Below are 506,037 nucleotides of genomic sequence, written 5' to 3'. Positions count from 1 at the left end.
TTCTAAACAACTCACAATATACAAACTCCTAAGAAATGAAGGCAATAGAGAATTTTCAGAACGGTGAAATTGTTATTTCATGGATGTTTACAATTAAATTGGGCTCATTTTCTATATCAATGTTCACTAAAACTCAATTTTACCTTTTTTCCTTTTTTTTTTTTTCCTTCTTTTTCAAGGGATATCCTTCATTTCTGAGCAGTAGGCTGAAGCAGTAGGCATTTTATCTCCCAGAGATCTTATGGACCATTTCTTAGGCAATGTGATATGAAAGATGTTAACATTTTAACCAAATGGGTTTCTATTCTTTGCCATTTCATTGTGAGTCTTTCCTGAGAAGCAACACAGACTTTAATGCACCCCTCCCAGAGATTCAGATACAAGTGTTACTGAACCCTGCTGATTCATACAGTGATTTTGTTTAATGCACATAGTAGTTGCATAAATATATATATAAATATATTTTTTTTTATAGCTAACACAAGGCGGGCTCTTGTGACTGTTAAGACTGCATTTTTGTCATCCAGACAAAGGAAATGGATTGCATTACTGCATATTTCCACTGAGTTGTAAAATAATCCTTAATACTAGAATATTTTTATGTTGTGTGGGGAAGGTGGTTCATGTAGTTGCAGTGCCATAACCTTTCTGCCTATTGGAACCATTCTTTCTGTAATATTGACACTTTCCCTCCCTGTATAGGGAAAGAAAATGCTATAAATTCACAGCATCAAAAACAGTTACTCCTTTCATAGAAGGGGTTAATATACACTGAGACCCAGATCTTCCATGCAGAGTGGAAACCTAAATACTTCGATGTTCTGGGCCTGAGCTATTAAAATATTAAATTCAGGTATTGTACGTACATTTCATTTTAGTCATTGACTATCAAGCTTTTACATACTGTACAAACAGAGGCACTTGATTAATTTTAAACTGAGGTAGACAATATTAGCAGTTTCAGATCTCAAGCAGTTAAAAAAAAGTTGTAGACACCACCTTAACAGTACAATTATTTACACTTCTTTTTGATGCTTGTTTGGTCTAAATTTGATTACTTAATGGTGTTTAAAGAAAAAAAAAAAAAAAAAAAAAAAAAAAAGCATCATTTTTACTTTTTATTTTGTCAGTAAATAATACAACACTGTATTTTCTGTATCCTTATATTTTGCATTACACACTTGTTTTCATCTGTTTTAAGTCATTTAGGGTGAGATTTAAACTGTTCAAACCTAACTGGTATTAATCTGAAAGTACTAACAAACACATTGTCTTGAAGCCTAGTGAAAAGCCTGCCACAAGAATTCTTTTCAATTTGTGTAGATCTACTGAATCCTATTTCTGGTAGGGTGGGATTAAATTGAAGGCTGTTAATTCTGATAGCAATAACAAAACGTATGCACATATATATAAACGGTGACACTCCTTTTTATTATATAAAATTATATCACTGCACATCATTTAGACACTTACTTGATGTGCAATGCTCATCATTAGTTTTTGTAGGGATCTTGGAAGTCAGATAGTGTTGGCTAGGGTTGATTGGCCAAAAACAGCAATTGTAGAGCTTCCATTTGAAGCATGCTGGCATCATGTTTGAAATCATTGTTATTTCAGAGAATATCTTGACAAATTATACTTTAAAAATTACAAAAATCTATACAGTAGTGCAATAAATTCAAGGGATATTTCATACACACAAAGAATGTTTATATTATTATGAGCACAGGTATGCATTTTGGCCAATTCACCCATGTATGTAATTCATATAATGCAATGTAGCTTACAGAATAATTGTAACATTGTTTGACAAATGCAACAACAATTTTCCAACCCAGTATTTTGACTACTTTTGTTCTAAGGCACTGTCGCACAGGTGAAGGATGTTTATTAGTATTTGCAAACTAACTAAAATTTCATGGTCATTATTAATATAAGAGCAATTATATTTTCACTCTTTGTTCACCTACAATAATTTGGTGGCAGATTTCATTGATCTATGGGGAGATATAGTGTACTTCTTTTGATTTTTGCCACGATGATATATTCTATGGTTTATAACATGATGAGTTCCTGGGCTTATTTAATAAGATTGATAGTCATATGCTTATATCTGATAAGAACTAATATCTGAAGAGGAAAACTCCTGCATACTAATGGAATGTATAGTGTCTCATTGGTGTCTGCTTTGATATATTCTGTGGTATGTTCTATTTATCCCAGTAGGCAAAAGTTAATTAAGTAATCGGTTGCTGTTTTGTAATTCCATCTGGTTTTCTAATTTTTTAATAATTAAAACTGCCACATTAAAAATGATACAAATATAAATCTTTAGAAGGTGTGGTAAAATATTGATATTAAATGCAATTTTTATTCTTTTCACTTTATAAAGCACCTGCTTAATTGATCCAAACTGAAAAAGTATAATATAACCCCCACTGTGGTGAAGTGGGGGTTATGAAACTGTGGCTTCACTAGCATTTCCACTGGTCTTTAATTTGAAAGTACTTCAGAATATTTCATTTGTTTAAATGTTTCTTTACAAAGTCATTTATTCTAACAGTTATTTTAACTCAAACTTTGTCTCTAATTTTATGTATCTGTTATATATGAGTCATGATGACATTATCACAAGATCTCCAAAAATTATCACTTATTTTCCATTTTCATGTTAAATGTTCCATAGTACCTAACATGTTCAGTGTTATGCTTCTCATCCTGTTTCACACAAAAAGGAAAATTTGAACTACAAGGATTCAAAGCACATTAAGATGAATCAATAAATTAGATATATGTATCACACACAGAGATTGTTGAAAAATACCTTTACATTTGCAGAACTGTATTCAGACATTAAGAATACCGGAACTGTGCAAGAGTTGGAATTGTAATCTTATTCTCACATGCATACATTTAATAATGAGATCTTATTTAATTGCCCGCTATGTTTTTTAGTACACCCTATAATACACTGAACATAGAGAATATGGTAAGATAAACAGCTATTCCATTTATCTTTTCCCAAATTTTGTTGCATTCTTTGTTATATACTGTCCAAGCTCTGCTCTAAAGACAAACTTTTTTTTTTTTATATTTTTCCTTACCCATTATGGTTACTAGATTACACATACCTTAATAACTATGGTTACTTGGTATATGTATACCTTAATTAATATGTGTTCTGAGATTTCCATTAAGGAAGATAATTTTCTAGAGAATCCAGTGTGAAATTACTCGTTCTCATTTTCAACATTTTCTGCAGAAAATGACATAGGCACCTTGTCAGTAATGACCACCTTCATTGTACCATTATAATTTAGTTCATTTTCAACAAACAATGTGTATGATGGTGTTCTGGGGAAAAACGTAAGACATCATTGTATTTTGAAAAAATGTCGGAGGCAAATTTAATTTGCAAACTTTACTTTGATCAACAGAGTTGAAGTCATAAAACTCACTGCACAATCAAATAGCTGATATTTAGTTTGCCATCAAAATGTGGACAGCAATGGAAAAGAAGGTGACAAGCCAGTTTGCCAATGAGCAGGGGAAAGATTTTCTTCACAGCAGATTAATGTGGTTTCCAAAGAAGACATGAGAATATTTCTATACTCTATTAAAGCAATTCTTGGATAAGCAAAAGAAACCGTCAATGACAACATCCATCTTTTTTACTTGCAGAGAATCTCTGCACAAGTCGTTGTCATGAGCTGGCAGTATTTCATGGAGTAGGTACGTTACTAGAGCATGCAGGGTACCTTATGGTGGTTCATGTTCCAGCTCGAAGACTCTCCGTGAAAATTTTGCTTTGAGCCCGTACATTGGCTGAAGTACTGGCTATATTGTTTTCCAACACCAGGAATAAAGCTTTGTATAAAGACAAGGTTTGATACATCCCAGCTGTGTAAAGACATAGTGCTTAAAACCATAGTATTAGTCATTAGGAGAAGAACTGGAATGGGGCACAAATTTGGTTCCGAGCAGTAATTTTGTTCTCAGAGAACAAATTGCTTCCAGTGAGAAGAAGAGAAGCATGCACTGTTGTCCAGGGTAAGATCATTGTTATTCTTATATATGCTTGCCTTCTTGCAGAGATCTGAACTAAACCTGAGGCCTAAAAAATTCCAAACTGAAAGGCTATTGAGCAGTAATGTACCATTCACTCTAATTCTCATTTTTTGGACAGACACTTCAGGAATTATTAATTGCCATTACTTTTCTTTCTATATTCAATGGTAAATTGGTTTGGGGTGGATTTGGGAGGATGTTTTGGGTTATTTTGAAGAATGAAGAGAAAGGGAAAATGCAGAAGGAGAGGGAGAGTTCTCAATATTCAGAGATATTGTAGAGGCAAAGCAAGAATCCTTATGTACAGTTTTGAGATCATCAGTACAGTGTGCCAATGGCACTGAGTGAAAACAGAAGGTTTTCCAGCTCTACCATTTAAAAGTCAGAAACATCATCAGAGCTACTGTTTAGCTTCTGTCTAAACCTACAGGGGTCCACATTTCACCTGATGAAATGCATACAAAATGCAGCTTACGTGAAAGAGAAAGGGACAAATGAGATAAATTTTATCCACAATAGCTAATGGCTATTATGGCTAGAACATCGATAAAATATTCAAGTCTATGTTCAGATTTATTTTAACAGTGATTTACACAGTATCAGGATCCCTGAGCTGGCCTTTAACTAACAGCTTGTTGTCAAATCTTAGGAGGTTTTCTTGACTTTTTAATTTTTTATGATTTTTTTTTTTTACTTTTTTTTTTTTTTATGAATTAAAAGGATGCAAGGTAAATTTCTGATAATTCTGGAATAGAATCTCATCCCCTGACACAGTTCTCACCTGACTAGAGAAGGGGCTGCCCTGTGCACAGTTGGTTTCTGCAGGCCCTATGCTAACTGCAGGGTCTCTCTCAGGAAGCGTTTCTCACTTTCTATGTCTGTTACAAAACCTTTTGGCACTTATCATCTTGTCCTTTATTCTCATCTTTTCTTCTTTCTTCATCTCTTCTTTCTCATTCTTTTGCTTTCTACATTCCTCTAAGCCCTGAACTACATGCTGAAATGGCCCTTTTTAGTGGTACTCAATATCATAGAATCATAGAATCATAGAATATCCTAAGTTGGAAGGGACCCTTAAGGATCATCAAGTCCAACTCTTGACACCGCACAGGTCTACCCAAAAGTTCAGACCATGTGACTAAGTGCACAGCCCAATCTCCTTTTAAATTCAGACAGGGTTCGTGCAGTGACCACTTCCCTGGGGAGCCTGTTCCAGTGTGCAACCACCCTCTCTGTGAAGAACCCCCTCCTGATGTCAAGCCTAAATTTCCCCTGCCTCAGCTTAACCCCGTTCCCGCGGGTTCTGTCACTAGTGTTAATGGAGAAAAGGTCTCCTGCCTCTCGACACCCCCTTACGAGGAAGTTGTAGACTGTGATGAGGTCTCCCCTCAGCCTCCTCTTCTCCAGGCTGAACAGGCCCAGTGACCTCAGCCGTTCTTCGTACGTCTTCCCCTCCAGGCCTTTCACCATCTTCGTAGCCCTCCTCTCCAACAGTTTCATGTCCTTTTTATACTGTGGTGCCCAGAACTGCACACAGTACTCGAGGTGAGGCCACACCAGCACAGAGTAGAGCGGGACAATCACCTCCCTTGACCTACTAGCGATGCCATGCTTGATGCACCCCAGGACATGGTTGGCCCTCCTGGCTGCCAGGGCACACTGCTGGCTCATATTCAATTTGCTGTCTACCACGACCCCCAGATCCCTCTCTTCTAGGCTGCTCTCCAGCGTCTCATCGCCCAGTCTGTACGTGCAGCCAGGGTTTCCCCGTCCCAGGTGCAGGACCCGGCACTTGCTCTTATTGAACTTCATGCGGTTGGTGATCGCCCAGCTCTCCAACCTATCCAGATCCCTCTGCAAGGCCTTTACACCCTCATTCGAGTCCACAGCTCCTCCAAGTTTGGTGTCATCAGCAAACTTGCTCAAAATAGCTTCTATTCCTACATCCAGATCGTTTATAAAAATATTGAAAAGTACCGGCCCTAAAATGGAGCCTTGAGGGACCCCACTGGTGACCGCCCGCCAGCCTGACGCAGCCCCATTTACCATAACCCTTTGGGCCCTGCCCGTTAGCCAATTGCTCACCCATCGTATGATGTTTTTATTTAGCTGTATGGTGGACATTTTGTCCAGTAGGATCCTATGGGAAACCGTGTCAAAAGCCTTGCTTAAGTCCAAAAAGATCACATCAGCTGGTTTCCCTTGGTCCACCATACGGGTGATCTTATCATAAAAGGAAATCAGGTTAGTTAGTGTCGTGGTTTAACCCGGCTGGCAGCTAAACACCACGCAGCCGTTCGCTCACCCTCCCCCCTCCCTCTCTGGGACGGGGGAGAGAAATGGAAAGTGAAGCTCGTGAGTTGAGATGAAGACAGTTTAATAAGACAGGAAAATAATAATAATAATAATAATAATAATAATAATAATAATAATAATAATACAATGATGATAATAGTACTACTACTAATAATATGTACAAACAAGTGATGCACAATGCAATTGCTCACCACCCGCTGACCGATGCCCAGCTTAACCCCGAGCAGTCCGGCCCCCTCCCCCCGGCTAGCCACCCCTATATATTGTTTAGCATGACGTCAGATGGTATGGAATACCCCTTTGGCTAGTTTGGGTCACCTGTCCTGGGTCTGTCCCCTCCCAGCTCTTACTGCACCCCCCCAGCCTGCCCGTTGGCAGGACAGAGCAAAGGCTGAGATGTCCTTGGCTTAGTATAAGCACTGCTCTGCAACAATTAAAGCATCGGGGTGTTATCAGCACTCTTCTCATTCTAAGCCAAAACACAGCATTCCACCAGCTACTAGGAAGAAAATTAATTCTGTGCTAACTGAAACCAGGACATCTATCCACCCCTTATTCCATACCATTTATGTCATGCTCAGGTTACACTCTTTTCCATACATTCTAATTAGTCACCTATAGTAATCATGGTAGTGATAACATACAGTATAATATACTATTTAACATGGTGCAATTCAGTTCATGGGCTATTCTCACCCAGTATTAAATCTCCTTGAGGTACACACCGGACCTCTCCGTTCTTTTGCATCACCCACCAAGTATATCCAGGTCCCTGAGCGAAAACAATTCCACGAATAGGTTTGCCTTTTCCTGAGGCAGGAGTAGCCCAGACTGTTTTACCCAGCATATTTTTTACATGCACTACAGGAACTTTATCCCCATCTACAGTACGTAACAGGTTTGATTGGGCAGGTCCAGCTCGGTTGGTAGATCCCCTAGTATTGACTAACCAGGTGGCCTTTGCCAAATGCGTATCCCAGTTTTTGAACGTCCCAGCGCCCATTGCTTTCAAGGTAGTCTTTAACAGGCCATTGCATCGTTCAACTTTCCCGGAGGCTGGTGCATGATAGGGGATGTGATACACCCATTCAATACCATGTTCTTTGGCCCAAGTGTCTATAAGGTTGTTTCGGAAGTGAGTCCCATTGTCTGATTCTATTCTTTCTGGGGTGCCATGTCGCCATAGGACTTGCTTTTCAAGGCCCAGGATGGTGTTCCGGGCGGTAGCATGAGGCACAGGATATGTTTCCAGCCATCCGGTGGTTGCTTCCACCATTGTAAGTACGTGGCGCTTGCCATTGCGAGTTTGAGGGAGTGTGATGTAATCAATCTGCCAGGCCTCTCCATATTTATATTTCAGCCATCGTCCTCCATACCAAAGAGGCTTTGACCGTTTGGCTTGCTTGATTGCAGCACATGTTTCACAGTCATGAATAACCTGTGCTATAGCGTCCATGGTCAAGTCCACCCCTCGATCACGAGCCCATCTGTATGTTGCATCTCTACCTTGATGGCCTGAGGTGTCATGGGCCCATCGGGCTATAAATAATTCACCTTTATGCTGCCAATCCAGGTCCACCTGAGCTACTTCAATCTTAGCAGCCTGATCCACCTGCTGGTTGTTTTGATGTTCTTCAGTAGCCCGATTCTTGGGCACATGAGCATCTACGTGGCGTACTTTCACAGCCAGGTTCTCTACCCGAGCAGCAATATCTTGCCACAATGCAGCAGCCCAGATAGGTTTGCCCCTACGCTGCCAGTTGTTTTGCTTCCATTGCTGTAACCATCCCCACAGGGCATTTGCTACCATCCATGAATCGGTGTAGAGATAGAGAACTGGCCATTTTTCTCGTTCAGCAATGTCTAAAGCCAGCTGAATGGCTTTCACTTCTGCAAACTGACTCGATTCACCTTCTCCCTCAGCAGCTTCTGCAACTCGTCGCGTAGGACTCCATACAGCAGCTTTCCATCTCCGATGCTTCCCCACAATACGACAGGACCCATCAGTGAACAGGGCATATTTCTTTTCATTCTCTGGCAACTGGTTGTACAGTGGGGCTTCTTCAGCACGACCCACCTCCTCCTCTGATGATATCCCAAAGTATTTGCCTTCTGGCCAGTCCATGATCACTTCCAATATTCCTGGGCGACTGGGGTTTCCTATTCGAGCCCGCTGAGTAATCAGTGCAACCCACTTGCTCCATGTAGCATCAGTTGCATGATGCGTAGAGGGGACCCTTCCCTTGAACATCCAGCCTAGTACCGGTAATCGGGGTGCTAGGAGGAGCTGCGCTTCAGTACCGACCACCTCCGAAGCAGATCGAACTCCTTCATATGCTGCCAATATCTCCTTTTCAGTTGGAGTATAGCGGGCCTCAGATCCTCTGTATCCCCGACTCCAAAACCCCAGAGGCCGACCTCGAGTTTCCCCAGGTTCTTTCTGCCAGAGGCTCCAGGTGGGGCCGTTCTCCCCGGCTGCAGTGTAGAGCACATTCTTTACATCTGGTCCTGTTCGAACTGGCCCAAGGGCTACTGCATGGACTATTTCCTGCTTGATTTGTTCAAAGGCTTGTCGTTGTTCAGGGCCCCATTCAAACTCATTCTTCTTACGAGTTACTTGGTAGAGTGGGTTTACAATCAGACTGTAATTTGGGATGTGCATTCTCCAAAACCCCACAACACCTAGGAAAGTCTGTGTTTCTTTTTTGTTAGTTGGTGGAGACATAGCTGTTATTTTGTTGATCACATCCATTGGGATTTGACGACGTCCATCTTGCCATTTTATTCCTAAAAACTGGATCTCCCGTGCAGGTCCTTTGACTTTATTTTGTTTTATGGCAAAACCGGCTTTCAGAAGGATTTGGACTATTTTCTTCCCTTTCTCGAAAACTTCCTCTGCTGTGTCACCCCACACAATAATGTCATCGATGTACTGCAGGTGTTCAGGAGCTTCCCCCTGCTCTAGTGCAGACTGGATCAGCCCATGGCAAATGGTAGGGCTGTGTTTCCAGCCCTGGGGCAGCCTATTCCAAGTATATTGGACTCCCCTCCAAGTGAAGGCAAATTGTGGCCTGCACTCTGCTGCTAGAGGGATGGAGAAAAATGCATTAGCGATATCAATTGTGGCGTACCACTTGGCTGCCTTCGATTCAAGTTCATACTGAAGTTCCAGCATGTCCGGCACTGCAGCACTCAGTGGTGGCGTGACTTCGTTCAGGCCGCGATAGTCCACTGTTAGTCTCCACTCGCCATTAGACTTTCGCACTGGCCATATGGGACTATTGAAAGGTGAATGAGTCTTGCTGATCACTCCTTGGCTCTCCAATTGACGAATTAGCTTATGGATGGGAATCAGGGAGTCTCGGTTGGTGCGATATTGCCGCCGGTGCACAGTTGTGGTAGCAATTGGCACTTGCTGTTCTTCGACCCTCAGCAACCCCACAACAGAGGGGTCCTCTGAGAGACCAGGCAAGGTAGATAATTGTTTAATGCCCTCTGTCTCTAAGGCAGCAATACCAAAAGCCCACCGGAACCCTTTTGGGTCCTTGCAGTATCCTCTTCTAAGATAGTCTATGCCAAGGATACATGGAGCATCCGGACCAGTCACAATGCGGTGCTTTTCCCACTCATTCCCAGTCAGACTCACTTCAGCCTCCAATACAGTCAACTGCTGAGATCCCCCTGTCACTCCACAAATATAGATGGGCTCTGGTCCTTTATAGCTCGATGGCATTATAGTACATTGTGCACCGGTGTCTACTAAAGCCTTATACTTCTGTGCGCGTGATGTGCCAGGCCATCGAATCCACACAGTCCAATAAACTCGATTGTCCCTTTCCTCCCCCTGGCTGGAGGCAGGGCCCCCCTAATCCTGGTCAGAATCTTCCTCGTTTCTGTGTTTGAAGGACTGTCTGCTGGAAGTTGGAGCAGCAAACTTTTCGGAGAATCCCTTTTTCCTGATTGTTTTCTTTTGCAACTCACGTACCCGTGCCTCTAGGGTCGCGGTAGATTTTCCATCCCACTTTCTCATGTCCTCTCCATGGTCTCGTAAGTAAAACCACAGGGTGGAACGGGGTGAGTACCCACCATATCGTCTTCCTTGTGTGGGTGAACGCCTACCCCTGACAGCTGAGACACTGCTTTGTACAGGTGCGAAGGAGAATAATCTCTCTTCAAGTTGGTGAACCTTTTCAGAAAGTTTCTCCCAAGTGTTCTCCTTTGGTCGGTGGGCACTGGTTGGTTCAGGTGGGGAGGACAATAGATTCTCTTCAAGTTGGTGAACCTTTTCAGAAAGTTTCTCCACAGCTGAGACGCAGGCCTGTAAGGAAGAGGAGAGACTTTCTTCGTACTGCCGGAGTTGTTTAGCCGCTTCACCCACTGTGGGTTCCTCATCCTCTTTCCAGGCCATTATTGCCAATGAGCTGGCATATGATGATGGTGCACTCCGTACAAACTTCCGCCACATGGGTCGTGTACACTTGACTTCATCTGGATCTGTGGATGTTTGTTTGAGGTCTGGATCCTCATAAATCACTTCCCGTACGGCTAATTCCCTCAGGTACTGGATTCCCTTCTCCATAGTGGTCCACTTGCCTGGTAGACATAAAATATCTTCCTTGAAGGGATACCTTTCCCTCACAGCTGAGAGGAGACGCCTCCAGAGGCTGGTGGGTCGTGCTCCATCTGCAATTGCTTTGTCAATGCCGGCGTCTCGAGCAAGGGATCCCAGCCGCTTGGCTTCCCTGCCGTCTAATTCCACACAATTGGCTCCAGAGTCCCAGCACCGGAGCAGCCAGGTGACAAGCTGCTCACCTATACAGCGACCAAAATCTTTTCGCACATCTCGTAGCTCGCGCTCGTTTAGGCTTCGGGTAGTTACTGTTGCTCTTTCGGCATCCTCATCTTCCTCCTCCTGAATCCTTGACGGCCCAGCGTCGTCATCATCTTCGTCATCTCTATACTTAGTTTTGGCAGAAGCCTTACCTGGATTGGCAGAAGACTCTCTGCGTTCTAAACGACTTGAATTTCTATACCATATTTTCACCTTCTCTACAGGGGCAGCTTGCACTGCTACTGCTCGTTTCTCTGACTTTGTTACAGGGTCTGCCACAGGGGTTGGAATGCCCTCTGCAGGGTCAACTTGCACTGCTACGGCTCGTTTCTCTGACACGGCCACAGGAGCTGGAGCGGCTACAGGAGCTGGAGTTGGAGCTGGAGCAGTTGCAGGAGCTGGGACTGGAGCAGCAGTAGGAGCTGGAGCTGGAGCGGCTGCAGGAGCTGGAGCTGGAGCGGCTTCAGGAGCTGGGACTGGAGCAGTTGCAGGAACTGGGACTGGAGTAGCGGCCGGAGCTGGAACTGGAGCGACTGCAGGAACTGGGACTGGAGCAGCTGCAGGAGCTGGAGCTGGAGCAGCTTCAGGAGCTGGGACTGGAGCAGTTGCAGGAGCTGGAGCTGGAGCGGCTGCAGGAGCTGGAGCTGGAGCGGCTGCAGGAGCTGGAGCTGGAGCGGCTGCAGGAGCTGGGACTGGAGCGGCTGCAGGAGCTGGGACTGGAGCGGCTGCAGGAGCTGGGACTGGAGCGGCTGCAGGAGCTGGGACTGGAGCGGCTGCAGGAGCTGGGACTGGAGCGGCTGCAGGAGCTGGGACTGGAGCGGCTGCAGGAGCTGGGACTGGAGCGGCTGCAGGAGCTGGGACTGGAGCGGCTGCAGGAGCTGGGACTGGAGCGGCTGCAGGAGCTGGGACTGGAGCGGCTGCAGGAGCTGGGACTGGAGCGGCTGCAGGAGCTGGAGCTGGAGCAGCTTCAGGAGCTGGGACTGGAGCGGCTGCAGGAGCTGGGACTGGAGCGGCTGCAGGAGCTGGGACTGGAGCGGCTGCAGAATCCACCGTAGGGGTCACAGTGGCCGTTGGATCTGTCACAGGGTTTGGAGTGGCCGCAGGGTCTGTCACTAAGTTGACAGCAGTATCAATGGCAGCTCGATAGGCATGAGCCAGGCCCCAGCACGTTACAATGATTTGTGTTACTTTGGAACTGCCAGAATCATTACACCTTTTTTTCAAGCATTCTGCCAGTTTTTGAGGATTTTGCCATTGTTCAGGGGTGAATTTCCAACACACTGGGGGTGCCAACTGCTCTAGATGCCTGCCCATATCCACCCATACTCCCTGCCACCCACAACTATACTGCCTCCGGGCAGATCTCCGGATGAGCTTCATAAGTAGTTGTTTAACTTTAAGCAGAACCTGAAGTGCATTCAGGAGGCAGAACAACAGGACTATGCTGGTCTGAGTATCCCAAGGATATTCAATATCTTGGAGAGCTATTGTAATAAACTCGGAGGATAAGAGGGTGGTGAAGGAGGAAGGGAGAGTGATCAAGGAGGGTACAGGGGTGGTGAAGGAGAAAGGGAGAGTGATCAAGTAAGAAAAATTATCTTCCCCTTTCCCCTCCACAGATTGACTCCCTAATGAAAAAAGGCAACAGATACAATTGCTAATAGTTTCCAAAATACAGTTTCCAAAGTATAGAATCGAAGATGTTACTGAGTACAAATACCAGGTTAGAGTCATGGCCAGATATTTCATCATCTCATAAGCCACTGATACAACACACAGTACCATAATGGTCTGAAACCAGGGCCCGGAGAGGATAAACAACATGACAGAGAGCACATACGGAAAATAACGTGCTATAATACTCAATTTGGAAAACAGGCGCAGCACAGTTGAGATTAAAGTAATCAGCATTATGACAAGTGACTATTAAGCAGGTCTAATACTTATACCAATTTTAGTTTAACACACTCTGGTCAGATCTGCCGTTATCTCAACCTTTCGAGCCCCACGTTGGGCGCCAAAAAGACTGTCGTGGTTTAACCCGGCTGGCAGCTAAACACCACGCAGCCGTTCGCTCACCCTCCCCCCTCCCTCTCTGGGACGGGGGAGAGAAATGGAAAGTGAAGCTCGTGAGTTGAGATGAAGACAGTTTAATAAGACAGGAAAATAATAATAATAATAATAATAATAATAATAATAATAATAATAATACAATGATGATAATAGTACTACTACTAATAATATGTACAAACAAGTGATGCACAATGCAATTGCTCACCACCCGCTGACCGATGCCCAGCTTAACCCCGAGCAGTCCGGCCCCCTCCCCCCGGCTAGCCACCCCTATATATTGTTTAGCATGACGTCAGATGGTATGGAATACCCCTTTGGCTAGTTTGGGTCACCTGTCCTGGGTCTGTCCCCTCCCAGCTCTTACTGCACCCCCCCAGCCTGCCCGTTGGCAGGACAGAGCAAAGGCTGAGATGTCCTTGGCTTAGTATAAGCACTGCTCTGCAACAATTAAAGCATCGGGGTGTTATCAGCACTCTTCTCATTCTAAGCCAAAACACAGCATTCCACCAGCTACTAGGAAGAAAATTAATTCTGTGCTAACTGAAACCAGGACAGTTAGGCAGGACCTACCCTTCACAAACCCATGCTGGCTGGGACCAATGACTGCTTTGTCCCCCAGGTGCACCTCAATAAGTTCGAGAACCATCTTCTCCATGATTTTACCAGGCACTGACGTGAGACTGACAGGCCTGTAATTGCTAGGGTCTTCTTTCTGACCCTTCTTGAAAATCGGCACAACATTTGCCAGCTTCCAGTCTACTGGGACCTCTCCAAATTCCCAGGATCATTGAAAAATAATTAAGAGAGGTTCCGCGATGACATCCGCCAGCTCTTTCAGCACCCAGGGGTGAATCCCATCCGGACCCATGGACTTGTAGGGATCCAGGTGGAGTAGCAAATCCCGCACACGTTCAGGGTCGGTTGGGAGTTTGTCATCCCCACCATCCCGGTCCTCCAGCTCAGGGCACCCTGGGTCCCGAAGCCCATCATTGGCATTGAAGACAGAGGCAAAGAAGGCGTTAAGCGTCTCTGCTTTGCCTATGTCATTGTCTGTGAGGAGACCTTCCCTATCAAGGAGCGGCCCTATGTATTCTTTAGTTCTCCTTTTTCCATTCACATATCTAAAAAAACCCTTTTTATTTTCTCTCACAGACACAGCCAGCTTCAACTCTAGGTGTGCTTTGGCCACACGAACTTTCTCCCTACAAACACAAACAGCATCCCTGTATTCTTTCCATGACACCTGGCCCTCCTTCCAGTAGCGAAACACTCTCTGTTTCCGCCTAATCTCCATTAGAATGTTCCTGGTCAGCCACGCCGGCCTCCTGCCCCGCCTGCCTGACTTGCGATATTTAGGAATTGCCTGATCTTGTGCTTCTAGGAGGCATCGCTTAAAGAATGACCAGCACTGGTGGACATCGAGGCCTTCAAGAGCAGTTTCCCAGGGGACCTTGCTGACTAGTTCCCTGAGCAGCCTGAAGTCCGCTTTCCCCATATCTAGGGATGAGGTTTTGGTGGCACTTTTCCTTCTGTCACCGTAAATTTTGAACTCAACCACTTCATGGTCGCTATGACCAAGGCGGCCACCAATCACCACATCTCCCACCAGACCCTCTCTGTTTTCTAGCAACAGGTCTAGGAGGACACCTTTCCTAGTTGGCTCCGTTATATAAGCCTCAATTTCTGAAATAAGCACCACCTGATTTTATTTCTGCCTGTTGATTCTGGTTAATGCAATTGTCTGAATGCAGATTTTTCTGTTGTTGGCTGAATTCCATCCATGGGAGTTAGCAAGATAAGTTCTGAATCTTTAGGGAACTTTTGTCCAGACATTTTGATCAAAAAAACTGCTGCTCTATTCAGTGGGAAACTTGTCCCAGATGTTTTTTTTAAAGCAGCAAAAGGACTTTAAGAGTAGTTCTCATTATATTATTCTTAATTACACTCATTTAAGTAAGCAGATATTTTTGCCAAATTAATTAGTATACATGTAGACTCCTGCTTTTTTTTTTTTTTTTTCCTCTGGGAAGATAGTGTATAGGGATATTAATTAAGCTCTTGCCAGGAAGTTTACATTATTTTCTTTGGAGCATAACTTTCTTATTTGAAGGACAAACAGGCTGGTTTTTTACTTGCTAATGTTACTGCAGAATATGTTTGGTTTATTAACTGCTTGGATGGCACAATGTTTCCTCAGGCACCTGGAAGCTGTTTGCAATAAATACCACTTGAGTCTATTGGACTTTATCTGAACTGCTGTTTTTAACATTGGATCATTTTCTGAAGTTTTAATAAGCATCAACATACTTTACTTTGGGAGGTAGCCACTGATACTGTAATCTGATTGTCATGTTTGACTGCACATCAACTATGGTGTTCCTTTACTTAAGCTTTTCTGCTTAAAGCTTTTCAGCCTGCCTTGCCTGTAAGGATATTAGAATCACACTCCCACCCTCTTTTTAGTGACAAAAGGAAGAAAATGGTGTGCCTTTTGTAGATATATGGGTATTTTCACAGTATCCTATTTTCAGAAGAAATCCCATTCCTAGAGAAATGATTCTGGCAATCTTGACTCCAAACTAAGTGTGACTGGAAACAACTCCATATAACATAAACCATGCACAGCTGTGGTGTCACCAGTATCTGGCACATAGGGTGCAATGACTTCCAGTACTCACCTGCCCCTTGTGCAAACAGGCCATGAGTCAAGGAGAAGACAGAATAGGAGACACCTGGAGAGCTACAGGTGTTGACCCTTCCCTGAGAGAAAAGAGGTGGATGGTTCCCAAATTAGACTTCTTCACTGCAGAAACAAGGGAGACCTCCTGCCATCCCCTGCCTTGTCAGCACTAAGGATGAACAAAAGGTCACAGTCTCCTAAGGAGCTGGTAAGACAGGAGATGGGAAGCGTGAGCATGGTCATATATCTGTGACCAATGGTGCTCTGTAGTCATGCATCCCTTCAGACTCACCCACTTCCACCTGCTGCCAATGGTGCATTTGGGGTTTCAAGTGTTTGGCCTACAAATAGTGTATGGCCTACAACAGCAAACAATACAAGGCAAAAACAAGAAAACTCTGCTACCATGAAGATGATACAATAAAGTCATCTCACACTATTTCACTCTGGCTCTCCAGCAATGCCAAAGTGCATCCTGTTGTGAAGAACTGACAGATCACCCATTCTCTTCTCACCTGAGATAAGTGTAAGCACATCAGTGGAAGATGGCAAGTGCTCAGGGCCTGATTTGGCCTGCAAGCTGCTGCCCTGAGGGAACCAGGCAAGACAGAGTCTGGTGGGAGCTGACAGGGACCATGCTGAGGAGGGAAAAAATAGTTTTCCTTAAGGAAAAGTTGAAGTCTTAGATACTTACATTTAAGCAAATTCCAAACTGTGAAATTCTACCCCATCTGCTGTAGGATTTCTTACCCTGCTCTCCCATCCCCCCTACATACACACAAACACACACTCCCTCACTCCCCCCCTCCTAGTTGTCCTTCTTACCCAACTGCAATCTGCTGGTCAGCGAGCTAGGGTTTGGTACATGGCATTCTTGGCCACCCAGCTCTGCCGTACTGCAGTGACTGGCTCAGGGCCCTGGGTTCCACATCTCTGACTAGGTGTGAATCATTTTAAAAAATGCCTAACATCTAAGATTTTAGCTAAGGATGTAAGTTTCCCTTACTGAAGTGACTTTGATATCTAAAGTTGCTTAACATATATTTATGGGTTATCCTACACAGCTGAGACCTTGAAAGCCAGAACAAGGAAGAGCATCCAGTTTATATTTTACACTTGCCAAAGGCAGTGGTCGCAGCAGAGAGCTCAGCAGCCACTTCCACCTCCACTCCACTAACAGTGGTGTCTGACCCCTCTTAGAGACTAAACCTAGCAATTAGATCATTTGACTATGAGGTGATAGATGCAGCTCTCAGCCTGGGATATATGAGAAGCCTCATTTCCTCAGAGGGCACCCTGACAAATGGCATACACATTAATCTTCCCCACTCCCTTCCTAGAGAAGCTGCCCCTCTGCCCTGGCACAGCACAGATGCAAGATGTTTTGGCCCAAAAAATGCAAGTGTGGGAGTAGATTAGTGAATGCCCAACTGTTAAAGGTGTGTGCCGAGGGACAAAAGGTTTGTACTGAGTCCTGGATGTTGCTGTACGTTTCATCTGAAGAAGCAGGAAGCAATTTCAAGTTGTTGCTCTTCAATTAGGGATAATGGATTCACAAAATATGCAAGATACAGATTTCCATACACACGCTGCTATTTTACTAGCAACACCTTAGGCTTAAATCACCCTTGCCTTGGATGTCATTTTTCCTCAGCCCCTTCCTCAGGAATCTAGTCCTCTGATATATAGATTTGCATGGGAATTTCATTCCTGGAGCTGAAGTAAAAATGTTCTGTATTTTTGTAAGTTATTCCCTGACTAGCTAGTGCCTTAGGAGTGAGGACATATAAACATTACTGCAAGATGCTAAGATATTAATGAGCATCAGTAAGAATATGAAGAGCACACACACACAAAGCAAAACCAAACTCTACTTCCTGCTGGACAACAGCAAAACCTGGACAAGGCACTAATGAAACTGGAGGATCCCTTCATTGCAGAAGCTATGAAGTGTTGTGTAGGCTAGTCTAGCCACTGTCTATTCTAACGGTTTAGCACAGCCACCTTGTTTGTGCTTTGGGAACTAAATGATATAAGGAGCTTGTAATTTTTTATTCTGTATCTTTCCTCCAGCCACTTCCTGTTGAAATTAGAAAAGTGTCAGTTTTTCTACTTTTAGGATAGTGTATACACAAAACTGAGGTTTGTAGACATGCTTGTTTTAATTAAAATTGTCAGCTGTTCCTATACTGAAGTACTAACAATACTTTGGCATTAAAAGAGGCTCAGCCCTGTGAGTTTTTCCTACTTTTTTCTGCAATGACTATTAATAGTTGTACGTTATATAGAAAGCTCAACCAAAATACTACAAGTGAATGTCAATTGCTACTTGCAGTAATGGAAAAAGAACAAGCAAAATCACACTCAAACAATACTCCACTCCACATCTACTGACATTCAAATATTTTCATGCAAATTGCTGTAGAATTATGCTGTGTTAAATAGGTAGCAATATATTTGGTCTAAATAAAGAAGATGTCTTTCATTTTCCATGAAGTTACAATCATAATCAGCAACCTTAAATAAGGCAAACCTTTTTCATTTAATTTAATAACAAGAATGCCTGACCTGATTGATAGCAGTAGTTTCTTTCTTTGCTGATTACATGTGCAATACATGTGCAATGCCAGCCTGTCGTGTTTTGTATTATCATAATAATATGAATATATTATTTATATATATTTATTGATATATCATTATATCAATAATATATATGATATAATATATATAATTTATATAATGCATATAATATATATTGATATATATTGATATATGAATAATATAATCATAATAATAATTTCAAGTGTTTTAAAATTAATCTTCAATATTTAAATAATTTAATCTTATATTTAACATCAGCACTAAAAGCGTTGTAAATATTTCTACTTTGAAAAGGACAAAAGCATGTATTTAGCAGTTGCATGTAAATATTGAGAAAAAAAAAAAAAAAAAAAAGGTAAAGATTCAAAATATGGATGTCCTTTGACATAGTAACTAAAAAAAAAAAATAAGGGAGGGATGTTTAAGTACACAGAAGCATGTTTCTTGTTGAACCATGCCATTGATCTCAGTGTCTAAATGAAGAGCCTCTTGGATAACTAGCCCCAAAAGTGGTTATGTCTATGACAATGTTTAGTTCCCTCATACTGATATTCGGTTAGAATATTGGGTATCCATTAAGAATTATCTGTTATTGAACATAAAAATAGGGTGCTTCAGCTGGCTGACACCTCCAAGGGAGACATATGACTTATGGACATATGGCTTACACTCAAGAGAGAAAGAGAATGGTATGTTGTGCCACCATATTGAAATTAGTGAATTACTCAAATCAGCTTGGACATTGCCTTCTTCCTTTAGATTAGACATCACCTGTTGGAGCAAGGGTAGCCTCCCCTCTGCAACCAGAACTGTTGCACCACTCCCCCCTAAATAAAAATAAAACCCAAAATTCAGCTAATTCATTACAACATTTGAAAGGAAAGATTTATGAAAAAATGTAGCTGAAAACCTGGGGGATGGTGTGCTGGTACATTAGAAATGAGAATTATGGGGCAACATTAGCATGGCATTCTTGAAAATAAAAGATAGATTAAACATCTGTGTCAGAGAGGCATTACAGTCTAAATGGAACTAATGCGATGAAATACTGCTCATAAACATAAGTGCTGCTTTAGCTATTGCTGTTTTTTTTTTTTTTTTTTTTTTTTTCTTTTTAAGGGGTTATGTAATGCAATACTCAGCTTTACTCAGGATGATAATTTGTGTCATGCTTATATACACGACTTTGGTAGAGACAAACACAACCAATTCCTGGCAACCAATGCAAATCCCTGCATTGAAACACATGTGATTGCATTAAAAGGAAAAAGAAATCCAACTCACACAGGGAATTTTCTGATTTGATGCCTGCCCGCACAGACATCAAAAGAGGGAGCAGGTTGCTGTGGAAATAAACACAACCTCACAACGACAGCCAGTTGGAGAAATGTTCTCTAGTAGACCAGCTCAGAAAGCAGCTGACAGCTGGTTATCTGTGTGTGCAAAAGCAACAGGGTGGAATTCAGGAGAAGGGGACATGTACCACCAACTCATTCAGCTCAAGCATACACACACACCCCTGAGGCCATCAACCACCTCTGGTCTTGCCACAACAGAGTCAGAAACCCTGAAGAAATAAAATGTATTCTTCCCACAGACCATCATTTCTGTTGGTGGTTGTAGTGGGTTTACTTGGCAAGGGTTTGGTAGCAGGGGGCCGTAGGGGTGGCTTCTCTGAGAAGAATCTAGAAGCTGCCCCATGTTAGATAACCCTGCTGCTGGCCAGAGCCAAGCCAATAAGCGATGTTTGCTCCTTTGTGAGAGCATATTTAAGAAATGGGGGGAAAAAATGCTGCCACACAGCAGCTGGGAGAGAGAGAGGAGTGAGAAACAGCCTTGCAGGCACCAAGGTCAGTGAAGAAAGAGAGGGAGAGGTGCTCCAGGCACCAGAGCAGAAGTCCCCTAAGGCCTGTAATGAGGACCATGGTGAAGCAGGCCTGCAGCCCATGGAGTACCACAGTGGAGTAGGGTTCCACACTGCAGCCCATGGAGGAGACCATGGTGGAGCAGGTGGACCTGCACTGATAGAGGTTGCGGCCTGTGGAGGACCCTTGCCAGCGCTGGAAACTAAATGCTATAGATTGACCACAGTCCCCACTCCCTCTTTCCCTGCAACATTTGGGGGGAGGAGGTGGAAGAGGATGGACGGGGGAAGGTGTTTTTGGTTCCTTTCTGCTTCTCTAGCTTGTTAGTAATAGGCAATAAATCTTACTATCACAGTGGTGGTGGTGGTGGTTTTGCTGGTGGAAATGAAGCACTTCCCACTTCATCATCGGTCTCAAAAACCCAATGATAACTGGCTATGCAAACTTCAGCTCCTGTTGCTAATAGTCATAACTGACCTTGGCAAGACTTGGATCACTGAAGCATGTTTCCAGCATCGTTATTGGCAGAGCAGTGGAAAAATAGAACAGTGGGAAGCAGAGCAGCTGAGCATAAAGAAAACATTTTTTTTTTTTTCCCTATAGAAAGAAGTGGAGGTCAACTTACTGCCTACTTACAATTTCTTTCTTCTGCCTGCTTCTTCAGTGCTAACTAGCACAGAAAATTTCAGTTGTTTGACAAAAATTCCCCAAGTGAAAACACAATTACCCTTACTCTTCTCCTTAGGGTTCAGTGGATGAACAATACAAGTGAAGACAAAGTTACTATTTCTGTACAAGTACTTCAAAAGCTCCAAAACCAATTTAAAATGCATATATAAAAATGCCAAATCATTTTTTTTTAAATAGTAATGGGAACCCCACAACTCTTCCTAAGGAGAGGTCAATCTTTGTTTGATAAATCCACGTATTACACAAATGATCCACTAGAAAGTATATCAAGTCTACAAAGCTTCAGTCTATTACTATGACAGATGACTTTCCTCAGGTACCCAGATAGCTCATGTCTATCTATCTGAATTGAAACATGGGCAAAGGAAGCTCCTATCTGCTTATTTATTACCATGGACCAACTGTGACAAAGTTGTTTATAGGTATACGTTTTCTACAACAAAGCCTAGCTTTGCAGTTCTCAAGTTCATCTTCTCTTGTCCACTTTTATATGTACAACACTACTAAAAGCAAAGTACAACCCAATTTCTGCAGTGTTAACAAGAGCTCACAGTCTTAAGGAGCATTTTCTTTCTTGCAGGAGGTGAAATCAGAGTGGGAGTATAGGCAAGTAAAAGCACACAAGGCAAATGTGAGTAGAAATACCAGGAGAAAACAGTGTCTGATTCAATATCACACTCAAAAATCCAAGTGTTAGGTAATTTGAACAGCAACAAGAAATCTGAACTTTCTGCATCGCCATTCTTGCAGACATGCCAGAAGGTAATGAGATTGTTGTACAGGACAACAACCCAGGGAGGAATCCTGAAGTACTGGCTACAAGTAGAGCCAGACTCTCAAGACTCATTGGCAAAGCATTTTATTCTTAATAACTCAAGAAACCTGCTTCCAGACTTCAAAATCCAAGGTTTAGTTTCTTATCTTGATAGGAAGAAAAAGAAAAAAAAAAAAAAAAAAAAGAGCTAGTCTTTCAACATTTTCCTGGTACTAATCATTTATTGACCAGCAAAAGCCCCTGTCCTCAAATGAAATTCAGAATTCAATGTTGCCAGTTTAATCTTGTCCCAAATGCTGATTGGGTCCAAGGTAGACTAATTAATACTTGAATGAGGATCAATCTTGCAGCCCTGGGTATTGCAGAAGCTGTTTCCAAACAGTGGTAAAAAATCAGACAACAAAAGCTAAATGGAAGGATATACTTCTAGTTCTCCAGGACTGCTGCACTGATGAGAAATGAGGATTAAAAAAAGCAATCCTCTTTCTCATTACAATGGACCTGAAAGTGAGATAATGTAACTAGCACATGTATTAATAAGAAATAGGGCAAAGGGAATGCAGGATCCATTTATGGACTTACAGATAGCTAAAGAAATTGATAAATTAGTTAGTTTACAATAAAATTGAATCTCTAGCTTTAGTTAAATGTAACACAGGGGAAGAAATTTATCTGGGAGGAATTCAGTGGAAGCTCTTGAACACAGTAAAATGAACATCTATGTCTACTAATTTAAAGTACATTAATAAAAATGTAAAAATCATGCCTATTTTGTTAAATATTTTAACCAAATCCATTCACCTTTTGACAGCCAACTCACTGGATTATTTTTTTCTCTGTATACAAATGAAGCAGTGTTGTATTCTTTTGTGCATATAATTTCATTCATTCTTTTTCCCTTTCTATACTTAGGCTGCCAAAAGTGTTATGAGTCAGTCTCTTTAAAGACAAATAAATAAACCATCTGTATGAAACAAATACAAAGTATATAGAAAAATATTTCTTTGTCTTTACTAGTGCTGGCTAATTGTGGAAAGCACCTTCAAATAAGACTTTTGCCAAGACTGGTATTATTTGGCATTCTGATGGAAACCTTGGAAGTATGTCTTAAACTAGTTCCCAAAAAAAGTGCAGCAGCATACCAGGCAAAATTCATATTCATAATAGGCTCACACCATGGATGAATATGTCCATTGGTTATGTTGCCAACTTCAAATGAGATGTGCTGATTCACACAGCTGAGGCTCTGAATGAGTAACTCGACAAGAAAAAAAATCAATAAAATTCTCTTTAGAAATTATCATCCTGAACTAATGTGAGTCATAACATAAAGTGCCTGGTAAAAGTGTCACTGTGAGTATCCATATCTTTTGTCCCTGGTAATTCTGGACTTTTTTTTTTTTTTTTAATTGGAAATGAATCTAATTGTATCTTTTATTGGTCTAGAAAAATCATTGCTGGTCTTTGAAGGTCAATATGACTGTTTTCTTCCCTACACACCAGCTCCAGTAATGCAGGTCATGTAAGGCTAAACGGTGATGTCAGTGGTCTGGGCAGGCTGATTGTTTTCTGCCTTGAGTAATACCTGTGCATTTTGATTTCCCTCAGTGGATTTGCTCACATTTAACACTCGTCCAGGATCTGGACTGCAGGAAACAATCTGCTGATGAGGTGTGAGCAGGGGTACAATCCAGCTCCCTCAATTTTACTGCCTTGGCAAATTGCGCTGCCTGGAGAAAATGGATTATTACAAAACCATCCTACTTAACTACATATATTAGTACATAGATGAGCTAAACAGGGAAACAAATCTATTGAGTAAAAAGGGGTCATCTTTACACAAGACCTTACCATGACCCAGCCTTACTTAAAACAATAAAAGTGATAGATAATGTATTATATTAATAAGATTTTCAGACAACTAGAAATAACTGGAATGTCCTGATGATCTGATTTATAAAATTCACCATCTATAAAGTCCAATAAATGTGTGGACCTATAACTTGTACTTTTTTATCTATTCACTTTTACTATAAGCAGATATTTCAGGCTGAGCATTTCATGATGATTATATATTGCAATTCTCAGGTGGCTGAAGTAGTGGAGCCTTTAGTGTCATGTCATTTAAAACTGCCAGATTTGCCCTAATGAGCTTCTAAAAAAAGATAAAAAGATAAAAAGTCTATTCCTTAGTTGAATGATACAAGGCCCAGAAGATATGAGTTCAGTACCCTAGGTTCCCACACATACCACCTGATAAGCTTTTTGCAGCTTTGGGTAGCACTGGTAGGTAACAAAATATATGTGTACAAATAAAAAATAAAATAAAATAATTTAAAAAAAAATCTCATCTATTCCTCTTCTTCTGATACTAAGGAGCAATTGAACAAATTGAACGTAAATGTACTGTAGATTTGTTCTTATACACACCTTACAGCTCTACTGCCATGCATTTTTCTAGCTGCAGACATTAATGGACACAAACACTTTCAGTCATTTTTGTTGCCAGTAGCTGTGATTAAACTGGGGATGTAGCAAGCCTTTTTGTGATTGCTATAGATTGTTCATTACAGGAAATTTGGCTTTTCTCTCAAGGATATTTCATGATTGCTGTGACTGAGCACAGGCTATTGCCGACATTGATGATTTTTAGTTATTCTTCCTACCACAGACCTTCATTTATTCCAGCTTCCCCATTCAAAATCAAAATGTTATCTGATACAGAAAAGATAACACTCGTAATTTTCCTAATAGAAATGCACCTTCCTCTTTTTGTTTAATGGAACAATTTTCAAAATCTTCGGAGTGAAAATAAAAACAAATTCAGGGCTTATGTTTTTAACCCAGGTGCACATCCAGTGAAAGCAACAGATAAGTATGCAAATATTATGTCAGTATCTTCAAATCATCTCATCAAGTCAAACCACAGGAGACCACTAAACTGTCTGGCATGCCTCCTGTATCTCTGAGGCCAATGTCCAACAAGCTCTAACTCTTCAAGTGAGCCTAACCGCATGGCCCATCCAAAAGCTATAATGCTTACCACTGAACCATATTTTATTTTAAGTACCCCAAGTTAACATGAAATGTTCCTCTTGATAAGAGGAGCATACAGTGCACTTTGAAAGCAGGTTACACCTCAGGAGGGTAGTGATTGAGACTACCAAGGCAACTCCCTCTGAAAAGGTATGTCCCTCACATGAGGAATATTGTCATTTAGAGAAACTCCTGGCTTCCCCACAATGGAGAAATTGTGCCTCAGTACTCCCATGTATATCATAAATATACAGGTTTCCAACCATAGCTGGAAAGAAGAACTCTTGTGTAAGGATCTTCAGACAATACTGTAGTCTATACTGAATGTCAGAGAGGCTGCAACATCAGAAACATCCACCTATGTTTCACCTCATGTTACATTCAGACATGAGGGCAGATCAGACTCAGGGCCAGATCACCACAGCACTCCTCATCCCAGGCATGTGGAAGTTCTGTGCTTCACCTGCAAAAAGCCTAGCACACAGCACCTTGCTCAGGGAAGCAGTGGGAAGCAGTATGGAAAAACTTTATTATTTTACTAATGATATATAATTAACTACCAAATGTATAGTTATTCAGAATTATACATTCACAATAAAGTCAATATCAAATGTCAAGAATGTCAAATATTGTTTGCCATTATTGTTTGAATGCCAATATTGTCAAATATTGACATTTGATGTTGACATTCATAATGTCAACAATATTAGACCCATACAAAATGTTAATGGTCATCAAATTTGTAACACATTTTTATAGCTAATGCCCAAAGTGTGGGTCCCTTCCTGGTTTTGCTTTGCTTGCACATGCAGTCTGGTTTACCTAGAAAACAAGGCTTTATCTCAACCCGTGAGTTCTCGCACATTTACCTTTCTGATTCTTTTCCCCATCCCACCTGAGGAGAGTGGGTGCGTGGCTATGTGATGTTGAGCTGCCTGCTGGGTTTAAACCACAACAGGTAGCCCTAAGCAAAGTTTTTCATTGTTACTTTCCTGTTATTGTTAACAGTTTGGGGGTAAATATCCTCTTAGAGGAAAGAGTTCATGATATTCTATTCACATGTAAGGTCTAATAAAATGTATTATCTATTAATAACAAGCTAGAGAAGTGAGAAACTAAAACCAAACTAAAAACACCTTCACCCCATCCACTCTCTTCTACCTCCACCCCCTGAGAGGTACAGGGGAACGGGGAATAGGGGCTGTGGTCAGTCCCTGACGCTTTGCTTCTACTTCTCCTTCACGGTCCCTCTCTGCCCCTGCTCCACATGGGGTCCCTCCCACGGGATGTCATCCTTCCCAAACTGAGCCTGCGGGGGCTACCCATAGGCAGCAGCTCTTCAATAACTGCTCTCACATGGCTCTGTACCACAAGGTCCATCCCCCAGGAGCAAATTGCTCCTGCATGGGTCCCCCACGGGTGGCAGCTCTTCCCAGACCTCCTGCTCCTGCGTGAGCTCCTCTCCATGGGCTGCAGCTCCGGCCCAGGGCCTGCTCCTGCAGGGGCTCTCCATGGGCTGCAGCCGCCTCCAGGCCACATCCACCTGCTCCACGTGGGGCTCCTCCACAGTCTGCATAGTGGAGATCTGCTCCATGTGGGACCCATGGGCTGCAGGGGGACAGCCTGCTCCACCAGCGGCCTCTCCAGAGGCTGCAAGGAAACTTCTGCTCCAGCTCCTGGAGCACCTCCTGCCCTCCTTCTGCACTGACCTTGGCATTTGCAGGGCTGGTTCTCACTCTTTACTCTCCTAGCTGCTGTTGTGCAGCAGGTTTATTTTTCCTTTCCTTCATTTTGCTTTCCCAGAGGCCCAACCAACGCTGTTCACTGGCTCGGCTCTGGCTAGCGGTGCGTCTCTTTTGGAGTCATCTGGAGCTGGCTCTGATGTGACATGGGGCAGCTGCTGGGCTCTGCTCACAGAGGTCACCCCTGCAGCCCCCCACTACCAATACCTTGCCTCATAAACCCCATATAAAGTGTTAGAACAGAGCCCCTGAAAATATAAGCCAAGTTAGCTTGATGCCAAGCTTCTCTGGGGGACAAGAAAGGATGCTAAACACAGGGGTCACCAGTAGTTGTTCCAAGTAACATCAGAAGTCAGTGTTAAAGACTAAGAGAACAGTGATGCAATAGTCCTTTCTTCTTTAATTCTCCTATACAATTTATGCAGTTGAGTACCAAGTGAAGATTTCATTTTATTCCAGTTAATTATGTGTGTATAAAAGAACAATGGTTGCTTTGTTATCTTGCATAGTTTTTAGTATGACTTCTTTATTTTTTCTGCTTATCTTTATGCTGTTTTCAGAATTCTAAATAAACATCAGGACAATGTAAAATAGTGTATGACTCCTAACCTTCACTTTCAGAAGATGATGGAGATTTCATGTCATGGCTGCTATAAAATGATGATTCATTGAAATTCAATCATATGTATGTTGTAACACTGATTTTTTTATAGCTTCCTGCAGGCCTCTGCCAGAAGATTTATAGCGTGTGCTATATTATTGTCCAGTCCTTCAATGTTTTAATGTTGAAAAGTTTCTGACCTTTAAAGAGCCAAATTTGAGGGGTTTATTAACACTCTGTCATTCTAGCTCATCATTGTTCCCATACTCATCACTCTTCCCCATCTGCAAGTACCTGAATGAGTGTGAAAATGGTAACCAAGTTCATTTTATTTCCAAATGTCCTTCACATACATATTTAAAACTCTTTCAGAATGTTGGGGGATTTTCTCTGCACTATGGTGTTCCATTCTTCTCCCTTGTATGCTCCACTCACTCATAGATCCTGAGGTATATTAGGTTTCCAGAGAAGTTCAGTAAATGCAGTCACTCATTTCTTGTACAGAAAGCAAAACCAGAGTGTGTGAGTAATGATCTGAAATGTGTACACACATGGCATGGAGCCTTGTTTATAGCGTCTCCAGATTATGCACTATTTTTACATTCCAATTTCAATGTGATTTGCCAATAAGGCAGGTATAACTTTGTATAAAAGTCTGTTACAGCTTAATGCTTGATGATTTAGGATGAAATTAAGAACAGTGTACAACTCAGAAAAAAAAAAAAAAAAAAAAAAAAAAAAAAGGCAGAATATAAATCAGTATAACTTTCAAGCTAACAGTCCCTCACCCCTTTAGTAACTTTCAAGCTAACAGTCCCTCACCTTTGGTACCCCTGGGCAACAATACTGAGTAACAGATATAGACAACAACATATCATGTTCTCTCTGTCAAAAAGGTCTGTAATAAGGGCAACTTCCTATGGCTGAGTCATGGTGGTGAACCTCATTGAGCAATACGTTACATATTACCCATGAGTCACTGATTAAGGCCACTGCTATAGACACAAATTAAATCTTTCCAATTTTAATCACACTTGTGGCAAATTAAAAACTTCTATTGGATGAACTCTTTTTTTGTACTCTCTTACAAACCAGGAAGAACTTGAGTGCAGCTTGAAGGAAATTATTGCAAGAAATAGTAAAACCTCAACTGGTTCCTATTAGTTTGTGTATCAGTGAACTAAGTTGTACCAAGTACTCAGTTTTAATACAGTTTGTAGCAACAAACTTTGTTTTAAAAAGCAATGGAAACCTTTCCATGGCGGTTTATCACCTACAGCCACTCAGAGCTCACATTTTCTAAAGAACCATTTATATAAAGAACTTCAAGCCTGTATTAAAAAAGTAAGGTGAATCTTATTCAAAACCAAAGATTTTGCATATAATTAAGGGAAGTTCTCCCCTAGAAGCCTGAATACAAATTCTGAGTGTAGTCTTACTAAGAAGGTCCTGTTTCTTCAGTACTGGTGTTGATGTGTCAGGTTCTGGATTTTGATGATGACAGGTCCAGGCCTTCTGGGTCCGAGTCTTAATTAAGGGTATACTTGCTCTGGACATTTACTTATAAAACACAAAACTGTGGGGCCATTCTCCTTCCATGTGGAGGAAGTGCATGTAAAGATTTTTCTTTTTATTTTTTCCTGGTGACATTTTAGTTCCTAAGCAGAGAGTTCATATTTGTCAAACACTAATATTTACTACTTGAATCAGAGGTATATCTAACCGCAAGCATACTACAAAAATGAGATGCTGTCTATGGAGTTTAAAGATCACCAAAAAATTTTTGCTTGAAGTGAAAAACCTTAATTCTGTCATGCTAATTAAAGTCTAGACTAAGCAATTAGACATAGCCTATACATTCTTCAACTTCATTTTTTTATTCTTAACTTATGTTGTTTTGAAAACTGTATGAGTTGTGAGGGAGTTTATAACCTTTCATAGATTCATAGTATTAAGACCAAGAAGCTGTGTTAATAACCTAGTCTGATCTGTTGACCAGCAAGTGAGAAAGTAGCTTACCAAGGGATTATCGTATCTCAAAATTTCAGGATGAGTTAGACCTTACCTTTCAGAAGAACACTGATACTGATCTGAAGACCTCAGATAACAGCAAAATTATGAAATTGTTTAGTAAATGTCTTCAAATATTAATAAACCTAAGTACTGTGTGTTGGCAGTTTTTTGTTGTTGTTTTGTTGTGGTTATTTTTCTGGTTTTTGTTTGTTTGGTAGGTTGGTTGGTTTGTTTGGTTTGGGGCTTTTAGTTTTTGTTTTGTTTTGTTTTGTTTTGCATCTGTTCATGTTTAAATAGCAAGAGAATGATTCCTGCACATCTTGCATGCTAAGTAAAAAACATTTTTGTACTGCACACATACTACTTGTCAAGAAAAAAAAATAAAAATAAAAAAGTGGAAAACAAAAAGATTCTGAAAATATTAATATAATAAAATAAAAATAAATATAAAAATAAGATATAAATAAAGTAAAAATAATAAAAAAAAATATTAACAAAAGAGAAAAAAGAAAAAGAAAAAAAAAAAAAAAAAAAAAAACAGAGAAATTTCTCATCAAATTTTTGGCAAATGACTACCAAGAAATCAAACCCTTCCTCCCTCACCCACCCCCTTTCCCACCCTAAAAAAAAGCATAGACTTAGGAGACAGAGTAGACAATAGTGATGGGCATTATTACCCTAAACTAAGCCAAATATACCAGACAGAACAGCAGTTTAATGCCCAGTAAAGTCTCACTTACTGTAGATATCTGTTCCATCACTGGAAAATCATTAATTAGTGCAGGAAGAAAAATATAATTTTTGATTAACAGAAAGCCATGTGTAGCTTTGAAATGACAATCTTGATATTGCTGCATATGTAACAGAGAAACATCCCTCTTTATTATTAGAAAGATCAGATGGTAGCTGACTGTTTCTCTTGTTGCTCATGTCTGGCAATTTTTTTAAAGTATGCAATACTGTTAGAACTTAAACCAGCTTTTATCATTACAAATTGTCAATGCCTTGCTTTGTGTACTCTTTACAGCTGCTTTCCTCAGGCTGTTTCACTTGATAAATAGACCCATCAAAATCAAACATACACGCATGAAAACACATATTACTCTGCAAGTTTCACTATTATTTGCAGCCTTTGCACAAGAGAAGGGCAATCTTTGGCCACTTCATTTTTGGTTTTGTATTTTTTTAATTTTTCCATTTCTTTTATTAGTTAAGTATATGATACAAGTACCGTTTTCTAATTAAACTTCTCTGGTCTGTCTGATGATATTTGTTTTAGTTAATCTGTATTCGGATTGCTTTAGAACTGCTATGCTATAACACCACTCATGCTAACTTACACTTGACTGTTTTCAAAAAGAATTGATTATTTGCACACTGAGATGTAATAAAGATTGAATGCTGTGTAAGCAGCTATACTGCAGTCAGTTATAAATTGGTAAGCACGTGGATTTATATATATATATATATATATATATATATAAATATTCAACAGGTTCCCTTTGCCCCAAAAACCTCTAAAGGTTTTATGTAGTTCTGAATGTGTGCAGTGGGGATGAAGGGAAAGCTCCCATACTTCCTGCCAGGGCAGAGCTCCCCATCTCCAAGCACTGCTGTGTGAGTGGTTTTGCAGCAGCCTTGTGGGTACCTTATTGTGGCAGTAATTTTTTTTGGTTTGGTCCACCTTCTGGAAGCACTAACTACAATATCCTGACAGAACTGGTCTCAGGTAGCTTAAGGTCACTAAGTCATTCAACAGCAATAAAATTCATGTGCTACGGAGCCACTCTTGTTGACACTCTGTGAGAAAACAAAGCTAAAGTTAGGAAAATGCCTCCACTTTTGTCCACTTGTCCATAGCATCTCACACGGCCAGAAGGGCAATGCGGGAGGGTAGTGGGCCACATGAGATGGAGAGAGCCCAGCACTATACTACCACTAAAAAACTCTCTGTCAAAAAGTCACCCTTGGTTCACAGGGCCCTACATGATGCATTGCCCAAGTGATTCCTTTTCAAACACTTGTGGCAAAAAAAAAAAAAAAAAAAAAAAAAAAAAAAGGTGACTTGCTAGAAGTATAGAAGTACAGCCTTTTCTTTTCCTTCTTATTCATTATCATTTCACATCACCTCACTGCATTAATTCTCAACAGCTTCTCTTCTTTATGTTATAAAAACTTGTAAGGCAAAGTCTCAGATCATAAGTCATCTGTGTTGAATTGTTTCTGTCATCCATTAGCCTTTAAATAATTCATGCCTTTCTGTATTTAGCTAAATCCTTTCTCTATCACATACAGCATTGCTTTTGTCTGTTTTGTCTGACTTGGAGTAATATAATGCAGAACATTTAAAATAATTTATATTGATTTTTTTCTTATGCAATATATTCTTTTTTGCTTCAACAGGCAGCAGCAGTTTTCCTTTTCCTATTAAAGCAGAACTTGCCATTGGCACTGTTATGAGAGACTGAGGAAAATGTTTTTTTGTTCTTGTTCTTTTTTAATTCTTGCTCTCAACAGTTATATTAAAACTCAGCAGATAGATGTCAGTTCAATGCCTACATGTTTCCAAATAAGTAGAGTAAAAGAGGAGAAAAAACATATTTATCAGCTTCTTTTGCACAAGGCAAAGAGGGAGTTGCCTTTTTTTAGAAAAGAGAACAGAGTTGTCTGGAAGGTTGCCCTTTACTTATGTCAGATATGATAACATGATTAATATGGTGTTTTCCACCCTAAAGAGTCATGCATAGCTGATTAATATAGTCAGATGACAAGAAGACATATTTTTAGTGGCCAGCACAGATCCAGGAGATTTCCATGTAACTACTTGATTTCTTACCTGCTTCCTCCTCTGTGATCCTGTGCAAATCACGACACCACTCATTCTTAAGGGGAGGGTTTAGGACAAATGTCCTTGCCAGGCTGTGACAACAGCAGCCCCTAGGCTTGCCTTTAGGAATGGGCATTCACCAATGCCTGTGAAGTGTCCTAACTCGCCCACAGTACCTTACCTGCCTGTACACCGGGGCCCAACAACTTGAGCCAGGCAGAGTGGGAGCAGGGCTTAAACTTCCCATTCGGGAAGTAGAGGAGAGGAGCATGTCTGAAACACTGCATTTTGGCAGTGTTCCCAGTGCAGCCCTGGGGCAGACACCTAATGGTAAAACGAAAGAGATATAAATGCTGTCTTCTACCGTTGGGTATTTAAACTACCCTTTGAGTATTTTTTCTTCAGCACATAATTTTGCTAAATATTCTTTCTGCCTGTTCTCTTTATCTAGTAAAAACTTTGTCAATGCATTCCAATTGATATCTAAATAAAAAATAAAAAATAAAAAATCTTCTTCTGCCTGAAAATGAGCCATTAAAAGGCAGTAAATTTGTGATATCTTTAGGCAAAATTCTCTTTGAGAGCTGGAATTTTTAAAGATGGCCTAAAAAGCAGAGAGATCTGTTTTGTATTCTTTGATGCTTATTCATCATGTATAAAGGGTCTCCAATATATTTTTTTTCAAAGTAATTTTATGCATTGTCTCTTTTCAAATTAGAAATACTAGGTCCTCACTTTGTTCTCTAGGCTGCAGGAAACCTTGGCATCTTTGGAGAAAATCTGAACAGAAGTTTTGGTTCTACTGTTTGCTGCCTAACTGGCTCACGCCAGGGTACACTGATGCATTAGCACTCCTTCATTATTTAGTGGTATCAATTATGATTCCTTTCAGACAGAATTTGGATAAGGTCCTAGGCCTGCTACATGGTCAAAAGACATTCTTTTTCTTTTTAAAAGATATAGAGGGAATACTGGACTCCCAGTTAAGCCTTGCTGGCTGCATGAAGCTTGGAGTTGAGCTAAGAAGCTGCATGTAAAAGTCACTGTTGTCAACTTCACCAAAATATTGAAATGTTCAGAAAAGGGGTTATTTTTGTTTTGTGTCCTGTGTACTGTAATCAAGCCTAACTAATGATTAACCACTGTTTTCTTGTGGTTAGTGGAAGTCTCTCTCTCCCCTGCTGATTTCATAACATGTGCCCCTAGGTGAAAATCACCATGCTGGCAAAAATGCTCATGCAATTTTCTCTTCAAAATATATTTCACAGACTGGACCTGTTATATGATCCCAGTGTGTTCTTAGTAAATAAGAATATTCAAATACACAATTTAGCATGAAATAGATCTAGACGCCTTGGCAGGCACTGCCATTTTCTTACCATTATAATATCTTCTATTGGCAACATAGGAGTTTCAACTTTATAAACAGTGTGTAGCTTAGGAAGACAAGTATCTCTACACCAGCACTTCTTAACAGCACTGAACATCACTAAAATTGTCGGCTACCTGTTTTCTCCAGCACATTTGAATTTCCTCTGCTCACAATGAATTTGAAGCGGATGAATAGGTAAGTTAACTGTTTGACAGTGAGGGAGAGGAAATGATCCTCCCCCCAGTTTCTATAGAAAATCTAGCACAGCTCTCAGCAGTAAGCTCACTAAGTGTAAGCTGTCCTGGAGGTCATCTGCTTCAGATAGATAAGGCATTATTCCTTCCAGTGCAATAGATGTAATTATATAAAAGGTCTTACTACAAATTTAATACTTTTGTTTGCTTTTTCAAACTATTAAAAATTGAAATTGAGTTGTTTACAGTATTGCAAAAACATGAAGGTTTCTTAAATAAATTTTCCTTGCCTGTAAGCGAAAAGTTAGGGCATGTGCCCACTAAGTTACCTCTTCAGCTGACCATGCATAAAAAAAGATAATTTGTGAGTGGATGACCAGATGCATGCCTAAAAGGAAAAGCTAGATTCAAAGGGAAGGCTTTACCTCACATAACTTCTTCCTGTCTGAAAGTGCAGGAGCACCTCTTTCTACTAGCTATCTAGGGCCACAAAATGACAAGGGAAGATAAACTGGCAATTCCAGGGAAAAGTTTCCTTATCTATCTTAGAATAAGCTGAAACAAACTCTGTAGGCAGCTCTCTCTCACCACTGACTCCAGAGGGGCCTGCAATTAGGTTCCTACCCATCTTTTCCCAGTGGCATGAATCGTACCCAGCTTATCCAGATAATATTACTGTCCTTAGGACATTCAGTTTTGAGGGAAAAAATATTAAATATAAATATATAATTAAAATATTTGTTAAATGTGTATCAACACTTTCTGTGGGTTGTAACTTCAATACGTACTTCATTTGAAAGAATCAGTAAACTGGGGAGACAGATTTTTCATGAGCAACATCTAAGAATGCAATAATTTGCGAGGGTAAAATATTTCTTGAGATAATCTTTTGCTCCCAAGTTACCCCTTTGGGATGGGGAGGAGGATATAGAAGGGACAAAGCACAGAAGTAAGCAGAAAAGGGATGTCTGAAAGTGCCAGTCCCTGAAAGGTCTCAGAAGCAACCCTTTGTGCTGGGAGGCTGGACTTTTAGTCCAGGGCATGCATGAGAGGTGCAATAGAGGGCCAAAATACTTCCAGATAGATTTGATTATTTCATTGTCTAGCATATTTGGTCCTTGTGGCAGTATTGTGATCTGAATCTCCAGGAGTTTTCTAAGGTAGCTGCCTCCACAGAGCAGGTTGGCAGATCACACCGCTCTTCCTCTTTACAGTAGTAGGCTGCTCCATGTACACAGCTGCCTAAATGTGCCACTTAAAACAGAATACGCAAAGACAATCCTATTCCAAGAAGAGCAGACCCAAAACAATGAAGAGTTTAGAAGACTCAGGATTGGATGTATCCTGAAGTATCCCAATAGATTCATCATAAATGAAAAACTAAAAAAAAAAAAAAAAAAATATTCAAACAACCCACCCACTGGTTTTTATTGTTGTTTGTTGTTTTTGTTGTTGTTGTTTTATGATGAGCAAGAGAAGCAATGTACAATTGTTCCTAACACATCTTCATGATGATTCTTCATGGTGAGATGCAAATTTCTGGGTTTGTTATGAGGTTTCATGACTGTGAGGGGTACATGCTATGCATGATATTGTGAATCACAGGTTTCTGCTCAAGCACTGCAGATTACAGAGACTGCAGCACATTTATCCTATCAAGTTTTATGTGATTTGAATTGCTTCAGTTTTACTATTGAAATATTATAACATGTAATGGTCAAGATAATTCCATGCTCAGGTCTCAGACTTTGAAGTCCTCAGCAGCAGCAAGGATGCAACTATCAACAACCATTTTTCAGTTGTGGCTGAAAGATTCCTCCTTGCACAAAACAGAGCTAAAGCATCTAGATATAGACTATGGAGTTTATCTTAAAAAGAAGTTACATGCATACTTATGTAAATCAGGTCGTAAGTAGCCTGTAGGTGCATACATTAAAGTGGAAATTCCTACTTTTCCAGCCATAAAAACATCCAATGACCCTAAGCTAACATTTAATGCTGGAGCTGTTGAAAATTCATTTAGTGTTTCTTTGTGATCCCAAGGGGGCTCACAGCACTTTGAAGTCAGATTCAGTGACCGCACCAACATAAGCATGCTACCTATGAACTCCTGCACCCTCTTTGGACATAGAAATCCAGAGAAGTACATAAGTTACTTGAGAGACAGGAGAAAACACCCACTGGAGAGAACACCCACTTCTTCATGGTAAGGGTGATGGAGTGCTGGAACAGGCTGCCCTGGGAGGTTGTGGAGTCTCCTTCTCTGTAGGTATTCAAGGCCCCTCTGGATTCCTACCTGGGCAACCTGTTGTAGGGAACCTGCTTTGGCAGGGGGGGTTGGACCCGATGATCTCTGGAGGTCCCTTGAATCCCTACAATTCTGTGATTATGTGAGAAGCTCTAACTCTAATCCAAATCCTCACTCAGAGTGCAGTGGTTTTGCACCCTTAAGTATAAAACCTTAAGTTACACAATCCTTGTACCTAGGATGCTATTCCAAGGCCCAGGAGCCAAAAAGATATGGCTTTCGCCACATCATGTATAGACAATGAAGTTTTTCATTATTTCTAGAACTATTTCCTGTAATAAAAATGGGTGCAGTTCATAGGGAAAGATAACTGACAACATTGCCAGCAATATATATTTTGGTGGATCTCTTCTAGGAACACATACTCTTAAACTAATGCAGTATTAAGAAACTATGCAACATAGAATACAAAAACACATCTGTACCATTGGATAGCAATTACCTTTATGCTGCCTTAACTATGGGTACCATTACAGTTATGGTAATTAACTGTAAAACCTCTGCCTAACTTCATATATATTTTCCTAATAATTTAGGAATTATTTCTGTAGATTTTCAAAAGTGTTCAAATGAAATGAACCCTCGAACTGTTCATTTGGAATTAAAACATATATTTTCCTTCCCTTCATTCAGCATTTATAACTAGGATTTTATTATCTTAAAATGTATTTTCTCTTGTTGTTTTTTGTTTGTTTGTTTTTTGAGATTAAAACATCCATTTAGAACTGAATGTAGTATGCAGCAAAATGGTTTTGACAGGGCAACACAAACATTGAATTGTTTTCTTGGAATAAAGTTCTTCAGAATTTTAGCTCCCTCAAGGTCTTTTACTGTAAGGATGCGTACACATTGGATAATTTTGATACTTTCAAGCAAAAACAAACATAGCTAGAAGTGCAATAGCTGCAGTTTCCTAAAAGGAAACCTTACAATTTCCTTTATTTGACATTACATTAAATCATTGAATCTGAAAATCTACTAAACCAGTATCAATCCAACCAGTATAATTCCAAGCAGCTTTTAAACCATTGTACTTTTAAAAACAAACTCCAGGAGATAACAACTGCATAAAACTACACTGCCCATAACTGCTCATTTCATTATCTATAAATTTTTGTCCTGAAATATTTGCAAATAGTGTGGAGTTTAAAAATATTTGAGGCAGTTCAGCAAACAGATTGAATACATCAAAAGTGTAGGTTTGGTTATCCATCATTACCATCATTATCCATCATTTCCAAATACAAGGAAAATAAAGTAAAATAAAATAAAGTAAAATTAAATTAAATTAAATTAAATTGAATTAAAAAAGTAAAATAGTAGCTAGCAAACTCAAGCTATAACTAAGCCATAAGAAAAGACTGTCACTGAGTTCGAAAGCAATTATAGCTCCCTGGATGGTGGTGAAAGGCATGAGGGCTACAAACCAAGCAGCTTCAACCACCTGTGAAATGCAGTAATCTCTCCGGAAGCTCAGTCTTGAATTCCTTATTACTACACTAGAAATTTGTTTCCTCTGTTTCTCTCTGCTGAGGTACAACAGAATCAGTCCAGAAACCAAGGGTGGAGGGGGTAGACGTCACCCTGCCTCTGCCTCTCCCCCTCAGTACACTTACCTATCATTTCCCACCCTCTCTCAGCATTTATCATTACTGTGGTTTGGTTTTCAGTTTGGCTCTTAATTGAAGGAGATAAAACTATTTACAAGGCACTTTAGCTGCTGTCAGTTAGTGTATCTACTTTGCCTTCAAGATGGTGAATTGATTCTTCTCTGTTTCATTTGCTCCACGTGTACTTCTTATCCTTCTGCTGTCCCTAAGCATTCCAGAAACCCATGGTATGCAAACTTCCTACATCCTGACAGGGCTCATAGGCTGCCCAAGAAAGTCACTAGGATGCAAGAAAGTATCAGCACAACAAGTAAATTGTGGTTTTATCGTCTTCTGCATAGGCTATGTTTTAGCACATAGCCAAAAAAACACACTGCAGGAGTGATAAGAAGAGAGTGTACAAAAAATGGTAGCAGCAGCTATTTTTATTGTAGAAAACTGTAAATAAAGGAAACCTTAGACTGACTTACCAAAACTTCTGTAAATTCAGTATTTACCAATCATGATACTATTAAAATCATCTAAACCATCAGTTCATTTGAAAGAGTTGTTTATAGACAACAACATTTATCATTGCTACACTCCATTTCTCAAATAATATTATTAATACCTGCTACAAAAGCCTATTTTCCCATAACTGCCTGTGGGAAGATGTGTTAGTTTATCATTGATATGTTCTGCTTTAAAGAGTAGGTGCTTGGGGGATTGTAATTGAGGATGAGAACAATTGATGGTCACTGGCTTCTTTCTATGTACAGGTGTCACCAGGCAAAAATGTCACAACTGGCATTAGCTGTTGACTAGTTGACAAAGTTGGCAGGGACTGTAACCTTTATTCTCAGGCTTTTGCTGATAGAGCACAGCAGCATTGCTCATCACTTCTGATGTGCTATCAGGGTGCACCTGAAACAGACCTGTTGCTCTGTTCAGCAACTAAATTGCCCAGACACTGCTGGAGAGCAGTAGATTACCTTTCCAGGAACTAGGAAGTGCATCTCTATATCAGCAGAGGATACCCCCCCACCCCCCTAGGTAAACACCATCCTGCTGTTTTCCATCAACAAAAGAGAACTCTCTCCAAGAGAAAAAGGCTACTCAGAAAGAAGGCAATCAAGGCTGAATAAACAATGTTTTTACCATATCCACCATCTTAGATGCACTTTTGACTACAATCATTTATTTAATCTCATTGCTGAATTAAAGCAGAAGCACATTTGGCATGTTTTTTCACTTGTACTTATTTTATTTCCTGATCCAGTGTTAGAGTTCGTTATATTTAAGGAAAAGCTAGCCTGAAACTAACTCTGGACGAAAGTGAAAAAGTCATTCATAAACACATCAAACATTCAAAATTATGACTGATATGAACTACTGTCATTAATCAAAAGGTATTTATATAAAATGTGTTACAAATCTAAATGGGGTATAATGAAGCTCATAAGACTCTGTAAAAGGTCTTAATAAAAAATAACAATAAATTAAATTTAAAAAAAATCAACACATTATTTTGCAAAAATAACATTTATAGTAATAAAGAGAAAGACAGAAGGTAGCTTCTAGGAAACAAAACAAAAAAAAAAAAAAAAAAAAAAAAAAAAGAAAAGCTTCTTTTTCATCAGTATGCTGTCCTGGGTCAGTAAGAGAGCAAAAGATTCCTCTCTGAGCTGTGCTAATTCACTGCAAATAGAAGTTTAGCCTCAGCTAATATGTGCACACTTCAAACAGATAGGTCAGAAGCAAGGCCAGATACACCAGATGGTTTTGGAGAGGAATTGTCCAAAGCTGTAGAACAAACTCCCAGCAGGATACTTCTGAGACCACAACATCATGAAGAAAACTCCTAGGTTTGTTCTGTTAAATTAAACAGGAAGGGGAAGAAGTTTTCTAGTGCCTTTTTCTCTAGTTCTGCTCTAAGTGAACTTATTCAGTAACTTTTGGAGGGAAGAGATAGGAAATAAATCACAGATTAGATCTTCAACTTGAGAAATCAAAATCTTTTTTTTTTTTTTTTTTTCTTTACCTAGGCTATTCTGCTGTTTCTCCCCAGGATCTCATCCTCTGAGTTTGAGCAAAGCTGATGAAAACCCTTGAGTCTTTCGACATTAGACTGACATGTCTGTCATACCCTTTCCTCACCACCCTTTCCTTTCTGCTTTTCCTTATTTCTCTGAACAACCGAATTTCAGATCTGAGGTCCTAATTACGGCTTAAAACCAGATTCTGAAGCACTGCTCTGCCCTCAGCTTGCAGGCTTGAGCTCTGAGGATTGCACACAGCTGATGGAGGAAAAAGACCTGCTGATCTGCTGGCCTTCAGATGCCACTGCAGTCTGTAGATGTCTCTCACCTCTAACTCATGATCCTGGGATGACAAGTTTAGGAAGAAAGAAAAAAGATGTATAGAGGAAAGAACGTATACAAAGTGTAAACTACTCTTGTTTCTTGTTCTTGACCTTCAGCAGGTTCTGCTGTTTAAAACCAATTGCTAAAGATCACTGGGGCAGCTGTAATAATTTGTGATAACTAGCTTTTTGGTTTATACAGACAGTTAAGCTGAGGGTACCAATATATCTGGGTCCTAAGCATCGACAGATCCCACTGAGAGGCTGTGGGAGAGAGAGCTTTATTGCTTCCAAAATGTCACATTCAGAAAAAGTAACCAATAAAATATACACAAGCCAAGAGGAAAGGCTTTTCCAAACTTCATCACTTCTGTTTACTAAGGAGAGGTGCGACATGTTCTTCAACTAAGGCAGTAGAGGATATTACCAGGAATGAAGCTCTGGCTCTAAGACAGCCTGCAGTCCTGCTGGGACAATTGTATGTCCTGAGTTAACTGTGCAAACAGATACATGCCCACATTGAAGACTACTCCTATCAACACAGACAAGTGTATAATTCTATCATATAGCACATTATTGTTAGAGAAGATGACATGTTGTCGACGGAAGGAAGACACAGACGCTCAATATGAGTGAACAATGAACTTCAACTTTAATGGATAGCTCAGTCGCCTTTTATCTAGTTCGAACATAATCAACTCATACATATTGCAAAAACTAAGCTCAGCATTGGCTAACATTTCCCGCTCTTTTCAGTTTGTTCCTCCTTCTTTTAGCCACCGTCCCGCCTTAGGGACTTTCCCAATCGCTCAAGGGCATCGTGTCCTTGATCCTGATTGGCTCTCAGCCAGCTGCGTACGTGCCAGACTCATGTGAGTTGAGTACGGTACTTTACTAGCCCATTGCCTCCTAACTGCCCAACATCAACATGTCCTATTTCACTTAACCATTCCTCCACAATTCCCCCGTTTTTATTTTGCGCTACAAATACCTTCTCTGTGAGTTGCTCTAGTTTCTTAGTTAGGCAGTTAAGGATTATACGTGCAGCAACTATAATCGATATAATTATAAGTAGAAAGCGAAGTCCCTCTTTAACTAAGAAAACCCATCCACCCATGTTCCCAAAAACAGATTTAAGCCAACCTTCAAACCAACTATCTTGTACTACAATTTCTTGTGTATGATCCCTTTCAACTGGTCGTGAATTGACTAACCATGGTCAGAAAGATAAAAGCAGCACATTCCTTCTACATCTTCACACCTATGTCCCTGAGCCAGCAATAAGAAATCAATAGCGGCCCTATTTTGCAATACAGTATGTCTTAGACTCTCCATATCTTGTGACATTTCAGAAAGAACTTGTGTTGTTACATTTGATTGTTTAACAGCCCAACAAGCAAGCTTATTAGTCAAAGCGTGTGCAGTTCCCACACCAGGCACCAAAGAAGCAAAGAATCTTTCTGCTGGACCCCACAATTCTACATCATCATTACAGTCAGAACCCAAAGTTTTTAGTTCTCGTTTAATTCTTCTGCTCCTTGTCGAGTTCTGCCATGAGTGTAAATCTGGAGCGAAAAGTGTGAGTCGCCCTAGGTAACACGGTCCTCCAAAAGCATTGGCTGGTACTCCTTGCCATGCACGGTCTCCACAGATCAAAACCATGCCAGAGAGAAGCAGCACAGCCGCCGCTGCTTCCATGGTTACGTCAGACAGGCTGCAGGGTCCTGATGTCCGTCCCTCTGCTCTGTGCCGACTCGCCACACGGTGAACTCCAAGCGCAGCGCTGCTCGTGGCGGTGACTGAGGGGGGGGAGGCTCCCACTGCCCCGTAGCCCCAAGGCAGCGTTATCATTCTCTCTGAAGGCGGCAGTGGGCAATGCCCAGCTCCAGCACTTCCCGGCAATCCCAGTCGCTCTGTAGCGGCAGCAGCGACTCTCTGCTCAGCCTGATGCGTAGCTAAAGCGCTAGCGACTGTTCTCCAAGGCTTCAATAAATTTTTTAGCAGACTTAATATCATTAATAACATCATCAAACAATTTATCTCCAAATTTACGCCACTCTGTTTGTTCAAAAAACTATCAGGATTTGTAAAACAACCCTGCGCTACTGCATATGCTAATAACCCTGGCAAATCTTTTTCTACAATCTATATCTAAAATACTCCGCTTTTCTAAAAAGCATCTGAGCAAATTATACGCCGCTTGTCTTTCATACCTTTATATATACAGTTGCAGCCTTTCCAAAGACCGCGGTGGCGCTTTTCCGGCGGGACCCTTTATAGGCTCATCCCGGGTGCGGGGACTCCCTCCCACCTTCCGAGCTGTGGGTGCGGGGACTCCTGTCCCTTTCACCTTTCAGACCTCAGCGACGCGTGACCGGCGGGATCCTCTCCCGGGTGCGGGGACTCCACGTCCCTTTCACCTTCCCGACGCGTGTGCGGGGATTCTTGTCCCTTCCACCTCCTGGGCTGCGTTGCAGGACCGGATCCTCCCTTATTCCGTCGAACACGTGGCCCAGGATCACTGCCAGCAGTGTCCAAATCCCGTTCAGACCGGTCCCTGTTCGGGCGCCAATTTGTTGTCGACGGAAGGAAGACACAGACGCTCAATATGAGTGAACAATGAACTTCAACTTTAATGGATAGCTCAGTCGCCTTTTATCTAGTTCGAACATAATCAACTCATACATATTGCAAAAACTAAGCTCAGCATTGGCTAACATTTCCCGCTCTTTTCAGTTTGTTCCTCCTTCTTTTAGCCACCGTCCCGCCTTAGGGACTTTCCCAATCGCTCAAGGGCATCGTGTCCTTGATCCTGATTGGCTCTCAGCCAGCTGCGTACGTGCCAGACTCATGTGAGTTGAGTACGGTACTTTACTAGCCCATTGCCTCCTAACTGCCCAACATCAACATGTCCTATTTCACTTAACCATTCCTCCACAATGACACAAACATGATGTTGGAGATTTCATTTAGACACACATGCTCCTGTATAAATTACTTGAAACTTATCAATTGTAAAGAAAAATTGCGTATTTAAACTCTAATATGCTGTATTATTTCATTTGTATTGTTCTGTTTTGTGTCATGTAATAAAGATAAAACACGTTATTCTAAGTTAAATCATATTTCAGATTTTCATTTTTTTATTCATGTTCAGCTTGGTATTTATGGTTTCATTTTCACAAAAAGGAAATGCAATTTATTAAAAAGAAACCTAACAGAAAAGCTCTCCCATTTCCCTTTGGCAATACATGATAGTCACTGTTTAAATATTATAGTAACTTCTGATTCCAATTTTCTGCTTGTAATGAACACCTAGTTTCAGACTTCTGCTTTTTGAAACTTGCATATCTGTTTCAGTTCAGACATCACCTTTATCAGAATGTGGGTGAATACTGTAGTAAGAAATAGGATCAAGTAAATCTGGTCTCTCCATCACATCAGAGTCCATCATGCTTATGGTGAAAAAGTAATCTAGTCTTCCTAAAGGAGCTGAATAGAATTGAATAGATGAGACAAGGAGGGGAGGGGACGGCAGGGCAGGGCACAGCAGGGCAGAAAAGATTTGGAAGGTACCTTCAAAGATCATTTAGCCCAGCTTCCTGGCCTCTTCAGGGCTAACCATAAGTTAAAGCATATTATTGAGAGCATTGTCTAAAGAACTCTTGAACATTGACAGTCATGGGGCATCAATTAAATGTCTAGCAAGCCTGCTGCAGTGTTTGACCACTCTCACAATGAAAATTATTTTTTCCTTATATGTAGTCTGAACCTACTCTGTTGCTGCTCTGTGGCATTCAAACACATCCTGCCATTTGTCACCAGGTAACAGACACTAGCACCTCCCTCTGCACTTCTCCTCAGGCTGCAGAGAGCAATAAGGCCACCTCTCACCCTCCTCTTCTCCAAATGGGACAAGCCAGGTATAGAATCATAGAAAAATTAAGGTTGGAAAAGACCTTCAAGATCATCTGGTCCAACCATCACCCTACTACCAATGTCACCCACCAAATCATGTCCCTACACACCAGGTCCAACACCTGACCACTCCTTCTGAGAAGAAAAGTCTCCAAATTTCCAACCTAAAGCCCCTGGTGCAACTTGAGGCTTTCATCCTTCAAGTGGGTGATCTTATCGTAGAAGGAGATCAAATTGATAAAGCAGAATTTTTCCTCCATTAACCCATGTTGACAATGTCTGATAATAGCTTTATTCTTTAAATGCTTTTAAATATCCCCTAGGGCAATCTTCTCAATAACTTTTTCCAGGGACTGAGGTTAGACTAATACGTCTAAAAGGTTGTGGTTCTAAAGATGGATTACAATTTTCTCTAGAAAAGAAGGATATTTGCAAAAGGTTTGCACTCTTATGAAAAATTTATTAATTTGGGGATACTGTAAATTTAAATGACTACAATATACATATAGATTCCTTCAGTCTGCATACTGTTTTATTAGTGGTATAATGCTGCATTTGGATATGAATATTTAGCACCTACTGAACGGTAGATAGGAACTAACAATCTTCTTTATATATGCAGTGCACTGGGAAATTTAATCAGGAAGAGAGTAGATGTTTTTACCATCTTCAACATGACTTTTTAAATAGTTAATTTTAAATAGTTAATTTAATCCACGTTACATGCTAGTTATTATGGTTGTCATATTTCTGTTGGCATAAAAGACACAGATGGCTATTTTACACAAAGGTTAGATGCAATTCCTTCTGTTAAAATGATTGTTAATGTTGCAAATGATGACTCAGAAACCAACAGTTGTTTGAAAGTATGCTAAGGATGCATTCGTGGTTTAGTACTGGATGTGACAATGTACAGGGTTTACATGGCAAGGTTTTGTCAGCAGGGGGCTGCAGGGGTGGTCTCTGTGAGCCAGCAGCTGCCTCATGCCAGAAAAAGGCCGGTTTCAGCCAGCTCCAAAGGCACCTGCCAATGGCCAGGGCCAAGCCAATAAGCTTTGTTGTTTGCACCTTTGTCAGAGTAGATTTAAGAAAGAGAGGGAAAAAAAATGGTGCGCAACAGCAGGTGGGAGACTGAGGAGTGAGAGCCAGCCCTGCAGACACCAAGGTCAGTGAATGAGGGCAGAAGGTGCTCCGGACACCGGAGCAATGAGTTGTTTGGTTTTGTTGAAGTCAACAGCTGAAATGTCAGAAACAAAAGAATATAGAAAATACTAGAAAAGTAAAATACAGACACATGCACTGACAATCTTTAGTTTCTATCATCCCTCTACCTATCCCATAATTAATGTTTCACAGGTCTTCTTACACTGAAACAGCCTGAAGAAGCAACATACACTTCAACAAAGGCTTGTTCTTCACTGAAAGAAAGAACTGGGCAATGGTTACAGAAAGTGACTTAGTAGATTAATATATATATTTGTATATATTATAAATTAAACATGCTTAAACTGAACAGAATACCTTTCCAATCTACAATCCACTTAGTCATATTTGCAAGCACTTTCATAAGCCTTAATATTCAGTTCACTGATTTTGTGCATTTTGAACTATTCTTTTTTTAACCATGGGTCCTTAGAGCTTATGAAGTGATTCAGTATGTGTAATCTACCTAGAGTCTATGAAATAATTGTCTTGGATGTTTTTTTATGTAAGTTTTTGTTTGGACACACAATCTTGAATCTGATGGCAGACATGCCTACACTCACTTTTTTCTGTATCTTAGTTCCATTTCTCTTTCTGTATCTTAGTTCCATTTCTCTGAGGATGTTAACCATGCTTCTTTAATGGAAACTGTCTCAGTCATCTTCATTTTTAGGTATAGACTTCATAAGAACTGCACACTCATTTTCTGAAATATTTCTACAATGACAGCAACTGACATATTGTTTATACTACCTGCTCATTAAAATGTATAAGGACACACAAGCCTTATAAAGTTATTAGCTTATCTAGAGAGTTCAAATAAACATCTAAAAATATGGAGGGTTTTCTGAGCTGCCAGTTTCTTGCATCTAGAGGTAATAAATCCCAGACAACTGACCTTTCCCATCAGGCCTCTCCCATTTGCATTGGCTGCAGTGAACAAGAGAGAAAGTATCTTAATATTTGCTCATTTCTAAGTGTTATATAAAATAATGCAGTTGAAAAACATTTTGAATCACAATATTGAATGAAATCAGTATAAGCCTACAATTAATCAGTGACAACATATTTGTATAAGAGGCAGTTCAAGTGTTGCACAGAATGCTTGTACCTGATCCCAAATTTTACTGATAGATAATCACAGATCACTGTGAAAATTATTTTCTCCCCATAATAGATACTTCAAGCCCTTATTCAAACAGTCACATAGGTCATGTCTTTCATACACTGCTTTGAAACATGAAAAAATGAATAATTCTACCATGCAGTGTTTGCTCCATTTCATTACTTTCCAAGTTCTCTGATAGCTCAGAAAAGTAAGCTATTATTTGGATGATTTGTAGTCATTGCAGTGAAATGTTTTAAATGTAAGAGATTAAAAACTTTTTATAGTTACGTTTTAAAATGGTAAGAAATGGTAACGGCTTTATTAAAATAGTGATTTTTTTTATGGCCAGTGTTTATGTATCATTTCCCTCCAAACAGTGAAATCCTTGTTCATTAGCCAATTTTTGAAGTAAATTTAAGTCTGTTTTATTTGCAGTTACAGACTGTCCAGAGAAGGTGAGATTCATTCAATTTAATTTTAGACATCTCAAAACTCAGCACCTAATTTCAGTTAAATCCACTCTAACTAGTTCCAAAAGAAAGACACTTCCAAAGGGTGATTCATAGTATTCCAAAATAACCAGCTTCTTATTTTTGTATTTTTTTCCATTTTGTTCAAAAACAACATATGTTGTGTTACTTATTGACATGACAAAGAATTTTTTTAATTGGGATTCATGCCAATCTGTATTCTGGTGAAAAAAATGTATGTTAAAAATGTAGAAAATCAACCTTTTTTATTGATTAAATGAAGCCTTTCAGATACAGAATACATAAGAAAAAAGGGCGTATTAAAATATCTTATTAAATAGAGATAGCATTATCAATACTGAACAAAAGGACAAACTGCTTCTGGTTATTATGACGTTATTCAGAAATATATCAGTGCTGAATATGTGTTTACCTGTCTTTTCAAAACAAACTAGATGCTCACCGTATACTGAAACTTCTAGGTATCTCGTACTCAGACTGTTGTAGTGGTTTTGCTCAGCTGGGCAGCTAAGCTCCACCACAATGGCACTCTCACTCCCCCTCCTCAGAAGGAAACGGGGAGAAAATATGATGGAAGGGGCTCAAGGGTTGAGAAAAAGACAAGGAGATCACTCACCTCTTATAATCATGGGCAAAACAGACTTAGCATAGGGAGATTAATAAAATTTATTATCTATTACTAACAAGCTAGAGCAGTGAGAAATAACAAAACAAAACAAAAACAAATAAACAAACAAACAAACACCTTCTCCCCATTCCCCTTCTTGTCTACTTCCTCCCCCCAGAAGTAAAGTGGAATAGGGAATAGGGGCTGCAGTCAGCTGCAGGGGGACAACCTGCTCCACCAGGAGCCTCTCCACAGACCTCTGGGGAACTTCTGCTCTGTGCCTGGAGCACCTCCTGCCCTCCTGCTGCACTGACCTTGGGGACTGCAGGGATGGCTCTCACTCCTCACTCTCCCAGCTGCTGTTGCAAAGCAGTTTTTTTCCCTTCTTAAATCTGCTCTCACAGAGGCACAAGCAATATCACTTATTGGCTTGGCTCTGGCCAGCGGCAGGTCCCTTTGGAGTAGTCTGGAGCTGACCCTTACCTAACATGAGGCAGTTTCTGGATTCATCTCATAGAGGCCACACTTTCAGCTCCCTAATACCAAAACCTTGCCACGTAAACCCAATACACCTGTTCAATGCACTGAAAAAAAATCACAGCTTCCACTGCACTCTGGTCTGTGAAGTCTCCTGTGTCCATTAAATTCATACCATTAGTCCCCGTCTTGCTGGTCTCAGTTGTGACAGCCACACTGTGTGTAGGTGCAGCAGTACAGCAACCTTTCATCTGCTTTGGGAAGCAGATAGGATGTGGGTGGTTGACGCAGCTACTAATTTACAGACCAGTCTTAACAGAGTTGTATTTGGAAAAGTTCAGGTTCATTCTGCAGATTCAATTTGCATGATAACTTTTAGTCACTGAACCATCTCCAAGTAATATTATTGGCATTTCAACCACCAGTTTGCATGTGGTGACATAAAAACAAAAGACTGGAGACTTGAGATCAGAGACTGGATGCCCACAGGAGGAAAAGGTGGGACAGATGTCTTGAATTTTTTTTAATCATCATAGCATTTTAACTCATTTTTATAAACACTGATGCACATCTTTGAGCTTAAATCTCTAAAATCAAATTTTATGTTTTCAAATTTCACAGCTGGTCTTCCTAAGTCCAATCATGCTGCAAAACATTAAAGGGAAATGTTTTTTCTAACTCATGCTATTAATGATAGCAACTAAAATGCAGTGCTCTTTTAAGATTCCAGATACATTGTCTGAATTCTATCTGAGAAATACTGTTCTTTGAAACCCAATATAAACAGAACTCTGATATACAAATTACAGTATAGCTATTTGGCTTCTCCTTCTTTTCTCTTCATAGGCTTCCTGATGTTGGTTACATCTCACAGGTTACAGTAATCCATTGATTGTGAGTGTTAAAGATATTAACAGATAAATATGAATGACATTTTGCAATGCCAATAACCAGTAAAATTTCACTCAAATGTCCTACATTGCAAATTTAATTCCAAATTTCTCAACAAGATAATGAAAATGGAAAACAAATATGGTTTAATAATACTGAAATGTCTTCAGGATAGTTACAAATATTCTTGTTTATAACTGATAGAGGATTTAGGTAAGTGTCCAAATTGCAATACAAAGATCTTGCAGCAGCTTGACTGCACTGTGTTTTTTTTTTTTTATTTATTTTTGAAGTGTCTATACTGATTACCCTTTACTGCAGAAAATTGGAAATGGGTGGTGGCACCATTCTCCTCCTGTAAATATATAAAAAAAAAAAAAAAAGAAAAAAAAAAAAAAAAAGAAAATGAACACTACACAGTTCTTGGGAATAACCATTTTTCAGGGCTCTTACCAGAAGGATAACTGAGTCTGTGTTTGTAAGTCCTTATCCAAAGCAACAGCCCTGAAAATACCCAGGGACAAAATAAATTAATAAATAAATAAATAAAAATAAAATAAAATAAAATATCATCATCCTCAGCATTTCTCGTTAATTTTAACTAGATTGATTGGTCATTTAACTAGATTGCATTGGTCATTTTCAGTCCCATCCTGTTATCCCCAATTTTTCTACTAAACTAGAGGAGGCTGGGGCCGACCTAATCCACAGTTCTGGATTCATCCATGGGAGCTGAGTTAAAGAAACACTGTCTGATGTGGCACAAAGTAGAAGATTTAAGATAAAAGATTGGAAAGAGACATGGGTAGAAGCATAATTTTTTGTTTGCTTCTGTCTCTCACTATTTCAAATTTAGTATAAATATGAACAACAAGGAAAAAAAGGATAGATTAGCATACATATTTTAGAGGGTGTTAAAATGGCAAGTAATGGCAAATAGGTGTTAAAGTGGCAAGTAACCAAACTGAAGAGAGAGATTATGACAAGGACCTGTTGCCAAATAAAAAAAAAAATTGCTAGGTTCCACATGTTCCCATGTTCCACCTGAAAGCATCAAGATTTTAAATCATCTGGAGAGGCTGAGGGGGGGATATAAAGCAGCAGAGAAGTGCTTGTTAAACGTCTAAGCTACTTACAGGAGGTTTTGATCCTCTGCCGTTTGTGGTTCCAGAGTGAAAGTTTGTTTGGCCTACATCCTTCTCTAGAACTGGTCAAATTCCTAAGAAAAGAGTATATAAACTCTTAAAGGGGAAATGGCAACATTGCCAGAGAGAGAGACAGCAAATGAATTTGTTTTACCAATCTGATAGACGTAAAATGTGTAAGACATAACAAGTAAGGCTATTACAGTGCTTTTTGCTCACTTTTATGGGCACCTTCCTGGGAGTTTAGGGGTAGAAAACCGACATTTCTATATTATGCTGGAAAAGATAAAAAGATTTTAAGTACTTCATTTTCCTTTGGCTTAAGTAGTTGATATGATGATATTACAGAAAGAATAAAGATAAGCTTTTCTTACAGAGAAATGAGTTTCTTGATTGTTCTGGAAGGATGGTACTGTTAAAATATGACATAAGCCTATGCTCAAACAACATTTGAGGAATAGAATTCTGTTCAAACTAGTCATGGATCTCATTTGACAAGTTTTTAAGGCAGCAGTGGATCAGGGCATTGCTGACTGAGGAATAATCCTGCTCTGTTTTTATAAATCTCACAAACATTAGCATTTACGAAGTGTGACAGATATGTATTCAGAAAGTGAACCTTTGCTGTGGCTTCACATCCAACTGTAGCTCATTTTATAAAACTGGCTTTTTTTTTTTTTTCTTTAATTGACAAAACTAAGTGTATGTTTCAAAAAGGAAAGCCCTTGAAAAAGAAAGCTTACATATAACTGTCACCGGTAAAAAAAATAGGTCAGAAAATAGTATATAGTCTCTGTTTCCCAAATTCCTCTGGAAAATTATAGAGACACCTTGTGTACAAAACATTCTTTTTCATTATTCACATCTGAACTTAAAGACTATTACCTCACACTGCTTGTCAAAGGAGTTAATGTTTTGTATTTTTCCCTTCCTCTGTATGTTACTTGCACTAATGCTAACGAAGAAGCTATATTTTTTTCAAGAGTTTAAGAGAATTTATAATCAAAGCATCCTTCTATTCAAGCTCCTTTTTAGCAAATTCCAGTGTGAACTGTATTTAAAACCTAACAGCGAACTTGTTTATGGAAGAAGTACCAGGAGGGAGAGGTTTTGGCACTGAGTTTCAGGGTTCTTGGTACATGGAAGATTGGCTAAAGTCATGGAAAAGTAAAGGCAGTACAAAGACATTCCTGGACCTCTTTCAAAAGAGTTGCTATTAGTCATCTGGTACTAGCAGTTGAGGAGACATAGGATACATTTTTGTTCAGACAAATTGGAATTGCTCAATAATTAACAATCAGTCAGCAAATTCTAAGCCAGTTATTATGTTACTTACATTAAGAGGTTTTGTTTTGAATTATGCACTCCTCATCACATCCTAAGGTGCCAAGCATGATGTGTTCCTATGTAGTCACCAAAGTCCCACTTCCTTTCCTTGTTGTCAGTGGCCTCATTTTGTGACACAGACGTGCAAAATCATTGTGGCCACGTTCAACTCTGAGACTTGGCTGTAGAGGGCAGGAGCCTTGGTGAGAAAATGCAAAGGCCCAGACAGATGGTAACTTTATCTAAGGCTTCTTGCCAGACTACTTTCTTTGGTACACAAAGGCAGTCAAGCATGCCAGCAGGTCATTCAGCCTTTTTGTGTACTTAATACAGTAGTATGGTAACCTGGCTATACTTTGGCAGTCGCAAAGCTGGCAGAAAAGCAAGTCTTCCTAATGCTCAGAGACTGAAAGGTTCTCATAAACCTTTACTTATGTTAAAAATAAAAAATACACTTGAATTTTGTGTGTCTTCTTTTAAATAACAACGATAAAAAAGATGACCTTTGATGCATTTACTCAATTCATTAGCAATGACAGAAGGCTATAAACCTGACTTTATTATTTGGTTAATAATTGAGGGGGGATATCATTGTTAATTAAAAATTGACATATGGTTTTCTTACCACAGAGCTTTCATCTCAAAATCAAATTTAAATAATATAAGTCATCTGAATAAGGTTACACTTAATGTCGGTAATATTATATTTTTAGCAGTTTACATATGGAACAACCTTCCAGATTGCTACTAACATTGTTTATAATTATGATGATACCAGCAAATAGATATCTGTAAATGAAGAGAAAAATAAGCAAGTGATTGATACAGAGAGATTAGAAGAATTCTGTGATTAATGAGCAAAAGATATGCTCAATTTCTTGAAAGAATGAAGGGAAACAAGGACTTTGAGAATAGACAGAAAAAAAAAAAAGTATGAATTGCATGATGTGGTTAATCAAAATGAACTACAGCTCACAGATGAGGATGCTCAAGGACTGAGAGAACTACATAACTGAGAAAGAAGGGACTCTGGAATCATCAGTTTTGCAAACATAAATCTTCACCTGAAAAAATAATAGGATCATAAAATTGTTTGGGTTGAAAGAGATCTTAGAGATCATCCAATTCCACCCCCTTGCCATGGGCAGAGACACCTTCCACTAGACCAGATTGCTCAAAGTCCCATCCAGCCAGAGCTTGAACACTTCCAAGGATCCACAGCTTCTCTGGGCAGCCTATTAGTGCTTCACCACCTTCTGAATAAATAATTTCTTTCTAATATCTAAGTTAAATCACCCCTCTTTTAGTCTAAACCCATTAGTCCTTATCCTATCTCTCCACTCCCTGACAAAGAATTCCTCTCCTGCTTTCCTCTAGGCCCCCTTTGGGTACTGGTAGGCCACTATAAGTTCTCCCTAGAGCACTCCATTCTCCAGGCTGAACAGCCCCAACTCCCTCATCTTGTATTCATAGGAGAGGTGTTCCAGCCCCTTGATCATCTTTGTGGCCCTCCTCATGGACTCATTCTAATAGGTCCATGTCCATCTTGTGCTTGGGGCCCCAGAGCTGAACACAGCACTCCAGATGGGGTCTCACAAGAGCAAAGCAGAGGAGGAGAATCCCCTCCCTTACCCTGCTGGCCACACTGCTTTTGATGCACCCCAGGATACAGTTAGCTTTCTGGGCTGCAAGTGTGTGTTGCTGGCTCACATTGAGCTTCTCATCAAGCAACACCCCCAGGTCCTTCTCCTCAGGGCTGCTCTCAATCCTTTTGCTGCCCAGCCTGTATTCATATATATAGAATATATCGTATATAGTATATATTGTATAAACGTATATGTGTTTTCAAATGTATGGAAACAATTGGGAAAAGGTGCATTTAACTGAATGGCATCAAGAAAGTTTTTGTTATTAAAAAAAAAATAAAAATATTTGTTATTAAAATAGTACTATAAATGAAAATATTTCAGCGAAATATTAAAGTCTCTATATTTTTTCCCAATATTTGGCATAAGAGAATAGCATTCATTGTATTAATAGCAAGACATATCAAGCATGTTGAAAGCAGTGACAGGATACATCAAAAAGAAGAAGGAAGACAAAGTTTATGGGTTTAAAGAGCCATTTAATAGCAGACAAAGATGGTATGGAAAGGAAAGCTTTTCCAGGCAAATGAGGAAAAGCCTGCAATTAAATTGGGTAAATTATGCAGCAATGTACAACAGTATCATGCTGACAGGAATTTGCCACAGTGGGTTTGGATCTTTCAAGAGCATCTGCTTATTAGAATTTATAATAAGTTGTATGGAGAAAATAAATTATTGATACAACAAGAAAAAAGAAAAAAGGTAGTTTAGGAAAAGCCTAGCTTGCACTTCCTCATTTCCCTTTTTTTTTTTTTTAAGTACACGATAATTTAAATGTACAGGAAATGCTACAGTAATATATATATATAAATGATTTCCATATAATTTACAGAGATTGAAATTATGCCATCAGATTTCCCTTGGTATTAATTCCACAGTGAAAACTTTCTGAGATATAAGAACTGGTATTTAGGTTTAACAGTGCTTTGTGATACTAAACGGAACTGCGCAAATGTCAAAGGAAAGCGGCATGGGCAGTCTGACAATGCAGATGTAGGTGGCTTTAGACAGCTCAAGAGAAGAGAATTCTGATAAGGAAACAAAGAATATAAGGATTATAATAGAAAACTGAGTAAAGCTCCTGCTAACTTAAGGAGCTACTACAGGCCACTCAATTATATCATACGCCTGAAATTAATGACTTGATGAAAGCGTAAAGAGAATCTGAGAGGAGAAGCACGAAGAACTTCGCACTATATGAACCCTGACCTGAAGTGACTTTATGTTGGTGTGAAGTATACAGAAGAAAAGAAGACATCAGTGAAGGATGTCAGGAAATACAGTGAATAATGACAAGAAACTGTGAGAGATGGACTTACTGGATCAAAAACAAAACTGTGTGAGGAATATACTCCTTCTGACAAAAAAAACATTAAACAGGAAGAGATACCCAGGCAGAAAAGATGGGGGAAAAAAAAAAAAAAAAAACCATGAATTATCTTTAAAAAAAAAAAACTCATTGAATAAAATGGACAATTACAAGTGACCTGACAAAGGAGGGAGGACAGAAGAACCTGAAATTTTAACAATGATTGCATAAAACAGGTAATTTGTGCAAGATATGTTAAAGCACAGACAGATGATAGGAAAAGTATAAATCCAGAGAATAATATATGTGACCTGGCCTCATTAAGTGCATTAACTTTTCAGTTGATGCATCTGTCTGGAGATTAGTATAAATTACTACATTAGAAACTTGGCAGTAATAGTCTATCCATATAAGACACAAAGGTGTAGGAAATAAGAGATAATAAAGCATACAAAATTTTGCAAACATTGCCATTAATGGAATATATGTGAGGAGACAGATGTGGCAATAGCAAATAAAGGCAGAAACCTTTATCACATTGAAAGTACACAAAATATTAAACAGCTACAATTAGAAACAATAAGTGGAGAAAATAAGAGGGACGGAAAGCAAAAATCTAACAGTCATTTCTAGTATACTGAGATCTTATCATAAGGATGATACATCAGTAATGTGTAAATTCATAGTAAACTCAACTGTCTTTTCGAAATTGAGATTGAGCTCTGCAATAAAGTGCAAGATTTGTCCTCCACTCATAGTGTGTGTTAAACACAACGAACTAGCAAATGATATTTTAGTAGTAAAGGTACAATCCATCTTCTGTCTGCAATAAAGTACAAAATGTGTCCTCAACTCATAATGTCTGGTAAGCACACCCAACTAGTAAATGATATCTTAGTAGTAAGGGTACAATCCGTCTTCTGTCTGCCCAGTAAATGGCCACATTTACTAAAACATAGGTTTTTGCTGTTGAGTAGAAGAGAGCACTGGCACCTGCATGCACACACATGCATATATAATACATGTATTTCATTTTTAATAGGAGAAACAAAGTTTGTGTGTTTGTTGTTTTATAAAAGAAACTTTTAAAATTTAAAACATTTGGCAACTTTGATAGAAATTATATGAAATAGTTCAATGTTGCAAGCATTAACTCTAACTGCATGTGACATTCCTTTCCTCAAGGGGTAGGGAAATGAATGATGTAAACAAGCACTTAAATCTCTGCCTGTGATTTTGTGGAAAAAAAAAAAAAAAAAAAAAAAAAAAAAGGTAGGAGATGCTTCTGACAGAAAATGGGCTACTATTTAAAGCATGTGATGCTGTATGAATAAGGAATTATGACTGCATACAGGTCCTGTTTTCCAGCGGAAAAGGGACTCGAACGTTGGCTCAGGTTTGAAGAGTGCTAGAAACAGTTATTTGAGGAGACATGAGCTGCAGACTTTTCAAGGAATTTGGGAGTAGACTAATCAGGAGTCCTCCAGAATGCAACCCTGAAGAGCCCTTGTTCTTATATAAGGATGCTGGTAAACTTTTAAACACATTGATCTGAGGGATACTCACATTAACAGTTTTATTCACCCAAAGGTCCCAAATCCTTAGCCTTTCTGTAGTCACATACTTTGGGGATCTGGGTCTATGTTTCATCTTTTAGGATGGGGACTATTCTAGCTGCATAGGTCAGAATAAAGCCCACTTGATGAACTCAATGTGAGAAGTCCTTGGATGTGACAGATTAAAGTGTGAGATGCTGACAAAATCTACAGAAAGTGCTCCAGGAAAGGTTTGAATTTAAATACTGTTACTTGGGTGTGACTAAGGGGAAGTTATCTGAGAAACATCCAAACTTCACAGAAAACCAGAGGGGAGCGTTGGGGACCTGCAGGTTAACCAAGGCTTGCAAGGCCAACAGTGCCTGGTAACCATATCAATAACACTACATAAAGCCAAGATTACCTAGTTAATGGTAGTAGAAATACTAATTTGAGGCTTAAAAGTCTCAATACTGGGACATATGGGAGAAAAAGTAGTTAGGGAATGGCTGGTATGTAAGAAAAGATCAGGACAGAAAAATGGAGGTACAAGAACAGGTAAAGTGAGGGACAAGAAAGGGATAAAAAGGTGTGGACGTCATGCAGCCAGGGATGTCCAGGGATACCAGTCAGGCAACCCTGTGTTTGATCACCACAGCCAAAGCAGGAAAATAAACCCACCCTTTTGACCATCCAACATGAGTCTAATGTGTCTGTGCAGTTAGGAGGTCAGGCTAAGCATAGAATCATAGAATGGCTTGGATTGAAAAGGAACCTTAAGGATCATCTAGTTCTAACCCCCCTGCCATGGGCAGGGATGCCACCCACTATATAAGGTTGCTCAAAGCCCCATCCAGCCTTGAACACTTCCAGGGTTGGGACACCTGCAAGCGTCTCTGGGCAGCCTGTTCCAGTGCCTCACCACTTTCTGAGTGAAGAAATTCTACCTAACCTTTAAGCTAAATCTCTCTTCTTTTAGTTTAAAGTCATTTCCCCTTGTCCTATCATTATCTGACCTAGCAAAATGTTGCTCTTTCACTCTTTTTGGTAAGCCACCTTTAAGGATTGAAAAGCTGCAATGAAGTCTCCCCAGAGACTTCTCCAGGTTGAATATCCCCATCTGTCAGCCTTTCTTCATAGGACCAGTGCTCCAGCCCTCTGATCAACTTCATGGTCCTCCTTGGGATCCACTCTAACAGCTCCACATACTTCTTGTGCTGGAAGCCCCATACCTGGACACGGCACTCCAAGCAGGGCCTCAAAAGGGCAGAGTAGAGGGGGGACAATCACCACCATCAACCAACTGGCCACTCCTCTGTTGATGCAACCCAGGATGTAGTTGGCCTTCTGGACTGCAAGCACACACTGCTGGCTCATGTTGAGCTTTCCATCCACCAGAACCCCTAAGTCCTTCTCTGCAGAGTTGCTCTCAATGCATTCTGCTCCGTCTGTGCTCATGGCTGGGATTGTCTTAACTCAGGTTCAACACCTCATACTTAGACTTGTTGAACCTCATTAGGTTTACATGGTCCCACTTTTCTAGCTTGTCGAGGTCCCTTTGGATGGCAGCCCTTCCTCCTGTTGTATCAACTGCACCATTCAGCTTGGTGTCATCTGCCAACTTGCTGAGGATGCACTCAATCCTACTGTCTATGTCATTGATAGAGATATTATACAGTACCAGTCCCAAGACATACCCCTGAGGGACACCACTCATCACCAGCCTCCACTTGGACATAGAGCTGTTGACCACCATTCTCTGGGTACAACCTTCAAGCTAATTCCTTATCCACTGAATTTCCCACCCTCCAAATCCCTCCAGTTTGGAGAGGGTCATGCCATGGGGACTGTGTCAAGGTCCTTACAGAAGTTCAGGTAGATGACATCGATTGGTCTTCCCTTGTCAAGCAGACTTGTTTTGTTTTGTTTTGTTTTGTTTTTTCCCTGGGCAAACAGGTGGATACCACTATAAATGGCCCAAGGGCCCTGGCATCACCCTGTGGGTTCTCATCCCAGGCCTGTCAGCGTCAGCAACTTCCCCACACTTCCTAGAAATAAGCTTTCAGACTGCTGGATAATATGTCTCACTGGTACCAGTCCTGCTGCAAGTGAATGGATAATAAATACTGCTGGTTTGTCATCCTATGCTGGAAAAGTAAGGCAAGCACATGCCAGTCCTGGTGAAGATGCTTATATTCTGCAATGATATTCACATCATTGCTTCCTCTGGGGCAGAGTTGTCAGAGAAAGAAGAAAAAGAACAGGTGCCTCAACACAGTAGGACCTTTTGCGTATTTCTTTTGCTTATTTTTTCTAGTGTCTTCTGAATTAAAGATTCACCAGTAAAAGAGAAATGTGTTTTTAAATAAATTTCAATTCTTTTACTATCAATGACATTAAAAATGGATAAACTTCAGCATTCTTATATCTTCCCCATTCTCCAGTTAAGATCCCAAGAGACAAGACTTTATTGCCTTTTGGAAAGTTCTAGAGCTCATCAATTTCAGCAGTCAGAAAATTCTTGTCTCCAAATGGAGTTTATCTTTTCTTGTAACTTTCAGTGTATTTGTCCTTCTTGATATTCAACCACATATCTACTAGTCATGCAAAACTATAAACCAAAACTAAGATCACGATATACTAACTGCAGTTATTTCAACAGAGCTAATAGAGAATCTCCTATACAAGTCTCCTATCTAAAAAAGAAAAAAAAAAAAAAAAGAAAGAAAAAAAAATGAAAAAAATTACACTTTTCTTCATTCCCATTATCCTAAATAGTTCTGTCACTTCTCTGCATTCATATCCATCCGTTATTGGCAGACCACTGTCATAGATCTAGTGGCCATTAATCACTTGGCCAAACTACCATATATACATGTGGCTCCTCACCTTCTCTAGGAAGTCAGTCTCTATGGCTCTCATCATTATCATTTCTTTTCTCAGATCTCCCACCAAAAGTTTTCATAGAAACAAGGTGCTCAGAAGTAATTGCAGTGTTGCAGTAGAGCTCTTTTAAATGGAGTGTTACCATTCCATTCTTTCATACAGTGCCTTTTCTTATCATAAATGGATCCTCAGAACCCATTATTTGTCTATTTCAGGAAGCAGTGAATAACCTTAAACAAACAAACTTATGCAGTGAATATACATGTACTTCAGTGCATGAGGGTGGAACATATTTGTCGATTTCATAGCAAAGAATTTAGAATATGTAGGAGTGAGCTGAGTAACTTTCTCTATACATTCAGTTTTAAGTGGGGGAAAATAAAAATAAAAATCGTTATTTAAATTGTTAAATAGTGCCACAACTGTAGACACAAGTTGGTATCATATAAATTTATCATATATTCTTTTTCTTTCTCATTACCTACTGTCCATTATTCAGATTTCCAAGCACATGTAAAGACTGTGTTGAGCACATATGCAATATCTTGAAAAAGGTAAAGCTCCGTTTTTGCACAACCTGGTCAAAATATGCCCCTAGCTTAAGATCTCTTAACTCTCAGACTGACACGTAAATAAGCAAAAATTTGAAGCTTGCTGAGTAATATTATGGAGCTGTTCTAATCTTGGTGGAAGATGGGTGTCTACATGTCACATTTGTTTTGTGAAATTTTAACCCTGCTTTTCCTGAATAAACATGTGCTTAAAGATTTAGGAGGTACTCAGATGTGGAGTCATCTGCATCTGATCAGAATTGATCAGACTCAATTCTATGGGAAAAAAAAAAAATATATATATATATATATATATATATATATCCTTTAAATATATATATATATAATATATATATATATATATAATATATATATATATTAATATATATATATTTTATATATATATATTTAAAGGATTATATTAAAATATATATATATATTTTATATATATATATTTAAAGGATATATATATATATATATATATATATATATACATATATTATATTTACATCCAGAATAGACATTTCCATTTAGAATATGTACCTCAACCAAACATAGCCTCTAAAAGTACTGTAGTTTAAGCTGGTCACTTCTGACATCCCTGTAGAGATATATGCACCTTCAGGGCAATGATTCATTTGATTCATTCCATCTACTGACAGGTGTCCGAGGCAGGCAAGACTACAGCTTTCACCCTCATAATTACTGGGAGATCCTAGGTGCCTAAATTTTCAGGAAGCTATCACTGAGCAAGATGAATTGCCCTTTTATTTATAGGTGTCAAGTATTTAAGAGCTTTGCTAGTCTCTTCACAACAACAAGGACACTGATGAGCATGGCCACGTGTGTATACATATGCATACATATATGCATCAGGAAGCACTAGAAATCCCATTTTACACTGAAAGGATTGAGCCAAAGAGAGTTTACAGTATTTTTTTTTAAAGACATTTAGGAAATGACTGCACAGCCAAGACTAGTTCTTAGCTCTTTTCAAGTACCTTGCCCACTGAACTATTCAGCTATCATCTGCCTCCAATGGATGACTACTATTCAACTTGATGTGCTGAATTTTTAGATGTAGAAATATTCATACCATGCCTTTGAAAACAGTGGGTATATCCAGGGACTATAAAACATTTAGCTCATTCTGTGACTTTGTCTACCCAGAAACCAGTGGTATGGTGGTTAAAAACACTGAGAACTCGTTAAGGGGACTGACAATGGTGCTGCCAAAGTTTTGCTTCATCTCTAGCATCCACATTAAAGCTAGTCTAGATATCACTAACCAAGCTGTCTTTATGCAGTGAAGATACCTAGTCTAAGAGAAAGGTTGTTTAGAGAGCACACAAGAAAAAGGATTTGGCACTACTGAATTGAAACAGACATGAATTCATAGGATAGTCTTGTGCTGACCCTAGCAAGATCAAAGAATTACTGTGATGTGGATGTGCTGTTTTCTTATGCAGCACTTCTTAGGCTACATAAAGTAGCAGTTTTTAAACACAGTAATTGTCACAACTTTCATATACCTCTGCAGACAGAGTTAATGCAGAGAGAAAGGAAGCTACACAGAAGGGGGGAAAGTAAGAGTGTGTTAGCAGGGTTCTCCTGAAAAAAAAAAAAATGTAGAAATGTATCTATTGGATTATATGTTTCATAATAGGTGGTTGCAAAAGAGCTGACAAAGGTGGCATAACCTTTGCTACCCTTAGAAAGAAGAATGAATGTAAAACAAATGGTAAGCAACAAATTGAATACTAAAGTTGGAATAAAATGTTCCTGATCGAGTCACTTCCAATATTCAAAAGTTTAGACAGAAATTATGAGGATAAATGCAAGGATACCAACAACACTTAAAATAATGGCTGATGTAATTTGAGTTACAGTATATTTGCTCTTTATCTGCAAAAGAACAGATGCTCTGACTAGTTCCAAATTATGAAATTGTGTTTCAAAAAACATTCTTCTCTCCAGTAAGCAGATTTAAAATTTAAATTAGTCTCTTCATGTTGTATTTAAGTCAGCTACTTTTTTCTTGACATCTACAGAGTTTGCAGGAAGAACAGACTCCCGTGTTTTCTATTAAGGCACAAGTCTCAGAAAATAATTTTATTCACAATGAGTTGCAAGTGACTATTTAAAATAAAATAGACCCTTTACCATCAAGCAGATAGGTGTGATATTTATCATAAAGCATAAAAACTGACAAAATATTAAAAGAAAACATGCACAGGTGTCTCTCTGACTGATTTACCATAAATTAATACACTTAGTATAACAGCTTCCCTGCAGGTGACACTGTGACTCACTATAAAAATGCTCTTTTTTTTTTTTTTTTGCCTATTTCAGAAACAAAGCACAACAAAAATACTGATTATTCCAAAGAAAATCTTCCCATGTCCAGAAGAAGGGAAAACTAACATCTTTCATTAAATTCCTTATTCTTCAAATTCTAAAACATTTCTTCAGGCAGGATGATAATGTCATTCTGAGAAACCTAAACGTCCAGACACATGTTATGAATTGAAAGCCACAAGAACTCAGCCACTTCTTTTCTAGTTGCATCCACTAGGACAGCATGATTGAAAGAGAGAGGAAGAGAATGAGAAACAGTACTGTAGAATTTTGTGTTTTAATTGTTCATTTTGGTGTGAAACTCAACATTATGTACACATTTATGTAATATGCATTTCACTTAGAGGGTTGGGAGAGGGAAGGGGCATGAAAATTCCTGAAGGAATCAGTGAAGAATAAAATATTCCTACAGTACAGTGTTACTTTACAAGACATAGCCATTGTAATAAGCAGATCTAAATAGGTGCAATGCTGCACAGATTATATTTTTAAACATCTTCCTTGCATAAAGTACACCAATTTAGATCTGGATTCCTACTTTTGATTTATAGATCAGTGACTCCATTTCACACCCACCTTTCACTTGTTCTGCTGTGTCTACATGAACAGAGCAATGACAGCAGCTTTACTTGGGGTTGCATGAATAAAGGGAAAATGAAAAGTAGATCAATACTAATGCAATCACGGGAAAAAAAATCTCATATCATACTATTGCAGAAGTTGAAGTGGAGTTGAAGGAGAGCAGACAACAGAACTTGAGGAATACAACACAAACAATGTCATTACCAGTGAAATTAAGATGACCAGAGGAAATGTCTCAAACTGTCAGCCAGAAAGATGAGGAGAATACAGTGACAAATGAACTAGGCATAAATGATTTCTAGAAAGAACAATGGGAATGGAAGACATCAGATAACCCTTTGGCAAAGTAGATTGAAAGAGAATAAATAAATAAATAAATAAAAGTGTGAATGGAGTAGTGATTAATCAAAAGTGAAGTGCAGATCATAGAACAGGAAGTTCAAAGAAGATTGAGAAAATTAATTAATCGGAAAGCACCAGGAAAAGGGCAGAATCCCCAGTCATTAGCTAAAGAGGTTTACAAAGTAAGATCCCCAGTTCAGAATACATATACTAAAAGCTGGGAAAGCATGCATTTAACTAGATAATATCACATGGATTAAAATAATTGGAAGGATGCAAGATGCACTACACGAGAACTAGCTAAGGTGGTTTGGTGTTCCTAGTGAATGTATATGACACACAGATGTCAAAATATTGCCTGTACTTTTGGACTGCATGGAGCAAAAAGGCTTTCTTGGCAGCTCAGGCTATGCTACCTGTTACATATTTCTGGTAAATGAGTTCTTGTATCAGACAAAAAGAGCCTGAGGAAAGAAGGCAGACCTGACAACATTGCAGAACAGTCCTTTCCAGGAAAAGGGAAATACAAATTTCAAGACCTCACCAGGGAGGATTCCTCCAAATGTTTTGAAGCACTCTAGAGGAAATTTGTCTGAGACCAGAAACATAGGAATAGCAGAACAGGAGAAAGCTGGAGGAAAGGACATTTTTTGTACCTTATGACACCAGTCAAAGCTGAGCTCATAATTCTTCTGTGTTACAGTCACCCATTATTGTTCTATTACTTCATTCCTCTATCCCTCCTTCTGCCTCAGCTTTCTCTTTTTCTGTGTATTCCAGCTCTTTCCCTTTCTGCTGTAAATAACCATGTGGTTCAGTAAGAATGTCTCCCTGATACGGGTTTAATTAACACCTATAAATTCAGATATTTGGGTCAAATATTTTTCTGATATGATAATACCTTTTTTTATGAAGCTCTGAGAGTACTGCCAACAGAATGCAAATTCCCTAGGATCAAAAGCTTTTGCTCAAAAGTAGATATCAAATACAAGTTTTCTAAATCTCATGTACTCTTTTAGCTTCATAATGTCGTTCAGTATTTCTCTTGCATGTGCCTGTCTACTTTGCTCCCCACACACGATCAAAAAATATCTGGGATGTTCCTCTTATTTACGGCCAGGATACACAATGTAGATATGTCTGAAAGTTTGTGGCTTTTGCTTTGAACTTGAAAATTTTTGCCAAGCATTACTTCGAATTGCTATGCTAGAATGAAATTGAATAGAATTGTGGTATCATCTTTAAAAGGCAACATGTCAGAAGATTAATTGTAATGCTGAAAATACAAGAAAAAAAAAACTACGCAATTATTCATGTTGTCCTGAAGAAATCATTAATCTTTCATTTGCAGCCAAGCAAACTGGAGATGATGGGTGGGCTCTGTGTAGGACAAGCGTTATGAGGATGTAAGTGTTACACATTTTTTTTATTACTGCTACCAATTCACACAAGGAATTTGGCAACAAGTGATAGGCTACGTTGATGCTCAATTCCAATATAAAAAGTTCTGGCTCACTGACTATCTGAGAAATTGTTCTTTTTCATATAATCTAGTGGCAGAAGAGGAAACAAACAGATGTAACTGTTCAACCAACTCTAGTTACTAGGAATTCACTCAGGCAATCAAGTGGTCTTCAATTAGATGAATGTACACAGCACCTGAACTGATAATATTCTAAGCATGTGCTCCCTTCTGAATCTGCAAAACAGATGCAAATAAATTCAGGTCTTCAAAATATAGCTGCTATTTTTCTGAGTAGCAAAGGATTAGCAAAATGCAAGGAAAGGATCATGGAAAAAGCGTGATGTGCTTCATTGTTAATACTGGTTAGCAGTAGGTATAACTCAAATATCTCTCCATATCTCTTTTGCTCCAGAGTAGAGTATCCCTGAAGTACAGCTGCTTTCCTGCTTTTGCCTGGATTCTGAAAACTTCATCCCTACCTGTTGGACATAGCAATGGAGTCACTGCCTCCCATAGATGTTCACACACCAGAGGAAGTTTGTGCATGAGCTTAAAAAATATATTAAATTAGAAGAGCCCCAAGTCTCCTCTGCTCAAAATTGCTCAGTATTAGAGAATGTTTTTTAGACCTCTCAGCAAACAGCTTCTTCTAGGCACCTATAGCTTTCTTCTACAGGTCCCCATGAATTAGACAACAAGGACATTAATTTATATTTGAAGGAGTTAGACATCTACCTTCTGCATTTTTCCCAAAAATGCTACAAACTCTTCATACATATCTCAGCAAAGACTTGTTTTATGTGAAGGTAGCATCTGATACGGTTAGCTTCCAAATGCCAGCTGTGCTTGTGGTGCATACAAAAGAGAAGACACTCCAGATCATTCCTCTAAGCACATGGATTTCCATGCACAAAGTCCTCCAAGGCCCATGTGTACAAGTTCACACAAGGAAGCCTCTGTCAATGAAGGTTTAGCCTAAGACATAATTCCCAAGACTCCAGAGCCTGTCAGTTTAGACCTTTGCCTGGGGAACAACCAGGCAGAGCTCTGGCCCTACTGCCATGCTTTCAGGGAGCAATGGAATAAACTGGGGCAATTAGGGCACTTCAAGACCAAGGGATAACAGAAGTCTCTGCCTTGTTTTCTTTTCTGTTTTTGTAGAATGATACCACCTTCTTCTTCACCTCCTTTTAGCTATCCTTACACTCCCTATCATCTGCAACTGCCAAATAGCAGCATAATAAGCAAGTCTCCGTTAAATAAAGAGCAACAACCAGACCCATTATAGCAGGAAAGCAAGGAGAAATGCTTACCCAGGACTAGGTCTTCAGAGACTGAAGCATCAGCTACAGCATCTTCCCAAATTGAGGCTTTTCCCCTGTTAACAGGATGCTCCTGGGCTAGAATATGAACCAAAACTTCCCAAAACTGACTGGTCTGCAAAAAGAGGAACAAAGAGTTATCAGTGCAACCATACAAGCGGATCTCACTATGTCCAAAACAGGGTAATTCTTATGATGCTTTAGTTTATTGTCCTCTGTGGCCTCTTCAGATTTAAGATTTGCTAATGGGAACATTTGTCATTTTTAAGATAAGGATGACAACGCTTATGAAAATATGCAAAATTAGCAAGTGGATTCCATAAACTTTTATCTTAAAAGATATGCTGCTCTTTATGCTCTGAAGGCATCCATCTGATTTTCAAGACTTTTGGGAGTATTGAAGACAAAGACTTTCATCCAAACCTGAATGTACTGTATATTTCAAAACCTCTACAGATTTATACCAGCACAATTGAAAGCCAAATTTCACTTTCCATTTGTTACTACTTATTGAGTTTATAGATGGCCTGGCTAATGTGATATATGTTTTAAGACCCAAAATATTGCTGTACATTTCTGAATACTCAGAATGTTTTGCAGTTAGTTCTGTGCTGCACAAATTGCAAGAATATTCACCCACACCACAAAAGTGGGTCTGAATTCTCTGCCAAAGGAAAGAAAATAAATATATTATTTTTCACTTCTTTCTGATATTGTACTTTTCCTCTCTCACCAGTATTCCAAGCCTGAAAGATAGCTGAAGCTATGTGATTGAGTTCCCCCATGAAATACCTTTTTGTATGATTTAGCTCAAATATAAATAAATAAATATCTATTAAAACAGCAGAGTTCATGGATCAGAGAAAATTATCTAATCAAAATTCTTTCTCACATTGTTTTATTCAGGCTTATCCCTACAAGGCTGGTGTAACTCCATGGCAGTCTTCTGCTTGCTGTGGATGTTCTGTCAATTTATTGCACTGATAAGCCAGAGAACAAAACACAGAGGTCTCCAGCAACTTCCAGATGTGATACATACATTACCTTTAAACAGACTCCATCAGCTGCCTGGCAGCATTTTTATGAAATGCTCCTCTAAGAGATGTTTGAAAGAGCATCTCTGATCTTGCATTCTCTGGTATCTCTTTTAGGGCTACTCAGATAACTGGAGCATTCTTCATATGAGGACAGGCTGAGAGAAATGGGCCTGTTTAGCCTGGAAAAGAGAAGACTGAGGGGAGACCTCATTAATATGTATAAATATCTGAGGGAAGGGTGTCAAGAGGATGGAGTCTTTTCAGTTGTGCCCAGCAATATGACAAGAGGAAATGGACACAAACTGAAGCACAGGAAGTTCTATCTGAATATGAGAGGGCACTTCTTTACTGTGAGGGTGACAGAGCACTGGAACAGGTTGCCCAGAGAGGTTCTGATACTTTTATGAGTAGCAGTGAAGAAAAATATATTTTTATTAAGATTCTCTGGTAGTGATTTGATGCTTTCATTCTGCTGAGGGCTCACCTAGATGTGTCCACTAGAACATCTTTAAGAAGAATGTATTACAAAACAGGGCAGTCATAATGACTGATTTGGTCTGGGCGCTCTTTAATGTTGCATCTCTATTTTAAAAAGCAAGAACATGTAAATACAAGTCTTTACAATATTGATTTCATTCTGCTTGGCCAATTTGTGCTTTCAGATGTCGATAAAATGCGATTGGTACAGACCAATACAGATGTTTTAGCAGACACATGAAAATCCCTGTATTCCCATCATATTGGGTCTTTCTCTGCTATTTTATGTTAGTGGCTATTCCTGCTTGACTGATAATTTGCTACACAGAGAAGGGACATCTGCAGATTTTGCTTCAAAGGCACAGTACTGGGCAGCTAGAAACTATCAGGGTCTCTTAAGCTTCTGATGGCTTATTAGTTTTTGCTAAAGGCTTTGCAAGATCCTTGCTAGATCCTTGCTAGCAAGTATTAGGTAAAAGAAATCTTGTTTGGTGGATGAAGTCACTGCTGTTCTTTTTGTTCTTACAAAGCAGTAAACAAGCAGAACAACACTCTATAAATAATACCATTTAAAAATTCTGGCAGTTTTTCAAATTTCAAAAAAACAATATTTCTTCTGAATGCTATAAAGGAGAATAAATTGAATTTTCGTTCTGCTGAGTAGTATATGTTACTTGTAAACGTTGTAAGTCTATTTATCAAGCAGGGCAAAACACAACTAGTAATAAACTGAGAGGCTAGATTCTTATTATAACAGTCTAATAAAAAGAATTCTCCCTTACCTTGTTTTATGTTGTCTTCCATGAAACAGAAAGAAAATACATTTTCATATGCTTATATTCACCACCCTCTCTCATAGTCACACCTTTGAAAAACCCATCCGTATTTCAGAAAAGTTATTGAAAAAATGAGTGCTTGGAAATAGGAAAAATAATAAGATATTTATGTTAACGAGCAATAAATTGCATCCAGGTCTGTGCACCTCATTTATGCAATTCTTCAGGAGGAAGTCCACAGGTAGACTAACCATATCATTAAAATGTCACAACACTTAGACAGTAGCTTCCTGGGTGGCGGGAGGGGGAGGAGGAAGGGGGAGGGGGGAGAATGGGAGCATGCTATGTTGCTAACTTATCAAAAGGCTTATGGTGGTTTTATATCACCTTCTATTTTCCTGTCCTACAAACAGTTTCAAGAGTGATCCCTGATGTGAAGCTGAGGGACTACAGGTGAGCTGGATAGTTTTTGCATACAACAGCTGAAAGTTCACCCCAGATTGCTTTCTTTTGCAAGGAAGAGAGACTTTTGTACGAAAGTTGATCAACCCAAAATGTCAGCCTTCAGAAGGAGGTGAAGGTTCTGGTTGATTATATATTTTATACTATATCTGCTATGGGTTCTTTCTTGGCACATTTCTGTTAAAGAAAATTTCACTGGAATTTTACTGTACCTAGAAGAATTCACCTAGGCTTAGAAGTACAGCAAATTGCTGCAGGGGTATACTTTAAAGATATTAGTTTTCTCTGTACAAGAAGATTATTTTCCTCTTTTATTAATTAATGTAACATTATGTCCTTTACCAAAGTGATTTTTCCATATACTGTCTTTCTTTTAAACCAATTTCATTACCTCATGTGATAGCAGCCAATGTGTCTTGTAGTAAACGTTAAATTGTTATGCCAGGAGGCATAACAAATATGACACAATGAGTACTTGGTACTGGACAACTAAATTGTTTTATTTAAAATATAATTTTACAGTGTAATACATCTTCTTTGCAAAATGACAGTTTTTCATTAAGTTTGCCAATATTCTCAACCACAAGGTCCTTACCAGTTCTGTATTCAAAAGAAACAGGAATAATCATAGGAGCTAAAACCACAGCTAAACCCTTCCTCCTCTTTGTGGATTGTACATACCAGCAGAGTAGCACAAGGCTCCCTTCATCTTGTCCTAGCCCTTCCTTTCTGCACCTCTTTTGTGTACTTCTACTTCTTCCGTGACCTGGACCTAAAAGGAGTGACAAGGGACCACAGGTCCAGGTCTAAACAGTGGGACTTTGCCTCTGGGTGCTAGTTATTAGATTATTTTTGCTATAAAGGGAGACTGAAGCCTCTGTCACTCTTCTGAGAGAGCAGACAGATTGGATTTGAAACATAAAAGGAGACTGAATGTTCCCTGGGTGAATATGTTAACCACAAGCCTGTTATTCAAGACACGGGTGGAGGTATGAGTATAATCACAATTGCATAAAAGAGAGAACAGCTCAGGAGGCCAGGACTCATACTGAAGACTCAGGTATCTGTGGACTTCAGAGGATAGCTTGGCAGGTCTCTTCCCAGGACAGCAAAGGACACGTATCTAACCTGGAGCTTCCTATCATGTCTATAGATGCAGATCTCTGGTGAACAATTAGGCTTTATGGGGCATCACTCGATGACCTGCAGCAAAGTCCCTACTGGTGCAAGCACTTAGTAAATAACAACATAATTATTTTGTAATCACTAACAAGAAGAAGTGAGATAAACCTGGAGTGTGAAAGATTATTTAGATATTAGAGATGCCAAAGTCAGCAGGGCTTGACAACATGCCCCCAAGAGTATATACAGCAGTAGCCAGAGCAGTATCAAACCTATCAGCACTTATTTCTGAGAATGCTTCGATGACATTGAGATCCTAAAGGACTGGAAAAGGGCAAAGAAAAAATCATTCCAAAAGAGGAAAAGATGTAGCTAATGAATTAGAGACTATTCAACCTAACTTTAGTACCCCAAGGATCTGTGGAATAAATTATCAAATAATCTATCAGTTCATCAGCACCAAGAAGGTAATAAGTACCATTTAACATGTATTTGTCAAAAACAAATTGTACTCATGAAATATAATTTCCTTCTTTGACAAAATAATTGGCTAAGTAGATGTGTGGGGAGCACAAATGTGACATATCTTGTCTTTGGTATGGCTTTTGAGAGAGACCAATATTATGTCCTCATAATCAAGCTAGAGAAATATATTCTACATAAAACTGCTGTGCAGAAGGCTGAAAAAAAGAATAGTTCAAAGCCTGTTTTCTACTAGAAAAAGAGACTGAATGGTTTCTTACAAAGATATGTGCTAAGCTTTAAATTCTTCAATATTTTCATGAAGGTGACAAATGATACAGAGAATATATTGTCAAAATTAACAGATGACATCAAATAGAAAACTCTCTGAATAAAAGATTTAAAATTCAAAATGATCTTAACAACTCTGAGAAATGGCCTAAAAGAAAAAGTTTGATAGATGATGTGTTACTTATGAGGTACATCACATGAGAAGGGAAAAGACTGAATGCATAAAAGCAAAATATGTAGTTAAAAGTTAACAACTACTTTAGGAAAATATCAGAAGTATATGGCAAATCACAATGCTTCTTCATAAAAGGGAAAACTTTTTCTAACACATAGAATCATAGAATAACCCGAGTTGGAAGGGACACATAAGGATCATCAGGTCCAAATTCTGGCACCACACAGGTCTGCCCAAAAGTTTAGACCATGTGACTAAGTGCACAGTCCAATCTCCTTTTAAATTCAGACAAGGTTCATGCAGTGACTACATCCCTGGGAAGCCTGTTCCAGTGTGCAACCACCCTCTCGGTGAAGAACCTCTTCCTGATGTCAAGCCTAAACTTCCCCTGCCTCAGCTTAACACCATTCCCACAGGTCCTATCACCGGTGTTTACAGAGTTTACAGGTCACCCGCATCTCCACTCCCCCCATGCGAGGAAGTTGTAGACTGTGATGAGGTCCCCCCTCAGCCTCCTCTTCTCCAGGCTGAACAGGCCCAGTGCCCTCAGCCGCTCCTCATACGTCTTCCCCTCTAGGCCCTTCACCATCTTCATTGTCCTCCTCTGGAGGCTCTCCAACAGTGTAATGTCTTTCTTGTGCTGTGGTGCCCAGAACTGCACACAGTACTCAAGGTGAGGCCGCATCAGTGCAGAGTAGAGCGGGACAATCACCACCCTCAACTGACTAGTGATGCCGTGCTTGATGCACCCCAGGATACGGTTGGCCTTCCTGGCTGCCAGGGCACACTGCTGGCTCATATTCAGCATGCTGTCAACCACAACCCCCAGATCCCTCTCTGTGGGGCTGCTCTCTAGCATCTCATTGCCCAGTCTGTATATATAGCCAGGGTTGCCCTGTCCCAGGTGCAGGAGCATGCACTTGCCTTTGTTAAACTTCATGTGGTTGGTGATTGCCCAGATCTCCAATCTGTCCAGATCTCTCTGCGAGGCCTTTCCACCCTCATCAGAGTCCATAATTCCTCCAAGTTTGGTGTCATCAGCAAATTTGCTCAAAACACCTTCTAGTCCTACATCCAAATAATTTATAAAGACATTGAAGAGGACTGGCCCTAAAATGGAGCTTTGAGGGACCCCACTAGTGACCATCCACCAGCCAGATGTGGCCTCATTAAACACAACCCTTTGAGCCCTGCCAATCAGCCAATTGCTCACCCATTGTATGATGTTTTTGTTAAGTTGTATGCTTAACTTATGTTTTGTCCAGTAGGATCCTATGGGAAACCATGTCAAAAGCCTTGCTGAAGTCCAAAAAGATCACATCAGCTGGTTTCCCTTGGTCAATTAGATGGGTGATCTTATCATAAAAGGAAATCAAATTTGTTAGGCAGTACCTACCCCTCATGAATCCATGTTGGCTGGGACCAATGACTGTATTGTCCCCCAGATGCACCTCAATAACTTCAAGAATCATCTTCTCCATAATTTTACCAGGCACTGACGTGAGACTAACAGGCCTGTAATTCCTAGAGTCTTCTTGAAAATTGGGACAACATTTGCCAGCTTCCAGTCTACTGGGACCTCTCCAGATTCCCAAGATTGTTGAAAAATAATTGAGAGAGGTCCCGCGATGACATCAGTCAGCTCTTTCAGCACCCTGGGATGGATCCCATCTGGACCCATGGACTTGTATGGATCCAGGTGGAGCAGCAAATCCCGCACACGTTCAGAGTTGGTTGGGAGTTTGTCATTCCCACCATCATGGTCCTCCCGCTCACAGCACCCAGGGTCCTGAAGCCCATCATCAGCATTAAAGACAGAGGTGAAGAAGGCATTAAATGTCTCTGCTTTGCCTATGTCATTGTCAGTGAGGAGACCTTCCCCATCAAGTAGTGGACCTATGTTTTCTTTGGTTCTCCTTTTTCTGTTAACATATCTAAAAAATCCTTTTTTATTGTCTCTCACAGACATGGCCAGCTTCAACTCTAGTTGGGCTTTGGCCCCATGAATTTTTTCCCTACAAACACGAACAGCATCCCTGTATTCCTTCCTCATCACCTGACCCTCCTTCCAGCAGCTGTACACTTTCTTTTTCCATCTAAGCTCCAGTAGAAGATCCCTGGTCAGCCAGGCTGTCCTTCTGCCCCGCCTGCCTGCCTTCTGATATTTTGGAATTGCCTGATCTTGTGCTTTTAGGAGGCAGTGCTTAAAGACTGACCAGAACTGATGGACACCAATGCCTTCAAAAGCAGCTTCCCAGGGGACCTTGCTGACTAGTTCCATGAGCAACCAGAAGTCTGCTTTCCCCGTATCCAGGGCTGAAGTTTTGTTGGCAGTTTTCCTTCTGTCACCATAAATTCTAAACTCAAACACTTCATGGTCACTGTCACCAAGACGGCCACCAATTGCCACGTCTCGCAAAAGACCCTCTCTGTTTTCCAGCAACAGATCAAGGGGGACACCTTCCCTTAGCACCTGCACCAAGAAGTTATCATCTAGGTGCTTTATGAACCTCCTGGACTTGCTCGTGTCAGCCACGTGGTGATCCCAGTTGATGTCTGGCAAGTTGAAATCTCTCATAAGGACAAGGGGTTTTGATCTTGAAGCATCTCTTCGTTCTGCAAAGAATAATTCATTGGCGTTGTCACCCCGGTTGGGTGGTCTGTAATAGATTCCCACAATGACATCCCCTTTATTTGTTTGTCCCTTAATCCTTACCCAGAGACTCTCAACTTTGCTATCCCCAACTTGAAGTTCCACACAGTCCAGCCTATGCTTCACATACATCGCCACCCCACCACCTCGCCTACCCTGCCTGTCCCCCCACATACCAAAAGTACTTTTATAACAATCATTCTACTATATCTTGGAGTTTAAGTCTAATATGAACAAGGTCTCTTTTTGAACTCTACACATGAACAAAAACCTAGGCAACATAGAAAACTCATAGGAAAGTAAAAACACTGTAAAATATTGCAGGCAAATCAGAAAAAAAAAATAAAAAAAAATAATGCAGGTGGTTCATCAATGAACAAGAAAAGAGGTAGGCTGTGGTTTCCATTTTCACACAGATAAAAGGTTAATAAGAAACTGACAGTGATAAATTATTTCTTAACAAATTGAAAAGGAAAAAAAAAAATACTATAGTTTGGAAAACATTGATGTTTGAGAAGACTTGGCATTAAAATTGAACAAAAAAGTACTATGTACTAGTACTACTTACTACTTTGTAGAATCATAGAAATGTTCTTGACCAAAGATTTCAGAGCAAGAAGTTTACCTTGTCTCAGGGACTTGACTTACTGCTCTGTAACCAAGCTTCATTACAAAAATCCATGTAAGGTAAATCAGAAAGGAGATATTGGCTGTCCCCTAAAGTATCTGTAGATCACACCACCATTAAACATCCAAAGAGCAGATTCCCAGCCTTCCTTTGTACAGTTTTCTACAGATTCTGCTTTTTGGTCCTCCCATCCATCCCTATCTCTCTGCCCTGCTGGGAGCAAGAGTTGGTCTCTAAGATTTTTACCCCTACTTTGCCATACTTCAGCACATAGAAAACCTAGTGCCTTCCCTGCTTCTTTTCCCATTTCACACTTTTCTAATACCTATTCCTACCTTCTCAAGCTCCCACTAGTTCCAGCTCCAGCGCAAACAGTAAGGGGGAATAAGAACAAAAAGAAGGAAAGGGGGACCAAAAAAAAAAAAAAAAAGTTTTCTAGTAAGAAAAGAAAGAAAGGAGAATAAACACCAAAATCATGCTGACAAAAAAGCACAATGCAAAAAAGGTAATGAGATCGTTTGGATTATGGGAGAGAATAAGAAATAAAACTTTCCTGCTTCTCTAAATGCCAAGGTCTCTATATTTTTTTCTTCTGCTGTAATATCAGACACTGTCTTGTCTAAATGGCAAAGAAGAAAGTTGCAAAAACCTTTGGAACCAAAACCCTTCCTCAGCTGACTTGCTGAATGCATTAGATGTTCTTCTGAATTGGAGCCTCTGGATGTCTCTGCAGTCCTCTATAACTTAAAAGGTTACACGAAATATACATACCAAAACCCCGAAACAGATGGAATATTCCAATACATTATAAGAAAAAGATGTCCAGAAGAGATTAAATTTCTAGCACTTTAGCATTAGCACAGTCAACACAGAATTAAAATAAAACAGTTCAGCTTTGTATCTTTCTGTCAGAAATATTGGCTAGAAATATATATGTATATATATAATGCTCTATCCCATAAAGGTATATTCTCTATACAAACTATGTGACAGACAAGTACAAGGACATTCACAGCTTGCTCTCTGTCCGCTCAGAAGCAACAGATCGTGTCTGGTCTAGATAAAGGCAAATCTTTGGGGCATTTCTGTACATATGGAGACTGCTGTCCTGGTCTTTACAGACCAGCAAGAAGATCCCCTTGGTGGTAAGATACATTTACTGGATAAATAAAATTTCACATAAAGTTTCTATGAAAATAGTATTTGACAGAAGTGTTGCTGTAATGCTTTCCATGCAGCTTCTGATACTAAACAAAAGCCTCAAGATGTGTATCTACACATTTTAAACTACAAGGCAATACAATTGTTATCAAGGACAAGCCTTGTCTACATTAGTAAAGGAAAGCTACTGGTAATATGCTGTGTTACATCACAGTGTCTCTCTTATACCAGGCCACCTCCTGCCAAGTGGCAATTGATTAACTTCTCAGGGAGGAAGGAGGGTATTAAAGACAGTGAAATTTTAAATAATTTATCAGGATGTTATCAGGATTATATACACACATGAACTCTGAAATCAGACAATCCTTGAACATGCAGCTTGTTTTTGCTCTCAGGAAGCATAGCTCAGGACCAGCTTCCAGTTTGCAGATGCTGGTGCTTCCTTATAACAGAATCAAGACTTTGCAAACAGCATAAAATTTGTCAGTATGCTAAAATAAATAAATAAGTAGATAGATAAAAACAGAACACAGAAAACTTCACCTATAACCATGCTAACTGGTGATGCTTGACAAAGAGATATATAAAAACGAAGGCATTTCCCAAAGCTTTATCAAACACTATATTGTATTACTGAAGCAAAGCCCTTTTCCATTTATGAAACAGACCTTTAGGAAAAAAAAAAAAAAAATGTATTGGCTGTAGTGCACTTCTACAAATAAGACTGCCCAGTTCCCTCTTTATAGATTTAACTCCTGCTTCTCTCCAACTCTTGGGTAAGGATGTTTGCATTTATTTAAAGGATCTTCACTAGCCTTCTTTTCAAAATACTCATTTCTGGTATCTTTTTTTTTTTCTTTTTTTTTTTTTTTTCAGGAAATTAAAAGAAAGTATTCAAAGATCCCTTCATTTATCATTAGATTTTTTCGTCTTTATCTTCTACAGTAAAGATCTGAGTAAGCAATGAAATAAATCTGACATAAGTTTCCTGTGCTGAAAGCTTGTGGAACAAGTATGAAATCAAACGATTAGCACCATCTCATTAGTTCCTTGTCTTGCATAACAATTGCAGCTGACAGCTTTGGCTGGTGAATTTAAAAGTGTGACCTTGGGAAAAGAAACAACCATCTCAGACTTTCAGTTGTTTGTTATGAAAGGCTGCAAAAGTTATTTAGTGGAAAATGACTTAGCAGCAATTTGTAAATACACCTTAGCTACAGGTAAGCATACATCTGCCAAGCAAAATATCTAACACAGAAAAGAGAAAGAAGCAGGCCCAAGGAAAAAAACAAAGCCCAATACAAACTTCATGATGCAAAAAATATATTGAGTCATGAGTGGCAGAACAGATTTAAATATGCTTGTTTGTCTTTTTCCATTTCCTGAAATCTTCTGCTTTGAATTTGTAGTTGTGAGACATTGAGAGCTGCAGGAGTACATTTATAGAGACAAGATCTGAGGAGCAACCCAACTCCATATATTTTGCTGATATCCTGTAATTTCACTAATACTTAAAACAGAAATTTGGTCCCTTAAAAGGAAAAAAAAAAAAAAAAAAAGTGGCTACAGAAACTCACCATCAAAATGTTGTCTGTAGTATTCAAGTTGTCATAGCAGTCAAGCTGCCTGTTACTAAACCAAAGTTCACAGAATGAAACGTAAAAGATAGAGGATTCTGGGTAAATTCTGAATGTTTTCTTTGAAAATAGAGAAGTCCCTCATTTCTTTCTGCTAAGAATCCAAAAACTGCATCTGTGCATTGGAATTACTAAAGAAAACTTTGCAGAGTCAGAAAGCAGAAACATTCAGATAAATTTTATTCAGCATCTGTAATGATGGAGATTCATCCCATTTGTAACATACTGTGATCTCAGCGACCTCATGCCAATGTTTAGAGCAATGCTGTGTCTGTAAAGTGATAAAACACCCTTTAGAAACAGCTTTTCAAGTGTGGCCTAATACAACAGAGTCAAGCATGATGCATCTTATCTATTATATTACAAGAATATAATATGATATCATAACATCAGAAGGTGACACCTCCAACCTCTAAGTTCCATGTGATATAAGAAATTCAAATTGTCTGTTCAAGCTTTGTTTGTTTTTGTGTGTGTGTTGTGGTGCTTTGTTTTTTATTTATTCTTTTATTTTGTTTGGTTGGCTGATTTTTTTTCCTAAATAGACAGCAGATGATAACTTTAACTTGTTTTTTTTTTTTCAAAATCTTGATTTGCATAGCTGATTTACAGTGCTAGGTAGATTTTAGGCCCTTTTTAAGATCTGATACTTTGTCATGTACTCTTTGTAAGTAAAAAAAAAAAAAAATGTTTGTGTTTGCTATGGTTTGGGTAGAACAGAGTTAAATTTCTTTGTAGAGGCTCACACAATGCTGTGTGTTGGATTTTTGATGAAAATAGCACTGATAATACACCAATGTTTTAGTTGTTGCAAAGCAGTGCTCACCCAGAGCTAAGGACTTTTCTGCTTCTCATGTTGCCCTGGCAGTGATGGGGCTGGGGGTGCTCAAGGACATAAGAAGGACAGCTGACTGAGATTAGTCAGGCATATTCCATACCATATGTCATAATGTTCAAAAATAAAAGCTGAGGTAGAGGAGTAAAGGGGAGATGCTTGGAGTGATGGTGTTTGTTTTCCCAATAAACCTTTACATGTGATAGGCCCTGCTTTCCTGGGAATGGCTTACACCTGCCTGCTGATGGGAAGCAGCAAATTCCTTGTTTTGCTCTGCTTACACATATAGCTTTTGCTTTACCTAGTAAACTGTCTTTATCTCAACCCATGAGCTCTTGCACTTTTGCCTTTTTGACTCCATCCTTCATCCCACCTGGGGGGAAGGGTGATCAAGTGGCTGTATGGTGCTGAGCTGCCTGCTAGTTTTAAACCACAACAGTGTTTAGTTAAATACTATTTCTATTACTGCAAGACCCAAGACACTGCATTTTTCCAGAAACTTGCTGGGTAAATTTTGCATCTGAAACATTATCTGTGGCTTTGATACAGCAATATTTCTCTGCTTCATTTGAGCATGTTATGCTCAGTTCAGCTTGAAGATTTAATGCATCATCCTCTGGTGTCTGTATGCAAATACAGACTAGAAACACTTTCAGAAACATTCAAATGAAAAGGTAAAATAATATTATGCAGATGGTTTAAGAAAGAAGCGTACACATAGCTCCTGAACCTACCGCCTTAAGATATGATTCTGTGATTTCTTCCTCCCTGCTACCACCAAGGCTCATATGCATCCTGGAAATATGCAAACCCAGCCAACTACCTCTGCCCTCCCTTTTCGTCAAAGTTTTGAGATTTCCCTGACAGTACATTGTTTTACACAAGATGTTATTGACTTCTGTGAAGGAACAAGTGGTTTTTAACATTTGGCTGTGAAAACAAAACAAACCAAAAAAAATCTAGTCATGTCTCTTCAGTTGTGAACATGATCAGATTAATTTGTATTACAGTCTTACTCTTTTAAGCTTCATCCTTTCTCATACCTTACTGCTGTCATCTTAATCTCTGCTTGCACTGCGTACAAAATTAGGGAAAGGCGTGGGCTTTTTTAATTATTATTATTGTAACATTTTATTCTAATACTTGATTTATAGTATTTACAGGATTTCTTGACTAGCTGTAAGGAACAACTTCAATATATGTGGGTGACAGGTATGCATGTACTTACCTGTGACTTACCTCACTTTGAGCTTCGTAATCAGACACAACATAAGACAAAATAGACAATAAAATAACATTATTCAGAAATGTTCTCTGTTGGCATCACCGCGATCTCCTTGTTCCTAGTTTACCAGAATTCTGAGAACAGTAGCAATGTTTTGTTACTGTTGTAATTAGAAGGGAACAAAGCATAGGTTTTTGCTAGCTCAGTCACTCACATGAACACAAGCATGTAGCATTCCTGCTGCCACTGGAGATGGGGAGACTGGGGCAGGGGATAGCTAAAGCTAATGTTGTATACTGTGGATACTGATTATTTGGGAAGAGGTCTCAAGTCCCTTAACCTCTAGAGCCTCTGAGCAACCCCAAGTTCAGATGAAAGAAAGCTGCAGATGGGCTCTAGCAGAGAGTGTAGTGATGCAACAAGGAATAATGGCTTTGAACAAATGGAGGGGAGATTTAAATTAGATATGATGTGAAGAAGAAATTCTTCACTCAGAGCACAAAGCACACATGGGAATTAGGGCTGAAGATGCACCTTGCTTCTGTATTTTTCCGTAAAGAATAGAATGAAATTACCTAAAAAAAAAAAAAAACAGTGTTAAAAATAAACCCAGAGTACAGGATGGGAGGTAGAGGGCAGGCCTTGTGGCTGAGGGGCAGCCTTTCTCTCTGGCAAGCCAAATGGCCCGGGGGAGCCAGCCTCAGAAAAGGGGCCCTCAGCCCCTTCTACCCTCCTCCTTATTCCACATGAGGGCATTTTCCAGGCTGCTCCCAATACAGCCACCTTTGGGCACGCATGGGCCACTCTATCACAGAAGCTTGCTGAGGTCACAGTGGCCACCACTGCCCCACCTTTGCTTCAGGCCCTTTAAAACCAGCCCCACCACTTGCTGAGCTTCTAGGCCCTCTGACAGCCAACTTGTGTGGCAGAAAGAAGAGCAGAAGCAGGAAGGCGAGTGGCAGCCCTCCTCAGCATGAGAGGACAGTGATGCAGTCCAAGGAAGCACCAAGAAGGAATGCACCTAACGAGAAGAAGTGTCATGGGTAGAGGGATAGGACCTGTGGCACAACTGACACCAGTGCTCAGGGGGCCTCTGGTGCCCAGCCCACAGACACTTACAGGCGGTACCACTGGCACTGCAAGGATGCAGGAAACAGGCCACCCCCTCAGCCATATAGCCACAGGGGGCCTGGGCCTTCCCATTGGCACAATGGTAGCATGGGGTGAAGGCAGAAGCTAAACAAACTAAGGACCTTTTTCTTCTGGATTTTTATCCCTCAAAAAAAGCATACAATTTGCCTTTAGTTGATGTTTTGTACTTGGCATCTGTTTCCCTTCCAGAGCACAGCTGTGACTATAGAGCTACATATTGCCAAAATGCAGGAAAACCAGTGAGCTTCACTGCACTTCACTTCATCAAGGGTAAGTCTATGCAGCATTACATTGTGTCAGTTAGAGATACCAAAGAAAACTTGTAATAGATTAGGAAGAGTATTAGAAAAAACAACATTTTCTGTATATTACCTGCTGTATTATTTATAGCTGACACTGTCATACTGCTTTCAGGACTCAAGCCAGCAAGCATCTCAGAGCTACTATCTGTACATGCAACTGTGCTGAATTAAAATGTCCAGCTCAGCTGCATCAATGGAGTCTAAAACTAATCCCATAGAGATCGTGACTTGAATGCCAGCCAATAAAATGCAAAAATAAAGTTTTGACACAGCCCCTTTTTTCCTACTGATTAATACTCCAGTCATGGAGCCCTTGGCACTCTCTACTCTCTGTACTTCCCCAGTAGTTGTAGAATAGGTGGGCTGTCCAGCATACTGATTACTAGCTCATCAGATCTCTGCTAACAGTTCCCAGGTCACTGCAGTGGCAGTTTTGAAGAACGGCAGTATTCCAAGTTTCATCAGCAAAGGTATATCCTTCTCTATCATCTTATCCCAACACTTGGGCTATCTCATCCTTTGAGAAAGTGCTGTCCAAACTGCTCATTTTGGTTTCCAGTCTGGAGTACTGGATTGCAGGTTTTTTGTTTGTTTGCTTGCTTGTTTTTTTTTTTTTTTTTTGAGGTAATCTGTATGAATATCAAGGGCTTTCTACATCAAGACATTCTGAATTTCCAACATACACACAGAGGCAGTTCTCCCTTGTAGCATTTACAACTTCCTACCATTTGAGACAGGAAAAGACACTGTGTTTAACAGTGACAGAATGCTTTGTTTGCATAAAAACTCTACAGAATTAATTCTGTAGGTTTGCTGAAAAGGCAGTGTCAGTGACCTCAAAATTAGATCACCATTAACCAACTCATATGAGAATTGCCCATGAACCATAGAAAATCTACTCACTCCCTGGTGTGTAAGAAACATCCCAACATCCTGGGATTGTTGTAGTTTGATGTTATGTGTATACTATGTAGATAAATATTGTAGTCCTCATTTTGCTCAGCCAGAAAACATTACTCACCCTTTGCCTTCCTGGTTCATGGCATATCATAAACACAAATGTGCTCATCAGTTTTCTCTGGTATCTTGTTGATGAACTCATACATAGCTGTGGTCAGAACATGCTGTGAATACCCAGTAGATCTAGGTGACAAGCCACAAGGGTATCTAGGACAGCCAGACATTTTATATTTTTGAGTCTCCTTGTTCACATTCTGACTTCAGCCTCATCTATCTAACAAGAATTTTATTTTTCTTGTGAGATAAAACTTTTCCTGTTATCTTGAAAATGAAAAATTTGTTTCTGTAAATACACAAATGTATTTTAGGATGACAAAGAACTACTCCATCTTTCTAGGATAAGCAGGTGCAAGACCAGGTATTAATTTAGTCAGAATTCCAGCCCACTTTTTAATCTTTTTTTTTAATCTAGACCATCTTTTTAATTTCACATGTTAAGATTGAATTGTTTGATTCTTTCTGATTATTCCCCCAACCCAGGACCTGCCTCTCACTTCCACACCACCAGGGCGCATCCAAAGGAGAGGTCCTATTACCTTTCCAGCCCTATTTCTAGATCATCTAGCATGCCTTGGGGCTCTCTCAAAAAGGTGACAAATGCTATAAACCAGGAGTGATCAAATCCAATCCTCTCTTCATTTATTTTTCTTCTTCTGGACAGAGATTCTCACTGTCGTGTATCTATATCTATTTTGAACATTATATTTCAATTCTATGCAGTCACACATCTTATGCATTTTGTGTGTATCTACATATTGGTACAGTTATCTATTTATGTTGGGGGAAAAAAAAAAAAATCAGACTGTGAGTGTCTCAGAGAAATAAAATGCAGTCCCAGCAAAACATCAATCTTAAAATCAGCCATAGCCTTACCAGGACAGTGTTAAGCAGAGTTTGTGACAATCCTGGGATTATTTCCTTAGCTCATACATTTATTTTGATTAGTAAGTTTTCATTGTCCTTGTGGAATTCTCTTTCTGGAAAAGGTAGAGCAAGAAATGATTGTGGCTTATTTCAAATACATTTGCTAATGCTCACAATAAGCTATTGAAGAGAAACAAAAACAGAAAAAGGAAGCAGAATTTACATTATAGCAACATCAGCTACAGCAGTACACTTCTTGCTGTATCAGCATTTTCACTATAAATGGCTGTTAAGGGTTTATAACTCAGATGTCACAGTTCTTTCTGCACTGAAACACCATCCGAGGAGGATGGTTTTTTGATTTATATGAATATTTAAATGAAAACACGCATTTCATATGATCTTGTCAGTCAGCTCACTGTGAAAGCCATTGTAATAACTATAATATTAAATATGGTTGTGCTCAAAACCTACTGAACAGTTTGATGGTACATGTTTTAGTTATTTATGCAGTTTAGTTATTTATTTAGTTATTTAGTTATTTAGTTATTTATAACTCCATTATTTATGTCACTTTGAAGAGTAAGTTTCCCTAAATAAAGGCTTGAAGAAATTTAGATTTTTTTATTATTATTATTATTATTATTATTTTGAGATTTCAGTCCAGCATTATTCAGAACCATTTTAGTGTGACTGGGGAAAATACCACAGACTGGAAAAGTTAACAGCAATGCCAACCACTGTGGGTTCGCTGTTGCAGCTAGTACAGCAGGTGTTTTACCTGAGCTCTGCATCACTCCCGAGAGGCTGTACCAACAGTGTCTACGTTACAGCCCATTCGCAGCATGACTAGAGAGGAGTTTTCAAAACAATAGCTAGCAACTTGTTTATAAGTTAATGTAATATTTCAGGCCCACTGCCCTCCTCCTGAGGCAACTGTACATTTTCTGGACTGTGGTTTTCTGAAATTCCTCTTTTATTCCATGACAGTTGCACTAGCTTCCAAAAAATAAATAGATAAAATAAAAACAACAAGGACAAGTCTAATTGCAAAATTACATTTGTGCTCATTATCCTTTGCTGTTTCAGTAAGGCAATAATCTTGAATGTAATTAAGATTTGTACACTGATTTAGAGAATAGCTATTTTTTTTCATTATTAGAAGTCATTCATTTCCAGACCTGTTGTTTAAAGAAGCATATCCACCTCATGTTAGACTCTATTCTCAGGCTGTCTTTCTAGGGTTGTTTTGAACTTTGTAATATTGTCATAATTTATTAAATGAATAAAGAAATATGATACTTTAAAAGTATTACACTTTATAGGGGGAATAAAGTTAAGAGGACCTAGAGTGTATATGGATTTGTATATTTTGAATTTTCCATTTATTGTCACTACGTAAAACCTCCTTCCTTATTCATAGGCTTTGTTTGGATGGCTACAATTAAATCTTAAAAAAATAATAATAATAATGTGGGACATACACTATAGACAAGTGCTTCTCTGATCACACACAGCTGAACTCAGAACTTCTCTGGTCAAGAAACTGAATAAACCATTACCGCAGCAGCACTCCCCAGCTGAGCAGCCAAACCTCAGCCCCAGAAGTGCCCTTAGCTCATGGTCTTACAAACATGGCTACATGTGGACACCACACAGCCACATCTTTCACACAGTAACAGTCACTCCACTCCTAGTCCAGAGTATGTAAGGACATACCACATATACAGCACCAATACCACAGTAAATCCAGGATGGCACACAGGAATATATCTGTTAATGTTATTTTTGCCATACTTTATGTTATTGCTCATGGGCTCCTGCTTGAATCTGGCTGACTTCTCACAGGAGCTCTCAAGGGGAATTTGAGCAGCTCATTTTGCCTGCCCTGCTGCAGGGACAACAGCCTCCAGGCTGAACCTTTCAAAATAACACAGCAATTTCTGCTTTGGACATCTGTCCATGGAATCCGATTAAAGTGCTTTTAGAGAAAATAATTCTTTGCATTATTTTTATTATTCATTCCATATTCCCTCTCCTGAGCCAGAGACAACACAATCAGCCAGATTTCTAATACAACTCCTATGGTTTCAAAACCAAAACCCCCTCTCTCCAAGCTATCAAAAAAAGCTTTAATCCTTAAACTAACAGCATAATTATAAATCCATAACCTACAGAAATGTTCCCTACTGGCTACCACTGTCAATAGTAAATAATTCACATGGAGAGGCTCTAATGGCAAACACTCCACTTAAAAGCTCTTCACAGCAGACAGCAGGATAACAGTGTAATTCAAGTCCAGAATTGAGGCATGTCTAACTCACGTGATTTCCCCACTGACAAAGTGCAAACAAAATTCTATGGGTCTTCCTGTTAGAGGAAATGTGCTCAGTGGAATAGAGCTGTAAGGGTGAGGGCAAGATGTTTAAGTGCAAATGTATTACAGGCTGTTAAACCAAGCACTGTCTAGCACTGCACTATATGATGCTTCCTGTAACAATGCAGGGGAAAGTTTTGTGAATGAGAATACCCCTTCCCATGCAGACTACATAATGCGCATAAGACTCTTGCATGGCCTTGCTGGGGAGAAGTACTACAGGGAACTTATCCCCATTTCTCCACCCTCTCCACCCTCCCATCGAGCAAGACATGAGCCCTGTGTTGAGATGGCTGACAAAGACATGACAGGCACCAGCCCTGCATAACCTTGCTCCATTCTGTGGGGACAGTATTACAAGGCCAGGAGAAGGACTGACAAGCAGAGGAAATGAGGTGGGAAGACCTGTCTTTAAGAAGTAACAGGAAAAAATAAATACATTCAAAAGTAAATTTAAAAGTAAAGTTGCTTACAAACATCTTTTGTTTAGTATTGGCCAGTTGTCTAATCCTAGTGTAGTGACAGCACCCTCCAGGTACATTGATTGTTCCACGTACAATGCTCATGGTCCAGATTGTCCTTGTATACCAGGGTTGGTACAAAGAGTCAAGGAAGGTACAGCACAAATTATAACTATCCCATGGCAGAGGAACAAGAGTAACAGGCAGGAACTATTTGGTATTCAGTGCTGGAAAAAGCCAGGACTCTAATCTGTCTGATACAGGTAAAAACTTCATTTCTAAGCCCTCCTTTATTAGAAGTTTTGACATCTTCTCTATTTTCTGTTTGAAAGTACCCATATCAAATAAAGCATATCTGAGAATAAAGTCAAATGCAGATTGTGTACATTGAACAAGCTTAAGGCAATAAAAAAAATAAATAAATAAGACAATGCAATACCTACAAAGTCTCTTATTACATTGCTTTAGTCCACCAGACATATTTCACACTGCAATTTCATTAATGTTCTCCAGATGAAGTTGTGCAATCAGCAGAAAACCATTAAAGAGACAAAGTATTGCTATGCTAAATAGCTTACTTGCTCTTCCTGCTTATATCCAAGCTATAGCTTTTTATCTTTCTCTTTTCCATTCCCAAAAACCGACCCAACATGATCAAATTTCACGTCAGTAAAATATATTAAAATGAGAGGAGAGGAAATTTTTAGTTTTCTAATCTGTTATTCCTAAAAAAATATATTTATATATAAGTCATACCGGCAATAGGAAAATTGAGAAGTATATATTATTAGCTTGACACTTGAAGCAATAAAATATAGATTATTTCCTGTTACTTAGTCCTTCTTGCCAGAACCTAATGTTATTAAATTCACTCCTATGCTGGGATATTTTTAAGGAACAAAAACAAACAAACAAACAAACAAAAAACTTAAATGCTTTAGTGTGTCTTAAATATAATACATCTAAATTGACAGGTACAGTATTTAAAATTACAGTGATTTCAATAAGAAAAGAATAGAAATAAGAATGGAGTAGAGTCATCTGTTTATACACTATTAATTGAAAACTGTATTTAAAATGAACAAGGAAAAGCCACTGAATTACTAAACCCTATATTTTCTAGAAGTATGTAACACACTCCAGAAATGTATACAGAATAAAATGGACAGTATTTATAGGATAATTGTTTTTATTACCTCCTCAAAATTGCTTATAATGAAGAAACAAAGAAATCAAGAATTGAAATATCTGGCTTGCCACAGAGTACTTGTGTTTATGTACTGTGATTCACTCCTCAGATCCAATGCAAGCCTCCACAAACACTCTTCTTCCACAGCATATCTTTTTTTATTTTGTGCACAGGAGGAGAAAATTCCTGTGAATACATGCAGTGAATATGACTGTTGTCCACAGCAGTATTTTCCAAGTTTTATTTTCTTTTGCTTTTGTCTTTTTATTATTATTATTATTAAAAATAAATAATAAATAAAAAAGAACTCCACAACCATTCTGAAATAAAACCGCGTTTGACCCACTGCTTCCAGAAAAAAAAAAAAAAAAAGAAAAAAAAAAGTAAAGGGAAAAAGGGAAATTAACATTGGACATCATTACCAAATTGTTGATTTTCTTCCTTCTGTGTGTGGATGCATACGTATCGTATATAAGAGATGTAGTCATTTAATGACTAGCTTTCTGATGCAGACCATAAGTTGAGAAATATTGGTATTTTTTCTCACTTGTTGTGAATGTTTCTATTGGAGATTTTAAATTTAAATGCTTAGATTTTGGCATATTTAATTAGTTTCTCCTGGCAATAGAGAAACAATCATGAACCACTCTTCCATCTCCTACCTCGAAGGACAGAGATAATAAATGCTTCTCATTTAAACAGTATTTTCCATCTATCTTTTTTTTTTTTTTTTTTTTCTCTTAAGTGGCTAGATTGGTTTTGATTAATCTTTCAGGCTATAATGAAAACCTGACTACATGATATATCCCTGTGAGTAGATTTACAGAAGCATAACTGAAACTGAAAAAAAAAATCTTATGGCAAGTGACATTGTGAATCCTAACTAAAGGCAGGACTCTCTACAGTGTTACACAATTTGTAGAAGGCACAGTAGCTAAATAGGCACAATAGGACTAAACAAGAAGAAGAAATAATTGCCTTTTAAGGCTATGGAAGGATGCGGCACTTTATAAACAACACAAAGGCCATTTTTCTTGTCCCATAAGCTTAAGCCTTATTTTCATGTCTGGTTTAAATTACTAATCAAATTGTTCTACCAGCCCATTACACATAATAAAACCAGTCTTGTTATTTGATTAAGGAACATGGCTGGAAGTTACAGCCATCTGGTTTTCTGCGTGTGAGAGTAGCAGTCTTTACTTTGTCAGTCCACTGGCTTAGGCTCTTTCATTTGTGTGTGTTGATTTCCCTATCAGTCTCAGTTCTGTGGGAAGGCATCCAAATCCTAAACATGAGTTTTTAAATGTGTAACTGCCCTGCATCAGGCTGCATCTCTGTCTCCTCTGTACCAGGAAAAAATGCCTTCTTTAGGAGAATAAAACCACTTTAGTATCACAAGAACAACCCATCTCTGATTTGTAACTACTGAGATGTTTAAGTCATACTGCTAAAGCTCCTAATGGACAGAAGGCAAAGAACTATGGCAGCTGAATACAATAACCACTGGAAACACATTCAAATGCTTTGAGATGAACTTCACTTACTGCTTTTATTTACCTTTTACTAATGAATATTTTCTGACCGAGAGGACTTCCACACAGATTTCATCAGCTTTGAAGTAAGTGCAGGGGGATATTCCTGTTTGGGTAGAACCACAGGTGACACTGAAGCTCTGTATTCATTGCTTTCAAGCCTGTGGGTACTTTTCTCAGTATCATTCTCTTCCATGACAGCCTTCAGCTCTAGTTCTTGCAGAGCAGTTTTGAAGAACTCATATAATATTAATAATCACACCATTAGGGAAACACCACACTCAGGCAGAGACAGTTAGTGATGCTGTGGTGGAAGTAGCATTCTGTGCATTGGGGTATTGACCTTGGCTGTGTTTTTTTCCCACCTGTTTTCATGGAATGAATAAATGAATATTACAGTCAGATTACACTGAGATTCTAGGTAAGGGCTAGGGGAGGAGTGGGAAGGGAATGTCAGTGGAGTGCTCCTAGCACATATTTTCATGCCTTTTCTGGAAGTGGACCTGCAGTTTTATATTCAGTCCTGATTATTTTGAATAGTGAAGAAAAAATATTTTCTTAAAATGCAAAATGCACATTCACAGGGAAAAAAAATAAGATAATGTTTAGAAAAAACATATTGTTGGCAGAACAGCTGTTTTGCAGTGAATAAAAAAAAAAAAAAAAAAAAAAAAAAAAAAAAAAAAAGGCCAACCCAAACACCTTTCATCTATCTGTAGTCAGTACATGAATGCAATAAGCACTTTGAACAAAGGTTAAGTGCTCTGAGGTGGAAAGGAATTGCTGGCTTGTTCTTTTTTGTAGGCTGAAAGGCACTGCACCTGGAAACACAACAACGTGTAGATGAGAACTTTTTCGAACTTTTTCTGCTTGACAAAGAACTTAATCAAGAAGACTTGTGATTTGTAGATGAAATAAAAAGATGTCACCCAATTTACCAAGTTAAAATGAGATGGGGAATGGATTGCCTATCTCACAGTTCACACCACACAAACAGAGTTCGACATTTAACATCATATCTGGTAAATAGCACTGGAAATATAACAAAGAAAATATAAAAATCTAACATTCGTTCAGCTCTCATTTGTTATGTCTTTTTCTATACCTGAAATCTCCACAATTTGAAGAGATTTAAGTTTTCCAGACTTTCCACAGCCCAAACATCTCCATTGTTCATGTACAGGCTTGAAGCCAACTTGAACTTCATCAGTCTTTGGGTTCAGTGAGGAAAATGGTGATTTACCACCCTAGGGGTTCATATTTCTGTCTCAGATTTCTGAGACTGAAATATCTGTGCAAGAACCGTACAGTGCCTAGACAGTGAGTTCATCATTCTGTGATGTCTCAGACTTGCCATGCACGTGCTAAAACAAAGGTCATCTTCACACTGGTCATCCATGCAATGCATGTGGAACAGGGCTGATAAGAGTCAGGCACATACACCCACTGCAGTCCACACCCCTGCCTTGTCTGTGGATGAACAGTGGGTTTATTTCATTCCTTGCCATGTTAATCCCTGTTGCAGGTGGGCTCGAGTTCAGCATCTGACTTAAATTACCTGGCTTATTCTCACAGATGTGTTTTGAAAAGGGTAATTGTCTGCATATGTAGTGTCAGCTCTTTTTCTTGCTCTGTCACAGTTGTTGCCCTTTCAAAATTAAGCCTGGATATATTTTCCCTTTTGAAAATATCTTTGTTACTCTTTCAACCTCAGGCAGGCAATTAGCAGGATTAGCTCTTTCCTAAACCAAGTGAAAAGCATGTTGACTGAGTTTGGATGCTCCAACCCCCTACCCTTCATCACCCAATTTAAACTAGAACAGATCCCTTTTGCAGCTACAGTAGTGGTCTCTCAGCCCCTTAAAACTATGATAATGATGATGTACATCTCCGTGTATAATAAGCTTTCATTACCAGTACTTGACTCATTTTAAAAGGATGCCATATTATGGAATTATCATTGATAGAACAAAAATAAATTCAGATTATCAATCAGGCCAGTTTATAAATGTAAAATATATATTGTCAAAACTCTTAGAAAAATTTACAGTAGTTCAAGATTTATTTCACAATGTACTGACCTGGTGGCAAATCTGTTTTAAGAAGGTCTTGGATTTCCCACTTCTCTAATTTATTTTTGCTCTTCTGTTGAAATTTATCCCATCCTCACAGACAGATAGCAGTTTGTGGAGGACACGCAGTAGAGAATCTTGCTAAATGCCTGTTGACATGACAGGCGTTACCTTCCCATAATTTACCATTTCTCTAATTTACATCATTTTCTTGTCTGCACCAAACTCAACCCATAATCTCACAACATTAGTGAGAATAGTAGTCTCCTGCTCTCATAGTGGATGGCACTATGAGAAAGAAGAAGACAGAAGACAAAACAGAACTCTTTATGAAAAGAGAAAGGTGAAAAGATGTACATGATAGCCTTTCTTAGCAGGTCTAGCATGTACTGCAAGACTGCTGTCATAATACATACAAGCCGGTCATTCTTAGAGGATTTAAAATAAGGTGATCTTCTATATGACCACAATTTAAAATAAATAAATAAATCACTTTAGAACACAGTCTACAGGCTTTTCTGGCAGAACCAAACTCAGTGAAGATATCCCTTTCTTGCACTGAAGACCCATGACTAACCCTGATGTGAAATACATGATTATTGTAGTCATGCTTTCTACACTTTCATTTCTAAATCTACCATTGGTAAATGCAGCATTTTGATACATGACAGGGAAGATTACTGAATAGACTTTCAACCTTAAAGATTAATTGTTCATTTTTTCCTACAGATGAAGCAGGATCTTTTGTGAACATGTAGATTTGATGATACCATCAGTCATATGAGCTGTAGGAGACAATCTGGCACTACTGAAGTATCATCAGGTTATTGCTGGTCTTAATTATAGACTACAGAAAGTTTAGACCTGATTTGGATCTCAAGACTAATATTCACAGACTGATATGAGCTATCAATAATTTTTTTTTTCCCCCCAAAGGAATTTTGTGTTGAGGTTTATTGTAAGTTCCCACAAAAGCTTTTTGAATTCCATATGAGTGGACTTGTCAGAAATCATCAGGCTTATTTATTTCTTTCTGTGAAAAAAGGTTTAGCACAGAAAATAAATGCTTGATATCAGAGGGACACTGAGATGAAAAACATCTGAGATCAGATACCAAATTTTCAAAAATACAGCTTTTTTAAAAAATACTTGAAAAGGGGGGCTGACTTTGAGTTGTTCCTTATCAAGGTGGTCATATGTTGTTTGTGTGAGGTAGAGTATCAATGCAGAATACAAATGCAGTAAGCTTATTTTAAACAAAGTGACGATTACTTTTTTGCACCACTGATAGATGGGATTTCTTGCAACTATCTTTTCAAAAAATGTAAGAAATAAATAAGAAAGAAAAAAAAAATAAAAAAGATAATTGTTTTCATATCAGATTTACATACTTACATTACCTATAAGTATTGTAACTAAATGGCATCAAACAATGTGAATCGTGGACAAGAAAACTCTCCTAAGGTCTGAGAAGTGATGACCACTTTTCCAAGTAGATCAGTTGGAATCAATTTACTTGTTAATTGTTTTTCTTTTCTCTCCCAAATCCTCAGACTGATTATTCTATTCCAAAAAATGGAAGTTGGCACAAGTCTGCTTGTAGTAAATGTTGTTAGTCTCTGTTTCCTTGTTAATCTCAGTTCATGAGTCTGAGAGAAATAACATGGTACCTAATGAAGGGCTCTCTGTACAAGAGTTTTCTCCAAATGTGTTTCAAGAATGCATTTTTACGGAAAAGTTTAGTACCTAAAGTTCTCTTTGTTATTAGCATAATCACGGTTGCCATTTCAGGACTACATATTCAAAAGGAAAATTCCTGTTTGAAGATAACTGCAACTTATTGGACAGAAAACTGTCAGTTGAAGCAACCAGGTACAACTGTTTTGGTTTCTGCCTGCTTTCACATGCCAGATAGCACCTGTTTGAATAAGTTAACAAACCAAGAGGTTATATTTTTAACATACAGAGCTCATAACTTATGGTCTTATAATCAGTAGTCTAGTAGAGAGGGAAATATGTACAAATGTGCAGATTTCTATCCCATTAAATCAGAAGTAAATATTCTATCAAATGAATTATTTCTTGGTCCAGTTTCAAATTAAATTGAATGGAATCTGGGCAATACATTTAAAAAAATAATAATGTATTAAACATTATTTTGTTTTCTACTGTGAATTTAATGCATTATAAGTCTTTCTTTTAACAGACTTCACGCTTTCATTTGAACATTAACATCCAACGTTTCATTTCTAAGCTGCATTAAACAGGCTTGAAAACTAATAGAATTAATTAAAAGTTTTGGGTTTTTTTTTGTTGTTTTTTTTTTTTTTTTTTTAAATACTAAGATCTCTGCTTATACTTGAGGAAGAAACTCAGATAAGTAGTAGCACTGGGAGAAAAAGGCTGTATCTGTGGAGTCATTATCTAAGTACTACCATCTTCTCTACCATGTGTAAGAAAGTGTTTATTTAAATCCTTTTTAAAAGTTTTTGTAGTCATATAGTCTTTTCCCATTATTTCTATTTCTCCCGTTAATGAACCATGTATCTTCATTTCTCCATATCTTCATTTCAATACTCCAGGCGATTTTTTTTTTTTTTTTTTTTATCATTTCTATTTATATATGCAGACTAATTCAAAGTTTCCTGTAGAAGACAGCTTAGACAGTTTATAGTTGTTTCCAGAATATTGAGTCATATATATATATATATATATATATACACACATAAGCACACATACTTGCACTTGGCCTTGAACTCCATGAGGTTCACACAGGCCCACCTTTCAAGCCTGTCCAGGTCCCTCTGAAAGGCATCCCTTCCCTCCAGCATGTCAACCACATCACACAGCTTGGTATCATTGATAAAGTTGCTGGGGTTCACATCATTCTACCCATATCAGCTCATAACTTATCAGATTTAAGATGTGTATATATATATATATATATATATATACACACACACACAAACACAGTAATATATATTATCATATATTAGTATAATTATATATTGATATAATATATTATACTATTATGTATCATGTAATTAAGTATTAATATATCATATATAATTATATATTATATTTATATTAATATATATCATATATAGTATTTATATTATACATGTATATGTCTGATATATAATTTTATAAACTATATCTTATAATAATACATATTAATATATTATATTTAATATATAATATTTGTGTATAATTTATATACATATTAAATTATGGAGACCAGAAAATATCTGTAAATGATATTTTTCCACCATTTTTATAATAAGCATACATTAAGCAATTCTGGTTAATTTTAAGACTCTACATTGTGCTAAAATTGTTGTTAATTTGAAAATTATTCCCAAGCTGAGCAGCTGTGCATGAAGGTTGGTTTTGAGAGCACTAAGAAAATTACTTTTCCCATCTGCAGCTCTTTAAGAAGTCAAGTGAATTCTAAAATGTGTTTCTGATATAATAGCCATATAAATGTCAAAAGAGAGTTTAGTACAGTCACTTCCAGACAGGCAGGATAGGTCGGTAACACACAAGAATGTTGATATTGATTCAATTTCTGCTGCATTGTTATGCCTAGAGACAAAAAGTCCTTTCCTTCCACTAAAGTAAGACATCTATCGTTGTACTAAGAATGAACTAGCAAAGTTCCCAGAAAGGAGTTTGGAGGAAAAAAAAAAAAAAAAGACACTGAAGTTTTCTGCATCAGTAATCACAGTGTAATGGCCTTTAAGAAGTCTGTATTTCAGCCCCTGTTAATAAAAATTATTTGTTCATATGAACATTCCTTCATCATTAGAAAGAAATGATCTTTATGCGGAAGAAAAAACAAATGGACCGTGGACCCTGGAAGAAAAAACAAATTACATTCTTGAGAAGTAGCCCCAGGAAAGATTGTATAACTATTGTATGCATTAAGAAAAAGTCCGTGAAATAAAGTAGGCACTCAGACTCATTACTTATTACAACCTAAAACATACCACTAAATTTCTTAAAAAGGTAATGATAAGATAAAAGTGCATGCTTCATCTTATAATCACTCACTAGTTAGTATATGTATCTTGAAGTGATGTTCTTTGATGTTTTCAGAATTGAAATTTCCAGAAATAGTGCACCTTTAATGCCACCAAGGGGAATACTAAAAGTGGTATCATTTGTTGCCAAAGGCTTCTGGACAGAGAGAGCTAGATCTCCAGGGCTTCCAGTGTTAAGATATTCCAATGTTCCAATTGGAATATCTTAACATATTGATGTTCCAGTTAAGATATTTCCCCTTTTCATTCCTCACATGCCAGGTGGCAAAATAGGGCAAACTAGGATTGGTTTAAAATACCTCTATATCTATATATAGATATCTAGCACAGATATCTGGAAGCCCATTAGGAGAGTCATGTTACAGTCTGCTCTCAGCACACTGCATTGCCACAGATCAGCATCCCAGGGTCTCCAGCATGGCACAGGCAGATTGGCTGAATTGCATTACCAGAAACTGTTTTAGTATCAGATAAGAGAACTTTAAGTATTTTATTAGACAGCCCTACCACAGTGTGACTGCCTGGATTTGCATATCTTAATGCCTGTCTGCTTTTAACCACACTGGCTTTTTTGGTCACTCCAAGGAAGATGATCTCAAATTATCATATTACTCAGGCTGCATGTCACAACATCACTACTTCATTTCTTTAATAATTTCATTTAAACCGGTTAAAAGTTACTCCTTGAAAAGCATTTTCAGGTGCTTTATATTTGTTTCCATTCTTACATGCTATAATTACAGAACAACACAACGTGGATAATTATCTGAATGGCTAAATCCTTTCAGCAGAGAAGGAAAAAGAATAATTTATAACTAAAAATTAATGCAGCACTTTTAAGAAATATTAAGCCATTTGCAGCTAGCCACCCATAGATATGCCAGGCACAAAAATTATTGTTTGAACAAGTCTAAAATTTCAATGGAAATGAATTTTTGTTCACTTTTTACCTTCCTTGTCAGCACAATTTAACAACACCTCGCACTTCTTCTTTGAAAAGCAGCCTCCTTAAATCAAATAAAAGTCTCATTAAATTTTCCATATCCTCCTTTAGAGAAATGCAGAGTGATATGGCATTTCCCATTGTCTGTGTTTAGTGCTGTTTAGCAGGGCTATTGAAATGATGCTAAGACAGCAGTACAGGTGGATGTAGAATGTATTAATAACAAAATAATTGGAATGTCAAAGCTCATGAATTAGCGCTTTTCAAATTCAACTCCAATCAGCAGATTATGGTTTTTGTGCCTCATGCAAACTATAAACACTGCAATTCATTACATACACATCCTTTTTTTTTTTTTTTTTTTTTTTTCTCCTTGCAGGCATCTTTGCCAGTGAGTGGTAAATTAAGAAATTAATCCTTCAGAGGTCAATGAAAAAGGCCTTATTGGTGTTCACAAAATCAAATACTCGGAACAACAAACAGTCTGGGCAGCTCCCCCAGCCCAGTATATCACTTCTCCATCAGTGCTTAGCATTTCTTTCCTAGACACTTAGAGGGAATTTTTCAGGCCGAGCTGAAAATTCAGACAGTTCTCTGCTATTGCTCCTTTGTCCTGAAAAGTCAAACTTCATTACTTTCACAAACAATGTTAGTTTTTTAGGGGAAAGCATGGGAGCAAGAAGCTTGTATCCTTTCTCCCTGATCTAGTCCCTCAAGTCTATCCTTTCATCCTTTAAACACACAGCTTTCTGCTGAACCATGTTCCTCTCATACAAGAAATAACATCTTCCTTTTCTTGCATGGTGCAGAGATATGAAACCTCTCTGTGATATAATGGAAAATGACATGCACCTATGAGGTAGTATTTGTTTAAATTGTAGAAAAAAATAAGGCTGGGGGGAGAGGGGAGAGGGCAGTAAAAAAAACTTTTGTTGGTCTACACCACCATAAACACACAACCAAATAATAAATCACATATAGTCACTTTATCAGTTTGACATAGCATTCTGAGCCATTGGTTTCGTTATCTGGTATCACAAAAGAGAGTTCAAAAATTCAGGTAACAATTCCTGTGGGTGAAAACAGGTTTTATTATTTACAGGATGTTTTTTCCCCACATCCTGATGGAATGTGTCACTGATGAGTTACCCAGAAGAAAAAAGAAAAAAAAAAAAAAAAAAAGGCCTTCAAAGAGCTCAAACATGCTCTTTGAGACGGTATTGCATGGCAAAAGACTCTTCAGTAACTCTAGGGAAAGATGCACTTTATCTGGCATGCATCCAGTGCACAGCTCTTTAATAAAACTAATGGACAGTTATTTTCTTAACCCTGTGATCCTCTGTACCATTGATTCTTCTAGTCTGTAGAAATGCCTATGTCAAAGGGTAGAGCCTCTGAGCGTACCTAATGTGACATGTGATTAGCTTGTTTTCCTAAGTGTATCAAAGATGACAGCCCTTTCTATTTAAAAATACTTCTTTATCTATATACAAACACTATATATACTGTTACACAGGAAAATACAAATTTGAGTTTCTGTGCAGTACAATACAAGTTACCTTTTTTGTAACTGCCTTGGACATTAAATATCAAAGACCCAAACAAGATTCTGCTTTTGTGGCTGGCTGTGATTTTCTTTTACCCCTTTCAACTTGTAACTACTCATTAAGTGTCCATCAGAAAATAATTCCCTTTCCCCCCCCAATATCAGCACCACCTGGGCTCTTCCCCTGCTATGGGAATGTCCCTTGGAACATCTTGCTCTACTGATGCTAACCAACTTTTTTCTCAGTCTTTAATAAGCAAGCTAAATTCTGAGCAATTACATGTATTCTCCAATAGTACTTGGCTTTGAAGTTTGATGTCTTGTATTTTAAACCTGTAGAAAGGTTTTCATGCTTTTAAATTCATCTGTTTTTCTAATTATATCAGCCGGTCTAGTAAAAGGTTTTACATGTCCCCACAAACCTGACTTAACCTGGATTGCAAAGTATCGCATTCGTTTTTTCATGTTTATAATGGATATTCTACTAAGACCTTTATGTTTGCAAATATCAAAGACTTTGCCGAATGTTATAAAGCTGATCTCTTACAGCTGCCAGTTAATTTATTTAAATACCAAATATAATGCATTTTATATTAAGCAACTAGTGAGGGAACAAAAGAAAAAGCACTCTGTCTTTATTTCCCTAGCAGCATTCTAGCCCTGCCTGCAGTCCATTCAATTTAGGGAATATATAATCTTTCTGTAAATTTCATAAGTGAGTGCTGCCCGGTTATTATCACTGCAGAATGTCCAGCAAGAGCAAGGAAATCTTGCAGAGGGATGACACAGTATTCGTGCAGTTTTGCATAAACATTGGGTAATGGCTCCCCTCTGAGAGATTTGCAATACTCTGATATCAAAAGACTTATGCATTAAAAATAACAAGAATGCATATCAGATTAGCCTTTTCACACTTTAGAATTATGTAGCTTTGAAGAGCACAAACTTAGTAACCATGTAACTCCCATTTGATTCTTTATGGACCTTATGTGAAATGAAATTTCCCAAAATAAAACATATCCAAAATTATTTATTGAAAAATGAAATTATTAATCTAATTATGAACATATCAATATATTATTACAAATTAAAAACATTCAAATAAGTGGTCTAGTCTTTGTAAGAAATTTATGGATCTCTGGAGTTTTCAGTCAATAGACATGAGCTCATACTACTCTGGGACTCTCCTATACACAAACAGCAAGATCAGGCCAAGTAACTTTGCCAAGAATCATTTCTGTACTTGCCCCTTAATACAGATCTCACATGCAAATGTCAGGGACATGTCACATACCCAACAGACAGTATTGCATTCTAGGAGGGAGGAAAAAGCTAAGAAACTTTTTTTCATTTCCTTCCACTGAAAGATTCTTGCACTCAGGAAGGTCTTACCCAGCCTTGTGTAAAATGGCTCGGCAGTAGGACTGACTTCATTCCTCTAGAAAAACACACTTCTCAACCTAGAAGTGCTTAATGTTGCTGAAATTCTCCTGACAAAGAGGATACACTTTTCTTGGCTCACTGTTTATCCCATTTGTGGGTATTAAACTACTGATCCTGCAATACATTGAGTGCCTCCAATTCCCACTGAAATATAATATAATCTGTAATACATCTTAAAGTTATTTGTCTCCTTTCACCTTAGGAGTAAACTTCCTGATAAATAAAAGCATGTTAAGCCATCATTAAGTTTTAAACGGCAATACTCTGTAAGAGTGCTCTTAGCAGAGTTTTAAAAGGAGCAGCAGGCAACAGAGGACTTCTGAGTGACAAAACTCACCTGTTAAAATGCATTAGGAAGAAACCCAGACAACTTCATAAGGGGTGGAGTCCATGAACTGGAAGGGAAAATGTCCCCATGTTCATTTTCCCAATCAACCGGTAGTTTGAGCATGACCAAGTGATCCCAATTCACTGCCCAGTTGACCAGACAACATTCACTACCCATTACCTCAGTTTGGTGACCTCTGCAGAAAACTATAATAAGCCAGTACTTCAGATGTTTTTTCTCTGAATCCCAACTCTCTTGTCAGCTGTAAGGTTGGTCTTAATCATTTCAAAAGCATCATTATCTAAAGCTAAACAAAAGACATGATTTGTTCAAACATTGTGTTATGTGGAAACTACCAATCCCATAAGTACAATGAGATCTTAAGGTTCTGGTAGCAGCAGTCCTTTTCTCAATTTCATCAGATTTGAAGAACATAGGAATTAAGTCCTACAATTCCTCTCTTCCAAAAACAGTTTCTGTCCTTATACCTTATACCCATCTATCCTGACTGAGCATCTCAGAGTCTTCCTACATTAAACAAGCGCTAAAGAACAGATCAGTAAGCCAAGTCCTAGTTAGTCTTCCCCACACCCTAAAATCAAGCCAGCTCTAAGCTTAAGCATCACTGTGGTCCATGTCTAATTTAATATACTACTTTCACCTCTGGCAGAACAAGCTTCTTCAGCCTGGATAGAAATCTCCCTATATTACTTCAGACAGCGTGGTCCACAGGGCTTCATAATGGGCTGTTAGGTAGGCTCATTAACTGATTTGGTCTGGGAAATTTAACATGGTTGTGCAAATACTAATCAGGAAAAAATATGTCTAGGGTTAAGGTAATGCTATGGACTAAAGGGGCTGTGGAATTCAGTTTATTGCTAATTTCTGAAAAATATGGTGAGTTAATAGGATGGAGTGTTTGCAGCGGTAAATGTCTCATATTTATTGGAGGGTAAGACTGGAAATGGTCAAGGGTAGTTTTGGGGTTTGTGCTTGTGTGAGGGTGAGAGTTCAGAGCTCCAGGCATTAAAGAACTGGTATTTCAGGATACACTCTGAGTGCCAATTTATTTGTCTCTGTTGTAGACTGTCCTGGCTGAGGGCAGAGGCATTTGGAAATTTTAATGCTATATTTAGACACACTAAGCTTTGTCCCTCTCTTGATTTAATCTCTAATTCCTGCAAGCACTATCATAAACCAATAAATCTGAAAAGAAATGATAAATCATTTAATCCAGCTGATATGAGTTAGTAACTATGCCAAAGATCATCCTGAAATTTAGAGGAAGTTTAGCTCTTCGCTCTTCTTTTATCCTATTCTAAATCAATCCCAAACATGATCTTGGACCTTAACTGGATTTCAGCAACTTTCACCCAGTTTCACACTAAATATTGACAATTCCCTGAAAGAAAATTATATTTTTTACTGCTTTCTATAAACCCACACATCTGAGAAGGAAGCTGGTATGAGGGAGTCTCTGTCTTCAAGTCCATTCCTGAAGGTAAACAAGATGGTATGGTGGATGCTGGAGTGAAAAGGTTTGGTTGAGGTCTTGGGGTCTGAGCTGTTGTGTTATTGGTCAAGGCTACATCACACACAGTGAGGGCAGAAGGGAAGCTTGCAGATTGCAGAAGTGAATGCTGTCCATTCAGGTTAGGCTGCAGTTTTCTAACTACAGGTGGGTCTAGAGCTGGAATTAGGTTATGGGACAACACTGACCAAGTTTTATTCCTGCAGAGAGGAAGACTCTCACAGGAAGACTCTGAGTCACACCATGGTGTTCACGGAAACAAACTGTCATTTCATTCCAAAGTGGTAGGGTCACTGACCTACCACTGATTTTAGGACAGAAATAAAAACAAAGTATTAAGACAGAATTAAAAATAATAATAATAACAAATAAATATTATAGGCAAAAATATTATTACGGTCTGCTTCTTTGTGTTCTTTATCAGTCCCACTACAGTCCTGTGAGACACAGGGGTCTTGTACCCTTGGAGTTCATTTTATTTTGCCAATAAGAACTCCATACCTTAAAAGTCAGCCTAATTTTTAATATATAAAACAAATTTTATTCATATACATCTAATGAATGTGCATTTTCCATTTACTCCAGAGGGGCCATTTCTTCTTGGATTTCTTATGAGTCATATAAGCATAAAATCAATTGGCCCTGTAAATCAGCATGAAATAATCTGCCTTCAAGAAAACTAGCTGGAAGTATTTATGCATTAAGGACACTGTCCTCCAAACCATAAAACATCAGTCAAGCCCCCTTGCACAGGATCTGCTGAAATACAAGAGAATTCACTGCACAACTTGTAGAGAAACCTTCTTGCTTAGCAGACAAGGAGTGCTTAGTGATGCTATAAATCAACCTGACCTACACTATCCATCTACCTGCTGTTCTGTTACATACCATAGATGAGGCTAGAACAGGGATGATAGAGGAAACTTGCCTGTGGGGTACTGTTCAACCGAGGCTATGAATTTCTCTTCAAAACCTTTTGTGCACTATAGGAAACAAAACAGTGTCAAAGCAAACCTGAAGTCACTATCCTATCATTACCCTCATTGTTTAATTTTAGCATATTCCCTGATAACTTTTAGTTCCTATCAATTATCACTCTCAAAAAACTCAGACACAAACTCCCAGTTAATAAAAAAAATAAAATAAAATAGATGACTTAAGGGTAAAAGAATTTAGCTCTCTATATGTAGGTTTTGCCATGTAAGTTAGCTTTTGGGATGAAATAGTCCCTGTCATTTGGATGCTTGTCTAATTTTTATTTGTTTCAAAAAAAAAAAAACCACTATTGAAATTTCCCTAGCTTTTATAAGCAACTTACAGCTCAGCTCACAAAATAGCATGGATACAAGAAGACTTGGAAGCCCATGTATCACCTCTCTACCAGACACGAAGTTGAAGACACTCGAGATTCTTCCTGTCTCCTGCCACCTTTGAGAAAGTTTTTCTAATCTCTTGCAAGAGGTAGGACTGTTTCTTTTCTCTCCATTTGTAAACTGGTACAGCTGAGGTTTTTGCCAATGGGCATTACAAGTCTTAAACAGCCACTTAAACTGAACAGTTAACTTTGGTTGGAATTGTAGTTTAACCCGTCAGGCAACTAAGCACTACATAGCCATTCACTCACCCTCCCCACACCATACAGCGGGATGGGGTAGAGAATTGGAGAAAAAAGGGTTGAGAAAGTCAGTTCAATAGAACATAAAAGGAAGAATAATTATCATTAATAAACAACAACAATAATAATAAAGTGATACACAAAGCAAGTGACGCACAATGCAGTTTCTGACCACCCGCTGACAAATGCCCAGCCAGACCCTGAACGGCATCCTTCTCTTCCTACCTCCCCTCACCCCACTCCCCAGACAACTTCTCCCATATTTATTGTTCAGCATGACACTATATGGTATGGAACATCCCTTTGGTCAGTTTGGGTCAGCTGTCCTGGTTCTGTCCCCTCCCAGCTTCTGCTGCCTCTCCAGCCTCCACACTGTCAGGCAGAGCAAGAAGCTGAAAAGTCCCTGACTTTTTCAGTAAGTATTGTTCTGCAACAACTAAAACATCAGTGTGTTATCAGCATTATCTTCATCCTAAATCCAAAACACAGCACCATACCATCCTGAACAGTATCTCTGAGATTAGTGTGATAAACACAGGTCTATAGTTATTTTCTCCTCTCTTTCCCTCTAATGCATCCTGAATTGTCCTCACCCACCAAAAATGCCTAGGAGTTTGAATCTTCATAGTCTGACATTTCCAGAGTGACTTCTCTTACTAAAAGGCTAGGCTAGAAAAAAATACAGCATTGCTGAAACAACTAACTTTTCTTCCTGCAGAAAGAAAGTACTTCTTTTGGAAAAGAAAGAAAGAAAAAGAAAAAAAAAAAAAAAAAAAAAAGATTATATATACACCTATGTTCAAGTGGAGGTCTGTGTTTTGGATTCAAAGGCAACAAATGCATCCACATCACTGAAGGGCATTGCAGAAACAGGCCTGTAATCAGTGCTTCCCAGCCAAACAAGGTGATGGGTTCGTATCTGACTCTATGTTCATATAAGTGTTCTGAAAGGGAGCTTGGGCAAGAAAAGTCACTTTCAAAGCTGTTGCCTTAAAGGCACATTAAGCAGTCCCAGCCTTTTCGTATCCCAGTTTCTATAGATCTTGATCAAGTTATTTATCAGATCTGGCCCCTATTTCCTTCAGAAAATCAGCAATATCCTCTCATACATAAATATCCCTTTTCCTTAAGGAGAAATAGGCAGACTGCCATGTGCTTGATAAAGCTTGTTAATTTCTACAATTAATAATAATAATAATAAACTGATGTAAGATTTATTTACTGTTCATTTTCATACTGAAAATAACCATCACTGCCTTTACATGAAAAGAGAAGGGCTCTGTTTTTTTAATATCAGACTCCAAATACATAAAAATCACTTTCATACTGAGTTTTCATCTTTGCTTCATGGCAAATTAAAAATGCATTCTATTTAGATCTTTCATGGTGGCAGATTTATGCAGTAGAATCACTGAGGCAATAGATTCAGATTTTCCCCCTTCTTGTATGCAGAATCTTTCATATGAATGTAACTAGAACAGAATGCAAAATCTATGAAATTCACTAAAATATATATGAAACTAGGTAGAGATCAATGTTTGCATTTCAGTAAGGTTGGTTGCTACGGTGTAACAAAACATCACTGTTTCATAAAATGGAAGGAAGTAGTCTTGTAATACAAATGAAAAGAAGAAGTGTCATGTGGCTTATTCTATTAAAATAGGACATCATTTTATTTACAGCATCAAAATTAAATTAAACTGGCTATTTTTTGCTGTTATTCATTTGCATTTCAATTTTTCAAAGCCTTCACTTTTTCAGTTTCAGCATTGCTACTGAAGAAGACTAACGTGGCTGCTTATTTCAGCCTTTCTTTAATTTTCTGCTGATAGATTTTCAATGGAGCTCCATTTTTTTTTGCAAGTGAAAGTAAATTACCCCATACTTTCCTCATCCTTTCTTTGCGCTACAGCATCGATCATACTGAAGGCAACACCTTTTCTTAGTATTATTTTTGTAATGCCCATTGAGCAACAACACCAATTCGTTCATGTTTGTGGACCTAAAGAAGATGAATAAGTAGTTAACTTTCTGGGCAATGCTAACTAGGCTCTGTATATGAGCACCAACAATAACTTACATAATTTTCAATATTTAAGGTTTAATTCCTGTCCCTAGACTATAAATATGAATACTCCACTATTGAATCATCTTGAATCTGACTTTCACAATGTAAATTCTAGAAGTGGTTTGGGGAAAAAAAGAAAAAAAAGTTTGTTCTTTTGCTGAAAACGGAACACTTTATGGGGGAAAAATAAAAATCAGTTTGGACAGATTTTTGATAAGGCTGTTTGAAACTTATATAGCTTCCTACTAGCCCACCAGCTTAGCTCCTTGACAGCCTACTGAGTCAAAGCCCTTCAACTGTGGAAATGATGGTCGTGACATCCTGCCCGTTCTTTATGTTGTCAGCCATGTAGATGAAACCTCCCACCACAGGCAGTCTCACCAAGCTAACTTGGTGACAACTTTCACTGCTTTCAGTCTTTGAAAGAAAAAAGTAAAATCACTGAGGTTTCACCAGGGCTTCCACAAAGCAACTAAGAGGCAAGCTGGAGAATCTCAGAGCATGTTTCAGAAATGACATACACATACAGAATTAAATGAGTGCTAAAAATCCCTTGTAAATGATTAACGTCAGAAAGGGACTACAAAAGATTTTGAAAACAAGGGACACCTGCAAACTAAGAATTGGTAAATCCTGACAACTCTGGTAAGTTCTCTCATATCAGTGGATTTTCTTGAAATCAAAATAATTTTGGCATCTACAAAAATCAGTACTTATGTGCATCTTTTCAACTTTCCCATTCCAAATAGGTCTCTGAAAGATTAACTGTTTCTTTAACTTCCTTTTGTATCAAGAAAGAAAAAAAAAATGAAGATGACAGGAATGTATATATTTAAGTATTCCTCAACACAAAAAGGTCCTCTTCCTGCAGCGTTGACCAAAGACAATCACATCCTAGAGTTCTCCAGTCTCCACCTTTCAGTTGCAGGGTCCCTTCATCCTGCATGGATGGTTCATCTTGTATTTTCTTGGAGGGTGAGGTTATTGCAGTAATTTTTACAGGGACAATGTAGCTTTTCACTGGTGTGCTTTTATTTTCATCTCTTTACTTTTAAGAAGTGACAAATCAAGGATCAGGAAAACCTACACTGCATTAAGTCAGGGAAAATATAAGAGTATTGATTTTCATTGGACGAGCCACAACAGGGGCTATTCTCTTACTTCCCATATAAGGATATGGAGGTAATGACAAAAAAAAAAAAAAAAATCACACTCCAGTATCAGGTATGGATCTAGAGGACTTCAAAGACAACATGGCAAAACAGTGAACTTAGTCCTGCTACCTTATACACAGGTGTCCTAGCTTAGGCAGACAGCTAACATGGAATATCAGATATTTCCATGTCACAGACATAGCAACATGGAAAACTCAACCGAGTGAGTAACATTTTTGCAAAATTTCTAAGTATTTGTTAACAGTCTCATAGAATGGAATGGCAACAAGGTCAATTAAAAGCAGTACTTCATCCTTTGCCATGAACACAGCAGAACACAAAGAAACATGTTTTACCATGTTGAAACCCGAGGAAGAAACCTGGAAGAAAGTTTTATTAATCAGTAAAGTTTTGTTTCTTACCCCCATTTCTACTTTGACAATTCATTTACTTTTTCTTCTTTCAAAAAATAAATCTGAGCAATTTCATGAGTTCAATCTCATTGGCATCAATGTGCTGGTGTGTATGACTATCCTTTCCTATTCAGACCAACAAGTCAAAGAACTCGTGTTCAGAAAAAGACTTCTGGATCCTACTCAATTAAATAATTGAACACATTCTAACTGTAGAGTCCCTGTGGGGTTGAGGAGTGGGGGATAGGGAGGAATTGTGTTAAGAATTGACAATATTTTTGATGACAGTGCAATAATGTAATTTCCTTTATATCATTTTAGGAATTTTAGTAATTTGCTACAGACATGTCAAAATAGTTATTCTTTCAAAGTATAAGCATTCAAGCTGTAACATTCAAAACACATGGTAGAGAGAACGGGAAATGTTACTGAAGAAAGATGTTTGTGTGGATATTTGAACAATAAATGTCCTTTTTTTTTGTTTGAAATTCAAGCAAGCTTGAAAGTTAGAAATATACATACCATTTGTATGAAAGATATATTAATTGCTTGTATGGAATTCCATTAATCAATGCATATTATCAGTGTTAATAGAGCCAGAAAAAATATGGAATCTTGAAAAGTTATATTGTTATGGTGTCAGATGCAGTGATCATTGGAAAAGCATTTACAGCATTAAAAAATAACATTGCTGGAATGGCAATGTTGCCAATGGGTCTAAAGAAAGTGAATTATTAGGGTAACTTTTTTTTTCCTCCCCTTTGCAGATAATCTGGGCAAGAAAATTTTATTCAAAAAGTTCACCCAGAAGACCTTAATGGTGTCATGGTTTTGACTGGGATAGGGTTATTTTCTTCCTAGTAGCTGATGTGGTGCTGTGTTTTGGATTTTTGATGAAAATATTGGTGATAACACACTGAAGTCTTACTTGTCGCTGAGCAATGTTTACTGAAAAAGTCAGGAACTTTTCAGCTTCTCACACTGCCCTGCCAGAGAGGAAGCTGGGGATGTACCAGGAGCTGGGAGGTAACACATCCAGGACAGCTGACCCCGTCTGACCAAAAGGATGTCCCACATCATATGGCATTATGCTTGGGAATAAAAACTGGGGAAAAGGAGGAGGAGGGGAAATAGAGTGATGATGTTTGTCTTCCCAAGAAACCATTATACATGATGGGCCCTGCTTTCCTGGAAGTGCCTGGACAGCTGATGGGAAGCAGTGAATTAATTCCTTGTTTTGTTTTGTTTGTGTGTACAGCTTTTGCGTTACCTAGTAAATTCTCTTTTTCTCAACCGTTAAGTTCTCACACTTTTACCTTCCTGATTCTCTCCCCAATCCCATTGTGAGAGGAGTGCGTGAGTTTCTGTGTGGTGCTGAGCTGCCTTCTGGGATTAAAGCACAACAAATGGATAAGGGAAAAAATAAATAAATAACATCAACCACCTGTGAACATGCTGAACCTAAGGACTCCTCTAAAGTATTAACCTTAAAGGTAGAGTGTAGTTTCTGTAAATCCACCAGATATACTATATTTCTACTCTCCTGTAAAAGCCCTGTATGCTTCTGAACTGAGAGTTCAACACAATTACTGATCAAGTATTTCAGTTATGCAGAGAAAAGCAGGAAGGGTTTTTTTTTACTGGAGTAGAGATCCAAAAAATTGTATATTCAGTTTAAACCAAAGATTCCTGAAACATGCATTTTTTCTCTTGTTCCACTACTTTATCAGATTTTTGTTGACACAGATTAAACAATCGTCATAACCTTCAGACACTGCAATCTCAAATGAAAGAAACCTCTCTTTCTCCAAGCACTGGTTAACCAAGCAAAGCCCGCATTCTCCTTCTGTGCCTTAACCCTCTGTGTATTACTCCCAGAAGCTGTTGTATATGAGCCATTTAGACTGGTATCCATTTGTCAGAACCATCTTCTTAATGGTTTAGGCCTTTGCCTAAATAGATAGCTCTTACTGATAAATGATAACATTATGTTATATACACTTAACAGAACCAGTGAGATATAACTGAGCCCATCATGAAAGTGCTAAGCAGTGATAAAAGTTTTTTGAAGCTGATTTGCAAGGAAAAGAGATTGTGCATAGCCGGTCTCAGAAAATACACAAGTCTTCATAAAACATTCAGGAAATTTTAATGGAGACATATCAGAAAGGTGAGCCCATAAAGGTACTCATTGTCTATTCTCAGATGACATAATAGAATCATAGAATGTCTTGAAAGGGAACTTAAAGATCATTTAGTTCCTGGGCAGAAATACCATCCACTACATCTGGTGGTAATACTCTCTGGATGTTATTGATAATTAAGCTTTTTTTCAGCCAATACTCTTCCTTTAAGAGTATATCTCTTTGTGATATATTTCCACAAACAAAGACAGAAATGTCAGATAATTTTTTAAATATAAAACAGAAAACTGAGGAAATCAGTTCATGTGAATACAACTAAACAAACATACACACACGTATGCATATACAAAGCTGAGAAAGATACCTTTATAACAAATGCATAATTCATCCCCTGTCAGGTAATAGATAGCAAAAAGTTGGTTCCTGACACTTACTTTAACAATCTCATGGTAATTTTTTAACTCACAAAATATTTAAAAAAAAAAAAAAAGTTCATAATTCAGGATAAGGTGATACTTCCATGTGTTTTGGGTTTCTTACATTTTAAAAACTTGGAGTAAATCAGTTTGTCCTTCTCTTTGTCTTACCAATTTACAGAAGGCTGTTTTATGCATCATATCTCTTTTGAAATCTCCAATCTCTTTTTTTTTCCTTCCCTCTAAATTCATTAGTTTTATAGTAAGAAAGGTATATGAGGACATCTGAAAATTCCAGAAGAATCTTTTGTTCCCCCAAAAAAAAATTCCTAAAGACACCAAAACATTTCATTTGAATTACTGCTGACCTTAGTGACATCTACATAAAACAAACATTTTCCAACTACAAAATTTGCAATTTCCCCGAAGAAACCTGTTTATTTTTCCTTCCCTATATTTCTCAAGGCTCTAAAAACTGTTTTAAGGTGTGTCCACAACTGGTATATAATAATAATATAGAAGTAAATTTAATTCACAGAATATACTCCATAGGAAAATCTGTATTTACTTACATCCTTTTCCTTACAAAAATAGGATCTGAATTGTTTTGTTTTTATGATATTTTTATTTAAAAATCAACATAACATTTAAGTCACCAGCTACTGGGGAATTCTAAGCAAAGGAAAAACACATGAGGACTGCATTATTTTCTTTTACCCAGAATCTACTTCTGTTTTCTTTTACATTGGGCACTCAACAGATTAGAAAACACCATCAGTGTTATCTAGAATCTCAAAGCTGTATCATTGGACCTGCGTCTTTATTAAAGTATATTTAGGTGAGTTTCCTACTGTGACAACTTTCTTCTTTTGCCAGTATTAAAATAATCAAATGAAAACAAAGCTGGCACCAGCCAATTTAGGAAATTCCTAAATTCCTTTCACGTCCTTTGCATCAGCTTCCACCTGTCACAGAAAATAACCTTATCAAAGAGAGACAGGAAAGAAAACTGAATTTTGCTCAGTAATATGGTACAGATAACAGCAAATAACATGGGGGTGGGAGGGAAATTATGAGGTCAGACCAGATTGCTTAGCTCTTCCCTCTACAAATTGACTCTTCTTCATGCATTTCCCTCCAGCAGGTCAGAGAAGAGGTAAGGGTAAGATCATTTATGGTATTTTCCTTTTGGGCAAAAGCATAAGAAATTTCTGTAATAGCTCTGCCTTGCCATCACATGATGCAGGGTGGGGGACCCAGATATCTGCATCACAGCCGTCAATGGCACAAAAAATTCTCAGGTAATATCCTGAAAACAGATCACTGTACGTCTCACTTTGATGTGATACCTGTTCTTCAGGGAGAAGGACTGGAAGCCGGTTTCCAAACTGCAAGCAGTAGAACTGAGAACAAACTGAGGGCAAACAGAACCAAAGGCAAATCACTGGATTTTGGACATCATTTCTGTTTATAACTTCTCAGAACATATAGCCCTCTGTCCCTAGTGAATTGGGAATCCAATGTAGAAACAAGAGGTTGTGGATTAGGGAAGAGTTCACAGCTCATTAAGGTCATCTTCCTTCATCTACCAGGCAACAGTGCACTTTGAACAGAGAAATCATTTCTTTAAAACTTTCTCATTCTTGTCTGTCCTCATGTGTGCAGGTCCTTCCCTGGCACTTTAACTTAGACATACAGTGACAGAGACAGTACTCCTCTTCTATTTATGTTCCCTAAAGATAACTTTTCTGAGTTTCTTAGGTCTTCCTCTCTTGTGTAACAAATCCTTGTCTCATAGTAGGATCATATTACAGGGACAGCACATTTAAATATTATATCATTAAGACTACAGAGAGATCTGTAATGTTATATTTGAGTGGCTATGACTCTTGAAACTGGTAACCCTTCAGAATGCTTTAAACCAAGAGATGGTAGTTTAAATGTAAAATAGCTAATTCAGGCAACAAAGTAAGATCTTATGGTCTGTATTTCTACTGGAAAAAGCCATGGATTCCAAACATAAGCAAGATAACAGGTCAAGAGATCAAAAAAAAAAGTAAAAGAAAATTTAAAAACATGACTTCAAATTGAATACTGGAAGATAAGCAGCCTCAACATTGTTTCCAAGAGAGCAAGGGAAAGAGAAAATGCAATGAGATGTGCTGACTTCAGGCAATAGCATTCATTAATAACATTCATTTTAGTTTGCAAAAGCTATAGTATTATACGTACAGGTAAGCATCAAATGTAAAAATAAAAAAGTTTTGCAAAGAGGCAGATGTAAAATACAGTATAGCAAAACTAAAAGTAACAGGAAATAACATTCAAAGTATAGCAAATTTTAAATCAATGATTGGAAGAGAAAGATTTCCACGGAAGTATAGGAGCACTACATTATACACTACATTATAGCTGTATTTTGTAATACTAAAAGAAGGCCTGTATCAGACAGAAAATATGTTATAGCAAGGAATATGTTTGCAAGTAACTGTCAGCTTTCACATTCTAGGTAAGTTCCTAGGCACTGCCTAAGACATTGCCACGTTTTGCTGTACAGAATTAATCTCTATTGTTGCAAGAGTCCAGATACTGTAGCTCTGGTAGAATCTAAAAAAAAAAGCTGTAAAACTTTATAAAATCTCATTTATTTTAGAAAGTTTGAAACTATTCCCAAGGCAGTCATACTCCCAAAGTGAAACATTATCAATTTCTGGCCTAGACAGAGAACAGCCCTCGTTGCAGGGATGTTCTTTCCTCTGCCATAATTCATAAGCCCTGAAAAAGACACTGCACTAGATCACAGGTTTGCTATGAAACCGTAAGGAGGAAGATAGCTGATTTTAGAACAGTTAATATTTATAGTAAACACAAAATATTTCATGAATCGTCTTCATAAAAATGCTATGCCTGTACCACTTTTGTCAAAAGGGGCTTTGCTCTGTAGCAGTCTCTGTGAGTACAGTGACCCCACAATCACACAAGCATCAATATAGAACAAAAGGCAGAACCTTAAGCACTGCCCACCCAAAAACATACTTAAACAGACTGAAACATTCAGCTTTCAGGGTCCCACTTCAGTGTCCATCATGGTAATAACAAGACTGACACAAGCCTCAAGCCTCTTAGAGTTTTGCAGTAGGAATGGCAAGTTAGGATTCCAAGCCTGAGAAAATATTTTCTGCCTCTGGCATATCCATGAAAAGTACCTTATCATCATTTGGCCCATTGAATCGGTTTATTATTTTACAGAAACCATTTATTCCTAATAGTAATACCTCATCATTGATATTGTTATCTGCTTCAGGAGCACAGTATGGGTTGTTTTTAGACCTGATTGCTCAATGTGGCTTGAAGGAAAATCTCTCCATGTTTTTAATTTGATTGAACTGTTCTTTATCTTTGAGAAGACAGCTGAAAATGAGATATGCTATGTCTCCCAGAAACTGCTTGTGCTATTATCTTGTACTTATATTACCTACTTGTTTTGTTTTTTTTTTTCAGATTGAAGTGTTAATTTTTATAGACTGTGATCTGAGCATTAGTACCTTAATAAATCAACAAGAAAGCAAGCCATGAAAAAAAGACAAAGGGCTCCTCAGAAAATGGAAAGAAACAAGAACAGCTCTCCTTACAGATGGCCTTTAAAGCGAATGAGCAGTTGAGACTGTCCCTGCTCAGAGGTGCCATAGCATAAAAATATATTGAGTGAAAACAAGCAAGAAGGGTCATACTGTGCCCTCAGATGCACTCACAGGACTCCCATTGACTTCAATCAGAGTCATATGCCAAAATCTTATGGCAGAATTTAACCCTAAGCAACCTTTTAAGCAGCAGACCAAACTGTGGTTTCAGATACACATACGCAGTTCCCAGAAGAACAAGAGGTTGGAAGCATTTTGTGTTTCTCACTTGCTTTCCAGCCCTGCTTTTCTTCACCAGGGTCCTCTTGTTGGCTTAGGTCAGAAGTTTGTACACAGACTGCATTTTCAGACTGTTTGCTACAGCTAAGACCTGTATCACTTGCCCCACAAAATAATCAGCAGTACACAAAAATGCTTTCAATTATATGAAAAAACACAACCACACTTCTGACAGATCTGTCACGCTTTTCATAGCTATGTCAAAAACAAGCAAATCTATGGTAAAAGAAAAAATACCCCAGGTACCACATAGCAGGTGAATGTGATTGAGGAGTCTGAAATTAGCATAAACAAAGTTTATTCTTTAAAAACATGTTTTTCTTGTAATTCAGTATGACTTGTTTGAACAAGGAGATTTCAATTTTTAAATAGAACATCCTAGAAATTTAATTCCACTCATCCGTTTTTAGTATGCAAGCCTAAAATATTCACTCTACTTATGTTTTTATATATATTTATAGACATTTATATATATATATGTAATTTATATATACTATATAAGAATATGTATATACATTATTCAAAAAGTTTGAACATGCTACCTGCAATTTTTCAGATGACTAAACATGACAGTCTGTCCTGTGCCAAAATAAACAAACAAAACCAGAAAAAAAAAAAATACATACAGAGTGCTAAGCAAATAAAAGTATTGGCTATGCAGCATCTACCCAGTTTCATACTTGTATATTGAATATACTTGTATATTGAAGATAAATTTCTAAAACCAAATGTGAATAGTTAACAGCATTCCTCAGAAGCTTTTACTATCACAGCAATATCTGTGCAGAACCTTTTGAGCACAGGTCACGTATGTTTGTAATAAATGCCAGGTTATAACAAGATTACAGACATACCATGAAAGGTGCTGGGAAAGTCAACCTCTGGTCTCACCAGGCACATGCCTTGAATAGTCTCCATGGCTGTGGGAAAGTCAACCTCTGGTCTCACCAGGTGCATGCCTTGAATAGTCTCCATGGCTGTGGGACAGTAGAGAAAGATTTGTGGAGCTGTAAGAGTCAGCTCAGACCTGTGATGGGAAAAGTTTTAATAGGTTAAGGATTCCTGTAAACACAATCATTTCAGACAGACAGCAGAAGGAGCAGGTGCTAGCCGATTACTTCTTTCCAGGTGCATTGACCAGTTTATTGATGATCTTCTCAAAAGAGCTAATAGATTTATTTGTTTTCCAAAATGTAACACACACACCAACTTATGCATGCATTTTACACCATTTGATCTGCAGCTTTTCCATCTGTCTGAGTTGTGCACTGACAGCGCACATGTGTTTATTTGTTCCTCAACTCATAATGAAACTATATTTAGGAGCTGGAAATCACTAAGCGTGCAGGTGGCATGCAATCCATGGAACCAGTGAACAGATGTGGGAGTTAAGTACTCAGGATCATGTCATGATTCATTATTTGAAGATAAACTGATATTGCACAGCTTTATGAATATGGCCACATATAAAACATTTAGCTTCAAAATAACTATATTTTCTTTATTTATCTCCAAGCAAAATTAATTGTTCTACTGTAAAACATTTTTATGCCTATAACAGAAATTATCCACTTCAAAACATTATGAATTATTTTATTTCCAATTTCCCTATTTGTCCATAGACATAAATTCAGATGAGTCCTGTAATCTTATAAGTTTAGCTTAGTATTTTTTTCATTTTTCTTTAATAATAGTAATAGTAATAATAATAAAAGCACAGATATGGATGCCAAGAAATTCAGTGAGAAGGTACTGTCCTTTGAAAGTATGAAAAAATATATGCTATGTTTTCTCTATTTTTTGCCATTTAATATGTTTTTTTCTAAGCAGGAAGTAATGAGTCAAAAATAATAATTTATTATAGTCACTGAAGATACATTTAATCAAACAAGGTAATTTATCAGTAAGCCTTGCTGAATTACATACAGACATATAATGTTTGAGATGTTGTATGCAGTTTACGAAATGTTAGTTTTCAGAAATCTAATACTGACCTACTTGGAATTCTTTCTTGGATAGAATTTTCAAGCAGAAACAAATACCATATCATTCTAGTCTTCTAGATAGCATTCTATAAAACCTCAGATTTATAAAAAAAATCATCTTATCATCACTTAGATATTCAGATAATACTTTTATATTAATCAAACAGTCAGTAACAGCTTTTGTAAAACTAATACAGTAGTGAAAAACCCAGCAAGGAAAATGTTCACAAAAAAAAAAAAAAAAAAAAAAAAATCAGAAACTTGTAAAGTTTTCATTTACCCCTTTCATCATTTTTTTATACAAATTGTTTCTGTCATTGTGATTTATACCTATATTAGCTCACAGTAAAATTATATCTGCTGTGTAGCCATCTAACATCTTAGCTACTATGCCACGTCAACAGCCTGGGCAGGTTGAGCACAGAATCAAGGCACCATAATTCAAAGCCGAGGAGTACAATGAGCTCTCTCTGACCTTAGATGCATATTCCCTTTTTTGACACCTGAGTCTGAGGTTTAGAAGCCTAAGCCCCAAGCTCTGGTCTGAGGCTTTCTAAAGATGCCCAGAGAAATGTGGGCACCACGTAAAGGCTATCCAAAACCCAATGCACTAGTCAGGAGGATGTGTATGAGTTTTTCCATGTCTTGGGAACCCAGCTCAGGGCTTACTCTGGAGACTGCATTGCTTCTATGGGAAACGTGACTTTTACATTTCACTTCACCTAAGCACTGGGGCTAGACAGTCTGCAGCAAGCAAACAATAATGCCCATAAAATGTTTCAATACAAAGACCACAGGTCAGGTACAAAGACCACAGGTCAGCAAGTTGGACTTGCCTCCTGGCTACCTGGTGTTTGCTATACGATGACAGACTCAAATAGTGATAGGCAAAGTAACAAAGTAACTTCCTCTCTTTTTTCTCCTCCACTACAGCTCATGCCCAGACATCTACACTGCCTCCATGGAGGCCTACTTGAGACTATTTAAATAATAAAATTCAGGAACTCGAGGCTATTTAAATAATAAAATTCAGGAACTGATGTTGACAGCTGTAATTTTTAATGGAGTGGTCAGAGCTGTATACTTTGCAGTGACTAGTGGATTAGTGACTAGTGGATGTTAGGTAATCCAAGGATTACCTAACAGATGGAGACAATTTTTCAGTCACTCCAATAGGCTGAGCCAAGCACTGTTCTCAGAATATACTTTACCCTACCACGGCATTGGGCAAACAGACAGGAAGTAAAAAAGGCACATCCAAGATTACCAGCCATAGCCCCTTACATAAATACCAGCCTCCTGATCTTTATCAATCTCACCTTGTTTGCCTGTGTGCATGCAGTTGAAAATGCAGTACAAGAAAAATTAAAATTTAATACCCACACTTGCTGAGGTCAGCCTTAGAGCAGTTTGCATGCCACAGACTGGGACTTGCCTGCACCAGCAAGACCTGCCCATCCTCCTTGCCCCAGGTACTCTGCATCTTGCACTCCAGTGTTTTCAGTGGTGACTGTGGTACACAAATTTCAAAAACCTACTGACAAAAAGTTAGCTTTCCAGATTGTAAGAACCTTTGAAAAAAAGGTTATCTGGGGAGAAAATAAGTTGATAAACAAGCTAGGCATTTTTTAAAACTGAAAGAGATTTTTTTATTTTTATTTTTTAATTCTATGTCATCTCTTCCTCGTGTGGTATGCTTTTTGGTTTCATACTGAGCGACAGAGCTTTGCTTATTCTACACATTTTTACTCTCCTGTAACTTTGAACTCAGCATAACTATTTCAATTTAAATCATAGACTTTAAATTTCATTACATAAAGCATGTGCAGATTTTTAATTCCTACAGCTTTTAACCAGATATAATTCAAAGTAGTGCTAGATGCACTTTCAAATTTAGTATTAAAAATAATAACAAAATGAAGTGCTTTATCTTTTTGGATGCTTCTGGCCAAATACATTTAAACAAATCAATATCCACAAGGGGAAGCACAATTTTAAGGTAATTTACAACACACGTAGACAAGAATAGCTCAATAGATCTGGAATACAAAGTACATTAGTTATAATTGACCAACTGGCAAGAAGTCAAGAGTCACTTGCTTCACTTTATTTTTATGGATAATGACAAAAAGAGTCCATGTATGTTTAAGAATGTTGTTTAAATGAAATGTAATTTACAACACTGGAATATACTAACCATAGAAATATTGAATATTCATGCTACTTCAGAGATCTGAAAACAGACATATAATTTTGTTAAACAAACACCTCATAAATCTTTCAAACAGTGGTGAAAATTTGAAAACAACCCAATTTGAAAATATTCTGAAAAGCCACAGCTCAAAAAAAAAAAAAAAAAAAAAGTTATAAAAATAATTTCTAAAGTTTCAAATATAGTAAATACATTTGTTATTATAATGATTTTTTTTTTGTTTTTTACCTGATGACAAGAAGGTAAATTGCTAGGTCCTCTCTTCATTGAAAAACTCAGTCTGCCAATCAGTTCCAAGAATGACTTTGCCTCAGTCACTACCACCCGCCTACTTCTCCTTAGTAGACTTTTCAATCCACATCTGAGCTCATATCAACACAGTTTAACCTTCAACTGCATCTCAAAGAAGAGACAGCTGAAACAGAAAGAAGGGTGAATTTAGCCTATCTGCATCTGGTCATTTGGAAAGAATTTTTTTTTCAGTGTTCAGTGACTACTAAAATAGTTCTAAAGTTGTTGTGTAAGTATATATATTCAAAAGCAGCATGCAAAATGGCAAGTTTCTACACAGGAATTATCACCAAAGGGTTTTGGTCCCAATAAACTATTATATCATTGAAAAAAAAAAAGTTGAAATTTTTGTGGTGTGTTCTCAAATAACTTCCCTTTTTTTTTTCATTAGTAAGAAATGAGAGAGACAGATTTCAGATCATTCCCCATTTTTATTTTCAATATTCTGAATATTTTAGAGATATAAAAATGCATGTACTTTTTTTTTAATTAAACAGAAGTCATTATTGAAAGGTATATTTTTAAGAAATAAAAGCTATTTTATATTTTCCTCTCTTTTTTCTCAACAGATGAGTGGATAGTGTTATCCCACTCTCAAGGCAAACATTTCCGTAAATACTAGAATGTATCAGATTTTTTTGTGAATTCACTCAGTTGCTAAGAATTTAGATGGAAGTGGTAATTATAAATAAATAAATAAATAAATAAATAAATAAAAATAAAAAATGAACTGAAACGTTTTATTTTCCCCATGAGAAAACTTTATTCATAGGGGGGAAAAAAGCTCTCATCAGGACAGAGGTTTCTAGTATGCTAAAGGACTATTACCCAGTTTTTATTTGCAGAATGGAGTCTTAAGGGGACAATATTATTCCATTTGACACCATATATTCTGTCATTCAGATCTATATTACAGATGTATTTTTAGGCTCTGGAGTAACACGGGCATTATGAGTAACTCATATCTATTGAAAGGTCAGGGAGAACAGACCTTAAATTAAAAAAACAGAAATCTCTAATCAGACCTTACACATGTACACAGCTTGTTCTAAAATCAGGCCCTTATTAAAGAGGATATACACCAAAAATAAAATGTAATGCCTAGTCATTATTTTAATAGTTGGTATACAGAGAATTTCTTACAAATAATTCTGTGCAAAACAATTTTAATAACTGTGCAAGTTGAAGTCACCTCAATCATTTAGAATCTGGGTAGCCTGAACAGTTTTCAACCCCAATATTTTGCAAGTGTGAAGGGATAATGAATTCACAAAGAGGGTGAACACCAGAAAAACAAGAATTCCCTAGCAATCTAGAATAAAAGATGCTGATTACTTTGTAGATGCAAATTCTAATGCATAGATAGCTGATTACATACAAGTAACCTCAACTCAACTTTTAAGAAATATTTCTGAAACAGAAGACAGCAAATCAACAAACAAACAAATGCAATGGGAAAGGAAAGGGAAAAAGGGAAAGAGGAAAGGGGAAAGGAAGTTTTCAGTGAGAGATGAACAAAATACTCTCAGTGGTCCATTGACCAGTGTGATGATAATTTATGGATTTGGCTGATTAACTGTACTGTGGGGTTAGAATTTAAATTAAATTCAGTTAAATTCATGTCTACATATTGCACAACTGAGTTTTCTGGCATTAGCTGGACATAGAAGCAAAATTACTGGAATACAGGAAATTAGCTGGAAAAAAAATAATAAAAAAAAAAAACACTGCTGACCTCAGGCTCTGTCTAAGAAGTTAAAATCTTAGAAACATATGGAAAGAAATGTTTGGAAAGAAATGTTTTGAAATATGGAAAAAAAAAGAATCTTAAGGTTGTTTTTTTTCTCCTCCTGCAGAATCCTTGACACTCTGAAGAAGTTGAGTAAGGCAGCGTTTCAGCCTAAAGACTTTTCTGTTGTGTCAATCCTTACTGTCTTGGTAAACATCAGAAGTATTGGTGGGCAGAGAAAAGGAATTAAAAAATAAATAAAAATAGGTATTGTTCAGATACAGTTCCAAGAGAAATCAAAATACCAGACTTGCATGTTGGAGATTTTTGCTTGAATTAGCTATAGTGTTTTAATCTGTACTGAGTAGTTAATTATGACAAAGAATAAACCAAGTTTTTTGCCCTGTGGCATGAGAGACTGAAGTCAACCCAGCCTTAAAAGGTAGGATTCAATTTTCTCAGTTTATGTTTCTCCACCTGGTAAATTGGCTGGTTTGCTCCAGACATTAAAGGAAGTATAAAATCAATAAGCAGGCAGTATATACAATCAGACATGTGGATGTAAGTGCAAGCTGGAACCTTAATTTAACATGACAGTGCAGACTGAAATGAAGTCTGATCTGGAGTGGAGTGTCTTAACACCCAGGTTACTCCTATGATTAACTATGCAAATTCCTAAGATGAATCTGTCCATAAACTGGCACTATGAATTGGTTTATCAGAGAATCATTAAGCCTACTACCACAACTAGAAATTCTTTAAGTTTTCTGTTTGAGTTACAAATAAAGCATTACCTTTTGCTCTTACCTACCTACATAAATAATCAGAGGAAATTTAAACAATGTTCTATTTCAGTTTCTTACATTGGCTTGAACTCCCAACTGTAAGAAATGAAACGTGAATAGCATAACAGAAAAAAAAAAATATGTCAGTGAAGGGAGTCTGAGTGAAGAATTATTTTTATTGTCAAAGCAGGGCTTGGGTTAACTTTTATAAAGCCATAAGAGACAGAAATATACAGAAATTTTGGAGTTTCTTTTGCTTCTCAGCTGAAGCAACATCTGGTGTTGACAGTAAATTATCATCACCAGGAGTGCAGTGGGTCACTGCTGTGGGGCCATGTGAGGAAGGCATGAGATGAGGCTTAGAGTAGATGGTGCACAGAGTCAGGACAGTAGAGATCTTCACTTTTCCACTCTAAATTGAGGCCTTCAGGCTACTGTCAGCATCAGATTTTCACAGCAGATTTTTAAACTGACTAATTTACACATAGTTCTAATGAGTACTTTGAAGGGAAACCTCAGGTCCAAGACTTCCGGTGTAAACATTACTTCTCAGTCTACCTTCCCGCTCAAGAATTTTTTCCCTAACTCAACATAATTTTAAAATATTTCATTTTCAGTGCTAGTGATCACCATTTGAGGAATTCATACATTGGTGTAGTACACAGATACACTAAAATGGAAACATTTATAATGCTTGCTAATACCAAAAAATATGCCCAAATATAGCAAAAATCTGTTTGCCTGCTTGCTTACCTGCTTGTCTTATCACAATCATGTCAGGCAACTATAAAGAGATCTCCTTTCTTGTGCATCACATGTAAAAGGCCAAAAGGGAGATTCAGGACATGAAAATTTTGGTAAAATATACTCTTGCCTTTCAAGATGCACTGTTTTTTACACTAGCAGCTGGAGAAATGCCGTCTCTGAGAATAACAGATCTGGGATCTGTCACAGAAAGGATTATTTGCAGGCTGGACTCCTGTTCCACACCAGTGATTTCTACAATGCTACAAAGCCAAAAATCCTCTCAGGCAGTAGTTACCCTTGTTAAGAATAAACTGTTTATGGAAATAATAATTCTTTATCTATGATTTACTTTCTGATACATTTTTGATAGTATCATATAAGAGAGAAAGCATGTCTTTCAACTACCTAACCCCCTCTTTGGTTGGTCTGTGACTTTTCTCTGCTTCCTTCTGTTCTTGTGCCAAGGAAGAACTGTCCTGTCCAGACAATTGTGCTCACAACAGGCAAGCAGATACAAACCAAAATGATGTCAACATCCAAAACTTACATCAATAACGTAGCTAGTAATGATTTCTTTCATCACAAGGCTATTTTGTATTTTAAAGTATCTTCTAATTATTCATATTTACTTTTCCAGACTTTAATTTGATCACACTGCTCATTTCCTTCAAATGGGTACATCAAATTATTTGGTGTTCATGTCTCTCTGTTATGAAGGAGTTTATACACAATGTTGTGCATGTGCAAAAATGTATAAAAATAACACTGCACTTCTTGAACTCTTGAACTTATATATGAAACTTTTATATATGAAATTTCATATTCTTACTATTCTCATTAAAGAGAAATACTTTCATACCTTTATGTGGCTTTTCCTTTATTGTTATTTTTAGTTTTTTTGTGTTTGTTTGTTTTTGTTTTTTTTTTTAAGAATAAATAGTCTCCATTACACCTTCACTTTCCTGAGCTATCTGTTTTTGAATATCCTTGTCACTAATGTTCTAATTCTTTTTAGCAGACAAAAAACAGGCTCACATTTTTTCAAGTTATACTGAGTTACACTTGCTCAAAAAAAGAAAAAAAATCTTTTTGGGCCTAGCTACTCACAGATTTTGTTATAAGAAGAAAGCAGAAAGGGCAGCACAAGATTATAGTACACAGAATTACCCTTTTACTTCAACAGTTCCCTCCATCTCATAGTTTGTCTGGAAAAACAGCTGTCCCCTCCTGCTCTGCCAGAGTAGCCAAAGGTTTAGAGGTTCAGACCTTGATCCAGGAACTAGCGTTCCTTCCAGTGGTGAGAAATGGTCCTCCCAGAAGGTTAGTGGAGATGGACTGTCCAGTATTTTAGTTTTCAGCTAGTGTGAATCACCTGGAATTTATGTCTTCTAGAGGTGTTTGTAGGGGTTTACTCACACCAGGCACAGCATAAACGCAGTGACTTACACTTCTTCAACAATGAAACAGGATTCCTCATGTCAGATAGAGAACTTCTTCCAGTAAATAAACTGGATAGGCAAATAAATCCAGACCATGTGGCATTGCGTTCTTGTGTATGCACTGCCTAACGCACTTTGGGAGGCCTGGAGTCTACCTGTTTCAGTGGGATGTCTTAAATGTCTTCAATGTCTTAAAACGACATTGTTTTTCCCCAGATCTGACACTTCTCTAGATTATTTCTTCACTCCATGGAAAACTATTTCCACCCACATCATACAGTCTTCTCCAAAACTGGTCAAATCATGCCTACTGCATTTCTGTTGTCTTGCGCTGGCCAGTAATGCAGCAGGAGGAAAGAAGGAGAACAGAACAAAATCAAACACTGTAGTCTGGGTAGCTGGCCCGGCCTGGCATATTTGTGTGTATAGATAGTCAAAGCTCTGTGCTGAGATGAGGCAGTGCCTCCATTCATAATGAAAATGAGAATTAGAGCCATAATTCTGTTAATGTTTATTCTAAATAAAGGAATGAAAGAAGGCACTGAATGAAATAAATATGAGCTTGGCTTAAAAACATATGTGATTTTTATTGCCTTTGTCATTGGGCTCATCCATTTTATTTTGCTGAAAAATATGTGTTCTGAAGCTAGATATGAAGTGTAGTGTAAAGAGAGATGAAGATGGTTTGATATGATTTATATTATATATATTTATATTATATATATTTATATTATATATATTTATATTATATATATTTGATTATATGATTTGGTTTATTTTCCCATCCTTTTCATAGGAAGAGTAGAAAGAATATTGTACAAGCATCATGCTGTACATGATGTACTTCTGTCTTTTGCTGGGAAACCCACAGGCCTTATAACTGGTCTGTTTGTACCTAGTAGGTAGGCCAACACCTTTTTTCCCTAGTTATAGAAATTTACATTCAAGCTCCCTCCTGATTGTTTGAACTTTTTTATAAAAATCGGAAACAGTGTTCCACTGAAGACTGAATCTTTAAAGAAAACTGTTCTTCATACCTGCAGTTTGATTAGAGGAAATAAAGCTGAGAGGAATACTGACAGCAATGTACAGACATGCTCAGTTGAGCATAGCTGCCTAATGAAGGTCATATCACCAGGTATGTCACTCCAAAGAGACAATGAGGCAAGTGAACACATATATTTTGCAGCATGCACAGTGCTAAATATACAACTGTTACTGAGATTTGGTAACTAAGAAGGGCAATCATGCATATCACACACATCTCAATACCTGTTACTGCCAAACAAAAGTTTTCTTTCACTCCCTATAGACTCAGGGTAAAGCAATGTGTAGTATCACTACAAGCTCAGGTTGTACTACAGTACTATTATGGGTTAGTAATAAAGTACATTTATAGTCTGCCCTCTATTTATACATTTCCCACTACTTAGCATTCAGAAGATTGAATGTTGCCCAATGAAATTACAAGTTCTATCTGTCTAAGGTCTAAACACAGAAACAGAGCACAGTTTTATGTATGTCACAGCCATGATATCAAAGTATTTTCTTTAGTAATACAACCATCATTTTTTGACCCTACAAGGCTTCCCTCTAGACTTTACAGAAACTTACACCTTTCCTGCTCCTTCACACAAGGTTTTTCATTTTACAATACACAGTAAACCATTGTTTTTGTCACTTCTCAGAGCTGGATTCAAACACGTGCCAGAATTATCCCTGATTTTTTCTCACTGATCTGAGCATATTGTAGGCAAACCCAGTGATATTCTGATGTACCAGCAGGTGCTCAACCAAATGAGGGTCAAGGAAAATGGCTACCAATTTCATTTTGTTTCCTTTATAAAATCCTGGGCAGAATTCTGCCAGTCTGGGAAATTTAATACATGTCAAGATCACAGCATATCCTTCAGCATTTGTTTAACAAGAAACCAGCACTAAATACGTCTAGGAATTTCTGGTTGAAAAAAAAAAAAAAAAAAGTTTAAATAGTTACCTACAACTTGAAAATAATAATAATAATAAAATAAATAAATGAGAGCTAGGAAATAAGTTGTTATTTATTAGCTATACAAAGGCATCATAAAAACATAGTTAAGCTTCTGTCAGCACTTTCACTACAAAGGCTGTTTTTCTTGAAATCTTAATTTTGCTAAAAGCTGGGAAAGTCTCTTGCCTGACAGTAAATGAATTACCAATTTTTGTAGAAGAAGACATATGACTGTGTTGAAGTAAGACCACACAAAGGGATTTTTTTGGTTTTGTTTGCCTACATGTTCATTTGCACTTTTTTTTTTAAGCTTTCCCCTCTGAAAAGGTATGTTGAAGATTTTCAATCAATGCTTGCTTTCTTTGAGACTACTAAATTGCTTAAGCTGAAGGTGTCAAATACCCACTTGTCTAAGCTCAGCAAAGATGTACATACAGAGATACCAACCACAATCCTGGTCATCTTTACTTAAAGTGAAGGTCACAAAGTAGCTCTACGAACTCCAGCAGTAAAGGTAATAACCCACTGGAAACGCATGGTATTGTAACATTTTACCTTGGCTGGAGCTAGGCAACTTCTTGTTTTCGTTTGTTTCCTATAAACCCAGTAAAACTGGTCACGCTATTTTTTTCCCTTTCTGATTTCAAAACTTAAAGGTTTTAGGCTATTCAAATGACTAAGCTTTGGTTGAAGCAACTATCCCCAAATTGTAACAACAGACTTACTCAAGCTAAACTTAAAGCTTGAATTACTAATGAAATTCAAAGATTTTGTGCAATGGAAATGCAATATTGTCCCTAGAAAATATATGTTGTATAAATAACCAGGTAATGACTATTTATATATTAATAATTATACTAATAATTATACTACTGATCTCAAAGGAGAGAGCTGTTGCATTCATGTAAAGATTTAATTTTTCTGTGTTTTTTTTTTTTTTTTTTCTGAAACTAGTACAGGAAGGATGTGGTTTTAGAATGTCTAATGAACTATAAGATGATAATGAATAGATGGAAACATAATTTAGCATTGATATGAACAGTGTCTCTTTTTTAATAAAGTAAGTTTTCAGGTTGATGTGATGCATCAAATTGGTAAGCTCAGAATGTCTTTTTACTAACTAGAAAGAAAAATAATTTTGATAGTTATAAATGATATTTCATAAGAAAATTTTAACTAAAAAAAAAAAATAATAAAAATGTGTGTATACAAGGTTAAGTAAAACTGGTAAGTAAAGATGAGTAAAAACTCTTAGGCTATGTAAACTAGAGATAATTTTTCTCTTGCACCAAGGCCAGCCAAAACAGAATGGCAGAAACAGTTCAAGTCTCCATCCTACAACAGACTGTCCTCATCCAAACTGCCCTTGGGAATTAGCACAACCATACACGAGACTATGTTAACCCCTTACCAGTATAAACCATGGATGCACAACATCAACTTACCCTGCTACTCTTTCATGTATCAATACATAAGTAGCACTATATCCTGGAACCTACAAATCTGTGAAGTTCCTTATCATACATGTACCTTTTGTTCTGTGAATCATTCCCTGTTTCTTGTAATATGAATAGAGACAGACTATCACAGTTGTTGAGGTACATCTTCTTAAACAATAGAGAACATTAAAAAGCAAAATGTTGATGCAAGAGTTTAAATAAGCAATTGACGCTCTTTACCCTAATGCCGTTAATTCTATTTCTAGCCTTCTCCTGTTCTAAGACTGAGAATCTGAGAAGAGAAGGTGGCTAGAATTGACTGATTATTCCTTTATTTTTATTATTATATCATAATATAAAAATATTATAATATTATATTATAGTATTATATTATTATTTATTATATATATTTATTTTATTATTATTACTGTGATTATATAAGGTTAGATTCCTCAGGCAGTTCCACTGAGACTTGTACATGCTGTTTTGAGAAGACTCTGTTAGTGTCACTAGACCAGGCAGTTTAGCAGGAGTCACCCTGATCTCAGTCCTGTGGCCCAAATATAGGCACTGAAGTCATCCAAAGGTGCAGTACCTCCTCATCACAAATAGAGACTTCAGATCCCTAGGGCATTTCAAGGCCACGCCAGAGACACTTGTGTTTCGACAACTGAATTGAGACCTCTAGTTTTCAATGCAATGATAAAGTATTCAGGGTTTGAATGCAAGCATATAAGTTAAAACATGCTACACAACAATTTCAAATAGGTTACTTAATATATCTAAGTAAGTGTCGTTTTCAGAGAGCAGACAGGGCGGATAAGAGTTGGATGTCCTGAGTCCTTACTAGTCCTGACTCACTAATCTGTTTAACCACAATGTGACATTGGTGCAAAATGCACCAGTTCTGGGAATGTAACGTGAGGAAACAGGTGCCTCTTCTCCAGCATCATGTCACAGTCTTGGCCTCAAATTACATCTAAATTAAAAAAAAAAAAAAAAAAAAAAAAAAATGGGGACAAAGAATTCATTATTCTATTATACAGTTAACTCAGGAAATACAGTTAGGATAGATCCTGTTAAAATTGTATGTCCTGCACAGTGCCAAGCTGTCATTGCGTTATGCTGCAGCAAATTCAACAAAAGGTCTATTACTATCAATCTGCAATTACTATAAAATGACTAATTAAATTCACATTTCAAATTGTCTGTGGAATGAGAATCCAAAACCTTTAAGTAAAGAATCTAAAAATGGAATAGGAAAGCTATAGTAACATTATACGTCTGTTATTTTTCCTTTTTCAAATGTTTAATTCATATTTCATAGGCTAATATTGTAGCAGATATGACTACTTACTTCTCAATAATTTAAGAATTCTGATTAGCTATTACTTAGTGTGCATTGTTTCCTAATATACCTTACTGTTGTTTGTTTCAGTGGCATCTGTAGAATGAACTAAAAATAAGGTAATCCAATACTTCATCAGATATAAAAAATCAGGATCAAACCAAGATTGATGCTCTTGCCTACGAGCATCCTGTCCCTTTCCTAATTTCTAATGTCAAGCCTACCAAAAAAAAAGAGAGAGAAGGAGAGAGCACATTAAAGTACTCAAAAATTGCTCAGAAAAATGATTGTAGAATAAAAAAGGTCAGGGACTGACAAGAGTAAAGAACAGTCAGAATCTGAACAGAAAAAAAAAAAAAGAGAGAGAGACTTGGAAGGAGGCAGAAATCATACAGATAGATCAATGATTTATGGTGTGATTTCTCAGTCACTTTTTGGTTATAAATAAAAAATGTTTTGCTTTAGAAAAACTGTGTGTCACTGGCAATACCTGAAGTGCAACAGCAGAAAGAACATTACTTTGTTTTTTCTCTTTTGTTAGCCTGTTTGCTCACTTGTTTGCTCTAAGTCACATATCAGATTTCTGGTGATAAAGACTTCATTAGAAATTCTTGCTGGAATCCAGTCTAAGTTTTTCTGAAGAAGGAGTGCCCAGAAAATGTGACTTATGGGAAGTCTGGGGCTCAAATGGAAGGCAAATTGGTATACAGAGCAGGGTCTCACCATAGGTAAGCAGGGTGAGAAAAGCCAACCCAGTGTGCATGATCAGCATTCACTAGGCATACCTCCAGTACTGAGGGAGTCCAAGGTCAAGCTGGGAAGTCACTTGGACACTCAGGGTCTGGAAACAGATCAGCAAAGTGCCTGGGCACAGACAGTCATGGCTGCAACACAGCTGCTGCAGAGCTCAAGCTGGGGCCATACACAAGGTTACCCAGAAAGAAACAAAAGCCGCAATGCTTGAGAACAGAACAACTAGCATTATTTCAAATGTAATTATATCAGAACTGTCCCACATTGTTGCACGTCTCTTTTTCTCACACACATGAGAAACAAGCTAAGAAAATTCACCTTGGGTATTTTACCTAGTGAAAAAAAATTAGAAATCAAAATAGAACATTTGCAGTTTTGACAAAAGTTTGTTTCTCTGAAAACCTCTTTTGCCAAAAAACTTTCCCTATGCTCTTTCAATAAACAAGAAACACAAAAAGAAAGTAGGAAATAAAATGTAGAGTGACAGCAATTAATCTTTAAAGATCAGAAGAGCCACTTGTCACTAAACAGGATTGTAGCGGTCCAGAGAATATTCAAAATATTTTAAAAGATGTTTAAAGTACAGTAATGTGCCTATTTTGAAGGATTTTAATGTAGTCACCAAAACAATTAGGAATATTGACTGATTCAAGTTACTGAAAATTAGATAAATAGCTTCAAGCCCTTAGGTAATTATTTAAATTTAATTCTGTATCGGTAATGATTATCTGTTGTACTTGGCAGCTTGTTTGAAATTATCAGGGTCAGCTTTGAACACCAAGGGGTGGCATTCGTCTGCTTAAAGTAGACATCCATAAGCTAATCACCAAGGATTTGTCTACAATTAATGGAAATCTATCTAGTCAGCATAGTGGAGACAGGCTTCATCATAGCCTAACTAAATACATAGAATGAGAAAGAAGAATTGCACCCAAAAGTGCCTATTTCAGTTATAAATAGATGAGGGTAGCTCACATACACTGCTGACCTCTGAGCTCAAAAGAAATTACAACTCTACATGCTCACATTACAAAAATGACTTATTAGAATAGGATTACCCAGCCAAAGACATAGCACCTAATCCAAAACTTATTCAAAACACTGAGAAAGCATACTTTGAAGTGAGCAGAATCCAGATCAGATGTGGTATACATATAAAATCTGAAAATATCTTTCAGACCACTAGTCAGGCATGTTTGCTTTTGAAGTTTCATTTTTAGTATTCAAGTGGGGAAAAAAAAATAGTCTCTCCCCAGATAAATAGCTGTATTTACTTACTTTATATTTCTAAAGTACTTAAATATGGAAACAGGACAGTGGTAAGCAGTACTGCTGATACCAATGCAGATGGCTTGCCCACTGCTTGTTCACTCTACTGCTGCTCAAAGTGTCAACACACAGCAAATAATAATTCATGCCACAAACATTATAATTTCTGTTGGACATTGTGTTGTTTGTATTTCGTATTCATAAAGTGAAGACATGGTTTATTTTTAACAGGTTTTCTTTCGGTGCTTGCCATTTAGTTTGATGTTGTTGTAGTACTTTTCTTAGTGATAGTAATTGTATTTGTATATAAACAAAAATATAATACTGTATGGGTATCTACACATTCTTATCACACTGAAGTCTTAAAGTTTGGGGAAAAAATATGAACTGAATTAAACAGGGTAAAAACTAGCCTTAGAGAAGATTTGTGCTGATTGAGTATAAATTTATAGACATAGTTTGACAAGACCATCTGCACTATCACAAAGACACAAATCCTTTGTGAACGTTAGCTTTGAAAACCTCCTACCAGAGACCACAAAAAATATTTTTCTTTGGCCCCAGTTCTGCTGTATGTCCCAGAGTAAAGGAGATTACAAGTATTTCTCAGTACCTTCTAAAGAAGAGCTATCATGGATATAAAGAAGCAACACAAGTCACTTTTTCCTCTTATCCATTCAAACTGGCTTAATTCAGAGCCAAGGAAGTTCTACTTACCTATGGAGCCTATGATATGCTCTTCACTTCCTATCAGATTCCCGAACAAGTCCTCTTCCCATCATCAAAGTTCACTTTGTACAAATTTATATTATCCCATCCCTGTCTACTTCCTGTTTTTCTCTGCTGATCTTTCGTAAAGATTTTCCTTCCTGAGGACTTTCAGCAAACAGATTCTTTGCATTAGATGTTCCCTGTTTCCCAGATACCTATTGGCTTTACCCTTAAAACATTCTATATATTTTATATATATTTACTTAGCTATTCCTCGAAAGGCCGACTTTCAAGTCATTTAGACATGTCTACACTAATTATATTTCCAACTTTTGTATCCATGTGTTGGAGCGGAAATAGTACCTAGATTCAAGATTTGCAGTCATTCAGTCTTAGGGTTGTGTATTTGTCTATGAACATGTCTCATTGAAATCAATAGATACACTCGTGCCTTACCAGCTTGTGGTTGTACTAGCTGATGAATTAGCTAATACTATTGTCAGAGCATGGGAACAGACTCATTCTTTGCAGGCCTTTTCCTTCTAACAGAATGCTTGGGCTGAGTGTTTCTGAGACAAACCTGAAAAAAAAAAAAAAATGAAAATTTTAGATGGCAGTGTAAATTGATTGAAGTGCATGATGAGAATTTCAAGTTCTCTAAGTGCCCACAAGTACAGGAAATATTTTTTATTTAGTTTATGGAGACATCTGTCTCTGGGCTACTAACCTTAAGACCAAAATTGTAATGGAAAGTGCTGATATGTTATTTGCAGCTCATGGAAGAGCCATTAAGGGCTGAGTTCTGAGTTACACTAGGCAATCTTTCTTTTAAGAGTAATACTTTCCAGCTCCAGTTCTTCTATAATCAATTTAGGGAAAATACTGGAGCTTTATACACCATCAGATTGATTTTCCACAAAAAAATATTGCTGGAAACTACTTACAGTCAGTGTAGTTATGGTGCTCCATACCACACTATATTTTCTAGTATTTTCTGATTTTGTATGGTATTTTGTAAAACAAACTATAACATGTTCTGATGAAAATTTACTTCATCCTTTCACTCTGTTTGTCTTTAGACAAGAACAGATATCCTCACTGGTTCTATTACTACACAATAAAATAAAAATGTTACCAAAGCACCTATATTGAGGCCAATAGTGCACGTGCATTTTCTTAAAAGTTTGCAGGAGAGACATAAAAAGACATGCCATTTCAGGAGAAGAATTTTAATGGGGAAAGCATTTCATTTTGGAAAAATATGCTTTGTGTAATTTGTGTAGTAATGTAAATTTGATAATTTCTGTAAAATTTCCATACACACACCCCCCAACAGCACTATTTTGTGTTCTTTGTGTAATTCAGACTCCCAAACTTGAGGCTTCAAGGCTGCAGTGCAGGTGCAAGAAGGGGGCAAAATTATTCTAATGCTGAAATTTACTTTTTATTTTCTAGGAGAAGATAAATATAAGGAGTCAATAATTCTTCCAGTATGCTGATATGTCACAGGACACCCTAATCCAAAATAAAGCCTTCTTTGCTAAGCAGTAAAATGAGGCTGTGAGTGTGCAAATGAAACGGGACAATAAAATCTCTGTGGTGAGCTGAACCCCAGCTTTGGGCCCTACGAAAACAGTTATTGGCAGAGATACTGGCAGAGATATACAATATTGGGTTCCAGCTGTTATATGAAACCTAATTTGGAGTAACCTAGTAACAATATCCTCAGCATACATCTCAGAAAACAAAATAAAGATCCTTCCCTACTCTCACCAGAAGGATTTTCACTCTCAGCTCTAACATCAGCTGCAGGCACTGAGAAGCCAGTCTAATACTTCCTAGCAACCTTTAAAGCAAAAATAAACATATCAGTTACAGTTTTCTTGATGCACAAAAATGAACCAAAAAGGGTAAGAATAATTACTCAAAAGATGTTCCTCTGACATATATTGTCCTTTTGTCTCCCACTGCAGGAAAATATTTCTCCAGTATCCTCCATTTCTTCCCTTTCAGAAAGTTTTGTACGACTTTACAGCTATGTACTACAACTTTACAGCTATTTATATAATATAAATATAATATTTAAATTTATTTTATATATATGTATATATAAAATTTAAAAGCTTGCAAATGTTACTGTTGTGCTAAAAATAGCTGACCATCACATGAAGTTTCTTTTGGACAACTGCTTTTGTTGGAAAGCCGGGAGACATGCAAGACAGAAACCATCTCCCTTGGGATTCAGTTGCATACTTAAAACCCCAACTGTTCAGACAAATTCATAACTTCAGAAGTACACAAAAAAAAAAAAAAAAAAAAAAAAAAAAAAAAAAAAGACCTTTGTTCTGGGCAAACTAATCAGAAACAGAAATAATTATATAAATTGATCAGTATTTGTGTGGCAATTTTGCTTGACATGACATTCAGAAGAATAATCACAGTTAAGGAATCTTGCTAAATGTTTATGCAAAATTCTGCAAAATCAATTTATTCCAGATTTCCATAGAAATCACAGCAACTTACAAGTCTAAATTTGACTCCCAGTGAATCATTCACTATTCACGTGCCAACAAAAACTCCAGAGTATGAGAGGCTGACATTTCTGGCCTACCAGCAAGAGGACTGTCTCTAAAGTTACCTTCCCACACAAAGCTTGCATAAGTCTAAGTGACTGATATGGTCCCTTAAATTAATCTTCATAAAAGATTTTTTTTTTTTTTTTAATTCGGGGGGGGGGGGGGAGGAAGGAACATAAATACATAAATGTTTAGTTTTTAAATAAAAAGTGAAATGTTGAATTAATTTCTTGCTGAGAATCTCCTTGAGTGGTGCCTTTGGAAAAAGCCATTGCTCTTCTCCTCCAAGATGCACCCACTCTTTCTGTTCAATTATCTGTTTCATTATGTTCTGTAAAATGGTACCCTTAATCTTTTCGTAAAGTCTGCCTGGCTGTGTTCAGGTTTGCCAAATCTGAGGACAATGAGATTGAATTTCTGTCACTGAATCTGGAATGTGTATGGCTTCGGTGATTTTTGTTATTACTCAAACTTCATAGAGATTGTCTATATGTGAGCTTGCTTCACTGGTTTCCGAGAGCTTTAATTTTAGTAGTTCAAATTGCCTTTGGTTCTGTTGGTATTTGACTGACATAGCAAATACACGCTTACTTGACTGGCCCTTTTTCTCCCTTGATACTTCCAAATTCTTTGTTCTTCTGCTTTCAGAACTGTCTCTCTAACCTGCCCTTCATATCTGCAATGTGACCAGAACAGTCCCTATTAAGTGGGCGTGGAGCACACACATCTGTTTATGGTTTAGTGAAGGATGATGGTAGTTCAGGATGTGATGTGGCCACTAATCAAGTCATGAGTAATATACCTTGGAGAACATAAAACAAGTTTGAACTATTGAAGCAGCAAAGATGTTTGCAGATGAGACTCTCAGGGTGTTAGCTCAAGTAGTGCAGCTTATTTCAAAATTATATAGACATTTATGGCTTTATGTCTGGGAAAAAAAAAATAATAATAATAATAATAACATTTCTTCATAATATTTGACCTCTGGGCAAGGGCATTTGCTTAACTTAAGCAGGAATCACAAGTGTTTGGTTAGTGGGACTTGGTGGAGATTTTTTATCTGGGTACCATTTAATAACTTTAAGCCTTGTTAATCATGTATCAAATACCACCTCAGTGATTTAGCTCTGGTATAACCACAGTGAACAAGACAGATACTTTGCTCTGCACCTTTACTTTCAGTTATTATTTGGACTGGTGGAGGTTCAACCTCTGTGATTTATGCATGAAATTGTTTAGTAGAGCCTAAGCAAAATAATGAACAAGAATTCCCACTCCCCAAATATACTGCATTCTTGGGGGCATTTTGCAAGATGTACAAACCTTCGACCTCTGAGGAGGATCAGAAATTATTTATTTTAACAGAGAGTGGTCTCAGAGGGCAAATTGTAAACTGTGAAGATTAACAAGGAGTCTCTCAAAGGTATAAAGGGAAGCTGGATGCCAAACCCACATTAAAAGTCAATAGGAGTTGAGTACTTAATCTCATTAGTGTCTTGGAAAAGTTCCTTCTGAAAAGAAACTTTGATGGTCTAATTAAATTTAGAAAGAACGTTCTGAAAATTCCTGAGTGGACCTGAATTTCAGGTTCCCTGTATAACTGAATGACAGTCAAAGAATTTTTTTCAAGCTACACAACAGTTGGGATAAAAAAGCCAAATATATATGAGGTGTCTTCCTTCACCAGCTGTCCTCCCCTCACTTACTAAACACCAATCTATGCAATGGCTGACCTCTCTTCTGTCAAGACAATTGACCACCAGTGATACTGCTCTCCCTTCCTCTTACCAGCTGTTTTTGTTCCTTAACCGCTGCCTTTTTATGAAAAAAAAAAAAAAAAAAAAAAAAAAACTTTTCCTTTTTTTTTTTTCTTTCAGCTCTCTGGTCATCTTTTGCTAGTCGTTCCCTTCAGCATTATGCTTGCAAACCATGTTTCCCTGTCATTTAGGTTTACACTTATTTTCTTTACCTGTGTTCACCACACACACACTTTGTTCTGTAACAAAGGTATCATATGCTCTCTAAAAAGCTGCTCTTCATTCTATAGAGTGCGCTAGGCAAACTCTCCCCATTATTCCCAAAGCTTCCCAAGCAGTTGCTCTGTATTTACTCTCTACAGTTTACTCCACACTAGCTCACATACCCATCACTATAACACTGTAATTGTAGAGCTCTGAATATGGAAGACATTTCTTTATGTAGTTGCTGACTCATGTCACTTAGCATAACGGATACATGTACCAGTTTCTCCAACATTCTCCGTTTGAGAGCCTAAACTGGAAATAGCATGGAGATTAACCACCTAAATTTGTCATACCAAGTCCAGGGCATACATTAATGACTTACATTTTTATGCTGTAACAATCAAATTTTCTCTAGTGTAATAAAAATCTGAGGGATGCTGAGACATAGACCTTGGCTGAATCCTGCACTTTGGCAGATCCAAGTTTGGTACTCAGTTGTGGAGCACCAGAGGAAGAAGTGTGCTGCAGGTGCTGCAAAACAGTCTCCAAGCAGCAAAACATTCCCATTAAGGCCAGTCAGTCTACCAGGTTTTACTCACCTGCCAGCAGATAAGTTTGTTAGCTGAACAGCAGCAGGAAGAAAATGTACATCTGGAAGCTTATGTACATCCCCATAGGCTTATAAACTGAACAATTCAAAAGTAAGGTGTGTGGTTGCAAAAGCAATGTGTCAGAACCTATCAGCATATTCTCCATTCTACTTACTCTCCACCATGTATTTAATTGATAATATGTTCATAACTGTTGCTCCACTTGCAGCCTGATAAATTGCATTTGACTAGCCCTCACTGTACACGGTGCAAGCAGGTACAGCTCTTTTCCATTTGTTTGGAATGATGTCGGTGAAGGATTACAGGCACCAACAGTCACACCAAAATTTTAGGAAAAGTGGGGTGAGGGGAATGGAAAAGACCCTGAGAAACAGACACCTCTGCTATGCAGACACAGTTTACATAATTGCTCCCAGATCTTAAGTAGCATTTGCCATATGGCTTCAGAAGGACTTACTGAAAATTCATTTCTGTTTTTCACACTATCCCCAAAATATAAACAGTATGAATAAATTCCACTTTAAAATTCTCCTATTTTAATATGAAAACTTGGAAGCACATTTAAATATTAAAAAGAAAGATGGAAAGTGGAAGAAAAGGAGGAAAAGAGGGAGGGGAGGTAGGAAGAGAAAGAAAAAAAGAAAAAGAAAAAAGAGAGAATGAAAGGGAAAGGGAAAGGGAAAGGGAAAGGGAAAGGGAAAGGGAAAGGGAAAGGGAAAGGGAAAGGGAAAGGGAAAGGGAAAGGGAAAGGGAAAGGGAAAGGGAAAGGGAGAAAGAGAGAAAGAGAAGACTGTTCTAATTTTCTCCCCATTACTCCCTTCATTTCTTAGAAAGGAAAAATAAGAAAGAGAAGAGATATATGTTTTCCACATGTTCTTCCTTTTTTCTATTTTCCTAATTTTTCCATGTAAGAAAATATATCTCTTCCTTTCTTTCAGTGTGAAAAAAAAAAAAAAAACATGAGTCTAAATTCAGAGCTTGGGAATTTTCATATCACTTTATAAAAATTCTTGTTTAAAACTTGCTTAAGAAAAATGTTATATGTGAATTACATTTTAAAATTTGTATTCTGTATTTTTGCAAATACTGTCTCATTGAGGCTCATCTGGATGAAAACCAGCAAAGAGGCTTGAATAAAAACACAACTGTAAGATAAAAATTTAGAAAAAAAAAAAAATTAAAATTAAGTATGTAAACAACTGTTCCTTGTCAGGTGAAGGTACCATTTTGATAAAATTCTGCATATATACATGCTTTTATTTCTTATAAATTATCTACAAAAGGAAGTAAATGTAAGTTAAGGAAATTTAAAGGTTTATACATAATATTATATATAAATGTAAAGTATAAATGTGATATATATTTAATATATGTTATACAATATAGAATTGTGTGGCACAAAATTTCCATACAGTAGCTTGGAAAGTGCAGCAAAGACTGGCTACAAAAAAAAAAAAAAAAATGCAGAACAGATAGGGAAAACATAGAAATATGTTAGGAAAATCCTATAAGTAGATACATTAAACATATGCTTTTATATGGCTGTTGAAAGGATATTAATCTTATATGTGAAGTTTTCAGTACAAGAGGAAGTGTCAATGTTGGAACAGAAGCTTGAGAGCTAGAACATTCCATACAAGACATACCTGTGAAGAGACATGACTACAGAAAATACCTGTGAAGTTCTAGAGCACCAGGGTGAAGGAGGCATATTGCAATACTATAGCAGGGATCCAAGCCTGGAAGTACAGAGCAAAAACACAGGAAAGTCCAGGGCATCTTGGGACAATTAAAAGAGCTGAATACATGTAGCTTGGTAAAATGTGCTATTAAAGGACAGGAGTACAGGGGAACTTGCTGAAAATTGAGAGGAATCCTTTAGGAAGTGTATTAAGGAGGAATCGAAGATATAGCTAATAGTAATTACATGAATTTTAGAAGTGTAAATTCAGACTGAATGTCAGACAAATATCCTTCCTGACAGAAGGCTCTACAAGACTAAAATAGCTTCCAAAGAAAACCAGAGAAACTTGGAGACTTTTCAAATTAGGCTGGATAAAATGCTTAGAAAATGTAGTGACAGTAGATGCTTGAGCAGGAACATAGACTGTTGTTTTTTTTTTTAAAGTCTTTTATCACTTTTCAGTAAGACTTCTTAATGGAAGTAAAACTTTAGTATTGAGAAGTTCAGAATAATACATATTAGTCTAAAATATTAAACAGTTAAAAATACTTACTAGTGAACTAGAATAATCTAAAAATTGTGAAAGAATTTTAAAAGAAGTGAATGTGAAAGTATATGTAGAATTTAAGCCACAAGAGAAAAAGTCATGTGAGTGGAAAAAGTGCAGCCTGACTGTTCTCAAATCCTAATGCAATCATTCATTCTGGCCAGTACAACTTCAGGGCCTGCCTAACATTCCTAATGTTTGTAAAGTTCAGAAGAAGGGCAGTACTATTGATCCAAGGACAAAAAATGTATGAGAAGAGACCATAAAATCTGAATTTATAGACTATAAAAAGCAGTCTGAGGAGATTTAATTTTGGTATATAAAATCTTAAAGGCTAGTTAATGCCAAATGCACTTACTATTTTTTTATATGGGGGAAGCATTGGGGAGACAGATATGAGGACAAGGGGCATAATTGCAAAGTAAAGAAAAATTTGAAACATCTGTCATGTGTCCCATTTTTCTTTTCACAGAGCCACAAGTGTATGCAGAATAGCTTATGAGTCAGAGGCTGAAGCTTAAACACTGGAGGATCATTCAAGAAACAATTACAGCAAATGGCATCCTGAGGGGATTAGAGTATTAAAAGAAAATGAACCTTAATAGGCTGAATAGACTCCACTTAGTCCCTGAAATTTATTATGTTCATAAACCCCAAAACAAATACACTAGCAGAAAGACAAAAGCTGAAGGTAACTCACAATAATATTTTATTCTTTCTCTGTATTTGAGTATAATTCTGGTCTTCACTTTTGTTGTTGAATGGCAACACAAATATTAAATGCATATAAATACATTAGAGACATTTCAAGCCATTCAGAATTTGCTTCAGGCAAAATTAGCAAAAGCATTGCCTCTGAAATTTGGTGCAGCTGTTACTAATAAAAGAGCTAGTACTGTAGGCTGAAACAGCTGGGGATGATGAGTGAAAACAAAATTAAGGCTCAGTAATGCAGGTTTGCACTCTGGAGAGGATTCTGGACAAAACCTGTGTGTGGCCTCCAGTCTGCTGGGCTTGTTCTGTACAGGACCCTAGTGACTTGGCATGCAGCACCTGTCTGTGAGGTGGCCACACAAGCTCTGGTAGATTGGAGGTTCACGTATTTGTCTGGAAAACCATCCACCCATTCAGATGTGTGAAGAACCTGCAAGTCTAACTTCACATAAAAGCACAGTCCCTTCCTCCCCATCTGGAAGTCCACTGTGCCTTTCCTCTTACTGTTAAAACAGCTGTGTGTTGCTGTCATTCGTCATCCCTATCCCTCCAGTCTCCTATACTCAACAGCTATCAGCTGTGTGGCCTCTCTTCCCTGAATGTTGCAATGCACAGGTGTTGGGAGGGGTAATGTTACACAGCCTTAAAGTCTCTGTGTTTAAGGTGCCATCTTGTACTACACAATCTTAAAGCATTTTTGCTAAAGGAAGTCAAGATGGATATGCAACAGAAATAACAAATCCCTACTAGAGTGAAAAGCAGTATTTGGCATGCTACAGACCTGTCTTGGACTCCAGGAGAGAATGGGAAACACCTACTGCACCTCCAGCTGCCTCAAAGGCAGAAAGAAGGGGAACAAAGAAGCACACATTGCCCTGGGGCTATCAAACCTAATATCCTGCTCTATCCATGGTAGCACCACCTGTGTCAGAAGAAAACACAAGACAAACATATAATGACATACTCTTGAGAGGAAGTTTCTTTCTGACCCCAGGCTAGCAGTGTTTGCCTGTTCCTTGCTATTCTCAGAGAATTTCATAACATTCTGCTGTGCAACTGTAAAAAGCTCATGAATAATGGGATGGGTATGCCTTGCCACTGAGCTCCACTTACAGCTTTACTATTATTCCTTAGGAGAATCCATATAATGTAGCTTGGCAGAGAGATCTCCAAACCTGCATTTAATAAGACTTTTACAAGTGTGTATAACAGATCACCAGGCCACATAAATGTATCAGCCTGGATCCGAATACAATATAAATGTGCTCTCCAGACCCTATTAGGCCTTGGACATCACAGACTCAGTCAGACTGTAAGCCGAACTGGCTGAGACAATACCAAGGATTGGAGACCTAAATAAAACCTAAATGTAAATACTGTCCTATTGCATTTATATCTCTAGCCATAGGCTGACTTAAAGCCTACTAGGATGAGCTGGTCTGCTATCTACTTTGGGCAGCTGTTCCCAACTAGTCTCTTTCCCATGGACACCTGAGGAACAACTTGGATGGATTGTGTCATGCAATAGGTTGACTGCATTTTATATGGTCCATGGGCTTGGCCCTGTGATAGAGAAGGAGAAAAGGCAAAAGGGCACTTAAATGAAATTTGTAAGACTGCATCAGGAAAGCAAACATGGTGTTATGGTGTTCTTTTGGGGAAGTGCTGGCCTTCAAAGGGTTTTTAAGATTTCTCTTTCCTGGCAAATGCAATTAAAAATTAGCAGACCAAATATGTTAGCAGTTTTGCACTCTAACTATTTGATAATAGGACTGTGACTCACTCTAGCAAGCCTAGCTCTTAACAGGGAGAGGTGGTCTCACATCAGTTACCTTCCTGCTCTCCCCCTTCTCTCTCCAACAGATGTTTGGCTCTGGGGCTTTAATATGCTTTGCCAAGTTCTGCAGACTTCACAGCTGAATCTAGGACTACATACACGTATGTCTACTCTTCCCTAGATAAATTGTCAAGATCTCATCTGCATATTTTTCTTTATTTATATATATTTTTATGTATATATAGTTGGCTGCATCTATATTGGAGGGATAGGATGAGTTCAAGAACTTACTTCCTTTTCCCCCCCGCCCAAAAAAAAAAAAAAAAAGGAGGTGCCAGCCACCAAAAGAGATACAGTGTCATGGCAGTTAACAAAAACAGCAATGATGGAATGTCCAGTGGGAAAAGGCTGCAACTAGGAACTGAAGAAAATGGAGAACAGGCCTTTAGGAGGAAGAGGTGTGGGGAGAATGAAGGAACCATGGAAAGGAACCATGGAGAACTGGGAAAGATCAGGAGGAGCCAAGGTGCTCTAAAATAGGTTAATGAGAAAAGAGTATAGTTCAGGGTTGAGAAGAGTCATGAAAGAGTTTGAGAGGAGCTTGCGTAAGAGCTGATGGGGTGATACTGCAACGGATAATAGATATGATCTTTGAGACAACAAGTATGACAACCAGGGGCTCTGTTTGGGTTAAGAAGTGCTGAAGGTTTTATAATCAGAGTGAGAAATTAAATAGAGCAACTTCCTCCTTAGGCACTTCACAGGAATCTGATTTGTGATAAGGAAATGCACTTACAACAGGCCCTTTGGTTATACACAGGACTTGCCTTCCCCTGGACACAGGTTTTGATCCCCATCTCAATCTCTTCCTGCTTTTACTATTTAAAATATAATGCTATTCACAGCAAGTTCTGGTGTTAATAATATAGTTAAACACATTATTATCTTCACTTTGTGACATAAGCATTATCTCTCTACACAAGGCATGGCCGTTGTTAGACAAGGGTTGAATATTTATAGGGAGTGGGACATTTGTTGGCAATAGATTCATAAAGAAGTAGATTGGAAAGAGATATTTGAGCCAACAAAAGCAAACCTTTCTTCTGTAGCAATCATGGGGAGTAGCAAGAGTGAAGCAATGAATTAAATTATTCAGTGCAGTGCCAGATTCACACTTGAATAGCACCTGGCCCTCTGTAGTCTGTAGAAACATCAAGCCACAGCTTTGCAGACAGATCACTTCCTAAGGCTGTGACCATCACGTACACATGGGAAAGGTATAGAAGGAATTTCATCATGTTAACACTGCCTTTGTTCAGTTTTTTTCTCTTCTTTCCATCCCCAGACCCATACCATTGGCATTCCACAATACCAAACGTATGCTGCAGTAACAGGCATCAGGCACCTTCTTCCCTAAATCTGTTTCTTGTAGTACTTATTTGTTGATTCACATAGGGCTGTGCACTCTTACACCTTTAAGGCTCTGTTTTCTACTTCTTTGTCACACCCCAGTTCATTTCCTCCTTGTATCTCCTATAGCAGAGTCCCCCTGATACTTTTAGATTTTATATTTAGTTGTCATTTTTCTTGGGACACCCCTTCTAAACCTTCTCTACGTCAGGATAAAGGTCCTGAGGGAAAGTCAACCCCTTCCCTGCCTTTTGTAACCCTTTTCTTTGTTCTCAGCCATGCTCTCAGTTTCCAGTGCCCTACTCCCAAGTTTGACAAAAGCATCTCTCTTTAAGTCTGCATTTATGTGTTACAGCTTCACTTCAAAATGACTGAATGGAGCCTAAGAATTAGTGATAGCTGAAACACAGCAATACCACATTTCCAGGCTGACAGCATTGTTTTCTGCTTAGAGGAAAGCATTTGTCAACACTTTGTTTTATAACCACACGCACAGGTCATATAGCTTATAATAAACTAAAAATATTACATAGCTTTTCTACATGCAACAGAATTCTGTTGAGAATTGAGATGTCAGGAATAATTTGTACTCTTCTCTTTCTGTAATCCTGAGTGGACATAAATAAATATCAGACATCCTGCACAGCCTTCTTCCTATTAAACTGTTTATTAACATCTGCTAAAATGAATATTCTTTATATCCTCACACCATTAATCATTTTTAAATGTGCTACATTTATTGTTAGTGCAGTATGACAGGCCGTAGAGACCCTTCCCCTTTTGTTTTAATCTCTAGCAAATTACATTGCAGTGGCATCCTATGGGACTGCAGAGTTTTGGATACATCAGCATTTCCTTTTAACAGACCCTAAAATTATACGCTGCAGTGGCTTGACACTCTATGCATGACATCTTAGGTCATGCATTTGATTCTCAAATATTTTGTGTCTGTTCCTAATGTATAAAGCAGAACAAAAACAAAACAAAGTGGCCTATTGCAGTATGAAACTGCAGAACTAATGTTTCCAATAACATCACTAAAATTAACACAACAGACTAATACTAATAGAAATGTCAATCAACAGGAATTACAGGAACAGTCAAACTTAATTTAAAATTTGCATTTTTGCATCATAAACACACAACAAAGCATATGTTCATCACAATTAGAAAATGTATTCATATTCACTGCTGCTCCCCAGACCCTTTCTCATATAAAACCTGCTGCAGCTTTTAATACCTCAGTGAGGCTCAATCCTGCAGGACTGGCCTACTATACCTACTACAACTGTGGGCAGAAAAATATACTCCAAAGAGCAGCCTTTCAACAGTGAGCCTTTTTATCTGAAAATTAACATGGTCTACAAACAGCATTCAAACATGTGCAAATATTTTATCACAAATTACTGTGTAATTCTATGTACTGGTCTCACAAGGGACTCTAGGCCCATGTTTGCTTGGCATGTGCAAAGAAGCAAACAGTGACCTGGGGTTGCAGAGCAATATGGATACAATTCCATGTTACTTGAAGAATAGTTTATGACTGAGTAATTAAAGGCCATATTGCTGTGCATATGCTCCCCTGAGTGAAGCAAGCACTGTTGACAGTGTTCCTGTCTCCAAACAGAAGGAAATTGAGGAGATGCAGAAGTGTTTGTTTTTTTCATCTTGGAACATGCCCAAAAGCTATAGTGTTTACTCTTGTGCTTTTGGAAGCTTCTAGAGACATTGTGCTGCCTGCAACGCAAAACCTGTAGCCAGTGCAGATGGTTTTTCAGTGCTCTTGGGTTTGCCATTCACACAGGAGAGAAAAAAAAATGAAATACAGGGTATAAACTAATAGTATAGTCCCCAGCCCGAACCGTTCTTTTGTTCCCATCAGACTCTATGGAAACCAAGGATGGTCTATACATAAGACTGAATTCTCTAGTCATAAGACTGTATTCTGTATTCTCTTTATAATCCCAAAGAGATCTTTTCTGAAAACTACCAAACTACCAGCAGCTAGAGGATCGCAGCCACTGATAGAGATGCTGATAGTACTTAATGTCTTCTTTGCCTGTCTTTAGCAGCAAGACCAGTAGATAGGGACCAGGGGCAGAATGAATCCATTATAATTCACAAGGAAAAGGTTATTAACCTGCTAAACCACTTAGACATACACGAGTCTATGGGGCCAGAGGGGATCCACCTGAGGGTATTGAGGGAATTGGCAGAAGTGCTCATCAAGCCGCTTTCCATCATTTATCATCAGTCCTGGCTATCAGGGGAGGTCCCAGTTGACTGGCAGATAGTAAATGTGACACTTGACTACAAGAGGACCAGAAGGAAGATCCGGGAAACTACAGGGCCTGTCAGTCTGACCTCAGTACTAGGGAAGCTCAGGGAGCAGATTATCTTGAGAGCCATCATGCAGCACCTACAGGTCAACCAGGTGATCAGGCCCAGGCAGCACAGATTTATCAAAGGCAGGTCCTGCTTGATGAACCTGATCTCCTTCTACAAGAAGGTGACACACTTAGTGGACAAATGAAAGGCTATGGTTGTGATCTACCTAGGCTTCAGTAAGGCTTTTGACACCATTTCTCACAGCATTCTAAGAAGCTGGCTGCTCATGGTTTGAACTGGTGTACGCTTTCTTGTGTTAAAAGCTGGCTGGGGTGTCCGGGCCCAAAGAGTTGTGATGAATGGAATTAAATCCAGTTGGAGGCCCGTCACTAGTGGTTTCCCCCAGAGCTCAGTACTGGGGCCACTTCTCTCCAATATCTTTAAAAATGATCTGAACAAGCGGATTGAGTGCACCCTCAGTAAGTTTGCAGATGACACCAAGTTGGGCTCAAGAGTTGATCTGCTTGAGGGTAGGAGGGCCCTGCAGAGGGATCTGGGTACACCAGACTGATGGGCTAAGGCCAATTGTATGAGGTTCAGCAAGTCTGAGTACCAGGTCCTGCACTTGAGGCACAACAACACTATGCAATGCTACAGGATGGGGGCAGAGTGGCTGGAAAGCTGCTCACTGGAAAGGGACCTGCGGGTATTGGTCAGTAACCAGATGAATATGAGCCATCGTAGTGCTCAAGTGGCCAAGAAGGCCAACAGCACCACAGCTTGTATCAGAAATAGTGTGGCCAGTAGGACTAGGGAAGTGATTGTCCCTCTGTACTCAGCTCTGGTGAGGCTTCACCTCAAGTACTGTGTTCAGTTTTGGGCCCCTCACTACAAGAAGGACAGCAAGGTGCTGTTGTGTGTCCAAAGAAGGGCAAAAAAGCTGGTGAAGAATCTGGAGAACAAGTCTTATGAGGATTGACTGAGGGAAGTAGGGTTGTTTAGCCTAGAGGAAAAGGAGGCTCAGAGGAGACCTTAACATGCTGTACAATTACCTTAAAGGAGGCTCTAGCAAGGTAGCGATCAGTCTCTTCTCCCAAGCACCACGTGGTAAGAGAAAGGGAAATGACCTCAAGTTGCACCAGGGGAGATTTATGTTGGATATTAGTAGAAATTTATTAACTGAAAGGGTTGTGAAGTATTGAAAAAGGCTGCCCAGGGGAATGGTTTAGTCACCATCAGGTTTCCAAGAAACTTGTAGATCCGAAACAGTAACATGGTTTAGTGGTGGACTAGGTTAAAGGTTGGACTTAGATGATCTTTGAGGTCTTTTCCAACCTGAATGATTATATTCAAGCTTTGACAAATGCCATAACAAACAAAGCTTCTGCTAGTGACTCCAACACCATTTAGTGTGTTTATTTATTTATTTATTTATTTGGGGGGTGGGGGGCTGTGGCTTTTTTCACTTCCTTCCCTCCAAGCCTCCTAGAGTTCAGGAAGTATTTGGACAACAGTCTCAGGCATATGGTATAATTTTTATGTAGTTGTGTGTGGAGCCAGGAATTGGACTTGATGATCCTTGTGGGTATATGCAATATTCTTTGATTTTATTATTCTTTTGTTTAATTCACTCTGTTTGAATTTTTTTTTAAGGAAAGCCACCTAACACAAGCAAGACCAGAGACAGATTGAATGTGTTCTGTCTGGATCAATGACTAAGATCCAAGATCTTTTCCCCCAACACATAGAAAGTGAAACCCGGGGAACAAAGGTTCATGCATTTTCTGCACCAGTGTATAATTCTGTAGTAGACCAATTACTAGAATTATTTTTTTCATAGAGGCTGAATAGATACACTGGAGACAAGAAACAGTGTGAAAATCCAGCTTAGATAGAAAAGGGAAGAGAAAAAAAAAAAAAAAAAAAAAAAACAACTTTTCCCAGAAGCCAGCAGTCTATTAGCCAAGATACAGAGAGAGAGGGAGGATATGCACATGAATAAGAGGTACATTCACAGTGCCAGTAATTGAAACTTTATGGATAAAAAAAACAAATTGTGTCAGAATTTATTAGATGCCCCCATAAAGTTTTACATTAATACCTGCCTTCTCTCAGGTGGGAGTGGAGGGCAGAAGAATCATAGACCTGAGACAGAGCTGCAGCTCAGTAAGATCCAGACAGCAAAGACAAAAGCATTATTCATCCTGAAGCATCTCTTTTAAATGTTACATATTGTTGCTCTGCTTTCCTTCATGACTAGTGCCTCCTCATGGTCCCCACTCAGTGTCAGATCACACTCATTTACCTGCTGTCAGGCAAGGAGGAAGCACAGAGGCTGTGTGTGGGCACCTGTCATTCACTCTACCAATCCGTCAGACCTCATCATCATCATTGTTACCCTCATCCTCATCTTCCTTCTCCTGCTACGTTAGGAATAGTGGGCACTTTCAGCTGCATCTGACAGAAGATTGATTATTTCCAACCATCGGCCTTGTAATGCGTGACTGTGTGGAGGAAGATTCCCTTCATGCACCTACTTCGGGAAGCACACACTGCTTAAAAGGCTCAGGAAAGACATTAAGCTTTCTGTGCCTTAGTTTGCTGCTCTGTAACAGGTCTTTAAGACCTATTATTGCCCTCAGATAAGGGGATTAAATCTCCCAAGTAACTTGACATAGCTTTCTGATGGAAAACAAGGATGGCTTGAAATGCCAGTGTCTCTGAATATCTCTGATCCCCTCCAGCTGATCCAAGCGTTAAAAATGGGGAACTATCAGGTCCAATTAACATGGTCCAATGGGACACTATCAGGTCCTGAGGAAATGGCACTACCTTCCCAGCAACTTTTCCCCTGGACTTTTGGTTGATTAGGAGGTGAGGTAGATGAGGTAGATGCTGCTTCTCCTTCTTAAAGGGAACAAAAAAAAAAAAAAAAAAAAAAAAAAAAAAAAGCAATAATCAGAACAGAAGAACAGAGAGACAGGAAAATTAAAATATTTCATGCCTTTCTGAAGAAATCCATAATTCACTGCCACAACACGTGTCACCAAAGTTCTTTTTAATTTGAGACTGTGGTGTCATTTGTATTTGACTTGCTTCTGAAAGCTGAATACAAAAATTAGAGGTACAGGCACAGAACATTACTGTCCATGCCCAGAAATGTCTATCATCTGGCAGGCAATGCAGTAAATAATTAGAAAAACAATTAATAATAATGACAAGCCACACGAACTCCTGCAAATAAGATTTGCAGGATATATTTCCAGTCTCATAAAATCAGGCCATTAGATAATTACCACTTAGGGAAAAATGATTGGCAAAAAGACTGTGTAATTTAATAGAATAATGTATTCTCCTTACTACCCTTAACTATCCCAGTTTACCTACACCATGTGGTCCAGATTAAACTGATTCTGTCAAACAATAGCTTTATTAAAAATATTGGTATTAAACTATCAGCCAGTTTCCTCAAGTGGAAAAGTTTTCAAGATCCTGTATGAGATCACTGGCTTATAGAAAATGAAAGAAATGACTTCCTCAGCAGTAAGCATGGATTTTTTTGTTCCACATAAAGCCACATTTCTGATCACTGGGTATGCAAGCAGCTGAGACAGGCAGAGCTGGGCTTTGAGTTCCATAACACATAAGGTTATCCCACTGAGGACACTGCAAATGTATAAAGCTTAGGTTTCCTTTTAATGAAAGTCAATTTGTAAAAATTGTCCTTTTGTAGAAATACTTTAAAATCTAACACAAAGGAAAGAATCACTTGGGATAAAAGGAACAGGTAGCTAGTATCAGTGATAGTAGCAAGATGAGTGTAATAGAAGGCTTTTGCTTACTCTAAGGGGACCCTGCGTCATTTGCCTCCTGTTTCAAATGTTTCTATCACATCTCTGCCTTTTTAAAATCCAGTAGTGTGGCCCACGATAAGCAGGAATTGGTTAAGGAGGAATGGTAACGAAAAATGTTACAGAAATGCTAGCGATAGACCTTACTGCAAAGAGGGACTGGATGTATCCCACCTTGTTTTAGGTATTTACCTTTAGTGCCTGTTAGACAGTCTGGATATCATTGGAACTCAGGGAATGACTCAGCTCATCTAAGAGCTTTACCCTTAAAAAGTAAAGTAAAGCAGTTCAACTTTCTGAGGATGTCTGCATCCATCCATTCAGTGAAAGTAAGTCCTTGTGTCTAGACTAAAACCATGTTCTCCTTTATCTATACCACCATAATTATATCAGCAACCCCACCACCTCCCACACAGAAATGCAGCTCAGATGAACATGTTTACACTGATACCCTAAGGAAAGTGTTTCCCTGGAATATTTCACCTGTTTAATGATCAAAAATCCTACACCTCTGAATGTACCTCATATTTCTTTGGTATAAATGACACCCAAGTCACTTCTGGAAATGCGTCACAGAGTCCCATCTCATTCCATGCATTAAAAAATGTTTGTGCTTTGACTTTAAAAGAATTTCTCCAAAGTCACTTTTACAGAACATTGTTTTAGCATTGCTCTCTACAGCATTCTGACAAATGAAGGCTGGCTGCTGCACTATTGCCTTTTACTCTCCCAAGTGCAGCAGTTCCCTGCCATGTATTTTTCCTTTCCAATCCTGATCATTAAACTGGACAGGAGTTTAATAATAGCTAATTGCTCACATTGTGCTTAGCATTTCCGTACAGCAACCTTGTATGCTGTACATCACTGATTTGTTTTGTGGCTTTCTGAAGCCCACTACAATGGAAAATTTGGGACAGCTATTCCTTTACAGAGGCATTCTATAAAACTTGGGGGGCAAGGATTACCTCTATGCATCTGTACATGGTATGATTATACATGGATGTTTCTCTGTACTTCACACATTTCTATTCAATTGTCTATATTTATATATTCATAATCAATTAATTGTTGGAGTAAAATGCTCAGAAGGTCTCGCCAAGAAGCTGGGGCACAGGTCTAATTACTGCACTGAACATCCACTGAATGCTGCCTCCAAGCAAACCTTGTGTTGGCAAAAATGGCCAGACAAGATGTTATACTCTTCCTTTACATGGTTCTGAAATAACTATATCTTAACTTGATAGATCTTGATTTGATGTTGCTGCTGAGGAATCTTGTGAAAGGCTTGAAAGGCTGTAGAAGAGAAATCATTCAGTAAAATATTTTGTGTGATTCTTTAAGATGTCTGCTAGGCTTCTGGAAAATCTTGGCTCATTCATCTTCACTACTATACAAATTCACCATAGGGCATGTGTGCAGAGAATTATTTTCTTCTCCTTTATTACACACATAAACCTAGCCTTTCTGAGTTTCCCTCATTCCCTCAAGTCCATTCCTTCAATCTACTGCCCTTAGAAATCTGCCACACTACATCTTTTGCTTTTGTGCAAGACATGCATGAATCAAATCTAGGATGGGGAATGTGGCATTTGGTACCAGTCATAAACCCTTCCCTCTGTTTTCCTGTCACCTTTATCATCAGTCACAGGATCTAAAATTAACTCCACTGGAGAAACCAACAGATACATGCATAAAGTAATCAGATTTGGTAATATAAACATAAACAGTATTCTTGTTTGCTTATCTATATTTTATAGGGGTCAACCTCCAAATTTATAGAATCTCCCAATTATGTGTCTGTTCATGGCAGGAACAGGGAATTCAGCAGTATTATCCTTCATTCCAGTCTGTGCCCCTGCTTAATAGGCCTCTACTCTTTTTTAGTACTTTTTCAGCCATCAAAGGATCTGAAGCTGTTAGCAATGTAGACAGCATAACATTTTTCTGCAGAGGATATCCTGGCTGCCCATTAACTCTATGGCAGTGACCTAACAAATTGTTCCACCAGTTTCCACTGCAGCGAGTCTAAGTATACCTTATTACGCAGCCTTGAGGTTTGTATCAAAAGCAAAGGGCTTACTCTTAGTAAGTTATACATTCACTTCCCAGCCCAAGCGACATATTGGTATCGGTTTCTGTTTGTTTGTAAAGAAATACTGTGTTAGCTGCCAAGATACGAAAATGTTACAAGCCTCAATCATAATTTTTTAAGAGCTTTTCTTTGCTTCCATTTTGCTGTCCCAAAAGTGATTAGCTCTTTTGCTAGAAAGCTATTTTGTTATTGTGCTGCAAGTTTCTGGAATGAACTTCAGATGGGATTAGAAATTCCTCTGTAGCCAACTTGCAAGCATTGCTTTTATGCAAACATATGACAGCATTCAAGCTTTGGCACTTGTACTAGTAGTCCCTCTGCACTCTCCTGTCATGTACTCCTACTTGCAAAGTTTCATCAGACTTCATTCACTGACCATAAAAAATAAAATGCCGAGCCATTTACTGCCACCTTGACTCTATAATTGAAGATTTCAGGGGAGTCCAAAAACTCTGCAGCTTTGCATAACGGTTTTAATCCACCATTTACCTTAAAGAATATGATGTGGTAACATGAAGAAAATTGAAATTGTTTATATAATTGTTTCTATGTGTTTCATTTTGAAATCAGAGCTGAGAGATTAAAAAGCTAGTCTAAGTCCACCAACATGCCTAGAAACACTGATTCCCAAGTCTTTCGTACAATCACCACTTTGTGTTCTGTCCATACTCTGTAGGAATAAAGGTATTTAGAGCCCTAAACTAAGCTGAAATTCAATTTTTATATGCACGCAAAAATATGTTTGCTCATCTAAAATATTATTCATCTTAACAATCTCCTGTTTTACTCTGAAGTGAGTAAATTTGGGCTAGAAATCTCAGGAGAGAACGTATTCTTGTATTTTATGCTTCCAGTTGTCTGAAAATAACCCAAGAGCAGATGTATAGAAAGGCAAATATAATAAGGAGAAGAGTCAGCCAAGCTCTCTCAAAGGCAAAAAAAAAAAAAAAAAAAAAAAAAAAGTGTTTTTTGTTTTGTTTTGTTTTTATTTCACGTTCAGGATATTTTGGGATATTTTTTCCACTCAAACTGAGTTTTCATAGCTGTTTTGACACACACTTAAAACACTATCACAGGGGTTTATTTGTGATCTTCTGAACTAATACTTTTGTGTTGTTTTATGTCTTGAAAACTGTATAGAGACAATCAAAACTGAATGTATTTCAGATGCCATATTTGACACTGAAGTGTGTATGAACCTTGTACTGGAAGTTACCTCTTTAATAATATGCGAATTAGAAATTGAGCAAGTACAGGTCAAAATTTGTTTTTGAACTATGACATTCTAACTAACTTTGGGCATCCTTTCTTCCCATCATAGATAAATATGTGCTTAATAGAAAAATGCCTATAGCTCCTCCTATATGTGCACCCTGCAGATTCCTAGTCTGGACCATGTTTGCAAATCCAGAGCATTTTTATAGCCCAGTTTCTGAAAAAACAGTTGATTCTACACAAAATGTAGTATAAATAGAAACAAACCAATAATGACAATATTTATTTGAGATACAATTTTGTGATTAATACTGCTCCAAAGCGTATTACATTATTGTAAAAAAAATCAGGAAACCTTATATTTTCAAATTTAACAAGACTGCGTAGGAGCTGGAGTTCTCAACAGAAGCTGGATTCCGTTATTCTGAAGCAGAACTTTTCACTTAAAATGCTTCTCTGTACTTTTCACTTCCTTCATAACTCATGAAATTTCAGGTTTGGAAGATTTCCTGTAATGCTTATTCCCTTAGCTCCTGACTGAACTTGGTTAAACTAAGGAGGATGTCTTCTAAAGGCATTGACAATGTATTTACGTGGAACCTTTGAGGCAGAAAAATGTCATGCCTTACAAAGAGGCTCAATTATTATTACACTTTAGCCATATCAATACAAAGTAATCTTTTCATCTTTTCCTTGGAGAAGTGTTTTATTCTGAAGGGGATAAATAAAATGTTTACTCTGAAAGAAATACATCCAATATTTTAGATTGAGCCACTTAATTAAATTATATTGAAGAGCAGAATGGAACCATATCTTGGAGTGATTTCATCTAAAAAGATGTATATTAAATTTAAAAAAGCCCAGAACTTGAGGTCCTTCCTTAGTTTTCACTCAAACAAATTTTTGAAATTGCAATGGAAATTAGTCTATTAAACACAGGTAAACAAAATTATGATCTGAATGGTTCGAGCCAAAGATGAAATAAAACAGAGAGGATCCTCAGCTGTTGGATAACTCCATTGCCTTCAGCTAATGTTTTTGATTTATACCAGCAAGGCTCCCACTCGGGATGTATCAAGCAATCTCCTCTGTTTTGTTTGCCCTCTTTCTACTGATCCCCTGCAGATCCAGAAAAAAACATGAAATGCATTCTAGTCCATGTGAGTTTTGCTCAAAGAAAGTTAGGAAGTATTTCAACATCCACTCCATGGATAGTTACAGATAGTTACATAGTTACAGATTTGAAATGGAGTCAAGGACTGCTATGATCACCAGCGTATTGCTTAATATTAATTTCACAATATAAATCACAGTCCCATAAACAATTGATAAATATAGAGATAAAAGCACCTTAGAATTAAATTCTGGGGAAAAAAAATATATGTGAAGTAATCAAAGTTAGCTAACAGCAAAACACTGAACTAAGGAATAGACCCTCAATCCCAACTATCTCTGAGGCATCATTTCCATAGAATGAGTTTAAGTGAGGCAGTTGAACCAATTCTAGATTTAATTGCCTGCTACCATGAATGATGGCCCTGCCCTTCCTCCCCTACCTCTTCTCCTCTCCCCTTTTCCAGTTTTGACAATTACATGGTCCCCCGGTGATCAGCTGAATTCAGGAAACTACTCATTTCATTGCTGGGTTAGTTTTCTGCCAGATTCAGAGGAACAAGTCAATTCTCTGACAAACTCCAGACATATGACAAGGCACAGTCTGGGAGAATGCACTAGAGCAGAAGTTAGGAGAAAAAACAGGATAACCCCTTTAGACAGCAAGCACCAAATATTAAACCAACACTGCTTGGCTCATCTTTTTCTGAATATCTGGAGGAAATTTTCCTTAGCTCAAGGTTCAAAGCCCTGAACATTCAGGTCCATGGACTGGGAGGGAGTGGATGTTTGACTAGTTCTGTTTACACATTTTGACCAATGACTTTCACAGTGCATTTTATTCAGACCCTGTTCTTAGAGATACAGAGTACTTTCGTCCCAGTTCTGGGAGACTTGGGTGGCTCAGACAACACATTAGTAAAGATCATTTCATGTAACTCACTCAAGGGTGATAATAGAGACAATACAAATGTAATGAGCAAGATCCAAATATCTAAAAAGAAAATTACCCTTTCAAATACATTTCTAAAAAGGAAAGAGACAACTACAGAAAAGACTGGATTCAACTTAGGGTGCTGACACATGAAGCATCAGTACTATGGTCTCCTAACAGCCAAGATTTATATTGAGTAATTTACTGGCATAGAACAGAATGGAGCTGTCAACAGAGGAAGGACAAGACCCTCTATAATCATGTATTTCTGAATGCATATTTGATTTAGGCTGTACCTCTGCAAAAGCCCAGAGGCATCACAAATAGCCTTGGGGTAGAGGCACAGCATTTACAACATCTCTGAATAATTCCATCCAATTCAAAGAACTCCCACCGGCCACCTGCCCTGTTGAGAGTCCTTCATCACTAATACCTTTTGTTCTAGGGGAATATATCTGTCAATGCTCCTTGCACGTGTATTCTCACACACTTTGCGGTGGTGAGCCAGTACAGGACCTTAGTACCATAGTACTGACCTTAGTACAGGATGGGTAAGTATGCAAACATGTAAGGGTCTGAAAAGCATGCTGAAATATCCTTTAAGAAAAATGTCCCAAGGGTCCAAATTTCAATCAAAGGCCTGACACCTGGTAATAATGCAAGTTAGCCCACATAAGGACACTGTCTATTGCCCAGCATTCTTTACCTGAGATATTTTTATTTCTGCATCCTCATAAACTTTCTCATTAAAAATTGGAACATAATATTGAAATAAAATATGATAAAACTGCAGTGAAAAACCCATCTGGATTCTAGGCATGAGCAGCTGCGTGAGCCATCTGTATATACCATATGTTTAGTGCTTGATTTAGGGTGCTGCAGGTACACAGGGGCAGCAGGCAAAATGAATATCTGCAGTGCAGTTAAGAAACTATGCTTTCCTTCACACTTTCTTGCATTTAAGTCTCTCTTATTTTCCTGTGACATAATCTTTTTTTCCCTTGTCTGTTGGTAACAATTAGTGTGCATGAATAAAAACATTATCCAGTCCCAGCCTGGTGTAGATCAAACACTGATTATTTGACTTCTGTTTCAGAGGATTAATAAATTAGTTTATTTTGAGGCACCATATTTAATCTAATGTTTTAGTCCTCTCCCACCGCAAAACAAAAAAGTTCTAAAAAGAATGTCGAATTCATTAATGACATCAAGTGCAGCATATTTTGGCTTCAAGCTATCCTTAACTTTACTTGCCGTGAATAGTCCAAATCCAGTTTTCATAGGGCTGCAGCTCTGCTATCAGGTTCCAGAATGTAAGCTCTGGTTTACCCAAGAGTTTGCAAACCACATGTCAAAGTTGGCTCAAATTTCACATGAATGCAGATCAAAAGCTTCAAGGAGCTGCAATCACATTTTAAAAAACAACTCTATGGATCCAACTGAATTTTAGTTTGCAAGTGAAGAACTGTTTAAATCCCAAGCGCATTCAGAAATGCAGGAGTATGAACTTATGTGAACAGAAGCCAATAAATTTCCTGTTAGCTTTGGATTCTTTCTCTCGCACCAAATATGAAACATTCTTCTTTTTTTTCTTTCTTTTTTTTTTTCTTCCAACAGTCAGGATTGTAACTGGTTAGCAACATCATGAACCCAAGAGATTTTGAAGCAGTCTAGCTGAAACTGCTGCTTTTCTTATTCTGCTTGCACACTAACACCATATTTTGAAGTCCTCCAGAAATGAAGCAGTAATAATTATCACACTGATACTGGTAATTTGGGTACAAAAAAAAAAAAAAAAAAAAAAAAAAAAAAAAAAAAAAAAAAAGTAAAACCCAGTGTGTACATAACCTGAAGTATTTTCAACAAAATATAGTACATCCATCAAATGCATGAAATTTTGCTTCAGTTTAATACTTCCTTAGTTGCCTAGCATAAACTCAAAGCAGTTAAATTTAATACAATGAGAATAGACTAGACAGAGTAAATAGTGTTTACTAACCATGTCTTTTCAAGATGCTGTTAACAAGCTACAGCTGTGGCTTTTGGAGGAGAAATGACTTGAAGATTTGAAAAAGAAATCTATTTGGTAAAAATAAAGAGACTAAAAGAATGTGTATATATGTGTCTAGAGATACAATATTTAGAAACATTTTAGATAATGTCAGAAATATATTTTACCAGAAGTTGTATCAGAATTAGGTATCAGATGGATGGGTGTGTTCAGGGATAAGTCAGAGTTGGTTCTAACGGCTCAGGTTGCAAGGGACCATAAAGATCACCTAGTTCCAATCCCCCTGCCATGAGCACCTCCCACTAGAACAGGTTGTCCAAGACCTCAGCCAACCTCGTCTTGAACACCTCCAGAGATGGGGCATCCACAGCTTCTCTGGGCAGCCTGTTCCAGTGCATCACCAACTGCTGAGTGAAGAATTTCTTCCTAATATCTAATCTCCTCTTTTAGTTTAAAACCATTCCTTCTTGTTCTGTCACTATCTGAATGAGCAAAAAGTCACTCTCTTTTTTTTATCTTTTTTATAAGCCCCCTTAAACTTGTGATGAGGTCACCCCCAAGCTTTCTCTTCTTTAGGATGAACAGCCCCAGCTCTCTCAACCTTTCTTCATAGGAGAAGTGCTCCAGCCCTCTGATCATCATGGTAACCCTCCTCAGGACCTGTTCTAACAGATCCACATGTCTTTTGTGCTGGGGGCCCCAGACCTGGATACAGGACTCCAAGTGGGGCCTTACAACAGCAGAGTAGAGGGGAACAATCACCTCTCTCGACCTGCCAATGCAGTCCACAAGATCTGTTCTTGAAATTTCTTTGTAATTCTTACAAGATTTCTTCCTCTTTCAGATGTATCCTTGCAAATCTCATAGTACTAATTTTCTATGATTTTCACCATCCTGAGAGAAGAAAAAGTGCAGTACCAGCTCATTTTGCTTGGCTGCAATAGCATTAAAAATGAGACTTGGCTAAGAATAATATTTTCCAGAACCTATTGAGCTAAATTCAGAATCGTTAATAGGTGAGTTTAGATCTAGAGTTTTGATGTTACATATTAATCACTCTCTAACAAACCAGAATTTTCTGACCAAAAGTATAATTTTCCTTCATTTTTATTGTGATCCAAAGAAAATTTAACTACACAGTGGTATGACTTCAAGAAATGCAAAATTCAGAAAAAGATGTGTTGCTGAGGGAAAGTAATAATAATAATATTTTGATACCTTGTGTCCCCTTGGTTCTATCATTTCAACTTAGTTGATCAGATAGAGGTTGAATTAAATAATAATAATAATAATAACAACAACAACAGGTTCTCTCATGTTTCACATTTTTCTAAGGATAACATGTTGGACCTGGACTATAAAAAACGCAGTCTCAGCAGGACAGTTCAATCTGCATGCCAAAGACTGATACTTTTCAATGCTCTTTTGAAGCCACTTCCCTCTCTCAAAAGAAAATTTTAACTTTTTGAGCCTGAGCAGCTCAGTGATACAGAATAGACTCACGGTCATTTGTTACCCAATCATTCTTACAAGCCCCTTGTCAGTTCCTTGTGCTTTATTGCCATTTACCATGAGAACAACAACACAGACTTCCATCTTTTGTCTCCATTTTCTGATCCCAAAACATTCTAAACATTCTCTTTCTGGATGTCTGCACAAGTATTTAATGTCAAGACCAATGCATTTCTCATTATCACATTAGAATCAACCAGTTGACAAGCAGCTGCAGGTGATGACTGCTACTGAGCCAAACTGTTTCACAGCTCAGCTCTTGGCACTGCTTTTGCTGCATGGGCTTTCAGCAACTGGTAATGGCTGAGTGCCATGTGTAGAAGGCTCAGTTTGTTCTTTCGCATGTATCTGGACTTCAGCCAAGATTTTGAAAGGTAAAATCCTAAAAAGAATTAGTCAACTATTTCCATATGTGAGGGCCTAAGCAAATGCTTTAAAAACAAACTGATTCTGTTCATTACTAATTTGTGGATACAGCCACCTTACTTTTAAAATCCTAATTATTCAAATCCTGGGCATCTCCCTGGCTTACAGCATTACTATGCAGTCTTCCAGCCATAGCTTTAGACACTGCACATTGTGTGATGTGCAAGACCATGCAGTTGAAGACACAAGAAGGTATATGTGTGGGCTATTGTTTTTTCTTTGCTAGGAGTGGGTTGAGGGAAGTACTTAATAAATGAGAGCCAGAGACATGAATGACATGAGAGTCTGTGCCCAAACTGTTATCCTAAAAAACACATTCAGCTGGCAAAATAGTCCCTAGTCATCCCCACGGAGCTGTAACTTTATGCAGATCAACAACCCTCTACAGCTCAGCAACTAACTTAATTGTCTAAACCTTACTTGATTCAGACAACAGTCATGTCCTTATTTAAGTCCTATAATGCTAGATGACAAATCATCTAGCAGACATTTTCAGAGCTCATCTCCTGCGCCCAGGAAGAAATCAACTTCACAATATCATAATAACGTATTCAATTTTCTTTTAAAGTACCACAGAGAAGGATATGGTACTTGTCATTTTAATGAAAGCTCTTACTTGCTCCTGTGCTCATCTTGGCAATAGGAAACACGAGTGGAATAAGCTTCTCTGCCTACAGAGATAAGAGTGTAAATTTCATACTGTCCAGGCAATTACCACTTCCCAGGAGATCACCCAAACTGCCAGTTCTAAACATTTATGAATGGGAATGTGGATCCTATTGGATATATGCACTGTGCTGAAAACAAAAATTTATGGGATCAGAGAAAGAAGCAATGGCAAATAGGAGTTTGACTTTGCAGCTTGGTGTTTGTGTCATTTAGTCAGGACTGGCATATCTGTATTTGGGGTCACAGCCTCTACTGCTGTATTTTAAGGAGGTTGGACCTAGATGATATTTAAAGTCACTTCCAACCTGAGACATTCTATGATTCTATGATTTCAGAAACTGTTTATTGTAAAATGCAGAAACCATTCAGAGGAGAGAGACAAGAGCCCAGGATGATCTCAACAGGGAGCCCCAGGATTGAATCATGCATCTTCTCATGAACACCATCTTTCTATAACCCAGTAGCAATCTCTCTGTAGTAAGCTAGATGTGTTCATGACCATCATCTGGCACTGGGGTCAGGTGGCATCAAGCAGCCTACATCCTTACCTCCAAAATTTCCGAATTTCATAACAAGGTGGCCACATGCAAACTTCCAGCTAGGAGAGATTTCTGGCCTGCAGTAGCACCCAAACCAGATGAGAGAACTGTTTGGGAAAACAGGAAGTCAAAGCCACACAGCTACCCATTCAGAGAATTTAAGAGTAAATGCCTGGAAGCATCCCCCAGAGCTGCTTAAGTTACTCAGACCAAAATTGCAGCTTAATTCCTTGTTAGCGGTTCCCGTTTCAAAACAAAGATTCATTAGTGACAGAAAATATCAAAAAAGGTTTGGTTTAAGAAAAACAAATACAATCTCATTATTCATCTCATCTCAAGCTATCATGTAATAATTTTTCTGTTTTCCTCCACAATTTAATAAATTAAATTACTATGTCTGGGAAATCTGTATATTAAACTTAAAATTATAATGGTATGAGTATTATCAGAGCCACACCTCGACTAATTAAACAATAACATAGCATTAAATTGGACTTTAATTTTGTGCTCAAGAATATGAACAAGAAATGTGTAGAATGTTTAATGTTGTAAACCTGTGTCTCAGCCATTTATGAATTTATTTCTCATGTCAGCTCAGCCTTCTTCAGGTTTGTCAATACATTTTTATGTCATAAAATTTTTCTCTTAATGTTTTTTTCCCCAGTGTGCTCACATTTGTTACTCGTTCTCACATATTTCCTGAAATATTTATTTTGTACCTTTGTTTTCTAGGCAGATTATTTAACATTTTGAATTATTTCTACCTTTCTGCTTTTTATCCCACATGCATTTCATTTGTCTTATTTATCCACCACATCCCTCTGTATTCTGCTGAGGAAGCACTTTTGTGCAAGTAGGAGAGTATATAAAAGTAAACAACCCTTCTAATTAGCTGGACTGAACTGTCATTTTCTTCAGAAAGGAAAACTTTAAGGATAAATATTGCCAGAATATATGTCACTCCTTGACAAAGAACAGCTTAGTGCGTTTCCATACTAGACATATTACAACAATGTAAAGGGATTCAGTGTTCTCAGAAGTGGAGGATGATAGTGGTATATCTAAGTAACATTTTTTAAACATTCCATTGTTACATGTGGCAGAGGAATTAAAAAAGAAAGTGTTGTTTAGGGAGGATTGAGCAGGGGGATGGAAAGGTGAGGTGAAATTTATGTGCAACTTGTTTTCACAGTTAGATACTCTACAAAGCAGAACACCGCCAAACACATAAGTAATTTCACATTCAGATCCATTTGAAATGAAGTCAGGTTTTGCCCTATTTGCCCTTACCAAAGCTTTGACATTTATCTTTAAAATTCTGCTTATCACAGCTATTCCTACCACACTGATTCTGGGATTTTATATTGCTATTAATTTGTGTGGACTTCATCATACATGCTTTGACAGTAAACCACAATTAAATGCTCATTGGATCATTAAACGATCTCAGCCAACATTGTCTGCTGGGCTTAATGAAGCTAACGTGAACATCTTGAGCAATGTCAGAGTAAAGGAAATATTCTACATAAAAGTTTCCATATTAGATCACCACTCCTTGTAAGTTAGTTATTGTGTTGCAGCCTATCAGCCTTTTTTTTTTTTTTTTAAATGCACACTCCCTTGAAAACTGTTACCATGCCCTAATTTTGCATACCCTATAATAAACCAGTATTATTGATTTTAATGTTGATAGACTGCATGTATAAACAATTATAGCCTCTCATTTTGTTTCTGAAATGTTTGAATACCAATTTTGTACATATATTATCCTGTTTCTGAAAAAAATCCCTTTAAGGAAATATATATTCCATACCAATGTTTTGAAAAAGGCTGTACACCACTCTGGATGATCAACCCTGGTACTTTAGCTTCACGTTTGGCCTTATCTAAAACATGAAAAATACTTCCATTGCCTAACTAGATGAAAGATAAAAGTCATAGTTCCTCCAACATAACACTGAAGTGTGCAAGCAGATGCAAATTCAGAATGGATGTGAAATGTGTGAGGCACAGAGTAGGAACCATGTTCCTAAATGTAAATGTGTTCAATGCAAATGCCTCACATTCACTTTTAAACCTGCAGAGCAGACTACCTTTAATGTCAATGTGGAATGAAATTCACACTGAAGTTCATCACACTCTAAGACCTAAGACCCTAAAAAATCTCAAACAGATCAGATGAATTGTACTCCATAAATTTTCATTATTCTCCATTCACCACAAACACAAATATCTCTAATATAAATGTTTAAATTTAGGACTAAACTCTGAACATTCAAACACATTGCAATTTAATAGCAACATTAAGTTTGACACTTAAGTTTCCCCCATGTTGTTTTAAAGTAACCTCACATCCCCACTTACCTTTTTACCAGCAAAATTCTGGCAGAGAGAAAGTGACTAAATCAGTAAGTAATAGCAACAATTCTAATATCTTGTGTCCATAGAGAACTTTATAGCTTTAGAAGCAGAAAACAAACCAAGAGAAAGGATTCAGTATCTCAGCAAGGGAAGATGAACTAAAAATTAAAAATTGCACAAGGGGCACAAGAAGTATAAGTAGCTCCATTTACAAATTTACTTCAAGCAGCAGGGAAATGAAGCTTGCTGGTAATATATAGCTACGTCTTCTCAATCTGCAGTCTGACAGATTATTATTATTATTATTATTATTTTACAAGGTAAGGAAAATGCTTGCTGCATTTTTACTTTTTTGTGTTACAATTACTACAGCTACTCTAATCAGCCAAGAGGTCGTATCATATAATAAAAAACTACACATGGTAGAGATGCATTAGTCAAAATAATGTTGCACAGATACATCACTTCAGGAGGGACTAGGGCTGTTTGTATGAAATGTTACTTCTGCCTACGTTTGTAAATATATTTACCATAATTTCAAAATAGGTACTTAGCTGTCTGAATAACAAGTGTTTTATGACCTTAGAGGTACCCTATGCAGATATGAACAAAGAAGCATGTCCAAAACCCACAGAAGTTGATACAAATCATTCCAGTGTCCACTCTAGTACACCCACCAAGTGACACTTGTAAAGTGCATTGTGTCTCCAGTACACCTTGGCCCTTAGGAATGATATGAGCAAAATTCATGAATACTTTAAAATGAAATACAGGAACACAAATTTGAGAGTATTATTATTTAATGGATTAAGAGACATAAGCTAAATTAATTGCACAAATTGTATGCATTCCCTGTAAACTCTCTTGAGAGTTCAAAGTAAGTATCAAAATAATTGTAGCTTTCTGGAGGGTGTGGGGGGCGGGGGTCTGGCTGACTATAAAAGAAAAAAATTAAGAACAGAGAAAGATAATTTTTTTTCCTGAGAAAGGACAAATCACAAATCTTTGCAAAACAAAGCAAAACAAATAAACACCAATGTGAAAAATTGTTCTTTTGTGGTTTTGATAATAAATCTGGGAAACGTATCCTAGAAAATTTGTACTCCACAGCAGAACTTTTGTTCCAAAGTTCCTGCTTTGTAACAAAATATGAATTTCAGATGAAGGATGTTGTCTTCTTAGGGTTCCTTGTATATCTCACCAACATGTGAATTATACATGCCTTATATAACTCACCAATGGCACTACATTCTTATATTTTAGGTAGGTGGAAACTGACACTTCAGCTTTTTTGTATTTAGAGCCAGGGTTGCCTGCACAAATTTCCTGGAATAGAGATGGCAGCAGGAAGAAGCAGAAGACCAGAATCGCAGATACAGAGCTTGGTGTTTTATGATGGTATCACATCTGGATCACACTGTTGGAAATTACTATCATATATTACTATCATGTTGGACATTTCCACCATAAAACTCATGAACCTTTTAGTTCATGGGTGTGAAAGCCTGTTACCACAATGAGTCAATGGTCCCTGCTCAGAGACATCCTTTTGACTACCAAATGTCCATCCTCCTACCCTCCACTGCCTCTAGTCATTAAAATAAATGAAATTCCCCAGATGTGCAAAGATGATGTCAAGAAAGCACAGAGTCAAGAACCAGTCAGGTCATTCATTCTTGGGTAAGGCTAGAAGTGAACATTGCCCTACATATTTTAATATATATGAGGTAATTACATCCCCACAGGAAAAGCCAAGACAGAGAAGGAACTTTTTTACTTTAGCCATCCTTGGTGCATAAGTAGGATACAGAGAGCTGCTCACTCTCATTGCAGACTCTCAGGATTAGTGGTCTCTAGGGTAAACCTCAATACACAGCCTCCTGTGCAACACTACTGGACAAGGAAAACAAATGCAGTCATTTTCTTTAGGAAGAATTTTTGAAGAATGAGACTGGGGCCAGCTCTATTTAGTTAGAACTATTCACCTTAAGTATTCATCTTTGTGCTGAGATTTTCAGAAGAAAAAAAAAAAAATATATATATATATATATATAGTAAGCCAACTCATCTGCATTCTAACATTCTTCAAAAACACTGCATGCAGAAGACAAAGCTTTCTGAAATGCCAATAGCCCAATCCAGATTTCCAAGACAAAAGCGTATTCCAAAATCTGATATAATTAACCAAAAGGATCAAGAAGGCAACAGTGTTAGGCAACAATGCAATCCCATCCTCATGATCTGCCTTGCCCTGCCCCTCTGTGCTGGGATGGCAGGAGGAAGCTTTCCTTACGGATACAATGTGCACTTACCGACTCACAAGGGAAAGCATGTGTGGCTTAGAGCAGTTTTGTGCTCCTGTGATCCCAGGCCATCTGTGTACCAGCTGTCTTCTGGCATAAACTGGAGCATACCAAATGTTTGCTGCAGGGCTTTTCACACATTTCCTTGCCTTGTCAGCAAACTTGTTTTAACATGAGTGGTTTGTCCTCCACCTTACTGTTTCTCTCTCTTATACATGTTGTATATATCCACACAAACATTGTAGTTATCGCACAGAAGAGAGCATTACAGGACAACAACAACAGACATGAGCATTAACCTCTTGTGTTACATAGCTGCCCAGCACCACTGTGTCCAGTAATCTCACACGCTGTATCTAAGTCTTGGTATGCAAATGGCTTTGTGCAGTGTTCAACACTGCTTCTGTTTCCATTGTCAAAATGCTGTTAAGAGTATTCTTGTATATTTTTTTTTCTTGCCATATTTCCTTTCCTCTCTTGTTTGGGTGCATTTGGGGGAAAAAGAAGAAAAAAAAAAAAAAAAAAAAAAAGGGTGCCAATTCTGTGAGCATCACTCTCCCTATGTTGGAAAGAGGAACATGATGCAACCACCTCTGCAGAACAGTAGGATACTCGATTCATCTATTCTGCTCTAAAATAGTTTTCATAGCTAATTCTGTTTCTACAGTGAAAACTGATTTAGGCTTTTAGAAACTTTATCTTTACTTCTTGGTCCATTATGACAGTTCAAAACAAGCTGGAAAAGACTCTTTAAAATAACTGAGGCTTGCTGCACCAATAGCTCTGAAGATTGAACCAAGACACTAAACAGTCACCAGGAGTCCAGCAGTCACTATGGGGACTGAAGCATGTGGCAGCCTGAGCCATATTGTGTACCAGCAGGAAGAGCATTACACAGTAATCCCAATTGAAGCTGACAAATGGCTCACTGTGACAAATGTGCTTGTTCAGGATTCGCTGTAGATAGCTCTTTTCTCTAAAAGAAGGGCTACGTTTCTGGAGAAGCTAGAAGTGAGAAAAGGCAATTTTAAACACTGGCATTTCCCATCTTAGCCAGGAGTCCAGCAAGACACGGTGCATCTTGATAGATGGTCACTTTAGAGGGAGAGAAACAAGGTCCCAGGTAGTATTCCAGTGCTTCCTCACCCTGTTTTAGTTAGCTTAGTTGAAGCAGCCACTGCTCAGCCAAAAGATGATTTCTTAGAGCCAAAGTGAATTTTTAGCTGCCTCATTAGTGAACATACAAATAGCTGTCTGTTGACAGCATCTGGAGACATCATCCAATCTCTAAACAAACCAATACACATTCTGGGATAACACAGATTCCTGCAGAGATTTTCAAAGGAGGTGTTATCAGCCTCCAACCTGGCACACAGTCTCCAATCATCAGCCTCCTCTACCTGGGGGAAGCCTATTAAAGCCACTGTATAACAATGTTTTCTTGGCTCACAAAGCAGCTATTTAACAAAGACATGAAAGCATCATGAATTTAAAGGCCTTGCCTACCCCTACCTGCAAGGATGACATATTCACTGCACAAGAACTTGCAAACAGAGACCACATAGTATTGTAGTAGGAAGCAAAGATTCCCAGAAAAAGATCCCCAGAGAAGGCATAAGCCTGAAAGTGACCTGTATGTACATAAAGTGGAACTGCAGGTTTGTCCCCAAGTCATACACAGCTTCAGTGTGCCCGTGATTTCAAGCCATGTAAGTGCCATGGAAGAAAAAAAGAGCACTTTGGTAAGAGTTGATGCACAAAGGGTTGATGCACACAGTGATGCTGTGTTAGCCACTTCTGGCTTGAGAAGCAGTCATTAAAAGAAAGTGGAGGCACTAGATGAATTTGTTTTAAAATGCTCTAAGTTAAGAGAAACTTGGTCCAAAGGGATTCTTAGCAAAATGAGTTTTGGAAGATCCCTGTGAAACAGAGGAATGCTGAACTGGACATAAGAAACATGAGCAGAAAATGTGATCTTAAGGTTTCCCTGATCTCTTGCCATATATATATATATATATATATATATATAAAATAAAAATAAATAAATAAATAAATAAATCCTTTTGATACCTTCCTTTGCTTCAAAGGGAAACAAATGAGAAACAGCCATTCAGAAAGGGCTTTTAGCCATGCATGCTGAAGAGAATAAAATCTAGTAACTTCCCCTTGTGAGCAGTCCAGCCCTAATGTTCCTGAACATCACTCGTGCAGTTCACAGTGGGGTCATTCACAACTGTCTTGCTGCTACCAGTACCATCAGCAGACTGCTCAACACATAGGTCCAGGCTCACCAGTGGATGCTGGCTGCTTTGTAGCACTCCAGTGATGTGAAGCAGCTGTAAGCCAGGTTTAACAGTCCTGCTAAACCAGCTTTATTATTGCTTTGTGTTGCTGACACAGTGCAAATCTGTCAGAGCAGCCCAAGAAATTTGATGCCATACATTCTTTTTGCAACAAAGTGGAAGTGTTAATCCTGACTTTTAATTCTATCAAAATATTTAATAAAGTCCACAGGGAGGATCTTACACACTGACTGCTTTAAACTAAGTTCACTATCTCTTTTCTGTGTACCCCAGTTCTGTCAGTTTCCCTCAAAACAATGAATATGACCACTGCATGAGTGGCCATTACACATATATCAACAGCTTCAAAATTAAAATCTGCCCTCCTTGACAAACATAATTTTAAATTTTATGATTACACAGTAAACACAAAACTTCCCAGGCCTTCTCCATCATAACAGACAGTCTATTCAAGCAAGACTCTGGTCAATAGACTTAGGTCTTATATACATACACACATTTACACACTGACCCCAGAGCAAGAAGATATTGTGACAACACAGTTTAATTGTTTTTATTACAGACCAAGAGGCAAAAGTGCAGACCTTCTTTCACACCTGTGATGAAGCAAACTCCTGCTCTACGAAGCTATAAATAATACAAAGCTAATAGACCTGAGGCATCAAAGGCAGCTGGGTGCAGTGATAACCATACTGTTTTCTCTGTGCTGTCAGCTACAGAAAAGTGGCTTTTCTGTAGCTCAGCAGGATACTTTGACTCAATCAGATGTTCAACTTTCTGAACTCTAAACAAAGGTTTGAAAAGAGTCTTCTGTCCAAAGAATCTTGTTAAAAAGTATGAGCTGCATACTGACGTACGGAGAATATTATAATTTGTCTACACTACCTTCCAAACATTTGCTACATAAAGTCTTGCCAGACTTCACCAGAGAGTAAAAACTCCTCCTGTCATTGCAAAGATATATTTGCATAATTATGATCACTCTCCTTTACCCCTTTCAAGTTTTACCCATTCATTTTCAGCTTGACATAAAAACTACTAGATAAAGCTACTAGGCAATTTTTGTGAAAGAAATAATACTCTACAGTACATCTGTTAAATATGCTATAATCAAAGAAAAGAAGACTTTGTCCTTCTGAATTCAAAATTATATAATTATGCGATGTCACTCTGAACAGTAAGGGCAAAACTGTTCTATAAAGCCCCAGTCAGGCAATCCATTTGAAACATATCTCTTTATAAATTAGCTATAACATCTACATTCAGAACATTAGAACTTCCCATCTCGAGATTAAGTCCAGCCACTCACAAATCCCTAGAAACCTGATTTTAAGATTTAAATAATGACAGGCATAGTTTTTTTGTATACTGCCTTTCCAATCCTTGACTAGAATAATACAGAATCACAGAATCACAGAATTTCCTAGGTTGGAAGAGACCTCAAGGTCATCGAGTCCAACCTCCAACCTAACGCTAACAGCCCTCCACTAAACCATATCCCTAAGCTCTACATCTAAACGTCTTTTGAAGACTTCCAGGGATGGTGACTCCATCCCTGGGCAGCCTGTTCCAGTGCCTCACAACCCTTTCAGTGAAGAAGTTCTTCCTACAATTCATACTAGCTACTAAAAATTAAATTTTCTGTATGCAAAGACTGAAATGCCTCAAAAAAATTCAAAATAATTAGGACAACAGCTAGGGAAATAAGTTAATAATAATAATAATAATAATTTGTTCTCTATACTCCTTTTTCTTTCTCCTGAACCTGATTTTGCAAGAATAGGAAGAGCAACAGTCATAAAGGTATGACATAATCTAATTTCTGTCTGGGTGTCTACTTTGTACAAGCTAATTGGGAATCAATGGGAATTACGTATGTAGCCTCATTTCTGGATGATGTGGACTAACATTTGAAAAAGAACAGAGAGCTCATATCCTGTGCAAGTTCACTGGGAAGACATAAAACAAGGTTTTCTTATGCCTGGTGGCAGAAGAGCTACTCTGGCAGATTTTGCTGGCTCTGATACATGTGTGTAATTAGTGGCCACAATAAATTTAGGGAAGGAATACCCTTGATCAATGCGTCCTCGTGGGGTGGAAGGTGCAACATGGCCTGAGTGTAGCATGGCCCTGGGCTAGGAGGTTGTATAGGGGAAAAGGAGGATTGTGCTCAGCAAGATGCTCATCCCACCACTGCAGGCAGCCTGTGGGGCTGGCCAGATGCAGTGCTCCACACCCTGATAACAGCCAACAGAGGCAACAGGAGCTGGTGAGGAACAACATCTGGTGGAACAATTAACAATGAACCTATTAGCACCAAGTATATCAAAGAGCACAGCTGTCCAGCACAGTGAGGGAAAATGTCAAGGACTCTAGTAATATTATCTGTAATGAGCCACTCATATTCCCATAATTATATTTGATTTCATTTTCCTTCTCTCCCTTCTCCAATAATGTTCTGTCTGTCAGAGACAGTTAATATTTTGCTTATTTCACTTCAAGAAGATTCTGGATAGGACTTGAGTTAGTGTTTTAAAAGTTTTACCTAACTCTGTTTTGCCTTTGCAGCTGCCAAGAAGAGGGCTGTACTGTGGCATGGGATGTGGAGGAGATGCTCAGCCCAGGCATTCTGGGTAGCACCCAGAAGCACATGAAGAAAATCAGCTATTCAGGGGAAGTATTTTGTGCTCAGTCGTAGTATTCCAGCTGGGAAATTGGTATAAGTGCGTATATTGGAATATACGCAGTCCCAGGAAACATTAACTGAGTTTAGGACTGGTAAGGCTTGACTTGGATGTGAAAGCAGAGGTATTTAGTACCATATAATGTGCCCTATCAGATATCCCTGACAGGTATGACAATGCTTGTAACATGCCTGTGTCCTTTCAGTTCAACTGCTGGAGACAGCAGCTTCCCGCAATCTATTGGTGATACCCTTACTAAAATCACTCATCTTATCCTAAAATAGTGATTAAGAAAAGACAGAATTTGCATACTTTTCTGCACTGATTGTAAAGGTACTCCAGGATGAAGAGCTCAGGCATAGCTGTCCACACTGTATAAGTTTAATGTTAGCTTGTAAGGATTTCAACTCTGGCATCTAATTAAGTGGAACCCACAAATTATGTGTTGTTTTTTGTGTGGTTTTCATTTGTTTGTTTAAAAACAAAACAAACAAACAAAACAAAACAAAAAAGAAAAAAAAAAAAAAAACAGGATAGCAGCTACTTGTTATTGCATGTGGATTGCCTGGTGTCTGAATTATCTCCACAGTCTTTCTCTCAATAAGGATATAGCAGGACCTTTCTCTTTATCATGGCCATGTACCTTCTCACGCCACACACAAAATTATGATTCTTCAGTGCACTTCACATTGTTACTGTGATTGATATTAGTCAACTTGGTTACCCCAAAGAGGATTTGGAAAGGCAAGCAAATGAAGGCATGCTGCATGTTACTGCAACCTTTCTTCCCCTAGGAAGCCACACTAAGGATATTTTAATTAAGTCTGAAAAAATAACAAATCCGTTAGTAAAACAGTAAAATAACAGTCATCATTCTATGACAGCCTCTGAACAACACCTCCTCTTTAATAAGCTGTCCTGTGTTTCGTTCATTTTTGAAGGAAATCAAGAATTGAGCTGGGAACTGAAGCAAAGCATTCTTCTCTGCACTCCAGCAGAAGAGTCAACAACACCCATTATTCATGTAAAATGCACCACACAACACTGACATCTGCAAGGAGCTCATCATTCTTTGATGTTGTCTTTTACAAAGCTTCTCTTTCTCTTAGTCTACCCCTCCTCTCACCCCCACCATATCAAATGAAAATTTGACAGCACAGAGTACCCTAAAAGGTGTTTGCCTGAAACTGAAGACAAGCTGGAAGATTCAAAGACTGGAGAACTTTAATTTTTTTCTCCTCAGTTGGCAGCTGCTCTTTATAACTTTACGCCCATCTTTGTGAAACATTAAAAAAGACAAAAGCATTAATGGCAATCTTTCCCTGGTTGGTACATGAATATAATTCTTCTCAGTAACTCTGAGGTAATACCTAGTTCCCATGCAGCAGACCCAGAGGAAATTTTTGCCAGGCAGAAGCTTAATTATCAAGCAGGATATTAAAATTCTGATAGCAACACTGTCAACATTTTGATAACAAGCATGGTTCTGAAAATCATTGCTTCTTGGAATATATCTTTAATCACTTCTAATGTAATAACATCTCTTCAGCAAGGCCTGTTAATATTGGTTGTCACCAGCCACATTAATCAGCTGCACAGATGAATAAATTCTGAAAGAAAACAACAGCTGAATTGAATACAAGTGCTCACCAACTTTGTGTGGAACTACCTAAATTCTGATGTCTATGCTTAAAAAGTCTTCTGGTTCTACAGTGGCCAAGATAAGAATCAAAATTTCATGAAGAAGCACTGAATTTACTGTACCTGGAGAATTTGTGTCCCCTCCTCATGCACTGGCTTGGGCACAGAAGGGATTCTGCAGTTTGATTCAGACATAATGCAAAGTGGGTGTCCCAAGAAACCAATAGCAAAGTGATAGATCAGCTGCCCTGCACTGCTCCAGGCTGCTCTGTGCTCAGTCATAGTCAGTGGGATTCAAATGATTACCAATGCTTGTCTCCAATGTGAACACATTTGAGCTAGCCATCCTAGCCTCCTTCAGAGTCAATACTTAATAGACTCCAGGGTGCAATTCTTCTCACCCTCAAGTAGACAACATGAATAGGTCAGATGAATCTCACCCTGCAACTCTGCTTCTTGCATTGGCTGTGAAGAAAACCTTATGGTGATCAGCTCAGCTGAAGCTAATATCTGCAAGGGTGACTCCTAGAGCAGAGTTCATTTGATTAGAGCTTGGAGATAAAACTGGATCTGACTCATGCTCTGCTGCACTGGCAGCTGGAGGCCAGGTGGGAAACCCTAGGGCATATGAGCAATGTGTAAACACCCTAATCAAGCCCCAGACTGAAGTAAGATAAATCTCATTTCCTTCTATGAAGGAGATCAGAGCTCCATGTACAATTTACCTGAGTTGATATTAGAGTCAGTTTTACAGTAATTCATGGACTAATAACAATATTTCTTCCCTAAATCACAGGGAATGTCACATATAAATTTTGCGTGTGGGGCCTAGATATTTAATTCCCCATTTCCAGCCCTCATGAGAATATAGGGGAACACAGTGCAAGCTAACCGGACTGCTGCTTCCAATGGTTTTATTGTTGTTGCTGTTTGTCATTTTTGTAATGTACAGGTGCCATGGAATGTGTATGTATTCTCTCTGCAGAAGACCATTTTAAATGACATTTTCAAAATTATTTGACTCAAGTATTTTGAGAAAGGAAAAAGAAGGGTATGTTTAACAGTGTAAAGGAAGAGTAAGCAAGCCAACACACACACACCAAAAATAAATAAATAAATAAATAAATAAATAAATAAAACTAAGAGAGGCATTTATGTGTCAGGTTCTATTTTCTGGCCATCAAAGTGATTTGAATTCAACAGATGCTCAGAGCCACTGCCTGGGACACAGACAACGATTCCCATCAGGAGTCCCTTTGAAAAAAAAGTACCTCCCTCTTTCAGCTGCCATACTTAAATTTTAATTTAATTTGGACTCCTGTCCAAAGGAGATTCCTCAATTAGCTGTATATTATTTAATTCTATAGTGTCTATTAGACACTATAAGCACTTTAGACACCTGGTTGCAAGCCCAGTTCTGCAACTCTTTCATTGTACAGTCTTGGTAAGTCATTTGCCTTTTTAAATCATTTTACCCATTGGAAAAAAAGTAGTACTACAGTCCACCTACCTATCTCATAAGGACATTGTGTTGATTAATTGATAGACACAAAGCAGTAAGAACATATTCAAATGCTAAGTGTTACTATTAGGGTAACGAGTTCTACATAATGGAGCAAGGGTCCACTGTATATGTTGAAAAGATTTGTTACTTGAATGTAATTAACATTAACATCAAATTTTGTTAATGTTGAAATCAGAGTTGAACTTGATTTTCCCTAGCCTAGTAATTATGGCACCTTCCTCACAGTATTTCCAGTAGCATTCTAACAATAAAATGTCAGCCTACTGTGACCATACACTAAACCTAATTGCAAAAAAATGAGAAAGAGAATTGTGATAGTACTATTGATAATGCAGTTTATAATGTACACTCAGCTATTTCCACTGTATTTCAGTCCTGTGAGAAAAGAAACCTTTACTTCTCTGCTACCTGATAGATCAAAATGACAGCATGAAACAGACCTTTGCTTATTAGTACAGGCTGATCAAGCAGAGCATCAGAGTCAGGGAGCTGTAGCACTGAGGTGACATCTTAACAGTGATTTTACCTGGTACAGTAATTTTGTCTGTTTTCATTATAATGTTGTTGGTTCTTTCGTATTTTATAGCATGATGTGAAAGCTGACACCTTCCTGACCACCATACGGTACTGCTTAAATTATCCTATTGCCTGAAAATAAATTTATGATTATTACTTTATCACATTTAAGCTAGTGTGGTAATTAGCACACTCTCAAAAGCCATCTCCATTTATTATCACAATAGGATGCAATGAGGCAGAAGCTGTGGAAACAGCCACCCAGAAAAGGCCTCCTCTTCTCTTCCTGGAATATTAATATTATAGCCAAAGGTCAAAAATTCTGGCTAGGAGAAAAAAAGAAAACAGTAATAGAATTTGGAGATTATTCTTTTTTATGCTCTCTATATTGGATTGTACCCAGTTCTGACACTCTTGGAATTTAACCAAATTTTGTTTCTCTGAAATGAACACAAACTCCAATCTCAGATTGTTATGGTATTTTCTGTCACTAATTATTTACCCTATAGACTCCAGTACCTATGACTGTCTCTAAAAATGCATTGTTATTTTAATAGTCACAATACTTTAGTAAACCATGCTGGCCTTCTAGAGCTATTGGAATTGATTTTGGCTCCACAAAACTTAAATTCAGGCCAGTATTTTCTCCCTGATGCCTAAAACATCTCTTGAAAGCTGCATTCTGCTGCAAAAGGGTTTAGCAGTTTTTGTGATTCATATTCTATACCTCATGACAGCTTTCCAAACCTCCCAGGACCCATGGCAGTGCTTTTATAGTGGTCTGAAAACTTCACGTTGGCCATAATAGCTGTCAGGGCACTGAGCTGCTGCCTGAGCTCCATGGCCAGCAAAGAATTATGTCAAAAGACCCTCATCCAGTGCAACACAAAATGCTGCTACTGATGGTGAGACAAGGGAGGCTAACTCTGACCAGACTCCCCTTCTATATATTAGGTGAATATCAGAGTGATGAATTGGAGGAATTACAATGACAGGTTTTGAGTTTACAGAGGCATAGGATGCTCTTTCTTCACCCATTTGAAAAAGCCTGGCTGATAGAATGAAAGCTTTGAAGCTCATTCAGTCCTTTTTTCTGCCTGCTTCTCACCAAACCTTTAAAAGAAAAGAATGACTGAGTAGCATGCATCCAATTAAGTCATGTTTACAAATAATTTCTCACTATCAGCTCAGTTTTAATGATGATATATGATTGTTCTGGGGATGCACAGTAAGTTTGATACTTTACATTTCGGACATAAAAGCTATTATGGAGTTCTGGTGTTTTTATTAAACTGCAGTCTCTCTCAGAGAGAGAAACTCACTCAGCCCCTCTCAAGGGACCTTGTATATATTATGTTAATTTTAAATTTCTTTAAATATATTCAAATGTATGCACTTTGCTGGCTCTTGTGGATATAGCTTAATGGGAAAAAAAAAAGTCCTTCATAAATGATTCATGAGTACATGGCACTTGCTTGCTGGCATGCTGTAGGGGAGGGGAAAGGAAGAAGAACCCAGTGCTCTCTAAAAGGAAGCATCTTGCCCTCCCATGACTCAAAGTACAATATTTATTTGTTCTTGGACATGGGATGTCTGATACACAAAGGCTAACAACGACTGGGGAATTACATCACTACACTGATTATGGTAGGTTTAAAATTAAGACAGGGAGCCTTCATCAGCACCAAAGACATTTTAGGTATGAACCCATTCACTGAGCAGAAGGGGGAGGGGAGCACATGGGTGCTGGGATGGGAAAGTTGGGACTTCTCCCACACCAAGTGCCTGAGCATGTACAGAAACTGAATGAGTGAGGAGTTCTTACAGCTAATTCACCAGCCAAACGACAGCTCAATGGGTTGCTCCGATATATCAAGATGGTATGAAATTAGGAAATGTTGGTACTTCCTGCAGACCTGAATAGAAAGAAGCTTCCTGACACAGAAAGACAGAAGCAAATGTTGTAACAGGGCTAATAGTGGCTTTACAGGAGTGAAAAGACCTATTGAATATACACACACAAAAGCATAATTTAATGTGTAAAGTGTCTGTCTCTTGATGAATAGGTTAGGAACTCAATACCAAAAAAAAAAAAAAATGCAAATGGCCATAAGATTTTTAAAGGGATAGAGGGATAAAGACTGAAAATAGCCTGTCTTTTTTCATTCTAATAGAGTTACCGTCATAGTTTTCCCATAAAGTCAAAGCTCTTTTATTGCTAATTGGGCTTGCTTGCAAAAAGCTTAGGCATTCAAACATGGTTTCATTTCCTTCCATAATCTCTCATTTTATAAAGCCATTGCACTCATTCATGAGCTCTTCTTTGATGAAGAGAATGTATTTAGATTCCAGTGGAAAAAATAAATACTGAAGGTAATGACTCTATTATTGCTAACAAGTTTATGCCAACAGGTAAAGAACCCGGAAGGGAAAGAACTGTCATCAGAGAGAGGGAACTACCTACCTGTTTGTCAACAGCTATAAACACAGCTGGCTCTATAATTTGTATTATTTCAGATCTGCACAGGAAATCAGGACATGTGCAAGCCAACATTTATATATTTTTTGTGTTCACATCTCTGCTGGCCCAAGCAAAAGAGGTTTACGTGCTTATTTCTAAATATAGATCTTGAAAACAATGAGCACTAACATGAAATGATACATTAATTACTTTTGAAGCTATCTCTAATGCTTTTGCATTAACAGATAGGGGTTATATAAAACAAGATGCAGCTATTGTTAATATGGAACGTTTTTGTCCTGCAAGGCCATACATATAGAATAGATAAATACGTAATGACAGATCTTAATAAAACACATCCATTTCCTGTAACAGCCTGATAAGTTTGTTCAAGATAAAGCTGAAGTGAAAGGGCACCTTCAAGGTAGCCCAGGAAGTTTCTCTCTTTTAAGAAAACAAAGAAAAGTGGAGGTGTTTTTCACAAAAGGTTCAGTCTTCTCCTAAACATGCAGGATATTTTTGTCCAGCAAATCAATGGCTAAAAAATTAATGTTCCTTAACATGAGCTCTAGAGAGTTTAAATTTCACTCTCAAGAGTTTGGCATGGGTATAGCTCAAGTAAAATCAAGCCCTGAACTATCTTGTTTCTTGAGCCTCTCAAATCTTTGTTTCTACTTTCCCTCTTGGACATAATAAAGGAAACAGCCAAGCACAACCTCCCACCCACAACCTTCATTTTGGCAAGTACAGTCATCTCAGAATGCAATGCTTTCCCTAATGCCCGTGAATCCCATTAAGTTTTGCTGATGCCAGAAATTGAATTATTGTTTATCTTTAAATGAGTACTTTACTTTATAATTTCTCTCATGTGTGCTAGAAGTACACAAAAGGAATGTCTGCTGGAGTCCCTGTGGTTAGGTAAACATACCCAAGTTAACCTTGACGTAGCTAAATCAGTATTGACAACCATGGTAGCAGAGAGCTCAGCACAGCAAAACATGAGCTCTTACCTGACTCCTTAAGCAGGTTTTATTTAGCACCCTATGGCTTTGCCATTGCCAGGATCCAGGCTACTTATAAGATATCCCAAATACACAAGCTGCACAGCAAAATATCCTGTATTTAGCTTAAGAATCCTAACAAACTTCCTTCAAACAACATGCTTTATAGAGTAAGAACAAGCCAAAATCTTGTCAGATGAAATTGAATTCTAATGGTTATGTTGCTACTTCAACACAAAATTTAAAATTTTTACTAAAAACTGGATATCCAAATCAGCAGCCATGGTGTGTCTCAAGTCTTATCTACATGAAACACATGTACTGTGTTAGTGACATAACAATTTCCAGTGAACCACCACACTACTAAACAACTTCCTATATGACTAAATTTGATGAAATGAAACTGGTGTTAGCCAGATAGAAAGATTGGTTTTAACTACTCCTATTTCTATTGCATGTATGTGTGCGGTTCTTAACCAAGGCTGAAACTTTATTGCTCTTTATTGTAAATACCTGAAGTAATAGGAGAAAGAAAAAGGAAAGGAAAGGAAAGGAAAGGAAAGGAAAGGAAAGGAAAGGAAAGGAAAGGAAAGGAAAGGAAAGGAAAGGAAAGGAAAGGAAAGGAAAGGAAAGGAAAGGAAAGGAAAGGAAAGGAAAGGAAAGGAAAGGAAAGGAAAGGAAAGGAAAGGAAAGGAAAGGAAAGGAAAGGAAAGGAAAGGAAAGGAAAGGAAAGGAAAGGAAAGGAAAGGAAAGGAAAGGAAAGGAAAGGAAAGGAAAGGAAAAAGGAAAGGAAAGGGGTCCTAAAAAAGAAATAGAAAAGTGAAAATGCTACAATGTCATTGGAGAATGATTTTCTACCCAGACATTTTTCTCCTACTTATAAGCTCTGATGTGTTTTTTGCTCTTTTCTGTCTGACTTCTAGTACTACCTAGTGGCTTGCATTCATCACCCATGCCAGGACATGGAATGGGGAATTGTTCAAGGTCAAGACTAACTTCCTTTGCTTGTGGGCAAATTTTAGTTTTGCTCAGTTGCTGGAACTGGTTCACTGTATGACAGTACAGATACTTCTACTGGCATCACAGTAAGGACATGGGGGTGGGAATGAATGACTAGATGGGCAGGGCCAGTTCCATTTCTTGTTGGCAGCAGTATATCATGTCAGAACCCACAGAACTGCAGTTTCAGAATTAAATTCTAAACAGCATACATGTATACACAAATACCTGAATACACTTTCAAAAAGCTGAAGCAACAACATCTAAACAACAATTAAGGCAGCATTTTTTCTACAGAACATGTTTAAAAGCGGTGATATTGACAGCCATCATCCCATAAAAGCAAGCAAAAGGGTCAAACTTCCTTCCATAATATTCTTTCTGTAGTTGATCATGTTATAACCACTTGGTAATTTCAAATGAAACCTAAAAGGCATAGTCATGGAGGAATCTGTTTTGCTTCCATGACATATACTACAAAAAAAAAAAAAAAAGTGACTCAGTTACCAATAAGCTATGAATAAATTGTGATTCTTCTCCAAATTCCCTGTATTTCTTCCAAGGGAGGGTTGACATAAGATACTCCTGATCTTAGGTATCCAAATATACTTTGGCATTGCCTTTTACTTTTTAGTGGTTTTAGTATAATTTTTTTACTTTGTAAGTGAACAGCATAGATCACATATCTTGCTATATTCAGGACAGAAATAGGGATTCATGAACCCTGATATATATAAAATGGATTCTCTTTATATGCCATTATAGACATTGTGTTTAAAATCTGATGCATAGTGCTGCTAGTAAAATCTCAGCCAAAATGTAAACGTATGATTCATTTCAAAACAAATTCTCTCTATGAATACAATGAAGCATTGAATACTTGGAATCAAGAAATAGAAGAGTTTTCTATGGGCCAAAAAATTCCTTTAAATTCTGGGCCTGAAAATTCATTACCATCTCCGATAGCCATTCAGTGGTTACAATGTTTTCAGCCGGGGAAGCAAGAGGTGAAGCGTGAGCTTTGCAGTGCAACTTCAAAACACTTGTCACATCCTCATTGAATTCTGCTACATGGAGCCAACAAGGGTTACTGCATGAATTCCACTAAATTGTTTGACAGGTGATGTTTGAAGGTCTTGGGGGAAATAAATAAATAAATAAATAAATAAATAAATGACTGACAGGAAAGAAAGAAAAAAAAAGAAAAAAAAAAAAAAACCAAAAAACAGGGAAAACCATCACAAGCACATTTCAACAAGACACATACATGTTCTATTGTTCCATTTTCTCTCCTTTCTTCCACCTGTCACTTCTCAAAGAGCTGAAAGCTGGGGTTGACTGAGCAAATCACTTGTCTGCTTGCTCAGGAAGAGCTTTTCAAACACATACAAAAACAGGAGAAATAGTCACTAAAATCTCCAACAAACATATCCAAGTTTTCACTGCTAAAATCAGTATTGTTTCATTCAGATTTATTTATATAATCAATGCAACATGGCCAGCAGGGTGAGGGAGGGGATTCTCCCCCTCTGCTCCACTCTCATAAGACACCACCTGGAGTGCTGTGTTGAGCTCTGGGGCCCCCCAGCACAAGAAGGTCATCGACTATTAGTCTAGAGGAATGAGTCTAGAGGAGGGCCAAGAGGATGATCAAGGGGCTGGAGCACCTCTCTTGTGAAGGCAGGCTGAGGGAGTTGGGATAGTTCAGCCTGGGGAAGAGAAGCGTCTGGGGGGACCTTACAGCGGAGACCTTACATTGGCCTGCCTACAGGAAAGCTGGGGAGGGACTCTGTCAGGGAGTTTGGTGATAGGACAAGGAGCAATGGTTTTAAACTGAAAAAAAAATAGATTTAGATTAGATATTAGGAAGAAATTATTTTTTATGTGGGTGCTGAAACTCTGGAGCAGGTTGCCCAGAGAAGCTGTGGATGCTCCATCCCTGGAGGTGTTCAAGGACAGGCTGGATGGGGCTTTGAGCAACCTGGTCTGGTGGGAGGTGTCCCTGCCATTGCAGGGGAGTTGGAACTGGATGATCTTTAAGGTCCCTTTCAACCCAAAACATCTGTGATTCTGTGATTGTATGATTTCTAAGTACACCACTATTGAAACAAAATTCATAAAAAGATCTCTGTGGATTACTTGTTTCTTAGAAAATGCACCAGACAGACATCTTGGGACCCAGCAGCAATTCTGACATAATACGGCACTGAGCAGCCCAAAGTTATACCTGGACTCTATGTAGCATACCAGAATTATATGCCATCAGAACCAGTGTCCACTCCAATGAAACCAAGAGATTACTATAAAAATAAAAATAAATAATAATAATTTAATTAAAAAAAAAAAAAAAAAAGAATTATGAAAATAGGAAGTAATGCAAACACAGACTGGGGTAGGATATGAGGAATGGTGCTCCTCCTGTTCCAAAATGTGCCGTCAAAGCATGTGTACAGTTTTAATGACTTGATTTCATGCATGGCAGAACATTACTCTTCAGCACTGTGTGTCAAGACCTTTGAATAAGCCAGCAACAGAAGATGATCCTTTACTTAGTCACCATTCATTGCTCCTACAGCATGGACAGACGGTGGAGAAATATTCTTCATTTGAGCAATGACAGAATGTCTGTAAAACTGTCTGGTTTAAAAGCTTTCTGGGACAAAACTTGTTTTTCCTTGAGAGGATAAACAGCTGCTACATTTAAACCAGCTTGTGTTCATTAGCTAATGTCCAGCTGTGAGATGTGCTGAACTTCAGCACTAAGCAGTCATTAGTTGAACATAATTTACAAACACTCAGTAAATACAGCAATTTTTATCATAAATCTTCCACTGAAGCTCCGTGTCTCCTGTGTTTTCAGAGGCATGAGGTCAGAAACAACTTGTACAATATGTCATGACAAAGATGATCCACATACAAGAATGGATTGGATCTAGCAGTACCAGCAGTCCCGTCAAACATAGGTTAATAAACACTAACAACTAAAACTTGAGAAAGAAAACAAACTACCGTTGAAAGATGAAACAGACGAATTGTTTCAATGACAGACATTTCCTCATAGATCATGAATTAAGTCATCATCAAAGTAGTTGGAAAGGGTCCTGATCATATTGTGTAAATAATTTACAAAGTTTAAAAATGACTTCTGTAATGTTAGCACATTTCCTGTGGGACTGGATCACATTGCAAAGGAAGCATATTTAACCCTGGGTTACCCAGCAGGTAACTGGAATTTAAAGTATTATGACATGCAAAATAATTTTATTTTAGTATCCAGCCCTCCTATTTCCAGTAATGTTATTTTATTATTATTTATTTTAATGCAAGTGTCTCTATAGCATCTTGGTAATGACCTAGCTATAAACAAAATAAAAAATCTGGGATTAAACTCAAGCTCTCATATCTTTTTCTCTGTTCTTTATTACATTCACAAAACACAGTGAAGGAATCCAGCAATTCTACAGTCAGAATTAATTAGGTAAATTGTTGCCTGCAGAGAAAAAAAAAAATGCAAGCTGAAAGCAGTTTTTGAATTCTTACTAGGAAGATTATGTAGAAATAGATAGTTGTTATGACTGAAAAAGAGAATACTTAGAAAATTTTCAAAAATGCATCCCAGTGGTATTTAGACTAAAGAGATAAGGGTACAATTAAGGAATTTAATGAACCACAAGCAATTTATTTCAAAAATTCAAAGCAGTGGAGATTCCATTAAAGGAACTATACCATCTACACACAAGGCTTGGAAAGGGGCAATCATTGCAACTAGCCACTTAGCAGCCACTTTATTACACTCCCAAATAAAGGAGAGGAATCTGCATGGGGCTATGCAGAAAGTTGGGAGAAGGGGAATTTCAATGCAGAGGCCCATTCCCTTGAGGCTAGAGCCAGTCTTCAATTCTGCTTGGAGAGCTGAAGCCACACAGCCATATCTAGACTTCCACATTAGCCTGAGTTTGAATTCACTGTAATCCCAAATGCTCTGATTATCAGTGTTATTTTTCCATGGCAATGTTCTCCAGCCTTAGTCTGGAGCACATCAACTGGTTCTTCAAGGCCAGGAAACACAGGTGTAGGGTAGAGCCACAGAGGTACATGCACGTAAGGCAGAACTGGCACAAGCAGGATGTGGTGTCCCTGATGAAGGTGAAAGAAAGCAGTAAAGGAAATTAAATTTTGTAGAAGAATATAGAATAAACAAGTGGAGCTATAAGAGCAGCAGATTTCCTAAAAAGGCCCAAGGGGAGCAGCAGCAAAGCCTTAGCAGGGCCTGATGATGCTGACGATGTTCTTCTCTCCTTTGCAGTCATGGAGCTCAGAAATGTAGTTCTCCTTCATCCTGGGCTTCTGCTGAAGCTGCCTTTTAATCATCACATTCATTTTAGGCAATGAGAGAAACAAAGAGAAAAGGAGGAAATTCAGGGAACTGAAATGATTTGCAACCAGCATACAAATGCATTTTTAAGGAAATAATAAATTTGGCAACTGCAGAAGAGAGATTAAAGTTATATTCATGTAGAAAGCACCTACATAAAGACAAGGCAAAGGAACTGCTATATCATGTCAGCAATATAGTTCAGTAGGTAATATGAAGAAATCAAATATTTAAGGAACATCAGTCAGGGATGACTCTGATGGTTAGATCCTAGCAGGTTGGAAAAAAATATCCTCATATCTGACCTGGAACATTCCAAGCTAGGCTCAGAAATGGATTTAGAAACATGGAAGGCAGCAGGGCAGCATCCTCTACTCACCTCTGCGTTGTCTTCAGCTGAGCAGAGCCCCCACTGCTTCATGGCAAGTATCTATCATCTGCTGGCACAATTGTGTTATAAAAACAAAATAGCAAGATTTTAAACAGTCTTGAGTAAACTACCTTGCACAGAAAAATAAGGTCTCCTAATTAAACACTGATTTGCAAATTCACCTGTATATGTGTGTTTGTAAGTAAATGTATATACCCACACACACATGCAGAGAAATAGTTTGCATTTACCTATTGACAACTGAACCCCTCTGGAGGCATAATGCATAAGCTTATTCTCATGTTAATTCCATTAATTTCAATCCAATTACAATGAAGCAGCAACAAAGTTTTCATTAAATACCATGTCCATGCAAAGCTTAAGCTCTTATCTTGCATATTTTAAAATTTTGGATTAATCTAAATAGGATGATTTTGAAGCTGGTATTGCCTGAGCAAAAAAGTACTATGTTAAGTCCAAGTCCAGACAGCAATAAAAATTCTTTTTTAATTGAATTATTTGAAATTAAATTACTGTTTTTATTTCTAGCACTTGTGTTTTGTCTTTAAATTAAAAAAAAAAATGTATCAAATATACTAATTTATTTTGAATTAAATTTGGAGTAGATTAGGTAATGAAGATGCAGCATGTGTCATAGCAAGGAGAGGTTTGGGGATGAAAATCCTGTCTTTATACTGATAATTGTCTCCACAGCAGATTAATTTGTCTTAATAGCATAATGAAACTTCTGCTGCTGTAGCATTTCTTACTGCAGCTTCTTGATCATGCCTCTGGCACTGGCTCTCTTCTTGCAGTTGTATACAGTATTTTGTACACGTTTAACTCATCAAATTTCTAAGACATTACCATAGTCACCACCAAAAATTTCTAAGTCATTATCACTGTTCAGTGAGAATGCAGGCATTTTTAACTACTACCTTTAAGCACTACAATAATATCTGGTGCCAACTTGCTTAAGTGTTGAATTGTTAAAGCTGAATGGCTCATCTCATCAGATCCAGTAAAAAAAAAAAAAAATAAAATAATAAGTAAATAAAAGAATAAAATATGAAAACACATTTTTATTCCCTAGTTATTCATGCACAATACAGAGCAGATTTTGCAATCAATTTGTATTGCCAAAGCCTTTTGATTTTATGTAGAACTGTGAGTTTTCTTTCTAATTAAGTATACAGTACAATTTAATTTAAAACACAATTAACATACCCATTTATGCATATAACAAGATAGTTACTGGACTATGTCCTGCTGCTAATTCTTATCATTCATAAAGATAATTTCTATCTTAAATTATGCAGACTTTCTAATGGTGCACATCTGCCCCCTTGTGTCAGTTTTGCATGAATGTCTTTTTTATTGCTATGGGAACTACTCAAGTTATGGTTTCCCCGGTCCTTCAAGGCTGTTTTTAAAGCTCACATGCAAGTATTTTGCCACTCAATTTCCCATTCAGCCTACAAGAGAAAAGAGGAAAGGAGATATGTCTTGATTTCAGCTCCTGGGCATTCTCTTCTAAAACTGTGGAGAGAAGTAGAAAAATGCAAACTGCTTACATAGCTACCAGTGGTGGGTATATCGGGAGGATTACAGCAAACAACCATGGGCAGTGGCACTTGCTGTTCATCTTTGGCACCAATTGCTGTAGCTGCACAAAGTGAGGAGACCTTTGCTCCCATCACAGCAGGAAGCTGCCCAAATAAAAGAAGAGATGGACAAACTTGCTTGGCAGTTCAACAGAGAGAAAATAAAATCAATGAAGGCTGGTTTTCAGGGAAATCCTAATATGCATGGCAAACTGTAGGTCAAGGGACGCATTGAGTGCTTTCAAGGGTAATTTCATTTGAAGTAAAAATTAATAAATTTTACTCCAAAAAAAATGCTCCTTCTGTTCCTCTGGTGTTTTTTTCTCAGTTGTAAGCCATGGTCTGGAGATGGTAATATAATAATAATGATAATGAGTGCTCATATATCCACTTAGTACAAATGGTCCTTGAGCAGCCACCACTCTTCTGTGTCCTCTGCAAGTGGGAGCAAGTGCTGGAGCTTGTTTGAGAGCAACTTAGACCAATGCAGCTCACAGGGGACATCCTGCTCTGTGACTCCCCCATAGCTGTGCTCCCAGCTCCAGACAACACATCCTAGCACCCGTCCTGCCACAACTACTGGAAGACAGAAGCATCTGGACAGGCTGTGGCTGAAAGCACAACATGGACACAACCTTGCACATCACCAGTGCTCCTTCAGGAGATCAGTAATGTGCTGCCTGAGATAAAAAATACACAGTGATTTATAAATAGCAACTTGCAGAAATATATATATATATACATGTATATATTTACATATACATATATATTTACATATGCATATATATATATACACATATATATTTACATATACATATATATATGTATGTATATAGAAAAGATAAGGTGGGCTCAGATTCGTTGCTGTGTGCTTTACACTCACCTGGCTGAAGACTTGCAGTTTCTGAGAAAAGTGCGCATGAGGCCACTTACTCTTGGTGACTCACTTTTTCCAGGGGGACCATTCCTGCTTGAGGATTTCCTGTCTGTTGAAGGCCAATGGGAGTATCCTACTGCCTATTCCACAGAACAGGATTTAATAATGAATGATGATATGTGTCCGGCCACACAGGACATACTTAGCCAGAGTTATGTGCTATATACTGTCCCTGTGCCCTTGAAACAACAGAGTGACACCGTAGTAAGACAAATTGTACATATTATTTAAACTTGTTTGTTTTCTGAAATACTACCTGATTAAATAAATAAAATAAATAAATAAATAAATAAATAGGGGGGGAGAGAGAGAGAGAGATGACTTTCATGCCTTTAAGGGAAAATTTCAAGCAAACAGCTTTCCTTTAGATCATACCTGGCCATTTCATTTAATTTCATAAGCCTGACAGGTATATTACCAATATTTTTGTCATCTGAAACCTAAAAAGCCAATGAAAAAGGTAAGGAAGGAAAGGAGGAGGAAAGAGGAGCAATTTCTACAGAGAGAAATTTTGAAAGTTCATTGCTGTTTTTTGGTTTGGTTTGGCTTTTTTCACTGTTACAATGGGAGAATGGCAAAAGTTCATTTTCCCCATAATACAGCAAAAAGTTGGGAAGAAAGATGTCTAACCAATGGGGAAGGACACAGGTTACTTGGCATTTAGAGGCTAAGGGAAGCATTGATACCTAAGATGATATTTTGCATTTCACTCTTCATAAAACTTCACAAAGCTATAGCTGCACTAAACCCCAGAAGTCTTTATTGCCTTCCAAAAAAGCTGCCAGACATGAAGCCATTGGCAGATGGAGAGCACAGCAACTCCTATTTGTTATTTCCAGTATTTAATTTTCCATACTATCAACAGTTTGCGCCTTATTTCTCACTTAAATTCCTATTCCAGCATTAAGTATTCTAAAAGTTTTACCCTTTGAATACAGAGGACAAGCAAAGGATACAGATAAAACATACTTCACCACAAAGTTCAAGTACAAGCTTACATTTTTGTGGGCAGTAATCAATACCTAACTCATTTTATTTGCTAATCTTTCCCTTCCCATTGAAATAGTAAACACAACTTGCATGTCTGCATGTCTGCAAATAGAATTTGTGTCATTTGACTTAATTTTTAAACCAATTTCTTTCAGACTTATGTTGTTTTAAATTGCTCTTATCTATTTTATTTGGGCCTGTTCCCTTATCATCACACACTGAATGAATAGATGATGAAATCAACTTCATTAGAGTTTAAATGCTTTTTGGTTTAACAGTTCCCATACCAAAAGTGTTCTGATTATAGTGGAATATCACCTACATCATAGATCATAGAGGTAGGTGATATTCAGGAGATTATCAGGAGAATATCACCTACATCTCCTACAACAGGAGATGAATTGGGCTATTGACTGTACATGGACTGGCTTTAATAAAGGTGGACAAAGTAAAGCACCTAATAGTAAAAAGGACCACAAAGATAATGGTATTTAGATGCATAAAGCTGGATCCTGTAAGTATCACCTTTATCCACAGAAGTCTACATGCCACCAAGCAGTTTCATCTCACAGAAAAAAAAAAAAAAAGAAAAAAAGAAAAAAAAAAAAAAAAGGTCTTTCAGAACATGACTAGGGAACTAGGGTACATATTTCTATCTCTTTTAATCCATTCAGATCCTCCCCCAGGATTTATTTGCTCTTCTCACTGTCAAAAGAGTTTTGATAATTATCTTGTTCAAGAACAATGCCCTAAATGCCAAGCCATAGAGAATTCAAAACTGACAGCCATTTCACTGATGCTGTCCCATTTTATATAGCCTAATTAAATATTACTTAGATTAAAGGGATGGAAGAGTCAACATAGCTCTAGCCCAGTTGTCAGATAAGTTGTCAGGTTTAAGGATGAACAAAATGTTGACAATTCCTAATTCACTGATTTTTTTCACTAGGTTATAGTTAAGTCTTCAGAGGATGATGATTTCTTTAAAGCACAGTGGAGCATTAAAATGTTGAATGAAATTTCCAGCATCACTGTGGAACCAATCCTGCCAATTTCAGACATGATTTTAAAATCCCACTTGTCTCTCATCTCCACAGTTCTGAACCTAAATATGTTATAAAAGTTGTGCCCTCTACCTTGTTTTTGCCTCAGCTGAACACACAGCATGATACAGACAAGAAATCTGGCAGACTAAGAAACAGGGTCCTCTGTACTCTGATAGTATCCATGACCTCTCAACATTACTTTCCAAAACCAGATAATAAAAACTGTTCAGTCCTGTACAGAACCCTTCAGTGCATATTTATACAGAATTAAAATGAGAAAAAAGCTATTTAAAATAAACCAATGCACAGACTAGGTAGGCTTGTTCCACCTACCTTATTAAGTTCTAGTCCAGTTGTAGGATCCGCTTGGTCATCAGGGTTGCAGCACATTGTAATAAGACATGAGAAGACATATTTTTATTTAACACCAAAAAAAAAAAAAAAAAAAAAAAAAGTATATTTCTCAGACAAGATTTGTGTAACCCTAAAATATACAGTCCCAGCAACAGTATTTACAGGAGGAAAATTTTTAGGGTCATAGGACTGTGTGTACACCAGGGATCATACATACACCTTGGAGACAAGATTAGTTTGATTGTGACCAGTGAATGTGCCTTTATTTTTGAGTCCTTCTGAACCAGCTCAGATCACAGTTCTGGCCTTCTTGTAGGAGGCTGAATACATCCTGCATGCATCCATGATTTCTTAGAACCAATATGGCAGTGCTGGGAAAAAGAAGAAATGCTTAAAACAAGAAAAAATACGTATCTAGACTGACAGAAGGCCCATCCATTAACAGGTTTGATATATCCTTCTGGCTTGGCTGTCATACCTTGAGAAGCAGAAGAAAGCAGTAGAACAAAAAAAAAAAAAAAAAAAAAAAAAAACAAGCAGTAACCATTTAAAACAGCATCTGTCCAAAAGCTGCAGTGGCATGTAGTTGACATCCAGAACATAAACCAAGTTGCAAAGTTGCAACTTTACTAATCTCACAGAGTGCTGGTACCTCAGTGACAGATACTTCTTGCGAAGAAGCAATGAGCTGAGAAATCTCTCACAGTAGTCATTGTTAGGTGTTTGCTCTAATATTCAGATTGTAGCTATTGCCACTGTAGCACATGTCCTCCCTTTCATAATAATCATAGCTGTGCAACAGAGCACCATGGCCAGTTGCATTTGGACAGGGAATAAGTTACTTATTTTGGAATGTTGCTTGAGGGTGGAAAAAAGGGCATTGGGATGGGAGACTATTTCACAGGCATTAGTTAGCATAGCAATGAAGACAAAGTTATTTGAAGTACTCCAATATTTCTGGTCTTTTTCCCGTCTCACAAAGGTAATTGACACAAGGCATGCAATGCTGAAAACAGGAAGAGCAAAATAATTTTAGAGGGTTTTGAGGGTCAACAGAAATTGCAGAGGACGAAAGTAAACGTTCATTTAAGTAACAGGACCTTGGAAAAAATAGGAATTGAAAGTGTAGTTCTAAAATGCTGGGTTCTAAGACCTTTTTCCTGCCCTTGAATCTATTCTTTCTGCTAAAGATTACTCTGTCTAACAACACAATAAGTCATGCCATGAGGAACAGCTCTCACATTATTTTTTTAAGCAGTCAGAAGGAAAGATAAGGGTTGGAACTGCAAGCAAGCAAATGTCAACCCAAATGCCTAGTCTGACATTGTCTGGTTGTTTGCTCCACCTTGTATATGGTTTCCCAAAACTACCCAATCTACTTTACCCACTTCTGTGATTTGCCGCACAGCAAATTAGTTGCTGCACAGCTGCACAGCTAATTAGTTGATTACAAATGATTGTCATCTAATTCTTGTATTTGTTTCGAACTGCTGAAGTAGAAATGAAAAACACAGGCTGTTGAATAGGGTCACTCAAATAAATAAATGAACTCAGTTCACAGTTAAACCACTTGCCATCAAGACCTTATACACCATTTATCCCATCTAACTTGAGATATCCACAATGCGTAATAGCTGCAGTCATCAAGGTCTACCTTAACAATCCCTTAGAGCCTAATTCATCGTCATTTTTAGATACATGTTTCCTAAGGTCAGTGCAAGCCATGAAAATGAAAGATATCAATGTCATCCTGAGTCAAGGAAAATACAAATGCGGAAAAAAATGTATACTTTATAATGACATACTTATTTATAGAAAGGTTGAATCTAAGAGACATCCCATCTGATGAATTCAGAACTAGTAGCAGTAGGAACTAAAAGGTCCCAGTAAGGAGGATACTGCCTAACACAGCCTCTGCAGTGAGCAACACACAACACCTACAGGGCATGAGATCTGTGGTCAAACACTGATGGACAGAGAAAGACTCCTGAATCAAGAGTTCAGCCCCAAACCAGAGATAACAAAGAAAATATAATGAAGATGCTAATCCTCTGAAGAATAGAATAAACAAAAACTGGTTTGGGCATTGATAAGACTGAAAAATGTGATATCCCTCTTTCCTGAAAGTAGTGGCTGAGCTCAGAAGAATAAAAGAACCTGAAGCAATGGGACAATGAAAGCACAGTCAAGAGGACTCTTCACAGAGAATTGTTAATAGCTGAGCCAACAGAAAATTAACGCCCTTTAGGGTAAATGGGCTTGTGTTGACCCTCTGTTCAAAAATCTTGACAGGAGAACAGTTAGCTGAATCATTCTAAAATTTTGATCCTGAGTGCAGAAACTATAGACACCAGAGAGTGGTCTAACGGCCTGACTGGAGAAGCCCCAAGCCCACTGGGTTTGGTGACAGAGATATCAGAGCCTGGCTGAAAGAAGGCCAAAGAAGGCAAAGAAGGCAAAAGGCCAAGAGGCACAGTGACGCCAATGTACAACTGCTGGGGGAGAAGGGGAGAATTGGGAGATGAGTGCCAAATGTTGTTCTGATGATCTGGCACATCCATGGGCTCAGACAACTGCTGTTGAACACAGGCATTTTTCAAGCAATTTAAATTCTTCATAGTGCTTTAAGAAGCCTCTTAAAAATAGGTCCTAGTTTGCCACTAGGTCCTGGCAAAGCTGTTGTCCATAGCAATAGAGTCCTGGAGGCTGTAATTTATGGTTTGAATTGAAGAACAATCACAAAGGATGTCTTTTTTTTTTTTTTTTTTTTTGTGAAATAATTGAGAATCACTATTTATATGCCAAGTAGGATTTTAAGAGCCAGATGTTAATGCCTGGAGAAAATTGTATATGTCTCTTTGCAAACATGAGTGGTTCAAGCCACAAGTCAGTAAGAACAGCACTCTCCATCCACAGATTTTATCAGTAGAAGGCAGGTGAGAAAAAAAAAAAAAAAAAAAAAAAAAAAAAACTTAAAATATATAGAAATAAAACAGTAAAGGACTGCTTAGACCCTGTTTAGGGCATAGCAGATAGATACGAATCTCCAGTTTCTGCTGTCTCTGTAAAACAAGTCCCCAGCATGTAGCACATTATGCAGTTTCATCTTTGTGGAGCAGGTGAACTCTGTAGCACATCACCTCATCCTGGTACTTACATAGTTCAGAGTTAGGAACTTGTTGCAGTGCTACAGGGCTCAGTTTTCTGACTGATTTCCTCCACTGGGGCATGAGAACATGTGTTTTAAACCATCTGACAATACATTATCTGTGCTATCTGAACTCTCATGTTCTGGAAGAATAGATTTGCCCTTACAAATACTCCAATGACTGGCCTTCAACTGATGTTAAGATTAATTGCTCAAAAGCTGGAGTAGGTATCTGCGCACTACACCATGGTCATTTTATCATGAGTGCATCAGGCAACCATTCCCTCAACACAAAAAACTCTGTAAAATTATCTTACATTTGTAAATTGAAACAGAGAAAAGCAAAGGCCATGTTCCAAGAGCAGAAATTAGGACATGTTAAAAGCAATGACAGCTGGTAACTCAGCCTGTCCAGTAAACAGTGTGGCAGGTCTCCACAGAACCTTCAAGAGCCAGTACATAGATCTTTTTGATAATGATATACTATGGGATTAGTAAAGACAGAAGAAAACTTTTTCACTTCAGTCATTTGTTAGATTTGACATTGCTACTGAAGGACACAGTCCTTTCAGATGCTGAACAAATGTGACTCCTAGTGACTTAACATCAGTGGTTCAAAGGAGAACCTTCATCTAAAACACATATTTAGGTAAGAGAGAAAAAAAAATATCTAGTACTCCAGTTGCTCTAGCAGATTATGGGGGGATTTACAAATAAAACATGTTCTGAATGCTTGATGTCCATTTTGGCAGCTCTTAAATCTTTTTTTCTTATTGAAAACTGCTGTTTGCTGCAGTCTATATAAAGGCTGGATTTTGCCATACAGGAGGCATTTCAATTTATAAAAGCATCTCAGAATATGGAATCAAAGCTCTGTAATTAGTTAAATTTCATAGGAAGTGCTAACATGTATTTCCTAAAGAGAAAATTAGTGTAGTAGCAAGTGTGTGTCACTTACCTAGTGTGAATTCACCTGCTTCATTTATGTGTCATTTGTCCTCATTTATTTTTAACAGCCTTCTTCAAACTAACACTTGACAAAAGGTAAAAGATGTGAGTGCAGTACACTGAGATGTACACTTAGCTGAAATGAATAAAACATGTCAAGCAAAAAGTCTTCTTCAACTGTTTCTGGTGGAGCTGTTCCAAAATTCTTCTGAATTTTAACTTAAACTTTCTTACAATTTTGGAAAAATAATTTGGGCATGTAAGAGAATAAAGATATCCCAAGAACCATATGGGTATATACAGTTGTATTTAAGAGGCCAATGATGTGATTTGTTTTCAATAGTGTTGCTAATCACCTAATCAAATGCCCATTCAAAGATCAGCAAACCAGTATCAGTCAAATCAGTGGACCTTATTCACTAACCTTCTTTATTTAAACAAAACAAGGGACATGTAACTTGCTGTTCTAATGAAGGGTTACAGACACAGACTGAAAAAGGCAAAGTAACCTGGAAGAGAGTGCATTTCTGAAATAAACTGCTGCTTTAACAAACCATTTCTTGAGATCGAGCTTGAAAAATAATAGGGCTATATATTCCACTTAAGTTTGAAAATTCAAAGCATCGTTAGCTAAAACAATATACAACTTTGGTAGTTTTTTTTTAATGGGAATGATAGCTTTGAAGAGCATTGTTCATGAATATAATACATACATAATGCTGGGTTTAATATTTTATTTGAATGACGTTCAATGTTACGCAAAATAAATTTTTATGTTACATCCACTGTGACATCAACTAAAATGTGAACTAGTTTGCATAGGTTAGTACTTTGGGCAGCATGATGTTGCTCTAGTCCACCAAGGCTTAAATATTCACAGTGTAGAGGAAGAAACAGGAATTAAAGCATTTCTACTAAAATATATTTTAATAGCTGGTGTTAACTTTCTGCATAACAAAAGCCAAATTAAGATGATACATCATATGATCCAAGAGTAAGTATATCTGTCCTTTGAAAAACAATTGTTACCTTCAGAACTGTATACTCCCAAATACAATACAGTTTTACAAAATAACTAAAACTTTACACACTTGAAAGCAAACATAAGCCAAACTGCACAGCGGTTCATTTTTGCTTTTTATGTCACACTGCAAAAACCAACAGCTGAGAGGTTTTCCACATCATGCTAATCAATGTCAACACAGTCATTGCTGTCTTCCAATGGTCTAGCAATTTCTAATAGTACTATTAAATACACATGATTGAAATGCTACAGTATAGCTTATTTTCCCCCCTAAAATAATAATAATTAAACAAATGTCAACAACAACTGGATTACAACTTAAGTACAATATGCAAATTCTATTTATCAGACACAAGAAGCATATGAAATTTCTTTGAATATACTGTTGTAGTGCAGGCAGTTTAGGAAATATAGCTTTCAGGTTTTCCTTCAAAAGGAATGAAGGGGTTCCTATGGCATAAAGCTGGAGAAAATCACTAAAGCACTGCAAAATGGTTTGTTCTTCTACAGCTCACCAGTACTTTGCATTTGCCAGCACATCAGTTTGGAGATCTTTCAACAGCATCTTTTGTCTGTTGCAGTATATTATTTAAACATTTACTAACTAAAGCTTATTCTGTATTTTAAATGGAGTATTAATCAACATAATTAAAATCTAACATTTTATACCCTGTACCACTTTCTGCCAAAGACTTCCATATTTGTCATTTCTTTTTCATTGTACAAGATGACATGCCATCACTGTACAATAAAAACTAAAATTATTACCTTTCCCAAGTATTGGAGACCTTTCATATCCCCGAGGAACACTCAGTAGGGACACATTTGTCACAAATACAATCCATGGGAGGTGATTCTCTGTCAAATCCCAATCTGCTGAAGTGGTTTATGGTATGTCAAATGTAATCAAGAAAACCCTGTTTCATCAAGATTAAATGCTAATGTTCCATAATGAAAAATTACAAACTGCAGTATCTGTAAGTAGCTTTGTTTAGAAAATGAAGATTAGCCAGGCAAGAAAGAGTAATGAAAAGCAAGGCACCCATTTGTTCTTGTGTATATGTATGAATATGCTCTATGTAGTTTTCTATACTTATATTTAAATATACGTAAGAACAATAGCACATCATAATTTCTTTGTTTCTAAAATGCTTGACATGGGAATGTGTGAACTTCCAGCCTGAACTTTGGAACATCTTGGGAAATCTGTCTCCTTCAAGGTCTGTCCCTTTCCCCAGGGAAAAAAAAAAAAAAAAAAAAAAAAAAAAAAAAAAAAAAAGTGTTTACAGGAGTAAAGTAGTGAGGGAACAGGCTGTGTTAAAAAAGGAATATACATTTTTAAAGTGACAGGACAGCATACAACATCTGTTCACCCCTTCACACAACCGATGCTCCAACATATGCCTTGTGAAACCTGCACTTGTCCAAATTGGTTGCTGACCTACTCTGCCTATATTACAAATTTTAGATTTTATAAAACATTTTGAAAATTGCACTCTGGTAATATTGGGCCTTTGAAAGCACTGCTTAGAACAAATTTTCCCAGTGAGAATAAATAAAGTCTGTTTTACATTAAAGATGATGAAACATTCCAAAAGAGCAAGAATTACTAAGCACATACAACATAAAAAACCTGACTACATAAATGAGTAACTTAAAACAGATCCTAATAATTCTGCTGACATACCATTTTCATCAGAAATACAATTCATATGCTTTGTTTTCTTGACCTTTTTTATTTTGCAAATTGCTTTAGGTGCATTGCCAGGTTACTGAATATTCAAAATTCATAAAGGAGATTTTATTTCCATTGTTTAGCTCCACTGAGATCAAATATTCATTTTCTGATTTACTTTTCGCTATACATTCAGGACTGGAAGTCTGACGTAGGAAGAACACTGGTGTATTTATAGGTTGAGAGTTTCTTTTTTTGTAAGTCACTAAAAATTGCAACTTCATGCAATTTATCTGTTCCCTACTTTCCTTTCCAGTCAGTTTGTTAGCAAACTGACAACTTGCTTTTATTGTTGTCAGCATTACATAGCTAATAGAGCAGCACAGCAGCAAGTGATATCCAATTCTGCCTCAGGCATCATCAGAAAAATTTGCCAACCACCATAAGATGGGATTCCTCTCTCTGCTGTTGATGGCTGGTGATGAAAACCAATGCAGAGGACGACTGCTTTTTCGAGAGTTCTAGCTGAGCCTACCATATCAGCCTTTTGAAAAAGCCATTTGACTTGCAAAGCTAGCTAATTTAATGTGGAAGTCACCAGTAATGCATAAGGGTCTGTTACAGCCTTCATTTTTCAAGAATTTTAAATGACAGCAATGTGACCCATACAGATTGCACATTTACAGAATCACATTCCTAGTTGTAAACCACATTTTTTGAAGTTAGATGCTCCTGGTCAGCTTTAGCCTTGAAATTAGGCAGCAGACAAGAAAGCAACACAATTCCACAAACATAGACTTTTTTTTTTTTTTTTTTTTAATGCAGTCATTCCATCCTCTGTTTGGCAGCCTGGAACCTGCCCTTTGTTAAGAACAGGGAAAGAAAAGCATTAAGCTCTCCAATTCCTAACAATATTCAGAAATAGAACTAGGAAGCATTTGTACTGACAGATTTCAGTTGCAAATTTCAGATGTGATAGAGCCACATTGCCTTCTTTGTTGTTTAAAGACATACTATACTGCAGGCTTGCTTATTTTGTGAAATAAAAAATATTAAATTATCCATAAACTCTACATTTAGTTCTGCTTTTAAAATTTCAGACATAAAAGAATGCCAGTGTAGACTCAATATTCTGACAGCTATTCCAAAATTAAATTCTCTATCACATAGCTGAACACCAGAAGTTATACCATCAGCAAACACACTTTTTTCCTTACTCTTATATGCATCCTTATGAGTAAGTTCCCACATGGATCTTTTACTCTCTTTTCCTTCCCCCCAGAGTTTCACCCTGGGAGGGAACACGGCACGCTCCTGGCATCGCAATAAAGCAAAAAGAATTCCCTTGTGACTCAGGCCTGCTCAACTAGTCCCTCACAGGTCCATTAGGTCACCAATTATTTGATCTCCTTCTCTCAGCCTCACTGACAAAGACCTGGATCCTGTACTTCGGATCATAAGTTCATGGGCACCAAAGAGCACATGTGAAAGTTTGTCAGCAAAATATTGTTACTGTTTTCTACACATGGCTAACCTGAAGCGTGATGGAAGAGAATACGTTGGACTTTTGTTTGGTTAGTTCTACTTTCAGTGTCAGTTATGAAAAACAATAAATCAGTTTAAAAATATATATATTTCTCCTTCATTAATCATTTTGTAAACGTACAACTCACTGTTGAATCGCCAACATTTTTGAGGAAACAGAAGCAATAGGCCACTGAGCTGAAATGCACTACAATAACCAGAGCTCTTCTCCACCCTTCAATGGAGGTGCAAATATTTCTGCAGCAGGGGTAGGTGCATTAGCTCATCAGTAAAGCAGCCATTAAGCGAGTTACTTGAGAAAAGATGGAGGGTTGTGACTGCACACTTTGTGTGACTGCACAGCACTGGGGCCTCACACAGGCTATTTACAGCAGTACAGGGGAAAGTAAAGGAATATGAAGTATTGGTCATACATTTCCCTAGTGGAAAATTCTACTTAAATGCTAAGTAGTTTTAGAAGGAAACAGAAGAGCTGACCGTTTTTATACTCTAGATAGTCTCTGCAAGGAATTTTCTGTGGAAAAGATACTGAAGAACCATGAAGCCAGGCATGGACCTAACTGATGGACTGGGATGCAAGCAAAGCTGATAGAAGAGGTCACGGTTGTGATTAAAAGAAAATGGATAATCCAGAAAAAAATGTGGGCAAGGAAGAGTTGGCAAAGTTTTGCTGTCAAAACAGACCTTTCTTATTGTAAGGCTGTTGGGCAGTAGTGTTTTTTTGTTTGTTTGTTTTACAAATATATTACTTGTCATTATTTCAAATGATTGAATTTTCTACCCAACATTTTTATTAGGACACTAACTTCTCAAACATTAAACATCTCCCTAATAATCTGAAGATGTGATCAAATTCAGTGTGTTAACCTCCTTTGACTTCAGAGTGCCAGAAGAAATGAATCAATTTCATGGTTACTATAAAGAGAAATAACCTCTGAGATGTAGAGAGAAGCTATTTCCCCTTTACAGCTAATTGACCAAAATCTTTATAAGATTAGCAGCACCAGGCTTCAATATAAGTTTTGTGTTCCTTTCTTTTTTTTTCTTTTTTTTTTAAGGGAGCACTATTATAAGCAATGCTGTTTTCAAAGCTCTAAGCTTCTTGTTTATTTGTCTTTACTTTAAAAGACTCTAAATGAGAATGCAGACTGTTATAGCAGTGATAAAGTAATGAGCATGTGGTCTTAAAAGATTCTTCTGACTTTTTCTAAAAGGTTAGATTTTGAGTAAATCATAATAAACCTCAAAGAACTAGAGACAAAAGTTAGTTAACAAACTCAATATAATTTGCTGGAAGCATTCCTGTTTTCCCAGTTCTCTGAACAGTACCATACATCCAGCCATCATCAATTGGTTGCACATTGATGATATAGTCACCATCCCTGAAGGAAACTTCGTCTTCATCTTGAGCACTGTAGTCATACATAGCTCTGTATGTTCTCTGTTGAAGGAAAGAAAACAAGGTTGTAAAGTCTCCGGCCTAAGCAGAAATACTTTCTTTCTCGTCTTTGCTCAGAAAAGAAGAGCTGTATTAAATATATATGTATATATATTTAAAAAATAAATAATAAAATTAAATTAAATTAAATTAAATTAAGTTAAATTAAAAAGGAGCAAGGCAGAGAGAGAAATCATAGAAGTTACCTGTTGAAAAGAAACAATATACTACCTCCTGCCCTGACAAATAGTCAATTAATATAATCCCTTTTTCTGAGTACCAAAATAATTTGTGAAACTACATCATTCAAAGTCTTCATACAAACAGATTTCAGACTATTCACTGTCTCTTGAAATATTCCAGCTGTTGTTTCCTGCATACACTAGTAACAGTTCATTATGTCCTGCCATAGCTAGCTGTATTTCTGCAGCCCATTTGCACGATTCCCAAACAGCTTCTCCTATGTCTTCACTACAGAAAAGAAATGTGGCTTTCATCCAGTTCATTAGCTTTGCCTTCTCTTTGAAAGTCCTTCATCTCATTAGGATCTTACTCTGTGTTGGGTTTATATGGCAAGGTTTGGGTAGTGGGGGGCTGCAGGGGTGGCCTCTGTGAGACAAATCCAGAAACTGCCCCACATCAGATCAGAGCCAGCTCCAAAAGGAACCCACCACTGGCCAGAGCTGAGTCAATAACCAGTGTTATTTGTGCCTCTGTGAGAGCAAATTTGAGGAAGGAGGAAAAAGAAAACCTGCTGCGCAAAAGCAGCTTATAGAGCAAGCAGTGAGAACTAGCGCTGCAGACCCCAAGGTCGGTGCATCAGGAGGTGCTCCAGGCACGCAGCAGCAGTTCCCCTGTGGCCTGTGGAGAGGCTCCTGGTGGAACAGGCATCCCTGCCGCCCATGGGTCCCACGTGGAGCAGATCTCCATGCTGCAGCCTGTGGAGAAGCCCCCAGGTGAGCAGGTGGACATGGCCTGGAGGAGGCCACATAGGAGCAGGCCCCGGGCCAGAGCTGCAGCCCGTGGAGAGGAGCCCCCGCAGGAGCAGGGGGGCTGGAGAGAGCTGCCATCCGTGGGGGACCCGTGTTGGAGCAGTTTGCTCCTGGGGGATGGACCCCGTGGTACGGAGCCATGTGGGAGCAGTTCTTGAAGAGCTGCTGCCTCTGGGCAGCCCCCACAGAATCAGTTTGGGAAGGACAGCATCCTGTGGGAGGGACCCCACGTGGAGATGGGTCATACAGACTGACCACAGCTCCCATTCCCTGTTCCCCTGCACCACTCAGGTGGAGGAGGTAGAAGAGGGTAGATGGAAGATGTTTTTAGTTTGCTTTTACTTTCTCACTGCTCTAGCCTGTTAATAATAGGTAATGAAGTATATTAATCTCCCTATGTTCCGTCTGTTTTGCCTGTGACAATAACTGTTGAGTGATTTCCCTGTCCTTATCTCAACCCTTGAGTCTTTTCCATCATGTTTTCTCCCCTTTTCTCTTTGTGGAGGGGAAGTGAAAGAGCAGTTGTGGTGGAGTTCAGCAGCCCAGCTAGGTAAAACCACCACATACCCTAAATTAAGAATAATGAATATAACATTATCTAATGAAAACAAGACTCAAAAAGATTTCAAGATGCCTACAATTTATTTATTTTTTTTTACAAATACTCACTTTTGCATATTCAGATAAAAGATTAACCTAAACAGAACAAGAAGGCCTGTCATTAGCTAAGGTAAATTATTCTACACTTCTGTCAGCTGTAGGCAAAGACTTCCATTTTCTTTCTAAATAGATAATGTATTTCCACTCAAAACTAACAAAATGCTACCATTTACTGGTATTCAAAGTGGCTTTTCTAACCCATTGGAAACCCTTCCTTTCTTAATAGCAGAACAAAACTTTCTAAATTCCCAAGAGTGCTTTCTTTCCCATGTATCTAGACAGAATTCAAGAGTAATTCAAGCATCACTGATAATAACCAACTGCCCTATAAGCTCCTTCTTGTATGTCATCATATATGCTGGTTGTTTGTTTGTTTGTTTCTGGCAAAGTGATATAAAGAGTAAAATGTTTAAAAAGAAAAAAAAAGAAAAAAGAAAGTTAGTGTTTCAGTTAATGTCTAGTACAACTGTACAAATCTTTTAAGAGAGAGCAAGGTTTGGTCTGCTTCCTACCTGAGGAAAATTACTCTGGATTCATTTTAGTTCCATCTCATATATGTGTATTTTGATTTTTTTGGTTTTTTTAATCAAATCATCTCCAGAAACAATGGAAATACCCCCACACACAGTGAGTCATTTATCACACTTAGGTCATTTGGGGTTATTTACAACTTAATAACAACTTAAGTAGTTATTAAGACAACTCATTATAACTGCTTCCATGCTAGAAAATACACTTTAGGTCTTGATTCTGGCTTTATCATTGGTAAAGCAGATTAAACACTAGAGAAATCAACTTTTGGTTAAACACTGTAGACCACTTCCTTGCCTGACAAGTCTACTCTATAAATACATTTCTATCTTACTCTGTACAACTGTTCTTTGCTATGCCTTGTAATATTGCTGCCCTACAGCTTATGTCCAAGATAAACCTTAAGCCTGAGTTATGTGGTTTCTTGGTAGTTCTTTCATATCTTCCAAGGGTTCATGGAAGATGATGAAAGAAAGCACCATTGCATATGCAATGCATCAAAGGAAACAGTTGGAGGGTTCTATCACCACTAAAAATTCCTTAAAGATTCACAAACCAGAAAACTAGTGGTCAGAAACCCTAGGGAATGGTCTCTGCCTTTGAGAACCTTGGGAATGGTCTCTGCCTTTGAGAACCTTATTTTTTCCAACTATTTCCACTGATCTCTCCACTGAGCCTTGAAATTAACTCCAAAAACAGTGAAAGATACGCTATTATAACGAGCTCAGCAGCAGTTAGTCCTTTAAGCAGTTTGTTTCCAAAAAAAAAAATTCATTTAATATAAATGGTAATAAGTCCATGCCTGGCATAAGCCAAGGAATGGATTTTCCCCTGAGCCATGCTTATAAGCCTCCTTTGAATGAAGGAAGAATGGAGAAGAGGTTAAATGTATTATTAGGCTAACATATATTGGAAGAAAACTAAGAAGTTTTTGCTCAACCAGAAGAATGCTCAGTCATCCTTAGAACATCGTGGTACATACTACTACTGTCTCCTTTATGGCGGCAAAGTTGTAGAGTTGAGCTGGCAATTTCAAACTTAAAAAAAAAAAAAAAAAAAAATTATTAGGGCCCTAAATGCTGCCGTGGAACCTAAATTTATGGCCTTAACACCTAATTAGGTGCTAAATGGCTGTCAGGAGAAATCTCCATAATAATCCCGTTAGCTTTTAATGCCTAATTATCACTTCAGAATGTAGTCTGGGCTATATAATTGAGAATTACAATGCTTAAAGGACTCAAAGCACGGATTTTTAAAACGTATTTTAGTGAATCATTCCTCTGTCAGTAGTGAGTTTAGCAGGTCTGAGAGCACAAGAGGGTATAAGAAAAGGTTGGGGGTTTGTAAAACAGTCAAATATGCCCTTAATTCCTACTTCCTCAAAGGTCTATCTTGTATCTACTGCTTAGAAAAGAGCAGTAAGCCTCGTGCATATGAAGTACCAAAGTTGAGCTGTCATATTCCCAGCTCCTCAGCCAGATGTGAGCTGACAGATGCATATTTCCAGTTCATCCATCAGTTTATGCTTATCCTCTGGATCTGTCCTTGCAAGGAGAAGTACCTGTTGCAGCATCCTTCACATAGAGCAGCTATCAAAGAAAGCCAACTTGCAACCTGGGTTTTTTTTTCCTAACACTTTTATCTACATTAAGGCTTCAGAACACCCTGTTATTTTCCAAAGAGGCCAACACAGCCTGTATGAAGCCTTCAGGGGGCTGTTATAAAACATCCTGTATACTGAGCAACAGTTTAACCCAGACCATTTTGCTTATAGGAAGTCAGCAAAAGCTAATAATCAGAAATAATGTAATTCATTCAGGAAAAAAAATCTACTCAAAAACTGTGTTAAGATCATGCCTGATACAAAACACCGTTCAAAATTAAGTAGCCAATAAATAAAACAAATAGAAATTAGAAGCTTTCTATTTCCCACTATAGGAAATTAGTAGGTACGATTGTAATATAATTATGTCTTTTGGAGACCCTGATTTGTTAACAATGCAACAAATGGTCTGAAAGGAGCAGGTTTTACTACAGCAGCTACCTCTTCAGTCATCCCCACCCTAATATATCCCATGAGATCCTAATCATTCTCACCCTGGAGAAGTTTCAGCCAAACTGAGACACTGATGTGTGACCATCACTTTCATTGCTTTTAGACAAGTCTCAAAATCCACCTGTGCTCTGAAACCAGTATTCAGGCTGTCACTTCTTTCCCTCCAGTCTCTTCACCCTCTTATTTTTTTCTCTTTTTTCTTTCTTCCCTCAGGCTGGCTTATCCAGACCATGCTGCATCTCTGGCAGTACTGCTACAAGCCCAGGACCAACCAGTAAACTGAAAGAAATGAACCTAACACTGCACAAGTCTATCAGATCTCTAAGGACACATCCACACTGGATTTGAAAAGCACTGTAAGGCTACCTTCTTCAGTCTGCACAAATCACTACACTTATGCATATCCCCAAACAGGGGATCCCCACAGCATGCTCTGAGACTCCCTTGTACTGGCCTAGCAGCTGAGGGTAACACACCCTGCACACCTGGACAAGCTGCACAGGCTAAAGAAAAGACTTTTGATGTCAAGGCAGAAAGACAAGGGAGCATGCCACGTTTATAGCTGTGTAAAAAAGGCCTCTTCTGGAGCACAGTTGTCACTACAGGGAGGGTGACTGTCTTAAGTATTTGTCTTGTGATGTGTCACAAGGAATAGTGGCCTTCCACCTGCCCACATAGTGACGAAGACTGCTAAGTGGATTTCTAGATTTTTCAGGTATCTCCATTCTCTATATGCTGCATTTGAAGGCTGTTTCCTTTGCTTCCCACTCACTTGAAAGTCTGCTGGCAAAGCCCAGGCTCTCATCTCAACAACTTTTTTGACTCTGGCCCTTTTGGAAAGCAGCCAGCTCCCCAAGTGCCTTGAGATATCCTTGGAAATGAATGGCTGATTCCAGTACCAGCCACCTCATGGTTGTCATGCAGGTAGGTATCCAAAGAGTTTCCCAGGTTATTGGCTCACCTAAAGATGCAGTCATCTGGATCCCCTGCTCTTAAACAGCAACTTTTACAATATAAAATAGCATGGAGTCTTAAATAAAAATACAGTTTCTAGCCAATTTTGACTATTTTTTCAGTTCAACAAAAACTTCCTTTTTCTAGGAAGTTTTAGGTTTGGTTCAGAATTAAGTACTTCATCTCTAAACAAGGTGAAAGATGTAGGGAATATACATCCATTAAAAATAGTTCAGAATTCAAAATAAGTTGATACTTTTAAGGCAAAAGGTGATGGGATCTGAGCTGCAAAATGTCTAGGCAGTGATACAATAACAAAAGTATGATAACCATATATAAGGAGTTCAAACAGAAAAAAGCTCAACACTCCCCCCAAAGCCTCCATTAAAAAATAAAATAAAATAAAATAAAATAAAATAAAATAAAATAAAATAAAATAAAATAAAATAAAATAAAATAAAATAAAAACTATTATAACCATGACCAGTTACTTTTAGCACTAAAAATTCACTCCAGTTCTATGTTCCCATCCACCGCAATCAGGAACTTCATGACTGTGGCCATTGTTTGATGATAAAGCTTCTCAATCTCCCAACAATGTAACTCAATTTGGATCAGACAAGTGTTTGTGTGACTTTTCTCTTGAACTGGAAAGGATCTAATAGAGTCTAAGCTAGTTTTATACAAGCTAAGATAAGTAATATGGACAGGCATAAAGTCTGCTAGTACAAAATCAACAAGTCAAAAAAAATTAAACAAATTTAAAGCAACAGAGTGATCATAAGAGATTTTCATCCTGTACTAGGATCCCAATTTCGTCACACAGTATATCATCAAAGCTCACCCTGTGAAATAGTATCCAAGCATTTACTACTATTAGCGGGTGGAAGATGCAGCTATTTTTCTGCCTTCTGGAGATCATAAATATATTTTTATGATACATTCTGACATAAAAGCTCTTGCCAGTGCCTTTTCATACATTAGGACTACCATTTACAATTAGGACAGTCAAATAGACCAACTGTAAAACTCAAGGAGACCATTTACTCATATTTAGGAGATTTCACAATTGCTGATGATGTTGCTTGCCAAATGAAATCCAATACTCACCAGGCCTGCTGAATGAGGCTGTGAATGCATTGACCTCATGGATGACATACTGGTCTGGTGCATGTATCCATATCCTTGGGACTGGCTTTGCTGATAGGCCCCAGGGAGAACAGGGGCTGTGTGTTAAAGAAATATAGAGACATTAATGGAAATTTCAAAATAAAAAATATTTTTTAAAAGTCCTTATCCAGCAATCTGTAGAACCTGTAGATTATTTCCTTCATAAATAACAATTTCTCAGTATGAAATAGTTAAGAATTATTCCCATATACAACATAAGGCTGAATTAAGTTGAATTATACATTAATGTAGCCAAAGTTAGAGCAATATATCTCCAAATGCTACCAAGGTTAGTTGGAAGGAAAAGCTTAATATGCCTTAAGGAATCCAACCATAGAAAGGCATACTAAAGCTTGAGACACCACTAGCTGAATTTTGATACTGTCATTGACAACGCGCTAAGTATCATGTGCCATAAACTGCCATTTTTCAAGGAAAGATTGATGAAAAAAGCTTTATATTAGTACACATTTGAAATGCTTCAACATACATTCTCCACGATTAGTTCCTAACTCATTGCAAACTAACTCTTATGTATTGGGCTACAAACAAAGACTGATTCACAGCAAGAGACAGGAATGTAAAAACATGAGTCCACAGTTGAATTTCTTAGTTTATTCTGATTCCATCAACAATCTCAGCCAGATCTATGGTTATTTAAATCTTTCCAAGTCCACCTCTTTTACAGTTTGTCTTAACCACACAATTGCTCCCTCTCTTTCACACATGCTTTGTTCATATTAATTTTAACAATTCTATCAATTCTATTATCCATAGGTTGTTGATTAATAAGCTGACTTTTATTGTACCAAAAGCTGCTGAAAGAGTTAATACAACCAAGGACTCCCTAGATCTGTTGTTTGAAAGTATTAGCAACCCCATATCTGTTCAAGCATCCAAATTCAGCAACAGACCGAATTAAAAAAAAAAAAAAAAAAAATTGAACAAAAATCTCTGAGAAACAGAGCAGAGCATAGATGACTATTCACCATTTTCCCAGCAAGTCCAGGAAACATTTTTAAAGCAAAATTAAGACTGAAGTGGTTTTCAAAATCTAATCATTAAAAGTTCAGTTACCTCATGTCTGTGCATGTGTTACAAAACATCAACCTGAGAATAAGGTTTTCCAGCTTGTATAGAGGTTATTAGCCCATCTCCACTGCTATTTACTATAATTTTACTAGTTCAACTGAAAATCTATATATTGTTAAGAAAATGCACCTCAACTGACACATCTTCAAGTGGTCCATTTAGCCTGTATTCTATTAACTTGTCTGACAAAAGCTGTCTTTTGCTTACAAGAGATGGAGCTCACACAGCCCATGGGTCAAAAACCTTCAAACACGGAGGCACTCAGCAGTCTGATGTTTTGTGAGAAATATCCCTTGGGCTTGCTGGGAAGCAAACAAGCACTTCTGGAGCAGCCATCATACACTGATTCAAACGGGAGCAAAACTAATATAGCATTTAATGGGGTTCACAATGTATGGAAGGACCCAGGAATTGCTGAATGAACAAATACTTAAGAAGCAGGGGGGTAAAATATATATATATAACAAGTATTTATATTTGAAATAATAATGTTCTGTCCCTTTCTCCTTCTCAAGTGATCAGGACAATAGATACACATGGAAATGCATTACTGAGAAAATATTTGCTGAAATATTTCTGAAATAAAGGTCAGCCTTATGCTTTCATCCAAGTGTTTTACCTAACCTGCTTTCCCAGCTAACCATATCATTGATTTCAACAAAGTTTTTTTCTAAAAACATCCATTAGTTAGCATATTGAAATGCACTATGTATGTAATTATGATTTGGGACATTATTTTTCACTCTACTACATTTTCAGAGATAAGTAATGCAGTATATTTAAATATTTTTTTTTCTGATTTAGACAACATGTTGCAAACTGTAGTAATGAATAGATTGCTTTGTTAAGTGAGTGAAATTAAAGTGATACACAGTCAGATGCAACACTGGAACATGATGAATAATGGATGTTTTAGAAGTGCCAAGTTCATTCTAATGACATATGAGTACAAAGACATTTTAAAGCAGTTTAATCATCAGAGAATTGCTGCTCGTTAACATGCTCACAGGATTATCATGCATTAAGTGAATAGTCCTAAGTAGTTCATCAACTAATTTATGTTTCAATGTTGTTACAAGGTATTTTTACATGACCAGATGTATTCCTTCATGAGAAAATAGAGAAAAACATAATTTAATCAAAGGTTCTGCGATCAAGCCAGAAAGAATATATTTTGCCTAATTCACTACCAGCATAAACATAGGTCACTTCACAGAAGCCAACAGAGCCTCATCTCCTCAAACCAGTAATAAATTGGTCATGTGGGTTCAAATCCAAGCACAGCTTGAACTTTTTAACTTCATAGGAAGAAGTATCTTAAGCAAGCACTGGCTGCTGATCAGTCAGCATCCTGCCTGCTCTGCAGTGACAAAGGGCTAGCAGCTTTTCCTTGGCAGGGACAGACACCCTGAGAATCCCTTTCGTCTTCGTAAAAGAAGTGAATGCACTGGTAGAAACCATTGACTCTTGATTCCTTCCCCACAAAACAGATCTTTCTTAATTCCTACCAATCATCCCTTGTCAGTGCAAGGCCAACTAATGGTCTCCTTCATTATGTACTCCAAATCGACGGGTTTATTTTGGAGAGGATAACCCCATGCCTCCCATCTTTGTGACAAATGTCAGCAGCGGTCTGAGATGTGCTTTTCTCTTTTGCAATCAGCTTCTCACAAAATGAGAGAATTCTGTCAAACTGTCTCAGAGAATCTGCAACAATTTTACCTGCAACAACAGAAAATGTAAGCCCAAGGGAGTAAAACATACCTTGTAAATCATTGAAAATTTTGGGACGCATAAGAAACTAAAATTTTAGAAAAACTTCCTAGACAGAGAGAATGAATTTATAGGATTCCACAGCTTCACTAAGTATCTTTCAGTCTTTTATTTAGAGAGCATATATAAAATCAGTGTTGGAGACATTTGACTGAATAATTCCAACCTTCTTTTTTATTTCATTAAAAGAATACTATATTACTGGGGCTGTAAAAAAATAAATGAATAAATAAATAAAAGATCAACAGTTTTTAACAAATTTTTTATGTTATCTATTTAGAAGACACTTTAGGAAGCACATACATGTAAATAAGCAGATCAGTGAAGAGAACAGATCTGAGCTGTGTTTTTAGTGACAAAGTGAGTTTGAACTCAAAGTGAGATAAAAATGATGAAGAAAAAAACAGTTTAAAAGTTTTTAATCATCATCGGCCATAGTTACCTGAAATCTTTTGGCTCAGACCAAAGTATAAAGTTCTATAGCATCACTGACTGCAGCAGCAGCAGCAAAAACAATGGCTTTAGTTAACCTAAGGGAATAATAAAACACAGTAGTGGAACATGAAATTCATTTAGCTGAAGCCAGATTTATTGGTGAGGGATCTGAGGGTTGACCATTGCTCCCAGAAGCACAGGTGGAAGTTTTTTCTTGTTGCATTAAGACTTTACCAGATGCATTCTGATGTACCAAAATTTTCTTTTTTTTTTTCTTGCTCCACTTATGAATAAAGCCAGATACTTATTTTAAATTATCTACTAGAAGGAATTTATCATATTTTGCTTACTATATCCTTATAGGCTTCCCCAGAGAAACAAGAGTGGAAAATGAATGAATTTGATAAAAGACAAACACAGAGAAGCCTCTGAAACAAGAAACATCAGAAACAGAAGAACCTGAAAGAATGATAGTTGGTATCAACATGCTGCAGCAGACAATGGGGTGTGACAAGCTTTAAGAATGACCATGAAAGAAAAAGGTCAGACTGTGGAAACAGGAAAGGAATAATCAAGAGAGCATTAAATAGCGACAAGGTTATATCTTAAAAAAAAAAAAAAAAAAAAAAAGATTATGCTGAAAAGAACCATCATTTAAAGGGCAGGGTCCAAGATATATTTTACCAACACCATTCTTAAACTCTCTTGAATTCTTTTGTTCAGCAGAACTTTGATGATCCATGGTAAAACAATGTATCGCCTCTACTAACTACTGTATTTTTACCATTTACTACAGTACATGTCATATACTGGACCATACGTGAAATAACTTCACTTATTCTTACAGACATTTTTTTAAGCATTTCTTTCACTTCATGTTTTGATGTTATATCTACTCATGGTTTCATTACCAAGGTAGAAAGCCTACAGAGAACTAAAACATTGCAACATTTCTTAATAACAGCAGCACAAGAGAGCAGAAAGCAAAAAGAAGGATCATGATTAATACTCATTTAATTTTTGTGTCTGTAGAGTTCCCAAGGAGCAGAAAAGTTGCAACAGAGACAGAATATGGCATTATCATATATCTGTGTGCTGATTAGCTCCCCTGAAACAGAAGAAGCTGCTGCTCCACGTATATTTAACTCCTTCCCATTTTGCCTTGATGCTTCCTTCTTTTCCACAGGTTGCCTCATCTACAGCAGCCCTCACGGTCTTCCTTTGGAAAGTCTGTCCCATAGCTATTAGTTCCTTGTTTCTTCTGTTCCTGCCTTAGAAATTATTCAGCTATGTCCCATGCAGCAGAAAACACTATCAAAGAAGTGAGGCAATCACGTGAGGAACTGTATGTGTACAGCACACTTCTGTGGTCCTTATGGATGCCCCACATGTGTATGTGAGTGGGAAAGTGCCCAAACTGCACAACTCCCCTGACCACAGTAATCTGTTATTGCTGCATTGAAGCTGGTGGATAATAACAATTGACACCTTCTAAAAGACTTCTCCAGAAAGTGTCACAGCAGTAACTTCAGTTCTCAGTATTTCATGGTGTTTTTTGTTGTTATTGTTGTTTCTATCACTTTTCCCAGACGTTGGCTGGTGCTCCCCATCATTAAAATATTTAAAGCGTTTTGGGTTACAATTTGTATTACCAATCATATCCTTGAACAAAGTAGTCTATTATCATCAGTTGGCAAAAATGGCATATTTCAATATATTTTCAACAGTTTCCACTTCTTTCCTGAATCTAACTGAATTCAGTGTTTCTAGCAACAGAATTACTTCCACAATAATGCACCTGACATCACTCAAGGTCTGATTCAGCTATCTTTACACTGAAGCAGTACTTCCCCTCTAGAGTTATCCCATCAAAACTCTCAGCAAGAATTTTGATGAAAAGGTACTAATCAACTTGAGTAAGGACAGGAAAAATGAATGCCAGACAGATGTGGAGGAAAAAAAAAAAAAAAAAAAAAAGTAGACTACATGAAAACAAACATTTATTTATATATATTTAAACTTATAATATAAATATAAGCCATGGACAATATTATATGTAAGTAACAGGGACACAATTTCAAAAAGCTTTAAGTCAAAGAAACAAAAGTGGAACCAAAGTAATCACACAGTAGAAGAGAGCAAAACAACAATAAAGGCCATGATAGAATAATTAAGGTTGGAAGAGACTTGCAGAGGTAAAATAGTCTGTCCCCCTACCAAAATCAGGGCCAAATTTGAAGTTAGGTTAGGTGCTTAAGGCTTTGTCTGGTCAATTCTGAGTTCCAGATTAAGATTTCACTACCATTTTGGGGCAACCATCCACCCTGTAATTCCTCCTGTTTATTTCCCATGCTGTGTATATTGCTGTACAAGTTCTTGAGATGAGCTCAGCACAGCATTTTGGTAGCCTTACAAGCATCCTGAGAAACAGTTTTATGGAGAGATCTTAAGAAGCCTGTTGCCTTAACTCTGCAGAAGTTTACATCCTGCCAAAACATGAACAGCAGGATAAATGGAACATAATTGTGGTCAGCCAAGAATTTAATGAGAGTTTTAAAGAAGGTCTGTGTCACAGGCAAATCAGAAACAAGACCTGATACCTTGGCAGCAAGTAAGGCAAGATAGATATGAGGAGGATAGGCTGTGAAAGGTATGAAAAGAAAACCGGCTTGACTGCTATGACAGGTGAGCTTTTAGCAAACTTTTAAAGATGATGTGCTAAACATCACTGCTAAACATCATTCTTTACTGAAATTAAGAGTTCTGGAAGGACTAAGCAGAAGGCATGAGGTGACCCCCCCCCCCCCCAAGGCAGCTATAGGCTGCTTACACCTGATCCCCACATGCAGCATATCTGAAGTTGATGCTCCAACAACTGCCTCAGACAATCTAACAGTCCTGCCACCCTTTCTCTTTCTCTCAGCTGGGTTGTTTTTCTGCTGTTTTGGTGACCTTCCTCAGCTCACCAAAGGTTTTTAGTTCAGAAAGGGATCAGACCAAGACACACTATGAAAGGGAGGAGGCAGGACCAAGCACCCAAAGCCATAGGCAGCAGAAGGCAGCAAACTGCTGGATCAGTGGTCCCAAGGTAGGCTCCTAAGTACCCTGCTTCTATATAAGCTCCAAGTTCAAGCCACAAAAGAACTTCACAGATACTTCCCCTCCAGATGTCACAGCTCCAAACAGTGCATCCCACTTTATGCAGAATTCTTCTGTGTGCCAGCATGCCACTGCAATGAGTATATAATTGAGGTTTCTCATACACCAGACCACCACAGCATTTGAAAAAAAGACATAATGGAAGTTTAGGTCTGACTAAGTCTGATGTAGCCATCATGAGCTGGATGCTTGACATTAACAATAGATATTGAAGAAATAGGTCAAAACCTGATGAGACAGAATGAGGTCTGGGCTATAAAGGTGCATTAATGGAGCCAACAGTTTAAAGACTAGTAAGTGTGTAAGGACTTCCAGAAAAAAAAAAAAAAAAAAAAAAAAAAAAAAAAAAAAAAACAGGAGTATAGAATAAAACCAGAAAATTACAGCAATGTTAGATGCAGACAATAGTAGGAACATTTCAGGAATAATATTCCAATACAAAACTGGTTGCCAAAAATGGTCCTGTCCCAAACAGGGATGAAAAGAAAAAAAAAAAGAAAAAAAAAAAAAAGCTCATAGATTCATGCAACATCTAGATTTAATTTTGATCAAATTTAATGTTTATTATAATTTATGTTAATCATCAAATTAAACATATTTCAATGTAAAGCTCAATTATTTGTTTTTAAAAATGTCAAGCTATAATTCTACCAATCTTAAAACTTAATCGACCACTTTTTGGCATTGGGACATTAATCACAAGTGAGCCATTCCTGGAAGAAAAAGTTTGCTGTTAAACTGCTATCTTCTGATGAACAATATTGAAAAATTCCTATCCAGCTCTAAAGTTAAATTGTTCAGCATTAACTTTTCAAATAAGCTAGAAAATGGCAACATGTACTCTGTGCTTTATTTTAAATTGATTTTAACTCTTATCTTTTATAGAGTTTTATTATTTTGTAGCCACAAAGAGTAGCACAATGCAGTTAAATTCACTGGGAATATATCAGACTGGATGAACATACAAAAAGCACTAACCTGAAGACTGCAGATGGTGAGACCTGATACAGAACAGTGCTGTTTTTAGAACAGTAGAGAACAACATGGTAAGGCATCTTGGCATTTTTTCTTGTGCATACAGTAACTTTCCCTTCATTTCTTTTCTTTTCCTTTTTTTTTTTTTTTTCCTTCTTCTTTTTTTCCCCCTTTTTCTTGCCCTTTACTTGTCAGACTGCTTTCACAGATGTCTGAGCTACCAGGCTTGCTGCTCTCAGCGGTGCTCTGTCAGAAGCAGCAGTTTGTCTGCGTACTATCCATTACAGGAGTCAGTACTACTTAGTAAATTGGAATATCAAACCCAGATATAATTAGGTTGTTGAAATAACAACCTGAAAGCATGGCCTAATTCACACAGGGTGCTAATAAATAACTGGCATGCTCACTGACCTCATTAGAACTGAAACTCTGAACTATTTGAAGTCAGTGGCAAATTCAGAATGTTACAAGCTTAGGAAGTTTCTATAACCTAAATTATAAAGCTATAAGAAGTAAACCATCCAATCTACAAGTCTGGGAAAAAAATACTCTGGGGAAAAAAAAGTCAATAAAATTACCAATTTTATATTTAAAATAACTAACACTAAATATTCAAGGGGCAAAAAAATCAGTGTCTCTACTCTCAAGGCTACTTACAGACATGTTACAATGGATAAGATAAAATGTCTTAAACTAAGCTTCATTAGTGTCATGATTAGAATAATAGACTGTTTTATGCACCATTATTTTATAACACCATTTTATCAGCTATCGATAATTAAGCTATCAATAATTAATATGTACCTACCATGTAAACTGAAGTAGATTATTGTGGGAAATGCAGAATCATACAATTATAACTCTTAATAGGAGTTTTCTTATAAGAAATTAAAATTGGATTTTGAATGAAATTATGACAGATCACAAATAGCTATTTAGCATATGTCAAAGGAAACAAAGATATCTTGAAAGGAATGACAAAAACACACAGCTAATGTGTTTATGCCACATGGAACATTGTATTTTATTTTGTAATTTGATTTTCTTTTGGAGGGGGACTATATCATATGTCAGTTATTTCAGACAACAAACATGCTCACAAAAAATACAGCCATTACAAAATTCCTGATTTTCATGAAAAGACAATAATATAAATACTGGTCATACTGCTTGTATGAGTGGGCCATCATACATCCAATAGCAGGTGATGTGGGAATTTGGGAAGTACTAGCTAGCCCAATGGAAGGATGGATACCAAACCGCCTCTCTAGTACATCATGGTCTATGTGCCTGGTCACCGAGGCCTTCTCCTTAACTGATCATATTCGGAGGAACAGTGGATTGGTCAATTTCATTATGTCCTCCTTCAGTGCAATCTGCTTTCTGAGGGGCTTTCAGAAGCTTTCTTCTGGCCTCTCTAAGGGGTCTAAATCTCTGCATTGCAAATAAACAGTCTCTCATGAACATTTTTCCTTTAAATAAGATTAATATGGTTTTCATTCCCTTCAGAGGAACTGCACAAAAGGGCAAGCCTGGGTAGCACAGTCTCCAGAAGTCACGTCAGCAAGCAGGATGCAAATGTCAGTCTAGAGAAAAATGAAAGGAACACAGGATATCCTGTTTTCTACTGTTAGCTTTAAAAGAAAGAAGACAGTCAACTGTATATCCACCCTATTCATCTGAAGACGATAATACAGGGAAGAATTTTGCCAGGAAGTACTTCTGGCTTCATTCCTTTGGGCTTCATTTCTACCAGGAAACAGGGAATGAAAGATGCTGACTGATAGGTGAAAAACCTCTCTGATCAACATTATCTATAGTTGTAAGGCATCACAGAATTGTAAAGTATTATGTACATGCAATCTTGAATGCTGCTAATCCAAGAGGAGAAGCCAGATCCCAGCCAAACCAGAGTCCCTGCCTCTGAATGTGCCTGACTGCTAAGCAGTGAGTGGCTGAGTCACATCCCGTGCAAAGAGCACAAGCTGACTCGGTCCTGGCAGAGCAGGCAGTTTTGACAAAAGGGAAAGGCTCTCACCTTCCTCAGAACATCTTTTGAATGGCCACTTAAGACTGCAAGTCTGTAAACACTCAGAATTACAGATTTGATAAATGTAATTCCATAGCAGCCAGTTAAAACACTTAAACACTTTTTTTTCTTTTTTTCTACGCAACAGCTAATGGCATTTGTTATAAAACAGGGTGGTAAGGAATCACCGAGGAAATCCAAGAAGTAAAATATTTCAAAAGGTTACAAGCCTTTAAAAATATAGGAAGAGGCTGTTCACTCATACTGACATGTTTCTGTGCGTTCTTCTAGAAAAAAAAAATGGGATAGAATAGAAGTGAACAAATGCAAAATTAGAATTCAGAATGAATGACAAAAATTACTGTCTTCATCCAACTTCTGTGGACAGTTGTTCACAGGGTAAGTTAAAAGCTGTATGAATTCTATATCTATATTTAAAGTGCTATGGGTGGCTACAATAATTCACTTCAAATAAATTAAACCATTTTTCCTGCTTCCAGATCACATTGATCAGTTTTACTATGGCACTGTAAAAATAAACCCACCTTATTTGGCTTCTAACCTAATTTAGAAATTGAGTCATATTTGTCCCCCATTTTAAATCCTAAAATTTAATTTAGTCACTTTCAATCATTTTGGTCGCTAAACCAGGTTTAATATATGAAACATTCTAAGGACAAAATAATTATTAATGGGACTAGAGGAGAATAAAATTGTATTTTTGAAGCAGTTTACACCAGATGCTGTCAGGAGGAGGGAGGGACTTGGCTACTTGGTTTTGCATTGACAGACCCATTTACATATCTGAATTGTGAAAATGATTTTTTGACAAAAAGACAAGGTCTTCAACTCATCTTTGCAATCTCTACTGCATGTATTTTCACATATACTTTTACATTTTATTAAATTTATTAAAGGCGTGACCCCATTCATCTTATATGGATTACAGCAGAAAGTGCTAGGAATATTGTTTGGGAATTAGCTATGGTAGCTGTACAGTCCAGTGAGTTTAGCCTGCGTATGTGTTAGCAGGTGGTGTATCAGTAAAGGTGCTATACCAGTATTTAAAGGTATCCCCATTTCTCCTGCTGCTGTGACAACTGGGATATAACAAAATCACATGGCATCCTGCTCAGGAGTCCTGAATACAAATTGCAGCAAGGATTTGGTGTCACTGACAGACAAACCTTCTTATAAGCTGACTTTGTTGGCTGACATTCCATCTAAACCATAGTGTGTCTCAGCTGAGAAAACAGTACAATATGACTTTCCTTTCCTTGCAGGCAGCACCACATTCTTTTATTTATGAAGGCACAAAATGTCTGAAAGCCAGCCTGAGGCATCCTAGGTTCTGGTGGGGCCACATGTACCACAGGAAGCCGCAATTCCTTCTTAAATTGTGAATAGGCAGTTTTTTGCTCAGGCTTCCTTGCAAATGGAAAGAGTTGGTAAAATGAAGATTACATTAACGTGTTACATTACCCACACGCCTTCCATTACAATTTGAACTCATATGTACTGAACATCAACTGTTGCCCAGTTGCATTAAAGAAAGAACCCTGCAAGTTCCTCATATGGAAGCTGTACTTTCATTTCTATGCAGTGGTTTATAGTGGTTTTATAGTGGGAATAACCAACCTGAGGAATGATGGAAGGACAGCATCAGCCAGGATCTAGTACATGACTACACATGAATTTACTAATGATATTTATTGGTTGCTGGATATAAAACCCTCCAAAGTGTATCAAAAGCTGCTCTAAGGCACCAGTCTAAACAATGCAAAGAACTGCTTGGCAAGGGAGCCATTAATACTTCCAACTATTGAATCATTTCAAAATTGCCCTTCCAGCTTCTGCTCACCAGCTGTTTAAAGGAAAAGGGAACATCAAACTCAGATGACTGGCAGAGCAAACAGAAGGATCCCGCAAACTGAATATGTGGAAATTGCATTTTTGTGCTGTCAGATCTCAAAGATGTGGAAGAGGAACACAAGAATCGAGGATAGGCAGAGGGAATCAAGCAAAAACATTTTGGAAGTGTAAAATGTAAAGCTCTCCCTGGAACATTAATTCATCTTCAGTGAACACACACTAAATGAAAATTAGCTTTCAGCTGAATCACAATTTATATCTTAACACATTACAAACAAGGTAGAGTGTTTAGTTTTATACCCAGATCTCTAAATCAAATCTTAATCAAAACTTAACTGAACATAACATCTAGCCCTCAGTGAGTTCCACAGAATCACAGAATCATCTAGGTTGGAAGAGACCTCAAGATCATCTAGTCCAACCGCTGACCTAACACTAACAAGTCCTCCACTAAACCATATCACTAAGCTCTACATCTAAACGTCTTTTAAAGACCTCCAGGGATGGTGACTCAACCACTTCCCTGGGCAGCCTATTCCAGTGCCTAACAACCCTTTCAGTAAAGTTCTTTCTAATATCCAACCTAAACCTCCCCTGGTGCAACTTTAGCCCATAATCCCTCATCCTGTCACCAGGCATGTGACAGAATAGACCAACCCCAACCTCGCTATGGCCTCCTTAAAGGTACCTGTTGAGTATGATAAGGTCGCCCCTAAGACTCCAATTCTTCAGGCTGAACAACCCAAGCTCCCTCAGCCGCTCCTCGTAAAACTTGTTCTCCAGACCCCTCACCAGCTTCGTAAGAAGCTTCCATAAGAAGTTTTGAGTTTTACATTAGAAAACAGTTTTACAAATACTTCACAGCTCTTCCACTCTTTGGGAGAGAATGAAATGTAGTTTTCTGGACTATTTTCTCTCATGTTTTCCAATAACAAAGTAAAAGCAGATGATGCTATCTAAGAGTCTGATGGGCCAGACTAGGACAGACAGACTTGATAATTCTTGAAGTAATACATACATATGGTCCTATTGCCATTCTGGATTCCTAGACTTGCATGGTTTAAAATGCTGAAATAGATTATTCAGAGACTGAATTACATATTAAGCATTGTCAGAAATCTTTTCACAGAAACTTATTTAGAAGTTAGCACATGTACATGAACACATTCAACCTGTTCCTTACTGAAATCTGAACTCTCACAACTGACGTTGCATTTAATTTCCCTTCTTACCTCAAATCTATAAGTGGAAAAGTATCACCTTTCTACCAGGAAACCTCCCACTGTTTTCATAAACTCCCATGCCAGTAATGTCATTATTTTTAATCAAAACAAAAATTATGCCCCTTTGAACATTAGGAATCACTGCAAAACAGAAGGTGGAATCCCAAAGACATACCCTCCTAGAATGAAAGGTACAGTTTTAAGAAGGGAGAAGGCTCTGTCTTGATGCCTGATCCTTTTGGGGTACAATGTGATTAAAGCAAATTTATATAAAAAAAAAAAAAAAAAAAGAAAAGAAAAAGGAAAGAAAAAAAGAGGAAAATCTATTTGAGAATGGAGAACCCAAATTCACCTATTTTGAAGGTGTGTAAGCTCTGTAACAATGAAAACTGATTAAGCTAAATAATTTAAGGTATCTGATTGGTACCAAACAGATACGCATGCACTTATGCCCATATTACATACACAGAGAAATATTTAGTTTAGTTCAAAAATACTACAATAGGTTTATGGGAAAGGTATTTGTTATTCAACTGCAAGCACTTGCAGTACATTACACACTTAAGAACAGAAATATGGTAACCAAGATGAAAAAGCATAAATTTTTACCATGATGCTGTTGTGTGGAAAAAAACTTTTTCCCACAAATTCACTTTCATCTCTGAGTGTTTGTATGTAAAAGGGGCAAAGCCAAAGCACCATCTAGTCTGAAATAAAAATAAAAACTCAGAAACAGATCTAAAAGTCTGGTGGATAACAGAAGCGTCAGTGTGACTCTCACCAAGAGGGAGTCCACAGTACTGTTTTGATGTGTTCAGCCTTCTGATACACTTGAAAGGGGACAAGAAACCCACAAACCCCTCTAGTTCTTCCTGTGAAAGTTACAACTCTTCTCCCTCCAAATGCCATATTTGATTACCAGACTCCAGTGAACAACATTATGGAAACAGAGTTCAGCTTCCTAAGATAAAAGAACCATTCTTCCTGGTCTGCTAGAGAAGAAAATGTAACTGCTGTGTCATTCTTCTTGACCTCCTAAAATGACAGAGCTCAGCATCTGAATAAGAATGTGAAGAAGGGTGAAGGCTTTCTGCCATGTATTCCCGCACCTGGAGATGGAAGACAGACCTCTATATTACAATATAAAAACTGATCACATAGTATTTCCTTTTTTTTTTTTTTGACTTGTCTTTTATTAATGGTGAATTTTCCACCCTCATAACTGTGGAGGCACTTTTTTTTTTTTTTGATAAAAAAAAAAAATAGCAAGAAGACAACAATGAAATAAACCAAATTCTGTTTCCTTTCCTTTTCCACCTATTGGCACAACAGAACCACTTTTTCCTTTTCCACCTATTGGCACCACAGTCCAAACACAAGCAGACATCTTTAAACACATACAAGGGAGCATCTCTGCAAATTCATCATGTGAGATGCAGAGGCTTCTTGCTCAAATTCGTCAGAATGTTTGTCTTCCAACCAGACTAACCAGGAGCAGAAGTAACAGCATAGTTTCTTGCTCTAGGAGTTTCTGTGGTATGTGTGGTTGGACTTGATGATCTTGCCTTTTTTTTTTCCTTCTAATCTAAATGATTCTATGATCCCATATCAAAGCCTGAAGCAAATCCTACAAACAAACATTTTAGAAACAGAGACATATATGGTGTGTCCTAGGGTTAGAGAAGAAGAAATTCTTGAAATCAATGTTTAAAATGTCAGTGTCATTCTGACAGCAATATTGTCAGTGATATAAAATAATATATACTATACTTTGCACTGATCAAAATTTGCTTGGCTGTGTTCAGACTGCAGTTCAAATAGTACTTCTAACGGCCTACAGCATGTTTCTGCCTCAGTGAGGAAAGGAGAAAGATAACCCCTAGAGTCCAGAGAAAAGGAAGAATGGGGGGGCAGCAGGCTCAGCTGCTCTGAAGCCTTTCTTCTTCAGAAGGCTCATATCACAAGGAGGACACGCCACTAGGGAGATAAATTAAAGGTCTTACTGTTTCTCATTGACTTTACTCCCTTTTCAAGCTATATAAAGACTTCAAGATTTTAAGCACCTATACGCCACAGGAAAATACTGTAGTACTGTTCTACAGTCTTTATATACTTTGGAGTCAAATTGCCACCATGACCATCTCCCATATTTATTCCTCAAAGGTTGATTGCATAAATCTTTTTGTGGGTGTGACCCATTATTATGTAATATCAGTGGAATATCTAATACTAATTTTCAGTTTTCTCTTAGAAACCTACAGGTTACTTTTAAGGTTGATAACAAAAATTTAAAGCTTATCAAGTTATAAGTGGAATTTCATGCTCTGTTGAAATTTCTGAACTTGGATTAGCAATGTGAGTAATAGGAGGAAGCTTCCCAGGTAAAAGTAAATGTGAGGAAAAGACTTGAGTGTTAGCAGCTTACCCCTTATATCGGAATAAAGGAAAGAAGACCTAAAACCTCAGATCATGGTCTCTTCATATTAATTCTCATTACCTTTTTAGTGGCAGGTAAACATCTTAACAGCTTAATCTGAAGGAGAAAAACCTAAATAATGGACATGCAGCCAATCAGTAACACACTGATTCCAGTGTTGCTTTGAGCAACTCAGCTCAGTTTCTGTGATTGTCACTAGAACGTATACCACAAATCCATTTCCATGTTTTACATCCTGCCACATGTAAAACTCATGTGTTAACAGTCTCTTCCCTGCCTCAGTCTCCAGAGATGGAACTACTGAAAAGAATATATATGCAAAGTGTTCTAAAATAAAAAACTAAAAAAAAAAAAAAAAAAAAAAAAAAAAAAAAAAAAACTCCAAAATTGTTGTAAACTTGTGTTGCTTTCAAGGATTTTTACTCTTGCCTTTGTGGGAATGGAATTAAACAAAATAGTCATGAGCCCTGGATGGTGTGAGCTAAATGCCAGTTTCACTTACTGCAGTTACCAGCAGGAGATGGTAGATTCACTGTTAATTTGCAGACCTTAAAATAGAAGATATCTTTCTAGAAATGCATGCTTCTGCACAATCTGAGAAACACTGTAGAGACTATCAATACAAGTCCAATTAGGTGGCAGCTACGTTCCCTTCTGACACTGAAAAATCCATAGTTATATGGACTTGGGGGTTCTGGTGGATGAAAAGATTGACATGAACTGGCAGTGCGTGCTTGCAGCCCAGGGTGTCCAGCAGATAGAGGAAGGTAATTGTCACCCTCTGCTTTGACTTTGTGAAGCCCCACTGGAAGTGTTGCATCCAGGTCTGGGGCCCCCATCACAAGAAGGACATGGATGTATTAGAATTAGTCCAGAGGAGGGCCACAAGGATGACTGGAGTGCTGGAGCACCTCTCCTACAAAGAAAGGTTGAGAGAGTTGGGGCTGTTCAGCCTAAAGAAGAGAAGGCTCTGGGGAGATTTCGTTGCAGCTTTTCATTACTCAAAGGAGGCTTATAAAAAATACGGAGAGCAACTTTTTACTCAGACATGAGTAAAATGATAGGACAAGGGGGAACAGCACTAAAATAAAAGATGGGAGATTTAGATTAGATATTATTAAGAAGTTATTTACTATGAGGGTGGTAAGGCACTGGAACAGGTTGCTCAGGGAAACTGTGCAAACCCCCATCCCTGGAGGTGTTCAAGATCATGTGGCTGGGCCTTGAGCAACCTCATCAAGTGGGTGGCAAACCCCCATGGCAGTGGGGTAGGAACTAGGTGATCTTTAAGGTCCCTTCCAACCCAAGCCGTTATATGACTCTTGCTGCCTTTTTTTTTTTTCCTCTACAGTGTTCTGCAAAGATTGAACTGTGTAATCTGTTAATAAACAAAAATAACTCTCATATCCATACATCTCCTTCTCCTTCTGACTAAAATAATCTGAAAGACCTTCCCAAAATTGACAGAATAGCTGCATGCCTGACAAGTTGTAACACCAGTGTTAAAAACAGGATTTAAAGAGAAATTATTAGCTTCTGTTCCTCTTTAGACAAGCTGAAAATAACTGCTTGAAAAACAGCTGAGAATTTTGTAAGAACTAATGTGGCACCCAACTGTTTCTGAGTAGTGCTACAGGATGGCTTGCAGGAAAAAAGGAAATTTTTGTTAGGGTGGCAATTAATTACAGAGCATTTAGGCAGACAGGAAAGCTCTAGTGCAATACCTTCTGTTCAGAATGGCAAAAGTTTCAATGATATCATGAAGTAATGAAGTCGACCTTGTAAAGTACTAACAGAGAGCAGTTGCAAAAAAGGACTGAAAAAGCTGAAAAGTAATTTCAAACTGAATATCAAATGGAAAGTTCAGTACCTGCATCAATCTCGCTGAAAAGTGTTAACAATTGGTTCCTATCTGACTTTATCTGCAGTAGTCTAAATGAACAGGGATTTTCCCAAACTTACATCATGTAAAAACCTAGAGATTTTGGAGATTTTGTAGGAAAATCTCCACAGGAAGCATACTTGGCTTAGCTTTACCACATAATCTAAAATAACTGTCAGGAAAACTAATAGGAAGAAGTAATTCTAGTGAAAAATGTTAGTAGCCCCCCTATGATGTTGTAACTGAAATGCACCAAAGACAAGAGAGTGAGTTATTTAGGCCTTTAACATCTGGTATGAAGTCAGGGACCCAACTAAAGTCTGGGAGAGGTGGCTAAGGAACGATTCCATCAGCAGTGGCAGTGAACTGGTGAAGACTTGCATATCCAGAATAAACTGGCAATTAAACAACATATGAACAGAGAAAAGATTATGAAAACAAGGCTGAAGACACATACAGGTTATAAAATTGATTACAGGTGTCCAACCGTCTTTCAGGTTGAACAATCACCTGTAAGAAAAAAAATACTAGAGCTAAAAGTACAAACTCTGTGAGAAACAGCCATGAAATCTCAGCAAAGCAGACTTGATTCTCATTTAGAGAGACTGTATAAAGTTCAAGGGCAAACTGACCTTGTGGCAATATAATAAATGATAGTTTTTACAGAACGCTGCCATCAAAATATTGATATTTTTGACCAAAGATACTATATTCTGAATGCGTTCACAGAAATGGCACTTCCTTGTAAATCATTTAGATTATGTCGAATTACTTAGCTCTGACATTTATTTCTCCCATGCAATGGGAATTGTCTACCAGTACTCAAACCCTGGCTAGCCAGCTGGTTCAAAAGCAGAAACAGTATCTTGCTAAAACATCTTGATCCTAGTAAGGATCTATTCAACACATCGCCATAACAACAGATTTTAAAAGACACACAAAAAGAAATCTTGTTATTGCCAAAACAATCAGAAAAATAAAGCGTGCTTCCTATTATTGATATGGAAAGTAATAAAAATACCTGTTAACAATCAAATCAAGCTGACAAAGCAATGTTAAAATGGTTGGAGTAGAGCCAAAAGGAAGATCAGAATAGGTATTTAGGACAATATGCACTGCACTGCAAAGACCACTTCACACCAACACAGGAAGAGACATAAAAAACAGCAAATGAGCATTTTTACTATAAGCTATTAAAAGAGTTGGGAATTAAGTTAAAATATCAAATAAAGATTGACCGACATAAAGGGCTGATCCTCTGTCAAGACACGTATTTCTTCACGCATTCAGTCAGTTCTTCAGTCCGAACACTTTCTTACTCACCTGTTCTTAATCAGAACTGCTTGTGTAAATTTATGCAGCACCTAACATAATGTAGACTCGCTATACTCTAGCAACTATGACAACACATTACTCTGGCCAGTGGGAGAAGTTAAACAGGGGTCTACAATTAAGATGCCTTAAAGCATGGGTAATTCAAGGATTCCAAGCAACTAAATAGTAGCAATAACTTTAACATCTTCTAAAGAGAAAAAAATAGTAACCTTTTGAATATGATTTTCAATGCACTTTCTTCCACAATCAAGAAGTAGAAATTGCACAACTATTTTTAAAATATATATACGTGCATAGAATGCAATGTTTCTGAACATTTACAATTCAGCAGTCGAGTCTAGTACACTGTAATTCCACTGGAATGAGTAGACCCTAATCCGTCATCTTCATAATTTCTGTCTTAATCTATGGCATCCATCATATGCAAGATGTGGGTTTGTACCTGGGAAAGCAGGTTTGCCAAAATATTCTAATATTAATACATACAAAGCAATATCAGACTATATAAACTTCCCTACTGAATACCATCTCTGCTCCCAAACTGCTGAGTCTGTAAGAAAACTTTCATATGGGACAAAGTTGCCAGTTTTTCCTATTGTTATACTTTTCCTTTTAGGATGGAAATGGAGAGCCAAAAAAACTGAAAAAATTGATACTGGAAGAAGTACATGAGTGAATAAAATGCTATTATATCGTTGATTTGCTCACTAAAAAGCACAAGTTAAATTTATTTTTTTCAGTTTAGAGATGTATTTTTTTTCAGTTACATTGTATAACTGAATTTCCAGAGGAAAAAAAATCCAATTCATGCAAGTTTTGCAAAAACACAATACATCTTCACTTAAGCACTGTAAATGGGAGTTAGTAGGGGTTTGGGACTTACACACTTCCTAAAATGGTCAAAAAGAATACATGATAAAGCAAACTGTCATGCAAGAAACTGTGTGAACTGGAGATATTGCTTTGCTTCCTTAATCAATCAGTGCAATAGCTTACACAGTTTCTAATGATTTGTGACTGTACAAGGGTATTAAGTTAATACAGGCCTGTGAGGTCTCAGTACACTGATAGTGTTATTAGTGAAAAACGTGGGAATAAGGGCTACCTCCTTCATCAGATGGCCTTGTTATCTCACTGCAGTATGAAAAGGTAGGGTTCGTGTCAGAACCATCTGATTTATAATCTCCCCAACTTGTAGAATGCAAGTACTGCTTACTGTAACGGCTTGCTCTTTCTACAAAAGTAGAAAGAAATAAAATCGCTGTAAATATATGAAATTAAAAGCACAACAATAAAAAACACAACCAGTAACATTGATATTCATACACTGATAGTGTTTAAACTAGAGAAAAATGAATTGCGCACAACTTTATATCCATTTTTGAACACTATTAGTTCAGAAAATTGCTTCAAAATCAAACTAAACTAAGATTGTTCTCTGCTTTAAAAGAATAGCAGAAATGGCAAAATATTAAAAAAAAAAAAAAAAAAAAGAGAGAGAGAGAAAGAGAGAGAGAGAAGATGACATGAAAATTTCCAGTGGAAAATCAAAACGTCCTTTTCTTTCAGCATGTGTACAAGTGCACATAGAAGTACTGCTGTAGGACATTCAAAATAAGGTTCCACTCCCAGTACCAAAGAAAATATGCATGCAAAATTAAACATTCAAATTAAATACATCTGGGGAAAAAAAATCTTGTTGAGCCAAAACATTGCTGCATATCATTACATTAACTTCCCTACTTTTCCATCTATTCTTATATTATTAACAAAGATAAATTATTATCCTTGGAATGGTAAACACTAGCATAAGGTATAATATCATGTGCCATATAAGCAAAATGTGCATAGGAAAAAAAAAACATTTTCATAAATATGTCACCTATATCTCTGAAATTTTATTAAGGTCTAGCTATTTTAAAATCCATAATGAGGACAAAGAAGGTCAATGCTTTCTAAGTGACTATTTCTAAGTGGTATGAGTAATTGTTGTTTAGCATAAGATTTCTTTCACTATTTCTTATCTGCACATGTGATAACAGCTTGAGTTCCTGTAAAACACTGCTATAAAACAGTCATATATACGTACATATATATGAAAACAAAACATATATATAAAACATATGGCTGGCATATTGACCAGAAAATTTACTATATCAACTTTGTTCATAAACAAAGAAAAAGCTGATTTGGTGAAAAGTCAGGATATAAGCAATACCAGAAAGCATATGCAGACTCCTAGACTGAATATTGTCCTCCAGAGGATCAATGTCGAAGATGGAGCCAGGATCTGTGCGCCAAACTTTAAGATCTTTCCCCAAAGTATAGAAATGGTAAGACAAACAAACAAAAAAAAAAAAAAAAAAAGGAAGTAAAAGTATGAAAGCGGTGAGTTTTAACAATTAATGACTAATTGACTACTTATCTTCATGTACAAATTAACTAAAAGATCTAAATATTCACCTGAAAGGACTGCAAAGCATAAATTTCCATCTTAAAAAACTTGGTGCATCCATTTTAAAGCGCTGACATTATTTTAGGGAGAGTTTCTTTCCTCAATTTTTGTTTTCCTTTTCTAAATATGATTATAGTATTTTCTTAAGTTTAAATAAATATCACATTTATTGTAGTTACATATCACATACCTACAATCTTTTCCACAGCAGAACCAGAATCATCAAAGCTATGTGATTTCCCCAGCCCACCAACAGCATCCTTCATCCATCTCTACAGCTGGTGTATGTAATACAGACCTATGAGCCTAAGGCCTCCTCTGCATACAGCAGAGATCAAGTCAGCCGACTAAGCAGAATTAGGGGCATAGATTATCTCATCCAAAATAAACCTCTAAAATTTGCTCAGTTCATTTAAGCTCAAAAGGTTGGTTGTTGTTGGTTTTTCATCTTTCCTTACCAATACAAAAAAAAAAAAAGAAATGAACCAGGGTGACAAATTCATCTGTAGAAATCTACACTTTAGACAACTACAGTTGGGTAAGATGAAGCCCACTGTTATCTTAACTAGTAATTCTCTTTGTCTCTGTTTCCTGGGACACAGACTTAATGTTGATCCACTATCTCAGTATTGAAAAGTATTTTTGGAATTCATTCAATTCAATAACAATCATAACTGCTAGACTTTCAGCTTTAATTCACACAAATAAATTATTAACACATCTTGAATTCACTTCTGAACTGGATATTGAAAGAAATGGAGTCCATAAGAAATAAATAATTTCACATCCAAGCTCTAGTTATAAACACAGCATAAAGTTGAACACAGATTCAACCATGATTTTAATAAGCTTTTAACAAACAATTAATGTTGTACAAGCTAAGAGGAAGCTTATAACAAATGCATAATCAGCTACAGTGTGACTTTTTGATCTACTCAGTACGATCTGTAATATATACAATTCATAACCGCTGTGCCTAAAAATATAATAATCATTTAATCACTCCAAACAAGTTTAAAATAAAATCTTGATGTAAAGTGCAATCAAGCGTAAATATATCAAATCACACCTTTTTATTATTGGTTTGCATCTCAGGCAGACCTGTCTTCAAGATTTACTCAGTGCAGTGGAAGTGGGAAAAATAATTGTCTTCCCTCCTTGGTCCTTTTGCTGGTTTGAGTGGTGCAAAGCTAAATAATAGGTTGGTAGGTAAAGCAGGACTATGGGGACCCCATACATGTTGTGTTTCAAATCGTTAATATCTTAGAGGCAATGGAAAGAACAGTCAGAGGAAATAAATCCCATGGCTTTAGAACAGATTCAATGTATGAGCATTATGTGTTATCTATTGCAACTCCTGCAAGGTGAAGCATAGTGCTAACTCCCTCTTGACAAGATGAATAAAAGCCAATGTACAATCTTTTGATAAACTATGTGTTAGTCCTAATGATGATAAATTATGCAACTACATAAGGCTCTGACAGGCACAAGAGGGGTGGGAGGAACTGGTAAGTGTAAAGCTTTTCCTGTTTGATCATGTCTTGGTAAGTAAAGGCTTAATAAGTATGATGTCACGGCAGCAGTAATGCAGCAGCCATTGATTGTATCTGTCTTTGTAAATCTGAAATAACACAGGTAAAATCAGAACCTTGGTAATTTATAGAACTTATCTGTTTTATCATCCTGGTAACTTATGCCAGTTTAAAATATCCTTAAACTCACATGAGAATCATGAAGCATCTTTTGTCACAGATTCAAAGCTCTGATAGATTAATATATCTTGATGACTAGAATGACTTTAGCATGGTTAAAACTAGTGCCTATTTTCCAGAGCACAAACATTAATTTTACCAATCAATCGTTTGAAAAAAAGTTGTTACAGCTTCACTGATAATACTTTAAAAGAACAGCCAGATGGATTCTAACACAGAAATACTTCTTCTAACTGGATGAACTTTTATCAACTAAGAAAAAACTCAAGAGACTCATAGTTGGTTTTTTTTCAGTGTGCAGTTGTTTTTTTCCAGCTGCCAAGGACATTCCTTGAACAGGGAGCTCACTGCTTTTTTTTAATACAAGAAGGTATTATAACTGCTGTTCACTCTGAAAAAGCATTAGGTGAAATATCACTGGATATTAGGCTCTCAGGTTTGTCATGGCCTATCTCCTTTAAACAGTGGCACTATTTTTGCTGTTTGGTGGGTACGGGGAACTAAGAGTTCCTCTGTGTTTTGATACTCTTTAGTTGATAAAGAGTACTAAAAAATAATAATATTTCAGTCACATAGTTCAAGAATTGCTCAGGGAAGTTCTTAATCCTAATCAATTTGAACTAGCAAGCCTTCAGTTATTGAAAACAGGGCTGCACTCATGATTGCCACCAAGGGCTAGTGTACAAATGAAATGCAGCATAGTCTAGGGGGTTTGAAGCATGCACCAAACTGTATATTGAACTGTGATTTTACAGGAGCTTTTCTTTGGCTGTACCACCTCTAGCTATGGAAGTGAGACATTTGATACAGTGCTTGGGTCTGTCCAGACAGCAATTTAACTGAACATAGTGTTGCCATAGATCCAAAGTATGTGGACCTCTAAGATTTGCATGGTCTTAAAAACACCAGTAGCTTCCCTGGGCAGAGCTCTCTAAACATCCACATTTGACAAATTCCATTTGATAGAAGGCTGGAGCTACAGGCATATAAAAACTGGCCATACAGCAGGAAAGAAATACACTTCTCTAAATAGTGGGAACTCATTTTGAGACTTTCAGGAAAAAGTTGATGAAGTATCCATCAGCAGGAGGATGGACTATATGACCTACCAATTACTCTGTTTCACCTGTAGTTTCTGTTACTTTCTGAGAGGTAGGCTTAAACTCAAATCTTGTTATTACGTATGAAGGATTTTAGAGTGCTACTTCAGGATGATTTTCCCTGTGCACTCAGTTGTCAATACTGTTGTAAAGCACAGACAAACAGAAGAACACACCAAAAGAAAAATGTGTAAAAATAAATGTTAAGTTGACATTTCTTTCACCACAGCAGGCTTGCTTACTTTTAAAAGAATTCAAATACGCATTTTTATTTTGAACCACTGTTTGTTATGAATACCTTCCCACAATTAACTTGTCTCCTAATACAAAAATAGTCTGTATTCTAGCTTCAAACATCTGGTCTTACCTTGGATCATCTTTTAGAGCATCTCTTCTGAATGCCATGGTGTCTGGCTCACCAGAAATCTATCAAGTTATTAATAAGTTACGTTTTGTGCTACTTCGAAAGCTGTATGTAATTCCAAAACACAAGGTACGTGGGTCATGTATAGCTCTAGAGAAATAGCTGACCAGTGTAGGTGGAAATCTGAACTGGTCTGCAACATCAAGACCTTGCAGAACCACCAATTTAACTATCTCTCTTCTATACAAAATAAAGAACAAAACAGATATTTTGGCTTTTATTGAAAAGTCAATGTTTAAAAGTAAAGCTACAGTAATTAATATCCATATTTCACACACAAATTAAATAAATAAATAGATCAAAGTATACCTATCATTCATTCCCATCTACTTCCCTAGAAGCTAGCATTGAACCAGTAGTTCAATGTTTCACACTGAGAAAAGAGTGAAAATGAAATTTGGGAGTATTTTTTATTGGATATAATGGTATCCAAGAAGTAGTGAAGGCTTTCCCACAGTGTTTCGGATAGCAACATTATTTAACAACTTACCAACAATTATTCCAGGTCTTCTATCCATTTCAACTATATGTGGGTGCACACCCTTATATGCTGCATCACTCACAACCTGTGTGTTTTTCCGCACCCGCTCTGTTACAGGATCATCTACCACTGGTGTGAAGCCTCTGCCTTTTGTCTTCTCAAAATCTTCATGATATTTTACCTAGCAAAATAAAAGAAGAATTACATTATTCCCCAAGCTTTAGTTGACAGCAAATGGTTATTCTATGCAGGAATTCATAACTGTTTGCTTTAAGCACTTATATTCTTTGGGTTTTGTACCATAATAGAATTGTTATGCGTATGAGATAAAAGAGACTCAGCAGGACTTCCAGCTTGTCTCCCTGACCTGATACCTTGATATTTAATTACCATTTTTGCATTTGTTTTATATTGCCACTGAATGAGACATTTACTCAAGCAGCAAAGTATCATCTTATAGTCACCTAAATCATTGAATATAACAGGAAAAGCCCTCATCAGATGGTCATCTGATCCATCCCCTTCTTTGAGATAGGACATCTCTCTGATGATGTAGACAACTAATTCTGTCAGTAAAAATGTTCCAGCAGTGTACTTCTTAAGAACTCAAGTATTCACTGCAAATTTTGATGCTATGCACAGATTCATAAAAAAAAAGGTACTTAGGTACTTTTTTGCCTTTTTGTTTTATCATATGCCAGTTGGCTTTAAACAAAGGTTTTTAGGAATAAAAATTGCACTTATTCTAAGCAGCCTGCTTTCAAAAAATAGAAAGAAAGAAAGAAAGAAAGAAAGAAAGGAAAAAAAAAAATACAAAGACGTTAGGGTATAAAGTGTTATATAACCAAGTGTTGGAACAAAATCAGTATTAGTAAGAGTTATAAAGGTAGTACCCCCAATTATGCATTTTTACTTTTTTAGTCTTAATCATCAAAGATTTAAAATTGACAAACATTCTCACACAAGCAGATGCACGCAAAACTCATTCCAAGAACAAAAGTCACGCAGAAACTAGGAACGTGCACAGGCACATGGTGAAGTGTGTCACCTAATCCAGTCAAACTGTGTGATGCTCAAATGAGTTTGTTTTTTAAATTAAAAAAAAAAAACAACAACAACAACAACAAAAAAGAACAGACATTTACCTGTTAGAAAACTGTTTATTAGTATTTTGAAAACGTTCATTACAGTCATATGCAGTTAGCAAACACTCCCTCAACAGGCATAAGAAGAAAATATTCTTTCCATACTTGAGCAGAGAGTTTCATTAGTTACCTATATTAATGGAAGGCAAAATCCAGTGGAAGTCAAGTGTCATTCCTTAGTATATTCTAGTTATAAGAAGGTACCCTACCATTGAGATGTTGTTTTGTGTTTCTTTGACATGCCTTAGCTCAGGTGTGTCTAGAATCACACTACGTCTACCTTTCATCTGCCTCTGATCACTGCTGTACTTCACCTGAAAAACAGCAACAACAGCATACATGAAGGTTTTGTTTACCGTAGAAGGTATGGTGAGAACCACACTATGCAAAAGCATATTTTCCAAATCATAATGCCCAGAATTCTTCTGTTTTCTTTCTTTACATTCATTTTCTAGTGATCTTATTTCAAAGGGAGGATACAGATGGGCTACGGTATTGATAAGGCCGAAGGACATGTTTATTCCATCAATCAGTCAAAAAAAATCATTGTTACGTGAAAGCTGAAACACTTGCCTGTTTTAAGGCTTAAGACATACGTAGTTACTTAGAAGTTCAGACTTTTTGTCCTTAAACAAATCCTTTGATAAACAAGAGCTACTTTACTCTTCACCCATACAGTCAGTTCTAAAGTGTTCACTACTGTTCATTCTCTTCTGCCACCTTGAGACAGTGGTTCTGCATGGAAGCCTGTTCTACTTATCATCTGTAGGGGTTTCACCACTGATGTTTCAGCATTGAGAACACAGACTGTAACAGAACTAGTCTGGTCCTTTACTTCACTGTGCTGCTTTGAGTTCTTTGCTCCTTATTAGTATACTGTCTTCTACTTCTTACACTACTGTGTTACAATGAATGCACCTCTCCCCTACATGCCTCCAAAGGCAAGTATTATCCAAAAAAAAGGCCAAGATTAATACAGTATCTACCCTTTACTGATTAATAATAGGATCTATTTAGGACTACTCTGCTCTTAATTAGGTAGCATGTTGCAGAGTGGAACGGATATGCTTCCATGCTCTGAATCACACATACACAAAAAAAAAAAATCTGCACTAAAGTTAAAATCTCATTTCCTTTGCCCTTTCCCATAATTTACTCCTAAAATCTAGCAAATCAAACTTGGTAACAAGAGACAAAGGATCTTGAACTGACCTCTTCCTTTTTTATAAGAATAACCACAAGTCTGAATACTTTTGTTGCCTATATGTGCAGTCATGTATTCAAAGGACAAAAAAAAAAAATCATTCAGAGGATGATGCAGTTGGATTCATTTGACACATCAAATCTAAATGGGAAAACATATCCTTGTTATATTCCTACAGTGACAGAAAATATAAATGACAAAAAGATTCAAACAACTTGCCGAGCTGATATTGTCTTGATTCTTCTTGACTCTCTCTATCTCAGGAGTGACACTCACAGCAGTAGCTTTGCCAGGCTGCTCTCTGTAGTGAACCTATTATTTAACAGGATAAAATGGTACATACTTTGTCAGCTAAAGCAGTATCACATTGTATTACATTAAAATGTATGATTCAAAAGGTCACCCAGGAAACAAATGAAAAGCTAAAATGCATTTGAAGTTTATTAAAGCTTATAAAACTTGATTTTTGAAGCATAACCTTGAATTCTTTCTGTAAAGTCCTCTTATTAATGCATTTGTGTGAATATATACACACATGCACACAATATCTTGACATTTACCACACGGGTCTTTGGCAGTACAGATAAATATCTTATATTCAGAATGGGGTAAACTATAAATAAGGGAAGCAGAGCAAATGAAAAAAAAAAAAAAAAAAGAATTTCAGCAATGCCCACTCTAAATGCTTATTTCTACACACATACACAAATTCCATAAGAATAACATCTACATTCTAATTTGTATACTCTGTAAATTCAAATGTGATTAAACACAGTGGGTGCAATACATCTGGACTGTAAACTGATTCCAACCATCTATATTTCACCGTATGTTTATTTAAATATACTTTTCAGCTTAGGAATATCTATCCCCTCTATCACTTCTTAACAAATTACACTAGTAGCAATGATGCATTAAACGAATGGACACTCAAGACAGATCAGTATCTAAAGAGGATAGATATGGCATCAACAGACTGATCAGTCTGTTAATCTTGGCCCCAAATACAAGGAAGTCCAATATGGTGCATATTTAGTAAATAATCAGAGATTCTTGGATGATTTATGCCAATCAACAGTTTTATGAAGAAAAAGTGTTTCCATAAAAATCTCTTTTTTATATGTGTTTGTGTACATGTTTGCAAGTGAGTTCTTGCTTTTGTGTTGTAAGAATAACTGAGCTGATACATTAAGCTAATAATTCTGCAGTGCACTATGGCATTAACAACGTCCAAGCAATTGTCTTGCCACACAAAATATCAACTGTCCACATCAACATATTCCAATTGAAAAATTAATGTCTTATAGAAGTGATGGTAAACTACCAAATGGATTAAAATTTACAACTGACATTTGCAAAGGTATAACGATCACTTGGTAAAACAGGTTTGTTTGAACAGTGTGCATTTTAGGGGAACTAGATGCATCAACAGCAACCTGTGAATAAATAGCATACACTTAAGTTAGAGGGACACTATTTTGAAAATTGTAACTCAGAATTAATTTGGGGAACATGAGTGAAAACATCCTAGGGAAACACCGTAGCTGTTTGTGGACCCATGAAATACGGATGTCAACAGAAGTCACCACAAGGAGAAAGACTCAGTAACAAGGTACAACTTCAACAATGAAAGAAGGCAACACTGAATTCCAAAATTCCTTACCTTCCTCCACACGCTCTACCAACTACAAACAGCTTGACTTTCTAGTGATTGTTTCAGCCATTAAATAAACTCTAATAGGAAAGTTACTGAGAAGCCAGAAAGAGAGGCAAGAGAGCTGGAGTTTGAGTCCAACTGTAGCCTTTTTTAATTTATTTATTTTAATTAAAGAAAAAAAAAAAGCCGGAGAAAATATATTGTTTTATATATATATATATATATATATATATATATATATAAAAGTTAAGGTTTCCTGCAAATATCCAAGACAGAGAATAAAGTTTCAAAAAAAGTACAGCTATTTATTTGAGTATGTGCTACTTTACGTGCCATTTTCTGAACCAAGCAGTGGCTTTTCTAGTTGCTTCCTAAAAGAGAGTTTTCAGGTAATTCCATTTAGTTAGGTCCATGCCTAACTAAAGAAAGGGCACAGGCAGAACTTCTTACTCATCATCTGCACGCAGCATTTATACAAAAGGTGAAATAAGAGCAACTTCCCATGCTGACATTCTCTTGATTCCTCTTGACTCTTTCGATCTCTGGGGTGACACTCACAGGTGTAGCCTTGCAGAGCTGTTCTTTGTACTGAACCTAGTGAACATGGCATAAGATATCACACAGAGACTTCCAAGTAACAGAAATACAGCAGTGTGTTAGAAATTATCAAAGAGCACACTGCATTTTGTTGGAAAATATTATTCCTTAGTAAACACACTCATCGGTGCTTGTAACCTGCTTGCGTAGAACCTGACCATGGTATCGACCAGGCAGAAAACCGTGGCCTCCGCATCTCGTGAGGCATCTCCAGCCACGGTCGCCAGTGTGGCTACTCAGACGGAGGGCTCGGGGAAACACGCAGCCGTCCAGGTCCTGGGCTGCAGAGTGTGCCCCAGCCTTCTGTCGGTCTCTGACAGCAGTGGTGGGTATGCCTGTGGGAGGTGTGCCCAGGTTGAAGAACTGCTCAGCCAGGTAGCGGAGCTCCGGGAGGAGGTGAACAGGCTCAGGAGCATCAGGGAATCAGAGAGGGAAATTGACTGGTGGAGGTGCGCTCTACCCTCTCTGAGGCAGGCTCACGAGACTGCCACGGCACAGGCGTCTCCTGTTACGCAGAAGACGGAGGTTCACTCCTCCAGCCAGGCAGCGGGAGGAGACCTAGATCAAGGGGGGGAATGGAGGCAGGTGCCTATTCGGGGTGGTAGGCGAGCCCTCTCTCTGCCCACCTCACCTTCTCATCTACCCTTAAATAATCGATATGAAGGACTAGAGCAAGACAATCTAAATGACAAAGTAGACAAACACCCGTCCCAGTTGGAGGGGGCGCCTAAGACAATGCGACCTATACGTCGCATTGCCACATCATCCTTCAAAAAAGAAAGAAGGGCTATTGTTATGGGGGGCTCCCTCCTGAAAGGGACAGAGGGACCGATATGCCGACTGGACCCAACCCGCAGAGAAGTCTGTTGCCTCCCTGGGGCTCGGGTGAGAGACTTTGCCAAGAAAGTCAAGCGCCTGGTACGGCCCACTGACTACTACCCGCTACTGGTCTTTCAGGCTGGTAGCGATGAAGTAGCAACGAGAAGTCCGAAGGCGATCAAAAGAGACTTTAGGGATTTGGGGCAACTACTTAGAGGATCAGGGGCGCAGGTGGTGTTTGCCTCTGTCCTTCCGATAGGGGGGATCGAAGCTGAAAGACGTACTGTTCACATAAACTCGTGGCTTCGAGACTGGTGTGACCGGCAGAATTTTGGTTTCTTTGATCATGGGAAGGTCTATGCTACACCGGGCCTGATGGCACCGGATGGGATGCGCCTCTCTCGGAGAGGGGTAAGGATCTTAGGTCAGGAGTTGGCAGGGCTGATAGATAGGGCTTTAAACTAGAGTCGAAGGGGGAAGGGGCTAAAACCAGGCGCGCCGGTGAAGACCTAAGGGATGGTACGCTAGAATCAGAGGGGCTGTGTGCCAGTGGGGTCCTTTGGTCAGATCCACAAGGTGCTGAGTGTAAGGAGACGCACCTGAAGTGCTTTTACACAAACGCACGCAGTATGAGGAATAAAATAGATGAGCTAGAAGTCCTGGCCCAGTCCCGCAACTACGACATCATCGGCATAAGCGAAACCTGGTGGGATGAGTCCTGTGACTGGGGTGTTGCGATAGATGGTTACAGGCTCTTCAGGAGGGACAGGCAGGGTAGGCGAGGTGGTGGGGTGGCGATGTATGTGAAGCAGGGGCTGGACTGTGTGGAACTTCAGGTCGGCGATGGCAAAGTTGAGAGCCTCTGGGTAAGGATCAAGGGACGAACGAATAAAGGGGATGTCGTTGTGGGAGTCTATTACAGACCGCCTGGCCAGGATGATAGCGCCGATAAATTATTCTTTACAGAACTAAGAGAGGCCTCGAGATTAACTCCCCTTGTCCTTATGGGGGACTTCAACTTGCCGGACGTTAACTGGGAGTGCCACACGGCTGACACGAGCAAGTCCAGGAGGTTCATGAAGCACCTAGATGATAACTTCTTGGTACAGGTGCTAACGGAGCCAACTAGGAAAGGTGCCCTCCTAGACCTGTTGCTAGAAAACAGAGAGGGTCTGGTGGGAGATGTGGTGATTGGTGGCCGCCTCGGTCATAGCGACCATGAAGTGGTTGAGTTCAAAATTTATGGTGACAGAAGGAAAAGTGCCAACAAAACCTCATGCCTAGATATGGGGAAAGCGGACTTCAGGCTGCTCAGGGAACTAGTCAGTAAGGTCCCCTGGGAAACTGCTCTTGAAGGCCTCGATGTCCACCAGTGCTGGTCACTCTTTAAGCGATGCCTCCTAGAAGCACAAGATAAGGCAATTCCAAAATATCGCAAGTCAGGCAGGCGGGGCAGGAGGCCGGCGTGGCTGAACAGGAACGTTCTAATGGAGATTAGGCGGAAACAGAGAGTGTTTCGCTACTGGAAGGAGGGCCAGGCGTCATGGAAAGAATACAGGGATGCTGTTCGTGTTTGTAGGGAGAAAGTTCGAGTGGCCAAAGCACAGCTAGAGTTGAAGCTGGCTGTGTCTGTGAGAGAAAATAAAAAGGGTTTTTTTAGATATGTAAATGGAAAAAGGAGAACTAAAGAAAACATAGGGCCGCTCCTTGATAGGGAAGGTCTCCTCACAGACAATGACGTAGGCAAAGCAGAGACGCTTAATGCCTTCTTTGCCTCTGTCTTCAATGCCGATGATGGGCTTCGGGACCCAGGGTGCCCTGAGCTGGAGGACCGGGACGGTGGGGATGACAAACTCCCAACTGACCCTGAACGTGTGCGGGATTTGCTACTCCACCTGGATCCCTACAAGTCCATGGGTCCGGATGGGATTCATCCCCGGGTGCTGAAAGAGCTGGCGGATGTCATCGCGGAACCTCTCTCAATTATTTTTCAACGATCCTGGGAATTTGGAGAGGTCCCGGTAGACTGGAAGCTGGCAAATGTTGTGCCGATTTTCAAGAAGGGTCAGAAAGAAGACCCTAGCAATTACAGGCCTGTCAGTCTCACGTCAGTGCCTGGTAAAATCATGGAGAAGATGGTTCTCGAACTTATTGAGGTGCACCTGGGGGACAAAGCAGTCATTGGTCCCAGCCAGCATGGGTTTGTGAAGGGTAGGTCCTGCCTAACTAACCTGATTTCCTTTTATGATAAGATCACCCGTATGGTGGACCAAGGGAAACCAGCTGATGTGATCTTTTTGGACTTAAGCAAGGCTTTTGACACGGTTTCCCATAGGATCCTACTGGACAAAATGTCCGCCATACAGCTAAATAAAAACATCATACGATGGGTGAGCAATTGGCTAACGGGCAGGGCCCAAAGGGTTATGGTAAATGGAGCTGCGTCAGGCTGGCGGGCGGTCACCAGTGGGGTCCCTCAAGGCTCCATTTTAGGGCCGGTACTTTTCAATATTTTTATAAATGATCTGGATGTAGGAATAGAGGGTATTTTGAGCAAGTTTGCTGATGACACCAAACTTGGAGGAGTTGTGGACTCAAATGAGGGCGTAAAGGCCTTGCAGAGGGATCTGGACAGGTTGGAGAGCTGGGCGATCACCAACCGCATGAAGTTCAATAAGAGCAAGTGCCGGGTCCTGCACCTGGGACGGGGAAACCCTGGCTGCATGTACAGACTGGGCGATGAGACGCTGGAGAGCAGCCTAGAAGAGAGGGATCTGGGGGTCGTGGTAGACAGCAAGTTGAATATGAGCCAGCAGTGTGCCCTGGCAGCCAGGAGGGCCAATCGTATCCTGGGGTGCATCAAGAACGGCATCGCTAGTAGGTCAAGGGAGGTGATTGTCCCGCTCTACTCTGCGCTGGTGCGGCCTCACCTCGAGTACTGTGTGCAGTTCTGGGCACCACAGTATAAAAAGGACATGAAACTGTTGGAAAGTGTCCAGAGGAGGGCTACGAAGATGGTGAAAGGCCTGGAGGGGAAGACGTATGAGGAACGGCTGAGGTCACTGGGCCTGTTCAGCCTGGAGAAGAGGAGGCTGAGGGGAGACCTCATCGCAGTCTACAACTTCCTTGTAAGGGGTTGTCAAGAGGCAGGAGACCTTTTCTCCATTAACACTAGTGACAGGACCCGCGGGAACGGGGTTAAGCTGAGGCAGGGGAAATTTAGGCTGGACGTCAGGAGGGGGTTCTTCACAGAGAGGGTGGTTGCACACTGGAACAGGCTCCCCAGGGAAGTGGTCACTGCACCGAGCCTGTCTGAATTTAAGAAGAGATTGGACTGTGAACTTAGGCACATGGTCTGAACTTTTGGGTAGACCTGTGCGGTGTCGAGAGTTGGACTTGATGATCCTTAAGGGTCCCTTCCAACTCAGGATATTCTATGATTCTATGATTCTATGATCTTTCATCATGACACTTAGTACTCAACCTCTCTTGCAGTTCCTCTATTTCAGAGGTAAACAACTTATATGTCAGCAGGAATATTTCACTCTCAATGATGTTAATCAAAGTGCAAGGCTAAAGAGTTATCTTCTTACCATTAATTGATTAGTCTTTGTGAGCAAACAGGAACTAGCACAAGCATCACAGATCAATTCACAGAGGCACAAACATTTTTAACACAGCAAAGACTGCAAGCAATGAAAACGGGGCATACATTGCTTATATTCTTCTGGTTTTCCTTGACTCTTCTTAGTTCAGGTGGATCAGAAATAGCTGTTGCATGCTGAATTTCTTCTTTGTATTTAATCTGCACAATAAATATAAAATATTAGCAACTCAAAGATATAGACAAGTACTTAACTACAACACAAGTTTTATAATCTGTCCCTTGCATGCACCACAGCACTAGACCAGACCTACCAACACTACTGACCTGAACAGGAACAGTTATATTTAATTTCTGACACAGATTACTAGGGTCTCAGATGATTCTTATTTGATAAGATGCAGCACAGAGTGCATATAAAATGCCTTGTATCCTAAAACTTTTACAGCATAAACTTATATCACATCAGATTGTGGCTATGTTTATAACTGAGATGCTGCATATACTGCTTTGAGATCTGCATCACTCTGACAATGACTTGGTCTTATATTGTCTTACATAGGAATCTATCAGTCCATTACAGAAACCAAACGTTTCAAAAATGTGTCCTCACAAGGGTGGATGGCCTCGAAGTCTGGTTGAAGTTCTCTGGAAACATAAACAGACACATTATGGAGAATGAGGATGTTTGGATGGATGATACCTTTGAAGATGTCATCATATTTAGTGACATTTTACCACATCTATTCTGAAGAGCAGTATGTTTGGATATGTTAGACTCCATAATTTGAAAGACACACAGAACTAGAAGAATTTCTTCAATTATACTCTGTATGTACCAAAGCTTGAATTCAATCTGGAGAGTTATGAGGTAGGCATACATGGTACTAAAAAGAAAGATGTCATATCTTCTGGTTTTCTATATGCTATCCAACAGGGCCATCTTGGACAAATTAGTGCAATGTCTTTTTCTTAGTCTGTTACTAAATATCTGTCCAGTATTTAATACCACTGTGGACACCATCATTAAAGAAAAGGAAAATATTTTGACTAACAGAAAATACTTGAACATTTTGTATCACAGACACATGCTGACAGCAAAGAAGTAATGAGTCTAAACTGCCTTGGGTTCAGTTTAACCTCTGGAAGGATGCACCCATGCACAGGAGCACACCATTCTGTCTATCATTCACCACCTCTGGCCTCTCCATTTTGTCTGTGGCCAAGCCCTTCTACACTTTCAGTTCCTGACCCCTGGTCTTTATTTTTTTTTTTTTTTCCCAAATCCGTTGTACCAAATGTCACTTGCTAATTTTCAACTCTCTGCTCCAAGGCATGGTACTGCTGGAGGAAGCCAATTTATTTTTATTTTTTTTTAACATGGACAAAATAACTTGTTTTTCTCTGTGGTCATTCTTGGAAGCTACTTTGGCTGAAATTTATAAATAAATTATTTAATAAATAAAACAAAAACAGCCCAAAGCACAGACCAGAAATGGAAAATTTCAGTCCAGACAGTTAAGGACTGGCAGAAGTATTAAACTACTGAAAACAGGGTCTTTTAATAGAGACTATTAGGTAAGCTTAAAAATTGGCAGTGTTAGTCCTTAAATGCTTCAACTGCTTGAGTTTTAGTCAGGCTCCAACCTTTTTGGTGCTGAGTTTCCTCATGGATTTCACACAAGCAAAGACACAATTACAATCTTTCCCCCAAAACTTTCTTTCTAGTCCAGACCTTCCTGTTCCTCAATATAAAGAAGATTTTTTTTAAATCCTCTTAGTTATTTGTAGCTTCTTGGTTCAAATTCAGTTATTGTCCATGGGTGTGATGCTTGCTTGTAAAGTTTTGTGAGATCTTGACTCCAACTATTTTGGATGCTGACTCATCCTACCTACTCTTCACAACAGGTGAGATTAGATCAGCTATGTTGGCTGCCACCACCTTGTTTTTTAAGTTGTGAAAACAGACTACTCTGAGATTTGTCTCCAATAGATGTAACCTTGAATAATTTGATCACTTTCAGAACATGATGCAATGGACTTTTTTTTGCATGGTTTGATTGCAGAGTGACTGTTATTTTGGTCTGTTTTTTCTGATTTACTTGGTTTTTTTTTGCACTGCTGATATGCATCAAATTAAGTTTCATCTAGCACAACAGTTTTAAAGCTGTCCTAAGTCCTTCTGGCTAAATTCAAAGATATGTGCAAGGCATTCAAATCTAATAGAGTGTAAATTGGTGTAATTTACCAATTATTTCCTTTGGGGCTCCTGTAAATTACACCATACAATAGTTTCCCTCTTAGTGACAAATAATTTAAAAGTTTTTTTCAGATTGCCTTCAAATTTGGCATTCTACCCTTTCAATAATTACTATACAAGACTTTAGTAATCCTAAGCATACTACATGCAATAAAATACTTTTTGTAAAATATTAGCTCTTCACGTAGAGTAGCAAGGTAAAAGCCATGGTACTAAACCACTAAGCTACCACTACAACCACTCACATATTTTATGTTTCTTTTGATATACTTTTGTTCAAGCATGTTTACTTGCATACTGATCTGTCTTTCATATTCCTCTCATCACATTCTAAAACAGCAAGAACGCTGCATAGCATTTTTCCATTTCACTTTGATAGGTACTGAGTAAAAAACATTAGAGTAAGATTACTCCTAATAAGCCTCTGTCTGTGTGAATGTGCATGTGTGTGACTACTCTCAAAATATATGGCTGAGGTATCTGGAAAGTAGGTTTCTGTTTCTAGAACACCATTTCAAATCTGGCGGAAGAAAAAGGGGGAAAAAGGAAAAGGAAAGGGGGAAAAGGAAAGGGAAAAGGAGAAAAGGCAAAGGGCAGGAGGGGAAGAGAAGAAGGTGAAAGAAAAGAAACACATTTGCAGAAGAAAAATAAGAACAAAAGCACCCTCATTAAAAAGAAACTAAACAAACGCAACCAACAGCTTCACAACCAGAAAAACTATTTCAAGGTGATATCTTGCACTGAATCTGTAAATTGCACAGGACTCAAAATGAAAATAAAAAATGAAAAGTGATTGAGCAGAGAAAAAATCCAGGAAAAATATTATTTTTCAAAATCTTATTGAAACTCCCTACCTGGCCTTACTTTGTTGGGAAATGCAGTATTTAACAAGGAAATTATACTAAAATAGTTGTACCAAGTCCTTAATTTGGATTTCAGATAAGATTTAAACACAATCTGCTGTCATTTATATGTGTTACTTGCAAACTTTTTTTTTTTTTTTTTTAATTTTCTAATGATCAGAAATGTCATGACAGGAACAACAGACTCCATAACAAAACTGAACAATGCCATTAGGACTGTTTTCTTGCTCAACAGTTACTTTTCCTTTTTCCCCCAAGCTTTACCATGTTACCAAAAGAGCATGTCATACTTGTTGAAAACTCTCATTCTGATATTTTACTTTTAGTGGACCACTAAAGTGCCAGAAACATTGGTCATCCATAGACAAACAATACTATTTCAGAACTGGTCCACAGACTATTTCATCAGGTCCACAGACTATTTCATCAGGTCCACAGACCAACCTATCATCAGCACATATAGAGGCATAGACACTCCACCTTCTCATGTAGCTTGATTCTGGACATCCATTTTTCTCCTGAAGTGCAAATTGTACCAAATACTGTGTAATATATGCAGACTACAGCAACTTTAAAGATTTTCTTTTTGTCATATGATATTTTTCTAAATTGCAAATTATGACTGCAGCTCAGTCTGTCATATCAGGAAATATATTTCATGTTTCTCACTCTTGAAAAACAAAATTATTTCCTCAAATATTTAGTTAAAAGTTTTTTTCCTATGTTTTATGATGTTTCTGTTTGAACTACCTTTGTACTCAGAAGAACACCACTAGAATGGAGCATTATATCCAAAATCCAGTGGAGTGGTATTTGAATGAGATGTGTAATATTAAGATGTAGAATTTTTAGTAAACAAAAGGATTAAAAAAAAAAAAAGACCATTTACTCATGTAAGAATAATTAATGCTAATAGCACTTACCGAACTAATATTCTGTTGATTTTTCTTTACTCTTTCAATCTCTGGAGTCTCTTTTACAGCTGTGCCAGCTCCTACTTCCTTCTTATAAAACACCTTCATTTCCACAAAAGAAAAAGTAATTATAAGACTGTTAGTATTGCAAGTACAAGTTCTCATAAAAGGGCTAGGCAATTTTCCAGGTTTCAAATTGATCTGACTATAAATCTTGCCAAGAAAGCAAATACTTTAATTTTTCATAAATCACACCAATTATCAATAACTGTAATAATGTTGTTTGTTATCAACTGTAAACCAGATAATCTATTATCATCCTTTCATCCTTTAGAATGACCTCAGCTATTTATAAGTATTTGTAATGATTGCTTTGTCTTTGGAAATAATATTAAAATTTAGATCATAATCTATAAACATTTAAAAATGCAACTTTATGCTTGAGTAATCTCACTGATTTCAATTTAATTGAACGTGCATATACATGCAAGATTTGAATTGCTTTTAATCTTCAGGTCTTAAAATGCTCTGAGATGTGAATAGATAAAACTATTTCTAATTTAACAAACTAGAAAATTGACATATTAATGATCATATAACCAGAAGGGCCAGAGCTACAATCCAAGTCATGCAATTTTTAACTTCTGGGTTCAAGCCAGAAAGCTGAGGACTGCATCTACAAACAAAGCTCACTTATGAAAAGAAACACATTTCTAGATCTCTATTTCAATTGTTTCAATAAAGGATAGAATACAAAGCACAACAGTAGAATAAATCACTCAGAGTTACTGAAGGAGACATTAAATTACTGCTCCACAAATTCTAAATGTGGCTGTAATTTAAATAACCATAAAGCACCAGTTCAAATTGCAAAACTCTTAAAGAAGTTGTATTTGTATTTCCAGGCTGGTAATTTAAAAACAAGTCTATCCTGGAGTTTATAACAAAATCTTTACAATATATTATTTCTGCTTTTCTTAAACAAAGATTTATTTGTTTAAATACACAAAGGTTTATTTGTTTAAATATTTAATTTGTTTAAACTACTTTTTAAATTTTATTTCTCTCAAGCCTTAAACAATAAAACATCGTTTCTCTTACTTCCTTGAAAGCCTATGTAAACTAGGGTGACCAGTATTGCTAAATGTTCTAGAGGAGAGTGAATTATTTAATGTACGTAAGTAATTTATCAAATATTCAGAAAACCTTTAACTATTTAGAATTTTGTTTTACCATGTGAGAACAGAGACAGCTTATGAGTAAGAACTTGAAAATTCTTCTGCACAAACATGTCAGTAGAAGGTAGAAAGATTTACAAAGTCGACTGACCTAAAATACACTTTTCTCCACTACCAAGAAGGGAGTGGTAAAAAATACCGGAGCAAGGAATTTTTCTATGAAAGAGAAGACTGTGCAGTAAAAACCCTATTGTAAATCATCTGCCAAATGAGCTAGTGAGCTAAAAGCAGCACTGATCTTATCTGCAGAGCTAGCCACATTTTTTTTTTTATTTTTTTTTTTGTCCCATAAGGCAGAAAAATACTTCTGAGAAAATCCAAAATCAAAAGCCTATTAAGGGTCATTAACAACTTCTACATGAGCACTGCTCCCTCGAGTTAGTAAAGAGTAACTTACCGCCATAAACTAAATTGCACAGGGTGCTGAAAGATTGGAATGAAGAGAAAGAAAAGAAATGATCATTCAATCTCACCTATGAGCTGCCTTCCTACATTTGGAGGATCCACTTCAGATACAGAAAAATGGGGATCACAAAATAAACTCAACCAACCTCAAAGATGTATATTTTATTATTTTATGTTATAAAGAATCCTAACAATTAAGTAGTGGAAGCTGGTATCTGTCAGTCCACTCTGCTTAGACCCACTGAGGACTCCACCAAAAGCTATTAAAAACTGGAGCAGAGAGGAAAGCAGAACAGTAGATGCAAGCTGGAATCCCTTCCATTACATAAAGTTTCAGTGTAGCATGTTAGGATGCCAGTGACAGGAGATATGGTGACAACCACCTTCACACTATGCAGCTGAGCTCCATTCAAAACCGAGAGGCAACAAACTACAAGAAACAAAATTGGGGCCAATAGGCCTGTCAACAGCTTGTATTAGGAAGACGTAGCTTTCAGCTGTTCTCACGTGATGGAAGAAAAAGAGCAGGTGGTGAAGCTGAGGGTCTCTCTAAACTAAAGAATCACATCTGTGCCAGATAATACTAAAATATTTAAGTAACTTGTATGCCTTTCTCTCAAATCATCGGTTTTATTAGTATAATTAGTCTGCCAGAAAAACAGACACTAACTGGATAGCCTTAGGTTCTGGAGGCTAAATTTGCCCTTTGTCTTTTCTTCCCTGTTATATTACAAGCAAAGCCAGACTTACAAACAGCAGAATTAATGGGCACATAGAGGAAATGGAACTGAATAGAACTGAATCACAAAAATGGAACTGAATCACAAAATGGGCAACCTTGGAAATCTAAGCACATAATTTATATAGGAACAGACTGAAACTTAAATCTAGCATAAAATTTTTAAAAAAATGTAACCAGGGTAACATAAAATAATTAGATATATATTTATGAAACTTGCTCTGTTCTAATTTTATCCTAGAACCTTGGTATTCTGTACATATGATAGGAAACAGATGAAAAATCCTGTGTGCACAGTAACAAGCCTTAGCTTTCTTGTACATTTAAATAAAATACTTCCTGGGGCTTGATGGAAAAAGAAAAGAAATCTTCATTCAAAAATAACTGTGGCTTGGCAAGGTGATAAAGTGGTTTAGCAATTCAAAATAAGTGTCACACCTAGAAAAACTGTATTTTTTTTTTATTTTTTTTTTTTACTGAAAGAAATGAGTGATATAGTCTTTGCCAGGAAAATTATGCAAATGGATCAAAGAACATTTACTCATACGTTCCCTACTTCATGCTGAGGCACTAGAGAGCCTATTTAAACTGAAAATATCTGAAAAGTTGCAAGTGAAGAGAAAATCAGTTACTCACTGCACTGATGTTTTTCTGAGTACTTTTTATCCTCTCCATCTCTGGAGTGTCTGGGACAGCAGAATAGTTACAGAGCATCTTCTCTGCTTCATCTTTGTACATTTTCTGGAAAAAAAAAAAAAAATTTAAAATAACAATTTCCTGCTTTCTTAGGGCTGAGAATAACCAAACTGCAACAAAAAATTGCTTATTGTTGATGAACCTCAACAGCATTGTACAGTATTTATTTCAACCACTCTCCTCTGTGATATTCTTCTATTTATTTTTTTTCATTCCTTTTAAGTAATGTAGAAAGACCTGCAAGTAGATGTACACAATTCAAATCAATTTAGATGGCATAATAGGCCTAAATACAAATAAGAATTAGGCAGTAAGATTTTTACTATGTGTAAATGCATTTAATATGGGTATGATACCATCTACAGAGCTAGCATTTTGAGCAATTAATTGAGCAATTAGAACAGTTAGCCTTTGAACTATGCCTACCTGGCTTGCTATTTCTGAAGCCCTTTTGACCCGTTGTATTTCAGGAGTATATGGACCAACTTGCATTCCTTTTCCTATAATTTCAGTCTGAAGATCCTTTTTATATTCCTTCTGCAAAAATAGAACAAAATAAAATTAAATAAAGGAATGTAAAACAAAGTAAAACAATATCCCTGAGTATGCAACATAACTAATTCCGCAGTTATTTGTATGTTGTCTTCTAAACTATTCTGACAGCAATGATTAGACCTCAAAAGAATCGCTTCTATTCATGTAACCTGTTTTTTTGTTGTTGTTTTTTTTTGTTTGGTTGGTTGGTTTGTGTTTTTTTGTTGTTGTTTGTTTTGTTCTACTGCACACTGCTTATTCCTTTTAGCACAAGTATCTTTAACATCTCATTCTGTTTCACTTCAAAAGTAATGTTAACAGATTCATTCTGTACTCACCTGGCTTACAATTTCAGAAGCTTTCTTTGCTCGTTGTATATCAGGGGTATCCATGCCCACTTCCATTCCCTTCCCTTTAATTTCATTCTCCAAGTCTTTCTTATATTCTTTCTGAAAATAATAGCATTGGAGTCACTCATATGTCCAACAACCAAATCCTTAACATTGTTCATACAATACTCGGTACAATTTCATTGAGCAGTATCTATGAAACACCAAGTAACTTTTGATGTTATGCTGTCTACAGCATTATCTTTGTAGAACCTACCTACAACACACCTGTTAACAGGTTAAACATCCTTTTAAGAGACTGCTTACTTTGATGTAGCCTTTCACATCCATGCATCTTTTCAACTTTGGCAGCCACAATCAGAGGCATATGAAGAGAGAAGTTTTTATCCCTCATCTGTTCTTGGGGAGACTGAGGTCATAAAGCCTTTAGCATCATTCTAGCTCCGTTTATTGTTTGGCCCTACCAAAACAAGCAGCCTCATTTAGACCTAAAAGGAGGAGGGCCTGCCACCACTGAATACCATCTAGGCCAGGCATGGGTCAAAACTCTGGGAACACTTATCTTTCCCCATACATGGACTACACAACGTTTAGACTCCACGCAGCTCAACAGACTAGGTATTTAGAGAAATCTGTGGTATGCCTACTGTGTAGATCGGGTGTCACGTGGAATTCTCAGTGACAGTAATTTGTTGCATTCTGACAGACTGAAAGATTGCATCGTGTACAGGAACTTACAGTGCTTGCAATTTCAGCTGCTTTCTTGGCTCGTCTTATCTCAGGAGTATCTGGACCAACTTGCATGCCTTTCCCTTTAATTTCAGTTTCCAGGTCCTTCTTATATTGTTTCTGTAAGGCAAAACTTCGTACATTAGATTCACAATAGCCAGAGAGTTACAGGTAGATTTTTATGCAAGACACAATTTAAGAGTCAGAATTTTGACTCAGTCAAAAATCTCAAGTAGAGGGTGACAGTTCTCAAGAGTCTTGGCAAGGTTTGGTTAGCATAACATGCAACAAACTACAGGAGAAAAACTTTAGGAGATATTCACAGAATGTACAAAAACTACCACTGAATTTTCAGTTTGGCAGGGGGTGTGAGAATCAGTCCATATAGCTTGTTGTAATTATCCTCTGCAGTAAAGGGGCAGTTTAGCTCTGCAAAACCTAGTGTAATAATCTGGTACTTGATGCGAGCCTAATTGAAACACATTTTACTTTTAAGAAAATATTTTATTTATGAAGAGTACATGATAGAAATCAAATACTGTACAGAATTGTTTCCAGTGAACTTTCAGAATAAGATGTTGTAATTTATTCATTTAATAGGTCTTTCCTGAACCACAGCCATTAGACAAGTGGCTGTACTCATTCATGATTGCTTCTTTTCCCCCACAGTATAAATTATAAATAACCAATACAGGAAACAAATGAATATTTCATCTTGAGCTTATCCAAGCGAGGATGTATTTCTTGTTCATCAACAAATGATATTAAAATATCCATGATATATATATATTCAGTAATACTGAAATATACAATAGTTGTAATTATTTTAATAAATATATATATATTATTTTCTTGGACACTGCTATTTCTGATACTATAGCAATATATTTTTATATTATAGTTTATCTCTGCTCATGGAAAATGTGTAACTTTTTTTCAAAATAAATACTTATGCTTAAATTTCCTGTTCATTAGCCGTTTTTAAGTTACTTAGGAAAAAAAAAAAAAAAGGAAGAAAAATGTCTTTATTACAATGCTCTAAACACATACAGCATAAAGTAACAAGAAGCAGAAATACTTTACCTTAAATCTCTGTCTCACTCTGGTATGGAAATAAACATGCTAAAACTACTCCCTACTTCCAAAATTCCAAAATTTTTATTGGTATAAATTATAAAAATATATAAAAATATATAAAAAAATATAAACAGTATAAATTATCCTGTGAGAAGACGTTATGTCTCAATTCCTCTCTGCTAAAGGTGGAATGGCAGATGCTTTCCCTTAGCTTCCCAGTGTGTAAAACACCAAGGAAAAGGTAACCCTGGGAGTTACAGCTATATGCATAGCTGCACTTGTTTACATTGATCAGCCCTATGCACTACAGTTCCTCTGGTTATTATGGCTATATATTTATATGTTTGTGAATATGTAATGTATCACGTATATTAATGTAACACATCAAAAGAATATGGAATATATAAATATATATATTGCTCTTAAAGAATGACACATACAAAAATGTGAGGTGGAGCACAAGCTTCTTTCCCATTCCCTTTTTCTTTTCCACACCCTCCAGTCCCATTGCTGTGGCCCAGGCAGCCTGACAAGCTCTTCCACATAATGAGTGGCACCAGCTTTGTAACCTGTGTCTCAGGGAAGTATGCAGTCTTTCCAACCACAAATCAGGCCACACGTTCCTCAGGACAGTCTTATGGAGATACAATCACTGAGTCTTCCACTCCCGGCCCTTCAATAGGAGTAGGTTGCACACCTGTGTGCTTCCAGGTAACCTCCAGAACATATCTCAACACCAAAGTTCAGTTCTAAAAATGTGCTCTGGAAGAAGCCTCTACCTGTCTATTTGCAAAGGATGAACCTCAAGCTCAAGAAATGAGCTTCAGGAGCAGCTCTAAAAATGTTTTCACAAATAGAACAGTTTATTTGGATAAAAGTTCTTCCAAAGTTGTCTGACAGTCATTACCAATATTTGTTTTCGAATAATAGACACAAGATTCAAAAAACTGCAAATTATTTCATTGACTTTTCTTTGCAAGTCCAAACTCTTTCCATTAGTCATACTAGTTGAACAAACAAGTAGACTGAAAAATGAATGCAATTTTAAATTCTGTGCCTACTAACCCCTCTAACAATTTCCATTGACCTTTTCATTGCCTGAAAATCTGGAATATTTGTCATAACCTTTTTTCCAGGCTTTGTCTATATTCTTAAAGCAAAACAGAAAGAGCCTTAGTTTCAATACTTACATATTTTATTGTAGATTATGTTAAAAGAAAGGAATATATTCAATAGAGTATGCCATAAAGAGTGAACTTTCTCTGACATCAATAACCTTGACTAGCATAACATACCTCATTTAGTATCTGAGCTGCGTTTTTCACTCTAATCAAATCCGGCGTATCTTCAAACACTGTCATTCCTTTTCCTTTCATCCATTCTTCCAAATCTTTTCTATACTCTTTCTAAGGATTTAAAGAGAGATTTCTCCATTTAACATTGTGTGGAAGATCTTGAAAAGAAATGCCACATATTAAATGTCTGAAGGGTATCTTTGAAATTTCTATGAAATATGAATTAACTGAAGGTTTCAGAGTTAAAATAGAATTGGAAATTATCAAATCTAAAGGTACAATGTTGCAAAACTGGAAAGGTTTTAATATAGCCATGTATTTTCTTGTTATGCTCCTGACAAATAATCCACTTTTACACAGTGCTAGCATGTTGTTTGGGGGCCTCAGCTGCCTATCTACAGATATTTCAATTGCAGTAACATTTGCTTCTATGCAGACCAGTATCTGCTGTGCTCCCATTTTTACCTCCTTTTCACTAATGGCATCACAATCAGGATGGATGTCCTAAAAACTGTATTAGGACATGTTAAAATGACTGTTTGAGAAATTATAATGTAGAAGCAATATTCCTACCATTTCTCTTCTGCTCCCCTCAGACACTGCATTGATATGATCTATCAACATTTGGCAACTGCAGCCTACAGAGTACTCAAGTGTTAAGTATAAAATTAAAAGCACACTAGAATCTGCCTGCAGGCATTTGGTTGCTCTTCTTTCCAGTTCCTAGAAAACTGATGTAAGTCTAGTGAAAGTGGAAAATCTTTTACATTTTGTAGGATTTTTAAATGCTCTTTCCATATCCAGGTTTGTATTATTTGTTTGTTTGTTTGTTTAATGCAAGGAAATTATAAGGCATTTGGAGAAAATGTCTTTTTAGAAGAATTTATATAGACATAATGCTCTTAATCATGTATTGACTTTATAAGAACCAGGCACCATTGTCTCAGGAATATTTTTTTTAATAGAAGACCTGATATTTTTTAAAGAAGCTTCTCTATCATCAGAAACATCTTCTACAACAAGCAGAAAAATTAAATTAAAATTATTAAATTCAGTTCTCTCTTCTGACAGAGTTGTGAAAGTTGTTCCAGAGAAAGTTCTTATTGTAACAAAATGCAACATATTTGCAGAAATTTCTATAGTGAGAAGGCAACAGAATTAGCTGAAACACAGCTGACATAAAATACTAAAAATAGTAATTCGTTTTTTAATAACACCAGGTTCTCCACATTGTTTGATGAAATACCTATTTAAATTTTATTATTAACCTTCACACAAAAATACTGAGCTACATCCTTGACTCTGAAGTACATTATTTTCCTGAATCTTGAAAGACAATAATTAAATTGACCTGTGTAATCTTTGGTTTTGGATACTGTTCCTTGAATGTGGATATAAAATCTGTAATTCTGTACCTTTGTGCATTAAAATGCCATTTCCATTTTTTCTTTCTTTCTTCCCCTCTGCCTAACAGATATGCCTTATTCCCTAAGTAATGAGTTGTAGAATTTGAGGAGGTAAGAAATAGGGAACAGCTTATTGCATAGAATCACAGAATCACAGAATTTCAAGGTTGGAAGAGACCTCAAGATCATCGAGTCCAACCTCTGACCTAACACTAACAGTCCCCACTAAACCATATCCCTACATCTAAATGTCTTTTAGCTCTACATCTAAATGTCTTTTAAAGACTTCCAGGGAAGCACTATGCAGGGAACACACTTGAAAGTTTTCAAAGATGTAAATTTACAGAACATCTGCAACTATGCATGCACTATCCACTTCTGTGGACACTCAGCAAGCAGCAAGATTAACTCAATGAAATGCAAGCATTTGCATTTTTCCCTAGTCAGCAAGCGCACAAGACATAGAATAGAGTTTTGTATGCATAGAATGATATTACATAAACTGGACTGAACTTGGGGCTTGTCTATCTGACAGTCAAGCTTATAGAAATAAATTATTTATTATAGAATGAATAATAAAGAAATATCTGAAAGGAAAGTCTTTTCCCACAGCTTAGACCGGGATCAGCTATTTTAAGAACAAGGCAAGGAACAAGAGTCAAGGGTTTTTAATTCTTGCATCCTCAATTCCATCCATCTGGGCTATAGCAAAACAATCAATTCTTAATGCAATAAATAAATAAATAAATAACAGGATACTGTTGGATCCAAAATTCAAATGGAGAAGATGGATATTTCTAACTATGAATTTTATGTTAATGTTTTCAGATATATTTACTTCTATGTTTGGTCAAATAATAAATCTAATGTATAGTACTAACCAGTACTCAAAACCTAACAAGAAAACAGTTTTGATTAATAACATAAAAAGACCAAAAATAGAAGGATTCTCAGTCACAGAAAAGAAAGTGATTTAATTTACAATGCCATATGCAACTGAAGAACATTGGACAAATATTAAACAATGGACATACAGAAAATCCACTCCTAACAAAATTTACTTAAAGCAGATTATGTAATATGGAATTTTGGTTGTCTTAACTTTCATTCATAACATGTGATAAATAATTATTTGAATTACATTAGTTAAAAGTGGCTTGCACATAGCTCAAGGCATCCATATAACTACAACAGACTATCATAACCTAAAAATAATTACCCAAAAGGAAAAACAGCCATCTGGATATCAACAGACACCTTCATTTTCACCCCTTCATCTATCTGGAAACCAAACTCCAGGCCCTCTCCAAAATCCTATCAAACAGATGTCTTTTGCAGCATGCCTGGAAGGTCACCAATTTTGGGCTATTTGAGCACAGGGGAAGGAACAAATTCCAAAACTGAGGCCCTCACAGGGAATGTCTTGCTGACGATCCATTTTCTAAGGAATCACCCGATTTGTTCATTTAACTCTTTTTCTGATTCAGGTGTGCTGAACTTTATCATTTCATTATGTTCATAAAGGAAACTTCAAAAAGTATGAATTCTTACTAGAAGACTATTCAGAATATAATATGATACTGCAACTTTTATTCATGACATTGCTTTTATATTTAGCTATAGCATTAACTGTAAGTTGTTCAGCTCTCAGTAGTTTGCAGTGATGCTGGTTATTTCTCATTTACATCTTAGTAAGAACAACAAAAGGGAAGTAAAAAAATGTCTACCTCCTTCAGAAGGTTAGTGACTTGTTTTATATGCAAGAACTCTGGGGTCTTGTCTAAATCCATTGAGGGCTTTCCCTTGAGACTTTCTTCAAATTCTTTGCGATATATTTTCTGTTGAAGCAAAAAAGTGGTACATGCACGTTCATTTCCAAACATATTTCAGAAAGAGCACTGTAAACAGACTCAGAAATGAGCTATGCCAGAAATTAGCTATCACATTAATAAGCAATGTTATTACTCATTTTATTATTTAGATTACCTATGCGAGATGTAATTATATACACATGCAATTTAGATAAAAAACATATGTGTGATATTTCCAAAGAGTGTCTAAGATGATCTATGAAAAAACAATTTGTTCAGTACAGAAAAGACAAATGGTACACAAGGTAATGGCTTTAAAAAAAAAAAAAAATTATTAAAGTTTCTAACAAGAGGACAAAATCATCAGTTTTCCATGACACAGGAAGAATAATGGAATCAAACTGCAACAAGAGAGACACAGGAAAAAATGTGAAAAAAAAACTTGGTATGGCTAGTGAAGCACTGGACTCATTTGTCTAGAAACTCACAAAACCTCCACCACTGGAAGTTTTTACAAAAAAAGCTTGAAAAAATATGGCCTGACTTAGGATAGCTGATGCTTCCCTGGAGCCCAAGACCAGTTCATCCCCCATGCTGAGTTCCCAAGCTGATGGGGCAGGAGCACATTGCAGTTGAAGCATGAGCCTGGACCAGGTTTGGCAGCTCCAATCCCTCCCACCTGAGAACCCTCCTTTGTTAAAAAAGGAATTAAAGGCAAAAGAATTTGGTCCTTCACCCATACTTATTGCCCGCTTCTGCAAAACTTCCCACTGCTCTCTCTCTTTGGTGATATGAAAGCAGACAGGGAACAGGAGACTAGAGAGCCAGAAAGAGCAATCCAGAGACCACGAAGGTGTTTTCCCCCACAGCATGCCATTAACCTGAAGAGAAAAAGCCTGCACTACCTTGCTCATGATCTCCTCCCTAAGCTTTCAGTCCAATAGCATCTCTGCCTCCTCAAGGGAGGAGATAAAGGGTGTTCAGTAAAAAGTCAACAATTTCTGATTCAAGTGACCTCTTGAGCTTCTTCCCAATTCTCAAAAGGGATGCAGTATACAATATGTCCAGTCTTACCACCTACAGCCTTTATAAAAAAAAAAAATGTTTTGAAGGAAGAACTGAACTACAGAAAAGAGAACTCTGTTTCTACCCTATCCTCAGTTTACAGTACCTTTATGATCTACTTCATCCATTTACTTAACCTGAGTACAAGATGTCTGTTAGCCTCTCTGTTGATCTAAATTTTTCTAGTTCAAGCAAATTTTACTAACCTCACTTTGCATCTTTTGAGCCTCCTTTGAAACTTGGTACATGGGTGTATCCACAAACTCCAGCATTGATCTGCCTTTAGATTTCTCATAATTCTCTTTGTACTTGACCTGGAAAAATTAAAATAAGTACTGTTAACAGCAGAGAAAATGTGAGATCTGATTGCTTGCTACAGTTCCCTATAGGTTTTTGACTTACAAGACTCCTTCCAAATTTAATCTGTTGGAGAAACAAGGCAGCTAGTTAAGGAAACTTTTTTTCTGGAATTGTTTATTCCTTTGCTTTAATACATCAGACTTAAAAACAGTGAACTTTGAACTCAGTAGAAGTGAGGAGCACCAATCCTCAATTAAGGAGCAATTCCTTAATGAATTGCATGATTTTTGCTGAGTGACTTGTCTGAGCAGTTGGCAGCTTTTCAGTAGGATCCTCTGTCATGTTTCCATAAAACAGCACATTTACTGTAACAACAACAAAATCTGTTTTACAGCCAGGCTCCAAGGGTTTGTCTTTTGGACTGCAGAGTACCATTCTGAAACACTTTTGTTTGCATCTGGAGGAGGGTAAAATGGAAGAAAACTACTGCCTCAGTAGGGCGTGGTCTTGCTCCAACTTCTCACAGCTACCAATGGTCATTGCCATTGCTTAAAGCTAGCAGCAAAATCACATTGAAGTACACAGGGTTAAGACACCAACATACAACTTTATGCTAACTCTCAAACCAAATACACTTTGTCTGGCAACCTGGAGAAGCTCCTAGACTTGTTCATTCATACACTTTTATTAAGGCAGTGTATGTCACCATGGGCAAACACATTATTTATCTCAATCAATCAATCAATCAGTGTGTGATACCATGCAATATTCTACACAAGACATAAAAGAAAGCAAATATCAAAATATGATATTCAGAATGAGTAATGTCATTTAAATTCTTCAAGAATCCTGATGTCCAAATTTGAGAAAAACGTTCAGAATTTCTTCCATTGACAGACTTATGCGTTAGGTTCAAATTCTGTAAAAACACTCTCCTCATGGGGTGCTTCTGATTGAATATACATTATACATCACTGTCATTTGTAGTACATTTTTGTGCCCGATTTAATCGTTATTAGAATGTTGCAATTTTCTCTTTGCAAGATTTACTTCTGATTGTGTATACCTGGCTTAAAGCACTGCATTTTCTTCATGATGGATTTAACCAGCTGTATCCAGGGTGAAATTATAGAAGCCCTTGCTTTGCTTAAATGATTTCTTATATTCACATGGAAAACATGGAAAACAAAAAATATTGAAGAATGTTTCACAAATAAAACCCAGAAGATTTGTCATTTAAATATTATTTGAAATAACCATGGGAGCAACACCAAAAATGTATGCTTTAGGCCTCCAAAATCTGGAGTTTCTGCTAAATTTGAATTTAAAATATCCCCATTTCCTGAAAAAAAAAAAAAAAAAGTTGGTGATGAAGCAAAGAAAGAAAATCATTAAAATGGCTTATGTAAGTTCCTAGATAAAATGTTTGCTATGCTTACACAGAAGTGAAATATTCATGTCAGCTAGAAAATAACCTCTTTTTTTTTTTCTTTTTTTCTATTTTTTTTTTTTTTTTTTTTAACATTTGAAGTGCCAAGGAACAGATATGACGGTCTGTGTTTGCCTCCTAGTGGAAACAATTATAAATGTCACACAACAAAATTATTTCTGTAGTGGAAGTAAATGAAAATTACCTCCATCTATAGATATTGACTTCACACTTTTAATCCATTTTCAGTGTGTGGAAACAAAATCTAACAAAAAAATATATATATATATAAAATAAAATGAGGTAAATTGCACAAACTTTTGCAGGAACCCGATTTGGTCTGCTAAGTAAGTCTATTAAATCACTGTTTCATAAAATGAAATACATCTACATTCAATTTTTTAGCATGTAGTTCATTACCTTCTTAGAGTCTCTACAATGGGGACAGATTTAAAAGGTGCAAACCAATAAAATAGCTGTTGTAAATATATCAAAGTTTTAAATTATGTACCTCAATAGTTTATGTCAAAGAAAATTACATGTATACCATATGTGAGGAAAGTCCCTCCTTGTGAACTCTCTTCCTCACCTAAATAATGCAAATAGTATGGGTCTAACCTGTCAAAATCGGTCTATTTCTATATAGTTTTCTAGTATCTATTTCTATCTAGTTTCTATCTAGCTTTCCTCCTAACTGTTGAGATTTATTGCCATGGAAGCTGACTTGAAAAATAGCTTCGAATTCGTATTCTTATACATGTATTTCATAGAGTTACACAGATTTCCTTTTTCACTCTAGGTCAATCAGCAAATCAGTTCAACTAACCATATTAATTTATCAGTTTAATTAGCTGTACAGATTACAACACCAGGGTAGATGTGGCTATGTCAAGCAAAATATTAAAAGAAACATAATGTTCGGAGGAAAAAGGTATACTATAAGGAAATAGCAAAGCTGGGTAAATAGCAAGAAGCTCTATCTGTCATACTACTAGTCAGAGGCAAAAACAGACCATGTGATGAGTTTTTGGAAATCAGTTAACAGGATAGTCAAGCAGACTGTTTCACACAGTGGAAGCAGACTTCAAGAAAGATTTAGTACATGCTGTCGAGAGACAGGGAGGAGAACACAAAGAGGGTATTTGAGAAGCATGGAGAAAGGCAGGACAGAAAGCCATGGCAAAATCAAAGAGATAACAGAGGGAGGTCAAATCCGAGAAAGATTTTGAAAATGGGATTTCTGTAGAAGACAAATAGCTAGTGGAAACCTTAAGGATTGACAAATCATTCTTCTTCCTGCTCACAATAAGAAAATACAGCCACCAGGACAACACAAAAAACAGAAACTTAGTATCTAGGGATTCATCACAAAAGGGCATAGGTAATATAAATCGATCATTCCTGGGCAATAGAAAAAAATAAATTTTGACAACTTGATGATGTTCACTCCGATGTTGTTCATTTAACCAGCAAAAAAAATGCCAATCTTACATTACACTGAAGGAAACTGGAATTATGCCAAAATGCAAATGAAGAATGCAAGAACTGAAAACTATCAACTCCTTTATCATCCATACAAAAAAAAAAAAGGATAGTCAGTGTTAGCTCCACGCATCAGAGACATAGACAAAAAGCAACTAACTGAAAAGCAACACAAAAAGCAAATACGGACAGGAAGGCCGGATTATTTTGATTATTTTAGACATAAGCTTCCATAAGCAGGCATTGACTCAGAAGACAACCCAATATGCTACTACTCATTAGGGTTGACCCTTTGCCTGTGAAGCTCTTGCCTCCTGCCAACAGTGAGTAATCTTCCTTCCCAACACCACCCACTCATGCATTTCCACAACAGTGTTGCAGCCTTTCTGTGTTTTCTGGAATAAAATGCAGCTAATCAGCCTCCAAGCACTGCACATAAAGCATACATGTAGGTGCTTTTGGAGTGGGAGAAAAGCTTTGGCATTGCACAGAGGGCAGGAGTTTCTTACCTTTTCCTCCCTATTTCAGCTGATGGGCACTACCCTGTGTCATATCACCAGCAGTATGAAAGAGCATTTTTTGTTATGTGGCAGAATGGAGTTATGTGCCTATTACCTGATCCAGTGTAGGAAGCCTCAAACATTTAGGAGAGAAAAAAGGCTTTGACAGAGAACCTCTATGGGAAGGTAACCCTTGACAGACTGCTTATGGCAGAGGTGCAAATGTTACACTAGCATAATGGTCACTTCTGTAGAGAGACTTGTAGATGAAGGCAACACGTAAGATCATAGTCAAGACAAGATTTGCAAGGAAAAAAGTATCTTAGATCAATAAAGGAAAAAATGTAGAATGTTATAAGACATATAAGAAGAAATACTCAAGTACCAGAAGTCTGAGTGATTCTTACCCATTATTCTAGTTGTTTTAATAAAATAAGTGTCTCTCCCCAAAAGCCTTTTTCACTTACATCCCCTAACTACTGCAGTAACAACACCACAGACTACAACATTAAGTATGGGCTAGTGTCAAAAAGTTATGTATTTTATATCGATTATATATACTACATTCCTTACTCTCTCTCTCTCTATATATATACACATATCAGATAAAGGCAACTTACATCACTATGCATTTTGCTGATATTTAAAGCATGGTTTAAATATAGCAGGTTTGGTAGATCAGAGGCTGGATCATGCAGGCTTTCCAAATCTTTCTTGTAATTCACCTACAGAGAGAATTCAAGTTATGTAAAATAAGATTAACAAGATAATTCACTGCTAATACTATAGTGTGTCTGTTCAGAAATATAAAGTTTGCCTGAACAAACTGTGTCTGACACTAGATGGTGCTCTTTTACTATTATTTGGGATATAGGATGAAGGGCAAAGGAAAAAAAAAAATCAGTGAAAGATTCATTGCCCTGAGTAAATATTTGGAAACTACTCAAAGCTTTCCTTAAAAATAAATAAATAAATAAATAATCACACTGACATTTCAGGTTAGGAAAAAAAAAAAAAAAAACACTTTTTTTTCTTTTTTTAAGGTTCTAAACAATTTTGAAGAAAGCTTTTTAAGAGTAACCTCCTCAATACTTTATGTTTACTTATTTTGAATGTTATTGATTCTTGTTCTTTCTCCCTTGATTCAAGTAGTACACTAACTGTCCAAATAAAAAAGATCTACATAAAACAGTTAAAGGGCAGTGCTCCAGGATAATTTATTTAATACAAATTGCTTTCAGCAAAGATAAGCAGTATAGGCACCTAAGGCAAAAGTTAATCACTTAAAGAAGTAGCAAAAGATAACTTTCTATCAGCCCATAGTAGGATTTTCCATATTCTTGATAGCTGGAGGCCCAGCTCTACAGGAAGAACACTATCCAGCTTAGCTATTTTAAATTATAAACCTCTTAACCCAATACATTTAGTCATCTTCACACACGTATGATGCTCTTCACTGAGTTAGATAGGCTTCAAATCAGCAATAGTCAATTTGTGTATCTTTCATAATAAATAATAATTACTTAAACAGTGTGTGTGGAGAGGTGTTTTAAAAAAAAATGTTTTAGAGTTTGAAAACAATTACTCTGTTGAAGCCAGCCTCTCCTGTTTCCTTTGGGTGGTGCCCCACACTACGGAAACATCACACTACAGAATGAAAGGTTGTCTCTAGGCTATCTGGGATCACTCCCCCAAACAAGAGCTCACATTTTTAGCATTAGACACACTGATAAATATATCATCCCAACATCATTTCCACTTGATATAGATGTTTTCCCCAAGCTGACTCCAGCAGCAGGCACCCACACAGAATCTAGGAACTGGATTCTAGGAATTTAAATCTAGGAAATTTAAAATACAGATCAGAAGATCGACACCATTAAGTCTAAAAGAGAGACATCCAAATCTGAGTTACTTATGCTAACCTCCTCCTGCAACCACTGGAGAGAAGGTAGCACTTCATTCCTCCAAAGACAGGAATCTACAACAGGTCAGATGATTTGCTCTCTGGACTGGTATCTTTCTTTCCCAAATAGAAAGGGACGGAGTACATTAGCTTGGCATAGAAACACAAAGTTGAGTGAGATAAATCTCATCTAAAATCATTATGAAAAAACTCTGCAGACTCTTGGAGAAGGGCTTTGTCTAAAGAGAGGAAGAAATGGATAACATGCTGTACTTGCTATACAGACACAATGTATAGCAGGGACTTCTGTTCACAGTTATGACTTGTAAAATGGAAAAAGGATTTCTGCCTGAGAACACACGTTATTTTTTTCAGGATGTAACACATGTAAAATACAAAGCAAATTCACTTACATCACTTGCCAAGGTGGATGCAATCTGTGCTTGCTTGAAGGAAGCACTGTCAAGAGGATTGTACTGGTGACTCTTCATTTCTTTATTGAACTGCTCTTTGTATTTCACCTTCGGCCAGAAAAACAATACATATATACAGTATTAACATGTAGTACTTGGAGAAGACACAGAGAATTCAGACTACAAAGGAGCTTATTAAAGGCAATTGCCTTATCCATAAATCCTTACATACTGAAAATATTTAAAAAAACTCAGTTTAGCCATACTTGTAACTATCTTGTGCTCATTTCAAATAATTTTCATATATCTGATTTTTACTGAAATAAAAAATAATAATTTTAAGATTTTCATATGTAATTATTGGTAGTGATGAGTTTATACTAGGAGATAGAAACAAAACTTAATGACTTAACTGGATAATCAAACAAATCAGAACTGTTTGACTAGCAATAATAACTTCATCACTGAGAATGATTCAATTCTTAATTAAAAGTGTGCTTTTAACAAAAAAAAAAACTGTTAAATTTGTTAATTTGTTAAACTATTGAAAAGTAGATCTTTTGAAGCAAATTTTTCAACCACTTCAAAGTTGTTGAAAACAAAGTATGTGAAGTCAAAATCAAACTTCCCATCTGATTGCCCACCACCAGGTATATGTGTCATCCATGGTGATGGCTGTCACCAGAGCCCCAGTTTCTACTTTTATTTCTGCCAGAGATTTCCAACAAGACTCTCAGGCATCTCTCTGCAGTACAGTCCCTTCTTGGAGACATCTGCCTCGTTACAATGTTAGAGAGCATAATTAAATGGCTATCTGCTATCACCCTCTTTTCTTTTTGTTTAAAGGAAAATTGGGAAAGATAAGACATGTAAGGGGAGATAAACAATACATAACTGTTGAGGTATTGTCATCAAAACCAAATAAAGTATAAAAAATCCATAGAACTGAATTTGAAATCTGAAAAAATGAAAATGAACAAAAATGAACAAAATCGCTGTCCTTTGTCCCCCTTATTGTGCATGATCAATAAACATCTGGAGACTTTGCACACATGCCTTGCTTCTTTCCAACAGCTGGGCATAATGGAGGAGAATAAAGTTCAGTCTGAATTATGCTGTTTTCATGAACGTTAGTCAGACACCTGATATCTGAGCCTATGCAACATCCATTATAATTTTCCATGCTCTACATTAAATAAATAGCTTTTTCCTTTCTCCTTTTTTCTCTATGCCCACATGAATGCCTGATAAAGTGGTTAAGCCACCTCAAACAATCTCCTTCAAAAATCACTTTTTTCTCAGCTTTAGTTGTAGGAAGTATTTTCTTTTTCTATTTTAGTTCTTCTTTGACTCAAAAGATTCTCAACATGGCTTAGCTTATACATCTCCATTATGTTTAGCCACAAGGCCCAATATTTCATAAATCAGGATAACAAGAAAGCAAAACTAAGCTACCCAAATAGAAATTAAACATATCTTTTCAAGAATTACAATATGATTGCAACAATTACATTACTCATTACTTTTTTTTTCTTTTTTTTTTTTCAAATAAAGGTAATTCTAAAGCATTGTAACTTTTAAAGAGCAACTTTATCTGAAAATATGAAAATTTTTCACACTAATTCTAGAAAATAGTATCTATTGCCTTCTGGTAGATTCATCTGGTTCATATTGCTTGATATTTGCCTTGGCTTTGGATCAATTGCAAACACAATCTGAATACAAAGACACTGCCTTTGTCAAAGGCAAATCCACATTCTGTACAAGCAGTGAAGAAATAACTTAGAGGGCTTTTCTCTTTTAAAAGGTATATCCAGAATTTGCCTGCTAATAAAATCAGGCAGTGCTGGAATATCTGATTCAGAATGCATCCAAAAACAGGGATCAAGTCAATATGGTGAGCAAAACTCTCTTTTACTCTGTAGGCATCATAATGACATTGTATGCAGGAGTTTAACTATCTGACTACTTAAGGCTGGGCTTTTGCCCAGTCAGCAAATGGCCTCAAACTGTGCATGTGGTCTGAATGCACAATGTGGACCTTGGTATACTTGTTAAGTGTGAAAAAATCAGTGCCAAAGGGACCTCTCCTCACAAATGGCTTGCCATCTTCCAGCTGCAGCTATTTCATGCCATTTTTTTAAAAATATTTTTTTTAACAATACATTTAAATCTAGAGATTTCAGCAATGAATCCCTATTAGTGTCACTTCAGATCACACCACTGCTGCAGAAGGAAAGGGAGAGCCAGTGAATCCAGTCTTCACAGGTCTGTAAAAGCTGTTCCCAAATTTAAGGAGACTGCTGACCAATCCAACTGCAAATGGTCCAGTTTCAGTGAGGGCTGTCTCAGTAGCTCTTGGTCCTGCTGTCTTCTTTGGCTGCACTGCTTATTACCTTTGCTCTCCTCTCCAACACCACCATACATGTCATTCTGGGGCAAAATGGAGGCAGCACAATAATATCAGATGACCCTGACAGTAGCTTGAGAGCACTTCCAGCAATAATTTAACTCTGACTTGTCATAGGGGATTCATCTCATTGAAAGCTACACACACACATTCACTTTTTTTTTTTTTTTTTTTAATTTTAATTGGCATTTTCTTATTTCCCTCTCCCTTTTGAAAGAAAGCAGGTGGGCTTGAGAGAAGGAAGAAGGAGAGAGAAGAGCAAACACATGAATTAGCCACAGTGAAGAAGTTCATGTGTCTATTTTATCCTCCTTTTGAACAGGTCAAAGTTATGAATGTAGTTTAAAGGAGGAAAAAAAAAAAAAGAAAAAAAAACATGCCTGAGAGAAAGGGTTCAATTTCAAAACAAGGAAGAAAAGTACTTCGTCAGTGATTTCCAAAACATAGGGAGGAGGAGGGGGATGTCTGATCAACGTTATAACTTGGTGAAACAGCAAACAAAAATGTGGGAGTAGAAATGACAGTTGTTAGTGTGTTAGTGGAAGCTTATCTACAAATTTCATCATTAACCGAAAGCTTTACTTTAATGAGGGTTTAAAACGATGACTGCTTATTCACCGTATTAATTAAAGTCTTAAGTTTGTTTATTTTTTTTTAGAGAGTATGTAGTGGTGGCTAATTTAAAAGAAATGTGTGGAAGCTGCTTTCTAATTGTAGCTAAAGAATGAGCAGCTTTTGCAGACTTTTAACACAACATCCCTGAAAAACCAAACTGGAATTAAATAAAGCCTGGATAAACAAACTTCTCATTGGCCTTGCACAAAACCTATAAAAGTCAGAATTGCAGCTGGACAGAACAGTGTCTTTTGAAGCTTTGCAGCAACATTCCTAAATCAAAATCTGTAGTTCAAAGCTGTTCACACAGGGAGTGTTCAGTTTCAGAAGTGGATGACATCACCCACTGTTCAGATTTACAAAGAAACTACAAAAATGGAATCATTCAACCACTGGGATCCCAGGATGAAGCAGACACTTGCAGCTAAAGCATTTCCTCATGACCATATGAAAACATATTAAAAACTGAAAACCTGTCAGAGCACATTGAAGGAAATGCAACATAAACAAAGAGCTAAATTAAAATACTGGTTGCTAAAAGGGCTAGCAGAGTTTAAAGCAAAGAAAGACTGTGAAAATCTTAGACTGTGAAAATCTTAGAAAAGGTGTATCTAGGAAGAAAAAAAAATCTACCTCTAACAAGTATTATCCATGAAACAATAAGCACCAAATCCAGCAAAAAATATGTATATCCGAAATTATTTGTCATAAAACCTATCACTAAACAACAAAAGAGGAATATTTCATATCAGCAGCTCTTAGTAAAAGCTAATAAAATGCATTAGATGACATAAAGAACACATCAGAGCTTGTTTCTATTTAAAAAAAAAATACAAAAAAAGTATACAATGTACATTCAGCAAACTGACAAACTTCATGTTTTCACAAAGGCTAACGCAGTTTATGTTTTAAATTTGGTTTCAAACCAACAGAAAGTGGTTACTGTGTGCTGTGGGTAAATATACTAGTACTGGGAGCTGGAGCTGGTATTTTTTATGCTGCTGTTGTCAAAAGCTTTGTTTAAAAAGAGAGAGAGAGAGAGAAAGAGAGAGAGAGATGGTACACTGATTTGGTACAGCCTTGAGTACCAGTCAAACATTAACACTATTTTCTTCACTTTGTTTGCCTTCCTGCTTGCATTGATTGCTTTCTCCCTTCGTTACACCCACACTGCCTGACCTCTTCTTGCTCCTGTTCTCTATACTCCCTAAATTACCTACCCATATGCACTACATTAAAACATGTTATCATCTTCTCTTCCCATTACATCCATCAGAATTGTCAACTTTGCAAATTTACTGTGAGGGTCAAATAACTAATATTTCTCCACATGTCACAGCTTATAGATTCATGCTATTAAGGGAGATTATCAACTTTCAGCACAAAAAGTTTCTAATGCTCCTATTTGCTGAGAAAGAAAGGGAAGCCCTAAAGACCAGAAAGTCTGGAGACAATAAAGAGATCATTAGGTTTACTATTTTTTAAATCTTGTAATTGTTACAAGCCTGCTTCTCAATTCTTGCACAAAGAGGACTGACAAGATTGACCCACATTTAGGGTGCTTCCTTTCCTACAGCACAGGTGCATTCCTCATCCTGCCCCATCACCCTGCTCCACAGACAGGGGTCATCATCATTTTTCTGTGGTTGTACAGGATGCTCTTGATTTATAGTCAGCATGTCTAAGTGTTATAATGATTCAAATAATATATAAAAATGTTAGACAACTCATGGCCACTGACTTTCCTCCAGAGGAGGTGGGGAATCGCTGAATGCACCTCCCCACTGCTGAAAGCAGCCTGGTACTTACAACCTCCGTGCTGCTTGATGCAGATGGATGGCAGCAGAGTGTCAGGCCGAAGCCTGATGCTTTTTGGAAGTGCCCTGCTCCCTTTTTAAAAGTATGTGGCCCTTCACACACACTGCAAGCAGCCTCATCAGGCAGTTGACTAGATGATTTTTGAAGGTCCCTTCCAACTGAACTATTCTATTCAATTCTATTCATCAGTGTAGACTGAGGGGAGGAAAAAGGATGGAAGCATGCCAAAACTGAGCTCCAGTTGGCCAGAGTGTGGCTGCAAAGGTTGGACCACCAAGGACTAATAATCATCTTTACAAATAGACTGCAGGCTACATTATATCAACTGCTCCTCTCTTTCTGCCACACCACCTACACTATTTGGACTCCCTAAAGAAGTTAAAATCCCATACCAAATGCTCTCTTCTGCAGACAGATCTCACCAGGAACAGCAGCCATCCCTGCCCCTGGTAGCGAAGAGACTATGATAAAGCTACTAGTCTTGCAGATAAAGCATGTATTGTCCAAGAGAAAATCCACATCTAATAAAAATGAGATTAAAAGTGCACTGATTAGCCTATGATGCAACTGCCACAACACCAGCCTGCAGGACCCCTATGACTCAGCTGGTAGTTTTTGATTGGTGCAATTGTTGGTCACAACCTCACTGGTACCAGGTGTAGTGAGATTGAAGGTCTATCAGAAAGGGTCCTGCTTTTTTCCTCTTTGTGACAACAGGCAGCTGCAAGCCCACTAGGTTCTGAAATGGGATGCAAAGAAAGGAATATGTAGATAGCCATTAGGTAGAAATAAAGAATGCTACACACTAAATCTAGAGATGAAGTCTTAAACATGACTAAGACAAAAAATTCCCTTCTCTAGAAGTGACACTGAGGTCTGAACAGCATAGGACTGACTCTTCCTAGAAAACACAGGCTAACTTCCCAGCCTGCATTATGATAAACACAAAAGACCACTTCAGTTAACCACGGTCCAGTATAAAACAGGAAGTCAGGTAGTACGTATCTGAGGGCTATGTCTGGTGATATCAAAAGAAGCTTAGCCTCTTGCAGGCAGACAGTGAGTGCACTGTTCTGGAGCTTGTTCTCTATGTCTTATTATTCTTATTTTGTCCTAGTTCTAGGGAAGACTTTTACCATCTTGACAAATCACAAGGAGTTTTTACACAATGCTGATAGTGACTGTTCTGGTCTATACATTCCTCCAGTTGTTTTTTTCTAGTTGCGGGAAAAACGACATGGCCTTCTCCAATGAAAGGGGGTTATCCTCCTCATACATGAGGATGGAATTTGCTCCTGGGTTTACAAAACTCATGAGTATAGTTCTGAGGATTACTAGCAAGGATTATGCAAGGAACTAAAAGAACTTTTTGACTGCAAGTCAGAAATCCCTTCTCATGATATGAGGTTGATCTGGAGCAGTAAAAGACTCATAAGAGGAAAAGAGGGAATATTTGTGTCTCCAGCTTTCTTTCAAGTTATGGACAAAAGCAGTTTCTTCATTTTTCTATCTTTCTTTTAAAAAAATTTTTTTTTTTTTTGGTTAATATATAACAGAAAGTAGTACATAAAAGGTTCATTTTCAGGGGGAGGGAAGGCGGGCAGTTTACATGTCAGGTCAAATTCAGATCCCATTACTCACATTAGCAAGCAGTTTCACAAAAGACCCCAGTTACTTCAGTGGGATTAATCACAGGGTAAGGTTCCACTCAAACTGAATGAGTAGCAAAATTTGACTCTAAATTGCATACAGTTAGAAATCCTAGATAATGTATATAAATATACACCATCTCCACCAAAGATGAGTTGTAACAGTCAAAGTTCACTGTATTTTTGCATAAAATGTATATTCTGTTTCCTAGGAATCTTAAATTTACCAGTCATTACAACACCATATGAAAAGGGTTTGAGAACATAATCTTCATGCAATTAGAGATAATCATCTAAAAATCTAAATATTTTCTTGCATTAGTAGCAATGAGATATCTGAATGAAGTCATTGTAAAATGTCAGAAAATCTTACTTGGCTTAGAAGTTTAGAAACTCCCTTAGCATGTTCAAAATCCGGTCTTCCAAGTACAGCATGCTCCTTATTCATCTCCCCTCTTCCTTTTTTGTACTCAGCCTTAAAAAAAAAAATCATAAAAATGAATACAAATCACTATTAAATTGTTTGGTTTTGTGTTTTGTTTCTTTTTGTTTTGTTTTAGTTGTTTTTTCCAGGAGAAATGTAAGCACTACAGCTAGTAGAAAAGCTAGTCTCATTTAGTGATCTGCATTGACACTACTCTCAGTAATATTATAATTAGCTCAGAAAAAAAGCCCTTCTCACACTTCACCTCATTAAAAGCATAGTATTTACATGTATTTATTGTAAAACACAATGCAAAGCATTCATAAAATTCAACTTTAACAAAATGCACAGGTTAAGCCTGAGAAATACTGTTCACTTACTGCTCCCAATCAAGGCAGAATGAGTTACAATGGCTCAGCATTTCTTAAGACATGGTCTGCAGTTTACACAAGATTATTTGTAGTGGTTGAAAACAGCCTTGAAACAAAACTAGGCTGAGGGGCAGTGTTTTTGAAATACAGGTCAAATTCCACTCTCAGTTTTAGCACTGTAATCTTGCTAGGTTGCATTGGTGTAACAGAGAGGACTTAGTCCCATAAGGCTGGTGTTACATGATCTTTCCAGCTGAACTACCTCCCATGCAAATTGCTGCATTTTCTTTTTTTTTCCAAAATGCATTAGAAAACAGTACAGATGAACCGACAATAGGTTCTTTGCAATATCACAAACTAAATTACCATTGCATAAAGCAGGTTTCTTACATTACTCAGGCACTGTGAATCAGCAAGGACATGTCATAACAACAGAGAGAAAGAAAAGACCCAAAGCCACTCTATGTAGCTTTTAGAGCAATTCAGAATTCTGGGCATAGAACATAAGACTTAGTAGGAGATTTTGGTTTTCAGAAAATGCTGTGTCCAAAAGGTGAACCCTTATGTCCCTTAAAGCTGTCTTTCTGTAAGAGACACCTCTCCATAAGAGATGCCTAATTAGTCTCAGATGAAATTTAGCCATTGTTGAAAATCTCAGCTCAGAACTTCTAATGTGTATATTGTCTACATTAAAATATTAAACAGCATCACACATTACTGCTTCTCAAACTGCTTCTTGACCTATCCCTTAGCAGATGTCAAAGTAGGAAGGAAAAGAATTTGAGACCAGGGTATGGGAAGGAGAGCCATGTGCAAGAGGCGATATGCTCACATGGCTCTCACAAGGACAGTGGGAGATTGCATTTCCCTACCATTGTCAGCTGACACAGAAGGAGGAATGGGAGTCCTGGCATGGACACTTCTCTTGTACTGGGGTGAACAGAGGTCTTGTGTGTCTTTTGAAGTGCAGTAATGCACACTAGCACGACTTCTTTTTAGAATCATTATTATTAACAAGTCCAAGACAAAATGAGATTTAGTAAGCTTAACATTGTCTTCAGTCATCAATGCTTGCAAATGTCAAACTGTTAACATCAAAACAGAAGCAACTCAATTTTGTGACATTCCAAGCAAGCCATCCCCCCACTAGTTCTCCATATCAGATTTAGCATGCCATGTTTTCTTCTCTTGCTAGGAAGTCTGAAAATTTCAGCAGCATTCTTACTGAATCTTGGAATTTGAATCTTACTGAAATTGGAAAATAAAATAAAATAAAATAAAATAAAATAAAATAAAATAAAATAAAATAAAATAAAATAAAATAAAATAAAATAATAATGTCTAAAAAATACAAATAGAATAACAAAAGAACATACATCACTTATTATCTTTGTTATCTCGGTGGCTATCTTTATGTCTGGCCTGTTCAGCACTTCAGTGTATCTATGAGTATCTTGCACATCCTTTCTATATGACACCTGTCAAAATAATAACAAAAAATGTTTAAAACAAATGAAAAGTTTGAAATTTATAAATCATCTTCAAATGATCTATCAACTCAGCCACGAAATTCACTAAAACACTACCTAATTTATTCTAACACAGTCCTTCTTGACAGAGATTATTTATTAAGACCCACACACAGGTTAACAGGATAAAGAAGACATTCAAAAGCATAAAATATAGTATTAAAATGAAAAACATTTTTGGCTTAGAAGCACAGTAGAAAATGAAAGCACTGCGAAGACCCAAATATTAGGTTTCATCATTGAATTTCAGAGGAATTCTAAGAGGACAGGTTTTTGTGGTTTTTGTTTGTTTGTTTTTTCTGTGCTATACCTTTTTTAATATAAACTAATACCTCTATGATATTAAGCACCAAGGATCACAGTTACACTGTGGAGAAACTGTAATTCTACCACGGTGAACGTCTCTCAGTAACAGGCAGTCATGTAGCTGGTATGTAATTAAATGACACAACTCCACCCCAGCACCCCAGACTTCTCCCAGCTCCACTTATCTGCTACTTTACACAATCATGGGAACAAGAAGGCTGAGTGTTCCAGCATGTGGAGTATAAGACTGGATTTTTCTGTTTATTCAGAGGCCACTATAATAATGAATGAGCTTAGAAGACTTTGGCCAGAACACTAAACCACAAGTAGAAGAGCCCAAAAATTATCCCTTTAGCAGACTGCCTGCAGAAACTGCCTAGATGTCAGAGACACTCCAAAGCTCCCAGACCACAAGTTTTCTTTCTTTTCCCTACTCTAGGTCTATAGACTTTTTTCCCTACCTTGCCATATTGCATGTGTGTCAATCCAAGCCAATTCCCAAGAGCTGTCGTCTTAATGAAATCTAAGAAAATCAACCCTAGTATTCAAAAGTGTCTGACAAGTTGAAGTTCCATGCAGAAGTTGGAGAACAAAGTCAACAGGAGACAGAAAGCATCAGAATAATTCCTATTTTATCAGACAGTCTTTTAGACTATTTTTCTGCTTATTAACAGTTAATTGACCTCCCAAAATTGTATTTCACCATCAAAAACGTCCCAAGAGGTTCCCTCGGCTTGAAGCTTCACTTATAATAACCTGTGTATCTGTCTCCTGTTTCCAGTGCAGTTTTACTACGGACGCAGTGCAACATATTGAACTGCAAGTCTGTCAATCATAAAGTGGAATACCTAGTGACAAATATAATTCATAGAAATGTTATATAAAAAAATAATTAAAAAATTACTTTAGGGCATATATTTTGTAGGCAACAGGGAGGTCATTTTGCATCCATATGGCTTCAGCTAAGTAGACAAGCTAAATGGGCTTCGCTCTGTTGGCTGTTTGCCCACAGATAGATCTTATAATTTTTAACCTACGAGTGGCACACAAGTTTAATCAATGATAAAAAAAAAAAAAAAAAAAAAAAAAAAAAAAAAAAAGAATTAATATAGCTCAAAGTATCACCTACCAATATAATAAAAGCTGTTTCTTATAGCTCATTAAAACAACTGGAAGTTTTGGTTTGGTTCTTTTTTTTTTTTTTTTTTTTTTTTTTTTTTTTTTAAGACACTAGATGTACAGACAAGTATTTGCAATTCAGGGCTTTACATGAGTTTAGTTAATTATATGCTGTTCATCCTAATGACCACATGAGGTGAGGTGAAAACCACAGAGGCAGCAGAAACAGGTTTCTGAATAGCACCCTATCATCCATGTAAATTGCAAATTAAAGGCCAGCATATGTGCTCAAAATAGAAATTAGGAATGGAGTGAATTTAACAACAGAGAATCAAGAATAGTGGTGATAAAGTTGAGGAAATGTGGTCAATTATTGCTCCCAAATGACATGATCATATAGTACATGAAATAATGGATTGTGGTTAATTTTGGGGGGGGGGAGGGAGGGAATAAGACAGTGACAGTCCTTTATATTTCACCATTTTCAATTATATTAGATGCAAGGCCAATTGCTATAGCTTTCCCTGAGTGAATTATTATTCTTCCTGCACCTAAACCAGTATACCTATTACTTATGTCTGAGGGAAAGTCATCTAACATTTTACAAATGTCTGCAATATATATTTGCTCCATTCTGCAGCTTGTCATACTCCGGTGAGAATAAAAATGTTATGCAGCAGAACAGTAGTTTGTCAGAGGTAGGCCAAAGAAAGAAAAAATATGTTTCCCATTTCCTGAATAACCTCAATCCCTGGATGCTGACCCTTTCCCATTGGGACAGTGTGCTGGCCTCTATTACACAGCTGCTATTCTGTTCCATCTAGTGATTTTTTTTTTATAGTGCTATGTTAGACCAGTAAAAGGAAAGCTATTCCATGAGAGCAAGGGAACAGATGTAGAAACGGCAAAGCAGCCAGCATGGTGTGTACACCCATAGGTACCAAGAAGATGGGAGGTGGAGAAGCCTATGAGAGGGGAAAAGAGAAAGAGCAGCCTGGTCAAGCGAAAAATAAAGGAAAGCAGCAGGAAACGAAATAGCAGAAACACCCAGGGAAGGGGCTATCTTTTCTCCTGGGTTTGTTCAGCCCCTGAACAAACAATTAGCAAGAGGCTCAGACCCTGACTAGCACCTCCAGGAATTACACAATGCCTTTACTCAATCTTCACTTCAAGGGGATGCTCAAGTTCTACCAAAACCATCACTAGATGCTCCAGAATTGCTCCCTTTTGCGAGGACTACAAGTCTGTGAAACATCTGCTCAAACTGGCCAACATACAGGAAAAAGTAACTAATATGCTAACAACATAAGAGCAGCAGGGAATGACCTAAACAGAGACCAGTGGGAAAATTGAGCAAGAAAGAAGTAGGTACAAAAAGGAAAAGATTTCTGTCATCTCTAGTTTTGAAGATGCAAGTACTAAATTGCAAGCAACAACTAGATTTGAAGTGTTTTTCTACCCTATTTTTTTCTACCTATTTTGAAATGACAATAAAAAGTGATTTTTTTTAAAGCATCCATAAAACTAATGAACTAATGATAATCTCAACAAAAGCCACTTAGCATCTTTAATCCCAAATTTGATTACACACCCTGAACTATTATTTTTTGCAAAGCATGGAAAATATTCAGGGCCTGCTTATAATTAGCAGACTAATTTTAATAGGGCCAAAGCTCCAGCTCTTCTGAAAAGGCATAAGGTCCACTTAGGATAAACGTGAGGGTCTATTTACTCCAGCTAATGGTCCTGAAGGTGCTTCACCTTTCACGGTGGCACCAGTTCATTGGGATGCACTACAACATTGCACAGGAAACACATTTTGAACAAGGCTGCAAAACATCTCGAATTGTCAAACAAATGGGAACTTCTGCTAAAACCAAGCACACTTAGGCTTAAGAGACTAAGATCTTTCTTGCAATCTTTTGTCTATTCCAATTCCAAAGCTACTCCAATCTATATTTATCAAATTACCAATATGTGCACAAGTAGATAGGGACACATTTTGCCCTCTTGAAATCCACTCACAAAGTCAGCAAGGAGTTGAGTACACCTACCTGTAAAATAATTTGTCTCTTACTGTTTGTCCCTGCTTAGTATTTTCAAATAGAAGCAAGTCCACTTACTAATGGTCTGTCGTCAGTGTCTCTGCCCCCTTTTCTCTCATCTGCACTTTGGGGTCCATCAACACTAAGAAAATGACTAACTGGTGACAATCATCATTGGCAACAGCTTTTCTGATCCCCACTCAAATGGTGTTGAAAACTGTTTCCCGGCTCATGTAGAAGAGACAAACACATTTCTGGCCCATTACAGATTGATGCAGTCATCCTTTCCAGTAATGGGCTTGAAAATTGATTGGTCCCAATTACATCAGGAGTAAACACATCATTTTCAGCACCAGTTGGAAGTGGTCCAGGGGGACCTGCTGTTGACAACCACTGTCAGCAGAAAGTTAGTCAGTGAAAGGTGATTTTTTCTAATGCAAATGCAGAACAGAGATCCAGGAGAAGCTTGACTTTAAGATGATCTGCATCAAAACAAACGTCAACATCTTGGTATTGATGGTGCTTAAGCACATCAAGTTTAAGATCTGCTGATTTTGTCTTATCAGAAAGAATGTATTTTTTGTGTGTGTGTGGATTGTGACTGTGCAATATATCAAATATGGAAAAAGTGTACTTTAAGACAATACAGGCTTCTTAAGTATTCAAATATAGAGGTCAATGGAACATTTAAAATTATGGCCTCTGACATCATTTGGACTGCAAAGACCACATATATATATATATGTGGCTCCAACCTCAGAACTTCAAACTACTTTTTAAATGCCCATAGATGATTCTGTTTTGCTGTTTGTAAAATCGGAACACCAGTTAGCTATTTCATACAGGGTAACACTGCAAGGAAAATCACTAATTTTAACAACACTCTATATAAACTGCTACATAAATAAATAATACTGTTTTGCTATTCGTAATGATCAGTGATGGACCAGGTCACAGAACAGAAAAAAAATGGTATCTGCAGCTTTGACTATATTCACCAAATGCTGTGTGCAGCTTCTACCCAAGCAAAACACAGCAAGTACTTTCCTTTCTTCAGAAACCCAAATGGAATATCATTTCACTGTTCAATTTCTTTTTTTCTTCCATCCATTTGATCCTCAGCTACACCGATGAAGAACTACTGTTTTGTGACCAGACAGTTTTCTACACAACACCATCTAATGTTGGTCCCAAGTTTGGAAATTCCCAGAAGAGACAAATGACATTAGCCAAGCACAAAGAAGGTTGATGGTCCCTACTTCACAGTTCTCCAAATGATTTTGCATGCCCAGGTCACATAATTAATATTGGCTTCACAAAACAGAAACATAATTTATAGATAAAAGTACTCTGGCTTGGATAAACATGCTTTCACTAAAGCATTGTGTAGTATCTAAATTATTTTTCAAGTAAATTCCCTATCATTAAAAAAGTCACTTTTGTTCTTTTGAGAGCAATTTTCTTCTGTGGAAGAATGAAGAGAAAAATGTTTTTCTTATACATGATCACGTTGTTCAGGAGATTTTACAGTATTTCCCTATTATGCAGCTTCAACCCACGCTTATACAGCGTGTTAATGATATTCAAAGTGGTGTGAAGGCCTACAGCACATGACAGTTTCAAAATGTCAGCACAAAGGTATTGTAAGTTGAATACAGTCTTAATTTTTAAAGGAAATTGCACATTTCACAGAGTTGAGTATAAATGTCAGCCTTATTTTAAGGCTGAGTAAATAGTCTTAAACACATCCTAATCCTACTAGATGCAAACCCTGCATGTAAGGGTTGAATTGAGTTGGCAGACCATTGTAGGTAAACATGCATTCTGCTCCCATAGGTATACGGTACTGAGTGGTGGATAAAAGAGCTTTGTCCTTCTATTCCCTCTTTTTACACTGCACTTTCAAAAATGTGATTCTACAAATAGCCTACATTCTAAAAGAAAAATACTCCATATTTGGGATGCTTGTTATGCCATACTCTGACTTACAGATGAAAACTCATGCAGCTTTTAATTAAACCTTTACTTGTAAAGCAAGAAATCCATAGCCTATATTCAGCATGGTGCTCAATTACCCACAGGAGTTGTGTAACTGATGAACAATAACTGGACTTACATAACTTTATGTGTGATAGAGATATATCCCCATTGCACTAAAGCTCCCTGTGAGCATCCAGAAAGAATCTCTTCTTAAATAGATGAAACTAACTGGTTAGAGTTTTATGTTGGATTTAGAGGTTTTGTTTGCTTAGTTTTTTTAAGCTTGTTCAGGCTGAAAACACCTTCCATCATATATTTTAATTATTTTAACATGCTGTTAGAAGTTCTCATTTATCCCTCCTATCCTTCCCTCCTATGTTTGCCTTCATTTCATTCTTTTATTGTTTTAAGAGTGAAAGACGACGAAACAACTGAACTTAATTTACTCTCACATCTGTACCCTGCTCTCCTTCTGTTAGCAGGTGATGTACAGCTGTAAAAGGGGAATGGGTTTTGCACTAGCACACTAATCCACAGACCATGACGAATTTGATTCCAAAACTAGTCTCACATTCCTCTTGGTCCCACTAACTACTCTGAGAGGGATTCCAGCCTCTCTTCCCAATGTTATTTCCTTCCCTAATAGTCTGCAATCATTCCTAGGGTTAGGTAAAAACAAGCCCATGCTTATGTGGAGGGAAGTTCACATTCCCAGCTCACATCTTCTGTCAGTCTGATATCCTGATGCTTCTAGCAGCGGAGATGGCCAGAATTTAACAGGAAGAGGGAATTCTGTAATCAAGGCAGGTTGCAAATCACTTCTGGGAGTTCCAACTCAGGTATTTCCCAGCAGAAGAAAAAGTTATTCTTCAAACATAATGCTTCCCTGAAGTTTTCCAGCAGCCTTTTAATCAGCAGCCAGCTGTCAAGGTTCTACACACATGAACATACATCTAACATTGACATTTAGCTTTCAGCCTGCATAACCTATGAGTGTTTGTTACACTCTCAGTATGGAAGATAGGGTAAACTTAAGATAATTCAAAAAGAACACCTAAGCTTCATTTTCTATATTATTAGAAGCAAAAAATGTCCCATTTGTCTGAGAAACAAGAGAGTCATAAAATCATATACTTACCTGCCTTGACTTTGTTGCCTAAGCAGAATAGAAATTGATCATAACTTTGAAGGTTATGTTCAACTTTATAGGTGTCAGCTGTTCTTAGTGGCTTTGAGGCCCTTAAAATTTACTTTTCTCATAAGTAAACTTATACAAAACCTAAGACTAACATATATTTTTCTTCAAATCAGTGTTTGTAAAAATAGAGCACAGCATAAAAGACCACAAAAATCAAAACTGACTTTAATAAAAAAGAAAAAAAAAAAAACTATTATTAGGTTTTTATATTGTGAAAACAGAGAACTTCAGGAAGATAACAAGCAGGTTTTGTTTGTTTTTTAAAGAATGGAAAAGAAAGAAAAAAAAAACACTAAAATATATAGCTAGACAATCTAATTTATTTGTAAATTACTTAAGTAAACTAATATAACAAATATTTTGGTCAATGGCATAAGCTAGAACCATGCATCAAACACAACTCTCTGGATCAGATTCTATAAAAATCAGTCTGAAATTTTTCTTTGGAGCTCACTTGGGTATGTATTCATGAGGTGGGAACAACGTAATTCGTGTGCATAAAAGTGTGCAATAGCAGTGCAGAAATAGCCCCCTTTTCTCCTCTAAACAGAAATGTTATTAAAAAAAAATCTAAATGTTATTTTAAAAGTGTAAGACACTGAAGCCATACTGCTGCTCCTGTAAACAAAGACCTTTATACAGTTTTAAAGTACAAGTACACATTAATTTGGAAAATCTCTTTTACAATTGCATTTCAAATTGGTATCAGCAATATTTAATAACAATAAAAATAGCTATTCATTGTTTAAAATGACCTTCCAATGCTCTTTATCATAAGTTGCATGGCATTACCCATAGCATATTTTATGCACACATTGTGTCCCACAATATTTAAGAGCACATCTGTAAAGAAAAATGAACTAATGAAATATTAAAATATTCCATGCTCATCTCATAGCAGTTAGCTACACTAGATGTATAAACTCAAAACAAATGAACCGATTTCAGATGGGGGAGTACTTACATCACTCTGGTGTTTATTGACTTCCATGGCATGCTTAATATCCGGAGGCTCCTTCATATGTGCGTAATCTGAAGTTCCTTTCTCAGCATCATATTTTTGTTTATACAGTACCTGAAAAAAAAGCATCATGCTTTAGTGACCTCAATAGACAAGGTATAATATCATGAGCTGGACTAAACCTAGCATTGTAGTGTGCCTGTATTCAGGAAGAAATATAATAAATTATTAAACTCCTTAATGGAACCAGAACCCTAAAACAATAGCAGTTTCTGCCCAAAACAGACACATGAGGCACAGGCAGCAGAGAGATTTCTCTAAGTCTACTATTGCAACAGAGGTATGAGTAGGCAGGAGGAAGAAAAATAAATATACACATACAGAAACAGAATATTAACCTTAACAAGGTGAGAAGACAGCCCAGAGAATAGCATAAGGGATTTATTTTTTTTTCCCTTAAAACGTACATGAATCTGTCAGCTAAATAAGTATTCACAAACAAAAATGAAAAGTATTTTCATTTTTTTCCTGTGTTCAGGAAAAAAAGGGGGGGGAATTTTGTGCATGCCTTGTAAGTGAACAGGTTTACATGAAATACTCATAGCTCAAACATCAATTTCCTCCACTGTTAGGAAATTACTATCACAATACACATTTGGGCTAGCCACTAGGTTCACAAAGAAAAATAATATTTACATTCAATTGTCATCATGGTAAAGGAAAATGGAATTGGATTGTGAGTTTATAAACAAATTTATTTTTACAATAGAAACTGAGCTCAGTGTTGGGCATTCGTCCAGATTTCCCTGTACTGTACTCTGCTATGCTTACATACACACACACTCACATAGTGGAACTGCCTGAAAAGCTGATGTTGCACTTAGATTTGTCATAAGCTTTTAGGCTTACATTAAGAAAATTCACCAGGTTTAGATGCCTGAAAAAGCAGCAAGCAGTGAGAAAAATCATTTTCTAATAGAGCTCTCAGGAGCAAGCATTAAAATAATCCCCAAGAAAACAGCAAATACTAAATAAGATTGAAAGCTGATCAGGAGGAGAAGGATTTTAAACTAAAATCCTAAATAGCAATAAAAGAATACTGTGAAAGTTTTGAGGGAAGTCTTAATTGTGGTGATTCGCACTCTTTTAAGACAGGATACTAGAACTGTGAGAAAATGACTTATCTGTTTATGTTTAAGGCTGCAAGATTGCATCTGAATCACAGATCAGGGTGCCCGAGGCAATATATTAATATCTACTCTATCTCAGATTACAAAATGATATGTATGCCAAGAGATTAAGACAAAAAGGGCTGCTTGGAGGTATTTTTAGTTTTTTGTTTTGTTTTGTTGTTTTGGGGTGTTTTGGTTTGGTTTGGTTTGGTTTTTTTTGGTTGGCTGGTTTTTGTTTTTTTTCTTTGTTGTTGTTGTTGATGTTTGTTTGTTTGGGTTTAATTTACACTGATACTATACAAATGAAAGCATCAAATTAGGAAGTTTAAAATATGCTTACACAGTGCAAATCCAACATGATCAGGTCTCTGGGGAAAGACATACAACTTAAATTGAAACAACCAAAATGTCTATAACCTCCCTATATCGATTACGTTTTGCAACTGGCAAAGTAAATGATCCTTAGGAAGATCAGCTGCAGAAGTATAGTAACAATATAAACATATGCCACAAAAATGTTTTTGCTACTTTCCACATTTGAAATGGTCACTTTTAAGATGCTTCCCATTCTGAGAAGCCAACCCAGACATTTTATTTTTTTCTGAAATTCTGTAATTTACATATACTGCAATACATTGTCACATTGCTCAGTCAACATCTACATTTTTATGTTGGTGTATGAGCTATGAAACCAAGACATCAAAAATCAAAAGCAATCAACTCCCACCACAAGAAAACTAACAGAAATTGCAATTGACTTTCCACTATCTTGAAAAAATAAGACTGTTTCTTTAGCTTAATGTAGGAATACCTGATTCACTATTTCACAGCCAAATTCTTCCTAATCTTTTCACAATAATCTTATTAACTGACTTTGGAACCTTGAAAGAATCACAGATTCTGCCGAGTTAAATAACTGTCTAGTTTTGTCTTGAACAGTTGTGCAGAAATATTCCCAAATTTTTAAATCAGTTCCAAGCAAATATGCAAAAATATTTACAAGGATTACTTCATTAATATTATTAAAACTACTGTTTTATGTTACTATTTATTTCACATTTCATACTGAGTTTCCAGGCTTGAAATTGTATTTACCAAATACATATATGAAAAAGTACTCCACAGAGATCAATAACAGGTCACTCATGTAACCTTTGCTCTGGAGCAGTACATTTAATAATTTCAGTAATTCCATTATTTAGGTATGACTTCAGTTTGAACTGATTTGTAACTACTCATTTTTTATTTTCCTTCTCTCTCTTGTACACCAGTGTGCAAGAGGTGAATTAAGGAAGGTTTTATGCTCTTTTAACTTAACTCTGACTCACCATATGCGGTTGTAACACAATATGATTGTAAATGATGAAGTAAACCATAAAAATACTTTTATCATACTAACAAAAGTACATTTGAACATAAAAGAAGGAATCTGTCCACAAGTAAGAAGTTGAAAATATTCCTTAAGATTCCTTTGGTTTATCATCTTTACAAACAAACAGAAAATGCTGTTGAGCATTGACATATAGTTACTATTTGAGATATTGCACTGTGCAAAGGAATATTAAACTGCCTTCAGTTTGCGTTAGATTACTCCTTTCAGATAAGAAAAACTCTGCAATCTCTTCTTATGGTAGAAATAAAATGATGAAACACACCTTTTTTTTTTCATTATTTTTTTCCCTCCCAAGCAATGTTAAATATTTTTATCATTGTTTGTGACAACTCATAAAAAAATATCCAGGAAGAACTCTTATGAACTCATACTGGTGTTCAGACAGGAGAAACACTTGGCACAAAGCTAGCATTGTTCTGAAAATTTTCTTCAGAAATATTTTCCACAGGAAGTTTGTGATTTTTCTATAAAATGTCAATTTCCTCTCAGGAAAATCAAGATGAGTCTTTTTTTTTTTTTTTTTTTTTTTTTTTTTTTTTTTTTTTTTCAGAGAACAGAGACATTAGTGAGAGTTTTCAGGCTGGCAAGGATGGCAACTCATGAGAGTTTTCAGGCTGGCAACTCATGCATGGGAAGAAAGATTCTCTCTCTGGCTTACCCTGGGAAGAGCTATGAAAAGAGAGAGAGGGAGGAAAATCTCACCCTCAAGAAAGTCATTTAGATTATTACAGTCAAATTTTCTCTGTTAAGGGAAAGCATGAAACTGATAAAAGCCACCCAAGTATGTGGGGTTATGAAACTTCATTTTCATATTTTAATTCTCCTGAAACACTTTTTCCATAAATAGCATCATTATTTTTTGTCCAAAATCTGCTTGGGTTTCCTTCTCTATGAATATTTATTCCTATTGTCATGCCAGCTTTATGTAAAACACAGAAGAGCAAACATGGGCTTTACATAAAAGCCAGAAGAGGCTGTCTTGTTTTAGTCTTTCCTGTACATCTTGAAAAGGGAAATAAGCATGAATCTATACAGCAAATATGTGGAGAAAGTTCCACAGGAGGAAAACCAGAGACACCAGGGTGATGTACTCTCCATTATGGTAAGATCCTGCAAGCACTGGCTCACACTGTATGGCTGGAATCCCACAGAGTAAAGTTCTTGCTCCGCTGAAGTCAATGGCAATTGCTACACAAGTGGTGCTACAGCAATCTGTTTTGGAGACGACAGCAAAAGGCAGCTGCAGACAGGAAATAACTTTTTGCCATTAAAAATAAATAAATAAATAAATAAATAAATAAATAATAAAATGAAAAAGGAATTTTTCTTGGTTGCCTCTAAGTTCCTGAATCATCAATGTGATCTGAAAGAGTGCATAAAATTCATAAATTGTGCTAGATCTAGGAAAACGGAGCTGCTGGGCAGTGGCAGTACTGCAGCACCATGTCAGGGCCAAATATTCGTGAGAGAGACCACTTGCCAAGCATACATCTGTGTAGGAAGTCACGGGGCAGAAGCGGACCAGCATCTGCAGTCCCGTGCCAGCAGGCAGCAGCAGGGGAGTCGGTGTTCTCTTTCTTCTGCTCTGTGGTAAAACCACCACATCCCCAAGTCCTGGCACACCTGCTTGGCAGATGAGACCACAGGCCCCACCAAGAACACAGTACCACAGAGTGAGAGAGCACCTGTGATGTTTGGATACAAGGGCACCTGGCCTTGCATCCAAGGAGCATGATGAGGGAGTCAAACGTGTAAACTTGTTCTAACAGGAATGGGAAGGAGGACACATAGCCACATTTTTCTCATCTCAGGAAATAAGCACCTATTTAAAATCTGCTTCTTAAAACTGAGAAAGCAGTTCTGGGCTTGTAGGGGCCTTGTTGCAAGAGGGCTGTCATGGCAGCCAACCAGTGCTGTGCTCCCTCTGCGCCCTGTGAGGTACTCTTGGTCTTCCCCTGCGGAATTGGTGACCTGTAAATCTACACTCCTGGCAAGAAGGATGCAGCAGAAATCCTCTCTACGATATTCTGACCCAGATGAAATTTGAAATCCTTATATTAGCTACTGAGGTACCACAGTGATAGGCACAATATGGATTAGATTTGAATACTGTAGAGAAGATTTTCCACTAGAAAATCCCCTAGGATCTCTCTCAAAGTAGCATTAAATTCAGGTCCATTGCAACAGTAACCACAAGTTGGAAAAATGTGTCAGCGTATCTTTAAGTTTTATGGTAGATTATGATTTATAATGCATCTATTCCTACAGGGATGGAATGAATTTTACAGGAAAAAGTTCTGCTTTAATATAACTCATCCTATATGCATATTTGTTTCTCTGTGACTGTTGGATGATTGTAGAAAAGCTTCAAAAATATCAAATGAAAATGTCAGTCTTTTCCTTATAAGTTTTTTCCATGAATCAAATGCATTCATTTTCAGTCTCAGTTATTTATCTTTTCTGCCATATCACTGATGTTAATTAACCTCATTTGCGTAAACTGAAGTAGAATGTACTCATTTGGAATTAATCCAGGAGTAAATCCTGTCACAAACTAGTAAACTAATGTTTTATAAATCAAGCTTACTGTTTTAAAATGTTATAAAAGTTTAATTCTCAGTTTATTTCTACTGTAATTCTTCTAATCATTCACTTTACAATGAAATGTGACACTAATGTTATTTTAGCTACTGTGTTGCTTTAAAGTCAATACATACATATATGTTCCATTTCAAACTATGAAAAGTAAAATACTTTATGTTATTATGTTTACTTATTATAACCTTAACATTGTTTTAAATCTAATAATTCCTCTAGAAGCTGTCCTGAGATTTGTGTTTTCTTTTGTTATATTTTCCCTTGTTTTGGGGGAAAAAAATAGAGAGAGAATGAATATTGAGATAAAATCATAGAATCATTAAGGTTGAAAAAGACCTCCAAGATCATCTGGTCCAACCATCACCCACTAAACCATGTCACTAAGTGCCAGTTTCCTTGAACACACATCCCCCCCAGGTACAGTGATGCCACCACTTTCCTGGGCAACCCGTTCCAATGCCTGACTGCTCTTTCTGAGAAGAAATGTCTCATAATTTCTAACCTAAACCTCCCCTGTCACAACTTGAGGCCATTCCCTCTAGTCCTATCACTAGTTATCTGTGAGAAGAGTCTGACCCCTAGCTCCTCACAACTTCCTTTCAGGTATTTGTAGAGAGCAATAAGGTCATCTTTGAGCCTTCTCTTCTCAAGACTAAACAACCCCAGTTCCCTCAGCCGCTCCTCATAGGATGTATTCCAGGCGCTTCACCAGCTTCGTCGTTCTTCTCTGGACACAATCCAGGGCCTCGATGTCCTTCCTGTACTGAGGGGCCCAAAGTACTCTGGCCTCACCAGAGCAGCATACAGGGGAACAATCACTTCCCTGGTCCTGCTGGCTACACTGTTCCTGGTACAAGCCAGGATGCCTTTGGCCTTCTTGGCCACCTGGGCACACTGCCAGCTCATGTTCAGGTGAGCATTGATTAGCACCCCCAGATCCTCTTCCTCTGCACAGCTTTCCAGCTGCTCTGCCCTGAGCCTGTGGCACTGCATGGGGTTGTTGTGGCCAAAGTGCAGGACCCGGCACTTAGCCATGCTGAACCTCATCCCATTGGCTTCTGCCCATTGACCCATCCTGTCCAGGTCCCTCTGCAGGGCCTTCTTACCTTCCGGCAGATCAACACTTCCCCCCAGCTTGGTGTCATCTGCAAACTTACCAACAGTACACTCAATTTCTTCATCCAAGTTATCAACAAAGATGTTAAACAGGATGGGCCCCAACACTAACCCCTGGGGAACACCGCTGGTGACCAGTTGCCAGCTGGATTTCACTCCATTCACCACCACTCTCTGGCGCCGGCTGTCCGGACAGTTTTTAACACAGCAAAGCGTGTACCTGTCCAAGCCATGGGCTGCCAGCTTCTCCAGGAGAATACCATTGGAGACCATGACAAAGACCTTGCTGAAGTCTAGGTAGACTATGTCAACAGGCTTTTCCTCATCCACCAGACGGATTACCCAGTCAGAGAAGGAGATGAAGTTGGTCAGGTAGGACTTGCCTCTCATGAATCCATGCTGACTGGGCCTGATCCCCTGTTGGTCCCAGATAAATTGCATGATTGCATTTAAGATGACCTGTTCTATCACCTTCCGTAGCACTGAGGTCAGGCTGACATGCCTATAGTTCCCCAGGTCAGTATCAATACTATGGTTTTAGGAATATGTTCATTTCACAGACTTGCTCTGTTAAACTATATATAGTTTAAGAGAGGAGAAAGGCAGAATGAGAACATTGAGATGCTTGGTGCATGAGAACCATGATGGTTTATCAGTTGTAACTGCCATGAATAAGAATCAAAATCTACATCTTCATTATATTACACATACTTACTACTCAAAATTCCACCAAGATCAATGGAAACTAAGGATCATCTGCCTGCTTTAAGGGTATTACATTTTTAAGTCCCTGGACTACTATTTTACTGATTGCATGTTGTATGCTATGTTAAATACACTTGATTTTATATTTTTAATTCTATGGAATTTGTTGTCAGTGGTGTTATGTGAATGATTAATGACATCAGAAATATTTTCCTGTTACCAATGAGTGACTTTAAAAGTCATTAAATGTAAAGTTTTTTGTGTTTTTTTCCACCTTTTTCCACTTCAAACATTTTTAAAAGTTAACACAACACTTAAGTTGAAATAGTTGTTATATACAATTTGTTTATTCCATAAACACAATGCAACATCACTAAATTCAGTAATTCTTTAGTGCATTTATGAGTTGCTAATGGATTTTTTTGACTGATGACTGCCCATTTTTAAACTTATATTTAGTAAACATAATTGGTCAGACTGTCAACATTTTAGAATTGAGTAGTTCTTGAAGTTAAGCAGTTATAATGAAAAACTCTGGATGATAAACCCACCCAGATAAATCAAGAAGGTGATCGAGTAGCCATGCAAAAGCATTGCACAAATTGGTTATATTCTGTCCCACAATTAATATACAAATCATTTTTACGATTTTAAAATTGCACCTTGCTCTGAAGCTGAGTTAATTCTTTTGCAAACACACTGTCGATTGTGGCTGGCATCTGCTGATAAAGAGAGTTGGAAAGGCCTTTCTTAGCAGCTCCTTTGTACTTCACCTGCAGGGGATAAAAAGGTGACACACAATGAAAAAGTTGTCAGATAGAGTAATCATACTACGTATTTTTCCTGTTAAAAAATGGCACCAAGAACATTAGAACTGGAAAAATCTAATGCTGTCTTATAAACTGTCAAGCAAAACCATTTTTTTAAATAACAGTTTTAAACTACTTTAAGTGGATGTATCTAATTCAGAAACCAATACAAAGTACCCGCTAATTAAATTAGAATTTGAGGGGAAAGTACTAAGGCAAAGCAGATTTTTTTTCTACATTTTACTAAATCATTTAAGGAAAAAAAAATATATATATAAATATATATATATATATATATATTTTCTCATTCTGTTTTCTGAATTTTTGGAATGAGAGCAGTGAGTTGTCAATAGAACGATATTTTACCAATTAATTAATAATAATTTACCAAAGTATAAGTGGAAAAGACAGGAACATTGAAGACATTGAAAACAGCATGATTGTCACCATTTCTATTTAATCTTCTCATGTTAAAGACTCAATTTTAAATTCATTTCTATTTCTCCTGTGCTTTGTCAATGTTCAGCACTAGCAAAAGGACCTTGTGAGAACAGCCAGAATAATAGTTCAAACTCTGTGAGGCTTTGCTTCAGATCTAAGTTTTTCAAATTTTAAAAACCATGTCAGTTATTGCTGTAAAAGTATTCACATATATCAAAGATATATTAAATGGTACTGCCTAATGTCTTTAGCTGCTTGTGCTCTATTTATCAGAGACTAGTTTCCTGTATGTATTACATATATCAATAATTTGTTATAGCATTTGTTGATGTTTCCAAAAACAGAGGACTATTTTTGCTGCTAAGAGAGAATTTCAGAAGTGTTCAAGTTTTGCAGAAACAGGTTATGGGACACTAGAGGTCAGTAATTTACAAGATAAACCATCCATCATATTATTGCATTTAAGTAGAATGCAATAATAAAAATTTAAGTAGCTGCAATAGGCAAGAGTGCACAACGAGATAATATGAAATACACTTTTTTTTTGGTTTTGAAATATTCTTATGACTCTAAATCTTTGACTAATGATTAGCAGTAAATTCAGTATCTGACAAACAGATTCTATAAATACCCTCTCTGTATTGTGCTTTTGCAGACACAGTAGGCAACAGTCTCTTCTATAGTTAATTTCATCACATCTGTGCTACTTGGGAGTTGCCACTCCTTCTCAGAAATATGAAGATAAATATAAGAAAAATATTCATCAGATGCATTTATATTCAAAGTAGCCATACAGCAAACAGATGTATATCAGAAATAGTATACCGAATGTATAAATTGTATAACTCCAAACTTTGGGGAACCCTTTATTACAGTTATAAAAGGTAGCAAAATAAATGAGGCATTTAAGTCTTCCAAAGGTTACAGTGACAGACGAATCACTCAGAAACAAGAATTCCATAACAGAAGTAACTGTCGGGTAAAACTCCTGCTACTTTTCTTAACTACAAATATATATATATATATACATAATTAGAGATGCAATCCCCTTATACCTGGGACATGAAGTGCAGGGAGTAAATTGTGTTCTACCATTTTGGAAGCTGCCATTTTTCTTGCCACTACAGTAATATATGAGTGTGTGCACATGCCCATTTATACACAGACACCTAAAAACCCACAAATGGGTATGCATGTTATAAACACATACATTCATGCAAGTACTAGGTGACCTGCGGATGGCCTTTACCCAATCTGTGCCTCGCTTCCCTTGCTGAAGGGCAGGTGTAAAAGGACACAGTAAAAGGTCCTTTTCTCCTCCTCTTTGACAGTCAGGCTGTCAATTCTCCCCAGCAAGACACCTATGCACAGATGTAATTTGCAAACATCATCATGGCAGAGTAACAACAAATCTTTTTCCTGCTCCTCAGTTTATCTATCTATAAAATGGCACAGTTATGACTGCCTCAGGACCATAAATAAAATACCTTGGAATTCTGGAATAAAAGTTTTGTATACTTACAAGTAATTATTACTCACATATACATTATACAATAATAATATATAGTGCTTTAAATTACACCAACTTTAAACAGAGTTATTCTTTAAAATAAGCCATCCTTCCTCATCTGGTAAATATAATCTTCAATACACAGTGTCTATATGAAGAATAAGAAGTGAAGAGACTTCTTCAGTCTTTTAGGTCTTACCTCAGAAATAAAAGCACCAAGACTTTTCACATGTTTTAACTGTGGGGTGTCAGGTACAAATATGCATTTGCCCTTAGATTTTTCAAACTCTTCTTTATAGTGTATCTACAAAGAGGAGAAAAGATAAGTTCAGTCATTCTTTAAAAGAGAAAAAAAAATAAAGTAGCTAGTTTTATTTAATCTATTTTGTTTATTTATTTATTTGTGGATAACATGCTGGGTGGCTTGCAAACATCTCAGGCTGGATCAAATCAAGCCACACAGGAAAATATTCAGTTCCAGGGCAATACACAGAACCAGGGCATGTAAAAGTCACAGAACTCTTTAATATTAAAGATGAAAAAGATATAATTTTTTCCCTATATCTACAGCACATTTTTTCCCACTATCTGTAGATGTTCTGTCCTTCTAAAGAAAAGTTGAATCAAGGCTTTTCTCCTTGATCTAAAAGATAAAATTGTGAAACTGGCTTCTAACACAGACCCAGAATCTGTATAGCATAATCAAATGCTTCCTTTTGAACCTGAGAGTTAAATGAATAAATTCAGAAGGCCACTACCGAAGCATTGCCTACAAAGCACCCCAACAGCTGTTACATACAGGTAATATCAGACTCCCTTTAAAAGGAAAGAATATCTTAAATCAAGCCATTTCATAAGTCATGTGTATGCACAATAAAAAACATTTTGGAGGCAAAATACCACAATGTGTTTTGCAAAAAATCAGGTGCTTATTTTTTAAAAACACCATCAAGTCCTATTTTTCCTACCATTGGGCAAACAATAGGGGCAGGTGCACTACACAGTTATCTGAAAACAATCACAGGATTGTTGAAGAAGTCAGAGCTACTAGAGATTGTGAGGAATGTGACGTCTACAAACATGGTGAATGTGTGGAGACCTTTACTATGTAAGAACTGTGTGGAGAAAGATGGTGAATACAGTAAGATGCACTAAATACATTTTAAAGATAGCCACTTTCCAAGTGTAGTCCTTACTTTTAAAGGTACTCCCAATAAGTAATCTTAAATTATTTTAGTGACATTTCTTCCTTTAAAGAATATATAAAAAGAATATATAAAATATATAAAAAGAATATATAAAATTTTTATATATAATTTATATATATATATATATATATATAAATATATAAAGCATATATAATATGCTATATTATATAGCATAGTTTAGTTCAATGCAAATTGAATTATTTAGGATTAAGCTATCCTGGTTATTATCTGCTATCATTTTTCTAACTTCATTTTCACATTCTGCACAACGGCACCTTGTATCTCAACTTGCTGACAAGCACTGACAGAAGCAATATGATCTGCACCTGATCATTACAGAAATATGCAGTCTTAATTTCCTCTTTCCCTGAATCCCTTATGGTTATCACAAGTTCTAGCCTAAATTCCTAGAAAGTGACTTGGAAAATTCATGAGAAAGATGGTAGCTTACACAGAATCAACTCCTGAACTTTCTCATGCAATCTTTTTGGCTACCGCATAACAGACTAGAAAATGCCGAAGTCCTTTCAGACTGATGACTATGTAAACACCACAAAGGAAATAATTTTGATTACCAATTTTCTTATCCAGATGTGGACTGCTGAATGAATCTACCTCACAATACCGAATCATACAATCTTACTTTGTAAAATATTGAGTATTATAAATAAAAACTGTTTGGGAAGTAAAGGGCATAAAATTACTTTGCATCATCATTTCACTCAGGTCACAGAAATCCAATGGTTTGTGTAACATGGGTGTGAGACACTATACTCCAAGGCAATCCTAGAGCAGTACACAAAAACTGAGGTTTTATGATAAGGATGAGCAGGTGCCTACTGTCAACATGCATGCAATCCATACATGCACTTCTAAGTGTGTGTACGAGGTGGGGGGGTGACTGTGCACGATTGGCTTAAAAAAGATCTTCATAGAATTACAGTTATTCACAATGTTATGTCTGAGAAACAACATGGAACATCTAAAGAGCTGTCTACTGGTTCAGTTTGATGGAGTTCCCAGTAGGAATGCCTGTAAAACTGAAACTCTGGAGAGAAGATGGAAAGCCTTGCTGCTCACAGCTTAGACAAACCACCCACAGGTAACTGAGAGTTGACTGTAATTACATCCATTTTAATTACAGAGCAATAATTATATTCAAAAATTAAGCATGAAAGCCTCCTAAGGTATCTCGTAATGGGAGGAATACGAGACTAGAAGAAACAATCAAAGCCATTCTACAGTAAATATACTTTCAAAATAACCAAAAGCAACGAAGTAGTAATGTCATTCCTTTATTACTCATATTTATTAGAGTAGCCCACACAGGTTCAAATGAATCATTTAGAGAGGACATATAACAAAATCTGTGTGTCCATTTTTAATCCAACATGCTTCATTTAGCTATAGAAGTGTTTGTATCACTTAGAGTCAGGCAAACAGAAGACAAAATGAGACAAGTTTAATGTAGTCATGATATCTGTACTTAAAAAGCATACTTATTGTAAATGAAGTAAAAAAGAGGCTAAAGAGTTTGGCTATGACAAAACATAACCAATGGTTGGAAGAAATACGCAGAAAGATAATATTCATTTTAGGGTTTACATATTCAAATGTCTAAAATACTGAATAGGAAATTTTGCTTGTGAGTGCCTTACCCTTCACCACAAAATACACTGTTTATGTTGAGTAGGTCTGGTAAGCCTTAGAAAAAAACAGATAATAGGAAAAATTTGCAAATGATGGCCTGGAGCCACCACTGCTCTTTTGGTATACTTTTGAAGCCCAATAGCTCGCTAAAGCCCCAATTTTTAATAGCCCTCTCCTGAGCCCTTTCTTCTCCCAGATTAATCATTGAAGTACTTTAACCAGCAGCACAGCTAACCAGTAAAAGCAGATTAAAATTCCTAGACAACCATCAAAAGAGTAAGTTTCAAATTGTACCTTTTTTTTTTTTTCTTAATGGATGTTATATGACAAAAATCAAACTTTATAAATAAAGGTCATCCAGCCTTTAGGCTGAAGCTTCCTGTCTCACCAGGAAAATTCATCTTGCCCATGGCCTGCTCCATCAGTCTTTTTCACAGGGGAAACTCAGGAGGAATCTGTGGACTAAGGAAAAACTTCAAGTGGTAACAGCCTTATCCAAGAAGCCACCTTTCTTTCTTATTCAGGGGCATGTATTTATCTCATTTAAATACAAGTGCACTGGAAAAAAACTGTTCTTAACATTTTGACATCACTGATATAACTATGTTGACCATCATCATGCCAAGATCCATTACAGAACTGTGTTCTATCAAAGACTTCTTTAAGCTCACAAGAATAATAAAATGTCTGAACCTTCTTATCTAGCTCTTATGCTAAACTAAAAGGGAACGTTTTTTCCACTAAGGATTCCCTTTCTAATCCATTTCTTAAGTTGTAATCTCTCATAAGTGTGTAAGAACTGTGTCAGACCACAGATCTACCTAAATTCTCTCTTTGGCCACAGAAATCTAGAGAAAAGTATAAGAAGGCAAGCATAGAGTATTATTGCCCCACAGCATTTTACTAGTCTAAAGCAGTTTGGAACTCAAATCCACCTCAGTTAGAGGCTCCAGCTAGTAATGGAGAACACAGAGGAATAGCTCCAGCCTGAATTAGGAGGTCACAAACCTACTAATATCAGAGGAAAGGCATTCTATTTCTATACCTGATTATATATCTCTTTAGCATTCCTTTGCTAAAACAAAGGTGGCCTCCATACACAGGCATTTAGATGGTAGGTAGTAGTATTTTTTTCGCTATAGGTGACAAGAAGCACTGGTGCCACACATGACAGGAATTCAGCAGACTCTTCAAAAGGCCCAGTGTCTGTCTCTACCAAAAACCATTAAGATAGTTTGGTCAATGACCGTTTTAATTGTATAATAATTCACCTCTCTGCTTATAATCATATTCACAATATTACAGCCCATAATCAAAACAAAGAAGAGATGAAGAGATACTAAAATATAAATAATACAAGCAAATAGACGGGCTCAGTTTCAATATGGAAGAGAAAAGGCCTGGAAAGGAAGGTAATTCATAGAAATCGAATATACATGACAGTTTTGAAAGCATCTATGAAATAAAATTGCATAATGGAGGGAGATTAAATGAAACGGCTTTAGGGAGAAACAATTCAGGGGATATCACAGCCACAAAACAAATATCTGCCAAACTCATATGAAGATGGGAATTTCCTGAAGAACAGGAGGAGCACATAAACAGTTCCCAGCTTCCCTCTACATATACAACTCAAGCCTGCCAGTTACACATGCACTAAAGAATGCCATCACAACAGCGTTTTTTTTAATTATATTGTCAAATTAAAGTCAGCCTGCAAAGAATGCAGGGTGAGCTTAATGCAATCGCAGTATCTCGAGTTATGAGCACTCTTGTCACTATGTTCTGATGGAGGAGCTGCGCTGGCAAGTTCCCAGACAGACAAGGACAATCACCCAGCCTCGTGGCCAGCAAGGACAAGGACTGCTGTCACAAGGTCATCTTGGGCCAAAACTGCAAGCCCCAAAAAACATTGCACAGCTAAAATGTACAGATATTCACCAATGATACATCCATGCAAACAGATTTGTGAACATACATATATATATAAGTTTTGAATATTAGTGAGTCCAAATGCAAACTCCCATCTTTTTGGCCTCTGCAATGAAATGTGCAAGATGACGAACTTACCCACAGCATAGAGGACTTAATTCATCATAAGAAATTCCAAATATAGCCCAAAATTTCTGGGAGACAAGATTTACTCTCCAGGCATACTCATATTTTATCCAAGCTAATGAACACACACCTACTGATTTCAGCAAAGGCTGAAAAAGGCCCCAGAATGGGTACCATTTTTAAACACAGAGCATCCTGAGCATTTTGAAATTAAATTAGTCCTAGACCACTACATATTAATACAGCCTTGAAAGCATTAATGACACTTTGCCATTATGTTTTTCATATCTCAATGAAAATCTAACACACTTGCAGGCAAAATGCATCAGAAGCTTTCAGCAAAAACCCACATCTCTGCACCATTATGGGCTTCAGGAACCTGGCTTAACTTAGTTATTCACTTTAGCACCCGAACCCCTCAGAAAATCAGACAAAACACAGCCACTACATTTATTAGATAATTAACAGCCACAGCCAATATTTCTCCTAATGGGTACACAGTACAGAAATAATTCATTTTTAATGAAAGCAAATATTTCTTCAGCATTTTCAAGGGGCTTTTGCCTTGAAGATCAGCAACCATGCTTAGAAACAAATTGCGCTGAAGCAACATATGTATTTTGGGTCAAATCAGTGCTCCAGATCTGTTTTTATTTTGGCCTTCACATGAGGTAACAGGCACTTACTGTACCAGATGCCATTCATATCCCAAAGAAAGCTTGTAGATACCCATCAGTGAAAATACTAATTATCTCTCCTGCTTCCTAAAATAGTTTGAGATTACAAAGAAGCCATCTTGGTAGCTTCTCTTAAGGAACTACCTAACTTTCAGCAAACTTCTTGTTAAAATTAAAATACTACCAGATGGTCCATGGACAAAGAGAAAGCTTTGACCTTGTCAAGCCACACTTTTGAGCCAGCACTGTAATGCCTACATATCTCGGATACTGTTTTTCTGTGTTACCTGTTCTATCCAATACATATTCTGTAATCCTTTACAATATAGTTTCTCTAGGTCCTATTCTCATAAAATCAACACACTCACTCACCTTGAACAATAACATCCTGAATCTAAATGCCATATTACAACACAACATGAACCTGTCCCCACTTTTCAGTTTCATTAGGAGAGCAGTCGTTAAGGCAAGACTCTCTCCAGTGATGTCTTCTTAGCTGCCATCCAGCATCCTCAGTGTAGGAGCACAATCAGTCTCACTGCGATTCATATGAAGGTACAAAGCTACTTTTCAAATAGACTCTCAAAGAAGAACACAGAAATGCACTTCTGCTAAGGTTAATTGGATATTTTTATATTCAAGCAATTGGATGCACTCCAATTTTAAATACCTTGGATCTGATCTACTGTGTTTATATAAGATCTATATATGATCTATGGTTTCAAAAATCTACAGCAACTAGTAAAAGAATTTGATAGCTAAATATTTTTTAAAGATACCCTAGCATTTCAGTGGATTTTTCGTACAATTTGCAAGTCAATAATAATATGCTAAGCAGTTTTGAGCTTCTATCACCACAGACTAGATAACAATCAAATAGATAATAATCAAATTAGTCTGTTTGATTTTTATCCTATCTCCTTACAGTTACGTATATTGGCACTCAGTTCTGTTTCAACCAAACAAACTTCATGGATTTAGGCTACAACTAACAAAAGTACTGCATTTTCCTGGTGAAATCAGCCAAGGCGTTCTCATGGGAGACATCTTTGTGTGAGACACACTTTTCATACTCCTTCCTAGGGCCTGTGCCTTGTACTGCCCAAGTGGTACTGCCTAAGTGGACTTAAGGTATCACAGTAGGCTGTGCTTTTCTATTATTTGTGCATTTATATTTGAGCCTTGGATAGGCACATGCTGCATTATAAATATCTGAGTAAATATGTATTGTAAACGTTTACACATGGTAAATATAAATCCACTGAAAAGAGAAATGTAAATATAAGTATGCAAACAGTCACTGTCACTTACGTCACTTATTATTTCACTGCATTTTCGGGCCAATTCCATATTTCGGTCCTCAATAACAGGCTTAAGGAAGACCTATAAAAGAAAGGTAATTGTTCCAGGTTTATTGTCCAAAAAAGAGTACCGAGAAAAGGAAGTATTTTTCAAAGCTACAGGGTTTTAACTCACCGGTTCTTCTTCCTCATCCTCATTTTCATCCTCTCTGAAATCCTGAATGACAGATACTCGCATTTTAATACTTCCAGAAAACAACAAATACACTAAAAAGGTTCAGTGCTGCAGGAAACAGCTCAGACTCTACAGCATGCCTGGAATCAATGCCTCATTTGTGTCCTCCACCGCACTTAACTTAACCAAGGCTCCTTCCTTATTTAGGCAGCACTTGACAGCCTTTATCTGAACAATTCAGTGTGAGTGAACTGAAAGGCATTGCAGATGGCCTTGCTAGCTATCAGTCGCTGCAGAGCTAATGCTTTCTTACAGATAAAATATAATTAAATGACCTATCCCAGTCAACTATTTTTAAAATGACTGCGAACACACTTAATTAAAATACTGTGATTCAATTAATTCATAACATAAGTAATTTAGCAAAATTAACAGATATAAATGGGAACACTGATTCTAAAGCCATTGGAGAACTGCCCAGTTCAAAGATTCAAGGCAACACTGGCTCCAAAACCAGCCATCACAAAATTTATTTTGTTGGTCCAATAATAAAGCTTTTTAATTTATATATAAATATATATATACACAGACACAATACTCACATTTTCCAGTAGATGTGACAGGTAGTATATTTTTCAAGAAATGTTCTTTTTCCACCAAGTGTATAAAATTCCTTAAATGCCTTACATATTATGTCAGCTGAAGTTTAAACCTGTGCACACGGATACAAACACATCTGCATACTTACAAATATACTTGGCTATTTGCTTATATAAACAAGTACGTTCATCCAACCTTAAAAATTGTCATAGTTTCAAAACCAACCTTTTCCAGTATGAAGTCCAACTGCAATGAAACTGAAAGGCATCCTTATTCGAAAGGGTATAGTATCACAGCATTTGCTCCTGTAAAACAACCAAGGATGTATTACAGGATCAGTTGGAGTAACCAGCATTTTAATATTATTTGCTTTCTAATCTATAGCATGTATACATCTCATTTTATACAGGTCATGATTTTGAATTTCATCTAGCAAAGTGATTCACCACTACAGAGCTTTGCAATCAGGCAAAGGAATGTGTGCTCTTGGAAAACCTCTTCAAAGAATATTAAGTACTTGAGCCCAAACAGTGCCCCTAGAGCTTGTTTAAAAACACATTTCCTTAGGGAAAAAAAAAATAAAACCATTTTGAAGGAGAGGAAAAACACAACATTTTACTTAGTTAAGATCTGAAAATATGAATATATATTTATATATATCTATAAAGAAAAAAGGTACAGACTGCTTTCATTCTATAATAATCAAGACAGAATTCTTTATACATTGATATTACAGAAAGTTTCAAGGCTTTTCATTCTACTATTTCAAATGTAAGTTCCAAAAGTCCACATTTGGATTGGCTGTGCTGATGTTCATGTTGAAACCTGAAGGCCTGGCTTGCATAAGTGAGGATTACCTTTAATTTATGATGACTGCTTTTTGAGCTCAGGATGTTTCGTCTTTGTGGCAACAAGCAGTTTAGTCTTATAAGTTGGGTATTCACAGTAACTGGTCACTGTTGAAGACTATGGCCACAAAAAAAGTATTCCTAAGCAACAGACTCTTGCATGATTTCAAGTAGCACATGTTAAGGAGACAGAGTACCTACAAAAGCGCCAGAAAGAAATATAGAACTAAGGCTTCAGTTTTGTATTTTTGTGATAATATTGATAATACTGTATTCTTCCAGTACAGTTAATTTCCCTTTCCTTCCTATATTTAATAAATTTTGTATGTGGAGACATTGAAAAATATGTAAGAGGGTAGAAAAGAGCTATTAGTAGCTGCAAAGCTTGCTGAATACAGGGAAATCTTTTGCTATTTTTTGCCCTGGAAAGCAAGTATGGTCAAAATGACCACGTCAAAACTGTTTGGTTTTTGTGGGGTAGAGAAGGAACTCAGATTTTTACCATGCTTACATTGTATTTGGTGTTTTTTCAGCAGCTGAACATAGCATAATTTATAAAGTAATTGTGGTTTTCCTGTAATGGTTTCCTCATAATAGATCTGCTTTCTCATTAACATGATCTTGAACTGATTTGATAGAATTTCATTTTTTCCCATTTTTGTGTCATCTGGGTCAGACACAACTAGGCATTTAAACATGCTATGTCCCATATGACTTCCATAATATAGGGATTGCACGGCAGCTGCTACAACTCATCATATTAAAGAAAAATATAATACTATGCACGGAAAAATATAATACTATGCACAAAGTGAGCAAGGGACAAAAATATTGCTGTATCAACTAACCACACACACAAATTATTCAATATGTCTCTCTTCAGATAATAGATGCAGTAAGAGACTATATGATATAATAAACTGTCTTCCTTTTTTTTTTCCTCCTCAAAGCACTGAGTGCTGTCAGATATCACTTAGTTTGCCATAGAGAAACACTGATAATTAAATATATGCAAATATAATTCAGAGAAGAATTTCATAGAATCACAGAATGGTTTGGGTTAGAAGGTATCTTAAAGATCACCCAAACCCAACCCTCTGACATGGGCAGGGATGCCTCCAACTAGACCAAGTTGTCTGAAGTCCCACCCAGCCTGGCCTTGAACACTTCCAGGTAGCAGGAACTTGACATGCTTTAAGAGATGCATAGTTTAGAAGTGCATTACAATTACAAATAGCAGCTCACAGGTCAAGAACAAGTTGAAGTTACTTCCAGAAGAGGCAATAAATAAACCACAATCAGCAGGCATGTTTGGCACAGCAAATATTTGTGTATGTTGACAGATATTTTAATATTTAATACTCTAAAAATACTATATCAAATCTGAATATGAACCTAGTTAAATACTGAGCTTTAAATCCTCAAAATGATTATGAAGTACTGTTTTATTAAATATGATTTTTCACCTGCACAATTTTTTTTTTTTTTTTTTTTTTTTTTTTTTTTTTTTACCAAAACCTCCAAACTTACACTTCTGAACCATTTTCTGCTGTAAATAATGGAATCTATCATCATTAATTCTGTCACAAAACAGAACAGACTAAACGAAGTCCATTGGCAGAGAACGTTAAGAAAACAGCACTGTAACAGACTTCCGATCGATATATACACAATAATATTTGTAAGCATACAGGGTATGGAAAAATAAGATTTTATTATTGCTTTATAGATACCTTAAGGATATCTGTAGACCCTCTGCATTGACACACAGGGTAGAAACAGGTTAGTCAGGGCAGTACCCAACATAAATTCATTCAAAGTCTGTAAGAAAATTCTGCATAGCTCCAAATTTCTACTTCAGCCATACTGCATGGATGTTTCACATCTCAGTTTAAATTTGGCCTTAAGGCTAAGGCACAAGGCTATTCTGTTGAAGAAGCTGCAAAAAAAAATCAAGAGAACTCTACTTAGGCACTATTGCTCACAAAATCACAATATTTGCAGTAAGCAAGTTACACTTGCACATCCAACTTACTATGTATGATCAGAATCTGTATGACAGAGAGCCTTCTAGAAAACAACTATATGGCACATCCTATGAAAGGACAGATCTGAATCTCCCAGCACTTACAACCATCATTTGAGTGTTTCAACATAGTATCATTGGACACAGAACATTACTCAAGTATTTGGTCTAAACACATTAGAGGAGGCGGAAGAGAAAGAAAAATAGGGCATAAAGGAGCCTGAGTCCCCATGAGTACAAGTTGGCCCAGCATGCACACAAGTCAGTCACACAGTTGTGCAACTGTGGTTTGATCACACACTGTTGTGTCCACACTTGGCCAAAGCCCTGCCATCTTCTTGTTCCTTTAATCAGTCTTTTAAGAAATACATATAGGATATGTTAGCCCAGAAAGTCAGAAGACGTCATCTCATTCTGGTCCTCATACACACAGCAATTCAGCAGCTAAATTCAGTTCCATCACTGAATAAACACCACCACTAGACTTACTTGGTGTTCTCTCTCCCCACACACACAAAAAAAAAAAAAAAAAAAAAAAGGGTACCAGGAATGGCACAATCTCAAACAATTTTAACAGAGTTATTCTTGGAGTATTTTAACACAGGTTGCAAGTTAAGGACAGAGGCATTTCAGCTGGAAAACCTGCAGAGCAGTTACAGTGAGGTGTATGTTATGAACATACTCCTTTGCAATTCTGGATTGAAAACTTATTAAGAACAGTGGTAGAGTTTTAATGCTTTAACTACAGTGCTTTCACAAAAAATAAATAAATAAATACATACATAATCAACCCACAGACTTCCCTGAAATGAGAACATAATTTTCTGTTCTCCCTGGACAGATGCATACACCACTGAAATAAGGACAATTAATTCAACAGAACACAGCTGGTGGTCTCTTTTCAAAAAGCACACAAGGCATTTGTAAACGCTGAGATTCATTACTTCTCAATTCTAGAAATACTCATCTATCAGACCGGAAGTTAACTAGCAGTGCTGCCCAAGCAAGTTCATAGCTAGGCTATCAGCACCACAATCACAAACAGAAAGAAAGCAAGGGTTCCCAGACTGCCAATTTTAACCTCCTCTGAACATGCAATACCAATTAACATCAGCAAAAGAAAGTCAACAGATGGTTCTATCCACGAGATTGTATCGGTCATCATTTACACTGCATTTGTCAGCAACAATTCAAAACCTGCAAATATCTCATAGTTCTAAGCTAAGATTTTCATTCAGTTGAAGTTCTTTTATTCAAGGTTTTGGTAAATCAAAGAGAGTTGGAATGGTATTTTTGAACACAAATACAAATAAGATCTTAGAACACTGAGTTGTTAATTCCAGAAAACATAATGAATTACGAATTTCCAATGACTTATATATCATCAATAAAGGTTTTTTGTCTGTTTTTTTTATTTTTTAACATCCACTCACAAAGATTGTGTCTAAGCACAATTGGATCTTAATGACAGAGCATTTAAGAAGTTTATAAGACACAGTTTCACGTAATAATACCTGATCTAATCTAGTTATAAAAAGCAGTGTATCTGTGCTAGCATGACACTGTCTGAGTTAATAAACTCTTTCCCACACTGCTAATTATTCTAAGAAATGAATCATGCAAACCTATTCAGAAGTGGGAGTATTCATCATGGCATAAGACTGTGCCATGCAGATGTAACCCTAGCTGTGATGAGTAACAATGTACTGAAATAAACCAGTATAAAACTTTTTCAGGTAGTAATGTGTGATAAAAGAAAAAAAAAAAAAAAGTTAAAGACAAACTTAGCTTAATTTTCCTGACAATATTCATACAAGCACCTACTACTTTTGCACAATACTTTCTAACCTTCAAAAATGAAATTTCCTAAATGGGATACATACATGTAATTTCCCCTATTTTCTGATTTTTCATTTGTCAAGAAGTCAAACCCCCAGCAACAGGGAAATTTGGCACTTCCACCCCCAAATATTTTCACTTTAACCAGAAGCCTGAAAAATCCTTTCACAAGTCGATGCAGCAGGAAACATGACACTAATCAATCACATTTAACTGCTTTGCAATTTTTTCATCTACTCTACCTGACATAGCCGTAGCATGTCCCATTCTCACCCAGTGTCATAAAATCCTTTCACATTAGTCAAGCGTCCCAGTAGCTATGGGAATCCACCAAAGCCGATGACATAGGAGCAGCCTATACAGTAGTCACTGTAACCAGTGAACAGCAGTACACCCAAGCCATCCAACACCCTGCAACACGTGACTAAGATTTCACAGGCTTATTCTTCAGAAGATGGCTAGAAATTGAAATTAGTAGTTGACTGGGTTACTGTGTGAGGCTTCCAAAAAAGTTAAATCACATTCAGCAGAAGCCAATTCAAAACGGAATTTATGGCTTTTCTCTTAGGACTTCTCAAATGCAGTGAAGGTTTTCATAATATTTGAAAGATTTCCATTCTCAAGGTTTTCATTTTACCCAGACATAAGTCTTACATAAAAAATGCCAGGACTGCTTCGTGAGAATTTGGAAATTTTACCTTGTTATAATAATTACAGCTAAAATTATTGATGATTGTAGGTAAAATTTATGAAGTTAGTAGTAAGTAAATTTCATTTTGCATTAATACATCCTAAGAAGCTAAAGATACTCCCTTTCTACTTTTAGTGATTTCATACTCAAATACAGCTTAATGTAATCTGGTAACTATATTATTACATTAAATTACAAATAACAAAAAGATATATTTGACTTTATATATAGACTCATTCTCTTCCACACATTTTCTTAGCCTTATAGACTGGGCTTGTGCACCTATGAGGAATTTTTCTTGTGGCATTTTTAGAATTCAGCTGCCTGAACTGAGAAAACTAGGCCTTTCCTATAAATGTAATTTTAGTTATAAATGTATCCAAGAGCCCATAACTCTCACTTACTTAATAAATATTGTTGGTTTTATTCTGGAAGCTAAAACCACAGTGGTTTTTATTTTTCTTGTATTTAATTGTGCTTTTTCTCCTTTATATTTTTGCACTTCGTGTTTTGATAAACCTAATACTGTAACTTCAGTCATACTCTCTCTGAAAGGAACATAAATAATACCCACTTTTATGAAACCTTTATAAATGTATCATTCCAGAACATTTCATGTTCCTATGAGCTCTTCTCAAGTAAGCTTATTTTTGCATCAAATTGCTTGAGGCAGATGATGATAAAATAAAAAACTACGTTATTTCTTAGCAGTTATTAAAAATCATAGGCTTTAAATTCAAAAGGAGCCTTTAGAAAACTCCCCAAAACAGAAAAGATAAAACCAAACAGGATTAAAAATAAATAAATTTAATGAATACATTTGAAGAAAGAGAAGTCATTTGGTCAATGTTGAAAAAAATATTGAAGTAATTTTATTTTTTGATCAATAAAATAATTTCAAATCATAAATAACTGATGTTGAAGGTATATTTTAAAATATCTTCAGGCACAAAAAGACAAAAAAAATGTAATTCTGTGAAGCGTACCCTTAATGTCCTTAGAACTATGATTCTTAAATAGTTCTCATTTGGAAACAACAAAATACTAGTGTTTTGTGTTTTTTTTTCTGACTTTGTGAACTGTGCCTACTGTAAGATTTAAATTAGATAACAAGTTACACAGACTTTGTGTCAAGGATTGATTAAATCTGGACTGCCATAGTCAGGCTTTCCTCCTAGCCTATTGTTTCATGAATGACAGGTTAAGACAACTACACACAAGAGCTGTACTATGAATTTAGCAGCATATTCAAAGACAAAACACTTCATATAAAGAATACACTTTTTGAAAATATCCTTTATTTTCAAGAGGGAAAATATATAATGACTAATGTATAGCTCATTCTCTGCAAAAAACCTGCCATTTCAAAATTATGTGCTTTAGTATTATTGTTGTACTGTTTATAATAGGTTTGGATTTGGAAATAAAACTGTTAATAACCCTGCATTGAAAAGGAACTTACAGCAAAGAACCCTGTACTGAGGGCTCTCTGGACCACCTAATCCTGTAATTGAGTTCCTGGTTGTAATTCAGGAGAGTAACTTACAAGTTCTTAAGCATTGACTACAGTGTTGAAGAAAATACACTAAAAATACAATAGCTAGCAATAATAAGGCACAGGAATGTTACATCCTTACATACACTCTGTTTAACTATATACCCAAGTTTCCATGACAACAGTGACAAGATGATAAAAACATCTTCCATCACCTACTGAAAAATACATTTCTGTTTGTATCATCGCTGAAGTGGCAAGCATCTGATTTAGAAATGCTGACAAACATTTAGTAACATATTTTTAGAGGAATACATATGTTTTTAAAGGATTTAACTGAATACCTGAACCAAATTAAAACATTTAATTTCCTAAATGCAATTTTTCTTAGGCTTTCAAATCAAGTTATATAAAACTTTACCTTTTACTTTTACCTTTTACCTTTAAACCCACAGTTTAGCTGCAAAACTTCAGCTTAAACCTTATTTCCCCTATGGAAATCTCTTCTGCATAGATCTAGCATTTCCCAAACAAACAGTGCAGAACAGATCTACACAACAAAAACTTTAAAAGAATACACAACACAGTACCTCTTCTTTCAAACTTCACACCACTTACTTTTCAAAAATATCACAACAGACCAGCACTACTGCTACAACCATAGGAAACCTGGAACATTAAAACCGTAAGTTCCCACTGAATTCCATCATGATTTACAGTAAAAGAAATTCTTATGTCCTATTTTTTTTAATTAGCTTCACTTTGCTCCATCATTCCCAAAAAAGAATAAAAAATATTCTGCTCTATCAGTTATGTCATTTGCCATCACATTAGAGGATCATATTACTTATAGTCTGCATTGTTTTCTCCAAAAAAAATAATGGTCACAAAATTGGCATTTCTTGCTCAATATATTGTACTATTATTCCTGGGACTCAATTATCCTTGTAAACAATCCCAGTGAAATCAAGAGAACTTAACTTGCATTTACCTGGATGCCGAAATTTCTAACTGAGCATACTTCTCATCTGTAGAATACCACCATAGTACTTACAAAAATGTCAGTTCTCAAAATTTACTATAGGAAATAACAGTTCTCATAAACTAATAACAAAAATTTTGCACTGCAGTGCTCCTCATGTATAGCTGCAGTATCATGTTAAAAGCAGATTGAATTGAATTACAGTTCTTCAAATCAAGGAATGCTAATGCCTGCACCAAGTGAAACAGCACAGCAAGTATCTTCTGAGAAAAGGAAGGCAAAAGAAATAATATACCAAGTGTTTTGTACACAACACATTATCCAGAAATCCTGCCTTTGGGCAAAATCTCTTGTTACTGTTAATAACATTAAAGAACAATAAATGCTTTCTCCTCATACAGTTTCTTGTGGATAAGATTTTGAAGAATCTTACAAATAGAGGGCTAGAGCCTCTGATGATAAAGGCACAGCGTAAGCAGAGTCCTCACCCTGTCCGCAGGCATTTGAGGACACAGCTGAGTCAGGCATATGTAAGAGTAGGCACAGCTCCAGACCTGTTCTAGACCACAGTGCTGACCCCCGCTACCTGACAAACCCAGCACAGACAGATTTGGGAGGTACAGCAGACATCATTCAGAGAGCAAGTTGTTTCCTTAGAACATCTGGAACTTTGTAAAAAGAATTCAGACCAGGATAAATACCTCCTCTACAGAATTGCTGTACATTTGAGGATATAAAATCATCCTATAATTCTGTTTTACAAGGTGGAGAACAAGGGGCCAAGAACTAAAGCAACATCTCTACAGTAAGAAAGGAGGCCTGTGATGAATCAAGATTTCTCAACTCCAGACCCTCCAGTTTTAATGCTGCTTCTCAGCAGCATCTTTTTCAGTGATATTTCTGTTAAATCATTTCCAGCAGAAACTAATTCTTAACTTGTAATTACTTACAGCATATAAGATTGACATTTTTTTCCTAGAACATTTTGCTATCTGTTAAACAACTTTTAGAGTTAATATAACTTCAAAAATAAGAAAAGGAAATGTGGAAAGAAAACAGAACACAGAACAATCTTTAATTTAGGACCTTATACTAAATTATAATTAGTAAAACTGGGTTAACATGCAGAACAGAATTAGAATATCAGTGCAGGTATACATAGTTATGCAAATTAATTTCAATGTCTCTTTAGTTATGGGTAGTAACTATTTGGCATGAAACAAGAAAGATAACCTCTCTGAAAGCTGGGAACATACAGAGAGAGATAAGATACCATGTTTCTTCCTTGCCCTCTGAAGACTAAATTAAAGTTACACTAAGATGTTTCTATATTTAATTAAAAAGAATAGATGATATTCAAAAGTAAACTTCAAGTTTTATTGGGTAAGCTTCTATTTAAATTGTTTTTTGTTTTGTTTTGTTTTTAACATATACAAACCATCACCAGAGAATTAATCTGTACAGGGGCCTAAGGCCTAGCTTTGAAGAGCTTTTAGTTGTTTTATCTCTCTGATGGTCTCATGGGAAGTCTGAGCCTGCCTTTCAGCAAGGAAACCTCCAAAGCCTGAGGCTGCCTCTAGAAGAATATTTGCCTTCAAGTCCATTGTAAACGTATTTTGGTAGCTTTACACTACAGCTAAAAAAAACAACAAAAAAAAAATCTTAATCTCATCAGAAAAGTGTAAGTAATAATGATAATCTGTAATACAAAACTGTAAACCCTGGGGGCAGGAAGTGCCTAATCTGATATACATGTATTCTATTCTAGACCCACAGAAGTTAACTGCACATTTCCTTTCCTTTTTTTTTTATTTTTTTTTGTTTTTGTTTTTGTTTTTTAACCATCTCTTTGGAAGATGAAGATGCAGCTATAATATGCTTTCTGTTGAAATTCAAATTATGTCAGATGCAGTTTCCCCGAACTTATATTTAAATCCTAGGATATTAACACCCTGTACAGAACAGTACTTTTGAAGTAATCATAAGGCTGACGATGAGTTTAACCTTATTGTCCCATTATCATTACATGTACAAAAAACCTTTGGAGCAGGAGCCAGAACCCAGCCACTCTTGTCCCTCTGTCCCATGAAGACCACACCACTCTGAGACCCTTCTCTGACCTGTGAAACTTCTGTTCCTTTCTACACCATGGCATAACTTCAGCAAAATGCCTGACAGGACCCTCACCACGGTGAGAATTAGGCCACGCATCTGTGGGTTCAGCCACCTTTGAGGCTGGAAGCAATATCTATCATTTCCCAGATGAATGCCATTACACCTGAACTAACAGGGAAATGGTTACAAGTCCTTCCCAGTCTAAACAACAGCCTTGTTTCTGAGGAAGGCTTGTGTTTGCAAGGCATGTGTTGCTGTTGCAGGGTGGCAGACAGGCTCCACATCAAATCAAAAGGCTTCAGATGGGACTTCTAATGAGATGTAAGCAATTGGAAGCCAAGGAGTGGTTTTGGAAGGAGAACAGTGAATATTGACTGACATGATGCTGTAACAGCTCTGCAGGCTTCTCTGTGCTCTTATGCACATTGTGAGACAGTTTCAAAAATGATGTTCTGGGTAAATCTCGCTTTAGCACCCAAATTTTTTGTGGATGTCACAGTCTTCATCTTCTTACTTTAAGAGGTCAGGATAACCTTACTTTAAAAGGTTATCCAACTTTATCTTTCAACATAACTGCAGAATCTTTTTAGTATCAACATTTTTGCAACAGTGGTCTGGTGGACCAGCCCCAGCAAATACTTTTTGGAAAAGTATTTGTTTAATTTCATAATGACTCAGAAGCACACAGAGATAAATTATATATTTATCAGACTACCAGCATATAATATCAAATTAAGAGACAACAATTCAAGAAGTGCAAATTGGGTGATCACACACTTTACTAGATAAAATAAAATAAAATAAAAACAGAAGTAGTCAATTGCCAAGTGAAAGAAACATATACCTGTTAGTCACCTTCAGAAAGGACAATTCAAACCACCCTACATGAAACAGCTAACCATCCTAAATTGGAGAACAAATAATTAAAATCTTGTCAAGAATTAATCTAGAGAAGTGAGACTCCCCTCTGGGTGAATTGATTATTTTCCAAGACATAACTTTTAAGAAGCATAAGGTCACTTCAAGGACAGAACTCCTGAATATCATAAAATTTAAAATATATATATATCCTTACAAACAAACATAAGAAAAAAAAACTCTAAGTAAACCAGAGAAAATGATGAAGCGTTTTAAGTCTGCACTCCAGTTTAATGACCCTAAATGACATGGGTTTTGTCTCATGTTCAGTCAAACAAAATACTGGTTTAATTTCAAAAACTTCAATTAAGCTTTTTCTTTGAAGGCTATTTCTATCTGCATTTTAACTGCAGAAATATCATCTTTAACCCAGCTATGACTTACTAGATGTACAGATACAAGTAATGCAAGCAGATAAGTGAATTTTGTCCACATGTAGAAATCTAGATGATTCTGTAATTTGTCCAATTTAATAAAAATCAAGTTTTGTTACATTAAATTTGGTTTGTCTCTACTTCCTGCTCAAGTCTATCAGGCTTTCCTGCTTTGCCTTAATTTGAAAAGTGCAGAAATTCTGTTGTGATTTGTTTACTTTAGTGTGAAATGACTTCCAGACAATGCAAGAATATGGACATTCTTTGTGGGTTTTCTGTTCCCTACAAATTATAATTCATTCTGCCGGAGACTATGCACCTTAATCCACTACTCATCCCTTGTATTCTAGCTATAAAAGAAAGTGTTTAAAAATAAACATGCTTTATGTTCAAATAAAAAATAAAAAATAAAAAACAACAGTTTTCATTCCATTTAGAGAGCCATCATCTTTACATCAAAAATGACCACATGAAATTAAGCCCTAAGAGTCCCATTCTACCAAATTAAAATCATTTTTAAGATTAAATATATGAGAAATTCTCTGTCATACACAATTCTTCTGCATAAAAACGGTAGAATCTGCAATTAGTAAAAAAATATTAGAGGTGCTCAGCACACACTATTACTGTTCCCAAGCAATGTAAAATAGTGTAATTAGCTAAGCATCTGTAAGCATATTTGAAAGAAAAATACCCTAGATGTTTTCTATGTTTCAATATTTAGTTTTTAGTCAAACATGTTTGCTTGTACAATGCAAAGACAGTGTTAACATTAAGATTTAGCACAAATTCAGTAGACTTAGTTTTAACATTACCTGACCTCTTTTATAGAGCATCCTTTCAACAATTCATTACAAAATAATCTTATCCATTAAAAACAATTCTCATTATTAACAGGTTAACTTCATGCAAGCTTTGAAACAACTCATGCTCAGATCACAATGACCTGAGGAACACAAGACTTCAAAAAGCGTAATACAATTTAGTCAATTTATATAAGGCACGGAGACAAGAAACTGCTGAAATCACTGCCAAGATTATTGTTATTTTCAGAACCTCACAAGACAGGATCTTTCAGGCAAACTGTAAAGATAGATACTGTAGAAAATATGTTCTACCAGTGTAATCAATATAAGTATTCCAGATTCAAAACATGGCTTCCTTTTTTTTGGAGCTGGGCATTGGAAAAAAAAAAAAAAAAAGAGAGAGAGAGAGAGAGAGAGAGAGAGAGAGAGAGAGAGAGAGAGCCTGGAGTTATCTAAACTTTAAAAGCAATTAGGTATAAATAGAAGATGAGATCATTGAGTAAATCTCAGTTAACAGCTAAAACCCAGTCTTCCTTCTTTTACAGAATGTATTATCCACAATATGGTTTAGTCTACCACACTCTGAATTGCACATTATACATTGCCAAAAGCAGTAAATGTGTTCATTGGTATGGAAGAAGTCTATTCATATATTCTCTGTCCATGGGAAAAATATAACTTGGAATTGAACACTGTTCCTCTAATCACCTGTTGTATACAGAAATAAAATATAAACCGAAACAGACAAAGTTTAAGTGATACAAATAAAGGATTTTCCCATCTTTGCTCCTTATGAAAGAGAGTAGTTTTTGAATCAAATTATGTCAAAGATTGCCTGCCGGTATTTAAGATTGATAAACGTGTATAAATGTCTTTCTCTACATCACTCATCTGAACAGCAAAAGAGACTGTAGATCTGGGCTTCACTTGGACAGCCCTGTGTTCTGCCACATGGTGTCTGATTTTCCCATCACCTTCTCTCAGGATACCTAGATGTCATAATCTTTCATTTAATAAATACATTTTTTAATGTCTTTTTAAATAACTAAGAAGTGTTTGTTCAAAACATATTAGCATAAAGAATTTGTTCTGCATTTACTCTGGGCAGTCTGGTGGAGTGAAAGTTCTGAATGATGAACAGTGTCTGAAGTAAAGAGAAAAATTGAGTGAGAGTTGACATTAGTGGAGCTCTTCTTTTGTTCATAGTGAACATTAATGACTCCTACTCAGTCTTTCATCAAAAATTCATTCAGAATGTTATGTTATTGGAAAAAATGCTGCACTTGGTACTCATGCCACTGTTGAATAAGAAGCTGGCAAAAGCTACAACCATATGCATTTTTAAAGTGTATCTTTGCCTTTTGAATAACTCTTTCAAACAGTAAGCTTAAATAACATGCCTTCCATGTCCCTGCTTATGACTGAAAATGTTGTCTCTTTGCACCTATATTTTGAAAACTCAACTGGAAAAATATAAACACAGTTTAAGACAAGAATGACTGTGGAAGTAACGTTGTTATATTCCCTTCCATGGACTTGTTTTAGTTCCCAAATTAATCTGTAATGACAGATTATCCCTCTCAGGTGAAACAGTTAGTTAAATGCTGCATTTACACAAGGCAATCTCTGCATATAGGTTTTAATTCCTTTCAGTATTCTATCTGCCTTAGCTCTGTACTTTAAAAAAAAAAAAAAAAAAAGTGGGATAGTGGGTAAAAAGATGTTTATTTTTCCTACAGATAATTGTAGACACATGATTTCCTCCATACCACTGTGGCTTTTCATTCTTTTTTCCAACCTCCATTCACTAGTGGTGCTTGGCTGCACAAAGCTACCACTATCATTTCAGATTTATGGAAGAAACCAGCTGAAGGAATAGCTAGCAGCACAAAGCATGCCTTCTCCTGAAACCTAAAGCTGACAACATTTGTGAAAATATTGTAGTGTTTAATACTCTCAATAACATGTTCTTGTACTACATGGTGCAGTTAAAATGTTTTTTACTTAAATCATACTTGAAGACTGTTCCCACATACTGGACTTTACACAGACATAACAGGTTTAGTATGAAAGCAACTAAGGATTTCAGAACAACTGTTATCCTCACTCTGCCTCAGTCTTCTTTCTTATCCTGCCTTCAGTCACTAGAATACGCTAAACAAAACTAAGTTCCTCCTGGCCAGATTGATTGAACCTCATGGATCTCCAACTTCATGGCTCCTTTTCCCAAGATCATTCTATCTGACCATAACTCACAGGCTATGTCATACTAGCCCACTCTCAGAAAACATTACCACAAACTCCAAACACCAGTTCAGAGGTAATTTTGGTGAGACCACCTACACAGAAAACATACCACATATCCCATGATATTGTGAAAACAAAGGTTGCTCAAACAGATCCCATTGGTAGTAAGAACGCTGTCTGCACTAATGCTAGGTTTATGTGACAGGAGCTGAGGAGAGCGAAGGGGAAGAAAGGTCAGCTCTCACAAAACTGCTAAGATGAACACAGCCACAGTGCAAATTGCAAATTCATTTTCCAATGCCTCCCACAGGCTAACCTCTTATCTGTTCCTGCATTGTCCCCATTTCTCTCCCACTGCTATCTTTCCATGGGCTCCACATGACTAAGTCCCCTCCCTTCTGAGCTGGAACACACTCCCTCCAGGCACATGAGAGTATGAGCAGTACGATCTTTAACATTTCTTTATAAACTAAATACGCTCCAGGGCACAGCCAACCAGGGTAGTTTAATCCCACGAAGTCTTCTGGTAAATGACCTTTCACAGGTGTCCCAAACAAGAAGAACCTGAGATACAATAAGATATCTATTCCTGCAGTGAAAGTATGACACAACCAGAGCAGATTACATTATGAAAAACATAACCCATAGTGCTCAGCTGACTTCCTACTTTCCTACCTCATAAAATAGAGCCAACACCACCAAGAAAGATACAGAGCGGTAAACATTCATTTTTACATGAAATCAATTGTAGATTGGGAACACACAAGTAGCAGATGTGCTCAGTCTGTAAGTTTTATATTGTCACTCCATAGATGAGAGTTCTACTTTCAGCCCACCAAAAAAAAAAAAAAAAAAAAAAAAGCCTTCAAAAAAAAACAATGTGAAAATAAAACTTACTTCTCCAGAAAATTTACACATTGTAAAGAACCTTAAAAGTTCAAGGTCAATTTTTATATCAGTTTATAACACGAGTAACACAAAAACAGTAAGAAGAGCTATGAAAAGAAACAGGCTGCCAGGCAAGTGGTCACAGAACAATTGTGGATCAAGAGCAGAAAATTTATGGGAAAAGTTCGATGTGCCAAAATGAGCCAAGGTGTGTCAGAAGCTTGAAAGAATTTCATGTATCATAGTTCTCAGTGAAGGTCAGTCTTGGCTGTATAATAATGGGGTGAAATATATATATATATATATATTATATATATATGTATATAGGGTGTATAATATTATGGTGGAAAGTTTCACAATGAAAATACAGCAGATACAGCAGTTAGGTTATTGAAATCACACACCAAAAAAAAAAAAAATTTATGCAATTTAGGATAATATTACCATACACATGATCGTTACTGAGGATGCCAAGATAAACTGAAATTTGTCATTTCCTGCCTCACCTTGTGAGTGTTTGGCATTCTATTCACAGTGTTTTCTTTGTACATAGTTTTCTAGTTGATATTCTATCAGAAAAAAAAAATAAAAATAAAATAAATAAATAAATAAATAAAAAGGAAATCGGGAATTCCATTAGATAGCACTGTATTGACACTTATGTGGACCTTACCCAGGTTGCAGCATTTAAACCCACCACACACATCTCCACCACTTGAGCTGGCAAACTAAGAACAGACTGCCATGTCTTTTTCCACACATCTCAGTCTGCCAGTCCTGTCAGGCTCAAAACAGCTCCCTGTGAAAATTACCATTTCTACTTTTTTTTTTTTTTAAACACCAATAGCTCTTTCCAGGCTCATTTCTTTATCCAAGTTGTCCTGCTTTCTTCTATGTTCACTGAACAACTAGTTCCTATATCTCTCCCTTCTCATCTTTCTTCTATACTCTCTTTACATCTTCCCACAAGTTGTTTTTCCTGTATCTTTTAAACAGGTTATCACCTGCAGACAGCAGACTGTCAAGGCATTGACGGTACAGAAGGAAGAAATTCCCTGTTTGTATTTCAGATATTTCAAGTTGGTCCAATATGCATCAGTGATTCTTGAAGTTGGTCCAATCAGCACACCATCCAGCAGCAAAAGCAGAGGGAATCCCAAGTAGTGTTCAGATAGTAAATTCTAGCTATGTTATTTTTTATAAAGAATATTAGACAGATCAATAGACAAGCACTCATCCATCATATAAATCTTTATCCTCCTCTTCTGCGTCATTTAAAATTTTAACAGAGAAAAAATGGAGTCACCATTATAGAAGATTGATGTTGGTTTTGGAAGAGATCTTGTTTACCATTTAGATTGCAAATATACAATCCAACAAATGTTACTACTTTACATCTAGTTTTAAAAATATATAATTATGAGTATCTGTCTTCAATTCTCACTAAGTTGCAAGCAAAATGACTATTCCTATCCAGACTGATGTATCAAATAGTAATGTATGTTGTTTTGACTGGCCATCATTATTTCCAATAAAAATAAAATCTTGGCAAGAGTTCACTCAAGGTCTTTTTGTAAATCACATGAAATCTTGGAGAGGATAAAAGTAAACCCTGTCATCACTGGGTATATTAAAATACAATAAGTAAGACTGACACTGTGATGTAGGGGTATTTCAAAAAAAAAAAAAAAAAAAACACAGAAGGTAACTTCTCTTGCTAACAACAATGTCTGATCACAATTTAAATGAAGAAAATGAAGATTGTACTTCTGGTCACATTTAGTGCTTCCTGGTACATCCTATTACAATGCACAAATGCAGCATTAGGGCAGGAAGACACAATAGTCATATTAATCTAATTCTAACCCATAGCTTTTCTCTTCTTCCATTTCTATCTCTCTCCTTTCAAGCTCTCTGAATCTCTCTTTAACTAATCTTTTTCTCACTGACCACTTTTCCAAAATAAAAAATAAATAAATAAATAAATAAATAAAAAACAGTCTGAAAGCTAGGAATCAAGAATGCTTCGGTATTACTGGATCATCACTGTATCTCTGTATACAGTTAATTTTCATATTTTGACACCCCCATTTTCACTAACTACATTTAAACACTTCTCAACTGGTATCACAACATTTGACTGAATCACAAACAATGTTTTCAAATTTTATTGTGACATTGCCGAGTGGTTATGATCTGCACCTAGGTCTCTACTGTATTAGTCCCTAAGAGCTGCAAAAACTCCTTCCTGCTTATATTCCACATATACGTTGATGTCAGCCTCAGATACTGAACTCCTGCACTATTTGTCTTCTATAGTCTGTAACTGTACTGAACAATTTGGGTTCTGCTAAGAATAACATGAAAGCATAATAATTCCTTGTCGCAGAATGCCAGCTCTTCTTGGAAGAATGGCAGCTTCTGTATCAAATGTGAGTTTTTTCCTTATCTAGGAATTGTCTGAGGTCACAGCAAACATACCCAAGACCTTGAATACAGGACTGTGCTTCCTATTTCCCAGTGTATTTTTTCTGTCAAAGTTTCTGTATTCAAAATATCCAAGAGCACAAAGTCAACTGTGTACTTCCCATTATCCAGCATTATCAACCACTTTTTTTAAATTATTATTCTACCTTTGCCTTGGATTTGAAACAAACTTCTCCTGCTTTCTCTTCTTTTACATTACTGCTATGAAGTCTATGGAAAGAAAAGAAACAGGGTGAAATACACAACCCATGAGCTCTCTGCCTTCTCAGCATTTTACTAACGTCATAAATAAATAAATAAATAAAAGTAAAAATGATACTCTTAACTTATTAAAGTCAGAGTAAATCCCATCTCTCTTCTGACTAGGTTCCATTTTCTGAAAAAAAGTGTTGTGGTTTAACCCGGCAAAATCCATAAAAGCATTGGCATATGACACCAATTCCTTCTTCCAAAATTCAGTGTTATAGTTCCTTTTTTTTTTTCTTAAACCATGAGTGTATATATAAAAAAAACCATCTCCCAACTCAAACAGAGAAATGTCACACAAGTTAAAGTCAAAATTATGATCTGTAAACTAGATTCATAAATGGGTCACCAAGTTGCTGTTTAATTTCAGAAACTATCATACCAGCAGTTTTGGACTCCTGAGTAGGAGGTGCAGTTGTATCAATATTCCACAGTACGGGCTATACACACACTGCACAAAAAAGTCTACTCCTTCCTCTTCAATGTTGTTACATTTTACCAGTCCTCTGTCACTGTACCTAACTGGATGGGAAAATGGAGAACTCCTTAAACGCAAAGAAAACACACTACCTAAAACCCCATGTTCCCAGTCAAAGCTATATTAAACTGGAGTTATGGCTGAAAGTTTGTACCAGTGACCAGATTTAACCGATTTTTTTTCAGGAGTCCCAGAAATAAAAAGACCTGAATTCACACTTGAGTGATCACTCGTGATCACTCTATTCACACAACAGAATACAGTCCAAGCATCTTTAGAGTAATTTGCATCATGTAACCACTTCACATTTTCTTTAGAAGGTGGCAAAACATGATTTTCTTGTAGGAATTATGCAAGATATCTGCTTTCGTACCTTCCAAAATTTTAATGAAGTCTTTATGGCTACAGTGCTACAATGTGCTCCATACAGGCATCTGCCTTCATGTAAAGTACAAAAGACTTCATAGGACAAGCAAAACAAGTCCATCCATATGACCTTCCTCACAGTGCTTAAAACTACAGTCAAACTGTACACAACAGGATATAATGAACAGAAATAATGCAAATTATCTATCTAATTTAAAGGAAAAATTGCATGTCTATGCCATTTACTAGAAATTGTTTCTAGAACTGTGAATAATCCAGATTGCTCCACACAAAGAAACAGATCTGGTTTAACCCCCTCTAGAAAAACAATGCATATTCTAGTCACTTAAACAAATAGCTGATAATACACAATTCAGACAAAAAACATGACTTGCATTTTCAAGTTATGCTTAAAACAGAGAGAACTATTAGAATAGCAGGATATCAGAAGCAATCTCTGACTGTGCAGAAAGTAAAAACCTGTTGTCCACTCCTGATTCCAGCTCATAAGAAACAAATTATTTGTCTCCAAGACAAAATGCCATAGATGTCTCAATGTTTGCCACTGATTCCATTAAAAAAAAAAAAAAAAAGCCTTTATACTTTCTAAGGAAAAATTAATACCAGTACAAGCAAATGAATTGGTAACAGACGGTCAACACAAGCATTTATTGTCATTACAATAGTTGTAAGCACACTGAGCATCTCTGCACACTCTTAAACCACTTCCTCTCTCTTACTGAAGAGCATTCTAATTGCACAAATTCAATACTTATGCATCCATTTATTTTGAATGGCAATCTTTCAAAAATCAGAGCTTATACTACCAAAAAAAAAAAAAAAAAGCTAATGAAACGGTAATTTGCATGAAACTGCCAAGAGGCATATACAAAGTGATAATTCATATACCAAAACAAAATTATGAAGTCTCTGCAAAATGAATTTCACCCATTATCTACATAAAAACAGATTATAATAGGACAATTTTTCTCTACAGCAAAACACACTGAAATTGCAGCATAATAGTTTTCATTTAAGTTTAATATATTTCCTATATTATCTCACATATTGTCCATGAACTGACCAATTAAACAACAGAATTATTTGCATTTTTATTCTGTATTATAACTAGCACAAAAGAAAAGTCCAAGAAGGAACTGGGTAAATAGTTTTTGGGAAACTTTTTTTATTATCATTATTTTCTATTTCTACTGCTGAGAGAGATGAATCTTTTATTCCTATTTTCTTTTGTCTCCTTATTTTTACAATTCATGAAAAGGGGAAAAATGGGGTACACTTTGTCCAAGCTTTACCTTTTTATTATAATTGAAGTTTTAAACAGTCAGGTAGAAAAACTGAAGGGTTTTCTGAAAACATAGTGGAAAAATCCAACACTACAGACAAGCTAAATAAAGTTACAAATTAGCAGATATAATGCCATGAAGCTAGTATTTTAACAATAACTTCTCAACTTTAGTAGAAGCTCCTCCTTTTAATATGAGCAATCATCACATATTTGTGATTAACCTTTTTTCTGGAAATAAATAACTAGGAATTGTTTTGAAAATGTACTTACAACTCTAAAGCATTTTGAAATCCTTAAACAACTTGCTACAGAGGAAAATTTTCTCCTAAGTGGCTTTACCTCTGCTCTTTCATGTCTTAGGTCCCATTGCCTGAAGAACTCTAGTCTCCAACACCAATGCAGCTGTACATCCTCTGTAGCCATGAGAACCATTTTCTGTACTGATCATTCCCACCACAAATCAGCCTTTGAAGCTGCAGAAATGTCCAAACCAGAAAGTCTTCTGTTTCTTTGGGGTGCTTTCAGTGCATGTACCAGAGAACCACAGCTCCATGCTGAGGACAGCATGTTGCAGGAGAAAGGCCATTCATTGCTAGCCACTAGAAAACTTTCATGGGTTCACAGTCCCTCTGCAGCAGGATCTGTATTTAGCTTATGTACAGAATAATGAAAAAGGACTGGATTACATTTATGGAGAATTCGCTGAACACCCTGTGTGAGAGGGGACATTTCTTTCACTCAGCATTAACTCTGCACTCCAAGAAGCATCATACATTTGTCACAGCTTGAACCAAAAATCTCAAGGCACCAAAGCAAATTCTCACACCACCAAAACCAAGGACGAACATTAGGGGTGGAGGAGCAGTAAGGGCTGAAGACTTAATTATTTGTCTGAGCCGCTTACATTACTCCCAGCCTCTTACAGGAAAGGACTAGACAATTTTCTTTAACCTAGCCTTTGGTGAAACATTCTCCATGCACACAGCAATTGTGCCAGTTTAAACTAAATTAAAAACTGATTTAATTAGCTCAGCCAAACCTTTTGCACGATGGCTCTTAAATCACTGTCAGCAGTATAAGTACTTTTGCCTCCCACCTCCATTAGTTTTCTAGCTCCTCCTAGTTAACATTAAACATGTGAGTGGAATTTCACAGTTCAATTAAACCAATTCAGAACTTCTTTGTCACTTAAAAGAGCAATTATGCCCTCTCCCCTTCTTACCACACAACTCACAGGTGCTAGTTTCCAGCACAGATGGATGGAAACATACCTTGCACTATCACAGCAGACAGTGGTAGTACCTCTTTCAACAACAATATAGGGGCAGATCAACTCCAGATGACTGTCAAACCACAGCCTGAAATGCATTCTTCTTGCCAGCCATCAGCTTTGTATGTGCACAAGCACCCCCACAGAACAGTGTTTCACTTCTTTGTTCTGTTTTGTTCTTTGCCATCCCTAACTCATGGCAGGTATAGGCAAACCCCTCCTGAATTTATCTGTTGCATAACATTTTGACCAATATTCTTGCCATGGGGATCTAGGAGAATAATAATGAACTTCAAGTATTTATATTTCTCAAAATAGTTCTGCAATATTTGTCACTCCTTACAACAGAATGTAAATGGTAAACATATTAGAATCAATATACGTCCATTGGAATTCCATCAACACTGGTTAAAAAAAAAAAAAAAAAATCTATTTTTCCCAAAAGAAAGAGAGAAATAGAGAGAAAGAGAGAAAGAGAGAAAGAGAGAAAGATTCCAGCTCATCTGCTGTTACAGTGGTCAGAACACTTGCAGTGTTTATGAATACATAAAAATGAATTGCAAAGTCAAAAGAGAAAGTGACCTAAGGACAAGAATATACAGTTACCAATCACAGTAAGGCTAGCCACAAAAATCACTTTGAACAGCAGTTTCTTAACTTTTGTTCCTTTTCAGACTCATCTGTTGCCCCAAGTCTGCTGGGTTCACTGAATACGCCCTAAGACACTGCAATTCTTTGACATCACAGACATTGTTCATCTCTATGAAAGCCCTTCATGCTGCACCATACCTTGCTTAACTCCTACACAGTCAGTAGAATTTCAAAAGAGACAGTCAATTATTTATGTGCTGAAATATTCAACAACAGCATGTAGGGAAGACCTTCCAGCATATTATTTCTCCAGTTGTCTCTGGCCTTGCAGTCAGCAAAGATGATAAACAAACAAAAGCAAAGCATAAGCACTAGCAAGAAAAGCAAGTTGGACAGTCTAAAGACCAGATGCTCTAGGGATGTTAGGGATTGCAATCTTCCTAAAGTCCAGAGCTAGAAAATGACAAGAAGCAAGTGTGTTTTCCTGAACAGTGTAAGTCACAGTGAACACGTGGAGAAGGCATCTGAAAGACACCAGATAAAATAAAAGAAAGAAAAAAAGACATAGAAACAGTATTGAACACAAGGAAGATGCAACTCTTCCCCCCGTCAGCAACTGAGAACATCTCTTTCTCATACAGACTTACTCTTCATTTGCAGCTTGCTTGCCTCTCTCTGCATAGCAGAACTCTGCATTTTGTCTTCCAAAACCCTTCACTGAATCCAAAGTATTGAGCAAGGTTAAAAAAAAAAAAAAAATCCATCTGAGGATGGTAAAGCAGTCTGGCAGAGTAGAAGCAGCAGCTACAAACACTGCTCTACAGAAACATTAAAAATTCCTCAACCCCTTCAAACATGTGGGAGAAAATTACTCCAGGCCCCAAACCTAACTAGCTTGATGCTGAGCTGAGCAAGACACATCAGGACTGCATTTAAGATCTGTAGTATTTAAAAGTATCTGATCCAGGCATCTATAGATAAAAACTTATCTGCATTTAACTGTCTTTAGGAAGCTACAGTCACAAGACTGTCATATCTTTCTCAGGACTGCTGTCAAGTTCCCGCTTTTCTGATATCCCTCCCTTGTATAAATATCTATTATTTATCATTACTAAAACTATTTCTTTCTCACAGTTGAATGAACAGCTGGCACTTGAACAGCTTAACATTATTTTTGCAGTTCCCAGGATCATTTCTGTTGTCCTCCCTTGAATTCTGGGGAATACAGAAGGGGAACATGGTCATTCTGAATCCATCTCAGAACATGGACACAACATTCCAGTACCAGTTGGAGCTCTGTGCAGCCACTAGTAAATGGCTTCTCCTGCCTCTGCCCAGCAATGTTCTCACTGTACCTCCAAAGACCACACCAGCTCATTTGCCCCAGTACTACAATAAGAGAATTAATTAACTAGCATGAAGTCTAATTTTTTCTGGTTTTCAAAACCAGCTTTTATCCTGTGATATGTTTATATGTATCATTTGCTTTCCAGTTTCACAAACCTATTATTTTTCATTTGACTATTATAAATATATTTTGAGTATTTAGAGGCTTTGACCATTTAACCCAGAATCTGCAATCACTCCATAATGGTACTTCTTAAAAGATTACCATGTTTACCTTTATTTCTTGTGTTACTTCCCTGTGTATCTGCATCATCTGCCAGCAAAGATTTCATCTCGCTGTCTAGAGTACTAATAAAAATATTTTCAAGTGTTGACCATGGATTAGCCCTGGGGAAACCACTAAAAGCATCCCCACTTAAGATACTTCTTTAATAACAACTACATCTTGAAATCTGCCAGTTAGCCATCTAACATATGCCTTGCTAATCATAGGCAACAAATATTCTTTAAACAGTTATGTGGTGGTCCAGCTTCAAATACCTCGAGGAACTGGGAAGGAGACATCCTTCTGTTTCATTCCAAATACATTGTGACTTATTATATTTCTTATCTGTAACTGAAAAAAGTCTCAATTTTGAATGTAAAGTAAGAGCTTACTGTTTTCAACTACAAATTCAACGTGCAAAATGCAAAGATAAATTGGAAAGGATCACATTAGAAAACACATTCCATTGCCTTGAAATAAGATTACATTGGCAGAAGTTATCTTGGCTATAGCTAAAAACTACACCTTATAACGATTCTTTATTTTAAAAGCTTTGTTATTTTTAAATCTGTTCACCATTTATAATGGACTCTTTTGCCTTTCTATATGCTTCTTATTTAGATAGGAACATACATTTAGTATCAATTTCTTTCCATCTTTTATATTTTTTTAAAGTTTATATTTTTATATAAAGATTTTATATGAATGTTTTGTCACTGCTTCTATATTAAGAATTTAAGAGTCTCTAGACCAAAGGTCCATCTGGCCTACCATCCAAGAATGGCTGCACATATTAGTAGGAAGCAGTAAGGACAGGATACTTCCCCCACTCACACTATCCCTGATTCCAGCCATTTTCAGTCTGATGTATTTCCTGAGCCTACTGTGGTTTGACTCATTTCACAGTGGATTTTTTTTCTAAATGCTTGCCTTGTCCTTGAACTAATCTAAAAGTTTTCCAACTCACATGGCTTTCTAGTAAAAAATTCCATTGCTTAATACTTTCCACAAAGAAACAGCTCCTTTTGCTTGTCTTGCTTTTGCTTCTGACTAGCTTTCTGACAAGCTGTTTCTGCTTCTTGTATTTGAAGACAGGGAGAGAGCAGGCACTCCTTGTCTATGATGATTTTGTAGACTTTTCTACAAGACTTTTGTAAACTCTCAAATATCTTCTTAAGATTGGACTTACTCTTTCCTCTCATTGAATTTGATCTTCCTTGGTGCCTTTCCTGTTTTGAGTTGGTTTTATTATGTTTTGTTTTGTTTTAAGTTGCAGGTGCCAGAGACAAAACCATTATTCAGACTATAAGTGAATAAGGAATTTTGACAGAAGTTATAATGAAGTTTTTTTTCCTTTTGTTTTCTATTGTTTTACTATTTATTTGTAAAGTTTTATTTGCTTTTTTGACTGCTATAATGCACTGAGACAATGTCCTCACAGATAGCTCATGACCCGTGACCATCAGTTCTAAGGCCATCATTTTATATATATAAGCTACACATATGAATTTATCTGCAATTTTAATCTCATTTTTCATTTCATTATTTCATTACTGTTATTATTATTATCACGTCTTTTTTGCAATTCTTTACATTCTACACTTGCCTTACTGGAATAACTTTTGATTATCATAGACTTGTTTCTGTCATTGCTTATCCCCTTTATAAGGTCATTTATGAATATCACCTCCTAACCAGGACTGATACTGCTCAGTGTACAGGCATATTCTTAGTATAGTTTGATTACATTTATACCACTCATGAGTTAATTGCTTTAAGCTTTGTGAATAGGGCCTTTTAAAGGTCCAAATAAACATGGCATTATAAACACGGCATCATGGCTCACACATAAGTATAATCAGATGACTGTAATAATAAACATCAATGTTTAAATTGCCAATTAACTCTTCTGCTATATCAGAGTAAAGCCTATTGACAAGTCACCCATATTGACTAGGGGACTGAATAAAGAAGTTTTCACCTCTTAAATTTAGAAACTCTCCCAATATGGGATAAAGCTGGCTACTAAAACCTGCTTCCAACCAGCTATACAGATTTTAAGTACCCAAAAAGTTTCTTAATGAATATTTCCTTAACCTTTAAGAATATTTTTTGGCATTCTAATATTAATTTTAAAATATTTTCTTAGTATTGGACACCAAAAACAGTAATAAGCTACTCTGGAACTTTCTTAAACCATTTTTCAAAATGTAAGATACTTTACACTTCTCACCTAGGACTAGTCTACATTGAATGACCTCATTTTATTTTAAGAAGAAAACAGAGTAAAAGTGTCAGAAGGAAACACAGATAGTTACAACAGAACAGTTGATGAATGATGCTTTGCTTTGTTCATGCACCCTTTCTGCACAGCCTTACCTACACCCATCTTAATGACCTTAACAGGTTACCTAAGTTATTTGTGTATGCAAATATTGACATGAGGGCCTGTTATAGACAAAAATGAACAATAATGTTGTTTTATTAAATTTTACCACATATTTTTCAATACCCAGAAATTTCTGATGTTATCAACATTTTTATTATTAAAGCACATTTTCAAAGTGAAGCTTAAAAGCAGAACTCCTCTCTCACTTCTGCAAAATAAAATTTGTCTGTGGTGTTTTGATCTTCATGCACGTATGGCCTGCTTGTAGACTTCACATTAAAAAAAATTTGCTGGAATTAAATTATGATTTAGGGGGTTATAATTGTTTTTCAAGACAATTAAGGACAGCTTTTCACTGACTTGGCTACTTTTATCAATAACATTAACATACTAAAGCTACTTCTTAAAGCTGTCAGGCAGGTCCCCACAAAGCAATGGAGAAGGGAATTACTATCATCATTATTATCTAACCTAACATTTTTAGAATAGAATTCCAACAACATTTAATGAATAAAAACTCACCCAGAAAATCCAGGAAAGAAAAAAAAAAAAAAAAAAAAAAAAAAAGAAAGCCTTGATTTCCTTTGTGCTGACTTAAAAGTATTTCTAACCAACGTGCCAAGGCTACAGATATATGAGGGGGAAGTGTGGAAGGTATCTGTGTGGGAAAGCATAGACGAAGCAGAGATGTTGGCAAAACCCTGTGCAAGAACAAGACTTTCAGGATACCAAAAAGAAATACAGTTATAAAGACTAAGGAGTCTTTACAAACCTCCAGTTTAAAAAAATAAATAAATAAAATAAAATAAAATAAAATAAAATAAAATAAAATAAAATAAAATAAAATAAAATAAAATAAAATAAAATAAAATAAAATAACAAGGAAGAGGAAAACGGTAAAAAAGACTGATTATTGCTAGCCTTGTGGTAGCAAGCTTTAAAAAGAACTATCACTAAAAAGAAAAACTAAACAATTTTTTTTAAATTAGCAATTAACTTAGGTAGGGATCACATTGACCAAATGAAAGCAAAATATTGCCAAATGTCTATAGGGTCATCAAGATTAACATTTGATTATAAAGATTAAACAGCTTTTAGTACAATTTTATTATTAAACCATCCAAAAAGCATACTTGAAAACTAATCTTAACACAGAAAAGCATTACTTTATACACCTACACAGTTCAGGCTTTATTATTTGCGTTCAGAAAGCTATTATCTACATGGGACTATAAATTAGCCGAGGTCATTTAGAGCAATGACTCTAACACAAATGAACTTTGCTTAGCAAATCAACTATGGCTGTATTTAGACAACTGAAGTTTCCATAACTGCATTTGAATAAAATGAACCATGTGATCCATCATCAGGCTTGATACTTTAGTATGTAAGTACAACAGTCTTTGTGTTTCAAGGCAAGAAAACTTCTGAAAATCTAAAAATGTTAGCAATATTCTGTAGCAAATTTTAGAAATACTGTGCTAAATCATACCTCTAGCACCAAGCAAAGGTGCACAGATTGCTACTGGTTCACTGAAGCATAATCCTAATATGACCCTAAAAAAAATGGTTTGTAAAATGAACACAGCAGATGAAATAACCTATGCCCAGCCCAGCAGTGGATTACAATGTATGACAAAATAAGCAAGAAAACAAAGACTGGCAGGATGTCCCCTCAGCTTTGGGTTTGCACAAAAGCTAAGGGTTTTTCCTTTGTGCAACAATCTGCTGGCAGAACTCTTGGAGCTGGCCACAGAGACCTACCAAAATGTTTGGTCTCCTGTACCCTGATGACTGAGGTCTTTGGAACAAGAGTGTAGATTTGTCATTCCACTAAACCAATATAAGAATGAAACTGTGCCTCTATATTTACTGGCTTTTTTTTTTTTCTTTTTTTAATGAAAATAACAATCTAACATGAGATAAATTCCATCCTCAGAAACATACACTACCCCACTGAGATGTTAATAGAGAAGCCAAGAAGAAGCCACCACATATTAAGCTGGCAGAGGACTTCCCTCCAGAGAAGAGGTCACTTTACATCCCCTCCATAGTTTGGATAGAGTTGAAAGGACAAAAAGCAACTTCCCTGTGAAAGTCAGGAGGGTTTCATGAAGATGGGATATACTAAGGCTAGAGCCAAATGTAAAGACATATGACAAACATTATTTTCACTGGGCTTCCAATTCTGTGACCACATCTGTAACATTAAATGGATATTCTCATATAATTGTCACATACTTTTATATATCAATACTTTTTACAAATTACTTTTACCTGATACTTAGGAAAGCAGACATTGATTAGCCTGTAGAAGTAAAATGTAAAGACCACAAGCTGGCAAGACTAGACCATTAAGTTTATAAAATATCTCAATATTACTGGATGTATGCAGTTCTAAGAAAGGAATCATTAAAGGGAATTTAACTATCAAAAAAAAAAAAAAACAGCCTAGAGAACAAATGCTAGTAGTAATACAAATAGTAGCGGTAGAGAGACTTTAGATGCAACTTTTTCTTACTGCACAAAGAAAACAATCTTTTGGCTTAGTTTAGCACAATTCTGAGAAGGAAAAAAAAAAAAAGAGGCATGTCAACAAAGTAATGTCAACAAAGTAACAAAGTATTGAATAATTACTAGGGTGTTTGAGTTAAATTGAATGAAAGGAAAAAGCAAAAGCAGATAGCTACTACATTTGCTTATATTTCCAAATGAATACCATATGAGGACTTATGCAACTTGGATAGTAAAATCAGCTGAAAGGATGAGATATTGATCTGACTTTGGATGAGCTTCAGTGTTTCTTTTTGGATATTAAAAATAAAGCTTTTCTAGAACCTCTATTCAAATTAAAGTAAAAATCTCAATAGAAAGGCTCCATATCTAACATCGTCAATATCCACTTCAAAAACAATATTAGAAGTAACAAATTGGATTAGAAGAAGAAAAAGCACACAAGGTAAAAAAATGCATCTCAAAGACTAGAGAGTGAAGGGGCAAAGTTAGTGATACAAATGTAAGATTTTTTTTAGGTGTTTGAAAGCAAAAAGTGAAAACTCCCCCAGTCATCCAAATAGAAAGAAAATACAAAAGGAAATGCACATGTTCTTCAGACAGAAGACAGAATACAGACAGAATTCAGTCAAAATTAAACAATAATCTTACTCAATATTCAGTAAGCATGATGATAATGGGAGAGAAAAAAAAATCAGGATGGCTAATCAAGTTTTGAAAGGTAATTAATGAAACTGAAATGGGACTGAAATGCAGATATTTGTGTGCCCAAATTGGAAGACTCTGGAAATGACTATCCAAGTGCAGTAAATAAATCCCTGGCACTTTGAAATCACAAATCTCATAATAAGGACTATGAAAGTATCAAATCATGCACAGCAATCACAAAGAACTACAAAGTAATAAGGTTTATATTTTAAGTTAGAAAAGATGAATACTGATCTAAAAATTGCATATCTAGATACAGGTAGAAGATATCTGATTTCACAAATAATTCAGTGAGCTTTGCTGATAGCAGAATGATTCTAAAGGGTTGAAAGGCTCCCAGGTGGAAGTACCTCAAGGGCCTTATTGGGATCAAATTTTATTACATATTTTTATTAATGAGATACTGTGGTAAAGATGATTCTCTAGGGAAAAAAAATGACTGAGTTTGAAGTCTAGAGTAACAGGATGGGATTTAATATTACTTAAAGCAAAAATATGCTCTACAGAGAATTTCTACTGCAAGACACAAGTTTACTAGTCAGAAAGAGGTGTATTTGCATATCTGAATCAATCACATAATGACTGTAGGACACCAGAATGGCCATGGAGAAAAGCAAATACAACTCTGAAATGAATCAGGCCAAACTATTTTTAAAATCTCACTTACAATAGTGTGAAAAACACTATGGTTCTCTGTGCTCAAAAGAGTTGATTTCCCATTAAGAACAGGCAGGGGCAGGACTTTGTGGAATAGTGAGACTTTTGCAAGGACACATGAAGACTACCTACTTCTTCAGCATCATTTAAAAAAGTCTGAGAATGACAGCTCTCTTTACGTATACATGGGAGGTAGGTGAGCCATGCAAACAAAAAGACAACTCTAGCATACAAATAGACGTAACCTTGCCGTGAAGAAATTTAGTATGCAAACTGAAATGAGGCTTCTAAACTTCAGTAGGCAAAGTGATGAAACAACCTTCAAAAAGAATAAAAAGTACTGAAAAGATGGACTTGCAGTTTGACACATCTGTTAAGAAGTTTACATGACATGCTTGTCCACAAGAGAGAGAACTAGAGCTGATGACTCAAGACACCCACTCTTGTACTGTCTCCTATGTTCCCAAGTTACCGCTAACAAAATTTGCACATATAAATAACAACCTGAAGCCATACCAATCAGCTGTTTTATCATCTTCAATAAAACCTGAAACAGTTTTCCAAAGGTCCTCAGTATCATTATCCCCATCATGTAGAAAGGGAAATGGAAGTGATGTAGCTTGCCACAGGTAACAAGAAATACCATCAGCAAGGTTAGGAATAAAAAGCAGACTTCCTAAACTCAGAAATGTACCATGCTGTCTTAGCACAAACCAGCATAAGTTTATCTATGCATTAAATCATGTCTAAGAAAAATTGTCTAACAAACAAATAGCACCTTGGTAACATGTGGTTAGACACCAAAAGCCAAAAATCTCACTGGTTTCAAGATCAGGCTCAAAACATGTATGACAATTTCTGTGAGGCAATTCTGATGACACTGATGACTCAGTGACCCTTCCAGTGCAACGTTCCTAAATGAAGTGAGTCAAAGTGCTCATTAAACAGGAAATTCTTCCTGAAACACCTCTCTTCTATTGGGGCAGTCCTTGAAAACTGATAAGAAATAGAACTGAGTAAATGGACCAGTTTCTGTACAGTACACTTTTCAGAACAGAAACCAAACACTGAACAGGATATGAAAGTGAATGAATGCCAGATCCACAGGATACATTTTAACAGCCAGCTTTATTACTTTAACAGAGGAGGACTGTATGTTTCAGGTCCCAACCCTCCCACTTTATTTGGAGTCAGTGTCAGAAAAGGTCATATTGCAAAATATAAACAAATTACTAACATGGAGCAGATTTCCTCAGATTGTCCAAGTTCCTCAAGTCATTCACGACCATAGAAATACCTTCTCCTGAAGAAACAAGCCTACCAGCTAAATCCTAAGCCTCGTTTATACCTGTGGGATATATTTTGCTCCCAAGTCTCATTTATACGTCTGGTACATATTTGTACGCTGCTCCCAAAGCAACAACAACCAGAATAGCCGCAGGTCCAGATACCTGCATCACACCCACATACACATACAGATTGTTTACCTATCTTCTGCTGATCCAAACCCCAAAATCATGGCAAAAGTCAGTTCCTACATCTGATAGATGAAGCATGTCATCCCTAAAAGTTTGGGCCTGGCATAATAGCTGTGATTGTGTGATCAACAACACATTTACTCCCAAAGTTATCTTAGTCACCTACCAGTAACATCATGAGGTTCTATCAGCTGCAGCCTGTCTCACTGATTATGCACCAAGTTTCCTGTCAGGGGTCTCTGACCAGGCTAATTTTGCATGTGGCAATAACCACCTAATCAATCCGTGTCTTTCTAAATCGTAATAGAGCACCTGCACATCCAGACATGAATCTTCCTCCTGACATCCTCCACAAACATAAATTACAAGTTTACTGCACAGTCCAGACAAGTCTCGGTGACCCCTTGACAGGGCAAAGAGAGGTCATGCAACAATCTGATTTTCAGCATCCACTCCTTCTACCTTTCCACTTTCTGAATCTTAAAGCCTGCTGTTGTAGTTAGTATAACTCTGCAATCCCACAGGAATGCAACTTTGAAGTGACAACTTGCTCCTATCTAGGATAACATAAGCAATGTTTTCATTAGCAAGTATTGCAGCACAACAGGAGCAGATCTGTAGAATGAAACAGTTGGCGCTGAGTACATAAAGTCCATGTTGTATGGCAGGGGAGAGTAGTTATGGGCTAGCCCTAGTTTGGGCCAATGGACTGGATACACTTTAGCAGCTGGAGCACATCAGTCAGTTTAGTTTCACCCAAAATTAATACACATTTATACTCCAACACAGTCCTACAATGCCAAGGACAGTGTAATGGGTGGAATAATTAGAAGATTCACTTAAAAACCACACTTCCAGTCAAAGCTAAAATGTTAGTGGTTGAAACTGTCTAACTCTTGACTAACTAATACCTGGTCAGCTAATTTCAGTGGCCATGCAAGAACACCAGTGGTTATTCTTTGTTTTAGGAGGCTTTTAATACCTTTAAATACCCCCTTCACCTCCTCTCAGGTCTTTCTATGGCTTGGCTAGTAACCAAATACCTCGATAATTTTAGTTGTTTTTGTACAAAAAATAACACCAGTAAGACCTACATAGGTAAGGAATATCTGTCATATCCAAGTTACCTTTGCACCTTAGCGATATCTTCTAAAATTTTCCAGTGAAGGCTCTGAAAGGCTTTCTAGTCTGTAACAGAGAGGCTGAAAACAGAGAGGTTTTCTCCCACAGGCTGAAAAGAGAAAGGAGCAGGATTCTTGTTCAGCATTGGTACACTAAGACACAGCCCTGAAGACAACCAAACCTGGACAGGATGCAGACTTTTCAATTTCCCTGTAAGCCAATCCTCCCTTTCTCCCAGATATCAAATATTCTGTGCCAAAACTCTCACCAGCTACACTACCCTTCACAGCCACTTACCCACCCACTATTCTGGAACTGGTAACAGGTACCCTGTTATGCCAAACCCTATAAAAATCAGTTAACCCCAGCAATGTAAGTCATGGCCTTTGGGCAACCTGGTCTGGTGGAAGGTGTCCCTGCCCAGGGCAGGGGGGGGGTGGAATTAGATGATCTTTAAAGTCCTTTCCAACCCAAACCATTTTATAATTCTGGAGTACATTTCTCCTTCTCTGGGATGGAAAAGGACTGGACTGTCCAAACCGGTTACTGCTTCCATTTTATACCATCATTCGCTAGTGAAGACTGGGGTTGGCAGACAGAAAGCAGAGGTAGCAGGAGTGAGGTTCAGAAAGGCTGAAGACAACCGGCTTTGAAATTCAAAATAATCACCTCTCAAATGTCATCTTCCTCATACTGGTCTTTCCTAAACTCCAGTATTTAGTCACTACCAGGACTGAGGTTCAGACTGCATCCATTCACTGCTATTTTTCAATACCTGCCCCTTTTACCTCGTCTTTCTGGAGGTCTGAACAGGGTAACTAAGTTACCAAGTGAGGACAGATGGGAGAAAAATAAATTAATTCAAGGCTGCTCTGAAAAAAAAAAAAATACTTACAGATTTTCATTAAAATATTGTGGTTGCTAACAGTGGAAGTATGTTGGTACAAGCTAGGGAAATAACTTTTCAAATGAAAACTACACAAACATTTCTGTAACTAGACTATTATTTGAATAGAACAGAAAGCATTAGAAAGCAATACTTGTGTCACCCTAATGTGCTTTTTGGAAAAGTAAACACTTATCTTCTAAGATCTCTGTAGAAATATGCAGAAATGTCACGTAAACTTTTGCTACTTCCCGTCTTGTATTAGAATGGTTAAAAAGTTTAATCATTACACTTGCTACAGTGCTGGCTTTGTCACAACTAATGTAACTACTGACAAGCTAAGGAAAACACAGACATAAAATGTTAACATGCAGAAAAAATAACTGAGTGGCACAGAGGACTAGATACCCCTGCTGTCAAGGTCAATGAAGTCTATGAGCATTACAGGGGTGAGACATTCAAATCTCCAAGGATCAAGATTAAAGATGGTATTAGCTTTAGAAGAAGCAGAGCATCTTGTTCTTCAGCAGGAGGTTTACTGCCTGAGATGCTGCCCTAGCAACTGATGCACAATACAAAAGCATCAGATAAGACAGAATTAAAAGCTGAAATGATAAGCAGGTAATGGACAATATAGGAAAACAAAGAAATAAGAAATTATCTTTTCCTTACAAGTACTTAATTACTCAAGGATCTCTGCAGTTGCTAAATCCCAGTGTTCATCTTCTTGGTTAATTAATTTCTTTTTTTCATTTTAAAAGCTTCATTTTAATTAGCTCCTAAACTGAGTTACTATAAAAAGAGATTTTATTTTCATTTTCTTTTTACTATGTGTAAAAAACACTGGCTTCAAAAATATATTCTCATTAAAAATAATGAGTGATTTTGATATTATTTGAATATATATTGAAATGAATATGAAAAAATTGGGTGTAGGGAGGCATCATCTTTATTTAGTTGCTTAGTACCATAAGAGAAAAAGCCATATATTTAAATATCAGAAACCTTCCAAGTTGACTTAGTCTTGAAGTCAGTAGTGTTTAATGAGACTCAAATCCTTCAGTCAGATGACAGATAGATTGATGCTTACAATAGTTGCCACAGAACACTTTTTATAGTTGTCTTCATTACAGCTTGTATTTTTTCGTGCCATAAACAACAGCACAAAGCAGCACATGTACTACAGTCAATACTGCAGCAAAATGTGAAAATGGTGTAACTGACAATTTTATGTTTAGGTTTACATAGCTGTTTTAGTCTCCAATTAGGATATTCAGAGTTTTTAATAAGTACATATTGACTGAAGATTTTACTTCTCCATCCATAGCACATGCATTTGTTGACAAGATATTTTAGTTAGCATGGATTAAAATGAAGTCCATGAAACACTATGCTATATATCTGAAGACTACATAAACTACTTTTGTCTTTCATATAAGTCTTGATTTGCAATTTAATCTGAGCATTGTATCACAAATAGAAAATGAAACAAGGAAGAAATAAATTTAATCTTTTTCTTTTCTATCTTCTAACTAGATACTTCTCTTTTATTATTATTTCAATGAGAAAAAGCCAAATAGGTGTTTTTCTAGACTGGACTGAATGTTTTGATCATTGAGAAAAAGACCGTTCTCTACTAAATTAAAGTGTATCTCATGTAAAGCATCCCCCCAATCCGAACACACATTTAACCAAATACAGGCTTAACATGATCCATGTAAAATTTACTAGTGTCAGAGACATAAATGAGAAAAATGCCTTTGATTTTGAATTTGAATGACACTGTTTTAATGTAACACAAACACGTTTTAATTATCTCTCCATGATGCTTACCTTTGTTGCTGTTTTCTAAAGAAAAACATGTCAGGACATCTCTATTAAAATATTTAGGTTATCATTTGATTCAATTCCACTTGAAGTCAACAGTTTTGCAACCAGTTTACAATTAGCATTCATTTCTCATGCATGAGTTGACCCACTTAAACAATACAGTAATTCCGTGCCTTTAGGGATCTTTCTAGATGACTTGTTTTACTTCCACCACACAACTCATTTTACTTTGTCAATATAGTGAGCAAGGTTACAGTCATCCTGTCAAATTTATTTATTTAAATTAGAATCAGAAAGACTACAGTTCCCTGTGGAACTTCACGGAAAACTTTCTGAAACTTTGAGATTTATTTTAAATTCATAAAAGCACCACAGCTGTAATCACCTAATTTCATATAAAAACAGTGATACAGAACAAAATAATATTTATAGTCATTTATTCTATAAACTCATTTAAAAGACTTGTGAAATCCTAGGAAAAAAAAATGCATAATAAAGCATTGCTACCCATAACATATTTGATTAAAAAGAGAGCAAAGAGGTTTGTTTTCTAACTGAGCCTACTGAATAAAGCCAGATGGAATTTAAACGGCAGCTACATACATGTAGCTTCCTTTGACTACCAGAGATCCACTTAACCTAAGATATTTCCCCTTACATCTCTGAGGACAGTTTCAGTCTCACATTTGTGAGGATTTTTTTGAGGTCACTTATCATTGCTCGCTGGGGGGCTGCTGAAAGGGAGCCTTCCCCAGCAGAAATTATCCCTAGGTCACAAGCTGTTCAAGTCCAAACAGACTCAGTTCTGACAGACATTTCCAGTTCCATTTTAGAAACCTGCCGATGTAGAGTTTCTTTCACATATTTGTATGTGAACTTCACTATACATCTGGGTTTAGTATTTCAATGGATCCATGCACCCTTCTGAATTTGCGCATCTAATGCTATCACAGGCAGTATGGGATATAATACCTCAAACTACTCACTGATGTCCATTATAAATCCCCACTTGTTAATGCTGGAAGTTTTTCCAAATGCCTCTCCTGGGCAGGGTTTTGTTTTCCAGCTTCTCAATTGTAAAATCTTTCAGTTCTTTCTGTTGAAGAGTTATGCATCTTTCCATCTGCACCCATAGAATACGACCTTATGTGTTAAGTTATACACTGCAGCAAAATGAAAGTCCACCTGCCCAGTAGAATATTTCCAGTAGTTAAAGTTATAAGTAGTTAGAGTTATACTAACTACAACAGCAGTAGTTAAAGTTATTCAGTTCCAACTGTACCAACAGATCCTTACACAATGATTGCAATGAGCAGCTGGCAGTCCAAAATGGCATCATTTTTGAGTCCAAAAATACCATAATACCATTTCTTCCAGTGTGTTGGGAGTTATTGTCATGTATATCACAGAAATTAAGAAAACTGGGAGACCAACACTGAGAAGGTTATGGGGACAGTAAAAGTCAGTGTCACCCCTGATGCAAAAGGAGCACACTGCTCTGCATTCTCAGTGAAACTCTCCAGCAAATGGCTGTAAAATTTGCTAGCAAACACTGTGCCTCCCCCTTCCTCTAATGGACAGCTGACACAGAAGATAAAGGTTTACTCTTGGTGCCATTTAGTGGATAGGCATGAATACTTCTATTTCTGTGGTTTAGGGTTTTTTTTGTGTAAATAAGGACTGCATAAATAGGGATTCCAACACCTTCCCCTTTTTTAGAACACACTGAAAATAATTAAATTCAAGACAGTAAAGAAGTGAGAAAGAAGCTCTGAGGAAAAGTCCAGAAGAAAGTTACTGGTTGTTTTTACAGCAACATTTTATGGTGTGCATAATATCATACTACACAGAAAAATATAATAAATGAAAGAAAATATTACAAAGCTGAATGCACAGTGACTATTATTCTACACAGGGATCAACGTAGGAAGAAGTGAAGAAAGCAGAATCACATTATATAATTTAATACATTTTACTGACAATGTAGGTAAAGAATTCACATAGACAGGGACTAATTTAACATTGTGTTCTCCTAAATTCTGTGTAATATTTTAATAATGACCATTAGTGAAGGATTTTTCTTTTTTAAGCTGAACTTACACTGAGGTTTGAAACTCATTCTCAAAGGTCTCCAGCTGCTCACTTAGCACAATTTCTGTCTAAGATACTACTTACATTTCCTTAGACTCATCGTTTCTTAAGCATGTGTTCAGTCATCGTACAAATTTCTCAAAGCTGTACAGTATGCAAAAGCTATAAAAGAATCTGCAGAAAATACTCGGTCATCAAAAATTGATGGGATTCTTCTGCTAAGTCATTTCAAAAGCATTTATTAGGACTCTACATTTAAAGGCAGAATTATTTCTGCTTACTTAGAATAAAAACTCAAAATACTTCAACACAAAAATACCAGAAAGCCAAATGACATAGGGCTTCTCAGAATCTGTATTTGTATGTATCTATACAAAGCAAGACTAAAAGAGGAATCCGGAACTGGGACAAGTTTGGAAATGACTCTATACGTGCATGCTCACTGCATCAGAGTACAGAAGGAATCTTCTTTGAGATACATTAGCAATGGGAATGACATATTCAACTTCCTATCTTCCAAACATAAAAAAAATGCTGTTGCAATCAAGTGTTATTTGCTTAATTCCATGAGTTACACATTCCAAATGCAGTTTTGTGGAATTAAGCCTAGAGCACACCCAATAATGAATAGCTTTTGGAGCTGCATTAAACTGTCAGAGGAGACAACAGGAGCAGAAGGCAATCAGTATCATGGCACATTGAGCCTTACGCTTCTGCTACGTGCATGTAGCAGTTCATAAACCAGTCAGCAAGTGCTATTCTTTTTATGTTAGCAGATACAGTTGTCATATATCATTAAATGCATATTTTCCAAAAGAAAAAAAAAAATCATGCTTAGTAATATAAAGACAGTCAGATTAAAGTGTGAATCACTTCAGAAGCAGTGAATATACCAGCATTGCCTAGAATAAAGTAAGCTCTTTTTATATGCAATTTAACATGCTTACCCAGTCTCTTCATTGATGTGCCATGGCTGGTTTTGTGAAATGTAGACGTTCATGTTGCTGTCAGTTTTTCTTGTTCCCTTTCATGCTGTTCTTCTCCTTCACTTGAATTCAATGGAAAGAAAAAAGCCCTTAGAGATGAATATCTGCAGGCTGTACACTGTGAATCCTACAAATGGAACTCCAGGCCTTGTTGTTAACATCTCTTCCTGCCAATTTTCTCTACAATCTGTTTTGGCAATTTGAGAGACCATCTTATGTTTGAGCAAGTAAACAGGTTGAACAACTGTGCCAGTAATTTCCAAATGTGGAGCTATGGCTCAGTCTCTGTTAGGGCCAGTTTCTAATTTCAGATGTGCAGATGTGCACAAGTACAGTGATAATATGATCTTTTCTTCCCTGTTAGTTGATATATTAAGATATATTTGTATCGCATCTGAGGCAGTACCCAGTTCTTTATCTCTTGTGTCTTTTTCCAGAAACCACGTGTTTAATTGATTCAAATTATGGGGGAGATCCTGTCCTCCATCACCTCCCTTGAAGCTGCATGAATGTAACTGAAGGCAGAATATCAGAATGTTATCCTCAACACTTAAAAAAAAAAAAAAAAAAAAAAAAAGCAACATTTTTTTGTTGCTTTTTACAAAAAAATTTTACAAAATGCTTTTTACAAAAAATTTTTCACTTTTTGTAAAATCAAAGAAAGGCTACAAAGCTACATGTTCAGTTTCTCATTCAAATCCATGTGCTGCTTTTAAAAATGTTACAAAATTTCCATTTGTAAGAAAGTTCTATTTCATATCATTAAAAATATATCTAGGAAAAGTGCATAACATATGGATTATTTTCTAAAAAACTTGTTTTCATACAAATAAGCAAAAGGCTCTATTAATTTACTTCCTGGAACTAGGGTGTTTAAATAAAACTTGTTGGCTGTATTTGCAGCTTTTACAAAATCAGTTTTACTTCATGCTCTCTTTCTGCAGTTTTACTTTCATGCACTCTCCTTCAGTGAAGAGTTCAGCTCGCTGTACACGGGGAGCTGTACATACACCACCATTCACCAACATGATTCAATGACTTTCTCTCCTGACTAAGGGACCCTCTTTTTTTAACTTAAAGTCTTAACCAAAGTAGGGTACCTTGGAAATGTGTTTTTTAAACCAAATCTAATCTGTTTTCTTATTTTCTTTTTTTTTATCCTGAGGTACAGTTTCCATTTCACATACAGTTCAAACCTCCTGGAAAATAAGTCTCGTACATATAAAAGAACTGCAAGACTACATTTTGCTAGCTCTCATATCGAAGAAGGACATAGATATGTGCTTCTTCTTGCTTCCACATGATTTAAGTTCATATTAGCATGAAAGTGAAAGTGAGAAATGCTTACAGAGGGTCTCAATGTAATTGAGGGCAATCCTTATGATAGTTTCCATGTATCCTTCCAGCCATACAACCTAGCAAGCAGACTCTACTATTCAAGCATCAGCCTTTACCTTAATGAAAGCTTCACACTCCATCAATTTGTACGGAAACCTGTTTTGCTTTATACCTTGTAGAGATTTACCAGGAACAGATTTAAGAAAGAGTAACTTATTTCACATAGGATAAAATATGTGTCAAAACATACATCTAGACATAAAAGTGTAATGGTATTAAGTTGCAGCTCATTGTTACAAACTGTTGTAAGTGTTCCATTTCCCTGAAGGAAAGATTATCGAGTTCCTACTTCTTCATTTAGACATGTGTCATGAGAGATCAATAAATAAACTTTTGCCATTTTCTTTAATTATTCTGTTTCTTTTGCCACCTTACCTTTTTCCTTGTAAAAGTTTATAGTTAGCTTATTGGTAAGATTGCCTATAAAAATATTTTAGGTTTTGTTTTTAATTTTGAGAATACTTGCTTTCATAATGAAAATCCTACCTCAAAGTTCAAACTGGTCAAAAAAACACTTGCAAGGTCTTAAAAACAAAAATAACACATTTCTCTGCACGAACAGTATACATTTCACGTGTATTAACTACATATTCAATGCCATGAAACAGAGAAATGCAGTGACATTATCTGCACCAGAACTGATGAAAAACTTATATTTAAATAATTGAAAAAATAGTAACTTATAATACATTTTAGGAATTAATACATGTGAAAATGATTCAAATTTTAAAATGTCTGCTCAGCCATGCAAAGGATGCTAGAAATCTTGAAAGCTTGTCAATAAAAAACCTGCTTAGTTTATGCAGCCTTCTCTACATCAATCTAGACTAGCATGCTAGCATTCTTGGCTTACACCTTTCAAGCTAACTCAGTGCTGAGAAGCAGTAACAGCTGTAGCTTGCAGCAGCTGATCCTGAAAGACCAAGAGAGGCTTTGGGGTTCTTTCTAGTTCATGCTACACATTTGTAGAATTACATTTCTAACTCAAAAAAAAAAAAAAAAAATGGTGGGGGGCAAATTTCATTCTTTTCAATAAACTCCATTCTGCTCCTGGTACATCCACCGAGTCACAAAATATGTTCCATCGTTCCTTTAGTTTGGTCTAAGTCTCCAGAAGCAGGATTGCTGCTGGCAAACCAGCAACTGAAATCCAACCCTCCCCTTCATCAAGCTGATCTCCTCCCATTCTTCCTGCTTTTTACTCACAGGGTTTATATTGACAGCATAAGAAATCATTTAAAAAGTCTTAGCACTACACTATTATTCATGTATCCTGCAAAACTTATCATCTATGCAGAAGACAATATTTAATAAAGACTTCCACTAATTATTATTTATTATTGTTATTTTTTTATTATTTATCTTCATCAAAAATAGCTACACACTTACCCCTTCAATGAAGCTGTTACAATTTTGTTTCAAATAGGCTCTTTGAGAAGTTTCTAATACTTCAAGGTGATATCAAAATAAAACTGAAAATTAAATATACATATTAGTATTCTTCACTTCTGCTATATATGAAACGTAGAATTATTTTAAGATTATTAAAGTGCTTACCTTTCAATGTCTTGAACCCTTAATTAGATCCTTATTCCATGATGTACACTGTTTATCTGCTAAATATAGAAACCACTGTGTGGAATGCTTTTCTATAATACAGGAGTTTACTAATTAGATTCAAGTTGTGGCCTATGCAGAATTAGCTTTCTAGGATGTAATGCTAAAAATCAAATGAGATTAACTTAGAGAAGTGTAAATGAAATGCAATTTCCTTTATCATGCACACATTAAAATTCCATTTTACCTTTCAAGATTAATTATTTCTAATAGAGTCCATGACATAAAATCTGTTTCAGCTGCATACATCAAGGAAAGAAAGCAACACTGTACTGTTAAGACTGGATGGAACAAACCTGCATTGTTAAGACAGGGTAGTTAGGAATGAAGAGACAGGAGCTGCATATCTAAGAACCATCAAAAAATAAGTGAAATACTTTTCACTTTTAAAAAGATATTTCTGGGTCTGAAAAGAAAGATAAATATGTTTGGTTTTGGAGACAGGCAGTATTATAAATTGTGCAACAAGGTCTTCTGCTAGAAGAGAAACCCCCTTATTCCACTCAAAAATAGAACTGGGAAGAAAATTGCTTTCCATCTCACAAAATTTCTCAAATTTGATTTAAAAACCAAATAATCCCAATTTCAATAATAGAAAACCCAACATTTTTTTGCACTAGAGAAAGTGTATGCAAATTGGCTATATCATACTATCCTATATTCTGATGTTGAGGGTACTACTCTTAGGAGGTCTAAATTAAATTTCTTGGTTTGCCAATATCCAAAAATTAGTGTCATAGACTGGCTGTATGTCAGCCTTTCCTAACAGAGCAGGTCCATGCTAGGAATTAAGCATCTGAGCACTGCTCGTTTCATCTCCTTGATGTGTTCCAGAACTACCCTGCACAAAAGAATCACTCTTGCTCTAAGAAGTGATGTAGGTCATGAGAGGACCTAATTTAAGTTCCTAGTCTGAATAAAAATGCAGCTGATTAAAACCAGGGACTCACTGAAGTTTCCCAGATCCCCAAATGGAAGTCTTAATGGCCATGCTTTTTGGCACTCTGAAGGATACATCTTTCTCTTTCTCAAATCAGAAATTTCAGTTAGCCCCAAAATTAACATTAGGTATGAGCTTTAGTTCTCATCTTATCTACCCCCAGGATCATTTGCACAGCTCCTAAATTAACTGCTCTCCCCATCAGCCAAGGCTCCAGGAAATGAAAGCCCAATTTTTCACCTCAAAGACCAGCTCTGGACATCAAAAGAGTGACCAGAAAGGGAAGCTAGGAAAAGCCAGTGGTAGGCACTCTGCATCACTTCTAGTTCACACTAGCTGTTGTTACCTAATTTATACATATAAAAATTTGCAGTATGTGTCACCCAATAGTCCATCATGCAGTGAATTAGATGTTGTACAAATGAACAAAACATAAATGAATAACTTTGCAATGAAAACATAAGTCATTAGAAGTTCCATTTTTAAATATTCCACTTGAAAACATTCTGCATTCACGTTCTAAGCTAATGAAACACATGGTGAAAGTTTTCTATTTCCATTCCCTCCTCATCTTGCAAAACATTACCTTGTATGTATTTTCATTTAAAACTCAGTATCAAAGTTTTATTTGATTCTAAAAAACTCCACCTTGCAAGTTATGTTCTGACAGACCCTGCTTAAAAATATATATATAACAGCTAATTTTTGTAGTTTATATGTAAATAAATTGTACAAAATTATTCTTATTTCCTAGCAGATCATTTAAAAAGCAAAAAGTGTAAAATCATTTTAGTATAGAAAATACTGTGAGCATACTTGATGAAAGCTGGAGAGGTGAACACACATTGCCCATGTGCTGTACAAGTCCATAGTATAAAGTTGCACACACTTCAAAATCTGACATACACAAATCACTCACCAAATCAGATTCTTCACTCTCACAGACTTCATCAGAAACACCAACAAACACGCCTGTTCTTAGACACACTATTTCTCCATCTACAATCACTTTAGATGGCAGTCACATACATTACTGATTTGTTCCTGAGTCCTTTTCAGTCTTTGTAACTCGGGCGTATCGGTCACAATACTGAACCCTCTTCCTTTGCTTTCTTCAAAGTCTCTTTTGTATTTTACCTACAGAATAGAAAATACAGAACAGGGTTGTTTTTATTTTCCAGTGTGTGCCCCTAGCAAGTAACATTTTTCTTTCCGTGTAAATAAAGCATTTGTGAAAAGCTTTCAGCCCTTAAAGGGGAAGCCTTCCTCCATCCAAGAACAGAGATAGGCAGCAATTGGACAAACTTTCCTACTGCCCGAGTGATTGCCTCCTCCATGGTTGCAAGAAGGCTCACCTCCACAGGTACAGCACTGTAGAGAGAAGACTCTCCTCAGTCACTTCATTCTCAGAGCAGTAATGATAGAACTATGGGTGCCAACACAGCACCAACCAAGCACTTATTTTCACACAAAAAAATAGCTATCACTAAATTTGGAGTCTTCTGATATACAGTTTCACATTTCAACCTTTCTTCATAATGAGTTCACCATCCTGGTTGAAACATAACTTATAATTGTAAAAGAAATGCTGCATGAAAAGAGTATTTAGAAGAGTGCAAAGTCAAACATTCATAAGTTAGGAAATGGCTGGCTGTACAAGCTTAATTTGTCCCTCTTGTACAAAGGCATTATGATATTGTCTTTAATCAGGTAATCATACGTTATCCTTTGACAGGCCCCTTGCTTTATTCTGTACACAGCAGAGATGGTTCCATATGTGGTTGTATCTTTGCAAACTGGGCTATTCAAATCCTACTGTACAGGTAGGGATATTAGCTTCTTCAGGAGTTTTTCTACAACTCTCGTCACAGTCATTAATCAATCCTCTTAATGCATCCTGGAAAGCAGGAATGACATTATCTGCACTTCACCTACAACAACCTGTAAGGTGAAGTGAAGAAAGCTTAAGGTCCAAAAGCATACAAGGGTCCCAGGGTGCCCAGCCTCAAAAACCTAAAGTTTGAAAATGTTCAAGTTATGGACTTATGTTGTTTGTATCAATACCCAGCATTTCTACAAATAAGTCCTGGGGATCTCAATTTCAACATAAGGAAACAAGATGAAATATGAATTATTTTAATAATTCATAATTGAACCACAGAAAAAACTCTGTAGCAAAGAGAGTTGGAACCCATGCCCCTCTCCATGGATGGATTCAACTAACTTATCCATAACCACTTCCTTTTAATTCTTATGTCCCCTGCCTTATTCACTACACAAATGCTAATTTCTCAACACATGAGAGGGCAGATCTACAAAAAGCAGTATTCTCCTTTACGCAACTGATATCCAGAAAACCTGCTGCTTATGCACCAAATTCTCAGTTCAAGGTTGGCTTTAGCTTATTTCACAAGCCTTCATTTAATGTTATGATAGTGATATACAGGAAAACAATACCCCTAGATCACAAAAGTAAAGTTTCAAAGGCTATATAATACAGTTTGTCCTGTCCATCCTAATTCTAGATGTTTTTTGTTGTTGTTGTTGTTAGAAAAAAATCTAGCATTGCATTCTTAAATGGGTCAGTTTCATACAAAGGCACATCGCACAAATCCTTAAGACAGCGCACTAAATAACCACAGCAACAAACAAACATTTTTACTATGCTATTCCTCTAGAGCTAGCTGAAATTCATACATTGATGGCTGTAGACTTCACACAAGTATATTCTTTACAGGAGACCCTGAGACTAAATGAACAATGCTTCCACTCAGGTTTTTGAGGAAAGTGTGGACTGGCACTTCTGTCCTTCTGCCTTGAGTTTGACCACTCTGCCCCTTTCCCTCTGTTGGACCAGCATGATTAGGCATCATTTTGTCTCCCTCTGGGCTTCTAAACTAGCCTGCTCCATCTCACCATGGCTTCTTGTTAAGTGCCTTGACCAAAGGGACTTCATATACCTTTCTCAGATACGCATTTTCCATTGCCTATTATCTTGCTTCATTTCTACCAAATGGCTGTCTTCCTGCTTACTCTCAGAGGCTTTCTTGAATATGCTCCACAGACCCAACATTCCAGGACTCTCTGCTGCTAAGAAGGAGGTACTCTGAGACTTGTGAACTTGGTACTTGTGAACTTTCATTATTTATTCACATAAAACTTTATCACATTTGCACCGATTCTCATGGCCAAGAATAGATGCCTAACACAAAAGGCTTTATTCCATATCAGCAGTCTTCAACTCCTCAGCCCTAAACACTAAAGACAACAGAGCTGTTCAACAAAAACAAGCATCAAGAATTTTAAATATGGGACTAAAACTCTGTCCTAGTCTCAGTCCTGGAAACAGCTGAACATTTTGCCTAAAAATTCCAAATTTGGCCTGAGGCAGACAGCTGACATGGAAATGTTCAGTCTTACCGTTTAAAGTTCAGAAGAACTGTAAGCAACTGAAAACACAATCCTATAATGGGAAAGGGGCTCAGCCTTATAAGAGAGATTAGCTATTGTATGAAAGATCATTTCCTGTTATTAGTTCTAAATGTACAAGCCATTAACTTCAAATGACCTTTATTCATCTTATAAAGGAACACAAAAAGAAGAGAGGGAGGAAACTAGGTAGTTTTAACTTCACATTATTTTAATCCTTCAGTCAGATTAAAAGGACTCCTACTCTATTAATAAATCACTTTGCAGGAGTAAGGTTAACTATATCCTTCAGAACAGCTACTCTGAAATCATTAAAAAATTGAATTATTTAAAATATTAGCAGAGTTAATATATGCATCATTGGGATTTTACTATCTAACTTCAAAAGGTAGTTTTAAGTTATAAAAATCTTGAGGAAACATTATGTTTCATGAAGGCCACAGTTTAGTGAAATATAATTACTAAAACCACTAGTTATTATAAATTCAAAAGAACAAAAACCCTTACATTTGCAGATAATGTCAAATAATAAGGATGCCACCAGTCACTTAGAACTTGGATCCAAGAAAATCCTATACAGTAGTAAAAATGTATATAACTGAAGAGTTGAAAAAAACAAATTTTAGGTCAGTCAGCAGTTTAGATAATTTTAAAATTGTGAGTTTTTAATTAAAAAAAAATAGGTGCACCTACAAAACAGGTTGTTGTTATCCTAAAATCACTGACTAAATTGCATTTAATTGCTTTAAACCAATTTTCAGTAGAAAAGAATATTTTGTATAGGAGCTGTAAATATCACCATAATGAATGATTTAAATAACTGGAACCGCTGAAATTTAGTTTTGAAATGGAAATGTCTATAACCCCTAATGGCAGTATCATAAATCCAGTCATTTCCTACAGAGTTGCATTTTAGCAACTCATCACCAAAATCCCAGCCAGTGGTTTGTAATGCCTCCCTCTTGGCTCCAAAATTCAGTGCAGTCTCACAAACATAGAATACCCTCAGTGGTGAGTGCCCTGAAAAATTGATCCTTTGAGAAACGATGTGTGGCATAAACATTAGAAATAAAACAGTAATAAATCACCATAAATGAAAAGGTTTAAACTGAAAATACTTCATGAGAAATAATTCTGCACAGACCCATAGTGAAAGGACTAAGTGATCCAACAGATCTTTAACAAACCTAACTTCTCAAATTCATGACATCAGCAAGATCTTTGAGAGGCCCAAAGACGGGATTGTATGAATGCATTCATGAGGTCAGCATGAAGGAGCCACGGATAGAGGGTCCACTTTTTTATACTCTGCACACAAAATCCTATGCAAGAGAAAATGCTGCTCACTTTTTTGCAGGTATACTTGGTATTTGGCAGCATAGCCACCTATTAGAAAAAAGATCAATTTTCCCTGGGAAATATACACTGAAAATATAAATGCAGCCTAAAAGGTTGATTATTTTCTTGGGTTTTCAGGCACCTACCCTCAGTACAGAATCATTTGCAACAACAAAAGCATGTATAATTTGAACAACAAATGAATGCAAATCCACCAAACAAGCAAAAAAGGCAGGGCAGCTATTCAGTGTGCTGGATCCTCATGTTCTTATCATCACACTGGAGAGCTGTCAATAACGTAGACATCAGAAACCCTCTTCAATCCACCCATACCTCCAGAAGTTATTTAGCCACTACAATGCAAGTATTAAATCCCAAAGAGCTTAGGCAATGTCAAAACTGATTTCCTGGACAGACCCTTCTTCACATCCCTGTACAGATCAGGTAGCTACTGTTCTGTAATAGCTGCATAAAAAATAAACCCTTTCTTCAACATGACATGCTCCATAGCCCCATAGAGCATCACCATGCCCAATGAGTGGCGATGAAAAAAGGAGGATAGGCTGCAGGGTGGAAGGAAAGGATGGGACCCACACACCAAGTCCGCCCTGAGAGGAGCATTCACAGACAACAATATACCACACCCTGAATATTTATGAATTTGTTTCAGTATGTTGTGTTTGAGGTTTGCCCAGAGCCATCTGCTCCTTCTGTGACCACCACACACAACTACTTCCCAAAGGTCACCATCTGCTGTGCACTGGTTTTTGCAGACTGGCAGGAAATGCTCGCCCATGGTACAGGTCCTAGAGACACATCTTGGCAAAGATGCCTTTGTTTGGATCTGCTTCCTCCACACAGCACACGAGTTTGTTGGTTTTACCTTGATTTATCTTGCTTCTTACAAACTTATTGGCAAGACAGAGAAAAGAAATCAGTCTTTTAAGAACACGAGTAGAAAATTTTTACAGATAAATCATATGTGAAGAACAATTTTTGACTATCTCAATGAGACTTTCTTTTAGTTGACTAATGTCTCTTACAAAGGGTCCCTAAAATTATCCTATCTGACAAAGCTAGGCTTCAGTGTTTACAGCACCTCCTGTCTTCTAACGTGCCAAGAGTTCTAAACCCTATTCATAAGAGGTACGTTTGAGTCCCATCTAAGACCCACCAACTGTTGGTATCCAACCTGCCCAAGCACTGCTCCTTCTATTGTCAATAAAACATGGCTCTCCTACTGTCACTTGGGTAGAGCCATTGTCCACAGGAAATCTAAACAGCCACATGGAAAGCAGGAATTGGGAATGGCCCTCAGAGCAGACTAAACTTTCCTCAAGGTTTTTGTATGAACAGAAAGCTATAGGTTGGGTATTCCTTATGGAAGTCAGGGAGCTATGAGCACATAAAAGGCCACTGATGAGTGTTGCTGGAATGACTGCAGGATTAAAGATATCACCCCCTGATCCCCTTAGTTTTACTGCTCATAGTCAACTAAAGGGATCTGATTTTCACAACTCACAGTTCTGAAACATTCATTGTAATAGTTCACATTTTCTGAGAGAAGAAAGTTTCTCAGTCAAAGATGTTTTAAATCTGAAATGGCCAACACGGCACCACTACCAAAATCATTTGCAGTTATACACAGTAAAAATGTTCAAGTGCCATCACTAACATTAAATATACTGTCTTTCCATGTATATCATTCAAAAATTGGGCAAGTCTGTGATACCCTGTAGAGAATGCCTGAGCAAGCCTGAAAACATCTGCAAATCTCTTTACTGTACTTCCCTGAGGAACTTCACAGTTTTGCCAGGGAACTACATCTAACAACCAAATATCTTGGACTCAATGTCAGAACAGTTAAAATGTTGGATGGGTGTAAATTAAAATATATAAATAGAAACTGCAGATAATGTCTCTGTAATGTGGTCTCTTTATAGTTTGGACTGTGAGACTGGCTCACAGAAAATGCAAAGCAAAGAGTTCCAGACTCTGAGATGTGAGGGGACAGGAAATTGAAGGCAGTGAGAGATCAGCAGTTTCAGAATGAGAAAAAGATTGAGTCCACAGTTTGGATGTATCACAACAGCATGTGAACAGTAGCTGAGATCCAAGTAAAATTACAACTGAGGAGAGGGCAATCGGAGACTGTTTCAACAGGCTTACATCCAAACAAGTCACCTATGCTCCACTCCACCAAAAGTTATTTCCACTGAAACAACTTAGGTGTTTCTGCCCCAGAAATTATTTTACTGCCACTAAGTATGTTGCTAAGTGTGTATGTATGTAGTACCTTGCAGCTTTTTACTGCTGTTGGGCAAAATGGAGGTCTTATCTTTTTCTATTAAAATATAACATTAACATTCTCCAAAGACCTCATGCACAGAGAAGGCTATGTAAAGAGCAAGCCAGTGGCAGATCAAGCTATTTTCCCCCCACTTCCACCAGCAATTATCATCCATTCAATTTGTGAAAGAAACCTTAAATCGAGCATTTTGGAAGCAACGAATGAACTCCTTGCAGAACTACATCTGCAGATTCAGTTCAACGGGAGAGATGAGGTGGCAACCTTTATGACAGATAAATATTGTCAGATCTTCTGTCTACTCCCTGTCACTTGGTATATTCTCTGTTTGAACTGGTTTATCTCTAAGGAACAGAAGCCTAAAGAGGTGAAGAATTTCTTACTGTGCCACAGCAGAGGTAGTCCTGCCTTTACCATATCTCATCACCAGACAGAAAATAAAAGATTGATATTTATAGTCTAAATGCAACTTGATAAATTGCTACAAATTTTAATAATCCTCTCAGAAAATAAGACTAGTGACAGCAAACTCCTCCAAATAAGTATCAGACAGTAATGTTAATTATAATAATAACCATCTAATTATCAGATGTAAAGGTGGTAATGAAAAGAAACATTTTAATGCCTCATAAATAGATTTTTTAAAAAGCCTGGAACATGCTTTTAACTCCAGACGCTGAACTAAATATACAAACACTGTCTTGCTGTTCTCTCCACCAGAAAGAAGAATGGTCAGGGAACCGCCAGGAAGAGGATGAACTCCTGAACTGTGTGCTCTGAAGGAAGTACAGGATAAATTACAAGCACGTGCGAGCTTGCCCTGCCTGCTCTCCAAGGTGGACGGAAAATGCGTAACTGCTGGCTGGCTAGGGCAACACTGAGCTAGTAAGTCCTGCTGAGAGGCAGGATATGTTAGCTTGGGCTCAGCGCCATTCTAACCATGGTCATGCAGCCTTTAGTTGGCTCACAGTACTAGCAGAGCTCAGATGCATCTGTCCACAGTTTACCAGATATGTAACCCAAAAATGCACATCTCCAGAAAAGACAGGCAGCCACAACAGAAACAATTGGGGGGGGGAGGGGGGGGGGGGGGAGGTTGGGAATATCCACTCCTCTCCATGCCCCCATCTCCAAAAAGAAAGGAAAAAAAGAAAGAAAAAAAAAATACCACCTAATAATTCCAAATAATAAAGGGGCCGTATTGATCCAAAGGGCGGAGAAAGTTTCACAGAAAGAATCAAGCCAAAAACCGAGCTAAAAATATGGCACGGGATGTAAAGACTGACCCCAGAAGGGATGTAAATAAGACTGACCACAGAACATAGTAATATGGACCAAGGGGCAAGCTGCAGTCATACGTTACCAAAGGTAACCAAAACAAACACAGACAGCAGGAGCCAGCACGTGACTTGCAGAGAAAAAAAAAATGTAAAACTCTCATGAACAACTGCCAAAAAAACAGGGAACATTTGCTGCATTTGCTGCTGTAGCAGAATCCCAGAGTGGCTGAAGTTGGAAGGGGTCTCTGGAGCCCATCTGGTCCAACCCCTGCTCATGCAGGGTCACCCAGAGCAGGTTGCCCAGGACCATGTCCAGGAGGCTTTTGAAGACCTCCAAGGAGCGAGAGTCCAAACTTCTCTGTGCAACCTGTGCCAGTGCTCTGTCACCCACACAGCACAGAAAATGCTTCTTGATGTACAGAGGGAACCTTCTGTGTCCTAGTTTGTGCCCACTGCCTCTTGTCCTGGAAGAAAGAGGGTAAAATCCAACTAACTGGGAACAACCAGAATGCATTCCAGAACAAAGTGCAGAGGAAACAGCTGAAAAAATCTAGATTTGAGCAACGCAGACTTGCAGGCACACAATAGGCATTTTGGAAAATAATGGGATGTAGTGAATGATACCTTCCAGCCTCAGCTTAGCAAACTCAGGGTCTGTCATGTCTTTCGCTGAGATGCCATATGGCTGGCACCTTGTACAGCACTCATGTAGTAACTGTCCTCCGTGTCTCATAATCCTTCAGCTTTTATTGTCTACTTCCTTGATAAGGACATGTCATCAATTGTTCTACAGAGTTAATGGACAATTTGCCATTGTGGAAGCCCCTTACAAATGTTTATCTGTCATTTACTGGTTATATCTTGGAAATTGATACATCAAGTATCAAGGGTTGCCTGCAGCGCAACCCTGGTTGCAAAATCTATACCTATTGCATACTCCCTATGTCCCTTTTGCTATATTGTTATGGGTATATCATGCAGTTAGTCTGTTTTTATATAACAAAGGACAGAGGAAAGGGACTGTGTAGCATTTTCATTTAACTTTAAGCAGATTCTGAAATCCTTAGAAATTTTTCGCCTCCAAGGCATGTTCCTGCCACTCAATAACAAAGATAAAACCCCAAGCTCCAGAAGGCACCCTAGTGCTTTAGGACAAAGTTCATTTCTATAAGTTGGAAGTAAAAAGGGAAACAAAATATGACAGCTCATAAAACCAACCTTCAGTTCATGCCTGCAGATGGGAACCCACTGAGTATTTTTAGTTAAATTTAAGCTAGAACGTGACAGTAAACATGGTTGTTTTGAGGCTGTAAATTCTCAGTTCTTCATTTTAAAGTGAGAAGGGAAGGAACGTAAATTGAAAATTGTACATTTAAGAAACGTAGTTTCATACCAGAAAATAGACAGCAGACTATTCAGCCTTGTATGTTTAAATTGTCACCTATTTGCAGGTCTGAATGTCAGCTATTCTTAGGAAATTTCAGCTGCAGAGGTGAAAAACACAGAAAAACTGTTTTTGTCCTGAGTAACATTCCAAGAACTATCAGAAGACAGACATTTGTGAAGAGAACCAAAACACTGCAAAGATCACTTTTGGAGTGGTTCATTACATAAATAATGAACAAAGTAGTTCATTAGGGGAAATAATTTGTTCTAGAATAGTTCATTAGGGGAAATAATTTGTTCTAGAATTGACTATTTAGACAGCCTCCTATAGATGCAAATTAATATTTACATCAACAGGCTCTCAAATATAATGACAATAACAAGCTGAGTGAAACTGAGAAAAAAGTCATACAGTTACAAAGCTACAGCCACATGAACTGAGATTAGAATATCCCAAAGGCAACCAGCAAAATCACTGCTGTGGCATGATTTGAACTGCCTTTTATACATCCAGTCCAATGCTGGAATCATCTGAATATGTGGTTTCCAGTAGCTACACACTGAATCCCTGTTCATTCGTTAAAAATAAATCAATAAATAAACAAATAAATGTAAAAACAGATAAGACTGAAAAATAGTCTAAAAATTATCTCTTTTTTTTTTTTCCAGACCATAAAGATATATCTATTTTCCTTTAAATCTTTACTGGAGTCCTTCTCCTGTCTACACATTTGCCCTTTCCTGGCAAGTCTGATGACATCACCTGGCTCATTTGGGAGAATTCCCTTCCACTGATGCAGGCAACATACTGAATTGCAAAGGCGGGTACAGGCTCATCACCCCAGAGCCCCTAGCACCAACCTACATATCCCAAGCATCTCAGGAAGAGGACCTCAGCCCTGCCACAACTGACTGGCAAAGAAACCAGGTTGTCTTAGACTACAAGACTCACGGAATACATATCAAAAATCTTAGCAATACACTCAAGAGAAAGCAGCACAGTGAGAGCATGATAACTTAAGGATAGTTCTGCTGTGCTGATGGTAACAGGCAAATTAGGCCACTCCACTTGTCAGTTATCTAAGGTAAAATGGGCAGTTAAAGTACACCCAAACCTTTCATCCCTCCTCCATCAAACATATTTGCTGCTCAAACTCTTACTTTAACGTCCTTAAACTAAGATCAGATAATTAAAGCATCTTCTATTCCTGGTGTTAAGTTTCAGGAGCTTCTTTGGGAGCCTCAGTTAAAGCTTGTTACAGTTAATAGGAAAATTCCTGGTAATTTCAGTTTATCCTTTAATACTGACATTAATCCAGCAAGCTCCTCCGATTGTGATAACTGACCAGGAACAGTGGGCTAATCGGACAAAAGGCAGATGTCTCTGATACAGATATCTCCATGCAACCTAATCACCCATCCTGCTTTTTTTTTTTTTTTTTTCTTTTTTAAACAGCAAACAGAGAGAAATGGGTATTTCCAGAGAACAACTCACCTCATCCTGAAGAAGATGTTTAAAAGATTTTAAAAACATCTTTTTCTCTTCAGCCACTACAAAAAATTGCTGACTACTTCAACAACACTCACATGGCAGATATCTAAAGACAAGTAAAATGAACTCTAAGCAGAGCCCCGACACTCCTCGTTGTGTTGTCTACACCTCTGCTGTCATGATGCATTTTTGTGATCTGCTTCAAAGTAAATACATGAGCAAGTTCCTAAACCTTCAGAATTCCAGGGCTACACTTGGATGCTGATACTGAGGTTGGTGTGTGATCAGTTTTCAGACACAGAAACTATCAGCTGCATAAAGCATGTTGGTTATTTTTTAATTGAGAGCTGTATCACCAGATTTTTCAAACTGTGTCTGTAGAGCAATATGTAAAACCAAACTAAAAGAGTGGTTATTTATGATGTGCAAAGGAACGAGAAGGGCAAGGTACCCTTTAAATATATCCATTATTCATTCCTACTGAATACACATGACTTCTGCTTCAAACAATGAGGGATATGTTGGAAGAGATGCCCTTCTAATAAAAACAAGGCAGGAATGTTAGTACCAGAAGGTTCCCTGCAGGCTAAAAAGTGACAGTTGGCAGGGCTAAGATCAGAGCAAAAAGTGGGGTGTAACAGCAGGGCCTGCCCGCGCATAAGAAAACAGCAGAAATGAAAGGAAGGCTCCACAACATAGAGAAGTAATTCCAGAAAGGAACTGAAAACTTTAAATAAATAAATAGATTAAAAGGGGGAAAACACCATGGAAAGAAAAACTGTCACAGATGTTTGAGAAAAGGAAGGCCAGGCATCTCAGAGGAGCACACAGGGGCTGTATGTTACACTTCTTATCAGAGATATTAGCTAGTAACAATGGCCAGGAGAAGAGGGAGGGAAGAGAAAGGGGAGAACAGTTACAAATCACCCTGGCTGAAAAGATGGTTCCCTTTGTTAAATAGCACTTAGTGGAAAGAAGGTGGGAATTTAAGGATCTTTGTTATTTAAATGCTATCCCATGCTGCTTTTTCAAAACTTCCTTAGACATGTATAATAAAAATGTGTTTTTAAGTTCCAAGACGTAAAGGCCATTTATTCATTTTTTGGGTGAGGAAAGGGGTTGGTTTGTTTTTTTTTTTTCCCCTTTTACTGACCAGGGAAAACCAGGAGAGAGGTCATTGCCACTTTTAAAAGAGAGGCCTAACATTACTACATCTGTGTACATCCTACCTTGACTGCTTTTATGTTCTGAAAATGTCTACACAGATGAGTTTTATCACTACCGTAAAGCCTTCTACTTGTGAAGCAAAGTAGACAGATGAAAATAACTTTGTTATAGCTTTCAAAAACATTTAATTTATTTTGCACCTCTAAGTAAGCAGATGGTTATCCCTTCCAAGGCAACTTTGACTTTCCTTTTTTCTTGGAGAGGGGGGTGGGCAGTAGCAATATAATTCTATGTATCATTTATATGTGAGGAAATAGATGGACTGGCACACAACAATTAAAAAAAATAATCCTTAAAGATACTAATTTGCTAAGATATGAAGTGGTTTGAATATTTTTTAGAAATTTGTTTACCTGGATAGGAGAAGGCTCAGTCTACATTTAATCAGCATGCCATTCCCTTTTAATATCTCAGGGAACATCGTATCTTGCACAAGCAAGATGCAACAGGGATTTTGGCCTGCCCTTCTCAATTCACATGTCCAGAGAGGTATACCTCACAGAAAGCAAATGAGGCAGCCTACACAAATCAAATCAGCTGACAAAAGACCTATCTAACTGCACTGAAAGTCAGAACAACATCCCCCCTGCCTCCCAGGACAACAGGGAGATGGACAATTAACAGAGAGGCAAACCCTCATCTGCAGCCCTAAGTCTACCCAGTCCACAAATCGAGACAGTCTGATTGCTGCTGCTGTACTTGATTCTGTGCTTCATATGTTGCATTCCAGTAAATGTTTATTGCAAAGACTTTCTTCCAAGGCCCACCAGACTCTCATATGCTGGAATAATAGGAAAAGGCACAACTACTGGCAATTGCACAATGTGCTTTCCAATGCACTTACAGAGATTAGATACAAATTTCCCAGGTGCAAAAAAGACATTTGCCCTTTTCCATGTTATTTTTTAATATTTTCTACTGTGGGGAAAGGGTGTTACCTACATTAGCATGATCCATTGGTATCCTGTCAACTTCAATACACGTTTACATATTTTGAGAAATGTTGTATATTGTAAAATGAATAATAACACAAAAAAGAGGTGTGAAGACAAACACTCTTCATAACGGAAAAGCCCAAAAAAGCAACATCCTTGTCATTCTGTACAATTGCCTCTGTAAGACACCTTTGAATCATTATGCTATATTGCTTAGACAGGCCAAACAGGAATAACGCAGCAGAGGCTCTTGGAGCATTGTTTTCACCAAGATAATGTTTTTATATTATACTCTGATCACAAAACTTAACTGCATATTATAGTTTCTGCTTGTTGGAAAAATATGAAGTATTTCAAGCACAAACACTATCCAAAGTGATGGGACATTTGAAGGGAGGCAATGCTGATGCTTTTCCCTCAAAGGTCCCCAGCTGTTGAACTGGTCTATCTGCACTGTAATGGATCTGTGTGCACTGTAACAGGTCTGTGTCCAACTTACTGCAACCAGCAGGAGCACTGACCTCAAGAAATTCAACTTCAAATACAGTTGGTGTTTGAGGGGGACCTTCAAAGGATGCTGAAAGGGGAGGTTGCAGCAAGGACGGTGTCAGTCTTTTCTCAGGTGATAAGTGGTAAGACACATGGAAGCAGCCTCAAGTTGTGCCAGGGGAGGTTTAGATTGGATATCAGGAAGAATTTCTTTGCAGAAAGGGTGGTTAGGCACTGGAACAGGCTACCCAGGGAAGCGGTGGAGCTGCCATCCCTGGAGGTATATAAGAGATGTGTGGATGTAGCACTTTGGGATATGGTTTAGTGGCAGACTTAGTAGTGTTAGGTTGATGGTTGGACTTCATGATTTTAAGGGCCTTTTCCAACCTACGATTCTATGGATCTAAGAAATGAACAGACACAGATGAATCATACCCACAGCATTAGAGACAGCTACTATACCAACTAATATCACATTTATACTTTCTTTTATTTCCTCATCTCTTTACACCATTCTCCTGTCTCTCATGGATAGACTATAATCTTTCAGTCACATATTGCTTTTTGTTATGAATTCACACAGACCCTAGCAGAGCAGCAGCCAAGACTAGAGCCACTAGATACTGTAGTAACCTCAGTACTTGCTGAGAGCTGACAAATTTGCAGTTGTTATCTCTGCTGGAATTCAAACAGGGTGCAAAGGCTGACACCTGTGCTCCCTGATCCACAGCCACACAGAGTTCACTTCAGCACAACTCAAGTTATTTGGGGTCCACAAACCAGCAGGGTCCAGGAAACTCGCTACAAAGCCAGAGGAAGGAAGGAGAGGCAGAGAAGAACTAGCAGCAGCTAAGTGAGGAGCTATGTTTCACTCCCTGACCCAGGCCCTGTGTCAATATGGTGCGTGAGTGTTGCTTGTCTCAAAGCTGTATCAATACTGACACAGGCACTGCCTATACCAGACTTTTGAAATGTGTGAGAACTACACATTCGAGCAGCTCGTCTGTCACTGTACACATGGTGCAGCTCAGATCAGCATACGGCACTGGCATGGAGATAAGAGCGTAGATGCAGTTTGTACTGGGAAAAAAAAAATATTTCTGGTTAGCTTAGTCTAACTCCTGCTACTCAGAGCAAAGTGTACACTGTGCCTGCACTGCTGTAACATCGTGTCTGGGATTATGTCAGTCCCAGCTCACACTATCACACCCCTGAAAACACTTCCAGTTCAGATTTGGCCCTCAAATCAACAAGGCATCAGATGGAAAGCTGCAGATTGCTGCAGCCAAAATGCCCTGTTCTTCAAGGTAGTTGGCTTTTTGCTTGTTTGCTGTGCACCCAAGCGGCACAGAGAAAGCTCCTTGCAGGCTGGAGACAGGGTCACCCCATTGGACTCTGCTCCTCATCCCACCCCTGCAGGGCTGTGGGGCAAGCAGTGGGTCTGGGCCAGGCACCCAGCAGCAACCTCAGAGGCAGCTCAGTGCTGCAAGGTCTGCAAACTGCCTACTGAGCAGCAGCAGCACATGGCTTGGATGGGAGACCAACCTGAGGCACCTGAAAGACAGAGAGGGAATAACATGAGTAGGAACAGAAATGAAGGAACTTAGAGGGTGTGGGATGGGACCCTCTAAAAATCCTGAACTTGTCTCAGTCATTTTCCAAAGAAAAATGGAGGGGAAAATATATTTGGCATTGCTAGAATACCAGGTGGCTTCACTGTTTGGCAACCATCTGGTCTCAGTTTTCTCTTTGTTAATAGCACCAGCATCAAATGAGACAGAAATAGGAAATGTTAACTATTAAAATATACAAAAGTAGACAAATAAAAGCTACCATAAAGCAAAGGGAATCCAGCAAATAGATAGCAGTGTTATATGCACAACAACTCATAAAACAAAATTTTGGGAGGAGGCAAGGCCATCCTGAAGCATAACTAAATAGCAGTTAATTTAATGTTTGTAATATTACACATTAATTATTATATTTTTCCTAATTATTTATCATTGTGCTCCCCTCTAGCTCCTACACAAAACCACTAACACAGAGACTCATATCACATAGTAAAAGAGTGGCAGAAACAGCCAGAAATATTCCAATTCCAAACAAGGTGAATTGAGCCAGAAGTTAAAGAATAGAGGAAAGGGAAACAGCAGTAGGGCCAGAACTGTAGGTGAGTACTAAGGAGCAAACCAAGGACCCACATTTATTGATCTGGCATTTAAAATTAAATCAAAAGAAACCATATTTGTACTTCACATGGATTATTTTTTTTTTGTCAAAGACAGTGATAACTGCACAAACCACTTAAGACTTCTCTGAAGTCTCATTACTTCAAGATGGTTATTACAGTCCCAACCTAAAAATCAGTTATTACTTTAAAATATGAAACATGCAAGGCTAACTTTTCAGATGAGGGGAGAGGAAAGAATCTGCAGTTTTATTCATCTGCACAAAAAAAAAAACTCTTGTTTGCACATATGCATTAGGCAATTATGTGACACTCTGGTTTTGCACCTTACTAATCTACACCCACTACAGATCTAATTACAATTTTGCAGGCAGAGTTTAAAGACCTTGGCTCAAAGTGTTGTTTTTATTTTAGAGATGAAATAAATCACCAAGTAGAAACACAAAAACATCAACCCTAAAAAGCAAATCTAACTTGAAAAATTGAGGCACAGAAGCAGTTCAGCAACCAGGGACCTTTATGGCCCCTGCCATTTGACTTCATGGTCTTATTCCAGCTGTCAGGGAAAAAAAAAATGGTGTGAAGATCAAATATTCTAACAAGATACAACTGCGACCCATAAATGCCAACATGTATAATGTAATCATTGCCGTAAAAGAATAGCATCCATTTATCATGCTATATGTGTTGAAACTTGTCATCACAATCATGTTGTGCACTAAGGAATTTAAACACAGCTTTGTCATGAGACAATTCTTGACTAGTAATTGACTTTTTTATTTTATTATCTTCTTTTCACCAGCACTGGATCTGGCTAACTTTACCCATTTCCACCTGCCAGCTAAATTTCTGACAAATACTCTGAAATTACTAATTGCTGGTAAATACCAACTGAGGCTGCTGTTAGTTCAAGTTAACAAGAGTCCTCTGTGCACACCAAGCACAGAGACTGCCCTCAAGACACATTAGGAACCCTGAAAAACAGCAATGCTGCCACAGGGCCACGTCCCTATAGCATCAGAGGGGCATTCAGTTCACGCCTGGCATCAGGGGTCCCGCAATGGCATCTTTCACTGAATGCACAATGCAGCGTTACTTGGAAGATCACAGCCTCAGTACCTGACCTACTCTCTCCTACCATGAAAAAAAAAATCATAATAATAACCAAACTGTGGAGTCATTGGTTAACAGGAAACCAATAACCCTGTCTTGTCTCAAGCACCTATCCCTTTCCTGAGTCGAGAATTTAAAATTTAAAGCATAAAAAATATGTTATTAAGTGGTGATGTTGAGAATTCTTCAGAGAAATAATTTAAAATTACCTAAGAAAACATTCTTTGTATAAGCCGTAAGCATCAAAGTAATCTACTGAATTTCATTTCCATTTCTATTACTCTAATAGTCAATATAGAAGATTTTCCAGGTACACAGAAATGAACCCAAAAAAAAATAGGCATATATCTGTGGTAGGAAATTCTTGAGGACTTGGAATTAAAAGGCCATATCTAAATTGCATTTTGGCAAGAATTTATAAAAAGTTATCTAGGTAAATGGAAATAATCAATACGTAACAAAGGTAGATTATGTCACTAAAAGTCCCTATCATGCACACTCAATCCCCTAGAATTTCTCACTTATGCTCTTTTTAATGTGACAACTCTTAAAAGACTACGTGTAAAAAATGTTTGGCTTTGCAGTGTTTTCAAACTGGGGGCAAGTCACTCTCTAGGAGCTATTCAAGACTACCATTATTTTAAATGGTGAGGGTAGTACATAAAGACCTCAGGCAGGCTGAGTTGTAGGAACAAAACTGCTAGAGTTATTGCAAACATATCTGTTACCAAGACACAGAGTGTTACTACTATGTTTTGGCTTGGGAAATCAGTACTCAACTAGCTGAAATTGTAGCTTTTTTTTTTTTTTTAAGTTTCAGTAAGTATTTATATCACAATTCATCATAATCATCCCTAATATTCTGCCTCTAAGAGTAAAATATATGAATTTAATTTTTCTTAGATTGGTCTATAAATCAACACAAAGATTGCAAGTTTGACTAGGAAGTAAGGAAATCAGTGCAGCAAATATGGCAACTGTTCATAATTTCTGCTATAAAAACAGATATGTGATATATGGTAGTGACTGTCCACATAAATCATTGCAGATGTCATAAACTAGATTGAGTAACCAGCCTGGTAGCACAACAATTTTGTGTAACATTTCCCACATTTAAACCGTGAATTTAGAAACAAACAAATTCAAGAAAACTGTACCAGCTGGCGGAAGGAAAACACAAACAGATCATGTTCTGTTTTTATTTTAAATGGGTAGGTGGTGATCAAGCATCTTGTACTTTGGAGTTTTCCAAATCCTTGCCTACTAATTAAATTCAGACACTGACCAGTGACACATTTCAGTTTGACCTCAGCCACCTACTGCTCTGGAAAGAATGTACAGGGAAAAAGGTCAAACAAATTCCAACTTACTTTTAACTACAGACTGAAATCTTCTGCACACTCCATACCGCATCTTGCTTCTTTAAAAGTTAGAAAAGCTTCAGCAGAGCCCAGAGAAACACCCTCTTTCCCATGAACCTTTTTATGATTTCTTCAGCCTATACTAAAACAATTCTCGGATTCCAGAAATTGCATATCTCACAACCAAGAAAGACTCCCTAAGCATAACAGGAGACTATTCTTTCTCCTCTACAAAAATGCAAAAATTACCAAGCATGGTATATATTATCTACCCCAAAGGGATATACTGCCCTTAAAGTTTGCATTGATTTTATTGAGAGTTCCATAACTAAATCCACATAAATCTGGAGTTTAGGTCAGCCCATTCCTTTTACCATAGCACGATGGAAGTGCCAGGTGCACATCTAGCTGATTCAGCTAGAATTTCTGCCAGGAATTCAAGGGAGTGTACATGACTACAGATGCTCGACCACATTTTGAAAGGATGCAGTGTATGCTTTTCACATGCATGTGTTGCTCTGCCAGCCAACGCAACAAAGACAGTGCCACAATCCCAACCTCGCACTTCCTGCTTCCAGGCAAATACTGCCAGATGTGCTATCTCCATCCATACCGGGATGCAGCAGGACTATAGATGAGATTGAGGAAGGCTTCTGAAGCCCCTGCTGTGCCATCATGCATGTGGTCGGCTGACCCTCAATAGGGAGAAAGCAGAATGCAGGAGCACAGTTTGCCCACGGATACCTTTTTGCATCACATTCTGAAATATCAACTATTTTTTTATTCTTTTTTCTTAATTGAAAATAATACAAACAAAGCATAAAACCCACACTTAAGAATCACAACATTTCTTGTAATTAACATACACATTTGTAAATCCTAAATGCATGAGTTAGAAATGCATATATAATTTTCAGTCTTTCTTCATGCTGCAGAGAGCACTGATTATAGCACTAATTATGACTGTAAAAGATATTCACCACCCAAAAGCCAATGCTGTATCACTGCATAAAAAGCCAGAAACACTACTGGCCATTTTTAATATAAATTATACCATGGAAGCCTGAGGAACTGAGTGAAAAATGCAAGGTGGATTTACCCCCATTTTAGCTATTTCTACAGCACCTATCACATTAGCATACAACTATTACAGAATAATTAGAAAGTAAACGGAGCATGTTCTACAAAGGCCTGCTAGCCATAATCCTTCACAGCACCTTTCTGGGAGGTTTAAACGTTTGAACTTTTTTTCTTCTTACCCTCTTCTTTCTCCCACTCTCCCTTGCTTTCTCTTTTTTTCATCCCCCTTCCCCCACTGAACCGTCAGTGGAGATGGAGCCTTTTTCTTTATGCTCATAATCAATCCTTCCCAAGCTGGATTCCACTGCACCTTGACATAACAATCAATTACTTCCCACATTCAAGGGTTTTCAGAGAAAAGAGTCCAACGTAAAGCTTTCCTTATTTGTTTTACAAAAAAAAAAAAAAGCAAATGAGAGCTTTTGAACAAAATTTTAGGGATGGAATAACTGAGTTGGACAGCTAACTTAACAAATCATTTGTGTACATGCAAAATGCTCCTTAGAAGAGATCAGAGAAGTTAAGAGACAGAAAAGCATGATAAGGGGAAAAATGTGAAAAATAAATCAGATTATTAATAAAAGACTGTAGAAACAAAAGAAAACTACCAGAAAAAAATAGAGTGGCAAGACAAAAAAATATATATATTAGGAAATAAATAACAGATGGACTACATTCAGCAGTATCAGCCTCATTTCTGAGTACCTTCTCCCTTGTGTAATTCACATCTCAGTTTGCATTTGGTGATTCAAATTGACTTTTTTCTCTATGGACTGTAGAAAGTAGAAAATAAGGGAGATACTAATATGGTAAGTGGTTCAAAGAAGAAAGAAAGATCCAAAAACTGTGGATTTATCTATTCCTATGAAAATACAAGTGCTAATATGAACTTTCCTGGCAAAAACTACCATCCGTACACTGCTTGGTACAAACAGAATGAACTGAAGTCACATATGAATGTGTTTATAATGCTCAACTGGATGACAGCACTACTGGTTTCCCCTTTCTTTCTACACTTAAGGAAAAACCATCAATGTGTTATTTCTTAACTGCAAGACATTTTCGCACACATTTATTTTGTTATATCCTGAAACACAGGAGGTCAGTACTGCACTATCTTGAGAGTTTTCTAACATCAGCTGCCACAGAATCGAAAGAAAGTTTTCTTATTTTGAAACATATGGTTTGATATATTTCCCAGGAGGGAAGAAAGCAACAGTTAACCCTCTTCCTTGCCCTTTATTTCTATTTTATGACTAAAACCATTTAAAAAAATGCTTTAATCTGGACTTTTTTTTTCTTTTCTTTCTTTTTAAAACACTACATCTGTGAGTTTTTAAGGGTCTCCATACAATCATTGTACTGCATCCACATAATTCAGATGCTTTAATCCATTCTTCTTTTGATGAAGGACAGAATCTGATCTATTGCCCTGCTTATTGCTCTGCTTCAATTTATATTTTAAAATGACAATTTTTTATAGCATAGATTTACACAAACATGTGATTGTAGTCTAATCATTTTGCCACAATTTTTGTTTGTAGCTCCTGCTGTTAACCCACAAAAAGCCACTCTTCTACATGAGTGCTACAATAAATGCTCATCATATTTAGAAAGAACAGATCAGCATGGCAGAATTTTTTTCCATGACACTCTCAGTGAACTCCAGTGAGCCTTCTCCTCACTGTCCTGACAGTATTTGTCTGATGGGCTTTATTGCACTCACAATTTGTGCACCTTGAACAGTGCTATCAGGAACTGTAATAAAAAGATCAATATATATCTATAAAAATCAGGATTATTTTTTTTCACCTGATTACAACAACCTCTTTAAAATTCCTTAAAATAAACCTTTCTAAAACATAATTTGAATGTCCCTTCCAACTAAAAATAAACACCTCTAAAAAGTTTACATAAATGGTAACAGAAGAATATACACCTACAACATAAGTCCTAGGAGAGTCTGTATTCTATTTAAGCTTTAAAATTAGACTATTTTACAAGGCTGAAAGAAAACAGAAATCTCACTACTATTTAAATAGAAATATGTTTCCACTCCAAATGGTGTTATCCCTGAGGAATATCTGCTAAGTACAAGAAATGCTTTGCTGAAAGCAACTAAAGAGCATCACAAAAAGCACAGTCTAACTATGAAAGTTGTGATTGGATATTATTCTTCTTGTGTTCTAAAAGACAATTTTCCCCATCTTAAACGTCAGAGAATTAACACAAGAGGAGGAATGAAGCACCCCAGTTTACACAGCACTGACGAGCAGGCCCTAAAAGATTTTCCTTCATACCTAGTGCACTGTTTACTGAACTACACATTATTTTTTGTTGTGGAACTGACATTTGTTCCCAAATTTTCTGGAATTTATGTACTAATATCTTACATATTCATTACATTTCACTTATACTCAGAAAATTACAAATAAACCTCCAAACCAACATGCCTTCTTTCCATAGAGACCATCTGGTCTAACCTTCTGTTGAATGCACGGCCTTGGAAAAGGTCGTGGATGGTCCATCCAGGACCCTGTCAAGTTGAATCTTGATTTTTTCCAGAAAGGGAGATTTCACCACTTCTCTCGGCAACCTATTCCAATAGTCAATTTCTCTCATAGTATAGAGAGTTTTTTTTCTATATCCAAGACAGAATTTCTTGTGAAGCAACTATTCCCATTGCCTCTTCTCCTGCCACCATGCAATCTTATGAAGATAGAAGCTCCACCTTCTTTATAGCTATCTTTTTAGTTATTGGACACCAGTGATTAGATTTTCCCTTAGCCTTCTCTTCCCTAAAATGAGAAAACCCAGTTTAATCCCACTTGAGATGGGATTAAACCCTTCTCCAATCCTCTGATCATCACTGTGGCTGTATGGGGTCTGGCAGGGGTGTTACTACGTTTCTTCATAGCAGCTCATGCAGTGTTATGTTTCAGATTTGTGACCAAAACACTGAACACGCTCACATTTTAGCTATGGCTGAACAATGTTTGCACAGAATCAAGACGTTCTCTGTTTCTCATCGTGCTCCTCCAGTGAATAGATTGCAGAGCACTCAATAGACTGGAAAGGGACACAGCCTAAGATGACCCAGACTAAGCAAAGAGACATTCCATGCTATATGTCATATGTCATCATGCTCAGAAATAAAACAGAGACGAGGGGTGTTCAGGTAAATTAGCCATTGTTTGCTTGGGAACTGGCTGGGCATAATCTGTTCAAAAGGAGGTGGTGAGTGACTGCATTTGTATCACATGTTTGGATGTTTGGTTTGTTTGATTTGTTTGGATGTTTGGTTATTTTTCCTTTCTTCTTTCCACTTCTCCTTTGCTTTTTTTTTTTTTTTTTTTTTTGTTAAGTTCAACAACGAGCTTTCCAATTTTTGCCCTTCCTTTTCTCTTCCTAGATCCCACAGGGGAAGGTGGGAGGAGTAAGAGAGCTGTGTGCTGCTGAGTTGCCTACGAGAATTAAGCAGTGGCCTTCCACTGAAACCTCTCCAAGAAATAGTCCAACTATCTTCTGCACACAGCTACAATCTCAAATTTTGCAGGGAATGCCTTACGCAACTTCACTACCTCTGCACAAGCCAAAGGCTTCCTGTATTACTTCTGGTATTATAAAACTATGCAAACATACACAGGAAAATCACATATAATGCCATATTAAAACAATCATCCTTATTATCCATATAGCACATTAGCACATTGTGGGCCAAGTTTTCTTAATACACCATATAATCTGTTCCATACTAGCAAGCCCAGAGTAGTGTACCCTGTACTAGAGGGCTGCAATTGAACTTCACTGAAGCTGTGCAGCTAGACTGTTTGCATATGGAAGCTGGTAAGTAGTATTTCTTCCTAAGCACATGAACAGCATTTGGATACACCTATCGACTTTCCCAAGTGTAATTGTTCCCCTATATGTTGGCCATATAAAAAAAAAAAATGTTGACAGTTATAGACCTCGTTTTAGAGAACATACTAGTCCTGTCATAAGTTCCACCACAAAATTTTCATAAGCTATTTTCAGCTTCTTAGATAGTTCAGAAGTGTGACCGAATTTAACGGATTTGTTCTAGGTGTTCTACCAAAGCAAATTTTAATTGCTAAATAACCAAATTTTATTTTCAACCTTGCTTATCCTGATATGTGGGCTACATCAAATCAGGAAAAATAGTCATATTCAGCAGAATTACATAAATGCATATTCAGCTTCAATCCTTTGCTTTTCCATTAAAAGAATTATTATTAATTGGTATAGCTCCTTTTTGTTCTATAGAGAGTTAGTTGGGAGAATTGAAGAGAGCAACACTACTGAAAGGAGAGCATTCATTTAAAGACCTCACCTACCCCAAGCTAAATATCTGATTTTGTGAAAAATATGACACTGGCAATTTATGTAGCAGTTATCTTAATACTGTTTTTTACTTCAAAATAACCAAATCCAGAGGCCAACTTGTACAAAAACTGTGGAATGAGATGATTAAAACAGTTCTTAACAAAATTGGTCTGGATTTTTGATTTTTGAATGACGGCCTTAGGGCTGAATATGCTGTTCAAAAAGCTATTGTGTGACTTAGAAGACTGAGTCTCATAAAGCAACTTAATCATTTGAGTCCCTAGGACTGATTTAAATATTTAGGTGCTCTAGTTGTAATGAAAATAAATGTGTTCTAGGCACTTGGGAGAACTGACCTTTTTGTTCAGAAATCAGAACATAAAGGAGTAAGGATAAAAGAAAATCTTATCTAACATTTCATTCCTGACAACATTAAGATTAGCAAACATCATTTTTATTTCAGTAGATCTTTTTTGCCACCAGCAAAAAGGATAGCTGGTAGAATACAAGCAAAGAAATACAATCTTTGTCAGTTTCCTACTTTCCATTTTCCTAAATGAGTATCATATAAACTGAATACTTTAAGGCATTCGGATCCTGTAGCTTGCAGGCAGTTTTCAATAACTAGGTGTTTCAACAGAAAAGTAAAAGGTAGCCTAAGCTGAAATTCAGATCATCTTAATAGGTAGTCATGGTCTTGCCATTAGGTCAGACTGAGTATTTGGCTGCTCTACATGCAGTGCTTCACCTTCCAATCTGTAAGCTGGAGTTCTGGAAAGTTATGGGCATTTAGGCTTTAATCAGTTGTGTTACTGTGAGCAGAGGGATTCTGGTACAAGAAATTCAGATACCACCTCAGCCTGGGTAGAGAGAGGCTCTGGAAAGATGCACGGGTGTGAAAAAAGGATCACTTTGAAGCTGAAGTAGCAATGGTTTTGCCAAATTATTATGGTTTTGGAGATAAATTTAACTCATTTCAGTAGAAAAAGTTCCCAAAAACAGAGAGTGAGCACACAGATAGCAAGAAGTGCTCCTGCTTCAGATTTGCTGTTGTCATCATCAATAATAATTGAAAACAAGGAAAAGACAGAGTGTGAAATCAGGAAACAGAAGTCTAAAACTTTGGTATGGGATGGTATGAATTGCTTCTCTGATGCAAAAACACAAGGCTAAATTATAGCAGAGCATGAAAAGATTGACGTTATTTTGTGTTCCAATACGTAAGAGAGAGATGGCACAGAAATCTCAGATATGTCAAAATAGGCTTTTGTCTCTCAGTCAGTTAGGTTTGCAAGTGATAACTAACAAACTTTTTGGCCACAGCCAGGAACTATTTAGCCTACATTTTAGCATTTTATTGGGACCAAAAAATTGTGCCAAAAGCAATGGGTAGGGGATATAAAGGACACAGGCAAGAAGACAGCCTGCTTTCTAGGGACAAGTCTAACAGAGGCACAGATAGAATACAAACTGGACATCTGGGAACATGGGGTTAGCTCTGGCACTGTGAACGTGACTGGTGGGGGAAATCTTCTGCAAGAAAAATCAGAGCTGGGCTTGTAATGCAGCCACACAAGGGGATTGTCAGCAAAACTGATTTCCTGGAAGAAAAAGTAATAGTTCTGAGAATATATCAGTTAGTGAGCTGGAGCTGAGCTTTCAGGTGCACTGGATTTTCAGAAAGGCTTTCGGGGGGAGGGGGAAGTCAGCAAGGGGCGATGCTTCTCAGCCCCTTGCAACAATCCAAATGGATCAAAGCAAGGTGCTGTGCTACCTCTGGCAGCCATGAGGACAACTGCAGATGCTTCAAAAGAGGAAAAACTGAAGTTATATCAGAATGTAAGGAAGTCTTATAATGAGCCTTTAGGCCTCAATGACCTCTACTAGAGAATAGGATGATGGTACTCAAGAAGCATTATATGAATTTAGACCTCAGTGTAAAAAAATGTAAAAAATTAAAAAAAAAAAAATCTACAACAGGATTGTAATCTCAACACATTAAACAAAGGGACAAACAGTGAACTTCAGCATAAGAAAGATTCTGTTCTTAATTTATAATATTTTAACTTCCCCTGCATGTACTGGAGTTACTAGTAGTGCATTATGATGCGTCATTATTGTATAGGGCTCCACGCATATTACTTTACCTTTTTGTAAAGAGTGTTTCTTTTCATTTGCACTAATTCATAAGATTCAGGAATTGGCAATAAACTGTTCCCAACATTAATGCAAATAAGAAACGTTCAACTTAATTTTCTTTAATTACTTGACTGTAAAAGATGGTCAAGATGGCCATATACATTGAAATATTAGCTAAATGAGTATTAACCTTTTTTTTTCATGAGAATTTCCAGTCATTCAACTAGACACTGACTCATGCGTTTGCTTTTGAGATAGACGTTTCCAATGAACCCCATTAGCTCCCCAAAGCTTCACAGTAACAGCTGGAAATCAGTGAAGGCAACACTCAAAGAAAAATGGGCTTGAACGGGAGCACTTATTCCCTCCTGAACCAGAATGCCTCATACTAATTGAGAACAACTTCACTGGGCTGACAGAGCCTCTAGTTCCAACATGATAAAAATGATGTTTACAGTCCCCAGGGGTACTGAATAGAAGTCTGCCTTCATGAATAGGAAACGTATTAGCAATTGCATCAGTTGTAAAAAACAGCTGCTTAACCACCCCCCCACACAGACCCAAAATACTGGACAGAGGCTGTCAGTTTGGAAATTTGTCATTAAGCCATACAGTCAAATGGAAAATATTCACAAATGACCAGCACTGGACTGAGTGGCATACGAACAGGCAATGCTATGGTAACAGAAATCAGATTTAATTGAAAGTGAGGTACAAAAGAACTAGGGCAATAACCCTTATTTTTCGACAGCATACATTCCAAAGAAAATTGAAATGTACACAAAGCAAATACCCTTAAGAAATAATGTGCTACAGTAATTTATTTCCAAATCAGGATTGGGACAGTTATTAATATTTGTTTCATTTCTGATGCAAAGAACACATACTTCAAAGAAAATCCTGATAAGCAAAGGAAGATAAAATTGACATAAACCAATTGTAAGTCACATGTTTCTTTCTGATCTGCTCTTTCAAGTAAAATATCAAACAGGAAATACATTTTCCCAACCTTTCCTTTCCGAGGTGAAGAATATGTCTTTTCCCTTAGATGGACTTCTCTGTATTGCTGTTGTAGCTCATTACCAAGGTAGAAACAACAGCCAGCTATTCAACCATTTACATAGAGAACATGAATCAGCCTGGAAAACACAATGAACCTTAGACATCTATTCAGAAAAGAAACAGAGTTTGCAGATGAATAACTTACTGCTGTCATCCGGAATATTACAGAAAGGAAATGGTCTATTTATTTGTAAAGCAACATCATTGATAAATGTCCAGTTTAACCCTGGGATTATATTTGGTAACTTTTTTTCCCTAAAAGTATTATTCCAGTGTAAATCTACAAATAATTTTTGGTTTGTTTTTTTCCTTACAGAACTAGTATTTATCATTTAATAGCCAACTGGCACAACAAAGTACTTACTTCACTTTCTTTGGTTCTGTATTTCTGAGAGACATGTAATCAGCATACAAGTGAAAACAAATTCTCATGTAAAACAAATAAATATCCATTAATATGAGAAAATTCCTATCTTATATTATGATTTTGGTCACTTAACTATGATTTCAAGTGAAGGTTTCTGCACACAATTTATTTACAGACCAAATTTCTTCATTGTTTAATACAGTATTATGGAGACATATCCAAGATACTTAAGTACTGCTATTTAATTGCCTTTGAAATACAAACTACTTAGCTGAATAAATCCACTTAGATGAAGACCCATGCTATAACAGCATCTATACTGCTGCCAGTTCCCAAGCATCTAGAGATGTGACTGCATCAAGTAGAGGAAGTTCCTTCTGGGACTTAACACCATCAGCAAGTTTCAGCAAAGTAGTGTTTTCCTCTGCTTTCAGTAAAACTCCAAGTTTTAATTCTCATAATCAGTGATGCACACAAAATTTTGAAGCAGAGGAAAATTAATGAAAAATTAAAACTACATTGTTTTTAAATAAATATGGCCTTCCATCAGCATTTGTTAGAAACAAATCTGCCTGTTACTGAAACTCTTCATTCTAGCCAAAAAACAAACAAACAAACAAACAAACAAACAACAACAACAAAAAACTTCTCCATTTTAACTGAATCAGATCCGAGATTTAGAGATAATAACTCATTGGACAAATCTCTTTTTCATTATATCTGAAAATATACCTAATCTCTCATATTATCTTAGCCTACATCTTCATGTGGCTAGTCACACTTAAAATCAGCAGTGAGTTTTGGCAGTGTTGGTCTCTGTAACATTGCTGCAGTAGATCTTAAATTGCTTAAAGCTTACAAGAGCAGACAAAAATTCGATGAGAGTCATAATCAGAAAACTAAACAACTTGGTTTCTCAGAAGAGTAATAAAATGCAAATGTTAATCTTTAGAATTGTTCACTATTGCCAAAACAAAAGTCATAGTCCTCTAATCGTTGTATTTCTGATCTAGAGGAACTTTGTTCGTCAAGGAGATATAAAGCTCAAATGGCTCCAGAGAGCTCAGTAACAAAATTAATTAAGAGTTTATGTATGTTGGGGACTTCTTAACTAGTAAAACACAATTTTCTTAAAAATAGACAGAAGTAACAAATTAGAAACACTTAAATGCTCCAAGAACTGATGCCTATGTCAAATCACTTGCCATTAAACAGTCTAAAGAAAAATTAAATAGAGAAGCCTATTAAGAACATTTATAAACATCAATTCCTCAACTCACTAGAAGCAGGTGGGAACCTTTCCTCCAAAAGAGGGAGAGACCAGATTGTTTATGTCTGCACATCCTGTGCTATTTAAAATAAGTACCTTCAATACCTGTGGTCACCAGGAAGTGTCTTCCCATCCTTTTTAAGCAGAAGGTAGGAGCTGAGGTAGAACATAAAATGAAAAAGTTTTGTTTGACCCCCTCACCGTGCTTTGGGTTACAAGGATGTCCTACAGGGTGCTATATGGTAAGACGACAAGCGTAACTCTCCACTACTTATTGGTTCAGGAGAGCAGATGGACTTTTCACTAGACTTCTGATGCACCCTCTCTCTCTTCTATTCTTTTTTCTTGATTTCAGTCCCTTGGCAAAGCCAAATTTTGATTGATTATTGTGTCATTTAGTGCTCATATATTGCCTTCTATGTAATAAGAGATTCCTGAATTCCACCCTACTTCAGAAGGCTTTAGCCAAGAGATTCATTTGACACTTATTCATAGTTAATGGACAGACATTTTTAGGGGCACTAACCTATTTTAGACATCTTGATTCATCCAGGTCATATTAACATGCCAAAAAAAGACAGCATTTACAAAAACAGAGGGAATTTTAAAATTTTCATCTACTAACTTAACCCATCATCAATAAATGCGTAGTTGTAACTATAACTCACTCAAAGCTGAACTCCAGATGGATGACAGCCAGGTGTTCTGCACAGCACAACTCTCCATGTGCTGAAAGCTCCTCTAAAGTCTGACTCCATCTGAACTGAGGCTTTGCCTTGAGCACAGTGTTTTAGCACTGGTCCTCCCTTTTTGCCTGCTCTCCACATCCCCTCCACTTCTCCAGTCAGCAACTGCTGTCCCTGGTGCCGCACCCTTCTGACAGCCTGCCAGGGTGACAGCTTCATTTTTGATTGGTATCACTCATTTCAAAATATTCCAATTCCTGGGCCCACAATCCATGTATTATTGAGAGGATCCCAAACTCTTGCATTATGGTAGCACATAACAGTATTTAAGAGCCTGGCAGCCTGGAATGCAAAGCAGAACTAATGCAAAGTAGAAAAAAATGTTAAAAGAGATAGATGGCCTTAAGGACTGCTAGATGGGATGAGGCACTGGAAAAGGAGGGAATTTAACTGATGAAGTGAGTTAAATTTGAAAGGATGGGAAAGGATGAGCAGTTTCTGTTGCAGTAGGTGCTGTCATCTTGGAGATGGCAGCAGCAGGATCAGGAGTGCTTATTTTATTGCATCAGGAGTGACCACAGGTTCAGGCTAGTAGCAAAGACTCCAGTGTTCACAAGGTACAGTATTAATGTGCTCATCCCAACAGTGTAAGGGCATACAACACAAAAACACAGCAGAAAGCCACAAGTCGAGTCAAATTCACCATTACTTGATTTTTTGATTCCCTTCTTTTACATGAATCAAAACAATTTACTTCAATTGACACAAGCCATGTATCCCACTTCAAGTTTATCTCAAACTGTGCTGTGCCATGTGCTCGACCTGCCTCTGCAATGGCTGTTCACATTCCTGCCTTATCACACAGGCACTGGAGCATCCCATGCTCAATAAACTTATCTGTATTACTCCCTTCTTGGCAGGACTGATCAACTTCTATCATTCTCCTGACCTTGCTATCACATTTAAGCTTATATAAACAAATCATTTACTGAGAATTATATTACACTATTAAAGAGTCATCATACATTGCAAAAAATGAGCACTGTTCTTGATACAGAAGTGCTAGCTTCATCCACAGATTAATCTTTTCTTTTAAACCTTTAGAGAAATTTACCTAGACTTCCTTAAAATAAATAAATAAGTAAACAAACAAGATGGGGATGCTTAATTTCACCCAGTAAAATTACTTTCATTCAAGTGGAATTTGACTATTTTGGATTCATAAGAGATTTACCATGTGTATATTAAATACAGATATATTTGTACATAAAGGATTAAATATAAAATTGAACTGAACTGTAAGTTTATATAAATACAAAATATGTACATTTTAGTCCTCGATATCAAATTAGTATTTTTAATTTGGGTTTCTGATTTGGGCATTCAGTGCCAAAGAAACAGAAGAGGAAGCAGGCTACAGTATATTTTTTTTCTTAATTAAAACAGCTTATGTGTTTTGCCCTTCAAAATTTACAGATTACTAAGCTACTGGAAAAATAATAAAACTGTGTTCCGGGCAGATTCTATCATTTATTTTTTTTCTGGCCAAAAATAGGGTTTCCACGAAATATCTTCAAAGCTCTAACATTTTGTGCAATGAGAGCATTTTGCATTTTCTTCCAGTCACTTTGGTTTGGACAAGGTTAAACATTAGACTAATCCTAGTCTTTTTCCTTTCTCTTTTCTTTCATGACCCTTTCACTTGAAAGCCAATCAACATAATCTTCTGCAAGCATAGCACTACCTGACAAACTATCACCCCGAACAGACCTCAATCCATCCTGCAAGGCAGCAGTTACAAGAAATCATTGAACTCTGAATGGTCCCTGCTCCATCTGAGAATAAATCAGAAGGACAATATATTTCTTGGATCTAAAACAGCCCCATCAATAAGTAACCTAAGCATCAGGAAAATGACCAACTAAAATGCTGACGAATACTCATGGCCTTTTATTGGGGTCAAGGGGTAGGACTGCCCAGGAACCCTTTTGCCTTTCTTCTTCCAAATACTCTTTAAGGCCTAATACCATGCAATTTCTGATCCATGCGTTGTTTCGGCCTTGTACAGCCACGCAAGCCAAGGCTGGTTTCTCCCTTCTCCTTCTCACAGTCACACAGTGCTGTGCTGAGTGTTCCCTGCACTGTTATCAGGCAGCTCAAACAACACAGTCAGAAATAATCAAGAACTGAAAACAAGGTCAAAGAGAGACAAGCAGACAAAGATCCACAAAGCTTCAAAGTGCAAAAAGCATCTCTTAATGGAGCAAACAAAGCCTTTCTGTGGCTACGCAAAACCCAGACCAACCTGCTACATTTTGATGGGGAATGTGGAAAAAAAGAAATTTTGTTTGTTCATTTTATGAATTTCCACTAAGGCAAAAGTTTTATTTTTGCCTTTTCATTTGTTTAAAGCTTTTATTTTTTAACACTTCCAATTAAAAGTGTGTGACACACTCACTGGGCTTGGATTTCTCCAAATGTTGACTAAAAACAGAATTAATAATGGATTTAAAGGGTGCCAATGCACCCAATGGGAACAGCAGATTTTCACAAAGTAACTATACACATCTGCATAGACTTTTATTTCTTATACTTGGGGGAAAGGGTGTTGGGTTAAAAAAAAAAAAAAAAAAAAACAGCAACCCTCAAGTATTATTTAGAAATCTTTAACAATCTAAAATTCTTTAGCAGAGACAAGTAACTGCTAAACAAAATGCATAGTTATTAAGGCTCTTCAGAAACAGACATACATCACAGTTATTCACATGGGAGAAGTCTATGGGTAAATCAATATTTTCCTTTTTTTCTAATATAGATCTAAAGAGTGCATGCACTCTGTGGGGAAAAAAAGAAATAACTGCATCAAATAAAAAGATATAATCATGCTCACAGAAATTCTGTTCTATAATTCTACATATCCCACCACAATAGAAAATATGCAATGTTTGTTGCATGCCAGAAAAAAATATATGTATATATTCAACTACGGGACAAACGCAGATTTGAGGCCATTTCCAGAGGTATGTTAAAGTAGAATTTGACCTCTTAATCTACAGATAAACTCATATACGTGAACTCTATCAGTTTGATTTCTCACATGAAAGAGAACCATGAGCATCTGCAAATCAACACAGCAATGAGCACGTTTAAGAGTGCCTTGAACTAGCAAAACTGGCAGGTTGAGTTTATAGCATCAGAAATATATATATATATATATATCTGAAGAGTAAAAGAGGCTCTTCCTTGGGGAGGAAAACTTCACAAGGGGTTAAGAACCAACTTCAAAACATTTTCAAAGAACCAATACAGTTAAGTGAAATATAGTCATTAATCATATTCTTTCAACACATTAATGTAAGGACATGAAAAAATGAAGGGCAAAATTAACCTTGCCTCTAGAAATTTTCAGTCCAGATTCTCTGAACTTTGAGAAGAAATTACTAGGGATGAACAAAAAAATTGGTTTCATTATAACAAGACGGATGACTAGCTTCGTTCTTTGGTAAGAAACAGGTCAGTACTTCTGAAAAGATGAGAGTCTAAAATGAGGAGCTAAATGGAAGCCATTAATTGTCACAATGTGAAAATGCCAAATGGGTTAATCCAGTGCTTTGATGTACGAAGAATTCATTGTTATCATCTCACACTGGAAAAGAAAATGTTGAGCTTTTACTTTGGATGAGAGGATATTAACCAAAATACTCATATGCCACTTACAAATTATTAAATATGTCAGCCACTGCAGTGTGCTGTGGAAAAAAAAGACATAATTTATCCCCTCCATTACACAAATGCAAGCATAGGGCAAAGACCAAGAACATCCTGGAGGGTGACAGTGGCAACATTGAGAAAATAAAACAAATTCTTCTAATTTAGTGCATTGACTAAAAAAACCCTCCTGAAAATTCCTTTCTCCATCCTGGGGTGAATAAGTAAAGGCAGACAGTCATTCTTTTTAATGCTGACATTACCAATACCCACCACTGGATCACACTAGTCACCCATTTAGTCAAGTTTCCTCTTTCTAGTCAAAATACGCATGAAGTGTTTCAGGAAAAAATGGCAGTGTCAGCAAAATGAAGTGAGACTACATGGACCCCCTCTGATTAAACATGGCAGCACCTGAAAGACACAGATGTAAAGCCCAGAAAGGGAAAAAAAAAAAAAGTGATGTGGCCTCATTTTCTGCCTTCAACAGTTTCTCGCTACAGCGACTGCTAAATAAGAGAGGGCAAGGGAGCAAACTCAGTACTAGTACCTTGTTTTCCCACAGGGCTGTTTGTTCCCTAGCTCTGCAGTACTGCCATTCCCAAGGTGAGACCAGCGTACTCTTCAGTTGAGGGGCCACTTCTGAGAGACAGCATGGACAGGTCTGCACCAGTCTTGCTCTCTTCAACCTGCAGAGCCCTTCCACACAGCAAAGAGAATGCTGACCCCCCAAGCATCCCATGTGCCACGATGTTTCACAGATGCTCAGTTTCATTTCATTATAACTTTTCAGTACTTAAAGGGGGTTTATAAAAGAGATGAAGAGTGACTTTTTGCTCAATCAGATAATGACAGGACAAGGGAGAATGGTTTTAAACTAAAAGAGGCGACATTTATATTAGAGGTTAGGAGGAAATTCTTCACTCTGAGGGTGGTGATGCACTAACAGGTTGCCCAAAGAAGCTGTGGATGCCCCATCCCTGGAAGTGTTCAAGGCCAGGCTGGACCAGGTTTTGGGCAACCTGGTGTAGCAGGAGGTGTCCCTGCCTATGGCAGGGGGGTTGGTACTGGATGGTCTTTAAGGTCCCTTCCAACCCAAACCATTCTATGGTTCATGCTTCAAATACCACTGCTGAGCTAGTATATAGCCCTGGCACTAAACGTGAACTGGAAAAAGATATATACCCATTATATAGAGAGGAGATATATACCCATTATATAGAGAGGAGTATTCCATGGGCCCAGTACCAAGTGCTACGTGTTTTGAACATAACCAGAAAACTCTAAGGGAAAGAAGCCACAAACAATATGGACAAAAAACAGTACACACTGCTGTCTTTGGGACAAGGAATTTCTTCCTGTCCCTCTTTTAGGTATACAGATATGTCCTCAGCATCTGATTTGCAGTCCATGGATGCCTCATTTAGGAAGATTATTCTGTTCTTAATACTAAATTCTCTGTAACTGTAAGTATGTTTCCTTCATTTCGGTTTAAATTTCATGCAGTAATGCAACAAAAACATAAATAACAAGAATCACAGCATCCCATTTCCTGCAACAGAATTGAACAGAGAAACCGTTAGCAAAAGATCTAGTTCCAAAAATCAAAAGCAAAAAATAAGTTCAAGAGAACCAGTAGGAAAATTTGTCAACACATAAGGAAAAGAACATACATGTCAGTATGGTCAAAGCTCAGTGAATTTACCCATTCCCTCCCCACCCAGGAAAAAAAAAAAAAGAAAAAAAAAAAAAAAAAAGATTTTTTTTTTTAAGATTAGAATGTAAGAGATTAAGTGCTTTTTTTTTATCATAGCAATTCTGATAACATTTTAATAGTTAAATTAATATTTATATTCATTGTCCCCCTAAAAAGTCACAAAAATTTCACTACTAGTGCTGATTCAGTTAAAAATTTTACAACTAAACGTAGAAATAAGAGCTATGAATTCTGTGGCTCCCTTTTGTCCCTTTTCTAATAATTCTATTGTATAACTAGAGGTCACTTTCGATTTTATTGATCCTAAGATTTTCTATTAAGGATGTCCTACTTGCTCTACATTGATTCAATGTCATGAGAAAGTCTATAAAAATGCTTTTGCTCAATAAGTACTCTATTTAACAATCATGACCACTCTTGCCCTCATCCTAGCACAAAAATTATCTGTATTTCTCTTAAATGCATTATCCCTTCACTTTTTACAGTTATACTATACGTACAGTACATCGAAAAAAGATGTGAAAGAGACAATGTATAACTTTTTACATCAGCATATGCTAGAAAAATACATCTCATCATATTCATATTTTTTGCATCCTACTTCTGAGTCTTGGCAAAGGGAAAAGTGATTTTTCTCCTATTACCAAGTATTTTACAGACTTCCTAATTTTGTGGGCAGCAGGAACTCTTTGCACTGCTTGCTTCTGAGTCTCTGCAGATTTTTTTGCTCTTAAATAGAGTTCTGATTTCCTCCTACCAAATTCATGTTTTCAAATCATTATGGATAGCTGCAACAGGTCAAGCACTAATAAAAAAATTGCTGGCTTTCGTATCATCAAATCATTAGCAAAAAGCTTAGGTTAGGTAGGTGGACATTTTCCATATATGCTCACATGTGTGTCTGTCTAAAGTTTCATCTGAATGTTTTGCAAGCATTCATATTCATATTCATATTTGCTTCCCCATGTGTTTTTCCCATGATTATCTTTGCAGAATTTTTGCAGAGAAATAAAGAAATGCTACAAAACAAATGGTCTAAAGCACTTGTTTTGCACATGCACTGAAGCCTGTAGTTGTGCCATCAGATATAATGCAGATATACAAAAGAAGATAGGTTCAGAAAAAAAGAAATTTACTGCTTTTATTCACATAGCTTATCCTACTGATCTTCAAGGCATTATCTGACCCAAAAAGAAAATAGATGAAAGAATAGTCAGCCCTCAACATTGTAAGAAATATATATATATATATTTAAAACACAAGGAAAAAAACAAACAAAAAAAAAAAAAAAAAAGAAAAAAATACTACTATATAAGCAACTTCTTTTACACTGACTAGGAAATTGCAATTGGATGATACCAGGGGAAAAAAAAAAAAAATATATATATATATATATAGTACCAAGACCAGGAATCAACATATTTAAGTCTTAAGACAACTTAATCTAATCTAGTGAGACCCCACCTGGAGTACTGTGTTCAGCTCTGGGTCCCCCAGCACAAGAAGGACATGGACCTGCTGGATTGAGTCCAGAGGAAGTCACAAAGATGATCAGAGGGCTGGAGCACCTCTTCTATGGACACTAGCTAAGGGACTTGGTATTGTTCAGCCTGGAGAAGAGAAGGCTCTGAGGAGACCTTATAGCAGCCTTCCAGTACCTAAAGGGGGCCTACAGAACAGCTGAGGAGGGACTCTTGGTCAGGGAGTGTAGGGATAAGATGGGAGGAATGTCTTTGAACTAAAAGAGAGTAGGTTTAGGTTGGATATGAGGAAGATATTCTTCACTATGAGAGTGGTGAGGCCCTGGCACACGCTGCCCAGAGAAGCTGCGGATCCCTGGAGGTGTTCAAGGCCAGGCTGGATGGGGCTTTGGGCAACCTGGTCGGGTGGGAGGTGTCCCTGCCCATGGCAGGAGGTTGGAACTGGGTGATCTTTAAGGTCCCTTCCAACCCAAACCATTCTATGATTCCATGATCATACAAAGTTTAAGCAAGCCTTTCTATTTCTTTTCTACTTCAAAAAGAAGTCCATAATTTTATCTTTTATCTCAACAGAAGACTTGTAATTCCACCTGTGAAATTAAAAGAATTTCAATACAAGACCAGTGTGCCACTAACATAAAACCAAGTTAATGTATTCTGCACAGAAAATCCCTCTCAGCCTCCAAATCTGTTTATCAGCTATTATACATGTAGTACTTCACACCACTTGGTGGCTTTGCTTCTGGTGTCTCCTGACCACAGCGTTACAACTCTTTTTTCTTTACTTGCTGGTCCAGCCCCTGTGACAGTGAGGAGCAATGGACAGGAGAGAAGGGGAAGCACTACTTTCACATCCTGAATCTTATAGCTTGTCTAGTAACTGCAAGTGGGAAAAAAAAAAAAAAAAGGCAAAAAAAAAAAAAAAAAAGGGTAGATATGCAGTAGCGCTTGCCTGTCTCTTCTGTAACAGAAGCCCAGAAGCCAGTCCAGTACAGACAGGATGTAGCCAAAATCCCTCACCCATTCAGCAATATAACAATCAGAAAAGGCAACAACCATTTTTCCAGAAGACAAAAATCCATTCTGCCTGCTGCACTCTTGTCGAGCTATGTATTATTCACATCAAGAATAATCTTTATGTCTTTGACTCATGCAGATAACACAAGTCACTTAAACAGTCTTCAGAGGAGAAGATGAACAAACCACAAGTTGAGAAAATCACATTTGGTGGGTGAGCACAATTTACAAAATGCTGCTGTGCAGGGGCTCACAAGGGAGTGTGGCAGAAACTCCTGCAGGCACTCTGGGATTATTGTCATGCACAAACCCCATCAACTTGTCCAGGACTTGCCACTCACACCCAACAGTGAGAGAAGAGAACTGAGAAGACTGTACTCCTTTTATTCTCTTCATACACATTGAGCAGGTTGGGTTCAGACCCTTGGACAAGTGAAGAGAGAAGCAGATAAATAACCTGTACTTGATGGCTTTCTGGAAAAATCCCATCTCTGTCAAGCTCCAAGAGCTGTTTTCTCCACAACTTCCCCAATTAGCTAACTCAGAGTACCCCAGGAAATCCAATAAATGTCTGCTTTAGTAATCTATACAGCATTTTGTTCCCCTATAGCATTCCCTGTAGCAGTTCATTCCAAAGACTTCATAAAAGTACATAAATTGAAAAAGCATTTAAAATATCATGGAAAAGAGTTAATAAAAAGAATCTACTTGGAAGTTTTCTAGCACATATTTTTGGAATGGAGAGGCAAAGAGAAAAGGGCAAGAAAGGAGAACACAGAAATGAAGAAACAAGGAAGAACAGGACAGAGAGGAATCTCAGAGAATAGCTGAGATTAGATGGGACTGCTGAGAACCATTCAGTTGTTCCCCCTGCTCAAAGCAGTAAACTACAGGTTGCTCAGGAACGTGACCAATCCCAAGATTCATCATGAAAGAAGTATAAGAATTTTCTCTCAGATGGAAAAAATATGCTGGGAGCTTCCAAGGACTGCAATCTCAGGCTGTGTCAGCAGAGATTAAGACAGGAAGGCAGTAGGATGGTACCTGTGATTTTCTGTCACATTTCTCAAGACTTACAAAGTAGGTTTTCTCAGGAAGCGCTAGAGTATGAGAATCCACCTTAAACCTTAGCCCTCCCTTTGATCCGACACTTCAATACCCTCCCTGCCAAGAACTACTGCAGAACATCTCTGTTTCTGCAAGTTGAACTGGAATCACTGCTTTTGATCTACACAGCATTGCCACAGACAAGAACTAAAGACTGGGGAGCAATTTATACTGTTATAAAGTTAGAGAGATCAGTAGCTAAGGCGAGCCAAAGAAGGTACATGAAGGCAATTCTTAAGTAAACATAGCAGAGAGGAAATGGCTGATTGGAAACTTCTGTACTTGAGCTCATCCAGGAGAGGCAAGTGCACAAGAAAAGGATCCATTGTATGCTGTGGAATAAGACTGCACGCTAACTAACCCCCTACCCCTAAAGGTAGGGATTTTTCTTCAGAGAGGCATAAATGTTGGTTGAGACACTGTATCCCTGTATATGCTCTTTATTTAGAAGATCTTAAAACTAATTTTTATTCAGAGAGAAGGCACACTGAATGGGGTAGTTTTTCAGGATGGTAAAGCACTTCCAGCCTCTCCTAAAATGCATTTGTCTCTCCTTCAAACTACAGAGTTGAATGAAATCCCATGGAAGCAACAAGCTAGAGGAAAAATACTCTGAAATTATACTGTATAGAAGGAAAACATTCCCTGTAAAGCTTTTAAATGTAGCCTTTTGACTTCTTAACAACATAATTTTTCAAGTGTTCTAAAGAGCAATCCATTTTCTATCGACTCCTCCAGAAAACAATGCTTTGGTTTTGTTTGTTTTTCTCTTGTCATGTTATGTCAGCATGACAGGTTGGCAACTGATGCTGACCTTAATGGATTCTTGATAGAGGACCCAGGACTGCAACTTAAAACGCTGTCAATTGCTGCTTAAACGAAAATCAAAACAACAAATTTACAAAAACATGCATCTTTTAGGTCATACAAGATTTAATGGTGTTTTCTTTACCAATTCCTCCTGCTTAGCTATTTAGGATAAACAATACCTCTAAAGCTATGGATTTTTAAAAGATGTTTGGAGTCCAGGGTTGTGCCTCTTCAAAAATTAAAAGCCTTAAAAATGTTTACTTAGAAACTAGAAAGCAGCTATTACTGTAGGAAAGTATTTCTTTTTACTCAGAAGTTAACGTAATTTTTATGTTACCTAACACAGAATTTGTTCAGTCCCGAATTGTCACTGCATTGGCAGGAGATTCAAGCAGCTCTGATGAATATTGGAAGGTAGTAATAATGTGATTCTATCCAGCCAGCTTTGGTTTCATAGGAAACACTTTTCTTGAATCATGTACACACTTTTTTTCTACTGCATAGCACTGTAATAGAAGGAGACCTGAACAATGTAAAATTATGTCTCAAACATCTGTTTCAGCTGGGAGTCTTGCTACTTTCTCTGTAAAGCTTAAGGTAGGACAATGGACAAAACAGCCAATAGGGCTGATTCAGGATGGCAATTTCTCTGTCCTTATACTCTTCAACTCTTCAAAGTATTTTAAAAAATTAATCAGAAGTTACAATTTTGTGGCAAGATTTAAACTAGAATATAGAAAGTCCTTGGATCTTAATTTCAGCATTAAAACAACATGAAGCAATACCAAGGATGCAGATGTCATGAAATGTCATGGACTTTCTTCCAAGTAGATCATAGTAGATTCCACTGTAATTTAGTACTATATTTGCTAATCTTTTCACTACCTAAAGAGGCACCTTTCAGAAATTAAGGTTTTTTTCCCCATCTCCAAGTTTTGAGTAGATCCTTATCGAACATTTTATGCCAGTGCAATGGGAACAGTTTCAGCAAGTTTATGCATAAACAAATTCCAAGTTTCTCGTTGATGAAGGTACTGTTTATCCAGACCTAGAACAACAACAGACCTAGTCAACAACAACTTATCAACAGAGAACAACACCAATACAAGTTTCCTTCCACAAAGCACCATGTCACCATGTTTCAAATAGGGTAGGAAAAGCAGTTTCTCCTGTGGGCTCCAGAAGCAGACAACTCTCCTTGTCTTATGCAACATTTAGCCAAGATAAAATAGATACAAGTGCGTTTGGAAAGTGTGAGATACGTAGATGTACTAAGCCCATTATGTATTGGGATACGACACAGCCCTTACTACCTAAGTTTTAATTCAAACTGGTACCTATGAGTTGAACTCTATAATTCCCTGAAAATTCTCAACAGCCCCTAGTCCTTCAGAAGGATTACCACAATAACTGTGGATAAAGTAGACTGATTTAAGAAAATGTATGCTTATTAAATGAGATTCTAATCTGTCTGGACTTCATACAGGAGCATTGTCTTCTCTCTAAACATCCAAACAGGATTCCCCTATTCATACTTTTCTAACCAAATCCAAACAAGCTCTCCAGTTAAAGCATAAATGCTTATAGAAAACAGTCCTATTAATATACTTTTGCCAGTATATTAATATACACTATATAGAGCCACTTTCCTGAGGACCTTATAGATTAAGACTCCTGGTTCATGTGGGAGTCAGGGTACAAAACTGTAAGCCTTCACAAAAGGTGTGAAATCATCTCAGCTTTGTTCACCCAGGGCTCCAGAGGCAGCTGAAACAGCTGAGAGGAAGTCAGACAGCTTCTCTTCCTCTCCACATATCACTGGAGATCTGTCCTCAAATTAGAGCATAGCTCCTGTAGCTGAATCCTTATAAAGCCCCATCAGGCAAACTCACCTATGGTGTACATGGTATTCTGGATATAAGCACAGAGATAGACAAGGGCAAAGCATACATCCAATTACTTTAAGTTTTTGCCTGAGATTTGTATATATCCATCTGCATATGTATGCACACTTGTGCTCAGACACACAAGACAATCCACTGAATAACTGACAGAAAGAGCAGTAAAGTGTTCCTATTCTCCTGAATCCAATCATTTTTCATCAAACCACTAGGAAAAGAGTAGACTTAAAGTTTATATTATTTTAAACAGACTTTTACAAAATATAGCTTACACATTCCTGTTAACACAATGTAAACTATGGTACATGGAACCACCGAACTACAAAACAGTGAAGTAAACTCCACTCTATAATCCACAGAAATCCAAAAAACTCTCCTTCTTCTTGATGGTAGAATTTCACCACGAACAAATTTTGCTTAACCTTAAGATCAACAACCACAATGGCAAAAGGTAAAGATTTTTTTAAAATTTATATTGTGCTAAATATCTGTGCTGATATTTCTCTTTAGCAGTCCTTCAACGTGGCCCATTAATCTACAAAGTTCTCAAACAAGAAAGCTCTTAATGCCTCCTGTCTGTTTTACGCCCCAGGCTTTATTGCATTAATAGACAATAGTAATTATCAATTTATAATGAGAGATTGCAACTAAATCCAGAGTAAAGCCACAGTAGAAACAATTAACTTTCACCAAATAAAATGGAATCAAGTATTACCAATTGTAATTTGGCCATAGCCAGGCCAATTTCCAATGTCAAAAGTGAAACACTAGAAAAGAGATATTTTAGGGGGAAAAGATCAAATACTAAGGAATTAATATCAATTAAAAATGTATATTGTAGACTACTGGGTTACAGTCATAAGCAAATGTGATGTTTGGGTAACAAGTCTTCATTGCTTTTTTTTTTTTTTTCTCCACTTTTTACCATTTAATTTCAATATTTTATTAATTTAGGTAAGTTTCTATTTATAAATTTTTTATCACATCTGGCTTACAGAACGCTTCATATCTGAGTTCACCAGGACATAATAGATCCATAAATGGATCACTCAGTCAGGCTTCTAGATGTTTGCTAATGACAAATTAATTGTTTGCTAATCACACAGCTTTGAAGTTTGATGTAAGCTAAAAATGACAGTTCGTCTAAGGCAAATGAACTCTCTGGGTTCAGCTATTAAATTTCAAACATTAAAAAGTACTTAAAGAGATACTTCAAATACTATTGAAAATGAGAGATTTCAGTGACATCAATGGAATTACAATTGCATGATAACTAGCCTAAGTGAGATTGGACATAAAACCCTAAGTTTTATAGTGTTATTTTGACCTACAAATATTACTTCCTGTTAGAGTGCTACTACATATCAGTATGAAGAAATTAATACTACTTCCAAAAACTACAGAGAGGTGGGGCTGGTAATCTAATAATGAAACACGAGAATTACTTGATTTACCTGACTCTGCAATTCACTCTGTTGCTTCAGGCGAAGATTTTCTGGTGTATCAGCCACTGTAGTGAAGGACTGCTTTGGGTAATGTCTAAAACAAGAAGCACAAAGCCAAAGGGTAAATATTTACACATGATAGAAAGTCAAATGCATCCCAGCACTGTTTCCTAGACTGTACAGAACTATTTCAGAGTTTACTGAATTTGTGATAGAAGTATTTAGTCTAAAAATATTGTGTCAGTCATGCCTTGCAAACACAACAGGAATGAGTTCCTGTAATAAGTCTAAATGCCACCCATCATCCCGGCCGCTGTCTATTGAGACCAACAGGACAAAATTTGTTTTCAATAAAGTGAACAAAAGTATGTTTACTTTCTTGGTATAGTCATGTGATGAATGAAGACTGAAGTAGAATGCCTTAAAATATAAGTGGTATATATAAATTCAAAAGTTCCATAAATGAGTACAGATGGAGTAGCATGGTGTCTTAAATCCATTAGTGCAGAAACCTGAGGGATCAAGACAGGTTATACCGACAATCCAGGTACAGAAGGTCAAACACTTTAATGGTAAATGTGTTGATACACTGTTGTGTATAAAAGAAAAATCATATCTACTACCAAAGATTGCAATGGCTCAGGACTGCAATCTATTAGTCATCTCTTTTTTGATTTGAAATTTTACACCACTTTAACACATTCCTACTATTTTCTCTGGCATTTTAGACATCTTTAATAGTAAGACCCTAGTCATCATACTTAGATTTCATTTACAGAACTATGATTTATTCATTTTCATAGATTTATCCTGTAACCTTACTGCCAAACCAAAAGCTATCTTATAGGAAAGACCAACAAAAGAAGGAAATAACAACAGTAGACAGGCTATCCCAAAAGACAACATGAGGCAGAAACATTTTAATGAAACTGATTCTTACTAATTTATTTCCAGAACCTTCAGCCTCAAACCAAAAGATTCAGCTTACAATTATGTGAGGCACTCACGCATTCAGTTACCACTCACAGCTTCTCATGTCTGTCAGCTAATCCATTTGTGCCTCTAACATTTCAGAGGTAAAACAAAACAGGCATAGCATTTTAGACACAATAACATTCGCAGCTTAATATCTGCAGAGGGAGTAAGCAATAAGTAAGAGTCAAAAGACTGAGGACATACAGTATTAACCTGGAGTTTGCCCACGGAAATGTTTCTCTCTAATATGTTCTTTCGGAAACTAGTTCATTCTCTACAGCTCCATTAGAAAATTTCTCTGCTTTGCAAAGATTATATATATTTTCAATCAAAACTGTAAGTTTCGTTTTTTCCATTTACAAGTCTTATTTCCATGAAGTGTGTGGTTTCATAGTTAATTTTTATCTGACAGATGGAGGACTAATGACACTGCACGTTTAAAAATTTAAGGTGAAATACATTCCCACCTATTAGTCATTTGTCTGGAATAGCCAACATCACTGAAAACCAGAAAAATAAAATCCCAGTCGTGACACAATCCAGCCAATTCTTCTGCAGCTACAGTCCTCCCAAGCCCACCTAAGCTGTAGCTCAGGCCACAGGAAGCAGTGTTTCATTCAGCCCATGTATATGCTGAAGGAGGCTGCTGCCTGTCTTCCTCCCTTCTCAGACCAGGGGCTCCCCATGGCCAGGTGGTGCCAGGGAGCTGAATGGCTCAGTCACAGCTCCAGCAGTGCATGGGGAGACAGGACTGGGCTTTGCTGAGGGCATAAACTGGAATCAGCACTTGCATGAAGCAAATGTTATCAGCACAAGAAAGTGCTGAATGCCTTGGAAGAGGCAGATACTTGCAGAAGTGAAGTTTTCTTCCCCTTTATTTCACCTCTTCCCTCATCCTTCCTCATTTGGTATAGAAGAGAAAGACAAACGCCAGACTGGCCACAAGGAGGGCCATGAGCTCCATTTGGAAAGCAGCAATGGACAGATGGAGAAGGCAATGAGCCACCTCACAGTCAGGGTTTGCTGATATCCAAGGAAAATTGTAGCAATGAAGAGTGCGCAGTATAAGGAAAGGCAGCCTCAGATATCCGTAGATAACTCATGCAGACAGCAGAATCCCTGCCCCTGAAATATCAACTGCCACACACATGATTCAAGAACAATGTTAGGTAAATGTCGAATGCCAAAACCATTCCCATAAAGTTTCATAGCACTGCTTTCTATTGTGGTTATGTACTATGACCCTGGTAGCACAATCATGACAATCAACTGTACTCATCCCCTTTAACACAGGAAGCACAGAGCAGGAGACAGCTCAGGTGGCTTTTTTTTCTTTTTTTGCCTAGTCCCCTTGTGAATCCATGTAACACTGAGACAGGTGTCCAAGTCACAGCCCTCAAAACCTGCTGGCAACAGCAGCAGAGGTGTTTCTGTAAAGCTAGGCTCCCAAATTATCCTCGTCTTTATTCTGAAGCATATGAGAGTATACTTTGTCCCTATCCTACACCAGCTTTTATCTCTGATCATTTGCAAATCAAATGGTTTGTTCCACAATTAGTATTCAGAAACTCACAAGTATTTCAACAATCAGAGCAAATCACTTGGGCACTGATGTTATCTAAGATCATTACTTATTTTAGAAACAGTAGCTCCATATTTCAAGTGGAAAAGATATTCTTTGTCTTGAACAAGTGGTGCTTTAGTATGCTTCAAATGACAGTGAAAACTGATTATATCAATGAAAAGTATTTACACTTGAACATGGAAGTAAATAAATAGTATTCATGACAAAATGAAAAAACTGCTGAAATTGAAATCAGCCTTTAAACTGATCATATTAACCATTTATCACAATGTATTACTGTGATTAAAAAAAAGAATCATTTAGCAAAATTAAATTAGCAAAGTATTCCACTATGGGCTGTCATTTTAGCTGTAGCTGATTTATGAAACCACCCACATGGTTTATCAACCAGAAAGACACGGTTTTATATGCATCCTTCTAATTTATGGAAATTCTTGCCTCCAAACCATTAAAAACACTAGCATTAAATTTAAATCCCATCTTCAGCATTCACATATGTTTTAAGCTTACTGACACTGTGTCTTCAGAATCACTAAAAATATCAGTAATTAAGATATTATATGAAAACTATCTATGATGCATTGTAACGCTGCACAATTTTGACTGAAATAGAAGGTTTGTTGAACACAAATGTTAAAATGATCAAATCTGCTTCTTAACTATCAGATTAAGACTATACCACATTTCATTAGACGGGTCTGAATAGGGTGAGTAAATGGATGGCAACGGCCTTGAACTCACAGGGCTCACAGCCCCTGGTAAGCTGTTGCTCAGTTTCCCTTTGTCTGAGGTGACGTCTGAGGAAAAAGCTGAGAATTGCTTAAAGAGGTTGATGTCATGCCAGCTGCTTAATAGCAGTGTCCAAAGGATTTTGTTTGTTTGTTTTAAGCCTTTGTTACTAGTCTAAGTCTACTTAGCAATATGTCTTACCACACTAATGCTATTAGGATTAATCCTGTATAAAGACCTATACAAGAAGGTCCAGAACAAATCAGTATATACATGATGGTGCTTCTGCTATGTACTGCATTGCTAGCTTCTGCTTCACAGCCTGATAAATAAATTAAATCACAACTCAATCTCTGACTGTATGAGAAAACACCTTCACTTTTGAGATTTGGAAACAATAATAGCAAAACCTTCAAGAATTCAGAAAATTACCTAGGAAAGTTTCTTAGCTTTTCCACTGATGAATCATAGAAAATTTCCCAACTACTTGTTAGGCTTTCATCAGCTTTTCCACACTTTCAAACCAACAAAAGGAATAAAAATATGTTCTGAAAGATAATGGGATGAAGATTCAGCTTTCCCTGTTCTGAAAAAGGTCAGATTCAAAGTCTGAGATAAATTCAAGCCTGTTCTGAAATTAACATGTTCGTGCCTCGTTCTTGCTCATTCTGATTTACCCAACATTTAAGATATGACTAAGAGATTTTTTGTGAGTGTATTTTCTAACTGTAATGTTAGCTGTCACAGTTACAGAATTACAACACTTAACTAGATTTCTGTCAGGTTATCTCTTCCCCTAGAATATCTATTCTAAATTGTCCACAATGTACAAATTGTGATATCTTTCAAACAGAGAATATCCACAAGCTACACAAATGAAAACTATTTCCCTTCTGCTAAGAAGAGGGACAGCTCTATCAAATCTTTTCAGAATACCAGTTACCATCACTGTCTGTCACATCAGGCTATACCTGTCCTCTCCTTATTTTTGTTTCTAGTTCTTCTATTTCAAGTCAACTGTAGAGGACAAGGAGGTTAAGAAAAAAACAAACAAACAAAAAACAACAACAACAACAACAACAACAAAAAACCACTTGTTTTCAGTTGCGGTAATGCAGACTGGAAAAAATAAAAATTAAAAAAAAAAAATGAAAATTAACGAAATGGAATTAAACCAATATTACAAGAATTACAAAAAACACGCAGACTGCTGTGTGTTTTCTGAATTCAGCACAAAAACACAGAGGAGAAACACAAAGCAGCAATTAACTTTCATATGGGAGACATGAGAAGAAATAATTTACCTAGAAAAAGGAGACAAGATATTAAGCTCTCCTCAGCCAGCAAGTGTTTAAACTGGCAGCTTACCCCCAGGTTTGAAGACTCAAGGGACTACTTTCCACTCCTTACCTTGAAACCATGCCATTGCAGGGAAACCTTGCCCATGGCTGACTTCTTGCTTCAACCTTCTTGTTCAGTTGCACTTCCTCCTCTGAAACTCTGAGAGGGATTTCTCTGGGTTTTCTGTTTTGTTTTGAACTTTCTGTACAAGATCATTTATCTTTAAAATATTATAAAGTCTTTTGGATTAGGAATAATCTAAGTAGTGGGTAACACCGTTTTGGTACTGCAGAACTCAGGCAACAAGGCAGGCAAGGAAGGTTTGACAGCTCTCCACAAAGGACAAAATTCTTTGTGGCTTCTGGCATCTGCCCTCCTGTATGAAGAATAGGCACTCTGGCTGTGATTCGTTTGCTTTAGAAAATAATTTTCCTCTCTTCATCTTCTATTGTTCAAGGGATTGCTTTTTGACATACTTAATTTGTGCATCTGTATTTCTTATTTGAAGTAGAAGAGACAGTTGTTCCAGTATGCCCGCTAAATACAAGTTCATGCTTATGAGAAAATTCCCCTAGAGAGGTGACTCTGGATTGGTTTGCAGGAGATTTAGAAGAGAGGGATGTCCACAAAAAAAATGTTAGCAAGGATATCCTATCTGCTTGTTGGGGTAAGTCAACCCTCACAATCCTCACTTCTGGAGCAAGTGAAGGGCCACGTATCACTCTACTGTAGAACCAAACCCATGTTGCACAGCTTTGTGTTACCAGCCTCGCATTTGATACCTTTTCACAGAGACTCGTATCTAGGGCTGCCTAGAAAAGTTAGGGTTAGGGACCACATTAAATATTCTGACTGTATTTGGCCCCAAGAAACAGTGTCTTACTGTCCTCCAGCTAGAGGCTGAAAAAATGAAGCTTTTAACAAAAGACAGCAAGGCAGAAAAATGATCACTACATTTCAGAGCAAACAGCATAAAAAATTGAATAGCCAGTCCTAATATCAAATTTCATGGCTCTTACAATTTGAAATTCCATACAGAAATTCGAATGCATCAAAGTAGTAGAATGGCTGTCTCAGCAAATGCAAGGCATATGATGAAGAACATCTGAAATCACAGGAGTGGACTACTTAAAGAAATCTTTAAAAATACAACAGAAGGGATACACAGGTCACGTCTAAGAACCTTGCCATATGACAAAAAGAAATGGTTTAGTGCAGCCAGCTGGCCTCCAGATTTAGGGGGAAAAAAACTAAAAGCCCAGCACCATGGACTTTAATAGCAGAATTCCCAGAATTTTCACTGTAGCCAAGCTCTAACTTTTCAAAAATTTTCATTTCAATATAGCTATTCTTCAGCTATATTGATAATTCCTCAGATGCCAATGCTTGGGGGAAATAAATGAATCTTCCTATCTTCCTATCACACTGAAAGCCCTGAGCTATGCAGGAACCCCTATTAATGGACACTGACAGCAGATTAAAAAGTGAGAACTATTGGAGCAGGATCCACAGAGGATCAAAAAGTTCAGGGAAGGAAGAGGGAGCTCTGGCAACACAAAGTGAAAAACAAAGACGTGACTGCAACAGCAAAATCTGTAGAACACTGGAAACCTCTCAACAAAAAAGACACACACCTTATATCATTTGCCAGTGCTAGACTGCTACCGGGATTACAGGCAGTGAGTTTAAAGCTCACCTGGGTTAATATATTACCTATACACAGAAAGCTCCATAGGTTTGTAAGAAAAATTTTTTTTCTAATATTTTAAGTGATCACCAGTGACACATCGAAAGGCTGATACCTCAAAATTTCCAAATACTTCCCCATGGCATGACTGTTATTATTTCTTTCAAAATATCCATGAAACAAAACCCCATAAATGCAAGCAGGAAAAATCGCAGTCTAAAGCAGAGTTTCTCAGTACCTTCACTTGCTGATTTACAGCAGCAAATCTAGTATGGTAAGCTAACACATACCAACATCCACAGCTGTTATGGCTGATGCTGTTTTATCCCTTCAGCATCTCTTTTAAGAACCCCAGTAATATGACACAGAGATGCCACAAAAGCAGTATGCAACGCACAGGTCCAAATGCTTGGTTACTTCAGCATAGCCCTGACGTGCTGTATATTTATGACACCTGTACAGAGCTGGTTTGCTCAAATTCTAGGGTTGACTGGGGTATAATTCATGCCTCCAGCAGTGACAAATTTACTTACAAATTTCCTAAATTTTCCTATCAATTACTCTACCAGCAATGAATAGGTATCTCAAGCAGCATGACACTGAAATATGCAAGTAGCATCTAAATTCTGCCCTTATGTGATGTGTGCACTTTTTTATCCCGTAATTCTGATATTTTTTTTCAAGTAGTAAGAACTTTTATGCCAAAAAATTACTCATATAAATGCTTTCTCTGCTTACCACAAGCCACCATCTCTGTACATGGCCAACTGCAAGGATTCCCACCTTATATATCAAAACTACCAAATCTTGCTGGGTTTACAGGGGAATGTTTTGTAATTTCCTTTCTTCCACATACTGTCATTTCATCACCTGATTTCTAATAATAGGTGTATATATACTCAAATCATTTCCATAAATCTTGTTTGGTTAACAGAATCTTTTTTGATTCAGTGAAATGTGTCAAAGACTATATAGGTGATTTATTTAACCATTTCCTTACCAAAAGGAACACTGTATTTATTACATGAAACAGCACCTTTACAACTACAGTTGCTTAAACAACATTCTTTCCCTATGTTCCAAAACCACACCTCATCTATTCCTATCCTTCATACACAACAAGGCACTTTTAATGAAAAGTCATCATTACCTCAGCCTGTCAGACTTACAATGACCGACTCTCTCTGTGCTTGTATGGCAAGTCAAGCTTTGTCATGACTGATGAAGGACACGAAAAGCCCACCCAGCAGCAGCAGTTTAAGACACGCTAGAAGTGACTTCTTAAAACATTAACCAACAAGGATTTCAAAAGATGTGTTTACATCAAACATCATGATATTAACAAACAAAATACATAAGATAAAAACTGCATTCACCATACAAATATTGGAAAAATATAGGCATGGCACTGCAACGTTCACAAAGGAAAATTCTAGGGGTAGTAAACACCACAACCGTCTGGTGTAGGATTTTGTATAGCCCTATGTGACTGCAAATCCTGAGAAGCTGATTGTAAATCAAGCTCAGTTACAGGATTTGCATCTTACTCTCATCATGTCTGTGCTGAAACATCTATCCAGTCAGGTAACATTGGTTAAACATTTTCTATTAGCAGAAATTAAAGTTTCTTGAAGAATATCCAAGAGTCTGGGCATTTTTGCCTGGAATTAGAGTCCCATTCAATTGATGAATGTAAAGAAAATGGTTTCACCCCTGAACTATTATTTTTTCTATTCATTGTTATTAATGCTTTCTGCAGCATCCCCATGCTTAGCATTCAAGATAAAGCCAAAACACTGTACTTGTACATGTTTGTCATGCTGAGGAAATCTTGCCAGTAACCACATCTTATAAACAGGTACTTAAGACAAGATCAGGCATTCAAAAGCTCCTAGATAATAGGAAGTACCCAGTACATGGACTGAAATGGAACATCTAAATGGACATCAAAATTTAAAGCTTTCTGAAACAAAGTCCATCTAGAAGTGGAATACAAGCAAAACTTGAATCTGTCCTAATTCCACTTTTTTGTCTCCCAGGTTTTCAAATGCAAAAAGTATGAACTTTCATTGTAAAAGAATTAATGGCAATAATCTATGACAGAAAAACATCAGAGATCAAGAAAGAGTGATTATCTACTGCTTACTGTATGTATTAAGCCTTCAGTTCCAAGAAAATAATCAACTGAAATAATATTTGCTACCAAAAATATTAAATTTACATGTATTCATTGAAAAACTGTTAGTTCATATATGAGTAGATCACAGTTGTAATGTAACTGGATTACAGCTGTTGTACTTCTAAAACTGAAAGAAGACAACTATAAATAAATAAATAAACCCAAAACCTGGGAAACAAAACATGGACTTTTTTTTTCTAGTTTCCAGCTTCCATGTTTTCAACTACATAACTCCTCTGTGTAAGCTGACTATTTTTAATTTTTTTTTATGCTTTTCTTTGCTTCTTTTGCAAAACTATAAAGCCAAGCTGCATTAGACAATTCATTGGTGCTTCTGAATTTCAAACTTATCCTTCCAATACATTGTAAATAGGGACACTAAAAGCCACCTGGAAGACAGAATTGCTAGAAGGACATCATATTTCTTTTGACCTTGCAGAAATTACTCTTTAGATGGCTATCAGCAGGATGGGAAATCTAAGGACCCTAAAAGCCAAAAAGTTATCTGCTAAGTCAGCTGTTTCCCAAGCACGACTGAATGACTTCAAGCACTACAGGTGCTCAGCCATCCTGAAGTGTTTAGCCATCCATGTTATGTACTACTACCCTTCAGAGGGACTGCTTCAGCAAGTTACTACAGAGGCAGACCTAATAAACAGTAATCTAAGTAACTGAGGTGTTATTAAAAAAATGGGGGAGGAGACCAGAAGGGAGATGGAAACAACTGGTTTTGAATATCTTAACACCGTTACCTCTTTAACTGTAATTGCAGTGCTAAGTATTTTTTCCTGTTAAACTGTGCCAACACCAGCAACTCTAAGCTAGCAGGGAAAAAAATGTAAATTAAACAGAATTATGTTTACATGTGTATCAGAGTAAAAAATGGAAAACCTATTGTTTTGCCAAGTGAAAAATGACAAAATCAGTTGGGTAGAGATGCCACTCTGTTTTTACATTTCTAACAGGGTTGGCAAATAATAGTAGTAATATACACTACTATTACACAACTGTACAGTTGATTAAAAAAATAATAATAATCCATTTTTCTTTATCTTTCAGCATCAGAAATAAAGAACTTGACCTGTAATTCATAGCAATTTTATATTTTATTTATTTAGAAATTTCCTCTTTAGCAGGGCTTGTAGTTGCATTTCTTGTAATACAGCAGAAATTTCAAATCAGTTAATACTGCAGAGAAAAATCCTTGAGAAAATGTGAATCTGCATTGTTTTATTAAGTAACACATTTCTAATAATTTCAAAAATGTACTACTTTCTTGTTCACATGCTGTAAATTTTAAGTATGTTATTTGTACAGTTTTATGAACTGTCCCTGTTGTAATGTATCCACTTACATAAAATGAATATTAGAAGCACAAGAATGCAAAAGTTTTATAGCATGTAAGATTTCATATTATGGCACATTTACCTTCACAAAATTATTTTATCATACATCCAGATTTTGCTCACAAATGAAGAATACTTTCAGTAAAGTCTGTTTTGTCCAATTCTGCTGAAGCAGTAACAGCATATAAAAGCTAACAGTGTAATTTTCAATGTAAATCCTTGGCAAAAGTCACAATGACTGACAGTTTTGGAATAGGATGTCATATTACACAGAAGATATGGTCTCTATGTACCAAATGCTAAAGCGTATGTACTCAGACCAAACTACAGATGTTTCTTTATTTACTGCGACAAAGCAAAACCAGGTAGCATATTTTCACATAATATCTTTCAAACACCCCCAGAACTGCTGCATACATTATGCTTTCTGTTCCTTATGGACTGTTAACTATTTTCACAATAAACACATAGAAATTCTCCACCAGTATTGCTACAAAACTGTACTTTCCCCTTTATTTCCTTGTTGCTTTCTCTATTTTCTCCCTGTTGAAATTATCCTGCCACCCTGAAAGTATAGGAGTTGATGTCACAGTTATTCATGTTTTCAGCAAAGACTTGGGCAAAAGAATAAGTTTGAGGTAACTGATAGAGCACGAGCTTTCTCATCACTTTCTTGGTCATAAATCCTAAATGACACAGACACACACCTTGTTTTAGAGACCAAAGCAACTGCACTGGATGCCATTTGGGGTGACTTGCACAAGTTTCCACAGTGTTATTCAAACAACCAGGACCTGATGACATCTCCTGAGCTTTTCATTCCCTTAGCCTGAAGACCAGCAATCCTCACTGTAAATCTGCATCTTTCAGCAACTTCAGATCAAAAGGCAAAGAAACCTCTTCTATCTCTTCCCTGGAAAGAGAACAGCTGCTGAATGACTGCTGATATCCTAACAAAAGAATCTCTTAAGATGTAAAATATTCCCCCCCAAAAAATATGTTAGCTGAATTAACATACATGAGGTACACAAACTATTTCTAAGTTAATTTAGAAAGGCAGCCTTCCCAGAGCATACACCAAGTATTTTAATTACCAAGAAAAAGAAATGTGGAAGAAAAAGTAATTTCCATGAGCTATGTAAAAATTCAACCTATACAAGAGAGAAGATGCAATGTCACACTGTTAGATTAAGTACAAAAAAGTGAATTATGGAATAGGCAGAGAAGAAAGGAAGTCATCTAACCATAGAAAAAACAGGTGACATACATAAGATGAAACGAAAAACGAAAAGCTGGTGCTTCAAATCACACAGCATAGCTGTTAAATAGCATTTACACCACAGGAACACAGACAACCTGGGAGGGAATTCATAGTCATGAAAAAAAAGTAAGTCAAACATCTCCCAGTTCTCTTCCTTATGCTTAAATGCTGCAGACAGGTCACAAACCTGGCAGATGTCACTATCTGGTCCCCCTTCTACACCCACTACTAAATTCCTGCAAACACATCAGCTATATATAGCCAGAACCCTCAAACACGGAACTGAATCCATTTGGAATACAATGGAAGACATCTTTATGAGTAGGGGATAAAGAGAGAGAGAATAGGAAATGGAAAGCACACTATATGTAGCTGCTATATTTAAGTTCACAGTGACACGGTGTTAATAGCTGAACCTTGTTCATAAACACCTAAGATAGTCTCATTGTTGAAAAACTGTTAATTGTACTGTGCATGACCAGTACTACCCCTTTTCCCTGATGGCACAAAAGAAAGCTAAGCCATTAAACGATCATCTTAAGTTAATAAATCAAGGTTGCAAGACCATAGAGATTCCTTTAAATTTATGTGTGTTTTTTTTTTTTTCAACAGGTAAATTATTTCAGAACTCTCTGTTTTTCTTTTGCTATTTCAGTACAGTGTTAATGATCTTCTCCCAAAATTTTGTTCCAATTGCATACAGATTATTAGTAGAAAAAATATTCACAAAAGCAAAAATACAATACTTATTTTATAAATATGAATAAATAAATAAATAAATAAATAAATAAAACAGGAAATAATTAAATTCCTTAAAAGCAACTTTAACTTAGTTTCCACAGAATCACTAGCTCTTCTAATTGGTGTTATATTTTTTTCTACATATTTACTTATCATTTTTGTACACAGTGAACCAGCCAACCCTGTCTATTCATAGGAACTAGAAGTACATTTCCACCAATTTCTTTCAGCTCATCGAGGAAGAATCCTGAAGACTCTGAAGCAGTTCAGCAACTCAAATCACCTAAGTGCGAACCCACTCACTTCAAATCACTGTTAGAGTGCATGGCTGCCTCTATGGAATTGTTGTAATTTACACTAAAAACATTTCAGATTCCAAAAACTCTGTATTTTCTGTATAATAATTCAAGAACTAGTGTAATATTTTAAAGCTCAAAGAGCCATACATCTGCCAAAACTAGACCTCTCTGCAAATGTCTCTGATATATATCATACTTCCTTACTTGTATTGAGATTGTTCCTGGGGGCTGCATATGGACCTTTAGGCTCTGAGTCTACAACCAGACAGGAGCGTGGAGTGCCTTCCACAAATAGCTTTTAACACAAGAACAAATGCACAATACAGAAACAGTTTCAACGTTCAAACTAAAGCACTTCCAAGTGCTTAAAGCAGTTTCTAAGCATCTGCTTAGAACTAGTACATTTCTCAAGTCTGCAGAAGAGCACAGTTCTGCCATGCTCCTTCATATGTTTCTCCTCCTGCACCAGCACATTTGAGCCTTTGCCTAAGGGAGTTCTGTTTGCATTTTCATCAAAACCCAGAGAACAAGATTTACAAGGTGTTCAGCCACATCACTTCCTACTCAAGGTGACGAAGACCTCACTTGAGAAAGCTGAGGCCTCTGTGGAACAGATCAGCGGCCAGGAAAAGCAAAGGGAAAACCTCTGCACACCGAAGCCCAAGTTTGGTAAGCATGTCAACCAAGTGAAAACTGAAATATCTGGATGACAGTTGCCCACACTCTTTACTTGATGAACATCCTTAGTTTCACTGAAATCCAAACAGTGAAAAGCCATGACTGAGTCCAAAGTAAGTACCCAGGAAAATATAAACAGATAAATCATGAGCCATAACTTTGGTGAAATAAAAAGATGTCTTTGAAAAAAACTCGAGTACATACTGAATTAATCTGGCTTTGTCAAACTTGTTAAAAACATGCACGCTGTGCATTGCTCACTGGTGAAAGACTAAACATTCTATTTTGATGGGAAGTTGGATATATTATGAAGAATAGCTACAGAGAATACTGTCAGCAGAGCTGTTTAAACAACAGAATTTCTGCTCTGTAAGAAATAAAATGGAAGAACACAGCATAGCTATTGTAGCTGTTCAGAATTTAAAGTATATATATATATTTACATTTCCCATGGAAATACTTTTATGTCTTTTTTTATTTATTTATTACTCTTTCATACAAGCCTTTTAATGTTTTTTCATGTCTTTTAAGGTTCTTTCATTTTTTATAAATGAAGTTGAACTTGGAGCCCAATCTCCGGGGGTTTCTGGCTCAGACACAATGTCTAGTCTCCTGGTTCCAAATCAGTCATTAAAGATTGATGAGGTCCTGCTCTGAAAATACAACTGATTCATGAGCCTAAAAGCATGGGAGATACGTTTATTGAGGTTGCCAGGTTGACAGCTATGGATTCAGGCACCCAGACTTAAAGGCTACATCTGTGCTAGTAAATCAAAAAGCATCTAGCAACATTCTCTAGCACTGAGGCTAGCTTGCATGGAGCAGCCTACAACAACTGGTCAGCTTCCTCACTGTCCCAAACAGCATCACCACATCTAAATGGCCTAAGGAGAGAAGTTCACTTGGCCATGGTCAGAATTATAACAAGGAGTTGCCTGGGAAAGAGTAACTAGCACAGGCTAAAGCTATTGTGCCTGGCATCAATTATCAATTGAACAGTGTAGTCACCTGAATTCAATACCACACTTTAATTTGCTGGTACAGATGAAGTATAAGAATCCTGGGTAGCATTGTTGTATCACTGAACAACCAGCCTCTGCTTTCCAGACAGATTCTTCAAGAATGACTTCTGTTCTGGCATTTTACCAGTATCAATATAAGCTCTTCAGTATGGCTTTTCTGAACCTTCTTGCCTCTGTTTCTAAGTCACAGACCCAAAGAAGATTTGAGGCTACACAGCACCTCTGAGAATTGTCAAAGCACACTCCACTTGAGCAGGTTGTTCAGGATAATAAACTCTACTAAATACCTCTGAGAACTCCACAGCATGTCCCAGCCACCTCACACTGGAAAATCACCCTCACATTCACCTTTGTGGCCCTTCACTTCACTACAGTATTTCCATGTCTTTCCTGCAGCGGAGAACCCAGCGCTGACCCAGCGCTGGACACAGCAGATGTGTCCCACCAGGGGAATAGAAAGGAAGGATCGCCTCCCTCCAACTAGGGTCAGTACTCCTCCCAGCTCAGCACAGAAGGCTGACAGCCTTTCTTGCTGCAAGACTGCACTGCTTGCTCACATCCAACTTTTTGTCCACCAGCAGCCCCAGAGCCTTTTCTGCCAAGCTGCTTTCCAGCTGGTCAGGGCCAGCCTGTACTGCTGCATTATTCCTCCTGCATAATCCTATGAGGGGATTATTCCTCCTCAGGGGCATGACTTGGCATTTCCCTATGAGTTCCCTATCGAGGTCCTTCTGGATGACAGCAAGGCCCTCTGGTGTAGCGGCCACTCCTCCCAGTTTGCTGTCTTCTGCTAACTTGCTCAGTGTGCACTCTGTCCCATCACCCAGGCCAGTAGCGAGGCTATTAAATAACACACCTCCCAGCATCATCCTCGGGGCAAACCAGCCATCAGCAGGACTTTGTGCCACTGATCATGACCCTCGGAGCCTGGCAGCTCCGCTAGTTTTCAGTCCACCTCCCAGCCCATTTATCTAGCCCATACTTCCTCAGTTTGTCTCTGAGGATGGTATGGGAGACTGCCAAAAGTCATACTAAAGTTGAGATAAGATGTCATATATGGTCAAAAACTTGGATTAGAAATCTCTATATAAAACTAATCTTCCTTTACACAAGGAAAAACATCAATATTGAAATATTTTCCATCAAGATTTCCAAATTATTTTTTTCTTTTTTTTTTTTTTTCCTTAGGAGCTAACTTTCCAAGAACCAGGAAAAGTAGTATTTTTCTTTTTTCACCCTACCACTAAGTGACAACCATACTCCTATGGGAATGCTAGAAAATTTCCTCATTCGTATCTTAAATTTAAGACTAAATCAATGATTCCCTTCTGTGTAATCTGTATTTCATTGTCTGTTGCAATTTTTCAAAACCCCCAAATAATCCAGAATTCCACTTAAAGGACAGAGTAATGACTCATTCTCACAGTTTCCATCTGCTTATACAAATGTTCACAATCTGACTTCACGTGTACAGTGAGACAATGCACCAAAGAGCTAACAGACTATACAGTTTACTCATACAAACAAAAGATAAAATGGCAGAGATTACAACAGTAATGACATATTGTTCAAAGACATATAAAGGTATCTACCCTTCTCTTTACAAGTGGACTTTCTGAGATGCTGTTGCCTTTTTTCTCTGATGTCCAGGATCAAAATTGAATATTATATATTCATTATGATTTAAAACCTTAGTTTTCTATTAGTGGTTTAAGTAAGAAATAAAAGGGAAAATAAATTTAATATTTAAAAAAACTTCCTTATGGTCACGAGGTTCTTGTAACTAGTGTGCTTTAATACTAAATTTCCCCCTATTGAGAACTCTAATACACAAACCTTGTAATTTTTTTTTTGGTCCCCAAAAGCAATGACTGCCAATTAAGGTCAAAATACAGCTGCAATAACCTGCAATAATAATAAGTAAAATCAGTGGCAAGATGAGGAGAAATCTTTCCAGTGGCCAGCACTGCAGCTGGCCAGGGAAATGACTCAAACTCTCTCAGTGCCATTCACTGCTTGTCCCTTTCTTCTGTCACTTGTTCTCTTCTCAAATCCCTACTGCTAAACCTCTGCCTACTGCTTGTTGGCTGAAAGTGTTGGGAAGGAAACAATAAATGAACAAGGACTCTGACACGCCAGAAAAGGGTTCTGTTTCCAACAATAATTCTTGTAAAAAGGGCCAGCAGTACAGCTAAGCATATGTACAATTCTCTCTATGTGGTGCTGCAGACAATGATAGCCTTGCATATGTCCCATGATAGGTTACTCCACCACCAGCCTGCCAACAGATGGAGGCAGAAAGACATACCAAGGTGGCATATTGATCACTAGTAGAGAAGAAGGCTCAACCATCTGCCTCCTGCTACTTGCATGACAATGCAAGCTGCGGTTTAAAACACCCAGTCTTGCAGGATAGCCTAAGCCCTCTGCTCACACCCTGCGTGGGGCAATGCAGCTTCTCTTTACACTGGAGGACACCTGGGGCTGCATTAACAGGAACACAGCTAGTAGATTGAGGGAAGTGATTATCTCCCTCTGGCTAATACTTATTAGGCCACATCTAGAATTCTGCAGCCAGCACTGGGCCATCAATACCAGAAAAACAATAAACAGGAGTGAAATCAACAAGGTCTACCAAGATGGCAGACCTTGTTGGCAGGAGCACTTACCCCTTGAGGACAGCCTAAGCAGTGCTTACTCATACTGGGGGAAAGATGGTTACCATTTCAGCAATGGCATGAAATTCAACAGGGGTAAATGCAAGGGGTAGCAAAGCTGGTAAAAGGGCTGGATGACATGTCCAGTAAGGAGGGGCTGAGGACATCTGGGTTGTATAGTCTCCAGAAAAGGAGGCTGAGAGGCAGCCTCATTGCTCCCTGCAGCCTCCTGAGGAGGTGAAGCACAGAGGGAGGTGCTGGTCTCTGCTCCCTGGGAACCGATGGCAGGATGTGGAGGAACAGCACAAAGCTGCACCACAGGAGGGTCAGACTGGATATAAAGTAAAATTTCTTTACCATTAGGGTGGTCAAACTCTGCAACAGGCTTCCTAATGAGGTGGCTGGTGCCACAAGCCTGACAGTGGGCATCTGGATAATGCCTTTAATAACATGCTTTAACTTTTGGTTAGCCCTGACATGGTCAGGTAGTTGGGCTCGATGATCTTTGTAGATTTCCAGCTGAACTATTCTATTCTAAATGGTTTTGAGGAGATCTTAGAGAAGCTGTCCAACAGCTGCAAGAAGTTGGAGAACTCCAACAAGGAGAATCAAGAAAAAAGAGACAGGCTCTTCACAGCAGTGCCTTGTGGAACACAACAGACACTGGGCATAAACTGAAACAGGATAGGTTCAGGCTGAATATAAGAAGAATCTCTTCCACCATGAGGACAGGAAAAGATTGCCCAGAGAGGTTATACAGCCTCCATCTTTCAAGATGTTTTCAAGACCTGACTGATCATAGCTGACCCTCCTTTGAGCAGGACATTCTGAGGTCCCTTCAGTCTGAATTATCCTATCATCCCATAATAGCTTCCATTCACGTTTTGTAAGGCAGATACCTTTGAACTGAATTGGTTCTTTCATTGTAGATAGTAGGGTCCATATTCAACAAAAGTTAGGCCCCTTTGGTAAAATCTGAGTCTCACTTCCTGTTTGAACTAAGTGTAGAGAATGCACTTTCTAGCATCATATGATGTACCCCAACACAATGGAAGAGGAAATATGTATTGGAATAGGAAATGTACTGTGTCTGTGTAGTAGCGATTTCCTTGGGTATCAAAGACAAAAGATGGACAAGCAGTAACTAAGCTGAGCACAAAAAACAGTGCAGAAGTTAGGAGATACCTGCACCCCAGCTGTTCTGTGATTTCACTTGTGAAGTCAGCAGTGAGAACTTATTGATATATGAAGCATTTGTACATGAAGCACATTTATAAGCATGTGCCTTAATCCTCCCTTTTAGAGTGAAGTTGAACAAAGCACATTTAGTGTAATAAGAAACAAGCTCAGTAAATGTGCTACAGAATACTCACACATTCGTGTGCCTGCACAGTAGCCCTCACCATGAATTTTGGCAATGCACAGGGATGGGCTGGTAAAAACTTGGACAAACAATTGAACTGGAAACAGGGAAAAATTTGCAAGGTCCTTTACAAAGCAATGGCCATTTTTAATGCTTTCCCAGATGACATCAATTAAGTAGTCTTAAATGTCAATTTTACCTTGATACTGGATAAGAGTATAACCTACTCTTTTGTGGGTTTTTTTTGTTTGTTTGTTTGGTACTGCATTTCTTTCTTACACCACTGCTATGTTATATATGTACACACACACCTACAAAATATTCCACTGAGATCCTCACCATTCAGAAAGCACTGCAGCCACAACTGACTTTGAAGGAAGTGAAGGTGGCCCAGGGTAAGAAGCAGCTGGTCCTAATGAATGCAAGCAGCAGGGGCTGTCACCAGTACAGAAGGAAGCTGAACAACCAGGTCAGCAGATGAAAGTGGACAGTCTGCTGTATCTGACTGCAGCTCAGTCCTAAATACCACTGAGAAACACTTCAGTAGGAATACAGAATAGCTTTCCACTACTTTGCATCCCAGTTGAACTTGGCTTTAAGACCCGTTAAGACTTCTCACAACAGTCCCTTGTAGACTAGTTGATGTGAAAGTCCTCACGGGACCAAAATCTGGAAGCCTAAACCATTGGATATCTGCATGGCACCTTATTTATTTCCAGTAACACATGACCCAGATGCCAGTGAAGGGCAAAATACTAGATACTAGATACAAACAATAACGCAAAGACTAAGATGGTGAACAGTTAAAATAATTAGCTCCACAAATGAAAGAGTTCTTCAGTTATACTCTGCTTTGAATGTGGATCACATATCTACTATAATTAAGAGAGGAAATTTTCATAACCGCATATTTATTGACCTCTGCTGAGACAGGAAAAAAATGATGCAGCAGCATTTAAAAACACAGGACCTCTTTCAAATGTAACACCTATATACATGTATGTAGCTAGAAGAGGAAACACATTATCTCCTGTCTTTGGTCAACAGCATAACTTTAAGTTCCACCAATTACTTTTCTATTTATTTCTCCAGTGAGCCTGAGAGCATGGACCAGGTAATGGATGTAATTCTGAGATGCACACTCTTGCCAAACCTGACCTAATCCATATTAGCCTTAGCTACTACTTTCTAGTTAAAGCAGCCCTGTGTTTTCTGTTTCCTTTCATTCGATTTGATCAGTCCAATTTGAGCTTTGCCTGTTTTTAAAAGACAGATTTTACATAGATTAGAAAACTAACCTTCTGCTGAGAGGCTGCTGTTAGTCATCTGAACTGAGAGCATACAAGGAAATCTGGATGGGAAAAAGATGGTAGAACAGAACTATGACAGAATTTATAGTTGTTGATCTGAAAAAAAAAAAAAAAAAAAAAAAAAAAAAAAAAAGATGGAAAAAGATGGGGAAAATTATGGTCTAAAATAAAATTTAAAAAAATATTGTTTCATAACCGCGGAAAGCAGAGGAGAGCAGCTAGAGAATGGGCATAAATTCTTTTATTTCCTGCCAATGCACTATTAACTGATACAGTGACAGAAATAGATGGAAAATAGGTCAACATAGAACAGAATCCCTACATTGCTACCTTTTGCCAGAAGGAAAGAGGACAGGATGCTCTTTTAGAAACACATGATGCCATGAAATGCAAGCAAAATACAAGCAAGTCTCTTGTGCTTTCTAGCATACAATCTGCCCGGAAATGTCAAGAAATACAAACATTACTATATATCTTGGTCACTGGGAAAGAGAATACACTTATAGATCAATGGAAACCACTCCCTGATTTATGGATCTCATATCCCTAGTAATACTTCTCATAAACATCATGAGTCCATATGGTGTCCAAGTGTTAGATTTTGTGCTTGATTTAGCTAAAAGATATTTAAAACAAATAATACAAGAGCAAAAATGTTCCTGTGCAATTTGGAGGCTTCCCCAGTAACTCCTGCTTAGATTAGCCTCAGGAATGAGCCCTTTATGATTCAAGTGCATTAACTTAGACCTAAAGAACTTCCCATGTAGAAAGTAAGAGCAACAAAAAGCATTTTATTCAAAGCTCCTCAAAAACTCCTGCATGGAACTGCAAACCAGGTCTGTCTGGATTTTTTTTAGTGATACATACCCTTAGTAAGGTGACCATTCACTGCTCTGAAAAGGCCTTACTACACAGCTCACAGCTCTGACTAAACAGCCTGACTTCCGCAAGGGGACAACAGCAAACCTGGGAAAGCCAGCAGCACACAAACAGTGCAGCAGAACTCACTAATATAAAAGAAAAATAAAGGTGAGACAGAAAATAAAGGAGGCAGGGGACAGCCATGCCAAGAAAATAATAAAATAATGCACATGCATGCATAAACACACATGCAGAGTTTCATAAACATAAAATGACAAAGGAGAAAAAGTAGAAAAGAGCAAATTAGTAAGAAAAAATATGGCAGAAGCAACAAAAAGCTACATTTTGCTGTGGTTTAGAGAAAATGACTCAGCGTTCTGTGGGCCTAAAGTACAGATACTGCTAAACTTTATACATCTCTGGAGATATCGATTAGGTTAGAAATCACAACTACAACAACTGCATAGCAGGGGAAATTACTCCCTCACGACTGCAATCAGGAAGATTTGCTGGGACGGAAACACGGAGGAGGGCATGATCACTACCTTTAATAAACAATAGAGCTGGAGCAGGAGCTAGAAGAAAGCGTGTCATTGTTAGCATGTGTCTGCTTGCTGAGCACAAAAAGGAGAGAGAAAAGGAAAGACAGAAAACTGTCATAAAAACTGTCAAAAGCTGATCTGCAGACAATCACATAATACAAGTCAGAATATGGAAAATGGCTATTGACTAATAACTCACTAGCCAGCATCTATGCAGAAAGACGGTAAACAAATACACAGAGCTTTTTTTGTTTTGGTAGGTTTTTGTAATTGCTTTGGGTTATCTTTTGTTTGTTTGTTTAAAAAAAAAAAAAAAAGAAAAGAAAAACTTTTAGACTATTTATTTGGTGATAACTGATTATTGCCTTTAAAAGGTGTGAAGCAACAAAACAATTGCAAACACGACTACGCTCTGCTCCCAAAGTAAACACCTGTCAGTTAGGGCTCAGCCAAAGAGTGGTCCTACTCCTCTACAGAGAAAGCATGGCATGATGGATTCTTAGTTTACTTCCTGGACATAATACATGTATATCATTCGCACTTTAAGGTCAATGAAAAGAAACAACAATTTACAGTGCTATAGCCTACAGCCAACGACTGCCTAGAAGTAACATTTTGCCAACAGCTCCCCAGTGCTGATACTGAAAACAATCACCAACAGCTTTATGCTTGAGTAAGAAGCAACTTAAAGCACCTGTAGTGGTTACTCCTTACTCATGCTTTCTTCAGCAAATACTTAACAGGCTCTGCTAATGGGATTGTGCCAAATTAATCCACTCAGGAAGCAGTCTGTAGCCTCCATTGCATAGGGCCCAGACTGCTGGGCCTGGAAACTGGCCTGTGGCCTTGTGAAACATGAACCACAGCAAAATTGCCAATGAGGAATTAGCTAAAATGAAGAAACCTGAACCAATTACACAAACACCTCAGTAAAAATGTGCAGGTATGTGTGAGTTCATAAAATGCAGCCAATGCATGATTTTGGTTCTGGAGATGAGTTTCCTCTTTGGTCTGAGCTGTGGCCTCAAAAATCTAGTCATGCAGTAACCAAAGATGCAGTGTGGATTTCTCAGACTCCTTACCCGTTTCACTCTCAAACTATTACACACAAAGGATGCAGAAATATTACTGTTATTAGGAGTAGGGGTATTTTAAATTTGATTAATCTTGATTAGATAAAGTGGTTATGGGTATTATAAACTCTCAACAGTCAAAAAGGTATCAAATCAGAAAGGCACTAGAGCAAACATACCACATTCCTAGAATCAATAAGCAGGTAGCTGGGGAAAGGTACTAGTTTTCAACTCATATTTTTTAGCACAACAAACACTTTGAAGTGAATAATACAAAAATTTGCAAGGTAGTATACAACTGAGATTCTCTGCACAGGTTTCTATATCAAGAAGCAAAACCATGAGAGTTTTTTCCACTGCAAAAAAAACTTTCCCTGACCTTCCCCAAGAACAGCAGAAAGGGTTTGAGTCAATAGCAATCCAGCACCAGCTGCTGTAGATAGGACATCAGTTGCTGAGCCTGAGTCTAATCAGTCCTGACACTCCCTCCTAAGTGATAATCATTGGGTCTTATCACCTGCCCTTACTTTTTACCAAGGATTGCTGTTGCACACTATTATTTTGGTTGTAAAGTGCACCTGAAGAGCCTAAGACAGCATCCATTGCCCAGTTTGGGAAAATCTATACCACTTTGATACATGGGGAAAATTACAGCCTCCATTAGAAAGACAGCATCAAAAGCCTACTACATTTGTAACATGTTTATGTTTCCTTTCTTATATCAAATAATTCATTTAAATACATATATGTTTATATATATATATATATTAATAAATCAAGAGTAATCAATGTTTTATCTTCTGTCCAAGTCTTCCAAAGACTTATATTTGGTATTCAATACAAAAATAAGTGACTATAAAGCTATTATTGAAAAAAAAAATTACCAAGAAACTTTTCAGAGTGATGATTGTTTTCTATACAGTGAATTACAAAAGCCTTATCGTGTACTTTATACAGTATTTTATAGCTTTTTGAAGCACCTCGATTAATTTAAATGCTTTTTTTCTGATAAACTTTTTTTCTGATGTCTGCAAGTCTGGTAAAAAGAGGAACAGGGACCATCAATTTATGACAATTTATCTCACATTCCTAGAAGCAAGACACAGAGAAGTGAATTTATTATTTTTTCATTATTCTATTCTAGTTCCAATAAACAGATTAGCCATGTAGTCTCAGCTACTGGAATACTGAAAAGTCCTACCACATTGCTCTGCAATCACACAACATGCTTGAAATTTAAAACCAAATGAAATCCACCTATTCATAGCTTCCCAATACCTCCACAAACATCACATACTTTATTATCATTTTTTCACACCAGCAAAACTTATTTTAGCATCAGGTTGTTTGATGGTCACTACAGTTTCAATCTCACTTATATGGCTGAAGTCTGGATTTTTTTTAGCTGGTTCCTCCAGTTGAGAATGAATGAGCTTCTTACAGTCTCTTTTGTTTTTCACATCCTTTATCCAAAAACCAAGCAATCAGATATTGTGACTGAAACTCTCCATTGTGTTTTAGCTGTGGAAGCAACTGTGGGTATGTTTTTCTAATTTGGTTATAAGATGTAATGAACGTGAAGCCTAGAATGGGAGGATATTTTCCCAAAGGCTTAGGGTCATAAGCAACAATGAACAATGCAATCATCCTTGATTCCCCAATCCTGTAGTCACTGAAAATTTGTGACATTTGATTTAGTGTTTGGAACCATCTCCTCGGCAGTTGATTGGTTGGTTGTTTTTTTGCTTTGTTTTGTTTTGTTTTTTCTCACCCTCTAACCACACTACTGATGCTCAATCCACGAGTTTCTCTCCAGGCAGCTTCCACTTTCCTTTTGGCAATTCAGCAACACTCCATCTTTGGCCCTCCCCCTTCACAACTTGCATTTGCAAGAAAATTTCCATTTTGCCAAAAACTTCCAGCTGTGACTTTGCAGTCAAGATCTATCCCCTCAGGCAGGGAATTCATCTAATTAGATTCATCTAATCAAACACAGACATCTACAGAGTATGTTACTACATCTGAGACTAGTCATCTAGATTCCATTAATAGTTAATAGAGAGGCACTTCTAGATATCTAATACAGATCTGATGAGTCATGTCTTAGAAGGGTCTATTCCTCTCTGACTACAAACAGATTTCAGGTGCTACCAATATCTACAATGTAAAAGTTCGAAGTTTACTGCCTAAGATCTACATCTCTAACAACTCTTTGGAAATTGTCTGCTTTTAAGTCCATTTAAGACATAAACTCAGAATTCAACCCCTAGCTTCCTTATTACTGTTTGTCGCCTTTCACTATTTGTCATACATACCTATTGCTTTTCATTTTATACTTATATTATATACCTATAATATTTAACCTTTGGATTTGGACTAAAAGTCAGTATACAGACACTTTTTCAACATAAAGTCTTTGTTCTACTACAACCCAATATATAACTGCAATTTAACATTAAATAACATTTTCAAAATTCTCTGCACACATTAAGTACATGCATTTGTATATCCTGATCTTCCATGAAAAATACAATAACTATCCTAAATATTATTTGTGCATGTCTATAGATAACCAATTATAAATATTTTTCATAGTAATTAACTCCTTTTTTATATCCACTAAGCAAAATCAGTGAACTAGTAGTCACAGGGCACTAAACCAAATTTGTAGTATTTTCCTATAGATAAGATAAAAAAATGTATTTGCATAAACCTGATTTTGAAAGTGCGTGAAAAAAAAAAATGTAACTCTACTCAAAATAGATTACAATAGTAAAAAATAAAAATATTTTTTTAAGTACATTAATTAATGCAGTCTTGATAAAATAATATTAATCATTTTAAGTAATTCCATTCTCACTAAGACATTAAAAAATGTTGTGGGGTGGACTTTTTGGTTTTGTTTGTTTGTTTGTTTTTGCCTACAGTAAGCTTGAAAGACAGGAAAAAAATACCATTCTAGTTGTAACAGAGTAATAGGAATACATATATTAAAAAGAAAAAAAAAGTCTCTCCTGTTCTATGAACAACAGTAAGACATAGCATATTCTCGTGTCAGACTACCCCAGTGCTATGGAAGGGCACAAAGTTGACAGGAAAAAAAGAAAAAAATAATAATGACGAGATGAAGAGCTGCTATAAAAACTGCCTACAAATCAATATGTGGACCTGGACTGGTAGGAAGAGTGTCTGCTGCTAGTGTGAAGGTAGGAAGGAGGATTGCTGCTGGGAGGATGTGTGGCCTCTCAGCAGATATCCAGACAGCCAGCAAAGGTACACTGTGAAAGCAGTACGGGGCTGGATGCCTGGCTAGCATATTTCTTCCTGGAAATGGGCTCGGTTTCTCAGCTACAAAGCTCCAATATGTCAAATTCCAAGTCTTCCTCTCCACACTAATCGCTTTCTTCATTCTCTTACTTGCCCTACCACATATTATCAATTAGCCTAACTCCCAAGCAAGAGGAAAAATTTACAAAAGCAAGAAAAGGAGAGGAGGAAAAAAAAAAAAAAAAAAAAGGTTAAATTTCTCCTTTCATATCATGCTAGCTGTATTGCAGTAAAAGATGGAATAGATTTTTGAAAAATTAAATCCTGCAAGGGAGAGAGATCATTAAAATATTCTCTAGATAATTTTTGAAGTTATTAGCAAAGCACTGTTTCTTTTCAAAAGGATTATAGTGCAAAGCTGACTTTGATAAGCAATATAGTCACTGGATTTGTTTCAATACAAAGATACAGCATCCTCAAACATGGGCTTTGAAGAGAGCTCAGGATATCACCTCGTTCACCCCTTGCTTCAGAAAGGCAGTATCTCCACCCTGACTGTTTCTGACAAACGATAGTTGTTAAAATCTTCCAGTCTGAAACTCCATAGCATCCCCCTACAACCTATTCTAGGGCAACATTAGATTTACAGTTACATTATATTACCATCTAACTGAAATGGACATGGAAAATCGATTATCCCCCTCCTCCTTGAGTAGCTATAGTAAGGGTGGGATGAGAGGACATTTCTTAAATTGTGAGGACTAAAGGATAGAGTGGAAACACCTCAGGCTCTCCTCCTGCATTGAGCACTAAGCTTCTAACTCCAAGGATTTTCCTGTTGGGATCTGAATAGCAGGATGGGTGAAACTTAAGTTTCACTACTCACACAAAAATGAGTACAGAAAATTCATTACATCTTTATCTTATTTTGTAACTGTTTAAAGTTACACATTATCAATATCATTCTATCGTATCTGCGATAAGCAAGTCACTTTAAAACACATATCAGAATAATAAAGCTTACTTAAGAGTTTTGGTGCTACCTTAACTAAATAATAATAAAAACTAATAATAGTAATTCAGTATTGGAAAGATATTGAATTGTATAGGGTGCCTTGGTCAAGAGATGTCTACCAATTCCATCAGCACTAACTCTTACAAAACATAAAGTTACAAACCAAAAAACAATTTAGCAATCTTCCCCAAATATGAATTACATGTGGTGCAACAGCTGAATCTACAAACTACCAGAAAGAGTCAACAGCTTGCATGATTCAATATGTTATCCAACAAGACACCATCCCACATTTCAATAAAAAACTCGCCACTTCCTCAAAATTTCTTCCCCTATTTCTGCAGCTAAAATGCTTTTCCCCTAAGTATCCACCAGATAGTTCATCACAGATGTCAGTCAGAACTTACATTTCTCACTCACAACAAATTTGTCTAAAATGCAGACAAGAATATTATGTCAAAGGGCAAACAGACACCCCCACACCATCACAAACTTCCCTACACAGTTAGGATGATCTACTGATGATATACACAGGAAAACGTTGTGGCAGTGGCTAAAAAACTGTTTTCTTATACTATATATGCTTTGCATTCACCCCAAATTTCTTCATAAAAAAGTTAATTCAGCTATTTTTTCATCCACTGAAATTCACAGTGCAGCTATCCTTGCTACGTCTCTTTAGTCACATATCCACTTATCTTGTATTTAGAGGCCATAAGAGCCTACTGTAACAATCTTAGTTGCAGAGAGACTCTATTGGTGAGAAGGAAACAGAAAGTTGCAGGCACTGCAGTGAAATACAGTACCCAGACCTAAATTTAGAAAAGTAGGGCAAGGCTTCATTGTCTCAGCCCTTTGCAATTTGACGTATAGTTACTGAAATAATAAATGGTAATTAAGCCACTCTGATTTGGCCACCTCAAATTCTCAAACATACCTTTGCAAATAGCTTTGCCCCACACCAGAACTTAAAAACTAAAACCAAAGCTAATGATTAACATGATGATTAAACGAATGCTTAACACTAACAAGTTACAATGTGCTGCGATGTTTTTTCTTCTCTCTCAACAACTGCATCGAGAATATTTATTCTTCAGTTGAATAACATTCACTAAGCACTTTATCAAACAAAGCCAACAACATTACAGTCCATTCATTTTTCACTTTGGTCTAAAGCCAGAACCAGTTTAAATACCTCACCATCGTTCATCCTGGAAGCAGCCACACTAATAAGTCTCCCTTCCCCAAACCCAAACAATACCCCATACATACGTCACATCACCCCTTGGCAGTATCTGCTTCAACAGATATTATAACACTTTCCCCAAAATTAGAATAAAATACCTGAAAACAACTCTTTTGAAATCTCAGAAATGAGGTGACAGCATCTTCTTTTATAGCCTGAATTTTACCAAGGCTTTTGTCAGCAATTAAGAAGAACATGCAGACATTTATTTATTCACCCTGAAATGGTGGATTCATGACCCCTCTTTATCATAAGCTTTTATCTTCCAGACATTCTCTCTCTCTTCTCTTTGGGTGCCTTTCTGGGAAACTCACAAAAGCAACCAGCCTAATTCGACCTTCTGTCAAATTTGGTTAAAACTGACCAAAAGGCTTATACGTTTCTGGAGAGTGATCAAAAGACACGTAGCATGTGTTCAGCATAACTAGGAAAGCAGGCTACAATGACATTTGTCTGTAATAAAAGACAGCAATAACACAATTAAGGAGTCAAAAAAGTTGCGAAGTACCAACTATAATTTCCTCATGTCTGCTTATGAATACAGTATATATTTGCAGTACAGATTCATCTCAAAGTCAACCCTTAAATTAGAAAATTAGATGGCCTATTTCCTAAGCAACCCCTAAAAGCTTTGTTAAAAACAAAACAAAAAAAAGTACTTCAATGTATAGCATTCTTGTCTTTATTGTCATGATGCAAGGCTTTGCTAAAAAGTTCTTTTAACAAGTTTTACAGATTTACTTTCAGATTCTTTTTAATTACTTTAATTTAGGAGCTGTGACTTTGCATGCAACAGAAGCCCCTTTATGCTTCTGTATAAAACCTTGAACAAAACAACGCTTAAGTTTTTGGTGGAGGGCTACAGGAATGACTCCGACCCTAAGCATCCATCACTGGTCACACTGTGTGGTCAATAAAGCTAGTTTTCCCAAAATCCTGCCTGCCAAAGTCACTGTGATTTACAGAAAAGTCCTTTACGGCATTTGACAGCATTCTGCTTCCTGCTCAAACACTTTCAATGGGAAAGTTCCCCTAAGTTGGTCTTGTTGCTGTTTTCAGATGATAATTGACAGGAGGAAATTAAAATCACTGTATTTATTATAATTTCAACACAAAATATATGGAAATATAATTTCCTGTTTAAACTTCTTTCACCAACTACATAGAAAGTTGCCTTTAAAACAAAAATCCGCTTTACTATACATAGCAATATTTGACGTGCAGTAATGTAAATTTACTACAGTTTTATAATAAATTGATACAAACCAACAAACATATAAGAGAAAATATTGGAAGAATTTGTCAAGTCGTCAAGAATATGTTTTGTTTAAAATCTGCTTTCAACTATACCTCCAGCTGGTGGGATATACATGTACTTGATTAAAGAACAAGCTTAAATGGACATTATGGTAAGCCCATCATTTTGGTGTACAGAAAAAAACAGATTCAACAAAACATCTCTTAGGCATTTGTTTTTCATATGACCCAAGCATTCTTCCCTTTCAAATATCCATTTTATTTTTTTTCCCAGAGAGCTAACACACTCTATCTATTCTTTTCCTAGGAGTTGTTCTGGAAGGGAAATAAATTATTTTTGTAGCTCTTTGACAAGACAGTTGATTATTGTGGCATGTTTACTCCCAACATGAACTCCAAAATGTCATACTGAGCCTCATTTAGCCTCACTTGTTTAAAACCGTGCCAACATGACAATTTGTGTACTTTCAGCAAATTGTTGAATTTCTCATGGCATCATGGCATGTGCGTAGTCAAAAATATTTTGCCTTTGTTTAAGTTGCTGACATGTTTCAGTTCTGCTTTGATTAATATATCCTTGATTAAATATCATCAAAAAGTTACATTAAAGTGACAGTGTATAGAGTTTTAGAGATACATTGTTCTGTATTTAAGGTCGCAAATTTTTTTCACAATCTGTACCATTGAAAATAAAGCTTCTCAAGCAAAATGATATGTTTTTACTAAAAAAAAAAAAAAAAAAAAAAAAAAAAAGATTCAAAACATATCTCAAAAGATACTGTTCCATGTATCCAAAAATAAATCAAAGGCAAAATATTTTGTAAATCCAATTTCTGTAGAGATTTCCTCAAGCTGTGTTGCTGTGTGCAATGTAAGTAGGAAACTTCTGGCACCCCTGGAAAGCAGCACTTCCTAGGGCATACAGAAGTGACTGCAAACAGGGAGATGTAGGCTCTCTCTCTACCTACTTCCTGTACAATCTGAAAACAAATGACATTTTTTCATGCCGATCTTTCTGTATGCCATTGATTAAAGCACAAGAATAAAGGGTTTAAAATCAGTCACTACAGAAATTAGCCAGACTTGACTATTTTTCCGTTAGCTAAGTTTGTGGAAGTGACCATGCTATTTGAAGGAGAAGTCTGAAATTATAATCACTTTGTTATTTCTATTTTGTTGTGAGTGATATGCAGAAAGTAATCACCTGCATCTCTTACGATAACAAAAGATTTATTAAGGAAGCCTGTCAATGACCACTGCAAACTCGTCACAGGTATTTTTAGTATCCATCACATTTAAACACACCCTCAAAGCAAAAAGAAATCTGAAGTATTTCACTGTTATTTCAAATAAAAGAAATGATGCTTCCTCTCTAAACTTTCCATCTAAAATACATAAATAAATAAATATCTAAGGTTTTGTTTTTGCACAGCCAAGATAAGCAGCTGTGACTTTTTTTTCTCTAGGGAAGGGTGCTTCCTTCCCTGCAAAACAATCCAGGTCATCTGTCGCTACAATGGCATCAACTCAATACAGCAGTAATTTATTTTTAAAGACTTGCTAATTCCAATGCACTTCACTCTACTTGTAAACCTTACCAAAAAAAAAAATATTTTGAATTTATTTTTGTGACTGCAATCCTTTTTCAGGTTTCCTATTCACTGAAAGGTAGATTATACAACTGTGTTAGATCTCTGGGTCTGGCTTTGCCCCTACCATCTAGGCTTATTACTTCAGTGACATGCTGACAGTTGAAGGCAATATCAAAGAACTCAGCAACTTTTGGATGCTGACATACTTCTGTAATGAATCAGACTTTTCATTTCATTGCGGCGCTCCTTTTTTTCCCAACAGAGCCTTTTCCTACTGCCTTTCCCCTGCAGCTTCCATACCCTCTACAAACAGATGTCCCCCGGCTTGCCAGCACAGCTGTGCATCAGCAGAAGGCTGTCCAGCCACACACAGCTCTGCAGCTCCAGCTCTCCGGTCCATGTCCCCTCCAGCTCTGTCCCTGTCTGCCTGTGAGCCCCAGTACTCAAACAAAACACAGTGAAGAGGGGCTGCTGCAAGGAAACGCACTCTGAGGCTCTACTTCAAGGCAGCACTTAATTGCAAGCAGAGCACCGCTGATTTTCAACTCCGTGTTTTTTTTTTCAAGCTAGTGTTTTGCTGCTGCTTACCATATTTCAACATCTGGACCATGCAGTTCTATCTGCACCTCTGCAAGGAATAGACAAAAAGACCAGCAATTGTCAATTACTTCAATCACACTTCAGCAGCTTTGTTCGAACACAGTTTGGCTGCCAGCATATAGAGATCCAAAACTTCTTCCCTAACTATTTAACTCTTATCTGACAACCCAGCGGAAGAGATATGGTAGGTGTTAAGCCACTGGTTATCAACCATGAGTCACCCTGCTTGCATACAGAGCCAATGCGCCTTAAAGTAAGCAGTTACGGTATGTTCAGGTCTAGTTAGAACCACAGCATTAAAAGGAAGATGAGAAGAAAGGTGCAGAAGAAGAGCAGTAAAACTATACCAATAATATCATATGGTTTGAAGCTTGCACACGGCATGGTGCAACGTTTGGGGAAGGGCTAAAACTGCTTTAGCAACAACCTCCCTTCATGAGTGAACCCATGCCTAGTGGGTCAAGATGAAAGATGGGCAACTTTTGGTCTCTGGGCATAATCTGTGTTTTTATTTCATAAAATTCCCAGCCATATGCTTTTATTTGTATGTTATTATGGGGTAAGTCTATAGTATACATTAACACAATTCAACAGAATTGACCTGTTCTTTCCTACTAACCATACTCTACAGTTTAAGTGTAGCTCTCTACCACACTTATTTTACTTAGCTCCTCTGCAGGGTTAATTAGCTTGGGCAGGTCTTTGTGCTATCACAGCAGTATTGCTTCTATTACTTCAACAAGCTTGTTTAGAGGCTCTTGAGTGCATCAATGCATAGCACTGCACTGTGCCTCAGGGACATATCCTGAGAGCTGCATGTTATAAGCACCTTGAAGTGGTGCACCAGCTCCCAAAATGAGAGCTGGATGCCTATATCCAAGCTCTAGGCACTTTTAAAACACCTACTCACAGCTTTGTTTTATCCAAAATAATAATGATAATAATGGTTCTTGCTTCAGTAGGGTGCAAAATCCTTGGGTGAACCTAACAATTCTCAACTGCAATCACTCTATCATAAAGAACAGCTCTAAAAGAGGCAGTAAAATACAGATCTATAGAGTCATGTATGCATGCACCGTTTGTTGCTAAATTGGTAATTTCTTGTCATCTCATGGCAAGAATATCACATTCTCAAGATATAACCTGATTCTAAAATGTAGACTACTTTCAAATAAATAGTTGGACAATGAGGCTATGCAAGTTGTTCATATTGTCTTCCAGATAAATCATAAAGAGCTCCCATGGGGACTTCAGTTGACTATCTAGCCTCCAGGTCAGTTACCCAAGTGGCATAATCTTCTCTGAATTCATACCACAAGTAGATTCCTATGGATGTCACCATGATCACAAATATGTTATTTCTTTCAAGATATCCCACTGTATTTATCAAGAGGTTTAATAATAATAATAATAATACCACTACCACAGTGGAACACTGCAAAAATTAACAGACCTTCCTTTGTCTTAGACAACCTGCATCTTATAGCAGCTAACAAAAATCATCATTAAATGCTGAATCTACATTCTTCAAATCCACCAGCATCCATAGAACAGGGACTTTTGGACTAAACTCTGCTCTCCAATCAAAGAACAAAAATCAGAAGTTCGTGACAAGGATTTATATTGCCTGTACAGGGAGCATCCAAACCCCAAAAAGCAAAAGGTGAAATAAATACTGCTACACCTGCTAAGTCTGACATAAGAGGATGCAGTTAATAACACCGGCTGTGTGAAACCATCAGTGGAAAAAGGAATGCTGGAGCTCATAGTCTCCCAGTTGCATCAGTGTTTCTTCTCTTAAGCTACAGGGTACAAAGTAGAGAAATGTCACTATGAAAATGTCATCTATGGAAACAGAATCTTTACATGTTTTGATGATTTTTTGGAAAAGCTCTGATGGTAGAGCTTCTAAATGTACTATTTGGTGGACATGGCAGCTGTCCTAATATCATATTCATGCAGTGTTATTTAATACCCTCGTTACTGACCTGGATGATGGGACAGAGTGTATGCTGTGCAAGTTAGCAGAAGACAGAAAACTGGCAGGAGTGGCTGCTACAACAGAGGGTTGCTGGATCTCGAGAGGTCCCCCATAGCCTCAGCTAAATCACTCTATGATTTAAACTCCTGACTGTTTTAGCTTTCTTCACTCACTCTTATCTCACTCTTATATCCAAAAAAAAAAAAAAAAAAAAGTGACAAGCACATTATTTAGAGAACAATTTAGGAAGAAAAATAATTATATTTGTCATAGAAATTCAGTTTAATGAACAGAAGTACAAAACACCATCACTAAAGCCAGAATTCAGGCACTATAGCAACAGACATTTCTACTATTTCCAGAATTGCTGCAGGTCATTTAATGACTCAAAGTGTCCAGGATGCAAGTTTCATATCTACTCCAAATGAGAAAATCAGATTTTTTTTCCACTTGCTTGTTAAGGCAGAGGAATCTAGTTTCACATGTTTTCAAACATAAAATTTCATTCAATCCAATTATTACCTTTCATACTGCAATCTTGTCAAAAAAAGGGGTTGAAAAATTGAAAGTGATCTATTTCAAAACCAAAATATTTTAAAGATGGCTCACACATAAGACAGACAGGTCTATGTTCTGTAGTAGAATTCAACAGTAGATGAGGAATGGGAGTGAGGCAACTCCTAGAGAAGAGTGGGCCATATACACACCCATTCAATCTAATTCTAGAAGAGAGTATAAAGGCAACCTGGGAGCAAATTCTCATAAAACCTCACACAGACCCCCTAACTCCACAGTAACAATACAGAGTTGGCACTGGAAATGCTAAAGAAGAATCCAAAAAGTCTTTGCTACTTGCTTTTCTTGTTATGGGAATGCCTATTCAGCCTCTATATAGAGTAACATAGCCATAAATCTGCAACAGAACATAAAGCAAGCCAGACACTAAATGCCAAAAGTTATTAAACAATTTAGGAAAAAAAAAAAATCAATCCAAAACAGTTCAACACAAAGACAGAATCTATGGAAGCATCACATCACATAGTGCTAGAAACTAAAAATATATGAACAAGATCTCCTGAGTAACACATAACATCCATAACACATGCAGATATTCTTTCCTCAAGCATCTGTCACTGGCCACTGTTACAAATATGATACATGCTAGATAGATCTCTGTTTTGACCCTATCTGGCTGTTTCTGTGATCTTTGTTCAACATTTTAGAACTGGGGAAAAAAAAAAAAAAAAAAGGAATCCCAGGTAACAATACACCCCCCTCTTTATCCCTTGCAAGACTATAATCCTCAACCCCAAAAGGAGAACATACTGAAATATGGGAGTTGAGGAACAGAAGGTTTTAGAGGCATTCTTCTCATTTATGAATTCATCCATGTGAAAAGTACATAGAGAATGAGTAGTCTTTGTAAAGTATCTTCCCAACAAGCAGCTGCCTAGCACAGTGAATGTCATCAATTATATTCAGAAAACTTTCCGCTATAATAAAGAGAAGGAAAAGAAGGATCAGATGTAAATCGTAACTGATAAAACCAAGAATGGCCATTCCACAATGTCTCCAAACCAACAACTTCTTAAATTCACATTTTTCTTCTGTGACTAATCCAGCTGAGAGATCTGAAGGGGGCGCAAGGTCAACATGCTGGACCCAGAGACAAGTGGGTGCACTAGGTAGCAGGTGAACCAGAACAAAATGATTACAGCTAGAATCCACACACAGCCTCCATTTTACTAATGGACAGCTCGGAGCAGTGGTGTGGCCTAATACCTTAGCTCTAAATACAGGATGCTATTTCAATATAGCCTTCAGTTTCATAAATCATTCAAATACGTATAATAGATGCTTTCACAAACATTTCCCATGAATGTTCTTAATTTCAAGAGCGTAGTTCACTTATCCAACCCCTTTGGAACGCAGCAATTTGAACTCTCTTCGGGCTCCTTTTGGAAAGGATACAAGAGGTAACCTTCATTCAGATGGAACAAAGCTATACCAAGTAGGAAAACAGTTGTTTTCTTAGTGTGAGACAAACTAATATTGTACACAAAACATACAGGGGTAGAGTCTCAGATGGTTTGACTTTGCTTGTTTACAATACCAGCAGTGGAATTATGGCAATTTACACACACACACAACATGTCACCGATAGTTTCCAGTGGAGGTTGCATGAAGACGTACCAGCAGGGCTTTTGTTGTGTTTGTGTTTTTTTTTTTATCCCTACAATGTTAAGTCAACAAAACAAAGCAATTTTTGTGGCTCTAAAGCCAGATATAATTTGCACCTTTTGCACAATGAATGATCTAATTTCCTTCCTACTCCCTCCAAATAGTGCACACCACTGGAATTATGCCTTCTGAAGCTGCAGCATGTGAGCAGAGCTCTTAAAGGAATGGCAGCTTTAATCAGCAGTTCGGCTTCTTTTAACTATCAAAATGAAACTCTTCCTTTTTATTAGCTGATGAAGTGAGATGTAAGGCTGCACAAAGCAAATCGAACAGTCTCTAAAATCTGCACATCTTTATACAACAGCAGCATATGTAATCCCTACATGCAGAAAAAATTCTGGGAAAAAAAAAATTATGATAATTATAACAAAATTAAATCTCTCAACAGCTGCCATAGCGCTTACTCTTGAAAGATACCAGCTGCAAGGAAGGGTCAAATGACAGGGGTGGAATTCCAGCCTCCTTATCAGCAAGATATGAGAAAGGGGAGAAATGGATTCAAAAGGCCCTGAACAGCACAGCAGCTTCCCGTAAAAAATAGTGCTGAAAATATCCGCAAACGAAACTACACAACTCCAGCTCTAGTAAACTCGACTCCAAAAGCTCAGAAACGGCAAGCAGAGAAGAGGTTGGAGAGAGACTAATTTCCATGTTGAGATGGTCATTTTGGGTGGCAGTGTGAATTACTGTATGAGGATTATAAGAATTTGTCAGTTATGAGAGGAAGACATACCAGGATCCAAGCACCAGCATTAACCTCATACCTTGTCAGAAGAATACCATTTCTCCTGTGGAAATTTCAATACACATTCTATTCAAAGATGTTTTGCATCATGTTTTCATACTTTCCAGTTAATAGCATGCTGAGACATGTGCCAGAGATTTTCCTGCATGTGTAAGTCAACCAGCAACAATCCAGCATGAGATACTGAAAACTAGAGTCAGAGGACAAAGATCAAGAGGGGAGGGGGACAGAAGAGGACACTGTCTACTGTAAAACAGAATTTGGAACTATATATTGAAAGATATCTGACCTTAAATTATACAAATGCTTCTGTATATCCATTTAGCACAGCAAACTACATATAAACATCTCATAGCTACCTGGCATACATGTATGTTTAGTACTACCAATAATACTGTTACCAGTGGTTGTGTCTCACCTTTATAAACAAAGGTACTGAATGCTTGTTTTGTATTACAAAAAATATCACAACTAGATACATCTGAGAACTCCATCAGTTACAACACAAACCAATTCTGATAACTAACACAGGTTACTGTATTTCAGCAAAAGTATTCACTTTAATGTACACTTCTGCAGTTCCAAGCTTGTTATAAATAAGCAGCAACATTTCTTCCATCTACAACACATTAAATGGGCTGTACAGAGTGAATATCAAGTCAATGTCAGGACTTTTTTTTTTTTTTTTAAGGGGGCATTTTTCTGTCATGCACCTAAAAACCAGCAACAGCAGCATAGCTTTCCCCTTTCCAAAACTTTCATTTTAATTGCTTGTTCTCCTAGACACAACATCATGTGAAAACTCTTTCCAGAGAGAGAGGTGATCTGAATCCTAATGGCTGCAGTAGCTGCTGCTCTGGTTATTTAGTAGTAAAAAATGAAATGTCCCATATTAATGAACTGTCTGTCTTTCTTACTGCAAGAAAAATAAAACCCTTGTCACTGCTGTTATGGAGAGCCATCAGTATCTCAAAATAAACTGTCAACTTCTTTAAACAAGTCAGAGAAGGGAACTTGCATGTTTGTCCAGTACTCCCTGGCAGCATTGCTCATCAATGATATTACTGATTTTTCTTCCCAGCTCTTGGTCTGAATTCAAATTAGGCAGGACCAAGGATGCTGGTTTTACTGAGATGAGTTTGAAGGGTCGCTGACCCGTTTGTCCATCACCACACTCAGAAAGAGAAGGTTTGCTAATCAACAAGAAGCCAATGTTTTGACATTTGGCCAAGTCTCTAGCTGCACACCAAGTTGCACTCCTTCCGCTCAGGAGAGGCTTCATAACCCTCACGGGGAGCCTCTTCTAGAGCAGCCAGCACCTCCTCCAGAATAAGGCAGTTGACTTAACAAAGGCAATTGTTCACTTTCAGCTCAAGAAGCCTCAAAGAGGTTTCTCACTCCTACTAAGTATCTGAACAAGCCTTCATGATGTTACAGTTTAAAATATCCAGGGCACAGAGACTGCAAAATCCAGACTAGCAGCTGGGAATTAACTGGTGATGATAAATCAAGTCCCATCCTTCTTCGCCCTGGGCACAGCTCAGACACTAGAGCCTGGAAGAGGACTGGCAGACGAGCCCACACTGCAGCGCTCAGCGGTGCCAGGAGAAACCCCTCAGATGGCAGCTCAGGTGGGTTCAGTGCTCTCTGCTCCAGGGGAACAATGAAAGATGAACTGGCAGAGTCAGAATTCAGCCGCTAGATAACAGAACGTGCTTTGGTGTTTACATCTACTTTTATGACTCCTTTGAGAAAATACACAGTACAGATGCTAAGAAAATTTAACAACTTTTGTCATTAAGCTTAACAGATCTCCTGTCAAAAAGTTATTCGTATAACTCTCAAGCCTGCACAATGACAGAGAAGGGTTGGAAAGTGAACTGCATTCTAAGCTTATAAATTCAAGAAAGCACTTGCTTTTCCTAAGCCTGAATAATTTCATATATGTTTTTTTTTAGTAGCAATAGTGCATTCGCACTATTATGTTGTATGCCAACAAAATGCTCAATTCTGAAAAGATAAAACAGTCGTGTCTTGAAAAACCTGTTGTGTAAAGACAGATACTGAAATAGATGCCTCACAGAGACACATGCAAAGGAGCAATCTTGGTTTGTTTTCTTTTCAGTTCTCTAAATAGCCTTCTCCCTCTAGTAGAAGTTTCTTTGTTTGGTATTATGTTCCTCCTGGCAGAAGTGTTTGGAAGATCTGATGGCAGGCAAGCAAAGCTCTAACCTGTTACTAATATCAAGGATGGTCCAACACATATGGACGTTATAGGAAATGATAAAGGACAGTCCATACAAGACCAAAGTAATAGCAGAGCAAACAATTTAAGGGGAAACAAGAGCCAAGCTGCAGTTATTTCCTCCAGCGTCATACAGAGCTTGAATAGAGTACTAAACATTTACGCTAATGAAAAGCAGAGATACACAAAGAGAAAAGCAGCACAGTCTGATTAACAAGAAAAGACACTAATCATCATCAGACTAACAGCACTCTTCAAGTTGAAAACATTACCTTTCCTAAAAGAATGCAAATTCATGCATCACAAGCAGATGCACTTTAACATTTATAAAGCTAAAGAGAGAAATGTCTTCAGTTACAAAATACAGAGAACGTGAGAAATGATAACAGATAAATTCAAGACATTCAAAATACAGCTCAGGAATACTGTTCCAATACTAAAAGGGCAATACATTTTAGGTCTCCCATTTTACATTTTACAAGTAATTCTGGAAGTACTTAAATGGAAAAAAAAAAAAAAAAAAAAAAAAAAAACAATTTTCTTGCAAAACAATCTAATAGTTACTCAAAACCATTTACATGCCTTGCCTCAATAATAAATAAACAAATTCATCAAAACTGTCAATAGATTGTTGATAGGACACATAGAATTTAAAAATTAAAAAAAATAAATAAAAAATAGTACAGTTAGAACTCATGATCCAGCTAGTCCTTTCCAGTCAGAGGGTGTATTTCACGATATCTGCTCTTGAGGTTGTCAGGAAATATCCTGTTCATCTGCTCGCTCCACACTAGTATTTCCCAATGCAGAAACAATTCAGAAAGAACCAGAAGCAATGTGGTAGTTCAAAACCTCGTCACCAGGTGGTGGGATTTCCAACGCGCACACACCCAAAAACAGCACGTTTTTTGCAAGCAAGAAATAACTGAGACACATTGAAATGAGTAACAGGGGACAAAAAGATCAGGAAATGATCAAATGAGCTTTTGTTTGCAACATCATTGACTGCACTATCTTCTTCACATGTACTGAATATATCTGGACCACTATCCCCCTTGAATTTAAGGTAGGGCTGACAAGCCCAATGCTCATTTCAGCTGAAATCACTAATTTAAATAGACTAGAAGTACAGTCTCTAACTCAGCTTTGGTGACTGCAAGAACCTAATGCCATCTTGCAACCAAAGATGGGACCCAGCATCATCTTCAACATCCTACCATGAAAATCTGATGTCCCTGTTGTTTCAGCTCTACAAGTCGTGAACTCCATGAGCCCTAGCACTGACCCACAAAATGTGAAAAAGTGATGAGAGCAGTAGAAAGGAGGGCAGAACTATGACTCAGTGGCAGACCAGGCTCAGGTCAGCTTAAGCTGAGCACAAAGCAGCATCCAGACTAATGACAAGACTACACACAATTTGCTCAACAACTTCAGAACAAATAATGTATGTTTAAAATTCTGATTTCTTGTAGCAAAAACTTTTAAAATAAGCGCATGCATAGCCATTTTTGTGAATTCTAATCTTTCTCTCTAGAAGAGTTTTGGGTTTTTTTTAATGAAAAATGATGTAACTTGCCTCTAAATAGTCTACAAATAATGATACTGGTTGGGAACACCTACGAACAGATTCTTATGGTCTATGATGTTTCATATCCACAAAAACTGATGTCTGTATAGCCCGTCATTATGGCTCAATTGCAATTACATGAGGAAAAACATGCTACACACTTAAATGAAAAGAGATTTAGTTCTTTCCCTTTTAAACCAGAAGTAAAGTGAATCAGAAACTTGCTAAAACTGAGTTGTCCTCCTTCTTCCCATATGTATTGGGAACATCAGTCCCAAACATTTTAGCTTTTTCTTCTGAAAACAGGGAAAATCAAGGAAGAAGATAACAGAATGGCAGTTTCAAAGTACTAATAAGGTAAAACAAGAGAAAAATATCTACTTGTGACTATGAGATAACTGGATAACTACAAAAAGCACATCTGTTTTTAAAAAGTGGTATTTTAAAGCTTCATAGAACTTACCCATATTTTATGATCTTTTTAAAAGGATTACAAACATATTTAATACACAAATGTCATATGAAAGAGTTTTACCAGTTCTTTATATTAAGTAGGAAATATATATTATTATTATTCAGTATCTCCAGTGCGAGCCTCATTCAGATACTGTACAAGATACTGAACAATTATTCCAGATTTACATCCCCATAACTAAGATTGTCCCCTTTCTCTCACACTTTTAAAACACAAAAAAAATAATGAATTCTGTTAGGATTACAATTTTTGTCATATGAGTAATGTTATTTTAATTCCCAATCAATTACATGTCTTCAACAATGAAGGCTTCAAATTTGGCTTAAGAGCCAAAATTTTTAAATTCCATTTCTGATCAAAGCGAATGTAAATATTTTTATTTTAAGTAATACTACCCCACATTGTCAGACCTGTAGTTTCCTTTGACACAAAGCATCATTAGACAGAATCTTACATTAATTGCTGCGTCACTAAGTAGTCTGGTGTGGTCTCCTTTAATCTTTCTTTCCTCACAGATACCTAATATTTCATGAAGTATTTAAATATTCATCAAGCCAGAGGTCAACACAGTCAAAACGATTCCAGAGTGTGATGTTTTAGACTTCTACTTGGGAGGTAGGACAAAAAAGACAACAAGTGCATAACAGCATGCCATCCCAAATACCTGCTCTACTGATCTTCAGAGTGGCATGAGCTGCAAAATATGGGAATTCAGCCTGCTTTGGAATGAGAACTTGGTTCCCAAAATCTTTCTTAATGGAAATTGCTGGGTGCTTGAGAAAGGAGCAAGGAGAAAGGAGATACTGAACTGTGAACTAGCTACTACCCCTACTAGTATTTTCATTCACTGATAGGTAAAGCTTACAGATCTATTTCCTGCAAAATAATAACAATTTTTAAAAAGCTTTAATAGAAATTGCATCAAATCTTTTCCTTATTTAAAATTCTATGTGCATATCTGTACAGGGAAAATTGTGAATACAGTGAATACTAAGACAAATTGACTTCAAATGTGAGTTTAAAATGCATTAGTTAAAACACTAAACCCCCAAGTGGACATTTTCATTCATAAGTGGCCTAGTTTAATCTGATTTAATTAATATGTTACAAATTCACCCTCTTGCTAATTAAACTTAACTTTCGTGAGCATGTACATAGATTCGCACTACAGAAGGCTGCCAAACATGACCCCACAAGCTGCTCCTCTCCCCATTTCTGCACTGGGTTTTTTGGCAGCTCGGACCAGAGTAGGGGGACAAAAAGGTTTGGCAGACCCTGTGAGAAGGGAAGGGGGTGCCCAGGCTGCAGGTGCAAGGCACAAACCCTAGAGGCCCCTGCTCCAGGATGTCCGCAGAAGGCATCCCAGGCGGCGTGCAGGTCCCTGCTCGGGCTGACCGGCGCCTGCGGCACGTGCCGGCGTTGGGAGCAGGGGAGCTGGCAGGGGAAGCGAATTATGAGACTGCAAACTCTGCATGCACGCCTGGACAAGCCTGAAAGCCCCATGAGAGCAAATCTGCTGTAGAATAACTGATGCAACACAGTATTAGGCACGGGAACAACTGCTAAGAACATGAAAAGCTGTCTTACCTGAATGTTTAAGAAGACTAATCTAAAAAGTATTGCTTTTATTTTACGCATATTTCATAAAAGGTTCCAATTCATCATGCTGTTTCCTGCTAAGCTTTTTTCAGGTTTCTATTTGAATGTTTGCAAGACCAAGGAATTAAATCCAGTACCCATAACCAAACAAAGCACAAGGCTGCAAATAAAATTGGAATATGAAAGCTGGATCTAAGCCACAGTAATCCTATTTTCTAGCCCTAGGTTTTTAAAAGCATCGGTATCACTTATACCAAGCTCATACAGAGTCTACAAAAGGGCACTGAAAAAATACGCACACACACGTAAAGAAAGAAAAAGAAAAAAGTATTCCATCTAATATTTACTTATTCCTCTACTGCAGCATCTGTAGTACTGTCAGTTTAGTGTCACAGGTTTAAAAAAAATAATTCCACAGTGTGACAAGTGAGCTGAACTGGAATTCTTTCTGCCTGTTAAGACGCCTGGTGATAAAACCAGGATCTTTCCTCCCTCCCCTTGCTCAACTGCAAAGAGCTCCTATCTGCACTGACACTAATTCACTGCACTGATGGTTGTCCTATGGCCGACGTGAAAGAGTTGGTAGTTTCTGTTCCTACTGGGCAGGTATCCAAGCTGTAAAGCTACTGTTCACTTGTCACTAATTGATACCCTTGGTAGTCCATTAGGGAAACTATGGAATGAATAAGCACCTCTCACTGGTAAAAATATGCTCAGAACATGGTAAAAAGATTGTGGCACACTGGCAAAAGAGCATGAGAAAGGCTTCGCTGCTACTCATGCTCCATCCATTCAGAAGATAAATAGAGGGCTTCATTCTTCAGATCTGTCACTTTGGCATCTTTCATAGCAATAAATTAGCATTTAAGAAAAAGCTACAGGAAAATGAATTCTTCTCGCTGGTGACAAAACCCAATTCTCACACATAAACATAACAAAGGACAATCACTTCATAAAATATTCTCTGAAAAATAATGTATTATTCATACGCTGAATCATGCAAAATTTCTCTGACCTTTTGTGCGCAGCTTTTTCTGGATGTCATCAACTGTTTTATAACTTTCATGGATTTTTCATTCTTTCAAACTCATCAGAATTAATGTTAGGAAGCTATTTGATTTTGTATTTTAAATCATCATAAAATAATTCTCCTAGAAATCTGAGAGGGAAGCAACACTTATCCTTCTCCAGGCTCTCCCATTGTCTATTCATGGGAGATTTCTAATTGTTCAATAATCCTCTAGTATGATTTTTGGCTTCTTTTGCATAATCTATTGTTAAATTACATCAACTGAATAAGCATTTCAGTACAGATGTACTTAATTTCTTGTGTAACTAATTCAAACAAGAATGATAGCATTCTAATTTACAGCATCTGAAAATCTCAGAAAGTAATGGGATTTTCAGTACTAAAGCTATGCCTAACACACAGATACAACACCAGCATTTGAACTGCAGCTATTAAATTCAGTATCATGATGGCACATTCATTCTAGACTAACACACAGTCATGCTATCTCACCACTGCTGTCACTGAATAGTTACAATGAACAGAGTTTGCCCTAAAATCAACGTGAACAGTGGCGATCAGTTTTGTACATTGTTTTTGTTAAGTGCCTAACAGAGTTCTGCATCTTTTTCCCAGGCAAAATGCATCAGCCAGTCTGGCCCGTGCTCCCAGCCACTATGCCAAAGATCCAGCATTATCTCATGCTAGTGAAACCTCACATTTCTCTGACATCAGCTGAAAAAAAAAGAGAGTAGCTGGAAGGTGGTTAAATGTAGCTCAGTGAAAAAACACCCTTGCAATTTTTTATTGATACACCCAGCCAGTATCAAGGCATGAGTTGTAACAGTCACCATAAATCAGACATACAGCAAGTGGTGTTTAATGGAAGTTTTCCAACAATACATCTGATTACAATTACAGGCAGAACCATTTCTAAAGATTCACAGAAATAAGTCTTGAGTGTGGCAGACAGAAAGTAGGGAGAGTTAGAAGTTGTAAGCATTCAAATTGAGTTTACTAAAGAAAAAAAAGACAACCACTGTCTTCATCCATTTTTATAAGCACAAAAATAAAATAAAACAAAAGAAACTCAGTTTTCATTTCAGTAAGTGTGGCTTAGAAGCTGTTACAAATGTTCTGCACTTGTGAAATAATACATCCCATTGTTAGAACTACTCTGCACCCGGGCAGTAAGTGACACCCAGCAGCAGCAGCAGCTTTTCAGCTTCTCTCATAGCCAGGCTGTCATAAATGTACACATATTTTCTACAGATTTACTGTTCACTGCAGCTCAGCAATCAACAAGGCTTTCCAAGAGCCCCACTGCATACATGCAGCACCTAATGTAACAATGCAAACATAGTCAGAAATGGAGTTAACCACTCTTCAGTACAATCTGCATATCTTTGCCTTGTCTTCTACCCGAGCTGTGGTAATTTTAATCTATGATACTAAGAAAAAAAGCAAATACTACTCCAGATTCAAATTCAACTCCAAATAACTTTTAGAATTAGAATGCTAAAAGTCAAATTTAGACATTCCCAAGACACTGCATATAGACCTACACTCATTACAAAAACTACAGTTAACACAGAAATAGCTATTTTCTCCACCACCTTTAAAACAGCTGGTGTTACCTTGGAGTACAATACAAAACCGCAAAACAAAGACAGACTTTCAATGTCTTGGCTTATTCAAGTCACTGCTGGAAAATTCTAATTACCTAGTGGCAATTCCCCTCTGGGAATGAATTTATTTATCTTTATAATAAATGAAAAAAAAAAAAAAGTATGCCATACATTTTACATAGATCATATACAGAATACTATTCTGCAGGACTATCTTACTACATCTGTTTTCCACAATTCCTTAAATATGTTCTGGTGGAGATACGACACTATTACAATTATTCTTCTGAGATGGACAGCTCAAAGAGACACAGAAATGATGCAAACCTACACGCACTTGTACAGTGACATCCAAAGCTACACCTCAGCGACTGTTTGAGCATGACAAGATGAAGAAACAGATCAGGCATACCCTGCGTAGGACTGTGAACATAATACTACTATAGTATGTGGGAGGCAAAATATTTCACTGCAAGGAAATCTGACAGTGGAAAATTCCATTCCTTGCATACTTTAAATGTGAACTTGGATCTAATACATGAAAAGTATTCAGCATTGGGAGGGGAAAAAAAAACCTTCGGTAGGTATACCTGTACAAACAGAAACAAAAGGTAAAATCATTATGTTGATTTGACTTAAGAATTAGTGAAAACCTGCCTAACTCTAGAGTGTACACATTTCACAGTCAAAACATGCACCAAAATTACTAGCTAAGTAAAATAATTGTATGGTCAATACAGCTTACTGCATATCAAAACAACTGTATTCATGTGTTCCAGCCTCTCTCTATTTCTGCCAAAATTCTCACCTTTGTTTCTCTCTATGCAACAATTTTAAAGCTATCCCCAACTTCATCTGTCTTGACCTCAGGTACACCACCTTGCTTCTGCACATTTTAATGCCTACAGAAAACATGTGGATCATCCTTCCCATCTTCATCAGTTCCACCAGCTTCTACTTGCTTCAGGAACCAGACAAATTGTATAGGCTTTATTCTAGCCTTTCTTGCTATTCCTCATACAGAACTAGCCTTTCCCTATTACCTCTTCACCAGACTTCCCAAACCATCCACATATATTTTTCAGCAGGAACTACTGTCTGAAACAAACAAGTGTTTGACCGTTTTACACTGCTTGTGATCTCTTGTCCACATAGTGAGAGCCATTCAAAATGAGCAGAACTTACTTTGAGGTTCTTCCTTTCTTGATACATTCTGGAAGTTGAATACTTACTATCATATACATCACCCCTGAGAACATTACGGATTCAATAATAAGGTTACTGCACTTCATGTAGTTTAGGAAAATTCAGCTGAAAAGCTTAACTTCAGCTCAGCTTAACAACTGAGGAGACAGAGGGGACTGGATGAAAACATACAAACATGCTATCAGCAGCAAGCTAAGTGGAAGACATTTTCTGGAAAAATAAAAAATAAAATAAAATAAAATATAAACAATAAAAGAAGCTTAAGATCCTTTTATTTTAATTGAAGAGGAACACAATACAGGAGTCATTCTGTTAGCATTTCATTATCATTTTCTTCATCAAAAAAAAAATCTGTCAAACACTAGCATGTATCCAATTTCAAAATGTACTAAATTGTCATCACCATCTTCTCTTTATAGAACACCCCCAGTGTGTTTGTGCTTTGCAGGTAATGCTCAATCCTTGACACAGCTGCTTATAGTCTATATAGGAGAAGCAGTAATAAAGGTCAATTACATGTAGGTTGGAAGATGGAAAAAAAGCAAGAATGTATTTGTACTAGGCTAGGAGGGCTTATTTTTTGCTTACTTTCTGTATTTTTTGAGTCATTTTACTTTTAAAAAGTAAGCCTTAGTGAGGATGCAAAAGAAAAGCTAGGATTTAAGGGTCCCTTTGAATGCTTGTTCACAAAGGAGAGACTTGAATGAGAATAGAATCAAAACCTGAAAGACAAGGGTAAAAGCGAAAGGAATGAAAAAAGGAATGAATAGTTTTGTATCATCCAGCCAGATACAGTCAAAATCCTAGACAAAATAGAGCACTTCCTGATCACATTTAGAAAGGTTAGAGAGAGACAAGAGAGGGATCTGGATATTCAAATAATGAAAAGGCAACAGGCAAACCACCAAAGCCAAAACAACACTTTCAAAACAGAAGTGGAGACAAGAAGGACACTACTGGAGATGCAGTGAGTGAAATGCAGTAGGAAATGTTATCAAACTGAGGGAAAAAGAAGAGGAGTGAAAGTTACGTACCATGGTTCTGATTATGCAGGACAGGAAGACGTAGCCAGTGGCAGTCAAGGAATTGCAGTAGTACAAAGCCTGGGGGAAAGAGGTGGACAGGTTTTGCCATGGTTTCATTTTATTGGCAGAAGGCCATGTGGAAAAGTCTGATGTAAGGAGGGAAAGATAATCTATTAAACCTATACGCAAACTAGCATATAAAGTGCCAAAAACAAATGAGGATACCCAGGAATGAGTTACCATATTAGAAGAGGCCTAATGGAAGTTCTCTTTCCCCACACTATAAATAAAACAACGCATAAGGCACTAAAAGATACCACAAGTGCTGGCAAAACCCATACTCAAACCTGAAAATAAAAAAAAATAAAAATCTGAAGCCTGAAGGAGAAAAGCATTTTCCATGCAAGTGATTAATGACTGATATCAAAAAAAAATACCCAGATATTGCAAGTGTAAAAAGGTCTCTTATGATGTGGCCAGGTAAAAACGGTTGTTATTAAGTCTAGAGTGCAATTTGCTAGGTCGTAAAGGAGACCAGAGAAGAGACTGTCAAACAGAGAATTAGCAATAATAATGTCAAGGATAAGAGAGTAGACAACATTTTCAAGCAGCACTGAAGCATAAGGGAGAAGGAAAGTGCAATTGGGGATGCTAAGGAAGCTGAAAAGAAAAGGGCAATGTTGCCAACAGTTTGTTTTAATCATACCCACAAAATTCTGATGATAAATGAAACTCTTATCTTGTGTCTGTACAGAAAAGGGCAGAAATCACTTCTAAGTGATACAGATTCTATGCTGTCTTAAAGAGAAATCACAACTCTGAGTTCAGGAGCATAAAAAATTACCAGAACTTGCTTAGTTCTTCTAATTGTCTTCTAATAAAGGCTACTATGCCATTTTACTGTGAACAGTATTCTGTATAATTACTGCATAATTACATTTAACTGTTTCTGAATACATTCTAACAAGAGGTGAGTGAAAGAAATACAATACAGAAATCCCATCATCACTGTTGCACCATGTTATTTCAACAGAATTTCACTCTGATAAGATTTTATCCCCAAGCATTCATCCTAGAGATGAAGAAAATGACATCACTTCTGGAGCAGTTCTAGTTCTCAATATCTGCTGAGATATCCTCTAATCACATCTCCTCTTCAATCTTGCAGTTTTCCTTCTCCAATTTTACTCTCTTCTTTTTACTTGGATCCTTGCTCACTCAGAGCCTCTATACAATCTCTTTATTTCTCATTCCTCCTCCACAGTTTTTTTGCTTTCATTCTGCCTACTGCCCTCTTTTCCAGCTCTCTGTACACTGTAAGAAACATTTAAATAGAAGATCTCACTTCCAAAACTGGGTTCCTCTGGCAGTTTCAATGGGCTGGGGCAGGCGTGTGTTGCTAAGCAGCACTTTAGCACCCTGTGCAAGGGAAGGCAGTGAGCTCTGTGCTGCCGATGCAATGCCCTGATCTACAGAGAGTGAGGGGCCTACGCTTCTCAGGCACGGGGAGATCAAAGCCCTGATCATTTTTGGAGATGTGTAGGAGGACAGAGGCAAAAGTATATTGTCTTTTTTTTTTTTTTTTAACTGAAAATGTAAATACGCTTTCCTAACCTGTCCTCTTTATGCTATTGCCACCTCTTAAAAGATGAGCAGCATTTCGCAACCAAAAACTACTTTTTTTTTTTTTTTTTGACAAGACCACTGAGAAATAATGTTAAAATCATCCATGTTAATCAGCATCCAGATCTCTGGATTCATAACCGGTTCACCAGATCAGGAGACCTCTCATCTGCTTTGTAGCTGCATCTGACCTTCTCAAAGGTCTATTCAATCCCACAGTACAGCAAGACCCCATGTATTTTGGACACTGGGTATAGTGCTGTTGCAGTCCCTGCCAGGTAAACCCCACAGTGCAAAGCCAGTGTCCAAGTGTGGACTCACAGCCAGTGTAAGTGTGGTCAAAACCATTGTATATGCACAGATAAATGGCATGACGTGGTCCTGCTGCAGTATCTGAACTGCGGTACCATTAGTGGGGACTGCTATCACCATCTCATCCAAATGTAATTTCTAGGTCCTCTCTGAGGTCTCTTCTCAAATCCCAAGCGCAACTGTCTACGTTTGAAGATGTATGTACTGTAAGAGCCATGCCCCAGATCCAGTATCTGTTTTGAACCCAATTCTAGATGTCTTCATGTGTCACTAAATACCATGACTACCAGCTTACTGGTAGTCCTAGTAGACCCCAGAACTGAAGGCCTTCATCTTGGAAAAGAGATTGGAGAATGAATGTAGGGGTGTCACTGTCTTCTCACAGAATGATACGCAAATGTATTACTCCCTCACTACATCCTACTGGCTCAGATTTTACCCAGTGCCTCAGACATCATTTTTTAATCTTTGGATCCAAGTGAGTAAGATGGTGATGTTCAAGTCTGGCCAGACATTAACTACTGGGCTTTGGAACGATCAAGGCAATCAGCATGCATGTGTCAGGATTTCAGACAGCTCAGCCTCTCTGACTACATGGTAACCATGCATGGAGCTCGTACATTTCTTCTGGCACCCTCTGTGTATAGGGTCTCAAGAACACAGACCATAGGAGCCACTGCACTTAGTTCTTTAATAGATAAAAAGCCAGGCAAAATACCTAATGCCAAGGCCTTTTCCAAGTCCAAATCTACAGAAAAAGACCAGAGCTGAAGCCAGAAATTAAGGCCTTCCACACACTTTTCTTTTTTTTGCCCTGAAAACTTTTGCTTTGAAACTAGCTAACCAGTCAGCTGATGGCAGACCAAAGACATGGAGAAGCCTTAACAACATCTTTTACTCTGCCACTAAATTGGGAGGACATCCTATGTTTAACAGAACAGGAAGCAACATTTTAAAATATACGTAAGTTGTTTCTAGAGAAAAAAAAAGTCAAAGAGAATGATGAAGATGAGAATGTTTTCATGGTAGCAACAGAATTTTATTGAATTTAGTAAAGATTTGCTGAGAGAAAAGTCTTGTTAAGAATAAATAATATTCACTTAATTTTTGTACTCAGCAAGATATGGGACAGATGTATTGCATGAAGGTCATCAAATAGTATGGGCAATAGTTTTGTGAGTTAGGCAAAAGAGAGTAAAGAGGAAAAGACATAATATACATACATTATACAGTAATAGTTAACACACATATATATAATCTGATAGATACAGTTAATCCAGAAGTTGCTTGAATTATATCAAAATTTATCATTAAATCTAAGAGCAGTTATATATGCTTTGCAGATTAACCAGCACACAACAGTATCAAGATGGACAAGTTACATGACTGGAGTAGAGGCTGAATGGCACTCTGAAGGTAATATAACTTATGTTACACTTGCATTTATAAAAGTTTGAAGAATTAAAAAGTTCTTACTTCTGTTCTCAAGCTGTAATTCTCATCAGAAGACCACTGCTGAAACATTTAATCCTCCCATTATTTTGGGCTGATTTTCTAATGTTTGGGGATCTTTAATATTTTTCTATACTAAACAGTAAGCTGATACAGTGCTAAATTCGTCCTTTAATTCCAGGTTCTTTCCTGTATCTTTTACAAATTACACAATAGTGCAGCACAACTGTTCTCATAATGTTCCAATCATTCTTCAATGAACATACATCTTAAATAGAAAACATGGGTGCTTAATAACTGAAATATTTTGCACTCTGTATCTTGAAATAGTTACATATAAATTTATGCAAGTTTGTAAATTCATTCAAGAGAACACAACTATTTACTTCATTATTTTTATTTATTTGTAATAGCTTCCTACCACAGTAAATTCAAAACATGTTCATAAGAACAAATAGAATACAATTTAGTTCTTTAGCAAGGCTTCTCATGAGAGCAGCACATATCAATCTATTCAGTTAGCAGACTAGAAAAATGAAATAATTGCCCCCTGTGAACTGGCAGAATCAGGGTTGCTGCACACAGACCTCAGGTCTCTGCAGACTCTGGAAATCTAGCCATTGGGACAAAACTTCCACCTTGGGCACCTGTGGTTCTTCCCAAAGCAGCCTGATGCTACCATGATCACACCTTAGTGGCATCATTATAAGTGATAATTGCAACTTCTGCTGACAGAACATCTGCATTACTGAATCCAGTCATTATGTCAGAAGCATTCATGTAATCAGCTCATTACAGAAATTAAATGACTTGTTCTTCTGTGGAGGTTTCAGACACCTTAAACGTATTCCACCTTTTAGATACTTTCCCAGAATTTTTCTTGGAAGTCACATTTTCCATTATTTCATTTTTGACTCTGCAGCAATTGGAAAGGATGCCTTCAGAAATGATAGAAACAACAAGCTAAACAAGTCAGCACTATGATATTCTTGTTAAAATATAAACATCACCTTGGAAAAGACAAACTGCTGAAAACAGTTTCTGAAGGGTTAATTTTTGGAGAAGGACTACAGAGACTAAGATTGTTCAGTCTAAAGAGACAAAGTTTGAGGTAAGACATGATAACTGTGTTCTAATATGTAAAGTTTTAGGAAAAAAAAAAAAAAACAAGCTAGCAATTGTTCTCCATGTCCACAAGGGGAAAAAAAAAAAAAAAAAAAGAGAGAGAGAGAAAGACTTAAGATAAAACTGCAGAAAATAAACAAGCTCAGGAAAACTGTGAAGTATAAGGACATAATGGAGCAAGGACTCTAAGACTTAAGTTTAAGAACAGATTAGGCAAATATATATTCATAAATACTGAGGTATACGTAAGTGCTACTGCAGTGTGAGAAGTACTAAAAGTTGGTTTCTAGTCTTTAGCTCTTTTGTGTGTATACATGAAGACAAATGCATATGTTAGCTATATCATCCATAAAAGACACACAATTCAGTGAAAATACTTATATTAATTTGTCACTTAATGTTTAGGAGTATCATCATAAATGCTGATTTATTTCCACTTGAGTAGATACAACGACACTTCTCTAGCAGTACGACTGCTATATATCCTTAACAATGTGTGCCGAGTAAAGCTTTCCAGTAAAGAGCTGCAGTGGGTACATACCTGGTCACTCATGCTGGAAAGCTAAAATAGTCTCAGACATGGTACTAGGTACTTGTGTGCCACCTACTACATAAATTTGTGTCTTACCAAAGTTATTCTGATGGAACAACTAATCAAAAAACAAGTCCCTGCTGGTCAAAAATCAATATTTGAAGTAAATTAACTTAGGTGTCCAAAAATTATCAATTTTGATTATATAGAACCTATTCTATGAAAAAAAAAAAAAAAAAAAAAAAAAAAAAGATAAAATCCTAATAGGATTAGGTTAGAAATATAGGCTGAGGTATATTTCTTGCATAAGATATTATAAAGGCAGAACAAGCAGTGTATTCATGATTTCCCTTTCACTTCACAGATAATGTCAGAGTAATACTTATGAGACTATGGGTACATCTATAACTAGGCCAGAAATAAAATATTAAATGCATATTTTATGGATAATTTAGTTCAGCAAGTAAATGAGCATGGAAATGGTTGCTCAAAAAATAAGTAACGAAGAATTAAATGTATTTTTTCCCCATTAGGTCAAATATCTGAGTCTAAGAGTTTAACTTGAGCATTTAATTTTTAAGAAACAAGGTTTTCAAAAATTAATTTTATCCTTTTTCAAACAAAGAAAGTACTTCTATGGGTTCTCTCACTGTGACAGATTTCAGGTCACCGTGCTCTCCAGCTTCAAGGTTTTTCAGAAGTGTTTTAATCGCTCAAAAATGACAACAAAGATAGACGCAGACAACAGTCATACATGGGCCAACTGTTAACTTCCTTGCTAAATCTGGATCCATGTATTAGCTAGACAGTTCATTAACATTAACCATCAAACTTAAACACAAAGAACATTGTGTGAATAAGAACATTTCTTTCTTAGTAAAATATTCTATTCATGTTGTGGATGAGTTGCACAGACCTAGGCAGGAATCTAAAAGGAACAGAGGACTTCCCTATGCAATTGCATTTCTAAAACATTAATAAACACACTAGATTTTTTCTACCTTGAAATAGTTCACCAACAGAAAGAACAATAACAAATAGATAATAGCTATTTGTTTCTTGATTTTTTTTCAAAAGTCATAAGTGAATGTCATGTGGTAGGCCCAGGCTAGTGTCTAAAAGCAGAGGCAGTAAGCAATCTCATTGTTTCAACACAACTGGAAGAAAAAAAAAAAAAATCAAAAACTGGAACCAAAGTGAATATTTGCTCAATGGAAATTGCACTACCAGTTGAACGATTTCATGTTGTGAAAGGTAGTGTGGCAATGCTTTGCTGTGGACTGGATTTAAACAAAACAAAAGAGAGAAAGAAATCCATCCATTTTGTAGGCAAGGTATCTCAACATGTTCCTGTTTTCCTTCTGAGGTAAATCCAGCCATTGTAAGGCACTGGCCACAACTTAAGCCTGTTAGAAATGTGGTCAAAGGAATATGCTGGTGTTGCAGTGCTGACTAAAATTCATGGTTACATGCCAACTACCACCTCCATAGAGCCTGGTAAATAAAAAAAATCTCATGACTAACCAGCAGAGTATTCTGAAAATACTGCTTTCATTGCCTACAAAATTATCAACAACAAGAAAAATGTTTCCTGAGCTTTTAAATTAAGAGAAAAAGTTAAATTTTAATATTAGTTGATGTGTGTGTTTTTAGTATGTTTGTCAGTGTTTTTTTCTTCAATTCCTATTCAAAAAAAAAAAAAAAAAAAAAAAAAGTGAGAGATCTCTATTATTTAAGTTTAAGATTTATTGGGTATACACAAGCATAGATATTCTGTCCAAGAATTTGTACATCTCTTCCTTCACATATGTAAATGAAGATTTAATAAGAGACAGGCAAAACACACAGGAGATTATAAAACAAATAGAGAGCTCAGAGGAGATAAATTGCTGACTTGGACTTAGCAAATTAATTTTATATGAGAGACCACAGAAAGGGTTTCCATACACTGAACACACATTAATCAAATTATTCTGAAAGGGCAAAACTAAACTGGAAATTAAAAAAAAAAAAAAAAACAGTGGTCCATCAGATCTGATACTAGAAGAAGGTAGCCCTTCTGTGCTATCTAGTTTCTGCATTGCTTGAAGTGATTGAGATCCTGCGTCTTGGAAGAAAAAAAGTCTCTGCCTGTTGGAAAGCGCCCATCATGTTGTGTCACCACACATTTCTGGATCTAACCAAAAGCTTTTACTTCATCGTTCTCTGCATGTGGTCCCAGTGACCAATCCAGTTCTGGTTTAGTTTGTTTTTCTCTGTGCACTTAGAAAAGTATATTTTAAAATAGCAGAGATGTTTGCTGAGTTACTCAACTTTTTTCATTAAGATTTTAAAAAGGTATATGACTACACTCACGTGCTTCATAAGATTTTTAATTGGCTGCAAAATACATTTTTCCTCATATTTAAAAAAGTCAATCCAATATGTAACTCAAAATTCAAAAACATCTCAGCTGAATGAATGCTGCACCATCAGTTTTAAGAGTTCATTAAAAAAAATCCAATCTTCATGAATTCATTAATACAAAATAAATTATGTTTTATTTCACCTAGTTTTCTTATAGTTTTATGCTTGAGGAATTCACACTTAACCTTGGCTGCTAGACCCAAGATGATTTCAATATAAAGTTCAAATGCAGAACAAGCGATCACCAACAACAGGAGAACAAATATTCTTCTTCTTTAGTAGGTATATAAATACTTTGAAATCCAAGATTTTAACATCTTTTACATTAACACGGTTCTGAATAACACCAGAATCCGAAGAAGGCAACAGTGCAGGGACCTGATCTCCTAGAGCTCCATATGCAGTGAGGTGACAGAACTCAAAAATCAATTTTAAAGCAGAATGGAACTACTGAATTCTTTCTATCTACAAACCTGCTGAAGTATCTATGAAACACCCATGAACTGAAAACGCAAGGAGCTGGTAGGAGTTCCAGAAAATTGAGATACTTGGTTCTGACAGCTGGTCAGGAACAACTACTGTAAGTTAGCTCTCACACGGGACAAGACTCATTTCACGCAATGTAAACGTCTCTATTACCTGAGTCAGCCCATGATGTTAATATAACTCACAACGAATAAAGTCTGTTTCACCTGTCATAAAATGAGTCAGATGAACTGAAATCTTAACACGTTTATTTCTTCACCAACCACAAAGACGGGCAACTAGAACAACTATTTCAGCTTATGTACATCGGCATGGTATGTATCAAAGGTAGGTGAGATGAATGCCACCCAGTTTTCCAGTAAAGGGGACATGACAATAGAATAACAACCATAATAGCTTACAAGTGTCTGAAAGCAGAAAGCTAAACGTTCAACTGAACAGAGCCATGTGAATGCCACTTTTAAAATCCTGGTTATCTCCTCTGCTTTCTTATGTTATATACAGGAAAAAAAATCTGAAGAAGAAATCACAGGTATGAGTTTGTATGGGTCTTAGTAAATTTTCTGAGCTTCATAGGAACCTGAATAACTTAATTTCACAGGGAAACCGTGGTATATAGTAGGCTGAGAGGCAAAACAACTATTATTATTTCACTCTATAATAGCAATCTGTTTGGCCCTCCACATATCTGGCCTAAGAGTTATTTACATGTTCTAAATTGAAGAACACAAACATTTTATGCTTTAAAATATATACAGAACAGCAGACTGAATTCAGGCCTTATCACAGAGGATGTTTAGTTTTGTTTTATTTATAAATTTGTTAAATTTATTTGCATTTTTTTCCTGGGGTTGGGTCTGTGTTTAAAGCAGGCTCCAGGACTTTGAATAACACTCCATCTGTCTCAGAGGTGCTTGCTTAATTTTTGCTTTCACAGACATTTTTACACAAAGAGCATGCTAATGCTGGGAATTTCTCAGTTTCTGAATTCTACTGCAATGTATTGCAGAGGAGGTAAACAGAAACCTTGAGTCCTGTTTGCAAAGAAATGAAAGACCTCAAACACTTAGGAAATCTTAAAATACACTAATTACAAATACTTAAACACATGCAACAGCCAACACTTCTCTAGATACTTCCTTTAGCTGTCAAAATTCATATATATTTATTTTTAAAACAAATCTCATGACACTTAATCTCTAACATACTTCTAACTTATCGCTAACTTATACTTCTCTCTCCTGGGAATGCAAGCATAACACTACATAAAAACAAACCATGAGCTCTCTATCTTACAGCTTGTTCCTGATGTTAATTTAAGTCTTACAAAATAAATGCCACATTGGAATTTCAGTCCCATGAAAGTAAATGGTCATTGCCATTTTCAAACTCACCTACAATTGCAGTTTTTGAAGGGAGCAAATGAGCATTATTTAAAACTAAAACAGGACAACGTACAGCAATGTGAATCCCATTACATAAGTGACATAACAGATCAACCAGTGCAAAGACATGTATTGCTAGATACATTGTGAAGATAGAGGTTATTAGAAACATTGAGCTGAAATACACACCCACATTGTGTACTTGCTTTCCTTACAACATATTTAGTTATAAGGATATTGTAGATATATTATCATAAATCAACAGACACGTTTCCACAACGTGTTACTAAGCAACTGTAACCAAGACCTTCTGTAAATGAGATTAAAATTCCAAGGTAACAATACTCAAATACAACATCATATTTAATAGACAGAAAGATGAACATGTTCATATTAAAAGAAAAATGTCAGTTTAATGTTATGGTTTTCGAACTAGTTTTGATACCTGGAAAAGTAGATCTGTGCATATCAGTTGTAGGCATTTGTACCATACAATGAACCATGCAAAGATCCATCAATCCTAGTATATTTTTTTTAAATAAATAAACAGAAACTTCTTCAAACAAGTCTCATTATTTGTTATATGCATTTAGCTCTTCTACTCAACACTATCCAAACTATACAAAAATCTCAACTACTTTAAATTAGTTTTACTCTAGTAACACTAATTAAGAAAATTAATTAACACTAGTAACTACTAGTAACTAGTTACTAGTATTAGTAACACTAATTAAGAAAATAGTGTTACTCTTGTAACACTATTAAGAAAATTTCACATACATAAAAAGCGCAAAAATGTACTGTAATACAGTAGTAATTTTCTTGCTGTGTTTAGAAAAAAAAAAAATCACCAATATACTTAAGTATAAGCACCTTTCTAATAACAGATAGGATTTAGTATGCTGCATGTCCCCATCATTCTAACTCTTAGACATTCGGTAGGCAGTAGTACCAAGGAAGGTAAGCAAACTCTAATTCAGAATCAGACAGAATAGACCAGAATACACTCTATTCAAAAGAGGTTATCGTAAGCATGTGAAACCTTTCTTCCACTGTCAGTGCTGGCTTCCCATAGAGTTTCAGACAACGTTCTAAGTATTGTCCTCATCCAAAATGTGACTTAATATTTTAAGAAGCAACCCAAATTTAAGAGAGGAAGACTCTGGTTTCTCATTATACTACATGTACTACTGACTAAGTAAAAGTCTATACAGGAACAGAAATCATCTGCAGTGGAGACAGAACCTTCCTTGAAGAAATTTGTTCTGTACTCAGCCCGGTTTTCAGGAACTCAGGGCCATCACAAACCCTTTCTGCTCCAAGTACATTCCATTTCTTTGACACCACCTTCCTTTACACATACGCATCTTTGCAAACAGCCTTGTTTTCTTTAAACCTACAAAAAACCCACAGTGCATATATACACCACCTGCTGGGGAGAAGATGAGAGAATAAACATGTGACAGACATTAATCATGTTGCTTAATGTGCTCCTGGCAGGCTCTCAGCTACCGTGGCAAGGGGAATCATTTAACAACCTATGTAGATAGAACAGAAAGGGAAACTTGCCAGCATTATTCAGTCATGACTTTTAAGTTATTTTGCCTGTTTTAAACATTTAATGAACATATAATATGTGCAGTGCTCTTTCTGCTCTGAATTCTATGAGTGACAACTTCAACCTTCCTTGAACAGCACATTTCTGCATCTTCCCACTCCTGTTTCAGCCAGGGTGTGCTGTGCTTTAATGTGCCCGGGCTTTGTACCATTGGTACTGTTCAGTAAGTACTTCTCTCTCCACTGTTTTACTGTCTTGCAGAAATGCCTACTAGTCTTAATAACTTATGCCAGTTAAAATAAAAATTAACCAAATTCTCCACTGTCCTAGTGTGTACATCTTTTTGTAAGGTCAATAGAAAGCTTTTCTGCTTACAGTAGGAGTGAAATCAAACCATAACAAAATATTCCACAGAGCATGCCTCTCCCTCTGGGAAAGGGTGATAAATTTAACACTCAAAAAAAGTACAACAAGCTGTATTTTTTAATTCGTAACATTGAAAAACAGAACGTGGAGTAAGTATAGACCTACTTCAATTACTTTCCAGAGACTCTATACACTACTGCTTTCCAGCAATGGGAAAAGCTTGTGTGACACTTCACTGGTCACTCCTTGAAATGATGCTCTGTGACATTTCAGTCCCCCACCAGAGACATGTATTGTTTTAAAATGTTTTTGTCCATCAGCTTCATGTAACCTCCATGTACAGCTCTCTGTGTAAACCCACTAACACTAGGCACTACCCAAACAATTGAAGTAATTGACTAGTGTGCTATTCGAGTATTTTACATTTTAAATGACAGCATAAATAAATGACATTCTGACTTTGCAGGATCTTTCTCTTCATGCCATCACTGCATTCCTGGTTTAAATTCTGATTTTTTACAGGAACAGCAAGTCTTTTCTGCTTTTCTGTATTCTGCAATCCATATTGCAAGTTCAACACAGAATTCCTATGCATTAACAGAATTGTTTATGAAGGTCTACTTAGTACAGGCTTCACACTGGCATATGGAAAATCTTTCCAGCTCAGATGTCTGTTTCTAACAGTACCCATTGGTTTCATATCCAGTGCCTTCCAACATACTAAAGGTGTGATTAAGCTGCCTCTATTCAAAAATAATCCCATTGCTTTTTGGAAAAATTGATGCCTGTTTGACAATTTGTAGGGCTCTGAGTACATGCTTTCCCAGCTCTTGCTCATCTACTCTTTAATTTACAGATTAAAGATGATTTTTAATCTGACTACGGATTAATGACTACAGATACAGATGACTTTTTCAGTATACTTGTTTTATAGCAGATATGGAAATGGTGCCTTGAAGAAATAAACAATGCTGTTTATTTCTTTAAAGAAAGTACCAAATCACTTATTTTTCTTTTATTTTACTTCAGAATAAGAACTTTGGAAAATTAATGTAAGCTTTATTACAAGTAACAATGAAATGGAAAAAATCTGCAAAAAATGCAAGGAATGTATGTACTGAAATGACCTACATAATTCTTTCCAGAATTAACATTTTTCAAGTAATAATGTATTTTGCAGTTAAGTATATTTTTTCCCTACAAGAAACAAAGGATAGAAAAATACCATTGATTTTTGTGGGGTTTTTTTGTTTGTTTTTGTCTTATTTTTTTGTTTAGCATTTACAGGTACTTTCTTTCAAATCTAGAATCAAAAACTATCTGTTTCAGGTTAAAGTTGTGCATACAGCAGTGAGGAAAGGTAGAGGAATCATTTTTACCTAAACTTCAATTTGCTCACAGTCAGTAAGCAAATAACTATATTGCAATAGAAAATGTTCAAAACCATAACAGGTCATTCCACTGTGAAACACAAGGAAGCACCAATGAGTCAAATATAAAATCTCCCCAACTTTAACAGTTTCAGCTAGAAGTCTCAAGATAGTACATGGAGCATTGTCTTTCTTTTGGATTGTAAATATGAAGCAGAGTTGTTCCTTGCAAGATAATACAAATTGATATAGTCTATATATCAGGTAAGAAAAGCCACCCATGCAAATAGATTACCTCTTCTCTGAAAGGCTTCTTTCAAATAAGATTTAAATACAGCAACAGAATCATCATTCATAGGACACAAAACATGTTTATTCAGAACTTTAATTATTTTAAGTTTAAAGCTACCCTCCATTCCAAGAGTATATTAATCACACATGACTACAGAAGACATCAAGTTCCAAAGGAAGTCTGATACACAAGACTAAATTTTATCTGAAACCTTTATTTCAAAACCAAAAACTCCAGCAGATACACTATCAGTTTTAGACTTGAGCCAAAACCTTCTAAAATGCTCCTATAGCGAGCAAAAACCACAGAATGTAAGGACTCCAATTCAAAATTAATTCTATATGTCTGTGAGAAAATCAGATTTAAATATATTGAGATACTGTCCTTGTAAATGTTTTAACAGCTTTGGGATTGTTTGGAGTTAACTATGTACTAGATCCTGACTTTGCTTTCCAGTGTGATATTCAACATACTTGTAAACACTCCTTCCACAACACATTGTTTGGCACATTAAAGTAACAGGGAGTGAACCAGAAATTTTAATTGAAACCTACATGAAGAAGATAGAATACAGCTGTCAATAAAAACCCTAATAAAATTAAAAGAATATACGTCTAATAAGAAAAAAGTGAAAAGAGGCTGCTACAACTGTAAAGCCTATGTGTTAAAGTGCTCTACAAGGACATTAGTACTATTAACTTCCTTTAAACTTCCTCCCACACCTCAGGGAACAGCAGAGCTTCTTGCATGCAGTTGCTTGAATGTACTCATAACATTCTTAAAATTACCCATGATTGGGAAAAACTTCTTTTTTGAGAAGAATTGTGACTCAATTTATTATTTTTTTTAATATTCAAAATTTTCTTCAAAAAATTATCTTCTTAAAATGGCTGTTCTTCACAAGCTATATCGCCGAACTCCAGCTGTACTGTAACTCCATGCTCTGCAGAGTGTCTACCTCCTTTCACATTTATGGACTATTTGCCAATGCCTGTAGTGACAGGACAATGGACAACAGTTTTAAAGTGAAAGAGGATAAATTTAAATTGGATATAAGGAAGAAATTTTTCACAAGGGTGGTGAGACACCAGAACAGGTTGCCAAGAGAACCTGCAGATGCCTCATCATGGGGAATGTTGATAGCCAGGTTGGAAGGGGTTTTGGGCAACCTGATCTAGTGAAAGATGTCCCTGCCCATGGCAGGGGTCTTGGATTAGGTGATCTTTAAAGATTCCTTTTAACCTAAACCATTCTATGACTCTACGATTTACAAACTGTCATTATAATGCTAAATGTAGCATACAACTATAATAAAATTAACATACATAACTGACATACATAATATTTTCATGTTTTGATAAAGTTTGTTTCAGTAAAAACATGTAAGCAAAATAAGTCCAAGTGACAATGCTAAATATTTTGTCCCTGGAATTAAGCATTCTACTACTATAAACCAATACAATTAAAATACAGATTGCTACATGAGGGAAAAAAAAAAAAGTTTAAACTGGCAGATTCCTGCAAAACATTTCCTAGTAAACAATTGTTCAACTGAAAAAAAAAAAAAAAAAAAAAAAAAAAACAGGTATAGAATTAGTATAAATTAATACTGAGAACTGTTAATCTAATATGCTACCAATGTGGAAGTTTCATAACAATCCATCTGTTCATGAACGGCCGCCCAGTTCCAATTTCTTCAGCATGAGATGTATAACTACTATTAACTGCATGTATCAACGTCTGTTATCCCAGTTGTGAAGTAGTGCCTTATTGTAACAAACATTTTAAAAATACACATCAAAAGGAGACCCTGAAACATTTCCAATTGAGATCCAGGATGTACACAAACAATGCACATGGAAATACAAGGGAGACACATCTGTCTCTCACATCATGGGCAGTGTCATAGCACATCAGACGTTGAATTAGTCACACTTGAAGTATGCAATAGAGATGAGAAACCCATTGGAGAGATCTGAAATTGAACAGCCAGGTGGCTTTGCTGATGCACAAAGAAAAAATGGGAGAAGAAAACAAAGGGGCTGATCTGCTAACCTAACAAAGTCAGTCAGAGCCTGTGTCTACAGCACAGCAGAAAGGACGGGATGGAGCATGCTATGAAAAAGAGGAGCTGCCATTTCCCTCAGGGTGGAATAAGTAATTAGAGAAAAATAACCATTTTTGCCCTGTTTCCTTCAACTTCTAAAAGCACATTACAGTCTCCTTTGCATCTGTACCCAGTTTGACAAGCTTAAATTTTCCCTTTGTGAACACATTCCATGTACAGTATTATTCTGCATAGGAGACATATAATCTGTCATTGCCTTTTGGGCAGTAAGAGAGATTCCTGCTGCTGACCCAAATGAGGCTTGAAGCAGCAGTAACTTAGTCATGAAAGCAAAGTATTTAATCAGTGCAAGGAATTTGTATATTACTCTTTTGAGCTTCTCCTTCACAAGAGCACAAGTCATCCTGAAAGGTCTTTAGCGTGCAGAATTGATCCATGTAAAGGCATGACCAGCTTCTCTTCAGACTTCAGGATGTCTTTCTAAACTTCCTGAAGTAACAAGAACAGAAATCCCTACTTATAAATATTACTAATATTTCCTAGTTTACAAAAATGCTAATTGATACAGAAGACGCTTCGTAGCCTATAAAACCAGATACTCTGTTACATTTAAAAACATGCTCCAAAAGTAATTATTTGCCTATGCTGAGTTGTTCATAACTGACAAATGCAAAAAATTAGCACTACCAATCTAAGTTATTAATGTACAGAAGAATATCCATTCATCTCATTGGAAAAAAAAAAAAAAAAAAAAAGTTCACATTTTGCCTGCATTAGACTATCAGAAAAAATAATCATATATGCTGGTCTCATTTTCCCATGATTCTCACTGTATTTCTTAGTTTCCCCTCAAGCTTTTCATCTTCATGGCGACATTATTTAATAGCCTAATATTTCAGTGTACAGAGACATTCTTTTCAGGGGCACAAAATTAAGTGAGAAACTGTATTTTATCGCATTGCCCAGAAAGTTCTTATGAATTTCTAATTTGATAACAATTTAAAAACTTCACTGTAAGTTCCTCAAATCAGGACTTATTCTTCAGTACCTGCAGTGCCAATAAATCAAATCATATTTCATATAATAATGGTATCTCTTGTTCCATTCTGAATATCAATTTATTATTGTTAAAATAACAGAATTAACAGAACTGAGCCTGGGAGTGAATATTCCATGATAGTCCCTGCAAGAACTGCATGGAAATGTATTAGATGGCAAAGATTGGTCATTAACTCAGTCAGAGCTAAACTACTTGGCTCTTCCTTTTTCTTCTTCCAGCTTCTTCCATCCTTGTTAATCTGGATTTCCAACATTTCTGACATAACCATAAAACAAACCACATAGTAGTCTTAAAAGTGAGCTACCCAAGAATGGCTGTGTTTAATCCCCTTTGGCTAGACAAAGTTCTTCGGTCAAATAAAACCAAAACCTCCTGTCATATTCCAACTGGCCATCTTCTAGGAGAGTACCCCACTTGCAAGCAGGGCCAAAAATGTGACCATTTCAGAGATTTAGTTTGCCATTGCTAAATTGAAAAGCTCATGCATTCTTGTAAATTAATTAATTATTTCTCTTTTCCACCTCGGTATCCTTGCTTCCCCTGCATGCATTCATTCTCTTTATTTCTCCTATGAGTAGACACATCATCACTATTAAGTTTCCCTTAATACTTATCATTCAGTCTCATTTACTAGACCTGTCAATCCCTTTCAGATATTTCAGGGAATATTATTCTTCTAAATATATCTCTTGATACTTTTCCTCCGGTCTAGTTTTCCTTTCTCCATTCCTCCTACAAATTTTGTGATAATGCTACAGTATTTCAACAAGTTATGCTAATAACTGTTGTAACAAACTTCATCTCTGTTTTCTGGTAGCCTGACAAAATCATATCAACTACTACAAAATAAAACTCAGAGACCTTTTTATATTATAGCAAAATTTATATCTAATACGCCCACGATAGGCCATTCAGCAACTGTTCTTGCGCAATGCCTCTTTCAACAGGCATTCCTTCTCTATTCCACCCCACTTTCTCTATTGCCCTTCAGATACCAATATCAACAAAAGCACTACCATCATTGTATCAAACACACCAGTAGCTTAAATACATATGCACTAAGTCCCTTAGGAAGATTTGTTTTTAAACATATACTTTTTCAGGTAGGTTCTCTACAACACAGATTGCAGCCTCCCTTTGGTATCAACACACAAAGCACTTTGCCAGTTCTAACTGCAGTAATCATCTTTTGGTCAGCCACTCACTGAGCACTTCCACTGCCAGAAATCATCATGTTGGCCCCTTTTCTTTCTGTATGACCTGGCAAACCCAGTCAGGAATGTCTTTCCTCTTGCAATACAACACTTGAACACTCCACTCACTGTGAATGCATGCCACTCGACACTGTTCAGAAGAAATAGTCCATGGTACTGTTTTTTTATTTAAATAAAACATTATGGTGTTACTTGTGGGGCTTTTTTTGTTGTATTTCCTTTTAATTTAGGCAAATTATCTCATCTTACCATTTTTTTTTCCTCTCCAAAGCTTAGCTACTTGCATTTTAATTAAGTCTAAAAGCAGTATTTTATTCTCTTAATCTTTCCCTAAATATTTCTATTTATAGTACTCTGATGCTGGAAGGAGTTGTATTACAAGAATTGAATTCCTCCAGAGTAAAACTGAAACAAAACAAAATGAAAACAGCTATTATCATTTAGCTTACCAAGTTCCAAAATATATATATATACACATGTACACACACACACACACCTGAGGTATAAAGTAACTAAATTAAAATGTATGAAGTTATTTTAAATTTGTGAAAGTGGCATTACACCAATACACCTGTGTGAAAAAATGCTGCCATTTAGAAAGACAAAACATGATTGACCTCCAAACATTTGCTCTTCTAAGGAAAAATAACCCAGATGAATTTTGGAAACTGTGAATGAAGATCTTAAAAGAAGGAAATTTACACAGCTTCCATACAGTTTTACATTTTAAGAAACACTCTTTAAAGATTACCTATGCACCTCCCAGAAAAAGCTTTTGCAATAAATGCTTAAATAATTACTGGCCAAATTACAATTAGTTTTTCATTTCCAAAGCTAAAGACCACTCTCAGCTGTGACTTTGATGGCACATTTTTATGTCCTCCTCACATTAAGGTATTATGGAATCCACTATGGTCATAGACTTCTACTGCAACCGAGAGCAAAAGGATTTGGGGGAGTGGAGGGGAGAGACAGCTGGAGGAGGAAATACAAGAAATTAAAAATTCTGGACTGTTCATCATTCAGACACTTTCTCCTGGTACAAGTAAAAGTTACATGGGTAACAACCCTGCTCTCTTCAGCCTCCACAAATACATCACAAAAGAAAATACCATATTCAACTCTGATACACTATCAACTCTGACATCAAGAAAGAAGAAATGGACTAATTCATGGATCAAGAAAGAGAATTAACAGTGGTTTTTAGCTTTTCAAAAAGTTGCTGTGTGAGATTATGTAATTAGGAGTAGAATGAACTGGTTGATTTAATTTACATGCAGACAGACCAGTTATTCAACAAGTACTTCACTCTTCTCATAGTAAACTTTTCCCTGCCTACAGTCTCCTTTGTAAAGAACCAAAACATCATGAAACTGAACCATGCATTCTACATAGCTTTTATAATCTCTAAATTCAGCAAAACTTCTGTAAGCACCCCACAACACTGAAAGTATAAAAATAGTATTGATTGACCCTCAGCCAAGATTGTTAAGTTGTCTGGATAATTATGAAAAGCTTCCAGTGACATTATATGTAAACATCAAAAGCTGTTTATTGGCACTGAGCTGACTGACTTGGTGTTGTTGTTCTCCGTTGTCATCACCTATTCTGAAAATTCAAAGTGACATGAAAGGCTGGAACATATACGTATTTTTCTTAAAGCTTTACAAAGGAAATAGTCTATCAGGACAGCAGGTTCACTTGGGATTATCAACAGTATTGGCAAAGCAGCACAGAAGTTCAAATTCAGAAAAGTGAAAATACATTTTTTAAGTTCCTTAGCAAATGTGACAGGAAATTATATGGCTAAGAACATTTAAAACCCCCAAACAGTTAACTCACAAAACCATTAACAAAACATACCATCAAGATTTTACAGACTCACTACAACCAGTTATTACCCCTTCCAAAGCTCAAGCTGTGCAATGCAAATAAGTAAACAATGTGGAATCACAAGATTTCATCCATTGTCCTTGTTATGCTGCCTAAATATTTTAGTAAATATTACTGAAACAAACTTCATCATTCTTTAGGTATGATTATTGTAAGTGATACCCATTAAGGGAAAAAAAAAAAAAAAAAAAAAAAAAAAAAAAAAAAAAAAGATTAAGTTGAGTATTAACATTGGTTAAAATACCAAGCAAAGAAAATCACCATTAATGACACTGTCTCTCAGTAACTACTGTCCCTGAAGAATATTTTTTCTTTATTTTGTGACTATTGGTACCAAAGAGATGTATAAGCTCTTCCATGGAAAAATTACCTGCAGTCTATGATGACCAATGACTATACAAATTAAAACTGTGTGTTTACATGAGTCAAAGCAAAAACTGGCAACAGACCAGGTTTCCACACAGCAAGGATTTCTACAAGCATTGCTTGCAAATAGCTTTGTATGTCGTATTTATTGCAGTCTTGCATTAAAATAATAATAAAACATATACTACTCATTTGCAAATATTCTATTTATTTGCCCTAGCAATGTCCTAAGTAACAGTGAACTACAATTGTATCTTTGAAGCAATTATACCAACTAGCAGAACACTAAAATGCATTCCAAACATAGACCCTACACTCACACTGGGTACTAGACATGAAAATACTGGCTCAGCATAGTCTAAGAATTCACCCCTCTGACAGAAAACATGAAAAAACTTATCTCCCTCAGGGCAGTTTTTTTACTCCATTTGCACCAGCAGGGAAACAGGCTTGTTGCAGCTAAACTGTAGCACTTGACGGTGCTTTCCACAGCCTGCAACAACCCAAACCAAAGGACCTGCTGGAGCACAGAGTTCCCTCCCTGCACACTCACCAGCACTTCCATGTAAGGGGTCATACACACGCCTTTTTCAAGCACACAATCAGGACACAGCCAACTGAATACACTGAAATGGAACCTGGGAAATATTTTTGCATCCCATTACTCAGATATAGTCATAGGGATCAAAACATTTGCCTTCTTCAAACAGTTTAAACTTAAGCATCAAACACCTTTCTGAGACTTTAATAAATGTTGCCTAAGAAGCTCCTTCAGTTGGTCTAGAGAGCAGCCTTGGCTTCTTGTCCTACCCTCCTTGTCATTACTGGATACCATCAATTCTAATTTGGACTTAATACTCAGTTAACCAAGTCAGGTACCAAAGCACCAAGTAGCAGGAACCTATGTTTCCTCTACAATGTTCCTGTAGCTGTTCCTCATATTTAAGCAGGGTTTGCCTGAATATTAACAATTATGCTCTTGCATAATTTTGCTTTCTTCTTATGCAGAATTTAACACCTGATCTAGCACTTCATGACTAGGCAGAGAAGTACTGCAATCATTCTTCACTGCTCACTATCAGAAGGGACAGATACAGAGAGGTACATACCAGGCCCAATACCATTCTATGCTTTCACCCAGCGACCTGGAAGATGAAATGAAGATTGCACTTATTAAATTTGCAATGTGCTTACAACCTCTCTGGTGGGAAGGTTGATAGGATGGAGCTGTAAGCACATTAGAGAACAGAATTAGAATATAAAATGAATTTGACAAATTGGAGAAACAGCCTGGGGAAAAAAAAGTGGAGATTTAGTTCAATCAGAACCAAGTAGAAGATTGTACGCTTTGCCAAGAATAATCAACTGCTCAGATAATGGATAACAACAACTGCTGATGATGCAGTTCTGCATAGAAAGATAAAAACATAGCCTACAACAATCTGAATATGACTCAACAATAGCCTGACTTTGGGAGAAAATAAAGAGGCAAAGACTGCACTGGGACTTAGGAGGAAAATATTATACGTGAGTTGCATGGGCACTCTTCCTATTCTACCAGTTCTGGTAATGCTCCATTGGGCATTACAATTCAATACATAGATGGACCATTTGGAGATAAATGAAGGTAGAGAAACAAAAATAAGCAGAAAATATGATCTGTGAGGAAAGACTTAGAACTGTTTTTTTTATAGAAAACATGACTGAGCAGGGATCTAATAACCATTCTCAGATACTGGAGTCCATACTTAATGGGACACTGAATCAGAAATAATGGACTTAAATGATATATACACATTTAGCTCTGTCTTGAGACATTTTTCTAATAGTTCTGTTATTTGCATTGTTCATATTATACTATTTCCTGTGACAAAAGTCTTCAATATACAAAGTTTAAAAAGTGATCAAGAGTAAATCTTTGTCTTCTAGAAAGGTTTGCATGGCAGTTTCTGGGTTATTTCTTTTATAAGGATGACCAGTTGGGGTTGGTTTATATAATATCTTATTTTTGAACAAACTAACAATCAGAAACAACTGGAAAGTCCAAAATAGAAGAAAAAAATAATAATAACTGGCTGTAACAGTAACTCCAGCATTGAAAAAAAATCTGATTCCTCAACCCAAACTCAGTGCTATCCTTTTACACTAAATAAGGTGTTCAGTAGCAGCTGATGATGGAAAAGTAAAAAACAAAAATCTGTTTACCCTTTGCACTCTCTTTCCTGCAACTCCTAAAAGTGTCGCAATCATACTTCAGAAAGATTACTCTTGCTGCTCCTTACCGAGCAATTTTCTTTCTTATTGCCATATTTAAATTGAGAAATATTCATCCACCAAAATCAATATTGAAAAATAAGATAACTCTAACTAATTTTATTACAAATCATATCATCACATACCTGTCCACCTTCTAAAAGATTCCTGACTGGTTGAAAGAAAACTGATGCACATTTCACAACTAAAATCAAACCCCTATATTGAAGTTTCTCTCTAAAGGCAACAGATTCCATCTGATTACCAGCAGCTGCATTCACTTCTAACCTATCTGACTGCCCAAAAAGTTGTACTGTGTACTTATAATTTCCAACCTGCTATAAAATAACTGAAATTTTACATCTCTTCCCTATACTATTTTACAATGTGTAGTTTGACTGTATTTGTAGATCAAAACTATAGTACAAGTCTTCTAACTTCACAATATTTCAAACGTATTTGCATATCTATTTCCTACTAGCATGAGTTAAAAAAAATTAAACCTAGAAAAAATAAGGTGATGATGAGTTTTTCTTCATGTCAATAATCCATGCTAAGACTGATGGCAGTAGATTTAAATTTCAAAGTTATGTAATCATTCCATATGGTGACTGTCATAAATAAAAACTTGAATGAAGCTACCCTGTGTGCAGGCGATTAGCAAAATTTTAGATACTAAATATTTCAGAAGGATTTATTCCAACAGTGAGGCTGTTTGCCTTTGGCAAGAGGGTATATCAGGTATGCAGAAGTTTAAGCTATTAGGTTTTGCAAAAATTAAAAAATACATCTCTGTCGGATGTGTTCACACATGCAGGGAGTCTTGTTTGCATCAGCAGGTATAGCTAATGTGGAAAGAACATTCCAAAAATATGCATTTCAGCTTCTACATTTTGCATAAAAAGTAGTCTTGTGTTTTGGTCTGGTGAATCTGTCAAAAAAGCATTTATATGAATATTCGTAAGAAAAAGTTACCATGTAATCATCCTACACGATTCAATCATTTAACAAGCTTGAGAACTAGTACACAGACGGTTAGTTGCCAAAATGCCATTCATTTCCTAGCATCATATTGGTTATTTGCAGTTGAGAAGAATAAGCTCTGAGTTTGCAAAAAATAATGATAATAATTACTTTTCTTCTTACTATTTCCATATAGATAATATTAAACACTTTTTTGTATATCTGTAGATGCTGAAGCAGATCAAGGGTTCAGATTTGCATTATAGATACTTTGACTTAACAAGTCTTTGAATTACCCAAGCCATTTTAATCATCCTAACCCTTCTTCCTAACCCTTCTAACCTATGTGAATATTCAGAGATACAAAGTGTGGCTCATTCACCTGCACAGCACCAGGCAGAACTGCAAAAATGGACTGCAAGTCTGAGCCCTTAGTCTCATTAACATTATTGCACAAATCTGGCAGCTCTCTAGAAATGTAGCCTATCTGAAGTCAGATAGCAAACGGAAGGCAAGACCGAAGTTATAAGGCAAACCTAGCAGTGTCAACATGCCAAGCATCTACAAACACGCAAAACTTTTTGTATGAGGCCTTTTAGATGAAGTGTGAAGGCAAGTAATTAGAGAAATGCAGTATCATAGATCATGAGAGTACTGTAATACTGGAAGGTCCCAGCTGAGATCAAACCCCCAGTAGTTCTAGGCACCTTGCAAACAAGTAGAGAAACTATTCCGACTCAAACAGCTCACAAATTACATAAACAATAGAGAAGATGGAGAGAATAATGTTGTATAATCTTTTCTCTACAAGTAAGTGAACTAAAAGGTTTTAAGGAGACATTAATGAATTTCTTGGAAACTCTGTGATAGAAAGATCATTCTTTTTAAAACCATATTAAACACAGGCACATGTAGACAAAGTTCTGCCTTTTAACCCAGTTGCAAAATCTTTAATAAATCTACAATTTGCAAAAGTAACATCAGAACTGCAATACTAGGGAGCTCAGCTTCTTGACCTGTATTATTTCTACTACCCAGCAGCTACTTTGCTGACAATGTACCCATATCACAAAGGTGATCACAACCATTAGCTGGAAAAATGACCGGCTGACCAACAAAAGCTTGGCATTAAGAAAGCAGAGTCCTGTACTTACAAGTATTTCCGTTCTTTTCTAATGGACAGCAAATTAATGTATTTCATAATATATTCCTTCTTGGTTTACCAGTCCCCATTAACCCATTAATTTCTGACCTTGCTACCTTCCACCAAAAGTATAGATTGTAGTAAAACATACACAAATCTGTAGCTGTTTCTTATACTAATGAAAAACAATTATATTTTACATTCAAACTTCTGCTTTTTGCTAGTATTCAGACAAAAATGATTACTTGCAGCATCTGAAAAAAAATGTAAGATACTTTAAGTTCAAAGGTCAAAATACACTCAAGTGTGTTATCTAACCTTTGAACTAATAACCAGATACAAGCATTACTGAAGATGCATACTCTTCAACTGTCCTTACAGAAAGCTACCTATGGCTTCCAAACATATGAAATAATTCAGTGGTATTGCTCTCCTATTCAAATTAGTGCATAGTTTTTTCACTTTCATCTACAAATTACACTCTCATTGATGGATGGCCTCAATAAACAGTCTAACAGTAATTGCTCTTTGTCAAGAGCTTGTAGGTGTTTGTATGAGTAAATTTGCATTCTTTTCTTCTCAGATTTTCTGATCAAGCAGTATTTAACATAAAAATGGATTTGCCTCATACTAATGAACACTGGAAAAGACACATTCTTAATTGGAAATACTTTAATGGCGTCTGCTTTGAAAATGAGTAACCTTTGAGATGCAAGAGTACTATGTCAAAATACCATAATTTAAATAAACTGCATATTCAAAATACAGCTTTGCATAAACAACATACTCCTTCTTTGAAGGATATTAGAGTTCACTGAAACCACAAAACACACATTGGTCTTCCATAAGTGGTTCCATATGACTCTTACAATTATTTAGAGTATTTGTTTAAAGCATCTTCCAAATAACTAAGTTTACCAAAACTTAAGAACAAAATAACCATTGTTGAAATACATATATTAAAATTTTGCTCTTACTTGATAGGTTAACCCTTTTCCTGTGTTTTTACATTGTTTCTTCCTGTTTCAGGACATTGCAAAGACAGCAATTCTTTTTCCAAGGATCACTATAACAAAGCTTATTAGAGCAACTACTAGGAAGAACAGCAGTTCTGAATGGTATGCAACAGATCCATCATCCTTATTCCCCGTCATTTATAAACACAAAGACACATCACACACAACTACATAGATGAACTCTATGATAACAGAAATTAAATACACACAGCATGGAAACCCCAACCTATAGCATGGAGGGCACCTGCTAACAGTTTTTAACAGTTTTTACAAAATATAAGAAAAGGAAAGGTCAGGAAACCAAAGTATCACCACGGAGATTCAACCCCAACCTGTTAGATAAAAGGCACCAAAGTACCATCAGAGCTTGAACAACTGTAAGCAATGTAAGCCTGTACTTGTACTTGATATCAAGTACTACCAAAGCAGAGTCCTACCTAAGGCCAATAAGCTTTAGGTCAGTTCTGAATTGCAGCGTGCCACTTGCTGGAGCATGAGTCGTCTCCTTTCCTAGAGAACTTCTCTACAGCATGTAAGACTGGCAACTCACCACACACTTTAAGAGTTCTAATGGAACCCACACACACTGCAGAGCGTTTCAAGGAAAGCTAGAAATGCGTGTAACAATGTATGTTCCTAAAATAATCCAAGCACAACTATGTCCATTGAAACAGGTGTTTCAAGTTTTGGCAGCACAGCAATTTTTATAACAAAACTCCTATTTCAGATAGATAGGCATTGCCTGACCAAGTTTAGCCTGCAAGAAACAAGCATATGCTGTTGAACTGTTCTGCAAAGGTCAGCCATAGACTGTTTGCCTCAACACGAAACAAATATTTTAAGAGGATTATTAGAAAATATTTCTGAAATACAAAAAAAAAAATACAATATGGCCAAAGTTTAAAATTTCTCTTTTAATGTATATATTTAAGGAGGTAAAAGTGAAAATAATAGCAATATATGAACAACATTCTGAATAATACAAAGATGAAATTTGGTTCTACATTGATTAAAAATATCATTTTAACAAAGCGTAGTATAAGCATCTCTGAAGATGAAAACATACTGAAATGCACTTAACAAGTGCACTTAACAAATGCACTTAGGAGCATGGTACGAAGAACAATAAACATATGCGTGAGTGCGTATCAAAATGTTCTTCTGTAGTATTTGCAAGCCAAGAATCAAAGTACTCTTCAAAATCCACATAATAATAAAGTCTTGAAGTGGAATACCACATGATGACATTCTACAACTAAAACTCATCTATTTTCTTTAACAAATCTGAGAAGCAAAATACAAAATAGTGTGAAGCACCAGAAGCAGGGATTTGGTGAATATCTATTTTAGTAATCTGAGATATGTGAACAAAATAACAGTTTTAAAAATAGGTTGTCATGATCTGTCACAGGATATTGCCTTTGGTAAACTACACAACTAAGAAGGACTTTGTTTGTTTTCTTATTACAAAATGCTGATCAGGTCCATAACCCTGAATAGAGAGCTGCATAATGGATAACCGTAATCTGGCAGGCCAATAATGAACATAATAGGAGTCAGCACCAGATCCGGCACTTTCTTGGAGGAAAGGACCTGTATCCTGAGTTCTTATATTAAAACACTGCCTAAACACATCACTGTCAAATATTTTCACCTTCTATCACTTCGATGCAAGACTCCATCTGAAAAGATACTCAGCTGCTCTAGGCTGCACGGCTACGTCTCCAGATTAAGTTTTTACAGCACAACAATACCTATTTGACAACATCCATGGCCAGGTTTTCTTTTCATGTGCATTTCTGCAAGACTTGACATTTACAATACTTACGCATTGCAATAAGGTTTCTTTTCATATCCTTTGTAGTTATTCATGTTCAGAGCCATTTTGCAAACTTCACAGTGGAAACATCCTTTATGCCAGTACTGTAAAGAAATGTAAAGTAGAATTACTTACAAAGCCGATGTTTTGAAAGCTATTTTAGGGTACAGGAAATGTAAAAACACAATTACAGGTCAATATTTTTGGCCGTACATTATAGATTTCTGTAAACTACATCAAAGGAATCACTTTCAGGCGAAATTGAAGGAGCTTCTGAAACACTTTCAGAAATGCAAATTCTCTGCTGAAGCAAACACCAAGCCCTCAACACGCTGACCTTGCCGGGACTGTCTTAAAGATAACCGAGGCGGGAGTTTGACATTTTTGTCTAGTTAAAGGGGTTTTGGGGAGGAGGGGGGAGAGAAGAGCGTTTGCTAAAGACGCAATGCTGGGCGAACGGAACCACCAACTCCTGCGATGCTCGGCACGCTCAGCAGCAACTAAATTTAGCGCGTAAGGCGGCTCTGCCCCCGGCCGCCCCTTTCCTTCCCTCGCCGAGGGCGAGCAGCCCCCAGGGACGAGGCACGGCTGCCACCGGCCCCGTTGCGTAAGAGGCAGCCGGAGGCTCCCGGCCACCAGCAGGCAGCGACCCCCGCAGCCTCGCCCGCAACTTCAGCCCTCGGGGAAGCCGCCGGGGACCCGCGGCCGGCCCCGGAGCTCCGCGATGCCCCCGGCGGAGGTCGGCGAGCGCGGAGCCGGCCCGGCCCCGAGCCCTGCGTCAGCGCCGTGCCACGGCCGGCCACCGGCCCCGGCCCCGCGGGGCTGAGCCCGAGAGGCTGGCGGTGCTTCCATCGCCACCTGCCGCCTCGCCCCCCGCCCCGGAGCCGCCCGCCCCCGCCCCAGCACCTTGTCCAGGCAGTTGACTTTCTCGGTGGGATAGACCACTTTGCCACAGCGGGCGCACTGGGGGTTCATCTTGCGGCTCCTCTCGGGCTGCGGCTTCCTGCGGCCGAGGTTGCTGCTGCTGCTGCTGCTGCTGCGAGGCGGGCGGCGCTGGACGGGGCTGCGGGCGGGCGATGTCGCATGCCCCGGGACGCCGGGGGCTCCTCAGCGGCTGCGGGCGGGCGACGAGGTCATCGGCGGCTGGGGAAGGGAGCGCCGCTCCGGCTGACTGCGGCTCGGCAGCATGTGGGAGTGGGCGGGCGGGGAGCCGCTGCCTGTCGCCCCCGCCCGCTCGCCGCCCCGCAGCCACCCGCCCCCGCCGCCTCCGTCTCCGTGTGCCTGCGCGCTCGGCTCTCCGCGCCGCCGGCTGGGTGACTCACGCCGAGCCCCGCGCAGGCAGCAGCCGCAAGCCAAGCCCACGGGCGCGGCGAGACGCGGCCCGCAGCGAGAGGGAGGGATGGAGGGAGGGATGGAGGGCGAGCGCCGCGCCGCAGCCACCCGATGGCCGGCTCCTCAGGCGGGGGGGAGCCCGGCTGCGGCCGCCTCCCGCCTGCACCTGTCGCAGGCCCGGCGGGAGACCCGCTGAGGGGAGGCGTCCCGGGGCCCCGTGGAGGGGTCCCGGCCCAGTGTGACACGAGGGGGAAAGTATTTTCGGGAGAAACGAACGAGGTGTCTCGTTCCCCGAAAGGCAAAATGCCACTGAGCACACCAAAACTTCTCGGGGAGGGGACATGTCCTCAGCCAGGTCTCAGGGAAATCGCTCAGGCAAATCATCCCCTGCACTGGGAACTGGGGGAGTTTCACCAGGAGGGCTGTGCGATAGAAATGTCTCAGCCTGAATCGGGTTTTTACCAATCGCGCCTATCAGTGGGGTGAGGAATTTCTCTACCTTCTATCCACTTTGTATCCCAATTACTTTAAAGGCTTGACTTTTGCTGCCTTGCTGGGGCTGAGTATCCCAGGCATACAGGCAGTCCCACAGGAGACACTAATGTGCAGTACCACATCTCTGCAGGAACGCTAAATTCAGCTCCTCGGAGCAGGCTTTTGCTGTTCATTTTTGATTCGCTCATTAGCACTGTGGGAATGGTGCAGCAAGAAGTCATGCATTTTTCCTTAGGTGTGGACTTGTTTAACTACCTGGAATATAAACCACGCTGAGAAGAGTGCTTAAGCCAATGCAGTGCAGCCTTCTCTGAGGTAAGGGAGTGTGTTTTTTTCAGTAGCGCAGCACTTTGTGTGGCTAACAGCAAGGACAAATTCTGCACATAGTTGAGCGTTATTAAGTAATCAGAATGCAGTCAGCTAAACTGGAATACTTGGCAATAATTCTTCCTTGGCAACCCAACTTTTATGCACTGACTGGTTAAAGGCGTGGGGAGAAAGACTAATTTCATTGAAATTAATAATATATGTGATTAAATGAGAAATACCTAATCAGGCTTTAAATATTATATGACAGAAGTTGTAATGCTGCTTCTGCCTCATCTAGACATAAACATCTGGCACCCAGTGAAACTCATAATGTTGAGATGCTGGCTGAGCTGCAAGCAACAGGAAAGCAGATTTGCAGGCAGTCTTGTAAATGCTTATTGTCTGCTCTGGCTCTTGGTGCAGTAGAAATTAGAGCAACTGCTGACCAGCTAGGTTTCCATTCCTGCAGTCTGCAGTCTGGTCCATTTCAGGGCCACTGCTAGCAATTTGCAGATTTCAGAAGTCCTGAATATATATATATATATATATATATATATATATATATATACACACTGGCTGTTAACCAATTACTGTTGATATGGAATGTAAGATTTTTCTTCTCAGTGTTCATCACATGTAACAGCATGATTATCTGTCATAAACACTTGAAGACCAATTTTGCCTCAGCTTTTTGTCGTCTAGAATTTACCTGATAGAAGTACGTGCATGCATGCCCTGCAGTGCAGAGGCAGCAAGTCTCATCATCTGCTGCCTCTGCTGTACAGATTGCCTTACACTCTCTGTTGGATGGTCTGACTGGAGGTGGACAATGGCTTTTATTCAAGGAACTCTGAATGCCAGGCATTGACTATCTTGGTAGAGGAAACTTGAATACATGGTAACTCAATGTGCTCTGCAGAAACTGTCATTTGTGGATCCATCTAAGACCACAGCTGAGTTGGACTAGGCCCAACACATAGTAATCAATCTCCATTCTGTACATGTAGTGAGGTAGCAAGTCTATTATAGGAACTGGGATACAGACCTAGATAAACTAATCTCACAGGGCACTGGATGTTACCTATATAGCAAAATAATAATAATAATAATAAATCTTTCTGATGACTTATGAGTGAAAAGGCTCCATAGCTCAATAGAAATAATTATAGGCATATAGCTGCCCCAAATTGCTAATATAAAATCTTTGAGATGGAGGTTTCTTTCTTGGAAACTACAGTTCATTGTAATCACATTCAGCACCTTCTCACCATACAGACACAAATCATTTGGGTATTACTCTCCATCTCACTGCTACCATAAGATATCCTTCCTTATTCTTACAGGGAAACTTTTTATTAACCAAAAGATTGACACTAAACTTGGAATAATAAAAATGCAGCTGTATCTAAATTGACTATTTTGACAGTATAAAAGCATTCCAATATTTATCAGTATTTCAGGATCTTTTTATTAACTTTTCTTAGTTTTATCCACATGGAAAAAAAAAATAGGTTCTTCATTTCCATGGCACAGAGGTCTTTCCTCATCAGTTACTACTGTACTGAAAAGCAGATTCTTCTGCTCTTTACAAACCAATGTGAGAGAAACATTTACTTCCCCCATGACTGTCTATGAGAAAGCAGTGAAACATTACTCATCAATAGCCTTTCTGTTTTCTGAGGAGGTGATGATGCAATCTTAAAGTCCAACAAAGCAAAATGTAACAACCCTGCTATGTCAGTAGCTAAGAGGGTGTAAACCAAAGACTGCCAAGCACAGAAGGGCAAAGACCTTGCACTCTAGCTAAAAAGCTGTTGTCACAAGCTTGCAGACTGTAGTAGATGGTGGACTTCTGATTAGGTTTGAGAATTTATTCCAAACTGGTATTTATTGGCAAATTGTATCCCAAGATCTTAAGCAATTGTACTTATCTCATTCAGGGCATTTCAGGGCTGTTTATCTAGCCTAAGTGATCAAGAAGTGTGTGTTTAGCTGAGCAGTGCAAATCGGGAACACCTGCAACTAGATGCTATTTTTCAGCACACCTATGGAAGTCTAAGAGAGAAAGACCTTCCTGGGCAGCATAGTTATAGCATTAGAAGTCTTGTGACAGAATAAAAGAGTGACTGTAATACTGAGGTTCCTATATCTAAGGGGTAATGCCATTACCAACAGCAATTTATATTTGTCTATTTGATGGAAAAGGTTTCAGTGCTCCTTTCAGTTCATTTGAGTGCACCTCGAGTACTGTGTTCAGTTTTGGGCCCCTCGCTACAAGAAGGACATCGAGGTGCTTGAGCGGGTGCAGAGAAGGGCGACGAAGCTGGTGAGGGGCCTGGAGAACAAGTCCTACGAGGAGCGGCTGAGGGAGCTGGGCTTGTTCAGCCTGGAGAAGAGGAGGCTCAGGGGTGACCTTATTGCTCTTTACAGATACCTTAAAGGAGGCTGTAGAGAGGTGGGGGTTGGCCTGTTCTCCCACGTGCCTGGTGACAGGACGAGGGGGAATGGGCTTAAGTTGAGCCAGGGGAGTTTTAGGTTAGATGTTAGGAAGAACTTCTTTACAGAAAGGGTTGTGAGGCATTGGAACAGGCTGCCCAGGGAAGTGGTGGAGTCACCATCCCTGGAAGTCTTCAAAAGACGCTTAGATGTACAGCTTAGGGATATGGTTTAGTGGAGGGCTGTTAGCGTTAGGTTGGAGGTTGGACTCGATGACCTTGAGGTCTCTTCCAACCTAGAAAATTCTGTGATTCTGTGATTCTGTGATAAACATGCAAGTATGTGCTGCATTAAAAATTATGTTGATAGGTGATTTCACTTATTGAGACTGAGTTTTACCTGAGACAGAAAAGTTTTGAAACTGTTAAACTAGAAAGTTATTCTATGTTATTTGAAGTGGCTTGACAATATCTTGAAAGAGATGACCCATAGAAACAGTTTTAAATCTTCTTCTAGAAGGTGTCTTGTGAACTTCATCAGTTCTTACCCATAAAATAGGCCCTTTGTGTCCCATATCCCATGGCTGGGGTTAAGACCTGTTAGAACCATCAAGTTAACTCCTAAGCATAGCAAGAAAGTAAAGGCTTCTGTTTTGGATCCTAGTACTTCCCAGGCCGTACACAAAACCACAGAAAAGCTGCTTATTGCCATTTTGTGATCGACTGAAGGCATTGTCTTTTCACCAGAACTTCTACAAATGAAGGCTGCCCATTATATTACAGATGTACAGAGTCCTACTGGACAAAATGTGCATTCCCATAAATATGACAAACCTGGTTTTCTATCATTCAGATATGTATTCATTTAATTACATTTTTTAAAAAATGCTGAATGTAGTATGCTTTGAATAACAGCTGGTATCCCACTTGCAGTGTCTTCAGTCAGTCATTCTTGAATAAATACAACGTAGTTTTATATTCTGAAGGACTGTTGTAAAAATAATGTTTGGCACGTTTCACCAATTTTTCATATCAAATCTGTTCTTTATACAGGTATAAAAGGTGGGATAGCTAACAAGTTAAGGTAATGTAGACAAAACACCATCTTAGTGCTGTAACCAGCTCATAAGGTTTGGGTATAAGGTCCAGCAGATAACAGATATTGTATCATGTTTAAGTGGAAGGATGATCTAGTGGTTAAGGCACTGCATAGAGAATTGCAGATGAAGCCTCTGAGCAGTACTGCAATACAGATAAATTGTACTGAAAGAGGTTTTGTGAAACTCTGTGGCTGTCCTTAATTATGTAGGAAGGGAAAACATTAAACTTGTATTGGTTGGCACAGGAGTTGCCAGTCAATTTTTGACCCTTACTATTTGAACTTACATTTAACTACATAAAAGAAGAAACTGCATAGTTACATTTCAAATAGGAACAATGCAACTTTAATGTGACCTTGTTTAGAGCTACCCAGGGTGCCGTTAGAGAGAAGTGCTTTTAAATTCTCGATGTGTAAGAGTAATTTATACTTTTCATATGCAAGGGTCATTGAAAGTGTATTTTCAACTTCAGCTTTAGAAAAGCTAAATCTAAAAGTGAATGTTTTCCTATCAAAACTGAGACAAAGCCAGCAATGGTTAGACTTTATTATTTTCTGTAATATGATCCAAACAACCCTCTGCAGTAGAATCTCAATGTACATTCCCAGAATTAGCCAATCTTTACCTATTCAGATTAATCTAATAGAGTAAGGGAATACTGTAACAAAAATGGTCACTCAATCTAATAGAGTAAGGGAATACTGTAACAAAAATGGTCACTCAATCACCAGCAATTTTTTGTTGTTCCTAGGGTTGTCTTTCTTCACTTGGAAAGCATGCAGACTGAGTACTGCATCCCGCAACAGCCATATGCTTAGCAGATACATGAAAAAATAATATTCAAAAGTCAGCATGAGAACAGAGTTGTATAAAAGAAAGGGGCTTTTATTCTCTTACTATTAAAGTTACCATGGAAGTTTCTATTATTTTATGCATGGAGTCGAGACCCTGTTAATGGGTCTTCCAGGATACCTGGCTGATAATTTCTCTTCAAATTATGAAAAGCAAAAAAGAAAAAAAAAAGTTTGCTTTTATGTAACTGAAGAAAAAGGTTACTGTAATAAAGCTTAGTAAAAAGGGGTTGGTTGCTTGGGTTATGCTGAGCAGAAGGTTGTCAACCTCATTTGGGTTCACTTGTACGTAGGGTAGCTGTTTTGTGAGCAAAAAGCAGTTTGAAAACGCCTTTCTGGTGTAGATCTTATTACCTGTGTGCATATGTGTTGTTTCAGAAAAAGCAGCTGGGCATGAGTGAAGCACTCTATAATTCAAGGGCACAAAACAGGTGTGGTTTTGTGGATAGCGATACGCAGCCTGTTTTGAGAATTTGGCAATGCTTGCTTAAGTGTTAGCTTTCTTAGCTGGCATATCCAGAGATGGAGGTAAATGAGCGCAACTACGAGGCTATAACTGTATATCCAGCACTTTGTAAATTGTGTCTTCTGAGATTTGGGAGAAACATTCAGCCTGAGTTCAGTAACGTTTTCTAACATCAGAGACTGGGTTGCCTGTGCACCCTCCACATTAATCTTACATGGTATATAGTTTAAAAGGAATGAGCAATGCAAACAGGTGCAGGCAGAGCACAGTGTTTCTTGCTACCAAAGCTGCACCGGTCCCAGTGCCTCATTTCAACCATTCATTCTATCATTTAGTTTGCAGACAGAGGTGAGGAACTCAGTGAACCCAAAACCGTGTTTGCATAGAAAGCAGCCTGAAATCTGGAAGCCTTCAAACTGAATTTCCATATTCGGTGACAGAGCTTAGAAGAAATACACATTATTAGGTTGTGGGGTTTTTTTGTTGTTTTGTTGTGTTTTGTTTTTTTTTTTTTTTTATATTGCCCCTTTCTCTGTGACAGTCTCTCTAATTTTTCAGTTCAGTCACAATACAGAGGATGTTCCAGCCACATAAACAGAGCAAACCTTTTATGTATATTGCATTGAAAACATCGGGAAATTTTCTACCAGCTCTAAAGTTCATCTGTTTCCCATCCCCTCCTAGTCAGAATCATGTTTTGCAGGAATAATAAATAAATAAATAAAGGATTAGGGTAGTTAAAATAAATGTTTTATTCAAAAAATTGAATAATTTTCATGAAAAGTTGATATAGGAATGAAAAGTCGTCAGCACAGCTCTTGGAGAAGCTGAAGGAAAAGGTTGTCTTCAGTCACCTCCATTACCCAATGTCAGGAGTCAAAACAAGTTGCTTAATCCCAATCCAAACAGATTTCCAAAACTTCTAATACCGCAGAAAACCAATCCAACACAGTCCAGGCAAAAGGTTCCATGCTAGAATGTCAGCTGAGCAGCTGTGGAAGCACAAAATGTTAATTATTCATTCAATTTTAATAACCATCACTTTTTATTTGCTCTGTTGAGAAAAAAAAAAAAAATATATATATATATATATATATATTAGGTTTTGCTTATGAAGATGAAATGGAAATAAAAGATTATTTGTTAATTGTGGATATTGTTTACTGACCTATGTTTACTCTGAGAACAAAATAGGAATTTAGAGATAGAATTAAGGTTCTAAACTGAATTTTAAAAACTAATAAGAGGCTTCTGGTAGCTTTGAATAAAAGCACAACAATGGCATTATTCATACTCTTGTCTATGCAACTACTTTCCCATTATTTCCAGAAATAGTAGTTGAGTAGCTTCCTGCCTAAATAAAGAGTTCACGTAGATGGAAAATAGTCTATAAAGCTTTTTAAAATACAGTTTCCTTTTTTAAACTAAATGACATGGTGAAATACAGGAAGGGTTGGGCTGTGATTGGACCGGATTCTTGATTTTAATGTTTTAAAAGGTTACGTGACCACTTCAGAGTAACTAAATACACTTACTCTGTAGATGGCCTGGGAGTATCATAGGGAATATGCTTCCTCCATTACCAAAAGAAACAGCCAGTTGTAGTAAAGATGCAGAATCATTAACAAGCCCAACTCCAGGCTTCAGAGGAAACTGTATATCCAACCCTCCTAGCAAGATTTTAAAATTATAGCCTTCACAGTGCAGACCTGTCAAATCTCACACATTGTGAGGGAGTCTCACACATTTGGCTCCCAACGTAGCTCCCCTGTAGCTAGACCTGTATCACACTCATTTGCAACACTGCGCCATGGCTTCTCTCCCATTCCCTAGCCCCACATGCTAGGCACAGCTGGATGACCCCCTCTGCAGCCAGCCAAGCAGCTGCCCTTGCTATGTGGGACCCAGGAGCAAGTGAGGAGGAGGATGTGCAGTGCAGTATCACTTCACTGCTGAAATGAGGATGGATTCTAGGGGAATTCCTGGAAATATTAGCAAAATCCCTGTCCAGAAAGCAAAAATAAAGTCTCTGTAGGTCAATGTTAGTGTTTTTCCAATATGTGTTACTTTTTAACTCTTCACTTTTGAACATAGATAACACGAGCTCCAAAACTATGAAAATATAGGAAATATATTAAATGAAATATATGAAATACATGAAATATATGAAAAATATATGAAAATATATAAGGATGTGGCTCTGAGTTCTGCCTTATTCCTAAATTTTTAACAGCAAAGCTTCAAAGAATTGAAAAGTTGGGGGCAAAAGGCCAAGGCAGAGACTCGGTCCTCTCCTTCACCACCATATGGATCTCTAGTGACCTGAAAGGCACTATTTATGGCCTGGTACACTGCTGCTTTCATTGAAAAGACAGGGATAACAACCTAGAAGCAAAGACTCCTCTCTCCAATATCTTTCAGTATGTATTTTCATAGGCTACTTTACCTGGCCCAGAGCAAAGTCTAATTTGTACCATCTTCCTAAATACAAAACTATCATATTGGATGGAGATAAGCATAATTTGATCTTCTATTTGTTTATCTGAAATTAAATATAACTGCATTAGAAATTTAATAATAAATTCAGCTCAAGTTTTTTAAACAGCTTGACTATTTTAACTGGTAACACTATGCTGTGAATAGACTTTTTTTTTATGTACAGACACTTTGTACTGTGGAAAATCTATGTCGGAACCTATTATCTGTATTTATTTCCTCTCTGCAATAGATGGCATAGGGAATACCAGCTCCAATGCCACTGTCATGAAAAAGATAGTTTAAAACTCAAGTGCCTTTCTTTTCATCAAATCTCTGCACTTGCTCATTAATAAAAAATTAGAAGAGAAGGAAGAAAACAAGTAAATATTCAGCCAAAAATTCAACTGAATACTTTAGACCTTGAGTAAGATTCTCAGTAGCCTTGCATTTTGGAGGAGTTTTTTTATTACTTTTTTTTTTAGATATGGTACAAAGACATACAAAACAAGGAAGAACTTGAGAAAGGGACTACTTAACTTTTCTTCCTTTGAACTTTAGAATTAGAGCTAGCACATTAACTAGAGTCTCCAGAAGTAAATGGAGAACAACATATCATGTAAATGAAATTTTCTAACATGTAATTGAGGATTTTCAGTGTGAAGTTCTCATTTTTCCCTGACAGCTTTCTATGAATTATCTTAAATGGTATCTTAGAAAAGGCAATTATTATGTGGAGCATTAAGCAGCGCGCAAATATTGGTACATTGCAGAGATGCCAGTTAATTTTCCCTTGACTACTGAACCATAAATAAAGGAAAACAGCATTGTTCAATGATTCTAGAGTTATACAGCAGCAATGGGAGTTTGTATTGCCATGTGAAGGATACAGTTTTGGAACATACCACAGAGGGAATTATCATGATGTTAATGTTACACATTTGTTTATTTCATTCCCATTATAAAGCCCTAATGGTTTTGCTGTGTCTGCACCTTCCCCTGCTGTACTTTGCAGACCAAACACTCCGGCTGTCCATGGTGGCTTGGCAGCAGGGTACGTTTCAAATTAACATGAGACTGACCTACTTGGTCCGTCAAGGGAAGGAGGGAAAACTCCAGAGCATTTCAGAGTGCCCGGCAGCGTGACTCATCAAGGAAGTCTGAGCTGCCCATACCCAGCACAGCAATTGTGTAAGGCAGCAGTCAGCCAGCAACAGCAGCATCTCCTGCCTCGGAACAGAGAGCTCTCTTACGGAGGATTAGCACTGCAGCCCTGACGTAACCACTGCTATTGTTCTAACAGTTAGAGAGCTGCCCAAATGAGCCCTAAAGCACCCAATCTCCCCCAGATTTCCAGCTTTCATAGGCAGCCTGCCTCTTCCACCCCAGACTAGGGCCTTGCTCTGACAGCATTAGCTAGGTACAAACCCACGGCTGGCATCTCACACCTGCCTTGCTGCCAGCTGCACGGGTCTGGGCTGCCAGTGCTGCAGTGTGCCCTGTTGCCTCAGACCACATGCATTGGTGCTCTTACTACTGCTTTTTCCTTTAGAGCTCCTGCATTCTAGCTAGTAAAGAGAAATACAGTTCAAAGCCACCAACCTTTCCAGGATGGCATCATCTGAAGCAAGCAGGAGTGTATCCTTCTAGCTCTGCTTCCTTCAGCCACAGCCTGATTTAAACATTCTCCCATCTGGCTTAATTACATCCCCACCTGCACTTCTGACATGGGGTTGGAGTCAGGGCAAGACGAGAGCCTTTCAGACATCTGAACCAGGCTGAATCTGATTGCCTGTCTTCAATCCCTTTGCTAAGAGAGAGCAACAAATAACTCCAGATATCAGGTAGGACTCTCTATTTATGGTACATCACAAACAAGAGGCAAACAAGTAAGGCAAGGACCAAGGGCTTGCAGGATAGCTGTTCTGCCCGGGAATATTGATGTGGAGGTTGAATGCTGCTGGGGACTGCAGCCCAAGCCTCCCTCCAGAGGAAGTCTTCAGACCAAAGTGATGTTGACATAGTTTGCTAGTCTGCTTGGGCTTGATCCAGCGCATGCTGAAATCAACTGAAAGACTCCCACTAACATCCGTGTGGGTTAGATTAGAGTTTAAATACAATAGACTATTTAATGTGCACTAAGGAGGAGGTTCAGCATAAACAGAAAACAGTCTCGTTAGTTACATGCTGGCACCAATTTTAAATGTCATAAGCTCTTTTCACAGCACCAGTTGGTGCAAGTGGACAGGAAGCTACTGCACCAATGTTATGTGTAGCTATGATTTTTCCTTTGTCACACTTAATTCTTTGATTAAAGAGGCCAAATTTCTGGGGGCCATTTCAGATACTGTTGTTCTGAATTAATTTTAGGACTGTTTATCTCTAAAATCCTGATAAATAAGTGTTAACCAGTCTATGCCAGCTTTCAAAGAGTCTCCTAGCAAAACCAAATTCTTGGTGCTCACAGAAAGCTTATTAAATAGTGCAACACCCTGGAAACCGAACAATGGGAAAACTTCCAAACAAAACATAGATAGTAGTAAACTTCCCCACTTTGATGTTATCCAAATGACTTCAGGAGAAAAAATGTCAACGTGACATTTACACTTCTCGGTGTAGAAAATACGTGCCCCTCCAATTATTGTTCAGAAATGGTGCCACAGCCCATGTGCTCACAGCCACAATACGTACTGCACCTGAAGAGCCTAAGCAAAAGGGCATCACTACCATTTTTTCTAGACTTTTCTGAGCTGGCACTTGGCTACCAATTTCCTTTGCTCAGCCCATATTTCAATTGGCATAAATATTGAGGTCAATGTATAAATATCACTCTGGATAAATGCTCTGTATAACTGCGGTACATTTAGTCTCCATAAATCCAGTTAAATAAGGCAGGATTGCACGGCAGATCAAATGTTATATCCTATCAGAAAACTTTCCCCGTAAGCAAAAGTGAAATTGCACTTCCCCATATCTAACTGGGTTAGATATTACAGCCAGTTCTAACATCAAGATCATCTTAACACCAAATCAATCAGTCACTTTGCCCAAAAGGTGTTTTTAACTCATGCCTTCATACTCCCCCTCATGCCTCTGCAGTGGGAGGGTGACTGCTATCAAGTCTATCGCTTAATATTATGCAGTATTTCAGAGAACTGTCCTACTCTGTAAGGGTACTAGCACTATTTTAGAAAAAAATAAATCAGAATACACAAAAAAAAAAAAAAAAGGAATCTGTCCTCAAAAGTTTGTTGCATTTTTTTTTTTAAACCCAAATATGTTCCTCTTATTAGGTATACTTTTTTTTTAACACTTGCAATACCTTAAAAAGTTCTTCATTGTCCTAGAAAAGGAGAAAATATAAAAATTCATTAAGGAAAGAAATCATTAAATGTGAGTTGCAGTTGTAAAATTAATCCACTCAGCTAATGATAGATCAGAAAACCCACAAGCTGTCAGATTTTCAAATTATACAAAAATTTGCCAAGTATATCCTAATAATTACTTATAATAACTGTCATGTGAAATTTCTCTTCTTTTTTTTGCTGTTCTTAACTAACCTGCAAATTGTTCCAAATGCAAGTCAAGACCTTCAGCTCACCTACAAGACTACCCCAAATACAAACCACACGTTTCTTTTAGACAATATATTCCTAACAATAATAATAATAACAACTAAATGTGACTTACAGAGCTAAATTATACAACACTGTTAATAAAGTTAGGGATAACAGACAGTAAATTCCAGCACAAAATCACGTGTGACATCAAACCTATTTGTTACAAAATAATTAGAATTATTAATAATGATGAATTAATAACAATGAGACCACATCCTATTCCCAGCTCTCACAACTACAGCAGATTAAGAAAGATCTAAGCCTGGCAAACCTTAAGCTAACTTTTGTGAATCTGGCTGTACTGAAAATAGATTTATTTTCCTCTTGTCAACAGGTTTTTCTTGGACCAAGACAGAAGAGATCTTTTTTATTATTATTTTATTTTATTATTAATTAAATCCAAGCTACATGTTAAGAAAAACTTGTAAGGTTAAGGATAGTAAAGCATTGGAATAAACTGCCTGGGAGGGGAGGTGATGGAATTGCTATCTTTGCTGGGTGTTAATAATAGCGTAGCCAGTGTTGAAGTTAGTCAGTGTTGAGTAAGAGGCTGAAGGAGGTGATGCCCTGAGATCCCTCCCAACCTAAATTTAAACTAGTATCAAGAATAGTGCAGATACCTCTGGTCTTGGCTTGAGACAAGAATTGGGACTGGTCAACTGTTTAAAGTACCTTTCAGCTCAATTATTTGATTTGACGATTTCTCCATGTTAATTGTGTCTCAACATCCACCCAGCTTTATGTGAGGGGGAATTTTCTTTGTAATACATGAGTCTTTCTGCTGTTAATGAGACAGCAGTAGGCCTAAATCACATCAGAGGAGAGCAAAGAGCCACATTAGCACGACAAAAAATGAAGTGACAGGAAAGAAGATCTGGGCAGGTGCAGATCCAACCTTGCAAAATTTACAGTGGCGTTAAACATATGTGCGATTTTGAAATGTAAAAAAGACATTTCTCAGGCAAAAATATTCTAAATTGGAATGAAGATTGTGTGTATCTCTTAGGTAAGAGAATGGGAAAGGAATTTAATTTAATGTCTTCTCTTCAAAGTGCTTCATTTAAGTCTTTAAGAAGACAGTATTTCATTCTACTGAAATAAAGGCAAGTGAAATTCATTCTAAATATTAAAATACCCTAATATCCAACTGGTCCGTAAACAAGTCATACATTAGTTCAGCTAGATAGCTTCTCAATTTTCCTAGTCACTGAAGCAGTGACAATATCAGTTGTCTGAAGAGAGGACTAAGTACTGGCTTTTTTTTTGGTCCTATATTTTATTTTATTTTATTTAGTTGTAAGGAAGCAATGGCAAAGTTACTTAGGTGATTTAAAATGTATGTTTACATTTCTGGAAGCTTTATTAAGTGTAAAGAGATTTTTTTAAGTGCACGCCTTCCTAGAAGAGACTAAAACATTTTATTCAGAGGCAAAAATACTTGAAATGTTGTGGGGTATTTTCCATTTTAACTATAATAGTTTATGTTTACGGTTCATTCAAGATAATGAATGACTGCTTATAATTAAGGATTTCACATGATTTTATTCTGTACACCATCCAGCTTTGAAAACTGTGTGTTTACTATTGTCCAACATTGTCCCAGTCTATTTTGTGTGCCTGCTTTAGTGATGGATTGGAACATTGATCCCTGACCATCTCAAGGATGGATAATATTTTGGATTACTCTTTGACAGAAAACAGGAGGCATTTACCCACAGGAAATGCTGATAGAAAAGAATATTCATTGAGTGTACTCTCTGTGTATGGAGAAATAGTAATAATAGTATAATTCTGCCAGAAGGTCCATAATGGAGCTTGAATGAATGTATTTACCTCCCCCAAAAATGATGAGTGCTCTCTGCATAAGAAGTCCTGAATAACCTGAGAAGAATGTGTATATTTAAGTAAACTAAATATTTGCTTAGTAGAAATTGTGTGGCCATCATACTTTACTTAGTCTTTGATTTTACTATTATATTTAAAGCTATTTTCCTTAATAAATTAAAACATTGGTTTGGAATTCAGGTGAAAGAGAGGAATATCAGATTTTTCTTTTCCTTTGTCTGTCTGGAACAGTCATTAGCTTCATCAATCAGTGCAGAGATTGGAGCAATTTATCTAATATGGAAATGCCTCCATCTAAAATGCAGTAAACACTAAAGTCCAGAGTAGGTAAATTAGGGGAAAAATAAAAATAAAACTGACCATATGCTTTTATTGAGCTACATTACTTCTAAGAAAATTACAATGTAAAATTTGGGAAAGGGCTTTTTCAAAGAAAAATAATAAATTCAGTGGGTGCAGAACTGATTTATTATTCCAAGAATTTGAATTGATCAGCCTGCTATCTGCAATCTAGCAAACACATTTCTCCAGGGATGCAAAATTGCCATGGAACGTGCTCCAAACAGCATGCTGAATTGACTGCCCAAAGACAGACTCATAGTGTGATATATCGGTTTCCACTGCCATGGTCTCTTGTAGTTATTAGAAGTCTCTGAAAAAATAATGAGATTTAAATGGCTGCCTCATAGAAACTGTCTTTTAATAATTGTTAAAAATCATTATCTGCTGAATAAATCTATAAGAAAAATGATTATCCTTTTCTTAGTATTATTTTGACACCAGGAAATCTGTCTATGTAAGCTTGCAAACTCTGATTGATTTTATAAAATCTCTATATCACTGTATGTTTCCATGTAGAGTGAATCAGCGATTTGCTAACAGGAACCGTCATATACTGCACAGAAGCCATGTTACAGAATTATCAAGACTTACAAAAATGTAAGAATATCATTGAAGTTGACTACAAAGGGTGGCTGAGCAGCAAGAATTACATTTTTGAGTCCACATGTCATGTTGATGGAAAATCTGCAAAATTTATTAGCTGTCAATAATCCTGAGGGGGATCTTTGAGGATGATGGAAGCAGATGAGAGAAAGGATGAGACATTTTTAGCAGAATAAGATCTCTTCTGAGTAGCTCTGTCTCATCAACCAGGAGAGAAAAAGAATGACCAAAGAATACAATGACAGATTAAAACAAGGGTCTTTAGGAAAAGAAAAAAATGATGGGTTGTAGAGGACTGAAGATGTTTAATTGTTATTTTCATGTGGATCTGCAAGCCCTCTGTATTTTCTCTGTAAGTGAAATTGAGGTTAGAGGGAAGGCAGCACATCCTTACATAATAGTCCCTTTGCTGAATCTGCATGTTAATAACTTGCACTACTGCACATTTTCTGAAGAGTGAAATATAAGCACAGCTTTCCAGGGGGAGGCTGGGAAGACCTTAGCCCCTGGCTTTGGCTCCATTTCATTTACACCACTGAGACACTGGTGACTCCCATACTCCCATACTGCCAAACAGCATTACAGCTTCTCCTTAAGCTCTTTATGGCCACAGAGAAGCTATGCTGTTGTGCTGTAGCATGCTGAATGTGTGTGTTTGTGTTTTCTTTCCTCTCCTGATTGCTAGCATCTCTCTCATGTGACCCAATGCAGGTTCAGTGACTCAACACGGGGGCTCAGATCACCCTTCCAGGGCTGCATCTGGCCCTGAACTAACAGGCACATCATTTTGTTAGGACTCTAGTGAGTGCTCAGCAGTGAGGAGAGCTGAGAGGGCTAGTGCTAGTTTCAGAGTAACTGGCCTGAAACTAATAAAAACTCCCCATTTTTGGTAGCAGCTGCTTTCAGAATGTCACCTCTAATACCAGGAGAGCCCATATGTCAGACTCTGCTCTGAAAACCATGTAGTTAGAGACACCCAGCCAGTGCTTGACAGTTGCCCATTTTAAAGAATTGGTTCTAAGCTTCTAAGCAGCTTTCTCTAACTTTAAGGAAAGACCTAAATGTCTGCTGCAGACAGCCTGCACATTTTTCTCAAGGGACAAATAATCTTAATGCAGCACATTACAAGGGGACTTCCTCACCAGCTGTATTTTCTCACATTTGTTATACTGTGGTATGCACTCATGCTATTTACTGACCTAATTCATTCTATGAATTTCCAGTCAAATACAAAATCGGAAGACATTAAATTGCATAGATACTTGGCAGTTTATGGCAAGTGACAAGTAGTGCTCTCCAAGCTGTGTTTCATCATTTATCAGCAGTCCTGGCTATCAGGGGAGGTCCCAGTCAACTGGTGGCTAGCAAATGTGATGGCCATCCACAAGGAGGGCCAGAAGGAGGATACAGGAAACTATAGGCCTGTCAGTCTTATCTCAGTGCCGGAGAAGCTCATAGAGCAGATTGAGTGCCATCATGCAGTACCTACAGGGCAACCAGGTGATCAGGCCCAGTCAGCATGGGTTTATAAAAGGCAGGTCCTTCTTGATGAACCTGATCTCCTTCTACAACACAGGGGTGCATGCAATGGATGAGGGAAAGACTGCAGACATGGTCTATCTAGACTTCAGCAAGGCTTTAGACACTGTTTCCCACAGAATTCTCCTGAAGAAGGTGGCTGCTCATGGCTTGGACAGGTGTGTGCTTTGTTGGGTTGAAAGCTGGCTGGGTGGCCAAGCCCAAAGAGAGGTGGTGAATGGAGTTAAATCCAGTTGGAGTCCGGTCACTAGTGGTGTCCCCCAGGGCTCAGTACTCGGGCCACTTCTCTTCAATATCTTTATCAATGATCTGGACAAGGGGATTGAGTGCACCCTCAGTAAGTTCACAGATGACACCAAGTTGGACCTGAGAGTTGATCTGCTCAAGGGTAGGAGGGCTGTGCTGAGGGATCTGGGTAGGCCAGACTGATGGGCTGAGGCCAATTGTCTGAAGGTCAACATGGGTAAGTGCCAGGTCCTGCACTTGGGACACAACAACCCCATGCAATGATACAGGCTGGGAGAAGAGTGGCTAGAAAGCTGTTCATCGGAAAGGGACCTGGACGTATTGGTCAGTGAGCCAGCAGAGTGCTCAGGTGGCCAAGAAGGCCAACAGCACCACGGCTTGTATCAGAAATAGCATGGCCAGTAGGACTAGGGAAGTGATTGTCCTTCTGTACTCAGCTCTGGTGAGGCTGCACCTTGAGTACTGTGTTCAGTTTTGAGCCCCTTACTACATGAAGGACATCAGGGTGCTGGAGCGTGTCCAAAGAAGAGCAACAAAGCTGGTGAAGGGACTAGAGAACAAGTCTTATGAGGAGCAAGTGAGAGAGCTGGGGTTGTTTAGTCTAGAGAAAAGGAGGCTCAGAGGAGACCTTATCACAGTGTACAATTACCTTAAAGGAGGCTCTAGTGAGATGGCGATCAGTCTATTCTCCCAAGCAGTAAGTGATAAGACAAGAGGACATGGCCTTATGTTCCACCAGGGGAGGTTTAGGTTGGATATTAGGAAAAAATTCTTCACTGAAAGGGTTGTGTGGCATTGGAACAGGCTGCTCAGGGAAGCAGTTGAGTCACCATCCCTGGAGGTCTTCAAAAAATGTAGAGATGTAGATCTTAGTAGCATGGTTTAGTGGTGGACATGTCAGTGCTAGGTTAAAGATTAGACCAGATGATCTTAGAGGTCTTTTCAAACCTAAATGATACTATGATTCTAAGTAGATGAAGACAGAAATACAAAACCAGAATGAGATGATATTGATAACTGTGATATAATTTTCCCACAAAAGCAGGCTAACTTAAGTTCTTAGACATTGCTGGAAAGGAAAGCATTGAAAAGAAAAGTTGATCTTGTGAATATTTTTGTGAGCTTCATTCAGACAAGAGAAAAAGAACAGGGAAACTTTGAAAAGTTAACAAGCAGCCCACAAAGGCAGTGTATTGATCAGAGGTGCGCAATCTGTAAGAGATGGTAGTTAAGAGTAGAAGATGAAGACCCTGAAGAGCAAAGACAAGTATCTCATTATGTAGCTCACTTACCAACCACAACCATTTGTCACTGATGTCTCTCTTTTCAGAGTGGCTGAAGCACTATCCTACTCTCCAGCAATGAGATGCTGTCCCAGAGCTAGCCAACTACGTAAATTGAGCGCATTCTTTAAAGCACAAGTTTGTTCTTGTAATGATTCACTGGCCCATGTCTGAGAGACCTCAGTCTAGAATAATGTCTAATAAAACTTAAACAAATGAACAAAAAGTTTATAAATTCATTAGAATTCCTTTAAAGGCAATTCTTTTTTGCTTCAGGTCTGGCCTACTGAAAGACCAGTAATCCATTGATGAAGCAGAGCCCTTTGTATAATTTTAACAACTGGCTCCAAGTAAAACTACTCGTTTTTGTTTAAGCTCCCAATAGGAATCCAAAATTCCATTTTTTAGTTTTACAGCAAATCCAGAAGATTTTGCAAAGATGTTTCATCTGCTTTGTTAGACTTCAGTTCGTATCTCCAGTCCACTGAATTTCAGGAGTTCCACATGTATACTGGGATCTGCAGGTCTCTTCTCTGGCAGCCAGCAGAGGCAATAGGATGTTCGTGGCTGGAGAATTCTCACCGAGCCATGGATACTCTCCATAAGTGTGGGTAACCATCAGAAATTGCTGTTTTACTCTCCCCACAGAACTACTTCACTGTTTTGTGGGGACAACAGCATCTGCTCCCACAGCACCAACCTGTTTCATTAGCTGAGGTCAGCTGTCATTCAGAATCCCAGTGAAATTTGTCTGTGGGCTTTAATATTGACAAATAAGTGTACTTAAAAATCAAATTTGAACATATGCATCTGTTTCCTACATGCTGAGATACAGGATTTGTATTTCACTTGCAAATGTTAGTAACATTACCGTGACCAGCACAAGCAGCAGCTTGTAAGGCTATAAAAGTCCAGAAAGGAGCAAGAAGACAATTTCTTTGAAATATGCTTATAAAATCAATTAGTTTTAAACTGAATCAGTAGAAAACAAGATTAAGAATTTTAAAGATTTATCCCTAAATTGAATAGTTTCTGCCATAATAAATAATGCATCCAGTGGGAAAAGACATACCTAGGAGATTTCTTTTTTCATCAATGTTCACTCTAAATGGTTCTGACTGTGCAAAATAGCTGTAAGTGGCAAAGCCTCCCTGAAGCATGCAAATCACTGTGTGGTACACTTTAAACATGCTAAGGACTATATGCCCATTTAGAATTTAAAATAGGTGTCTGCACAGAGAATCAGGACATAGGGGAGAGTGGCAATCCAGGTCCAGCTAATTTGCAGCTCCCACACATCCCACCCAAAACCAGGACATGTGCAAAAGCAAGAATGGCTACAAATGCAGCCAGGGGACTCTGTCAAGGGGCTCCTTAAATGCCTCCTGTCCCTGTCCTGATTCAGCAAAGTCCCCTTCCTGTCCTCTGCAGGGAACCAACAGCAGGTCCTCGCAAGGGTACTGGGAACACTACACATGCCACCTCTGCTCACCAGTCATTTGACTGGGTGGTGGTCATTTGATTTTCACTCATAGGATAACTAAGGTCAAATTCATGAGAGAGCAGTACTTCTGCAGCACAATACAATTGCTTATAGATACTTCACAGTTGGGAAATGCCTATAAAATAGCTAAAATTAAAGGTAAAGCTTTTGCTCTTACTAAGAAACATTTTTTAAAGTAATATGCCACTTCACTGGTAGTCTATTTGTTATTAAATCTCCAGACACTGCAATCCAGAGAGTATAAGATTGCAATAATTCCAATTTGATTTCTTTTTATTTTGTTATGAATTTCTAGCCCTCTTGTTTGAAAAAATTGTGTTTAAAAGATATTGAAAATAGAAAGTAAAAAATATTTTATATTTCCTGTGTATTTGTTCATCCTATGCTCTGCTTTATGACTCCTGAAAACTACAAATTCAGCAATAGGGTACCATCTACTTGAATTGCATAAATCATAGAATCATAGAATATCCTGAGTTGGAAGGGAACCCCAAGGATCTTCAAGTCCAACTCCACACAGGACCAGAAAAAAAACAAACCTGAGAGTGTTGTCCAAACATTTCTTGAATTCCAACAGGCTCAGTGCCAAGACCACTGCCCTTGCGAGCCTGCTCCAGTGACCAGCCACCTTCTTGGTAAGGAACATTTTCCTAACATCCAGCCTGATAATAAGCATAATAGAAGTTTGAATCAAGTATAGATAAATATTACCCATTCTGAACTTATTTTAAATAAACTTTAATTCTAAGCCCTTATATTTACACAGAATCTACTTCTTTTCCAATTTTTATATTATCAGATTTTGAGATGCATATCCCATTACTGAAAATGGCATACAGTATGGCACAAAGATTTGAGAACGCATGCATCGAGTTATGCATTGCATGCTATAATTTTTTCTTTGAAGGATTTGCAATTAATCATTAAAATGAAGGCAATAAAACTGTTATGCTACCATTATCTGGAGTTTATTAAAAAGTGTAAGTTCAACCTTGCATATTGTCCTACTTTAACTTCAATATCAAATTTTATAGTTTCAGGTCCTCATAAATAGCAAGATTAGCACATATTAATATTAAGCCTTTAATCCCTTCTCCAATTGCTATGAAATATAGGGTGATTAGCAACTTCAGTCATTCTTGACCAGCTTTTTAATTGGACATTGTTTTTTTGTCATCTATGTTTGAATCTGTAGGCACAAAAACCGAAAAGTGTGATAAAGCTCAAGTGACAGGACATGAACACATCAGACAGACATTATGCGTATTATGAGGGGAGTGTGTGCATTCATGTAAATATGATAGTGTGTTAGTTTGTTTTCTGAAACAGTTTACTATGAAAGGAAATCACTTTAAAAAAAAAAAAATAATAATAATCAAGAAATATTCCAAACTTACTTTGTTTTATAACAAGGTTTTCCAGACACATTCATTTTTTATGGGCTTTCTTTTGATGTTGTTTCTGGTATTGCTTCTACACTTTTCTGAGGCTCTAAGCTTTATTTTGTAATTCTGACTGTTTTACTACATATTATTTAGTTGCTTGATAAACCAAAAGCAGTTTAGCATCTGTTTAACCTTGAATAAAAAGTTTGCACTAGTTAAATGCCTGAGAAGAAAACTTAATCTAGATTTGAAAAGCCTACAACTGAAAGTAAAATTTAAGTTTTTGAAGAGGAATACAAATACTTTGAATGTTTTATTTTATTTTATTTTATTTTATTTTATTTTATTTTATTTTATTTTATTTTATTTTATTTTATTTTATTTTATTTTATTTTACTGAGGGTGGCAGCACCCTAGAAAATTTCTGCAAGTCCTACCCAAAAAAAATTATGAAACTAAGCTAAGATTCTGAAACATGGAAAAGAATACGTAGAACTTGGTATGTGTATATCTGGTGGGATTTGGCAGGAGAAGAGTGCTTGCTCAGATTCAGGGATGCCATACTCTATGTATTCTATTGCTTCTTCATGTCACTGACTAGCCCAGTGTTATTCTATGAAATTCTAATTTACCATAAACAAAAGTCCCAGTGTTGTAATCATGGCAAGAAATTCAAAGATGCAGAAGATACACAGAAACCATGAGTAGAATAGATGTTTGACTTTTAGATTGTTTGCAGAGAAGAGCAGAGGGGCAAAATGGACTGTATACTGACTGAATGAGAGAGGTAAGATGAACCAGAGAAAGGGAGCAAGATAAATAACCTGTGTACCCACCACAACACCAAGCACTTTTACCTGAATGAGCTCGTTTGGATAGGAAAAGCAAAGCTACAAAGTACTCTGAGGGGGATGATTTAATATAGTTTGTTTTGCTACCCCAGTAGGTTTGGTTCAAAGGCTCTTACATCTCTGCATGGTGTTGGCATGTACACTGCACTTAAATCATTAGGCACTGCATCAACTGATGAGTTCACGCTCAGAAAAGAGACAGTGTGGTCTGTTTGCTGCTCTAGAGGGTCATAAACCAGCTGGGGGCAATGAGGGAGGCAGAGCACTTGGACGTCTGAGCCAATGGGATGAATACTTTTGTGGGGACCCATCTAGTATCTATAAAGCACCTTCAATATTTGTCACTGACACCATGGTTAAATGATATACTGCCAAAACCTGAGTTCAGTTTTAATGCACTGTTCAGCTCACTCCTCTCTAAAATTGATATTAATGGATATTATTAAATGGATTTTTTTTAATCCAGGTCATAGTGATCAAATAAATTACTATTTAATTATTAAAGAAAATGAACATCATATCATTGTATACATGCTTGTAGCACAAGGAGTAGACAAGAAACAACCAGAACTTACAAGAAATGATTCAACTGGTAATGTGTAGATCTGAAGAGGTAAAATATGACTACAAAACCAAAAATGGTCATTCTATAATGTCGTAAATATTTCTGGACCTACTCTGTAATGTGTAGTTTAATTATGTGAGAATCAACTCTATTTTTTAGATACCAGTTCATCTTGTGGTAAAAAACACTTGTCAATGTCCTGAACATATGAAACATAAGTCATATTCTACATCTGCAATGGCTAACCACTTTCAAGGAAAACAGTGTGATACTTCAAACATAAATGTGTTATCTAAACCAACTAAAAAAAAAAAAAAAGTCAGTACCTACCTCCTAATATGGAGTATTTACAGATTACCCAAAATAGTAGTTCCTGAGGTAGATTTCAAGACTTTCTCTTACAGAAGCTGACCTGTGAACCTCAGAATTTTGACTTGTTTCTAAGAGCCAATGCAAAATTAAATTTATATTTTGTTAAAACAAATAATGTAGTGGACTGGTTTTAAGGGATGCTTGTAAGGTCAGTGGCACCCAATGAATTAATGTTATGAGAATTATTCTAAGAGTTTCTATTTGCCCATTAACACTTTTCTTAAAAAATAAAAATAAATTAAAAAAGAGTGAAAAAAAACACCTTTCTCACCATTGGCCCTAACTGAGAGCCTTAGCTGTACAACCAATAGCAATGGCTTGTCTACCTCTGCTGGATATTTGCTTCCAGGATTACTGAACCTGCAACTTGCTATGCAACCAGAGGCATTCACTAGTACTCCAAGGTTGACTGTACAAATCTTTTTTCAGTTACTGTCAGATATTTTAGTGTATTTTACTAAATATACTGGCCCCAAAAAGTCCAACTGTACCCTGGTGGCTATTGGGCATGGCATAGCTAGCCAGTTGAGAGAAGGGATTGTCCCACTCTACTCGGTGCTGTTGCAGCCTCGCCTTGAGTACTGTGTGCAGTCTTGGGTGCCACAGTGTAAGGCCATAAACCTATTAGAGAGCGTCCAAAGGAAGGCTACAAAGATGGTGAACGGTTTGGAGGGGAAGACGTGAGGAGTGGCGGAGGGCCCTGGGTTTGTTCAGCCCAGAGCAGAGCAGGCTGAAGGGAGGCCTCATGGTGGCCTGCAGCTCCCTCACGAGGGGAGCGGAGGGGCAGGCACTGAGCTCTGCTCTCTGGGGACAGCGACAGGACCCAAGGGAACAGCATGGAGCTGGGACAGGGGAGGGTCAGGTTGAGGATTAGGGAAAGGTTCTGCACCCAGAGGGTGGTCAGGCACTGGGACAGGCTCCCCAGGGCAGTGGCCATGGCACTGAGCCTGTTGGAGTTCAAGGAGTGTTTGGACAATGCCCTCAGACATACAATTTAATTTTCAAGTAGTCCTGTGTGAGTCCTGTGTGTCTCTTCCAACATCGGATATTCCGTGATTCTATGATTTTACTCTGTACAGAGTATATCTCTGTATATATACCTGTTCTTGAAGTCAGTATCAGCCTCTCCTTTGTCTGACATCTGGTCTTCCATAGATTTGTATCCCATCTAAGTACATGTACACATATATCCCACTGAAATAACTGTGACCTCTCTGCAAGGCTTCCAGTTCTCACTATAAAGCCCCATGGACAGTACTTTAGTCTTTTTCCCATGTCCGTAAAATGCTGGCTAGCCCAGAGGCAATCCATGCATTGTCTCTTCCTGAGATACACACGTGCCAACTGGCCAGACAGTGCATGTGCTGATGTCCTAGACAACAAACTAAACTGAAGAAGTAACTCTTTGAGTTTCCACCAGAGAAATACAAATTTCTCCGAAGCAAGGGCAGTCCTTAGGGAAGATTCAAAAGGGAAAATGGCAGAAAGATTGATAGGTGGGCACACAGACAGTGCACTCACAAAAGTCTCACCTACCTGGGAAACCAAGGTAAAGAGGGACAGATTCACAGCCTACAGTAATATGCACTTTAAGCCCACGTATATGTATCATTACTGTTCACTGCCTCCTCTCATCTCTCTGATTGATGCTCATATAATGAGGTAAGCATGTGATATTTTTATCCTTATCTTTTAATTAGCAAAGCATATTTCTTTCCAGTGATCCACCCAATGCCGGTAATAAATGCAGAGTTATTTGTTTCCTCAAGGCCTTTTTTACAGTACTCACATTTCTTGGTGCCTCACAAATGTGCAATCTCTATTGCAGGATAAGAACATTACTGTCTTGATAGCACAAATGGGTAAAATGAGCTAAAGAGGATTGTCTGAAGATGCAATCTGCTTTGAGGCTAGGATTTCAAGTAGGTAGCTCCCAAATTGCCAACACTTTGTTCTACATCATGTTGCCTATCAGCCAAAGCACAAAGGTGAGATTATGGCTCCAGCACAACCACTGCCACTTAGACCTGATACATTGTCTGGAGGATGGATGGGTCCAAGGAGCTTGGCCTCAATCTCCCTCCCTGCTTCCAGAGAGGCCATCTGTTCTTCTTGGTGTCATTTTCCTTCATTCTTGCACAGAATCAGTCCAAACATGAGAATTTTCATGTTTGCCTACTGTTTTTGACATACTGCCATTATTTTGTTCACTATACAACAACAACAAAAAAATCATCATTTCTTTTCTGTCAGACTTAATCTCTCAATCAAATTTGAATGCAATTTCATAGGGCAAAGTTAATGGATTTCTCTAGTCACAGCATTTTCTCCTAGTCAAATTTCTAAGGGCTTCTACAAACCAGAAAAGTTCTTAAATATTTTTAAATGGAGAAGGTAGGCAACCTAAATAGAGAAAGAAATATTCTTCTCCCCATAATAATATTCATCGGAGATTTCATTTTATTTCTTGTCACCTGCAGCTACCACCCGGCTCACAAAGAGTGGAAGAGAGATTGAGTAGATCCCATTCATCCTATTGAATCGTGTGTGATGCCTTGAGGACATCTTTCTCTTCCTCTTTGCAGTGTTTCTGAAGGCCAACAATATCATGGAACTCACAATTTGATGTCAACCATTGAGTCAAGTCAAGCAGGTTTGTTATTTTATAAATCTTATTTCTGCCTTCCTTCCCTTCTTTGAATACTTATATTTTGTAAAGATTCAGAAAGAAGAGGGTAAGAAAACACAAACTTTAAAATGTTAGGTCTCATTCTACAATTATCTTTTTTTTTTTTTTTTTCTTATAAACTCTTTGTGATTGCTGCAAAGAATCGACATTTTTTTAAATAACCATGCGCCTGAAATTGCTCTTGTCAGTATGGAAGTCTGCTTTCATACACTGATTGCAGATATTTGTTTATCCCTTTCACAGACCAGCATGCTGTTAAGATGTGTGTGTACGTGTGTGTGTTTATGAGTTTGCATCTGATTTTAGCCTTCTCCTATTTTTAAAATAGTAATTTCCCTAGAAGAAAAACAAGTTCCTACTTCAGCCTGGGATAAAAGGCAACCTACAAGGCACCACTCGACTGAATTGCTTTTTCATGTAATTCTGCATTTTGAATAAAGCAGCAGTCTAAAGGCCTTGCTGTAATGGAAGGTTTCCCTGGCTTATATAATAGTTCACGCAGACAGACAGCACTTCAGAGGCTGCCCCTGAAATTCAGACAGAACTAGTTCAGTCAAAATAGCATCCGGAATAATAAGCTCACAGCTTCTTCAATCCAAAGGAGCCCCCCTCTCCCTTCTTTTTTTCTTCCCCCAAGGATACCCCCAAACATAGGGCAAAATTGAACCACCAAAAGGAAAGAAATAGGACTGACTTTGTCTTATTAACATGGCACACATGCGGCTGGCATTTGCAGAAACCTGCTAGGAGCAACTCTAAACTCTACAAATAAGTGTCACTATGGAAACTAATCAGACGAAGAGAAGTATGAAAGAGACTGCCCCAGGAAAATGTCTGAGAGGGATAAATATTACTATAAACAAATTCTTTAGCTTAAAGGGCCTTGCTGAAAAGGTTAAAGAAGCTGGCCAGGTGTCTCAGGGGCCTGGAGCAAGTTCAAGACTCTTTCTCACCAGGTTGGTGGTGTCCAGGAGCATTGTGTGTCTGCAAAGGGAGAACAGAGCCTGCTTCATTCTTATGCACCCCGGCGCTTGTGGCTGGGAGGAAAACCTTGCTTATATCCTCCAGGAGGATGGCTTCTTGGCAGAGTGTTTTGCCCCTGACAGCTCATGAGGATTCAGATAAATAGCTAGGGAAGGTGGCAACTCAAATACAAACAAGAATTAAATGCTGTGAACAAGCTAAATTTCTTAGACTCAAAGACAAAAAGTGTTTTATTTCCAGTAAGTATAAAAGTTGCAACTCTTTTATTTTGTGGATTATCTCAGCCACTTCTCTAAAGCAAATATCATCATAAAAATATATCTTTTCTGCAATTAACACAAGGAACTGTGCACACCTCACTTCTAGTGACTTGTAGAATAATGTGTAAAAAAGAAATTGTGGTTATTCAAAAGCAAAAAGTAAAATTCATAGCCTCTACTGACCCAGAGCATAAGTCTTAATGTTTAAGTATACCTCATGCATTACCATACCTTCTTACATCATTGTCATGCATTATAAATAGCCAGCCTTTTGAAGAGAATAAATGAAACCTGAAGCTTGTGTGGAAGCCAGTAAATGTTCTTATCCAGACTCATTGGTAAAATGGAGAGGTAAATGTGCAGTCTCCAGACTTTGATCAAGCAGCACCTTCAGGCTGCTATAACTTACTGCACCAATCACAGCAGTGGTCTTTAAAGCAGAATGTCCAGCAAATTTTGGAAGAGAGCAGCTGAGTCTGATCAAAGTCAGCACAGCTGTATAGGACCAAAAAAAAAAAAAAATAGATAAAATGTAATTTTGATGAATAGTACCAATAGCTACTTCTCAATTTTGCCTTTTCAATAATAAGTGGCAATAAATATGTTCTCCAATATCATCCACATTCACTGCTTATTTAAGATAGGTTTGGCTGGAGCTGACTTACAGGAGAACTGTAACTGGGTCTGAATATTTGGCTCTTGCAATCACTGTGACAGCCTGCAACATGCAGAAATAATCACTTGTGACGTTTACTTGTCAATGATGAGCCAACCCAGGGAAATTCACAGACTGCAGCTTTGAAAGGTTTATAAATTCTTTGGTTAAAAGTGTAATGATGTGGAGGGAACTGTATGAGAATTTTTAATAGAGAATTAATCAGAAAGGTGATTAAGATGATAGACAGACTAATTGACAGACATTTTTCCAAGTGCAGAATGAATAAAAATGGTTAGCTCCATGGGCACCAATAGGTGGTACCGACTGATCACTCTTCAGGTGTGAATCTCCCAGACATTTGGTAAATGGGGCACTCAGCATAGAGAGTCTGTGAAAGCTTTTTTTATGCCACGTCCTTTACTGGCAAAAGCAAATCTTCTCTTAGAAAACTACTCATAGCAAATATGAGTAGTGGAGGCCTCCAGCTACTGTGGGAGAGAAACTACAAGAGCATTAAAGGTAAAAGTCTTGGTTCTGCATATATTTAACTATGATATTTATTCTCTTTTAAGTGAAACAATTAGTCCTCTTTCACTTTGTTCCACCCACTGTTTGGTGTCTATAGCTCCACAAAATGTAGAAGTAGAGGTCAGGTAGAGAAAGCTTTCCTGTAAAATGTTCTGGTCCTGACTTTAGTTAATCTACCAGAAGTTTGTGTTGAGTTGTATTGTGTGGAGGGAACTGTGCCCTGACGTAGTTTGAAGTGTTGTGTGGGTGCACAGGTTCTATGCACTGCTGCATGCACTCAAAGATGGCGAGTGATAGGGCTGCTCCAGACACAGTTTTTTCCTGTAATCCAGTCTCTTTTTCCCTGCCTTTGATGAGCATTATGACACTGAGCTTGAGGGATACAGGGCCTCTCTACAAGATCAAGCTTACAATGAAATGTCTTCCTCGTGCTGCTGAAGTTTTACAGCAGGGTGTGCCATCGGTGTAGCCACTTTACACTGGAGAACTCAACAAGTTTATTGTGCCAAAGTGCACAAAACAGAGTTTTGAGAACAAGAAACATTGACCAAGCTAAATTTTGGGGAATTTTAGAAGTTCCTTCTCTTTCTTTGTTAACTTAAATAATGGAAACATTAGTTCATGACAACAGCTCTCCCTCCCCCCAGCCCTGACTTCTGGCTGTTTAATATAACTGAACAGAAGAGTTTTCTGCACTTTATAAAAGTGTGCCAGGTGGAAGCATTGAATGCATTTGCATACCCAGAAGTGTGCATATTATTTTAAAAATTATATCAGTGGTAAATGTAGGTGGAAAGTAGGATAAAGTATCTACTGCATGATGGAGACAGCACTTAAGAAGCCAGCTTTTGAAACAGAGCTTCTTTGTGATTTTTTTAAGGTTCCTGCTCACTTCAGTTTCCACACAGCAGAAAAAGAACTAATTTAGCTAATTCAGGGAAAAAAAAAAAAAAAAAAAAAAAAAAAAAAAAAAAAAAAAGCTTTTGTAGATTATCATATAAAGAAGGTATGTCATAGACTAAAAGGTGCACCTGATAACCTGAAAGCTGTTCTTAGGAAAGAAAAAGCTTTCCTTCTTTTGAGCCCAAGAAATGAACACTCCCAAATCTGCGTCCCTCCAAAGAGGAGCTTCTGCTGAAGAGGGGCACCATCTGGTGGATGTAGCAAGTAGGACCTGCCAAAGCAAGGGAACTTTACTCTTCTTAACTGCTATATTTTCTTCAATGGGCAATGGGTATGGGGATTTATCTTTATACAGAAATCTCCCATAAAATGACAGGACCTTTTGGTCCTCGGTTTCCTATATTGTTACAGGAATAAGTTTAAATTAGTTCTGTTAAAGCCCTCCTCTGGCACCTTTCTGCATCATTCTTAATTTCATACAGGTATTGTGATGTGTATTTTACATTAGTTTGCAAGAATGAGAGTTGAATAGTTCAAAGGTTGTTAAAAATAAACATTTACATTGTTAAACTGTTTAATCAGAGGGTGATTTTTCTATAGATGTCTATCACTGGAATCCTTCTGTAGAGCTGCAGGATTACTGGATACAAAAATTAAAGATAGTTATTAGAAATATTGTAGTACGCATTACCAGAATAAGATAACAAGAAAAGGGGGGTTAAGTCTGAAGTGTAATAATTCTCCTACTTAAACCTCTTTTTTGTTAATGTTCAGTTTTTATTCTTTTTTTTTTTTCTTATTTTTCTTTTTTTTTTTTTTCTTAAATCTCCTTTTTATAGTCACAAGCTTTTCTCCTCAATAATTTCTCAGGGAACTTTAGACATAAAAAGCTGAGATTCTTCACAAGTCATTTGATTCCAGGAATTTTGCCTCTCTGAACAATAGCATCTATCCTTAAATTTCATAATAAAACTTCAAAACACATAGGTAGCTAAGTTAAGAGAAAAAGCCTGGACAGTTTTGGAGAAGACTACTCATTCAGTCCAAATGAGGAAAATACAAATTCTCACTGTCCAAAAGCACAAAATTACTGGACCTATTCCTTTTTTTTTTTTTTTTCTTATCTATACAATCTATGCTAGAGGCAGCAAAGATATCTGGACTACTCATCTATACCTAAACTTGTATTCTTTTTAGGCTTTGAGCCAACTGTTTGAAGATTTTAGATGAATGACCTTGTGAGCTAAGATATCAGTGCTATTGCTATTTCATTCATGCAGTCACATGCTTTTCACTTAGCGCTTTCCTCACTGACATGGAAATCAGTCCCAGGCCTAAATGAAAACTGTGTGTTTCCTTGATTGTTTTTGCTTTGAATATACTTTATTAAAGTTATTAAAAAGATAGGATACCATACACTGTACCAACCAGAGGCAATTTTAGGGTAGACTTTTAGGATTTAGTATAGGGAGAGTCTTTACACGGTCTTTCAGCCTGCATGCTAAGCATGCACTGTGCACATGTTTCTGCCTCATGTAAGATAACGCTGAACACAATGGTTCATTAAGCACATTTTGCCATGTTGTTCTCAATCCAACCCCAAAGTTAAAGTGAAGACTGCACTTGCATAACACAGCAGAGCACGATCCTGTACTGAAATTGAAATCCAGATCAGTGCGATTACAACCACCTGAAGATGAGATAAAGGAGAAATATTTTCAAAGTGACACTGCAGAGCAAACCAACAACAGCAGAACTTCACCATCCTCCCTGCAGGACTGAACGAAGGTGGGAGTCATTACCTGTCTTCACAAAGTTTCAGAGCTGCATGCCAAGACAGCTGTATGTGTTTTCTAGTCCCTGCAGGATTCCCTCTTGCATATTCTTATCTAAAATCAAATATGTAGCTTGCCTGCTGTTTACAGCCTCGCTTCTCCCTTCTGCCGCTTCATCACACGATGGCTGTCAATCTCTTCAGGACTCTTGGATCTCCAGGGCCAAGCTGCCCAAGAGTTTGTTTCTCACTTGTCTTCCAAACACTAGGCTCAAGCACCTTGTGGCCAGCCACAGGGCTCAGCTAAATACTTGACTGTCATGCTTCCTTTTGGGATCAGCAGAGAAGACAGTTAATGCTGTGACTGGTGACCCAACCATACCTTACAGGATCCTGTCAGTCCGACAGTCTGAATCACTCCAAATGATGAACTTGCTTCAATCATGACCCTGTTTTTCCCTTACAGGTATTTGATTATGTACTCTATTCTGTGTCACATGTTAGTTATTACCTTTTATTGTATGCCCATCATGCATTCCTCAATTGGTTAATTACCTTATCCAGACGCTAAGTATATAATCAAATTCCTGACACTATCATCACACATATGCCTAAGCCATATTACTATGGTGGCTATATTTGGATGTTGCCCAAGCTACACACGGTCATCATAAATCCTGTCCACAGCTGATATCTCAAACCTTGAGTAGTTCATGCAGCACTGTCTACTTCTGTCACCCCTTTGAGATTGCCATGCAAGGGAAGAAACACTTAAAAGCCAAATGTCTGCAGCTATGACATACACAAAAGTATTTAGACACAGAATTTATGGTCCTGCTTTCCTTTCTTCCCATTGCTTTCACCTGAAGCGTAGTCAGTTTTGTAAAGTGATATCTTACAAGCAGGAGGAGGACAGAGGGAAGAGCATGGAAAGGACATGACTCAAATTCCTTCTCCATCTTGCAAGTGCTCCTGGAGAAGTGCCCCATGTGTGGAGGTCATAGGATAACAGTCTGGAAAAGACCTTGGGAGTTCTCTAGTCCAAACCCTGCCCAAAGTAAAGTCAACACCAACAGACCATGTTGCTCAATGATTTGTCAAGTCCAGCCTGAGGAAGCTGCTCCAATGCTTACCTGTCCCCACAGGGAAAAAAAATTCCTTCTATCCAGTGAGGTAGGTCTGCTGCACACAGTATCTTCCTGAAATACCAGCCACTGGGCCAGAAGCCATCAAGAAAGGATAGGGCTCTGTCAACAGCAACCACCTGCTCAGTCCTGCCACAATTTCTGCATCCTTGCCCACTGACACAGCTACACAAACCTGGCACTGGAGCAGGCTTGTGTCCACCTCCTCATGGAGGCATGCCCAGGGGTACACAGCAGAGCTGCAGGCTTGAGTGCCCGACAGCCCACCCTACAGTGACAGTTGTCAGTGGGTGCTGCAGGGATTTCTTCCCCCTCAGGCTGCAGGGCTGTTAGCAGGATGAATGAAATCAAAGCAATCTAAATCAACAGGAAGGAACTCTTGATTAAAATTGTGTACTTCAATTTGTTTTGCATTTGTGTGCCTTAGTCATTTTGCTAAAGAATACTGACTTTCACCATTTTGGAAAACACTGATTTGCAACAGATTACAGCTTTCATGCTATAATTGTCATTTCTCTAATTCAGAAGGAGGATAAGCTATACCTTATATATTTACTTAAGAAATTGTCTTTTTCTTCATTTAAATACTTACAGGAAGGGTACTCTCTTCTCAGTACTGCTGGTTTTGATCTTTGAAGTGTTTTTGTTGTTGTTGTTATTTTGTTTGTTTTGTTTTGATTGTTTGTTTTTGTTATTGTTTGTTTTGTCTAAAACAGGAATGATCAAGGGTCCAGGAACCTATTATATGAAAAGAGGGCAAAAACACTGATTTTTTTCTTGTTTACCAGCCATTTCTACAAAGAAAAGGATACCCTCTCCCAGGACATCCATCTATATGGCACACGTCATGCAAATACACCACCCTCTCAGAGGTCATCTATCCCCAGCCATACAGCTACACAAGCAAGCCTCTCTTGCCAAAGCACATCATGTGCTGGTGTGATCATCCTCTTTCTCAGCCCGGAGCTCTCACTTGGTCTTTGCCAGCCTGAAATCACAGAATCGTGAATCATAGAATCATCTAGGTTGAACAGACCTTCCAGATCACCAAGTCCAAGCAACAGCCTGATCTACTGAGTCCCATCACTAAACCACATCCCCTAAAGCTTCATCCACAGATCACTTAAATACCTCTAAGGATGGGGATTCCACCACTTCCCTGGGCTGCCCATTCCAATTCCTGACCAAATTGTAAGCATTATGCTAAAGACCAACATATTTATTGGGTAATTTCATGGTTACATCATTTAGACCATAAACTACTTAGCTTTCCCAGTTTTGTAAAAGAATTAATTACTAAGATGCATTCAGGAATTTCTCAATATACAGAATTACTCTCTTCTGGTACTTATGCTGATGTGTCACATACTACCATAGTTAATTAATATTGTGCTATCTCTGCTTGCACTCCCAGTTATGTATCAACATGTCTCCAAGGTGAGTCTCAAAGGTAATCACAGTCACGTCAAGTGCAATTTAGATAGAAGCTAGGCATTTCCCAGACAGCTGTACAAAATCCCTGATGACCTGAGGTAAGTACAGAGGTACCTACAACACCACAAGCACACAATGAAACCTTTTCCAGGAGCTGTAGGACCCCATAGCTGCATTAACTGGTATAGCCACTGGCTCAGCTCATCCAGCTGCCTCTGCAGACCTGTGCGTCCTACAAGCCCACCAGGACTCAGGCACAGGGTTCATTTCACCTCACTTACCATTCACTGTAAAGGCAGTTCACACAAACAGCTCAGATGTACCTATCCAGCTTTGATCAGATCAAGGCCACCCAAGACTATATAGAATTTCTTCACTCTCTCCCCATTCTTTGGAGGAGCACAACATTCCACAACACTGAATTCTGGTCAAAGCCCTGCTGTCCACACCACTATTGCCGTGTTAGCTATAGCCGTGTTGCAAGCCTATCCCTGACAGAGGGATGTGAACCCACATCTCCCACACAGCAGAATAGTAGTCCAACCAAGAAATGGTACAGCCAGAAAGAGACAGCAAGGAACAACACCTGCTGGCTCTTCCCTACTGGGAAGGGAAGGGAAGGGAAGGGAAGGGAAGGGAAGGGAAGGGAAGGGAAGGGAAGGGAAGGGAAGGGAAGGGAAGGGAAGGGAAGGGAAGGGAAGGGAAGGGAAGGGAAGGGAAGGGAAGGGAAGGGAAGGGAAGGGAAGGGAAGGGAAGGGAAGGGAAGGAGAAAGAAAAAAGAAAAAGAAAAAGAAAAAGAAAAAGAAAAAGAAAAAGAAAAAGAAAAAGAAAAAGAAAAAGAAAAAGAAAAAGAAAAAGAAAAAGAGAAAGAGAAAGAGAAAGAAGAAGAAGAAGAAGAAGAAGAAGAAGAAGAAGAAGAAGAAGAAGAAGAAGAAGAAGAAGAAAAAGAAAAAAAAAAGAAAAAAAAAGAAAAAAAAGAAAAAAAAAAGAAAAAAGAAAAAAGAAAACTTCTTACTGTCCCCCAGAGCCTTGGACTTGTGGCTGCATTTAATTTACAGTGGTGGACAAACAAGCAAACAAAATGTGAGCATCTGTGGAGGAAGATAGAACTTGGAATAGCACTGTATGTATCAACACCTGCACTTGAACTGATGTACTCTGGTCAGCTTATCTCGGAAAATACCCAGGAGCTATGGACCGGCTCTAGAGACAGATGGCGAATGAACAGACGTATAGGAAAAACTTTCAGTTAGAGACTGGGACTGTTTAATTGAAAGAGGGAACAGGGGAGAACTGAAAAATGTACAGAGGAAAAAAATATAATTCTTTTAGTACAAGAGCAAGGCAATAGACAGTGACAGCAGCAAACATGTATCTGATGAAAGAAAATGCTTCTTTCCTAAGAAAAATACCACATATTACTAGTTCATTGAATTAATTCACAAGAGCAGGCCAGCTGTTTGAAAGATCTGAAAAAATGTTTGGATATTCTGCATGTATTCAATAGCAATCATTCACACATTAGAAGAAAAAAATATACTTTAAAATAAATGAGTCTGTAAACCCATATTCTTCAGGGAATTAGACTTATTGGGTTCTACATGGAACTGAAAGGTAATTGTGCAGCCTTTAATTTCTCCTCTGAAGCTGGCTTCTACATACAACACTAAACGAGGCCAGATGAACCTCTAATGTGGCTGCCACAGGCAGTAACTAAATATTTGGAACTTATTTAGCTTGAGAAAAGGAAATGGAAACAGAGAAGAGAGAAGTAAGCAAAAGTGCACAGAATACAAGAAGATCAATAAAAGATAAAGTGTGAAAGAAAAAAAAAGAAAAAAAAAAAGAAAAAAAAAAAAACAGTAAAACTGACAGCAAATTAAGTTCAATATTATAGAGGTCAACGTGTCATTGGACCACTAAAGTAAGATTCATGAGGATGCATGTGGCAGACTCCGATTTTGATACTATGAATTGCTGCTTCTTGGAAATATTACAGGAAAAACGAGTCAGTTTTGGAAAATACAAAGGCATATTCAAGCACACTTAAAACCATTTGTCAATAATAAATGCGTACAAAAGAACACCACCAACTTTTCCCATGGCTCAGCTGGTCTCTTGCTCAAGTCTTGTAGCTATGCACTAGGATGTAAGAAAATAATGTAGCTTTTCTGTATGGGAAAATCTGAGCATTTAGAAAGAAAACAAAAGAAAAAAGTTTCCTCAGTTATGTTTCTAAGTGGATAAGCCAAAAATAAAATAAATAAATAAATAAATAAATAAAGGAAAAGGAATCTTATTTCTGAATACTCACAGGAAAACAAAACATCTCACCATAAATAGAAAGAACTAGGTGCCAAGATATAACAAAGGGGAGGACAGAGTGAACCATCTGCTTCATCAAAGAAAAAGTTCAGACCCTGCAAGACTACAGAACATAAACCTTGGGTCAGAACAGAAGAGTTTTGGATTTTCAAGGTCTGAAATGTAGAAACCTCGTGAGTAGTGGTGGAGTTTGTGCCAACTAGATAATGAGAAGATCAACACAGTCGCAACCACTGGCTCTTCCCAATTCATGACCTTCACATTACCCTGGGAAGGAGTCAATCTGTAACTGAGCAATCCACAGGGTCTTCAGTCCCAGCCGTCCTTCCCCATGTGGGGATCCCATACCCCTCCTGGGGCATGTGGCAATGGTCCCTGGAGTGAGGTCTGCTCATGCCATCTGGGCTGGGAAAGCCAGTGGGAATGGGATAAGCAGGCCTGGAAATATCAAAAAAAAAGTCATGAGAGAGAAGAGGAGTCATGCTGGGGGAAGACCAGCTTTGTCAGCCCCATCAGCACAAGGTGGCAGGGTGGTGAGGCAGGGCAACAGTGCCGAGAAGAACAGTTGAACTGGTGGCTGGCGGAGGACACCAGAATAAGAGGAGAGGACAGGCCATATACACACGTGAGGCTAAGCCAGGGAAGAGGAGCTTTATTAAAGGAAGCACCCTGCTTCAGAAAGGAATTTGGAAAGATCAGGGAATCTGTGTAACAACTTAATAACCGTAAAACTTCTTTGTCATTAATTCATCACCTAGCACTGTCTCAGGTCATGCCTACAGTTAGAAGTCTGCTCTCCGATTAATTAAGCATGGCCGGCTGCATGCCTGGAAACTGCTCCATTTATTTGGGGTATTAGTGTGCTATAAAGAGTATGAAATCCCAGGGGTAAATATGGAAAATACCACTAACTGCATTAAAGGGAGAGGATGTCAGGTGTATTAGATTAATTCACTACAACTATACAAAGGATTAGAAAAAAGTTGGTCAGTGCAGTTCCTGGACAAATGATTGAATGCAGGGCCAGACAAAGCTAACAGTGCTTATATTTAACTTACTAATGCTTACTTACTAATGCGACATTGTGTGCACCGCAGGTGACCCCAGGCAATTTAATCAGAACTTAAGCTCTCTTTTAAGGATAAAAAGGAAAATCCAGCCCTCACTGTTGTGAAAATAGCTCCTTGAATGTGGACTACTGTAGCTATATGAATGACCTGCTTAATTCTAATGTCAGCTAGCCAAAAAAAAAAAAAAAAAAAAAAAAAAAACCTGAACCTCTAGCTTGTTTCCCTAATTTTCCCAGATAAATTTCCATGCTCTTTGTCACCACATGGTTGCCAGCTGGGCAGCCACATGACATTGTACTGCAAGGACATTCTATTTACTGGGGATGTCAAATGAAACAGGCAGTTCAAACATACTGCATGGACAAGATCATGAACTCTCTTAATAGTCTTCTAGCAAACAGAGACCATACAGACACTGGGTAAAGAATTACTACCAGTGATTAGTCTAAAAGCTCATTTTCACAGCTCCCCTTGAAGAACAGTAAATAGCATCACAAATATTTTCTTCAACTGTGCACCAGAGAGGGTAACAATTTGTCTAGGCATGAGTGGGCTTTCTGAGAGCTGAGCTAAACAGCCCCAAGGAAAAAAGAAAGCAAGAAAAGGAACTTGAAAGTAAATTCTGCTGCCTAGACACAGTACCATTTTAATTGTCTTGGGTTTCCAAGACTGACATGTGAAGCAAAGGACTTGTAGGAGATTTGTGCATTTCTAGGCTGCAACTGGACAGCAGGGAAAATTTTCTACTGTACCAAAAATTACACCAGTGCCTATGTTAGAGCAACTGAATCTTGTCCTCTGAATACGTTATATATGTGGGTAGAAGTGGATAATTCAGTCCTTCTCATCTCTGAGTGCACTAATTCTGCAGTCCCCTTATGGAGCAGAAGGTTCTTGCTCTCCCTGAGGAGAGTTAATGCTTGTTTCTGTAAAGATTCTCTAATATTGTTCATTTTCTGTGCATATGCAATCTAACACCTTGAAGCTGTTGTGGTCAAGGGCATTTCAAAGGAACAGAAGTACACTGCATTTTTCCATCCAGTATATATTTCTTTGCATGTACCAGTATTAAAGTTAATTCACTATCTTTCTGTTTGCTTCTCTAGCTGGCTTAGATCTCAATCAACTTCCTCACAGTTTTCATTCACAGTGGTGAACCAACATAGGTATCGTTGCCTTCAAATTCCTCTTTCTCCCTTTGTCTCTCTTCTTTCCAGACCACAAAAAAATACATTAAACACCAGAGGGTTTTTCATGGCATCTCAAAGCATTCTGCTGTTCATTTTACCTCGCAGGGAGTTGATTTTTCATTGCACTCTTTGGTTGCTGTCAACTGGCCAATATTAACTGTTGGACGTGTTTTGAAATACAGGAAATCCTGATGTAAAAAAAAAAAAAAAGTCTCCAGAGTAAACTAACCATGCCACAGCACGGATTCTGAGCACTTGTATTTCCATTTCAGCCACTGCTAGACTTAGTGATCCCTTACTGGAGCCATCCAATCCCACAGATAAGATTCAGGAAAGCAGATAAGGAGCAAAGCTTTGTCTACATCCAGCTGTGTTCCTGCTCCACATGGCCAAGGAAGCGGTGACCCACTGGTTCCCCAACCCCTCCACAACTGCTTCCCTGGGTGCAGCTGCTTGGACCATGGCAGAGGGAGCTACAGCATCATTGCCAGCCCATCCTTCACTCTTGGAAAAGAACAGTATGGTCAGACCAAATCTGCTTCTGCCCTGCTCTCCCTTACCTTTCAGCCAAAGTGCAGGGTTGGAGCTATGCTCTGCTACACACACTTTCCTCCAACACTGTTGCTACAGGCAGGAGTTAAAAGCTTCTTTCGGTGGCAGTCCTTTTGTTCCTGAGCTCATAGTTTTCCCAGCCTGGCTCACCAGGAGGTGCCCCCCAGGGAGCTGACTGCTGAGGGTGAAAATTTCTTCAATTCCATTTCCATTCAACCACCCCAGCTGACTAATGCAATACCAAAAATTCATATGCACATTTATTATTGCCAAAAACATCGAAATACTGCCCTGTCTGGCAACTATTTGCTGTATTTGTTTTTTATTCAGTAGCAATTGGGAATTTGGCAGTCATCTCACCATAACTGGTTCCAAGGGGCTATTTAAATAGGGGATAGTACTAAGGAAAATTGCAGCCTAAATTTTCTCTTCTAAAATAGCCATTTAAAACAGACTTACAAAAATCTTCTACAGTCAGAATAGCTGAAGTAAATAACTTAGTTTCAAAAAGCATCATCAAGTTAAAAGTAATGCCAACTGAAACATTAACTGATCATATTTGTGAACTGATTTGTTGGTTTATATTATTCCAAAACGTACCTCAAGTTATTTAGTGCTGCAAATGTTAAAACCTTCATTCATTATCTTGTCAAGTTTCAATGAGTTTTTGAACAGGCAACAACTGAATTTTAAGATGTGACTGTATTACACTGTAGGAGACACTTGAACTTTTTGTGTAACCCTGAATATGGACTGCACCATTCTCCAGACATGATGCAAAATGGGGGGGGGGAGAGGGGAGGCAGTTTGTTTCATTCCAATTTCATTTCAGTTGCTTTGCCAGCTAACATCATTGAAGAGATTTAGAATTGTTCTTTTCCATAAACTTAAAGCTGAATAATTCATCTACTGTCTTAGATTAAGAGCTGGTACACACAGATTCATGCTCACATTTATTGGTTTTGTGTTGAGATTTTTCACAGGAGCTGGAGGACAGAGTTAACACTTCTGCACATCACAACTGCTAAGAAAAATGCATGCAATTTCACTGAAACCTTTTAAACATCTCATTCACAACAATGAGAAAAAGACAAAATTAGAGTGTACAATAGCATTAGTGAACAAGAAACTGAAAAATCATGATTAGTCCATAAAAAAGGTATCACTCACTGAGAAACGTGATGTTGGACAGACACCAGGAAATTTCTTAAGATGGCAATAAATTTAGCTTTCTGTCATATCAGCAATTTTAAGTAGTAGATAGTTTAGTCACATGAAGGAAAAGTTTGGTCTAGGCATGCTTATATACGTTTACTTTGGTCTTAGAAATCATTGAGTGGAGAAAGCTCCTGTAAGCTATGAGTAACACCACCATAAACAAGCTCTTCTTGTGTAAATTGAGGCATTCCTAGATTACAAATCTGATGGCATTACAAAGATTTTCCTGTATGAAATAATATATTCCCACTGTTACCACAAATAGTTGGCCAAATCCTCCTCTGACTCTAACCCCTGACACATCCAGTGAACTCAGAGGTTTCAAATCCAGATTTTAGTCTGGAATCTTTTAATTGCCCTCTTCTGACAGCATGGCAGCTGGGAGCTTGTGGTTGCTGTTTTGTCCATCCTGCTTTACACTGCTTTATGGGTTCAGAAGCCAGACTGATACTACAAAAGGACTAGAAGTGTTCTCTTAAAATTTGATTGAAGTAGTCGGAGTGAGGAATTTATTCTGACTGGTGAGACATAATTGGGTATACTCCAGTAGTTTGCATTCAGAGGCAAGGAAAAGAGGAGATTAAGTAGATTAACCTCCATCATCTGCGAGATGACATCTCTTGCTGTGTTTGAAGTATTTTGTGAAGGAAAGATGGCACTGATTTTGAAGTTTATATTAATCAAATCTCTTTGATTTTGTTTGATGCAGCAGCTGCAGTGACACACCCTCGCTCTTTGAAAGGCTTGAGCTGCAAGGGCCAGGATTTGGAATAGCCCAGCTACAGCTCAGAAGTGTCACCGTCAGCCTCCGGGGGAAAGAAAGCACTTGTCTAATTTCTCCTGTTATCTTCTTAAATTTGTGTTAGAATTGGAAACAAAGGTGGGTGGTTATACCCTGATACAAAGGGTATATGCACCAGAGCAAACTTGAGAATTACCAGAGAAGGCTTACATGGCAAAATGTTCTAATTTTTACTATTTTTTAGCTATTATGGCAAGAAGTTGTGGATGAAATCTCTTATTTCCAGAGAAACAAATTTGCAACTCTGAAATTTTACTGGTAAACTGACTACAATGACACAGATACACAAGTTCACTGCATGAACTCAGTTCATCTTGTTGTAAGTGATGTTGGGCTGTTAACCTACACACATTTCATGTGTGGTTCCTTTGCCTCAGTCACACAGATTGTTTTGGCTGTTTCATCTTGTGTTTGCAAGCAGTCCTAAGGCAAAGTGAGAGCTCCAAGGGTCTGAATTAAAGAGCATCAACTTCTGTCTGAGCATCACCGGTGATGAATCATTGTCAGGAGCAGAACTGAAGCATTTTACAACACATCAAAGGCAAAGCTTTGCCTTTAAGCAATTAGATGAATGGATCAGTTTATATGAAAATCCCTTTTCAGCAGCTGGATTTTAGGTGAGAGGATTCTGGATTCTACGATTTTACCATAGGGAGGCTTTTCTTCCTGGGAAGCAGAAGACACCTCTCCTTACCTCACACCAACCTGGTTCTGCCTACTGGGAACACAAAGCTTCACCTCATTGTGCCCAAAGGAGATGTACATCAGCCTCCATCCCTCCTTGAGCAAAGAACCAGCAACCATTTCCAGTTGGGTTCCTCCAAGTGCATGGTCCCACACAGCTCATCCAAAACTGACTTGGGCATTTCAGGATGCTGCATTTGCCTTGAGCGGGGGGATTCTTCAAAAGGGATGGAGCAAGTAGCTGGTTTCCCCAGCTATGCTAACAAAAGGAGTGGCAGCCCTGTGCTCATTGAGACTCTTATGTTCATTTCTGCTTCTTACAGGAGGAGCAGGGGTGGGAGCGGGACAAACCATGGAAAGAAACCAGCCCTGCAGAGGTGACTCTGAGTGGATTTTGTGTTTTCATGTTATTTTCTTAAAGAAAATCAAAGACCAAAGATGGATGAGTTTCAACCTGTTGTTATTTGTTTTGGCAGTGACTGAAGGGGATAAGGCAATTACCTGCTGACAGACTTTATATTTAATTGCTAAAAATCAGATTGCAAATGACTTTCAGTGATGGGCAAGTATTTAATGAAACTATTCAGATCAGTGACTCTTCCAATGAGAGAAAAGCAATGAGGGCAACCAACAGCTTATTGAAGCTGAACCACTACTGAATCAACATTTATCTATCAAAATATCTTTGATCGCAATTTTGAGTTTAACTGCTCTATTCCCAAAGAGTTACTTAGTATCTTAAAGGTGGTGTTATTTTTTTTCTCTCTTCTGATCAGAAATCACCCCTAGGAAATCTCTTATTTCCACTTATCTCACTCTCCAGCCACAAGTCAATCACAATATGCAGTACAAGACATCAAATATTAGCTGAAAGAAGCAATATTACTGTAAATGGCTAGAAGGCGTTACTACAAATATCAAGTTTTAACTAGTAGATGACAGTTAAATCTTGAGAGAAATACTGTAAGTTTGGGACACATTTAGCATTTGTAGAGCTGGTCTCCAGCTTAAACAGTTTCTCAGGAGAGACCCTGACTAAGGCGTAGGCACTATATCTACTTGTTAAGTAAGGGAAAACAAGTGCAAATATTACTGATGATTCTCTTTAGAAAACGTGTTGAGATTAGGTATTATATTTGGGCAATGATTATCACTCTGTCTCAGAATACATGTATATCTCCATCTCTTTCCCATGGTGTTACCAGAATTGACATCGACACAGGTATTATTTAACACTATTTTCAACAGGAATGAGATTGCCCAAAGCTGAAGAACTGCATCAACCCCAGGTCAAAAATGCCCAAATTTCTGTTCAATCTACTTGGAAATTTGCAGTTTGATCCCAGCTCAATCTTCAGCTTTAACATGACTGCAGTGTTTTTCCAATTAGCTGTAAAGTGAAATTGTTTTTCCTGAAGCCTTGCAGTCCCAAAGTGAGCCCTGGTTCTTTCATCTCCTCTAGCTGAAATACCGCCAAATCCTTACTGCTCTCGACTCCTTTCATTAACACTATTCCTCTCCCTGGCAAACAAGGACGCAGCAAAGCATTAAAAAAACATCTTCAGCAACATGAAAGAGCAGGCAGCATTTTCCCTAGTAAAAATTCAGCCCAGAGGATGATACAGCATCTTTTCAACATGGGATAAAGCTTTTACAGTTGTACTTATCCCAACTGCTACTGCCCAAACTCTGCAGCATATCTGGGACAAAGCAGATGGGCTTGCAACAGCCCTGATACCACGTGCAGACCCTGAGCAGCACAGAGGAGCCCAGATGCCCTTAGGAGTTTGGAGACCACTCCTGAAGGAGAAATGGGAAATTTCTCCTTCAAAAAAGAAAACGGCAGTGGGGACACAGGTCCCCTAAAATCTGATAGCTTTACTATCTTTCTGAGGAGTACTCTGTCAGTTAAGCTTTTAGTCTAAGCCCAAAAGAGAAGACAAAAAAAAAAAAAAAAGCAACAGTAAGAAAAATAGTAACAGGAACAACCAGAACAAGATCGATCTGGCCTGATTAAGCGGAGATTATAAAAATCAGGTCAAGGATTAGGTCTAGCCCTGCCAAAACCAGGATGAAATACTAAGTGCATCCACTTAGCACATCTGTAATAATGCAGCCGTACCTTAGCAGCTAGGTAGTACTTCTGTGCTTGGATTACTTTCTCTGCTAAAAGATTACACTAGCCATGTGTCTCCTCCATGTGATATTCACATATCTGTGTGAATACGCAGTATACTATTGTTAATCCTCCTGGTGAAGTTCTCTCAAAGTCAGTTGTTGGAAATATTTTGTCGGTTTTTTTTGTTGTTTTTTTTTTTCCTGACACTTACTCCTGCCACTTTTTTCATCAACAGATCATAGTAGGGAGCAGTAGGAAGGAAAGGAGAGCAGGAGGTGATAAGCTGGTTGTGCTGCCTGGACTGAAGGTGATCCTATTACAAGAAACGGGCAACGAAATGGGGGTCCTTTGGGGTGCAATTGACGCAAGACAGGCTGAAGGAAGCCAAGCACGAGAGGGGCAGGCTGGAGGCACAGCTTGGGGATCCCCGCCTTGATGCAGCACCCCAGCTGTCTGTTGCCCACCCCCCCCAGCAGCAGCGGTCTGTGTGGTCAGGTCAGCCCCCGGCATCAGCCCTGACGGCGACTGGCACCACGAGGGACTTGGTGCTGTGGTTAAGACAGTTGAGCCTCGCCTTTCGGTTCTCCCCCTGCTCTGCCGCAGGCTTCTTTGAGGGGTGGCCTAAAGCGGGGTTTTCACACAATGTCGCTAACCGTAAGTTCCTCTTTTCTGGCGGCTCTGGGGCAGGAGGACTAAAATCCCTGACCCCAAACCAAAAGTGAGCACAACCTTGGTCAAGCCACCTTGAGCACAAACATGGGGCTGTTCGCTGCGTGCTCTGAGAAACCAGGTCCCAGTATCTCATAAGGGTCCTGTTAGCTTTTGTTATGGCATTCCTGAGCCGCCACTCTCCAACACCAAGGTGGCAATAATAGAGTCACCTAAGTGTGTGGTGTAGACACAAGTCATGTTCATAAAGCCCTGCCCCTGTGGTAATGTCCCATCCAAGACCTTGATGATTTTTGTGTGTGTTCAGAAGACTTTGAATGCATTGAGTCATGAGGAATCAAAATACAGATTAAGTCTTCATTCTCTGAGTAAAAGCTCTTCTTTCTGCTGAAAAAAAAAAAAAAAAAAAAAAAAAAAAAGGCTTTCTAGATTAAAACATATATATGTCATATTAATGTCATAGAACAACAGAAGAGGGGCAGAGAATCAATGTTCACTGCAATTCTGCTACATTTCCTTCTCATTTCAGATCTTTGCCAAAGCAGGAGGCAGAGATCTGTTTTTCCAGAATGGGTTACGCAGCATTAAATCCCAGAGCAAACACAGGTACAACTGACAAACAGGTGTTAGCAGCATACAGCTAATTTCAGAATGATTATCTTTGGTTACATTAAATAAACACATACATGTAAAATACTAAAAAACAGCATCAGACATATCTGCAATACTATGGATAATTTTAAAACAAAATTTATCTTGTTTTCAGAAGGCTTCTTTTTTTTTTCCTTGTTTTGTTTTTTTCTCTCTCTCTCTTCTTTTTTTTTTTTTTTTTTTTTTAGGTATGTATGCTTAGTTGCAAGAATTAAGCATATCATTTCTCTTTCCACACAGTGCTGCTGAGAGAAACACCCACAGCATACAGCAGCACTCACGTAAGTACAGGCAGGATCCCAGGCTCTGTTCTCAAATCGATATACCCTACACACTGCAGCATAGAGCTAACATGAAGAAACCCTCTAAAACAAGAAAAATCAGAACCATGACAGTGAAACAACAAATCTGAGCTTCTTCACAGTTTGCGCGACAAGTCCTTGGATTAGCGCTGACTCGTCCCTCAATTGCTGGAAAAAACAGATGTGGTTCAAAGGGGCCTTTCAAGGTGGCGGAGGCGCTGGCACCTGGCCAGGCTAGCATCAATCAGCCCAGGGGGCTCTGGCCCTGTCCTCCCAGTTCCCCATGGTGGGACCTGACGGGATGCTGCCCACATCCACGAGTGGCTTCACGGCCCAACTGCCCGCACCAAGGCTCCTCTCCTTGTTGCTGGCTGCTGCCAGTGCTGGTCGCATTTGCAAAATGCAGGGAGGAGAGGTGTCAGAACGCAGTCTCATGGCATTCCAAAACTTTAAAGCTTAACACTGTTCCTTACACCTGGTGGGGTTTACATTTTTGAGAGAGAGGGAGAGATTTAATGCATTAATATGTTCTAGTATGAGTCTTTCATTGAAAATCAGAATGCACGGCATTTAACCCCTGAGGTCCAGGTTTTAATGCTAACTTTGCGGTACTCCACAGGTCATCCTTTGGAGCCAAGTGAGATTTCTAGGCAGTGGTATCCATGTTTAAGTAAAGTGCATGTGAGCATTCAAGGTGTTTCTGGCCCAGCATCTGCATGCATCTACCCTCTTTCTATCTAAGTAAATATCTGTCACTTCCTTCTCAGCAGAGTGGCTGTACCTGTCCATTCAGGGAAACAGTCCTTCTTAATTAATACACATCCAAAACTGCAGGAGAGTCTCTTCTCTCTGGTGACAGTGACAGGACCTGGCATGGAGTTGGGGCAGGGGAGGGTCAGGCTGGGTGTTAGGAAAAGGTTCTGCACCCAGAGGGTGGTGGCGTACTGGGAAAGGCAGCGGTCAAGGTACCAACCAAGTCTGTTGGAATTCAAGAAGCGTTTGGCCAACACTCTCAGACACATGGGCTGATTTTGGGGTGGTCCTGTGTGGAGCCAGGAGTTGGATGCGATGATCCTTGTGGGTCCCTTTAACATACATTATTCTCATTAAAAAAAAAAAAAAAAAAAAAACTTTGAATAGGGATCTTGGATGAAATTCTGCTTAATTAAAATCACTGCAAGTTTTTGCCATTGATTTCAGTAAAAGCAGGTTTTCATATGTTATCATTTTTCAATTTAAAATTCAAATAACGATAACAATATAAAATGCCCCACTGGAATAGGATTTATGATCATGCAGTTTCTTCTGCCTGCAAATACTAATAAATTTATTCTGCAGCCTGGTTGTGGCAATTGCTATGACTTTCTCCTGCCAAGACCTACACAGAGTGAAAGTACTCCCAGGATTTTGCAAGAGAAACATCTGGTACAAGTCCAGGTTATCACTGTGCAGAGAAATTCTGAAGGCTTTATTCAGGTCTTATGTGGTCCTTTGGCAAAACTTGCATAGCTAAACTTTTAATGGAAGCCATCTAAGTGGGAGTGTGGTTCTTTTTTTACATAAAGTTAATACACTTCATTCTTACTGTTAGCACTCTTCCTATAGGTCTCAATGCAAAGAAACCAGCATATGAAATGATTCAATAGGAACAAGCGGGGTTTCTTTCTCTTATAGCAACACAGTGGTTGTTAATAGTTTGGATCATTGCAGGCCAAATTTAACAAATTACCAGTGCCTGAAAAATTAAGTATTCTATTTCCAGTATTAGTCATTTTCTCTCATTAATTTTCTATTACTGCCACAGAGCACCCTTAGGTAGGAAGCTGAGCAGGCGTACGTCACTAGCTCAATCACAGCAATGTTAAAAAAATCTCACAGAAAAAAAAAAAAAGTTAATTTTTACAGTTTTCTGCAGAATTATAAGCTGTCATTTTCAATTAAGTTTCAAGAACTGGTTGTTTTGAAAATGCCTTTATATGATTTTGCCCTAGCAGAGAACAACCATCTCTTCAGCAAAAAGTATGCGAATTGTTTCACCAGTCATATTGTGTTCATAAAAGTGTTAATTAGGCTTTGAAGTTGATGTTGTTATAAAACACAATAATATAAGAAACAAGAGTTCAGCTGAAGCAAGGCACATTTATTTTTTTTTAAATCTCTTTTCTTCTTCCCACAAATATCTTTTTCAGGGTGGACTCTGTACATCCATTCTCCCAAAACAAGATTTCCTGTCACACAGCTGTGTTCACTAGACCCATCAAAGGAGTTAATAGATTATTAATAGCAGTTAAAGGTTATTATTTGCAATACCCTGTCCAAGAAAGAAATCCCAGAAGGAATCTGAATTCCCACTGGATGCATTTCATATAAATATCTTGAAGAATTGCAGCTCTGCCTTGTTCTGTACCAACCAGAGTACTGCTTTCTTGGAGAGACTTCTGCTAAAATAATAGCAAACTAACATTTCTGTGCTTAGTGATAAATGGAGGAACCAAGGATGTGCTGTGTGTACTGAACAGATCCTTAGGGCATACAAAAGACTTAAAATCTGGCCAAGTCCTGAATATCCAAGAGTCACTCTAGACTTCCAGGACAGCATGAGCGAGGAGGACAGCAAGTAGGTGAGGCTTTAACCCCTTCCAGAGTAGTGTTTTCCCCAAGTTTCCTCGCTTTACAAACCGCTGAGGCTCGCTGCACACCTGCATCACCACGGGCTTGTGGTCCAAGAGGAAACTCAGAATCTGCGTTCCTGTACAAGCTCTGGCAAAATCCATGCCAGTAGTCATTCATCATTTACATTCATCACCTTAATTAAATACCTATTCGGATGCATGTGCTCTGATTAACATGGAACTGTGTTTTGCTGTGGAGCTGAGCCTTGATATGCAACAATCCTTTAGCAATGATTTTTCCTTGGTCTGGATGTGTTTCAGGATAGTGCTCAGCATGGAAGCTTGGAAATACAGCTATGGATATTCTGAAGCCCTAATATTTCATCCCACTTTCTCACAGTGTGCTCGTGTCTCTGAAGTGCTGTGGCGGCCATTGACACCACCCCACTATGGTCACTGCTTCAGGTAAAACAAAAATATCATTTCAAAAAAAAAACAAAACAAAACAAAACAAAACAAAACAAAACAAAAAAAAAAAAAAGAAGACTAAGCAGACAAAATTACTTAAAAACATACTCCTGGGTTTATGTTTCCAATAGTTTGTACTTTTCTATGACTCATTAGGCATATTGCTTTTTAATGTACAGAAATCCATTCCCCCTACAGAGAGTCTATTCCAAAGGTTTTTATTGTACGAATTCAACTTATAATAAAGGTAAATATATATCATTTCCGATGTAATCATTAAGTTTTCCCCATATGAGGCTTTTAAACACGCTGTACTTAACAAAATATATAGTTCTTGGATATTTACTCATTTCCACATTGGAAGGTTGCTTGACTGAAATGTAAAACCTTTTATTTTTTAAGAAAAACAATCAGTTTTACCTCTTAATACACCCTAACCTACATTGGATGCCATTTTGTAGCACAAAACATTGAATGGAGCTAAAAAGCAACGCATCCTTAACTACTCGCATCCTGAAGAAACAATAACAATGTTAAAATCAAAGGGGGGTTATTTTATACCTGTGCAAGGACCACATAGATGTCTAAGTGATTTTCAGTTATTGTTCATGGCAAAATAATAAATAATGAAGTGATAAGCTAATTTTCACTTCATTGGTACAAAACACCAAAACACCACTAGGTGCAAAGTGTAGACAAATTCTTTCTTTCTCTGGGTTTTACTTAATTCTTGGACCATATCTGCATTCAAACTCTTTTCATTAATTTTTCAGTTTTCTAAGTGATTTTATCAATGAGCAATTCAAGTTTGTTAAATTTCAATATTCATTTATACACAAGTAAAATAAAGGTCACAGAAGCTTCTAGTGTATTTTCCACAGTGTCCTGCAGAAACCCAATGTGAACCATGATAAGCAATGCAACTGATATTAATTCAGAGTTTCCCCTTTAAAAAAGGAAACAGGTCAAAGGATATACCCTCTAGGGTATGCACTGGGATTACACACCTGTGATTAATCTAACAAACTGCTGGAGATGTGATTGTTTCTTCATAGAACTGCAGCTGAAACAACAGTTCTTTGGCAGTAAAATAAATGTAACCCCTTGTGGTGCCCCTAGACATACAAGATAATTACAACAAAGTACCTTCATAGGAAGTTAGGACACTCCTGCTGCATCATTAAAATAAACGGACCTACGATAACTGATGCAGCCTTGGAAGTGCCACAGAGGAGCATGGTACTCAAGAGATGAAAGAGACCCGCACTCCTCCCAGAACGTGCATGTGCCTTCCATTAGCTCTAGTGCAAGCTGAGATCTCTAGCCCAGATCCAGCAAGAATAAGAGACAGCTTTTACCCCTGTGAAGTCATCTGCAGTTTTGCCGGGGAGTTCAGTGGGGCAAGACTTCTAACGTAAAACTTAATTATTCCGAGGATCTCCAAGGCCAGCCTGGTGCAGAGGCTGAAGCCAACCCCAGGCACGCTCTCTGCGAGTGCAGAAGCTCCCAAGCACTGCACCCAGCTCTGTGCTGAGCTCCCCAGTGCTCTACAGCCTTTCCCCAAGAGTTTTTCCAACATTAAATGCAGGCAAAGCATCTTGAAGGGGAAGCAGTGCTATCATGAGGCAATTCTGTCAGTTCAAGGATGGGAGCATGCGTTCATACCAAATAAACACGAAGTTGCACAGTTTTCAGTTTGGATGATGACTTGCACAACGACGTAAATGAAAGGTGGGAAGGTTTATCAATGATTTAGTGTGCCCAGCATCAATCCCCTTTTGATCTGTATGGAACATATCCACTATCGTTATAAACCTCTCAAACCACAGTCCTTCAGAAACTCTACATGTATTTTGGCAATGCTTTCAAAGTCAAAAGACTTGTTTCTCTCCTATTAGGCCATGCTAAGTCGTCATGTACACTATTCTCCATCTACATCCAAAATGCTGTGAGTACCAGATGCCCACATGTGACAGTACAGACAGAGCCATTAGGAGAGGTAATTTATGTTATGTTTATCATAATTTAGTGGGAAATAAAGTATGTTGAAGTTGCTTTCCTTCATCTTTTTTTTTTCTTTTTTCTTTTTTTTTTTCTGAGCTGGTGAGCCTAGCAGTGTCCATTTGTTTGACTTCTGCCTTTTCATCCTTTCCAGCCAAATAGTTGCATATTTAATGCTGTAAACCTATAGCCTTTAGAGTAGACAATATTTTTTTTCTCTGGAAACCGGAAAAGGCAATGCAGTAGTATATATGTGAAAGTTGTCTTCACCACTTCAAGAATGAAAAATGTGATTTTTTTTTTAAGGCAAAAATGTACAGGCATAAATTCCACATGGGTAAATGTTTATGTAGGAAAGTTTACCATGTTACAGAATCCTGTTCTAAAACAACCAGGGCAGTATGACGCTTTAATGTAACTTCTGGCACAGTAAATTTGTCTGTATAAATGGGGCCCTGAACTGGGCAAACATACCAAGTTGTCTGTCTTGTGCCAGTGGAAAAAGAGTCTAATGACCAGGGTACAAGGAAACAAGTTCCAGGTTCAAACTTATTTAGAAACACAATGAGAGCAAGTGGGATTAATTTTTAGGGCAGAAGTAAAGGGACATTTCAGGAATATCACTGTACACACACACTAGGTTATCTCTGCTAAATGCATGTGTACCTCTCGGCTAGAAGCAGATTTGATTCACCATGACGTGAATCTGATGTTGTGGATAAGAAGTAAAATGCAGATAAAATACAAGCTTTGTTCTTAGATATGTTCTTCCGCTCTCCACTGCTAACAAAATACACAGCATCTAAATACTCCCCTCCTCCTAAACTGGAAAAAAAGCAGAATTTGAGACTGGTTTAGAGGTCCAATAAGATGAAGAAGATCTTAATTAGAGAAAGAAAATGAGATTTATTTTCTTTTGGATACATATCACACATCTAAACAAAAATAAACACTAAAAATCCTAAGGGAATAAAATAACCGAAAATAAAACAGAAAAAATAATAACGTCATTAAGAATTTCTGCTTTATATGATATTTTAAATAATATAAGTGAAAATAATATTTTTTTACTTTGATGAAGTCCAGTGCTGGACTCAGATAGTTTCTGAATTTTACAGAAGAGATTGAAGAAAAATAATTTTGTATTTTTGTATGAGTAATTTATTTTTTATACATTTCATTTTTTCTTTAAATGATAGTCATTTTTGCCACAGTTCTTATAACGATATGCAATATAATCATTCCTAGCACAGGCAGTACAATCAACTGCATGATTATTATACCATCTCAGTCAACTCTTCGTTTGAAATAGATGCCAATTAACCTAAGGTAACATGATGCACAAATGAAATAATGGCATTTTAATAATCTTTATAAAATAATAATTCTCATACAACATGATTTTTAATGGCTACTTCAGCAAATTCCCTATTTACTGTAATTATATTAAAATAAGTTTTTTTACTTAATAATTTACAAGAATGCATCCATATGAAAGTTGGTGCTTTTTACTTTAATCACACTAACTAAAGCTTTCCTAACTATTTCTGTCTAAATAAAAACTTGTTACCCAGTTGATAGACTACATGACATGCCCTTTCGTACCCTTTCCTACCAGACTGTACAGATTAGCAGGACTCCACAAGCTCTATATTATAGCTACACTTTTGGTAAATACCTTGCAGATGTTTTCATCCAGAGACTATCTTCCTTCTTTCGACGTGTGCATCATTCCTTGGATCTCTGTCTGTCTGCTTCATTCAAAATTCACGTCAACCGAATCTTTATTAGCTTCTCCACAGCTCTCTGGGTCTTTAGCCCAGACCGAGTCACAGTCTGAGCTGCCCTCCTTGTTTTCACACAAGTTTATTTCTGCAATAATCAACAAAGGAAGATCTTTCCAGCCAGATCTTCCCTTCTGTTGGCTCATATCCATTTTCAGGACTGGATTCTCTGCTTTTAGCAGATGTCACACTGCTGTGGCTGGGGTAGTCATCCAGGCCAGACTCTCACCACCCCTGGCTGGAGAGCCTCAGGTAAAGTGTATTTATCTATAAAAACTTTAGAAAAAAGTGTCTCCTTTGCATTTCTGTTCCTCAGCTGGGAGAAGCATTTTGGCAGGCATCACATCCCTTCCCAAGGCTATTTTAGGATTTTGCTTAGGAGTCTGGCTACCACACCACAGTAAGGAGCATTTGGTCCACCTGCACTGGACCCTGACCGAGGCTATGAATTTCAGCCAATTCACTTTTACTTATTCACATTTACAATTTCATTGCACATTAAAAAGCTGAACATAATATTTATTTTGAAGTCACGCATGAACTTTTAGTTATGGGATAGAAAATCTTAAGTAAACACTGCAGATTGCTTCATGGAGTGAGTCTCTCAACAGCTGCGGTCACCATCTAGTCCAAGCCTCCAGCCAGAACTGATACACCAAAATGCAAAGCTAAGCAGAAGACGGTAGGTACAGCCCCCAGTTCTGCCATGCCCAAGCAAATTCAGTTTGGCATTGAGGTCTTGCTACCAAAAAGTTGGTTTCACATGTAATATTTCACCCACCAAGATAAACGGCTGAGCACATATAAAGGAAAGGGAAAAGCAAATAATATACTTGTAATGTCAAATTTTAAATAATTTCTTCCTTCTTCTCTGTTTGTATGATTTTATTTGATACTGTCCATGAGTATCAAATGTCTCTTGTTGGTAAAAATATTTAAGTGATAGCTCCCAGCTTTCATGTGTAAATGGTTAAGGCTTATTTTTTTATTATTTTTTTTAGAGTCAAACAAGATAAGGTGAAGAAGGGGGTAAAAATGATACAAGATAGGAAACTGCAGTTCTACCTTCAATACTTACCATTCTGTTTATTGAAAACCTCAGACCTGTGCTGGCCATCCTGCAATCTGGCAAACCTGAGCTGCTCAGGCATGTGTTTTGTCTGACCACTCCAAGCACAGCAAGAGGAACAGAGGCAGATACATCTGGGACAGCAGCACCATATTCTTCATAAACAACAACACACACAGATACATGCACAAAATGTGGCTAATGGAGAGAGATGGGAGGCAACAGAAATTTTAGGCTTGTTTACTAGGAGAGGCTCACAGCAGAGCAGTGATGTCCTGTTTGTGCTCCCTGCCTGCTCTGGATGGAGAGCAGGAATAAGACCACTGAAGGGTGAAATGGGAAGCTCTCGAGCCTTGACACATTAAGGCACGGTGGCAGTCTTCAGGGTCATAATGCTGATACTGAGTGCAGTGAGATGATCGCTCTGAAGTGCTTGACACTGCCTGCCCAATGTCCTTCATGAAATGACAGCCCATCATGATAGGACTGTGCTTGTCCCACCAAGGTGTCCTGCTTGGGGATGGCACCACAATGCAAGACTGCCCCAGGCATATGTCCCTGAAGCAGGGGTTCATCCTTACTCCCCGCTGCTGTGAGAAACACAGTTTCTAATCACACACATGAGCTATCTGGGCTTGAGATGCCCTCCACACATGGGATTTCTCATTAGAAGTATAGAGAGTACAGTCTGTAATGTCTCCATGTGCAAACAGTGGCTTTGTTTCAGTTTCAGAATAAGAAAAAAAATCCTGATCTGAGACCCTTACTCCCCATCCCAATATTAGGAAGCCTGTTCCAAAGCAAGAAACTCATACACTATTAAAAAACACCACTAAGAAGTTGGTTCAGATGGTTAAAGATTTACATTTTCTCCTCAGCAGATGAGCCATTTTGGCTAGTTTTCCAAATAAATTCAGCACAACCCTAGTTCACAGACAGGGAAATCTCAGTCTAAGCAGGTAACAGATGGCAGCGTTTTAAACAATTGAGAACTGGATCTTTTAGCAGAAACTAATAGGAGACCTTAATAAGAGGTCGTGCTAACATGTCTGCTCATAAAACTTAACTTTTACATGGCATATTCTTATTTCAAAGCAGACATATGAATAGTTATCATACAATTGTGTACTTACTTAACTTTATAGTTTTCATCGCCTATTTCAATAGCTCTGAGACAGTCCATGTTACACATTCATACCATATGAACTTATGAAAATAATAATAGAATCTCATACTATAAATCATTTGGAAAGGAAAGAAAGGTGATGCTTTTTAGAAAGGAGTCTATGGACTGTACACTCATTTAGGTTATTTAAGCATATATAAATATTTACATTGGCCCTTGGTATTAAAATGTTTGAGCATTATTTAAGAAGTGAAAATACAAAGAGGGGGGAAGTTTGTGATCAGGAAAACATGTTTCAAGAGAGCACTGCCAAGGCCATGTTGGGGTTGGCTGGACAGGGTAATTGATCAGTGACGGCTATGGTTCCAAGCAGGTGAACACACAAAGCAACATGCAGGAGGCAAGCTCACCACTACTTGTGAGCATGAGCTAAAGCTGCAGTTCCAACCATGGCCACTTGCCTTGAAAATACCCGAAAAGTCGCCTTTCATGTGCCTTTGATGTGATAGATCATTTTTGATCATATAACGCCTAGGACAGGTTGACAGGTCTCAGGAACCTCTTAACCTGGGGTGCCACAGCCAACCCAGATCAGGGGTGCACAGACCATTCCTTTGCTAGTAACACAACTGTACAACTGTACGAAATCCTACCATGGAAAAGAGCATAAGACTGAGAAGGTACAAGTTCCCAGTGCTCTGAAACATATTTAAAAAAAAAAAAAAAAAAAAGAAAGAAAGAAAAAAAAAGTCAGGATTCTGTTCAACATTTCTGAATTGTGGCTTATTGCCCACCAAACAAAATGTTAACAAGATAAACTTGTAATTTAAATTACTAGTACTTCCAGGATACTTAGAAATGTATATTCTTTTCATCTAGCCTGATGATTAAAAATGCCTTTGGGATTCTGCCTAGAATAATGTTTTACAGTATGGAGACCAATAAAGAGTCTTTTGCTAAAAACTTGGATCAGATACACTGTTACTGTTCCCACCTCTTAATCAATTAAAAATATATACCGTAACAGCATATGCCTTGTAAGAAGCAAAACACAGAAGTTATTCTCCTTTCCATGAACATGCGTAACTGCTACTCAATTTAATGGGACATATATATGTATAGTGAATGAAAAATATCTTCCAGAATATGAACGATTCATAAGTATCTATAAATTATTACATGGTTAGGTGCAGATTGGCCTTTAGCCATGCAAGACTCAAAGCACCCAGTTTTGCCTTGTCTTGGAAGCTGAACAGTCACAGGCCTGGTGAACATTTCAATGCGGAGACCACATGGGAATTCAGTGTGCGTGGGCACAAGCCCAGCAGTCTCAGGGTGCTGAATATTAGACCACCGAAACTGAAAGAATGGAAGATTTCCCTCAGCTCCATCAGTACTGCCAAAGTGATGAGTGGGGAATCCCTGTTGCTCACCTGCATTTCCCTATCTTCCCAAATATTCAGATTCATTTTGAAGGGAAGTGTGCTGGAAGAATGGAAGGATACATACAAAGTGAAAGATGCAATGCAAAAAATTATCTATAAATGCAAAACAAAATTAGAAATGTAGTGAAGAAAATATCAATAATACAAGTGGTGTTTGAACACTTGAAGTCAAGTGAATGAAATCTCAGTTTGCAGAAATCTGCATGGTTTTTTAAGCACTCACCTGGGTCTGACGTGAGGCATTTTCTCTAACAAAGTAAACGAAAAGCCCTGTGGCTGCACACATCAAACCTGTGGTGCTTGCATGCACTGTGACTGGTACCAAACCAAATGGAAAAGTACTTCTGGTTTGCAAGTACATGTACACGTATGTTGGATTTCACTGGCGTATTATAAATGACAGGAATGCTTTTGACAGTCAAAACATTTAACACGATGCTATGCTTCTAACTGAGAGTTCTAACTAATGCCTGAGGCTATTTCACAAAGCATAGAAAAAATCTAAAAAACATTTAGAGCTTCAGCAGAAAGAAGGGATCAGGGAACTGCAATAACTCCATTTCTTTGCCTTAGGTTTGACCGTGACTTTGCCTTAAGTTTGACCAGACTTCTGTGAGGTATCACAGCTTTGACAATAGCCAGTCCATGGTCTTGGAAAATGAGATCTTTTAATTACTTGATTTTTTTCTGCTTTTCTATATCTTTATCCCACCAAGAAGTGCAGAACATTTAAACTGCAAACTGTTAATGAAATACAATTAGAGAATGGTTAATGACATTTACACACAAAGCATTTGATAGCTTAATTTTTCCTGGAATTTATTTTACTTATACTTGAACAAGCTTTCATATAGTCTTTATTTTTTAAGCAATATATATATACATATTTGTTAATTATTTTTTTTAATGTCATGGATTTAGGCACAATGAAAAAGGAAAATAAGAGGATTTATAACAAACAAGTTTTGTAAATAAAAGAAGCCATTGCTGGCAAATTACTAGTCATGATCATGTCAGTTATGCTTTCTTGGACTACCAGAATCTATAAAAACATTCCGGTACACATCTACCCAGAAATGGAAAATCTGTTGGGACTACTGACCTGGCGACACTGCTGGAATCAAAGGTCCAGTCCTCCTCCCAGCATTCTGCCATAACTATTTGGTTACAGCTACGCAAAATGAACACATGGATTACTAAACCAGAATAGCAGCATTTGACAACAATTTACAGGGGTGTAAAATTTCTGTGCTATGTTCTAGGCAACAAAGAACCACAGGAACTATAATCCGTTATCTGAAACTTCACTATCTGCACACACAGACAGATACAAGCCAATCCTTCACTGCAAACAGCAACGGGCTTGCTGTCATTAATCACTACAAGGAGGCTATTGAAGACAGACTCTGGGATGGATTTCAGCGGCAGGCTGCAACTTTATTAGCTTAACATATCCAAGCATTTAAGTGGATCCAGTGTAGGAGTTGCAGGACTCCCCCCATACGACTTATAATTCATGGCTGACTGTTCTCAGCCTACCTACAGAAACCAGCTTCTGCCATCTGACATCTTCTCACCTTAGTGAGAGAGAGAAGGGAGCACGGAGGGGGGCTCTCATGCTGCAGAGGCTCTGGGTCTCCTTTTTCATCAATCCACCAGCAAAACCCCAGCTCTTCATTTCTGGGAGATCGTCCTTCAGCCTCCTATCCATGCTGGATACCAGCTTCAAGTTTCAAAGTAATTACTACACTAAATATTACAAAGGTATAAAATGTACTTACTATTTATACCCATATCCTATACTAGATTTATTGCTATAATGATTCAGAAGTGGAAAAACAGACAAATGAGAAATAAAAGCACCTGTCCTTCCTCTGTTTTATCCCAACAGGAAAAGATGTTATTCTGACAACAAAACAGGCGGCCTATTAAATCTGAAAACTGCTGAAAATACAGTTCCTAGTTAATAACTACTGCTGAAAATACAGTTCCTAGTTAATAACTACAAGTCAGGAACAAAAACACAGTTTAAACCCACAATGGTAGTTCACAAAGGGAGTCCCCAGGTACTACACACACCATGCCACTTAACCTCAGGAAGCACCTTCAAGCCTCAAAAACTGTGCTTTTCTAGTAGCAGCAAACTTTCTCCTGATTTCCACCCTAAGTTTATTCTTTGGCAGCTTATAGCTCAATTGACCAAACACTGCCTGATGGTTTAAATAGCTTTTCTTCCTTCCTGGCATTTGCCTCATAACCTATTTGCAGATGTTAACCATGTTGATGAGACAGGGAGTGCAAGGTCCTACCATCTTCTGTCCATCCAGTGGAAGAAGAAGCCCCCTTGGAGAAGAAGAACCACTTTTTCTGTCCTCTCTGGTGCTCACTGCCCTCCCTGCTCCTTCTGCAAGCCGCTCACTACAAGCAGCTAACCAAGACTATGACCACATTTGTCATTGCTTCAGTGGAATAAAACATGGCCTAAGGTGTTTATTAGGCATGAAACAAAGAAACAATCTACCCCTAGAAGCTAAGATTTGACATTAAACAAATCATGTTGAATGGACTTGAAGTGATAGTCAAGCCAAAGAATTTTGGAAAGCTGAAGAAAAATGGGAAAAGGAAAGAATGGTATTTTGGAAGACCTGATCTGTAAGGAAAGTATTAGAAAGCTTTTGTGATCTGGGTGAGGTCAAACCTACCCCCTCCCTGATATTGTTTAGTGGATTGGCTAGGTGCAGTTCAGCATAGTGATGTGATCTGTCGTAACATGGACTCTCAGCACATCCATCCGTCCTCCAGATACTCCACAGAAAGTTGGAAGTGAAGGGAATGACACAAAGTTCTCCACCGATTCACAGGCTGCATCTCCTCTCACCAAGAAAAGACAATAAGCAATGTTCTCTTTATTAGAAATCACACAAACTTGCGAAGAAATGGAATTTTAAAGTTATGTTATGTGGTTTGAAATAGTTGGCCAAAGACTCTGTCTGAGGGCACAAATGCCTCTGCCATGTCTATCTTCTCTTCAGAGATGGAAAAATGCAGATGAAAGAGATGCAGCCCTGGGTCTTGCTCCAGATTGTGGGTGGGGAATTGGAAGTGTAAAAATATAAAGGTGGTTTCTTTAGGAACTGCCAGAAGACTCCTTTGTCAGACCTTTACGCACTTGAAGAAATGGTGGGTAGTGGAGCAGTTACCGCATCAAAGAGGCTATGGGTCAGAAGCTCAGACCCACAGTTTTAAAAGAAATTTCCCCCCCCTGGTTCCCAAGCCAGGCATTGCCCACAGAACATGCTGGGCAGGCAATGCCACTAAGTCCAGGGAGAAACCTTATGCAAGGGAATAAAAGTGCTGGCAGACAAGATCTACCACCAGCAACTCCATGCAGAAGTGCAGCATGAGATCCTTTGGGCCTGAAGACATCAGCAGCTGGCATACCACGGTAATGGCTCAGAAGTGAAATTACTCTAGTTCTTGGGAAAAAAAAAAAATATATATATATATATATATATATATTTATATATACACGCTGGCAGGAAAGAAAGTGGGTACTACACAAATAGAAACAATGGCTATCACCAAGCAGGTAACAGCAGAGGCCCAGCTCTTTCTGAAGTTGGTGAAATCAGTGTTCCTGTGCTACTGAAGCTTTAAGTAGGCAGGGTTGCCATTCAGCAGAAGCATCTTCCAGACTGAAGCAAGCACAAGAGCAGGAGGTGCAGATAGTGAAAAATCAGGCCCTGGAGACAGCACCTCAAAGCCTCTCACAGCACCAGAGGTGGAAAGTGCCAAGCAGCCTGGCCGGTGTGAGCTGGAGATTGACTTAACAGAAGCCTTGGTGGAAGGCAGTGAAAGGAAGCAATTAGCGCAGCTGCGGTAACACTGCCCCAGTGCATCCTCCCAGAATAAAAGGGAGCTTGTCAAGAGATGATCAAGTGCAACATCGAATTGCGCTTAAACTGGGGAGTACTCCTGGCAGGCAGTTCCCAGCTTGAATTCCCTGAATATCAGGTAACAGCGAAGCTAAGTGATATTCTGGAGGTTAGCCCAACTGGACAATGTGCCTGACCCTGGACATCCCCACCTGCAAACTCCCAAAAGCCCAGAAGAGATGTGAAAATGTTCACAGGCTGCATGAGGTGCAATGCACGGGCAGGTTGAGGGAATTCCCTGCTTATATATACAGGCAAACACATGGATAATATGTACTTCCGAGAGCTGAAGAAGCCTTTTGCGTATTTCATAAGACACATTGGGACTGCCAATGATTCTTAAACTTTTTAAAGGTTTAAACCTAAAGAAATAAATAGCAGCCTGAAAAGAGCTGCATCCTGAGCTGCTGGTGAGGACAGGCTAAGAGCTTCAGGCCCCCACCAGAAAGAACAGCAAGCATACAAGGTACTGGCAAAACCACAGGCACAGGAGACACTGACTCTATAAAACCATTGAACATGTTATCAGTATGGACAGCACCATTTTGGCATTTAAGAAATAAATTATCC

General features: G+C 37.6%; 1 protein-coding gene and 2 long non-coding RNA genes across 8 annotated transcripts; 1 reads left to right on the top strand and 2 right to left on the bottom strand.

Moving 5' to 3' along the window:
* Window positions 1-187,218: 187,218 nt before the first annotated feature.
* NEBL (nebulette) lies at window positions 187,219-446,664 on the bottom strand. 6 transcript variants are annotated; one of them, XM_084511942.1, is made up of 30 exons: window positions 328,555-328,637; window positions 325,729-325,829; window positions 287,747-287,826; window positions 287,524-287,633; window positions 286,922-286,963; window positions 286,757-286,828; window positions 280,052-280,156; window positions 277,755-277,865; window positions 270,112-270,222; window positions 262,347-262,448; window positions 260,549-260,650; window positions 253,684-253,791; window positions 251,985-252,089; window positions 247,860-247,967; window positions 246,505-246,615; window positions 243,372-243,482; window positions 241,009-241,119; window positions 240,259-240,369; window positions 239,813-239,923; window positions 239,327-239,431; window positions 236,318-236,410; window positions 232,380-232,472; window positions 227,754-227,845; window positions 225,814-225,907; window positions 224,600-224,704; window positions 223,255-223,426; window positions 219,292-219,384; window positions 218,179-218,307; window positions 198,802-198,917; window positions 187,219-192,501 (listed from the first exon to the last, which is right to left on the bottom strand). In XM_084511942.1, exons 6-30 carry the CDS (start codon window positions 286,793-286,795, stop codon window positions 192,325-192,327), a joined length of 2,715 nt encoding a protein of 904 aa, XP_084368068.1. In that variant the 5' UTR covers window positions 286,796-286,828; window positions 286,922-286,963; window positions 287,524-287,633; window positions 287,747-287,826; window positions 325,729-325,829; window positions 328,555-328,637; the 3' UTR covers window positions 187,219-192,324. The 6 variants fall into 6 exon arrangements, with proteins under 6 accessions (XP_084368068.1, XP_084368067.1, XP_084368069.1 ...); XM_084511941.1 differs by lacking the exons at window positions 287,524-287,633; window positions 287,747-287,826; window positions 325,729-325,829; window positions 328,555-328,637 and having other exon boundaries at window positions 286,922-287,081; XM_084511943.1 differs by lacking the exons at window positions 218,179-218,307; window positions 219,292-219,384; window positions 287,524-287,633; ... (1 more) ...; window positions 325,729-325,829; window positions 328,555-328,637 and having other exon boundaries at window positions 286,922-287,081.
* A 291-nt stretch (window positions 446,665-446,955) lies between these two features.
* Window positions 446,956-493,271, top strand: LOC311431984. The gene is made up of 5 exons (XR_014689752.1): window positions 446,956-447,594; window positions 471,551-471,723; window positions 486,510-486,680; window positions 486,787-488,030; window positions 493,217-493,271. It is a non-coding gene; the product is annotated as an uncharacterized lncRNA (long non-coding RNA).
* On the bottom strand, window positions 453,169-456,660 carry LOC311432421. Its single transcript, XR_014690052.1, has 3 exons — window positions 456,518-456,660; window positions 455,998-456,145; window positions 453,169-453,432 (listed from the first exon to the last, which is right to left on the bottom strand). It is a non-coding gene; the product is annotated as an uncharacterized lncRNA (long non-coding RNA).
* Window positions 493,272-506,037: the final 12,766 nt, after the last annotated feature.

The sequence above is a fragment of the Aythya ferina genome, assembly GCF_964211825.1.
Source record: "Aythya ferina genome assembly, chromosome: 2".
Taxonomy (NCBI): domain Eukaryota; kingdom Metazoa; phylum Chordata; class Aves; order Anseriformes; family Anatidae; genus Aythya; species Aythya ferina.
The sequence above is the reverse complement of the archived record's forward strand: the minus strand, read 5'-3'. Positions and strand labels throughout refer to the sequence as shown.

Bases quoted from the DNA above. Each gene is read 5' to 3' on its own strand.
- NEBL (XM_084511941.1), bottom strand. From the start codon at position 286,984: ATGCGAGTATCTGTCATTCAGGATTTCAGAGAGGATGAAAATGAGGAT. The intron at 253,792-260,548 runs GTAAGATTTTCT...TTCTGGCCGAAG, and splicing joins TTTCTAAACTTCTAAGCCAA to GTGAAATACAAAGAGCAGTT. The intron at 239,432-239,812 runs GTAGGCATAGTT...TTTTTTTTCCAG, and splicing joins CTTCAGAAATAGCAAGCCAG to AAAATGTACAAAGATGAAGC.